This window comes from Mesocricetus auratus, unplaced genomic scaffold (assembly GCF_017639785.1).
Source record: "Mesocricetus auratus isolate SY011 unplaced genomic scaffold, BCM_Maur_2.0 Super-Scaffold_100676, whole genome shotgun sequence".
Classification (NCBI taxonomy): Eukaryota; Metazoa; Chordata; class Mammalia; order Rodentia; family Cricetidae; genus Mesocricetus; species Mesocricetus auratus.
In genome coordinates this window covers 156,393,838-156,970,553 of record NW_024429266.1, presented here as the reverse complement: position 1 = coordinate 156,970,553, position 576,716 = coordinate 156,393,838, and the positions used below count along the sequence as shown (strand labels likewise).

Here is a 576,716-nt window from a genome sequence, read left to right as displayed (position 1 = left end):
TCATTGTGGGGCGTCTTGTAAAAGTTATTCATGCTGCAGCATTGAGGGCCAGGAGGACTTGATCAAGTCGCCAGAAATGCCTAAATAATGCAAAGCAGAGAGAGGTGAAGAGTGGGAAATGTTAATTTTGTGAGCCTGTATCTCTCTCATCAGTGTGGATAATCAGCTTTTTGCAAATGTCCTTTTGTCATATTTATGATGGTGACACATCCATTAGGAATACAGTAGCTCATTTGCAACATGACCTGGCAAATATTGAATGTTCTAGGGTACATTTAATTCCAAGGTAACTGAAATCATTTGTGTTTCTTAGTAACCAAATAGAGTTTGGATCTCAGAAAGCTTAAAATAGTAGAGCCTTTCTGATTTGTATTTCACAAACTCAAATCTAGATGAAGTTTGAGGAAGAATCCCATGGTGATTTGAGTCTCTTAGGGTCAAGGTCAAGAGAAAAAGGCTGCCTGCAAGTCCAGACCATGTTGCTGAAGGAATGACTGAAGGAGCTGGTTATAAATGGCTTCCTGGCTTAAGTCACTTGACCATCTCCTCCAATTAAACAGGATGCAGAGTTGCACACCAAATTTATCAGGGCTCAGATACACATATCTGCCCAGCTGAGAGCCTTAGAGGTCTGAATCTCAATATCCAACTATTGAACACTTGCTACTCTGCTTAGGTTGAGAGTCTAAGATGAAGTAGGTTCAGTTTCAGAAGCTGTTTATGTTCCAATCAGCTTGCTGAATCCCAAATATTAGTGAAGGCCATGGCAGGCACTGCATAGAAACATGGGTATTCAGGGCAGAAGACAACTTGTAGTCAGGACAGTCCAGCCATTGAGATTCTCAATCACTGTGAGTCCTGAATGTAATTCAGTAGGTCAGTACAAATAGCTTTCCAGAATGGACTAGAATAGACAGGTCTACACTAGCTCTAAATGTTTCACTCTACTAGACAACTATTAGGATTTTGTTCTGTTTTCTAGATTTTTATTGCAGTCATGTATGATTCTATGTATGGAGAAGTGTATGCTGAATCAAGATATGAAGAGCAATGATTTGGCTAAGGCTCAAGATCCTCCCCCAAAGGAATGAAATTCAGGCTTCTGAAGACAGAGGACCTTCAGGCAGGACATACAGAGCAGTGACTCAGGGCACATACCACATACAGCCCACAAGGGCTGGGCCACCAGTGGGTTTTGTTGTTGTTTTTGTTTTATGAGTCATAAAATGACCTTGAAAAAATAAGTTGTTAACCAGCAGTTAACAATATAGTTTTTAAAATGCAGATTTTTCGCATCTCTTCAAAACAATGAGTCTAACTTTGCTATAAACTGTTATAACCTGGACAAACCTTCTTCCATTCAAGGAAACAACTTGACAGGTAGATGGGATGGACCTAAATCTATGTTGATCTCTATCTACCGATCCCTTCTGGCAGTTATTTGTTCCTACTGTTCATCCTTAAGCCAACCTACATTTTCGGCTATCTGTTCTAGTCTAACATGAGCTAAGTCAGTCAGGAATATTTCCAACAACCCCCTGTATGTAATATTCATTCCACTCCACACTCTCTGACAGCTAAAACCCGTATCAAAGATGAATTCTCACATGTAATCACTTGAAAGCTACTCTGCATCTCCATGCATCTCCTGGCCCTCCATAGCCCTGAACTTGCCTCATGTAGTTTAGTTCTCCAGCAGCCCTTGTATACTCATGGTTCCCTCAAACATGTAATCTTTATTTATCATTATCTGTCTGCTTGAGTGTTCATGAGATCCTTAAACGAACAAATCACATCCCATTTATTTCTGTTATACCATCCCATTGTCCAGACCAGTAAATTGCATAAAACAGATAATCAATAACTATTTGATGAATTAGATTACAATAGACTTCAACATAAGCTTATTCATTATAGCATTGATTAAAAAAGCAAAATACTGAAAACAAAACAATTGTCCATCAGTTGAATTCAAATAAATCATTGCAGTGCTCTGTTACGGTACCGAAATGACACAGAAACGGTTGAAAGTGTCTTAGATCTACATCTGGTGATGTACACAGATATTCAGTATATTATTCCGCAAGATAGCAATTGCCAAAATCCAAAAGGAGAACATTATTCAGGTATTTAATAGAGGTTTATAACATAAAAATCAGGAAAGATGTAAATTTGTTTACGAAAACTATTTATTGAATGCCTACTATGACCCAGGAATTATTCTCAGCTATATCTGTAAGTTTTAACTAAGCAAGGTGACTATAGACATTCAGTTAGCATTCTAGTTGAGGGATAGAGAAAATTACATATATATAAATCATGGCATGTACAACAAAGAGAAATAAGAAATTGAATCAAAAAGTGGTATGACTAGCTGGGCATGGTGGTGCACAGTTTTGATCCCAGTATTGAAGGTGCAGAGGCAGGCAGATCTCTGTGAGTTAAGGCCAGATTGGTCTACAGAGGGAATGTCAGGTCAGCCAGGGCTCAATAGTAAGACTCTGTCTCAAGAAAATAGGACAAATGTGAAGAACATTTTTATATTAAATAAGGAGATGAGTTGGTAAGGAAGCACCTTCATGTCTGATGAGAGATTGATAAAACACACACACACACACACACACACACACCTGACCCAGAATCTTAAATTAAGTGAGAAAATAAGACATAAATCTGTGGGAGCAATAAGAGTTTAATAATGGACATGGTAATTCTGAGAAGCCTATTGGGCCTCTACATTAGAGACAGGCAGCGCAATGTGTGATCTAGAGTTCAGGAGTGAAGGCCAGGCTGAAATTAGATTCGAGATCATACATAAACAGTATTTAAATCCATCTTTGGGGCTCAAGCGGTGGCTAGTGAGTGTGAGGATTTGTTGTGCAAGTATGGGGACCTGAGATCAAATCTCCAGCACTCATGTATAAAAATAAAATAAAATAAACCAGTATAGCCACATGCACTTGTAATCCCATTGCTGGAGATTTCCTTAGTTGCTTTCTATTCCTGTTTCTATGATAAACACCATGACTGGAAGCAACTTGGGGAGGGAAGGGTTTATTCCAGTTTACAGACATAGTCTATTATGAAGAGACATGAAGACAGGAACCTGGAGGCAGAAACTGAAGCAGAGGTCACGAAGGATCATTGCTTACTGGCTTGCTCCTTGTGGTTTGCTCAGCCTGCTTTCATGTACAGCCCTGGACCACTTGACCAAGGGAGACACCATCTGCAGTAAACTGGATCCTCCCACATTAATCATTAACCAAGAATTTGCAATGTGCTCCACAGACTTGCCTATTGGCCAGCCCAGTAAAGGCAATTCCTCAGTTGAGATTCCCTTATCCCAGATGATCTAATCTTGTGTCAAATTGAGAAAAACCCAGAAGCATGGTGATGGGAAGCCCTGGATCCTGCTGGCTACCAGCCCAGCTCTAGGTTCAGTAAGATCCTGTTTTAAAGAAATAAAGTAGATAACAGCAGAACAGGACACAGGACATCTTCCTCTATATCCCTTAGGTACACATAGGTGCAATTACCCATAAACAAACATGTGAATCTGCCACACACACACACACACACACACACACACACACACGTGTATATACAACACCCATGTGCATATACCACAGACACACACCCTCACACCACATCCACACATACAAATAAGTAACTAGATAAGTAAGTAAACAAATCTTTTTTCTAGTTTAGCAGACTACATATAAACAAATGTGGGAAACCAGGCGTTCTCAGAATTAAGTTTGGTCTCATTGCACTGTGTAGAGCTAGAAGAAGAGAAGAAGTAAACAAAGGCTACTCATGACCCTGAGGTAGGAGGACAAGGAATAGGCCACAAAAAAGTCTAGTAAGAATGTGGGCCACTCTCCAAGAGGTGGGAGATAAACTCCATGAAAGAGTGTTAAGAGGTTGAATAAAGGGATGGCTGGAAACTAGCCATTGAATTTTATGACATGAAGGTCACTAGTGACCTGAATAAAAGCAATCTTGGAAGAATGATAGGGACAAAAGTCAGAGTAAATGAGGATCTCCAAAAAAAGAAAAGACAGGACTGACACGAGTTCATATGACCCCTTCAAAGCTTTTTCAAAATTAAGAAATATCCGACAAATTGAGAGGCATTCTAGAAATCATCGAGCCTGTTGTCCACAAAAATGTCAATGTCAGGAAAGTTGAAGAAAAGCTGAGGGAATGCTCTAGGTTAAAAGAGGCCAGGGAGATGTGACAACTGAATTTCATGTAGGATTGGAGATGGACTTGGGATTTTGAAAAAGCATTTATAAAGAAAATTATTGAAACAGTTGACAAAAATTTCACTACAGTCCACATTCTTAAACAAAAGGATTGAGTCGATGATAAATTTCTCCAGTGCAGTCACTGAACAGTGATTAGGTAAAAAAAATGCTTTTTTTTCTTTAAACATGAAAGTATTTCATAGTAAGGAACAATGGTAGCAAATGACTCAGAAAATGGATAGACTTATGTTCAGATGCACAGAAATTAAAACAGACAAATATATGGAAATTACAAAATGTAAGCACATGGGATACAGGTGAGAGATATATAGAAGTTTTATGTATTCTTATGACATTAACTATATTTGAAATTATTTTACAGTAAAACAGTTTTTGAAAATATGAATAGTGTTTATTCTTGAGGAGAGGTCATGGTTTTTCCCTATATCCCAATGTCTAACTTCAAAATAAACAGAGTAGAGACATGGATCATTTGGTAAAGCCCTTCTGCGCAAGCATGAGGACCTGAGTTCAAACACATGTTTTAAATAAAAGTCAGGTATGGCAGCATATACCTACCTTCCCAGTGCTGGAGCAGAGAGATAATAGGATGCCTGGGTCTTTTTTGACATCTGGTCTTCCCAAATCAGTGAGTTTCAGGATTGACAAAAGAGCATGATTCAGAAAATAAGATGAATAGTTATTGAGTAAGACACCCAACACAGACCTATGACCACCACATGCATGCACACACAGACACACACACACACACACACGCACATGAATGTGCATCCCCTCATGCACTCACATATGAATATGTAAACATGCATAAACAAGCAAGCAAACATGGATCAATTGAGTGAAAGATGAATTTTAACAATAAGAAAATTTATCCATTAACTATATGAAGTTCCCAAAAGAGAAAGTTTCAATAATTCTGGTAAATACTAAATTATAATAAAGCAATTACTAACTAATAGGTTAGAATGTAGCTTTAAGAATTTTTTAATTATCATTCTAAGTCATCAAATAAATGTTTAATGCCCAGATTGTCTCAATTCTTTTGCCATAACTTCTTAGAGACATATTATTATCTTTGACTTCTGACCTTCTCTATGGGGAACTAGTGAACAGTGTCTCAGAGAGACCACAGAAGGCAGGTGAGACAGCTCCTCTCTAGTAGAACAAGTCCATCATTATCCCAATAATGGAATTTTTGGTTGTCTCAATAGTCATTTGCTGGATACTTGGTGAGCATGAAAGGAGAAGCAATTTGACCTCACAAGATGTAGCAGGAATGGAATTAGCTCTTCTAAGACCCAGAAGATAGAATATAAAAACCACAGGGTTAGACAGATAACTGAAACTTTTTGAGATGTGACTCTGCCTAGCAAGAAGGATCAGCTTGACAGTCAAATAAGGAAAATGAGTAGTGAGGTTGTCCTAGAAAGTAAAAAATTGATAGTTCCACTATGGAAACTTGTAATTAATTTGAAACCATTTAAGTTCAGCCTTTGAAGGCAAGTATACAGATATTATTCCTAGAATGATTTTAAACATTTATTTTAAAGAAATAAGAACGTATTATTAACATGTGTGTCAGCTTTTTCAATTTCTAGAAACACAGCAGACTGACCAGTCTAGCTGACGCTCTTGACAAAACCGAGTAATTATAAATATCTGTTCGTATAAGTTTACAGGAGGACCCGATGGTGCCTACCATCATCCCAAACACTCTGGAGGCTGAGGAAGGAAAATCAAAGTTCAAGTCAGCCTGGCTTCGGCTTAAAATCCAGACAGGCTGGATGACTTAGTAAGATACTAACTCAAAATAATATTAAGATAAAAATTTCAAAAGCTTGTGGGTATAGCTCAGTGGTAGAATGCTTGCTAACCTTGTGCAAAGCCTTAATGCCAATTCCCAGTAACAGAGGGAGAGAGAGAGAGACAGAGACAGAGACAGAGACAGAGAGATTGAGAGAGATTCTCTGAGTCTTGAAGTTCAGGGGAAATAGACACCCAGAGAGTCATGCATGCGTCAAGCATATTTTGACTTGAAGGGCATCTTTTGAGGCCAGACAATACTAGCTGTCACTTTTCACGCCTCATCAGGAATGAAGACAGGAGAAAATTGTTTCAAAGTGACAAGTTTAATAAGAGATTCTACTCATATACCCAGGAATAGAAAATAAACCAATTACATATCCAGCACGCAAACTAGGAGTAAAACTGCAGTTCTTCAGAGTCATTCACTAAATTACATGTCTATATTTATTGTTGTGAGAGAAAAAGGAGGAGTACCTATAAATTAGAAGATTACTAAAATTTCAAAGTAAATAGCTATCTGGTAAATAAATGAAATGTAAAATTGATTTAATCAAAACACATTCTATGTATGTATGAAATTCTCAAGTAATTAGAATTTTAAAAAACATATTTGTGATAGCCTATGAAACATAATTAAATGATAAAATTAGAGCCAAATAAATGTGCCTATTGTTCATAAAAAAGAAGATCCAATATTGTCAGGATATCACCTCCCTAGACCTGTAGAGTATATACTTCTAATTTAGTTATTGGAGAGAAATACTCAGGTGGACCAATGAGATGGGTAAAGATGCTTCCAGCCTGATGGTACAAGCAGATGAACTAACTTTGACCCCTGGCACCCATATAAAGGGGGAAGGAAAGCACATACTCCATGAAATTATTCTCTGACTTCCATTTCATGCATGTGAACCCACACATAGATACCATACATGCATGTGAACCACACACATAAACACCAAACAGGCAACCAATAGTGATAATAACAAATAAATTTTTAAAAAAGAAATTTTGAGGTGAAAAGTAAAAAGACACCATTTTCTTCCCCACTGTACCTAAACATTCATTCTTCTTAGGTTCTTCTTTGAAATTTGGCAAGAAGATCATGAGATACAGATTTCAAGACAAAGATGAGATAACCCAAACAGCCTAAGACAGGAACAAACACTTGCCTTCCAAGAAGTATTGGCCCAGTTACCTTTCTCATCTCTGTGACCAAAAATTGACAAAAAGCAAAGTGAAGGAGGAAGGGTTTCCTGTGGTCATTGCCTCAAAAGATAAAGCCCATTCTGATGAGTAAAGCATGGTGATGGCAATGGCTCCTGGTGGTGGCAGCTGGAGCTTGAGTGGCTAGTTACAACACAGGGACTCTCAGAAAACAGAGAAACTGAATAGAAAGCAACTGAGCTATAATTTTCAAAGCTCCTTTTCCAGAACCCTACTTCTTCCAGCTAGGCCCTGCCTCCTAATGTTTCTACAACCTCCCAAAACAGTGCCACCATCTGGGGAACACATGTACAAGTACATAAGTCTGTGGGTGGGATTTCACATCCCAATCATGAAACCTAGAATCAAGAGTTGACTCTGAACAGTATAGAGGAGAAAACAAGCTGAATGGCAACCCCAAAGTGCCAATGAAATACCGCTCTCAAAAGCTGGACACTCCAGTCAAAGAAGCAGAAGAGAGGTGACCCAAAGAGCCAGAAATCTTCCAGACAACATCCTTAATTACCCCCTATGAGTAAAACCAGTAATGTGTAATGTCAAAAGTCTAAAGGAGAGTCCAGACAATCACACCTAAAAGGGAGTCCATATATGGCATATTCATATCCATAGATACCATAAAAGGAGTCTACATGCTGCCAAGAGAGAATTCACAACATGACATCTATGGAGTCTGGTTTCACCCTGTACTCATCAGTAATGAGGCACCTTCCCTCCTTCCAGCTGAAGGACGCCAGAGGAGGCCTAACAAAGACTTGGGATGTTCATTGCCACCCAGCATCAAATGAAGTCACAGTGTCTCTGAACATCACTCAGGACTTTGGGTCTCCATTGTCTTCATATACAGGAAGAGGACAAATCTCGACTCTGAAGGCTAGAGACATACCTTAAGTAGTAGAGTGTATGTTAGCATGTATAATGGCTTAGCATGTCCTGGTCTTAGTAACTAGCACTAAGAGAAGAAAAATATGATTTTTACTTGGTGAAATGAATGCCGTTTGTCCAAGTATCACTGAAAACAGTTCTGCTCCAGGAAGGCAAGGCTCTGACTACTCATGGGATGCGCTGGCTGGTACTGGGTGTAGTTCAGCCATGCTTCTACCCATCCGCAGAAATAGCAGCACATTTCCTGCAGATTCGTTTGCACTTTCTCCGGGGAAAATATCTTAGGCTTTTGTATATGCATATTCATAAAATTAAAATAACTTAATCTGCTGGTACTCTGGGTTTGGAATAGGGAGAGTGGGGGAAGGGAGAACTCCCTCTGGAGTCCAAGAAGAAAAATAGGATTCTCCAGGAAGTCCAGAAGTAAGGGTGCTGCAGAATCCAGGTCCTTGGGAAAAGCCAGGCTAGACAGATTTTCACTGTGCAGATGTGCTCAGCAAAGAAAACAGCCTTTCTCCTCGGGATCCTGAACTTGAAAATGCCAGTTGTCTGACCCAGATGATAGTGAAGTTTGTGTCTACTGCTGCCAAGCGGAAGGTGTGTTTAGATGCAAGCTGGCTGGGACTCCAGCCAAGGAAGCAGCAGTCACACAGGGATGGGCAGGACCACCTGATCTTTGCTAACAGAGGGTCCCCTTCAGAATGGTCACACCTGGTAGAGTGGCAATAGCATAAAAAAACAAACAAACAAACAAAAATGACTGGGAATCATCGGGCAGTACTTTTTCTCTACCAGCCCCGTTCGATACCCTTTTCCTGTCTCTTAGATGTGTTTGTTTTTGATTGATGAAGGGGATGTCATCACTTTATTCCCCAGCTCCTTTCCTGCCAAGCTCTGAGGCAGCAGTGACTGTATTCTTCTTCCAAGGCCACAGCTGCTCTTGGGCAGCAATGGCGGCTCCCTGCTGTAGCTAGCCACGGGGTACATTGCCATCATTTGCTGCTTTCTCTTGTCGCAGCCATGCCTATGTAATACTCCCCAAATAGAACTCGGCTCACTAATCCCATCTGAGTTTTGGTCTGCTTCCTGCCAGGCCCCTGACTGAGATGGTGCATTTGGCTTGGCTGGCAGATGAGTTTCAGGAGGAGGGGGAAGAGCAGAGCAATGGTTGGAGAGGAACCTCAAAGTCATCATGCTGTTTGCAATCCTTGGCTGTCCTCTAGGAAAGCGGCTCCAAGGCCTCAGCCATCTGGCAGAGGTTGTGGTGCTGTGGAAATGAAGACAATGACATTGGGTGTCATTGCAAGCTTGGAGAAGGGAGGTAGGAAGAAGGTGTTATAAAACAACATAGGCTTAGAAGGTCACAGAGACCAGGGCAGAACCTCCGTGGTCCAGAAAGAGTGACTCGAGTCTCTAAGCTTCTCTTTGTTTCTGTGTTTTCATCTTCTCAAAGAGGAAATAATATTCACGTGTAGGGGACTCTGTACCATGATTAAAGTAACAAACATTGCTATAGGACAGGGTCCTGAACACCACAGGGTCTAGATCAGTGTGCACTCCCTTTGTCCATCTCTGCTGTCACTCAATGGAGTACACCAAAGGCCTGGAGAAGGAGACACTTCTCGAGTGGAGAGATACTCAGTGTAACATGCTGCTTTACTAATAAGCAGGGACGGCACTCTGTGAACAGTGCTACATATGCAGACTTGACTCAAGGATTACATACTGAGAGCTAGCCAGTATTCTATGAATGAGAACCAGACTGACTCCTCCTAAGATGTCAGTCACTATCTGGAACTGAAAAGGACAGTGAAGCATAATGAGAAGACAATGAACCCATCAACTTGCAAGAAAAAGAAAGAAGGAAGGAAGGAAGAAAGAAAGAAAGGAAGGAAGGAAGGAAGGAAGGAAGGAAGGAAGGAAGGAAGGAAGGAAGGAAGGAAGGAAGAGAAAAAGCAGTCACAGAAACAATGGCACCAACTTGCCTGTTGGAGAAATAATTGATTAGCAGGACATAAAATGCATATACTTGCAGCTGAGTTCTGCTGGGTTTTAAAGTTCCATGTTATCTGACAACCTTTAAACTCAGAAAAATCATACAGAAATTAAGATAGCAGCTTCTCTTTCAGATCAGACCATAGTCATCTACTATATACCATTCCTCAGTGTAGCAGGAGCCACCTACACAGATCCCTCAAGTTTTCCATTGGCCCTATCTTCAGCTGGCCCACTTCACTCATGCACATTGTATGGCAGGTACTGAGGATACCTGAGTATTTGACAACTACTAAAAATTTAGAACTGCATAGCCACTCATTTTCAATAACATGAAAAAATATGAACCAAGAGTATGATAATATACCACGTCCGTAATTGATGCATGTGGCAGCTCATTGACACCATTTTGCCAGCATTAATTTGCTTCTGCCACCTCTGGCATTGTCAAACACTGCAGCCAGGAAAGTAGTCATATTCTTTTGAGAACTAGTACATAAGGTGGGAAAACCCAGAGCTAGTTCCTGTCTTTATTCCAGGTCTTGGTAACCTACAGATGGCAAGGAAGCGTTCGCATTGCACAGCTATTCCATTAAGCCAGGGCCAAACAATAGTAGAATTAGGATATCGTTTTAAGCACTTAATGAATTAGGGATCCTGATAAACACTGATGGTCTTTATCACAAAACCAAGAAGATGAGGAGCTCAGGATTTCTGGTCAAACACACACCTCTACAAAGAATTATTACTAAAGGCAAAGCAAACTGAGCCCAACAAAATCCATCATTCTAACAAGGTCCCAGCCCTTCAGAAGAATGACACCTGCTGTGTTGTGTGATGAGATGCATATAGCAAAGTCCAGACCTGAGAAAGGCCAGGAATAAACACCGAAGAAATGAGTTTTTCTAATATAGCTATGCAGGAAGCTAAGCTAAGGTAGGATGGCTGCAAGTTCAAAACCAGCCTGAGCAGCTTAAAAAGACTTCATCTCAAAATAAAACTGTAGATATAATATAGATCAGTGTAGAGTACTCGGCTAGTGTGAACGAGATTCAGTTCCAGTACTTCAATAATAAACCTTGCTTTTAGAGTTGCTTCAAATATCAACAAAATCAAACCAAAATTACAGAGAATTCCATCTACCAGTTGTCTCAATATGTACTCAGTATCTGGTTCTATTCACACATTCATCAGAATGGTACATTCAATACAACTAACACACCTATACTCATAGGTCATTATCACTCCAAGGTCATAGTTCATGTTAGGCACTGCTGTGGGCTACATTTCCTGTAGCTTTGGAAATGTGTATGAAAATTGGTATTCATCACCAAAGTAGCATAATTCCACTTCCTTCAAAAGCTTCATTCTTCCTTTTCACCTAACCCCTACTAACTGCTATGCTTTGAACCATCCATAGTTTAATTTTTTCCAGTAGTTGGAATCATATAGTATATAGCCTTTTTGCATTGGCTTCTTTTTACTTAGTAACATACACTCCAGCTTTCTCCATGATTTTACTTAATTTGATAGCTCATTTTTGTTTGTTTCCAATAAATCATATTTATTAATTTAAAATATGTTGTACTAGTGTATATAAGAGTTCCCTAAAAATGTCAAGTTTTTTTAAATTTATTCTTCCTTCATATCCCAACCCAGTTTCCCCTCCCTCCACTCCTCCGAGCCCATCCCTTTTCCCCAGATCCACTGATCCTCTGTTTCCCTTCAAAAAAAGAAAAAAGAAGAAGAGCAGGCCTCGCTAGCCAGTGGATGAGGTAACCAAAGGGTCTCAAGAGCAGGCAAAAGAGTCTCACTTATCCAGTAAAAGGAATATTAGTTGCTTCCCAGTTTTAAGAATGTGAATAAAGCTACTGAAAACACTTGTATGAAGTTATTATATGGACATTAGTTTTATATTCATTCGAGTAAATACCAAAGAGCTTAGTGACTAGGTTGTATGGCTTGACTTAGTTTTGTAAGACACTACCATATCATCTTCCAAAACCACCTGTTGCATCAATGTCAGGTGAAAGTTTGTGTGACTCAGACTCTACCCTAGTATTTGATGTTGTCTGTAGTTTAATTTGGAACATTCTGATAGGAATGTAACACTTGTGAGTGACTGTTTCTATCTGCAGTCCCCAAATAGCTTATGATGCTGAACAACTTTACATGTGCTTACTTCCTATCTGTCTGCCTTTGGTTAGGTGTTTGTTCATGCTTTTACCCATTTTAAATTGGATTGTCTTCATGTTGTGGAATATTAAGAACAACTGCAATTTATATAGCAGTCCTTCATCAGACTTATCTTTAAAAAGTACTTCCTGAGTCTGGAGCTTGTCTTTTCATTTTCTTGACAATGCCTTTTCATAGAAATCTCTTATTTGAGTGAGACTCTAGTTACTGCTTTCATAGTTTAGGGTCTTGCTGCATCTAATATTTCATCACCATATGCAAGGTTACCTGAATTCTCACCTGTGCTAACTTTCAGGGGTTTGGTAGTGGCTTTTAAATTATTTAGTATTTGTGTGCATCAATTGGTGTATATGTGTGTGTGTTGATATATTATTTATTATTTATTAAAGCTTGTCTGAGGATTCAGAAAGCAAAATCAGCTACAAACCAAAGAAGCCAAGCATACACCTTTAATTCTAGCAGACAGAAACCAGGAGGTGGTGGTACACATCTTTAATCCTAGGACTCAGGATTAAGAGGTAGATGGATCTCTGTGAGTCCAAGGCCACCCAGATCTATACAAGAAATATATCCAGTCCTAAAGAGAAACACCTGACACAAAGATTATCTCAACATTTAACCCCAGCATTAGGGAGGTTTATAAGACAGGAGCATTCATTCTCTATACTTCATATACATTGAGGATAAGAAGGCATTAAGTCTCAGGATTCTACAGTCACACTGAGAAGAGGCAGCAGGATCAGCCCATTCACCCTGAGATAGTGGTAAGAGCTAATAGCCCACTACTTTGCTTTTCTGTTTTAAGTTTGAAGCTTGAACCCCAATATCAATCTCCAGTTCATTTATTTATTCATTGTGTGTATGTGTGTGTGTGTGTGTGTATGTGTGTGTGTGTGTGTGTGTGTGTGTGTGTGTTGTATAGGCCACAGTGTATGTGTGGAGAATAGAGGACAATTTCCAGGAAAAGGTTCTTCCTTTTTTTTCTACCATGTGAGTCATGGGGAGCAAACTCAGGTTTTCAGGCATCTCTGCAAAACCATCTCCTAGCCCACATTTGGTAGTTTTGCATTGAGCATGTAAGTCTCCAATTCTTTGAAACTTAGTCTTGTGAAAGATGTGTGACTTACTGAGATTCATTGTTCTTTTGCCTGTGTATCAACCATGTATTATAAGCAGTTTGATCTATTCTCTTGTCTTTGGTCCTTCCAAAAGGATCAGTTGACAATATGTGAATTTACACTTAGGTTCCCTATATTCTCAATTGATTTGTATATTATTTTGATAATACCTTACTGTCTTGATTAAAGTAGTGTTATAATAAGTTTTAAAGATGAACATTTATGGTCATAGTCCATTGTAGTCATGTATGAAATTCTCAAAGAATACTTTTAATGTAGGGTCCTAGCAACGTTTTGATGTATATAAAAATGGATCCCTACAAATAAAGTCCATTACTTCATGCACATCTCTACAGCAATTGTGTCCTCATGCTTGGGGCAACACTGCCTTAACTTGAATGATCATCAGAATCATGGACAGAGGTGTCCAGAACCCAAGTCCCCTTAGACTTTGAGATCCTATTATCTGCCTTTCATATGCTAACAGCAAAAGATAGTTAAATGACAAAACTGAAATGTCTTATATCTTCAGTATAGCTATCTATACTGCATCTTTAACTCTCCCATTTAACGTTTTAAGAAAAATGGCTCCTACTTTACTGTAAAGATTTAGATATTTCGGAGGAATCTATAGCTGTTCCATCAAGGGGTGGGGGAATATGAATCCATTACATTTCTTGAGAACATTCCAGACCTGTAGCTAGAAGCAAAAGCTACTGCTATGTGGCAATGCCACATAGATTGACCTTGGAGGGTGGAACTTCTCCTCTGAATGCAGCCATGTTAATAAAATCAACATACATGTAAAGTATGACAACATACTTCAGCCATACTGTGGTCTTGGCTTTTCCTTACCTTGAAGACTGAGTTTTCTTCCAATGGATTGGTGCTTTAGACACCTGAGAGGAGGGGGAAAATAAAACAGAGAAAGATGAAAGTTAGGGCTCATTAAAATTTATAAAAGTTGAAAAATGACCATTCTATATTTCTTTGTTCACTGCAATACAACAAAACATCAGCTTATTGTAATAAGAAAATAAATAAACCAATGCATTAGTCTGTTAGTACCACAATCATTAAAATGTAAGCATTCAGTTTTGAGAACACAACCAAATACACGAAATCCATTTAAGAAAATGCTTTTGAAAATTGAATGACTATTGAACACTAGAACTTTACCAAAAAAAAAAACCAGGGAAAAATTCTAGAGATGCACCAAGCTTCTAAATTATCCCTAAAGTAAGAAATGCCAATATTCAACCATTTAAAGCTATTTTATATCCAAAAATGTAATGAATGTTACAGTATCACTTTTATTCTGGTACAAAAATATGACTCTCTAAAGACATGGCAGCATAAAACAAAAATGCTTTTATTGTGGTACAAATGATGCAGCACTTGGAAACTCCTTTGAGTTTTGGCATCGCTTCACACTTATTTTAAGTTACTAATAGAATCTGCCCATTTGACTAGTCTTCATTTGAAATTGTCATTTAGTCTGAAAAGACAAAAAAGTAGAATGTTCTTAAATATCCAATTTGTTTCCTTTTCCTGACTGATTTGCTAATGATTGAGAGTATTGTCTTTAATTTATGTTTTTGGCATGATAAGATGGTCATTGCCCAATCATGAATATTAAGCAGAAATGTTTCATTTAACAATCTTAGAAAGAAAAAGAAAAACCTATCTCAGCAACTTAGCGTGTGTGTGTGTGTGCGTGTGTGCGTGTGTGTGTGTGTGTGTGTGTGTGTGTGTAAGTCATTTGGATAGGTAAATTCTTCCAACTGAATGGACCTGACATATTCTTCCTGTGACACACTCATGTACTCGATGAAGCCTGCTGCAAATAGGATGACTTACAGGCTAATTAGTGGATGGAAGGACAAAGCAAGAATGTACTTTGGCTTTTTCAACTAGGGAGGTTTTAAAACTGGTGACAGCTGGGGACCTACCTATAAATAATTAATAACAAAACATTCTGTGGCTTTCCAGGCAACAATTTTCTTTGAAAATTTTGTGATCATCTTAGAACAGCACATAACAGTTACATTAAGGATCTCTGGGTGGCTGACCATGAATGTTGAAACATAAATAAGCAGAAAAGATCTGTCAGAGTACCTGGTAGGTTAAAACATAACTCCTTACTATGCTAGCTTTAGTAAAACATGGCAAGTTTTTTTCTCTTATTATAAATAGTCCCAAAGAAAGATTAGGCATCTCTAAGATTACTTAGCACAAAGCTTATTGCTGAATTGTTTCATCCATTAAGCCATTCATTTCTTTATTTATCAATTCATTATTTCGCCAAATTGTCTTGATTTATTTTAACTTTCTGACAAGCAGTGTGTTATACACAAGGGGGATTGGTGGCAAACAAGAAAATTACATCTCCTTTCCCATAAAATCTGAATCAATGGCGATTTAAATAATGAAATAGAAACAAGGCAATTCACAAAGAAGAGTGGAAGGAAAGGATGAGATCAGAGGAGCTTACTTGGATAGAAGAACAGGCCAAGGAATTCTTGTCAGGAGCAGTGACACTCAACAGTTTCAGCATCACCCGAGATGGCCATGAAAACATGAACTCAACCCTGAGTAACCAAGTAAGAAACTAGAGGTACGCCTGGCTGTCTGGCTTCCATAAACAATGTCATCAAAGCATGTTACTGTTGAAATCCGGACCCAGGAATGCCGTTAGAACAAGAAGGCCAAGTGGGGGCCTGATCCACCTCCATGTCTACTGGGACTCAACAGTCAGCTCTCTTTTGAACACAGATTTTCACATGCTTACCCTTAGCAGGCCATTTCTTTGCTCCTCTTTATGGCACAATTCCAAGAGAGTCAAATTCTTTTTCTGACAACCTCTCCTCATCCCACTCCAATTAAGTTTTCTTGTGTCCTGCTGTATCACAACTCTCCATACCAAAGTCACCAGTGACCTCACCTGGCCAGTCCCTGAGACTTCAAACTTCAATACAGTGCTTTGTTATAGCTCCTCTCAACCTTGGCTGTCACCATCACACAGTAGCTTCCCTTTATCTGCTTTACCTGTAAGTGTTAGCTTCTCAGGAGCTCATATCTGGGACCCCTCCCTCATCTGCTCAATGCGCAATCATATCTCATTCACTTTCATTGGGTTAAATAATATTTGGTTCCTAACTTCATCTCTGCCCCTCACTTTTCCCTAAACTGAACTACTCCCCCTTTTACAAAAACATATTTATCACATTTTCTTTAATTATCTGTTTGTGGATGAGCACCAAGGTTGACTCCATTACTTAGCTATTATGCATAGTTCTGCAATAAGCATAAGTGTGTATTTCTTTTTTCTTTTTTAGCTTTTTAGATGATGGGACAGACTTAGTAGACTTCCAAGGGATGCTTTACCCTCTCCATGGAGGGGGAATGGGAACAGGCATCTTAAGATCAGCAACATCACAATAAAACAATTGATTCTCTCTCTGCAGCCTCCTTCTCCATCTCAGCAAATGACCTCTTTGCCCTCTCCAAGATCTTGAAGTCATACATGACCCTTCCTTCTTTTGACCCCCAAACATATAATTCATCCACTGAATTTGCCTTCACATGGTAGCTACAATCCAAGCAACTATTTAGCATCACCAATACTACCCCCACTGTGGTCCAACCCCTCTCGCTTGGATGATCGCTGTAGCTTCTGCATTGTTGTTGTTATCTGAGCACTTCACACAAAGTGTTTTGATCAAGTCTCCTCCACATCTCCCCAGATATAGCACCCTTCCCTGCCCACCCATGTATGTGTCTATTTTTAATTTAAAAATCTTTTCAAGACCAAAATATGCTACCCAAATATTCATGCCTTCCATCAGCACATGGTTGACTTAACAGATACATACTTCGAGAAAATTGGTCCTTACTTTTCCGACAGCTAATAATTGCCAATAGTTCCCCTACTAGGGATGGGAGTATGTGCCTAAGTCAGAGAGTGGGCTATGAATGGAAAAGCACTATGTCATGAAAGGTATGGGACTTGATGTCCTTTCCTTTCAGAATGTCCCAGGAGAGAGGAAACAGAGTCCCTCTGATCAAGGATAGTGGTATCCCTCTATTTGAAAGAGCTTCATTGTGTCACTATTCATACATTGAGCTAAGGGTGGAGTGCAGTGACTGTCCTGCACATCCTGGGATCCTTAAAATGTCTCTGGTATCTTTACCCAGTAGAAACCAGAAGCATCCACTAGATTGAATATAATATAGAATTAATGTAATGTAGATCAAGACTACCTCCAGGTATTGATTGGCTTATGTTTCCTGGGGAACGAGACACTCCATGGCCTACCACTGCACTGGAGTCTCTCTGCCTCCAGTCTAGAAATGTGAGCATAACAGGATTAGTCATTGTGAGACACCTTAACGAGTTTCCAGACTCACATAGGCATGGAAGCTAAGTATCATGTTTTAAAACTCTAAAAAGTGTTTTGTTTAATGTGACATCATTTGGTTTCGAGAAACCACTAAAAATCTACCTATTGTAAAGATCTGAACATAATCTGTACCAACCTGTGCGCAATTATCACTCTGAAGTTACAAACTAGAGAGGCAATAGGAGAGGTGATGAGTTTATAAATAACATGGTTTCATTATTAGACAGCAAATACAGTGTTACAAATATTTTTGTTGATGACAATGAACAATGCAAAAACATATCAGGGTGTACAGTTTGGGAAGACATTAAGCTAGACATAGCAATGGAAAACAAAATGAAACATGTACTGTCCTTACAAAAAGCCACCAACCTTTTTTGCAAAGATCAAGAAGTTAGCACCACATGGGCTGAGGTTTTAGCTCAGCAGTCTAGGGCTTGTAGACCACAGACAAGACTCTGGTTCTATCCTTACAACCACAAAGAAAAAGTGTGTGGTAGATGGATGGTCTAGGAATGCACATGTAAGCTCTTGGGTATTAAAGCAAACCGTTGAAGAAGCTAATTCTGAGTGCATGTCTGTCTGCAATCACATTGTGTATGCATGTGTGCATGCTTGTATGCCTGTGTGTGTGTGTGTATGTGTGTGTGTATGTGTGTGTATGTGCTCATGTCTGTGCATGTGCATTCAGGCGTACGTTTGTGGCTTTTATATGTAGATTCTGAGGAATTTAACTCATATCCCCATGCCTGTGCACTAAGCACTTGATCAACTGACCCATCCCCACACACACACAATAGCTCCAGTCACAACAACTCTGAAAACCTATAACCCCCCAGTATTTTGTCTCTCAAACTCACTGGGAGAAAATGGTCTGGAATCTACACCACAGATACGGGATCTGAACACAGAGGTCTGGGAAAGAAATTTTATTTTTAACAAATTAATCAAGAAGATGCTTTGTTTATTAGATTTTATTTTATGTATAGTATCATCTACACAGTATGCACTCAATATTTTTAGTCATTTTGAAATGAGTCGAATGAAAAGCAAATGACTTTTCCTTGAAGCTAAAGTACATTGTGATGTAGCGAGGAAAGGAGTGAGTCCTTTATAAGCTTGTTGTGTCCCTCCATAATCCTGGATGCTTTGGGTAAAAGCAGAATTAAAAAGCAGTGTGGCAGCCTTCAGAAAAAGGTCTGTCTTTAATCATGGCAAATGCCCGCATTCCTCTGGACTTCAGAATGGAAGCCTAACATCTGGCAAATGATGAGTCAACTCTGGTCATCTGAGACATATTTGAGAGAAAAATTATCATGAAAATATCACCAGATAGGAGTTGGAGAGATGGCTCAAGAGTTAGGAGCACTGGCTGTTCTTCCAGTGGACAAGGGTTCGATTCTCAGCATCCACAGCTTGGCTTGCAGTCATCTATAGCTTCAGTGCCAGGGTATCTGATGCCATCTTCTGGACTCTAGTGCATGTACATTGTTCACAGATATACAAGAAGGCAAAATAACCCACTCACATAAACAGAAAAATATTTTTAAAGCTCATAGAGTCATTCAATCTTATTTCATCTTAGAACCTTTAGATGTCTTTCTAAGAGGATATCTGCCTACAGCAACATCTTCAATCCAGCCTAGTCAGCCTAGAGTCATCATAGTATCTTCATGTTATTCAGAGGACTCTGGGGCAGTCACAGAATAATCTCCATATATGGAGGGGGATAACATTCACAAACTTTTAAAAACATCCTGGATTTCAAATTTCCAGTCACTTGAAGGTTGGAACACATTCAAATCCAAAGGGAATATTTTATAAATGACAGTAAGTACAGGTAGATAGGGGTATCTCTCTAAACAGACTATAAAAGGAAGATGGTTAAGATAACTGAAAGATGTTGGTCCACAATACACAGGAAAAATAGGTGGTAAATAAATACTAATTGGTCTTATGAGAAGACTATTTAGTTTGTACTTAAAGGATGAAATTTTTGGAAAATGGTACACTAAAGGCTTCCTTTCGAATCATAAATTTTTATCTAAAAAGCAAATTGTCTTAAAGTCTCCATTTTATTACTCTGCACTGTTTTCACTTTACAGAATATTTTGCATTATATTTTAATTAAAGTTATAATTACAGAACTAAATATAATTAGCTTCTTTCTTCAAAAGAAATTGGAAGTGAACTTACTTTATTAAATTTTCAATTTGTTTCCTGTAGTGTTACATAGTTTATTCTAATTAATTGAAAGAGAGCTCATAAATATTTTATCAACATGGGAATGTGATTAAAAGCTCTAGAATTTCCCCCTTATTTTTACATTTTATACCCCTTAATTTGTGACCCATGTTCAGATAATGCACATGAAACTGAAAACTTTCGTTACTTGGCTCCATCTTGACCTGTGTGTAGCATGGTGGAAGCATTAATTCCTGTATTCTCTTTTCTTTAGGGTCTGCATTTTGAAGTCCTACTAAAGGAAGAGAGGGCATTGTCGTGCTTTCTTCATCTTTCCCGAGTTGATACAAAGATGGACACCACAGTATCTCTGTCCATCCCCGGGCTTGTTGTTGTTTTGTTGGCCATCCATTTATAGCCCTGCAAACACTCAGCATAAGTAGGAATCTCAGGAATATTTCTGGGGTTTATGAATGGACCCAAATTTTTCAGAACGGTTCCTGAAACAGACTAGCTCTTAATTGTGTTAAAGCAGTATAATCCTTTAAAGAATTCTGGGTCCAGTAAGAAAGCATCATCAGATGCTTGGCGGAAGGCTGTGCAGGAAACACATCAAGTTTGTAAGGCTACTCATGCTGTTTGGCTGAGAATCATTTTCCTTCTGCTGTCTCATGACACTATTCTACAGCATGCATGCAAGAAAACTCTACTGCATGTGTCTTAATGACTCCAAGGAAAAGGAACAACATTATGTTTGAGAGTGTGGTTGGTGAGACCATCATCATCAACACAGGGGCATAGGCCCTATCCTATCCCAACCAACTCACTCATAAAACACTGCTCTTCATGAGAAAGACTCAGTCTTTCTCCCTCTTCATTCAATTTGAGACTCAGAGACCTCTTCATAGGCCTACAGTAGGCAGCTATGTCACCATGTTTACTTTGCATACATGCATACATACATACATACATACATACTCTTGTGTTGGGCTACAGAAAAGGTTAGGTCAATATGGAAAAAAGTGACAATTGGCATCTCTGAGTATTCCATTCTGTGTATAGTTTTGACTTTCTGAAATCCTAATCCTCTACTTATTAAAAATAAATGTTGAAATGGAATAGACTAAAAACAGAAGTAAATGGACTGTGTAAGTTCAGTTGTATTTCAGATAAATGCCATAGTCACCTTGTGATGAACACAGAGAGGGAGAGAGGGTTAAGGAGAGACAGAAAGAAAGGAAAATGAACAAACAAACAAAAGAGATGAGGTACAGGGTAGACAGAGGATACATGTTCAATTTGGAGCAGAGAGGAAGAAGGAGGACTGTGGTGTTTTGAATGAGAATGGACCCCATTGGCTCATACATTTGAACGGTCAGTCCTTACTTGGTAGAATTTTTTTAGGAAGGATTAGGAGGTGTGATATTGTTGGATGGGGTGTCACTTGGTACGGGCTTTAAAGTTTCAAAAATACCATGCCAGACTCAGTCTTTCTCTCTCTGCCTTCAATTTGAGACTCAGATGTGAGTTCTCAACTACTACTCCAGCACCATGTCTGCCTGCATGGCTACTCTCCCCACCATAATGAGCATGGGCTAAACCTCTGAAACTGTCAGCAAGCCCACAATTAAATACTTTCTTTTATAAATTGCCTTGGTCTTGGGGTCTTCTCACAGCAACACAGCAATAACTAAGTCAAGAGTACACATATTATCAACAAATTGTCAAGTATTTCCAATAAACTTGCTTTGTTTGGAGAAAAAGAAAAATATGAAAGCATTATAGGAACAAGACTTTGAGCCAGGCATGAGAGTGAAAGCTGGATTCCCAGCATTCAAGTGGCCAAGGAAGAAAGATCATGACTCTAAAGCCATACTGTTGTGAGAAAGAGAGAAAAGAAAATGATGAAAGAAAGGAGGAAGAAAGAAAAGAGAATAAGCATGGTGTCAGGGTTCTCCACGAGGAAGGATATATACACACAAATGCGAAATGGAGAAAGACAAGAGGAAGCTATGTAGGAATAGAATGGAAATAGGGAGAATTAGTGTAATTTAATGATTTCAAATATGTGCATTTATTTGCACATATGTATACCCATACTTGATCATATATGTACATATGTGAGTATATGTGATTCTGTAAATACATATATGTCTATGAAGTCAATGAGCTAACAGGGACAGTAAAAATACTTTGTGCCTACAGCCTGCTGGGCAGTGCTATTTCCAGTAACTGCACCAGAGAACCTCAAAGAACTGGCCCCTAGAACATTTCCTTATTTTACAAAGTAAATAGTCAGAGAATTTCCAGAATATCCCCAAGGATGCAGAAGCCAGTTAAAGTATCCACCAACCAGTGGGGTGCAATCTCAGGATCAAAATGCACACCATGATATTCTAAGATGAAACATTCTGTGAATAAAAAAATGAATTTATTGTTTTATACAAAGGGCAGTTAGACAGATGGACAAGGGTCTTGCTTGTAGAAGAAAGCCATATGCTGGTAGAGTACTGTGTTAAGGAGTCAGCAGGTGGCATCCATTGTGATTTGACCCATCACTGGTTTTTACTTCAATGACGGTTTTCATGCACTCACAACGGGCTATGTGGAAGGGCCAGCACGTGAGATGCATTCAGTCCCTGAACTTAGGTAAGCGAATGCCCCTACTACGCAACGTGACTTCATAACTTCCCCTGTGCAGCCCTCAAGGTCATCTGGTCCAGTGCTGAGGCCATCATTGGACTCCTGTAGATTTCTCTTCATTCTCTCTCTCATTCCTTTTCTCTCTCTTTTCTTTCTTCACTCCCTTGCTCACTCCTCAGTGACTTTGAAGATTTGTACCTTCTTACATAAATCAAAAAATTAACTATCGCCTCCCAGACCCCCACCTTCTGGCATGCCCAGCTTCAGGTGAGTTTGAGTCCTCCAGGGACCCCTCCCCCGCCCATCACCCACTCCCTCCATCTTCCGGGGGCCCACTCCTGACATCCAGAGGACCCACCCATACTGGAAAGGCATCAGTCCTTCCAGACCCCACCCTCTGGCGTGCCCAGCTTCAGGTGAACTTGGATCCTCCTAGGGACTCCTTCCCCACCCATCACCCACTCCCAAAATCTTCTGGAACTGCTCTCTCTCTGCCTTTTGGTTAGTTTGGATAAAGGTTTGTCTATCTTGTTGATTTTCTCAAAGAACCAACTCTTTGTTTCATTGATTCTTGACAATGTTTTCCTGGTTTCTACTTGATTGATTTAAGCCCTCAATTTGATTATTTCCTGGTGTCTACTCCTCCTGGGTGAGTTTGCTTCTTTTTGTTCTAAATCATTCAGTTGTGCTATTAATTCTCTAGTGTGACTGTTCTCCAGGGGGTTATTCCAGTTTTTTTTGTATCTGTGGTGGTTTGCTAAGCTTCCTATTATGTGGTCGATTTTAGAGAAGGTTCCATGTGGCTCCGAGAAGAAGGTATATCCCTTTGTGTTTGGGTGGAATATTCTATAGATGTCTGTTAAACCCAGTTGGGTCATAACTATCACTTGAAGAGAGATGCCTTCTGGCTTCCTTTTCTCCAGGCTGCTTCCTCATATTCCTCCAGAATTTTCTACCTTTCATCCACCCTAATCTTACATGATGTTATCCCCTTTACAGCATTGCTATGCTTTCCAAAACATTTTCCCCACACAGTCTCAGACCATCTATAATCACTCTGTGAACAATATGCATACAACCACACTGTCTTCACTACCATGGAGCCTTGAGAGAGGAGACACCATGAGTCCATGGTCAGAAGGAATAGGAACTAGGACCTCAGGCACAAGCTTAGATTCTATTCCTCACTCAGCTGACAGAACACTGCATCATGAAGTCAGAGAAACATGACCCAAGCCTGTTATAAGTTGTGGTAAGCATTTAAATACCATGACAGGGCACTGGAGAGATGGCTAAAGAGATAAAGAGCATGTACTACTTTTTAGAGGGCCCAAGAGTGGTCCTCAGCACCCTCATCAGAGTTCCCAACCTCTTGTTCCCAGCTCCACGGAATCTTATGCCCTCTTGTGGACTCCATAGGCACTGCATTCCTGTGCACAAAGGCATACACAAATGTTGACATGGATACATGATTAAAATCAAAAGTAAGATATTTTGAGGGGTTGGAGTTATGGTTTAGCATTTAAGAGCACTTGTCACTGTTTCAGAGGACCCATATTTGACTCCCAGCACCCACAGGGTGCCTCACAACCATCAGTAACTTCTGTTACATGGGATCTGATAGTCTCTTGAGAACTCCATGGGCACCAGGCACACGCATACTTCATATACATACATGCCAGCAAAGCATTCATATGTATGTAAAATAAAATTTAAAAACTAAAAATATGTATTACATGTTTTATTTAATATTAATACATGCATGCAATGTGTTTAAACCCCATCCATCCCCCATTCTCTTCTTTCCAATTCCTTTCCTATCTCTGGCCCACATTATTCCCTCCCAACATCACATACTCCCCCTTTTTTTTAATTTAACGTTCATTGAGTCCCCTTTAGTGCTGCCTGTGTGTGCACAGGTCTCAGACCATCTCCTTTAATAACAACACAAGGCTTGCTTTCAGCTCCTGGTCTGCTCCAACCTCGCTTTCAGCTTTCACTATGCACAGCCTGGGAGTCTTTTGCGCTTGTCCATATTGACTTGCTTCTATATGAAATATTTACATATGTTTATCACTTCATCATCATTTAGCACAGCATCTGTTTGCCAAAAGTGAGTCAGACCCCAGCCACAGCAGCTTGTGGGATCACGTGAGATCTCAGAGGAAAGAGAAAACTGGCTTTGGGGGAGGTTCCCTTGGAAAGGAGTTGCTTTAGTCTGGGTTACCTGGCGTCTCACCCCACCCACACCCTCAGATAAACGCTATATGCCTCCTTTCACTTGGTAATTGACACCACCAGTGGGACGTGGAAAGGGCCTGGGAGTGCCAGGTGGCTGTGAATATGAAGTCTAGGGAGGTGGAGTGGTGTGCAGCTAAGACAATGAGAGGCCATGTCTCTTGATTCTCAGCCTGTGGTCTTGTCATTAACTATGCTGAGACACTTCACTGAAGTAATCCCAGAGCCTAGTTTTATCATTAAAATACAAGCTACAACTTGGTGAATCTTTGAGTTTGTTTTATTTTGTTTTGTTTGTTTATTATTTTTTTCTTCTGTTGCGACAGGGTATCACTTTGTAGACAAGGCTGGCCTCAAACTCACAGAGAGACACTTGTCTCTGTCTCCTGAGTGCTGGGAATGAAGGAGTGTGCCACCACATCCCCCTCACTGAGTGTGTCTTAAAGTATCAGCTTGTACATAAAATAGTGAGCAATTTTTTTCTGTGACTTCTAAATACTAACTAAAGTCTCAAAATCCTGAAAAGCTGTAGGTTAACCTTTACTCTCCAAAACAAGTAGCTCATCTGGTCCTGTGACTCATTGCCACATCACTCAATGCTTCCATAAGAACAGAAGACAAGAGCTGAGAGCGGCTGAGTCAGGATGATTTTTGTCCTACTGGCTATTCGACAAGACAAGACTATTTCTAAGAACACACCAGATGATGGTAATAACATGGAAGGCATGGTTTCTATGAGGTGAACCTGAATGCAGATGGATAACAAATCTGTTTTCTCTGTCCCCACCTTCTCAACCCTGGCACAGAACTCTATGACAAGATTCCTCAAAGAGCATTACATAATGTTTCTGTTTGCTTTTCAAGACAGAGGTTCCCTGTGTAAACGCTCCAGGCTGGCCTTGAACTCACAGATATCTTCCTGCCTCTGCCTCCCCAGTGCTGGAATTAAAGGCATGGGCTGCCACTGTCCAGCTACATCAATCTATTAACATGGGGATTATATGTGAGACAACAATGTGATAGTCACTTCCTCTCTGAAAGATGGGTGAGTGGCTGCAGCCAACTTCAATGACAGGGAGAGGACAGAGCCTTGGGGACAACAGCTGTCACACCCAGCTCAGCAAATTCCCCACACACCAGGGAGCTTCCTCACTCATCTCAAGCCTTTCTGCTCATTACCCATGAGCAGAGCGGCAAATGCCATGGTGTAGGCCACAGAAGCAGCAGCTGGACTGCCTCCTAGCCTTTTAGCCATGATAGAAGTACATTGTTGAATAACTACCTTATGTCAGTTCAGTCAAGTTCCCTAAAAACAGATGGGGACTAGGAGTCAGGAACACAAGCCTTAGCAGTGGTGAGTTTTTCAAAGTCTGTTGGGGCTGAAAAACAAAACGGAATAAAGACCAGGAAAGGGGAGCTAGGGAGATGACCCAAGATGAAGGACCTGAGGACACACCTCCAGAACTTATGGAAAAGCAGGAGAGTTAGCATGGGCGTGACCTCGGTGCTCCCATAGTGAGATGGGGTGCAGAAACAGACAACTCTAAAGAAGCCCACAGCCAGCCAGCCTGGTGTACAAAGCATTCAAAAACAAGAGACCCTGTCTCAAATAAGGTCAAAGGCAAGGACCAACAATGGAGGATGTTGTCCAAGCTCCACATGCCAAGCTCACCTGTGTGTAAGTGTGCACGCACACATGAAGACATACACACACATACACTTTTTAACTAAAAACTTTTAAGAAGTAAAGAACCATGCTAGGGCATTGTCACAAGTAAGTATAGCTTTGTCCTGAAACCTGGGTAGAAAATGATTTGACAGTTCTCAACCTTCCTAGTGCTGTGACCCTTTGATACTGTTCCTTATGTGGTGGTGACTCCTAACCATAAAATTATTTCATTGCTAGTCCATAACTGTAATTTTGTTACTATTGTGAATTGCAATGTAAATAGCTGTTTCCAATGATCTTACACAAGCCCTGGAAAAGAGTCATTTGATACCAAAAGGGGTCACAACTGTTCTAGAGAATAAACTGTCCAGTGAATTGCCCTCTATTGCAGGGAACTAGACATTTGAATCCTCTATCAGTCACTCACAAGTTACTGATGACTAACACAGGAAGGGAGGCTTACCCTCAGAGTCAGGAGGAAGCTGTGAGCCATGGAATGCTCTGTGTAATGTGAAACATTTTCCCAGGATTATTTAAGGGAAATATGTTTGGGAAACAAAAAGTGTACCACACCTGTCTTCTGAAGACAATCCTAAAAGGTGTATTCTCCTCAACTATGTTAATAGAAGCACTATTTGTAATAGCCAGAACTTGGAAACAACCTAGATGCCCCTCAACCAAAAAGAAAAAAAAAGTGGTACATTTACACAATGGAGTATTACTCAGCGGTAAAAAAACAATGACATCTTGAAATTTTCAGGCAAATGAATAGAGCTATAAAAAAATCCTGAATGAGGGAGCCCAGATAAACATGGCATATATTCACTCATAAGTAGATATTACATGTAAAGCAAATCATAACCAGGCTATGATCTACAATCCCAGAGAAGCTAGGTAAAGTTGGGGACCCTAAAAGGGACACACATGGAGGGCTCCAGAAAGGAAAAATAGTTATGATCTCCTGGGTAAACTGGGAGGGGGTGGAAAGGAGAGGATGGGGGATGAGAACATGAGGAATCAAGAAGAACTAGTTGGGGATAGGGACAGAGGGGGAGAGCAATGAAAGACATACTTTGATAGAGGGAGCCATTATGGGGTTAGGGAGAAACCTGGTTCTAGAGAAATCCCCAGGAATCAACAAGAATGACCCTTGTTAAGACTCCTATCGATAATGGAGAGGGTGTCTGAAGAGACCTTCTCCTCTAATAAGATTAGTGCCTACCCTAATTGTCATCATAGAACCTACATCCAATAACTGATGGAAGCAGATTGAGTGTCCTACAACCAAGAAGTGGATTGAGCTTCTGGAATTCAGTTGAAGAGAGGGAGGAGTGATAATATGAACAATGGGTGTCAAGACCATGATGGGAAAAATCACAGAAACAGCTGACCCAAGCTAGTGGGAACTCATGGATGATGAACTGAGATGATGGGGGATGTCCTTCTGTATATATGTTTCTCCTATTGGTTGGTGAATAAAACACTGCTTAGTCAATGAGGCAGGAAGATAGGTAGGACTAAGAGAAGAGGAGAATTCTGGGAAAGGTAGGCAGGGAGAGTCCGATAAAGTCAGTCACCATGTAGACCACGCAAAGGAGTCTGACCCTTCTCCAGTAAGATATGACCACATGGAAATATTTTGATTAATAGAAATGGGTTAATAATTAAGACAGAGTCAGCCAATAAGAAGCCCTAGCCATTTGGCCAACAGTTTAATAATTAATATAAGTCTTTGTGTGTTTATTTGGGGTTGGGGCAACTGCGGGGATCAGGCTGGCAGGACAAAGAAAATCTAGCAACAGACTGACAGCTGTGGAACCTACATGGGACCAATCTAGACCCTCTGAATGTGGGTGACAGTTATGTGGCTTGATCTGTTTGAGGGGGCTGTGCCTGGCAGTGGCACGAAGACCTATCCCAGGTACATAAACTTGCTTTTGGAGCCCATTTCCTATGGTGACATGCCTTGCATGATACAGGAGTGGGGGGACCTGGTCATTCCTCAACTTGGTATTTCAGACTTTGTTGACTCCCCAAGGAAGGCCTCTGAGGAGTGAATGGGGGCTTGGAAGCGAAAGAGATGGGGGTGGGAGAAGGAATGAGAGGGTTTGGCATGTAAAATGGAATTTTTTTAAAAAGCAACGAAGCACAACAAACCTAGACTATTATAATATTCTAATAAAATGCTATTTTCTGGGGAAAGAAAGGTGTGTTCTCCAGGTACACCAACAACAGCAAGCTCTATGACATGCTCATAACACTTTTTCTTTATCTCTTCTATGATGCTTAGTCTTATTGTCACATTGATTGCATCTGAAATTCACTGAGAAATATACCTTTAGGTGGATCTGTGAAGGCATATTTAGGCAGGATTAACTAAGGGAAGGAAGCCCCTCTCCCAGCCTACACTGAACTTTGAAGGTGATAGTCCAAATGTAAAGAACTCTAAGGAGAAAGGGATGTTGCCTCGGAGTGTAGACATCCTCTTACTGTAGTGGTACTGTCCACTGCTGCCACCATGCTTTGGTGATGTCAGAATCCAGATTCTTTAGATTTCCAATGTGGACTGGAGACCAGTAGCTCTCAGGAACATTCCAGATGTTCAGCACCAGGGTTATTGCTGTCAGATTTTAGCCATTCTGACAGGAGTAACATGGTATCTCAGAGTTGTTTTGAATTGCATTTCCCTGATGGCTAAGCATGGTGAGTGCTTTCTTGAGTGTCTTTTAGCCATTTTGGACTCCTCTATTGAGAATTCTCTATTTAGTTCTGCACCCCACTTTTTAATTGGATTGTTTGGTGTCTTGGAGACTAGCTTCTTGAGTTCATTGTATATTTTGGAAATCAGCCCTCTGTCAGATGTGGGGTTAGTGAATATGTTTTCCCATTCTGCGAACTGCCGTTTTGTCTTGCTGACTTTGTCCTTTGACTTACAGAAGCTTCTCAGGTTCAGGAGGTCCCATTTATTAATTGTAGATCTCAATGTCTGTGCTACTTGTGTTATGTTGAGGAAGCACTGACCTATACCAATTCATTCAAGAGTACCTTCAACTTTCTCTTCTAAGAGGGTCAGTGTGACTGGATTTATGTTGAGGTCTTTGATCCATTTGGATTTAAATTTTGTGCATGGCGATATATGTGGATCTATCTGCAATCTTCTACATGTCCAAATCCAGTTATGCCAGCATTATTTGTTGAAGATGCTTTCTTTTTTCCATTGTATAACTTTAGCTTCTTTGTCAAAAAATCAGGTGTTCATAGGTATGTGTGTTAATGTCAGTGTTTTCAATTCCATTGGTCTACCTGCCTATTTTTGCCAATACCAAGCTATTTTCATGATTATGGCTCTATAATAAAGCTTAAAATCGGGGATAGTGATGCCTTCAGAAGCTCCTTCATTGTACAGGGTATTGTTGTAGCTCTCCTGGAATTTTTGTTTTTCCATTCAAAGTTGAGTATACTTCTATCAAGATCTGTGAAGAATTGATTTGGATTTTGATGGGGATTGCATTGAATCTGTAGATTGCTTTTGGCAAGATTGACGTTTTTACTATGTTGATCCTACCAATCCAAGAGCATCTTTCCATTTTCTGGCATCTTCTTTAATTTCTTTCTTTAAGAACTCAAAGTTATTACTATACAGACCTTTCAATTTTTTGGTTAGCATTACTCCAAGATATTTTATGCTTTTTGTGGCTATTGTAAAGGGTGATGTTTCTCTGATTTCTTTCTCAGCCCATTTATCATCTGTATATAGTACGGCTACTGATTTTTTGAGTTAATTTTGTATCCTGCCACTTGGATGAAGGTATTTATCAGCTGTAGGAGTTCTCTGGTGGAGGTTTTTGGGTCACTTATGTAAACTATCATATCATCTCTGCAAATAATGAAAGTTGGACTTCCTCCTTTCCAATGTGTATCTTAGTGATTCCTTTTGTTGTCTTATTGCTCTAACTAGGACTTTAAGGACAATATTGAAGAGATATGGAGAAAATGGATAGCCTTGTCTTGTTCCAGATTGTAGAAGAATATGGTTGAGTTTTTCTCCATTTAGTTTGATGTTGGCTGTTGGTTTGCTGTATATTGTTTTTATTGTGTTTAAGTATGATTCTGTTATTCCTGATCTCTCCAAGACTTTTATCATGAAGGGGTGTTGGATTTTTTTCAAAGGTTTATTCAGCATCTAATGAGATGATCATGTGGTTTTTCTTTTTCAATTTGTTTATACTGTGGATAACACTGATTGATTATCATATGTTGAACCATCCCTGAATCCCTGGGATGAAGCCTACTTCATCATGGAAGATTATTTTCCTGATGTGTTTCTGGGTTCTATTTGCCATTACTTGTTGAGTATTTTTGTGTCAATGTTTATGAGGAACATTGGACTAAAGTTCTCTTTCTTAGTTGTGTCTTTGTGGTAATTGTAGCCTCATAAAAAGAGTTTGGCAATGCCCCTTCTGCTTCTATTGTATGGAATAGTTTGAGGAGCAATGATATTAGCTCTCCTTTGAATTTCTGGTAGAATTCTGCACTGAAACCATCTGGCCTTGGGATTTTTTGTTGGGAGATTTTGATGACTGATTCTATTTCATTAGGGGTTATAGGTCTGTTTAAATTGCTTATGTGTTCTTTATTTAATTTTGGTAAGTGATATCTGTCCATTGCCCATTTTCTTTAGATTTTCCAATTTTGTGGAGTACAGGTTTTCAAAGTATGACCTGATGATTCTCTGGATTTCCTCAGTCCGTTGTTATGTCCCCCTTTTCATTTCTGATTTTGTTAATTTGCTCTCTCGCTCTCTCTCTCTCTCTCTCTCTCTCTCTCTCTCTCTCTCTCTCTCTCTCTCTCTCTCTCTCTCTCTCTCTCTGTCTCCCTTTTGGTAAGTTTGGATAAAAGTTTGTCTATCTTGTTGATTTTTCTCAAAGAGCCAACTCTTTGTTTCACTGATTCTTTGTAATGTTTTCCTGGTTTCTACTTTGTTGATTTCAGCCCTCAATTTGGTTATTTCCTGTTGTCTACTCCTCCTGGGTAAGTTTACTTCTTTTTATTCTAGAGATTTCAGTTGTGCTGTTAATTCTCCAGTTCCTTCATGTGGGCACTTAGTGCTATGAGCTTTCCTCTTAGCACAGTTTTCAAAGTGTCCCATAAGGTATGTTGTTACTTCATTGAATTCCAGGAAGTCTTTCATTTCTTTTTTATTTCTTCCTTGACCCAGGAATGGTGTAATTGCACATTGTTCGATTTCCATGAGTTTGTAGGGTTTCTGTGAATTGTGTTGTTTGTTGAATTCTAACTTTAAAGCATGGTGGTCTGATAAGATACAGGGGGTTATTCCAATTTTTTTGTGTCTGTGGAGATTTGCTATGTTGTCGAGTATGTGGTTGATTTTAGAGAAGGTTCCATGTGGAGCTGAGAAGAAGGTATATTCTTTTGTGTTTGGATGGAATGTTCTATAGATGTCTATTAATCCCAATTGGGTCATACCTTGTGTTAGTTCTTTTGTTTCTTTGCTAAGTTTCTGTCTGGAGGTCCTGTCTAGAGGTGAAAGTGGAGTGTTGAAGTCTCCTACTACCAGTGTGTGAGGTTTTATGTATGATTTTACGAGTGTGGGTGCCTTCTCATTTGGGGCATTGATGTCCATCATAATTGAGACTTCATCTTGATGGACTTTTCCTGTAATGAATATTAAATGCCCTTCTTTATCTCTTTTGACTGATTTTAATTTGAAGACTAATTTGTTAGATATTAGGATTGTAACACCAGCTTGTTTCTTGAGTCCATTTGATTGGAAAATCTTTTCCCAAACCTTTACTCTGAGGTAATGTCTGTCTTGAAGCTGAGATATGTTTCTTGTATGCAAAAGAAGGATGTATTCTGTCTTCAAATCAATTCTGTTAGCCTGTGTCTTTTTATAGGCAAGTTGAGACCATTGATATTGAGGGATATTAATGACCACTGATTGTTGATTCTTGTTTGTTTTGGATTTATTGGTGGTGGTGTTATTGTGTGTGGATTATCCCCCCCCCTTTTTTCTCTTTTGGTGTTTGGTAAAGTGGGATTATCTATTGCCTATGTTTTTGTGAGTGTAGTTATCTTCATTGGGTTGTAGTTTTCCTTCCAGTACTTCCTGTAAGGCTGGATTTGTGGATATATATTGTTTAAATCTGGCTCTTTCATGAAATATCTTGTTTTCTCTGTCTATAGTAATTAAAAGATTTACTGGGCACAGTAGTCTGGACTGGCATCCTTATTCTCTTGGCATTTGTAAGACATCTTTCCAGGACCTTCTGGCTTTCATATTTTCCATTGAGAAGTCGGGTATAATTCTGATAGGTCTACCTTTATATATTTCTTAGCCTTTTAATTTGATGCTCTTAATGTTATCTCTTTATTCTGTAGGTTTGGTGCTTTGGTTATTATGTGGCAAGAAGACTTCTTTTTGTGGTCCAGTCTATTTGGTGTTCTGTAAGCTCCTTGTACCTTCATTGCCATGTCTTTCTTTAGGTTGGGAAAGTTTTCTTCTATGATTTTGTTGAATATGTTTTCTGTACCTTTGAGTTGTATTTCTTCACCTTTTTATATATTTATTATTCTTAGGTTTCACCTCTTGATGGTGTCCCATATTTCCTGGATATTTTGTGTTAGGGATTTGTTGGACTTGAGATTTTCTTTGGTCGATGACTGTATATACTCCAATGAGTCTTTAACACCTGAGATTCTCTCTTCCATCTCTTGTATTCTATTGGTCATACTTACATCTGTAGTTCCTGATTGTTTATCCAGTTTTTCTATTTCCAGCATTCCCTCATTCTGTGTTTCTTTATTGTTTCTATTTCAGCTTTCAAGCCTTAAACTGTTTGAGTTGTTTCCTTCACTTGGTTGTTTGGGTTATTTGGACTCTTTTTAGATTCTTTAAGAAATTTATTTCTTGAATTTTTGGTTTGTTTTTTCTTCTAATTCTTTATGGGATTTTCTTGTTTCCTCTTTGAGGGTCTCTATCATCTTCATAAAAAATTTAACGTCTGTCTCTTCTGCTTCATCTGCATTGTGCTTTTCAGGTCTTACTGGTGTAGAGTCTCTAGATTCTGGTGGAGTCCGAGTGTGTTCTTACACTGTCATCTTCCCATCCCTTCTTCAAGTGGATGCAGGTGGGGTCTCTCTATCTCCACTGGTATCCTGGTGGCATATGTGCGCCAAGGCTTCAGTGTCTGCCACTCTAGATGGTTTGGCCTCTCCTGGTATTCTCCACACTCAAGCAGAGCTCCGTGGGTGGAGGGGGAGCCAAGAGTGGGTTTGGCAGGGCTCAAGTCCTTCCTATTTGGGCAGGTCCACTGGATTCGAGGGACAGGCCCAAGAATGTCAAGAGAGGGGATTATGGGCCTTTTTTCTTTTCTTATTAATTTATTTTTTGCATTCCAAACCAGTTTCCCCTCCCTTCTCTCCTCCAGCTCTGCCCACTCTCCCTTATACCATATGATAGGAATATTCTTATCACTGAAAGTCAATTATATCTGTTACTTTTGTGTCTCTGTTACCAAAATTCCTGACCTAGCCATTCAAATGTAGGGATTATTTATTGTAGCTCATGGCTTCACAAGGCTCAATCTATCATGGATAGAAAGACATGGCCAAGGAGAGCAATTTTATCTTGTGGCAGGCCAAAAGGCAGAGCAAAGGTAACACTGTCTCAGTTTTCTCCTATTGTATTTCCCCTGGGTTCCCAGTCCTTGGATGGCACCATCCAACTGAGAGAGTCCGTCTTCCTCCTGCAGCTAGTCATCTCTAGAAACACTCACAGATACACTCCTAGGTGGTTCTCCATGCACTTGTGTTGAAATGTATGAAAACTCACCATTACTTTTATCTGTGCCCACAGGCTCCAATGAAGTAGCTCTACAGACAATGGGTGTTGGGGATTTATCTCAGTGGTAAAACACTTGCCTAGTAAGCACAAGGCCTACATTCAGTCCTCAACTCCACAGGGGAGGCAAATGAAAGGTAGTGTTTCAGAAAAAGAATGAGTGACTCCCCTTCCCACTTCCATCGATGAAACTGAGTTTATGCACTGACACCCCTTCATTGTCTAATTTCCACTGCTCTATTTTAAAAGTAGATATCATTGTCTTCATTTTGCATGAATTCCAAGAGGTTCAGAGGAGGAGCATGTGCTGTCAAAACCTCCCTGCTGAGGGTCAAGTTCACAAAGTGATTTTAAAACCAATAAATGTTCTTACCCATCAAGCCACCCAGCCTTACTTGAAATTTCAGAAGCACCCCACCAATAAACATTTGCTTGTTTCTGAACTTGAAGGTAAGATATCTGCTATAACTCAAGATAGTGTTGGTGGGTTACTTTTGTGAACATAGGTGTTCCCTCTCCTCTTTTTCTCCTATCACCAGCAAGATGAAAAGGGCACATAGCATGCTTTGTTGTTAAACTGACAAAATTATAGATATTTTCCAAATTATTACCAGAAAGACCTGGCACTCACATGTTTTATTTAAGGCAGTTTCTGCATTGTTTGGACATTAGATTATTTATGTCAAAAACGGTATATTGGGTGAACATTTATTCACCCAGTAACATTTATTAGTTACAACCCAGCAGTTTTAAGACCAGAATAAAGAATTGCTAGAGGGAGGGGGAAATGGCCAAGTATCATTTTTTCTGACATTCTCCCTGACAAGCAGAGATTTTGCTCAGGTTATAAACAAAATCCCCAATGTTTTCTTGGTAGGCTTGCTACAGCTCCCTAAGTGACCAGCTGCTAGGAATGCCTACTCCATCAGTCAGTGAACCAGGACAATGGCAAACACTGCACACGGGAGGCTAAACTGTATGGTAAGTAGTAATATAAACATGGGCACCAGGAAGTCTTTTGTGTAGCTAGTACATAACACTAATCATCTACAATCTTAGACTACTTCCCTTCCTTAATACAACAGACAGTAAGCAGAACTACTAAGCATTGAGAAAACACTGGATATGGCCATGCTACATGTATCTGGTCACAGTATATTTTGTCTGTTACAAATGTCTGTGTGACGAGAATTGAGTGAATGATATTTATATAAATATGAATGTGGTTCACTTTTCCCACCCTGGCCTATGCTAATCCACACATCAGAATAGACTGTGTTCCTGGTGGCTGACAGAAAAAAATGTCTATGAGAAGGACACCACATGCAGATTCTCAGGCCAGTGCACATCAGCCATGTCTCAACTACTGATGTTTTCTGAAATAGTCTGCTTACAGCTTTCCCCAGGTGGTTCCTGAGAAAGCAAAGGACTCCAGGGGGACAGTAGACATAGTAAAGAAAGAATGTCTCTCAAACTATGAGGCTGTAAACTTATATTTCCATGAATCCAGGGTGGCAAACCTAAGTCACAGGAAGGAAAATGCTGCTTGAATTACACACAATCCTCCCCCAAACCTGGCATAAACCAGTTAAGTAGCCTTGACCATCCCATGTTTCTTTTATGCTACATAAATTCATCTATAAGTTTTATCTTAATTCTCTCCCATTTTACTCTACCATGTGAACTGAAAATGTTTCAATTATTTAACATTTATTTGTAGAATGTTTTCTTCATTGAATGGGCATCTCCATAGAGCATTGTCCAGTGTCAGCCACAGTAGTTTTTACCATATACATCTCACCAAATCAAATCATATTTCCATCATAAAGATGGGAAATGAGAGTTAAAATATGTTTATTTACCACCATATATAATCAGTCTCTTGAAACACAACTGTTCCATGTGAATTAAAAATGAGATGCCAGGGATGGAGAGATGGCTCAGAGGTTAAGAGCATTTGCTGCTCTTACAGAACACTCTAGTTAAGTTCCCAACAATCACATTAGATAGGGCTCACAACCATTCATAACTTTGATCTCCATAGGACACAACATCCTCTTCTGGCCTCCATGGACAGTGAATCCATGTGCATGTGAGCACACACACAATGCACACACACACACACAAATAATTGAAAAATAAAAAATAAAATTCTTTAAATATAAATTTCAATTGATGTCATGGTAGCTTGTAGTAGTTTATTCTCAATTGCTATGCAAAACACCATGACCAAGACAACTTATAAAAGAAAGTGTTCATTGGGTTTGTGGTTCAGAGAAATAAAGTCTATCATGACAGGCAATGTGGCAGCAAGCAACAGGCATGTTGGCACTAAAGCAGCAGCAGAGAGGTCACATCCCAATCCACAAACAAGAAGTACTCACTGAGCACATAGGGATGGGCATGAGTCTTTTAAAATCTCATAGCCCACCTCCAGTGACACACCTCTTCCAACAAAGCAGCGCCTCTTAATCCTTCCCAAACAGTGCCACCAACTGGGGACCAAATATTTGAACATAAGAGCCTATAGGGACTGTGCTCTCTCAAGTGTAAAGCCCAATACTCATTCATACCACCATCATACCAGTGATTGTCTTGCCGGGTAAGTCATTGTGATAACTTGCAGAGTTCATAGCTGGGTAAGATTAATTACTGATCTCTTCAGGTGCATAGCAACTTCCATCACTATGAAAGCTGTCCAGTAGGAATGAAACTTCCAGACCAATACAATCTTTCTTTTGCCATTTTGTATGTATGTGATGTTTTTAGCAATTGGGCCTTATCATACAGATCCAGAGGTAAAGCAATGTTAATATCTTAAAATGTCTGGGCAGCTATGGAACTCCAATGGCCAACAACTCCAAAAGAAGTAACCCTTTCTTAATGATAGGCTTTTTATTTGCCATCCTCTAGTACCTACTTGTGTCATTGTTTCTGTTACAGGTTAACACTATTTTAAATATGTATATGTGCATATTGTACATATATGTGTATATGTCATGTATATATAATACACATATATGAAGTTCATACAATAGTATGCTTCTGTATGACTTTCTAAAAGTTCAGCTTTGTTAGTCCCTCCTCATATTCCCTCCTCTTCTCTACTCTCCCACTCCCACCACAATTTAACCCTTCCTGTCCCATTATTCCTCCTTTAACTCTTTATGCAATGGTATTCTAGTTCCCCTGCCTTGAGCCTCACCAACATCATGGCACTTTAGTAATTTACTCACATAAAAGAGTTTTCCAAAAAAGACACACATCTGAAGATTTGAAGCTAACAACCACAAATGAGAAAAATAAAGAGTATGTGAAGGTTCGAGAGGAAAATGGTGAGGGAATATAGGAAGCGTTGGAGGAAAGGGAATGGGAGGTAGATATGGCCAAAGCACAGGATATTAATGTCTACAATTCTCAATAAATTATTATAATAAACAATATAATGATTGTTGAGGGAGTCTTTTGCAAAAAGAAAAAACTCAAGGGGCTGAGAGATGGCTATGCAGTTAAGAATGCTTGCTGCTCTTGCAGAAGACCCAGGGTCAGTTCCCTGCACTTGCATGGTGGCTCACAACTGCTTGTAGCCAATTACAGGGAATATGGTGCCACTTTTGACTTCTTTTCTGAACTCTTAAGGTCCTAGACACACATGGTACATATATATACACACTGGCACAATACTCATACACATAAAATAAATATTTTTAAGAGCTGTCAAGCTATTATTCCTAGAGGATGCGATCTTTTCTTTTTCAGCTCTTTTGAAAATCTACTGGAATGGATTTTCTTATTCCTTGCACAAGTTTATCTCCCATTCCTTTTGTTTTCTACTGTGTTCTCCAATATAATACCAGATGTTATCCATCTCTTTGCCCTGGGTACCATCAGAGTCACTGGCTCAGAGACTAACAACACCACTAAGCTGAACTGAACAGGAAAGTTCATTAACAAAGTCCAAAGTCATTCTTCTAACCAGATAACAAGAACTGTTATAGGAGATAATGAAGACATTAAGAAAAAGAAATGCACAGAATGTGAATCACAAGGAAATAAAAGCTTCTTTCATTAATTCATCCATCAACCAACATGAATATTAAGGGTCTATGGTGAAAATAATGGGAGAGAGAAGGAATGGGAGGCTCCTACTTGGTATACTAGGTGTTGTAATTTTTAAAAAAGCAGTGCAAGAGAGAAATATGCCATGCAAGAGGATTCAAGCAGAGGGGTATTTTTATTAGGGAAAGGGATCATAAAAAGGGAGAAAGGGAAGGAGAGAGACCAGCCTCCAGAAGACAGGAGGAGCAGGAAACTCAGCGCGATTCTGCTAAATTTAGGAACAAGACAAGACTGTCCACTCTCTCCATACCTCTTCAGTGTTGTACTTGAAGTTCTAGCTAGAGCAATACGACAACAAAAAAACATCAAGGGGATATAAATTGGAAAGGAAGAGGTCAAAATTTCACTATTTGCAGATTATATGATAATTTACATATGTGATCCAAAAACTCTACCGGGGAACTCCCACAGCTGATAAATATTTTCAGCAAAGTGGCAGGATACAAGATCAACTCAAGAAAATCAGTAGCCCTACTATATACAGATGATAAAATGGCTGAGAAAGAAATCAGAGAAACATCATCCTTTACAATTGCCACAAACAACATAAAATACCTTGGGGTAATGATAACCAAACAAGTGAAAGAGCTGTATCCCAAGAACTTTGAGTCTTCAAAGAAAGAAATTAAAGAAGACATCAGAAAATGGAAAGATCTCCCATGCTCTTAGATAGGTAGGATCAATGTAGTAAAAATGGCAATCCTGCCAAAAACAATCTACAGATTCAATGCAATCCCCATTAAAATACCAGCACAATTCTTCATAGATCTTGAAAGAACAATAATCAACTTCGTATGGAAAAACAAAGACCCAGGATAGCCAAAACAACCTTATTCAACAAAGCAACATCTGGAGGCATCACCATCCCTGACTTCAAGCTGTATTATAGAACTATAGCCCTGAAACAACTTGGTATTGACACAAAAATAGACAGGTAGACCAACAGAATTGAATTGAAAACCCTGATATTAACTTACACATGTATCAACATCTGATCTTTGACAAAGAAGCTAAAAATATACAATGGAGAAAAGAAAGCATCTTCAACAAATGGTGTTGGCATAACTGGATGCTGGCATGTAGACGAGTGGGGATAGATCCATGTGTATTGCCATTCACAAAACTTAAGTCCAAATGGATCAAAGACCTCAACATAAATCCAGCCACACTGAACCTCTTAGAAGAGAAAGTGGGTGGTACCCTTGAACAAATTGGTACAGGAGAACACTTCGTAAACATAACACCAGTAGCACAGACACTGAGGTCAACAATTAATACATGGGACCTCCTGAAACTGAGAAGCTTCTGTAAGGCGAAAGACACAGTCAACAAGATAAAAAGGCAGCCCACAAAATGGGAAAAGATATTCACTAACCCCACATCTGATAGAGAGCTGATCTCTAAAATTTACAAAGAACTCAAGAAGCAAGTCTCCAAAACACCAAAGGATCCAATTAAAAAGTGCGATACAGAACTAAATAGAGAATTCTCAATAGAGGAGTCTAAAATGGCTGAGAGGCACTTGAGAAAGTGCTCAACATCCTTAGCCATTAGGGAAATGCAAATGAAAACAACTCTGAGATACCATCTGACTCCTGTCAGAATGGCTAAAATCAAAAACACCCATAACAGTTCATGCTGGAGAGGATGTGGAGAAAGGAACACTCCTCCACTGTTGGTGGGAGTGCCAACTCCTACAGCCTCTTTGGAAATCAGTATGGAGATTCTTCAGAAAAATGGGAATCACAAGACCTATCACAAGACCCAGCAATTCCACTCTTAGGCATATATCCAAAGATGTCCATTCATACAACAAGGACGTCTGTTCCACTATGTTCATAGCAGCAATACTTGTAATAGCCAGAACCTGGAAGCAACCTAGATGCCCCTCAACTGAAAAGTGGATAGAGAAAATGTGGTATATTTACACAATGGAGTACTATTCAGCAGAAAAAAACAATGGAATCCTGAAATTTGCAGACAAATGGATGGCACTAGAAGAAACCATCCTGAGTGAGGTAACCCAGTCACAAAAAGACAAACATGGTATGTACTCTCTCATATATGGTTTCTAAACATGGAACAGGGGAGTGCCAGCCTACATTCCCACAGCCAGAGAGTCTGGGAAACAGAACCTTCAACCAATGACTGATGGAAGCAGAGGCAGACTCCCACAGCTAAACACTGAGCTGAACTCAAGGAACCCAGTGACAGAGAGCAAAGGGGTTAAGACTTGGCTGGTTTATTCCCCAGAAACAGCTGACCTGAAGAAGGGGTAGCTCTTGAATCCCAGACTGATGCCTGAGAATCCAGCATGGTACTGATCAAGACACACTGAATGTGGGTGTCAGTGAGGAGGCCTAGGCAATCTATTGGGCCTTGGATAGTAGATCAGTATTTATATCTGACATGCAAATGGACTTTGGGTGCCCATCCTACAATGAGAGGTTCACTCTCACTCTGGACTCTTAGGGGAGGTTATAAGTCCTACCCTGGATGAAATGACAACTATGGACACCCCCATGGAGGGCCTCACCCTCCCTGGGGAAAGGAGGGGATATTGGGATGGTTGGTGGGAGGGCATGAGAGGAGGGGAGGGAAAGAAAGAGGGGCCTGATATTGACATGTGAAGCAACCTTTTTTCTAATTTAAATTTAAAAATAAAAAAAGTTAAAGTCACTTTAATACTACTGTTATTGCAAGATGATAAACTATTATGTTCATCCTATCCTCCCCAGGGAACATTTATATTTTTCAAAATGCACTTTAAATAAAAGAAAGCTTATCAATGTATGTAATATTTTAAATCATTTAATTACAGATACACTTTTGTTGAAACTGTGCTTGTAGGTTCTGGGTAACCATCTCAGTCATATTTCAAAAACCAAAATTCAAGTCTTTAATATCTCTAATATTTGAAATATTTATATGTGTTCAGACTGACACAGATGCATGAAGAGGCAAAAAGACAACTCAAGAATGTGGATCCAGAGAGATCATTGCTTGCATTCCAGGTATGCCCTTGTGGACAATCACATCAACTCATCTATCTGTATGCCTATTTTTACAGCCATAACAATTCATATTATGTTATGTTGGTGTTTGTAATCATGACATTTTATGTAAAATTCCCAGCAGAAATCATGGTACATGAAAAATAAAAAAGCCATGGTGTTACCAGTTGTTAGGGTTAAAGCTTGAGCAACAGCAGCCATTGCAAGCCAAGTTTATTCACCTGGACTCAATAGACGAGTTAGAATTAAAAGCAGAGAAAGGTTTATTCGATATGGTCTCTTTGCAAAAAAGGAACAAAGGTTCCAGAGACAGCCCCCAAGTCCATCTTCTGGGATCTTGACGTGAGGTGTATGTTTAAATAAAGGTTAAGAGGTCTGCATAATGAAACAGTCCTGGGATAATCAGTAGTCCTGTCCATCAGGGATCCAATGCCCTTGTGCAAATGGCCTGACAAACTGTCAAAAACTGGGTACAGCCTCTTCCTGGAAACAAACTCCTCCTCTTCCTGGTACCAAAATTCAGTCTTTTGTTCTTTCAACATGAAAATCCAATTCACTGGAGTCCATTGTCTCGGAAGTATATTGACCAAAGGGAAAGACATAAGTGTCTCTTTAGAATATCTTCATTCCTGCAAGGATAACAATGATGACATGATAAAAATGTGATTATGATTATTGTATTTCCATACCCTAAGTCAGCATCCTTCTGCTAACCAACTTCCTCTCCCCATCAGGCTACAATGAACTGTAATAGGTGAAAACTGAAAGATACTAATCTCAGTGGGGTTACCCAGACCCCTGAACACAAACACCTCATGTTCTCTCTTATTTGTGGAACCTATCTCTAAATCTTTAGATTTGAGCACATAACATGGGATAATCACAGAAGCTACGAACTTAAAAAGTGACCACGGAGGGAGAGAAGGGAGAAAAGTAAATTCACAGTGGTGTTCTGTGAGTCATGAAGAGGGAAATGTAAAGAATGGGGGAGGGAGAGGGGACTTTAACTTGGTGGGGGTGATACTGAGAAAGAGAGAGGAGAGCTAAGTAACACTAAGTATGTTTGAGGAAACTATAGGGAAATATACTAATATATACATATATATATATATATACATAACAGGAAGAGTCAGAAGGGGAAAGTGGGAATGGAAATAATGTAAATATAGTACTAATGAAATTATAAAAGACAACAAAATTTTAAAGAAAGAGTCACTAAGACAAGACAAATACACTGGCCCATGCTTCCAGTCCAGCACTTGGGAGTTGCAGAAGGAGAAGAAGTGCTGGACCAGTTGGGCTATATAGCAAGCTCCTGTCTTCAAAACCAGAAACCAGATCAAAACAAAAAGGAGTGGATAAAGATACAAATTAAGGGTCACTATGAGTAATGACAATATGGAAGTTGATGATGTATTTTGAGTCATTTTCACAGGCTACTCTAATAAGTGCATGCAGTTGACCTCTGGTGACCTAAGGTTCCTCATTTACAAGTTAGAAATAATTATTTTCTCTCAAATACTTCTTTTAAAAGTTATGTATATGAATTTTTTCTAACAGCTCCTAGAGCAGAGCAGACACTCGGGAGTGGCAGCCATGACTATACATGTTACGATTAGTCATATGTGCTTATTGGTTCCAGAATGACACCCAAATTAATGTTTGGTTCCAAAGTGCCCTGTGATAGAAAACAGTGAAGAAGTGGCAAATCTGCTGTCGTCAGCGTCCTCCTCAACCCTTGCACCTCACTGCCTCCCATCAACACAGGTAAGACACCAAAGCAGGTGTGGGAAAGCAGCGACCTCAAGGGGAGCTTGGCCGGCTTAGGCTGGAGCGGGCAGCAGGCTGCTGCTTAAGAACATGACAAATCAGTCATGAAGTGGGCTGCTCAGCTCATACTGCATTAGATCTTTGATTCTTTATATTTCTCCCTTAATCCCCGTAGCTTTGATTTTTAAGCAGCACTGGTTCGTGTGTAATTCTAACAAAGGCTTCTCTGAAAATCCAAAATAACTCCACTCAGTTATTATGCAGCCCTCCTTTATGACCTTATTATATAGGAAGGTTTTGTTAAACAGATTTTTCTCTCTTGCAAATTAGTACTGAACATACTTTATTTTTGTGTGTCTCAGCAAGGTTTCTAAAATCCTTCCCACATCACAGTTCATTTAGACCAATTAGAATTCCATGAACAGAAGATAAACTACGTTATTAAAAAAAAAAAGTCGCTGGGAGTATGGAATGGCACCGGTGCTCTGGGAAGAATTCTACAGTTTCTTCAGAAAACTGAACATGCAGCCCAGCAATTACACTCCTGGAGAAATCTCCCAGAGAAATGAAAATTTATGCTCCCCCAAATTCTTATGTGCAAACTTTCACAGCAACTTTATTTGCAAAAGCTGAAAACTAAAATCAGCGCAGCTGTTCTTCCACAGGGAAATGAAAAGACAAATATGGCGCATCCATGCCACAGAGTATGTGTCCCTGGGTGGGTCTTAGGAGAAAAAGAAACTATTGACACTTCCATCCGTTATACTGACCAAACCAATCCCAAGGGGGCTACATAGTGTTGAGTCCATCTCTGTAACATGTTTGAAATGACAAAAATGGAGTGCACATTAGGAGATGTCAGGGAATGAAGACTAGGTAGATTAATGAAATGATCATTTATTTTTAATGCACAGAGGCCCCACAGACAAGTATAAACAAAAATCTGATTATGTTTCCTGAGTTATATGACAGTCAATATAGAAGTTATGTTAATTGTTTTGCACATGGGATTTTTTCTGTATCATTCCTCATAGCCTCATCTTGATCTATAATATCACATGAAAAATAGTGTTCAGCTTAAAAACAAGCTAAATAAAGTCAATAAGAAAGGAAGTGAATACTGAGTTTTAAAAGATAACAGGGAAGCTGAAGTGCTTTATGTCAAAGAAACCTCAGAGTAAGAATTACAGCAACTGAAAGTATGGAAAGGTGCATGTATTTATTGTGCTGTCCTTATAGTTGCCTAAATTATATTCTGGAGTGCTAAACCCCTCAGGATCTTCATCTTCCCTGTCCTACACATCTGTGCTCATCCATCAATAGATTACAGAGTCCAGAAATTTTTCATCCTATCCACTACCACCACAGGCTCTCTCAACTGGACAGTCTGGCAGCCTTGAAATGGTTTCCAAGTCTTTCTGCTTCTCTGCAGACCATTTCAGCACAGGAGCTAGGCAATCCTTGAAAATCTATCAGGACTTGGAACTGGCATTATGCCTCAGTGGGGAAAAGTGCTTGCTACACAAACCTAGAACCCAGGGTAGAAGGAGAGAAACAACTCTGGAAAGTTGTCCTCTGACTGCCACCATGCATGTCCTTCCTGCAAGCACACATTCACACATGCATGCACACACCATAATAAATAAAATTTAAAAATAAATTACCAAAACTATTACTACTTAGATTGGAGCTAGTTCAAACCATGCCACATGAGACTCCTCCAGAACCCTCATACACTAATGAACACCATCCTATTAGGAAAATTCTCCCTAGCACTTTCGGGGTTCCACGCATCTAATTCCCATTTTACCCCTCTATCCTCCTCCCTTCCTTCCCTGCAGCTCGAACATCATTGGTCTGTTTAGTTTTGCTTGAATACCTGCCTCAGGGCCTTTGCACTCTGTTGTTGGAGTTTTTCTTTCTGCCAGGTCATGCTGCCTCTTCAGCCCCAAATGAGCATGCAGAGATGCTGTATAACTATAGAACTGCTGGCCAATGGCTAGGGCTTCTTACAGGCTAGCTCTCTCTTCATTTCTATTACTTTATGCATTTCCATATGGTCTTGGCCTCCTGGAGAATGCCCGGACCCTTTACTCCTTCCTCGACTACATGGCGTCTCCTCGTGGTGCCTCTCTGCCTCTCTCCCCAGTATCCCCCTCATCTCCTAGCCCTGCCTATCTTCCTGCCTCTACTGGCTATTGGCCAAACAGTGTTTTATTCATCAAACAATAAAAGAAAGATATATACAGAAGGACATCCCCCATCAGCACTTTGTTTTTCCATAGGATACCACACTCTACTCCTGCACATCTCTAGGTTTGCAGCTGAAGGCTATCTTTCCACGGGTTCCTGTTTCCCTACGCCTGTTTCCCTCCTGAGGAATTCAACATCACACACATGCTTCTTGTTCATCTTATATTTTAGCCTTACCAATAAAGATTTTGCTTACAAGCACTCTGTAGATGAGAAACACCAAGGATACTGGAAATGGTGGGTCATACTATCTTTATTTGAGAGGGAGAAGCCCTTACATGAGAAGCTGAAAACGGGATCAGCACACTCTGATCTCCCACCACAATGCTGCCCCAAGAGAGCTGGCACCTCCTTTCCCCCAAGCCCTTATCTCCTGACCCTACTATATACGGGTCAGGTGCGGTGCCTAAGATCTCTCCCTACAGCACCCAAACCATTGCCTAGCACACAGAACACACTCTATTTGTTGAAAACAAACCTGCATGAATAGAAAACGGAAGAGAGACAATGCAGTGTCACACCACGGGAAACGCTGGTTAGAGCTTTGATGCAGATTTTCATCCTTCAAGTCTAAGCCACAGACTTCTGTGTTCTGCCTGTTTTAACAATTCATAACTCCTTCACCAGATTATAAACGCCCACACATCTCCCACTGCTACACTGGTTTGTTCGAATGGTTCCTCAGATGACTTCCCCGTGAGATTGGGAGCTCAAAAGCTCAAGTCAGAAGCCAGGTCTTCACAGTTCTCTAGCATGGCCCAAAAATAACTCTATGGATCTAAGCACGGCCATCCTCGGCTACCACGGACTCTTCCGTTATTCTCCCTTTGACATTTTGAGAATACATTCTCATCTTATGGTAACTATATCTTCTCTTTCAGATAGAATTAGAACAGCATTCTGCTGCCCACAGTTTTCCACTGAAGTAATAGACATAACCTTTCACCTTTACCCCACTAGCATCCTCCGAGGTCAAATCTTATCACCAAAAGGATGCAAGTCCTAAACAAAAGTGACTTCCTGGGAAAGTACATCATGAGGAAGAGGCAATACTCTGAAGCCCATGGGAACAAGGGTAAGCTTGTAATAAATCTTGCCAGTTGTCTTGCCTTGCATAACGACTGGAGCAGCCATTTTTTTCTGCTAGGTTTTAGAACTGCAGATTCAAATAACTCATTTTAAAGCAAACCATAAGGTTGTCTCTTTCTCTGACTGCTTCAACCCTGAAATGTAACTCTGAATTTAAAGCTCCTGAATGTTGTTTTATGTTAAGTCCTTGGAGAAAATTTTGTATATTGGAGATTGTATAGCACTGAGTTGGAAGAAAATGGTGAGGGCAGTGAGAAAAATGAGGGGTATGGTTTGAATTCACAAAGAAAACTCCACTCTTAGAAAAGGGGTGCAGAAAGGAAGAGGCAAGCCACATTCTGAGCAAGATGATAAAATAGACTTGGTGCTGGAAGAAAGAAACCTGAAAACCGTGGATTTTATCTTCTCCTGTAGCATGAGAAAGCTTCTTCCTCAAATGATAGGATACTTTGCCCAAGGCCAGGACCACTCTGCAGCAGCAGTGTACCAATGATGATTCTAATGTCCATGGTAGTGCTCAAAGGTCATTAGAAATCACCATTCCAGGGCACATCTCCATCACGTCCAAAACACTGCTTATCTACCTAGATGGAGGCTCATTTCTACCCTCTGGGAAGCCATGAGCTTACTCCCCAGTTTCTTTCTTACCTTGCTGTCTCCTTGTTGGCTTTAATCATGGGAGGGAGGCTTATGATTTACGTTTCTGAAAAAGTGTTGAGGGTACAAAACAGGATTGTTACGTGTAAGTACATTGTGACAACAGTTCTGCCTAACTTCACACCTCCTTCCTCTACTTCCTCTTCCAGGCAGCTGCCATCCTGCTCCCTGCTTCTATGAGTCTAACTATTGTATGTGCTTCACACTATTTGACTCATGTAGCATGGTTCCTTCTGATATTGGTTTATGTCACTTGGGATTGTGCCCTTAGGGTTCATGCATGGTGTCACATAGGCACATGATGGGATTTCCCTCCCTTTCTTTGACCTTAGGTAGCCAGGCCTTTCCATATTGTAAAAGAATTTCTAAGCTGTGGAAGCTGTTAAGACCAGACAGTACACTTAGTCTCCTCCAAAGATCAAGAAGCAATATACTTTTTAATGAGTATTTCTTTCCAGATTTCATTTCTAAGTTAGCATATTCCATAGTGACATTCATTAAGCCATTTCCATATGTGGGGGTTATACTTTGTCCTTATCCACTCCTCCTCCCCACCTCTTGCTGGTCTTTTTCCTGCCTTGAAGAATCCCACTTCTAAGTCTGTGGCACATGGTTTCATTACTCTTTTTTCTCTCTATCTCCCTTAGGATTCTTTTCTCCCCTTTTATTACCCCTTACTACTTTCAAAAGATTTCATTTTTAGGTTGAATGGTATCCCATCCTATGTATTCTCAACATTTTAGTCCTTCCTCTATCAACGGGCAATCAGGTTGCTTCTGAGCTGACTGTTGTCAATACTACTGCAAGGAATATGAAAGTGCCAGTGTTTTCCCTGCTTTTCCATTTGTTTTACAAACCTGTGCAGAAGTGGGATTTCTGGGTCATACATCAATTCTGCTTTTAATATTTTAGGAGTGTCTATACTGCTTTCCATCATTTCATGTTCCCACCAAGAGATATCCAAACCAAGAGGTGTACAAGTTACAACAGAATAATGCAAGAGCCATGAAAAAGGCAAAGCAATATGACTCCTACAAAAAAAAAATCAAGACTCATCAACTCCTGTGCTCATCAAAACTGAAACAGGCCAAATTCCAGGTGAACATTCTAAACATTTTCTGGTAAAAATGACCAGTGACCTGAAAAGGGATATAAGCAAAACATAAATTCAATCCAGAGTCTGGAGAAGAAAGCTCTCAGCACAGAGGACAAAGCACAATGAATGAGAAAATCATCAGTGAGTATAGAAAGCAATCAGCAACACTGAAGAAAAATCAGCATGATAACGGAGATTCTGAAAAAATGTTAAAATATTAGAGATAAGAAACTTAATGAGCCAAATAAAAACAGTGCAAAGCATAATCGATATACTCAATGAAGCAGAAAAGATAACAGGGATGATGGATAAAGCGGATGAAATACAGCATCCAAATACCAATAAAAAAAAAAAGAATGAGCGTAACAACAATGCCCAAGAACTGTGGGGTATGATCAAGAGACTAACCCTAAGAATCTAAAAGACAGGAGAAATTCAGATGAGCAGTAAAGACATAGAAAGTCTGTTCACTGGGATTATAGCAGAAAATCCCCCCAAAACCAGAGAAACAATAGACATTTCAAACATTTAGAAGCCCAAGCAGGCATGACTAAATAAGAACCTCTCTCTGATACACTATAATCAGGATGTGGTGAATACAAAACAATGTTTAAAAGCTGTAACGGAAAAAGTACTAATTGACTTGCAAAGGCAGAAACATCAGAATGACATCACATTTCTCATCAGCAACCCTTAAACTATGGATTCCCAAAAGTAAATACCTGCCGACCAAGAGTACTATACCCAGCAAAACTGGCTTTTACAATTGATAAATAAGAACATTTCAAAACAAGCACAAACTGAGATAGTTCATGACTACCAAACCAGTAATACAAAAAAAAATCTAAAGGAATATATATACAAAGAAGGAATAATATCTCAAACAGTGAACCCAGGAATGATGGCAGGAGAGCTAGGAAGGCATCTACCAGAAACAACATTGCAAACCAGCAAACCCCTGAAATTAATGGAAGAGAAAGTAAAGAACAATAATGCAAACAAACTAGAAAACAACCAACCAATGAATTAGTAAATAACCTTCCACAATTAATGCATCTGTAAATAAACTCAGCTAACCAATAAATAACATAGACTGTTGAATGGATTAAAGAGCAGCTTTCTGTTACCTCTAAGAAATATATCCCACTGTCAAACATCTATAGACTAGGATTCAAAGAATGGAAAACAATATGCCAAAAGTGAGCAAAAACCAAAGCCAAACAGGCATAGCTTTTAATATCTGATACAGTAGACTACAGACCAATATTAGTCAGAAGAGATACATATTAATAACTGAAATAATTTACAAATAAGATATAACAATTTTGTGATGCATGAGCCAAACATTAGGACTTCTAATTAAAAAAAACTAAATATTAAATAGGCATGAGCAAATGGGTCTTAATACAATGTAGATTCAATATTCCATTCTTATCTCTAGTATATTAAGCTAAAAAGTCAACAATAATACAAACCTCAGAGTTACACTATATAATGAGTCAAACAGACTTATCAGTTATCTGTAGAACATCTCATTTAACAGAAATGGAACATGCATTTTTCTCAAAAGCCCAAGGAACCATGTCTAAAGTAAATCATATTCAAATCAAGTCATCCTAAATACAAAAGAATCAAGATAATCTCTTATATGGTAGGATATAGAACTATAGCAAACAATGACATTGAGGTCATAATTTAAAAGGCTCCCAATGAGGAAAAATGCAGGACCAGATTTATTCACTGCAGTTTTAACAAATCTTTAAAGAAGAGCTGACTGCAATGATCCTCAAACTGTCCCATACAATAGAAAGGAAGGAACACTATCAAACATTCTACAAAACCAACATTACCCTAATAAAGTGGATAAGGACACAACAAAGAATACTATAGATTAGTTTCCCTGGTGAACATAGATGCAAAAATTATCAAATAAAACTCAAGAACACATTAATTTAAATACATCATGGTCAAGTTGTTTTCATTTAAACAATGGCAGTTTGGTTACATTACATATAACTCAGCATGCAAATAGACTTAAGGGCAGAATCACATAATAAACTCAGTCCATGCAGGAAATGCCTTTGACAAAATTCAACATCCTAAAAGAACATCAGCATTCTGAGGAAACTCATAATAAAAAAAGATATTACAACATAATGAAAGCTATATCTGACAAAGCCACGGCCAACATCATACTAAACAATAAAAATCTCATGATTTTCACTAAAATATGCAATGAGGCAAGAGTGCTTACTTTCTCTACTCTCATTCAACACATCAATTGAAATCTTAGCTAATGTCGTAGGAAAGATTATAAAAGGAATGCAAGCAGGAAAGGAAGAAATGACGATATCCCTGAGTGCAGATGGCATGACCTGTAAAACTTAAAAACTCTACCAGCAAACTCTTAGACCTGGCAAATACTTTCATCATACAAATCCAGAGCTTTTCTATACATAAATAATTAATTCCCCTAGAAAGAAGTTAGAGGGTGGTATTCCATTCACAATAGCTTCAACACACACACACACACACACACACACACACACACACACACACACACACACACGCACGCACGCACGCACGCAAACTAACCAAGAAGGTAGAAGACCTGTACAGTGAAGATAGAGTTTCTTTTCATCCTAGTCCCACAACCATTTGACCCTAATAAGCACACAGAGGCTTATATTAATTATAAGTTATTTGGCCTATGGCTTGGGCTTCCTACTGGCTAGCTGTCTCTTAATTATTAACCCATAACTATTAATCTCTGTATTGCCACGAGGCTGTGACTTACCCGTAACGCTCTGGCATGTTACTGCTTTGGTTGTTACATGGCATATTCCTGACAACTCCTCTCCACATTTCTCCTCCAGGATTCTCCTAATGTGGCAGTGCCACCTATACTTCCTGCCTGGCTACATCCTGCGTGTCCACTGGCCAAACAGTTTTATCCACAAACCAATAAGAGAAACATATTTTCACAGCAAACAGAAGGACATCCTCCATCAACAGGAAAAACTTTACAACAATGAAGAACTAAATTGAAGAGGACACTAGAAAATGAAAATGTCGGCAGCCATGAGTATGCTCAGGCTACAGAAGAGGCTTGTCTCTAGCGTCCTCCGCTGTGGTAAAAAGAAGGTCTGGCTGGACCCCAATGAGACCAATGAAATAGCCAATGTCAGCAGATACGGAAGCTGATCAAAGATGGGGTGATCATTCGGAAGCCCGTGACTGTCCATTCCCGGGCCCAGTGCCAGAAAACCACTTTGGCTCGCAGGAAGGGCAGGCATATGGGCATAGGCAAGCGGAAGGGTACTGCCAATGCCAGAATGCCCAAGAAGGTGACCTGGATGCGAAGGATATGGATCCTGCGTCGACTTCTCAGGAGATACCGTGAATCCAAGAAGATTGGCCGCCATATGTACCACAGCCTATACCTGAAGGTCAAAGGGAATGTCTTCAAAAACAAGCAGATTCTCATGGAGCATATCCACAAGCTGAAGGCAGACAAGGCTCCTGGCTGACCAGGCTGAGACTTGCAGGTCTAAGACCAAGGAAGCAGGCTAAGAAGGAGGAGATCATCAAGACTCTGTCCAAGGAGGAAGAGACCAAGAAATAAAGCTTCCCTCATGTCTGTACATAGTGGGCTGCCAGTGGCCTCAGGTGGATCAGTCATTAAAATAATGAACAAAAAAAAGAAAATGAAAATGTCTCCATGTTCATGGATAGGCAGAATTAAGATTGAGGAAACATTTTTTTTCAAAAGCAATCGACATATTCAGTTTAATCCCTACATAAATTCCAATGGTATTCTTCACATAACTAGAAAAACTCATTCCTAAAGTTTATATGGAAGCATAAAATACCATCAGCAGAAATAGCAATACTAGTGACACGAGAGTATTCAATTTCAAAATACATTATAGAGCCATGGTGACAAAAAAAGCATAGTACTCTCAAAAATATGTGTAGAGCAATAGAAGAAAATAGAGGACCCAGAAATAAATTCACACAGTGATAGCTAGCAAATTTTTTAAAGCGTTGGCAAAATATATTGGAAAAATACTTCTTTTTAATTAATGGTGCTGAGAAAATTGGATTTCCATGTATAAGAATGAGATTAGACCCTTTCATTCTGCAAAAAATGAATTTAAAATGCATAAAAGATTGATTCTTGGACATATTTGCTAAGATAAAGTAAAAAATGGATCAAAACCCCTAATGTAAGATGTGGAACATGAAACTGCTATTAGAAAACATAGATAAAATACTCTAAGACATAGCTATAGACAAGAATTTTTGAACAGGATTCCTACAGCATAGGAAATAATCTCAACAGTTAACAGATGATATGATACACATGAAATTATACATGTGATAGGATAGACATGAAATAAGAAAGCTTTGGGTATTTTGATATTACCAGCATGAAAAAGGGCTACTTAATGTATAAAAAAAATTGCCTTGCCAACTTCACAACAGACAGTGTATATCAAGTATATTAAAAAACTGTAAAAATGAAATATCAAATATGTCACTCAATCAGTAAGTAAGCTAATAAGCTAAATAAAGCCATCAAAATAAATACAAGTAAGGAAATGACAGACTATGGACACCCCCATGGAGGGCCTCACCCTCCCTGGAGAAATGAGGGGATAATGGGGGGGGTTAGGGGAAGGACACGGGAGGAGGGGAGGGAAATGGAGAGGGACTTGGAACTGACTTGTGAAGCAACCTTGTTTCTAACCTAAATTTAAACCTAAAAAGAAAAAGAGAGAAATACAAGTAGCTAATAAATGCATGAAAAGACATCCAACATCCTCAGCCACCAGAGAAACCCAAATTAAGACTACTTTTAGTATCCATCTCACTCACTCAGAAATTAGCTTCATCAAGAAAACAAATGACAATATCTTGGCCTACACCTCTAGCAGAAGGATCCTATTCTATCAGAGGCCAGACCAGCTCACTGAAAACCAGGTCAGACCAGAGGGGAAACAGAAATCATGGGGGAAACCATTCATCCAACAAAGACAAACCCAGAAATCATCACATAGACCTATAATCACTGCAAATCCACATGCCTAAATGTCTGCATAAGAACATAGCAACAGACGGAGTGGTATAAGCAAGCAGAACTCAGCCACCCCACTACAGCAAGTGCTGGGTATTCCAGCACAGCTGAAGCAAAAGAAAGCAACCTTAAAACCAACATTGTGAATATGATAGAGGTCCTTAAAGAGAAGGTGAATAAATTGCTTAAAGAAATCGAAGAAAAAGGAATCCAAAACTGGAGGAAATCAATAAATCCCTCAAAGAATGTCAAGAAAACCAAGAAAAAAACACACAGCTAAAAGAAACAAAACTGACCTGAAAATGGAAGTAGAAGCAATAAAGAAGACACAAACTGAGAAAACACTGGGAATGGAAACTCTTGGTAAGTAAACAGGAACTGTAGATGCAAGCATCACCAACAGGATACAAGACATGGAAAAGAGAATCTCAGGAATTGAAACCATGATGAAAAATAGAAAACTGAAAAATTTACAAAACACCAAATAGACTGGACCAAACAAAAGGGATCTCTTGCCACATAATAAAATACTAAATATATAGAACAAAGAAAAATATTAAAAGCTACAAGAGAAAGGCTAAATAGCATATAAAGGCAGACCCATCAGAATTACACCCAACTTCTCAATGGAGACCCTAAAGGCCAGAAGGGCCTGGAAAGATGTGCTACAGACACTAAGAGACCACAGAGTCCAACCCAGACTAGTACTCCACAAAGATTTCAGTCACTATAGTTGGAGAAATGAGATATTCAGTGATAAAGTCAAATTTAAAAATATCTTTCCACACCAGGCAGTGGTGGCGCACACCTTTAATCCCAGCACTCGGGAGGCAGAGGCAGGCAGATCTCTGTGAATTCGAGGCCAGGCTGGACCGACAACCTCCAAAACAATACAGAGAAACCCTGTCTCGTAAAAACGTATACATATATATATATATATGTACATATATATATATATATATATCCACAAATCCAGTCCTACAGATGGTACTAGAAGAGAAACTCAAACCTATGGAGGTTAGCTACCCCCACGAAAACACAGGGAATAAGTATCCACACAGAAGCAAAACTCCAAGAAGGAAAGCACACCCAGCAGCAATACCTACAACAAAGTAACAGGAATTGACAATCATTGGTAATTGATATCTCTCAATATCAATGGATTCCATTCCCCCGATAAAAAGACACAGACTAACAGAATGGGTGTGAAAACAAGATCCATTCTTCTGCTGCATACAAGAAACACACCTCAACATCAAAAACAGGCATTACCTCAGAGTAAAAGGTAGGAAAAAATATTTTCCAAGCAAATGACCCTGCAAGCAAACTGGTATTGATATACTAATATCTTTAAAAAATAGACTTCAAACCAAAGTAAATCAAAAGAGATGGGAAAGGACACTTCATACTCGTGAAATGAAAAATCCACATTTCAATTCTTAACATCTATGCTCCAAATACAAGGGCACTCACATTTGTAAAGAAACATTATGAAAGCTTAAGTCACATATTGACCCTTACACATTGATAGTGAACCAGATAATTTTAACACAGAATTCTACCTGATTTTCAAAAAGAGCCAATACCAATACTCCTCAAATTGTTCCACAAAATAGACAAAGAAGGAAGACTGCCAAATTCATTTCATGAGGCTACAGTCCCTCTGATCTCCAAACACACAAAAATTCAACAAAAAAAGTTACAGACCAATATCCCTCATGAATATTGATGCAAAATTCAATAAAATACAAACAAAATTCAAGAACACATCAAAAGAAATCATCCGGTACAACTAGCCAAGGCCAGGGTACTGTGCACTGCAGCTCTCATCCCGGCAGGAGCCAGCCCACCCACAGACTGCCAACATCCAAGTCCCATTCTCATCCCAAAGGGCAGGCAAGCCTAACTTCCGGTGCCCTGAGCAGAACCATGGAAGACCTGGGGACTATGCATGGCAGATCCCAACATGACGAGATTCAGCCCACCCAGAGACTGCCAGCAGCATAGTCCCTTTCTCCACTCATGGGGCTAGTTAGGCCTGGGCCTGTTTACAGCCCGCCTTCTGGTGATCTGTGTACAACTAGCCAAGGCCACGGTACTGTGGACTACAGCTCCCATCCTGGCAGGAAGCAGCCCACCCAGAGACTACCAGCATCCAAGTCCCATTCTCCACACACAGGACTGGCAAGCCTAATTTCTGGTGCCCTAGACCTGGGGACTGCACATAGTGGATCCCATGCAGACAGGGTCCAGCCTACCAAAAGATTGCCAAGGTCCTGGTACTAGTATCGCCTCCATCCACTCAAGAGGAAAGCCACCAGAGTATTGGACCATATTACACCCACCAGAAATGAACTGTGGTCACATACCCACCAGGAGAGGAAAAGACTCCATCTGCATGCACTGAAAGAAATGATGGGAAGGAGACAATATAAAAATACACCCAGCAACAGAAAAACCAATATGACAACGCCAGAGTATAGAGACTACACATGCAAGACCTGAACAGCCCAATGAAGATGAAGCAGATGAGAAAGACCTTAAAAACAACTTCATGAAAATGATAGAGGTCCTCAAAGAGGATATAAGAAAAGCTCTTAAAGATATGGAAGAAAAAAACAAACCAAAAAACTCAAGAAATGGAAGAAAAAACACAACAAAAATGCAACAACTGCAAGAAAGAGAGGAAAAAAACCAAAGCAAAAATTGCAAGAAACAATTCAAACAGTGCAAGGGTTGAAAGCTGACATGGAGACAATAAAAAACACAGTCTGAAGGAATGCTGGAAACAGAAAAGCTGGGAAAACAGTCAGGTACTACAGATGCAAGCATAGCCAACAAAATACCAGAGATGGAAGAGAGAATCTCAGGTGTTGAAGGTACACTAGGGGAAATAATGTATTTCGACCAAAGAAAATTTTAAGTCCAATAAATCCCTAACACAAAATATTCAGGAAATCTGGGACACTGTGAAAAGACCAAACCTAAGAATAAAAGGTATAGAAGAAGGTAAAGAAAACCACCTCAAAGGGGCAGAAAACATATTCAACAAAATCATAGAAGAAAACATTCCCAATCTAAAGAAAGACATGCCAATGAAGGTACAAGAAGCTTACAGAACACCAAATAGAGTGGACCACAAAATGATCAAGACCCCAAACATACAGAATAAAGAAAGAATATTGAGAGCAGCTAAAAAAAAGGGTCAAATAACATATGAAGGCAAACCTATCAGAATTACACCAGACTTCTCCATGGAAACTCTGAAAGTCAGAAGGTCCTGGATAGATATTCTACCAACACTAAGAGACCACGGATGCCAGCCCAGAATGCTTTACTCAGCAAAACTTTCAATCACTATAGATGGAGAAAAAAAAGATATTCTATAAAAAAAAACAGATTCAAACAATACATATTCACTAACCCAGCCCTACAGAAAGTTCTGGAAGGAAAACTCCAACCCAAGGAAGTTAACTACACCAAAAAAACATAGGCAATACATAATCCCACCTTACCAACAGAAAAGAAAAAAGGGGTGGAAATCCACATATAATTCCACCACAAAAAACCATTCCAAAACAAACAAAAATGAGCAATCAATGGTCATTAATGGTCTTAACTCCCCCATAAAAAGACACAGGCTAACAGAATGAATTCGAAGATAGAACCCATCCGTCTGCTGCATACAAGAAACACACCTCACCCTCAAAGACAGACATTACCTCAGAATTAAGGGTTGGGAAAAGATTTTCCAATCAAATGAACCCAAGAAAGAAGCAGGGGCAGCAATCCTACTATCTAACAAATTAGACTTTAAAATAAAATCAATCAAAAGAGATGAAGGAGGTCATTTCGTACTCATGTCAGGAGAAATCCAACAAGATGAAGTTTCAATTCTAAACATCTATGGCCCAAATACATAGGCATCCATGATAGTAAAAGAAACATTACTAAAACTCAAATCACATATAAAGCCACACACATTTACAGTAGGAGACTTCAACACCCCACTCTCTCCACTTAACAGGACTACCAGACAGAAACTTAACAAAGAAACAAAGGAACTAATAGAAGTTATGACCCAATTGGTATCAACAGACATCTATAGAACAGTCCATCCAAATATAAAAGAATATACCTTCTTCTCAGCTCCATATGGAACCTTCTCAAAAATCAACATACTTGGCAACATATCAAACCTCAACCAGTACAAAAACATTGGAATAACTCCAAGCACCTTATCAGACCACCATGCGTTAAAATTAGAATTCAACAACAATACAAATTGTAGAAACCCTGCAAACTCATAGAACTTGAATAATTCACATTTGCACCATTCCTGGGTCAAAGAAGAAATAAAAAAAGAAATTAAAGACTTCCTAGAATTCAATGAGAATGAAGACAAACTTATGGGACACTTTGAAAGCAGTGCTAAGAGGGAAGTTCATAGCACTAAGTACCCACATGAAGAAACTAGAGAATAGTTACACTAGAGAACTAACAGCACAACTGAAAGCTCTATAACACAAAGAAGCAAACTCGCCCAGGAGGAGTAGATGCCAGGAAATAATAAAACTGAGGGCTGAAATCAATAAAGTAGAAACTAGGAAAACAATTCAAAGAATCAATGAAACAAAGAGTTGGTTCTTTGAGAAAATCAACAAGATAGACAAACCTTTATCCAAACTTACCTAAAGGCAGAGTGTGAACATGCAAATTAATAAAATCAGAAATGAAAAGGGGGACAGAACAACAGATGCTGAGGGAATCCAGAGAATCATCAAGTCATACTTTGAAAACCTGTACTCTACAAAATTTGAAAATTTAAAGTAAATTGACAATTTTCTGGATCGCTATCAATGCCAAAATTAAATCAAGAACAGATGAGCAATTTAAATAGACCTATAGCCCCTAAGTAAATAGAAGCAGTCATGCTAAGTCTACCAACCAAAAAAGGCCCAGGTCCAGAAGGCCTCAGTGCAGAATTCTACCAGAAATTCAAAGTAGAGCTTATACCAACTCTTCTCAAAGTATTCCATGCAATAGAAGCAGAAGAGTCTTTGCCAAACTCTTTCTACAAGGTTTCAATAACCTTGATACCCAAGGCACAAAAAAACACAACTAAGAAAGAGAACTTTAGACCAATATCCCTCATGAACATTGATGCAGAAATACTCAATAAAATATTGGCAAATGGAATCCAAGGACACATCAGAAAACTCATTCCAGGGATGCAGTAGGCTTCATTCCAGGGATGCAGGGATAGTTCAACATACAAAAATCCATTAGTGTAATCCACCTTATTATAAACAAGTTGAGAAACTAAAATGACATGATGATCTCACTAGAAGCTGAAAAAGTCTTTGAAAAAATCCAACACCCCTTCACGATAAAGGTCTTGGAGAGATCTGGGATAGCAGGAATTTACTTTAACATAATAAAAGTTATATACAGCAAACCAACAGACAACATCAAACTAAATAGACAGAAACTCAATGTGATCCCTCCAAAATCAAGAACAAGAAAAGGCTGTCCACTAGCTGCATACTTTTTAAATCCTGTCCTTGAAGCTCTAGCTAGAGCAATACAACAACAAAAGGAGATTAAGGGGACACAAATTGGAAAGGAAGAGATCAAACTTTCACTATTTGCAGATGATATGACAATTTATATGTTACCCAAAAAATTCTACCAGAGGACTCCTACAGCTGATAAATACTTTCATCCAAGTGGCAGGATACAAAATCAACTCAAGAAAATCAGTAGCCCTACTATATAAAGATGGTAAATGGCCTGAGAAAGAAATTAGAGGAACATCACAATTTACAATAGACATTAACAACATAAAATACCTGGGGGGTAACGCTAACCAAACAAGTGAAAGACCTGTATCGCAAGAACTTTGTATCTTTAAAGAAAGAAATTAAAGAAGACACCAGAAGATGGAAAGATCTCCCATGCTCTTGGATAAGTAGGATCAACATAGTAAAAATTGCAATCTTACTGAAAGCAATATACAGATATAATGCAATCCCCATTGAAATACCAACACAATTCTTCACAGACCTTGAAAGAACAATTTTCAACTTTGTAAGGAACAACAACAGACCCAGGATAGTGAAAACAACCCTGTTCAACAAGGCAACATCTGGAAGTATCACCATTCCTGACTTCAAACTGTATTACAGAGCTATAGTCCTGAAAACAGCTTTTTATTGGCACAAAAAATAGACAGATAGACCAGTGGAATCAAATTGAACAGCCCAACATTAACACATACACATATGAACACCTGATCTTTGACAAAGAAGCTAAAATTATACAATGGAAAAAAGAAAGCCTCTTCAACAACTGGTGCTGGCATAACTGGATGCTGGCATGTAGAAGACTGCAGATAGATCCATGTCTATAGCCATATACAAAACTTAATTCAAAATGGATCAAAGACCTCAACATAAATCCAATCACACTGAACCTTGAACCTGTTAGAAGAGAAAGTGGGAGGTACCCTTGAATGAATTGGTACAAGAAACTACTTCCTGAACATAACTACAGTAGTACAGACACTAAGATCGACAATTAATAAATGGGACCTCCTGAAACTGAGACACTTCCGTAAGGCAAAGGACACAGTCAGAAATGATGGGGGAAGTCCTGTGTATTGTGCTTATCTTATTGGTTTTTTAATAAAGCACTGCTGGCCAATAGGGAAGCAGTATAGGTGGGACTTGGAGTCAAGAAGCAGTGTGGGAAAGAGAGGCACAGGCAAAACAATGTAGGACACGGGAGAAACATGTGGACCCTTCCTCCAGTAAGCGAAGACCACATGAAAATACTCAGATTAGCAATTATGGGGTAAATATTTAAGTCAGAGCTAGCCAGTAAGAAAAAAAGCAACTGGCCAACAGCGTATAATTGACATAGCATCCTGTGTGTTATTTGGGGGCTCAGAGAGCAGTGGGACCCAAGCTGCTAACTGCGGCAGCGCCCAAGTGACTGTCAGAAAGACTACACGTTACACAGGAAGACAAAAAGGCAACCCACAGATTGGGAAAAGATATTCACTAACCCCACATCTGATAGAGGGTTGGTCTCTAAAATTTACAAAGAACTCAAGAAGCAAGTCTCCAAAACACCAAAGGATTCAATCAAAAAGTGGGGTACAGTACTAAATAGATAATTCTAAAGTAGAGGAGTCTAAAATAGCTGAGAGACACTTAGGAAAGTTTTCAACATCCTTAGCCATTAGGGAAATGCAAATCAAAACAACTCTGAGATACCATCTTACTCCTGTCAGAATGCTTAAAATCAAAAACCCCAATGATAATTTATGCTGGAGAGGATGTGGAGAAAGGGGAACACTCCTCCACTGCTGGTGGAAGTGCCAACTCGTGGAAATCAGTATGGAGATTCCTCAGGAAAATGGGAATCAGTCTACCACAAGACCCAGCAATTCCACTCTTAGGCATATACCCAAAAGATGCCCATTCATACAACAAGGACATCTGTTCCACTATGTTCATAGCAGCATTATTTGTAATAGCCAGAAGCTAGAAGCAGCCTAGATGCCCCTAAACTGAAGAGTGGATACAGAACATGTGGTACATTTACACAATGGAGTACTATTCAGCGGAAAAAAAACACAATGGAATCTTGAAATTTGTAGGCAAATGGATGGCACTAGTAAGTGAAGTAACCCAGTCACAAAAAGATAAACATGGTATGCACTCACTCATATATGGATTTTAGACATGAATCAGGGGATTGCCAGCATACAATCGCACTGCCAGTGAGTCTGGGAAATAGAACCTTCATCCAGTGACTTTTGGAAGCATAGGCAGACACCCACAGATAAACACTGAACTGAACTCCTGGAATCCAGTGACTGAAAGGGAAAACTGATGAGCAAAGGGGTTAAAACTAGGCTGGTTTAACCCACAGAAACAGTTGACCTGAACAAAGGGGGAGCTCTTGGACCCAGATTGATGGCTGTGTGGACAGCTTGGAACTAATCCAGACCCCCTGAATGTAGGTGTCAGTGAGGAGGCCTATGTAATCTATAGGGCCTTGGGTAGTGTTTATCCCTTGCATACATATGGACTTTGGTTGCCCATCCCTCAATGAGGGATGCTCTATCAGCATGGACTCTTGGGGGAGGGCCTAGGCCCTGCCCTAGATGAAATGACAGACTCTGGAGATCCTCCATGGAGGGCCTCACCCTACCCAGGGATCAGAGTGGAGATTGGGTGGGGGACTGGAAGATCTGGTAGGGAGGTGAGGGAGGAGGGAAGGGAGAGGGAGCTGGGATTGACATGTGAGGCAAGCTTGTTTTAACTTAAATTTAAAAAAGGAAGGAAAAAAAAGAAATCATCCACCATGATCAAGTAGACTTCATCCCATAGATGAACTGATTGTTTAAAATATGAAAATCTGCCACTGTAATCCACCATATAAACAAGCTGAAAGAGGGAACAAACAATCATCTCACTAGATGCTAAAAAGGCTTCAACAAAATCCAACACACCTTCATGATAAAAGTCTTGGAGACATCAGAGATACAAGGGACATACCTTAACATAATAAATACAATATACAGCAGCCAATAACCAACATCAAGCTCAGTGGAAAGAAACACCAAATGATTCCACTAAAATCAGAAACAAGGCTCACCCTTCTCTCTATATCTATTCAAAATATTAGTTAAAGTTCTAGCTAGAGCAATAAGACAACTAAAGAAAATCAAGAGGATATAAATTGGAAAGGAAGAAATTAAAGTATTTCTATTTGCAGATGATATGATAGTATACATAGGCAACCCAAAAAAAATTCTACCAGGGAACCCCTACAGCTGATAAGCACGTTCAGTAATGTAGAAGGATGCAAAATTAACTCAAAAAAATCAGTGGCCTGCCTATATACAAATGATGAAGTGGCTGAGAAAGAAATCAGAGAACAAACACCCTTTAAAACAGTCACAAATAATATAAAATAGTTTTGTGTAACTTTAACCAAGAATGTGAACAACCTATATGACAAGAACTCCAAGTCTTTGAAGGATATAATTGGAAATGTTATTGAAGATGGAAAAATCCTCCATGCTCATTCATCCATAGGACCAAAATAGTTAAAAATGACCAACTTGCCAAAAGCAATCTACACATTCATCAAAATTCCCATAAAAATCCCAACAGAATTCATTATAGACCTTGAAAGAATAGTACTCAACTTCATATGAAAAACACCCAGGATAGCTAAAACAATCCTGTACAATGAAAGAACTTCCAAAGGTATCACCATTCCTAATTTCAAGCTCTACTACAAAGTAGTAATAAAAACTATAAGGTATTAGCATCAAAACAGAGAGGTGGATCAATGGGATTGAATCAAAGACTGAGAAGTAAATCCACATACCTATGGGCACCTGATTTTTTGACAAAGAAACAAAAAGTATCTGATGGAAAAACAAAATATCGTCAACAAATGGTGCTGATCTGACTGGATGTCGGCATGTGGGAGAATACAAACAGATCCATATCTATCTCTCTGCATAAAATTCAAGTCCAAGTAGATCAAAGACCTCAGCTTAAATCCTAATACACTGAACCTGACAGAAGAGAAAAGTGGGGAATAGCCTTGAATGCACTGGCACAGGAGAGACAACTTCGTGAACAGATCATCAATAGCACAGGTATTAAGATTGACAATAAATAGGACCTCATGGAACTGAAAAACTTCTGTAAGGCAAAAGACATTGTCAATAGGACAAAACAGCAGCCTACAGAATGGGAAAAGATCTTTACCAACTTCATGTCTGATAGAGGGCTAATTTCCAAAATATAAAAAGAACTCAAGAAACTAGACATCAAAAAACCAAATAATCCAATTTAAAAGTAGAATACAGATCTAAACAGAATTCTCAACAGAGGAATCTTAGATGACTGAGAAACAAAGAAATGTTCAACATCCTTAGCCATCAGAGAAATGCAAATCAAAACAACTCTGAGATTTCATCTTATCCCTGTCAGAATGACTAAGATAAAAACACATCGTAGAGAGGATGTGGAGCAAGGAGAATACTCCTGTGTTTCTGGTAAGAGTGCAAACTTGTACAACCACTTTGGAAATCAATATGGTAGTTTCTCAGAAAACTGGGAATTCATCTACCTCAAAACCCAGGTATACCGCTTTTGGACATATACCCAAAGGATGCTCCATCATACCACAAGGACACTTACTTGCTCAACTATGTTCATAACATCTTTAGCCATAATAGCCAGAAACTGAAACAACCTAGATGTTATTCAACCAAGGAATGGATAAAGAAAATGTGGCATGGCCGGGCAGTGGTGGCGCATGCCTTTAATCCCAGCACTAGGGAGGCAGAGGCAGGCGGATCTCTGTGAGTTCGAGGCCAGGCTGGACCGACAGCCTTCAAAACAATAGAGAAACCCTGTCTCGTAAAACCAAAAAAAGAAAATGTGGCATATTTACTCAGCTGCTAAAACAATGGCATTGTGAAATTTGTAGACAAATGGATGGAACTAGGAAAAATCATCCTGAGTAAGGTAACCCAGACCGAGAAAGACAAACATTGCCGTATGTACTTACTCATAAGTGGCTACTAGCTGTAAAGTAATGGATAACCATATTATCATCCACAGATCCAGAGAAGCTATATAACAAGGAGGGCTCAAGTGGGGCACACTTGGATTTCTCTAGGTAAGGAAAATAGATTTCTTGGGTGGACTGGGGACAGGTGAGGATGGTAACAGCAGGGAACAGGTTGGGGGGATGGAAGGGGAAAATACTGGAAGAGACAATTGTAAAGGGGGAGCATTTCATGGTGTGAGGTAGAAACCTAGTGCAATAGAAACTCCCAGGAATCTACAGAAAACTAGTGCAATAGAAACTCCCAGGAACCTACAGAAACCTAGTGCAATAGAAACTCCCAGGAACCTACAGAAACCTAGTACAATAGGAACTCCCAGGAATCTACAAGGATGACTATAACTAAGACTCCTAGCAATAGGAATATGTAGTCTGAACTGTCCATCTCCTGTAACTAGGCATGACTTCCAGTAGAGGGATTTGGACACCACCCAGCCACATAACATCTGACCTACAGTTTGCCCTGAATGAAAGACTGCTGGGGTTAATGTGGCTCAGAAATTGTGGGAGTGTCCAATCAATGACTGGCCCAGCCTAAGACCCATGCCACAAGAGGGAGCCTATCTCTGATGCTGCATGGAGCTCCAAGATGGCCCAGAGACCTAGCATAGAACCACACAGGTCTGGCAGCAAAAAAAAAAAAAAAGTTAATGCAATGATGCCCAATGATATTCTGCTACATTCATAGATGGGTGACTAGTCCAATTGTTATCAGAAAGGCTTAATCCAGCAACTGATGGAAACAGATGCAGGAACCCACAGCCAAACATTAGGTGTAACTCAATTTATAGTATCTTTGGATTTTATTGTGTTAGAATGCTTGATTTTTTTGTACATAATTTTTTTATTGGTTCTTTGGGAATTTTACATCATATATCCCAATCCCACTCATCTCTCAATACCCTCATATCTGCCCCTCATCCTTGCAGTGTTCTTCCCAAAATAAAATGAAAACAAAAACTCTTCATTCCTGTCTTTCTGCCTTTCTAACGCCTCTTTATTGATCTTAATGGCATTGGGACTTGCGGTGTATCACACAATATACCCTCTTGGACAATCAACATTACTTGCAAAAGTTTATGGCAAGAAGTCATTGGTCTGGTTCAAGGATCCTGGTTTCTGGTACACCATCATCACCGGACCTTCATAAAAACTCCTTTCTAATATCTCACAGCCACCCTGACATAGTGAGCAGATATCGATCCCCAGAACCAATCCCTTCAGGACATACGTGGACTAAATCTAACAGGACACAGATCTGACAGATATTAGGGTGGGCCAACCCAAGGCCCTGAATATGGGCTTGGGTGGCAGCTGAGCTGGTCATTCTGGGCCACTGGGGCAGCCAGCCTCAGGTAAGGGAAAGAACCAGCTCTTCTATGCCCATGCCATCAGGGTTAGTTCTCCCCCAACTGTGGTGAGGGATGGGTCCATCTCTCCAGAGTACAAGAGGGTGGCAGTTCTCCCATGAGGGTCAGGGCAAGTTCTCTTGCTGCAGTATCAAGAAAGGGGCATGTCCAGCTTTCCCAGGGCCAGAAAAGGGCAGGGGCAGCTCAGCATGGCCCTCTGATTTCATCATGCATGGTTCCTATGGCCCCCTCTGATAACATAGGCCACAGACACCAACACAGATACCAGCTACAGCATGACATGGCCCTAGGTAGCAGCTAGGGCCTTAATGTCATTCTTACCCCAGGTGGCAGCACAGGCCACTCAGATCAGTATGGCTCTGGTGGTAACACGGCCCTCAGATACCAACAAGGCCACAGGTTTTGGCCCAAACCCCGAATTTACATGTGGCCTTTAGTGGCAACACAGGCCTCAGACTTCAGTATACCCTGGCTGCAGTAGCACCATGAACCCAGACATGGTCCTCAATAGCTTCTGGGCCTGGATGCCACCATTGCCCCAGGTATAAGTGCAGTCCTCTCAGATTGACACAGCCCCAGTGGCAGCAAGGCCCTTGGACACCAACATGACTCTAGGTGGTGTCCCAGACCTCAGACATCTGCATGGCCTTCAATGGTTACCAGGAGCTATGGACATCAACACAGACCTTGGCTGTGGTAGGGCCAAAGATCCAGACATGGCCCTCAGCTGTAGTTCTGGCCCAGATGTCATCATGGCACTGGGTAGCAATGCAGGCCACTCAGATCTGTATGGCCCTGGGTTGCAGCATGGCCTTCAGGCACCAACATGGGTCTCAGACATCCACATGACCCTTGGTGGCAACAGGAGCCCCAGACATCAACTGAGACCCTGGTTGCTGTAGAGCACAGACCCAGACATGGCCTTCAGCAGCAGCTCAGGCAAGGATGACATCATAACCAGGATGGCAGAACAAGCCACTCAGATCTGTATGGCCTCGGCTATAGCATGGCCCTCAGACTCCAACAAGGCCACTAGTTGTGTCCCAGACCATGTGCTTCCATGTGGCCTTTGGTGGCAACATGGGTCATGGGCATTAACACAGACCTTGGCTGCAATAGGACCATGGACCCAGACATGGCCCTTGGCAGCAGCCCTGGCCAGGAATCATCCTTGCTCCAGGCAGCAGAGCAGGCCACTCAGATCAGTATGACACAGCTGCAACATTGTTCTTGAACACCAACATGGCCTCCTGTGGTAGGCCAGACCTCAGACATCCCTTTGGTGATAACAGGAGCCAAGGACATCACCTCAGACCCTGGCTGTAGTAGGGACATGGAACTAGATGTGGCTTAGCTACAGCTCGTCCCAGATGTCACCATGGCACAGGGTAGCAACATAGACCTCTAAGATCACTATCATCCCTGCAGCAACATGGCCCTCAGACACCTATGTGGCCAAGGGAGCAACCCAAACATTGGGCATCCTTGTGATCTTTGATGGCAACGTGGCCATAGATGTCAACACAGACCCTGGCTGCATTAGGACCACACACCCAGACATGGGCCTTGGAAGCAGACCAGTCCGAATGTCACCATGGCCCCAGGTGGCAAGCAGGTCACCCATATCAGCCTGCTCCTCGCTGCCTTCCACCTGTTCCCACAGCACATGAACCATTCTGCTTCTCTTTCTCTCCCATTTCTCCCACACACATATGTTCACCATAACGGAACCCACGAGCCTGGAGCCACAAGGTGCCCGGCAGGAGTACGAAGGCCTTCAGCCAGCCTTAAGAACCTAGGCTGGCCTGTGGGTGGCTAGCACCCACCTGAGCCAATCAAGCAAGCCCATGGTGTCAAATGCTTGATTTTAAAACTTGCTTCTGAGATGTGTGTGAGACACAAAATGGTGATCAGAATATATTGTAAAATTTTTCAATTAAAAATTAAATTACATTAAAATTCCTTTTTGAGTTGCTGACTTGATTTCCATCAAATATTGTTAAATGAATTCTGACTTGGAATTAGGACAATTTTTCCAACTAAGCATGTGTTTGCCATCTTGTACTACGCACTTACAAAACAGTCCCATTCTCAGAACGGATGCATCTAAAACTATAATTCTGACCAACTCTGGAAAGTCTGGGGGACAACTGATGTCCTCCAACATCTAATATTATGGCAAGGCTCAAATCTTTACATAAAACAAATATATCCCACTCATTAGCATTCAAATTTTCTTCCATATTTAATAGATGGTAAAATTACATATATATGAAAGTTATATTAAAATAAATTCCTTTGATCTATGGCCAGTAAAAGAAAAACTGTCACAATGAAACCCATTATTTTATGTAATTAGTATATAATAACCATTGTTCTCTCCTGAAAAAGATAAAACCCCAAGGAATAAAATTTATTAAAGAACTGAAAGACTCCCACATTGTCTCAAAATCACAAAACAGTGATAAAGGAAATCAAGGAAGACATAAATAACTAGAAAGAGCTAAGTGTGCATCAAAAGACATTATTAAGATATCCACACTGGCAAAACCTATCCACATAATTCCTATGAAAATTCCAATGACACTTTTTAATAAAAATAGTAAAAATAAGACTGACCTTTGGATTGATTTTTGTGGTTTACAAGGCCTAGACTCTGGCTTTAGCAGGTTTCAGGGTAAGAACATAAACAGAATGCCACTGATCATATCTATATATTTAAATCCCACATAGCCACATAGCACACCATTGTTAAATAATGTTCTCTTTTCCACATTGACAAAAATGAGAATATCATTGAAATTTTTCACAGTGCTCAGGTCTGAAGCAGAAAACGGTAAGCACAGAGTGCTTAGTTGCCAGCCATGGTTGGCAGAGGTTCTCTCTCCCACACAGCTCTGGCTCGCACTGTAAAGGCATGGGGCGTCTGAGTCCCAGAAGCACTGCCTACAAGCAGCTTCTTCTTTGATGCCCTCCATGTCTCAGGCTTTCCCAACCATCAACGTGGTCTGTCTTTGGAAGGAGACACTCAGAAGGGAACTCAGACAGACTCTGTGACTGGGACCAACTCCTACAAGGCAAGAAATTCTAGTTCTGTGCAATGAGAATGTGTTTGAGAAAAAGGTGTGTCTGAAGAGATGGCTAGTGGTTAAAGGATAGACTCACAACCAAAAATATAAGAGAAAAAGTTCACAAGTCACAGGGAGGGTTGTAGCATCCCGATGGGTGTCCTTTGTGGGTGGGGAAAAGCAGACATGACACCAATGATACAGGTACTGGAAACAAGTCAAAACAACAAGCTCTGTTTGTTCCAGGAAGGGGCTAGCCTTATATACCCCAACCCTACTCGAGAGGAGGAAATCCACTGAGCTGGCATCTGCTGAGGAGACGTGGTCGCTGTCCATAGGTCCACATCATCTCTCGTCTGCTGTTGTCAAGGCCCTCTGGCAGACCCAGGCTGACTGTCATGAAATAGCTACTGCACATGCTCTTACTATCAGTCTAGGCCAGCTATCAGGCCCATTGAAGCTTAGTTATCCCACCAGGGAGATCCAGACCTCTGGTTGCATGAGATCTTTACTCTCAGAAGGACCAGAAGCAGCCCAACTATAGTACTGGGCCCAATGCCCCTCTGGCCACAGTCTGGGTATGACATTATATAAATATATGTATATTTATATGAACATATGTATGTACATTTATATTTATGTGTATGTACATGTGTGTGATCCAAAAAAATAACTTGTCTCTTCTACAAAGCAGTATACTGAAAAGAGCATGCTTAGAAAAGCATGTGAAAAAGATATCCCAAATCCATTCAGCTTTATAGCCAATCCAATTTTTGGTTGTTAAGACAGAATCTTTAGATCAGGCTAGGCAGAATTATTTATGGCATTTAGGGTTATCTAGAACTTCTGATCTCCCTGTCCTTACTTTCCAAATACTGGGATTACAAGTGTGCACCATTGCCAGTACTGGGGACTGAACCCAGAACCCATGCATGCTATCAGGCATTCGGCCAGCTGAGCTGCCACCACTAGCTTTTCAGATTCAATTTTCCTAGATGGATGGATGGATGGATGGATGGATGGATGGATGGATGGATGGACAGATAGACAGACAGATAAAACCAGCAACTGGTAACTTGGAGGGCACCTTGAGGAAGAGCTCGAGGTGACTGCCTTAGAGAAATTAGAACTATGCAAAAATAAACACGTCTTCCTTAGTGCACTAAACCAATGGAAATGGAGAGATGTGCTAAACCAGCAGGGCTATTGCCTATATAGACATGAAAGGAAATACAACCTTATACAAGACAGGAGTTCTGCAAGGTGGAGGTCTCCAAAGGTCAAACTGGATGCTAATAGCCTTCATTTCTTAAAAATGGAACTGAAACTCTCCTACATGCAAAGCAGATGAAATGAAGCTTTCTTCCTCCTTGATAAAGATGATAACTTTACTCCCATTACTCTACCTCAGCTAAGATAACCTTCAAAAGACCCACAACTACCATTTCATTTTCAGATGACATCATTTCCTGTTTGCTACCACACAGGAGACCAGGAGTATTATAGAAACACATGTACTGGTTAATGGGAGGTACTCTATAGCTCCTTTGCTGTTGTAATTACAAATGGCTGCTAGCTGAACATTTGTTCAAAAGTCAACTGCTCTTGCAAAATTTCACCAATGTGACAAATGGAAAGTGATCTGAGAGTGTTGCACGTGTATACTCTCACATGTTTCTAGCATCATCTCTGCATGATTGTCTGGTCAGTTGTGTATTATAGAATCTTCTTGAGTGAAACATTTTTGTTGAATTCATCTTTGTCCATATTAACATGATAGATGTTTAATAAACACTTCTGCAAACAAACTCTAGGATCTGGGAGCCATGATTCTCTGTTCAAACTTAGTATTAAATGATGAAAATTAAATGGCAATCTTTGCTTTTTTGTCTGTAGCTGCCCCCAGGAGGCTAAGTGGGATAACAGAAAAACAGACAATAATAAAATAGTCAAAATTATTGGAGCCCTTTTAGATAATCATGCATGAAACTAAATGCATAAAGTACATTAGCTCACTCAGAGGCTATCCCAGGGGCAAACGACTGTCACCCTATTCTACAAGATGCAGATGATCAGAGGGGTTAAATTGTCCCTGAGCAGCACATGGAGTGTAAGCCACAATGCTCACCGGCTCATCCTCAGAATATCAGACCCCTCATCCAGAAAATCATGTCAAATATTTTCCCCAAAGCCCTCAGAGAACCATTATGAGGGTGGACTGAGTTATAGAAAAGCCTAAGAAAATATTACTGTCTGACATTTGCAAAGAGCATTAGAGGTCTTTAAAATGCTTCCATGTGCACCAAGTATTTCACAAGCTCTAAGGGCTCCATGTAAATGGAAAGTGTCATTAATCTCTCCCCATGTAACTAATCCCTCACATGTCTTCCGTAGTACAAGGTAATAACCACATCAACAGCTAATGAGCAATATGCTGATTGTCCTAGTATATACTAAGAAAAAGTTACCCTTCCTAATAATACCCTTTAAAGGTAAGAAATTTCAGGGAAATTAAATAATTTGCATAATTCGCTTTTAATAAATTAGCAAGTCATAATTTAAATGTTACCATCTTACCAAATAGCAAAGCCTATCATAACAGAATTAATACAAGATACCTTATGATTACAACATTGTATAGAATTCAATATATTTGTAATTGTCACTGATTTTGATAACCTGCAGGTATGGAAGGTCAGGAGATGTACTCACACTTTGACTAAGTTATATCTCTAAAACATCACAAACATGCATTCACACACACTCACACAGAAAGATCCCACAGAAATTCTGAACATGTCTATCATTTACATTCAGGAAATGCTTAATTGCCTCAACTCTGATAACTGTAAATCTTCACATAAAATATTTATAAATAAAATCACACTATGAGGTGTACTGAGTAGGGCAGCTTTTCTTTGAAGGAGCCCTAAAATAATTTTATTGAACAACAAAATATAAAGTAGCCCTCACAGCAGTACCAATCCTAAATTCACATTAGTACATTTCTACTGATGGGTTTTTATTTTTAGAGATTTTTTATTTTCAGGGCTATTTTTCACTTCCCTTTAAAAGTTATTTTATGATCATTAACATATTAAACTGTTAGTTTTGAGTAAATTCTCTTGTTCCTCCTAAATCATGTATGTGATCTAGATTAGCTTTGATGAAGCAAATTTAGTTTTTCCTCTCTTATAATAAAAATATTTGTCTAAAAATAAGTTTTACAGAATAGTGAGCAGATGGGGAGTTTGGAGGAAACCACTATTTAGTCTCTGTAACCGTGATGACTCCTATTATTCAAAAGGCTATATTAGAATTATGAATCATGGAGGGTAGAAGAAGGCATGGGGGAGCAGGAAGGTTGTGTCAAGGTAAGAATAGAGGAGAACAAAATGAGAGATACCATAATAGATCGAGTCATTATAGGCTTAAGGAGAGAGCTGACACTAGTGAGACCTCCAGAGATCTACAAGGATAACACCAACTGGCAATAGTGGAGAAACTACATTAATAGCCCCTCCTTGATGGTAAGGTTGATGACTACCTTATATGCCATCCTAGAACCTTCATCCAGTGACTGATGGAAGCAGAGACAGATACCCACAGCTAAACACTGAACTGAACTCCTGGAACCCAGTGACAGAGATGGAAGAATGATGAGCAAAGGGGTCAAGACCATGATGGTGAAACCCACAAAGACAGCTGACCGGATAAGGGGGAGATCTTGAATCCCAGACTGATGGCTGAGAAGCCAACAGGGGACTGATCCAGACTCCATGAATGTAGTGCCAGGGAGGAGGCCACAGAAATCACTGGGGCCTTGGGTAGTAGATAACTTTTTACCATGGTTTATGAATAATCTTTAGGAGCCCATTCCAAATAGAGGGATGCTCTCTCAGCCTGGACACATGGGGAAGGGCCTACGTTCTGGCCTGAATGAAATGACAGATGTTGGAGATCCCTCCAAGGAGGGCCTCACCCTCCCTGGGGAATGATGTGGGGATTGGGCTGGGGGCTGAGGGGACTGGTAGGGGGACAGGAGGAGGGATGGGAGAGGAAGCTGGGATTGACATGTGAAGCATTCATGCTTCTGATTTAAATAAAAACATATATTGAGGGAAAAAGAATTATGAATCGTAATTAATAAAACAAAGTTGACATCTCATTCCCAACTAAATCCTATCCTTCCTGCAGACATCCTTAGCTGATGCCTAATGTCTTTTGTCTGCTCTAGGTACTGTAGCATGATAAATAAAAGACCCAGAGACAGATATTGTAGTTCAGGCTTCAAGCAGAAGATCAGAAAAGTAAAGCAGCTGGCCACTAGCTCTTACTCTAGCTCAGGCTGAAAGGTCTGATCCTGTATCCAGGAGCTCTCACCCAGCCTCGGGCTGCTGCCTCTCCTCAGTATGGCTGAAGAATCAACCCTTTCTATCCTTAATGTGGCTGGAGAATGAATGCCAACTCTGAGACCCTGTTCCTGTCTTAAATACCTCTCATGAGTCCTGGGATTAAAGGCATGTGATCCAAAGTGCTGATATCATCTATGTATGGGCTGTTTTTCTTTATTACTGAATATATTTTGTGTTGCTTAGTGTGGCTTTGAAATAACAGAAGTCTGTCCACCTCTGCCTCCCAAGTCATGGGATTAAAGGTGTGTACCACCACTGCCTGCTCTCTATAGCTTGAGGCTGGCTTTGCTTTCTGACACTTCAGGCAAGCTTTAATAAATCATAAATAATATGTCAGCACAAGGTACCATGTCACATTTACTTGCCCTGTGTCCCTAAACTCCTCAGACCCTAGGAGAGTTTCTCTGATGGCTTGAATGGCATTGCCAGTTCAGAGAAAATCATAATACTGTCATTGTCTCCATTTGTCTAATGCACTTATGAATGCACTTGAGCCTGTGACCCTAGAGAGGAGGGGACCAAACAGAGATTTCTAGCTGTTCATTTTGGCCTTGATAGCCTGGCTGAAGAAGGGTTTATCAGGTTTCATCACTATTCAGCGATTCCCCTTTTTACCAGCTTTTGAGGTTCTTTATGGAAGGAAGTCACTGCCTAGAGATGGAAAGCTGAGGTCCTCACCCTCTAGGATGTGAGAGCTGAATCATTTATTTGAAATTATTCTGTGTGTAGGATTTATTCTTTTTCCTCCACTGTTTAATCTATCCAACCAGTCTTTAAATCAATAGCAACTTGTGAATATTTATTTTCACTTTAGTTTATTATAACCCGGTGCTACAAAAAGACAAACATGGTATGTACTCACTCATATATGGATTTTAGACCTGGATCAGGAGAGTGCCAGTCTGCACTTCCAATGACAGAGAGTCTGGGAAACAGGAAAGAACATAAAAGATATGCATGATACCCAAGAGAAGAGAAATGAGGCAAGATCCTCTGAACAGATGGGGAACATGGCAAGGGATGGGGGGAGGGGGACCTGGGAAATAGAGAGGGGGAGAAGTGGAAGAGAGAGTAGGACATGGAGGAACAGGAAGGTTGACTGGGGAAGTAGGATAGGGGGAAGAGGGAATCATAGGTTAGAAGACAGATCAGGCACCATTGTGACCTCTAGCGATCTAAACGGATGACACCAATTGGCAAGCTAAGCAATAGTGTAAAGACCACCTCGAATGCCCATTCCTGATAGTGAACTTGATGTCTATAACCATCCTGGAGCCTTCATCCAGTGACTGATGGAAGCAGAGGCAAACACCCACAGTTAAATACTGAGCAGAACCCAAGGAACCCAGCGACAGAGAGAGAGGAGTGAAGAGCAAATTGGCAAAGAATGGGCTGGCAAAACCAGCAGAGACAGCTGATCCGAACAGGGGAGAGCTCTTGGACCCCAGACCGACAGCTGGGAGGCCAGCATGGGACTGATCCAGACCCCCTGAATGTGAGAGTCAGTGAGGAGGCCTGGGCAACCTATGGGGTCCTGAGCAGTGGATCAGTATTTATCCCTGGAATACAAACAGACATCGTGTTTCCATAACATGAAGGGGGATGCTCTCTCAGCCTGGACTCTTAGGGGAGTGCCTGGCCCCTGCACTGAGTGAAAGGATAGACTCTAGATATCCCCTATGTGGAAGGAATTGGCAATAGGGTGGGAGGATGGGGGGATGGAAGGGGGTGCGGGAGGAGGGGAGGGAGAGGGAACTGGGATTGACATGTAAAACAAGCTATTTAAAATTTAAAAAAAAATAACCCGGTGCTACTTGACTTATTTTCTTTCTCAGGGTTTCCAGCTTTGCCCATTGGAAGCCCTTTGAGAAGGTTTCTGTGTTTCTTTGACACATTATTGTTAGTGTGCGGTTTTTTTGTTGTTGTTGTGCACTTATGTCTTTTCTGACTCTTAGCAATCTTCACTGAGATCTACTATCATGTTTTCTACCTCTTGTTTGGCATCAGCTGTTTCTCCAAAGAGCGCTTGTTGCTTTGTTAAACAGTACTAGAAACCAACATCTGCAAGCTGAGCTTGCTTACTGTTACTGGAGTATTTCTGCTGTTAGGCCCGAGAAACTGCCAAAGCAATGTATTTCAATAGGCAATGTATTAAATAAACAATATATACAATATAGAAATGTATTTAAGTATATACCAACATTAGATAGGTATGAAAATTATGAATAAATAGATGATAAATATGAAGATAGAGATTTTAGATAGATAGATACACAGATAGATACACAGGAAGATAAGCAGACAGACAGTCACACACATCATTCAGGATTGTATAACCACCTACATATACAGCAAAATAAATGAGTTCTCATTGACATCATCAACTTTAACGCATTACCATATGGACTATACCAGCCATTTCCTTTAGTTTATAAATTCCTGTCTAACTATAAGAAATAAAATACTGTCATTCACCATCAATGGGCTTAGTTGCAGCACTTTTGTGTCCCTTTTTGCCTTTAATTTTGTAGTCACTGTGCATTCCTGAAGTTACTTAGATGAACACCTTTTACTGTCTCTCCATTACTGGGGTTATTTCACACATTAACCCACATTCCTCTTGCAACTCCAGGCCTCCTAAATTATTTTAATTTCCATACATTATGCTACTTCTTGTAATGTGAATTGTGTATGTGCACATGCACATGCTTGGGTGTGTGGGTATACCTGTGTGCACAGTTCTGGGGGTTATTCCAGAGGTGCCCTGGGACTCAAGTAGATTAGGTTGACAAGCCAATGAGGGCCATAAAGGTCTCACCCAGGATCTGTTTTGAGGTTTGGTGCTTCAAATCTCTGATAAGTCTAAGAAAAGATATTGAGTAACAGTTGCTTGGCCTGCTGTAAGCACAAAGGTAATTGCAAAGTGATTACCACATGCTCTGTATGTCAAAGCTCAAGTTGCATATCCATACACTGACTCTTTAGAGAATTCACTCTTCTGTTTTTCATCCCCTGTAGAATCTCATGTCACCATTCAGGCTTCAGACTCACAAAGGATAAACTTGGACTTCTAACTCTCTAACCACCATTTCCTGCATGCTAGATGGCAAACATGTACCACTAACACCAAGTTCTATGGAGTTCTGGGACTTGAACCCAGAGCTCAGTGCACGAGTATTTGTTTTTGTTTTTCTGAGGCAGGGTTTCTCTGTGTATCCTAGTTGTCCTGGAACTCACTCTGTAGACCAGGCTGGCCTTGAACTAAGAGCTCAAGCCCTCTTTTATCTTCTTAAAATTACTTTAATGCATTTCTTATATGATTCACAAAGTTCTTAATTTTAAGGATGGCTCAGTGAGCCCGGAATGATAGGTCCCTTTAACTTTGTTATTCTAAAGTTTAGTAATTCACAGCATGTCTATAAAAAATTTTCACAAGTGAGGATTCTGAAGTTCAAGCAGCTGACTCCCCTCAGTCACACAAACAGCTAACCCCAGAGAACAGACTCTGTTCTTCCCTCTTACTGACATGTGTGTTAGCCTATATGTGCTTTCCAAGGTCCCTAACTCTCCAGAATATTCACTATCACATAATAAGGTGGCATGATGTCACACAATACAATGTTTTTCAAGTCTTGTTCTGGGAAAAATATAAATGCACATCTATTACCATGCATATTTATTTGGTCCCTTCCTTATAGATCCTAGGCTCTACCTACTTATAATTCACATACAAGGAATATTTTAAGGAAATGAAACATGCTTTTTCTGCATCAAAAATAGTTTGAATTAACAATATAAAAATCACATTATTAGGTCATCCATGGTGGTGCACCTAATATTCAATGCTCAATAGGCAGAGACAGGCAGATCTCTGCTGTGGCATAATCTTTTTTGTACACTGTGAAGATAGTCTTTGCAAGGAGAAATCTGGTTGGTTTAATAAAGATCTAAATGGCCAATAGCTAGACAGGGGAGGTTAGTGATGCCTTCTGGACAGAGAGAGGAACTTGGGCTGAATCTAGGCAAGTGAAAGAGATGCCAGAAGACATGGAGGGAGTTGGATGTATAGAATGAAGGAAAGCTAAAAAGCCATGTGGCAGAATGATGAGTTATAGAAACACGTTAATTTGAGTTAAAGGAGCTAGTTGGAAGCAAGCCTAAGCTTGTCATTATTTGGGGCTGGTGGCTGACAAGAAAGTTTGACTACAGATCTCTGTGAATGTGAGATCCAGACCAGCAGGAATTACACATTGAAACACTGTCTCAAAAACAAAAACATGTCAGGCAATGGTAGTGCATTCCTTTAAACCCAGCACTTGGGAGGCAGAAGCAGGTGGAAGTCAATGAGTTAGAGGCCAGCATGGTCTACAAAGCCAGTTCCACGGCAGTTGGACTGTTACACAGAGAAACCCTGTCTTGAAAAAAAATCACACAAATAAACAGAATTTTAAGTAGCCCGAAGTGGCTCACACCTTTAATCTCAACACTCAAAAGGCATAGGCAGGCAGATCTCTGTAAGTGAGAGGACAGCCTGATCTACATGACTAGCTCCAGGCCAGCCAGGGATACAGAGAGAGCCTGTCTCACAAAAAACATGTTTCTTTTCTGTTGAATATTCTTTACTTCCTTGAGTCCTCAAGGATTTTGGTTTCATTTCATGGGCTCTGAAATGACAAGTTCCTAAAAATATAACATATACGTTTAATTATTATTTTACTCATTTGCCAAAGAAAAACTGTTGAAATGGCAAGAGCCTGGGAATGTCTGCGGTATGTAAAAGATTTCAAAGGTACATTAAAGAATGAAAACTAAGCTAACAGTGTGTCTTTGAAAACCAGAGTATGTGTTTGGGGCCTCTGATTTGTATTTTACTCCATTTTTCTACGGACAATAAAAACATTCATGTTAAGGCACTCAGAGTCTGATTGCTCAGGGACTGTATTCTAGCATCAATGTTGTTTTCTACTCCCATCCCATCACAGGAAGTCTTCCTGTGTAATCAGTTCTTCTTTGGGGATAACTGTTTAAAAATCATGACTTCATTTTTCAGGTTAAATCCATGTCAGTATCATTCTGAGAATTAAAATAAAAAAATTTAAAAGAAGAAAGGAAAAACTAGTCTTTGAGTTCTATGTTCAATTTACTAAAAACTGTCTAGAATACTGAAGTATTTCTAAAGGCAAATCTTCGGTGTGACAGATGCATAATAATGCACACAGGCTGAAGGGCTTTCTTAGAAAAGCATCCTGTAGCTACTTTAACAAGAGGACTGGGTGTCATTTATAATTCATGCAAGTAGATTGAAGCTTTCTGCTGCCATCCAAGAAAGATGGTTTGCAAAGCTACAGAGCACAATAATCCAATATTCCTTCTGGAGAGTTCCATATATCTCAGACAGATTTTACACTAGAGATCATTTCCATGCCAATGTCCCTAAGAACATAATGTGGTATTTTCAGAAAACACAGATTTATGCTGTGGGTTATTTCTGCAGGCATGGAGGATGCCACTAGATCATCAAGTTGAAGGTGGATTTCTGGGCCAACAGTGTAGCTGCTGTTTCAAAGGAATGGATATCTTCATGCTTCAGGAACCGCTCTTATGCAGTGCTGAATATATCTCACAGTTAGCACATCTTACAGTTGACTGATTAGAGTGTAATCTTGGTAGAAGTCAACATGACCTTGAGAATAATTAAATGATTTGTTCTGCAGCATAGGACTTATAAATAATATCAACTTCTGTCCAAGTATGTGTTGTGGGTCAAAAGAAGCAGGCTTCTGAAATGATCTAATAGCTTTACAAAGTAAGGACATGGGAAGGCATGGCCCACTAATAAAAAGTCATCTACCTGTTGTGGTACCACAGTACCCTGGAAGACCATGTAGTGAAAAAGATATGAAGCAGGGCCAGCAATATGGTTGGCAGCCAGTTACTTCCACTGCTGTCTTATTAGTGTTTCTATTTTGTGTTAAAACATCATGACAGCTTGGAGAGGAAAGAGTTTATTTTGCTTATGCATCTACATCTTAGTCTGTCACTGAGGGAAATCAGGGCAGGAGCTCAAGACAGGAACCTTGAGGCAGGAACTGTCATAGAGGAATATTGCTTAATGACTTGCTCCCATGACTGATTCAGTCTGTTGTTTATATACTTTGTGACTATCTGCCCAGGTGTGGCATTGACCACTATGGCTGGGCCCTCCCACATCAATCATCCATCAAGAAGATGCACTATAGGCTTGTCCACAGGTCAGTCTTATGGCTGCATTTTCTCAATTGAGGTTCCCTCTTTCCAAATTACTCTATCTTGTGTCAAGTTGGCATAAAATTAGTCAATATACTAATGAGAATTGCTCTTTATGTCTGATTTTTCTTTAAAAAACTCAGAATTTAAACTGGTCAGTCCTGAAACCATAAATACACACTAAAAATAGACTTAACAGGTTGTATTTATCCTCCCCTTCTTTGTGTGTCTGGGATCCAGACAGCAGAAGGAGAGAATTTATTCTTGGAGGTTGTCCACTGACATACATAGACATTTCATGCCACACACATTATGTTCATGCACACACACAAATAAATGAATGAATAAATGAATGAGTATATTTTTAAAAACAATACAGAGCAATTCTCATCGTATCTTAACAGGAATCCGAGTCTGATTTTTCATGACAACTTTCATCATTGACTAAATTAATCTCTGTCAGGTTTCTCTACAGTGAAATTACTTTCCCCCTCTTCCTGTAACTTTGAAAAGAAGTCTTATACCCATCTCACGCCTAAGAAGCAGACAATATAGTCATCTCAGAGCTTATAAAATGCCTCAGGAGTTAAGAGCACTGAGGATTGGAATTCAGATTCTAGCTTGCACACAACAAGCATCCTAGAGCTCTGTAACCCCAGCTACAAGGGAGAGGAGGAAGACGGGATTACTAACTTCCAGCTATCAAAGAAGCCCAGACCCAAAGAGCTACAGCCTCAAAGGATGGATGAGGGATGATAGAGTAGGAGTCTTGGAACCCTCTTCTGTTCCACATGTATGGAAAGAAACAAAGACACGCGTGTGCTCACAAGCACACACACAGAGAGAGAGAGAGAGAGACAGACAGACAGACAGAGAGAGAGAGAGACAGACAGACAGAGAGAGAGAGAGAGAGAGAGAGAGAGAGAGAGAGAGAGAGAGAGAGAGAGAGAGAGAGAAATTATGCTCATCACCTTGAGGGAAAAGTAGCAATATAAAATACTTGAAATTTTTCTACCTACAATATTTGTCTGTTTTCACCAATTTATTCATGTAATAACATATTTGTCAGTTTTGTTATATGAACATTTATTTTTGACTTTGGATCAAATCCACTGTCACATTTTGGGGGAGAGGTTGTTAAATATTGACAGCCTCTTTAACTTAATACCCATGTTCTTTTGATACAGCCTTATCATTGTGGGAGTATTTTTCATTTTTTCCATGGTGGGAGTAGTAAGCACTTCTGTATTTTTTGCAATGTAATGTGCTTTGAGTTCACCTAACCTCCCAGAATCCCTATTTCTTCTACAAGTCTTGTGCCTTGCTCCAGTAAATTGGAGAGTACTATTAGAAACAAAGTTCATGGCAGTGGGTTCTTTATGGATATTTCTGTTGATATGTTTGTTCATAGGATATTGATGTTTTCTCTCACAGTCGCCAGATGTAAATTTTTGACAAATTCATTGAGAAATGAGAATAGTATGTCTATCTCATTTCTGTGTGTTTTGGAGGAAGTCCTGGCACAGCATAGAGACTAAATGCAAGGCAAACACTACCTTTAAAGAGACTGTTACAAGCATACTGAAAATACAGCAAATAATATCTTTGTTTTCTGAAGTCTATCATAATTTTCTGATGGTTTTGTTTCTGTTTTGACATGTTTTCATTGCTATAATAGTAAACAAAGAAGTGAGACACTGATTCTAAAACTTACTCTCATTATTAAAAATAATTTAGTCAAATCACATAAGGCTGCTTAATTACATAATACAATTTGCTTCATATAACCCCCCAGGCATAGTCTGTATGCTTAACTGACATATACTGAAGTTTATACAAATGTATAAATGTTAGGGGCTGACCAGATGACTCAGAGAATAAATCACTTGCCACCAAGCCTGATGTTATTAATTCAATCTTCAGGACCCTCATGGTGTATGAAGAATTGAGTCTATAAAGTGGTCCTCTGATTTCCATAAATATTCTGTGGCACCTATGTGCGCCCCCACACACACACATACAAACACACACACAAATAATAAATAATAAATAAATATTGATCAAAGCAGCTATCATTCACTGATATTTTGTTACTCTTTTCAGCTTCACTTTTTTCTAATTTTCCACAAGAAACATAATGACCCCATTATCCTGAATCTATTCCTTAACCAAAACTTTGAATAATGCAAAGGTTTTAAAAACTAATATCCAGGTTTAAACAGGACAATTGCTTCAGAACTCTATTACAATGAACCCACTTGACCAACTCTTCTCAGATGTTTGAATTTCAGTCAACTTTCTAATTTGCCTGCAGGCAGCACTTGAAGTGGGTGATCCTTTCTGATCCATGCTCTTAAGAAACGTCAGGGGCTACAGAAATGGCTGTTTGTAAAAATGCTTGCCTTGCAAACATTGACTTGAGTGCTATTTCCAGAACCCACACTAAAAGGCTGGAAGACATAGCACATACTTAGATCTCAGTACTGGAGAGGCAAAGACAGGGAGTTCTGGTGCTCATTTGCCAGGCAGTCTAACTAACCTACTTGGTGAGCTGCAACTCAGTGAGAAACTGTTTAAAAAACAAATTAGGGAGACAGGGGGAGAGGGAGGGAAGGAGGGAGCAAGGCAGAGAGGGAGGGAGAGAGAGATTAGAGGGGGGGAGAATTGGCAGTTCCTAAGGAACAACACCCAATGTTTTCCTAAGTTTTCCATACATACACAAACACAAATGCACAGAGACCCACATATACACATGTATCTGCTTGTGTGGAAACACACCTAACAAGAAATTCCAACTAGCTCAACATAATGAAGCCTACTAAGTTGCTTTTTTATTGCAAAGGTAGACACTTGGGTGTCTGGGATGGTAAAGACAACACACAAGTGTTGCGCATCTTGAAAACCCTCTTATCAAAGTATTGATGCAAGAGCTGTCAGCTACAGTGCTTAAGAGGAAGAGTCAACAGCTCTCAAGACACCATCAGATGTCAATGTTGACAAGTTTGCCATCTGATCATCTGGTGTCCTTTCTATCAAGGCAGAGAGAGGTAAGGCGTGTTATGCCCGAAATAACACAGGCAGCATAGAAATAGCCCTTTGAGAGCATCGCTTTCCACAGCATGTGTCAGGCTTCCAAAACACTTAAAGCGACAGATGAGATTATTTCCTGGCCTGTTTGGAGTATGGATAAAGAGCAGTGAGTAGCTGCCTCTAGGTTCTCACTTCCTCCAGATATGAGTTATCAACTTTGTGAAAACTTATGCATCCCACCTCCTTTTGTCACAATACTACAGATTGAACCCAGGCCTATACTTTCCAGTTAGCAGTAAGACTTAATGAAAATAAATGGAGCAGAATTAAACTAGGGTCCCATTTCTGAAGTGTTTAGTAACCATTTTCTAGAAATACCTGCATGAACGTGTTTACTTAACATGGTGCCATTCATATCGGGCAACTTATATGATCAGCCTTGCCTACGTGTTGATTAATGGGTTGATGAATAAAGGAAATGTGGTGTATACAAACAATGAAATTTTATTCAGTAATAAAAAAAGAATAAAAATTATGTCATTGTCAGGAAAATTAATGGAACTGAAGATCATTATATTAAGTGAAATAATACAGGCTCAGAAAGACAAATATGTTTTCTGTCATACATTGGATACAGATTGTTTTAAGAGATAAAAGAGAAAGTAGAAATAGAACTATTTTAGAAGAGGAAGGGCACAAATCTGAGAGAAGAAAGAGGCATGAATATGGGGGTAGTGTTCAAAGTACATTATATATGTGCACAAAAGTCATATGCCCACATTTGTATAATTAATATATGCTAGCAAAAGAAAAAGTAGTCCCTTTTCTCTTATTGATTCACTTTTATGAAAGCAAATTCAAACTATTTATATTCACCAGTTGATGCTTTAATTATTGGCACAAAATTTATTTCAATTCAGAAAAGTTCACAGTAAAATGTTCTCTTGGGAGAACCCAGACACTTCCTTCCACCTCTGGTTTCATGCTTTCTTCTTTTGTCCCCAATGAGTCACTTCTATCATAGTTAGGGTTTCTACTGCTGAAAAGAGACATCATGATTACAGCAACTCTTTCAAAAAAACATTTAATTGTAGTGGCTCAGTTATAGTTCAGAGGTTCAATCCATTGTCATCATGGAGGGACAGCAGTGTGCAGGCAGACATGCCACTGGAGAGGTAGCTGCTGTATGTCAATGTATAAGCAACAGGAAGTAGACTGAAACTCACACTGATCAAAGCTTGAACAAGAGGCCTCAAAGCCTGCTCCCACAGTGACACATTTCCTCTAACAAGACCACACCTTCTTCAAAAATACTCCTAATAGTGCCTTTGGGGGCCATTTTCTTTCAAGCCATCACATTCCACTCCCTGGTCCCAAAGACTTTTAGCAATATCATAATGCAAAGATGTGTTTAGTCCAACTTCAAAAGTCACCATTGTCTATCACAGTCTCAACAATGTTTAAAAGTCCAAAGTTCAAAGTCTCTAACATCTTGGGGTCTCCAAGGCAATTCAGGCTTCAACTTCACAGCTTCACAAAATAACTTCTCTAAGCCTCCATTCAGGGACACCCATGACACAAGTGTGGCCTCAGAGGATTTCCTTAGCCATGGGGACAAATTCCATAACCTCTTTCTTCTATCCTTAACCCCAGAACTACGTGGCCACAGCTGCCAAGTTCTGCTGCTTGCTGTGACAGGAACATGGCCTCCTTGTTCAGTCACATCTTCACTAACTTTCTGTTTTCAATGGTTAGACCAGACAGGTCTCAAACTCAGAGATTTGGTAGCCTCTGTCTCTGGAGTGCTGGGATTAAAGACATGTATCACTATACCTGGCTCTAAACTGGTACCAACTTCTAACTTATTAGTGTTTCTGTTGCCGTAAAGAGACAACACCACCACAGCAACTCTTATAAAAGAAAGGATTTAATGGGGTGAAGGCTTACAGTTCAGAGATTCAATTCATTAACATCATGGCAGGGAGCAGGGAGGCTGCAGGTAGACATGATGCTGACAACACGGTTATCAGAAGGCAACAGGGAGTGAACTGTGACACTGCAAGTAACTTGAACATAGGGAAATGCAAAGCCTACCCTCAAAATGGCACACTTCCTCCAACAAGACCACATCTACTCCAGTAAGGCCATAATGCCCAATAGTGCCACTCCCTTTGGGGGCCATTTTCTTTCAAACCAGCACATCCCACTCCCTGGCCCACAAAGGCTAACCTCCTTCAAGACCCCAAGTGACTCTGCCTCTGTATGAGCATATTATATTGTTGCTCTAACCCTAAGGACTTTCCCTGCCCTATAGAGATCCTTCTAGCACCATTCTACCTCAGATTTCATGGCAGTACCCCTCCATTTTGTCCCATGGCTCAGAAAGTTACCTGGCCCTTGGTAAGTTCTCTGCCTAACTTGCCTCCCATTCCAAGATACATTATTCCTTACTGTCCTTTTGTCATTGGGTCCAACATGACTACCATGGGCTTAGACCAGCCCTGGAGATAGTAACAGATCCTACCCTGTGACCAGACAATAGCCATAACTCTGCCACCTCAAGATAATCCTAAAATACCCAGTCTAAAACCTCATTTTGAGTCCAAACTTGTGGGTTAAAAACTTGCCAAAAGACAATCAGCATCCTAAACTCACCTGCCCAGTTTATATTCCATAAAACATAAATAATATGATAAATCAAGACATCTCTGTCATCAATTCCATAACAACATCCCCTAAGGAAAGAAATTTAAACAAAAGTCAAGATATAGAACTCATCAGATGGTGGTGGCACATGCTTTTAATCCCAGCACTCGCACTCAGGAGGCAGAGACATGCAGTTTGAGGTCAACCTAGTCTACAGAGGGAGTTCTAGGACAGCTGGAGCTACACTGAGAAACCATGTATCAAAAAACAAACAAAAACCAAAAAAGTAGAGATTTAGAACTCAAAGGAAAAACTGTAGATGTGTTGAGTGAGTTCCACGTGTTTAAAGAGGGAAGCAATGAACTCCTGAGTGAACAGGCAGGACAGGAATAAAACACTATACACAGAATAAAGGTTAATGAAAGCTGTCATAGAGAAGGACCAAGTAACATACAAAGAAGCTCATCAGAATGGCTGATTACTATCCAGCCACACTGAACCTCTTAGAAGAGAAAGTGGGTAGTACCCTTGAACGAATTGGTACAGGAGACAGCTTCCTGAACATAACACCAGTAGCACAGATAGTGAGATCAACAATTAATACATGGGACCTCCTGAAATTGAGAAGCTTCTGTAAGGCAAAGGACACAGTCAACAAGACAAAAAGGCAGCCCACAAAATGGAAAAAGATATTCACTAACCCCACATCTGACAGAGGGTTGATCTCCAAAATTTACAAAGAACTCAAGAAGCAAGTCTCCAAAACACCAAAGGATCACATTAAAAAGTGGGATACAGGGGGCTGGAGAGATGGCTCAGAGGTTAACAGCACTGGCTGCTCTTCCAGAGGTCTTGAGTTTGAATCCCAGCAACCACATGGTGGCTCACAACCATCTGTAATGAGATCTAGCGCCCTCTTATGGCCTGCAGGCATACATGTAGGCATAACACTGTATACATAAAAAATAAATATTTTTAAAAAACCCAGAGAATATATTTTTTTTAAAAAGTGGGATACAGAACTAAATAGAGAATTCTCAATAGAGGAGTCTAAAATGGCTGAGAAACACTTAAGAAAGTGCTCAACATCCTTAGCCATCTGGGAAATGCAAATCAAAACAACTCTGAGATACAAACTTACTCCTGTCAGAATGACTAATATCAAAAACACGGAAGACAATTTATGCTGGAGAGGATGTGGTGAAAGGGGGACACTCCTCCACTGCTGGTGGAAGTACCAACTTGTACAGCCACTTTGGAAATCATTATGGAGATTCCTCAGAAAAATGGGAATAAACCTACCACAAGACCCAGCAACTCCACTCTTAGGTGTATTCCAAAAGATGCATATTCATACAACAAAGATGTCTGTTCCACTATGTTCATAGCAACATTATTTGTAATAGCCAGAACTTGGAAGCAACCTAGATGCCCCTCAACCAAAGAGTGGATAGAGAAAATGTGGTACATTTACACAATGGAGTACTATTCAGCAGAAAAAAACAATGGAATCATGAGATTCGCAGGCAAATGGATGACACTAGAAGAAACCATCCTGAGTGAGGTAACCCAGTCACAAAAAGAGAAACATGGCATGTACTCTCTCATATATGGATTTTAGACATAGATCTGGGGAGTGCCAGCCTACAATCCCATGGCCAGAGAGTCTGGGAAACAGAAACTTCATTCAGTGGCTGATGGAAGAAGAGGCAGACTCCCACGGCTAAGCACTGAGCTGAACTCAAGAACGCCAGTAACAGAGAGGGAGGACTGATGACCAAAGGAGTTAAGACTGGGCTGGTTTAACCCCCAGAAACAGCTGACCTGACAAGGGTTAGCTCGTGAATCCCAGACTGATGCCTGGGAATCCAGCATGGGACTGATCAAGACCCCCTGACTGTGGGTGTCAGTGAGGAGGCCTAGGTAATCTATTGAGCCTTGGGTAGTAGATCAGTATTTATCCCGGGTATACAAATGGACTTTGGGCTCCCATCCAACAATAGTAAAGCACTCTCGGCCTGTACTCTTGGGGGAGGGTATAGGCACTGCCCTGGATGAAATGACAGACTATGGACTCCCCCATGGAGGGCCTCACCCTCCCTGGGGAAAAGAGGGGATATTGGGGGCTTGGCAGGAGGGCATGGGAGGAGGGGAGGGAAAGGGAGAGGGACCTGGAATTGACATGTGAAGCAACCTCGTTTCTAATTTAAATTTAAATTTAAAAATAAAATATAAAAATATTTTTTAAAAAAGAGTGGCTGATTACTAACTTTTAAAGCCAGAAGGTCCTAGAATATATATATTCCAAGTTCTAACAGTAACGACTGCCAATTCAGACTGGTACACTTTGAAAAACTATTAAAATTGAAGAAGTAAAAAAACTTCATGATAAAAAGATATTAAAGTAATATGTGACCACTAAGCCAACTCTACAAAAGAGTATAGAAGAAGCATTTCAAATTGAAGAAAGGGATAAGATACACCCAATATGGTACATAGGAAAATAATAATAATAATAATAATAACTACCAGGACTGACAATCAAAAAAAGATCCATGGGATAAGAGCTGGAGAGATGGCTCAACGGTTAAGGTCACTTGTTGTTATGGCCGAGGACCCAGGTTCAATTCCAAGCATCCACATTGTAACTCACAACCATCCATACTTCCGGTTCCTAGTGATTCAACACTATCTTCTAGCCTCTGTGGAGGTAAGACATACACATGGTGCACTTGCATACAAGCAGGCAAAATATTTATGTACATAAAATAGAAATAAACTCTAAAAGTCATTTTAAGAGAAAGATCCACAGAAACACTATAAAACAACAAAATGTCAGGAATTATTACACATTTCAACAATAACCCTGAATATCATGGTCTTAAGTCCCCTCATAAGCAAAGACAGATTAGCAGATTCGATTAGAAAACAGACACATCTGACCAACAATGATAGACATCATTTTGTGATAAAGGGGTAAAAAAGGTATCCCAAGCAATCAGAACTAGGAAAATAGTATAGGAAACTAATTTCTACGAGAAAAAAATACACTGCAAAATAAATCTACTCAAGAGATAAAGAGGGTCACTTCACACTCTTTAAGGGAACAACAAATCAAGAAGACATTACAATTCTAAAAATATGCACACCAAAAACAGAGACACTCAATTCCATAAAATAAATACTACTATATGTAAAACCACAGTCATCTGGATGAAAAATTAATAGAAACATAGGAGTTAAGTGACACTATAAACCAACTGTACCTAACATATCTACAGAATACTAAAGAACACCCTTCTCAGAAGCTCATGTAACTATCTCCAAATTGAGTACATATTAAGACACATAGAAAATCTCACAAATATAGGGATGTTGAGATAACATCCTATATTCTATGTGACTAGAATGGAATAAAGCAGGATATCAAAAACAAGAGTTACTACAGGCAGCACACAAACCCATGGAGTTTAAACAACACAATACTGAAGGACAAACTGGCATTGGCAAAATTAAGAAAAAATTTTAAAACTTTCTAAAATTGAATAAAAATGAATACACAACTTACCAAAATCTATGACATGCAATGAAGGCAGTCTTAAATGCATATGTCAAAAACATGAGACACAAATAACTTAATGATGTACCTTAATGACTGCATAAAAAAAGAATAAATGAAACTCCAAATCAGCAAATGGGTGAAATTGTTTAAGATTAAAGGAGAAATTAATGAACTAGAAAAAATGTAAAGAATCATTGAAACAAAGAGATGTTTTTAAACTTGAATAAAACTGACATATACCTAGACAAATTAACCTAAACAAAGTAGAAAGACCAAATTAATAAAATTCAGATGAAAGAGAGACATTACAACCAACAGATACTAACATAATTCAGAAAATTCAAAGACACACTTTGAAAAACTATATTCCACTAAACTGGAAAATATAAAGGAAACTCATTAATTTCAAATTCACATGACATTCCCAAATTAAAACAAGATGAAATAAATAACATAAATAAAGGTAGCTAGTAATGAAAGTGAGTCGTAATAAAATGTCTCCAAACTCAAAGAAGCCCAGGTCCAGATGAAATCACTGCAAAATTCTATCAGATGTCAGAAGAACTAACACAAATACTCAAATTATTCCAGATAAATAGAAAAGGAAGGAATGCTTCCACACTTGTTTGTGTGACCAATATTATAAGTCATAGTGAAAGAGAGAGACTGATAATCTCCCTGATAATATCGATCTAAAAATTCACAATAAAGTACGTCAAATCAAAGACTACATCAAAAACTGGTCCGTTGTTCAGTCTTTTATACCTTCCCCTGTAACGCCCCTAGCCATGCCCAAAAGTGGGCCTGGCTACTGATATAATTCACCATCTACGTCCGTACATGTCTTTACGTCCATCCGTATAGGTCTTTAGTCATGCCTAAAGTGGGTGTGGTTAGCGGTGTGGTAAACTGCTCTTTTATTACCTCATCTGTGTGCGCCTCTAGTAAGTCACATGGTTAATGGCGGCATTGTTTTCCTCCTACAAAAAACATCATTAATTCTTATCAAGTTGGCTTCATTCCAGAGATGTAAGGATGGTTTGACATACGTAAATCAATAAACACAATATAGAATATAAATGAGCTCAGACAGAAATCATGTGGTTATCTCGATATTTGACACAGAAATGGCCTTCAACTGAATCCAACATCCCTTCATGATCAGTGTGAAGCTAGGGTGGATGGTCTATATCTCAGCATATTAAAGGTTGTATGTGACAAGGTGTTGGTGTCTGCCATGGAAGGTGGCTGAGTCCAAGTCAGTTAAAAGCTGCAAAGTTACAATGGAGCTTCTTGGGAGCTATGACCCACAGAAACAATGTGCTATTGAAGATCCCCATTAAAGCAACGGCTGAGTTAGAGTTGGTGAACTATCAGTACTTCAAATGTTCTAGGGCCTTCCTGGAAAAGTCTACTAGCCAGTGCTGCCCACCACCATCCAGCAGCTTGCTCACCAGTCCTGTGTCCAAGGAATGTGATGATCATTAACCACACTAGTTTACATTAAAGATAACTGTAGATGGAAATTGTGTTTTTAGCAGAGGTAGGAGGAGTATCTTGTGAGAGGAGGTATAGTATATCATAGATAAAAAAAGTAAAGAGGGGAATATTTTAAGTGAAAAGGGTTTAAATAGAGATAGGGGTGAGGTTATCCGAGAGATGAGTATATAGGATTGCTGGATTACTTAACCAAGATAAAGGAAATACAAAGAAATCACATGGATATTGACATATATCCACTTGTGCAATAATGACTTGATTCTTCTGGGGCTCCATCTGCTCTCATATTGATTTGAGGCCCACTCCATAAATGTGTGGAACTTATTATGTATGGCAATGAGCCTAGCTAACAACTGATGTCTAGGTAGGTAAGAGGCCTCAACAGAGAACTTATTACTAATGGATAACATAGCAGCCAACTGCCTTTCAAATTCCTATGCTTATCCCCATAGACCAACTTAGCAGCTTCCAATCAGCTTTTCCTTACAATAAATGGTGGTGAATGCAGACTAATGCATGGCCTCCCAAGATGCAGATGATTAGCAATGGCTATGACCCCAACCCTAAACAAGATGTTTATACCCTCTCTAAGGTTCAGGAAGACTTCACAGAAGAGGGGTAGGAAGATTGAGCAAGAGGCTTCAAAATGCTGTTCTATGGACTCAATGCAACTATTGCTAAAATTAGCCCACAAAAACTGTAGTTTCCTGCACTGGGATCACACAAGACCAGCTCTTAGCACCAATCAGTCAAGGAATGGGGAGGTGCTCATGGAACTTTAGCCTTGACCTATGAACTATTTACTGGGATAGATTCTGGGAGAGGAAAAATTGATTTTAGTTGTATACACACTGATGTGCTCATCAGGCTTCAATAGATAGCTTCAAACCCATCATCACATAGAGAACCCTTATTCATCTCACTGGGTTACAAAATAAAAAGAATAGACATAACTGTGAGAAAGGAGTTGTGGAGAGGTAGGTGTATGGGATGGACAGAGGTGACAGGGAGAAGGGAGTTGGGAGTGATTGGTGTGCACTGTAAAATTGTCTAAAAAGAAATTTAATTTTTAACTCCTTGTGGTTATCTGATTTTGTAACCATTGAGTGTGCATGATATCAATAAGGTCAAATGCATTAATAATCCTTAGATGGGTGCAGTCTTACCTACTGATAAATGTTTATTTTAGAAATGTTATTTTCACTGATTTACCAATCATTATTCCCTCCCAGTATAGTAGATACCTTTTGGAAAAATTGATAATGAAATCTTCTACCAGTGTAGACTTCAAGGATGAAAAATGTCAAGGCTAAGTGGAGAAAGAGGGGTTCAAGTTCATATTGACATCTCCCCCCCCAAAGATTTAAAGAATTGTGCTTTACAACTTGCTGATAATAGAATAAAATGGGGATAGATTTTAAGTTTTAGAAGAGATTAAGCAATGCCCTGGAGAGTCTGAGAGTATGTTTTTCTATAGCTATGACCAATGACACATGAGTTCCTCTGCACGGGCTTTTATAAGACTGTTAAGAACCAATCTAGGAGTGATCAGAGAACCTGGTGGACACAGGAGTATGAATGGCAAAGCATTGAGTCTAGTCTGCTTTAAAAGACAAATGAATAAAAAAAAGTACAGGAAACAAAACATGAAAAGAATCTGGCCTTGTAGCCCTTTGAAAATTACATATTCCTCTTCTCTAAATCCCCTAGTGATCAGAGAAGAGGACGTGAGCCAGGCGAATCCTTGGCTGACAACCTTGTACTGAACAACAATGGCTGCTTTGGATAATTAGACAAACTCTTATCCATTATTCTTTCAAGATACTGTCTAGGAATTCCTCAGGGTGGAACAGCAAGTAGGCAATGACCTTGGTGTCCAAATGGAGTATTTTAGCCAAACAACATTCTTTAAAAGCTACAGATGTTAAGTTTTTGTCCTTAAGCTCAAGTTCATGTTAAAAAATGTACTGGCAAGCCTGTATTTCACCCTCAAATTGATATGCATCTAAAATGTATAAGAAGTCTTTAAAATAAATGAGAAAAAAAGAGCTGGCCCAGTAGGAAAATAAACAACAGACTTGGAGGCTTCACAAAACAGAATATTGAAATGGTCAATCAAAATGATTAAAAGTTCAGCCATATGAGTCAGTAGGGAGATGTAAATTAAAACCACAATACAATGTTGCACCACTTCTATCTAAATAATTAAGATGAAGAAAATGGGAAATATCTAGTGCTGATGAGAAAGTAAAATAGATTTTTTTACTAAAGGACCTTAAACATAGTAAGCAGTAATCTACCACTGAGCTACTTACATTACCCCTGAAATTGTCATACAGTGTCAAAGGAGTATCCTGTCACAACAACTCTTTGGGAATATCTAATCCAACACAACATAAATGTTCCTTGTGATCTGGGGATGTCATTCTCAAGCATACCAAACAGAACTATGTACACTAAGCTCATCAAAGGCATACTCAGAAATACCTATAGCATCTCTAATCTTGACAGACAAAAATAAATGGAAATGGAATGAATTATGTTAATAGTCATTCAACTGAAAATGATATAATAACAACAATAAAGAACCTAACTCCATGTGACAATAAGGTAAAATAATGGCAGCAGGATGAAATATGAAAGAATCAAATACCAAAAACTACATATAGTAAGGGTTTTGGCAATGCACACAAGGATAAAATTCAATATATGATCATGCTAGTCATCTTTGCATTTCTATGACAAAATTTCTGGCATAATCAAGTAATAGACACTGAAAGCTATTTTGGTCCACAGTTCCAGAAACTTCAAGCCCATGGTGGGTTAGCTCTGACCTTTGGGCCTGTGGCAGCACAGTACATTATAGTGGGAGCAGCTGATAGAACGGGGCAATTCACTCATGGTAGCCAGGAAGCAAAGAGACAAAGTATCCAGTGTCTCAATATCCCCTTCATGCACAAGCCACCTATGATTTAACTTCATTCCAAAACATTTACATCCTAAAAGAGCCACTGTTTTCTAGATACAAAGTCTTCAAAATGTGAATATTTTAGAAACAGTTAAGATATTGAATGCTGTCAAAAATCTAAGGTATTATATAACTCCAGGGAACAGTGAAGCAGAAATGAGAAAAGGGGTACTGAGAGAACCGTAAATGTTAGCTTCTTGATCTGATTACTGGCTATGCAGTTGTGTTTAGTTTGTTAGAATCTGTAAAGTTAAACGCTTCCAATCTCTCAATATATAAAAGGCTACACAAGAGGTTCTTATAATTGCAGTGTACTCAATTCAACCTTAGGAGGAGGTCTACAGTGGTAATCAAGCGATGCGACCAGTGCTCATGCACTCCTTCCTGCTCTTCTAATCTGCCCTTTCTTCTTTGTTACTTATTTTCTTGGACAAGCCTTAGTCATTTGGTGTCAGAATGTCTGGTAGTCCGAGGTTTACATACTGTTCATTTGGAGACTAAACAACAGAAAGAGTTCCTCCAGTCTTTCTTCTTATAAAGACCAAGGAATCGAATCCCATTGAACTAACCTGGTCCACATACCTGCTCATGGGAGAAACAGTACTTGCAAGAGATTATAGACATAGTGATGGCTGTTGCACTAATAAACAGACTGCAGTTGTGGCTGCCTGTACAAAACCCTCACAAGATCAAGCCAGTCAGAATTCCAGAACAAATAGATGAGGCACTATTGGCAACTACTAGCTAGGGATGGGAAAGTCAATATTCTTCAGGGTTGTGGACCCAAGTAGGTTAACCATACTCCAGTGGATGGCTTCATACCCACGCCCATTTGGATTGCACTAATGCTGAACTCAGTGGACTACAAAACAAAAGAAGACAAGATGGTTGTCCAAGAGACTCCCCAAGACATTACAAGCTATTACTATTACCCTTGGTTGCTCCCCAATGGTGGAAGATAAGTCCCTATTGCTGAAGACATCATGCAGTTCATTCATGGGACGCAGAGTTCCCTGATCTGGAACTGACCTGAAAGCTTCCTCCCTAAGGGATGGCTTTCATGGTACCAGAAGATGCCATGCAAGTCTCCAAAGAAACGAGCAACCTGCAGTATTAACTAACTGTAATGCCTATGAAGCACAACAATGACCAGCATGACATGATAACCCTAAGGGTGCAGTAGTGGCACTCATATCTTTGTGGCAACCAATAGCCAAATTTGGATTTAATAGCCATTCAACAAGAGGGAATTTTACTATTTTTGTAGCCCTGACTGGCCTGGATACGTAAACCAGGCTGGCCTCAAACTCACAAAGACCCATCTGCCTCTGCTTTCCCAGTGCTAACATTAAATGTGTGCATGGCCAGGCTCTTTTCCATAAAATCTGTATTGACCTATGATCTAGTCAGAAATATCATTCAATATCATTTCTGGCATAATCTATTCATTAGAAATACTGAGCTGAACTCAAGAAAGCCAGTATCAGAGAGGGAGGACTGATGATCAAAGGGATTAAGACTGGGCTGGTTGAACCCCCAGAAACAGCTGACCAGACAAAGGTTAACTCTTGAATCCCAGGCATCAGCCTGGGAATCCAGCATGGGACTGATCAAGACCCCCTGAATCTGGGTGTCAGTGAGGAGGCCTAGGTAATCTATTGAGCCTTGGACAGCAGATCAGTACCCATCAAGTATACACACGGTCTCTGGACTCCCATAGAACAATGTGAGGTGCACTCTCACCCTGAACTCTTGGGGAAGGGTCTAGGCCCTGCCCTATATGAAATGACAGACTATGGACACCCCCATGGAGGGCCTCACCCTCCCTGGGGGAATGAGGGGATAACGGGGGGGATGGGGGGAGGGCACGGGAGGAGGGGAGGGAAAGGGAGAGGGACCTCGTACTGACTTGTGAAGCAACCTTGTTTCTTATCTAAATTTAAAATGGAAAATAAAAAAAAAGAAAGAAAAAATAAAAAATAAAAATAAATAAAAAAATAAAAAATAAATAAAAAAAAAAAGAAATAAGAGGTAGCCTATGTCTACATGGCAGCAAATTTGAGATCAGCCTGGTCTACATGGCCAGACTGAAGAAGGAAAATGGGAAGGAGTAAGAAGAGTAGGTCACTGAGACCAACTTATACTCAAAAACTTATACTCAAAGGTTTTGTGTTGTTCCCTAAACCAGTACAGAGACAACATAACCAAATATATATGCCCAGAAGAAAGGGACAAGGGCGCAGGGGTACTGAGCTGCCGACTAAATGAGAGGAACTTCTGGAAGGTGAAAAAGCATGCTGTTAATCCTCTTGCCTGGGTGACTAAGCTGAAAATGGTACAGATGGTACAATACTTTTCCAAATAAATTAGCACAAGGTCCACACCAGGGTGGTAAAGGCAAGATGTGTTCCCCTTCCAATAGAATACCAGTTGCTCCTGGGCACCTATACCAAAGCCATTCTGACAACACTTACAATGTCTAATTGAACTGCCTCAGCACAGAAGAATTGCTCTTTTCGAAAGGAAAATAGAGGGGGAATTACAAAAATAGCATAGCAGGAAAAAATGCAACATGTTCTCTGGCTTTTGAAATGTAAAACTTCTGGGCACCAATTTATCTGTCTTACATTATAGGACCACAAACACTCAGAAACTCTTACTTGGTCATTTTTCACAATACATTCCTAAGTGCTATTTTCATCACATAATAATTGCACAAGACCTCTATTTTTCATTTGTGAGTGTGTGTGGCTGGAGGAAGGGGAGGTTCCCTGAGTGATACCTTTGCCTCTGCAGAGCTTGGCAACAAAAGAAAATGCATTGTGTTAATCAGATTGGACCACTTGCTTAGTGAGAAGAATGCAATGTGGGTTTTAACAAAATACAAAGCGTTCCACATCCACACAGAAAAGTAAGCAGTCGCTGGATCCTTTCCCGCAGGACTACGTAACTGGCATCACTCCTCAGCTTCGGGGCAGAAGAGAAGGCTGAAGGCCATTGCTGAAGTCATGCAGGGATTTCTTTTGATCATAAGATGCCCAGGGAGGCAGCATGAAAGGAGAACTGGGGAAGGAAGCAGGTGGCTCTAATGCAGAACAGCATCCTTTTGACTGGCCATACTTCTCACACCAGCAGGTGTGTACCCTCTTAGGCTAGAAGTGTTTCTCAGCAGAGACTGTGTGACATGCATGCCAGATGTTGACAGAAATGGTATTTTAGCCAGCCCCTGTTTCATCTGCATTTCAAGCATGGTATGGAGAGATTCTTTTAAGTCTCTTTCCTCAACAGCTCTGATCTCTGAGAAGAGCATCAGGCCATGCACAAATCATTATAATACAGGGTACCACCCAAAGAGGCCAGCCACAAAGTAAGTGCTGAGCAAATATGGATTGGGAGGTAACATTTATTTAGGGCTTTGTACAGAGCAGGCAGCTGGCAAGTGCTTTATGCATTCGCCCTTCAGTCACTGTGTCTCTAGTGAGAAGTATTCTTCTTAGTTCAGAGGCAAAGAAATTAGGATGGCACCATGAAAAACATTTTGGTGCTTTGATCTGAAAACCTTATTGTGAATTAAGAAAATCTGATTCCACAGTCTTTGTTCTTAATTACTATCTATTATAGTTGATGAAAGGAGGGTTAGGGAAGGAGGGAGGGATGGAAGAGAGAGAGACAGATAAATGAATGTACAGAACAAAGATAGTATGACAGAATCTGTGATAACATAGGGGGAGGGGTAAGTAAATTTAACTAGCTATCAGACAAGGCCAAATAGAAAATGTGATATCTGGATTAAGTTCTGGAAAATTGTGTATATTTCTAGATAGAGAAATTAGAGATGAACTCTCAGGGCTGGCAGAGAAGCATAATCGAAGACGCAGCACACACATGAATCTGAAGATGGCCAGTAGTCATAAAGGACCAGGCACAGGACCCACAGGGCAGCAACTGCGGAGAATGCTGGGCTGGACTACATGAGGAGAGGTTGGAACTTCATGTGAGTAAGTATGGTGGTGTTCCTTCCACAGACCGTACAATATTGCAAACACTTTTTTTTCAAATGATCAATAGCATTTATTGAGAACTTACCTTGTACAGGCCATGAAACCTTCTCAGGCAGATGCTGTGATGATCCCCCTTGTTTCATAGAAGATAGTTATGAGGTCTAAAGGTGTAAATTACTTGAGCCAAGTCACCTAGAATGGTTTCCATGAGAATTCAGGCCAGGCAGTCCTCAATAACTAGGTTTTTTTAAAGTAAATGACGATTGTGTGCTCTACAAACAACTGATCAATTGATAGTATATTCCCTGTCATTAAAGTTAAAATGAGGAAAGGGCATACAAATTAATATTTAATTTGATACCCATACACATGTGGATATCTATATTAGACAAAAGTGAATGCTACCAAATAGCTTCCTTTAATATTCACTGACTGAGACCCCATAATAAACTAGATCATGTAACTATAAACTCCAAATACAAGGAGACCGCCTCCTTACACACACACAGACACACACACACACACACTACTCATGAATATACATACACACAACTAAAGCTACAAAAAAACACACTAAGCCAAGCATACATGCAAAACTAACAATTATACCCAAAAGCACCTGATCTGATTTTCTTTTTTATATACTAATCACACATTTAAGTGTGGCAACATTTCCCAAGAATTTTCTAATTCTTCTTTGTAGGTGGCTCAGTGAACAGCACCACTCTAAGCCATATGTGGTGATGCATACCTGTAGTTCCAACATTCAGGAGGATCACAAGTTCAAAGCCAGCCTGAGTGTCATACGCAGTGAAACACTTTTGCACAAAGTATAAAAAGTCTTATATTTATATATAAAAAATGCCCCCGCATACATGTTCACATAACAATCCTAACCAAACCCAGTCAGTCATTATAGAAAAGACAAGCAATTAGGAAGGGAAATTGTCGGGAAATAGCCAGGCTCCAGAGGGAAGGGAGAAGGACAAGCAAAGTAATGGGGCAAATATGATCAAATGCATTGCGTACATGTAAGAAGTTGTCACTAACTAAAATATATATATTTTAAAAATACAAAAGATCCATGTCTTCCCATTTTAGGGTTATGCTTTCCTTCCTGTAGTAACTTCCAGAACACGAGTTGTCGATGTCCAAGCCTGAGTATGACAATAAGGAATGGTTCCCCCAGAACTGTAGCTTCCCATGGGGAGACTTATTTCAGTAACACAGGCTTTACTTAGACAATGTATAAGAGGTTTCCTACTTCAGGATAAAGGTACTTGCCTTCCCTGCACACGTGGGGATATTTTAATCCATGGCTCTTATTTTATTTTTCTGAGCTACCACAGATTAATAAAAAAAAACAATTATTTGGAACACAGGAAAATTTACCATCTGAAGGGGACTCACCATATAACAAGGAGACTATAGCACGGAGCTGTCACTCAGTTTTCACTGGTAACTATGTATGGGGAGAAGTGGAATGGGCCATTAAGGTTGTTTTCTGCCCTCAGTGTCCCTTTTAATTAAGTGTCTCTAGAGACGTGATGAACCTTGTCCAGGTAACAATGAAGCCTCTCTGTGTCTGCCCCCTGTCACTCATTCTCCCTGCTATATTTCTGGGATTGAGCTTCATGTTCTGTCATCTTGAATATTTTAATACTTTACTGATCTTGAATGTGTTCAGACATAGAAGGCTCACAGTAAAATAAAATTTTATAGTCTACAAACTCTTTATAACTAAAGTTTATTGCACATTTTCTGTTTTGTTTAACAACACATGGGTCTCTGAAATACAGCTTTTTCAACTTGCACTTGGCTCATCTTCCATTTTTTGTGCTGACTGCTTTATTACACTAGAAAAGATACTCTATGAAGACAGTATTTTACAACAGGGTTTTGTTTAAAAAACAATTAGCATCACTTCCCATTAATCCCTGTTTTATAGAGATGGCATGGAGGTACCAGAATTTTTAATTTGAGGCAATTTTGTAATATTGTACAAGACATGAAATACATAGAGTAAGTGGACAACCACCTTTTTACATAATGATTGAAGTCAAGCAAGCAGAACAATTCCAGGTTTTTCCATAAGATGAACAGCAGAAGGGACTGACATCTGGGGATGGTGGGGAATCAGGAGACACAGGCAAGCTGAGATCAGCTCTATACTGCCATCCAGATGACATGGGACAGGCAAGATCAAATGAGTAGAAATGACTTCAATTGGATGTGTGAAGCATTTCCCAGTTCATATTTTGACACAGGTAGTTGTCAATAAAAGGCAAAGTTGCTCTGATGTCAGCTCCACCACTTTCAAAGAAATTTTTGGAAGATTCTATTATTCACTTTTCTTTCAAGATCTATTAAACTGCCAATATTCATTAAGACCCTAGAAGCTTGAACTGTTTTCACTGCTGACAGAGCCTCACAGAATAGATGTTAGGGGATTCTTAAGAGAATGGGTTAACCAACTGCCCTACGAAAATAAACCACTCATCTCCTTGGTCTTATGAAGCTCTTGACCTATTTTCTTGCCTGAATGACCAGGAAAGAAATTCAAAAGCCTTTAACCCTCTTCATGCTCAGAGAATCTAAAAATATACAGGTTGGAAGGAACTTTCTCTACACTTTTATTATCTCCAAGGATGAGATCACTGAGTCTTAGCATGGGAGCAGTGTTTGAAGGGCCACCATATCTGGATGCCAACCTTGGAACTACAGGACTCTCAGGCTATCGATGTCATGTGCAGAATCAATTCTAAGGCCCTGTTCAAATTGGGGATGTACCAGAAATAGAAGAGTTACTTCTTAGATTTTTAAATAACTCTTTTCCCAATACCCTGGTAGTCAGGAAGTCCACTTCATTGTCTACTGTTTTCAACCTCGATTTTATGTAGTCTGCCTTCAACTGAGATGAGAATAATGCCTTGTAAGCCCTTTTAGCAGCCCTATTTACCCTTGGTCTGATTGTTAAGGTATCCTTCAACTACCTTTACTGGAAGCCTTTTTTACATTGTGATGAACATAATTAAAAACTACTCCAGGATCTTCTTAAAGTAATGTGAGATTTTTCCATGTTTATGCCTGGCTTGGGTGATATTAACATCCAAGGGGCACCGAGATGTGAATACTGGGGAGATGGCAAGAAAACAACCTCCATCCTTAACTCTCCCTTGATGGAAGTGACAGTCTTATTTGTTTGGTCTACCAGTGAAAGATTAAAAATCAGTGTTCTAGACCATCATAAAAATATCTATAACTATGTATGTTGACGTTGGAAAGGAATATCCATTAAAATATAACCATGTGTAATTTACAAGAAATCAGTAATAAAATGTTTGCTCTCGACATTATCTGCAAATGGTCTGTATATTACCAGAATAAATCTGTATTACTTGGAGGCTGTAGATAAACATCCATAGGCAAAGTTCACTTGGAGGTTATCTGCTGCCTGCTCTGAAGCAAGAAGTGCGATTTAGAAGAGATAGATGGTAGCTTGCCTATCCGAGTCTCGAGTACACAGCACAGAAATGAGTTTAATTCCTGAGAGGGTATCTGTCAAATCCGAATGGGAATGAATACCATTATAGGTTTGTGCCCAGTGAAGAACACAGCTTGTATCCATGGTGAGAAACAAAAACAGCCTGAATGATCCAAAGTCCTGGATTCACCTTCCATTCACAAACAGAGATGTTTCTGTTTCTATGAAAGGCAAAGAGGCCACCAGTGATGTCACAGTTCCAGGATCTAAAATTCCATGTGTTGTGTTTCTTTACCTTGAGTGGTGAAGTAGGATTGATATTTTGTAGATAAGAAGACATATGTAACTAAAAGGGGGAAGCAATGAAGTAACAAGTGATGGATGCTCAAGAGGATCATGGACTCTTCCTTAGTAGAATGGCCATCAGTAAGTTGTCCGTGCTCTTACAATCACCCTTCATACATTCCTATTAATTTAACTCATTGGTTCACAAAAGGGAGAGGAGGAAGAGGAGGGGGTACAGGAAATAAAACAAAACAGGATTGGTTCATTTTAAACTTTGTTAGAAAAATATAGGGATCAAAAAATTTTTGAAATTTTGAGGGTAACTCCTGGGTTTACTTCATTTGCAAGCCCTTTTCTAATTTCTAGATGTCATTATTGCTGCACTTCAAATTCAGTATATCCGATAATGAATTTGTCTTTTCTCTGCTCACACTTCATTCCTATCTCCAGGAGGTACTCAAATTTCCAGCTATTTTTTATTCCTTCACCCCTTTCTACTCACACCTATCCCCAGACCTCCACATAAGAGCATCCCACTAGGGAATGGCCCCTCCCCTACGTTTGTGTATTCAGACTGATCTCCTCTTCAGGCGACTCCTCCAGTTCCTGTTTGTCCTTACAGGAACCAGCTAACCAACAGTGTGAAACAGAGGACAGGTCTCTAGGAATGTTGGTGAGGGCCTGAGACATAACCCCACCTTAGCAACAAAGTCTTCGAAACAAAACCTGGCCCTAATTTGGGGACTGCTAATCTGACACCAGGAAGGCAGGAAACTGGGGGAGAGTCCCTGTCCCCAATTATGATTCAGAGAAGACAACCCATTATGATATCATTGTAAATTCTTTAATCTGTCACACATTAGCTCTTCAATAAACATTTATTGAGGGACTTTTTGAACTGACAACTCACGTTATTTTAGAAGAGAATGAAACGTCACTGGCCCATAAGCAAGCTTTCAGTAATGGGTTTACATGCCTTCACCTGTTCATCCATTCAATAAATGTTCAGTAGGTGCCTCCTAGGTTTTAAAAACAAGATAGTGACAAGAGACATTTTCTCCTAGTTCTCAGGATTTAGAATTATCAGGACACCAGAGAAGAAAGACTTCTTAAATATGCAATGGCTAAGGGGTGACTTGGAGTAAAAATGGAAGTCACCTCTCCCTGCCATTTAATGTATAGCAGGTAGCTCTGGGCTTTGGAAATTGCCCCAGGGTCACAGAGCAGCTCTACCTGATGATTGGGCAGCTATTAGGTCCAATAACCTAGCATCTTAACTGTAGTTGGGAACATCTCTGAAGTAGAGTTTACACTTCTGATTCCCCGTAGGGACTCTGGTTGAAGCCTTAACCTAGAACAGAGGTGCTCCCTTAACACAACTCTGACGAGCAAATACACTCTGCTGAGCACTACACAAGATGACTTCAAAGAGTTCAATCACATGACTGGAACATAGGCTGCTGGGTGGAGGGATGGTGAGACAAACCCTTTCCTGTCTCTCTGCCTCCTGCTTACCCAGAGGTGAGTCACTGTTCTCTATCTACCTCATGTTCTATATCAACATAGTCTGCCTCACCATAGGCCCAGAAACAAAGTCAAGTGAAACCATGTGTCAAAATCAACACTCCAGTGACTGTGGAGTAAAGTGCTTTCTGCAGAAGCATACAGATTTCAGTTCAGACACCCAGTACCCACATTAAAAAGCCAGATGGGGTTCCTTACATATGCAACCCTGGCTAGTGTTAGTAGGAGGGGAGAAAGGCAAATCCTGGGCCAGTCACCTTAACCAATCAATAAGCACCAGGTTCAGGGAGCGAAGCCTGTCTCAAAAGATAGGGTGAAGAATGACTGGAAAAGACATCTAACGTCAACCCCTGGCCCTCAGACACATGTGGACACACATCCACATACACACAGAGAGATATACTATATGCATGCACACAAAAATATACAAAAATGGAATAAATGGGTGTTTTATCTTTTAAGTTGCTTATCTCACATATTTTGTCCCAACAAGATACTAACTAACTCAGTATCCTTTCAGCCTCTGACTTGACTCTCCTTGGTACAGGGTATGGTAGTTCATGCCCATAGTTGCAGCACTCCAGCTATGGAGACAGGAGGACCAGTTTCAACCACAGAGGTAGCTCATGGTTAGACCAGGCTAAGTGAAACCTGCCCTACCCACAAAAAATAAAATAAATGAAGGACTTGTCCAAACCCAATGTGTGAAAGCTTTTACCTTTCCAAATCATCTGGGATTTTTGGTTGGTTGGTTGGTTGGTTGGCATGTTTTGGTTTTTCAAGACAGGGTTTCTGTGTATATCCCTAGCTGTTCTGGAACTCTCTCTGTGGTCTTGGCTGGCCTCAAACGCAGAGATCCACCTGCCTCTGCCTCCCGAGTACTGAAATTAAAGATGTGCATCACCACTCCCTGACTCAAACCTTCCATTTTTTATCACAGCACTTCATCATCAAGCTACTCTCTGTGAGGGCATGTTTCTGGATGCACCCTCCCCCCCCACACACTGAACAGAAGAGGTTTGAATGAGGCCTGGTCATCTGCAGATCATCAGCATTCAGCATGGTTGACTCAACAGCTGATCACCTGCTGTGACTTTGCTTTAAGAAGACACCTGATTACTTGACCAAAGGAGGTGACTAAGTTCATCAAGATGATCCCAGGTGATTACAATCCAACAATGTGTCTGCTAAATGTATTAGTAGTAAATATGTGCTGATGCAAGGATTGCATGCCAACAGTTCATTTGTAAGTCGGTTGAAAGGAACTTGAAATCCATTTTCCCATAGTTATAAAAAGTGGTTGTAGGACCACTGGCTACAGAAGCCTGATGACTTGAGTTTGATTTTCCCAGAACCTATTTCAACGTTGGATACAGTGGATGCATTCAATTCAATTCCATGACAAGAAGGGAAGATCACATGCTAGTTAGCAATGGAAACAAGCTAGATCTTGCCTTAACAATGTGAAGGGATAGAACCAGCTCTCCAAAAATCATCTTCATACATGTGTGTGTGTGTGTGTGTGTGTGTGTGTGTATGTATGAGAGACAGACAGACAGACAGACAGACAGACATGCACACACACGCAGGCTCTTTCTAAGCAGGACTCCCAAATATATTCAGCCCATAGCTCTGCTACAATACCATATATTCACAAAGGGGTTCATGTTACTTTACTGATTATGACTAAGCAAAGTAGCAGAAATAATAATAAATATGCTTATTTTGTAGATGTGTCTTGAAGACTCATACTCTGAAGAGGCAATTGTAAATAAAGCCCAATAAAATGAAGTCTTTGGGAAACATTGTAAGACAGACATTAGGGAGGATTCTGAACCTTGTAACAAAAGCTCCCCAAGAAGAAACAACTGAAGCTGCAGTAAGCAAGGGCAGCACCAGTGTCCACAGGACTAACTCTCTTCATTCCACACTAGTGTTAGTAATGATGTTGACATGTCTTTCTGAATGCCTTAGCCTTTCTTCTGAGATATCTCCTCAATTTTTCTTTGAGGTAAAAGACTAACAGTGGTCTCAATTTCAATGAAACTAAACTGAAATCAGAAGTCAGACTTGAAGTGGGAAACTTAGTCCTGACCTGACTAGTCAGTGTTGCGGTGGCCCTTCTCATTGAGTGGCCAGAGCTGAGCACTCTGCTCTAACAGTTCTGGGCAGGAGCAACACACAGAGCTAGGATTACTAGGAAAGGCTGTTTATCGCCAAGAGTTTCTATTCTTGTGAGATACAAGTGCTTCTTACAAAAGGCCAAGAAATAGAGAGAAAAACTCCTGATTTCAACCACGAACTACCCAGCTTCTCTTGTGCTGTAGCCATTCTCTTAAATGAGAAGAAAGCATGTTTCCCTTTGTTTAGGGGTGCTTTTGTAATTAGCTTTCTGTCACCAAACAGATTATCAGTTAATAGCATATGGCTTTTGTTAATTCCATTAGAATACCAACAATTCACCCAACTGCTCCTTTGATTCTATCCCAGGTGGGCTAGATTCCAGAATTTTCAGAGGGCTTGGATTTGAGCACACTACTTTGTGTTCATCTGTTTGTTTGGGTTCTCGTTGTAATTTGTTTGTTTCACTCTTAATTTGGGCCCATCTATTCCTACCACTGTTAGAGATAGTTTTCTTCCCACCGCTGCCCTCAAAGAGTCTGTAACAATATAAAAAGAAATAAAGGAAAATTATTAAAGAAGAAAGAAAGAAGGAAATTATTGATGCATTAAAAATGTCTTAAAGGTAACTGATGTATATTAGTATGCCTACATATTAACATAGCCCTCTTTTTTCTGAGACAAGGTTTCTCTGTGTAGCTTTGTAGACCGGCTGGCCTCCAATCACAGAGATATGCCTGCCTCTGCCTCCCAAGTGCTGGAATTAAAGGTGTGCACCAGCACCTCCTGGCTGATCTATCAGAACTACATTGGGGTTCAGTGGTAAAGAGCACTGACTACTTTCCCAAAGGACCCAGGTCCAATTCCTAACAACCATACAGCAACTCACAAACATCTGTAACTCCAATTTCAAGGATTTTGACACTGTCTTCTGGTCTTCACAGGCACAAGTCATACATTCAGGCATACCACTCATACATCCAAAATTTTAAATAGAGAAATAAATAGCAATGCTATAGTATCGGAAAAAAGGAAATTCTCTGCTGGAGGACCAGGGATCCTGTCTGTATTTCCATTGTTAATAGCCCCAAGTCTTTGCTCTCATATTTGTGTAAGAAGTGATCATGACTCTCATATCTCTCAAACAACAAACTGGAAAGGGAAAGAAGTGGGAAATCAGAATTAAAACAGGATACCAAAATAGGATTTCCTGGGATGAAGAACTGTGACTGACAAGAAAACTGTGTAGTACGGATCCTCCCATACTGAAAAAAAATCAGGCCTATAGAGTGACATTGGGCTGGATGTGGTGACATGCTCCCATGACCTCCGTCAAGAGAGGTGGACACAGGAGTTCAGCCTGAGCTACATGAGACCCTGTCTGGAAAGGGGGAGGGGATAGAAGGGAAAGGAGCTATTGAGTCAAATGATTCCCTGGTAGTACTACCAGCCCAGACAGGTACTGATGCAACAGACATTCACAAAGTCAGGAATTGTTCATCGGCTGAGTCTATGATATTCAATTCCATGAGTAAATTCTTTGCTTAATAATTGGTCTGATTCCTATAGAAAAACTCAGATAAGGAAACATTTAATTTTCTCTAATGAGGCAAAAAGAGGAACATTTCACAGCAGAAGGTTTTGTTCCTTCAGAAGATAACATAACACTGGTTAGGATGAACAAGCATCTCCAGGCTGCTGGAGTAATTAGCTGGCACTTGGTAATAAAGTGCACAGATTTTATAGTGCTGGTTTCTGCTTTTTCTCCAGTTAATGTCCACAGAAAGATTTTAATTCCCAAAGAAATGAGTTTCTAGCAGTATGTTAACACGGTGCTTAACATATAAAACGATGCAAAAGGCAAAGATTTAACTGCAGCAGTATAAGGCAGCCCAGCTTGCGTGCAGCACGTTTGTCAACGTGTCCCTTGGGGAGGCTAAGAATGCCAATCTGCTGCTACAGGCTTCTTGCCCCCAGACCTGTGGATCCATTTCTCTTATTTTTTATTTACAATACTGGGGATCAAACCCAGGACTTTGCTCATGCTAGGCAAACACTCCACACCACCTTAGAGCCACACCCACCCCAGGTTTTTTTTTTTTCCGCCACACAAGATTACCAGATGACTTCACCTTCCAAACCATTGAGAGATTTTGCATTATTATCTGACTCCTAATTAAAACTCTGGCTACCCAGACGCCTTTCGTTAGCAACTTTCATCCACAAAGATCCACCCTCTTCTCACCCATGGCTCTGAGTAGACTCTCATCTCTTGAGTTTCCTCATTCGCTTTAGCACTCTGCACATTGGTTAGAATCTCTGCACTGACTGAGCGACTGCAGTTAGGCTTGGCAACTTTCCCTTGAGTGTCTCAATCAAAATGAGCCCTTGATGTGAAAGACCTCAGCATCAAAGCGCCGGCCACTGAACCGAATCCTCTGCCCAAGAACTGGGGCTAGACCACTGGCTGCAAATGCAAGAGGTGATTTATTGAGTACACAGGAGCCTGCGGATGCTACTGCAACTCAGGTGCAGAGCATACCGGGCTTGCAGGGAGCACAATATTTGTAGAGTTTTAATGGTTACATAAGTATCAGCATAGCAACATGCATTTCATTGGCTCATCTTGGGGGCAGGGGTAGTTCCCACGGACTAAGTTTCCTGGTATTACCTCATGAAAGACCCCGGCACGCTTCAGCAATTATTATCCGGGTCCCATGACTACTATGGTGATCATAGACACAACTGGGGGCAGGGGTAGTTGCCAAGGACTAGGTGTCCTGGTATTGCCACATAAAAGACCCTGACATGCTTCAGCAATCATTATCCTGGTCCCATGACTGCTCTGGTGACCACATATCCTGTTTGACATCCTGCCAGCTGGGCGAGGCACCTGGTCTGGGTTTTTTTCATTAGGCAACGGCCTGGCCTTGCTTTTCTTTTCCTAGGGGGTCCTGGGTAGGGGTCTTTCAGATGCTACATGTATTAGGTATGGATTGTTGCAAACACAAAACTACCTGAAATTAACTATTGAGGATTATTTGGGTTGTAATCTTGTTGTTGGGAAATTCAAGAACTCAACAAGAGCAATATTTTGCTCATCAAAAGATGCTTTGTGAACTGAATGGCACTTGACAGTGCCTACCGGTAGGTAGTCTCAGGTCATAGATTCCAACTGGATACTACCAGTGCCCTGCCTGATAGGACTTACCTTCAAATCACCCCACCCACACTCTTAAAAACTGGAAATAGTCTCACCAAACCCTACCTTCTCTCTAGGACTCACACTTGGCCAAGGTGTGTTCTCTTCTGTAGGCGTAGATGTAACTAATGAACTTAGCTATTCATATTTGGCCAAGTTGTGTTCTCCTCTGTTGCAGTAGATGGAACTAATGATGTTAGCTGTCACAACGTAGAGACTACTCTGGGGATCTTCCAAGAAGTCAGTAGTTGACAATATTAATGTCAACACAGTTATTCAGTTTCCATTGCCAATCAGATCTTGACCCACTGTCAATACAGAATAGGAAGTTATCTTACTCAAACTAACCTAGAAATAAAAATAAAATAGCATAAAATTAAAAGCAACCTACTTAAGAAATTGTTACATTAAAGCACCTCACTTTAAAATATACACTTTCTTAAAAAGTACATGTTTAACTTGATTCAAATGTAGTGAGATGTCTAAATTAGTCTCTGGTTTTCTGTTTGATTTTGGGTTGGGGTTTTTGTTTCTTGTTTGTTGTTTTTTTTTTTCAGACTGAATGAGAACTCCTGTCTGCTTATTGATTATTTTGGTTACAGGCAACACTACCACATCAATCAATATTTTGCTGCGTCTTCTCTTTGATTATGAGACCCTCACTGTTCTTCCTTACCAATCCATGGGCAGGAAGGTTATCCAATTGATAAATCCTCTTCTTCCTATACTGGCAAAAGTATCTCTGGATCCATCACTGTGAAGACAAAATCCATTCTTATTTCAAAGTGCTTACACTGGCATGTCTAAGTTTAGAAGCTGTTGCTGGTGTGCCTAGAATCATTTTATGGGAAAGAAAACACCAAACCTTGCATCTCTGCAAAGTGCCAAAACCAAATGCCACAGTGATCCCAGTTACTTACTCTATGTTGCTTAATTATAATAAAAGGTCTGTGGGTGGGCTTCCCTGTTGTCATTGTGTTGCAAGTCATGATGGTACTCAGGTACAGTTCCAGTTTTTGGTAATCTGAGGCAGGGAGACTGTGTTCTGGGTCAGCATGGGCTACATATTATATTCTGTAAGAAATAAGGGAAAGGAAGGAGGGAGGGAAGAGGAAGGTATGAAAGTAGGGAGGAGGGATGGAGTAAAGGAAGATGATGAAACTGTTGGTGCTTGTGTTACTTATGTCAAATTTTAATGGATGCTGTGGCCCAGATAAAAGACAGCCATGCTTATTTCAGATGAATGCCGATTTATTTCTTAACTCTGCCCTGGCACCCCCCCCATATTTTCTCCTAACCTTATCTCTATCCTCAAGTCAAGTTTCAGTGTTCAGTGGTAATGATGGAGAAAATATCTCTAATATGTAAGAAAACTATCCTTACATGCACTGTTTGTCTTCTAATGATGATTAATACCACTAGTCTGAGGTTCAATTGGGTATATGCATTCTAAACTTTGGTTTTTACTTAAACAGCTGCTACATGGCCCACTCCTATGGAACTGTTCCCATACAGTTATCATGGTGGGTCATGGCAGGAAGGGGAGGGGGGAAGTATTTACTTGTAGATGACTGAACATCACTTAATAAATAAACAAATAATTTTAAATCCTAAAATATATATAGGAAAATGGGAGCACAACTATTTATCTCAAAGTGACAACTCTTGATTAAACAATGATCTTGTTGTTAGTGCTTTGACATTCCTAACAAAATTTGCTTGTCTTTTTAGTTAAAAATCATATCCTATGGCTCTGAATATAAACCCATTCAAGCCCTTGAGACCCAGCCAAACCCGTTTAATAAAAAGTCACTCTATTCTATTTTCACATCTTAGAGCATTTTAGACCTTGCATTCTGATGAGTAATTAGTATTACTGCCAACCCATTAATCACACATATGGCTGCCTTAATAAGTCACTTTTCTGTGGATATAGCTTAAAGATTATAATTGAATTGAAATCGCCCCTGCTTTATCAGCTTACTGGTATTCTTGATGAATTAATTCTGTACCATATTTTCACATATTTGGGACTGGTTTCACAAAATAAATCATCCCATTTTTTTCCTAAGTGTTCATACTCTGTGTAATGTCAAATCAGTGTGGTCAAGCATGGCTGTGTAAGGTCCAATGAAAATCTGATGTTGGCATATAACAAAGTGAAGTATTTTAAACACATTAATCTCGATTCTCACACAAAAAAAGTAACTACTTGTTAATCTGCAAATATGCCACTAGATAGTGTGTGACATAGACATTAACTGTCTGGTGGAGTATAACTCCTTCCTCTATAGTAATTCCTACCTGTCAACCTTTAGATGAATAAATAAATGTAATTAAAGATTTTAAATATAATAAAATAAATCAAATATCAGAAAATCTATTTTAATTTTTTAAACACCAAGGCATGCTGTACCTCTTTTCTTTCAGTGAGTTCTTACTGAGTGGATCGTTCTGCTTGTTACTTCTTAATCACATAACAGTTTGCCTTATAACTTTTTCCTTTCTGTAAATAGGAGGGCCAGTGGGTTCTTTTCCAAGACTGAAGAGTACCCCAATACATATAAACTAAATTTTAAACTAAAAATCATCCGTTAATATATCCGTTAATATGCTGTATACTGTCATTGTAGTTACAGGCACTGAAGTAATAGTTCATGGCCTAATTTTATTAAGAGCTCTCTATTAACTATTAATTTCTCATATGATAAGCTAGGAGGCAACAAATACAAAATAATTTAAAAGTTCAACCATAGTACTCATCAAACAAATGACAGATAGAACAGTGAGAAAAAAATGCATTATTGTAAGCGTGAGAGTGATGACCTCGGTGCTGAACACTAATGATGCATAAGCAGGCACAGAGTAGTTTGGCAATCTGGTTGAAAACATGAACTGGTACACACTTTTCTTCCATGAACGTTGTGCCTCTGAATTACGCTTTATTAAGCAACTGAGCAAATTTTCTGACATGAAGGTACAGTTTTCACCATAGCATTTTATGAAAGCAAAATGTGGGAGACAATTGACATATCTAGCAACATCCACTAGAGAAAGGTGATTGGTTGATTAAGGTACATGTGTGTAATAAAGCACTGGGAACCATTTGAAACAAGGCATTGCTAATTGGAATTATTTACAGAAGAGGCAGGGGACATGGCTAAGAGGTTAAGAGGGTCTACTGCTATTGCAAAGAACTAGAATTATATTCCCAGCACCCACATTGGGCAATTCATAGCCACTGGTATTGCCAGATCTAGGCATCTAGCGCCCACTCCTGGCCGGTGAATGACCCTGTATCTATATGCACATACCTCCCCACAGGCACACACATATACACACATGTCAAATAAAATAAAAACGTTAAAAAGAATTGCTAAAAGAAAGGACCAGGTGATGAAGAAACTCTGTTATTCATGCTCTCACTTGGGGACAGTCCCCTTGCTATACAATCTGTCACTGGGATTTCAAACGACAAGAAGCATTATGCTATCCAGACTCTACCTGTATTTGATTTCAGATCAAATAGTAGACGTTTGGAGAGTGAAAGGGATTGCCAGAAAATAGATACAACTCCATTCATCTCCTGACTTCAAACAGAAAAATTCAAAATCTAATTAAACAGTGGATGTTACATCTTAACATTTCAGATGCAAGTTTAGAAGATTAAGTAATTTTTCTTCTTTATTCCCTCTGTGTTGCAGAAAATTTTCTAAATCAAATTTTTGTGTTTTGTTTCACTTTAACAAAAGAACTGATTTGAGTTGTGGCTCTCACTTTGACATTTTTTCAGAAAATAAAAATCTAAATCAAGATCGGCATGAATAATCTGGCCATCCTTAGATCCTTGCTAATTCAACAGAAAAATGTCAGAGGAAGAGAGGCACCCTCTTGCCCAGAATAAGCTTTGCAGGAACGGGGGCGATGACTTAGCCAGCAAAGTGATCGCCACCCAACCAGGGGGACCTGAATTCAAATCCCCAGCATCCATGTAAAAACCAGGCAGAGCAGTGCATGTCTGTAAGCCTAGTACTCTGAGAAGATGGAGCTAATAGAATCCTGAGAACTCACTTCCACCAAGTCTGACCAAAATCTAGTGAGTTCCACACTCAGAGAAAGAACCTGTCTCAAAAACTAAGGGGGAAAGTGACTAAGGAAGATACCAGAACATGGACTATGTCCTACACACACACACACATACACACACGCACAGGCTTTACAATCATTTGAATAAAAAGGAAGTATTCTAACAAAGTGTTTTCTAACTGCCCTCAAACTATCTCACGCAGCAATAAAGAAAATTCATTGTATTCTTTATTTACTATATTAAAACAATAAATTCACATGGGGAGAAATCTGTAATAAAATAGGAAGTAAGATTATTTTTCTCATAACAACTATGTTTTTTAATCAGGTCACTGTGAATTCGATAAAAGCAATCTATTCTTGCTATGTCTGCCTTGTTCAGATCAATTCTTCAATTGCAAAGGCAATAAACAAAGCAGATTTAAATGTCTGAATTAAAATCAATATAATTTATTCCGGAATCTTCTTCCATTTCCTTGAAATGGTGTGCCTAACGTCCTTAGAGAATCCCTGCATGCCCAGTGATGTGTCTGAAAACAGTTTCCCCTAAATGCAGCACAGAAAGTACCTAGGCGGGGAAGGGGCATAAACCATGCAGTGTTTACTGAGTGTCTGCAATATGCAGAGCATGTTAAGAGGCAGCAGAAATGCAAATAACTAATGTGACTGTGTAAGATATGACATCTGTATCCCTAAAATCTGACACACCTAGAGGTCTGTTGGGTTGTTGGAAGAGAAAAATAAAACTGTCATCTGGGGTCCTGGAGCAGATCAGTGTAATAATGGTACACAGCGTCAGGTGTCATTCCTTCAGTGTCTGTCAGCTTGCTCTTTTGAGAACCAGTCTCTTCCTGTCCTGGAACTCGGCAACTCCTAGTTCCCAGGAGCTATCCAGTTTAAAAGGGAATTTAGAAAAAGCTTTAAAATCAGGGGTATCTAAGCCAGAGCTCAGTGGTTGTCTAACATGCATGAAGACCTATGTTTGCTCCCCAGTACTCGATTAACCAGGTGTGATAGTGCCCTCTTATCATCCATCACCTGAGTTGTGATGGCAGGAGATTCTCAAATCCAGGGCCAGCCTGGGCTAAGTGAGACCTCATCTCAAAAAAGGGAAAAGAAATCAGAGTCAGAGAGGAAACCGTTTGGAAAGAAAGGGACCATCAAGAGTGGGGATGAGCAATGCTGATGAGGAAGGAGGGAAACAGGAAACAGGAACCAAGCAATGATGCACATGCCTGATTGTAACAGAGAAATTCCTCATTCCACCGCGGTGTTGCACATGCCTCGTTCCACCAATAAACAACAAGGAAGTCAAACTTTAAATATAAAAATAAGTAAAAGTGAAGCCTGGATCAGAGCGAGCTGTGGAAGGAATCGGCAACCTGGGTCCACATGTGATGAGTAGGTTCACTACTGAGAGTTAACTGCCTTCAAAGCTGCTCATATTTGCCTCGGGAATCCCCGATAATACAGGACTTGAACTTGAACTTGGGTTCTCAGTTTGAGAAATTATAAAGCAGAGACTGTAGGACAGCTGGTCCATTGAAGAAGTTGTCCCTGATCAGAAGAAACAAAGCTTAGACTCATAGAAGCCTTTGCATAATGGTTTCCTCAGGCTGCCCAGCTGAACCCTGGTTGATTTTACAGCTCCTGGGGCGTTAAAACTAAACCCTCAAACTTCTCACATTGAAAGTAATTGTAAATTGAATTTACTAAAACAGTGCCTTAAAGAGACGCGGCTTGAGTGTTGTTGGCACTAATCAAATGATGAAGCAGCATCCTCAGAGCCACAGGGACAAGTGTCTTCCAGCACTTGTATCGATTGGCTGGAAGCAGCTACTGTGGCCCCCCCTTGGCCGGGTGAGGGGAATTACAGGCTTACAGCTCATTGATCATTCTCAGGGAGCCAGACTGTAAGGCCTGACTTCAGGTGGGTTGGTCATTCCTAAGTCAATGCTTGGACTCTTACTAAAGATAAGTGACCCTGTGGGAGGGGCCGAAAGAATCCGTCCACCCGGGTTCCCAGCTGGGGCTGGTCCATCTTCGGGAGGGAAAGGGAAAGGAAGCAATCAAATAGTAATAATAATAATAACAATACTACTAATAATAATGAATGAGCTCTCAAAGATGCTGATGGCATTTGCGTACTAGCGCAATGACTACAAAGGCGTGCTGCCTACCGGGCATAGTAAGTGATTTGTGTTTCTGTTCCGGAGACTGCAATCCCAAGGAGAAAGTACAGACAGAGTGGATATCCACTGAGGTACCCAAGGAAGAATTCCACCCTACCTGACACACACACACACACACACACACACCCCAGTGGTTCATTTACTTCTTTGCTGCCCCTGGCCTAGGGAAACATCACCCTGGTGTCTTCCATCATATCCACATTTATGTCTTCCTATGTGTAGGTTTCCTTTTGATAAATCATGTAAGATTGCACAGCTCTCAGGCAGGATGATTGACGTAAGTTGAAGGCCAGCTGACGATACTAGGAAAATCAGGGTCCTCTCCTGAGGTTCTCAGTACCAACAATAGAAAAACATTTAAATGGACTCAAAATGAAATCTCAAGGGCAATTTTAATAATGTTTAAAGAGAAAACCCCAGAACAGGCCATCTGCATTACTGAGAGCTGCCCGGAGGAGGGCAGAAGAGAAGGGAGGGGAAAGCCATCCACTTTAGCTGGCACGGAGGTCAGACGCATGGCAGTCAAGCCGCCACATGACAGGGAGGAGAACTTTAGGGAAAAGGAAACCCAAAGTGGTGGGAACGCCCCAAGTGTTAGGGAAAACATGCATAGAGCAGAAGCAGAAAGAAGGAAAGGGGAAGGTGTGCTTTCTGAACCATTTAGACTCACAAAGCTGCATGTCCGTGAGCTACTGTTCTGGCATGGGAATTCAGAGAAGCACGGTACCTCACTAAGGGAAGGCCATCTGCCTCTCCTTAGCGTGGTGGCTTAAGGTCAGTCTGCCTCCTAGAGGTGGCCTCTGGGCCAGGTTATTGACTCTGCCAGAATGGAATGTTAGGTCTCCAGCCAGGGCAGAGTCTTGTCTCTAGATAGGAGATTTTTTTCATAGTACTTTATTGATACCTGCTCTACATAGGAAGAACCCCAGAGAACCTGGTGGGGTGCATTGTAATGTTCTAATTTGTGTGGAGAGGGAAACGGAGAGGCAAAAGAACAGCTTCACCTGTCATTCCTCAAGTGTCAGCCTCTTTTTTGGTTTTGTTTTTTTAAGAAGTTGCTCATTGGCCTGGAACTTACCAACTAAGCTAGATTGGCTGGTTAGTGAGCCCCAAAAGTCTCTCTGTCTCTGCTGCCCCAAAACTGAGATTACAAGCACAGGTCACCACACCTGTTTTGTTGTTGCTGTTGTTTGTTTGTTTGTTTGTTTTTGTTTGTTTGTTTGTTTACTTAAACATGGACTCTTGAAGAATAACAAGGCAGGCATTTGAGTAACGGAACTATTACCTCAGGCCTAGAATGACCTAATTCTTAATTGTGTCAGCAAGGGCTCCATTCTGACCCAATTAACATTCTGAGACACTGTGGAATAAGACTTCAAGGTATGAGTGTACGTGGAAAACAGTTCAACCCAGACAGTGGCCTACTTGGAGTGTGGGGAGTTCTTAAGTCAACTCTCAGTCTAGGGCTTTGTATCACATATCGTGAAGGGACTTTAAAGGTATCTTAACCTGTGTTTCGCCTCTGCAGGTTTTAATTTAATTGGCCTGGAATTTGGGCCCAGAGTGGGTGTTTGTAAGTAGTAGCTGAGGTAATTCTAAAGTCAAGCCAGGAATGAGACTCATTAAACAGTCCATTCCCTAGAAAGTTTAACAATGGGCCTCTACCATTCAGAGGCAAAACTCTTAAAATGTATCAGCTATTTTAAGGACCAGGCAGCATAGGCTGGATTCGCATTGATCACCATTGCCAGGAGGACTAAATACAGGGTCTGGCCTGAACAGGTTGCCCCATAAATATTGATGAATCAATGAAAGAATGAACACATGAATAATTCAAGCCAACATGTATTCTTTGAATGCATTCTGTGCTTAGCATTACATTGGGCACTAGAGAAGTGATTTTAGTAAATAAGCGAGAGGATGTATGAATGAATTTGTACCCAGAATTCCCTTCCTCTCTGCTAATACTAACTAGTAAATGTTACACACTCAGATGTAACATTTTTGTCCCATGGCTTTTTGTTTGTTTTTTTATCTTTGTTTTTGATTTTTGAGACATAGTCTTACCTTCTAGACTTAGTTGACCCAGAACACTCTTTTAAAAAATACTTTACTATTTGTGTGTGTGTGTGTGTGTGTGTGTGTGTGTGTGTGTGTGTGTGTAGGGGAGGGGCTTGCATGTATGCCACCATGTTTGTGTGAAGGCCAGAGAGCAACTTTTTTTGTTTTCTAAGACTATTTAGCTTTATTAAAATGGAGCAGCATGCTGGGTGAGGAGGAAGGAGCTACCTTGAAGGCATTTTCTTTGCTGCTCTTCATGAACCCCAGATCTTTAAGCTTCTGTCCCATCAGGGTCATCGTCATGCTGTAGATGTTCTCCAAACTTGTCCCAGGGGAGCACAGTGTCAAACATGCTCTCTGGATCTCTAGAACAGCTTCATAGAGCTCTGCTTGAGGTGCGGTGAATCTGCCATTGACAGGCCATGTCCGGGTGATGTCACTCACATAGCAGGAAGATTCACAACCTCCATCAAGAAGCACCATTTCACCATCCTTGATGAGCTGATTATTCTTCACATAGTGCAAAGTGTTGGAGCGGTTACTGCCTACAACCACAGGCGGGTAGGCTAAGATGTTTGCACCTCGGGCCCGGCATTCAAATTCAAACTTTGCATAAAGAAAGGCTTCATCTATTGGCGCTTTACTGGCAAACATGGTCTCTACAAAAGCCTCTGACGTCAGTTTCCCAGCAATCTGCATTCTCTTAATCTCTGCAGGAGATTTAACTAGCCGGAGGCGCTGTATCAGCTGCTGGACACTCCGAACCTTGTTCTTGCTCCTGGCTTTGGCTTCAGTCAGATGGTGCCTGTAGTCAGAGTGAAGCTGTGCATGAGAAGGCTTCATCCAGTCATACCAAACCATGCTCGTCTCAGCTTTCAGTTTAGGTAGTAGGTGCTGAAATTCTTCCAGAGTGTAGGCTTCATCCACCCCAGTTAGGGCTATTGCTCCATCCGTGCCAGACCGAGGACCATCCCACAGTTCTCGGCCAGGGTCTCTTCGAGGCACAAAAAGCATGGCCTTATGGGATGGTAACTGCTTCCCAGAGCAGCTCTGAAGGACCAGAATGCTATCAGGCTCTTGGAATCCACAGAGATACAGGAAATTGTTGCCTTGGTGGAACGTGTAGGGGATGTCATTGCTCATGTAGTATGTAGGGTTAGAGAGTACCACCACTGTGTGGTCTGCTCCACTGTGCCCCTGTGCTTCCTTGTGGATCAGATCCATCAATTTGTGTCTTCGAAGTGCATATTCCACTTGAGATAGTCCTGGTGTCACCTCCCCTGGTCTGAGGAGGTGTGGATGTGTAACTGGGCTGGGCTGGCCTAAGTACCGATTTGGAATCTTTTTCTTCGGCACAGACTGGAGGGAGTACCTTCGATGTAAACATGGCATGCATCCTGAGAGGCAGCGGAGTCTTGCTATAACGGGAACCAGCTTGGGGGTTGAGAGCAGGGAAGGCATGGCCAACACACTTGGCATCAGGAAGAGAAAGCACAAATTGCGGGCCAGAGAGCAACTTTTGTGGAGTCAGTTCTCTCTCTCTGTCTCTGTCTCTCTCTCTGTCTGTCTCTGTCTCTGTCTCTCTCTCTCTCTGTCTGTCTGTCTGTCTCTGTCTCTCTCTTTCTCTCTCCTCTCTCCCTCTCCTCCTCCTCTTCTTCCTTCTCCTCTCTCTCTCTCTCTCTCTCTCTCTCTCTGTCTCTCTGTCTCTCTCTTTCTCTCTGCCTTCACATTGGTTCTGCATGGAGCTCAGGTCATCATCCTCCCACTTGTCTAGCCACCCCTAAGCCCAGCTGAGTCATCCTGTCTCAGCTGCTAATTGATGCTCTGCCTCTTTGTCAGCTCTGAAGCTCTGCATATTTGAACTCCTCAGACTCTGCTGCAGCCTCTTTTACCCTTCTATAGCCATTCTGTAACCCACATATACACAAACGCACATACATAATTACTGTGCAATGTGCCATGTGTGATTTGAGAGTAAAGTAATTAAAATATCAGAATAAAAGAACTTGTGTTGAGCAATGGCCACCTGTCAAGGGCAGTTGGGAAACTTGGCAAATTGCAACCAACGAAACCAACATAGCTTTAAGTTTAATTATTATGTAATGTAAATTGCTTACCTTGTGGGGATACAATGTCTGTGTTTCTGGCATAGCATGTTCATGACTTATAGAAAACTAACCACCTGAAGTGTAATTCTTTTCTCCAGGCTGCAGAGACCTACAGAAAGGCTGTGGCAGGTATGCTCAACTTCAAATGAACAATCATCTGGTAGCTAGGGTTAAAGTGATGGGGATGGATGTTAACCACTCTCTCTTACAAGTATGTGGGATGCCACCACACTGTCACATGCTCCCCATGTGACCTTCTGGGTATGAGTTAATCTGGGGTTAGGAATTTCCCATGGTGCATCTGCTCTTGAATCCACCGTGTCAGGAATGGTATAACTTTCTACCAATTAGGAATGAAGACTTTAAAAAGACACTTGTGTCCCTCCTTTTGGCTATCGGACTACTGAGACATTATACCCCCTAAAACTGGAATTTCTCTAAAATCTCTCTGGGAAAAAGCCTGAAGCCTGAGGGCATCCAGAAGAGGGAGTACACGTCTCCCAAAAAGGCCACTTTGTTGGAAAGTCTGGAGCTCAGAAAATGGTGGGTTGGTGATGGCCTGGACCACACCTTTACCAAGACTGTTTAGCTACTCATAACTCTGGTACTCTGCTTACACTTGAACTTCGTGTAGGATCCCAAAGCTGGACTTGGATCTTCCTATCCTTCTCACCAATGTAACCCCATTAAATAAATCTCCTTTTCTACTTTTCACTGCTAATCCATTTCTTGGCTTGTTGGTAACTGTGCCTACTAGGACCGTCAGAAGAATCTCAGACGCTAATAACCCAGGTAGCAACAGGACTTCCCAGTGGTACAGCCACCCCAGAGCCACCCACACCCTGTAAGTAAACCTATTAAACTCATTGATTCATCAGGCTGCAATTGGACAGAGCTTTTCCTTAGTCTGTTGGTGCCTCTCCCCTACCTCCCATATAGAGATTTTGTCTCATGACAGAGGACACATGTGTCTCTCTGTGGAAGGCATCACCTCCTGCCTGGGCTTCAGTGCAGTTAACAGGAGTGTGAGAGTCAGGTCCCAGAGGAGAAGCACAGCCAAGGAGAGAGAGTGAATGTAAAAGAATCATCATAGCAATGTGATCAAGTCCTAGGCAGCCAGAAGCAAGAGAGAGTGGAAAGGGGCAGCCTGTCTGAAAGGCACAGTAGCCCTGGACAGTTTTGACTGTGAGTCACAGCCATGCTACTTTGTAAAGCTCACCATTTTGGTTAAGCTCACATGACAACTTTTAAAACTATTTTATTCTCTAATCTAAAGGAACCTGTTTGTCTAGACTCTTGCTCTCCCTACCTTATTAATTCCTAAGAGCACAAGCAAGGGAAGGTAGGAGATGTTTGCCCACCACCTAATGGTCTTTCACCCACCAGAATACACTAGCAACAGCAAACTACTTCCCAAACAGGATGCTTGTCAGTTTCCATCAGCCTTCCCCCTTCCCTGTTCAGTAAGAATGCCCACCTGCAAGAGGACCACAGGCTTTTGGATCTTGGACTAGAGATGCCTCCTCTTCAGGTCTCTTCTTGGATAAAGCCTATACCACCATTGAATAGCTTGTCCCTTTGTCTGTCTTTCTGTCCCACTGACCTTAGCGAGATATGGATTTTTTAAAAATATATTGATTCATTCAAGGTAAGGAAAAGAGGTGGTCAACCAAAGTAATGTTATGCAAACCAGCCCTGGGGAAAGAGCCACTGTCTCTCTACTATGGAGAATATGACACTTCCAGGATCATGGGCTGCTGTCTCTACCACATTAATTTCATGGATCTTTGTATAAAAATTGTATGAAAATGCCTTTCAAGGTTCTCTTGTGCAGTCTTACAATGACATTTTGGGTAACAATTGACCAGGTACACAATGGTAGTCTCATATGACAACAATGGAACCAGAACTTCCTATTGCCGATGTCTCTGTAGCCTTGAAACATTATGGCAGGACGCATTATTCTTGTATTTGGGGTGATGCTGGTGTAAACAACTGGACTGTGCCAGGGGCCTTTGCCATAATTCAGCCATAGCACCATCATGTCCTCATAGAGAAAGACATGACTCCAGGTCACATAGCTGAAATACCACCTCTTAAGATAGGACACAAGTTCTGAGAACACAGACTTGCGGCTTATCTGCCTAGTCAGTAGGGTGTAAGCCTGTATGATAGAAGGTAGAATGTGAAAGATAAAGTTAGAATCTGCAGTTAGATTACCAGAGGACACAGGATGACTTACCCATCCCAGTGACCTTTGCAGCTGCAGCACACCCCCATTCTTTCCCCTCCTCCCTTCCCATTTATAAATCCCTGTGGGATGAAATAAAGTGGTCGACTTGATCAGAATCCTGTCTTGTCGTCCTTTCTTGAATGTTCCATCTCCCATCTTTCTCCTAGGTGTCCACCAGTCCCCACGTTGAATGTCCCGCGGGTCGGGGCAGGACCGCATTGACAGTCTTATGAAGTACAGCAATGTAATTATGCACACTGCATAATGCTGGGTAATGGTGATAAATGACTGTGGTTTATGAGTTTCCCATACTATTCATTTTATAATTGTTCTCTACTTATAAGAAGAACCTTATTGTATAATAGCCTTTTTTGCTACATGAGCAATGCCTCACACTCATTGTGTATACTGCTTTTTTGATTATGTAGCAAAGCAGTGGAGTTGGGACAAAGGACATTAAGATTAACATGAGATGGGCATGCCTTTAATCCCAGCACTCAGGAAACAGAGACATGCAAATCTATGTGAGTTCAAGGCTAGCCTGATCTACAGAGATAGTTCCAGGACAGCTAAGGCTACACACAAAAAAAAACTCTGTTTCCCTGGGGAGGGGAGAGGAGGGTAAATATATGAAAGAAACCAGTGATTGGGGAAAAGAACTGGACACTTCCCACCACCCAGGGCTACCTGGAAGAGAATGAGTGTGCCCCATAAAAAGCCCTTCATCTACAAATGCAGAAGGAAGTGGGACAGAGTTATGAAAATGGCACATAAAGGATCTTAACTGCTGTGACCTATAGTTATGCTCTCTAGCCCACTTTCACCCCTCAGAAGAACTTTCTTTATATAGTGTCTCTGTTTCAATAGCTACCCATGTGTCTTTGGGATAATTCTATGTTCTAGGGCACAAAAACTTGGGAATCCCAACAGGTACCTTGGGGACTCGAGTCTATGGTTATAACAACAGTACCATTTTCTCTTGAGTTTGATCCTACCTCATGTTACTTTGTTCATGGTAACAATGGGCCAGTGTGTGTGTGTGTGTGTGTGTGTGTGTGTGTGTGTGTGTGTCTGTCTGTCTGTCTGTCTGTCTGTCTATCTGTCTGTCGTCTGTCTGTCTGTGTCAGTGTCTGTGTGTCTTTCTGTGTCTGTGTGTGTTGTAGCCGCCTGAATGTGTATTATGATACACCATTTTGGTTTTCACTTCATGATAGTCTAATGATGAAACTGTCACCTGGTGCTAAGTGGAATGATTGTGTTTCATTTAAAATGTGTTCATTGAAAAAAGAAAAACTGAGGCATCAACCAAGATTGGTATAGCCATTTTAGGTTCAATTTTTTTTACTTCTTTTATTTTTGACGTTATAATACAATTATAAAATTTCTTTTTCCTTTCCTCCCTCCAAATCTCTTTTTTCATTCATTGTTATCTGATGTATATATGTATATATAAATATGTATTCCTAAATATATGATTATATTTATATATAACCATATATATGTCTATACATATATGAAATGTGACTTGTTACAGTTTATAAAATGTTACTTGTATATATGTTTCCAGGGCTGACCATTTTGTATTAGATCACTGTCTGGTATGATTTTTAAATCCAAAGTATAATTTTCCAGCAAGATATTTTTATAAATAAAGAAGAAGATTATGCAGCTTCACCAACTGGCATTGATATTAATTAACATGAAGTCACTCCCAGGACTTGTGCACAACTTTGCCCTAAAAGCAGGAAATGCTTTCCAATAAAGCTAACATGTAACCTTGAATCTTAGTTTATGGCCATTTTCTTTTTTGAGTGCCTTGAGGCTCTGAAGTTCTGACTCAGCTGAAATAACATTGAATCTAATTTGGAGAATCCAGTGGAGTTTAACCATAAATTATTCTGTTACATTCATAGGCCAGGGGTCTTTAAATTATCACATCAGCAGCATTTGCCTCTAATGGCATTAGGTTTCTTGATAGGTTGCTCTAACATCTAATTTGTCAGGCTATTGTTTCAAAGATAATTCCTTGGAATGAATGAAGCATCTGACATGGGACGTAGAAGGAACTGTCATACTTGAAATCAGCTACTAATAAATGTGTGACCAAATGAAATGCCTCCTCAGACTGCATGATTGACAAATGTGTGACTGAAAATCCTGAACACTTAGGTTTGGTTTTGTTTCATAGAACTGATGGCATGTCTGAAAATATTTTTATGATATTTTGTAAACTCCTTGAAGGTAAATTGAATAGAATCTAACACATGTTCACATCTCCAGTACTTGGCCTCTGTCCTGCATTACCAGTACATAGCAAGCATTCAAAAACTATTGACTAAAAATACAAATGTCACTAATGGCTTTTTCCTAGATTTAAAAACCTATGCAAAATGATTTGTGTGCTCCATGTGTGGTTATAGTCACCTATGATCCCAGCATTTGGGAGATGGAGGCAGGAGAATTGGGAGTTCCGAGTCATCCTCAGCTATAGAGCATACATACTCCAAATCAGCCTAAATAAATCCCACTTATTGCTCATGATAATGCTGTATGACATTGTAGTTGCTATTTTTGCAGATCAGACGTGGAATCTAAGAAAATTAACCCAGTTGATAAAACCCTACATGATGCACATGGACAATTAAGTAAATATTGAGTATGCAGTTTGTACAGGGCACCTATGGTGTCAACACAACAGTGGGACATACACAGTTCTAAGCCCCCAGGGCTAGTATGAGATGCTCTTGGCAGATGAAGCGTTAAGCTTAACAGGAAGTTTGGGGAATGGCAAGACATGTCTGAGGGTCTCAATGCCTGCTGCTATCCCTGATCACCTGAGTTTGATCCCAGAACCCATGTAGTTACAGGGATCAACAGTTTTTGGAGGCCATTGAGGAATCTACTCTGTTATGGTCACTTTGGACCCCATCTCCCTTTTGTGTAGGACAGAAAGGTAAATATTAGCTTTGTCATATGCAAAATAAATTTAAAAAATTTTAAAGAACACATTTTTAACTTTGGGCTGGAATCATGGCTAGCTGGTTACCATGGCTATGGAGATCTGAGGAAATCTTAACTATGACAAACCCACGAGATATTCATCCACCACTCAGACAGGTAACAATCAGGCAAAACTATTTTTTCCATTAACCTTCATATACAATAAGCAAGAATTTGGTAAAAAAACCTTGAGTTATATTTTCCTAGACAGTGGGCATGGAACTAAAAAAAGTATAGGATTATCAGCATATAACTGACTCAATTATCTTTTTCTAAGGACTCAAAACCCTAAAGGGCAAGAATTTTATCTCTGTAAAAACAACTTTCACAAATCACACACACACACACACACCACACAGACATGCAACAGAAAGAGATGATATACAAACAGACAGATAGATGATAGAGAGAGAGATGATAGAGATATATGTGTATGTATGTGTATATATTTATATGAAAGTGTATGTATATACGCATATACACATAAATACACCCAATAATATACAATTGTCAGGAATTCACACTCCTTCCTATAAAGTGAGAAGAATAGTGTTGGAAGCCAAAACTGATTAAACCTTGCACATGCTAGGTGAAGGCTCACGCATTATGCTATAACCCCAGTGAAGAATTTTAACTTCATAATAGTTCTGTCTTTAACATTGAACAGAATAGTAAAGATGGCTCTTACCTGAAAACAATCATTTCTGAACTGAAACCCTGCCCCAACCACTCCATGTCTCAGTCCCCCAAAAGTCCTATTATAAACTTCAAAAACACACTAATGATATTATTCAAAATCACAGTTGTAACAAAAGAGTATAAAATATAATAATAACGAAAATTATATAAAAATGGTTTGATTGCTTACTCTCAGTCAGAGGCAGAGACTGGTGTATCTCTGAGTTTGAGGCTAGCCTCATCTACAGATCCAGTTTCAGGACAGCCAACCTTAGGCAGTGAAGGAAACCATCAAAAACAGAAAGTTGGTAAAAATGGGACTGAACAAGAGAGTTAAGTTCCAGCTCCAGCAAGCAGCAGAACTTGGCAGCATCGGCCACATGGTTCTGGAGTTAAGGATAGAAGGGGGCTATGGAATTTGCCTGTGACTAAGGAAAGCAGCTAACATCAGGCTTGTGTTAGGAGTGTCCCTGAATGGCGGCCTAGAAAGGCCATTTCATGAAGCTGCGAAGTTAAATCCTGAATTGCCTTGGATACTCCAAGGTTTTGGAGATAGCAGAGCTGTGGGATACCTGCCAAGGGAAGCTGCTAACAGGGGGTGGAAACAGCCAAAGAGAAAGAAGTGTGTGTGCTCAGTACTTAACCGAGGGAGTGTGCCTCTTCTTCCATCAGCCACTGAATGAAGTTTCTGTTTCCCAGACTCTCTGGCCATGGGATTGTAGGCTGGCACTCCCCAGATCTATGTCTAAAATCCATGTATGGAGAGTACATGCCATGTTTCTCTTTTTGTGACTGGGTTACCTCACTCAGGATGGTGAGGCTCTCCATGGGGGTGACCATAGTCTGTCATTTCATACAGGGCAGGGCCTAGACCCTCCCCCAAGAGTTCAGGGTGAGAGTGCACCTCACATTGTTGGATGGGAGTCCAAAGTCCGTGTATATACTCAGGATGAGTACTGATCTGCTGCCCAAGGCTCAATAGATTACCTAGGCCTCCTCACTGACACCCACATTCAGGGGGTTTTGATCACTCCCATGCTGGATTCCCAGGCTGATGCCTGGGATTCAAGAGCTAACCTTTGTCAGGTCAGCTGTTTCTGGGGGTTAAACCAGCCCAGTCTTAATCCCTTTGGTCAACAGTCCTCCCTCTCTGTTACTGGCTTTCTTGAGGGGATAATGGGGGGATTGGGGGGAGGGCAAGGGAAGAGGGGAGGGAAAGGGAGAGGGAACTGGACCTGACTTGTGAAGCAACCTTGTTTCTTATCTGAATTTAAACTGAAAAATAAAAAAAAAGAAATGTGTGTGCTGTGGTCTCCTTTGGAGATCCCCCATGGAGGGCCTTACCCTCCCTAAGGAGGGGAGGGGGCATGAGGTGGAAAGGTTAGGGGTGCTGGTGAGGGCCAGGGGAGGAAGAGAGGGAGAGGGAGCTGGGTTGACATGTGAAGCCAGCTTGTCCCTAATTTAAATTTAAAAAAAAATTAGTGTGCTGCAGTCAACAAAGCTGAATGGAGTTGGAGTTCTGAAGATCGTTTTGACATCAGACATGGAGATCAGGGTTTGGAGTTTGCCCAGCTGGTTTTGGTCTTGCTTTGGTCCAGTATTTCCTCAATATGCTCCTTTCCCTATGTTTTGGAACGGTAATGTATATCCTGTGCCATTGTATTTGGGAGCATGTGATTTGTTCTGATTTTGATTTTATAGGGATTGAAAGATTGCACGAGTCTCAAAAGAGACTTTGAATTTTGAATTTTTAAACATTGTTGAGACTGTGATAGACAAATGGAGCTTTTGAAGCTATACTAAATTCATTTTGCATTATTTTATTGTTACAAGCTTTTGGGGGCCAGCGAGTAGAATGTAGTAGTTTGAATGTAATTGGCCGCCATAAGCTCTAGGGAGTGTCACTATTGGGGGTGTGGCTTTGTTGATATATGTGTGGCCATGTTGGAGAAAGTGTGTCACTGTGGGGGTGGGCTTTGAGGTATGCTCAAGCCATGACCAGTGTCTCAGAACACTTCCTGTTACCTGTGAATCAAATGTAAGACCTCCGGGCTCCTTCTCTAGTACCATGTCTGCCTGCATGCTGCCTTTTAGCACCATGATGATAATAGATTAAACCTTTGAAACTTTAAGCCACCCCGTTAAATGTTTTCCCTTCATAGCAATAGAAACCTTAACTTGACTTAAGACAGTCCTCATGAACCATTTTTGCTTTGCGACAATTAATAGCTCCTTTCTGTAACTAAGCCCTCGCACAAGTAACCGTAATTAAACTTCTTCATTTACCAAAATAAAAATACATTTTTGTAATTAAGAATAGTAGGGGAGGGTAGACAGAAGAAGAGAGGGAAAGAAAAGATAAGGAATGGTGGAGAAGGGACTGGAAAGAGAATGGAAAGAAGAAAAGACAAAGCTGTGAAGGAAGGGTAGGAAAAAGGAAGAATGATGGAAAGACTTTCAAAAATAAACCAAAGGGGAAAAGCAAAGCAAGAGTGGGAACATTACAAGTATTAACAATGAGGACTGCATGAGATGCTGTCATGAAATCACTGCGTGATACATAAAGCAATGTGAGGTGACGCCGTGAAATGGTAATATATATCAGGAGGCCTTGGGGTTCAGATCGCAATGCCAATGGGCAAAATACCCATATATAAGGCATTGCAAAGCAAAGATTTCACTGGCTACTTGATGAAATTATAAGTGAATTGCACTCTGCTTAGCCCATCAGCCACCCGGCTATGAAACGATCCCTTCTACTAAGGACAGAAGACTGCTACCCTCTAATGGGAAGGTGCCTCAGCAGCCTGCATGGGACAGAATGACACATGGAGGACCTGGCAAGAGTCTTCTGGTATCAACAGATCTACGTGATCTGATATCACAAATAACCAAGGTAAGTAGTTACTGAGCCAACTTTACCAGACATCCTTTACCTTTGGGCTGCTTTACAAGAGCCCCTGTATTTGCTGTCTACGATTCATAACCAAGGAAGCAGTCAATTTCAAAGAGTCACTTAGAGAGAAGATGCATATCCATAAGTAAAGAAACACAGTTCACACAAAATCATTAGCCAATCACAGCCCAGCTACTTACAGGGAAGAAACAAGCCCTGGGAAAGCCAGCGTGCTATAAAGAGGCAGCCCTAGGACACAGACTGAATACCCAGGAATCTAAGAAAAGTCCCAACAAGATCCTGTAATTGTAGCCAGACTTGCCAAGGTACCTCAAGTGTCTTGAAAGAAGGGGTCTGAGAAATCCATTTCATCCTTCAAATCATGGATCAACTGCCATTATGTCAGAGAAGTCTCTCCTGATAGCCTGTCAGGGCCTGGTCCCCCACAGACATTCTCAGTACACTGTGTTCCTCTGCTTCCTGGGCTTTTAAATGATTTCCATCTTTCAAACTGTTTATTATATTAACTTAAAAATATCACCTATGTTCTCCCACATAATCCACAGTGAGGTTGGCCTTTTGTCCCATTTGTCCCTTCTTTGTTTTTCTCTATCCCTTTTAATGTTAGTTAAATGCGTGAAGTATAGTTCTGGCATCGTGACATCTCATGCCTAATGATTTCAATGTGTTCATCTTTAAAATAATCAACTTGTTTTCTAGTCACTGTCTCTGTTAGACTTCCCCACCAAAATAAAGCCTGTAACAAAGATTGACATAAAAGAGTTATTTGGGGGAAAGTGATCCCAAAGAATGTAGTATTGGGATGAGACAAAAAAACAGTGAAGGGCTAGGGACATAGCTCAGTGGTGACGTGCTTACTGTACAAGGATGAGGACCTGAGTTTGTTATTCAGCACCCATGTTTTATAAAAGCCTGGGAAAAGTGGCTTGCTATGTAACTGGGGGGGAGGGGGAGGGGAAACAGGAGGATTGCAGGGGCCTGCTGTCCAACTGGTGAACTTCAAGTTCAAGTTCAGTGACAGATCCTATCTCAAAAGGTAAGATAGAGGGGGTGGGAAGATGGGTCAGTGGTTACCTACATGCAGCTCACAGGCATCTGTTTCTCCAGTACTATGGGAGTTGACGTCCTCTTCTGGATTCTGTGGACACCGTGTGCATGTGGAGAACAGATGTATGCTCAAGGTGCATAGACATACACATAACCCCCAACAGTAGAGGGAGACATCCAGTATAAACTGGCCTCCACGGGCACACATATTCATACAACACACACGCACGCGCGCGCGCGCGCGCACACACACGCGCGCACACACACACACACACACACACACACCAAACAATGAAAATAAGTAAAATACAGAGAAGATGGCAAAGAATGTCAACCCCATGAACACATGGGAGTACATTCTGGAGAGGACCTGCCAAAGACCCAGAATGCAATTTCAATTCTTTATTAAGTGACCACAATGGGAAGAGTTTGCCCACTATTTTCCATAGTCCATAATGAGGATTGGTCCCACGAGATGTTTACTTTTTTTTTTAAAGATTTATTTATTGTGTATACAGTATCTGTCTGCACCTATGCTTGCATGCCAGAAGAGGGCACCAGATCTCATTACAGATGGCTGTAAATCACCATGTGGGTACTGGGAATTGAACTGAGTACCTCTGGAAGGCAGCCAGTGCTCTTAACCTCTGAGCTATCTCTCCAGCCAAGATGTTTACTCTTTTACACAAAGAATAATGACTATTTCCCTCAGAATGACCAAAAAAATTCCCACAGGAGACAGGATAGACCTGGAGCAGAAACAGAGAAGTGTGTAGTGCCGTTGGCACCACACACCTCTCTGTTTCTTTTGTAAGTTCCTTTTACAGACGATGTTCAATAAACATCTGATTAAGCTGAGCGCGACAGCCAGGCAGTGGTGACGCACACCTTTAATCCCAGTGCTTGGGAGGCAGAGGCAGGCGGATCTCTGTGAGTTTGAAGTCAGCTGGTGTACAAAGCAATTTCCAAGACAGCCATGGCTACACAGAGAAACCCTGTCTCAGGGAGGGAGGGAGGCAGGGAGGGAGGGAGGGAGGGAGGGAGGGACAGAGACAGAGAGACAGAGACAGACAGACAGACAGAGAGACAGAGACAGAGAGATAGAGACAGACAGAGACAGACAGACAGACAGACAGAGAGACAGAGAGACAGAGAGAGAGAGAGAGAAAGAGAGAGAGAGAAGCATGGTTAGTACATGACCTAATTCTAGCAGTCAAGCTTCAGAGGCTGGAGGATCATGAATCTGAGGCCTGGGCTGCATAACGAGACTGGATCACAATGCAAAGAGCTAAGGACATAGCTCAACAGTAGAGCTTAACATGCACAAAGCCCTTCACAGCAAGAATAAAAATTAAGGAATAAAATTCTGATGAATAAAAGAATAAATATCTATGTGAAAAAAAGTTTATGGAATACCTGCCTTGGGATCAACTCACCACTCACCCTAGCAGGCAGGAACATGGAGTGGAGGAGCCGGGGGATCTATATTCACAACTCTCTTAAGTTCACTAATGGGCTGTAAACTGAAAATCACTACTTCAATATCCCCCAAAGCCAGTGCACTCCATTTCTCTCCACACTACACTCCATTGCATGCTTCCTTTTTACACACACACACACACACACACACACACACACACACGCACACATTATCCACGCAAGCTCAGTGTTCAGCTACTGAGCTGTGTCCAACCCTTTGCTGGATGTGAAATGATGGCTCTATTCTCCAGTTCCTCTAACCCATCCCTAGGACTCTGCTGTCTGCAGCTTCAACACTTGACCCTACAAGAATTTCTGCTACCCTATCAGGTTGTCTGAATGCACTTCTGCTCACTCTCTTTCCTGTTAGAGTGATCTGTGCTCTGACCAATAGCTCTCTGAAGGCCATGCCTAGCTTTTTGAAAGTCTCTTCTTACATATATTAAATTCTGCTGAGTTCCCCTTGGGCCTATCCCCTGGGAAGAAGTTCAAAAAGATTGTGTAATGTTGCCAGGCTCTTTCAGGGTAGAAAATGCTTCCAGCAGTGTGTCTCTGTCCTGTATATAGTTTCTCTCTGTTATTGACCCTTTAGAACATCTATTATGAACTGTCAACAAACAATTGTGTAAAGACTGATGTGTGATAAAAGAAAAAACAGAATAAGGCCACAAAAGAGCTTGTCGAGTAAAGGGCAGGGTGGATGGAGCCATAGTCAGAAGGTGTGCTTGGCAAGAGATAAATAAAAACATAAAGAATGTCTTTTATATTACTTTTTAATTTATTTGGCTTTTGAAGCATGATCTCACTGTGTAGCCCTGGCAGGACTGAAACCTACTATGTAAGTCAAGTTGATCATCCTCCTGTGGCTGCCTCCTAAGCATTGTGATAACATGCAGGCACCACAGGCATGACCACTATGCCATCAAGTAATGGTTTTACTGAAATTCTACATAACATATATTGTATGCCAGAAAGACTGAGGTTTCATTCCTAACACTCTGGAAGGATGCTTTTGTTTACATAATCATTACAGGACTGTTTATCCGAGGTGTTCAACCTTCTGACATTGTGACATGATACTACCATCCACAAATGTGTTGGGCTACATTCACAGCTTTTCTGAGATGCATGCCACATGTCAGGCAAGCGTGAACTTTGGCTAAGTGTTAATACTGCTGTATTTTATTCTATCACTTCCAAAATTCAACAAACGTCAGGTTTCCTACCAATGAGTAGCGTACTTGTTGAATACTACTAAACGCCATAAAATGTTTATACCTTCATCCTCAAAACCTGTGAAGAAGATATACCACAAAGCTCAAGAGTGACTGAAGTAGAAAATTTAAGGAAAGTAGAAGATTTTACTGTGGGAAAATGTATAGATCAGAACTCAACCATACTTACTTAACAAATAAATCAGGAGAGGGGAAAACAGAAGGAAACAAAAACCTATAGTTTCAAAGAGAACTGAAAGATGCTAATTGTCTATAATTTATGGACTTTACTTGAGCCCTGAAGCAAGCAAACTGTAAATCAATCAATTAATTAACTAATTAATTAATGATAGCTATACAGAGATATACTCACTGGGAAATTGGAAACTTGACTGCTGAACAAATTGGATACTAATGAATTGTTGGAGATTTAGTTTTGGTGTGATAATGAAAGCAGGTTTAAAAAAAAGTCTTTTGTCTCTCAGACAAACATGAGGAAATACTCTTGGGGAAAAAAAACAGTGTATGGATCTGTACCAATGCTCCAGCCTCCAAGAGCCCTGGCTACTGACAGGTCACAGCTCAGGATCACTCTAGAAACTGTCCTCTAACCAATTCTATTTCTTTCCCTTCCTTACAGACATTAAACTCAAAAGCAGTTGTCATTAAACTCCTTGCCTGCAAATTTCTGCCAGTGAGTCTGGGAACCACTCAGTCACAATTCAGTAATGACAAGAGTAATGATACCATGGGATCTCCTGGGCTGGGGACTACAGCATGCACAACTCTCCCCTGGACGACTGAGTGACCAGGAATGTGCTGAGAGAGCCTGTCTACTCAAACTTTGAAAATTTAAAGGAAATGGACAACTTTCTGGATAGAAATCACTTACCAAAAGTAAATCAAGAGCAGATAAGCAATCTAAGAAGACCTATAATCACTAATGAAATAGAAGCAGTCATCAAAAGTCTCCCAACCAAAAAAAGTCCAGTCCCAGATGGCCTCAGTGCAGAATTCTACCAGCAATTTAAAGAAGAGCTAATTCCAATATTCCTCCAAGTGGTCCACACAACAGAAGCAGGAGGTTCATTGCCAAACTCTTTTCACGAGGCTACAATTACCGCCCCAACCAGCAGGACATTCAGTGTGGAGACTGGGGACACCTAGGAGAAAGATGGGGGACAGGAGATACAAAGAAGGATGACAAGACAAGATTCTGATCAAATCGACAACTTTATTTCATCCCAAAAGGATTTATATAGGGGAAGGGAGGAAGGGAAGGAATGGGAGGTATACTGCAGCTGCAAAGAGCCTGGCAGAGAAGGTCAGTGGGATGGGTAGGTCATCCTGTGTCCTCTGGTAATCTAACTGCAGATTCTAACTTTATCTTTCACATTCTACCTTCTGTCGTACAAGCCTATGCTCTAGTGACTAGGCAGATAAGCCGCAAGTCTGTGTTCTCAGAACTTGCTTCCTATCTTAACAGGTGGTATTTCAGACATGTGACCTGGAGTCACGTCTTCTCTATGAGGACATAATGGTGCTATGGGTTAATTACATCAAAGGCCCTGACAAATTACCTTGGTACCCAAGCCACACAAAGACACAACTAAGAAAGAGAATTACAGACCAATATCCCTCAAGAACATTGAAGCAACAATACTCAATAAAATATTAGCAAATTGAATCCAAGTACATATCAGAAAAATCATCCACCATGATCAAGTAGGCTTCATCCCAGGGATGCAGGGATATCTATCAATGTAATTCACCAGAAAAACAAACTGCAAAAGAAAAATCACATGATCGTCTCACTTGATGGGGAAAAAGCCTTTGACAAAATCCAACACCCCTTCATGATGAAGGTCCTGGAGAGATCAGGGATAACAGGAACATACCTGAGTATAATAAAAAGCAATATCCAGTAAACCGACAGCTAACATCAAACTAAATGGAGAGATGCTCAACACCATTCCTCTAAAATCAGGTACAAGACAAGACAATATTTTACTTGGAGTTCTAGCTATAGCAATAAGACAAGAAAAGGAGATCAAAGGGATACAAATTGGAAAGGAAGAAGTCAAACTGTCACTACATGCAGATGATATGATAGTTTACGTAAGTGACCCAAAAAACTCCGCAAGGGAAGTCCTACAGCTGATAAAGACCTTCAGCAAAGTGTCAGGATACAAGAATAACTCAAAAACATCAGTAGCTCTATTATATACAGGCAATAAATGGCCTGAGAAAGACATCAGAGAAACAACACCCTTTACAATAGCCCCAAACAACATTAAATATCTGGGTATAATGCTAGCCCAACAAGTGAAAGACCTGTATACCAAGAACATTGAGTCTTTAAAGAAAGAAATTAAAGAAGATACCAGAAAATGGAAAAATCTCCCATGCTCTTGGATTGCTAGGATCAACATAGTAAAAATGACAATCTTGCCAAAAGCAATCTATAGATTCAATGCAATCCCCATCAAAATACTGGCACAATTCTTCACAGACCTTGAAAGAACAATATTCAACTCTATGTGGAAAAACAAAAGACCCAGGATAGCCAAAACAACACTGTACAATAAAGGAACTTCCAGAGGCATCACCATCCCTGACTGCAATCTCTATTATAGAGCTATAGTCCTGAAAATAGCTTGGTATTGGCACAAAAGTAGACAGGTAGATCAATGGAATCAAACTGAAAACCCTGATATTAACCCACATACCTATGAACACTTGATTTTTGACAAAGGAGCTAAAATTATACATTGGAAAAAAAGAAAGCATCTTCAACAAATGGTGCTGGCATAACTGGATATTGGCAGGTAAAAGGCAACAGATAGATCCATGTCTATTGCCATGCACAAAACTTAAGTCCAAATGGATCAAAGACCTCAACATAAATCCAACCACACTGAACCTCTTATAAGAGAAAGTAGGTGGTACCCTTGAACGAATTGGTACAGGAGACTGCTTCCTGAACATAACACCACTAGCACAGATAGTGAGATCAACAATTAATAAATGGGACCTCCTGAAACTGAGAAGCTTCTGTAAGGCAAAGGACACAGTCAGGAAGACAAAAAGGCAGCCCACAGAATGGGAAAAAATATTCACTAATCCCACATCTGACAGAGGGTTGATCTCCAAAATTTACAAAGAACTCAAGAAGCAAGTCTCCAAAACACCAAAGGACCCAATTAAAAAGTGGGCTGCAGAACTAAATAGAGAATTTTCAATAGAGGAATCTAAAGTGGCTGAGAGGCACTTGAGAAAGTGCTCAACATCCTTAGCCATCCGGGAAATGCAAATCAAAACAACTCTGAGATACCATCTCATTCCTGTCAGAATGGCTAAAATCAAAAACACCAATGACAATTTATGCTGGAGAGGATGTGGTGAAAGGGGGACACTCCTCCATTGCTGGTGGGAGTGCCAACTGGTTCAGCCACTTTGGAAATCATTATGGAGATTCCTCAGAAAAATGGGAATAAACCTACCACAAGGCCCAGCAACTCCACTCTTAGGCATATATCCAAAAGATGCCCATTCATACAACAAAGATGTCTGTTCCACTATGTTCACAGCAACATTATTTGTAATAGCCAGAACTTGGAAGCAACCTAGATGTCCCTCAACCAAAGAGTGGATAGAGAAAATGTGGTACATTTACACAATGGAGTACTATTCAGCAGAAAAAAACAATGGAATCATGAGATTCACAGGCAAATGGATGACACTAGAAGAAACCATCCTGAGTGAGGTAACCCAGTCACAAAAAGAGAAACATGGCATGTACTCTCTCATATATGGATTTTAGACATAGATCTGGGGAGTGCCAGCCTACAATCCCATGGCCAGAGAGTCTGGGAAACAGAAACTTCCTTCAGTGGCTGATCGAAGAAGAGGCAGACTCCCTCGTTTAAGTACTGAGCTGAACTCAAGAAAGCCAGTAACAGAGAGGGAGGACTGATGACCAAAGGGATTAAGACTGGGCTGGTTTAACCCCCAGAAACAGCTGACCTGACAAAGGTTAACTCTTGAATCCCAGGCATCAGCCTGGGAATCCAGCATAGGAGTGATCAAAACCCCCTGAATGTGAGTGTCAGTGAGGAGGCCTAGGTAATCTATTGAGCCTTGGGCAGCAGATCAGTACCCATCCCGAGTATACACACGGGCTTTGGACTCAAATCCAACAATGTGAGGTGCACTCTCACCCAGAACTCTTGGGGTAGGGTCTAGGCCCTACCCTATATGAAATGACAGACTATGGACACCCCCCATGGAGGGCCTCACCCTCCCTGGGGAAATGAGGGGATAATGGGGGGGCGGTTGGGGGAGGGCACAGGAGGAGGGGAGGGAAAGTGAGAGGGACCTGGAACTGACTTGTGAAGCAACGTTGTTTCTTATCTAAATTTAAACTGAAAAATAAAAAAAAAAGAAAAAAGAAAAAAAAAAGGAACAGACACCCACAGCTAAACACTGAAATGAACTCCTGGAACCCAGTTGCAGAGAGGGAGGAGTGATGAGCAAAGTGTTTATGACTTGGTGGGTGAAACCCACAGAAACAGCTGAGCTGAACAAGGGGGAGCTCATGGACCCCAGACTGAAAGTTGAGAGGCCAGAATGATCCAGCCCCCCTGAATGTGGGTGTCAGTGAGGAGGCATTGGCATTCTTTGGGGCCTTGGGCAATAGATCAGCATTTATCCCTGGCATCCAGATGGACTTTGGGAGCCCATTCCACATGCAGGGATGCTGTTTCATCCTGAACAGATGAAGGAGGGCCTGGGCCCTGCTCAGATGATATGACAGACTTTGGAGATAACCCATGAATAGCTTCATCCTCCTCAGATAGTGGAGTGAGGATTGGGTGGGGGGTTGGGAAAGGGTTGAAAGGGATGGGGGAGGAGGGGAGTGAGAAGGAGCTGGGATTGACATGTGAAGCAAACTTGTTTCTAATTTAAATTAAAAATATAAAAAAAGAATAATGATGCCAAATTCATTGTGTGTGTTTGGGGGCATCCTACAAGGATACCCATGGGTGTTTTCTTTTTCTGCTTTTTGTTGTTGTTGTTGTGTTGGGTATCAAACTCAGATCCTCCCATATGCTAGCTCAGCACTTTATCCCTGAGCTGCATACTCAGCACCAAGATAGATTTTCTTGAGTTTCATGATATTTTTTTTACAGCAACAGATACATATAAAGACAGCCTTCAAGTGAATCTTCTCACCCACCAGATTGGCAGAGAAACTGATGAATGAAGGCAGTATGTTGAGTGTAGAATAAAAGCTGGGTGTGCTTAAATAAAGTCTTAATATGCCTTTGTAGAGGTTCAATGTGTTCAGATGAACCTAGTCCTCAAAGGTGTTCCATAAAACAGCAGCAATGATGTCACCAAGAACTAGTAAGATACAAATTCTCAAACCCAGAGATATCTCTACTGAGACCATTGTCTGAGCCAAACCATTGATGTTTTCATCAAACCCCCAGGTAGTTTTGATGCATGTTCAATTTTGAAACCTTTGTGCTTAGTCAAAATGGTCTGTACAGGTTAGAAATTTTAGAACCACATTTTATAAATGTAATTTGCTTTACAATACTCATGTTTACAGACATTTAGGCAACATTTTTTCCCATGTAATCATTTGTTTTTATTAAAGTTACAGGAAATCAATAGTAAAGGCATAGGATGCTTATGTTGTTTCTATGTGCATAACATGGAGTCAGGCTCTAAGGAAATGCTTCATGCCTCACCACTTTCCCATGACAATGAGCATGAGCCTGGAGCATCACCATCTTCTAGACACTGGCAAAGGACCAGAATGTAAATACTCTAGACTTTGTGGGCTACCCTTGATCTGTCACAAGTGTTTGGCTCTAGCCTTGTGGCACATGTGTAGATAACATGTAAATGGGTATTACTATGCTCCCCATAAACTGTCACTCATGAAAACAGACAGGGAACTCATGAGCTATAATTTTTTTTGGTTTTTCGAGACAGGGTTTCTCTGTATTATTTTGGAGGCTGTCCTGGAGCTCGCTCTGTAGACCAGGCTGGCCTCGAACTCACAGAGATCCACCTGCCTCTGCCTCCCGAGTGCTGGGATTAAAGGCGTGCGCCACCACCGCCTGGCTCACGAGCTATAATTTTCTCACCCCATCATATACCATTTACCATTCCAGGTGATAGCATGTGCCCCTGGATGATTTGTTAATATATTTCATCTTATTTGAGTTTTTAGTACTTCTTTATGCAGAAAATATTCTGAGCCATGAGCTTCAATGTCTGATCTCATCCCAATGAGTAAATATATCCTACTTATTATTGCAATAATAGCTACTGTACCAATACAACAGCAAGAAAACCCATAATACTGAAGCTGATACTACTGCTTTAGAAATTGGAAACTAATGCTTAGGTTGAGAAATTACTAAAGTTCATATAAAAGTTCTAATTTTTTGATCCATGACTCAAAATTCTAGCTTATTTGGCACAGATTTTTAGCTGTTTTCAGGTATGGAATAATCACTCTGTGCTTACTCTCTAACTAGAAATTGAGCATAACATGCAATGCAACATTCATAATTAATTGGCTATTTCTCTTCTGGACTCTGTTCTGTTACTAATCTCAGTTTCAAAGCAATTAATTTTCTTAAGTGCCACAGCAATCACACTTATGTTACAGATGAGCTACAATGCAAAACTTGCTAACTAACTGTAGACTGGGAAACATTTATTAACAACTCATTTGCCAATATTATCTTTCACAACATAGTTTTACAGTCATCTCTCCAGAGTATAGTTTTCAAGGTAACTATTAGCTGGTTATCCCCTATGGATATTAGTTTTTCCAGACAAAATCTAGGATTTGGGTCTATATATTACTGAACATGATTATCTTTGAATTCAGAATTCTAATTCTATAGCAGAACAATACATGTTTCCAACACATTTTTGACACAGGGTCTCATTCTATTGCCCATATGCCAGTCTTTAACTTGTTATATAGTCCAGGTCAGCTTCAAATTTGCTGGGATAATGGGAGATGTCATTCAGTAAATATGTTTTTCTTATTGGTTGATAAATAAAACACTGTTGTCTAATAGGGAAGCAAGATAGGTGGGTCTAGGAGACGAGGAGGCTTCTGGGAAGTGTAGACAGAGAGATGTGATAGAGACCAAAATGGGAATAAGAGGGCCAGATATTTTCTCCGATAAGATAAAACCATGTGGAAATAATTAGATTTATAGAAATGGGTTAGTAATCAAGGCAGAGCTAGCAATTAAGAACCCCTAGTCAACAGCCAACAGATTTATTCATCAACCAATAAGACAAACATATTTACAGAATGACATCTCCCATCACTGGGATCCTCCTGCCTCAGTATCCCACATTGTGCATCATCACACTCAGGTCTCTCATTCTTGCACAGACAATCCTTTGTATTTCCCACGGTTACAAAATGCACGTGTCTGCTGTTGATACATATGTTGAGCCAAATGTGAAACTCTGTAGAATTAATAATTATCTTAAAAGCAAGTGAAAGATCCATGGTAAATGATAAAGAAGTGAATTCCTGTGGCCATGCAATCCTAAATAAAATCAAAGATGATAAACATTTCCAGGGAGTTCATCTGTCATATTCAGGAGATGGGAAGGGGAGAATGAAAGTTGATACAGTGAGACTTGTTAAATCTGATACAGCAAATCTGCACAGACAGGAACACCAGTGAACCAGCACACGTGTGAGTTCTAGAGTCAGAAGAAGAGTCACTGAAAATAGACCATAGAACAACAGAGCCTGGCACAGTGTGTTTGAAAAGCAAAGTTTAACTCAGCCTCAATGAGAGAAAGGGGCTCATCATCATCCCATTAACTAATAATATGTGGTTTTACTATCACAATCATTCAAAACACAAGAGGCGTCCAGTCATCAGAAGGCAACATGGCTTTGGATGAGCACATTTTTATCAGTTCAGCCAATGCCTACTTTGAAGGAATCCTTTACCATTCATTGAGGAAAAAAAAAAAAAAACAGGGGACATTATTCATGGAGACACATCTGCTCGATTTAACAAAGCATAGCCTTTTCTTTTTCTTTCTTCCTTTCTGACCCCTTTCCTTTTGTGGTATTGGTGTTAATGAAAATAATTCATTTTTTTAAGAATGTGGAGAGTAATAGGTATTTTGATTTCTTCGTTTTCTTCAGGCAACAAAATAAAGGTAAATAGTGCGAGACATGGATTGCCATTCAGAGTTTACAAAGGTGGATGTTGAATTTCACAGAAATTAAGGACTAAGCTCCAGGTCAATGTCTGTTTAAATGGGCATTCCCAAAGATTGTCCTTCCTTATAGATAATGCTAACCCTGATGCCTGACCACACATCAAGAGGAAGCTCAGGAGCTGACTGCCGAAGACGTAACACTGCGGAGTGTGGAGATGGATTGTTCAGTCGGTAAAGAGCTTGCTGCAAAAGCTTGAGGACCTGAGTTCAGAACCCACCACTCATGTAAACATTAGGCATGATTGTACAGGTCTGAAACCCCAATGGTGGGGAGCCAGAGACAGGCAGACCCTGGGTGACTTTCCAGTAATCCAAGACAGATGAACTCAGGGAAAGACTCTATCTCCAAAAACAAGATGAAAAGAGATAGAGGAAGACATCCAGAATCAACCTCTGACCTCTAACATATGCACATACGGGCCTATGCACTCACATGCACATATGCGTACATGCACAGGCCACACACACACACACACACACACACACACACACACGTACCCTACAAAAAGTGGAATTTAAGAAAATAATAATAAAACAACTTAAAAATAAAATAAAAAAGAAAAGCCATCTTAACTTCAAAGGGACATAATTGGCAGTCAACAGCCATATGCTCATCCTGACTGACAACCCCTATGACTCAAGTGTCAACATTTCCCCAAAACAGCAAGAAAAAAAAGTTGCAAGTGATTTTAAATGTTTATGTGTCTTAATGCGATGCGATCCATCTGAAAGCTCCCGTCAGTTTGGACTGTCTCCATTTTGGAAGAGTTAGAAAAACAGTTGGCAGCACTTTGTGCATTTTATTTTAATTAAGGGGAGGGCATTTGAGATCTGCAATTAAAAAAAAGGTTCGGTTTGGCTGTGATGAACTAATGTCATTCACAATTTGAACTCATCTTGAAGAAAACAACAACAGTCACACTAGTCACACTTGCAAGAGATGGGGGTGAGTAGGATAATATGCAGGGTGGGCACAGGAAAGGGCTTGTTGATAGTGCTACAAAACCACATATCAGTCATCAAAAGAGCAGATGAAAGCTCCATGAGCCACCAATTGACATTTTTTTTTAGAAAAGAGAATAGTACTTTTGAAAGGATTTATAATAATAAGCTGTATACCCTTGTACCTGTGGATGAGTTAAGTATTCAAATTTTGCACATTGAAGAATGTCATTAGGCACGTAATCTGGGGCCTTCAGTAGCATGAGATAAATGGAACAATTAATCTCTGAGGGAATCCTCTCTTTTTCTTTTTTTCTTCTTGTTGTAAAACAAAAATCACAGAAACCTCACAGCTTAGCTCTAAGATCCTGAGAAAATTATAAATGGCTGTGTTTACCTGAGGACTCATTCTGTATCTGGAAACCTAATATTTACCCTTCGAATGTTGTTCAGAAAAGCTGATGCCCTTGTGAGACTTACTGCATCATACTCTCTCTAAAATATCCACTACTATGGAAGTGGAGAAGTTGATAAAACATGATATTCGTCCATGATGCAGGACCACAAAAAGTGGAATATAGTTGAGTGTTATTTCCCATGAGATAAACTCCAGTTATAGCTCGCTGTTTTGGATTTCTCACTCAATCAATAAACAAATCTGGAGGGAATGACAGCATAAACTGCATTTTACTTCTTGGGAGGAAGTAGCTTTTCTCCATTTGCAGCCCTTCTGCCACGAAGAGTAGGCCAAGAAGCTGAAGCCAACTGCTCCAGAGGAGAGAGAAATGATGCAAAACCAGATCTTCTTGAAAAAGAAACTGGAAGCTCTGCTGCCAAAGGAGACTTTGGGGAACAGAAGAAGAAGAGAGCCAGGAGATGTCCTCCCAGCCATGTTGGCCCTGCTGTCCCCAGTTCACACCATCTTCAGATGGGAAAATACAAGGCAAATGACAACCACAGCATAGTCAGTCAGTGGTCAGGACTTTCACTGCAAATATCAGAATAACCTAAGAATCCCTCCAAAGGATTATCCTGAGATGCGGGGCCAAAGGAAAGGAAGGACAAAACTCAAGAATAGCAGAGCCCAGCAGGAATACAAGGTAAGATGTTTCTGCAACTGAAAACATGTGAGTTAGAGCTGGGAGGAGGCTCAGTCATAAAGTGCTTGCCATGCAAGCCTAAGGACCTGAGTTTGATCCACAGTACCCACATTTTTAAAAAGCCAGTATGGCAGCGCACATCTGTGATCCCAGCACATGGGAGACAGAGATAGGCAGGTCACCTGGGGCTTACAGACCAGGTCGTCCAGCTAAATCAGTGAGCTGCAGGTTCAGTGAGAGACTCTGCCTCAAGATATAAGCTGGAAAGCTTTCAGGAAAATGCTGAGCATCCATCTCTGCATACACACACACACACACACACACACACACACACACACACACACACAATGTTTGAGTAGCCTCATTTTGCAAAATTTAAAGAAGCTGGCTGCAGTGGTTATTTCCTGTAATTCAGGAATTTGGGAGGCAGAGGCAAGCCGATTTCCAAGTTAAAGCTAGCCTGGGCTCCTTTTTTTTTTTTTTTTTTTTTTTTGGTTTTTCGAGACAGGGTTTCTCTGTATTGTTTATTGTTTTGGAGGCTATCGGTCCAGCCCAGCCTCGAACTCACAGAGATCCGCCTGCCTCTGCCTCCCGAGTGCTGGGATTAAAGGCGTGCGCCACCACCGCCCGGCTAGCCTGGGCTCCTTAATAAGACTCCAATTTACAACCCTTCCTCAAAGTAAAAATAAGCAGGTAAGGTTACTTTTATAAATAGTGTATTGAACCAAATACAATGCAAACATAAGCAATGTGAAATGTTAACCAGATAACTTAACTTTTAAATTCATATTTATTTCATCTCCTTAACTTATTTTTATATTTATGTTTACTGCGTCTCCTTTACCATATCTCAGTTAAGTGACTAGATCTAGTGACTTTTTCTTTCTCTTTTTTGGGGGTGGGGTGGGGTAGAGGGCCTTATGTAGCCCAGGCTGGTCTTGAACTCACTATACAACCAAGGATGACCTTGAATTTTTGATACTCGTGCCTTCTCCTGAGTGCTAGGATTGCAGTTGTTTCTGTCCCATTCCAAATGCTCAATAGCCATATGTATTCAATACCACACATCTAGAAAATACGGGAAAGTTTTAACTGGAGAAACCAAATGAGCTTGATTAGTCATTCCTTCATGCTCTCCTCTACCTCCCCTTCTCCCCTTCACCCTCCTCCTCCACTCCTCACCCCAAGCTCCAGATTTACTCAGGAGAGCTGAGTATGCCTCTCTTAGGGTCCTCCTTGTTAACTACCTTCCCTGGAGTTGTGGACTGTAGGCTGGTTATCCTTTGCCTTATGTCTAATATCTTCTTAGGAGAGAGTACATGCTGTATTTGTCCTTCAGGTTCTTGAAAGGTGTCTTGATAGAGAGGGCCATTATGGGATTAGTAAGAAACCTAGCACTAGGGAATTTCCCAGGAATCCACAAGAATGACCCCAGATAAGACTCTAAGCAATAGTGGAGAGGGTGCCTGAACTGGCCTCCCCTGTAATCAGATTGATGACTACCTTAATTGCCATCCTAGAAACCTTCATTTAGTCACTGATGGAAGCAGATGCAGAGATCCGCAGCTAAGCACTGGGCAGAGCTCCCAGAGTCCAGTTGAAGAAAAGGAGAAAAGATAATATGAGCAAAGGGGTCAAGACCATGATGGGGAAACCCACAAAAGCAGGAGAGGGGGACTTGGAGGAGGGGAAGGAGTGGAAACTGGGATTGGTATATAAAATTAAAAAAACAAGAAAGATTGTTTTAAAAAAGAAAAAATAAATCTGTGCCTAGTGGCACATGCTGAGAATCCTAGCGTTCCAGAGGCTAACAGGGGATTGTGAGTTCAGTCAGCTTTCCAAATGGCAAGAATCTGCACCATTTTTAAAAACACTAAGCCAAAACTAAAATAGAGCCATGGGTTGTCATCTTATTTAGTGGACTCTCCTAAGTTGTCACAGAAAATCTCACCTAGACATATACACTTGTACCAAGGGTCTTCCCTGTCATAGGCTTTGGAATGGAGCCTTCAAATTCAAAGACGAGGAAGATAATGGGCTGCTCATGATGCTGAGGAGGCTAAATAAAAAATAGAAGCAGTGTGAGGAGATACAAAGCTCTACACTGTGGGAGTTCCTGTAAGGCATATGGGACATTGTAGCAAAATGGGCTGCCTTTTCTATGAGAGAAGGGTTGATTTAAGCCGGGCGGTGGTGGCCCACACCTTTAATCCCAGCAGTCGGGAGGCAGAGGCAGGCAGATCTCTGTGAGTTCGAGGCTGGGCTGGACCGACAGCCTCCAAAACAATACAGAGAAACCCTGTCTCGTAAAAACCAAAACAAAAAACAAAAACCCATGTTTAAAAATTGTAAAGAAGCTACTTGAAAGAAATTCCACTTCTTCCCGGGTCAGCACGTCTTGAAATTAAAATGTGTGCTTAAGGTTGCAGCTTTTCAAACCTTGCATGTTGCTTATTTGGTGCCTCTCCAAGCAGGACTCGGGGGCCCTTCATAAGAGACCAGTGGGCTTGCCTGCTGGATTTCACGTGGCTGTTCATCCTCCCGCAGAAGGAAAACTTCCAGCCTTGGCAAATACTTTGAATTATGTGATGATTACCTTGTGAGCCTCCACACCCATTTCTAACAGGCACTAATCTCTGTAGATCCCCCTCCTCCATCCTTGACTGCAGTCTCCATGAAAACTGGAACTATGCTTGTCAGCACCTAATACAGGGCTCAGTGTAAGTCGGCTCAGTGTGGGGGTGAGCCACTGAGAAAATGCAAGTAAGTGGATGCCCACCAATTGGAGAGGGCCACCTGGGAGAGCCCTAGGAACTCAGTGCTTATAGTACTGACTGGTTTTCATCTGCGAGAGTGGAGCAGTTCTGCTGAGATGTGAACATAAGAAAAGTTGCCCTTCTGGAACACTCAGCCAATGATTAGGACTGTAGCTGGGGACAAGAGATGCAGGAATTGTAGGTTAGGGCCAGATGGCAGATAGTGCAACAAGGGTTTTATGAATGTTTTGCAAGATCTGACCATCGCATACATCCTATATACATGCTGGTAGTAATACTACAGGGTGACAAACGTCCACACAATGCTAATGTAGACTCTTTCATCATTTTGGCTTGGATTTTTAGAGCTCTCAGAAAGCAATCAACTATCAGTCACACAAATGAAGGTGAATGACTGCATACACTCTTTTAGAGTCTCCTGTACATTGCTATTGAGTTTCCTCCATCTCACTCGACATTTTTTTCCCTCCCATCTAAAGTTACTGAGCCAGCAATATAATCAGTGAGAGTACACTGGCTTACATTTCCCCCCAAAAAATAATAGAGTGTGATTTCTTTTTAATGAGGAGTGGCAATGTTTTGTTCACTGTTCTCAGCAAGCATCCTTCAAGGGTTCCCTGTCTGCTGAAATAGCGTCAAGCTCACGTTCTGACTGGTGATATCAATGTATGAAACTTAGGAATACATTGCTGAATGTCTCGCTATTAAGAAGTGGAATGCTACTGCCTAATGTGGTACTTTATAAATTCTATGTTCGTATAGCAATAGCAAGCCTGGAGAGTGGCCATAAACAAAATATAAATTAATTAATAAGGAGAGGGAGGATAGTTTATGAAGCTTATAAAAGCTTATTCCAGCATTTGAGTAATTGGAAATTTGATTATGGCCAACACAATTTAAGTTCATTCGAAAACAGAGGAGGCAATAAAACCAATGTTAGTGTCAGATAAGCAAGGGTTTTCACACCAGATGCTTTTCTTCCCAGAGAGTGACTTACCTCCCCAATTCTCCTAGATCTCCTCTGGAAAACAAGATGCAGATAGCAGCCCTAACTCTGAGAGTCATGTGATCATTAATAGACATATGAGAAAAGGTCTCACACATGGGAAGAGCTCTGAAAATGATAGCCATTGTTTTATCATTTGTTCCTAAAATAGTTGTCAACTATCTGTTACATGATTTATTCCAGAAACTGTGTAATTTAACAAATATTTCCCATCACAGCTTCTATACTAGCACAGTCTTTAGAAAGAACTCTTTGTTGTTGGGGGCTGTGATAGCTAATCTTGGTTGTCAACTTGACACACTCTGGAAGAGAGAACATGCTTTGATGAATTGTCTGAATCAGATTACACAATGGGCTTGTCTATGAAGTAATGTCTTGATCACTGATTGATGGTGGCCCAGTCCACTGTGGACAATACCATCCCTAGGCAGATAGGCCTAGGCTGCATAAGAAAGGCAACTGAATGTGAGCCAGGAGAAAGCCAGGAGTACGCAGAATTTTTCCATGGTCTCTGCTTCAGTCCCTGCCCCCTAGTTCCTGCCTTTAGATCCTGTCTGGCTTCTCTGATGACGAATTGTAATCTGAAATACACCCTTCCCTCCCAAGCTGTTTTTAGCCATGCTGTTTATCATAGCAACAGAAAAGCAAGCTAGAACAGGGGCTGTCTTTTGAGTTGTGTGGTATTTAACCACATGCCTGGCCTCTGCCCACAAGATGTCAACAGCACACCCCAGTGGCAACCAGTGTCTCCAGACATCCCTTAAATGTTTCTAACAGGCTGTCTTTGGTTGAGAACCTCTGGCAGAGCCTGATGGCAGAGGTACACAGTCTTTAATAAGGTGTAAGCAGATACCTCTAATTCACATCCCCTGGTCTGGTTATACAACCTGGAGTTGCTGACGTCATCTGTATTTTACCTCCTCTGTATTCCGCCACTTTTATTCTTTTCTTTAAAAATTATTACAATTTATTCTCTCTCCCTCCCCCTCTTCTTCCCTCCCTCCCTCCTTTTCTCCCTCTTGTCAGAGATCAACCATATGGATCCCAGAAATCAAGATCAAGCTGAGGCTATCGTGCTTGGTGGCAGGTACCTTTACCCATTGAACATCTTGCTGGCCCCAATAGCTCCTAGATAATTCAGATGTGTCCTCTATCTCTGGCCAGAACCATAGTACAACTTGGACTTCCTCAAAATTTCTACTCTCCATCTCTCTCCCCATCTACTAATCCCACATCTGGGAAAGGAGGTTAATCTGCCCAAGTCAACTCTGGGCAGTAAATTGTATTTTTCTGTTACTGCTGTTTTGATGTAAAGGGGTTTGTCTTTTTCTTTCTTTCTCTCTTTCTTTTAAGGCAGTGTCTTGCTACATAGCTCAGGCTAACCTAGATCTCAACATCCTCCTAAGTAGCATCCATGAACCACCATGTCTGGCTAACATGTTAGTCAGACTTTTCTATGACAAAATCCCCGATGTAAGCAAGTTTGAAGGATAAACATTTATTTTTGTCTCATGGCCTCTGTTCTTTGGTCCATTGCTTCTGGGCCCATGGTAAGGCAGAACAACATGGTAGTGGGAGTATGGGGCAGAGGCTACTCATAGGAGACAGGAATCAGAGAGAGAGAATAGGACTGGAGCCAAGCAGAACTTCAGAATGTGTGACCCTAGTGACCCTTATCCTCCAGTCAGGGTCACCTCCTTAACGTTTCCTCCACTTTCTAAAATAATACCAACATCTGAGCTCTGGGAGGTATTTCACACTCCAACTGTATCTACAATATTCTTGAGAACCATTGGCATAGCATGATGATGGGGGCACTTCCGTCCTCATAAACAGATTGGTGTGAACTGCCCCTCTGACTCCTCTTCCTCTGGTTTGGTGGCTACAGTGCCTGGCTGCTGTGATGTCATCCAAATCTCACTACGTCCTATCCTAGCAGTTTCTGGTCTAACTCAGGCACCCGTTGCCTCTTACTAGAGTGTGATACAACTTGCGTTTTAACATGATAGGGGAGCCCAGGTGAGCCAGGGGGGTGGTCACCCTTAGAAAGTAGTCCCAGTTGATTGCTCTTGGGAAGGGAGTTTCAAGACAGGGTTTCCCTGTGTGGCTTTGGAGCCTGTCCTGGAACTAACTCTTATAGACCGGGCTGGCCTTGAACTCACAGAGATCCACATGCCTCTGCCTTTCAAGTGCTGGTATTAAAGGCATGAGCCACTACCATCTGGCTGGCCCAGTTAATTTTTAAATATCTCTTCTGTGGAACTACAGTGTGGGAACTCACAGAATTGACTCCATTATGCTTTGACTTAAGGTAAGGGAGTTTTGCCTGCCCTTGTTCTTCCAAAGTGAAACAACAGGATGTCTGGCCTAAGACGTATATGCAACAGGATTCTTGGCCTAAGGTGAGGTCACTGCATGTCCTACCTAAATAGCAGAATACTTAACTCAGGGTATAGTTATTTGATGTTTTGGCTATTGAGAAGGTTTTATGCTTGCTTCTTCTTTGTGCCACTATCTAGGGCTTCTTATTGGCTAGCCCTGACTTAATTATTAACCTATTTCTATAAATCTATGTATTTCCTCGTGGTCTTGGCTTACTGGAGAATGCCTGACCTGTTACTCCTTTAGGAGCCTATGTGTCATCTCTTCGAAGTCTCTCTCTCTGCCTACCTTTCCCAGAATTCTCCTTGTCTCCTAGTCCCATCTATCTTCCTGCCTCTTTTGGCAAGTGATTTATTCATCAACTAATAAGAGAAACATATATACAGAAGGACATCGCCCATCAGTCTTCCTGAGGCTATGTTGAACATGTTGCTTTTCATGGTCCATGATGCCATATGTGGGTCAGTGGTCCTGCTGCAGCCTGAGACAAAGTTTGATATACATGACCCTTGTTATTACTGCAAGCTGCATGGATATCCGTTGTGTGTGCTGCCACCTGAAGCCCGTGTTGATGTGCATGGCTACACTACCTCCAGGGGACCATGCTGAGGTCTGTGGCATATGCCAACACTGGAGGTGGATATCTGGGGTCTGTGCTGTTGCCAGATACCATGTGGAAGGCCATTCACAGTGTTCCCTGCTGACTGGAAAGGACAAGGGAACTTCTTCTGCAGTGGTAAGGATGAGTTCAGACTCACAGTTAAGAAAGAGAGACATAGAAGGCTTCTGTGACAACCCCTGCCTCCATCCACACCCTGCAAAAAAGTAACAACCTAGACGGGAAGCCATTGAAGAGAACTCTTCAAAATTGTGACAAGGATGCTGATGTGTAACTCTCTACAATAGATGGCTGCTGGCAGGGGAGGGATGGGGAAGGACTCACTTTTCTTTAAGGAACTGGCCACTGGGAGTTTGGCAATGCTCCAGTGACTATATGGACAGCACAAACTGGACTTTTTTTTTTAACATTTATGGGGGGCAGGCTGAAGAGGGGTGCATGGACAAGAGAGGAGTGGGAAGTAAGTGATTTGGGTGCATTCTGTGAAATTCCCAAATAATCAAAAAGAAAAAGAGGAAGAAAGGAGACAGAGAGAGACAGAGAGACAGAGACAGACAGACAGACAGACAGAGAGAGAGAGAGAGAGAGAGAGAGAGAGAGAGAGAGAGAGAGAGAGAGAGAGAGAGAGAATTCTGGCAAGATTGGAGGAAAAGGGAGCCCCAGTACCTGCTACAGGCAGAAGTGTAATTTAGTGCAGCTTCTGCTTAAATCAGTATCAATTTTTCCCAAAAGTTAAAACTGCCACGTGAGCCAGCTAAGCACCCTGGTCATATACTCGAAAGAAGCATATCCCACTATAGAGACATAGTCACCCATGTTCATCACTGCTCTGTTTACCATAGCTAAGACATGGAATCAGCCTAGATGTCTGTCAGCTGATGCATGGATAATAAAATTATGGTATGTATCAGTTGGATTTTATTCAGCAGCAAAGAAAAAATGAAATTTGCAAGAATGATGGAATTGGAAAATATACTGCTATAACCTAGGCCCATAAAGACACAAATGCCACATGTCTTTTTTCCCTTGTGAATCATCCTACGTTTGAACTTTTAGATTCATGTTTAAATTGGTGTATCTGTGGAAACTGATAAGTATTTTGAATCCCTGGTAGCGGGGTTCTTGGCTGACACAGTAAGCCAAATGGAGCCAAATTAATAAGACCAGGTTTAATCTGAGCAAAGCACTCCTGGGTGACCTTCTGGGGAGCAGGAGAGAAATCACACAGAAGTCTACGGACCAGATCTTAAATACCCTGTAGGTGTGGTTTTGAGCAGATCCAGGGAAGGAAGCAGACTTTCTGAGTGGCAGGGTTTGAAGGGAGGCTGCTGAGGCAGAGTTTCCAATGAAACAGAGATCAAGAAATTAGAGTTCATGAGATAAGAAAGAGAAAAAGGCCTTAATGGGGGTAAAGTATAGCAGAACACATATGATGTGAAAGAGGGTGGGGTCAATACTCAGAATTAAAGGTTTAAGTAGGGATAGGAGATAAGACAGGGTAGGGGTAGATTAGTTAAAACTAAGTATACATGGCAAATCCTTGTGGAAACCCACTACTTTGTAAGCTAAGCAAAAATATATCCTGTTAAGAGAAGCTTTTTCTTTTGAGGACAGCCTTCCCGCCAGCCTGGTTCTAGAGCTGCATCAGTCCCAAATAAACACACAGGAGGCTATATTCATTATGAAGCTGTTGGCCTTGCTTGTTTCTTACTGTCTAGCTCTGACTTAAGTAATTACCCCATAATTGTTAATCTAAGTATGTCTCTTACTGGAGAATAGTTCCGGGCTTCCTACCCCATGGCGTCACATGTCGACTCTCTTGTGTTTCTCCTTCCCAGAATCCTCCTGGACTCCTAGTCCCACCTATCTAGATTCCTATTGGCTCAACAGTGCTTTATTAACAAATGTACAGGACTTCCCCCATCAATATCCTTTTTCTAAAATGAATTTTTATTAGAGTAGATTTCTCTAGAACCGGAACCCAGGATAATATGGCCAAGTTCCCAATGAGTGTGGGATCCTGGGAATAATGGGTGAGTACTCACACAGTTTTTCATGTGGTGACATTTACCCTGGGAAATCATTAAACTATCATTACAGTATTGTTACAGTCCAAGTAAGTCCTCTCTCAGACAGATTAATTCTGTTCACACTGTCAATACCTCATAGTCAATGAATGCCACTTTACAGAATCTGTAAAGAGGGCTAGGGATGTAGCGCACACAGTTGGTACAGTGTCTGTCTACCAGGCACGAAGCCCTGGATTTGGTCAGCAGCTCTGCACAAACCAGATGTGATATCATACCCATGTAATCTCAGCACTTAGGAGGTGGAGGCTAAAGAGTCAGAAGTTCAAGGTTACCTTCAACTACCGAGTTGAGGCCAGCTCAGGCTACCCGAGTCTCTGCCTCAGAGAACAAAACACAAAACAAACAAAAAAAAAACTATTAGGGAAACCAAAATGCCAACAAATTACAGAAGCTAAAAAGTCAAATGAGCAGCATTCTTGAGAAGACTTGCTTGGGACACTCCTTTTATTAAAAGCCCCATGTATGATGCTCTGTATGAAAAATAAAAGAAGGCAGAACATCCATATAGCCGCTGCATGTCTGACTTGCTATCAGTGCCATCCTGAGAAAAAGGCCCCAGTTTAGCCAAGAAAGATCATTAGTTAAGTCATGTTCAACTTGGCATATTTATGAGATACCTGGAAAGATGATGTCAAAAAAAAAACTGTTAAATATGTGGTTCTTACATAGCTAGACATGGACAGCTGTGATCTGTCTGCATCAAAATCACGATCGAACCTCTGATCATCAATGAGATTATCCAGAAGGAGAGAGGGCCTGGGATTCTCGAGGGAGGCCTTTTGTTAATGGCTGCTTGAGAAGGAGATGCCTGAAGTGACAAGAACCTTTTGTAAATGCATACGAAGATAAAGTTTGAGGTGCTACTTGAAGGATAATTAGGCTCCTGACTGCAGAAATCAGTAGGAAGGACATCGAGAGGAGGGAAGATAATGAGGTGAATCATTCCAGACAAAGTGAGCAAGGCAGATGGAGACAAAGCAAGATGCCAGAGGCTGAGAGGGAGACAAAGCTAAGAGGCCTGTCTCACGATGAAATCTAGAATGTCACTGTGAAGATCTGCTGTTTTCAAAGACAAGTCTAGGTGACAGGGCTCTGGGCCACGCGTCTAGTTATCACCTAGAAGAGCTTTACTTTCTTATCTTTTCTTGTATGACTAAGAAAATATTTTGAAATATAATGTATGCTGCCTTTAGCTATAGAGGTGAAATTATGCTATCTTTTCTGTTTTCCCTAAATATTAATATGTGTTTCCTCAGAACCCGCCTTGTTTTTCCATGAGGGACAGTGGTCAGAAACTCAAGTTACCTTGAAAGTCACTCAGGGAATGTGAATAGACCAGATGGATGGGGTACAAGAGAAGCAGGTAGTGTCAGTATGTGTGACATGCTTCTCTTTTCAATAATTCAAATTTAACGTAAAAGCTAAAAATGCAGGCCCGTGGGAACTTCACAAAACTGATCTGTATAGTAGTCAACCTAAGGACCCCTGATTATGATCTCTGGACTAGACGTAGAGGGATTGGTTGCAGAAGGTTATTGAAAATTGAAAAGTATGTTATTTACAGGTATGCCAAATGTGCTCAGAGAGGAGGAGTACAGTTTCTCCTCCCCACCTTACTTCACTGCAGAGGAGAGGTTAACAGTGGCTAGGATCTCCCATTTTGACTGCCCACTTGGTAACAAGACCTCAGCACATTGGCTCTTCAGGAGGGAACGGAAGCACCAGAGATGAGCAACAACTCTTGATTTAGACCAGCAATGTGGATGGAATCCGGAAACATGAGAGAGCGGTTCTTTGAGAGCAGCAGTTTCCCTCCTTCCCCTGAAAAAGAGAGTCAGTCAGGAATTAGAATGTTCTTATTTTTTCTTATTTTTGATGAACACGTTGATAAAGCTGTATTTTTAAGAAGACAAGGAATGGATCCTTTATTAGGAAAAAGATCAGCAGTGCCTGCCACGGGAGGAGAGTTTGGTCTGAACACCTCTCCTAAATGCACGTCAATAGGCAAGAAACAGACAACTGGACAATCTATTTTTTGTGTGTGTGAAGTGAATAAGGGACAGGGATTGCTACTGGACCATGACCAAGTTCTTTGGGCTGGCAGCACCTCACAGTATTGAGCACAATCTTAAGCACAAGTTAAATAATCAACGTGTAGAATCAAATGATCATATTTGACTTTTAGAATGTTCCCTCAGAAAATTTAGAAAATGGTCATATTAGAAATGTACTTTTCCAAAAAGAGAGGTTAGTCCTACCTCAACTTGATGTGCCATGAACAGAAACAGAGGAGGAGTAGATGGGGGGCAGGGAGGGAAGGTGGGACAGGCGACAGGAGGAGAGGAGGGATGGGAAACATTAGAAATGAAAAGTACATGGAAAGGTTTCATTAACTAAAAAAGAAAAGAAATGTACTTTTCACTGCTGACCCATACTGGAGACCCTCTCCACCTTTTTTTATTAATTACTTATTTATTTATTTAATATTCCATTGAGTATGATTAATATTGCCTGTGTGTGCAGGAGTGTGGAATTATCCACTGGAGCATAGGCAACCCATTAGTGGCCACACCCACCTCGAAAATGACTGCCTGTCCTCAAGTAGCCTTCAACTTCCCATAATTCTTTAGCTATATGTGGTACATTGTGACGCTTCCCCATCCATTCTGCAGGGGAAGTAACCAGAGCTGTTGTGCATTCGTGTGGGCAAAGCCCATGTCATGTGTAGAAGACAGATTTGTACAGTGCTCTTCTCCACCTGCCACTCTTACAGACACCTCCCCTCCATTCACAATGTCCCCTGCCTTGAGGGGATGGAGGGGAACGTATTAATAAAGATGTCCACTGAGCACACACAATCACTCTCAGTACTTCGGCCAGTTGTAAGTGTCTGCACTAACTAACCACTGCCCACTGCAGGAAGAAGCGTTTCTGATCAAGGTTGAGGACAACACAAATGCATGGGTGCAAATATAAGCATTTAGAAGGCATTTATACATATTCACATGTATGCATGCAGAGACATATGTACACACAGATTTACTATAAGAAATTGCCTCAATACCCACCCCACACACACACAAAAGAAAAAGAAATTGTCTGGGCTGAGGACATTCTGTTGGTAGAGTGTTTGCCTTGCTTGCATACGCTTACTGCCTCCCTATCTCATGTTTAATAAACTTCCTTACCAGGCCCAGAACTACCTGCCTAAAGACCAGAAAATCCACAGTGGTCTGGGTCCTCCTATATTAATTAGCTACTAAAACAATCTGTCACAGGCATGTCCACAGACCAACATGATACAGTTACTCAGTTGAAACTGGTTTCCAGATGGTTCTATGCTGTGTCAAATTGACAATTAATGTTAACTAGATCAGACAGGGTATCACCGTGCAGCTCAGGCTAGCTTCAAACTTGCAACAATCTTGCTGCTTGTCTTTTCTGCCTCTCAAGTCCTGAGACTAACCAGCGTGTATCATCTTGGCTAGTGATCTTTGTCTGAACTGTGTGTTTCCAGGTTCTTGGGCACCTGGTCCAAAGAAATGAAGAAGCACCCACAAAAATCAGCATGACAAAAGATTTTACCCAGAATCAAAAGGAAAATAACAAGTGAATACGCAATGAGTCAACTGTAGACTCTGAGCCTCTCATTACTGTTTAGGACATCCTTGAATGGGTCCAAGAGGAGAGACAGTTGGTGGTTTCCTGTTTGACTGACAAGCATGGGTTTGTAAGCATTTTTTCACTGCATGTGCTCTTCCCCCAGTGCATCTGAATGTTTATTCAATCATGCATAGGTATCAGATGCCAAACAGGGATTCACTCAGAGAACATAGATTACCTTTTTGTATATATACCCAAACCAGTTCAAATTGGATCAGCCCATTGCCCCCCCCCAACACTCTGATATGTTTTAGGGTGTGTTGGGTCACAAAAGGGGAGTTACTAAGGGTTGCTAGGGAGCTCTAGGTCAGAATGATCAACTGCGTGGAGAGGGGTGTGGGTGGGCTTGGAGCTTGATGCAGGTGCCAGGTTACTAAGTGTTTTGATGGAAAAGGGCTGTATATATAGTTCAAGGCACATGCAGTCCCAGGATACTAAATCTCCCCTGTGCTTACATGCCTTACCAACATACAAGCTAAGGGGTGGGGGACATCTTATAGGAAGAATGCATTAGGGTTTGTATCTTGCAGTTTGTGAGTTAACATGTACCAGCAGCATCAGGAAATCCTATAATAAAGAAACTACATTGGCTTTGCTCTACTTAATGTTAGCTAAATTAGTTTGATATCCCTGAAATGCCTTGTCTTCACACAGCATCTATCTTTACGTTACTGTTTTGTACCACTGTGTTTTCGGATATCTGGAAGTGAAAATGCTTGTAAAGTTAGACAATCCAGAATTTTAATCTGCACCTTCCTCCATCCTGGTGGCCTCAGCTTCTGTAGGGCATTGGTTTTTAAAAATGTATAGAATAGACTTACTTACTGTTCAATGATGTATCAAACTGCAGCCAAAACCACACTTTATAATATGACTGTTAGTGGTTAAACATCCAACAAGAGATCTAAAAACACATATACACACATTGGCTCTTTTCTGTCCCTTTTTCATGAGAAATTTTACAAATAATTACAAAAATGGTACATTAATTATCATAGTGCATAGACATCACATGACTTTTCCTAGCAGATGTGAACAAATGTCTGCTCACCCCAGATGGGGCACTTATAACAGACCAAATGAATGTTTTCACCAAGTCTAATGGAGTGTTCCAGTGAGATTTTAGGGGTGCTTACAGGAGTATGGATGATTCAGAGACAGCTTCATCATTGAAAAGTCAACTTCTCAAAAAGCTGCATCCCTGGACATCCATGCCCAACCTGTAAGAGGCACCACCAATATCTCCCATTCCCTTGGTAAAGATCCCTGTGGCTCTTGTTTTCTTCTGAACTCCCTGAGTCCTATGAGCAACTCTCTTCCCTACACCAGAAAGGTCTCTATTTGAGGAACAAGACATACTTCCTAAATGTCATCCTTTCACTATTATAACGTCTTAAACTGAAAAAAATTCAATTATAATTTAAGGGAAAGAATGTTTATTTTGCTCCCTGCAATAATTAGTTCATGCTTCCTGCATCTTTCATCCATGATGTCAGAGCACAATAAATGCAGAAGTGAGCATCAGCAAACACATACTAAGCTTACCCAGGCCCTTCTAAACCACAGAGATAAAAGCCTGGACAATTGGAAGTCACTGAGCCCATTTACTGCTGGTTGAGATGTCATCACTAACTGGCTATCCTGTTACTTCAAGGGAAGTACAATGAACAATCTTCAGACACACAGTGCAAAGTACAAAGTGCTTGCCACCTTTGGATCAAGTGCAAGGCTTTAGAGATAAGCCTGCAGGGAAAATCAAAATAGAAATGACTGAAAAGGCATATAAAGTCAAATCTTGTGGATACCATTTAAACACAGCAATGATTTTTTGACCCTTGGGGAAGCCCTGAGGCTTTGAAAGTTATTGGCATTGCACCCATTGTGCTGATAAGTAAACTGAGGCTTTGAAAGGGTCAGTGCTTCCCCAAGGGTCAAAAAACCATTGCTGTGCATGACCTCACATTTGCTGTGCTTCTAAATCCTCACCTAACAAGCTGATGCTGAATTTTGTAAAGCTCTGAAAACTTTAGACTGAGATTCACACTGGGCATCATTTTTTTAAAGGGAGAAGAGAAGCAGCGTGATTGTATTATTTAATGTCATCAAGTATTAACAGAGAGGAGAAAAGTGCAGAGAATACATTACTCATAAACAGAATTCTCTCTAAACGGATGCATTGCGCCGTATCCCACGAGGCATCTGCAGGTCTTCAGGGACACAAAACAATTTATTGAAACTTCTGTGCAAATTGAAACTCGTTTCTGGAGCAATGCGTTAAGAGGGTTCAGATCGTTTATTCATGCTGCACGCTGATGGAGTCCCACAGATCACTTTTATTATACAAATGGTCCTTCAATGATTAAGACTCTTCTCTGGCATATGGATGAGAAAAGAATAAAAGCGAGAAACAAGAAATGTAACCTACTCTGCTAGACAGATTGCATATATTCAATAATAAGGAAAATAGTGTGTGTGTTATCATATTAAAAATAAAATATATTGGGAACTGCTTGAATTTCCTTCCTCAATAATGAGAGGTACGGATGATAATGTTTGCTTCTAGTGATTTCATCAGCATACCATCAGTGAGGCTCCAGTAAATGGTAGATATTACTCTTGCTCATGCACGAATAGGACATTATTTCGCTATTATTTCCACAAACACAGCTAGGACAACTAATGCCAATTCTAAACTGTGTGTCAGAGCTTCATAAGGGTAACAGCCAATAAAGAAAAAGCCCTGGAAGTCTTGCTAGTTTCGGATGGCAGTAATAATATACCCATCTCTCTCCCACCACCTCATGAACTGAGTGTAATAGTTCAGGTCAATAATTTCAGCATTCCACCAGGAAGGTGGAAGCAAGAGGATCAGAAACTTAAAGTCATCTTTGGCTACATAGTGAGTTCAAGTTCCATCTGGGCTATAAGAAAACACCTTAAAGTAGGCAGTAGTCTAGTGAACTTATGCTACTAAGGGGGTTCGTGTAAGAACTTTGAGGACATATTAAACATAATTTCGATACTCATTCAGATTCACTGCCAACCTGAACTTGGATAAGAGTGTTGCCTTTTCAAAGACTACAATTTCTTCTTGAATCAAATGGGAACACGCATACCTACTCCTACATGTGTTATGAGATGAGTAAGTTAATGTATATGGATTATTAAATCAATATGCTATACACAAACAACAATGATTGCTGGTTACTATTTGGCAAATTAGTATCTTCATTAGGATCTCAGGATAAGCAGCCTACGAGACAAGGCTTTTGATGCAATGTGGTCATTGGCAAAGGATTCCAGGAAACACTCCAGATGGAGAAGTGAGACAGTAAAAGGAGGATGGCCATGAAGAGTCAATTACCAATCTCTCTACTTGTAACATCACTAGGGTTCAGTCCCACTGGGGGACACAGAGACACTACACAGAACAGCTTCAGAATTAATCCTCCCAGGGCCTGGGGATGGAGCACCAGGCTGGAGCCCCAGCATCACCTAACTGGATGTGGTGGTGCACACTATAATCCCAGCACTCAAAAAGTGAATTTGGGAGAATTAGCAATTCAAAGTCATCCTCAGCTGCATAGTGAATTTGAAGGCAGCCTGGGATGAGACAGTGTATTGGGGTGGGAGCTAGTCCATCCCAGGACCAAATGAGCTGGAGTATAATCCACCCACCACTGCTGCTGCATCTGAGAGCACAGACTTCCCAACAGTTTCATCCTGTCCTGTATGCTGACCAAGCCTGCTGCCACAGGTAGAGACAGTCTTAGGCACACAGGATCCAGGAGACTCCAGAAAGGTGACCGACAGGATTGCAGGAGAAATAGGCAGAGTCCAACAGTACCACACAAGCAAGGTGAGATAAGCTGGCCCCTGGATCCTGGCTCCTCAGGCCTCAATACTCCAGGATGCTTTTGTACTGTGGATAAAACCTTTCAGAGCATTTTCTTAGGATCTTTCCGTGTGACTTCATGCAACAAGATTAGGATAAACACCATTCTGCTTGAGTGGCTTTAGATGTTGGGGTTTGGAATTCAGATTTGATAAAAGATTGGCTTATGTAGGTGGGAAAATCTTTTAAATTATAAGCTTAAGTCAGTTTAGAAACTTAAGGGTACAAAGTGTGTGCCATGGAGCTTCCTAAGAAGTCAGATAGAAGGTTATGCATCTTAAAAGCTCCTGGAATTCCTGATGTTGTGGATCCAACATTAATTCTGATTTTGTTCTGATGTAAATGAACATGGTGTGCATCTGAGTTAATGTCTTAAGCTGTTGGTTATTGGGCTCAATAATGAAAGGCACAAGTGATTTACTACAGAGGGATAAAAATGGCTGAAAGCCGGAAACTTACTAGGAAACATCTATTGAATTGTTTTGTCTCAATTATTCTAAAGAGGAAAGGGAGAAGTCAGTAGACAATTGCCAAGTTGTGGTATGAAGAAGATACCAAATATGAAAAAAAGACTTTTAACTATAAAAGGGGGTGATTATTTAGTATGTAAACTGTACTCATTAGAGTAGACATCACTCAATTATTAAGGGCCCACTTCATGCTAAGGAAGATCGTGAGATTAGAAAACAGTGCAGGCTGTGTTAAAGAGAAAACCGAAGTCCCACCTTAGCTAAGAGTTATCCAACTTAATTCATCTCTTTGTACCTATATGCCTCAGTTTTGTTGTTGTTGTTGTTGTTTTTTTTTACAATAGACATAGTAAGACCTACTTAATGGCATTGTGGAAAGAATTCAGCTTATTTGTGTAAAATGACATAAACTTGCTGGAGATCAACACAACAGAGGGACAAATTGTGCCATGTTTCCCAATGGTATGCTACTACTGTATTAGTTGAAAAGTTTCTACACCCCAGTAAGCTTCTCTGCCAATGCAGCAATCCAAATCAGACAAAATCAAACTGAACTAGAAAAAGCCCATGTTTAATGGATACAATGCTCCCAGATGGTCTTCAATCTCCCAGAGAGGAGATGAGAAAGGGAGACTGGAAAAGCCAGGAGTCTGTTTCCTGGGGGGCAGTTTAAATACCCTGTGGGAGTGGTCTTAAGCATCTCTGGGGAAGGGGTCCTCATTTGGCCAGATTTCTGAGATGCAGCAGGGTTTGGAGGGAGATGGGGGAGGGGCTTGGGTGGAACCTCCACCATAACATTATTTACTCGTCGAGTACTGAATTAGTTACTCTTTAGTTTCATTGCTCTGATAAACTTCCTGAAATATTTTACATAAGGAAGGAAGGAAGGACTTACTTTGGCTCATGGTTTAAGAGGATACAGACCATCACAAAGGCACCATGCTGTGTGGCAAACATCTCCATGACAACAAAAACATGTGACTGGAACTCCTCACATAGTGTTGGAACAGGATGCAGAAACTGGACAAGAAGTTGGATGAGGCTATGGACCTCAAGGATCGCCTGAAGCATCCACTTTCTCCTTAAGCTTTCACCTCCAACAGGTTGAACAGCCTCCAAAATCAGCTGCCAGCTGGGAAGCAAGGGCTCAGACATGACCTTTTTTTTTATAGTACTTATCATTGCACACTATTTAATAAATGCTTAAATGCTTATAGGTCTATATGAACTTACATGGAACATATTTAGCATATACTTTAGTATTTACCACAGACATGACCTTTTAAGGTGCCTTCTACTTTTTTTTTTTTTTTTTCGAGACAGGGTTTCTCTATTGTTTTGGAGCCTGTCCTGGAACTTGCTCCATAGACCAGGCTGTTCTCGAACTCACAGAGATCTGCCTGCCTCTGCCTCCCAAGTGCTGGGATTAAAGGTGTGCACCACCAACGCCCCGGCAAGATGCCTTCTACATTTAAATGATGCTATTCCACCTCCCATCCCACAAGCTCAAGGCCATCTCATTAGGCAAAATACATTTAGTTCAATTGCAAAATTCCCTATAGTCTTAACAGTTTCAACACTGTTTGAAACAAGCAAACAAGTCAAGACTTGAGGCAATTTCTCAACTGTGACCTCTGCATTTTACCTTTCCATTCCCAATGAACATAGTAAGTCAAGGTGGAACCAAAGCCAGACACCGAGGCATATGGAGATAAAATAGAGAGAATGCTTCGCCTCAGCTTAAACATTTACCCTGAAGCACAGGTAGAAGAACCAAAAGAAGAGCCTGAAGAACTGAACTAGATGAGGAGGGAGAGGTGGATGCAGGCATGGGAGAAGAAGAAGGAGGAGGAGGAGGGGGAGGGGGAAGAGGTGGAAGAGGAGGACGAGGAGGACAAGGAGGACGAGGAACAGAAAACAGCAGCAAAGGAATCTACAGCAGCAAAAGATGAGTTATAAATCATTCTCTCACCACGGATCCTGGATGAAGAGGGAATGTGAAACTTTAAAGTCGTTTCTTTTCAGAGAGACTTGTTTGGATGCTCCCCCAGCCTCCTTCTCCCCTGCACTGTAAAATGTTGGGATTGTGGGTCACAGGAAGAAGTGGTATTTTTTTAGTTGAGTTTTTGCTTTGTTTTGTTTTGTTTTTTTTTAACATTCCTCATGAATGTGAATTTGTACTATTTAACTATTGGTGTAAAATCTTGTCATGTGTATAAAATACAAAGATCCCAAATTAAAAAAAAAAAAGATGGAACCAAAGCAAGATTGAAACCCAGCAGGGCAAACACACCCCCTGAGCTTGGTGTCTGCCATCTGTGACATCATCACAATGGGCTTCGTAACCCCACCCTCCTTCCTTTGTAATCTGCAGCCCACATGGTTTGGCTCCACTTCATGGCCTCCAACTTTCCTCGGGAAAAAGTCTATGTATCTGGCATCTCAGATACCCTGAAGTCTCCACAGAGACTTGGGGCTCACCTTCACACCTTCATGCACAGCCCACTCAGGAGCTCCGTAAGAGTAATCCAACTACTCTTGTATCCTGCATGCCTGCAAACCTGTGCACCCTGTAGACAACAGCAAGTCTTACTGTCAGCCAGAGAGGAAGTTTGAGTCTCCTGAATCACACCTCTGTGTGCTCACCCCTGGCTTCCTTAGGAATCAGTTTCTAGCTGGGTTCCCTGAAGGTGATATCTTTTTTTCCCTTTTTTAAAAGTTTAAATTAGAAAAAAGCTTGTTTTACATGTCAGTTCCAGTTCCCTCTCCCTCCCCTCCTCCCCTGCCCCCCACTGACCCCCTATCGGAGGGTGAGGTCTTCCATGGGGGATCTTCAAAGTCTGTCATATCATTTGGAGCAGGGCCTAGACCCACCCCCGGGAAGCTCCCCCACCCCCTACCCCCGTGTGTCTGGGCTGAAAGAGTATCCCTCTGTGTACTAGGGATAAATACTGACCCACTACCAGAGGCTCCATAGATTAACTAGACCTCCAAACTAACATCCTCATTCAGGGGTCTGCAACAGTCCTATGCTGGTTTCCCAGCTATCAGTCTGTGGTTCATATGCAGCCCCTTGTTCAGGTCAGCTGTTTCTGTGGGTTTCTCCAGCCTGGTCTTGACCCCTTTGCTCATCATTCCTCCCTCTCTACAACTGGATTCCAGAGTTCAGCTCAGTGTTCAGCTGTGGGTGTTTGATTCTGTTTCCATCAGCTACTGGATGAAAGCTAAGACATTCTCTCTCTCTCTCTCTCTCTCTCTCTCTCTCTCTCTCTCTCTCTCTCTCTCTCTCTCTCTCTCTCTCTCTCTGTGTTTTTGGTTTTTTTCAAGACAGGGTTTCTCTGTATTGTTTTGGAGGCTGTCCTGGAACTTGCTCTGTAGACCAGGCTGGTCTCAAACTCACAGAGATCTGCCTGCCTCTGCCCCCGAGTGCTGGGATTAAAGGCGTGTGCCACCAATGCCTGGCTGACTTTCTGTTTTCAAATGAATTTGTATTGTTATATGTGGAAGCATTCAGTGGCTGAGCTCTTACTTTCATAACACCTTTCTTATTATTTTATGAGTCTGTGAGAACATCTGACATTAAAAAAAAAAAGAAGCAAACAAAAAACCAGATGCTGAGTAATAGAAAGGAATGGACTGTTAGTTTACAAACCAGCATAGATTAATGATGTGGGATTTCCTTCTCTATGCCGCTAATATTCGTTGCTTTTATTGGTTGATGAATAAACTGTTTCTGCCAATGGCCAGGAAAAAAATACAGCAAGTTGGGAATTTCAAACAAAGATGCAGAGAGAAGCAAGATGGAGCTAGAGAATCACCTTATAGCCCCTGAAGGGATAAGATGCCAGGGTATACATATAAATGGGTTCATTTAATTGTGAGTACTAGCCACTAAGAAACCTGAGCCATTGGGAAAACAATTGTAACTGATAATATGTCTCTGAGTGGTTATCTTATAAGCAGCTTCAGGTGGAGAGAAACCAGTCCAGTGAGACTGGGTGAGACTGAGAAGTCTCTATCTACAGATTAACCTCAGAGTAATTACTCCAGGCAGAAAAAGAATACACATATTTACATAAAATTCTAGAAAATGAACAGTATCCTACAGGAACTGAAATGTAGAGTTTACTTGAGACCAGATTGCAAAGAGACATGGGAAATCTTGGAGTGGTGGATATGTACATTACCTTGAGGTGTGGGTGGGCTTCATGAATGTATATGTGTATGTGAACATGACAAATTGTATGTAGCTGTGTGTCATTAGTAGTTTGGTAATCATATCTCAGTAAAGCCTTTAGCAAAAATAGTGCCCATAGCAAATTCTCAGGAAACACAAGCTTCCATCTTTAAGTGTATGTTTTTGTGCTTTTGACTTAATGTGCTTAAGACCAAATATGACAAGGCCAAGTTAGTTGAAGCCACATAGAATTGGCATCATTTTGTCTGTTCATTAACTTTCTTCTGCACATAATAGGATCTTCCCTCTGTAAGAAAACCCTTTCTCTCTGGATAGAAAACATATAGATCCAGCACCTAGCCCGCTCAGGGATGAGCATTGCAGTGTTCTCCCTCTACCAGTGCTGTGTACTTGGCTCCCAACTTCTTTTTGCTGCAAACAGGTGGATTTGCAACCCTCTCCAGAGAATTGCCCTTGCTAGGGTTACTAGAGCTGCCTGGCCTATGGAAAGTCAGCTCAAATGTGCCTAAGAGATTATGTCCACTCAAGGAAAGTCATAGCCAAAGACTATGCTAATGTGCAAAGCCCAGTTCCCTGACTGAGTGACAGGAGTAACCACTGGTCATGCTCCTAGCTCCCCAGGTGACATACAAAAGCTCACACTTAATCTGTGCCTGCCTCTTGGATCTCATTAGGTATTGTTTAGAAGTTGTTCTGCAGGAGTTTACAGATTACAGGGTTAGACTCCAGCCTGTGGTGTGATAAGAAAGGGATGAAACCTTAAAATACCCATCTAGTGAAGAAGGTTTAAGGCGTGTCCTTGTAGGAGATCATCCTGCTTTCTCTTTCACTTCCCAGTCCTGAGGTGAACAGGCACCCTCTGCCACACACTCCTATCATAATATCCTGGTCTTCTCACAGGTCCTAACACAACCATGCCAATCAGCCATAGACTATAAAACCTTTGGTGCTGTGATCTAAAGCAAGACTTTCTTCTTAAATTGGTTTACTCAAGAATTTGTAATAGTGACAGAAAGCTGACTAATACATTTTACCAGTTTCCTCAGAATAATGTCCTTAGTGAAACTGCATGTACCTCACCTACAACAGCTCAGATCAATGGTGATTATATAAAAATGACTAAAATGAAACATGTAAGGCTGCGAGCTGTACACACATGGCAGCCACCATTTGGGTGGTGGAGATTTTGCTCAGGAGTTGAGACACTGGTTGGCCTCATGAGAGTATCAGATATTTTTTGAACTTGAGTTAGGACTGTCTTTCTTCTGTGACCAAGAGGGGGTGAAGATGCGGCAAGAAAACTCCATATTCCCAAAGTAGAAGACGACTTTGAGAGAATACTAAATGGGAAGCCTCAGAGAGGAGCCCACACGATTCACAAGTTGTGAATCTTTGATGTTAGGGCTCTCCCTTTTGAGGCTACATTAGCCAACAAATGCCCCATTACTCCTCTGGTGATTCGACTTCAGTTTCTGTCACTTAAAATACAATGAATACTGAATAACCATGTATCCAGAAGGACTAAGACTTTCTGTCTTTGCCTGGTGATCTGGCCATGTAGGCAGTTTAGACTGGATCAAATTGCTCTTATCATGGAGACTACAAGAAAGACCCAACATCCAATTTCCAATTTTTTCCCCTCAGATTCAGTGACCAGCTTTCATGTTAGCTCTTTTTATTTTGGATTGGAAATAAAACTTGTATGTCGAGTTATAATCAAATATATAAAAGATAAATTCCCACATACCTGTGTTACTTGGTGTTGGGAGTGCCTCAAGTACCTTGATCTTTTGAAGCCAAACCTGTACTTTCTAAAATCTAAAGATTTACATAATTGGCCTATAGCCCTAACAAAGGAGCCTTCTGGGGGGCACTCAGAAGAGGAACCACAAAGTTAGAACATAGAAACACAATGACCCAGAAAGCTTGTCCAAACTCAGCCAACCCTAACCATCACCTAGGCAATGGCCGTTAGCCCACCCATTGCTCTCCTGAACTGAACTTTTTACCCTGACAATATCCTGCTCTATGTGCTTAAACAATACCCTGCTACGTGCATACCTGATGCACAAAGCAACCCTCTAACTCCCTCACCCGCTTCCATTTTCCTGCTCTACCAAGTATATTAACTGCCCTAAGAAAAATAAAAATTGCCACTTGATCAGATACTTGGTCCTTCTTTCGTGTCTCTTGTCCCCATCCCTGGTCCTTAGGTCTCTTGCTCCAGGTTGATGTCCTGTGGGTCGGGACAACTTGGTAGTCACTTAAATTGGTTTTCCTCTGATTAGCAAATAATACCCTCGAACAGACTGCTTGTACATAATCGCACAGGGGGGAATGGTGAGCTAATCTTAGCTTGCTTCCCTTAAAAGCTATGCTTTTCCCTCAGACAAGGCACAATCACATAAAAACTCATTTTATCAAGGAAAAAGGTGATCTTAATGGCAGATAGTATAAAAATGACTTCCTGCAGAAGTTGAGCTTACAAGTGTCCTAAATCAAATGGATAGCAGGACCATTAACTGCTTGGAAATATTTCAAATTGATATTTGCCGTTTTATGTGGAATGCTGGGATAGTACTTCCTTGGCTTGGTTAAAGTCAAACTAATGACATGAAAATTACTATTTTAATTCATTTAATGATTGCTTGGTAATTTAAAGCTCTTTGCTTCCCTTTGGTCTAATTTTTTATTAGCCTACAAAACGATGAGATAGATAAAACACAACATGTAAAAATAGGCTATATGCAATAATATCTACTGTTTTAAGATGGAATTTTGGCAGAAAGAATAGATATGTCCAGTAATATCAAACTTCAAAAAAATAGGAATTGGTACCGCAAGATGGCTTAGTTGGCAAAGACACTTGCCACTAACCCCTATGTCCTGTTGAGTTTGACCCTGGGCCCCAAGAGGTAGAAGGAGAAAACTAATTCCCAAGCATTGTCGTCTGACCTCCACAAGCACCATGGCACATTTGTGCCCATATGCATGCACTAATATGTGCACATGTACATGAAATAAATAGGTAAGTGTAAAAAATTAAAGTGATGATGAGCATGTTAAGTGTTAAAGGACTTCTACTCTAATAACAAATATTTATCAGATCCTCAATCAAAGGGTGTTTTTCTCTTCTTTCCTGCCACCACACACATAAAACAGTGGACAACGTCTGGAAACAGATAATGGTCTGCAAAGGAAGGGGCATTTGCTGGGACATATAGGTAGGCAGAGGCCAGCCATACTGGTAAACATACAGGAACAAATATGGTGACAAATAATTACCCTGACACAAATGACAACAATGTTAAGGCAAAAAAAAAAAAATGGTGATGTACAATGCTGCTATCAAATGTCCCCTTTCCACCACTTGGTGGCTGTACCATGCAGGAGATAAGAGGACCAGCTCTGGACTCTGCTTCAGTCCTCACATGTAGCTATAAGGTATCGTGAGTCTGTTACCGAGAGATTTGAAGGAGCATGGGAATGGCTTGGATCAGAGACTGGAGTCTGTGACGTCACTTGTTTGTATCCCAAGGCATTGTTGATGAGTTGCTTCTTCCCTGCCCACCACAGGTTTGGAGTCTTTATAAAAATTGAATGTCTGCTGCCCCCAGTTTTCTTCTAGTAACAGGACAATAGCACTCATCTTGGGGTTTCTTTTGAGAAACGAAGAAGCTATATTCACTTCTAGGGAAAGTGCTTCAAAACACCTACACACAATATGGACCTAACCAAACCAATGCAGTGATGGTCACGCTTATTGCTACATGCAGAATCTTTGATATGGGCATAAAAATTATGCAACATACTTTGGGGGACTATTTTTAATCCTTTTGTACTGTTTGGATTGAGCCATTTTGACAATAGGCTTATTTTGATATAGGTTTAAGGATATTAGACTTCCCTGAGCTGTGTTTGTAGCTCAGTTTAGAGAATTCACCTGCCATAAACTATAAGGCTTTGATCCTGCATAAACGATAGGTTTGATCCTGCATAAACTTTGTATGGTGTATAGTGGCACCTGCTTGTATTCCCAGCACTTGAGAACTGGAGGATCAGAAGTTCAAGGCCATCGTTTCTTATATTGTGAGTTCAAGGCCAGCCTGAACTAAGAAGAAATAGAATATGCTGAAAATTACTGTACAACAGTCACCACAGACTTTCTTTCTTCATGCTTAAGCTCTAACTTATTTCTGCCTTCTCAAATTCCTGTTTATCCCTCATTCCTAATTTACCTCCATCCTAGTCTAATGTGGGTGGTGGTGTGTGTGTGTGTGTGTGTGTGTGTGTGTGTGTGTATGTGTACTAGAATGTACAAGCACATGTGTGGGGATGAGAACACAATCTCTTCCAGCACCTTCTACATTTTGTCTGAAACTGTCTCTTCTTGGACTGAAATTTCACCAAGTAGGATAGGCTAACTGGCCAGTGATCTTCCAAAGGTCTGTGTGTCCCTGCTTCCCATTTCCCTGTCACTGGAATTGTAAGTGCATGCCACCATGCTCAGCATTTTACTTGGGATTTGGGCATCAAACTTGGGTCCTCCCCAAGGGTGTCAAGCAAGTAGTGTGCCAGCTGAGCTGTTGCTAAGATCCTCCGTCCTCCTTCGGAACTTCAGCTAGCCCGTACCTTCTCCCCTTCCCCTCTGCATCTTTGAATCCCACGAGCTACACGAAAGTTGTCAGTGGCTGACGTGACCAGACAGAATGAACAGGAAGGGCTGGAGGGCAGATTTTGTTAGTGGTCTTGCCTTCGTCTTGTTTGCCTTTAATGCATTTTTTGACATGCTTTTCTTTCCTCTCTTTCTTTCATGTATGTTTTCTTTCCCATTTCCTTTAGACGGAACATGACTTATTGCCACAGTACCAGGACTCCTTATTAGGCTGTGTTTTAATTTCATTTCTGTTGCTATGACAAATCCTAAAATCAACTTAGGGGAGGACAGGAGTTTATTTGGTCTACACTTCCAGGTTACAATCCATCCTTGCAAGGAAATCACAGAGGATCAAGTTTCAAACAACTGATCTCACCACATCCATAATCAAGGATAGAAACGAATGTGCCTATGCTGCCTGCTTACTCCCTTAGCACTCAGCTATGTTTCTCTACCCTTATATAGTCCAGAGACCCCTGCCCAGGGAATGGTGTCACTCACAGTGAGTTGGGTCAGTCAACAACCGAGACAACCCTCCACCACATACCCCTAACCCAATTTGGGCTAGGAAGTTCCTCAGTTGAGACTCAAGTGATTCCAGGCTTCATCAGGTTGAGAGCTGAAGCTAAGCAGTCCTGCCAGCTTATTTGCTCACATCACTTTTCTTGCTTTTGTGTTGGAGAGGTGGACTGTGTAGATCTGAGTGAGTGCCGAAGCAGGTGATGCAGCCATGGGGGGACTTAGTAAGGCACTTCCAAAGGTGTGCAGAAGCTTGCAGAGGGGGGTTTACACAGTCTGTCCTGAGAACAAGGGAGTTCCACAGTCCAGGGATTCCACATCACCCCATTAGACAAAACTGGGCTGAGAGGACTGTGAAGGTACACTTAAGCAGCAGGGTCAAGAGACAGAAGCCAAGGAGAAAGAACTCACTCTAACTTACACTAACAGGACGTATGGAGCTGTTTAAAGTAGGACTTGGAGGTGACAAGACAAAAAGTGTGTTGTGAGTTCTTAAAAATCGTTTGTAGTTGACATTTGGACTTTTTTTGTGCATGAAGAATCCATCCTGAGTGAGGTAACCCAGTCACAAAAAGACAAAAATGGTATATACTCACTCATATACAGATTTTAGACATGGATCAGGGGAATGCCAACCTACAATTCCATTGCCAGAGAGTCTGGGAAACAGGTAGGACCCTAAGAGAGATATGCATGGTCTCCCAGAGAAGGAGAATGAGACAAGATCTCCTGAGCAGATTGGGAGCATGGGGGGAGGGGAGAGGGAGCTGGGAAAAAGAGAGGGGGAGAGGAGGAGGGGAGGGGAGGACATGAGGGACCAGGAAGGTTGAGTTGGGGAAGAATAAAGGAGTGTAGGATGAGAGATACCATAATAGAGGGAGTCATTACAGGTTTGAGGAGAGATCTGACACTAGTGAGATTTCCAGGGATCTACAAGGATGACACCAACTGGCAATCTAATCAATAGTGGAGAGACTAACTTAAATGCCCCTCCCTGATAATGAGTTCCACTACTTCCTTATATGCCATCCTAGAACCTTCAACCAATGACTGATGGAAGCAGAGGCAGACACCCACAGCTAAACACTGAACTCAATTCCTGGAACCCTGTGACAGAGAGGGAGGAATGATGAGCAAAGTGGTCAAGACTGCGCTTGTTTAACCCACAGAAACAGCTGACCTGAACAAGGGGGAGCTCTTGGACCCCAGAGTGATGGCTGGGAGGACACCAGATCCCCTAAATGTGGGTATCAGTGAGGAAGCCTAGGCAATCTATGGGGCCTTGGGTAATAGATCAGTTTTTATCCCTGGCATACAAATGGACTTTGGGTGCCCATCCCACAATGATGGATGATTTCTCAGCCTGGACTCTTGGGGGAGGGCCTAGGCCCTGCCCTGAATGAAATGACAGACTCTGGAGATGCCCCATGGATGGCCTCATCCTCCCTGGGGAACAGAGTGGGAATGGGGGGGTTGTTGGGAGGGCTTGGGAGGAGTGGAGTGAGAGGGAGCTGGGATTGACATTTGAAGCAACCATGTTTCTAATTTAAATTAAAAAAAATAAAGAAAAAAATCATTTGTAGTGAATGAAGAGATGGCTTAGCAGTTAAGAGTGCTTGCTGTTCTTGCAAAGGACCAGAATCCAGTTCTTTGAATCCATGTAGGTGCCTTCTTAGCACCTGTAACTCCAGTTCCAGGTTTAGCACCCTCCTCTGGCTTACACACATACACACACACACACACACACACACACACACACACACACACATACACACAGAGAGAGAGAGAGAGAAACAGAGAGACAGAGAGACAGAGAGAGAGAGAGAATCTTTTTTTAAAAAAACTTATTTTTCTATTTTTGAAATGGAATCTCATGTAGGCCAGATTGTGCTAAAACTCACTATTTAGCTAGGGGTGATGTTAAATTTCTGGTACTCTTTTCTCTAGTTCCTGAGAGCCGGTGTTACAGGTATCTACTGCTATGTTTGGTTTATGTAGTTGTTGTTAAGATGTTTAGGTTTATCTAGTAAGGAGACACAGACCGTGACTCAACGATCCCGTGTAGAGTTTATTGGTGGACAGGGAGGGAAAAGGGGTTGAGAGGTAACCGACCCGTGCAGAGCAGAGAGAGAGAGAGAGATAAGATATGAGAGAGACAGAGAGAGAGACAGAGTAAGATGAGAGTAAGAGTGAAAGAGAGCATAAGCAGGCAGGGGTCAGTCCTTTAAAGGGGTCCTTTGCACCTGCGTGGTTCTCATAGAACTCTGGGCTGGCCAGAGTGTTGCCTGAGTGCATCCTGCCAGGTAACAGGGCAGGCCAGCGTAATGCCTGAACCTTTCAGTAGTAATGGATCAAACCTAGACTACATGCATGCTAGGCATGCTCTCTACCAACTAAGCCACCCCAGCAGCCCCTGAATTGGATGTTTTTCATATCAATGTGTGCTTATTGTAGAATTTTTAAAGAGAAATTCAAAAGCCTTTACCTTATAGTTATTAATACACATGGGGCTGGAGAGATGGCTCAGTGGTTAAGAACACTGGCCACTTGTCTAGAAGACCAAGATCCAGTTCCCAACACCCACACAGCAACTAACAACTTTCTGTAACTCCAGTTCCAGAAAATCCGACACCCTCACAAACATACATGCAGGGAAAATGCCAATGAACATAATATAAATATAAGTTATTAAAATATTACACACACTTTTATTTCGTTTTGCTTTAGCTTGTTTGTTTTTGAGGCAAGGTCTCTTGTAGCCCAGGCTGATTTCAAATTTACGTGTAGCTGAAATAGCCTGGAACTCCTGAATCTCCTGCTTCTGTACTCCAAGAGCTGGGATTACCCATATGTCTCATCACACCTGGTGTCACAGTCAAATTCAGTTGTCAACTTGACAAAACCGAGAGTCACCTGGGAAGAGAAAACAACAACTGAAGAATTGTCCAGATCTAACTGGCCTGTGGCCATGTCTGTGAGTCATTTTCTCAACTGGCAATTGATGTGTGACGGCCCAGCCCATTGTGAGTGGTACCATCCCTAGGCAATAGCTCCTGGGCTGTAAAAGAAAGATAACCGAGCATCCGAGTGAGTGAGCCAGTAAACAGTGTCTTCCATGTTTTCTGCTGTGGTTTGTGTTTGAGTCCCTGCCCTGGCTTCACTAAATAACCAACAATGACCTGAAAATGTAAGGTAAATAAACCCCTTTCTCCAGGAAGTGGCTCTTGGTCACTGTGTTTATCACAGTAACAGAAAGCAAACCGGAACACTTGGCTTCACACATACTTTTAAAAAACCAGTTAGAAGTCATCTGTGAAATCTTCAGCTTGTCTTTAAAGTTTGATAAGTTGTCTGTATTTCCCTACATTGTCAGGTTTTTAAGTCATCCTATTTGAACAAAGTGGCGACAGAAAACAATATCTATTTTCATTGGAGCATTATTTTTTACATTTGAAAGGAACAACTAAAACACAAGCTAAATGCAATTGTGCGTGGCTAAAGCCCTGCGCTTGGGAATAGAAAGCAAGAGAATTGCAGATTTGAGGCCAGTTTGGTCTACATACAGAAACCCTGTTTCAAGCAAGCAAACAAACACATTTCAAACTAAACAAAATCTCACTAAACATGAAAAAATATTCTTGACTTCATAAATATCCATTGAGCTTGTAGTGCATGCCAAACACTGCTCTCTATGCAGTGAGAATCTAGTAACAGACAAAGCAGACAACAATATTTATGCTCACTGAGTGTACTCTAGTGAATTTATATTCTGGTGCAGATGTTACACATTTTTCATTGTATGGTCCTTGTCACAGTGACTCATTCCTACCTGGTAAACAGCCATAGACAAAACAGGAACAGAGTCATGACTGAGTCCCAATAAAACTTTATTTACAAAGACTACAGTGATACGGATTACACACACACACACACACACACACACACACACACACTCTAAATGACTTATGTAAGCACATAACAATTTTTTGCTTCCACCAAAAAAGTAGAGTACATTCTAACACCCTTCCAATTGTATCCACATTTAATTTTTTATTTTATTAGTTTGTTTTTTGCTTACTTATTAATTGGAGATCATGGCTTAACAGGACACTCTTGTAAAGATAAGAGGAAAGCGTGTGTGGGAGTCTGTTCTCTCCTTCTACCATGTAGATTTTGGGATCAAACTGAGGTTGTCTGGCTTAGCAGCAAGTGCCCTTACCCACTGAGCCATCTTGCCAGCGCTAAAATTTTATTTTAAAATGTCAAATTTTATTTTTTATTAATTATATTTTTTGAATTAGTGTTTTTCTATGTAATGTAGGCTGGCTTGGGACTTACTCTGTAGACTAGGCTGAACTCTAACTTACCTTAGCCTCTAGTGCTGGGATTACAGGCACATGCCACCTGGCAGGTCTATACTCTTGTTTTCCAGGAAATATTTTTGTTTAATTTTTCATTTCACCAAGTTATTCTGTGGAGATAACCATTCTTTTTCTTCTTTTATGACTATTTCCACCCCTTTTCCTTGAATTATTTATTCATGCTCTTTATTTATATTGTGGGCATTAATACTTATTGTAGTAACCCACTGAACTATAGCTATGCCATCTCATGAAAATATTCCTAAGAATACTTTAGGTGTTAAATCTACCTTGGGTAAAACTGGCCCTACACCAGCCCTAAATTCCTATGCATGTGACCATGAGCTAAAGGTTAACTGCCTGACCATTTAACTGTTATATCTCCACTTCTGTAAATAACCCTTGCTTTCTGTGTATGTCAAAATTTTGTATTTTTGCCATCAAAAACTCAAACCAACTGGAGGTCATGGCTGCTTCCTGATAACCTGTTAGGGATAGTCCTGCCCACAGTTAACAAAGACTCCATTCAAACTATCTAGATATCTCTCGATCAAAGAGCGGATAAAGAAAATGTGGTACATTTATACAATGAAGTATTACTCGGCTATTAAAATTAACTTCAGGAAACTTAAAGGCAAATGGATGGAACTAGAAAAAAATCATTCTGAGTGAGGGAATTTAAACATGGAAAGACAAACATGGTATGTATTCACTCATAAGTAGATATTAACTGCTAAGTAAAGAATACTGTATTACAAACCACAGACCCAGAGAGTCTAGGTAACAATGAAGGGAAGTAGAAGAGACCTCCTGGGTGGGCTGGGGTGGGTAAGAATGGGAACTTGCGAGATCCGGTTGGGGGTGGGTGAGCCAGGAGAGTACTGAAAGAGATGACTGAAAGATGCTTGGCTTTTCAGGGTCAGGTAGAAACCTGATGCAAGGGAAACTCCCACTAATCTACAAGGATGACCCCAGCTAAGACTCCTACCAACAGTGGATATGTAGTCTGAATTGGTCATCCCCTGTGATCATATTAGTGACTACCCCAATTGTCATCAGAGAACCTCATCCAGTAACTGAGGGAAACAGATGCAGAGAACCCACAGCTAAACACTAGGCTTAGTTTGGGAATCTTGCTGAAGAAAGGGAGGAAGGAGTGTAGGAGCCAGATGGGTCAAGAGCATAGCACACACACACACACACACACACACACACACACACACACACACACTCACACATGCGACAGAAACAGCTAATCTGGGCTCATAGCAACTCACAGAGTCTGAACCAATAACCAGCGAGCCTGAATGGGAATGACCTAAGCCCTCTACATATGTGTGACAGTTGTGTAGCTTAGTCTATTTGTGGAACTCCCAACAGTGGCTCCTGTGAACCTATTCCTCATAGGTTTGCCTCACCAACCTAAAAACAAGAAAAGGTGCTTAGTCTTATGGCAACTTGATATGCCATGCTTTGCTGATACCCATGGGAGGCCTGCCCCTTTCTGAACACAAACAAAGGAATGAATGGGGAGGGGTGGTGATGGGGGAGGGAAGGAGAGGAGAAGGGGGAAACTGCATTTTGGCTGTAAAATAAGTAAATAAATAAATATTAAAGATAATTTTTAAAAATAAGTAAAACTAAGACTTCATTAGACTTAGTTAAGCCTCTCGGGAATTTTCTCTTCAGGTACTCTATAACATTATAAGATATCTAGGTACTTAAGATTTCCCCAAGCAAGCCTGGTGGTGGTGGTGGTACACACCTTTGATCCCAGCACTTGGGAGGCAGAGGCAGGCAGATCTCTGTGAGTTCGAGGCTAGCCTAGTCTACAGAGTGAGTGTCAGGACAGGCTCCAAAGCTACACAGAGAAACCTTGTCTCAAAATTTTTTTTCCGTGTAAAATTCCATCTCCATGCATTCTTCTTCTCTCTTCCCTTCCTTCTGTGTTGGGAATGGAACCCTCAGTAGGGGGTGGGGGTGTGCTGAGTATACAGTATGGAGGAGAGGTAATGAGCTACATGGCAGTATGTACATTAATATAAATGGGTTAATTTAAGTTTTATGAGCTTGTTGGAAACAAACCTAAGCTAAAGTCAAGCATTCATATTTAATAAGAAGTCTCCATGTCATTATTTGGGAGATAGTAGTCTGTTGGGTCTCAGCCCCCACAGAGTCTCTGTGAGTCGTTGGTCAGTCTCCTAGGGCGATCTCTCAGGTTCCTCTTTTCTTTTCTGATCTCGGTGGATCTGGCGAAAGTCTGGAGATTTAAATGAACCTGTTTTCAATTCACCTTCATAAATCCTTTGAAGGCAATCTTTCAGGTCTCAGGGTCTTCTTTCTTTCCCTATCTCGGTGGAACCTCCAATTGTGGCATGTCCGGCCGTTTGTGCTAGGAGAATGCATGTGCGTGTCTTTATTGCAAGTGCTACAGAGAGATCACCCTCAAAGGCTGACCAGCAAGTAAGGTTATGAGGGTATATTGGAAAGGGGGTACCAAGTTAGGTGTACCAAGGTCAGGAAACAAAAAGGGAACCTGAGAGATAATCCCTCGGCTGAAGGGTGGGTTGGATTAAATCTCCATGCCTTCATCCAACACCAAGGTCGAGAAAGAAAGGGGAACCTGAGAGATTGTCCTCAGAGGCTGACCAGTGACCCACAGAGACCCCGTGGGGGCTGGGACCCAATAGTACTCCAAAGAAAAATGGACTATACAGAGGCAGGTAGATCCCTGTGAGTTCATGGCCAGCCTGGTCTACAGAGTCAGTTCCAGGACAGCCAAGGCTACACAGGGAAACCCTGTCACAAGAAAAGAAAGAAGGAAGGAAGGGAAAGAGGGAGGGAAGGAAGGGAGGAAGGAAGAAAGGGAAGAAGGGAGGGAGGGAAGAAAGGAAGGAAGGAAGAAAGAAAGGAAGGAGAGAAAGAAAGAAAGAGAAAGAGGAGGAGCCTTTCAATGGGCCATTGAAAACTTTTGACCCATCAGGATCTGGATGCAACTTTCTTTCATTGCCTGGTCTGTATCTGACATAACATTTATATGTGGCATAGAATAAGATCATTATACCTAATATTAAGTAATCAAGAATAGAGTTTGGCCTAATGAAGTAAAGGTACTAGATAAAAGAAATATGTATTTAAAATAATCAAAATTTACATGTTTAACTAGATTTACTATGTGTTTACCCTGTTCTTATAGTTATTCATATTCTATGAATTACCTTACTTATATTTAAATGGTTAGAAATGGGACTTTGGGCTCTCTGTTCCTCTCTGTTCTAGGACAGCCGGATCTCTTCCTGCAGTGCCAGCCTCGTTCCTGAGACACAATGTGAAGGTCTGAATGAACGGATTTGGCCATATTGGACTCCAGGGCTACCTTTAGTTCTGGCAAAATGGACATTGTTGCCATCAATGACCCCTTCATTGACCTCAACTACATGGTCTGCATGTTCCAGTAAAACTCTGTCCATGGCAAGTTCAAAGGCACAGTCAAGGCTGAGAATGGGAAGCTTGTCGTCAATAGGAAGTCTGTCACCATCTTCCAGGAGCAAGATCCGGCCAACATCAAATGGGGTGATGCTGGCACGGAGTATGTTGTGGAGTCTACTGGTGTCTTCACCACCATGGAGAAGGCTGGGACCCACTTGAAGTGTGGGATCAAGAGGGTCATCATCTCTGCGCCTTCTGCTAATGCCTTCCATGTTTATGATGGGTGTGAACCATGACAAGTATGACAACTCCCTCAAGATTGTCAGCAATGCTTCCTGCACCACTAACTGCTTAGCCCCCCTGGCCAAGGTCATCCATGACAACTTTGGAATTGTGGAAGGACTCATGACCACAGTTCATGCCATCACTGCCACCCAGAAGACTATGGATGGCCCCTCCGGGTAGCTGTGGCATGATGGCCGTAGGGCTTCCCAGAGCATCATCCCTGTATCCACTGGTGCTGCCAAGGTTGTGGGAAAGGCAATCCCAGAGCTGAACGGAAAGTTCACTGACATGGTCTTCCATGTTCTTACCCCCAATGTGTCTGTCATGGATCTGACATGTCACCTGGAGAAAGTTGCCAAGTATGAAGACATAAAGAAGGTGGTGAAGCTGGCATCCAAGCGCCCACTGAAGGGCATCCTGGGCTACACCAAGGACCAGGTTTTTCTCCTGCAACTTCAACAGTGACTTCCACTTTTCCACCTTTGATGCTGGGACTGGCATTGCTCTCAATGACAATTTTGTAAAGCTCATTTCCTGGTATGACAATGAATTTGGCTACAGCAACAGGGTGGTGGATTTCATGGCCTATATGGCCTCCAAGGAGTAAGAAGCTCACCCTGGGCCATCCTCCCCAAGCAAGGACTCGAGCAAGAGAGGGGCCATGGCTGCTGAACAGTCCTTGTCTGACAACTGGACACTGGTCCTCTCCCTTACAATTTCCATTCCAGACCCCAGAATAAAAAAAGGAGGGGCTTAGGGAGCCCTGCTCTCTTGAATACCATCAATAAAGTTCACTGTACCCCTCATAAAAAAGGAATGGGACTTTGGAAGGAGTCACCATGGAGTATTATCCCCCCTTTTTTGTTAGTGAAATGAAAACATTGTTCAATTAATGTTTTAATATCAGCTAATTATAATATAGGCTATTTTAGGTACTAACTAAAACAAGAAACATTTAAGGTATTGTCTTAGTTAGACTATCTATTGCTGTGAAGAGACATCATGACCATGGCAACTCTTATAAAGGAAAACATTTAATTGGAACTGGCTTATAGTTTCAGAGGTTTAGTCCATTACCATCATGGACAAGGTGGTGTGTAGGCAGACATGGAGCTGGAGTAGGAGCTGAGAGCTCTACATCTTGATCCACAGACAATAGGAAGTGAACTGTCCCACATTGGGCATAGCTTGAGCATATATGAGAACGCAAAGGCAGCCCCCACAGTAACACACTTCCTTCAGCACAGCCATACCTCCTAATAGTGCCACACCCCCTATCGACCAAGTATTCAAGCACATGAGTCTATGGGAGGGGCATGCCTATTCAAACCACCACAGGTGTAAGGCATCATGAATGTTGTTCTTATTAGAGATTGATGCCTTTTGATAAGAGTTAATTAAAATCTTTGGGTGTCTCTGGTTAAAATAAATGGAGTTAAAGTTTAATTGTAAAACTAAATATTTTTATTTAAATTATTCTGATTGACTCATAACTTTGTAGACACTCTCCTTAATCTCCAGCCACCCATTCCGGTCTGCGATGAGTTCTGATCTCACTGTTCTGCTTACAATAGCACCCAATGTTTCCCCACTGTTTCAGCCCACTGTTGCAGAGATCGGCTGAAGAAGCCAGGATGCTGTCTTGCTTTCTCTGGGGGAGCAAGTACATCTTCAGAAGCTGGTCCACTTCTTGGATTTGACTGTTAGTGGACTTCTGTTACAAACACATTTGCTTTGCTGGTAGCTCAACAAAGCTCAGTGTTGGAGGAGGAATCTTCTACATGTCTATACACTTTTGCTGTAATTCTAGTCTTTAAAAAAAACATATATAGCTTCTCCTAGATTCCCTTGTGTTGCTGCTTCCAATCTTTTTATATCTATTAAATAAAAAGTCACCAAATAAGCACTTTCTGCAATATCTGAGTCTCATTATGGCTCTATTGAGAATGTCCTAGGTCAGCTATTTTATGGCTTCATGGTGGGCCCTGGACTGCAGGGATTTCAGAACATCCATGCTGTGCTAGAAATGACACAGAAAGCATCCAATCCCGTAATTAAGGAAAACAGGCAGAAACAGTTTGGGACTACAATTCTGAAAACTTTTCTTGTTTTGTTTTGGCGTTTTTGCTTGTTTGCTTGTTTAAGCAGCATGTAACAATCTTGAGCAACTCTCCTCCACCCCCAGGAAAAAAAAACACTATTGTGAGCAGACTTGATTGACTTAGATGAGAGGCAATATAGTTCACCCAGAGCCCATACCCCCTCTGTCCACTCTGTTATTTGTTTGGGATGACAATTCCAGCTCCAGGTATCTGCAGTACTCTTCCCCTTGTCTTTATCTAGGCACAAGGGTATAACTGCCCCACCAAGAGGCAGTCTTCCAGTACATGCGACAACTCTTCCACCACTGAGCCCTTCAATGGAGCAATTGTGGAGTGTATTCTGGTACTGAACACAATAAATCCTACTAATTTACAATGGCTTACCAATGCCACCTTCACGAGTTTTCCACCTTTCTTAAGTGGATTTCCATTCCCTTACCAGCTACTGGGGAATGGCTTCCTGGGTTCTTGAGCTCTTAGTATTCCAAGCTGTGTCTTATACACCACAGAAACCTGACTAAGAAAATGGTATAATAGTGTTGAATTCTATGTCCAAGTTAGATAGCCCCAGACTTCCACTGGCTGACAAAGTAGTCACTAATTATGAGTGTCTGCTCAAAGTTTGGTGCAAGCCAGGTCTAATGGGGTAGGTCTACAGCATTAGAGATGTCCCTGCTAACAGCCAGCCCTCAAAGGCTTGGCCTCTCTTTTAGGCACCAGCTAAACACACACACCTGAATGAGTCCATCTGAGCCCATTTTATTTTGCTGACCATCTAAATTATAAGCTAAAATGTCCAGGGGTGGCTGATGATTCCGAGATATATAGCTAATGCATCCATTATTGGTGGGATGCCCAGATTTAATGACCTGTTGATTACAAATTGACTGGTAACAGTGGCTGTCCTATAAACTCTGATTTCATTTTCCTCTAATGTTGCGTTCTCTGTTACATGCTGAGTAGAAATTTATGTCAATCACTGCTGTTTAAACTCACATGGTATCTGTGGTACTCCACACTACAGGAGAAAAGGGTTTCTACTGCCTGACCATTAGGTTCAAGACCAAATCGAAAGCCTTTAATCTGAAAGCCAAAGACTTCAGTCAAACCTGAAGAGATGGGCTCCTACCACCAAGGTTTCATCTTTCTTCTACGGAAGGGAGATTGACCTCTGCCAGCAGCAGGTGGGACACAGTGGTCTGCCTTAGGAAAGTCCTACATGTAGCTCACCAGTGTCTCTCAGCGTACTCTTTTTCCATCTCCATATGTCTGAGAATTATAGGTTACAATGGTTTCCCCCTATAACTAGAATAAAAAGAGGTGTCTGGTTTTATCTGCCTGAGTTCAGGGGGAGGCATAACACCTGAGTTCAGGGCAGTCATAGCTCTTAAATATGGAATGACTGTGCTCCAAACTGGGTTACGTAGGAAGATTAAAATAGAGAGTGGGTTTGGAAGACAAGGCCTATAAATACATATACATTATTAATTTTATATTGTCTTATATATAATATGATCATCTTGAGTTATAGTCACTTATTGCAATAACCAATTTCCCCATTTCCTTTAGCTAAAAAGCTAAAGTATGTCACAACTGACTAATTTGTTAAAAACCATGCCTAATTCCCAACCCTCTGGATTTAACCCCAGCACCCACACCTTCCAGCTCTGTGGTGTAAAGAAAGGCCGCCTCGGTGGTGTGGTCCATTCGTTGTATCAGCTCTCAGAACAGAATCAAGTGAAGCCACCACTGCATATACTCGCTGACGTGTAGCATCTGAAGTGGGATGTTTGTCTAATTCTTATTCTAGCAAATTAAAAAGTCAGCTTTAATCAGCATGGCAGTGCTGAGTTCAGAGGGTTCCAACTACAGTGGGCTTGAGTGTGAGTCTTGTTTCTGAAGGGAGCTCATTCCCACGTCCCATCAGGTGCCTCCACTTTACTCTTTCTGTCCCTGTCCCCACACAGCCCTTAGTGGAAACACTCAGCACCAAATTCCATCATCGTCATTAGTCTCCATGCTCCCTGACAGGACACCACACACCATTCTACCCCATCCCCCACGTCTAGATCTTTGTTGTCCTTTTTCTCAACTGTGCCTCCTGTAAGTAAAAGATTCTTGTTGCTTTTTTCCTTACTTTGCAACATGTGTCCCTTGACTTCTCTTCAGGGCATAATAAAAACTTCTCTTGAGCTCATGGCAGTTTTGAAAGAAGGCACACTGTCAGTTTTAGATCCCTTCTATGCACTTTCTCACCTAAAGAAACTGCTGGGTGAAGCCGTCAGCATTGATTTCTTTTTTATCTCCCTCTTCCAATGCCAGGGGTCAAGTCTAGAGTCTCATTCATTCTAAGTGAATGATCTACCACTGAGCAATGCCCTCTACCACCCCCAAATTAATCATTGTAATACCCCGTTTAAGAGGCAAAAACATCTTTACCACAAAGGAAGCTTTTCTGTGTGTCATTGGCAAATGACACAAGTGAAGCCTTGGTTAAAGTGGATGTCACAAACCGCAACAGTGGCTTTGCCTGTCTGTGAATGCAAGAAACCTGTTATCCACTAAAAAAGAAATAACCAAATGAGACTCTCGAATGCCCTTCATCATCACAACATTAATCTTCATGCTTCACATGCAGCAGCAAGGACTCAAATATGTAATTCATGAAAATTAGGGCTGTTTCTTTAAAAACTGTATTCGGCTCTGCTGGTTATAATGAGTTTGTATTTGTCAAATGGCTTTTATGCTTAAATAAAAAGGTAATAATAAACAAGCACTCCAACTGCTGGGTGCAGTGGCCCTTTGGAAGGCTTCATGACATGTGTCTTTAACAAAGCGGGGCCCCTGGAGTAATCAGTGTGAATATGAAAATGAGCACATTATTTCACTGTTAGCATAGGCGGCTGAGATGAAAGGGAAGGCTGTGGTCCTACTGTTGTTTTTATTTTCCTTTCTGGAATGGTTAAATGAATAAGAAAGTGTAGGCAGGCTGTTCTAACTGCAAAATTGATGGTGGTGTTTTGGAATTTCATCCTTCGGATGTATGCAAAGTTTATGAGAAGAGCTGCAGTGTGAACTCCCAGCTCTGGGAAGCTGTCTCCACAACACTAATGGGGAAGCTAAGGCTTGTGGATGTTAAAAACTAAAGAATCAGACACACAAAGAAGACTTCTTACTTGAGTAATGAAGCCTGACAAACATCATCCTATGGGGTCTCAAGTGCATGATAGAGCTTCATCAGCAGTACAGTCCCTACTCCCCTCCACAAAGAAAGGACTCACAGTTATGTAGGTTTTGAGTCACAGTGAAGACGCTAATGGCTTGCCTGATGTCCCCCTTTTCTCCTTTATATAGCTCTTACCCTGGTAGAGAACCATGAAAGCTCATACATAGCACACTGCAGACCAGCTGTAGAATGGTATTGTAGTTCAAGCTTCCATTCTTTGGTCAAACTCTTCCATCATGATGTTACCCACTTCATTTTGAGATGTGAGAAAGGTCAGAGCTACTGGGATGCAAGGTTCTGAGAAGAGGCTTGCCAGCTTTCTTTCTTTCTCTCTTGCTCTTCCTCTTTCTTTCTTTTTTCTTCGTTCTTTCTTCCTTCCTTTCTTTTTTTCTTCTTTCCTTCCCTCCTTTTCCTTTCTTTCTCTATTCTATCTCTTCCTTCCTTTCTTTTTTTCTTTCTTTAAGATTGCTATTAAAGTTAAAAGAGTAAATGGACATCACCCCCTTTGGATTTTGTGCTCAAGAAAATGCCATACCATCTGGGAGACCAAACCTACACTCTCAAGGATAAGCCTGAATCTGTTAAATGAACAGGGTAGATGTTGAGAGCAGTTTGGATACTACAAAATAGAAGCAAAGGATATTGTTGTCATGAGACAGTGGGAGAGAAGTTCAGAATGTAGTTAACCAGGAGTGTTGAAGAGGACGAAACCTCATTACCTCAGGACTAACCTACAGTTCGTAACACCAGGCTCAGTGGTTGAGCCCCAGAACACAGCGGCTGTGCTGTCACTCACAACTTCATCTTTGGGCTTTGAGACCATTGCAACAGGCCCCAAACTCCAAACCCTGCTCTCTTGTCCTAAGGGACTGACAGGAGCCCCAGGGCCCATGGAAGGATTGATAGTGAAATCATGGTTGCCTTGGGACTTCCTCTAGAGTCACAGACTGAGCCTGAGGTGAGGATTGATCTCTAAGGAATCATCCAGGATGTGGGACAGCCATTCTGACAGGCCTAGGAGGAGGCAAAGGGGGAGATGAAGGGAGAAATGAATGAACTTGAACTTCAGATTCTTCTGCCTTCAGCTCCCAGGCTCTGAGATTACAGGTGTGTGCCACTATGGTTGTTTTTAATGTAGTACTGAGATCAAGCCCTGAGTTTCCATGCATGCTAGACAAGCACTCTACCCATCGAGACACATCCCGATACCCCATTAAAAAGCATCTCTTTTTTAAAAAAGATTTAATATGTACACAGTGTTCTGCATGTATGACAGCACTCCAGAAAAGGGCACCAGTTCTCATTATAGATGGTTGTGAGCTATAATATGGTTACTGGGAATTGAACTCAGGACTGTTGGACGAGCAAGCAGTGCTCTTAACCTCTAAGCTATCTCTCCAGCCCCCTAAAAAGTATCTTTGATTCATCCTCACTGAGATAATGGACCAGGAAGGGTAATGATAGCAATGAGAAGCAAGGGGACCCCTAGTCTTTAGGGTTACATGCCCAAGAAAAACAACAATGTTGTAAGTTCTGGTGGGACTGGTAGTCACCTCTGAAAATATTGAGGTTTCACAGTGAACTTTACATAATTAGTGCATGAAACATCGAAAATTCAGAAAGTCCTGACCTACTGGATTTCAATTACCCATCAGCCCTTGCTCTCTTTACATCCTGGTTTTTTCTTCAGCTGGGGGCTTTGACTTTCTCCAACCTATTGCTTTCAGGATTTTTCTCAGAGTTTGTGCCCGTATCTAATCCCTTGACAAAGCAGAATTCCCCTATGTATGGCCAAATTAGTCAATTAGGTTCATTTGGATTGGATGCCTACTTTATGTACCAGTGTCACCAAATTGGTCTGTTCCCAGAACATTAAAGAACCTCTGGCCAAAATCCATTGGGCTTTTTGAGTTCTCTCCCAGCCCCAGGTACTTGATTCTTTACTTTGCCCTTTTCTATGGTCTTTGCGCATGACTGTGATCACGTGATCATGAAGTCTGCTTTGACTCAGCACCTGTTAATAGTTAATCCACTCAAGTCAAGAGGATGGTGTGAAGGAGAGTGGTGATACTTCAGCTTTGGGGAGTCTGTTCCCAGTTGTGTGACCCGGGGAGAATTGTGTAATTGCCACGAGGTGAGGAACCCTAAGTTGCCCAGCACAGTCAGACTATAGTTGGACCTCCTTATCAGCGTTCCCATGAGAACTAACTGACATCCAGAAGCAGCTGTGTATATGATTGAATGGTAAGGCTGGCCTCTGGTTAGGTAGTGTAGTTGGTTGTTTCTATTTTGTGCTTTATGCTTTTGCTCTTTTGGGGGAGCCCTCCACCCAACTGCCAAATAAATCACACATGGAAGCTTATTTAGCTTGACTTATTCCTAGTCTGCTTTTCTTTTTCCTTAAATTAGAAACAATCTTATTTTACATATAAATCCCAGGTCCCTCTCTCTCCCATTCTCCCATGCCTCCCACTGACCCCAATCCCACTCCCGTCTACTACCCAGGAAAAGTGAGGCTTTCTATGGGGAATCACCAAAGTCTGTCACATGATTTTGGGGAGGACCTAGGCCCTCTCCCATGTATTTAGGCTGAGAGAGTATCCCTCCATGGGTGAATGGGATCCCAAAGTCCATTAATGCACTAGGGATAAATACTGGTTCCAGTGCCAGAGGCTCCATAGACTGCCCAGGCTTCCTAACTGACACTCACCTTCAGAGGGCATGGTTTGGTCCTATGCTGGTTCCCCAGCTGTCTGACTGGGGTCCATGGGCTCCCATTTGCTCAGGTCAGCTGTTTCTCTGGGTTTCCCCAGCATGGTCTTGACCCTTGTGCTCATCCCTCCTCCCTCTCCACAACTGGATTCCAGGAGTTCAGCTTAGTGCTTAATTGTGGATCTCTGCTTCTGCTTCCATCAGCTATGGGCGAAGGTTTTAGGATGGCATTTAAAATAGTCATCAGTCTCATAATAGGGGAAGGGCATTTAAGGTAGTTTCTCCACTATTGCTGAGATTCTTAGTTAGGGTCATCCTTGTGGATCCCTGAACATTTCCCTAGTGCCAGATTTCTCTTTAAGCCCATAATGGCTCCCTCTATTAAGGTTATCTTTTTCCTTGCTCTCCTCTATTCTTCGACTGACTCAATCTTCTTGATCCTTCATGTTCTCCTCCCCCCTCTTCTTTTTCCTACCTCCCTCCTCCCAACCCCCATGTTCATGCTCCTAGTTTGCTCAGAAGATCTTGTCCCTTTCCCCTTCTCTGAGGGACGATGTATGTCTCTCTTAGCGTCTTCCTTGTTTCCTAACTTCTCTGGAGGTGTGACTTGTAGACTAATAATCCTTTGCCCTATGTCTAATATCCATATAGGAGTGAGCACATACCATGTTTGTCTTTCTGTGACTGGGTTACCTCACTTGGGGTGGTTTCTTCTAGTGCCATCCATTTGCCTGCAAATTTCAAGATTCCATTGTTTTTTTCCCTGAGTAGTACTCCATTGTGTAAACGTACCTCATTTTCTCCCTCCACTCTTCAGTTGAGGAGCATCTAGGCTGCTTCCAGGTTCTGGCTATTATAAATAATGCTGTTATGAACATGTTTGTACATATGTCCTTGCTGTATGAATGTGCATCTTTTGGGTATATGACTAAGGGTGGAATTGCTGGATCTTGTGGTAGACTGATTCCCATTTTCCTGAGGAATCTCCATACCGATTTCCAAAGTGGCTGCACAAGTTTGCACTCCCATCAGCAATGGAGGAGTGTTCCCCTTTCTCTACATCCTCTCCAGCATAAACTGTCATTTATGTTTTTGAATTTAGCCATTCTGACAGGTGTAAGATGGTATCTTAGAGTTGTTTTGATTTACATTTCCCTAATGGATAAGGATGTTTACCAATTTCTTAAGTGTCTTTCAGTTATTTTAGCTTCCTGTATTGAGAATTCTGTTTAATTCTGTACCCCACTTTTTAACTCATTTATTTGGTGTTTTGGTGACTAGCTTCTTGAGTTCTTTGTAAAATTTGGAGATCAGCCCTTTGTCAGATGTGGGGTTGGTGAAGATCTCTTCCCATTCTGTGGGCCGTTGTTTTGTTTTATTGACTGTGTCCTTCGCCTTGCAGAAGCTTCTCAGTTTCAGGAGGACCCATTTATTAATTGTTGATCTCAATATCTGTGCTACTGGCATTGTGCTCAGGAAGTGATCTCCTGTACCAATTTGTTCAAGGGTACCTCCCACTTTCTCTTCTTAGAGGTTCATTGTGGCTGGATTTATGTTAAGGTCTTTGATCCATTTACACTTAAGCTTTGTGTATGGCAATAGATATGGATCTATCTGCAGTCTTCTATATGTCTGCTCCAATTATGTCAGCACCATTTGTTGAAGATGCTGTCTTTTTTCCATTGCATAATTTTAGCTTCTTTGTTAAAAACCAGTTGTTCATAGGTGTGTGGGTTAATATCAGGTTTTCAATTTAATTCCATTGATCTACCTGTCTATTTTTGTGCTAATACCAAGCTGTTTTCAGGACTATAGCTCTATAATAGAGTTTGAAATCAGGGATGGTGATGCTTCTAGAAGTTCCTTCATTGTACAGGGTTGTTTTGGCTATCCTGTGTTGTTTGTCCATTTAAAGTTGAGTATTCTCCTTTCAATGTCTTCAAAGAATTGTGATGGGATTTTGATGGGGATTGCATTGAATCTGTAGATTGCTTTTGGCAAGATTGCCATTTTTACTATGTTGATCCTACCTATCCAAGAGCATGGGAGATCCTTCCATTTTCTGGTATCTTCTTTAGTTTCTTTCTTTAAAGTCTCAAAGTTGTTGTCATACAGGTCTTTCACTTGCTTTTAGCCAGTTTTTCTTAAATTATCCTGTCTGCCTTTTTCTTCTGGGCTTTTTCTTTTTCTCCTGTAATCTTATTTTCACTCTTATTCTGTGGCTGTCTGTGTAGCTTGGTGGCTAGTCCCTAGCATCCTCCTCTCCTTGTTCTCTTGCTCCTCGATCTCTCTTGCTTCCCAATCTCCCTTTTGCTCCTTTTATTTATATTCTCTGCCTGCTAACCCTGCCTATCCTCTCTTGTGCCCTGCTATTGGCCTTTCAGCTCTTTATTAGACCAATTAGGTGTTTTAGACAAGCAAAGTAACACAGCTTCACAGCATTATACAAATGCATCATAAAAGAATGCAACACATATTTGCATCATTAACACAAGTGTTCCACAGCATAAACAAATGTAACACATCTTAAAATAATATTTTACAACAAGGAAGCTCAGTTTGAAGAACATAGAGGATGGAATCTTCCCTTCATGGTCAGTTTTGGACCCTTTCCTTTAACACACCAATTCTGAAAAAAGATAACATCACAATTGCTGTTCCTTAATATTTCAAATACCACCGGGATAGGGAGAAGATGATGGCAGTAAATGGTTTGATGCAGTCCTTTAAGGGAAGGCTACTTCTTCCTGTGCAAAACAATAGAGTCTGAGTTGTACTTCTGTCCAATGGTAGAGAAATGACTACCTAAACTGTCAATCACAGGGGCAGAAGACCAACCCCCCAGCTGATACATGCTGAAGAAATGATAAAGAGACGGGAAGAATAATTGTCCTTTAGTGAAATAAGGTAGATCCCAGAAGCTTCTCCCCTCAGGCAGCTGTGTCTCCTTGCTTTCTTTGGAACACTGAACCAAATCCTTATCCTGCTTGACCTGACATTCCTGGCTCCTTCCCCAGTTAAACAAACTCATTTTTCTCTTAAGTTTTTTACTCAAAAAATTAATTTAGGCAGAGAAGTGATGGCAAATGCCTTTAATTCTGGCACTTGAGAGGCAGAGGCAGGTGGATGTCTGTGAGTTTAAGGCTGGCCTTTTCTACATTTCGAGTTTCAGAACAGGCTCCAAAGCTACAAAGAGAAACCTATTTCCGGAAAACCAACCAACCAACCAACCAACCAACCAACCAACCAACCAAACAAACAAACAAACAAAAAAACAAAAGCAAAACCCCCAAAACCAAATGTAACCTACTCCATTTTTGTTTGTTTTGCAAAGAATCGTCCAAATCCATTAATTATATTGATCCAAGTGAATAAAAAGTCGTGGGGAGAGTGGAGTTATAAAATTCTACAGATTTGGACAAGATCCAATGCATTCATGATGGTATGGTCATCATAGATTCAGACTGTGATAATCCACAGATGGCTCAGTGGCTAAGAGAGCTTGCTGTGCAAGAGTGAGGAGTGACGTTCAGATTCCCAGGACCCACATAAACAGCCAGCTGTATCCATTCCACTGTAACTCTAGTGCTGTTTCCTGCCGAGACAAGATCACTGGGGCTTGCTGGCTGTTATACCAGTTCCAAGTTCAGAAATATATTTTTGTCTCTAGAGAATAAGGGGGCAAATGGAGCAAGACACAGATGGCTTCCTGGCCTCTGTACACACATGAGGTATACACAACACACACACACACACACACACAGACGTACATACTGACACAGACACATAATAAATGAATGAAGACAGAGAAAATATGTGTAAGCATCTCAATGGTTATCAAGGACAGATATGGGTGAAGCTGCCTAAAGACATCTGGGTTCTTTTGGAGTAATGTTCTGCAGTTTCTCTGTCAATGTGACATTACATCAAATGAAAGTTTAAAGAAAGGTGACCCAAGACACAATTGTGAGTGTACTATTGCTGTAGTGTCCCCTGTCTGTCTCATGATCATATATTCAAAGTGAGTAAGGTTGGAAAAACTCAACTAAAAAGTAGTGTTGGGGGTTGGACACAAGACACAATTGTGAGTGTACTATTGCTCTAGTGTCCCCTGTCTGTCTCATGATCATATATTCAAAGTGAGTAAGGTTGGAAAAACTCAATTAAAAAATATCCCCAAGTAGTGTTGGGGGTTGGAACATGAATTTGAATCTCATGTGTTCTTTTCATTGCCTGGCTTCTGCCAAGGTTCTTATTCATTGTGTGCCTCAGTTTCCTTTTCTGCAAAATGAGTATGGGAACTTCACCTACTTAAAAGATTGCCACAAAACTTAAATGGATTCATATTTGTTCAATGCTTGGCATATAGGGGTTGTTATTGTGATTTTTATTTTATGTAAGCGCATAGCAAAAGCGGCCTATACATTCTTTTGTTTTGTTTTGTTTTTTGTTTTCCTTCGAGACAGGGTTTCTCTGTATTGTTTTGGAGGCTGTCCTGGAACTCTCTCTGTAGACCAGGCTGGCCTTGAACTCACAGAGATCCGCCTGTCTCTGCCTCCCGAGTGCCGGGATTAAAGGCATGATGGGCCACAAATGCCTGGCTGCGGCCTAAACATTCTAAACAAATACTTTTCTCAATGCTGAGTAGAAAATTCGGCAATAGCTTTTTATTAACTTAAAGTTAAGGAGCAAGAATACACATGTCTCTAAGACATGCCTAAAAACCTCCTTCACTTTCACAAGAGAGGCAGGGTGGTGCCTCTCTATTGTCACCGTGTTTGAGACTTAGAGGAAGGGTCAAGAGTTTTCCATGACTTTCTGGCCTATGGAAGGTATTTGAACCCGATCTCAGAAACCAAAAACGAGAACAACAAACCACTACCACTTAAAACAAATCCCCCACCTTCCCCAAACTTCACCTGCCCCACAAGGCCTGTGGGCAGCACTGGTTCTAATTCCTTCCCTTGGAACAATCCTTTTTCCAAGAGGTGTCCTGTGTTAATGGTATCAGTTGCTAGGGCTGGACCTAGCAGCCCTCACTGCAGTCAAACAACCCCTTCATCTGTGGCTCCCAGGGCCAGTTTAAACCATTGTTCCTGGGCTGAGATCCTTGTTTGCTTGGAAGCCAAGCAAGATGTTGCAAGCTCTGGGAAGCCACAAGGCGTCGAGTGGGGTGGTGATGGTGGTGGGCTTAGCAGAGGTGGTGGGAGTGAGTGGGTGAGTTCCCTACCCTCCTGCCACTCCCATTCCTTCCCTTTCCCAATTCACCCCGTTCCCTTCGGCCTCCCCCTGCTCCTCCCCTCCCCGCCTCCTCTTCCGCCCCGCCCTGCCCCGTCTCTCCCCTCCCCTCCCTTCCCCGCCCCTCCCGTGGCCTGGGTCAGGGCCGGCTCCCTCCCCCGCCCCGCCCGCTCCCTCCCCCTGGCGGCCTTTCCTCAGGTTCCTGGTTAAGATGGCGTCCCCGGTGGCCATCGTGGCACAGGCCGGAAGGCTTCTGCGAGAGCAAGCGCTGCGACCGCGGCTCCTGGCGGTCAGGTCCCAGGTGAGCGCGGCTGGGACGACGCAAGCCACCCGCTGTGGCGCCCCTGCTCGGCGGTGGCTTCTTCGCCCCCGAGACCCACTCGCGACCCCGTGCTCCCCGGCGGCGCGGCTGGCTGAGCGGCGTCCCTGGTGCAGCAGGACCCGGGCCACCTCCCACGGGAGGTCGCGGGGGTCGCGGGGGCCAGAGTGCACACCCCACGGTCCGGGTCGTTCTAACGCCCCCCTCGGCGGCCCCCGGGCGGGCACTGGAGCCCGGCGCTCGCACCGGGGGAGGCTACGAAAGTTGCTCGCACTGTTGGAATCCAGAGCTTTCCCGGTCTTTCCTGGCGCTGCTTTGGGGGCGTCTGTCTGCCTGAGCTCTCCTGGCCGGCCACGTGCTCCACATGCAGAAAAGTGGCGGCTGCCAAGGTTGCTCACCTGCCGGGGTGAACGCTGCAGGTTGTTGCTTGGGCAGCCTCTGTGCGCTTCGCTCCGGGCGTGGGGGCGGGGATGCAGGGGTCCAGGAGGAAAGTGGGAGCCAGTTCCTCTTCTTTCTATGAATGGCCCGTGTCAAAATTCCTCAGACCCTGCCAACTTTGTCCATGCCTCCTGGAGACCGAGTTGCTAGTGTTGGGCTCACAACAGCGCCACGTTGCTCCCATGTTTAGTTTACCTGCTTCTGATGGCGACCTTCTCAGTAGCCAGAGGCCTCTGCGGGGAAACCCTGTTGGCTTTGACACTTGGAGAAGTCATGATCTACTTCTGTAGATTACTACCTCCTCCGGAAAGGAAAACTTCCCAGCTCATTGAGAGGCAAATGATCACATTTTAACCAAGGCAGGCACAGGGCACTGGGAAAACTGAAAGAAAAAGTTACTAATGATTCTTTTGAGTTACTCTAAGTAGTTATCACACCCGTGAATGTTTTTTTTCCTTTCTTTTCATTACCATTTCTTGTTATTGTTAATGGGAATTTAAGAGGTGCTAATACTCATAATTGTAATATCCTTAATAGGCACTTGACAGTATGGTGGGTAAAGGACAGCGATGGCGGTTTGTCTAATTAAAATCACTGATACCTGCTCTAATAGAGTAAGGAGGTATCTCCAGGTGATCTAAGGCCTATTCATTATTTAAGTGTTATAAAAAAAAAAACAAGGACTGTGGTGCTGATGCAGTAGATTTGAATTTATGAGAAACATGGAGCCCAGGGCAGTGAAAAATCAAGACTAGGAGGGACATGCTTGTTCAGAGAAGCCTAAAACAGAACATTTAGGTGAAGTATGTTGTCATCTTCCCTATCCAAGTAATGAAACCCTTGGAATACTTAGGAGAGACTGGCTGGCAGGCAGACAGGGATGAGAAGACCTGTCACCTACATTGGATAATGCCCTTTGGTTTATGTACTTATTTTTCTGGGAACACCAGGCTTAGAAGATGGCAGTAGGGCTTCCTTGAGTGCCTGGAATCCCCGGTGCCATGTACAAAGCCAGGTATGGCAGCGTGAACTTGTGAACCCAGCACTGGGTCCCAAGAGCTTGTTGGCTAGCTCGCCTAGCTGAAATGGTGAGGTTCCACCAGAGTGCTGGAGGAAGGCAGGCGATTTTCAGGACAGCCTGAAGAGTGGCCCGGTGTAGAAAAGTCCAGTGCCCCAGAGAAGTTCAGTGACCTGTTCAAGGTTACAGAGAGTTTGAGGCAGAGCTGAAGGCTGAGTAAAGGTTTACTTCATGTTCCTGGTCTGGAAGTGGGGGTGTGGGGTGTGCCCATTTCCCATGTAAATTAAACTGCATACCAGTAGAAGCTGCAAGTCACTAGTGCTAGGGACACATTTCTTAAAGAAACATTTTGGAGTTTGTAATTGAAGTAGGTGCACACAGCCCGTGACTTTTAAGGATCTATTTTCTTAGTACCTGCTCCATGCCATTCTGATTCAATGCAAACTATCCATTTTCTGGATCATAGTTAAGGATGGTTCATTCACCTGGCCTCCCCCCAACCCCCAACCTTAGGAATCTTTTGGTATCTCAGAAATATGTTGGCACCCTCAGCCCAGGCTTTGTGAAGAAACAAAACAAAACAAAAAAATGGGTGGATGGGCTAAGATAAAAGACTTTCTGCTTTTAGAAGCAACTCTAAGGAGTTTCATAAAAATACCCATAGGATAACACCCCTCGTTGGGGTTAACTTTAGACACATTTTTGATGCTTAATATCATTGAACTTTCTCCCTCTGTCTTTGTCTGTCTGTCTGTCTTTTAAACTTCTGCCTTCTACTTCATTGTTTTGATTTTAGGTTGATAACTATATCCTTTATAGGTCTGTATTTAGCCATCTCTACACTATCAGGGAGGACAGCTTCAGGCCCTGGGACTTGGGGCTATAAGGAATGCAGGCAGAGCCCTTGACCACATGGTAATTTATTGGTGGCAAGATGGGCAAAGTAAGAAAGATGGTTTCCAGGACTGATGAAACCATAATGAAACCAAACAGGGCCACATGATGGGGAATAAATAGCTTCACAGGCAGGCACACCAAAGCCCAGAAAATCTGTTTCATAACATGTTTATTTAGGTTTTATTGTTTTCTTTTTTGAGACTGGGTCTCGTGTGTAGTTGTGGCTGGCCTATCTTGACTAGGCTGTCCTAGAATTCAACAGTATCTGCTTCCATCTCACTTCCAAGGATTGGGAGTAAAGATGTGTGCTGTCATTCTGGTCTATGTTAAAAGTCTTATGGGAAGTGTTTTTTTGGTGATGCTGAACTCTTCCTTCCTTCCTTCCTTCCTTCCTTCCTTCCTTCCTTCCTTCCTTCCTTCCTTCCTTCCTTCCTTCCGGTTTCATGTAGCTCAGGCTGGCCTTGAACTCTTGTAAGCATTTTGATGGCTCAGATGGGATGGACAGGGATGGATTCTGGTACTTGGGGGCCAAAGAATACTGAGTGTTACAGCTCAGATGGAAAGGTATTCTGGCACTGGGGAGCCAAGGAATACCACAGGTCACAGTAAGCAGAGCAGCTTACAGCCCTGCTTTAGGGAAAAGTTTCCTTAGTGTATCAGTTCTGCTCTAGCAGGAGAGGGTTTACCTGGGGAATTTGTTACAGTTTAGCTCCAGTTCACCCCCCACCACCCAAGGTTTCCCTAGCAAAAAGTACAGGACTGCTCTGCCTAGGATTGTATCTGCTCTCCGGAAAGAAGGTCTCACTCAAGCCTCATTCAAGAGATTTATTGGGAGGGAAAAATCCAGGAGAGAGGCTGTTCTCTGCCAGGGTGGACAGCCAGGCAGCCTGAACAGCCAGAAGCTGAACAGGCACAGGTTTATATAGGGCTTCTTAGGGGCAGAGTTTTTCCAGGGAGATTTCCAGGATGGGGATTGGTCAGATTTCAATCCCTGAGATCAAACTGGGTAGATCTCCTGCTCAAAGATTGTTTTTTTTTTCTGCATAGGTTTAGGGTCAGTTTTGGCTTTGGTTTCAGGGCCAAAGTGTTTCTTTCACTGGTTCTTTTTAGCCTTTTGGCTCTAATTTTAGGGCCAGGGTGTATATCTTTCACCGGTTCTGATTCCAGGGCAAAGTGTGTTTCTTTGACACTGGTTTCAGGGTCAGGGGGCATTTCTTTGGTTCTTGTTGCAGGGCCAAAGTGTGTTTCTTTGGCTCTGCTCAGGGTGTGTTTCTTTAGCTGGCCTTTTCCCCTTACAACTCTCTCTTGCTCATCCTCTTTCTACCTCCTGAGATTACAGTCATGATCCACCACTTCTTGTTTTATGTGATGCGGAGGGTAATACCTGGCCCATTGTGCATGCTAAGACAAGCACTGTGCCAAGAGCTGTAACCTCAGTCCAGGTAGTAATGATACTTAGTAGAGTATAGCTGCCTTTTGGGCCTTTTCTGTCTCTTGATGCCTGCATAATGTTCAGGGAAGCTTGTGTATTAAGGGATGCCTAGACGTAAGAGACATGGCCTTTTGGGTCCTAACTTCGGGATTGCTGCTGTGTAGTTGACTGTATACTTACTGTCAAAGGAAACTGCTCACACCCCTGTCTCTGTTGTCATTTGCTTCAGGAAAAAGGGCAATGGAGACAGATGGATGCATGCTTTTTTGTCTGTTTGTTTGTTTGAATCAGGGTCTCACCATGTAACCCTGGCTGCCCTGGACCTTACTATGTAGACCAGGCTGGCCTTGAATTCACAGATATCCACCTGTCTCTGCCTACCGAGTGCTGGGATTACAGGTGTGTGCCACCATGCCCAGCATACATGGGCTTTAGAAGTGAAGGGCTAAAGGGTCTGTACAAGCTTATGCCAGCTAACGAAGTCAGGAGACAGCTGCAAGCTGTAGTTTACCTGTGTTTGCCTGATGCCCTGGGGAATACATATCTTGACTTTTTTCTTTTCCTAGTTGTTAAAACAACAAACAACGAACAAGATAAAAAAAACAAACAAACAAACCCAGACCAAACCCAAACAATAAAAACCCAAACCCCCAAAGGTTAGCCACAGTGCTTGCTGCCAAAGATTTCATGAACTCAGACTCTAAACGTTTGACCTTCTGCATGTGGAAGGCCTGTGAGTGACAGCTCCTGTCCCAGATTGCCTTGTGTACTCTGAAGGAAGCACAGCTTTCCTGGGAACAGGATTAAGTGCACAGGCCCATGGTAGCCAGAGCTGGGTCACCCTGGTTTCCTGGCTAGGTTCTGCAGGCACCAAGCCTAGAAAGTTATGGGAATGTGTCCGCTGGGAGGAAGAAAAGAAAGGGCATGGGTAACTGGAGTTAGCCCTTCACCCCTCCTTACCACTCAGTAGGAATCCTCCCTCGTGTGACACTTTCTTTCACTTGTTGGAAAAGTTTTCCCCGATTTATGTACATTTACATAAATAAGAGCATTATGTTGGTTTGGAAATTAATACAAGGAGCTCATTCACTGAAGGTGGGGTGATGGGGCTGACATTCCCGGGGTGGGGCGGGGGGAATGGATTGCATGCCTGTCATTACAAATGTTCTGTGCAGAAGGGAGAGGCAGTCCGGAGTGAGGAGTAATGTTGAGCTTTTAGTAAATGAAGAAGGATGAATGAATGAGGCTGTAGGAAGCCCAAGACCTGGCAGATCACATGACTTCATAACAGAAAGTCAAGCAAAACGTAGTCATTTACCAAAATATTTTCTGAAAGCTCAGTGCTAAGTTCTGCAAAGGCAAAAAATCCCAGTGTTTTATCAAAACCCAGTGCATAGGAGACTTGAGTAGGTTAGTATACATAATAGATAGCAAGGAGTTTCCTTGATCATTTGACTGGGCTCTCTGTCCAGTGATTGCTATCTGTATCTTTTCTACAGTATATAACACATGTCTCCACTTCATCCCATTTGTTGATTGCCTGTCTTCCCTGTCCTCTCACAAATATAAGAATGTGAGCTTCATGAGTAGACTTTCTTATACATTGCTGTTTCCCCAGCTGGCCTAGCTAGGGGCTGTCAGCATTTGTGGTCTGATGAATTATTGGAGTACACAGACAAGGGAAAGGCAGGTAACAGTCAAAGAGCAGATACAGATTAGAGAGGAAGGGTTGAGCTGCAACCGGCAAAGGAACTAATTGTTGAACACTTTGTATGTGGCAGGCTGTGCAAAGAGTTTATTGCTGGTTATTACTTTAACCCTTACAATGTCATGGCAGGAGGTGGTGGTGTCACCTCCATGCTGCATGTAAAGGAACCTGGACACAGAGAGGTCACATAATAACTGGCTGTAAATCATTAAACCGTATCACCAGTTTGGGCTGAACCATCCAGTTGAGTGCAGTGCTTACCTGCCCTGCACCTCCTCCTTTGGTTGTTTAGATTTGGGTTGGCTCAGCCTGTTGGAACTTCTCACCTTCCTGGACTCTGATCCCCCGCCCCCCTTCTCTCGATCTGGGATCTAGGGAACAGTGGCAGAAGGCAAGAGTTCTGCTTCTCATTCAGCTGAATTCACATACTAGATCCCCAAGGCTCCTGCTGTGCAACCTGGAGCAAATGATTATTTTTAAAGATTAATTTTATTAGTGCATATTAATTACACAGAAAATAGGCTTCGTTGCACCTTTTCACATTATGTATATACTCAGAGTTGCTACGAGGCTATGGCATACATTCTGTGGTCGTATCTGAACAGATGGTTGAACTTGACTCTTCTGTGAAAAGGAGTTAGTTCTCACAGGTGGCAGCTATAATGATTCAGTATGATTTATTACACATTTGGCATTATGATTAGATCACAGGCCTACAATGATTATTTCTGTTGCCATGAATTTGAAGCTAAAGTGGCTTGCCTTTTTCAAAAGAATTTATTAATCTGTATTAACGATTCTTTCCTAGGTTTCCTAACATTTATCATGTATGTCGCCTCAGAATCAGGCACTGATTTCATGCTTCCTTAGCCTTGATTTCACCAAATAGCCGTGTGAGACAGGAATGATTATGTCAAGTTCATACGTGGAGAACTTGAGGCCGAGGAGTGGATGGAGGCTTGCCTCCAAGCCCTTAGGAATCATCAGTATCCCAGAGCTGGGATGTGGGAGCTCAGCCACACCATCCTAGCTGTTATTCTCTAAAATGTTTGCATAACTTGGCTAGGGTTAGTAGCAAAGGCATCTGGACTTGGGTGAGTTGAATGTTAGAGGTTGGGGAACACCTAAGAAGAGACCAGAGACCCAGTGGATACCACTGACTAACTCAAAATGCTGGCTTAGGAGTTTAAGAAAAATGAGTTGAATTTTCGGGGGCATTTCCTGAGTTGAGGATTTGGTCCGTGTCCTTAGTTTATGGCAAGCTTACTTACAGAAATGATTGCGAATGAATAACACTTAAGCACAAGCTGTGGAGGTACACGTAGGTGTCTGTGGTCTGCTTCTAGGACTTGTTTTTACTGTAAAATGAAGAGACTTGATGTAGTATATGAACTGGTATTAGAACTACTGCAGAGCACAAGGAATAGACTTGTGCAGGTGGGAATTCATGAGTGGATAGAGGGCCAGGTGTCTGCCCCACCCATTGCCAGTTTTTGTGCTGTGGATGCCCCCTGTGTGCAGCTCAAGGCACCAGGGACATTCAGCAGGCTGCCCTGTAGAGTTTGGGGTGGTGGGGCAGTGAGAAAAAGACAGAGAAATGGGAAAAAATCAGTGCATTGTTATGAGTGGGAGGGAGGGCGATGGGGAGCCACTGAAGGTTTGTAGACAGAAAAGGGCACACCACATTTTTCTGCTTTAGGCAGTGTGAAGAGGGCTGAAGGCCTGCAGGAGAGCAGACCATCTGAGAGACTTTTGTACCAGCGAGTCTGTATACCAGGATCATAGGCATAATCCAGGCCGGGAACCAGATCGCTAGGGTTAAAACCTTGTCCCCAGAGCACCACCTTGTGATCTTTTATTTCTTATTTATTTATTTTTAGCATCTATCTTTCTTTTTCATGCTGCGATGTCTCTGAAAGCTGAATGTTTTGTTATTTGTGTGTCATAAACTGATTGACTGTCTCTTCTATCTACAAAATAGATAAAGTGGGAGATAAAGGGGTAGGCCAGCAGTTACTATTCAGCTTGGGACACTGGAGAGCCCTGTGAGTAATTACTGTGTGACAGTAGGTAGAAGCTAGGATGTCACTGGAAAACTGAATCGGCAGATGCTGTTAATTAGCGTGGACTAGCTGGGGCCATGGGAACCGGAAAGACAGACTGAGGTTATTAAAGAAAGAGAGCTAGGAGGTGGCGGTGAGATGGCCCAGTGGGTAAAGGTGCTTGGTGCCAAGCCTGATGACCTGAGTTTCATCTCCAGGACCCACATGGTGGAAGGAATGAGAGAACCAACTTTGCCTGGCAAGTTGTGTTCTGCACCCCACAAACAAAAAGTATCAGAAACAGGAAAGTAAGTCCTGGGATAGCACACTCCTGCAATCCCAGCAGTTGAGAGGTGGAGACAGGAGATCAAAAGTTCAAGGTCATTCTTGCCTACAAAGTGAGTTCAAAGCAAGTCTGGCATGTGTGAGATTCTTCTCAGAGGGGAGGGAGGGAAGGGGGATGGAGGGAGGGAAGGAAGAAGGGAGAAGAAGAGCTAGAGGCAGGATGGGATCCGTAATTTTCCTGACAGGTTTCTATTGCTAGCCTCTCTTCTGCCCTGAGTCAGATGATAAAAGTGTGACAGGGCTGCTGCTGTTCCCGGGCAGAGGAGGTATACATTTTATTTTATTTATTTATTTTGGTTTTTTGAGACAGGGTTTCTCTGAGGCTTTGGAGGCTGTTCTGGAACTCGCTTGGTAGTCCAGGCTGGTCTCGAACTCACAGAGATCCGCCTGCCTCTTCTCGAGAGTACTGGGATTAAAGGCGTGAGCCACCAACGCCCGGCCTAGGTATACATTTTATACTCTGTGTATAAAATATCCCTGACACCACCTGCCCAGGGAACTGTGTACTCTGTCCCTGTGTCTGGGTGTTTGCTGGGCATGTTAGGACCTCAGTCAAGACACAGGCACAAAAGAAGAGAAACAGCAAAAAGGAGAAATGTGCTAGCTTACAAAGCACATTCCAGGACACATATAGCCCTGCCAAACCTTCTCGGACCCACTTGGTGAAGGGAGAACCAGCCGGCACTGACAAGTTGTCCACTTACAGGATGGCTACATGCCTTGGCCCACACACATGCATGCGGCCAAAATACATTTTAAAAATGTGAAAAGCGAAACACCCTCCCCACCCAATGAAGCACAGTGCAGCCCTCCCCAGGGGTATGCCTGTCCTATCTAATTCCAGTAGCAGCCCAGGCCTTTGGAATGGGGCAGCCTGGTGTAGCTCTTCCTTTCTCTGCTCTCATTCTTGGGTGTAGGTAGGTTGGTCCTCCTAAGGTTTCTTTGGAGTATATAAAAAAGGAGAGACTTTCTTGGGCTTGCCTCAGGAAAAATAAATGACTTACGGTATTGAAGGGGAGTGCCCGACCTCTGAGCCTTACTGTCACTTGCAGAGCATTTCTTTGTAAGGTCATCCATCCACATGGTCAGATGAGCTTTCACACTGGGCACCCCTGCTTTCCCTGAGCTCTGTGTCCCGAGACACCCGGGTCTCTTGGTTCTCTACTTCCTGCTCTCAGGGAGGAGGATTCATGTGAGGTCTGATGGTCAGTAAGGGATTCCCCTTTGGGCTGAGCTTCCTTTGGTCATCACCGCTGCAGTTACATCAGCCGTGTATTAGCTCCAGGATAAGGTGTAGGGTTCAGTCCACTCAGACCACCAGTAAGAAGCTCATACATTTTATTGCTAAAACTGGGGTATGTTTGAGAGCACATGGCAACCCTGTTTATAAGGTAATCATGCCAGGATTTTAGGATAGCCCAGAACTGGAGAGCATCCTGCCTAGGCTCAAATATCGCTTTCAAGGCTTAATATATTTATGATTTTGGAGATTTATATGTTTTATTGTAAGACTGACTTTTTGCATTAAAATGTCTCTAAAATGCAGATGTCTTTTGCACTTTGTGTCCTGGTGATTTCCACCCCCTCTACATTAAAAGATACATAACTTTTATGTAACTGGTGGCTTATTAATATAATTGTTGTTATAGGGCAAGCATTGTATCATCCAGCTACATCCCAGTCTTGATTTGTTTTTGCTTTGTTTTGTCTTTTTGTTCATCTTGGTTTTAGACAGGATCTCACTGTGTAGCTCAGACTGGCTCACAGTGATCCTGCTGCCATTTTGCCAGTGATGGCTTGCAGGCATGTGCCCTGAACCTGACCTTCGTGCCTTAGATCTGGTGGAGTTATTTAATTCTTAGGGCCTCAGCTTCCTTCTCTTTAAACTGGGCAAAGTTACTATTGTAGTTTCCTGGAGTTGAATTGAACTGATGCACATGAGTTCTAGTCCCAGACCCTAAATGATCACTAAATGTTGGCATAATCAGCCAACAGGATATCTATCCATTGGACTTTATGTCCATGGAAGAGTTGCTTCTTATGCGATCCCGGCTTTCCTCCCTAGTCCTTCAGACTCCATGACTTGGATGGAACATTAACAGGAAGTAGGGGGCTGGAAGAATCAGGTGGGAAAGTGGGGTCTTGCCCTGTGATCTGTGACAGAATCTTGGATGCTCACCATTGCTTGGATCTGGAGATAGCATTCAACTGCTATCTCAAGTACATGCCAATAGTTTCTCCTCAGGGATGGATCTCTCTCCATGTTTGCCTAAGAAACCCATCCTGCCCTCTATCGGCATCATCTGCTGCATTTGCTTGGCTACAGAAGGACTTATTTGGGTTAACTTCCTTTGCAAGGAAGCAGATAAACCACATTTAATATACACTCTCACTCCAGCCTGAGGGTATATGCAAGCCTTTAATAAGTAATACAAAGAAAGTTGGGACTTATTATTTTTGATTAAGGGAATAAACTATTAATGATGGATGCTTCTTTGTTGAGATTTAGAGTACTTTTAAAGTGAAGTATCATTAAAATTGAAAACCAGCAACACAAGGACAACAAAATGAATTTTTTACCGACTTTTTAAAATAACGAACTGGGGGAAAAAAGGTTCTCGTTGGTTAATTAGATAAGCCAAGGGTATAGAGATGGTGGAGTTGAAGACAGCTGGTCTCCATGATGCAAAGCTGGTGTTGAAGGATGAGCATCAGGCCTCAGGCTTCAGGGAGTGTATGGAACTGAGGCAGGAGGCTTATGCCTGCTCCCTGGGGGTCTGGACTTAAGAGCTGCAGGATCAGTGTTGGAACCCAGCCCAACTAAAGCAGGGCCTGGGTGTCCTCAGTCGGATCCTTTCCTTTTTGTTTGACGCTGGTTTATGTGGAGGCGTTTGAGTGTTATAAAATAGATTTTATGACTTATTTTATATAAAATGTAATTTGATATGGAGGAAAATTTACTGAGTTAAACTTTATGTAAAGATGAGAAAAGTGCTAAATCTCCATGTGTATTAAGGGTCCCCAGGTAGGAATATTCAGTAATGTCCCTTACCTTCATGTGATTGTATTTATTTGCTCACAGTGACCATGAGTATAGTGCCTCGTTCTTGTTTAGATAGGATCTTATGTGGTCCAGGCTGGCCTCAAACTCAGTATGAACCAATGGTGACTTTGAAATTTTAATCCTCCTGCAGCCACCTCTTCAGTGCTGGGATTATAGTGGAGTGTCGTTGATATGTATGTGGTCCTGGGGATGCAACCCAGGACCTTGGCATGCTAGGCAAGCACTGACCCACTGAGCAAATCCGCAGCCCCACAGTGTTCCTTTCTTGAGGTGTTTCGTTCATGAGGAATCCATGTCTGACTCCGAGAACCTTGCCTAGAACTCTGACGTTTAAATAAGCATCAGGGTTATTGTTTAAATAGGATTAATTATTAACACAAAACAGCACTTGGGTATTCAGATTTTGATGCATTTGTGGTGGGACTGGAACCCAGGGCCATGCGCATGCTAGGCAAGTGCTGTCCACTGAGTCTTACCTGAAACTCTGGAGCTGCTCTTTCGATTCAAAGCTTGGACTAGCAAATTTTTTAATGGCTCTAAAATCTTGTTTATGTTCCTCAAAGATTTTTAAGATTTAAAATATGAATTCTTATTGTTTTACTTTGCTTCTTTTAGTGTGGTAAATTTTATGTAACAAAAGTTGACCATCTTAAGCTTTGAACTGTTGTGTGGCTTTACACACACCCATTCACTCGTTTTCTTACACACCCACTGCCAGCGTTTACTGAACTTACTCATCTTCCCAACCAACCTCTATTCCCATTAAGCACACTTCACCCTCAGCTAGGCAGCATAATTAGCTTCCATGATGTAGCATGCTGATTGGAATCATATAGTATCTATTCTTTCTTAGCTGGATTATTTCATTTAGCATGTCTTCAGAATCAATGTTGTAGTATGTGTCACAATAGCAGCATAATACTTTATGGAGGATATTTGTATGTATAAATATTCATTTTATATACATATATATATTTTCTTCATCCTCCATCTTTCAGGGAATGCTTGGCTGTTGTGAACATTCATATACATACATGAAAGTCTATGTTAATATTCACCTTTCTAGGAATGTTCAATGTGTAGTTTGAGCTGTATTTTTGACTCCCCATGTGTAATTAAAATGTATACTAGAAATATTGTTCTTTATGATAGTCTATAAAATATTTATATTTATATTTACTTCTAGCATGTTGGCTCAGTGTGACAAAGGTGTACTCTTAGGCTCAGGAGGTGGTGTCCTGGAAGGAAGCGTGGAGACAGAGACAATTGTTGCCCCTAAAGAACATTAAGTCTAGTTTGTTGTAGACTCACACATAGTGAATGTGTTTGTTGCCGAAACAACTTCCTGTCCCTGGGCATCAAGCTGTACTGTATCTCTTGGACTCACCGACACAGTGGCTATTAATAATGCTTGGAGAGCTGAAGCCAAGCTTATGTGGAAAGAGACTCCTGACATTTGTCAAGGTCATCCCAGAGTGTGCCTTTGGAGGAAAGGATCTGAGTCCTCATAGAGATCCTGTGTGGTGGGCATTTTTATTGTCATTGTCTAAGCCTATTCTGAAAGGGAATACACTGTGGCTCAGAGACATTAAACAACTTCCTTGTTGCCATTGCTGTTGTCCCTCAGGCTGTAACTCACAATGGCGTATTGAATTGTGCCCTTTATGGATTGAGTTATTCCCTGAAGTCCTTACCTCCTTACCTTTGTGAAGATAGGAACTCTAGTTAAAACGAGGTTGTAGAGCCAAGTTTGGTGGTGCACACCTTATTCCCAGCACTTCAGAGGCAGATGCCAGAAGGCAGAGGGCAGAGGCAGAGGCAGAGGCAGAGGCAGAGGCAGATCTCTGAGTTTGAGGCCAGCCTGGTCTACGAAGCTAGTTTCTGGATAGCCTGGGCTACACAGAGAAACCCTGTTCTTAAGAAGACAAACAAACCAAAAGAAGTTGTTAGCATGGACCCTAATCCAGTGTGTCCATGTCCTTATAAAACGGGACTGTAGACTCAGATGCACATAGTGAGGAGTGTGAAGGCAGTGGTCAGGAAAACAGAATGGTCTGCAGTGACCAGAACTGGGAGTGAGGTGTGTGATAGAGTCCGAGGACCTAGCCCTTTGATTTTGTACTTTTAGCCCTCAGAACTGTGACTGAATGTGTCTCCCTCCCTCTCCCTTCCTCCCTTCCTCCCTTCCTCCCTTCCTCCCTTCCTCCCTCCCTCCCTTCCTCCCTCCCACTGCCCTTGAGCCCTAAATATACACACAGATGCTATATTGTAAAACAGTTGACCAATGGCTAGGGCTTCTTATTGGCTAGCTCTGTCTTAATTATTAACCCATTACTATTCATCTATGCATTTCTACATGGCCTTATCTTATTGGAGAAGGGTCTTAACATGTTACTCCTTCCTCTGCTACATGGTGTCTCTTTGTGGCCTCTCTCTGCCTTCCTTTCCCGGAATTCTCCTTGTCTCCTAGTCCCGCCTATCTTCCTGTGTCTATTGGCCAAACAGTGTTTTATTCACAAAACAATAAGACAAACATATATACAGAATGACATCCCCTATCATCTCTCCCTCCCTCCCTCCCTCCCTCCCTCCCTCCCTCCCTCCCTCCCTCCCTCCCTCCCTCCCTCCCTCCCTCCCTCCCTCCCTCCCTCCCTCCCTCCTTCTCAGAAAGAGTCTGGCTGTGTAGTCCAGGCTGGCCTGGAACATGAGAGAGTCCTCTTCCTCTTGCCTTAGCCACATAAGTGATGGGACTATAGACAAGACCATCACATGCACATTTCTTCCTCCTCTTTTTTCTCCTCTACTTCACCCTCCCTTCTCTATAAGCCACATGATATGTGGTACATTGATATCATTACTAATATCAATGAACAGTGTATCCTCTGGGCTTTCTGAAGAAGGAGGATTTTGGCTGCCACCCTGGCATTATTGTGAAGCTGGTCTTGATCACTGGGACCTGGCAAAGAAGCAGGTGTGGATGGTGTTCTAGTCACATGTTCCTGCGATGAGGTGACAAGATGACCCTTCTCTTGACACATTGCTTTAGTCTCTGTGTTTGTCTTGAGGTGGCATCCCTAGTGCCTGAGAGAGGAACCAAGACCAACATTTGACATGCTTTAAACTTTCTTTGTTGTTTTTGAATCAAAATAGTTCCCTGTCACTTACTCCCTTGATTGAGGAGATACTGCTAAGAAAGGAGAGTTGTAATGGAGGAGAATATTGGCAGGCACAGGGACAAGGCTTGGTGCTGCATTCAAAAGAGAGGCCCAGAAACGTTTTAAATAGCAGTGAGCCTGGGAGACACGCGGGCCGTTATTCCGGTGTCTCAGTTCTGAGTTTTCACTTTGCCCTGAGATAAGAAAGCAGCAAACCTCATAGTTTTTTTATTTTTATTTTATTTTTTTGCAAATCTCATTATTATTATACTCACATGGCATCCGGAAAACCATTCTCTTTGCTCAGGCATCTCTCACCCAAGGTTAAACAAAACCCTAGTGTTTTAATGCCCTATGACAGGCCTTTTCAGAGATACTTGCATTACTTAATCCAACTGATTTTTTTATTTTGTAATCAGAGGCATTACTCCAGGCACTGGGTTCTTCAGTCCTATAAAGTTGAAATTTAAGAGTAATCAACTCGCAATCAAAAGCTGATTATGCCTGAACAGTAATGAACATAAGAGTGAAGCCTCTATAGTGAAAGAAAGAAAAGGCACAGTGGTATTCCTTGAAGATAAAGTGCGGAGAAGATGGCATGGTGTCCTGGTAAGTAGATAGTGGGTAAAGATCAGTGTGGAGAAGATGGCATGGTGTCCTGATAGGTAGATAGTGGGTAAAGATCAGTGTTGAGAAGATGGCATGGTGTCCTGATAGGTAGATAGTGGGTAAAGATCAGTGTTGAGAAGATGGCATGGTGTCCTGATAGGTAGATAGTGGGTAAAGATCAGTGTTGAGAAGATGGCATGGTGTCCTGATAGGTAGATAGTGGGTAAAGATCAGTGTTGAGAAGATGGCATGGTGTCCTGGTAGGTAAATAGTGGGTAAAGATCAGCGAGCAGCAGTGCTCACAGAGCGATGCAGTCTGGGGGGCAGCAGGGCTACAGGACATGGATGAGACTTAAAGCTCTAACCGTGACAATCGGCACTGCAGATGAAGGAATGTAGAGAAAGCCATTGAGTTTTAGCACTGAGTTAGGTCTGTGTTCTGGCGTTGATGGAAGGTATGGAGAACAGGTTTGTGTCTTTCTACCCTGTCGAGGTTGTGTGGCTTTTAACCTCTCTTAGCCCCCACCCCCTACTATACTGTTTAATATTTACTGTCCCTGTTGTTTGTCCAGACTCTTTCTCATTGCTGGGTCCACGTGTAACTTTGCCCAGTGGCTGCTGAAGCAGCTGGTACACAAGATGAGTTGAGGATATTCAGAAAGTAGCATCAAATCCCAGCCACTCATGTAGTCACATGATGCACACTGTTCACTGCTCTAGAGGTGGAAGGACCTGGGAGAATGATGCCGACTGAAGTCTCATAGAGTGGGCAACTTTATTCAGAGAATCTGACAATTTATATTCTGATGGTTGAGAAACTGAGGTCACAACACTCTTGTTTACTCACAAGCACTCAGCTTCCTTCCTTCCTTCCTTTTTTTTTTTTTTTTTTTGGAGATAAGGAAGGCCTCACACCTATTACATAGGCTAGTGTTCAGTATTTGGTTCCCTCAAATGCTCTTCCTGCCTCCTCATAGCTAGGACTGCAGATGCATACCACCATTATCTCCCTGGCTCCATGTATGCTATTCTGAAAACTAGGTTAGGAAGGGTGGTGCCCACAGTTAGGGTTGCTGAGGAAGTAGCCATCAGGAGGCTTAAGCTGAGCAAATCCCTGAAGGAGTTGAGGACAGCGAAACGCGGAGTAGTCTGGAAATGCGGAGTAGTCTGGGCAAAGAGTATTGCAGACAAAGGATGACAAGTGCAGAGGCCTTAATGTGGGGTCATGTGCTCACCGTGTTGGTCTGAGGTTTCCAGTTCAACTTTCATTCTCGGGAGCATAGTGTAAGGCTACTGGTTTCTGCATCTTTGTCAACCTTTAGAAATCTTAGCTGTCCTAGTGGGTAGATAGTTTTATTCTATTCTGTACTTTGTGTTTTACTAAGACTGGTCATATTGAATATCTTTTTATTTGCTGCTGCTACCTGTGTATCTTCATTGAGATGTTTCTCAGTGTCGTCTGTCCATTTTCTGTTTTGATCCCCCCCACAGGCTATCCTGGAACTGGCCTTGATTTAGAGATTCCCCTGCCTCTGCCTCCTGAATGCTGGGAATAAAGGTATGAGTCATCACTGCCTGTCTGCTTTGATTTTTAAAATGTTGAAATGTGAAAGTTCTTTATTCTGCATAGTGGCCATTTGCCAAATACGCGGTGTGCAGATATTCGGCCAGTCTGTGGCTCCTCCGTTTTAGTGCAGTCTGCCAGAGAGAAAACACATTGAACCTTAGTCAGCTCCAGCTTGCCTGCTTTTTTTCTGATGGATCATGATTTTAAAGTTATGTCCAAGAACTATCATCAAGCCCTAGAGCTGAAAGACACCTGCCATTTTTATTGATTGATTTATAGACAAAGCCTATATAACCCAGGTTGGCCTTGAACTCACCTTGTATCTTAAGGGCCTGACCTCAAACTCTCAGTAATCCTCAGCCTTCAGCCTCCAGAGTCCTGTGGTTTTTCTCTATTTTAACCAAGCTTGATAGCTAGCTAGCTCCCCCCCATATCTTCCTCCCTCCCTCCCCTTCTTCCCTCCCCTCCTTTCCTCCCCTCCTTCCCTCCCTCCCTCCCTCCCTCCCTCCTTCTCTCCCTCCACTTCCCTTCTCCTTCCTCCTTTAAAAAGTAGTTTCAAAGATGGGTGTTGGTGGCATACACCTTTAATCCCAGCACTCGGGAGGCAGAGGCAGGTGAATCTCTGTGAGTTTGAGGTCAGCCTGGTCTACAGAGCGAGTTCCAGGACAGCCTCCAAAACAATACAGAGAAACCCTGTCTCGAAAAACAAACAAACAAAAAAGTAGTTTCAAATATACATCTCAGATCCACTCTGAGTGAATATTTTTTACACACTGTAGGATCAAGGTGTCGTTTGTTTGTTTGTTTATTTATTTTAGCCTCACATCCTGTTGTTTCAGCACTGTTCCTTTGAAAGATTGAAACCTCTATGAATGGATGTTCCCACAAGGGCTATTATTCTTCTGGTGGAATTCTAGTATTTTAAGTCATTAGGCAATCCTGACATCATCTTTCATGATGAAATGTCTAAATTTTTGAGACACTAAGCTTGGGTTGGATTCTGTTTTGGATATGAACTCTTTCTTTGTGTGGCACTGCCTGTTTTCTCAGATTCATTTATTACATGTTTTGAGTCAAGGACCATTTAAGATCTGGAAGGGCATTTTTATTTCCCCCCTTCAAGACAGGGTTTCTCTGTGTAACAGTTCTAGCTGTCCTGGAACTCACTTTATAGAACAGGCTGGCCTCTAACTCACAGAGATCACCGGCCTCTGTCTCCCAAGTGCTGAGATGAAAGGTGTGCGCCACCACCACCTGGCTGGAAAGGCATCTTTGGTGTTTGGTTTAGTGTCCTGTGGACTTGGGCTGCTAAAGTCAGATGAAGCTCTTGTATCAGTCTATAGTCCAACAGATGCTGCTCTTGAAACTGGAGGTGTGGTGAAATTAATTTTCATTGTCTCTGCATAGTAGCTTTCTTTGTTCTGTTTTAATGTGTAATGGGCCACAGGAATACAGACAGCGAAATCATCAGTGATAGCTCAGTTACATAATGTTGATCAAATACAAATGTGCTGAAATGGATTCCAATGGTTGACAGGGGCCTTGTGTTTCCCAGCTTCTTTTCATTCGGTCTCCTAGGAAAGAAACTGACAGACACTCAAATGTGCTTTAAGAATCACACACGTGAGTTGAAATTATACTTCTGTGGGATGGTTTATAGTATTTTAGGACTGTAAGTAACTTTGGAAACGATTCAGTCCCAACACAGAAGCCAACACTGTTTTATATGGGCAGTGAAGACGTTGTGCTTACAGGGAATAGAAACCTGCTTCATGTTTCATGAAAGTCTGGCTGTTACACAGACTCACACTGCTGTGCCAGAGACCCCATTCTCATTCTGTTTTACAAACAGTTACTGTAATCGCAGGCTGTCAAGGCAGACTCCTGGCCCTAGTCCCTGTCTTGACCCTGCTGGGTCTGTGTTCTTATCACTACTCCCTTAGAGAATCCAAGGAAACAAGATACCAGGACGGCTTGCTGAAATCATGTGGGCGGGCAGGAAGGCTCAGCCAGTGATAAGTGATAGTGAGGGCACTATTTATAGCACATGCTCTTGTTAGTGATGATAAATTTTGTTTTTCTGTGTAGTAAGTTAAATCTGAATATTTTTCTTTCATTTTTCCCTCTGATTTTTAATAAAATTCTTTCCTCTTGCTTGTTTACCTGTTCGCTTACATCAAAAAATTAATTAGATAAGTAAATACTGTTTTTTCTTCCCGGGCAGTCAAGACGGGGTCTCACTTTATCCTGGAATTCATAATGCAGTCTACACAGGCCTGGCACTCCTGGTGGTTCTTCCTCAGCCTTCTAAGTACTTAAATTACAGGCATGACCTACCACACTCAGCTTAATATATTTGTCTTAATATATTGTTTAATCCATGGGTGTTCTATAAAGTAGTAGTATATGATATGCTTTCTTTTTTATTTTAAAAAGATTTATTTTTAATTATGCATGTATGTGTGTTAGGGGAGGGTTTGGGGTATGTGTGTATGGGTGCTGGAAGAGGGTGTCAGATCCCTTGGAGCTTGTGGTGCTGGGAGCTGAACTCTGCCCCCTGGGAAGAGCTGCAAGTACTCTTAGTCCCTGAACATCTCTAGCTTCTATGGTATGCTTTCTTAAAGGAACCTGAGTGGCTTTGGTTAAGTACTACACAGAATGCACACTATTTCTCTTTTCGTAGTATTCTTTGATGACAGTTCCCTCTGGGGGAGCAGGAGGGGTTGCTTGTTTACTTATTGTAGTGCTGTTCATCAAATCCGGGTCCTTGAGTCCTTTTCCCAGTCCTGTCCCCAGCAAAAGGGTGCTTAGAGAGCTCTTGGTACCACAGTGGGCGTGTAGACCTTTTCCAGTCTTCCTCCAACCTGTTGGCCTTCTTTTCTTCTTTCCTGCTGCCTGTAGACATACATGCAGAGCCCACCCACACACTGCTGTCACACTGAGCTGTGAAGTTCCCTCTGTCTTGGTTTAGATGTCCTCATGTGCTTCCACATTGTTTGCCACACTGGAAATCCTCTTCTTGACATCTCTTTGTTCATCTCTAGGGTTTATCCCAAATGGTACTCTGTGAAATGTTTTCTGTTTCTCACTGTCTTCTGGCTCCGTCCGTTGTGGACACTTGCTGAATCCCCTTCATCTTTGTGTCTTTAATTTCTCAAAAAATGACAATTACATAGAATTAAGATGTCTACATGCTGGTTAACAGACATACAGCCAACTCTGCTGTTGATGGAAAAAGTAGCTTTCAGTTATCCAGAAGAAAGTGTGGGCGTCTGGATGACATCACCACAATTTGCAAAGTAGAGAGAATAACTTTCTCATTTAATGAAAAACTGTCCGTGAATAAGTGATAAAAAATTAATTGAGAAGATAATCGGATATTGCTTCTAGCCTTACACCCCCTCCCCCATGAAAAAGCCAATTACTTACCCTTTTTTCTGAGAAGCTCTTTAATCAGTGAGTTTGGAATAGATTGTGGAGGGGTAAGTGGAAAAGCTTGTGCTGTAACTCTCAGCACTGTTGGGGATTGTTTACACATGTGTTGTTGGCATAGTTTTCAGTGCAGGAAGAGTTATTAACCAAATGGCAATGTTGAAGATAAACACTGGCATAGTTGGAAGCTTTTGGTTCTAAGGTATGATGCAAGGTCAGCTACAGAGTACTTGGGCCTCCCCCCCACCGCCCTTCTTGAGTGCTGGTGTTGAGCATAGGGCTTCATGTGCGCCACCAAGGAGCAATCCAGGTCCTTAGCCCCCCCTGCCCCTTGTACATCCTGTTCCCATCTTGGTGGCCTCTGAGCTTTTAACTTATGGTATGAAATGAAGGAATGAGTGAGTCAATAATATGAGAAACGAGATAGTCTGGTTTATAATATTTCATTTGTGTATGAATTAGAATTATTTAAAGTTAACCTATGGTTTAAAAAAAACAACCTTATTTTGTGATTAGCTGGGTATTTTATGCCCCTTTGGCTTCCCTTCCCCTTCTTACTAGTCTCGGTTTTTAGAAATCATCTGAGAACAGGATATGTCTTCTAGTTTGACAGGTAGCAATTGACTTGACTGTACTCCTGGGAGCCCGAGAAGAGCTAAAACAGTGCCTTTGTGTAGATGGGCCCTTGAGAGAACAGGCTGCTGCCTTGGGGAAGTCTGGGTCTTACTGCTAGTCGTAGCTGATCTAAGAAAGGTGATATCACTTTTCTGATTTTCATTTGATTTGAAAACCTTAGTTGATCATCATTAGAAAAACACTCAGAAAATACAGAAAACCATTAAAAGACTGTGATGGTACTTTCCTCACCTGTGCCCTAGAGAATGCTGTAGTGAGGACAGCATGGACCTGTTATGCTGTGCACAAACACACTATGTAAGTCTTGTAACCAGACTTACAACCATACTAGTCAGATAACTCTTTTCTCACAATATTCAGGAGTATTGCACACTCAGTAAGAATTTATGAAAATATTAATTTTGATGCCAAAGAATTCAGAGAAAGTGAAGACTGTGCCCGTGTAGCTGCAACCATTCATTTTTATATTTGTTTTATTATTTATATATTTTAATTTTATTTGCATATGTTAATTATACATGATAATGGGTTTCATTATGACATTTTTATGCAGTATAGGATTATCATCTTCACTCTATTGCCCTCTGGTTCTCTCCCCACTCCTGCAAATCTCCTTCTTGTTCCCAACTAAGTTCTTTTCAATTTTGTGTGTGTGTGTGTGTGTGTGTGTGTGTGTGTGTGTGTGTGTGTGTGTGGTCTGTGTGTGTATTCCTAAACATGTAAGTACAACCTGCCCTCTTTACACTGTTGTTTGTATGTATGTTTTCAAGGCCGACCATTGGTATTGGATAATCAGTTGTGTGCTCTTCTCTGGAGAACACTTCTCCCACTCTCAGCATCCTTTAGTTGCCTTTAGTTCTTTGTGTAGAGCTGAGGCCTCATGAGCTCCTTCCCCAATCCATGATGTCATGTTTACTGTTGTTGTCCTTGTTCATCTCATATTTAGGAAGTCATGTTTGTGATCCTTTATGGGCATAGATAGCTTCTGACATTCCTAGGAGCAACAGTTTTACTGCAATCTCCTTGTTCCTTGGCTCTTAACAGCCTTTCTGACCCCCTGTTCTGCAGTGATTCCTGTGCCTTAGTTGCCAGAGTTGTGTTGTAGATGTATCTGATGAATCTGGGCTCCACAGCGCTGTATTTTGAGTGGTTGTGGCTTTGTGTAATGGTCTCCTATTACAAAGAGAACTTCCTTGATGAGTGAGGCCTGTCCTTACTTGTGGCTGTAAGGGCAAATATGGGGAATGTCGTTAGGGCTTATGATTGTTCAGTAAAATAGGGATTATAGGTTCTCCTTTAAGATCTGTGACTTCACTAGCCCTGGATAGTTGGCTAGGTTTTCGGTACCAGACATGATTTCCCTTTTGTTGAGTGTTTTACATCTAATTAGAGGACTGTTTATTACCACCAAGTTTTGTGTGCTGCTACTGCACCATACCCTTAACTCTGTGTGTATGTGTGTGTGTGTGTGAGAGAGAGGGGGGGGAGGGAGGGAGGGAGGGAGGAGAAGGTATCTCTTTCTCCCTAGGGACCATTAACTATAGATCTTGTTAGGGGGTGGGGCCTCATGAGTTACCTTTGTTGGTCTGTTAAATCCTTGGAGAGACAGGACTTGATGGATCCTTCCCCTCCACTCATGTTTGTACGTTGACAGACTCAGTCTTGTGTAAGTCTTGAGCTGGTAGCCTAGTAAATACAGCAGCTGTAGTGCCAAGAGGGCAGTATTGTCCTTCTCTAAAGGCAGAAGACGGTGCACCTCCTCCCTCCATTCTGTCCTCACATTCTTTCCGCCTCTTCTTCAGATATGTCCTTGAGTCTTTGAGGGTGAGATATACATGTTCCATTCACATCATGGCCGAGTGCTCTCATCACTTTGATCAGTTATGTGTTTCTGGTGAGATTTTCTGGAGTTATTTATTTTGTCATTAACTTCTTAGTGGGCATTAATGCTGTCTTTAAATGTCCTACTGTTTAATGCTTGCTCATCAAATGAATTCTGTCAAATTTCTCTCTGGAAAATCTGTACAATAATCACTATAATGGCTACTACTTATTAACAACGTTGATGCTAAGCATTTGTGTGGATTAACTCATTTATTTCTAACAAAACATTAGCTTTTTCTTTTAGAGATTAGGAAATTGATGTACTGTCGATGTGACTGTTTTCTCGGTCCCTGACCAGCATCAAATGTAGTAATTAAAAGTGTTTCCAGTTCATTTTCTGTGAAATAGCCTCCCATTATTTCAAGTTGTATCGCTCTGGTACTGCAGAGATTGTACTTTCTTCATCTGCCAGATAGCAGACATTACCCTTTTCTACTTTAGACAGAAATATTCTGGAACATTCACTGGGACAAATTCTGAAATCTTGTAAGTAAAAAAATAATAGTTTTTAATTTCAGTAGGATGTCTTTGAATGCCTGACTGAACTCTAGTACTGATACCAGCTATTGTAGATGCCGTGAAGTGCTGATAAAATGACAGCATTCTCATGAGGTGATGTGACCAGATGGTGTCCTTCCACCATTGACTCCATGGCTTGCTTGCCATTCCCTTCCTTCTCTTTTTTTCTTCTGGTTTTGTACATTCTGCACTTAATGTTCTACCTAGAAATAATTTGTTTGGTGTTCAGAGTTGGTTGATTGAAGTATAAGCCTCACTTAAGAAGGCACAGTGTAGGGGAGAATCAGTGAAGACAATGTAAATGATATGTGGACTAATCTGTCACCAGTGGCAGACCACGAGCATGCTTACATTGTATACACACGTGCCAAGTCAGTGCAGGGTGCTTCATTCCCCAGCTTTCGGCTGCTCACAAGGCATGAGGTACCCAAGGCATTTGTCCTTGTAAATGCAAATAAGTGCCATGTAAGGGCAGCACGGTTTGTTAAATGAAATTCCTCATTAACTTGCATTCTTATAACCTGATGGGTGTATCTCAGGGCATTACTCTATTATAAATAATTGGAATTGTGGAGAGGTGTTGAAGTTTATTTCACATGATGTTGCTCAGTTAAGTATTTTAATTGAATGTCGCCAGCAGAAGGATTGAAGCAGAGATGGCGCTCATAGACTTCAGATTCAGGAGATTTGTGGACTACTGTATGAGGAGACACAGACAGGCAGAGGTAGAGGAGGGGAGAGCATGGTTAGGGGCTGTTAGGAGTTCCTGTGGAAAGTCCTCAGTGTGATTCTGGACCACTGATACCAAGATATCCTGGGAACCTGCAAAATGCAGACACAGCAGGGTACCTTAGGTGTGAGCTGTGGTTGGAGCCCAGGGCTCTGAATTTTTGTGACAATCCCCCAGAGAAGTGTTCACTGTGGGCTTTCCATAACCACCCAAGTGGTGATCACGGTGGCCCTTTTCCACTTAGTTTATTTGGGTGGAGGGGTGGGGCACACTCAAACATTTGGGCCTGTTTGATTTTTTTTTTTTCCTAAGACAGGGTTTCTCCGTGTAGCCCTGGCTGTCCTGGAACTTGTTTGAATTTTTCAATAAGAGAATTATTATATTTTAGACAATGCATTTGGAGAGTATGTTTTGAAAAAAAAAAGCATAGACTTCTGTAGATGGGGTTTCTGCACCGTCTGGTCCCATAGCCATTTAGCCCCAAATAGACACACAAAGACTTATGTTAATTACAAACTGTTTGACCTATGGCTCAAGCTTCTTATTGGTTAGCTCTCTCTTAATTATTAACCCTTTTCTATTAATCTAAGTATTTCCACATGGTTTTATCATACCAAAGAATGCACCAGCATGTTACTCTTTCATTGGCTACATGGCGTCTCTTGGGGACTTCTCTCTTCCTTCCTCTCTCCAGAATTCTCCTCATCTTGTAGCCCCGCTTGCATTCCCTGCTTGACCAGTGTTTTATTCATCAACCAATAAGAGAAACATATATACAGAAGGACATCCCCCATTAGACTTTTATTTCTTAGAAACAGAATAGATACAAAAAAACTTACTATTTTTTTAAAATTTTCTCCTAGAGAAGTTCTTTATGACCCTTCCATCAGGCTTTGTCTCCAGGTCACAGTGAAGATTAGGTCACATGCTCTTTGCTGAGCCAGTCACTGGCAAAGAGGTGGAAACGTCTACCATTGCTTGAGCTGAGTTACTAGGGAGGATAATGGCTTCCACTCACCGTGTCCCATACAAGTTCATTGCTAGTGAGTGGCAGAGCTAGGCTTGTGCTCTCCACCTACATGTCAGATGGCATCACCTATGTGGTTTCTGTAAACACCCGTGCCACAAATACTTTGGAGTGTGTGTGTGTGTGTGTGTGTGTGTGTGTGTGCATATAAAGACAGAGAGAGAGAGACAGGCAGACAGACAGACAGACAGGCAGACAGACAGACACTCACTAATTGACTCTCTGAATCTCCTGTCTTACCCTCTCAAGTACTGGTGCTTCAGGCATGAGCCTCCATTTTGCTTTCTTAATGGATTTAGACTTTCATGTCCAGTTACTCTGGATTATGTTCAGTTGCTGTTTGCTAGCTGCCTTGATGAACCATGCCCACCTGGCTTTCTGATTTGGAGGCATCATCTGGTCCATGGAGACCCCATTGGAAGCAGCAGGACTGGCTTTGTATGCCGCTGAATGCTGCCCTTCAGCATACTCTCAGCAAAGGTGAAACTGCAAATCGTGATGTCTGGTGAGTGCTGTGTGCGTGTGCCTCTGTTTGGCTGGGTGCTGTACTCTGTGTCTTGTTCTCCATCTGCTTCCTTCCCTTTGCAAAATGGTAAAGCGGAGCCTGGAGAAGTTAAGCAGTTTGCTTAGACTTCCCTGATTGTGGATGACAGAGCTTAGATCCGAATTCAAGGTCATGGGAACTGAAGCTTACAATTTTATTGAAAGCCCTAAAGTTGTATGATACACCATAAAATCCCACATCCCAGCAGAACAGAAACATGTAGTTTAACTTGTAATGTGAACTGACAATCCTGCCTCAGCCTCCCAAATGCTGAGATTCCGACCAGGCTTGAACCAGAACACCAGCTCAAGTTGTATAATTAACTTACCATGTTTAATTTTCTAGCAAGTGGTAGGTTGGTGGTGTGGTTTGAATGAGAAAAATCTCCCCCATAGGCTCCTGTGTTTGAAAACCTGGTTCCCAGCTAGGGTGTTATTTGGGAAAGTAATAGAGCTTTTATGAGGTGGAGTCTGCTGGAAAACTTCTTTCTGGGAACTGGCTTTGAGAATTTACAGGCAGACCCCAGTTTCTGTTCACTCCCTGCTTCCCGAATATAGATGTAACATGATCACCTAACCCTGTCTTTTCCAGCTTTCCGAGTATACTTTCCCAACTACATGGCTCCTCACAATGGTAGAAAATCCTTCAGACTGTAAGACAGGATAAACCTTTCCCACTTTGCCTTTGTCAGAGTTTTATCCCAGCAACAGGAAAATGAATATAATTGGTACAGGTGAAAACTGAGGGACAGAAACCAGAAGTGAGGATGTGCTCCCACTAAACTGAATTTATGTGGGCAGATGAGCTTTCTTTCAAAAAGAAAAGAATTAGGCAAAATCACTTGTGAAAATGGTGCCCACATCATGTAGAGTGTCAGTTACTGGAGTGTGAGGAGCAGGGGGAAGGCTGCCTTGCTTGATTTCTGCTGCTGATGTAGTGCTGGTGTTAAATAAACCTTTACTGATATTTCAGTGCAGACTTCACTCATTTCTAGTAGCAAGTGTTTTGTTCATCTATGTAAGTCAGTAAGTTGCCCTTACACCTTAATTGATTAAAATGTCTTAGCTTTTGAAGGACTCACAGGTATAATTTCTCCAAAATAGATTGTACTCTCATTTTTTAAAATCCATGGTTGAGTTCTGTGCATGATAAAGTGGAAGCAAGTGCTTATCAATTTTTTCGTTGAAATCTTCTGAATAAGTGTTTTCTCTTGGTTGGTTTCAAACGGAGTCATATTCCTGAATATAATTAGAGGCAGTTCATGTACTGTGGGCTTATTAAGATTCAAGACACTTTTTTATTTTAGCTTGTCTGATATCCCTTTTTAATTTCACTTAAATTTGAATTACTCTAAACATCTCTGGGCATACTGAAGATACTTAGTAATATTAATAATGATGATGTTGACGAGTCTGTCTCGTCTCATTTTCCCAAGTCACATAACTTTATTTTGATTCGGGCAAGTGAATATTTGTGACTCTATGTCTTCCTGTGGCAAACATCAATAATCATAATTTTATTCTGGTGAGTCTAGACAAAGTCTTCTGCCATTCCCACTTGGTTGGAGTTAGCATACATTTGCTATCTTTGTTTCCTTCTTTCTTTCCTTCTTCCTTCCTTTCTTTCTTTCTTTCTTTCTTTCTTTCTTTCTTTCTTTCTTTCTTTCTTTCTCTTTCTTTCTTTCTTTCTTTCTTTCCTTTCTCTCTCTCTCTCTCTCTCTCTCTCTCTCTCTCTCTCTCTCTCTCCCTCCCTCCCTCCCTCCCTCCCTCCCTCCCTCCCTCCCTCCCTCCCTCTCTCTCTTTCGGTTTTTTGAGTCAGGGTCTCTCTGTCTCTGTCTCTCTGTGTCTGTGTGTGTGTGTGTGTGTGTGCGCGCGCGTGTGCGCGCAGCGCTGTCTAGCTATCCTAGAACCCTCTCTGTAGATCAAGCTGGCCTCTAACTCACAGCCTTTTGACTCCTGAGTGCTGGGACTAAAAGTGTGTGCCACTTTGTCCTCCTGTGTTTTTATATTTTATTTGGACTCTTTTTCTGTTTTTGTATAAAGAGCTTCTACCTGTATAGGCAGACCATGTATCATTCTAACAGACGTTTCTTGAAGTCAGGCTGCAGTATATGACCACCTCAGAGCAAACTCCAGGTTTACCTGTTGGCCAGTCTTTCCTGTCTGTATAAAATTTCTGTTTAAAAATGACTCCTCTTAAATTGAAGACTTTGCTTATTTAACTTGATAACTCTTAAAACACTCCTTTTGTTGTTCTCTGGGTGTCTCGATAGAACAGAACATTTCTGAATTCCTCTGGGTCATATATCCCAGGCTGACTGGGCTTTCAATAAGCCCTGTTCTAGAAAAAAAAAAAACACACACATAAAACATGACTTGCTGTTCCTAGAAAATGAACGAAAACAAGAGGTAAGGGAAGGGAGTAGAATTAGAAGACACAGGTATGTTTGACCTTAGTGATGAGCTCCTTTACAGAGGAACTAATGAAAAACCAAACTGGTTGGGTATGGTGCTGCAGGCTGCGGCATCTGAGTTCAAAACTAGACAGGGCTACACAGTGAGGGCCTGCCTCCCAAACAAAATAAGAAACAACAAACAAACAAAAATGACCAAAAGAAAAAGCAAGCAGTGATCATAGCCTAATGAACTCAAGGACAGAGTGGGAGGTGCTTAGGAAGAAGGAGGTTGGTAGGGCGGGGTCTTCCAGATGGGAAGGTGTGCCCTGAAATCATTGCTTGCATGAAGCTGACTGCAAGTGGCCTAGCTAAAGTAAAGATCTAGATTTGAGCTGCTGCCTAAAAGACAGAGTTTGCAGTTGGAGTCTGTCTGTGTCACTTGTGAATCACTCTTCCTTGAGATGTCAGCTATTTTCACTTGTGTCTGATAGCACAACGTAAATACATTCTTTCCCACTGTTCAGTTGCCTGTCTCCGTTTTCTGTGTTCAGTTCACAGTGGCAGGCTTAGAAAGGTAGGCAGGAGGTCTGGAAGGTAGTGCAATGCCTCAGTCTGGACAGGGTCTGAAAGTGGAGCCTGCTGGTTCTTCTCCAGTTCTCCTTTGCAGCCACGAGTGTGCTGTGAAGATGGGCCTCATGTGTTTGAATACCACAGGCTGTATACTGTGGGCTATCACATGTTGACTTTGAAAGCCTTGTTTAGTGTTGCAAGAATCATACTAAAAATCGATAACATATTCAATGCTGCATGTAAATACTATTCTAAGCACTTTATGCATAGTATTATTCTTATAATAATCCTACTTTTCATCTCTTTTACAGTTGAGGAGATAGAGGTTGCTGTATACCTGCTTAGTGATGGAGCCAGGAACCAATAGTGTAAGGGAGGTGGTTAGTATGACAAATACCCAAGGAAATGTCTTTTTTTTTTTTTTTTTTTGGTTTTTATGAGACATGGTTTCTCTGTATTGTTTTGGAGGTTGTCGGTCCAGCCTGGCCTCAAATTCACAGAGATCCGCCTGCCTCTGCCTCCCGAGTGCTGGGATTAAAGACGTGCACCACCACCGCCCGGTCCCCAAGGAAATGTCTTAAACACAGCATTCAACTCAGATTATTATTTGGGCTTAGTTCTGTCAGATTCCTGAGCAAAGAACATTTGGAAAATACTATTATTCTGGTATTCTGTCTTATCACATCTGCTAGCAGGGATTTGGCAAGAGGGAAGCTAAGAAATATTGGTTAAGGCTGTCAAGATGGCCCAGTGGGTAAAGGCACTTGCTACCAACTCTGAGAACCTGCATTTGATGCCCAGAACCTAATGGTGGAGAGAGAAGTGGCTCCCACAAGCTGTCCGCTGGCTTTCTCGTGAATAGCTGTGCTCCCGTCCCCACAAGCAGGCGTCCACACACAAACAGATACTAGACCAAGATAAACACCAGTGTGAGGCTGGAGGCCTAAATGAACCCTTTGTTGAAGGGATAAGTAAGGGGTGATTGATTGTTTTATCGTATAAGAGCTAGATGATACGCAGTCAGTTGTTGGCTCTTCTGGTTAAAATGCTCCTAAAAGTATTCATGTTAAGAGCAAATCATTGGGTATAGTTAGGGCGAAAAGGTGAAAATGACACATGGTCTTTTATTTGTTTTGTGTTTTCAAGACAGGGTTTCTCTGGAACTCTCTCTGGAGACCAGATCCTCCTGCTTCTGCAAGTGCTAGATTAAAGGCATGTGCCACCACTGTCAGGCTTTTTCTTTTTTTACTTTGTGCTGGGAATCTTGAAGTCTGCCCAAAGATGTTCTTGGGCTTGCATGGTGTATGATGATGGTAGTAGTCCTAAGCAGGACTTGGTGAGGAGGAGAAAGCTGTGCCCATAATGGCACCAAGGAATTTCAGTGGTACCATGAGCCCTGCAAGGTGCTGTTTGTGCAGAAGTTAGACGGCAGGATCTGTGTGGGTGCAGAGGGAGGCTTAGCTGATAGAAAGAGGGTGTCTAGGAAGGAGACAGACCTACAGACTGCATCTGCAAATATGCCTCTTCTGAACACCAGATACTGTGGCCATCTGTGGAGTAGCTTGTAGGGCACTACCAAATAACATAGTAACACAATGGTAGCTTCTCGATAAAATATAAAATGCAGGGAATAACCTTTATTTATGAGGTACAAAGTATGTTGAATGGAGCTGAAGGGAAGCAGGCTGTGTTTTCAGTTCTCTTCCTCCAGTGCATCAAGCGGCTTCCCATTACAATGGTGTCTCCCTGTTATTTGTTTTTCTTCTTGTATGAGACAATTTTTCATGTAATCCAGACTGGCCCTTAACTCCTGATCCTCCTGATCCTACCTCTTCAGTGCTAGGATTACAGGTGTGTAGTACCAGCTAGTGTTTCTTTGTTTTGTTACTTAATAAAAATGTGGTTCATTACCACTGGGCAAACTCACTGGGCATAGACAGTAATAGGAAGTGCTGCTCTGTAACTGGTATTTGCTATAACCAGGCATTTCCCTGAACTTCCATTATGGGATAGTGATTTAATTTCATGCCATCTTGGGAAACAGATACTGGGCTTCTACATATTTCCTTATTTTATGGGTTCTAGAACACATGGAAATCAAGTGTAGAATGCAGGAGTCAGCTATGGAGTGTGTATGTGCCTGTATGTCTTTCTCTGTATGTATGTGTGCTGAGAATTTCAGCGTTTAAATAAAGACAATTTGATTTGCTTTCTCTGCTTTTGAAAGCTTGACCTCTGTAAATGGCTTTGGTACAGAAACCAACTGTAGTACTACATTGTTTATGAATATTGATAAGATAAATATTTAACATTTTCTGGTAAATACCTCATCTGACATGAATTTAGAGGAATTTTACTTGAAACCATTGATGAAACAGCCAGAAAATATAACCATGTCCTTTTGATAACCCTAAAAACGCTTTTGCTTTCATTATTTATTTACTTTGCTTTGGGTTTCTGGTTAAAGCACATTTATTTAAAACATGCAGTTGCCATACATTCACCCTCCTACATTTGTGTATCTAGCCTTGAGTGGGGTGAAAAGAAAGACAGGAAAAGCTTAAGTTTCTATTTCAATATGAAGGATTATGGAATTTTTTCTTTGCACACCTTAGTGGAATCTGTGAGATAGTTGAGTTCCCTCCTTGACAGCCTTGACAATTATGGCTCAGTAATAGTTATGGAAATGGAAGCATTGTTGAGTGTTTGCTTTGTGTTAGGCGCTGCATTGATTTCAAATGGTAACAGACAGTGGTCTGATCAAGGTAATGGGCCTCAGAAAATCAGTTTGAATCCTTGTGATGTAGGCCAAATGTCATAACTGCTGTTTCTTCTCTGCATCTGGAGATCATCCTGTACCTATCCCACTTCATTCAAAGTTAGGCACTAGTGGGGCTGGAGAGATGGCTGAGCAGTTAAGAGCACTGGTTGCTCCTCCAGAGGACCCAAGTTCAATTTCCAGCACTTGATCGTTATCTGACAGCTCTCTGTAACTCTTTTTGGGCATCTGATGCCCTCTTCTGGCCTCCACGGTTACTGTACTTCATAAATGTGGTGCATGCAGACAAGCCACCCACACACATAAAATTAAAAAACAAAATGCACCATCACAGTGCCACTGTCCCATGTCACGTGATGTTACAGGGTTGTGGCCATTGTCTTTGTGGGGCCATGACTAAAAGGCAGGTTTCTATCGCCACTGTTCATGATGGTAACCATTTTATCCCATGTTCTAGACTCTGCCTGACCTACATATATAGTGAGGTACTTAGCCAGAGTTCTTAGTGTGTCTTCTCCGGATTTATATTTTAACGTGCTTGTTTGGCTATTGGTATGTAGTGCATAGTTGAATGCAGAGAGGGAACACCTCAGCTTTGAAATCCTTGAGATATGAAATGGTCATATCAACTGAAAACTGTGTTCTTGAAATGGGATGATTGAACTGTTAGTTGGGAACCACTTAGCCTTGTAATTTAGATTAGTTATTTGCCCTCTGTGAAGACAGGCTAGTGTCTCTAGTTTTTAGATTGAGGATCCTTTTATTAGTAATCTGTGTGTTTAATTACCTTTTACTGTCTACTTAATGACAATCCTAGGCATAGGGAATACATTTGGGAATGAATTAGTTATGGCTAGTGCCTTTGAAACTATTCATAGACTCATGCAACACACCACAGATGTTGACAGATCACACACACACACACGATGGCACAGTGAGAACTATTTAAAGGAAAATGATGGTTTATCCTACCTCCTCTGAAAGTACCATATAGCAAATATCTTACACTTATGCACCTTACGTTTACTGCTGCAACTCCCTTATTCAGTCATTGCAGCATGAAAGCAGCCCTTGATGGGGTAGAAATGAATGGGTACAGCTATATTCCAATAAAACTTTATGTGTAAAAATAGACAAATTATTGAATGCAGGATGCAGGTTGCAGTTTGCAGACTGTGATTTAGAAAGCTGGGAAGGCTTTTCTAGTGAAAATTACTTGAAAAGATGATTTATATTCTTGAATTCAAGTGATCATGCAGGATTTTAGGTAAAAGTGGTTGTCTTCACACCCACATGCTCTTCCTTAGAGTGGAACATCCTGCGTGAAGAGGTGAAGAGGTTTTTTTTTTTTGCAAGTAGGACCTAGAAGTTTCAATAAACATTGTCTCAGCCTCCCAGTGCTGAGATTAAAGATGTATACTACAGTGCTTAGCCTTTGAACAGCTCCTTAAAAGGGCCATTTTATTCAGTACACTGAGCTTGCTCAGTTTTATGTGGGGAGAAAAGCTGCGGCTTTGTTTCTGTCCAGTGACATGACGAGGCTGGGAAAGCCACATGTGTTTATTGTTTGTTTTCCATGAACACATGATAAAAACTTGTCCTTGTCACACATAGGGTTTGCGACAGTTAGTGTGTGCGCCAGAAACATTCTGATGATAAAAATAGCACAGCAAGAAGAGAACTCCTCTGGAGCTACCATGAAGTGGCTCAGAAAAGTGTAACGTATATTTGGACCCTTTGTTGCTGATGTCCCTTTTGTAATTTAGGGAAGGGCTGTAGTAAAGCTTTTGACTCCCTAGTCCACTGTGTTTTGCACAAAGCTGGGACTTACCCAGGTGGGCTACTCAGTCTGTCTCTCCTGTCAAAGTCTCATGATAATTTAGTCTATGGGTGCTGTGCATTTGATGAGTTGGGAAATAATACAGCATAAACAGAATCTTCTGACCTGCCAACCTTTGTGTCTGTGCCCCTGGAAGTAATCCATTCTTTCTTCACCTGGGTCAGAGAGGAAGGGTATTGACTTATGGTATGTTCTATATTTCTTTTTGTTGTGTAATAAAATACTAAGCAAAAGCAGCTTAGAGGAAGAAAGGGTTTATTTGGCTTACATTTTCAGGTTATGGTCTACCATTGAGGGGATCAGGGGAGGAGTTTAAGCAGGAACTTGAAGGAATTCTGCCTGTTGCCTGGCTCTCTGGCTCATGCTTAGTTAGCTGTCTCATATAGCCCAGGATCACACATGCCTAGGAATGATGATACTGAAGGCGGATTTTTCTGTCCTGCCAGCCAACCCCCAAACAACCACAAGAATACTTATTATTTATGGAAGCTCGGTCAGTAGCTTAGGCTTGCTCCTAACTAGCTTTTATACCTTAAATTAACCCTTAGTTTTATAAATCTGCATACTACTACTTAGCTTTTACCTTTATCCCAATTTGTTTGTTCAACTTCTTCTATGTCTGTCTTCTCTTCCCTTCTTCCCAGCATTCTCTCTGCCTTGAAAATCCTGCCTATCTATTAACTGTCTAGCTTTTTATCAAACCATTCATAGTGACATATCATCACGCAGTGTAAAGGAATATTCCACAGAATTTCTCCAGTTTTGTCTAAATAAAAAGGAAAGGTTTTAACTATACATATTAAAACTATAAACAATATGAATAATTATCTGCTTACTCAGATAATATTACATCCTCTTGGGGTCTTTGATACAGTCAAAGACTAAATATTTACAGTTATAGCTTTCCTTAGTTATGATAGAACTATTTATTATTCTAAATAGTTTTTAATAATAACTTTTAAGGACTAGACATTGTTAAATGAGCTACATAGGCACAGTACCATAAACAAGAATAGAAATGTATATATAGTGTGTTCTAAAAAAATCTGAAATTCGTATTAATGTACAAAAATACCTTAGACAAGAGTAGAAAACATATATAGTATAACAAAAAGAATCTTAAATTTGTATCAATATACAAAAATCCATATGATTGTAAATATATGAGGCAAGTGGTTGTTCAAAAGTAGATTGCACAATTTACCCTTTTATCCCCCTTTTTCCTTTTAGAAAGAGATTCTAGAATCTAATCTCTTTGTTCATTTTTTAACCATGACCAATAACAACTTGTAACCAGCCCCCCTAAATGATGGCAAATATATATAACCCACCAAACTATCATAAACCATCCACCCCATCTCTTGGGAATGTGGGCATTGTGTTCTCTAGACTGCCTCTTGTTGTCTGGTGGTGCTGGCAATTTTGGGGGACCATGAGAAAATTAGGATAATGATCAAGTCCTGGGAGAACAAGTGTTGTCTAGGTGTGATGGGATAATGTAGGGCTTATCTGAAGTCTGACTGGAGTAGTCCGTGAGACTGGACCACCATGGCCACCTGTTTTCATTGGTATGTGGTCTTCTTGCTCTGAAAACACACAAACTTTCAAAGGTAACATACGTATCTACATTAACACAAGTATGGACTGTGTATCGTGTACAAGTCAACCAAAGATATTTTGTTTTATGTTTGACCAAGTATAATATATGTCACCTTTATTGTATTATTTTAAGTTTATTCTTTATGTCTATAACCAGAATTTTTGGGAGTCATCTCTGATGAAATTGGATCTCTAACAACCTTGAAAGAATCCAGACCCTTTTGTTTCCTGCAGAATCAAAAACATTGCCTCCTCCCCAAAATAACATTTTTTGACTTACTGTGAGGTAGAGTGCTTGTACTGTGAGGTAGAGAGTGCTAGTACTGTGAGGCAGACAGTGCTAGTACTGTGAGGTAGAGAGAGAGTGCTAGTTCTGTGAGGTACAGAGTACTTGTTCTGTGAGGTAGAGAGTGTTCGTACTGTGAGGTAGACAGTGCTTGTTCTGTGAGGTAGAGAGTGATAGTACTGTTTGGAAGAGAGTGCTTGTACTGTGCAGTACAGAGTGCTTGTTCTGTGAGGTAGAGAGTGTTTGTACTGTGAGGTAGACAGTGCTTGTACTGTGAGGTAGAGAGTGATAGTACTGTTTGGAAGAGAGTACTTGTACTGTGCGGTACAGAGTGCTTGTTCTTTGAGGTAGAGAGTGTTTGTACTGTGAGGTAGACAGTGCTTGTACTGTGAGGTAGACAGTGCTTGCTATGTGAGGTAGAGAGTGCTTGTACTGTGAGGTAGAGATTGCTTGTACTGTGAGATAGAGAGTGCTTATACTGTGAGGTAGACAGTGCTAGTACTGTGAGATAAATGCTTGCACTGTGAGGTAGAAGGTGCCCCATGGGACTTTGCTGTCATATGCTCCTGAGAATTAGCAGCGTTTTGCTCCCCTGGACTCTCAAGGGTTTCCATTTATGACTTCATGTCGTCTGTCCCGTAGAGGTCTGCAAGCTTACAGGACCTGTCCTTGGACACGTTATCCTTGTGACACACACCTCTGCTGTAGTAATGAGAGAACAGTCACACAAAGTGTGGGAACAGGCAGGTCTGGTTGCTGTAACAAACTCTCAATGACACAAGGCTCAGAAGAATTGAGTAAGAGTTACTATGTTAGGCAGGTAGGTTTGCCTTGGATCCCAACTCTTGTTGATAGAGCACTGTGGAATGAAGATGCTGATGCTGACACCGTTCTGGGGAGGAGGAAGAGGCAATTGATGAGTGATGTCAGTCAGGATCAGCTTTTGGGAGTACCAGCATATATGCTGTTTTTTGTTGTTTTGTTTTAAATCTCTTTAGGGTTAGGAGTACCCTATGAGCAGTGATTGAGTCTTTTATTTATCAGCTACTTAAAAAACATATTTAATTCAAGCAGGGTTTATCAGGAGCTAGAGCCTCAGCAGTAGATCAAATGTTGCTCTTGAACAGGACCCAAGTTCAGTTCTTAGCATTACCCCCACATATAAATTAAAAATCAGGAAGGTTTACAAATGAATAAGCAAGCCGGGCATTGGTGGCACACGCCTTTAATCCCAGCACTCGGGAGGCAGAGGCAGGCGGATCTCTGTGAGTTCGAGGCTGGCCTGGACCGACAGCCTCCAAAACAATACAGAGAAACCCTGTCTCGTAAAACCAAAAAAAAAAAAAAAAAAACCCACAAATGAATAAGCATTTAGCTTGATGTTGCTCTCCAAAACCACCTTTAATCTATTTATACTACACTATGAGTGCTTGCTAAATGCTTGTATCCTTAATGTAAATATTCGTTTATTTCAATGTTTTTCAAAGGAAAAGAAATTTGTTGCTTTCTATGTTTAATATTTTGCCATCAATATTTTACCTTTCTGAGCAATAGAACCACCAAAGAAAAGGTTTAAATTATTTTCTTCCATTCTCCCCTTAAGGTATTTGTGATTAAGAAATTCACATGGCTTACAAATAATATAAGCAATATGATGCAAGTAGAATTTTATGAAATATATAAAATGCTTAATCTAGGAGTTGGTTTTTTCATTTTGCTTATAAAATTAGTTTCATGCCTTCACAGTAAAAAGAATATAGTACTTATATACTTAGAATGAATGCCCTTGAATTCTTTTATTATAAACACAGTATATATATATATATACATTTGATGACTTACCATCTCTCTACCTATATTGCGTGTGTGTGTATTTTCCAGGTTCTTAGCCAGACCTTTCAGAGCCCTGAGAATTTCCTGTGTAGGATCACCTTTATTGTTTGTAATTCCCCTTTTGTGACTAACTTGCATATGTATTGATGAGGAAACCATTGGAAGATCTTGAGTTGGTTTTAGGGAGGTGGGCATCTGCCATGCCTACAGGATTGGTTGGTTTGCTCAATGTCTTCCAGCTCCCTGTTACCAGGGGAGAAAGTTTGGAGATTGAGTTCACTAACAGTTGAAAAATCAGAATTGTGAGACAAGTGGTTGGGATAAGACAGTTTAAAAATTGTGGGGAAACAACATGGATTTAGTGTCAGAGAATACTGCACTGCTCTGTTCTTGCCGATGTTTAACAAGTGGATCTTGACACTTATTATCACATTCCTCTACAGCAGTGGTCCTCAACAGTCGTGACCCCTTTGAGGGAGGTCCCAGATCAGATATCCTGTACACCAGATGTCTGCATTACCATTCATAACATTAGTAAAATTACAGTTATGAGGTAGTTGTTTACAAATAAAAGTATTTTTGGGGGGTCACCACAACATGAGGAAATGTATTAAAGGGTACAGTATTAGCAAGTTTGAGAACCACTAAGCAGGCCACGCAGAAGGTTTTCAGGGAAATGTGAAGGTGTACCAGATCCTCAACAAATCTTAGGGGTGCCTATTGATTGTGGCTCCCCACCCAGCACCCCTGAGAAGGTTCTTATATGGCAAGATACCCTTCCTCCATTTTTACATAGCTACATACCAAAAGAGCCTATCAACTAGACTCCTTTCTCTCTGGTGGGAGTTTGGTGACCTTCTGTTTCACATGCCAAGCCCTTCTGGTCCGTCATCTAATTACCCGGCATAACTTATTGGTATATACTATAAGGGTTAATCTTGATCATCATTTTGATTGGATTAAGAGATTAGGAGATTGTGGAGCACCCCTGTGCATGTCTCTCTGAGCACCTTCCCTGAGAGTATTAGCTAAAGGGAGAAGACTCTGTGAATGTGGGACACCCTATCCCATGGGTACAGTATGATATGATGGGATGTGGGGAGAGCCAGGCAGCATTAAGTGAATTCTTCCCCTCTCACCCCATGTCTTCATGATCTCTCTGCTTCCTGAGTGACTATGTATGCTGCCTTTCAGGCTAGACTAAAGCCTCAGAAACAGAACAGAGTGGATCCTTCCTCCTTTTGTTTTGTTACAGCAGTGAGCAGATTTGGGTTCTATTCTACTTGTATGTATTTGTTCCTGCACACATGCCTGTATTGAGTGGAGCTAAGTATTGCTGTGTATGTGGTCAGCGCTGCAGCTGCTGAGTCCTGGGTCACAAACAAAGCAAGTGTATCTGCTGAAAAAAGCTGGTGTTCTGAGCTATAAACATTAAAGTGTAGTTACAAGAGAAAATTCATGAAATGGAAAGAACCTATAGATTTAACTATAACCATGCTTTCCTATCAATTCCTACTTTTGTCATTTGAGCCCAGTTAGAAATATAGAAGCCACATGAGGTATTGCCCTGTAGAAAATTTAACAAGGAGACTAGATCAAAGAAGTTCGTAGGTTAAGAAAAACCAAGGTGATAAACTCACTTCAGAAAGTAGCCGCTGCGTCTGGAATGAGGGAAGCAGTCAAACTTTTTCAAGAACACGGGGACTTGCAGTGGGGCCCTTAAGAGCTGGCACTCCACAGATGCCATCTCTGTCACCAGCTTCTTAGCCTCTGTGTGGTGCCTCATGTTGGCAGACAGTAATGGGAGGTCAGGTGACAGAGGAGAAAGTATTTCCCCCTGGAGAGTGAGCACCTAGAACTGAGACACTGTTTCCTTGGCATCTCTGGCAAAGCCTGGTCATCTTCTCCTTGCCTGCCTTCTAGTGAGCTGCATCCCAGGAAGCATGATTGGATGAAAAGAAAAGCCTGAAACAGATAAATAAAGACACAAAAGCTATTTTTCAACTGGTGCAGCACCAGTTTCCTATGTGTGTATACTTGCATTTTTGCAGAATATGTCATTTCCCAGAGGAGAGTCTAGTTCCATAGGATTCAAAGTAGATGCCAAATAGGCATTACTTTGGAGATAACTGAATGTCATTAGATAGATAGAGTTTCTCTGTGTCCCAGCAGCCACTCCCAAATAACCACTCAGAGACTTATTATTAGTTATAAATACTTGGCTTATTCCCAGGCTTATTACCAACTAGCTCTTACAACTTAAATTAACCAATTTCTGTTAATCTATGTGCTGCCTTGAAGCTCATGGCTTTTACCTCTCTTGCATGTCTTGATTCCTTCTGTGTGGTGACTCCACTGACTTTACCCTTCTTCCCAGCATTCTTTCTTCCCCCAATAGCCTGCCTAGCCAATTTCTTAACAATGAGAGCAAAACATATTTACAGTGTACAATGATTGTTCCACAGCAGATTGACACCTCTCTCTCTCTCTCTCTCTCTCTCTCTCTCTCTCTCTCTCTCTCTCTCTCTCTCTCTCTCTCTCTCTCTCTCTCTCTCACTCAGTGTGTGTTGGGTACATGTGGGTGCATATGTCTGTGAGTGCACAGGTGGAGACTGGAACAGCATGTATGGTGTCTCCTCTGTCATGTGCCTTACTGCCACAAGTCAGGGTTTCTCACTTAACCTGAAACTTAACAGTTTCTGGTAGGCTGGTTGGTCGTGGGGCTCTAGGGATCCACTGGTCTGCCTCCTCAGTACTGGGGTTATAGGTACACGTAACGATGCCTGGATTTATGTGTGGGTGCTGAGGACTTAAACTCAGGTTCTCATACATGCGGAGCAAGCACATATACCTACAGAGTTATCTTTTCAGCCACCACATTTTATTTTTATTGATTGGACCCCTCAAAACCTTCAATAAGACAATATATTGAGAATCTCTGAATGAAGAGAGTAAAACTGTGCTTTCCAAAATGATACTGTTTTCCAAGTATTTGGCCACAAATCTTACTTTGCCATTTTAACTCACTAATTTTTGTTTCTTTTTTTCTTTCTTTTTCTTTTTTTGGCAAACCCATGTCTCCGTGATCTTTTTCCAACAGTCAATTAAATAATTCAGACTTCCTGTTAATTTTTTTGGGTGGGTTTGCAAGTCTTTCACATCTCTGCCATGTTATGCTTTCAGAGACGAGATGGATGCTTTCTCTGTTTGGGAGGTTAGTTCTGTTTTCTTTTATGATAGTGCTGGGTGCATTCATCTTCAGACTACAGGCTTAGAATATCCAACAGACTTTTCTGTGAAGCAGGAATTTTGAAGGATTGTCCTACCTTATCTTGGCAACGTCCAGGAGTTGTTTTCCTTTGTGTCCTGCTTGACCAGATTGAACAACATATTGTTGGCAGTCAAGGCAAGGACAGTTTTGTGCCAGTAGCTAACTTTGCTACAAATAAAAGCAAACTCCATATAGAGGTTCTTTGATGTCCATCATCCTTTTTGAAATAAATTGGTGCTGCCCGGAGCAGATGTGTTTCATCATTAAAACATCTTAAATACCATATTCTGTAGGTCTTTGAAGTGTTTCAAGACCATCTGTATATCTAAAATATATCTCTTTGACTTTGGAAACACACCTAGTATGACTACAAATTTGATTGTTAGATAGCTACTAACCTGTATTTCTTAATTATCCTAAATAGTTTGTAATAATAACTTTCAAGGACTCAGAATTTATATTACATTGTTAAATGAGTTGCATAGGTATAATCCCTTAAACATGAGTTGAAACATAAGCAGTATAACAAAAATAACCTTAAAATTGTATCAATATACAAAATTCATAACAATGTAAATTATTTAATACTAGTAGTTGCCTTTTAGTTTAAAAGTACATTCAATAATCTACAACTTTTACTATAATTTCTACATTATACCTCCCCCTTTTCTCTTCAGAAAAAGATCCCTGAATCCAATCTCTGTTGCTCAGCTTTTTCCATGACCGTGACCAATAACAACTTTCAGTCAATCCCATAAATAATGATAAATATCCATAATCTATCGAATGACCAAATACCATCCACTTGGGAATATGGATGTTGTATTCTCTAGACCGCTTCCTGTTGTCTGGGGTGATGGCATCTCTAGGGGACCTTGATAAAATTGGGACAATGGTCTTGTCCTGGGAGAGCTAGCTGTATTATCTTTTTGTTTAGTTTCTGTGTGATGGGAAAATATAGAGCTTATCTGAAGTCTTAGCTAGAAGTAGTCTGTGATGATGGACCATCTCAGCTGGCAGCTTTGAAGTTGTTCTAGATGAAATTTTGAGGAAGCTGCAGTAGAGGCATTCTGAGAGACTGGATCACCTGGGCTACTTGTCTTCATCGGCATTTGGTCCTTTTTTCATTCTAAAAACACACAAAGTTTTAAAGGTAACGTATATTTCTGCATTAACACAATTATGGAATATGCGATGTGTTCAAGTCAGCTAAAGATGATTTTCCGTTCTATGTTTGAGCATGTTCAAGGCAGCTTTCAATTTTATAAATCGGTTTTGACTCTGTAACCTGTTTTTAATTTATTAGCATTTAAAAAAAATCAAAGTCAACAAAGCACCATACAGGATCCAGACACCTTGTGTTTTCCCATCTTTATGTGGCTTTTCTCTTTTTTACACTTTACTCTCTCTCTTTAAAAAACTTCACTTTATTATTTTTACACGTTTTTCTCTGTGACTGTCTGTACCCGTTTGCTTTTATTTCTTTAGCATTATAAAGTTTTATAAGTACATTATAAAACATACTGCATCAGTTCAAAGGTTTCCTCAGACCATGTTAGACTCCCCACTGTGTGGCTCTATGTAGCACATGACTTTGCATTTAGCTCTGCCCCCTTCAGGTCTGTGAGAGTGTAACCTCATGCCTGAGGGCCCTAGCCTGGAGTTGGGCTATCTGTCCCAGCTCTGAAGGTCTCTTGCCACTGAGCACCACCCAGCATTTGTAAACCCCATTCAAGTTCTCAGTAACAGGGCCTCTTAAAAGAACTGCACCTCTATATGTCACTAGCTCAGAGCCTACCCAAGAGACCATGGTTGCCAGGAAGTTTTCTCAGGCCTTATATGGATATATGTGGCTGGATGCTGAGTGTCAAATGTGGCAAGCTTACTTGTCGGACTATCTGTCTTTGGACCACCAACCTGGAGACTTATTATTGACTATGAAAGTTTGGCCGTAGCTTAGCTTTATTCCTCCATCTCTGATAACTTAATTAGCCCATATTTTTTAATCTAAGTTTTGCCACATGGCTTGGTTACATCTTTTTAGTATGGCACATCTGACTTGCTCCAAGTCTGTTGGTAAAATCCTGCACCTAGATTCCTACTTCCAGGTTCTCTCTCTCTGCCCAGAAGTCCTGTCTATTCTTCCTGCTTAGCTAGCCATTGGCCATTTAGCTCTTTATTAAACCAATCAGAAGGTACCTTAGACATGTCTCTGTGTTTCTGTCTAAGTGCAAACAAATACTCTGCAACAGTTGATACTCTTAGTTCACACTAGAAAGGAAAAGGTTACTTGCTTACTTGTGGCTGGGTGAAGGTAGTTTATCAGGTCTTCAGCTTTATCCCTTAAGTCATTTTTGGTTGCCACAAGGAAGTACTTGATACTTAGTAATTTATAAAGGAAAAATCCTCCTTATTTCTCATAGTTCTGGAGGCTGAGAGGTCTGAGAGCATAGTTCCAGCATCTGATGAGGGCTCCCTTGCAGCATCAAGCCATGGAGAAGCAGAAGGACCAGTGGGCACATGGGAAGAGAACATAAAAAGCAGACCCTCTTGACCATAAACTATTGTGGGGAGAATGAACCACTGTCATGGGGAAAGCCCTCTTAATGACACAGCTACCTACCAACATGACCATAGTGCTAGTTTTATTTCAAAGTAAGTTTCAAGGTAGCAAACTGTACCCAGACTATGAAGCCTGCTTATGTTTTCATTCTCTCTGTCACCATGACATCCAAGCAGACACAGTATTGCTGGTCTGTAGCTCTATCTTTTTTACTTTGGATCAGTTGTTAAACTGTAATAATGTTACACAGTATCACCATAGCTCCTGAAATAAGTGTCACCTGGATTGGATACTCTTGGGATTTCTGAGGTTCTTTAACTCTCCTAACATTACAAGGGTATAGTTTTATTAAAGCTGAATTTCCTCGCTGCATACTATGTATGAAGTGTCAGATTGTTGACTTTGCCAGTGTGGCCGAGTCTGCAGATGCTTTTCTGAGTCCCTGATCCTCACACTGTCCTTTCAGATGAAAAGCAGCAACCGCCCCCCCAGTTCCCCTGATGATAGTGCATGGACTGCATTCAGCACTGCAGAATACATTTTTCAGTTTTTCGAAAGCTTGCTTTGAATATACTTTCTGTGGTGACACATTCAGATAAAGGCAAGGCAGTTCCATTTCAGGGAGATGGCTCAGTGAGGAAGAGTGCTTCCAGCGTGGACTTGAGTTTGAGTCCCTGCACCCATGTAAGAAGTCACAGCCAAAATGCCTGTGTTGTGTTTGTGGAGGGTTGTTGGATTTTCCTGGCCTCTGGCCTGGCTGAAACAGCAAGCCCAGGTTCAGTGAGAGAACACAGCTGTAAGGGAATAAGATGGCATTTAACTTATAATAGAGAAAGAAAGATGCCAGAAATTCTTCTCTGGCTCTTGCATGTGCACTTAGCATGTACACTTCCTCACACATGTGTAACACACACACACACACACACACACTCACTCACTCACTCACACACATACGATTGAGTCATTCTCTCCCCCTCTTCATCTAAGGAAACTCAAATCATTCCACCAGAAGAGATGGTTTATGGGGATTGAAAGTGTTAGCATATGGTTTTCTTGTGTGACTAAGACTTTTGGAGGAATATATTGGGGGAATGAATGCAGTGGACTCTAATCCTACAGATTATAATTTTTTCTAAAGGAAAAACTCTCAAACTAAAAAGCTAGTTTTCTATTGCAATAATGTTGTATTCATCAACAACAGCAAAGTGTCTTTCTAAACACACAAAAATATCTTTCTCAACCCAAATAGTGGACTGCAGACCTCCCTAACACCAATTAATATTCTGAAGAGAGAATGTTCAAAATGTCAGAAAGATGATCTCAGGAATTTCTCCAGCAAAGGTCACCCATTTACTCCTCTCCAAGTCATTCCTTCAGCTTCTAGTATGACAGGTGAGTTTTTGAGATTGAGTTAGCCAGCTTGCTCAAAACTGTGGCTGTAAAGAAGCCATGAGAAGTCTATTGCTGTCTGGTAAATCCCATTAAACTCAAATGTTCCTTAAACTGTTAAGCACTATTAGATTATTGGAAGGAGCAGGAGTGAGTTGATTGAAATAAAGTCTGCGCCTTGCAAGTTTCTAACAGAATTTATTGGAACGGATGATGGGGTGTGGGTGTCACTTAGGGTAGATTAAAACTGGTTATTGAGGGTGATGGAGGAAGGGAGCTGGGCTCTGAAGGATATGTCTGATCTCTGGATCACAGTCTCAACCAGGAGTGTATCAGGTTCTGTGGTGCTCCAGCTGTGGGGTTTCCTCTCTGCTGCCTCGGAAGCTTGACAGTTGTTTTGAACTAGCATGTTTGCTTTACTCAGTGTCTGAGTGTGTGTGTTTGGGCAGGGCGATTGGAATAAAATATTACAATGTTTTTTCCTTCATGAATACTAGCTATGATCTACTCTGATGTCATATAAAAGTATTAAACTGGTGTGGTTAGCTGAGAAACCAATGGACTAAGAATAAAAACATCCTCCTTCTCTTGAAACTTTGAAGGAATCTGCCCAGGGCTATTGTGTTACTAAAGTATACTGACTTTGTTTTCAGTTACCACTTCACATGGTTATGACTTTAGAAAGCCAAACCTGCTTTTGCCACCAGAGACTGACTTCAGTGAGTGCCAGAAGTAATATGAATGGCCACACAGACACTCACCACACCCCCTTATATATACACACTTATAAAAACTTTATAATGAAGTACTATTCTAATTTTCAGGAAGTGATTTCTAGAGTTATTCATTCATACCCCAGGTAAGCAGAAACTCAGATTTTAAGCAACATGTCACGACGTGTCTCATTGTGACAAAATACCTGGAGCCTTGAGAGAGAAGAGGTCTTTTTTTGCTGACAGTTTGAGGGGTACAGTCCATCATGTGAGGAAGGCATGGTGGGAGACATGGGAAATGCCTGGTTACCCTACAAACTCAGTTATGAGGCAGCTGTGAAGCTTGCTTTCTTATTGTAATCCAGTCTGGACTCTAGGTCATAGAATGGTGTGGCCCACAGGTAGGATGTGTCTTCCAACTGTAGTTGCCTCGAGTTAGGAATCCCCTCCCAGAAACAAACCACTTTGTTTCCCCAATGATTCTAAGTTCTATCACGTTAATAGTCAAGATGACTTAGCTGTCAAGATCCTTCCCTCTGTGGAGATTCACCTGTCCCATACAAATGTAGCATCAGCCTGGCGTTGGTGGCGCACGCCTTTAATCCTAGCACTCTGGAGGCAGAGGCAGGTGGATCTCTGTGAGTTCTAGACCAAGCCTGGTCTACCAGGTGAGTTCCAAGACAGGCTCCAAAACAAAGAGAAACGCTGTCTTGAAAAACCAAAAAATGAAAATAAAAAATAAAAAATATGTAGCATCAATGCGAGGCTAGTGTGCCCAGGGCTGGATGCTTACACTGGTTTGCTCAGGAAGCATCAGCTTGAAGGAGGTATGTGCCACCTTTACGCCTCGGTTCCTCATGAACTCTCAGTACGCTGTCACATGAGATTTCTTCCCGATATTGTTAGTCTTTTAAAAGTAATTAAAAACCAAAAAAGGAAAAAAATCAATGGGAAATGTAATTGGAAAAATTATTAGTCTTATTAGAGATAATTAGAAAAATTACCTTTTCTAGCTTTCTTTTTGATTTATGAATCAAGTCTTCATGGAATCAAATGTGGTTACTACATTAAGTCTGTAAATATTTTTATTTAGAAAGATGGAGAAAATAGAGATTAATACCATGGTCACCTATGTGTGCAGTAGTTCAGGTTTGGATCACTGTACAATTAAAAACATAAAGCATAACATAATGGTGACGTGTCTGGGTGACTTGTCTCAGAACCCATGCAGCTTCTCCTGGTAAGCCACCACTGTCCTAAACCTTCCCCTTCCAGATTCCTTCATTCATCAACATAGATGTTTCCATAGAAGCTTTTCTATACCTTTCATGTTCAAGTGTGTAAGTGTTGGATATGGCTCTCCTTCTCCTGGCTGCTTGTTTTTCTCTTTTGTTTTGGAAAAATAGCTGCCTGCTGCCTACATCAATGCATTTCAAGAACTGTTTAATTGACTTGAAACATTTTTAGTATTCCTTTGAATATGCTAGCTAGTATTTTCCTTCCTTTCTTCCTTTCTTCCTTCCTTCCTTCCTTCCTTCCTTCCTTCCTTCCTTCCTTCCTTCCTCCCTCTTTCATTTAGATAAGGCCTCTTGTAGCATCAGATATTCTCTTCCCTGCTATACAGTTGAAGGTAGCCTTGAACTCTGGTCTCTTTCCACACTGCCCAAGTGTTGGATTATAAGCTTGTGTCACCAACTGGCATTGATCCTTGTGGTTATTTTTACAAATTGTCACCAGAGTCGTGCTTTCTCCTTTGGGAGAAGCTCAGGCCATCTATTATAGCAGTCTGGGGCCACAGCAGGTAGTTTACCATCACCCACACGGATTAATATTAAATAATGAAGAAAGTTGAAGGATCAAAGACCAGGCAGCTCTGATGTGGTGGAATGGTGAACAGGGATGTCAATAATTAAGTGGATTACAAAAGCCAGTTTGAGCAAAACTCCAGGTTTTGTTTCCAAAGAAATCTTTTAAAAAAATGCCTGGAAAAATTCCTAAATTCACCACATTCATTTGCAGTAACATTACTGGGTGTCTCATTCTTGTTTCCTTCCTCTGCAGCATCTGTCCGTCTGTCCTTCTGTCCATCTGTCTGTCTGTCCCATCATTTTGCAAGCATTCGCTTCTCCAGCACACTCCATCCAGAGTCCTTTTATCTCAGTCTCTGTGTCTTCACCTTCCTCTACAGTGTGTACAGCTGAGGGGGCAGCAAACCCTGCTATTTGTAAATGAAGCTTTATCAGAACATGTCCATTTGTTTGTCTTATCACCCTGTGGCTGCTTTGGGCCTCAGAGGCAGTATTGGATAGTTACTGCCAAGATCAGTTACTGTTTTTATATGTGGCTCATGGTTGTAAATTTGCTGACTCTGGTTTTCTTTTCTTTTCTTTTTTTTTTTAAAGATTTATTTATTTAGAATACAACATCTTGCCTCATGTATGTCTGCACACCAGAAGAGGGCACCAGATCTCATTATAGATGGTTGTGAGCCACCATGTGGTTGCTGGGAATTGAACTCAGGACCTCTGGAGGAGCAGTCAGTGCTCTTAACCTCTGAGCCGTCTCTCCAGCCCCCACTGGTTTTATTTTCTATGAAGAAGACAGTGACTTTTCCAAACTCTGGTTTTGATAGGTTATTATATATATGTATATTCATTATTATTATATGTTATTTTTTGAGACATGGTCTCATTGTGTAGCTCTGGCTGACCTGGAGCTCTGTATATATATATAGGCAGTGCTGACTTATGACTTAGCCATCTCCATGCCTCTTCCTCTGCTTCCCAAGTGCTGCTGTGCTGAGTTAAAGGTGTGGGCTGCCATGCCCAGCCTATGGTGTTGATCTTATTATACCCTGCTTCAAACTTGCTTTAACTTAAGTGTAAGCTACAGCAGGAGCAGCCTAGATCCACCTGCATGATCTGGCCCTTTCTCACCTTTCTTGTTTCTCAGAATCCTTAGCTAATTTCCCTGTATCCTAGCCTTTTCTCCCCTCAGAGCCTTGGAACACTGAGGCCTGCCATCCTCCCATGCTTCTTGCAATTTCTTCACATATCTACCCCTTCTCTACACTCTAGTCTCTACGTAGAGGTTATTTTCCTGGAGGAAGTGACACTCAGTTTGTAATTTACTTCCCCCATAGTACTTCCTACTCTAATTACAGTCACCATTTGTGTGTGTCCCCTTCCTTCTGCCCTGTCCTCCACTTATGGACAGTGACTTTGTGATAGCAGAGAACTTTTCTGTTTACTAACACATCGGAGTGTCAGGCACAGCAGCCACCACATTCTAAGTGCTCAGTGGGAACTTATGTACAGGAACACATGTAGCTCCTGCAGGTTTCCTTGGGAGGGCTTCCTCTTCATGTTCTGTTACTATAATGGGATATCATACCATAGGTAATTTATGAAGGAAACACATGTATTTCCTGCTGTTTGAGAGGCTGGAAAGTTCAAGGCCAGGGCCTGCATCTTCTTGTCAAGAGCCTTTTTACTGGGTTCCATGTGGTGAGAGGAGTACATCCAAGAGATGGCCAAACTGGCTTTCTAGCAGACCTACTTGAGATAAGCCTTTAATCTGCTAATCCACAAACAGATTAATCCATTTAGGAATTAATCACTTCTTAAAGGCCCCGCCTCTTAATACTTAACAATAAGGATTAAGCTTCAACATGGGTCTTGCTGTGGACATGGAAAGCACAGCAGAGTTCAGTGCCAGGATATGTTTCAGCTGCTTTGTTTGTCAACAAATCAGCCTTGCCTACTTCTGCTCACAATGCAGCATGAAGGTACTTTCCTTCTGCAGCAGCGTCAGCTGGCACACTCTCTGGTCCGGGGGCAGGGAGGCATTTGGAAAGGATGCTGCTCAGGACTTTTAGAGCCTTTTACACATTCGTTTCTGCTCTTGTGCTGTTATGCATATGCTTATCAAGGTTGCCTGTGTCCCTCTTCTCTTTACTGCTGGCAGAGGACTTGTGTGGAATTAGGAAGGGAACTCTCCTTGGGGCATTTGCCCTTACTGCAAAGAGTTTCACAATTCTCTGCTGCTTTCTGCTGCACCCAGGCAATCTCTGAGAACCTTAGTTCTTTTGACTTACTGAAACCCATCCAGAGCTCTTTTCACCCGGGCCTCCAGGCTTCCCACTGCACTATGTGTATATCACAGACCATGCCGCCCCGAAGTCAAAGCTTTCCACCTCACCGCAGCCTGTCCTCCCCTTGCCCCGGTTGGCTTCATGGCTCAGCAGCTACTCATGTTGTCACGAGTTTCCTCTCAGGTGACAGTCAAAGGTTCTACAGCCAGACATTTGCATTTGAAGTAGGTTCTTCCTCTAAGCAGTATCCTCACCCTGCTCAAGCTTTTCGCCCTTTCGAGCTTTCGTTTGTTCTCCATGGAATGGATTTCTGGTAGTTCTGGCTAGGTTAATTAAATGAAGTAATGTTGAAGTGAATATAGAAGCATTTGGAACTTCATGGCAATCAGATGTTCACAAGTATTCGATTTGGTTTAAAGATATAACACCGTCCAGGGATGTGGTTCCATTAGTGGAGCGCTATAGGTAGAAGTTATTTATAGGCAGGAAGGAGGCCAGCATCAAATTAACCAGATGTGTGGTTGTGCAGGTCTCTAATCTAGGGACTTCTTTGGAAGCTAGAGGTCAGCCTGGGCTACATAGGGATTCCAGAAATGCATTTGACCCTGTCTCAAAAACAAAAAGAACACCAAAGCAAACAAACACAGGAAACAAAAAAGTAAGACTTTGTTAAGGAACTCTAAGACAAATGAATTAGAAATAGGAATCTGCCATAACCAAGCTTCTGAGTGGCCTAAGAGTTCAACTCTTAGTCCTTTTCTAGTAGGACAGATTATAGATGCTGTCCCTTACTGCTGGATCTTGGGTCTACAGACTTGCTGTGTCAGAGATGCATATGCATTGTAAGTGGAGCAAGGCTGGCCTGGGGCTCTGAGTCTGATTTATAGGTTGTTGTGAGCCCCGATGCAGGTGCTGGGAACTAAACCTAGGTCCTCTGCAAGAGCAGTAAGCAGTCTTCAACTGGTGAGCCATCTCACCAAACCTAATGCTGTTCCTTTTTTATTTCCATGGAATTCATAGACACTTCCTCAGTATTATTGGTATTGACTAGTCTATATAAAGTATGTGCTCACGCGTGCATGTGCGTGTGCACACACACACACATACACTCTAGTATGCACAGTTTTGTTTTTTTTCTGTATGCTTACCCACCCTTATAATAGGAAGGCCAAAGGATTTTTAGACAGGGGCTTGGGTTGAAATCTTGACTATTGTTAATCATTAGAGTGACCCTAGATGGGTTACATTAGTCCCTGACTTTCAGTATTCTTTTCTGTGAGATGGGAAAGTCCTAGCTTAAGTGAGTTTACTCGGTGCAGTCTCATATGCTTACCAAAAGAGAATTTTGATTCTTCCCATTGTAAATTACTGGTCTGTCTTCCTGTGGCTGTTGAGTGAGCCAAGCACAAGGATTCCATGATTAGAGTTTAAAAATCCCTCCTCAATTGCTTTAAAAGCAAGTAGCAGGGCGCCGTGGGCACTTCCCAGCCCTTTAGGTGATCACCTGACATTTTAATTCAGTGACTGCCTGGGTGTCTCCGTGTTGCACTTCTTCTCCATTATGTTTTGCATTAATAACAGCAAATTAATAACAGTAATAACAGCTAGGATTTCTGAGCACTTATCTGAGCGTCGTTCTGATTGACTTGCATATATTAACCCATCTAATCAACAATGAACCATGAGCTTGGTCTTCATCTTATAAATGAGGAACGATGGCTCAACTGCCATCTTCTCATTTGATAAGGTCCAGGAAGATCCTTCAACTCTTGTTTAGAGTTTAAGAACTTAGCCACAGGGGGCTAATTAACTGGCTAATTAATTTCCTTGCAGCATGCAAAGCAGGGACAGCCTAAATGGAGACTGGCCAGAAACTGACTTGTTTTCAAAGGTAACTCCAAACGAAGAACCCAAGCTTCCCACTGTTGTCTCCTTCCCACTCTGGTCCTTTCCACACACCTGGACTGCTCACTGTCACACCTGCTTTTCTACTGATGACATGTTCTCAGGCTGCAGGTGGTGGCATTGTCTCATCAAGCCTACAATGGATAAGTCTTCTTACTCCTCTTACTCCTCTTAGAATTGGTCTTTTTATGAGGTGGTACAGTTAAAGAGGCTGCTTCATCAGAGCCTGTATTGAGCAAGCCAGCCTTTTATTTTACAACACTCATATTGAGACACATTGCATTATATCTGTCTTTTCATTGACACCACCACATTTATTTGAGCTCAGTATGTCCAAGGTAATGTGACCAAGGTAGATTTATGAAGACTCATTTGCATCCAGAACAACATTGGCAAAACTAAAATATCACAGACACTAACTTTGGCCTGCCACAGCCCACTGAGCATCTGCCTTCATCACTGGGTCTGTAACGAGAGGGAAATATATTTTCCTGGAGTTTACAGCTAATTCCTTGTTGCCATTCCACTGCTGTCGTTGCTGTTGAGAGCTGGAAATGAGGTTTAAGAGCCTCTTCATATCCAACAGCAGGAGCTATGTGCGAGGAACAGAAAATCGCAGCTTCCCACCTCCATTTCATCCCTAGTGTAAAGAATTCTGTTACAGTTAAAGGACTCCAGCTCTTTATTTTCCCAGCAAGTTAGACTGAACTTAGTTGAGTCAATGCCTGGATTTGATTACTCCCTCCCATGCTCCTTGTTAAAGTAGATTGATTTTCATTGCACAGAAAGTAAATGAATGCTTTCCTTAAAACACTTACAGTATAGATTATCTTAAAACTTTTGTGGCCACCAGATTCCTGGTTTTCCCTCTCTGAGTTTACTGGCATTATTATCTTGGATCCAACCATTCCTAGGGTACTGGGGCAAGCATTAAACACTGTTGAACCCTTTTCTGCTAGTTCCCTTTGATGTTTTTCTGTGAATGAATGAAGCTGTTCGGAGGAGGCTGTTTGACAGACTATTCCCTTATGCCTGGCAACCTGGAGCAGAAACTGCCCAGAGATAGCTGCACTCCAGCTACAAGGGACACTGTAACCATGGCTACTAAAGTCATGAACAAGAGGCCATGGTTTAGTCACAGCCTGCTACAGTTGAGGAAATCCCCATTCCAGGCCCAAATAAGCCTTGATGAATTTGAGGTGGCCCCCATAGGTAGTTACTGTGGAGAGCCATAGCTCTGGTTGCACCAGACCTTGCAGACACTGTCTCAGTTAGGTCCGAAAGAGAATAGACATCCTCTCTAGAGCAGTGGTTCTCAACCTTCCTAACAACTAGAGACCCTTTAATGCAGTTCTTCATGTTGTGGTAACCATAAAATTATTTTCATTGCTACTTCATATCTGTAATTTTGCTACTGTTATGAACCACAATGTAAATATATGATATGCAGGATATCTGATACGTAACCCCTGTGAAAGGGTCATGGACTCGCAAAGGGGTCATAACCCTCAGGTTGAGAACTATTGCTCTAGAGACTTAGTGGAAAGCTTGTGATTGAGAGATGGAAGAGTTGTACCTGTCCTTGGCTCTGATTGGTCTTGATAAATTAGAATTGTGCTGGGATTGGTTTGCTATAGTTAATATATTTGCATGTCCTATGCAGGTGGTTTGAATGGGAATGACCCCCATAGACTCATATATTGAATACTTGGTCCCCAGTTGGTGGAACTATTTGTGAAGGATTAGCAGGTGCGGCCTTGTTAAAAGAAGTGTCACTGGGGGTGGACGTTGAGGTTTCAAGAGACTACTGCCATTCTCAGTGTGCTGTCTCTGCCTCTGGTTTGTGGATTGAGATTTGAGCCCACAGTTGTTCCTGCTGCCATGCCTTTGCTCTGCTATGCCAGGATGGACTCTAACCCTCTGAAACTGTAAGTCCAAATACTTTCTTTTCCAGATTGCCTCGATCATGGTCTCTTGTTACAGCAAACCCACCTCTGCCATCTCCTAGTTCACTAAACCAGGCTGCTCCTCATGCTTTTTGATTTAGCTCAACACTGCTTCCAGATGCTACAGCTTTAGGGCTAATAAACGGCTTCACTTTTCTCGCATACTTGTGAACCTTTTATGGGTAGAGTCGGCCAAGCTGGTGATAGAGAAGCCATGGTATGCATAGTAGACAACTGAGTCACAGTAAGTAACTGGGAGCAGAAACTGTGAGAACCAGAGGAAGTTGACAGCTGGAGAAGATGCAAGGCACTGGCCCCAAGACTGTAGAAGAGAGAGAGGGTGTCGTACTCACGGGAAGAGTTCCAGGGACCTGCCAAGCCCTCAGCACTACCCTGATACTCAAGATTGGAGATTTTGATACAAGCTGGTGTTGGGTGCTGAGGGTCTTAGCATCGGGCCTTGAGATCTGTAATGCTGGTTGTCACCTGCAGCTGGTGATGCTGTGCTCTCTGCCTTTCTGGTAGCTGGATAAGGGGTCACTGAGAGTCAAGACTCAGAGCAATAAGCCTTGGACCCAAGTACCTGGAGCTGTTAGGTGCTCTGGAATCTAGAGCTTGGAGGCCTATACTCCTAGTTCTCAGGACCCAGAGCCAGAAGCACCTGAGTTTGTCCCAGCTCATGAATGGGCATGGCCTTTAACAACCCTTACCAACACTGAGGAAACCTATTTGTGAATTCCTGTTTATTTCCTCTGGATAGGAAAAAGAACCCCAGGCCTTGTATATTTTTTGTAGGTGTGTACATGTCTGAAATTAAAATGATATCCTAGTGAGTATGTTGTTCTAATCTATGGTCATAACACCTTGAGTGTGCCTGGCTATCCATTATCTATTTTTCTGTATTGCTGGTTTTCTTTAGTTATGGTGGTTTCTCTTTGCAATGTGCCATGGAGAATAATCTGTGTTAGTATGTTCAGATATAATAGGCTAGGAGTAACTATGATGATTATTCCCAAATGCTCAGTGGCTAATATATCAAAGATTTATTTCTCATTTGTGTGGTTTTTAGGCATGGTAACCCAAGGACAGGCCCTTCCATGGAGTAACTCAGTCCATGTTGCTTTTACTCTTTCATCGTATCATCTCCATTTGTGGCTTCCAGGTCACTGTAACTAACAAAAAGAGTTCTGGAGTGTCACGCATATTCTTTAAAAGTGTCGGCACACTTGTTATCAGCTGGGGAACATACAGATACTGGGAGTTCTATGTGGTCACAGATGATTTGCATTCTTGTGGAACAGGTGTTTCTTCTCTTGTATGACATTTCATACCAGTAAACCTATGACAAATTGAAAATCAGGGCTGGGAAGATAGCTCTGCTGGTAAGGTTCTTACCACACAAGCCTGAGGACCTGAGTCTGATCTTTCGAACTCATGTAAAAAACATGGATGTGGCAATGTACACTTGTAAGCCTTGTGCTAGGGAGGTGGGCAGCTGACTCCCTGCCAGCTAATTCCTTGGTATGGGTGAGCTTTAGGCCAGTGGAGCCCCCAAACGAGGTAAACTGCTCTGAACAGTGTCCTTCAGATCTCCGAATGCACATATATGTGTACCCATATGAACACATGTAAGCCAAGATCCCTAGCCTAGGGAAGGTCACCCTGAGCACTCTCAGAATGCTTATCATTTTACAGTTGGGCAGATCTGCCTATAGCAAATGTATTAATGATGTACTGAGTTTAGTTTGTTGAATACTATACAGAAAGGGGAAACAAGAATGGTTTTGGGGGAGCATACTATCATCATTATACTTCTGATGGAGTGTTAGGGGAAGCTATTGAGAGTTGATATCAGCTGCCTTTTGACCATATTAGCCACTTCTATAGCCACTCTATTTGGTGGTCATTTGAATTATTTCAGCCCCCCTTTTAGTATGAAGATCAATATACAGAAGTATCTTGTGTATCTCAGGTACATGTCACATTCATATAGACATAAAAAATAGACTTACCAGGGAGAGAATATAGGTGTTTTAGTATTCACAAGTGTAATTAAATGATTCCGAAATGTAATTAAATGTGTTTTTGAGATGCACCTCATGATGTAGCCAAAGTTGGCTTGAGACCTGAGGCCTTCTTGCCTTAGCCTTTTAGGTGCTGGGTTTCCAGACATGTACCACTAGGGATGGCTGTTAAGCTGTCCTTGAAGGTTTTTGTTCCATGTTTTGTGTGGATGGTCAGAGTACAAAAAAGCCTATCTCCCTGTGACTTAAGCAGTGACAAATCAGCCTGTCCCCTCTAGTAACATCTATGTTCCTATATGCTGAGTGTCTAATTGCCTAGCTTTATAGTATGGTGTAGGCTCTTTTAATCTTCTCTTATGCTGTATTCCAGAGTGGGGCAGACTTCTGGGCAAAGCCAAGCTAACGATCTCACATTCAGTGAGGGATTGGAGTTCACAGATTCTGCCTCTGGGGGGCGCCTGGCTCAGTGACATGCTTTTTTGTTCTCACTTATTGACCCCCCCCCCCCCAGTGCTATTTCAGTAGTCTCTGCACCTCTAATTTAGAAACCACAGGGCGAAGACGATTTCTCGGTCCTGACATTTTTTTCTGTGTAGCTGTCTAATTTTGTGCTTTGAATTTTCCTGTGAATTTTTGCCTGCTTAGTCATTGTCTTTTTATCTCTTGGTTCTCTTTGTCCTTTCTCTCATTTTCATTCTTCCTTCACCTCTGCTCCCATGTTCCCACAGGCCCTGAAATCTTTATGTGTTACTTTTCTTTTAAGTTGTATTTCCTCTTTCCCTCTGTCATGTTTGTTCTGTCAGAGGAAGGCAGAAGGTGATGGAGAAATAGGAAGGCCATTGTAAAAGACCCATGGGAGCTCTACTGTGGTGCTCGCACACCCCAATTGGTTGGAGAATGGGGCAGAAAAATAGGAATTAGCCCAGATTTTAGCCTCCCCTTGTTCTATATATGATCCTGGGCAAGTCACTCCCCCTCCTTCTCAAGGTTTCTGATTATGGAGGAGGAAGATGGATGCCAGAGGATCCTTTGTACCTTGGAATCTCAAAGCCTGAGCCGTAACACTGGGCCGTTCCTCAGCATAGGGTCAGATGCTCCTGCGTAATGAGTGCCACAGCTTTCTCCTTTACTCTGGAAGCTCCATGTCAGTCCACAAGACAGTGCACAGCCCATTAGATCATTTACTGGTTGGCTGTTTACAAGGGCAAAACTCAGCTTTGAAGGTTAGGGAGGCTGAGCTGACTGAGTTCTTAGGAGAGAGTCCATATCAGCATGAGTCATGGCAGGGGGCGATGGGGAGGGTGTAGAAGGGAAGGGTAGGCAGAGGATCCTAGAGCTTCGAGGAGAGCCAGTTCTGCCCTCCTGCCCCCAACCCAAAAGCAGAGTCTCAAAGGTGTGCAGAAACCATTTAGCAAAGAAGCATGAAGAACAGATCTGAGGGCAATCGGAAAAGCGGGAAGAGTCCTTTCTTACTCATTTTACTTTTTTCCTCTTTTTTTTTTTTTGAGACAGGGTTTCTCTGTGTAGTTCTGGCTGTCCTGAAACTTATTCTGTAGACCAGGCAGGCCTCGAACTCACAGAGATCCAACTGGCTCTGCCTCCCAAGTGCTGAGATTAAAGGCATGTGACACTACTGCCTGGCATCCATTTTATTTTAAATTAATTTTTGTAGTTAATGGTTCAAAAATACTAAATAGGAAACTAGAAATAATTCACAAGGTTTAAATAACTGATTTTAGCATGTTGTTATAATTCTATTTTATTGTTTATTTTCATCCCTGTAAATTAAATTTTACCATAGGTAAGTTTAGATAGGTCAGCAAAGTATTCAGGAGGTCTCTAAAATCTCAAACTACATCCTCTAGATAGCATCCCCTGTGGATAAGGGGAGGCTCCATGGTAACTGGTGTAAACAAGAGAAGGCCCTGGATTTGAAGATCTGTGAAATTCCTTTGTCATTTGCATTTCAGAGTTGGTAGATACTTTGGAATCTTTCTAGCTTCTGCACTGAAGACACTGTTCTAGGCCATAGTTAACAGGTAGCTCTTTTATTAGCATTCTTGTATTCCTCAGGATAATGCTTGATTCTCCACCTCCCTCCTTACAGCCTGCAGCAGTTGCATTTTTCCAGTCATGTGCTGTCCTAATATTTCATACAGGTACTATTCGCAATAGACTTTTGGTTTTTTGAAGAGTACAATATCTTGCTTATCTCTACCCCAGTCTGTGTTGCCAAGGAACCCCTGAAAACATGGGGCCAGAATACGAACATGGAGCCAACTGTGTTAGTTGTGGTTACAAAGGCTTTCTGTTTACTCTTGCCTGTGATCTTAGCCTAGTGACTTACTGTTGGGTTTTCGTATCTTCAAGATGGTTATATAAAAGACAACTTTCACAGTTTGTGTTCTAGGTAAGTAAGGTCTTCTGTAGCAGGCTTTCTTTTGGGCCACCAACCAGCTCCCAAGTCATGACATCAAGACTTATTAGTTATAAATACTCAGCCTTATCTTATGCTTGTTCTATTAGCTCTTAAACTTAGTTTACCCCGTTTCAATTAATCTACATTTGCCACAGAGCTCATTTATCTTTCTTTCCTTCTGTATGTCCTACTTTTCTGCTTCCTGCTTGTCTGTCTGGGGGCTAGCAGCTCCCTGGCTGGCTGCTTTCTTCTGGCTGGCCCCAGACTGGCTGGCCTGGTGTCTCCCTCTTTTTCTCCCTCATTCTATTCCAGCCTAGATTCTGCCTCCTACTTATTCCCCCTGCCGACCAGCTCTGCCTATCTCTCTGTGGCCTAGCTATTGACCATTCAGCTTTTTATTAGACCAATCAGGTACCTTAGGCAGGCAAGGTGAAACAAATGTAACACTTCTTTACATAGTTAAACAAATGCAGCATAAATAAATGTAACACATCTTTACATAATTGAAGTGATATTCTATGGCAGTCTATAATAGTAATAACCCCAGAATCACAGTGGTTAAAGTCCACAGAGGTTTACTTTTCATTATGTGTTTGCTGTGAGCCGCCTCTGGGATGTATTTCTTTCAAACTCCTAGCTGATAGATTGTCTCCTATTGTTGTTCCTCTCGAGGAGGTGGGGGAGAATTAAAATGAGGTGGGGGTGTATTCTAATGTTTCTTGGCTCTCTCACATGTAATATGTACTCATGGACTTACTGGCTTTAGTTAGTGACATGACCTCACTTAATTTCAACCAAAGAAAGAGTTTTGAGATATTTGTGGGTTTGCACTAATGATAGCTACACACAGAGAGAATAATACTTGACTTCATGACTGCTTTGGCCATTAGATTGCATCAGCACATAGTGAAATGTCTAGTACAGCATCAGTGTTCAATGATAGAAAAGTTATAAGTAACCAGTAGTTTCTATTGTGTCTATACCATCCACTTGTTTAGCAAATTTCTTCTTAGTCCCCTTAAAAATACAGAAGTAGACTAAGTGGTTATTGAATGGACTTAGCAGAAATTTGTATGCTCACAATGACAACTACCTATCTACTTACATGCACACACATACGTATGTAACTTGTGTGTGCTGGTGAATGTGTGGATGTGTGTGTGTGTGCGTGTGCACAGGCTACAACCTCAGATGTTCTTTAGGTGCCACACACCTTATTTATTTATTTATTTATTTATTTATTTATTTATTTATTTATTTTAGAAGTAGGCTCTGTTATTGGTCTGGAACTTGCCAGGTAGGCTAGACTAGATGACTAGCAGCCCTGGGTTTCTACCTGTCTTCACGTCCATAGCTCTAGAATTATAAACACGTTACTGTTCCTAGCTTTATATGAGCTCTGGGGTTGAACTCCAGTCCTCATTTTTGTACAGTAAGCATTTTGTCACCTGAACTATCTCCTTAACTGAGCACAAATTCTTAAGTAGTGGAGGTGACTTAATGATGTTTAGACCTAGTCAGTGACCCTGCTCTTCCAAGGTCTTGGTTGAGCACAGTCAGCTGGCACTTCTCTAAGAGGATTATTATGTGAAGTGATAAGACTGGGCATTAGCACAGGCCTTGCAAGTCTGCTCAGTGTCTTGGTTTTCAATTTAAGAGCAAGTGACTTTAAGCTGGCATTCATTTGGGTCAATGTAGAAGCAGTCAATATGTATTATATGTCTTTGATGCTGGTGTCTGGATCAATTGCAATTAGTTTGCGGCAGATTGCATTAACATATCTGAAATTAATACAGCCAGTGGTCTAATGAAAAGGAATTGACCGTGTCCACATGGTGGCTGTTTTTAGTTTCTCTCAAATGTGCTTTTCAGACTCTACTTTTTTCTTCTTTGGTTAATGGCTTTAAATTGGTATGTCAACATAGCCCTAATCTATTGATTCTTCCCATTTGCCTTTTAAAAGCAATTCCAGATAATGACATGCATGTAACATTTAATGCTTTCTTTCATTAGGTGACTTTTACTAAATACCTTAAACTTGTGTTTTTCTTAGAATGTGGAATGTAGCAGACTATTAAGCCTTTGAGTGTGTTTGCTTATCAAATTTGTGTTTTTCAAGTTACTAATGTTTCATTAAGACTTAGAAAGTCAGAAGTAAGATTAAGAAGTACTAAAAAATTAGATGGTGTGAGCATTGTTTGTCCTTCTGTTGATTTCTATTCTGGTATTATTAATTTTTAAAGAGAGGTTATAGTCAATTTCGGTGTTAACATTGTAAACAATATATATGTACATTAATACATATGGATAGGTAGAAGGACTGATCTTTAGGCTTGATCATATCAAAACTTCAGTACTTTACAAGTATACATGAATTATGTTTATTTCAAGTCCTAAGGGATGATTTTTATTTTTCTAGTTTAGAGATAGTTTCTGGAGTGGAACAAACTTTCTATTGGGGACAAAAGTCATGGTTTATTCCTTCGATCATCTCACTGACTTATTTTTGTATTTTCTATTTGCCAATTAAGATATTTTCCTAACAGTGTCAGAAAGTTTAGAACACACTTCCTTAGAGTAGAAGCTCTTTTGTCTGTAAGGGTATACCAGGGGTGTCTAACGTTTTGACATTGTGGTTTAACACTGGTTCACAAATCTATTGTGCCATATTCATAATTATGCTGGGCTACATGTGGTCAGCAGATCTCAAGGTTGGACATATCTGTGAACCATGTTGGATTACCTGCTTGAAAGAGCTCATAAGTACATCCTAGTTTGGAGGTTACAGGAGATGACATTTAAAGGACACTTCAGAGCTTCTGAAAGTGAACTTTAGCTTCTGTGCACAGCCCTTAGTGTTGTAATTTAAAAAACACTGCAAAGAGTAGTCATGCCATACAACAGGACTCATCGGAGGTTTAGTGAAAGAGGAGAGAGAAGGAGCAGAAAAGGGGGCAGAGACGAGGCAGAGACGGGTCCCTGGAGACAAGAGTGGTGGAAGAGAAAGGGGGAGGATGGAGTGAGAGAAAGAGAGAAAGATAGGAGGTGGGCAGGACCCTTTTGAAAGGAAATGCAGTGAATATGCACAGGTGGTGCTCTTAGTGGCTATAGCTGAGGGCGTATCCTGTCAGAACCCCCAGGGCAGGCCAAAAGGGATTCCTGAATACTGATACTCAATCCCCTAGCAATGTGATCGATCTGATATTACCTTGGACATTCATGGAGGTAGGAGCTGGTAGGGGGCCAGATATCAGGTTATTTTTCACTCTGCAACTTTGAAATCCAGCTATGATTAAAATTTTAATTTGCATTAATGGATAGTCACTCTTGTAAGTTCCTCAACATTATGACTCATGGGTGTAAACATAACTATATATATTCCCTTTTTCATTGCAAATGAGATTATTAGCTTTGGTAGGATATACTGTTAATGTTATTGGATGTCATACAAAAGTAATTTACGTGCGTGTCATCTTGTTCTTTATATTCTGTTGACATAAATTAAAAAAGTAATTGATAGTGTACTTTGAAATAAAAACCTCACTTCTACTGAATCTTAAAGCAAGGTTACATAATATCCAATTACAGCTGAGCAGTAGTCTAATAATGAAGACTCTTTTAGGTAACTGTACTCAGTGTTTATACATAAACGAGAAAATGAGATCTTACCATTCAAAATATCTATCTAAAGTTCATTAAACTAAAATAAAGTGATTTTATTTGGCAATCTGGGAAGATTGCTCAGCCATTAAGAGTATGCACTACTCTAAATGACCTGAGTTCAGTTCCCAGCATCCACATCAGGTGACTCACAGAGTCCTTTAACTTCAGTGTTCTTTGGCACCATTAGGCTACCACAAATACCCGCATGCATGTGGTGCACAGAAACTCACTCATACAGACACACATATACACACACATTTAGAAAAACCTCTAAAAAGAAAAGCACAGAAGTGAATTAGTGTGTGGTTCCATGACTTTATGGAGTTTTAACTATTTCCCCAAGATTTTTCTGTGCGTGATTAATGGCGTATATTGACTATTAAGATAATGCTATGTTTGGGCCAGGTGAATGAGGGGAGGCATAGCTGTATGGGTGGACCTTTAATGTTTTTCCAAAATAACTTCTGATCTGAAAATAATTACTATCTCACAGAATACTACAGTAAAACAAAATAAAATACCCAGTGACAGTCTCATGCATCCTCTGTCTGCCTACTTCCACTAATGTTGACATCTGACAGAACAACACTAAAACCAGAAATTTGAACGGCTGTCTTTCTATACCTAGACTATTGAACTTCTTTATTTTAAAAACTATTTTGAGGTTTTTTTTAATAGCATCTGTTAAGAGGTTCACTATGATAGTCAAATTTTATTTTTTGAGATTATAGTATAATTATGTCATTTTCCCCTTCCCTTTCCTCCCTCTCAAACTCTCCCATAAACCCTCCTTTCTCATTTTTAAACTCTCAGCTTCCTTTTCTATTAATTGTTGATGTATACATGCATGCATATACAGTCCTAAACACAACCTGCTTAGTCAGTATATTGTTACTTTTATATACGTCTGTGGGGCTGACCATTGGGAAAGGCTATTTCTCCAGTGTTCGTCATTCCTTAATTGCCAGTAGTTCTTTGGGAAGCGCTGAGGCCTCTTGGGCTTTCTCCTCTTCACATTAGCATGTCTATTGTTCTTATCCTTGTTCACGTCCTCGTTATGCAGTCATGTCATGTTAGTGAGCTTTATGGGTGCGGGTTCTGATATTGCTAGGAGACACAGTTATAGGAGACACAATATCAGAGCAAACTCCTTCATCATCTGGCTCTTACTGTCTTCTGCCCTGATCCCTAAGGGTTAGGTGAGGAAGTTGTTTTGGAAATGTGTACATTGGGACTGGCATCTACAACTCATTTTGGTTGTTTGTGGTTTTCTGAACAGGTCCCCTTGTAAGAAGAAGTTTCCTTGATGAAGGATGAGGATTATACTTCTTTGGGTATAAGAATAAATATTTAGAATGCAGTTAGGGGATGTGAGACTGTGACCCAATGAGTTTAATAAGGATTGCTTAGAGGTAGGTCCACTTACCCAGTGACTATCACCTACAAAAATGTCGCTCTGTCCCCAAACAACTATTAATGGCTAGTACTCAGGTCTGGACAAGGCCTGATGAGTCCCTCCATCACATGACAGAAAGGAGATTACCAGTCTTGTGCAGGTAATCATGGCTGTACCGTTACCACTTTTTTTTTATACATCTGCATTTATTTTTGTGTGTATAACTGTTTCTTGACATTTTCTATTAAAAAAGCATTGTGGAGGATTTACTTAGATTTGTGTCTTTAAGTTGAATGTTGCTCATTGCTGGTTAATAGTACCTGTTAAGACTGGTCGCCTAGACCAAGTGTTCTTTTTCCTGTTCTTATTAAGTGTCCTCCCTTCTCTCCATAGGTAGGTCACTTAACCTCCAGAAGATGGCTGAACCTGCAGGAATACCAGAGCAAGAAGCTCATGTCAGAGCATGGAGTGCGAGTTCAGAGGTTCTTTGTTGCCAACACTGCTACGGAGGCCCTGGAGGCAGCGAAGAGACTGAGTAAGTTGGCCTAGCTGGTGAGCTCTGAGCATCCGTGAAAGCACAGCACATGGCTTCCTACTTCCTGCCTTTGCTCTGGGTTACACTGCCTGGGTAGAAACTTTGAATTGCAAAAGCCAAAGAGCACCTGAATCAGGAAATCTTGATTCTTTCTCTTGAGATAACAGGACATGGGGGTCACATTGTGGGAATTTCTCTTAAGTTTTTCTTTGCACCCTCTTCTATCAACTGTGGCTTAGTGGTGGGAAGAAATAGGACTCTAGATGAGGCATGAGAGTGACATCCTTCTAGAAGCCTCTTAAAAGCTGAGATGAGTGATTGGAGAAGAACAAGGGGAAGGCAGGCAGCAATTTCAATTTTGTTATGCCATTCACATTGGCCTTGAACTTGTGATCCTCCTCCTGAGAGCCAAGTGCTGACATCACAGATGTGTGCTGGCAGAGCCTGCCCGAGGGCATAGTTGAAGTCCCAATGTTTGGCCCTCCCGTTACCGGTCTGACTGCTTCTCAGGTCCTTCTCCTTTCTGTGCCTCTGGTTTTCCTTAGCTCTAGAACAAAGTTGTGCTTCCTTGGCATCACTGTTGTCTTCAGGGCCTCGTTCATTGTAGTGATGGAAAATTCTCATCCATTTCTCTCACTGTGGATGGAGAAGAATCACGCCCTGCTATCTTCTTTCCAATGATGATTCTGTTTAAAAGAAAATAAAAATTATATAATGGAAATAAACTTTTTGAAAATTGAAATTTTGTTTTTTGAGGGTTTTAAGAAATTCTTAGTAGATGAAGGAATTGAGAATGGAAAAGGGGTAAGAAAAGCAGATCCGATGAAGGAAGTGAGCACAGTACTACCGTGAGTGTGTGCATTATTTCCTGTGAGCTTCCGTGATGTTCTTCAGTGATCAGGCCAGTGTAAGTTCTCCTTGTGGACACGCTTATGGCTAAATGAGAATTCAGAGAGCTAAGCAAGAAGCTCATTTCGGGCTGGGGAGACAGCTCAGTCAGTAAAGTATTTACCCTGAAAGCAAGAGGACCCAAGTTCGAGTCCCTAGGACCCACATAAAAGAAAGAGAGGAGGATGGCTGCAACAATAGCTCATGCTGTGAGTGAGTGAATAGATTCACACTCAGTGAGTAGGTGTCTGAGAAGTGAGGTCTTGTCTAGTTTCTGATGTTGAATTCTGTTGATCTGGGAGGAAATTGGTGACTTTGTAAAAGGAGATGCTCCTAATTCTAGAAGGTTTAAAGTAGAAGAAGTTGATAGTAAAAAAGAAAGGAAGTGTGTGTCACTGTTACTGTGACTGCCTGTGGAGAGCCAATCAGAAGAGTCTGGTGGAACTCCAGAGTGTTAAGGTTTCTGCCACTACAAGATTGACAAGGAACCCCAGGCACACTTTTCCAAATATATTTCAGGTTAAGATTAAAGCTGGATTACACACATGTCTTTCTGGTTGTTCTGGGATCAGTCATATATAGAGAGACATATATACATATATGCCTATATATTTGAGAAATTTTATGAATATTAATATGCTTACATGCAGAAAGTATTATATAAACTTGTATTTTGTCATTATCATCAAGGACATCTAATTTCAGAAAGTTTATTGTATCTAACTCTACTCATAATTCAAGTTTGTGGGCAAAGTAGTGTCCTGTCAGTTTTGTGTTAGGAGATTTTAATGTATAATGTTTGTAAATGATTGAAAGGTCTTTTTACTTTTCTTATATTCAGATATTGTGTTACTTATCTTTCTTAGTTCTGTGACTAACTACCTGATCAGGAGCAACTTAAGGGAACAGGTATTTATTTTGGCTCAAAGTTTGAGAGAACACAGTCTGTTGTGGTGGGGAGGCATGGCAGCAGGTAGGTAATTTATGGGGGAGAAGTTTAATTTTCACAGAGTAGGATGCAGAGAGCAGATGGAAAGTGAGGCCAGGCTGTAAAACCTCAAGAGGTCTACTTCATCTTCCCAGCCTCTGCCTCCTTAAGGGTCACAGCTTTGCAAACTAGCCCCACCGCTTGGGGGCTTAGGATGTGAGCCTATGGGTGATAGTGTACATTTTAGCTACAGTGGATATTTTTAAATAAAATGATGTATTATGAAAAGTTTCGAAAATGTTCCTCGATATTAGGTGTACCTGTGTTCAAATGTAACCCACCTCCCTGCCAATCTGTTTCTTCCTCAACAGATTGGGTATCTGAACCCTTCCTTCATCCTGTCATCTGGGGATCAGATCAGCTGTGTTTATAACTCTCCTGGACTAAACAGAATATGTTAACCTCTCAGCTGCCCCCAAACTTTCTCATTGTTTGTGTCCTCTGTCATGCCTCCATCTTTTGTATGTGTCAGCATTTAGTGTAGCACTTTTACTTTATTGACAAGGAAACAGGCAAGATAAGATTTAAAAAGTGGCCAATGTTGTCTAGCTAATAATCAGCAGAGATGTGATTTGCACCCAGCTCTAATAGATTTAATAGTGCCTCCATGCAGTTCTCTTTCTCTGCTGGATTGATGATAAGTCTAGGGAGATGTTTGTGTGGGTCAGCATGTTTAAAATTGAAAGTGAATATTAATAAAATTAGAATGTTGTATTAACTTGATATGGCAGGTTCTTAGGTGCATGCAGTTTATAAAACCTGTAATTTGCTGATATTTTCTTAATGACACATTTTGTTGTGTCCCTGGGCAACAGAACATTTTGCTGTCTAGTTGTGGAAAGCTTGTTAACTTGAACATTTGTTAAAATGGGCAATGCAAAGCTGTTGTTTCTGAAATACAATTTAACAATAAGATATTGATTGAATGAGATCCTCATTTTCTTGCACTGAAAACGGGTTTATATCTGATTGGGAGAATAAATTTGGTCTGGTAAATGAAGATTTTAATATGTGGATGGTTCTCACACAGCAGTGTCTAAGCATGCTTTAAGAAGGAAGACTGAGAGATGGCTCAGAGGCTGCAGGTACACCCCAGGCTGATGAGCTGTGTTTGTTCCCTAGGACCTACATGCTACAAGTAGAGAACAGACTCCCTCACGTTGTCTTCTGGCCTCTGCACATATACCCTCCCCACCACAAGTGCACACACACATACACAATAAACATCGTTAGGTGCCTTGATAAGGCATGTTACTGCGTGCTTCCTTTTCCTATGAACTAAACTTCATGAATGCAACCCACAGATTGGGAGAACAACTACTGTGTATAGACCTGATCTGGACATCACCTTTCAGTTCCCTTTAAGGTACACCCAGAGCTGTCAGTGTAACTTAGAAGTACTTGGATATAAATGCAGATGAAACATCTTGGACTATTACCTTTCAGTTTTGGGATTCTCTACAATGTGATAATTACTCCCATCACATGCACAGGAACTCTCAACATTTCACTAAGCAGGAAAAAAGTATATTAAAAAAAACTACAGTTTTTTTTTTAATCAGGAAAGAGAATTGAAATATAAATGGAGAGATGGATCTTCTGTGAGGTAATGACATCCATCCATCCTAAGATTCAGATGGAGCTCTCACTGGAATTGGCTAGCTTGGGTTGCTTTTAGCTATCACATGTTTCCATTCATCAATATAAGGACTTAACTCTTTGTTTTATATAATTACATCCTGAACCCTGGCAAATTACTTATTGCCATTAAGGAATTCTACTTCTTGTCCAAAGGGAGCTGACAGCCATTGACACTGATTGACAGCTACTGTTAATCCTGTAGACAGTTAAGTAGCAGCCTCCTGGACTGTTGAGGCTTTGCCATGTGATGGTAGGTGGTTAAGGTCCCCCTTTATATTGAGATGATCTTTTTTTCTTACACTGGCAGTCAAGGATAACTTTGATTTCTGTGAAGTAAATATTCATTTTAGCAGCCGATCACCCTGCATTGCTTTCACTCTGGAATCAGCAATGCAAAGATGCTCTTTCAGTTCCATGTCCAGTGTGCTACACTGAGGCTCAGGAGGTCTGCTCTCTGGAAGTATGAGTGCAAGCAACAGAGCGAAGGTTTCTGTGCTATGATTCAATTGCCTTTCTGGCTGCTAGTGACCCCTTTGATGTTTTCACAGTTTCTGATCTGGCCTTGGTGATTATGTGAGATTCCTAATACCATGTTTTTCCTTTGTGATTTTTTTATCCCATGTGGAACACCTCTCCTTTTGTCCCCCTTCCTTCTACTTCTTTCTCCCCTCTGCCCTTCTTTGTGTAGTCCTTAGGCTTGAACTTGGGGTCTCATGAATGTTAGTCCAGATTTGCAATTATTGGCCTATATCCCGGGTTCATAGAGTCAACTTCTCTTGCTTGCTGCTAGTAACCCTGACTCATCCAGATATAAGTGCTAATCATAGGTCCTAAACATGGAAATGCACCACAGACATTGTTGGGGTGCAGGAAATTCTCACTTGCTAGAGGTTAATTGTGTATGTATCCGAGTTGAGATTAAGTGGTTAGCCCTAATGGTATCAGTGAAACTAATTCTCTTCATTACAACTTTAATACCATTTCCTATTATATATATATACACACACATATATATATATTTTGTGTGTGTGTGTGTGTGTGTGTGTGTGTGTGTGAGTGAAGAAATCTCTTTTCTAAAATGTTCTTTCTTTCCTGATGCCTCAACTATACATGGGATTTTCCTCGGAATACCTCAGGGCAGGAATATCTTTTCAGTACTGTACTGTCTTGTGTCTCTGAATAGAACCAGCAGGAGAACTGTAGAATCAGGGCCAGATCTGGCAAGCTCTGGGGAGGCGTGCTTAGGGGACTGAACATGGAACTCCCTCTCAGGCTCTTTAGAAAGCAGTGGGAACATTGCTTTGAAAGGCAGAACTTCAGCTTCAGTTTGGCAGTGAAAGAGAGCAATGCATTTGAAACAACAAAGATGGGGGGTGTGGGGGAACGGGACACGACATTCAACCTCCAGGCCTTTACCATGTGCCCATCAGCCTGCCAATTATTTGAATCCATTGTTTCTTGTATTCTTCATTTACACCAAAGGAAAAGTATCAGGAGGTTTCTGTTTACCCTTCAATGTGTCTCTACCACTAGTATGCCTTTAATGGGTTAGGTATTAACTTCTTTTTAAAATTTCCTCACTGACAATTAGCAGGAGAACTATGTTCCACGTGGCTTCCTCTTTCTGAACTTCAGCATGCATTATTTACTCGGGTCTAATTTGCTTCATTTGTGAACTGTAGTTTTGAGTGTTCATAGAATGTTTTATAGAGTTGGAAATGCAGAAAACTTTGGCTTGGAGTAAATGGCACAGGGGCTAGTGCTGTAGGAGTCTTCTGAATGTTTTGAATTTTTAAAAGAAATCTCTAATAATGTTTAAAGGGCTATGTTCATTGTTTTAATCTTGGAAAATACAGAAAAGTAAAAAACTAAAATTCTTTTTATTCCCATCATCCAAAGGGAACTTGTATTAATATTAACATTTCCTTTCACTTTTCTATTCATTTAATCCTTCAGTATTTCCCTCTATCTATGTACTTAAATAGTGTAATTGCAATATCAGTTTGCTTATAATGTTAGAAAGCAGCAGTTTTAAAAATCTGTATTATAATATGATTATCACCCAGCTAATATTTTTCTTAAAAATAAATATTATTTTGATCATTACATAATAATCTCTAGATTGAACATGCTATTTCCCACTGCGATTTGTTTTTCAGTGTTGGCATGTCAAGGCAAGCTCGTTTCTTTAGTGCATATGCTGCCATCTTAGTAGCTCAGGATAGTAGAATGATTCCTTGCAGATTCTACATGTGGCTTTCTTATACTACCCCAGCAATGTATACTCCCTTCATCTTTTCCTCTACCATCTTCAACAAGTGGTTTCTGGAGATGTCCTGGGAAAGTTGCCATGGTAGCAACTCAGAGGGAAGAAGACATGTAGGACTGCAAGTATAGATTTGCTTGAACTGTATACCTCACTTTCACCTAATTCCATTGTCTGAGACTAGTCATATGGTCCCAACAGAGAGCTCCATGTAGACGAGGTTGGCCTTGAACACAAAAATATCTTCCTTCCTCTGCCTCCCAAATGCTGGGATTAAAGGTATGCACTACCACAGCTGGCCTAGACTTAAATGCTTTCTCTTTTTCTTCTCTCCTTCCTTCTTTCACATTTGTTTATTTATTTGTGTTTGTGTATGCCTTGGCACTTAAATGGTGATTGGTGGACAACTTGCAGGAAATGGTTCTCCTTTGATCAGTGGGCTCTGGGGGTTAAACTTAGATCATCAGGTTTATAGGTTAGCACCGTCACCTCACCGGCCCAGTTTTTAGACTTGTGAGAGAGTATTTGGCTCTTTGAATTGAGGCTGAACATAATAATGGGCTACATAGCCAGGGTGCTCATCTCCCTTTTCTTTGCTGGTTATTTCAACAAACAGTATACTTGACTATAAAGTTGAGAATGGCAATATGTACTTAAATGATGATTCAGGTTAACGAATAAAGATAGCAAATTGCATGCCTCATATTGATAAGAGAGGGACTCACCAAGTTCTCTGTCTGTCTGTCTGTCTCTTTTTGTTTTTGTGTAACAGCTCTGGCTGTCCTGGAACTCACTCTGTAGACCAGGCTGGCCTCAAACTCATAGAGGTCTGCCTGGCTCTATCCTGAGTGCTGGGATTAAAGGCATGCACCACTACCATTTGGCCTTTTTCTTCTCTTTTTGACTGAACAAAACCAATATTTTAAGCTTTCATCAGAAGAATATAATAGCTATTAACAATACCAATACAGTATAAGAAATCAAATTTCTCAGTGCTTTTGTGATAACAGCTAAGTGTTAAATTCTGTTTATTTACATTCTCAGATGACTTGATATTGACTTTATTATTACTCATCTATATTGCTGGTTGGTATTTTCTAGGAGGATGGTGGTATATAAAGTCCAAAGCTGCATAATTCTGAAAGAAAATGAGAATCATCCTTGCCTTTCCATTGCAACAGAATAAATATTACCTGAAAAATTACGCTTTTAAGATGTTCTGCTATTCTCCAAGGTGGTTATTATAGACACTGACAGTGCTTAACATGCTCATAAATAGCACTAAGTCTCCACCTGAGTTTTCTAGGTTATCTGCAAAAAATAAAAACTCGGGAGATAAATTAGAGGCTATAAAGGAATGATACCATTTTATCTACCTTAGAATGAAAATTGATGTGTAAACAACCTGCCTCAATTATCTATTTTTTTCCCTTCAGTGTGGAACAAACTAAGACATTTGGGAGTCTTATTTCTCTCAAATTAAATGTGAACTCAGTATTGGAACTTTTCTTTTGTCTTTAGCCTTTTATTTGAGTGAATGCAATAGTCACATCTGTGTGAGGAAAAGGAAACAGATGGGGCATAGCTAACAGGGGAAAATAATACTAGAAGTATTTGATATGCAAAGTGGAATGTCTTGGTGTCTTCGCTTGCTGTGCATGGTAGGAAAAGAAGCAGCTGCAAATAAATACACCTTTTCTTTATAAATGACTTGTGGATTAGCATCATAAGCCGGTAAAGGAAGTCCGGATCCCATCAGGACTCTGTTGCCCAGTCTTCCCCTTGCCCTCTTCTGTAAACCCAGTTTATACCCACTGTGGTATACTGGTCATGTGTATAGCATGGCAGGGGTTGCCTTTCCCAACACATCCATGCTTTGTACTCCTTATGATGTTCCCTGTGTGTCCACAGCTGTGTTCTTGTCATCTTTGTTAATGGTTTTTCCTCTACAGTGTGACTCCCCTCCCATTGAAAAGAGATTGTTTTCCTCACATAATATATTCTGATTATAGTTCCTCCTCCTTTTCTCCTTCCAGTTCCTGTCCCCTTCCATTCCCTTGTCTCCCCTCCTTCCTCCCCTGCCCTCCCCTCCCATCCAGATCCACCACCTTTCTGTCTCTCATTAGAAAAGAAACAGGCTTCTAAGGATGAATAATAGAATAAAACATAATATAATAAGGCAAAAGAAACACAAACACATCAGAATGGGACAAAACAAGTAGAAGGAAAAGAACCCAAGGAAGGGAAGGCATAAGAAACAGATATAGACTCAGACCCACTCAGGAATCTCATAGAAAACAAAGCAGGAAGGGCTTCTGTTGTCAAAAGAGAGCAAAAATCCCAATATACTAATAAAATTAAATTAAAGTTAAAGTAAAGATAGAGTTTAAAAAAAAAAAGGAAAAACCCTGACACAACCTGCAAAGATGCCATAGATTCACAGATTTGAATGTTTGGTCACCAGGATGGGACACTTTTAGGAGGTGGTACCTTTTTGGAGTAGTTTTGGCCTTGTTGGAGGAAGTGTGTACTGGGAGTAGGATTTGAAGTTTCAGAAGCTCAGGTCAGGTCCAGTGTCTCTTTGTTTTCCCGATGTAGAACCCTCAGTTACCTCTCCAACATCATGCCTGCCTGCATGCCACCATAGTGGACTAAACCTCCAAACTTAAGCCAGCCTTAAATAAATGTGTTCCTTTATAAGAGTTACTGTGGTCATGGTGTCTCTTCACAGCAATAGATCATTGACTAAGAGACCTAGTGAAACTCCTTGGAGAAAACTAAATTTTCATTTGCAAGTGGTTATCAATTGGAGATAGCTTCTGGGTTATGGATGAGGGCATCTGTCCATGTCTCCTTTCACTTCTAGAACTCCATCTGGTGCAGACCTGCACAGGTCCAGTGTATGCTGCCTTAGAGTCTGGGAATTTGTATATGCATTCATCCTGTTGGTTTAGAGGGCCTTGTTTTCTTGATGTCTTCCATGCCCTCTGGCTCTTACATTCTTCCTGCCTACTCTTCTGCAGGGTTCCTTGAGCCCCGTGGGGAGTGATTTGATGAGGACATCTGGTTTGGGACTGAGTAATCGGCATGAAGTCTTTCATTCTGCATATTGTCTGACTCTGAGTCTATATTTTCCCAAATGTTGCAGACGGAAGCTTCTCAGATAATGGCAGAGCAAGACACTGATCTATAATAGAATGTCATTGGGAGTCGGCTTATTTTTCATATTTATTTATTTATTTACAGTAATAGTATTGTTTTCCACTAGGTCCCTGGGTTATTTAGTCTCATATTCTTGATCACTCACAGAGACATTTGCTCAACCATGTTCTTTGCTGCTATATTCATAGTAGCTAGAAATTGCAAAAAACCTAGATGTCCTTTAGCAGATGAATGGATAAAGAAAATGTGGCACATTACACAATGGTGTACTACTCAGCCATTAAAAAAATGAAATCCTAACTAAGATTCTAAGCTGTAATGTGTATTCTTCCCACCAGCTGCCTGGGTCCCACTGCCACTTTAGCCCCCAAATAACACATGAGACATATATTAATTATGAAGCTGTTGGCTGTTGGCTATAGTTTCTAATCGGCTAGCTCAGACTTAATTATTAACTCATAATCAACTATATATATGTGTGTATTTTTTTTAATAAGGACTTATGTTTCTGATAATGCCAGACTTTTAGTCTCTCCTCCAGGGATCACATGGTAATGACTCTCTTCAGTACATTTCCCAGAATCCTCCTAGATTCCTAGTCCCACCTATCTTGCTTCCCTATTGGCCAGCAGTGCTTTCTTTACATATACACAGAAGGACTTCCCCCATCACTAAGCCATAGTGAAGGGGCTATCCTAAATGCCCTTCCCCTCTAATGAGATTGATGATCACCTTATATTCCATCCTAGGGCCTTCATCCAGTAGCTGATGGAAGCAGAAGCAGAGACCCACAGCTGAACACTGAGCTGAATTCCTAGAATCCAGTTGTAGAGAGGGAGTAGTGATGAGCAAAGGGGTCAAGACCAGACTGGGGAAAGCCACAGAAACAGCTGACCTTAACAAGTGGGAGTTTATAGACTCCAGACTGACAGCTCAGAAAACAGGATAAGACAGAACTAGGCCCCCTGAACAGGGGTATCAGTGAGGAGACTTGGGCAGTCTATGGGGCCTCTGGTAGTGGATCAGTATTTATCCCTAGTGTATGAATGGACATTGGGAGCCCATTCCCTGTAGAGGATACTTTCTCAGCCTAGACACACAGGGAGGGCCTAGGCCCTGCCCCAAATGATGTGAAGATCCCCCATAGAAGGCCTCACCCTTTCTATGGAGCAGAAAAGGGATGGGATTGGGGTTGGTGGGGGTCATGGGAGGATAGGAGGGAGAAGGAACTAGTATTGATATATAAAATAAGATTGTTTCTAATTTAAATAAAAAAAGGAAATCATGTACTTAACGGGTAAATAGACGGAACTAGAAAAAAAATTCTAAGTAAGATAACCCAGACCCAGAAAGACAAATATTGTATATATTTGTTTACATGTGGCTATTAGCTGTTAAGCCAGTGATACCCAAGATATAATCAATAATGGACTTTGGTTAGTGTGTGTGACACACAGGTAGATCTCCCTATAAAGCAAACAGAATAGGTAGTTATGGAAGGACGAGGAGGGACTGGAAAGGGAAAATCAAGTGGTGAGGGTGGGAGGGGGAGAGAGAATGAGGTAGGAATACTCGTAGAAGCAGCCAAAATTAAGGACTGTTGAGGGGTAGTATGGAAACCCAATACTATAGAAACTTCCTAAAATATATACATATATGCAGATTATCTCAATGAAATCACCCAATAATGGGGGAGATGGAACCCTTAATGGACATCGCTCATCCCCAAATGAAGCTTCCAGTACTAGAATTGGGTTACATCTAATTGAATGGTTGTTGAAAGGGGTCCCATGGGAATCATAACTTAGGCTGTTGCCTAGACTATAAGTTGCTCTCCACAAACTGAGAGCAAGGTTCCCCCATTGCTGAAGTCAACACCTACCACAGCTCATTGAACACTGAGTAGTTGAGCTGGTACCTACATAGAGCCTTCAGTCCTATATTCTAGTGTCTGTGGTACAGGAAAGTATTCTGCATGCTACCAAAAGAGAAATGAAAACATCAACCCAGGCACAAACTCTGATCTGTAGTGGGATCCGGCCTGCGAGATATGCTAGTGCAATGGTGACGCAAAGCTTACTGGAGGGGAGTACTCTACCGATACCTGATTTGACGTAAGGCCTGCCCATTCCATGACATAGACCCCATAACTGACACTACGTGTATGATTACACATTTAGGATGACCCTGGCATTGGTCCTGATGTCTGTTTTGAGACAGTTTCTCCATCCTTCTTAAGTTAGCCTCCACTATTATCCTTCTGCATCTACCTCTTGATTACAGAGTACAGGTATGTACCTCCATACTCAGTTATGAAGTCTCAGCTAGTTCTCCTTAGGAAGGAACATGATAGGTTTAAGCACTAACCCATTGGTTTGTAAAGAATTTAAATGAAAGACAAAGAAGAGAAAAATAGTAGGAACAAGTACTGGGCCTGGGGTATGCAAACAGATGCATAGCTCAAGGCTTGCTTTGTTTCAGCATACCTACCTTCTGTTTTCTTTGAGACAGGATCTTACCATGTAGTCTTGGCTGACCTTGAACTTGTAGTGATCCTCTTCTGTCTCCTGAGTGCTGGAATGGCCCGCCTTGGATTCCAGGTACCATGACTGTCATGCAAGGTTTAAAAGTAATTGTAATAAAAGAGCAAACCATGGTGCTTTTCATCTGCAGTGAAACTTGTGGTGTATGACTTCTTTGATGTATACACAGTGGTGTTTCTCTTATGCACTTGGATGTGTCTTTAACCTTTGTTTAACAGGGAAGGCAAAACTCAGGGAACAGCATCTCTAGAGCAGTTGTGGGAGCGGACATGCAATGTTAGTGCTGTGACCCACCGCTTGGTGGGCTGTGCTCCAGAGGGTCTCCTCAGCCTGCTCCTCACATCACATGGCACTAAACAGTCTTTGTCAAAATGGAGCAGTTGTTACATCAATTGAATCTGCTTAGACAAAAACAGCTTATTAGATGAAAACAGCTCATCGCCCATCAGTCTGTCTGAGCTCCATCGGGTCACATGAACACAAGTTCTAGTCTACAGTGGCTTTTGTTCTGCTCGAATTTACAAGCTGTACTTTCAGCTAGGGGATCTTTGGATGTGTGCATGTGTCAGTTGAAATGTGTTCCAAATATAGTCATTGTGAATCATTTAAAAAATTACCAATTCCCCTATTCTTGGGGGGGTAATTCTGATATTAGCTATTAGTTCTCCATCTCTTTCATGTTTTTGTTTGTTATAAGATGGGATAATAAGGAAAACATGGAGACTCACACTTTTCAGGGCCATTAATTCATTTAACAGTCACAGTGGTCCTGCAGTGAGTTGGATGCTGAGGTTGCAAGGATGGTTATGCTTCTGAGATAGTTATTGCCTGGCAAAGGCATTGTTGCATAGCCCACATGAATACTAGGAGAGCAAAAGCATGCGAGGAAAAGGGTCCACAGTGACTCCAGTGGTCAGGGACGCCTCCCAAAAGAGATGAAAATGGTATCTCCTTCCCAACTTGTCACTGGATTGAATTTGTCTAATGAGCAGATTTTGTTCTGACCCTAAAATAGAGACATCAGTGTTTCTCCTCTTCCCTTTGTGTCGAAGGAAAATGAAATCTCAAAATAATTGGCACAAAATTAATACTTGCTGTAAGCAGACGTCTTATAACTGTTGGACTTGCTGTTGTGTGTAAAACTTGTTTCTTATTAAAGAACAACTGCACAGTGACAACAAGAAATGCCTTTCTCAAGACTGGGATGCCTGCATCTTCACTCCCAAATGTCTTAGACATCATGTCTTGTTTTATTCTCATGTAGTTTTCACCTCTTTAAGCAGAATTAAATTTCATAAAGTGAAGGATTTCATTAACTCACACAAATGGTGAAAATATAGTGGTGTCATGGTTAGAGAACTCTCAAGTACTTTGCATGCCTTATCTCATTGAAGATTGAATTTTCTTTTTAATATTAGGGCTTGAACCTAGAGCCTAATGCATGCTAAGCAAGTGTTCTTCCACTAGTCTATGTCCCTAGTCTTCTGATATTAAAAAAAATTTTTTTTAAACACGTTCTCACTGTGTTACCCAGCGTGGCCGGTAGCTTGTGATCTTCCTGCTTCAGCCTCTTCCTGAGTAACTGGAATTTCCCAAGTGCCCCCAGGCCTGGCCTTATTGAATCTTCAGGATACCTCTCTCTGTTGTGTCAGCATCCTTATCTATAGTTCATAAAAGAATTATGTAATAAGGAAAGCCAGATATCTTTGCCTAAGAACTCCACAGTAACAGGAAGTAAAGCAAAACATGGCTTCTAGGAGACAGAGCATTAGGTGGCTCATTTTCACTCATGCTTTCTTCCTCCCGCAAGAACATCACAGACTTGTGGGATTACCACTAAGGCTCTTATTTTTAGAGGTCCAGCTGACACCCCACCCCGTGCCTCCCTTTTTGGGTTGATTTTTTTCAGTCAGCATTTTCAGGAGTCCTGGTTCCTTTCCACTTCCTGCCATGGGTGTTGTATGTAGCACCCATTAGCTGAACAAGGAACTGGGTCTTTGTATGTCATGTCTCAGAGGTATTCTCAGTATAGAAACATATCTTTCATAGAGCAGGGCCTTTTCACTTCATGGTGGTTGGGACACAAATGGTTCTATTTTAAACATTGAAGTATCCCAAAAAGGTAGAGAACTAAAATTTTCCACTTAGCTAATTCCTAGAGGCAGAGAGCAGGTCTTTCATAGCTTTTATTTGGACCCCATAGCTAAAAAGGCTTTAAGCCCTGTACCACGACAAACAACTTCCATGTGTTTAGTTTCTTTGACATCGCAAAGTAGTTTTTCCTGGTGTGGGATTGGTGGTGGAGCAGACTGATGTAGAGGTACTATTTTATTCTGGAGGAGGAATTCAACTACAAATGTGGTCTACTTGTTTGTGGTTGTTATAACATTATATCCAGCTAACATTTTCTGATCAAACTCATATAGAACTTTTTAAAAGCAATGATTAATGAAAGTTATCCCATCAGTATCTTTTTGACTTTCACTTCTATTTTTCGTGATGAAAGTCTTTAGAATTCAGATTAGAAGGATACCAGGTTAAGAGATTTTCTAACTCATTAGGTTTGAATTCCATAGCTTACTTCAGAAGGATTGTCATTGTTTTATGACTGAATCTTCCCGAATAGCCTATGCCTCAAATTTGTAACCACTCTGCTTTAGCCTCCTGACCACTGGGGTTGCAGATCTGTGCCACCACACCTTGCTTAGAAAGTATTTTTGAGTGCATGAGCTTAGTATACAGAATACAAATCAACAAATGCTTGTAGCTTTTAGGAAAGGCTGAGATGATAATACATTTCAGGGAAAACCAGTGGAACCAAGGCGAGTTGAAGGTGGTTTCCCTGGGGGTCATTTTTAAGTTGAAGTTGAAGATGACATATATGAAAGAAGTTGGTGAAATTTGAAGATGAAATCTATGAAAGAAGTTGGTGAAATTTGACTCAAGTAGTGGTGGCAGGAGCGGGTTGCCATCCCGAATCAGGAAAAACAACTTTTCCAGATTGAGAAAGAAGAGCAGTGAGACAAAAGATTTGAGAACATTGTGGAAAGGTCTGAGAGTGAGGAGCATAGATTCTATAAGGATTTATAAAATAGTTAAATTCTTTGGGCTTTATTATAAGAGAGTTGGAGAGCTGCCTGAAATGTTTTGATTAAGACCCTTCTCAGTTAGATTTTGTGTCAGCAGTGTTAGATAACTGACCATTTCAAAGTTCAGGGAGTCCATTTGTTCTTGCACGACTGCCCACTCATTGACAGAGCTAGGCAGCTTCTGTTGACCTTACAGGCTACAGATTAGGACCAATGCTGCTTTGTGTGTCATTCATTCTTGGTGCTGCAGGCTTGCTAGGGAGTGCCCTTTGCAGAGACATGGTCACAGTGTGAGAGAGTGAGCCCATTTGAGAGCATCTCCCAAATGTCTTCCTGTATCTCTTTGGTGAAACTCAGAGTGAAAAAAAAACAGGCATTCCAGTAAGAGAAATTATAGGGTCACAGGGCAGACTATGGACCTAGGAAGGTCAAATGACTTGGGATGGAGGCTCATACAATTCCAAGAACTAGCACTAGAAAAATTCTACCACAGACCATGCTTAATTAGGTTCCTCTACAATAAGGATTTCCTGGGATGTGCGATTTGGAGTGACCAAACTTGAAAATTCCCAGGTAACCAATGTGAATTGGCCACCCTGCTGTGTACTATTCACTGGGAAACAAGGTGTAGGACCGCTGGGCTGGACTATTATGTCATCCAAGTGCGAGAAGCTGTCTTGGATGGTTGAGTCATGCAGAAGAGGACTGCTTGGGGATGTGTTTGGGGAGCAGAGCTCATGGGACTTGATGGTATCTGAGATGTGGGTACATGAGGAAAACATTAAGGGTCTGTTCAGCCATGTGAATGTGCTGTGAACTTGAGCAGTGTGATAGGAAGAAGCTCTAAAGTAGAACTGCAAGTTGTAACTGTTAGTGTGAAAACGTGGTAGCAAAACCACGCTGGCTAGTTCATTCTGCGTTATGGATTTATCAGTGCGGTATTGGAAGTATTCCAGAAAAATTGGTTGAGTAAATGGAGTTGTTGTGTAGGGACTCAGAACAAAAGAGATGCAAACAATTTGTTTCAGAAAAGTTATTGTCATGAGTGGAGTAAATTTTCCTAATAACCTAGATTGATTCTTACAGATCCCCCATCCTGCTCAGCATAGCAGTTTGCCTGGTTTACTTAATGATTTTGTTGTTTTCAAAGACAGTCTTCTATAGCCCTGTATGGCCTTGAACTCACCATATAAACTAGGGTGGCCTTATACTCTCAGAGGTGTTTGCCTCCCCTCCCAAGTGCTGGGATTAAAGGTACGGACAACCATGCCTGGTCTCCTAATTTTCTTCTATAGTGACCAATAAAGCCTTAGATATTTGAAAATGAACATATTATTCATTTCAGTTATGGTAAGAGCTGAACGTTACATATCATATCACCAAGTTTGTATACAGTATCTGATTCCATAGTATGATGGAAAGAAATTTAAATAGGATTGAGGCCTGTATTTGAATTGCTATGTTGATCTTGAATGCTTTCGTGTTCTTTTGGGGGAGGAATGGCTACTTTAGACTCTGTACATATTGTCCTTTGCATTTCTCGTTTACTAACACAGAGGATGTATTCACCAAGGTCCCACTACCCAGAACATTTGGGATTGTTGGGTGAATAACATGGAGGTCCTGTTCACTGAGGTCCCATTAGTATCCAAGTATCCATCTCTTTTTTTAGGCAATGCTACATAACACTCTTGGTACCTTGAGTAATGTACTTGGTATATGTGCTGACTAGTCTTATGTCAACTTCACACAAGCTAAAGTTACCTGAAAGGAAGGAACCTTGACTGAGAAAATGCCTCCATAAGGTACAGCTATCAGACATTTTCTCAATTAGTGATTGATTGGGGAGAGCCCAGCCCACTGTGTGGTGTGTCATCCCTGGGCTGGTGGTCCTGGAATCTATAAGAAAGCAGGCTAAGCAAGCCATGGGTAGCAGCCTGTAAGCAGTGTCCTTCCATGGCTTCTGCTTCAGCTCCTGCTTCCAGTTTCCTGCCCTGCTTGAGTTCCTGTCCTGATTTCCTGGAGTAATGAGCGGCGATATGGTCTTAGTATTTCATCTCAGCAATAGAAACTCTTCAGACAGCATATTTGGCTAAGATTATTTTTTTCTTTCTGAGCTGTGTATAACAGTTTGGGTGTATTATAAGGAAGTATAGGAAAAATTGAAATGAAGCTGTTCTGTGAGATCCAGTCAGTAAGTTCCTTTCCCTTCTGTACTAGGAAAATTCAGTTTCTAGGCCTGGATTCGTACTGGCTTCATTTCTGTCATGTACTATGCCTCGCAGCCCATGGCACTTACTGTGGAAGGTATACCTGATAAACTGGTTGGTTTCTGCCAGACATTCACCCTGCTAATTGCCTCCCACTGGTCACTAGCCTCTTGAAAGTTTGACTTCCAACTACATACTTTCCATTTCCCGGCTGAGGTCTCAGGCAAGTTCCTTAACCTTGGACTGATGTTTGCACTGCAGACTTTCTGTCTGAGTCCTCTTTATATTAATCCACATCTCATTCTGTTAGCACAATGAGACCAGTGAGTGTGAGGATCGGAGAGTCCATCTGTGTTAAAGGCTCACAGGGTGTCAGGTACTCCACCTTTATTTTTGTTGTTATTCAGATGTCGATTTCCTGCTGCACATCCTTGATTTGTAGGCCTGAACATTTAGTATGTCGTTATGTAGAGAGCTAGAAAGTCACTGTCTGGTGAACTAATTCTACAGGTGATCTGCCATTCAGTTCCATTTCTTAGTTTTGGATGGTTTGATGATTTTCTACATGGATTACTGCCCTCTGCTTGATAATTACATGAAAAGGGCTTTTGATAATCTGAAATGCAGTTGCTTTTCAAGTCTAAGTCCATTAAAATGTAAGTTTCCACCTGTTCTACACTGCTAGAGTCTGTTTTCTCTGTGATGGTCTTCTGTTTGTTGGCCCCTCCACCATCCCCCTACCCACACACATTCTCAAAGCCTTGACATCATTCTGTGTGCCGTAGATTCCTGTATACTCTTCCTGCTCTTGATTTATTCAAACTCTGAGATCATCCTTTCTCTGGGATGGGAAGAAAGGCTGTGGACAGACAGACTGGGAGATCTAAACAGCCCCATGGGTGTTCTTATTGTTCTCTTCACTACTGCACCTGATTAAAGATCAATGAATGTGCAGCACTAAGTATATTCTGCATGTCTCCTCGAAAACAGGTCTGTATTCAGTGGCTGAAGAGAAGAGAAGGCTGTCTTCAGTAGGTGGGTTAGGTGGGTCTCTGTAGCTGCTAATACTTTCTGGAAGTTCTTTCTTTATAATTATTATAAAGTATATTCATGATTGGATGTATCACGTAGTAGGTCCTGGATTCAATTCATGTACTGTACACAACAAAATACACAAACCCTACAATAAAAAACAAAATCCAGAACTTTCTCTTCTTTTAGTATCTGAAGTCATGGGCAATGGAGTAATTTTTGATGTGAAACTTTGAACCCGGAGAAAAAGTTTCAAAAGTATTTGAGCACTGTGAAGACAGTACAATGAAAGCCTTTCCTGTGTGGCTCAGAAGCCTTGAGATGGGCCATGGACACTGTTCAGGCCTCATTTAATGGTAACGTTTAGGAGGTATGTGAGACAGAATGTAATGGACATCTTTTCAAATTATGCTTTTCTATCGTCTCATTATTGTTCACATAACTGCTGTCTACAGGAAAGGAATCATTTTTGTTTTTCAAATGAGGAAATAGATATAATGAGCTTAAAGTAATTGGTTAAAGTATCGCAGTAGCAGACTGCGTTTGTCTCTAACACGGTAGGACCTGAGACAGAAGACTTCATTGAGAGGAGTTAGAAGGGGGAGGGATTTGCTTTAGCTCATGGTTTTAGAACTTTTAGCCCATGGCTAGCTGGTTCTGTCTTTTCTGGGCCATGGGGTTGCAGAGTATCATGGCAAAAGGTTGTAAGAGCAGTTACTTATTTCATAGTAGCCAGGAAGTAGAGGGAAAGTCAGGAAAGGGACCAGGGGCCAAAGTATCACTTCCAAAGACACATGTTTAGTTACCTACTTTTCTCCAAGTTATTGTACCTCTAAAAGTTCCCACCATCTACTAATAACACCACTATATAATGATATTGGTGGATAATTCAGTTGATAAGGCCAGACCCTTCATGACCCAGTTACACCTCTTAGTGGCTGAATTCATTAACTGGGCAACAAGCCTTCAGGGCATGGGTCTTTTGGGGAAGAATTTTATATTCCTAAGTATTTCCAGCCAAATGATTGTGTGTGGTAGGGCATATGCAATCCTCTCAGCCTTTCGACTTCCTCACTTCATCTTGCACTTGAGTCTGATTGTGAGGCCAGTAGTGAGGTATCGAAGATACAAGTTGAATGTTGTTCCAATTAGCTTTAATTGTCAACTTGATACAGCCTAGAATCTTCTGAGAAGGGAGTTTGTTTGTTTATTTATTTATTTATTTATTTATTTATATGTATGGGTGTTTTGCCTGCTTGTATATGTGCACACCACTTGAGTGCTTATGCCCAAAAGAGGACAGAAGAGGGTACTGGATCCCTTGGAACTGGAGTTAAAGCTGATTATGGGCTTCCATGTGTGTGTTAGGAATCAAGCTTGGGTCCTTTATAACATAGTGCTCTTAATTACTCAGCTGGCTCTCCAGTCCCAATCCTTGGCTTTATAATGAAGTAGCATGGATGAGTGAGTGAGCCAGCAAGCAGCCTCCCCCTGGTTCTGCTTCAGGGTCCTGCTTAAGGTCCTGCTTGATTTGCTACCTGACTTCCCTCAGGGAGAGGCTATAAAGTGTAGCCATGTAAAACCCAGTTGCTTTTGTCATGGTATCTGTCATAGCAACAGAATGAAACTAGAACAAATATACATAGATTTATTTATTTTTGTCTGCTGTAATTACAGTATTCAAGTTAGTGTAAACAGATTATTACTTCAGTGAGTGTGTACTTACTATATGTAGGCATTTGGTGCTGGATAATGTAACTAGAGTATATCCTGGGAGGGGCTATGAATTATCATGAGAGAAGATAGAAAATGAACATGTAAGCAGTTATAAAATATCCAAGTTATGAGGAAATGAAAAGGGTGGTGAGATAGGGAGGGGGGGCTAATGCTGAGGGATCCTGTGGTGTGACCTGTGACTCTGGGACACTTGCAAGAAGATAGAATGCTTGGGTGATACTTGGTGACTTCAAGAGACAGGATGGTGGTTATGAAAGCTAGGATTGTGGTTGGTCAGGTAGTAGCAGGAGTTCAGGTTGCAGAAACAGATGCTCTAGTTCACTAGGCCCTGCAAAGGGGTGTGGGTTTTGTTCTGTGAGACTTACTACTTCTAATGGAAGAGTACATTCCTGCTAGAGTCACGTCTTAACAGTAGCCTATTTGAGCCTAAATCACTTCACCAGTGTTAAGTCCATCCCCCTGAGCTTTACATCCATCCTCTCTTACAGTCCTTTGTGGTCATTTTAAAGGTTTCTAAACAGAGGTGCTCCTCAGAAGTACTGTGAAAGACTTGGCCATATATTTAACTATCAGGCACCATGTCTTCTGTTGAAAATATAGGACCACGAGAACTCTGAGCATAAATACGGGTCTGTTCTTGCTGTTGGTTATTTCAGAACTGTTCTTAGGTGCCAAACGTCTTCATCTTCACAGGATTTATAGTAATGTAAGTAATGTGTTGGAGACTAACAAATCAAAATCTCATTTCAGATGTGTGACACTAATGTTGTGTTGACTTATTGTTTCATGTGTTAGATTTCTGATAAAATTACGGGAACACTTTCTTGAAGGGAGGGACAGGAAGGAACAATGCGGCATCGGATACCAGCCTTCTGTTCTTTCCCACTAGCAGGAATCCACCAGGAAGTTGTTAATCGCGTTAGATAGTATAACAGACTGCCTCAGTAGAGAATGCTCAGCGGTTTACATTTTCTGGGTAGCAGAGAACTTAAAGTGCTGCGATGCTTAAAAGAAAACACAGAGGCCAATTTTAGTTTATATTTATTGTTACACTTTTTTCTTTTTACTATTAAAGACATTTACTCAATAATAACCAGATGTGTAACAGAAGTGGCTGCATGAAATTTTCATTTTTATGTGCTATATTGGAAGTCTTAGACAAAGCTTATTGCATGTTATGGAAAGTGAAATGGCCTTTCCATGGTCTGAACAGCTGTGTGGAACAGAATGATAACATCATTTCCTGTCTCCCAGTGACCATCTGTTTTTAAGGGATTTGACAGGTAACTTATTAAGAGGCTTGTTTTAGTGAAATCTTGGTAACTGCAAGAAGCATCCATTTTTGGAAAATGCTGCAAAGCTCTTGTGTTTTCCTGGCCATCTAAGGGCAGATAACATCTTTGAGAGTTTCATGTTTCAAGCTGAGAGTACTGGTGCTTTGCTGTGATCCCTGTCTTTGGGAGGTGGAGGCAGCGGGATTCAAGGCCATGATTTCTTACACAGTAGCTTTGACTTTAGACCCTGTCTCAAAATGTAGGAGTGTTGGTAGAGTGTTTGCCTAGCCTGCACAGGCCTGAATTTGATTCCTAGCATCACCTATAATCCCAGTACTTGGGAGGTAGAGGTCAGGAGAGCAGGGGTTTATGGCCAGCACTGGCTACATGTCAAGTGAGTTGATACCATCCTTGTGTATATGAGACAATGTCTATTTTTTTTTAACTTTTTTTTTTCTGGTTTTTCAAGACAGCGTTTCTCTGTGTAGCTTTGGAACCTGTCTTGGAACTCACTGTATATGTAGCCCAGGATGGCCTTGAACTGACAATAGATCCGCCTGCCTCTGCTCCTGAGTGATGGGGTTAAATCGGGAGCACCACTAACCCCCTGCTGAGAGAATGTCTTTAACAAAATAAACAAGCAAACATACTCCTCCCATATTTTCTTTCATATTTTCAAATGGACAAAGGTGCTTCCAATGCAAGATAACTAAGTGTGCACATTAGTGATACTTTTGAAAGCCATTTCTTTTGTTTTGGGCCAGATTTAGTAATATAAATTAAATAAGTAACTTACTTAATTTTATCTTTTGATTTTTTTTTAATCACCTCAAGTTGTTTCTTTTGTCTTTCTCTCCTTGGTTCTTTCTACATATCTGTCTGTCTATCGTCTATCAATCTGTCATCTGTGTGTCATCTATCTGTCTCTATCTATCATCTACCAGTCTGTCATCTATCTGCCATCCATCCATCCATCCATCCATCCATCCATCCATCCATCCATCCATCCAGGAACTTGTGATGTTCCTACTTCAACCTCCCTAGTAGCTAAGTCTGCAGGCTGTGCCACTATGCTAGTTTTTGGTTGCCTTTTTAATATAAAAGTTAAGCATACCAAATAAGCATGGAACTCCTTTCAAACTCTCTCCTCCTCCAGTCCAGCTGTCACTGCACTTTCCAAGGGTCCTTTTGGCATCTTCTCACACTTGGAAGAGATGTCAGCTCTTTTTCACATTCATTTGTCACTTTTAAGGCTCCACTGAATTACACAGACAGAATGCAGAATGGAAAGAAATGCCATGTTATTATGCTGACTGCAGACACAGTGTGGGAATTCTTTATGATAGGCTCTTACTCATGTCTTAAGACTTTATTTATTCCAGTGTACTTAGCAAGGCGGGTTGGCCTTGTTTCTCTCCAGGTAGATCAGATGGCTGCGAATAGTGCTACCTGTTTTCATTTGGGGAGCTTAAATGTTTTTAAGATGAGTGATCATGCTGAGTCAATAGAGTAGAGCTTTATCACTTCTTTCTCTGCCTCTCAGTCACCAGGTGGTACTAGGAGACTTCATCATTTTTAGCTGAGTTCTCCAGTATGTAAAATAAGGTTTATAACATTTTCTTCTTTTGTTCAGTGGAGTAGCAGTAGAATGAATGAATGTGTGGTTTAGTGGATGGTTTTTGCTGAATGCGGCTTTTCAAGGTCAAGACTTAATAAATTACAAACATGTTTAATTATTATCTCTGGTGTGCTGAGACTACTTGTATTGGGAGGGTGCCAGTGATGGGATGGTTAAAATCAGTGGCACAGGAAGTAGGAAGCTCCTCCCACAGGGAATGCCAGTTCCTGGGTCTGGGAGTCAGGCTGTCTTAGATCAAATGCTATTCCTACCACCTTGTCAAGTTACTTATGTCTCTGAAACTAGTTAATGTCAGATTTAGCATTTGAACCTAAACCAATCTGAGCTTCTGTCCCTATCTACCAGACAAGGTGACACCTTCAAAACTAAAATAGCCAGAGTATGTTATAGAATGTTGACCATTTGAGAAGCTCAACTGACGGAGCATATAAAAGCAGGAGGAGCCATAGACACCCTTATATTTTTAAGGTATTCCTTAAGGAAAGAGGCTCCCACAGGGTCAGGAGTACCACACACATTGGAAACAGCACATTAATGGGCTGCCTGAGGACTGAATTGGTGTTATTGACTTTTACTACAAAACTTGCTTATTTCTGATTGCTCAAAAATCAATAAATCTCATTATTTCTGTCTCCTTCCTATTCTTTCCTTCTCCCCCTCCCTCCCTCTCTTCCTCCCTGCCTCCCCCCTCCCTCCTTTCCTTTTCTCACTCCTTTTGATTTTTTTCTTGTGTATGTGTTCTTGTGTATGAATATGAGCATGAGCACATGTGTGCCTATGTGTATGAGGTCCGAGGACAATCTTGGATGTCAGTTTTTTGCCTTTCACCTTGTTTGAGACAGGATCTCTTGTTTGCAGGTTCCTGGACCAGGTGGACCAGGCTAGCCCCTCTTCATACCCCCCCCCTCCTCTTCCCTATAGGCATTTCATTTGCAGAAAGAGACTTCTGTTGCATGCAGAGTCTAGGTTGTTTTAGGGCTTATTGAGTTCTTAGTGCTGTTCTTTGATTTGTGGGTGTTGGTCAGTGGTGTTCTAGCTTCTGCCTTGTGGATGTGGGCTGGGAGGTTTGGCTCAGTAACTTAAGCCTCTGTGGAAGTTATTGAGAGTCCTGCCCAAGTAGAATGCTTTATTATCTTTACAGAAAACCACAAACAAACAAACAAACAAAAAACTGGCTTAAACAATAGAAACTCTGAGTTTCTTTTGGTAACCCACTGCAATTTATTTAGCTGTTTGCGTCATTATGGTAATATAGGGTGGTTTTTTTTCTTTTTTTTTTTTTCTTTTGCTAATTTAGGTAGGAATTGGTTGAAATTGGCATTATTTTGCAAATATTGAGGGAAATCTAGCATGGAAATAATAGGATAGGGCAGTGCTGTTAGTGGTAGGAGTGACCCCAGGGAGAAGGCATTTCATCATGGTGGATGTCTGTGTCTTTAACTCGTTGATTTCCATAGCTTACTGTCACCAGCTGGCAACTGGAGACAGATGATGAAGTGGATTATTCTTGTTCTGAAAAATGCCCCTTGCCTGATCTCTATGTATTGTAGTCTTCAGCTTGTATCATTTTGCCATGTGGTCGTTTTTCATCAATCATTGTTTTTCTCCATAGCAGAGAAAATGGAACTGAGAGGAGTGTTGGCTTTCTGATCATACTCCTGTGGGCAAGAACAGGTTAGATTAGAACTAGATCAGGTTAGATTAAGAGAGAGCCAGCCCCAAAGCAGTGCTGACCTGCTCCTAAGGGATCTATTGGAGGTTCCAGGCAGGCATGTGCCTTGTCAGGCGAGGATTAGATCCGTAGAGCAGGTACAGGCTGCAGGGCAGGATGGCTGAGGGCAGGATGGTGGAATGAGTTCAGGTTGGAGCCTGGAGAATAGAATTTGGGTAGGCTTCTGTGGGCAATAAATGCAAATATGTAGGCCACATGCTACCATACAAGGCAAGAGCACTGTGCAGACATATTTTTAAAAAAATATTTATGAAGCTGTTATATTGTTATGTCACAAGCTTACCCACATCAGATGTACATTTCTGTGACCTGTAATATATGTCAAGTCACGCCATCCTCACCAACATCCACTTTTAGAACCGTTTCATTCCCAGGGAAATTCCTTATGACCACTTACTGCTAATCTTGCTATAACCCTGTCCCAGATTGCTATGATGAACTTTTTGTCCTCATCGATTTGTCATTTCCTTTTCCCTTCCCCCGTTCCTCCTTTCCTTCCCTCTTGTCTACTGCCTTTTGAGACAGGGTCTGGAAACTGACCTCAAATCTGTCTTCATGCTTCTACCATCCAAATGGGGCAATGTAGTTCTGTGTTGCTTATTACTTGTGTCAAACTTTTGAACAGTGTCATATATCCTTTGGCCCTGTGGCTGACTTGTGTCCTTTAATATAATGTTGTTGAGGTTTGTGTTGTTAAATGCATTGGTCTGTTGTTTTTTATGTTGTTGAATTGCTTGTGATTGTATGGCCAGAACACATTATAACCATCCTCTACTTGGTGGACATTTATGTTTTTTTTAAATTTCCAGTGCTTATTATTAATGCTGCTGTGAAGACATATGTATGAGATTTGTAAAAAAAAAAAAAAAAGAATTGTAACATTATTTTTTAAAGTGTGTGTTTCTGTGTTTCAGTTTGTGTATGTGTGTGCAGTTGCCCACATAGACCAGAAGAGGGTGTGTCAGATCCCATTGTCCTGGAGTTACAGGCGCTGCCCTATGTGGGTGCTGGGAATTGAACTCCTGTCTGGAAGAGTAGTACGTGTTCTTAACTGCCAAACTAGCTTTGTAGTCCTGAGTTGTTATGCAAGATACACTTTTATTTCTTTTGGGTATTATGGTAGGCAGAATTATGCTCTCAACACTTTTGTTGCTGGTGTTATACCTGTGACTGTGCAACACTGTGTATTGAAAAAAGACTTTGCAGATGTAATTTTCGAATAGATGTAAATTTGCAGTGGCTCCTAACATGTGGACCCTGAGATTGGAAGATTACCCCACACTAAGGGGAGCCAGTGCGATTACAGGAGCAGACGAGGAATTCAAAGACGTGTAAACATTTGAAACAAGTAGAGGAAGAGAAGAATTGAGTGTACTGTACTGACTCCAGGAGGTGGAGACCTCAGTCCCACAGCTGTGAGGAATGAAATGCTTCCAGTAACTAGTGAGCTAAGCAAGAAGACTGCCAATCCCAGATGAGAATTAAAGTCCTAGCCGATAGGTTAATTTAGCCTGTACAGGTGATCAAGCGAAATATCCGATCATTTTGTGACAAACTTCTGACCTACAAACATTATCACCTAATAAATGAGTTTGAGTGTAGTGTTAAGCCATCAAGCTTCAGGCAATTTGTTATAACAGCAAACGTAAGAAACACAGACAGACCCTAGGAGTGTAGTGATAAATCTCCACTTTGAGGAGCTTTGCACTAATTTGAGCAGAGAACAAACGTTGTCAAAGGACCCATGCGGGCATGTTGATACTAGCCTGTGAGGAGCCAGAGTAGGGACAGGGAGAGCAGTGGGCAAGACATGGCAGGTAACAATTCTCTGACCAGGGTATAGTCAGAACAGGGCGTGGATGGTTCAGGAGACAGAAGTGCATGGTGGGCAGTGGCTTGGCAGGAGGTGTGTGGTGGGAGGTGATGGTCATGCATAAGAGCCCTTGGTAAATGCACAACCCAAACTGGTGGGTTTCAGGTGGAAGCTGAGGAAGAGGTTTATATTTGACATCAGGGATAAAAGATAGTTACTATATGGTATTTTCTGCTTTATTGGTACATATAATTAACCTGCAGAGAAATTCTTACTACCAATGGGAGTTATGGGAATTTGACAGGCGGAACCAATCATAAATGAATAAACTCAGAGTGGCTTTGTGGGAAAACAGTTGTATATAATATAATAGAAGGCGGGGTTTAGGGGCAGGGAATGCCACTGTATGTAAATATATTAAAAATGAAGTACATATATATGTCATGTTTTCTGCAAACTTCCTTTAGTACTTTCTAAACATAAAGCCCCTCTGTCCTGTGTTTGAGTTGGGCATCTTTTTGGGATGTTGCTGTGTGGTCAGTTCACATTCATGGTTTTTCTTTCTGTGTGATTTTCTTCTTTCCTGGCTACTGTTTGAACCTCAGTAGTTTGAGGCTCATCATTGCTTCTCTGGTATAAACAACTTGTCACAGCGAAATGCCTAGTAAATATTGATCGGATTAAATCAAAGAGGCACCCCTGTCACTTGAGTGTACACCCTCCTCTATTAGAAAATGTTAAATTTTTACTCCCTTGAGAAAGAGTGATGTGTCCAGAGAAAGTCACTTGCTGTTGTAAGGTATTCTCACCCTTTTTACAAAGAGCTTGCTGAAGGGAGCTCATGCTGTACACAGCTGTGTGGCCACTCTGATCACCACTGTTTGGGGGTAAAGGATGTAGCTATGTGTAAGTGTTTGGTCTTGTGCCATTTTAATTTGGCTACATTCCTGAAGTTTGCTCTTGAGAAATGACTGCCATGGGAACATCTGAAGAAAGTGTTATCCAGCATCTTTATATGCCTTAGTAACAGCACCACTCCCTCCTCCACCTGCCAGCAGCCCCTGCTGCACTTACGTGCAGAGATGCATACTGAGACAAGCGTTCGCTGCATATCCAAGGAGGTAGAGGATAAAATTCTCCTCCCAAGTTACCAGGCTTTGCTGTGCAAGGAACCATGAAGGTGAGGAGAACCTTGGTTTCAGCTCCTCAAACTCAACCAAATATACAGGTCATAGTTACAGTGGCTCTTGCTTAGGTTTCCCAGAAGTTCTTACAAACAGTTCAATTTTATTTGACATTTATTGGGTCATACTTGGCATTTCTGAGTACAGTAGGCAGTTTTTCTTCCTGACAACTCAGTTGTGAAGCTATGATTGACCTATAATGTTAAGTCCAGCTTGCTTCAAAATCAGGCAGAGGTGTTGTAGGAAGAGCCAGCTCCCAAGTCCGTGATCCACAGATACCATTCTTACCCAGGGAGGAGAGAGGTTAAACAAAAGATGGTCTCTGGTCACCTGGGGTCTCAGACTCTGTGTCTGAGCATAGCTTTGGCATGCCTGTGTACCTGAGGAGGTCCTCAGCATGGGAAACCAAATGCAGCCACTTTAAACTTGTGCTTGCTTTGTCTTGTTAGCACCCATTTCTCATTTAAAACACACACACACACACACACACACACACACACACACACACACACACACACACACACATGCACTCACACGCACGCGCGCACACACATACACACACTCAAACAGTCAAGTTTGTTGGAGATTTTTCTCAAGAATATGTATAGTAAAGATCAGCTGGAGTCTCTCTCAGAACACAGTCAATCATCTCAGTTTCCCTTGTAGCCTTCAGACTTTGAATGTAAAAATGCTTATGGAGAGCTATATAATGTACCCATAATATACCTGTTGTGGATTTCAGTAAGATTTTAACTTAGTACAAAGACCGTCTTCCAAGTGCAGTCACATACACAAGCTCTGAGTAAACATGTTCTGGAGAGCCACTGTTGAACCCAGTCTACATAGTGACTTCAAGTTATTACAAGTCTGATAATAAACAGACTTGGTAGGTAAGCCTCTTTTAGATTATAAAATACAGCTATGTATTCCTTGTCCTACTTAGGTTTTAGTTAATTTTACATCTCATCATCTGAGGGGAAACCTGGATTTAGAGATTAACCTCCCTCTGATTGGCCCATGGACATGTCTGTGGAGAATTATCCTGATTGTCTTCATTGATGTAGGAAGGCCCAGTCCATTGTGGGCGGCCCCATTTCCTGGGCAGCTGGTCCTGGGATGTATGAGAAAGCTGGCCGAGCATGAGCCAGTGAGCCTGCCAGAAACCTAGCAGCAGTCCTTCATAGTTTCTGCTTCAGGTTCCTGCCTGGAGCTCCTGCCCTGACCTCCCCCAGTGATGGATTTTTACTTACAAGTATAAACCAAATAAATCCGTCCTGCCCTGGGTTACTTTTCGTCATGGCATTTGTTATAGCAACAGAGGTGTAACTAGAACATTCCTGAAAGGAGACCATACTTGTCATTTGAACAGGCTTAGTACTGTGTTATGATGGTTGTTTTAGGATTTTTTTTTTTTGAGGCAGTTTTGGAGGTGCAGTCCAGGCTGGCCTGAAACTTACCTTGTAGTTGAGGGTGGCAACTTATGAACTGTTCACCCTCCCTAGCATCCCAAGTGCTAGGAGTACATGTGGGCACCACCATGCATGGTTAGTGGGGTTTGTATATAGAGTCTTCAGCATCTGTGTTACAATTGGGGAAACAGAGAGATTGTCTTAGACTACACGTCTGGTGATTGGAATAGAATACAACACTGTTCTGCTTGATGGCAAAGCCCTTGGACTTAAGTAGTGCACTTGGCAGAGTAAGACCATACTCTTCTGGGAAAGGCTTGGCATACAGTCCAGGCTCAGCTTTTCTTCCTTTATCTACTGATACATATCAAGGCAAATGGTGGGGGAGTCTGCTTTCATGTGCTGTTCATTCTAGATGTCGAGAAAGAAAAAAAATAGTGGACATATGAACTATCAATATGGTCAGACTTTAAACTATAGTACATCCTAAGCGGGTGTTCCCCCCCCCCCTTGTTCCCTTTGTGCTTTCTCCTTCCCATCCCTGCTTTTTAAACCTGGTGGTTGTACTGGCTGATACCTGTGACCTAAGCCCTCTGTGATGTGTCTATATGTGTCTCAGAATCATAAGTGCCATTTTATTTTGAAACATAACAAATACTTGTATAAATAACTTATAATACTTAAGTGATTAAATTATTTAAAATTTTGCAATGATGAAGATCAAATTCATGACTTTTTTGCATGCTCGGCAAATGCTGTCCTGTTCACTGAACCTATGTCCCCTGGAAAAGCAGCCAGTGCTCTTAAACTGTGGCTGGAGTGTAGCTCAGATGTATCAAATGCTCGTGTATAATCATGAAGATCCAAGCTAGGATTCCCAGCCCTGTTTTAACTCTAATTCTTACTTTCTTTGAGACAAGCTCTTGGTACGTAGGCCAGGCTGACTTCAAACTTGAGCTCTTCTTTCCACCGTCTCTCAAAAGCTAGGGTTACAGGCATGTACCACTATGCCTACCTTAGGTTTTAGAGGGCTATTTTCATACTTATTTATTTATTTATTCATTTATAGTAAATGTGTGTGTATGTATGCATCTGTGTGAGTGTACGTTCAGAAGTGTTTGCTGGTGTGTGTGCCTGAGTGACATGTATATAGGATAGAAGGGGACATCGCTTTCTCTCCTTTATTACTCTTACTCTGTTTCTTTGACAATGGATCTTTTACTGAGCCAGGGCATCCTGTGTGCTTGACGAGGTGGAAGCCAGTGAGCTCCATCTGTCTTCCCATCTCCATCTCCTGCAGACCTGGGACTCTAGGCATGTGTAAGATGCTTGGTTTGTTAGTACTGGCTGAGGTCCTAACTTGGCTCTTCATGATTGTACACTATCAATTATATAAACCTCTGAGCCACCCATCCAGCCTCCGTGTAAGAGTACTGGCTGCTCTCCCTGAGGACCCAGGTTCAGATCCCAGCACCTACATGGCACCTAAAACCAGCTGCAGTTCCTATTCCCAGTGATCCAACACCCTCTTCTGGCCTCTACAGGCACTAGGCACACACCTGATGCATGGACATACATTCAGGAAAAATGTCCATACATATAAATTAAAGAAAAATGAAAATATAGACACATCATCAAGCAGATATTGTCTATATGTGTATTTATGTATGTATGTATGAACGTGTGTGTGTGTGTGTGTGTGTGTGTGTGTGTGTGTGTGTGTGTGTATTGCTAACACCACCTTAAGTGGTTGGAAATTCTTGAGGTATGGTACTGAAAGTAGTTAGGGTTCAGCTTGGATTATTGCCAGACAACTAGAACAGCCTTTCCTACCAGGTAGAAAGTGAAGCCAGGTTAGAGAGTGCCCCTTTTGAGAATCTTTTGGTTTGTGATTTAATGGCAGTGAGTTTAGTAAATATATTCCCATTTTCCTCCCAATTTTATGGTGTGTAACATGTAAGTGATACATTTTAAAACTGGTGAGAGACAGAGGTTGTTGTTCTGAAGGGCAACACACCAGACTGATTATTGTTAGTCACATTCAGTTTCAGGTTTTGTCTCTGCAAAGCATAGTTCCACCCACTCTTGATATTAATTAAATTAGATGTAAAAAAGTTATTTCTCACTTAAATTAATGCCACTTGACATTCTAAATTCTTCTGCCCTTAAACTCATAATTGCCTCATTTTGCCATGATTTGTACATTGTGAACTTAGACCTGTAGCCTACTGAAAACATAACAGTAAATGGATCTATTAATGAGGAAGGAAAGCATTTTCATTTAAGGATGAGTTTTTTTCCCATCTGTATTTTAATGATAAATTTGGCTACTCACCTATCTTCCCTATAACATCCTCGAACTTCTAATTCTTGATTTTTTTAAAGCAAATTTTAGAATTTACTGACATAAACTTTACCCTTTAGAAATATGGTATCTTAAAAACTCAATGTGAAACTCATTTGTGTCATGCTAGCTGCTCCTGGATGCTGTCTCAGAATTCTAGCATGCTGTGCCAAGTCTGCCTTAGCCTTCTTGGACTTATTCCACTTTGGTGGCTTGTCTCTGCTGAGGGCCAAGCCAAGCTTTATAAACTGAATTTCAGGCCATTCCCACTCATTTTTGGCAGACACAGACCAGAGACAGAGAGCAGGAAAAGGCTGTTGATAAGTCCCTGTGTTGCTTGGTCACTTCCTCCTGTGTGGACTGCCCCAGAATTTATAACTGGAGAGCTCCATCTTTCATAATCAAGCAACCAGTTCTGCTGGCTGGTGCTTCCTGGTCACCATGGCAACTAACAGGTTGCATCTCATTCCTTCCTCTGAGGCCTCATGTCCTTACTCTTCACTTGGCTTCCTTGGAATTCCCCTTTGCCATGCACATTTGTCCTATGCTTTAGGTTTTCAGCTAAGACACATTCCCAGGATTATTTTGTTTAAATTCTTATTTTGGGTAACTAGATTTTTTCTTTATCAACTTATTCTTGATTAGATGCCTACATCTCTTTACTGCCTAATGTACACAAATATCCTTTTATGTTACATATGATACACAGATTACCATGTAGTATGTAATGAATTTATGTTCTTTATCCACTACATGACTTATAATCAATCATATTGGCCAAACAAACAAACAAAAAAACAAATCATGAAAACAGACCTGTGAATTTGACATGGCAGGAATTTAAAATGTTACTTGACCAAGACAGAGCTAAAAGCTAAGGAGACCCAGGAAAGCTGAAAGGTCAGTACTGTTGTGGCTTTCATTCCTGGAAACTCCAGCTGCTCTCACCGGTTCCCATTAGTAGCTCTAAGGTAGCTTTTGAATTGCAAATTTGACAGTTTTCTTTCTTCTGTGGTTCTCAAGGAAAAGATACAAGGAGGATATCTTTCAGGGCCTTGACCCTTAGTTCTTGGGGTGAAGAGAGAACTGACTTCACTGTTAAATTAGAATGAGTAAACAGTGTATTTTAAATGTCTAGCACTAACACATGTGTGGCTGCAGTGTAGTGTGGATGCTCCTTTGTAGTTGTGCCAAGAGATGAGTAAAGTCTTATTCTGTTCTGATTGACAGGGACCGAGATCCTAATGCAATGCTTCCACCACTACGTTAATAAAATTACATATAAATATATGCATGTGTACACATGTGTACATATAGATCTGTGTTTTGAAATTGCAAAGGAAAATTTATCCCACTTCTTTATTTTTAAAATTATTTGGTATTTCTTGGTATTTTGCTTTTCCATTTACATTTTGAGATCTGCTTTTCCATTTCTGAAAATATACTGGCTGGAATTTGGGAGAGAGTTTGTGCTGATCCTGTGGGTCATATTGCCAACTTACTAGTATTTCATCTACAGTCCATGAACATGGGATGTCTTTCCACTGTTTTCTTCTTTAATTTTGTTCTGCTGTATTTTTCAGTTTTGAGGTATTTAGGGTTTATTTCTTTGGTTAAATTTATTTCTAAGTATTTTATTCTCTGTTAGTATTACAAATGGAATAACATTCATAATTTTATTTATTTTATTATTTTATTTTATTATTTTGAAACAGGTTTCTCTGTGTAGTCCTAGCTGTCCTGGAAATAGCTCTTGTAGACCAGGCTGGCCTCGAACTCACAGAGATCCGCCTGCCTCTGCCTCCTGAGTGCTGGAATTAAAGGAGTGCGCCACCAGCGCCTAGTTCATAATTATTTTCTAACAATTTGTTACTTTAGAGAAACAATCGATTTGTTTTGTATTCTTGATATTTTAATCTGTGACATTGCTATATTTGTTCTAATAATTTTAAGCATTGAAGCCCCCTTCTCAATATGGAGAAGCTCAGAGTCTGCTAATAGATCATATTACTTCTTAACATCCCATCCCAATTTGCAAGGCTCCTGAAGGAGCTCCTAAAGGACCCTTTGGTCCGCTTTCCTGGGTATGGGTTTGGAGTTCTCTGTTGAGTGAAAGTTAGGAATATATTTCTTTGCTTTGTCTTTGTAGGGGGAGAATGTTAATTCCTTCCCTATTCAGTGTCATGTGCACTATATTCCTGACTGTTGAATTGCAACTCCTCAGAGAAGGGTCCCTGAGAACCTGACCTGTTCTTGCTTCTATGGGGAGCAGGATTCATTAATATTGGGAAAGTATTGTATGACTGCTATTTGCTTTCTTCTGCTGAACAGTTATGTTTTCATGTATTATTGTGGGAATACCAATGCTGTATTTTTATTTACTTTCAAACAAAACTTGGTAACAGTCCTGCTTAGTGAAAGAACTGACTTCATAGTACTTTCTTTTGTAGCAAGGATCTAGCCAGGGCCTCGGGCACATAGGAAATTATTTGTTCTTTTTTGTGTCTTCACTCTTATGTTTTATGTTCATTTAGACATCTGTTCATCTGTTCTCCCTTCCATCCAGAAAGTTGAAATAACATGTATTTTACTGGATGTTATAATAGGTTTTGGGCCTGAGAGGGAAAAGTTGTTCCGGTTGCTTAATTGATGGAAACCAGATGTAGAGATACAAAGCAAGCCTTGTTGGTGTCCTTGATCCTGATGGTCTCTGATGTGGGGCAATGGGTAGTTTTCTAGAAGAAGGTCCTGTGGGAAGGAGTTGCTTATACTTACCAAGTAGTTACCTTGTACTGATGTATGGCAATGCCTCTTGAGTGTTCTACACCAGGGAAGGCTGGTCTGAGTCCTGGTGTTCACGGTTTTTGTTGGAGTTCTATGTATGCTTGCTGGGTGTTTGATTGCCTACACAGCTAATTTCAGCCTGTGTTCCCTGAAGCCCCTACCCAAAAATTTGGTCTGTTCTATGTGACCATCCTTAACATAAGATTCTTGGATATGACTGGCCTCATTGTAACAGTTTTAGCCTTAAACGAGGATATTCCTATTATGTATGACATCATCCCAGTAGATAAGGACTAGGAAAGACCAAACTAGTCTTTGCTTCACAATCCCCAAGAAAAGGAGTAGAATTGCATTTTTTTGTGAAAGTAGTTACAGCATTGCAGTTCAAGGGCAGTGTAAATTGCAGGTATATTACTTATTTAGGGCTGTCATAACTAAATGCTATAGCTTGAGTTTTGAAATAATAGAAATTTATTTCTTACTGTTGTAAAAGTGGAAGCTTCTCCTTGAATTGTTTTGGCCTTCTCTCCTGATGTGGCCTCATGTGGTCTTTCTTTTGCGTACAACTATAACTGTCTTCCTACAAGGATATCATTTGTGTTGGGTTGCCTTTCTACTCTTCCGACCTCATCTTAATGTATTCACCTCTTTTTGAAGACTTTATCCCTCCCCCTTTTTTTCTTAAAGGCAATTGTTATGTTTTCCAGTATGGCATTGAATTGCTGGTCTTAAGCAATCTTCCTGCCTCAGCCTCCCCAGTGGGTGGGGTTGCAGCCTAATGCCACCAGGCCCAGTATATGGACTTTAGTTCTAAATATAGATTTATTCTGGGGTAGTTGGCATTGCTAATTGAATATATTACTCAATATTTAGATATTGAATATATGACTATAGAGATGGATATACAATTTAGTTCATAGCATTCTTTCCTATGTGCTGCCTCACATTTTGTCTTCTTCTAGCATATAACAGAAGTGTGTTCATTTACCCCATCCCAACTGCTTTTAAAACCCAAGCCCAAAATTTCATCTTGGCAAAGCATGAGAAGATGTTAGAGGTCCTCTTCAACTCCAAACCTAGGAAACTAGAGAAGGCATAGAGTAACATTACCATTCCTAAGGGGAGAAGCCAGGAGGAGAAAGGAGTGTGTGGGTGCGAGGGAGTTGTAAACCTAGCAGAGGGCACATTCCAAGATTTTTCAGTTTAGGAAAAATCCTTTGTTTCCTTGATGTTCTCTAGATCTGGGAAACCCTTAGTCCAGACTCCCAGGCCTCTGGGAAGCACGTGTATACTTGATGACCTGGGTAGCAGCCTGCCCCAGGAAAGCTTAGTGGGAGGAAATAGGATTATGTCTGTTTGTGAGAACAAGAAATAGGAGTCCTGCTTGATGAATTCTTGTGTTTTTAGACTTGGGATCTACATATGGAGAATCACCTACAGAAATTATTGTAACGAGCTAATGGTTTTGTTAATATTAGAAGTATTGAATTCTGAGAGTATAGCGATCTTGATCTGGAATATCCTCAGGGATATTTTGAGATTTTTGTTGGTTTCATATCTTATAAGAAATGATTAGATTAATGAATCAAGAAATGAGAGTGGTAATGCATTTGCTTGAGATTCAGGAATCCAAAGGAGAAGGCTTTTGGGGGGGGTCATGGTGGGTATAATTGCACAGTTCAACAGTCTGATATCTTTCTTAAATAGGCTCCTAATATAGTTTAATTATGATGCTCTTAGGTCTCATTTACGAATTATTTCCTAGATAGTACTAAATTTGTTGCTAATGCTTTCAGTATTCCCTTTTTAAAAGCTCGATATTTGAGGAAGAATGAGGAAAGGTAAATCTAATGATTCAGCATTTATGTTCAAAAACTAGTTGTAGCTTTTCTTTGAAAGCTCAGCTGAAGTTTTAAGACTGAGATGGTGAACGTTCTGTACTTGTGTCTTTCTCTCCTGATCTCACACAGATTTACGTGAGATCTGGAACTGTACCACTTCTTAGCATCTTATGTTTCACCTTTCTTTCACCTTGCCGCTGAAAGTCTCTAGACCTTTCTCTTCCTACTAGCTAGCAGATCTCACTATCTGGTCCTAACCCTATCTCCTTAATGCTTCCTTTGGGACTCATTTTCCATCTCCTGGTTCCATGAGTTTTTGTGTCGTATGAATATTCTCGTCTTCAGTTCATTTAAGCTCACTGGTGATTTTTTTTTTTTAATTTTAACAGTGTCTTTGACTTAATGCTACAGACCTTTTGTTGCTTTAGTCCCTTCCTGGCACACAGCAAAAGTCAGAAAAGATGGGTCTCCACTATGCCTTTGTTTTATATTTTTTGCAATTTCGTCTGTATAACTATTCCTGAGAGAGTTGATTATCACAATTAACACAAGTCTTTATCCTTTGTCCAGGCTCCTAATAATGTTGTCATTAGCATCTTTATTTTACTTTTTTAATTTTTGTAGTTTCAAGTTTAGTACCGTTGAATTAACTTTCCAGAATGACAGTTTTGAAAACATTTTCACAGGAACAAAAAGACAGCTTTTCTTTGTATATAAATAAAGAAGACAGTTTATGCTGGAGATGGAAGGCTCTTTAAATAAAACATTGTCTCTCTTCTCCTTGGACTCAACTGGGAAAAATCAATATTACATTCTTCAAATGCAAAAAAGATCAAAGGGAAAGGCTCACAGGGCAAGGTATGGCCTTTGACTGGGGCTCTATTACTCCTGTGGGTTTTAAGTAGTGGCTTTCCAAATTGAGTGAATTAAAAGGACATAGACGTTTACTTCTCTGAAATTGGAAACAGAGTGACTCACATATACAGGTTGTCAAGTGTTTTTCTAGGTTTGTTTGTAAACTCCTGAAAGAGTTCTCCCTTATTTATTTATTTGCTTATTTTGATACATTTCAATTAAAACATAATTATACCGTTTACTCCTTTCTCTCTCCTTCCTCTAGAGCCTCTCGTGTGCCTTACCTCTAACCCTGCGCATGTTCTCTGACTCTCAGATAGATAGCCTCTTTTTCTTTAACTGTCATTGTTACACAGGCAAAACATGTAAGAGCAAATATATAAGTAAACCATTCTGAGTCCTTTTTGTCTGCACGTATATGATTTCAGGAATGACCAGTTAGGGGCTCCTTCCTGGAGAGGCTTAGTCTCCCTTCCCTATCTGTCATTAGTTGTATATAGTTCATTTTCTGGTGGTAGGGTCCATGGGGCATTCCCCTTCTTTGTGAGTATGTCTGTTGATACTATTATTGTTTAGGTCTTGTTTTTGCAGCTATTTCTAAGAGATACAATCTCATAGCAGATTTTCTGGTATTCTGGCTCTATGATCGTTAATTCTTTTCTTCTGTAATGTTCCCGTAGATGCAGGAGCTGTGCTACAGATGTCTTGGTTGAGGCTGGGCTTCTACATGATTCACTGATCTCTGCATTATGTCCAATTGCAGTTTTCTATAATGGTCTCCATTTGCTGTAAAGAGAAACTTCTTTTATGAGGGACAGTAGCTACACTTTTCTGTGGTTGTTAGGATAAGATTTGGAGTGTGTTTAGAAATTATAGTGGTCTAGAAAAGCGTTAGTAGTAGATTCTAAGATCCACGACCTCATTAACTCTGACCTCACTAGCCTCTGGTAGTTCGCTAGGTTTCTAGTACCAGGCATGGTTTCCTTCCTGTTGAGTGTAGGCCATAAGTTCAGTTAGCATTTGGTTATTACTAACATGTAAGTGCCACTATTGAACCTTTATGGATATCTTGCCAAAGTGGTTGTTGCTGTTGTTCAAAGGTGTCACAGCTGGGTAGAACTATCAATCACTTCCCTCCCTTGGCAGTTTATAGAGGTTTTTTTTGTTTTTTGTTTTTTTTTTTTTTCTTTCCAGACAGGTTTCTCTGTGGCTTATAGACCAGGCTGGTCTCGAACTCACAGAGATCCGCCTGTCTCTGCCTCCCATGTGCTGGAATTCAAGGCACGTGCCACCACCACCTGGCAGTTTATAGAGTTTTGAAATAATTAAATGCAATATTTACTTTGTGCCTTACATTGGAAAGTATTTTGTTACATTCCATTGATACATTCCTTCTTTTCCAAAGGTTAATTAAACAAACTGCACTCAGGAGTTATAGAAACCCACAATCGAAAAAAAAAATCTTAATTACAACAGTAATTTAAATTTGTTAAAAGTTCATTTTGTTTACTGTAGAAAGAGTTACAGTGGCTTATTTTAATTCTTGTATTGTTAATAAATAAGATGTAAGAAAGGCCTATTAGTGGCCAAAACTATAGGAATTGGAAGAAATAGTTATTTTCTGAATCTACCATGGGGTCTGTTGGTAAAATGTTTTTTTCTTACAAAAAGCATACATTTTTTTGATCAGGATTTCTATATATAATACATAATCATAATAGAAAATATTAAATCAGAGGAATTTATAAAGATAAATAAAATTCAGTTACATTGTCTGTTTATAAATATGTATGTACTGTTTTCATATACATTCTTACCCCAAATTAAGATTTTTGTGTAAAGTTGTGGTCTCAGTTTTTATACTAACAGGCTATATTAACTGTTTTCCATGGAGTTGGATATTTTGTCAAATATTGTCTTGAGAATTATACTACATTCTGTCATTTGGTGAATTCACACTTACTTACTCTTTTTCCTATATAAGAGTTTTGGATGATTTCCTTGCATACGAAGTAAAGACTCAACTTCACAAGGTGAGAAACTCAACAGCGTATTCACTGTGTTCAGAGAACCAAGAGTTTATGATAAGGGCTCATCATCGGCCTTGTGCTTGAGCGTCTTGTAGCAGGCACTTCTCCTTAAATATAAAATTCTATCTTGTGTAGACAGGAGTGTGATTCGCTGCACTGTTCTTTCTCCTCTCTGTCTGGGTGACCCCACAAGCCTGAATACACTATAGTAAATCGAAGTGGGAAACAGAAGGAATGATTTGCACATATGTAGGATATTTCTAGTTGAGTGGAGGTGTGCCATGTGGAACCTGGGTGCTTGGGATGACACTTTGTTGCAGTAGTGTCAAGTAGGTGCAGTGTGCCAGGCACTATGGATCACATGTGGCAGGTTCCTATGTACATGGACTCACAGGTTACCAAGTGGGGCTATTCGGTGTGATGCTGTAACACAGGAGTAGGCATTTTGATGAGTTATTTAGCAATGAGGGACCAAAGACTTGAGCTAGAGAGTCAGGAAGGTTTCTTGGGCAGTGGCATTTCTCATGCTATACAATTTATTTTATGATAGTTTGGACTTTAGTCAGTGATCGTGGAGAGATTTTTTTTTCTTTTTTAAGCATGGCATATTTGTATTTTAGCAGTTAATACTAGGTTGAAGTAAGATTCAAATGATAAGATAGCTTGTTTTTTCTGGACATGTATAAGGCATCCTGAGCATGTACTAAGAAAACTACTGTGTTTCATAGTGCCTTACTACGGCTACCTTTGTAATTCAGGAGCTATAGAGTATAGACCATTGCAGCTAGCAGGTTATGGCATTATCTGTGGGTGACATTTCCTCTTTGCACATAAGACCAGTGAGAACATGGATTGTTTTATTGCATTTGCTTCCGTATCCGCAGCACCTGACGTGTGACTGGCATATGGTGTTGTGTTTGATAAGTGTAACCACACAGCATTCAGTTCAGGCTTTGACTGATTTCTCTAGGCCCAAGGACTTACTTACTCATTACTTCTCTTCTCAAATGCCACAGTTGGACAGCCTGATACATATTGTTAACAACAGTAAAGCGTCAAGAAGAACAGAGGCATGAGACTACCAGTTAGATTTTGTCTTTTCCTGAAATGGAAAGGTGTTCTAAGACTGCAGATATCAGGGTATGATTCATATTGATTATTAATAACCTGTCTGCCTGTCTGTCTGTCTGTCGTCTACCTTACCATATTATCCTTACCTTTCTGTTGAAATACTGGGAGTCTAAGCTCTAGCTTGTAAGATGCAGCTTCCACATTCCCTCAGGGAAGGATTTCATTCAGCAAGTTTGTCTAGTCTGGTGGTTGAAGAGTTCATCATTATGCCATTCATGGCAATGTATTTCCTTTCTTCCTTGGGTCATAGGTTTCCAAAAAATAGAAATTAAGATAAAATGTAAACCAGTCTTTATTGGGCCCCAGAAAGAGAAGAAATCATAAATCATTCCAACAATGTGGATCTATTGAGGAACACTGTATGAATATGGAGAGCCACCTGCTTTGTTTATAAAAACAAGAATGCATTTGATTGGGTCAGATTGTAATTTCTCTTTTAGATACATTTGCTTTTTGTTGAATGAAAGAGTCTACTGCTCTTGAGGATTTTTTCCTTTTATTCATCTGCTCTGTTCTTTTATGGACATTAAGTTGGCGAGGGGGACTTCGAACAGCCAGACTGTTCCTAGGTTCGTTCCACTGAGAGTTCCGCTGATTCAGGGAGACCTGTTCGGCTTGGCTGTCCCTCTGCCTGTACTGTGCCTTTCACTTGGACCGTCTCCTAGAGATCAGGACACAGCTTACTCTTCTTGTCTGTGTCTTATTATGTAAAAAGCCTGGCGGGTCACATTCACCTCAGTTCTTGTTAAAAGCCCAAAGACTTGTCCTCTCCTGCCTGAAGATCGGGACCGCAGTGAAGAGGTGCAGGCAGGCAGCTTTTCACAGGTCAGGCCCAGCTCACCTGGGACAGACAGTTGGCCTGGTTCTGTGCATAGCACAGCCATTGGTCCCTCACACTTGCAGTTCCAGACACTTCTCTAAAGCAGTGACTGCTCACCCTGGACAGGACAGCACAAACATTTCTAGTAATTCTTTATAACTGAATAAACTAATTTTAAATGCTAGAACACAATAAACTAATTGAAGGCAGTATGAATTATGTGCATTATCACTTAAGTTACAATAAACAGCTATTTTATTAACTTTATAACTAAAGTATGTTATATAATTATGTTTTAGAAATTACAGTATTAGGATAAATAAAAATTTCAATAAGTGTTTACCTACATATAACCAACTCACTCATCTTTTGTGAATCTTTATCCTTAATAGTAAGAACCACTTCAATTGATAGTCAGGAATTGTATAAAAAAATCAAGTTATTATAATTCTTCTGCAGTCTTATGAGGTAACAGATGTTGTCCCCTCCTTGCAGATGGAGAGGTTGATATTGAGAGATGTATGAAGCCTGCCATGCTCTGGACCATTTACTATGTTGCTGGCTTCTTTGTTACAGAAAATTGGGGTGGTGTTTTTCCAAATAGTATCTAAATTGAGGAACCTGGGTTCCGGGGGTGCATTTACACAGTAAGCTTGGAGCAGCCGTGCAGTGACTGAAGACTGTGCTCATGTAGAGGGTTTACAGTCAGATTTTACCAGGGCCCAGGTCTCAGTGAGTGACTTCAAACACCTGCTTAGCTGCTCCTGGCTCTCACTGACCTGTACCCATTCACCCAGTGCAGATGCTAAGGGAGGTCCTGTGAGATGGCCCAGTGGGTAAAGGAGCTTGCTGCCAAACGTGGTGGAAGATCGGAACTGATTGCCACAAATTATTTTCTGACCATCTCACACATACTATTGCATGTATATGCACATACAAAATGCACAAATAAGTAAATGTAATTAGTATTGTTATTGTTATTATCATTTGAGTGATGAAGGTAAGGAGATAGGAATGTAAGAAGAGGGCTTTCCTGGATGGAATTCAAATGTTGATGTGGATAAGTCTTAAACAGAAGAAACTGGGAAAGTGCTCTGCACAATAATATCTAAATTCAAGATCTTGAACTCTTAAAAGTGCATCTAAACACTGAGCATGAAGGAATAGTCCAACAAGTAAAGATATTGAAGCAGAAACCATGCGCTGCATGTGTTCTAGTCCTTCCTGCTAATTTGTATCATGAGTCTGTCTACATTAAACAAAAAAAATTTATTTCTCCCTCTCTGTCTCTGTTCGTGCCTCTGCCCCCCCCCCCCGGGTGTGTGTGTGTGTGTGTGTGTGTGTGTGTGTGTGTGTGTGTGAGACAAATGAGGGCAGTTGTGAGATGCCCAACATGGGTACTGAGCACAGGTCTTCTGGAAAAAGCCACTGTACTCTCTTAATTACAGAGCCATCTCTCTAGCCCCCATTTTATGCAGAAATCTAGGATAAATGCGATAATTAGATCTATATAATTTTAATATAATTTATTTAATTTTTAATTTTCTATTTAATTTTCCTTGAAGTTTGAGTATGCCCCACTGAAAAGTTAAACGTTCAAATGCTTTCTTTAGTGGTTTTCATTAAAGATGAATATAGAGAGATGGGAGAAGGAGGAATTGGGAGAATGACTAATTGAAACAGTGGCCTCATGTTGGGGGGGGAGTGTTGAAGCAGGTATTTGGTTTCACTGGAGGATGAAAATGTACTCCATCTCCCAGTCCATTATTGTTTACATGGCTGTGTAGCAAAATAGGTAGGATGCTGTAGCTGCTAAGGTTTTTGTTCTTTACCAGACAAAAGTATGTTTTCTTTTATATTTGTTGAAGATTTGAATATTTGCATTCTGTAGAATGGCACATAGAGTGTTTTCTGAATGTTGGCAGCATTCATTTAATTGAAAAATCAATGCAAAAAAGCAAAACAACAAAGAAATTCCTCTTTTCGTTCTGTTTTTCTTATTCAGAGAGTTCACCTGCATGGAAGTAATTGTATTTAGGGGCTCAGTTAGCAAAGTGCTTGTGTTACAAGAAGAAAAACCTGGGTTTGATCTCTAAGATCCAGTACAAATAAACCCCTGTGGTGACCCTGCAATTGTAATTCCAGCAGTGGGGGATGGGGGGTGGGATGGGGGCAAGGCAGAGCCTTGGGACTCCTTGATGAGTTCCAGGTTAGCAAGAGACCTTGTCTGAATAAACTAGATAGATAGTGTCTGAGAAGGTTGTCCTCTGGCCTTCATATGCACTACACACACATTCATGAGCACAGAAAAGGAAGTTGTGTTTAGGACAAGGGGGGTTGTGTTTAGGACAAGGGGAGGGCTCAGTGGGGAAGCTGCTTGTTGTGCCTGCTGGAAACCTCAGTTCTATCCCCAGAACCCACGCAAAGGTGGAAAGAAAGAATCAGCTTCATAGAGCTGTTCTGTGACCTTCTCTGTCACACTGGTGTGGATCCCCCACTCCTGCAAACATGCCATGCATGTACATATTCAAGATTAATTCATTGAAAAAATATGGTGCTTAGCATTTATTAGGTCTTCTTTATAGTGACGGAATTCCTGAGAAGATAACTCAAGGGAGAAGGATTATTTTTGACTTGTGTTTTGGCTATTTCTGTTAATGGCCACATGACTACTTTGTTTCTGGTGTGTGTGTGTGTGTGTGTGTGTGTGTGTGTGTGTGTGTGTGTGTGTGTGTGTGTGTGTGTGTGTGTTTGGGGGGGTGGTGGCAGAAGATGATAGGAAACACAGGGAGAAACAGAGATAGGGACCAGAGGCAAGTTATCTCCTACAGGCACCCCTACCCCTGCCTTGTGATCCCCTTACTGTAAGCGGCCCCATAGTCTGGTCAACAATGAATTCGTCAGTGACTTTTTCTGCTATTGCAGTTAGTACCCTCATATCCATTCACCTAGTAGTACTATCAGCTGAGGACCAAGCTTTTAACACATGAGCCTTGGGGGATATTTCCTAGCCAAGCCATGACATCTTACATTACCATATAGGTACAGAGCTCAGTACAGTTGTGCTTATTTAAGTCTGTAGGGTTCACTAAAATCAGAGAAACATTGCTGGGCATGGTGACAATGATTTTAATCCCAGTACTCGGGAGGCAGAGGCTTTTGGATCTCTGTGAGTTCCAGGGCAGCCTGGTCTACAGTATAAATTCCAGGACAGCCAGGCATATATAGAGGAAACCGTGTCTCATAAAAACCAAAGCAAGCAAACACAGAACAACAATAAAAACCAGAGGGAAGTGCTCTGGACTGAAGAAAACAACTGTTGAAGGGATTGCCTTTATGATCTCAGCATCCAGCAGGGTCATAGGTCTCACCTTTCAGAGGAGCAAAGTGCTCCCTATGTTAACATTAACTCACGGAATTGTGCTTACTGTGCTGTTTTTATATTCACTTTGTGAGCATGGGTGAGGGAGGAAAGAAGAAACAGTACTGAGGGGACTTGTCTGTCTTTCAGGTACTTGCTGCCCAGAAAGGCTCAAGGTGGGGCAGAAGCTACCATGTATTGTAACTTGAGGGAGAGCAGGAGTTCACCATTCTTGAGATGTGGCTGAGTTGCCCTGTGTGAGGTTCATGATTGTGAGAGTTACTCTGAAGAGGTAGTAGGAACCAGCAGACATGGCGGTTCACCTCTAGAATGGTGGTTCTCAACCTGTGGGTGACAATCTCTTTGGGGGTCTCATATCAGATATTTATATTACGATTCATAACAGTAGCAAAATTAGTTAACTAACAATGAAATAATTTTATAGTTGGGATCACCACAGCACGAGGACCTGTGTTAAAGGGTCCCGGAAATAGGAAGGCAGAGAACCACTGCTGTAGAGGCTGAGTTAACACTCAGGGCTGAAGCTGTGGTGAGGAGTCCTTCAAGCATCACAGGTCTCCTGCAGACTGCACCCTGAGCATGCAGCTCTATGGACTTGTCTTGCTTAACCCTCACCACATGTGGAGGATGCCCTGTCATTGGCATCCATGTTTGGGAATGACTCAATATACAGAGAGCTGAGTTGGGATCTCTTAGCTGATAGTTGATGGACTCAGACCTCACCTTCTCTGCTTCATTAAGGAAATGCACTTGTTTCCTAGGGGTCTCATAGCAGAGCACTGCCATCTTGGTGAAAGGGTTTGTGACAAAAGAGTATCTTGGTAGTTGGGAGTCATGATGGGGGGTTTTATTGTGAGGGGAAGGGTTGTGAAGTATGTGTATTGGGAAAATACAGCCACAGTGGCCATTAGTGATGACAAGGCTATCAGCATTGACTCATTGATGGCTGTGTTGGGAATGGGGGAAGCGCCTGATTCTGGAATGTGGGTAATACTTAGTTGATTAATACTAGGTGCTTCAACAACATAGATATTGACTATGTCATGGTTCTGGATGTCTAGGATCAATGTATCAAGAGCACTGGTCCTTCTGTGGTCTGTGAGATGCAAATCAGTTTGGTATCCTCTGCTGACGTTAACCTTCTTTGTAGATACCTCACCTTGATTCCTGCCTTTGCACTGCCTATATTCTCCCTGAATTGAATGTGTGTCTTTCCCCCAGTTTCCCCTCCTAAAAATCCCATCATGTTGGATTAGGCCTACACTAATGATCCCATTTTTAACTAATTTTCCTTCAATGACCCAATTTAATAATAAGGTCACATTCTGAATTATGGGGATTTAGGATTTTAATTTAGGAATTTGGGGATAGGGATGCAATTCAGTATATCACAGTGACTCAGCATTTCTTTTTGTTTTGTTGTATTTTAGCTCTGGCTGGCCTGGGACATTGTATAGCTCAGGCTGGCCTCGAATTTATAATCTACCACTTTAGTATTAGTATTACAGGTGTGAACTGTAGTCAGATGTTTCTTTCTCTCCTATCTGTTTTCAAATACCTGGTAGCAACTCCAAAATAGTTGACTCAAAGGCTTAATATTAATTATAGATGCTTGGCCAATAACTCAGACTTATTAGTAGCTATCTCTTACACATAAATTAACCCATATTTCTTATTTATGTTCTGCCATGTGGTGGTGCCTTTATTAGCATGGCATGGTCATCTCCTGCTCCTTCAGTGTTTGGCTGGTGACTCCTCTGACTCTACCATTCTTCCTCGCAGAATTCTCTCTGTCAGGCTGTCTGGTCCAGTCTTTTCGTGGCCACCTATCAGACAATCAGCAATCAGGTTTTTATTAACAATGAGAATAATACACTTTTACAGTGTACAAAGATTGTTCCACAGCAGTGAACAATCTATGTTTTTGGATGATATTCTGCTTTCTTGAGGCTATTTGTGTGTGTGTGTGTGTGTGTGTGAGAGAGAGAGAGAGAGAGAGAGAGAGAGAGAGAGAGAGAGAGAGAGAGAGAGAGAGAGAGAGAGAGAGAGCCAGACTTAAATATTTATTTATGTATTCATTTATTTATTTTTGGTTTTTCGAGACAGGTTTTCTCTGTATTGTTTTGGAGACTGTCCTGGAACTTCCTCTGTAGACCAGGCCAGCCTCGAACTCACATCGATCTGCCTGCCTCTGCCTCCTGAGTGCTGAGAATAAAGGCGTGCGCCACCAACGCCCGACTCTGATCCTTGCTGTTACAGGATAACGTTGATGGCCAGTGTTCCCACAAGAAGGTACATTTGTCATATCTGATGTCCTCACATTGGCACAGCAGTATCACCTGTGCCTGAAGTTTGCATTGAGGTTAGTCTTGCTATGTATACTCTCAAGGTTTAGACAAAGGCACACTCTTATTTATCCAAAATCATAATGTTTATAGTAGTTTTTTTGGTTTTTCGAGACAGGGTTTCTCTGTGGCTTTGGAGGCTGTCCTGGAACTAACTCGCTTGGTAGTCCAGGCTGGTCTCGAACTCACAGAGATCCGCCTGCCTCTGCCTCCCGAGTGCTGGGATTAAAGGCGTGCGCCACCAATGCCTGGCTTAGAGTAGTTTCACTATGTTTTAAAAAATCAAATCATCTGTAGGCCTACAGGATGCCTCAGTGGGTAAATGTGGTTGTCTCAAAGTTTAATGGCACCACTTTGATTCTGGAGAGCCACATGGTAGAAGGAAAACCAGTTCTCAGAAGTTGTCCTCTGACTTCAACACAAATGCCATTGTATCAATCACCCCCCCACTACAAAAAAGTAAGAAAAAATTCTTTTCTACCATTCCATTATTTATTATTTATTTTGTGTGTGTGCTTTTTTTTTTTTAACCCCCTTCTAAGTTGTGATGCTATGTTTGTTCTTTGACCCATACTGACTTGAGCTCAGGGTCCAGCTCGCTCTGATTGTCTGCATGAAGTATCTGCTGTTTTACATCTGGTGATTCTTCTCTGTGGGAAAACAAGAAGGTGGTTTCTCTTCCATTCACACCAGAGTCTGGAGGGACCTTTGTCCTCTTGTTCTGCCTCCTTAGTTTCTTTGGCAACTGCAGTTCACATATGTTACCTGGGGAGGAGAGTTCTCATTAGTCACATCTCAGCAGAGTAGTTAGGATGTTCCTTAGAACAAATTCACAATGTGATATAATTTGCTCCCACATAAAAACAAGCTTAGAGTTAGTGACTATGAGACACTAATACAACCAACGCTTTTTTGTTATTGCTGCTATGGTCATTGTTACAGTGCTCATCTTGGATGGGGTCCTAAGTTGTTCTGTTTACAACCGCTTTGATAGATTTGCCAGACTTGGACCTAGAGGACTGTCAGAACAATACCCTCTATTCTGCAAGGCTGTTTCCAGAGGGAACAGCTCTTCCTCAACCCTGAGCAATTGCCTGTTCTGGGCAAGCTCTTGTTCTAGAGCCTGCCACAGAAGTGGGCTAAAAGAAACTACCTGTTTTCCAAGGAAACAATACTTTTCAACTCAAATCACTGATACCAAGGTGCAAGACACAAGTTGTTAAAACTGCTGTTAAGACACTCCCCGGAGTGACAGCAGTGGAGAGCCAATGTGCTAAAAGCTTGCTGGGACAGTAGACTCTACCCTGCCAAGCCAGGAGTCCCAGTATCCATGCCACAGACGTGGAAATTGGGACATCCTCTTTCTAGAGAGCTGCAGATGCTGTTGAAGTTTCAATTTTCTCCCTGGCATTTAAACCATATGTGTGTGTGTGTTTTTGTGTGTGTGTGAAAGAATAGAAAATTAGTTTTAATTGTTACTTATGAGGCACCATATGGCTACACTATAATTTTGGCATCCCGTGGAGCTGCATGTGCATATGGAAAATGAAATTAATTGGAAATCACACCCTGAAATCTATTATTAAGTTAATATAGCTAACAGCTTGTGGGGTGTCCTCTCACTCAGCATGATGTAATTGCACATAATAACAAGTAGTTATAAGCTCACATAGGAATAGGGCTGGATAAACAGAGGTCAAAAGGACATTCTTGAAACAGAAGAATATCAATAATGGATGCCACCGCAAACATTGCAATTCCTCACTGTGCACAAACCCAAGAAACAGGGAGAGTTTACTCATACTCAAATGAATTGATCAGCACTCTTTTGAATTGCATAACAAAGGGACTGATTTTATTTTTCAAACTGGTGTGGTAAGCTAAGGTCACTAACAGTTATTAGTGTCAGAGACACAGAAACTTACGTGTGCATTGAAAACCACAATGTGACTCTTTTTTAAAGTCATGGAACTCCCATTCTTAACTCTTGATTTTGATTATTCCTTCTGTAGTACTCAACAATTACAACTGTAGAGACATTGGGGCTGTGGGATTGTTCAAGCATGAACCATGGAAACCACTGACTTAAGTTCTGTCTCTCAGCCAGCTCAATTGTTCAGGAAACCTACAGCTTTTCTAACTTGGTTTTGAGATTCAAAATACAATTAAGATAAGGTACGTGTGTAAGTCTAGAGGTTGATTTGGTAAAATGACCAACAGTTTATATATTGTATTCATTTTAAGAAGTGTGTCAAGTTTTAGTTCTCCCCCCACTTGTGAGGCACCAGAGTCCAGCATGTGGCAGGAACTAAAACCATTGTGTGATATAAATTTAAATGTGAAAGGGGTAAAAGGTATTAATGCGAGCGCGCGCGCACGCGCGCGCGTGTGTGTGTGTGTGTGTGTGTGTACATGTGTACGTGTGTGTACATGTGTGTACCAGTGCATGTGCAAGTCAAAGGACAACTTTTGGGAGTTAGTTCCTTCCTTTCACAATGTGGGTCTTGAGACTGAACTCAGGTAATCAGACTTTATTCAGTGAACCATTTCTCTGGCCTTAGTCATATTAATAATTCTAAAATTGTCAATATTAGTTACTTTCCTTGCAACTTATTGGAGGAAGGGTTTATTTGGATTGCAGTTCAAGGATAGTTAGTAGGGTGGTGAATTCATGGTGGCCTGAGTGTAAACAGGAAGAGCCTCCAAACTCTAAAGCCTCGAGCCCCATCACCAAGCTCCTCCAGGGAGACTCCACCTCCTAAGGGTTTCACAGCCTGCCACTGTAGCGCCACCCAGTGGGGACTAAGTGCTCAAACACATGCTCCTGTGGGGAACATTTCACTTTGTAGTCACAGCAACACCACCAGCCTACCTGATTGTGTGGACTAAACTGTATAGAATAGATGTGACACAAGGAAGGAACTTTATTCCGCAGCTTTATTCTTCTGGTGAAAGAGTGGCCAGCAGTTGAATTTCTGCCTGAGATAGATTTAGAATTATAGTTGGGAGACTCATTGATCCAACTTCTAGAGTAAATACAGTCAGTTCAATTATGTCAAAGTATTTCTTAGATGGCAAGAAACCCGCCTCCATGCTCTCTGACCATGCGTTCCCTGACACCGTTGTAACCATGAAGTGTGGTCAATTTCCCAGGCATCCCATCTCATTTGGCTTCAGCCCCCACATTCTCCATCATCTACAGTTTTTGGGTACTGTCAGATGAATCGCTCACTAGGTCCCTTCTCCTAAGGGGATCATGTGATGATACCCCAACAGGCCTGTTTCCCCTTTCTCTGTGATACTCCTGTGTTCCTCAGCACCACCTCAATTGCCTCTCAATTCTTTGATGACAGTCTTCCAACCTCCACCTTCTATGGAGTTGATTGTAGACTTGTGACATATTCATGGCCGGTGTCAGTAGGTGTCACTGTAAATCAGGAGCCATGTGTGGAAGGGTTATGATGGCTGTGGGATTATGATACCTACCTAGCACTCTTTCATGAAACCTCTTATTTTAAAATTTCAAATTATCATATGCAATCATGATCTTATATTTGCTAAATTTAATTTAACTAATACTACTATACTTTTGGGACAATAAGAAAATGAAAATAACTCCGAATTCAGTAAGGAAATAAAATTTTAAAAGAGACTAGCACCAGATTTGTTAAGGTACCCTAAGGGTGTTGAATTTCATTTTCTTAAATCAAATAGCAAAACAATAGAAGTAGCAAATATTGTTTTTAAATATAAAGGAGTTTATGGAATGGCATTAAGATTCTTAGGAAAGTAAAAAGTAAGTTCTAAAAGTCTACAGAATAAACCAAACAACATACATACAATGTGTAGACAGTTATGGCTTTTAAAATCAATTGAAATTCAGGAGCCATGGGTAAAGGTATATAACCCAAATAACCTCCATGGTGTTTCAGATCCTTCTCTAAGGGGGCCTCTGTTTATCTTGGCAACTGGTAAAAATAATAATTTTGGGCACAAGAATGGTGACTTAGTTGGTAAAGTGCTTACCACACAGTGTGAGGACCTGAGCTCAATTCTTAGAACACATAAAAAGCTGGTAGAGGACAGCTACACACTTGTAATCCCAGGGCTGAGGAGGTGGATCCTTGGTCTCAATGGCCAGCCATCCTAATAGAATCTACTCATTCCAGAACAGAGAGACCATTTTTCAAAAGATAAGGTGATGAACACCCAAGATATCTGCCTCCTCCTCCCTCTCCTTTTCCCTCTCTCCCTTCTCCCTTCCTTTTCTAAGGATTCTGCAAAAACTCAAAATTCTTCCCCTGGCTGAGTGGATGATGTCTGGGGTTGTGACCTTGGCTGGAACATGGGATTTGAAAATGTTTCCTTATACCCTTTAGCCACAGGAAAATCTAGAATTTGGTAGCAGATCAATACCTATAAGTGATTAGTTATGTGCTACATTGGTTTCCTTATGTGTTTGCATTAAGAGAATCTGGTACTTAAACTAGTAATTGGGTAGACATCAGTTCTGCTTTATGTGTTTTGTTGAGTAATTGACATTACTTTGTAATTTTTATGTCAAAGGATGAAGTTTTCGACAGTGATTGTAAATAATATTACAGTGTTTAAAAAGTTCATAGAACCCTTTCAGTTTACTAGGGAATTGCCTGTATATTTTAGTGCTTGAGATGGTTTTCCTTCTGGGGTCAGACATTTGAAGCACTTAAAAGAAAATGGACAGTAGATTTATAAATGCCATTTCAGATGTTTAAGGGAAATTAAATCCGTAAGTGGAACTGATCACCGAACGGAGTTTAGTGTCCAACTTAGGTTGATTGAACTTTAATCAAAGGCCCCCTTGAAAGTGAATTAAAAGTTTAAACGTAGAAGTAGGATACCAAGATTTGCACTTTTATGGGAGAAATGGATTTGTATGTGTTTCTTATTTCTCTAAAGGAAGGTGGATGAAAACCATGAGTCAGCTCTGCTTTAAAGCAGAGCGACCCCAGGACCTCCAAACACAGGCACAGGACCTGTCCCTGGCTGCCGTGGCTATGAAGGTGGATCTGGGGTGGGGGAGGTTGCAGTCCTGGCAGGCTGCATGGCCAAAGTAGATTTCTAGTAACAGCACATGGTCTCCCAGTCTTCATTCATGAGGTGCTGTCCTGGGAAGCCAGGTAGATTCACTTCAGACTTTTGTTGTGTGGAAGTGTATAGGAAAGATTGGGACCTCCAACTCAGTAAGATCTTTTGTGTCTTTCTAACTCCAATGTCAGCTATGAACTGGGGATAGCTATTTCTGAGGTATGTGGTCATTGGGAGGTTTAGAAATAACATTAGGTACCCACTGTCTTGTTTGTTACCCAGTGCAGGCTCAGGTGACAAACGTGGCATTTTGTTGAGAAGGGAGAAGCTGAGGGGGCATAGGAAATGTCTGGGCCAGATCAGTAGTTGATCTTCATTCATTTGCTTTGCAGAACATTTCCAAGAGCCGGAGAGACTTATTATTTTCTCCCCTTTAAAGAGAAAGAACTGAGGCTTAGGGGGCTTTGATAGCTTTTCCAGCTTTAACTGGAATGTATATATGCCGAGTGTAATGCAAGAATTGTGGACACAAGCCCATGCTCTCACCCACCCGCACTGGTCCCTGTCGGCAGCAGTTGCTGAAGAGAAGGCAGCACCTTTGACTCTAGGATTCTTGTCTGACTCCTATAACCCATCAGTTGACTGCTGACTTTTTTACATTGTGTACATAGTAAAAGTATTGGGTAAAACGAGCCGGGCGTTGGTGGCGCACGCCTTTAATCCCAGCACTCAGGAGGCAGAGGCAGGAGGATCTCTGTGAGTTCGAGGCCAGGCTGGTCTACAGAGTGAGTTCCAGGACAGCCTCCAAAACAATACAGAGAAACCCTGTCTCGAAAAACCAAACACACACACACACACACACACACACACACACACACACACACACACACACACACACACACACACACTTTCTCTTAAAACAAAATGTGTATGTCTGTGTGTACCTGAGAAAATATATCACATGCATTCAGGTGCCCAAGGAGACCAGAAGAAAGTGTCAGTTCCCCTGGAACTGGAGTTACAGTCAATGTGAATATTAGAACCAAGCTGGGGCACTTCAAGAGTATGAGTTCTTCCCTGCTGAATCTATCTCCAGGCCCTGTGCTTTCTTTTGTTGCAGTGTGATTGAGTACATTAACTCACAAAACATTTGGCCATTGTCTAGTTTCTTTATCCGCTGCTTAGATAAGGTACCCTGACGTAAGCACCTTAGGAGATAAAGAATTTATTTTGCTCTCAGTTCCTTGTTGCAGTCCTTCATAGTAGGGAGTAGGAAGCACCACGGTTTCTCTGCTTACACAGTCAGTAGCTCAGTCCGTGGGAATGGTGCCAGTGGACACATTTTCTTATCTGAATGGAACAAGGATAATCAGCCATAGATATGCCCATAGGCAAACCCTATCTGAACAAACCCTCATTGCCATTTTGTCTGAGGTCATTCTAGGTGTCTCTAATTGACAATTAACGCTACCTGGTATGGCCATGTAGATAGTAAAGGGAATAATTTGCCCCTGAACTGTTACTATTTGAGGGTTCTATGCTGGAGGGATGGGTGCAGCCTTGTGCATGATTTAGAATAAGAGATTTTGTTGTGGATACTATTGATCCTTGTGTTGCCTTCTTTTTTCCCCCCCTTTAGTTTGCTTACACAGTAATAGTTTTCATCTTGACATCTTCATAACTGCATATTATTCTAGTTTTTAATTGCCCCCACCCTCAAACGGTCCCCTTTGCACATATATCCCAGTACTGGCTTGTTTCCCGTTGAAGTCCCTCTAAGCCTTCTCCTTTCCTCTCTTGTTGTTAATCCCTCTCTGCTTTTGTGTTCTGTCTATCTTTATCTGTCACTATATTTTCCATCCATCAATCTATACATCTGTGCATATCTACATTGATATGAAACATACAATATTTGCCTTTCTGAGTCTGACTTACTTTGCTTAAAGTGACCTTTTTTCATTCATTTTTCTTTTCTTTATAACTAGCTGAATAAAATTCTATTGTGTGTATTACCACATTTTCCTTATCCATTTAAGCAAATTAGTCAATAAATGGGCTAAAGAACCAAATAACTGTTCTCAAAGGAAGGAATATAAATGGCCAGCAAGGATATGAAAGAATATTCAGCATTCTTAGCAATGGAGGAAATGTGCATTAAAACTGCCATGAGATTCTGTGACATGAAAAATAAAAGACCCAGAGACTGATATTGGGGTCCAAGGAACCAGCCATTAGCTCTCACCTCCAGCACAGGCTGAAAGAGCTGATTCACACATGAACTCTTCACCAAGTCTCAAACTGCTGCCTCTTCTCAGTGTGGCTGGAGAAGGAAAAACCTCTTCGAGACCTCGTTTCTGTCTTATATACTTCCCTAATGTTGGGATTAAAGGTGTGGCTATAATTCTCTTTTAGACTGATTCATTCTTGTGTACATCTGGGTAGCCTTGAACTCACAGAGATCATTCTCTCTCTTAATCCTGAGTCCTAGGATTAAAGGTGTGGTACCACCACATCCTAGCTTCTGGAAGCTGGGATTAAAGGTGTGTGCCTGGTTTGAATGGCCTGTGGCTGACTTTGCTTTCTGAATCCTCAGGCAAACTTTAATAAATCATCTCACCACAAGATTTCTTTTCAGTTCAGGCAGGATGGCTATTGCCAAGAAAAGGAACAAATACAGGTGTAGATGTGAGAAAAGAGGATCCATTAGAGAAATCAGAATGGAAGTTCTTCAAGATCTATAAATTGACCTACCATATGACCCAGCTATACTGCTGAAGGACTCTAAGTCAGGACACCACAGAGATACATGCACATGCATGCTGTTTTTGTGGCAGTATTCACAATGGCATATCTTTTCTCCATTGTTCCTCGCAGTCACTTTTGAAGACATATCTTTTATTCAGGAATTTACAGTTCCCTACTCTTCTATACCTTACAGTATTTCTTTGGTTTTTGATGGCCTGGTCTCAAAGATCAGTATCTGCTGCAGAAGATTGGTGTACAGTCCCTAGAACAGCTCTTGATATGTATATGTGTTCATCGTTGACTATGTGTTGTGGTATATGGCAAGCCAGCAGTGCTGACACAAAAGCTCAGCTAGCCAGACACACTAATTTGACTGTCCTAAGTGCCAGCAAGTGTCAACATCTAGTTTGCTGCCCTGCCCATGTTCCCTTCCCTGCCGGCCATTACAGGGCTGGAGACTTCCCAGTACCAGTGATGGGAGAAAAAATGCTGTGCTGAGGCAAGCTTCAACCTGCTCATGAGAACCATAGTGGAAAAGCTCTAGATATAGTAGAGGGTTGTGTTCTCTGCTAGAACACATGGTACATGGGACAAGGTCACTGGTGCTAGATGCTGATCGTAGGCATCAGAATAGAGATTGACAAGCAGAGTACCTAGCATAAATGGAAATGTACTGTATGTTAGTGGCAGGGAAATACTGTCTCTGTTCACAGGTAGTCAGTCAAGCGGCAGTCCACTGGGGAGCTAGTGTTAGATAGTGCAGAGTGTCTGACATTCAGGCCGCTCTTGAAGGCAGCTCTGTTCCCAACTTTATGAGAATGCATGTATACTTATCAGCCCTGATTTTCTGTCATTTTGAACCACAGCAGTACGTATCCTGCATATTTTTAACACTTGCAAAAAATCAGCTTATTGTTATAATCTAATTATAGATTGATTTATTTTAAAAATTGTCCAGTGGATGGTATGTTCATCATCATTACAATCATTTGCCACTCATATGATGTAAAAGCCAGACTCAGTATAAGCATTGTGGGAAATACTGTTTATGCATTCCCCCACATATAGTAACTGGTAGCAACTCTGGTGTGCAAATACCATATGGATCAACTTCATTTTGTAGTTCTAAAGTCTAGGCTCTGATTCCTGGCAGAGTGACCCACCCAGCTCCTTACTAAGATAAAAAATAAGTTCTGATCCAAAGCTGTGGGTCCTGTGGCCAAAAACATTTGCATTGCATTTTGTCCTTACCAGGCTGTTTTCTACCTAGAAGAGCCCTAAGAGGGATGGAAATTTGTGGAAACAGGAAAGTTAAGTAATTCTGCTTGGTACTTAGACTGTTGATGTTACACACCATCTCATGAGGGCATGTCATTTCTTTTTGTCACACATAAGGAGTTAGATGACTTCAGGTAAGGTGCTCACAAGGGCACAGCCTCACTTACCTGTGTGGGAAGGATCAGCTGATTTTTACCCATGTACATAAGTATTACCTGGACCCAGGATTTTTCCTTTTCCTTGAACCAGGAGACTAGCTGTTGAGTTGTGAAGTGGTGACATTTTATTCTTGTTCTTCTGTTTTCCTCCACACCTCTTGTGACATGAAGAGGTGATACTAGGCCCAGGATGACTGGATGGTGTCTCTCTACTTCTCAGGTACCTGATTTTATCTAGAGGATCATTTAAAAAATACTATTTCTCCTTTATTTATGGATCTGCAGCAAGTTCACTGTGTGGTGGTGGTGTGGGGGTAGGGTGGGGTGTGCGTGCATGTGTGCGTGTGTGTGTGTGTGTGTGTGTGTGTGAACAGCTACTTTCTGCCACTAACTAGAGTTAATACTTATCTTCAGTATACATATGTACACATATGTATCTGCTTTTAATGGTTTGTGTCGAAGACCGTAACACGCCTTTTCCTCTTTCCAGCTTTCATTTAAATCTGGAGATTTTTTCCTCTGATTTTAAATAGTCATTAGAATGCAGGTCATATCAAAACTGTGTAGATGAAGTAAAAATGACTTGATTACCAGGTAGCCTTGATGCTGTGTGCTTTCTGTCACTGGAGCCTTTTGCTATATTTACAACAGTTTTTTCTAAAGTTTGTGAGACAGTAATGCAGTCTAGTTTCTAATGCAAATATTCTTTTACTTTTCTGAATACTGCCTGGCAGTTTTCTTACAAAAACCCTGTAGGGTTATAGACAGTCTGGAGTCCTGTGTTAGCTTAGGTTTCAGGCAGGTGACAGTGACATTGATGGCACAGAACAACTTTTGCATACATCATTTTCCATACTCCATCACATAAGCATCAGGCCATAGCTGTAGGTGTTGTTCCAACTTTTCTGAACAAGTATCCTAGAAGGATTCATTCCTTATTCAAAGTGGAATAGCATGTGAGAATACCTGGATAGAAAAGACTCAAGGAAACACTTTGGGCCTGCTGTCAGTGACAGATTACAGGGAATTTGCAAAACACCACTGCCAGAAAAAGGTCTTGTTTAAAGTGGTTGATTCCCTTTACATTCTAAAAGAATTTTGTCTTCCTTTCTTCCTCCCTCTTTCTTTCTGTTTTTTGAAGCTATATTTTGTCTGTCGTCAACTGTTACTGACTTAAGTTTCCAGCCAGATTCTGTTTAGAAGTCATGTCAAGGAGGCACCCCTGTGTTCATGAATTCCTATTAGTTCAGTCATTAGACTGAGTTTTGTACTAAGGTGAGGATTTTTATGTTTTCATGACAGCACAGACTTAGGAAGAGGGTTAAAATCCTTGGCAACCTCAATGTTGTTCATACCATCCCTCCCTCCTTGCCCACATATCTCCCTCCCTTTTTTCCTCCTTCTTTCCAGTCCTTCTCTCTTTCAAGACAAAAATCTCATGTAGTCCACACTGATTTACTCTAAGGTCAAAGATGACATTGAACTCCTGATCATCTTGCCTCCAACTCCCAAGTGCTTAGATTACATGAATTATAATGTAAGACTGCCACTACTATTCTTTTTACATATTTAAAAATTTTAATTTAAGTTTATTATGATTGTGTTAGGAAGCACTTGTGAATGTCAGAGGGCATCATTGTGGAGTTCTCTCCTTCCTTCTTTTCATGGATTCCCAGGACCAAATTCAATTATGCAGGCTTTTGTGGAAAGTGCCTCTACATGTTGAGTCATCTCAATGTCCCCTTTTATATACTTTATCCTAAGGCTACCTTTCTGATGAGTTCTCAGGAATAGTAATACCCTTCTTGGTATTGACATTGAATGGTTAACACTTCAGGACTGGGCATTGCACTGTATTTAAATATCTCCTCTCTTTTAAAAAGAAACTACAAGATATTGAACTTTGATAACTGAAGTCTTATTGAGGAGTTTAAGGGCAGCTGTCTTAATTTTTGAGTTTACTTAAAAATGTGTGAGAAAAAATAATGCTACAATAGATGGTCAAATGTGTTGTAAAGCAAATACAGCAGAAATGGACCAATGTAGACCCTAGGTGGTGAGGTTATAGCTAATTCTCACAGTAGCAGTTCTGCTTTCTATGTGATTAGAAATTTGAAATAAAATGTTGGTGGAGTTCCAATCATGAGATTCTGTGGGAGTGGGTTCAGGCATAGTCTGAGTGGTCTTTGTTATGTAGAAAGTATCTACTGCTGGTTAGCTGTGTGATTCTGGAAAACTCAATTTCCGTTGGACTGTTTCTTCAAGTTAAATGGAGACAGTGAATGTATTTAATGCAAATCTTATTCCTGGTGTCCCCACTAATAATGCTATTGGTGTTATGTTGAGAAGGGATGGAGCCGTGTTGTTTAATACTGTCAACTTGACAGTTTCTAGAATCTCCTAGGAGACAAACTTCTGGGTTATCTGTGAGGGGTCTAGATTGCGTTAATTAAGCTTGGAAAACAACTTAATATAAGTGGTACAATGACATGAACTAAGTAAAAAGGAGGGAACTTGCTGAGTCCCAGCAAGCATCTCTGCTTATTGACTGGATACAGTGTAAGTATCTATCTGCCTCACACTTCTGCCCCTGTGCTTCCCTCACTGTGATGGACTGTACCCTCAAATTGTCAATTGTTCTTGTGGGAGGGCAGCTTAGGGTAGGGGCCATTTTAGTTTTACTTTGCTTTGTTTAAATGTACCATAAAATATGGTGGAAATCCTTTGGGTGTTATGTCTTTATATCTTCCATGAGTGTTTCTGGTCCCACTCAAAGTCTTAAATGCTACACAGTCATATATTCTGCTAATGTAAGTTATGAGACACTTGATCTGTCCTTTAATTTGCATAAGATACAGTAGAAGTTTCCTCTGAAGAGCTGATGCTCTCTCTTTAAGCACCTTCATGCTTCCTGTGGGGAAGTTTGGTGACCAGGTCTGCAGCCTGGCATGATCTGGGGCCTCAGTGTTAGAAGGGTGTATTCTTAAACTTTCCTCTGGAAATAATGTTGTTTGGTTTATTTTTAATAAATCTGAGGTTACTAGTAATAATCTATATAAAGGAGCAAGACTTTATCTATTTCTAGGGTTATAAGATACTACACTGAGCCCGGTGGTAGTAGTGCATACCTTTAATCCCAGCACTTGGAAGGCAAAGGCAGGTGGATCTTTGTGAGTTTGAGGCCAGTCTGGTCTACAAAGTGAGTTTCAGGATGGCCAGGGCTTTTACACACAGAACCCTGTCTCGAAAAACAAAAACAACAACAAAAATATTACACTGAATGGAGTCTTTCTAGAGGTGGTTTTTTATTTAGTGTTAATGTTTTATCATAAGAGGAGTATGAATGGTTATACTAGTAATAAATAACATCAGAGCTAAGTACGGGAGAATAGATGAGCTTACCATGATAATTTGGGTGGGGCCTACAGCACAGAAATATATATATATATGTATATATATATATAGATGTATATATGTGTTAAACTATTTCAGCATGAGAAAACAGTGATTTAAGTAACCAATTCCTGGAGTTTTATGGGGGCCTAAATGAAAATTATTCCCTTGAAAACATAAGCATCTTTTGTTTTAGCATATTATGACCTTCTTTATGATCAATAAATTGCTCAAACTAGTTTTATCTTGCTCCCCCCATAGCATCTGAATGAAGGGATTGTTTTTCATAATGTCTAATAAATTGGTTATCACACCAGTATGAAACTTTAGATTTAAAAATTACATAAAAGTCTTAATATTAATAAAAAGTATTTCGAAAAGTTCACCCTGGAGAGCTTGCTATTTGAATCTCACACTCCCTAGAAATGAAGTCAGTGAACCATAGAGATAGCTGCTGCATGCCCATATTTGTCCTGATACCAACATAGAAGCCAAGCCATAGGGCAGGCCAGGTGCTGTCTGTTGAATTGATAAAGAAGATATATTGCACATGTGGAGTATTATTTAGCCATAAAGAACAAAATCATTTAATTTCTGGGAAGATGGCGAGAGATGGCAGTGATTGTGTTAGGCCAGATGAGGCAGACAGAGAACAACAGCCGTGTGTTTTCTCTCATAAGTGGAATCTGTGGGGAGGAAGATAATGTGGAAGTAGAAGTGGAAGCAGAAGGGGAGAGGAAGTGGATGGAGGAATAGGAATCAAAGAAGGGAATAGAGGATGTGAACATAATTAGAATACATCACACATCTGTATGGATGATCACAAAACCCATTGCTTTGTGTTAATACTCACTAACAACAGTGTACAATTAGATCTGTAACAAAACCGTCGTATAGACCATCCTACTTCTATCTTTTACTTATGTTTAAACTTTCCATTTCAGGAATGCAGCCTCACTCAGTCAAGTGTGTGGACAGCATTGAGGTGGTTGATTCTAGAATCTGTTGGCTCACTGCTGATGGCCTGTGTCAGGCATGATTAAAGTTAGAATAAGGATGCCATTGAGCATACAGAAAGAGTCATCACAGTGTCTTGTTCTTCACATGACCTACTTACAACCTGTACATAGTCAAGTACAGAAAACATTACAGTAATGACTGCAGATTGATGGCTCTCAGTTTTAAAATTTGGAATCCTCAGACCTAATGAAAGCAGCTCAACTATTTTGGCACTTGATACTTTGGAAACTTGCTAAAACTCAAAGTTAACTCCCTCTCATTTTAGGTTCTTAATAAAAAATTCATCTTCCTCTAATTCTTTTCTACTCTTCTTGCTTTCTGCTGGCCCTTCTCCTTGCCTTCTGGTAAGGAAGATCTTTAGTGCTGGGATAGATCTCAAGAGCATTGGTTGGATTCTGTCAAGCCTACTGATCACCACCCAAAACCTAAATAGCACTCTTGTGCTAAAAGCTGGGCGTTCCCATTTTGCTCTAGTTGGTAAGCCATGGAAATTACTGTTCCCCCAACAAATCTAGTGCCACGGACTGATTTAGAGGGTTGTTGGAGTCGCTCTGTGTGTTCTACATTTGGGGCAGGGTTGTTTTTGGGAGGGAGGCAACCTGGAGAAAACCCAGCTTGCTAGTGCAAGTTCCCAATGTTTGCAAACTGTGTTAAAAGATGGTCGAAAATAACCTATTCTCAGACATTTTTTTTTGTTGGTTTGTGTTTTGTTTTTTCTAGACAGAGTCTTACTATGTAGCTCTGTCTCTCCTGGAACTCACTATGTATTCCCTGCTGGCCTCGAACTCACAGAGATCTGCCTTCCTCTGGCTCCTGAGCACTGGGATTAAAGGTATGCCCAGCCCTCAGACATTCTTGACAAATATTTTTATTATAGTTGTGAGCTATGTCTCATGAACATTATTTTCAATAATTTTTTTCAGAATGCCACCTCTGAAGACCAAAGTGAGCCACTTTTATAAAACTTGCCTAATAAAACATGTCTTATTTATTTTGACTCTTTTCATTTAACTCTTCATTTATACTTAACAGTGCTTCCAAGAGCATTTATTGTCCAGAATGAAACTTGGGAAACCATAAACTTGGTATAAAACTGTATTATAATTAGAATAACATTTGTAGTCAAGAAGTAGATAGCATTTGCAGCTAGCAGAGTAAAGCACAACCATAGAATGGGGCTTCCTAGGCAACTCTACATAATGTTCCCTAAGGTTATAGGGTATCTGAGAAATATATATATATATTTAAGAACTATATCTGATGTGGCTTTTTTTCCCTTTAAATATAAAAATTACAACAAAGTGATTTGTATCAAACTGCTTTTCATGATCAGAAAATCACCAGTAAAGGAATAAAATACAGGGAACACATTGCTTGTTAAGATCACTACATATAAAATTTAGGAGCAAGAAATGGCATAGTTAGGCTGACTGGTCTAATTATATGGCTATTCATATATATGCAATCTATTTCTGAAGACAATCCAATGTACTTCCCCACTTCTAGCTAGTTATGCTATGGTTAAATAAAATTATTTAGATAACTTGAACTGTATATATGGCTGTTCTCTAATTCTGATAGGAGGTGGTATTCAGGGCAGAAGGTAGTATTCAGAAAACCAGATTTGTTTGAGTTTTTACTTTTGGGAAATCAGATCTTTAAATGAAATGAAAACTGAAATGAACTTTCTGAAGGAAGAAGCTGGTAACCATTGAGTAGAATTTGCCTCCATTTCATACATAAAGTACTAGTTGAATTAAATCGCTTTTTGAGTCTCCATCAAGAAAGGATACTTTTGTACTGGAGGCTTCTCACTATACTTAGTACTGGTTTTTTTTTAGTGACTGGAGTACAAGTTGTGGGAGATAACAGCTTGAATAACTTCCCTTACTTATGTTTGCACTGTCTTGGGGGCTGTATGACTCAGTGGCAGCACTCATCCTTAGTATGGGCAAAGTTAAATCCCTGGGTTCAACCCCCAGCACTACAAAGGAAAACCAACATGGCTTCAGCCACCGAAATGGTTGCTTGGCTTACCACCAGGGTGACCCAGAATCCATTGACACGAGGACAAATAGTGACAGGCTAATTGACAAATTGCATCAAGACTACAGCCTTTTCTAGATGTTGGCAATTGATGACTAGATTTGGTCTAATCAGCCTGTGGGATTGTCACTTCCCAGTGACTGGCTGGGAGTGCTGCCTGGTGTTCCAGTGGTGCTGCTGAAAAAACTGACAATGACAGTGGAATGCCCTGAGTCTCTCAAAGAATCTGAAGTGACTGTAATTAAATCTTGAGCCAAGAGCAAACAGTCCTTCTTCCACTTGATGTCTTTGCAAGGCAAGTAGGGAATGTTTTTGTCTGTACTATTTTGGGGGCAGTCATGGAGAATAATCGTAATGGTGATAGCCATCACACTTTGTTTATGAATGCAGCCATTCAGATCAGCATTGTAGCTACCATAGTGTGTTTCTTTGTGCCCCTTTAAAATGACCTCTTTTCAGACAGGCATCTCCTTTCACCCTTTTGTGCCATTTCTTCAAGAGTTTTGTTTGCCAGTTGTCTTACAGCATTGAGGGATGAACCTGGGCTGCTCTCCTACTGAGCCACATCCACCCCTAAGTTGGGCCCTTTAGTTCAGGTCTCTTTCATTCCAGTGTCATTGCACATACTGTGATGGTTCATGTCAAGGGCAGAAGCAACAGTCAAAGGTGGGGAAGGGCTGTATTCTCAGGAGGGGCTGTGCTTGCTTCTGAACATGTGCTGAGCCTTGGCCGTGGGAGAGCACGCTCACGTGAGAGATGGCAAATCCAACAGTGGAGGCAACAGATACACTTTCCCGCTGCAGCCTCAGCATGGGCTGGCTGATCCCTGACTGGCCCTGTGCCCTCTGACTGTGCAGGGTTTCTACAGTTCCCCATGTGGATCTTTCACCTTCAACCTTTGCCTGATTGACTGAACAGCAATGGCAAGGACAATGATTCTCCTAGCTGAAGTAGCCAACGACTTTAAGAACTCAACATGAATCGTGGCAGTTATTTTTAAAATTTTGTCCATTTGATTTTTGAATATCTAGCGTGCGGGTGCATGTGCGTAGAGCAGAGGTTGATGTTCGCTGTGTTCCTCCCTCTTGATTTTTGAGACAGGTCCCTCAGTGTCCCTGGGGCTTACCGATGCAGCAAGGCTGTCCAGTCACTGCATCCCTGGGACTTTCCTGTCTTTCCTTCTCCCTGGGGTTACATACAGGTGTGTGCTGTTGCACCTGGCTTATGTGGGTGCTGGGGATCAGAGCTCCGGTCCTCATGCTTACAGAGTAAAGGCTTTACCTACTGTCTCAACTCTGTCTCTCCTAATCCTTGAGACAATCCTCATGATTGTTTTGCATAGTAAACTGAGTCCCAGAGGCCTGTGGTTAACACTGCCTAGCTTAGTGAAGAACAGTGGCAGGCCTAGAATCAAGACACAGAACCTCAGGTGCTGAAGCAGAACACAGCCTAATGGAAATGACTTAGTTCTCCAACTTAAATAAAGACAGCGCACAGACACAATGCAGCTATGGCCTGAGAATGTGTGCTGGGCGGATTTTAAACTCATTTGATTTGGAGAGTGTGCCGCCCCCAGTAGGGAATGCGAACTCGTGCTTGCTAAAGGTCCCATTTACCACTCCATGACCTCTGACCCCACTTCCCAGACAGGTCTATAGACATGTTTGAGTTTATCACTCTGGTCTAAAAGGCCAGGAACAGAGAGTTTACTCTTTCTTTGCGTGAGCTGAGAAATAAATACTCCCAACCCCCTTTCCCCCCAGGAGGTTTTTTTTTCATTTCGCCAATATTTTTTTCACAAAAAATATTGCTTGCTTTTAGTTTTAATTCATTTCTTTCTTCCTTGGCTATCCCTGTCAATATATAGAACAACTTCTCAGAGAACTATTGGTTTCCAAGAATGCAGTTATTAAAGGTAGTCTTGTGTCTTGTCTGAAAGCCCTTTCTGTACCCAGTCCAGTCTTCCTCTGACATTTCCACAGATGCTCTGCCACATGGGAGTGTCATTACACAGTAAAATTCATACTGCCTCGTTGGCTTTATTTAGTGTCTTATAGCACACTCAGAAGAACCAGGGAACACGAACCTGGCTCTCCCCGCATGTGTGAGTATCGGATACTCATACTGCTGGGGTGTATTTCACTGTCTTCGATAAGTAAGCTGCTGCTTCTCTGTTTTTAATTTGTTGTTTTTGAAGTTCCTTATTATCTTTATTTTCCAAGTTGATTTAGCAGTGCTTTTACTAGCTCCATGTGGAAGTCCTATAACATTATTGTTTTGTTTTTGTTTGTTTTTTTTCTTTCCCCTTTAAAGAAGAGATGAGGAAAGGAAGAATTTATAAAACAGCTAATATTGGGATTTTTCTTTTTCAGATGCAAAAGAAATTGTTTTAAAAGCCCAGATCTTAGCTGGAGGAAGAGGAAAAGGTGTCTTCAATAGTGGCTTGAAAGGAGGTGTTCATTTAACAAAAGAGTAAGTCTGTGGGGGTTAGGTCCCCATCCTGTTTATAACTGAAAGTGGTCTTGAGCAGGAGGGCTGGGACTGGGCTCGGGTACAGTACAAGGAGGGGTAAATGAAGGCATTGGCAGGGCTCTGGCAGTGGCTCAAGGCTTCCTTCTCCCATTAGAGGGTTTTTTCAAATCACTCACTGAGGAAGATTGTACATGTTCTCTCAATCTGAGATACATTCTAAGAGTTTAAAATAAAATCATTTGCAACTGAGATACTATTTTCATCATGTCATTCCCATGGAAAATGATCAGTTGTTGCCTATGACCAGTGGCGTCTTTGTGGCCTCTGGTAGTCCCTGCCTGCCTTTATCTGAGCATCTTTGTAGCATCCTGCCCCAGCACCAAACTGTGACTCTTCCCATCACAGTCTTTTCATTGATTGTGGTCCTTCTTTTTCCCTCTCATTCTTTCCAGGATCATCCACTATCAGTGCTCCATTTACCTTCTATCTAAACCTGTTGTGCATCTAGTCTTGTTTCTTTACTAAATTGTTCAGGGGAGAAGGTAGCAGAGTTGAGCATCCCTTCACTCATTCACTCATTTCTTCATTTATATTTGGCTGTCAGTGTACCCTTGTGACAGTACTAGACACACAAATGTAAATGTAAAGACATGTATTCTGTGAGTAATGTAGATGTGAAGATGATGACTAGAAGTAGACCCTGGGCAGTGTGGCTGTGGAAAGTTTGGGTGATGGAGGTAGACCATGGGCAATGTGGCTGTGAGGAATTTGGGTGGTGGAGGTAGACTCTGGACAGTGTGGCTGTGAGGAGGTTAGGTGGTGGAGGTAGTCCATGGGCAATGTGGCTGTGAGGGGGTTGGGTGGTGGAGATAGTCCTGGGCAATAAGGATGTATGTGGTGGGAGTAGCCCTGGGTTTTGTCGATGTGAGGAGGTGGAGTGGTGGCGGTCACCCTGGATACTATGAACCCTGCTGTATATATACTGATTTGTCTTTTCTTTGTCATTCTCTCTTTTATTGTCTTTCTTAGTCCTAAAGTGGTGGGACAGCTGGCTCAACAGATGATTGGCTATAATCTAGCAACGAAGCAAACTCCAAAAGAAGGTGTGAAAGTTAACAAGGTAATAAGAATGCTCTTGGTCATTTTGTATGTACTTAAAACAGAGAGCTTGACTTAGCTCTGACAGATCTATTGAAGCACAGTGCTTTGGCAGTGGCTCTTTCAGTGTAGGGAGTGCTGTGTCTTTGAAGAAAGACCCAAAGGGTTGTGGACATTGGCATTCACCAAAAGATACTGAGGTGAATGGCCAAAGCATCGGTTTTCCATTCAAAGCACAGATACATTCTGCTTGAAGCTGACAAGGCTTGGCAGGCAGCCTTGTCCTCAGTGAGCCCTTCCTGTTCCCGTGCAGCCCACCCTTAGTCTTTCCTGTTAGAATTGCCTGTTGCGGTGGTGGTTCTTCAAAATACCTCATGCTATACTTTGATGTTACTACCATGTTAAGTCACTTGCTGCCAGGAGTATATTATTAGTGAAGACTACTAGCAGTAAGTGTGGATAGCATGCATACACATGACATATAGACATACACACAGAGAAAAATGGCCTGCCTCTGCTGTGCAGTTATGAATGTAGGAGCCAAGTCTACAACTTGCCTCTTGCTACTTCCCTGTGCTCAGCCGTTTTTTCCCTCTCTTTATATGTAAACCTGTCTGCTGTGCATACCCCAGTACAAAATGATGACCATGCAGAGACCTATGTTCACAATGGAAGATCTGTGTTACAGAATGTGAATTCATGAGCAGAACCCCTCAGGTGTCACACGTGGCCACCCTGAAGACAGTTATGATTGGCAACATCCATCTATCCTTATAGTAAATTGGTCCCACTTTTTGGTCCTGCTCGGTTGCTTTAGAGACTTGTAGTTGTACTTGGTGGAGGGGCACTGAGTGGTACATTCTATTTTTAGTTTTCACACAACTGTAGAAAAATTCTTGATACAGCTTTAAGAAAGATGTCACTGTCTTGTCCTTATTAAATCATGGTAGGGTCAATCCTGGCCATAATAGGGACGCTGGAAAGCAGATGAACACCCATGGAGACATTTATGCTCTTCCCTATGCCTCTCAGACTATTGGGACAGTGTACCCCAAGAATTTGGGATACCCTTGAGGATGATGTTGGGAGAAGGGAAAGGCTGAAGCCTGGTGCTGGCCTGTCAAGGAGCTGGTCTCCCAGGAAGATTGCACACATCCCGCCGGCAACCTGCTGGAACACCTGCAGAAAAGACTGGAAGCAGTGTCTGGACTTGTTCTTAAACTCATGTCATCACTCAAAAGATGGCCTTGGGGTCAGGGATCACTGGATCTCTATGTTCCTCTTCCCAGTGTGACACATTGAATAAATGTCCTTCTCTGCTTTTCGCTATTGTTTAAGTGGCCCATTGAGGCTTAGTGCTGGTCCAAGCTTCTTAGGAAGGCCAGCACCCAGGTGCTCACATAGGACAGTTCCAGTAACAGCAGGGTGTTGGGATACTGATAGGTCGTTAGCTTCTTCTTCTAAAACAACCAATCATCTCATGGGGCTTTCCCCTTGCAGCTGCCTCTCAAGTGGTGCAGGGGCTGTCGGAACTCAAGTTGACTTGTTCTTGGTCAGACTGCAATTCAGATTTTGATTATGAGACTTTACCTGCATAACTTACTCAAAGTTTGTCCACAGAGAGCATAATTATTACTTTTATTTTTAGGGAATTATTGTTTTATATGGGCACATGGGATTTAAATTAGAATTTGTGAAACTTTTAAAAAGCATATAAAAATTTCACCTCAAAGCAGTATTGCACTATCTAGTAATAGAATTCTCCAGGAAAGTGGCTTGTAGCTATGTCCCTGACATGCTGGAGATAAGCATGTTCTTGAGAATTAAGGCATCTCCAGAAAACCATCAGAGGCATTTATTTTTAAGTATTTTTATTCCATAGTTTGGTAATTTATAAAAATTCCAACAGAATAAAAGTCAGAAAGTAATAATTTTTCACTCATCACCTGGGAAGAATTGTTGTGTGTTGTTTGTCCTTTTCTGATGTTCCTGGCATGTTGTCACATGTCTGTGATGGCATACAAGTGTCTGTGATATTGTTCTGCTTCCTTTGTTTGGGGAACATGTTTTGAGATGAGGTCTTTTGTAGCTCAGGCTAGCCTCAAACCTGCTGTGCAGCAGAAAATGACCTGTACCTGTGATTCTCCAAAGCATGCTGGGCAAGTGATGGTGGATTGCTGACTTTTTTCCAAGTCAAGACACGGGATCCTGTCTCTTCTTTTTTGGTGACAGCATGGACTTCAGTCAGCAAGGGTAATTAGTATTAAACAGCACCCTCCTGACAGGCATTTGTTTTGCGTGTCTTACAGATGGTGTGGCAGGGAGATGCAAGGGAAGGCTGTGTGCTTCACAGCTGACTGTGCCTTTCATTTTCAAGACAGGTGTCTGGAGAAATCCATAGATGGCCCCAGAGAAAGTGACAGCAGGATCCCAGTTTCTTCCTTTCCAGGATATTTGGTGTCTGACATCTCCTCCTTGAGCAGAGTTGAGTTCAAGAATTAAAGCCATTATGCAGTGTCTTTTGGGCCTTGGGAAGAGCCAGGGCAAACCTGAGTCATGATCATCCCATTTTTGAGATTTGATTTTGGTACTGAGTTCCAGGATATCTGCCATGAAGTTTCTTGCACATTTTCTCTGTTGTGTTCAGCATTTCCTAGCCCCTGACTTACTTCTTTTCTTTTTTGGTTTCTTCGTGTAACTTTGGCTGTCCTGGAACTTTATAGACCAGGCTGACCTCAAACTCAGAGATCCGCCTGACTCTGCCTCCCAAGTGCTGGGATTAAAGGCGTGTCTCACCACTGTCCAGCTGTCTCATGCTGTTAATAGCATGCTATGTGGGAGTGTCTTGATTTAAATAAGAAACATTTCATTCTTGTATCTCTGTCCACAAAGGCTGATGTGAAAGACTACCACAGCCTGGGTATGCTGTACATAAGTGAAATTCAATTCTCCCCATCTGGAGAATGGAAAGTCTATAGTCTCATTAGCCTTGGTGCCTGGTGAGAAGAGGGCCAAATTTCTGTTGTGCCTACAATGATGGAAGGGTGAGGGAGCTCTGAGTTCCCATTTAAATGGGCACAAACCCCATCCCTGGGGGCTTCTCCCTCATGATCTGTTCACCTCTCAAAGACTTGTCTCTAAATAGCCTCTCAGTGGAGATGAGGTTGTAGCAGGAATGTGGAGGGGACATATACTGTTCTAGAATGTTGTAGAAATGAAACATTTGAAATGAGCTTTTATCCCACATATGTCATAATTTTCTGGAGATTCATGGAGACTTCATTGTGTAATGTGCATATTCCACAATTTTTCAAGTCATCATCTATTGACAGGTACCTTGATGGTTTCAGGTTGGGCTGTTACAAATAGAGGTGTTCTGTATATCTAAGATGAATAGGTTTGGTATAGAAAGAATCTTTATTGGGGGATAGATTTTTGTATGATTAGTGGGTTTTGTCTTCTTTTATTTAGAAACTGCCAAATATTTGGCAAATTGATGGCACCACATTGCCATCTGCAGCATACAGATGACCGGGCTCTTCACATTTTGGCCAGCATTGGTGGCCATTTTTGTTAGCCATTTTTGTAAATGTGTAGTGCTATCTCATCTTGATTTAATTGTATATGCCTTGTTCCTGCAGATGTTAGACACCTTCTCTTTTGTTCATTTGTTCTTTGTAGGCTCTTCTTGTCATAGCATTCTGTCATAGCATTCAGAGGAGGAATGAGTCAGTGCAGGCTCCAGCAGACTCCTATGTGCCTTCCACAGCAAGGCTGGAGGGTTCAGTTTAGGCATATGTAGTCTGTTGACAGGCTCAGCTGCCATGCTTGGCATACTCATCTTAGCAGAGCCTTTTGTGGAACAAAAATATTTAGTTTTGATGAATTCCAAACTCTCCCCGCTCTTTTGTGGACTGGACTCTTGGTATACAATCTATGGACAAGGTTCTATGGTAACTTGATAATGGCATTTATTTTTATGTTTTGTGTGTTGGTTTTATGGTCAGTTTCTTTTGATTAAGTGATAGACTTAGGCCGGTGTGTTGATTTGCTTTTGTTTTTGCCTGTGGATATTCACTTGTACCTGTACCCCTTTACTGTATTGCTTTTGTGCCTTCATCAAAAACTAGCTGCCTGTGTTCCTGTAGGCCTCCTGCTTCTACTGTTGAACTACTATAGCAAGGTAGTTAAGTTTTTACGCTATGGATACTGGATCTCCTCACTTTTTCAGTGCAGTTCATCCTATTCTTGTTCCTTAACTTACTCTTTTTAGAATAATCTTGTCTTAGTTGATAGAGAAAAAAAATTCCTGCTGAAATTTCAATAGAAATTGTGTTAACTCACTCTATTAGTATGGGGAGAATGGATGTTTGCTTTGTTAAACCTCAGTGTCCATACGACAACTCTCTTCTGAGCTCTGCCTGATTCTGCTCTCACAGTTACATAGAGCTTAGAATATAGGTTGGTATGTGAATGTTTTCCCCTTCCTTCCTTCCTTCCTTCCTTCCTTCCTTCCTTCCTTCCTTCCTTCCTTCCTTCCTTCCCTCCCTCCCTCCCTCCCTCCCTCCCTCCCTCCCTCCCTCCCTCCCTCCCTCCCTCCCTCCCTCCTTCCTTCCTTCCTTCCTTCCTTCTATTTGCACCTAATGTCTCCTCCTTTTTTCAGTGGCAGTATTACTGGAATTGAACTTTTCATTTCACGTGTTCATTTAAGTTCGCATGTCCAACAAGTTAGTTGCTGGTGATATTACTTCCTGCTGATGTTTGGCAGATGTCTGCAGAGAAACCCTATGGTCCAGAGCCTCCTGTGCCTGAGCTTGTGGGCCTTCCTGGTTACCAGTCCTCCAGCATCTGCCTTACTTGGTGGAACTGAGCCCCTTGTGCTTCCTAGCCGTGCTGCTTTCTTCTTTATAATCTTCTGTTTCTCCCTGTTTTCTCAAATGTAAAGTTTTATCTGAATGCAATGGAAGAGTAAGTAACAAGGGTCAACTCCACATCCTCAAGCTGAAGCTACAGATTTATAGAAACTTTCAATTTAACACACACACACACACACACACACACACACACACACACACACACACACACACACACATATCTGGTATATACCAGGCATTTTTGTTTGACTCTGTGCCATTGTGTTACATGTTGCTTGGGACAGGAATGGAGTGTGAGGCACTGCTTCTCATGGGATCCGTGATCACTGTCATCAGTAACAGTTACTGTAGGAAAGAGAGAATTAGATAATTTCCTAGTAATCTTTCTTCATTATTTAAATTAGAAACAAGCTTGCTTCACATGTCAATCCCAGCTCCCTCTCTCTCCTTTCCTTCCCCAATCCCCCTAACCTCCCTTCCAGTTCCCACTCGAATCACCCAGGAGGGCGAGGCCCTTCGTGGGGGAATCTCCAAAGTCTGTCATATCATCCGGGGCAGGGCCTGGGCCCTCCCCCTTGTGTCCAGGCTGAGAGAGCATCCCTCCATGTGGAATGGGCTCCCAAAGTTAGGGATGAATACTGATCTAAAGATTTATTTATTTTATGTTCATTGGTGTTTTGCCTGCATGTATGTCTGTGTGAGGGTGTCAGATCCCCTTGGAACTGAAGTTATAGACAGTGGTGAGCTGCCATATGGGTGCTGGGAATTGAACCCAGATTCTCTGAAAGAACAGCTAGTGCTCTTACCCATTGAGCCATCTCTGCAGTCCCTATTTCCTAGTAATCTTAACTCTGCAGTTATGTTATGAATAGTTGACCCATTGCTATTCATCTCAGACTTAAAGTTTGAGTATCAGGATGTGAGGGTGGAGAGGAGGATATATGCTGGCCAACTAGGATAAAGAGATTTTGAAATCCATGGGATCCCACAAGATAATCTTATAGAACTCAAATGAAGCTCTTGAAATTTATCTCCCCGAGTGTTACAGAGTTCGTCAAATTTCTCTGCAACAATTCCTAAATACTTGAGCATCTGGGGTCGTTCAATCATTTTATAACACAAGAAAACACTTAGTCTTTGTGTGGACTTTCTTGAATTAATCTATTACTAAGCATCGTTTTCCACTTTTCCAGGTTTATTTGTTTTGTTTTCCTCTTAAGAAGTGAGACATTATTTCTCCCAAGCGGGAACTGCTGGAGAAAGCAGCTGGTCTTCACAAACTGAAGTGTGATGGAATACAGAGCACATCAGCTAGTGTTCCAAAAGATGAAGAACGAGGCTCTTGAATGACACTTATCCTGAGGATTAGAATGCTATATTGCTCTTAAGAATACAGATGATCATTGACTGTCTCACTAGACTAACTGCATTAGACTGTGTGTAGATAGCGAGGGATGGTGAGATCACTTGCTCTGCAACCATGAGGACCTAAGTTCAAATCTCTATACCCATGGAGAAAAGCCATGCTTGCTTGTCATCTCACATTATAGGTGTTGAGGACAGAGGATTGCTAGAGCTTACTGGCTCTCAGCCTAGTTCCACACCCAGCTAAACACCCTGTCTTCAGGAAGTAAGTCCCAGAGTGGTAGAACAGAGCACATAACGCCTCTTTGACCTCTGCAACCATTGCATGTTTGCACATGCGCACATGCATGCATGCATGTGCGCACACACACACACACACACACACACACACACACACACACACACACACACACACACACAGTTATATTATTGCACCTAAAATTTCAAAAATACTACCTTCATCAGAATATTGTCCCTACCAAATTTCTTAAAATATCTCTCTCCTTCTATTACAACTTTTCAAAGACATTGTTTGATTTCCTAAAGTGTGTTGATGCTTATAAAGGTGAATTTCATACTATTTTAAAAGCTGTACAATGTCATCGTACTGAGAAGGAAGGATTGGAATTCATTGCTTCAGTTTGCCGTGCTCAGCCACTTCTCACAAAATGAGTTGGGGAGTTGATGGCCAGGAGGAGAGCTGTTGATAGGTGGTTGGACTTTTGTCATTTAAAGAAACAGCCTGGGTTTGTGATAGTCCTGACACTAGCAGAAAACAAGAGATGGTTCTTTTGTGGGAATTAGGAAAAGCTGCAGGATCTTGGGGGTTGTATGAAGAGCCTCATTGTTAAGCCTGTGCTATACCACTGAGCCACATTTCTTGCCCTAATATTTTGTGTTTAATTCATGGTAAATTCAATAAAAGCTTGAAAAGGAGTTTCATATCTTTCCATTAGAGCTTTTAAAAGTTTTATTATATTAATAAAACTGTTTTAGGGGCTTCTGGATAGCTAAACTAAAATGCCTTTTAGTATATAACTTTGAAAATGAAGCCTAATCCTAAACTACCTTTAGGAGAGATGATGTTATTTTTTTTAATTACTTTCAAGTCTGTTATTGGTTATTTATGTGCATATTTGTGTTCTTTAAAACTTAAGCCAAGACATTTCCACCATTCCTGTTGAGATTATGTAAGTTGAGATAACTTCTCTCTGAAGTGAAATTTGACAGTACTTAAATATTCCATTCAATACTTTACAAGGAATAAAACAAATGAACAGAGATACATACACAAAAGTAATGGCTAGAGCAGCATTTTAGCTATGAAAATCAGTGTCAATATAAATAGCCACATGCATATTGTTAAATAAACATTAACATGTTATGTGTTGTATGGTTAATGTTGGAAAGAGAAAACTCTTAGAAAGGCATCCAAGTTATAGGGTTAAAAGTTTTAAAACAGAGCCAGATCTGTAGCTTAGTGGGTAGAGTGCTTGAATCCCTGGCTTTGGTCCCCAGCACTGATTAAGCTGGGCATGGTGTCATATGCCCATAGTTCAGTACTTGGGACGGAGAGGCAGGAGGATCACAATTTCCAGGTCATCCTTGCTTATGTAATGAGTTCTAAGTCAGGTCTCAAAACTAAAAATAATTTAAAAAACAAAAGCAAGGCGTCCTAATATGTGTGATGTGATTCAATGTGATAAATGATCCCATTACTGCAGCAGTTGCAGATAAAAAGGAGAGGTTTTCTCACATTTGCTGAAACTGGTTAGAACAAAAAGATGCTTGGTGAAGATGTGACCAGGGAATGAACTTTCTCCACCCCACTTGCCCCTGATTGTTCCTGACAAGTGATGCCGTATCCTCCCAGGAGAAGGGGCACCTCGTCCTAAGTACTACAGAGGTTCAAGGGGTGGCCACAGTTCCATTTTCATAGTCGGGGCCAAGGCATCTGGATATGAGGAGGTTGTACTGCAGGAGGCTGCAGTCAGTTTCGATTTTAGATACTTTGTGTTGTTTTTTAATCATCATCATCATCATTGCTGAAGTTTGTGCCTAGGGCCTTATACCTGCTAAGCATGTAGCAGGTCCTGTATACTGACTGGTACCTCAGTTCATGCTTTTTCTTTCCCTCTTTTGGCACTGGAGACTGAATTCTTCATGCTAGGCAAGGATTCTACCATTGGGCACTAAGCCCCCGGCCCCCCCCCCCACTATTGTTTTTTTAAGTCATGATCACAGTTAGGGTTCTAGACTAGCCTCAAATTCACTAGTAGTTCAACCAGACCATATCTTCATATCTTCCTGCTATGGCCTCCCCAGAGTTCAGATTACAGGCCTGTACCATCAGACCCAGTGACTGCATTATTTTAAATGAGTAAATATTATGTTTATAAGATAGTACAAAATGAATAAAATACAGCTAAGACTCAGAAATTTACAAATATGTACAACATCTGTGTACTGTAAAAATGATCTTTGGTAGTCAGTACTGGCTTTCTACTGTTGACATCCGAGAAGAGCCAATGTAGTAATATATATGTACAGATAGTGTGTCAGATTAGAACAGCTGTGTCCCTGGGAGTTTTCCTCAAATGACAACGGTTCAGCAGAAGGAAAAGCTAAGATGAGAGTGGGAAGGCTTCCTGAGGCAAAGCAGATACCTGTCACTTGAGCACTTTGACAAGATCAATTAAGGAGGTGGCAGGAGGCCTTGTGTACCCACAAAGAAGCCTCAGACCCCTGAACACGGACACTAAATATCAGGAGCTTGGAAACGATGCTGTGTGTTTTTTGTGTCTGTAGGCATGGATTTCCAAGCTCAAATGTGTCTGAATCCAAGTTAACTGAACTTTTCATTCATGCGCTAGGTGATGGTTGCTGAAGCCCTGAACATTTCTAGAGAAACCTACTTGGCCATTCTGATGGACCGGTCCCACAATGGTCCTGTGATAGTGGGCAGCCCCCAGGGCGGCGTTGATATTGAAGAAGTGGCAGCTTCCAATCCAGAACTCATCTTTAAGGTATGTTTGATTAGCTAGCCATGCTAACTGATTGTTAGGGTAACTGCTTGGCATCTAATGCGGAGTCTGCAGTAGGGAACAATGGGTCTGTGACTGAGATATGAAAATGATAATCTAACGACACTGTTTGCAAGTCCAGTATTCAAAAGCCTTTTCTTCTTTTCTTTCCCCTCTCTTCCTTCTCTTCCCTCCCTGCTTTTTCTTTACGCATCATTTCTTTCTGTCCAGCCTGACCCAAGAATTACCAAGAAGAGAACACTGCCGTGTCCCCATTTCTGCTAGGTCGGCTTCCTGCTTTTAACCATGGGTGTGGTCCAGACACTGCCTCTTACATAACTGAATGTGGGTGAGGCTCTGTATTAGTTACTTCTCTTGCTGTGACAAAAATCTTGAAAAAGTAATGTAAGGGATGGTTTATTGTGGCCTGTAGTTTGAGGACATAGTCTACCATGGTGGGGAAGGCACAGCAACAGGAGTGTGGGGCCGTGCTCACACTGCACCCACATTCAGGAAGCAGAGGGAGATGAACACTGGTGTGCATCTCGCTGTCTCCTTTCCTTTACCTCTCCAAGACCCTGACCTAGGAAATGGTGATACCTCCCACATTCCAGGTTAGTCTCTCCAAGACCCTGACCTAGGAAATGGTGATACCTCCCACATTCCAGGTTAGTCTCTCTAAGACCCTGACCTAGGAAATGGTGACACCTCCCACATTCCAGGTTAGCCTCTCCAAGACCCTGACCTAGGAAATGGTGACACCTCCCACATTCCAGGTTAGTCTTTGCTCCCCAACTTCCTCAGCCTATGCATGACCTCACAAGCATGTGGGGAGATTTATCTCCTCTGTAATCTAGACCCCATCAAGTAGACAGACATGTTAAACTTTACAGAATGTCCAGGGATAAACAGGCATTCAGAGATCTCTATCCTGCCCCATTGTTCCAGTCCTGGAAATCTTCACACTACAATGAGTTTCAGAGAGATCTGTTGTCAGATCTGAGTAGGTAGTAAGTTTTGAAAGGAAGTAATGAAAATGTAGTGGTTCCTACTCTAGCATCATGGGGATTGATGGATTGGTATGAAGAACTGCTCAGGTGCCATTCTCATCTACTGAGGTTTTGGAACTGTGAACCCAGTTTTTAATTTGGTTTCTTAATGTCAAATTCCATTAAAATGTCCTACAAGAAATATTATTTCCTTTAGAAATTATTTTGTTTCCCCTTAAGTAGGGGAAGAGTCCTATTTTCTGAACCTGCTTGTCTATATACCGTACCCATACTTCAGTGATTGCTTTAACAATATTCTTGTCAGTATTACCTAGAGAGATTAACTACTTGGGAAGTTTAATTGAAGCTTTATACACAGGCTTACTCATAATGCCTAACCATTTTCAAAATTAGCATTATCTATAACAATTTCATTTGCTAAAATAATGCATGAACTAATGCACATGAATGGCATTCATTGTTTTTGACAGAACAGCTCTTTGTAGAGTGAAGGTATTATTAATAATTTTCATATGAATAAAGTGCTCAAGTCATAAGATAATACTTAACCTGTGTTTGACAACTCCAAACTTAACAGTAATATTAGGCAGCAAAGTCTTTCTTTGGATGCCTTCCAAAAGATGTCACAAAAATTAACTGACTAAATATTCATCAATGCCATCTGTGTAGTAATTAAAAGTGAAAACTGGCATCAGATCATCTTGTCAGCATGCCACCTTGAAGAATTGTATAGTTTTTGGAAGGGCTGTTTCATAGATGGCCTGCTAATTAAAACATAGCCTATAGGCAGCCGCAGTAGCCCCGCTCAGAGCTTTATGGAAGGGTGCCACACTTCAATTACTCATTTGCCAGTAAATACTAAACGTTTGCTTTGAGGTTTAAATTTTCATACTTGACTTCTGAATTTTGTTCATTTGATGCATTTTTACTAGGAGCAGATTGACATTTTTGAAGGGATAAAGGATAGCCAGGCCCAGCGGATGGCAGAAAATCTGGGCTTCCTCGGGCCTTTGAAAAATCAGGTACATAGCCATTGAACGCCAGCATGTTTGCCTCGTTTTAGAAAATATTGCTGTTGATTATGCCTGACAGAAAACATGATGATTGTGTCTAAACCTTTCCCCAAATTGTTTATGATCAAGAAAATATTTCCTGTTGTTCTAAGAGATGATGTTTATGATGTATGTGTATATATCTGTGTATGTATCTGATAAAGATGGGTGTGTATGCATATATATGATAGAAATGTGTACATATGTATGTATGTGGTAGAAGTGTATATATGTGCATATATATGATAGAGATGTGTGTATCTATATATGATAGAGTTGTATGTCTGTGAATGAGTGTGTGTGTGAATGATAGTCTGTGCCTGTAATTTTATGATGTGTATATGTGTGGATAATGTCTTTAATGTGTATTGCATGCATATGTATGTATGTATGTATGTATGTATGTATGTATGTATGAGATGTGTGTGACTACATATATATGTATATGTAGATTATCATATATTTGTATACAAATTTATGATGCAGATGTGTTGTACAGATTTATGATATTTATATAAACATATATGTATGTAACAGAGGTTTGTATGTTTGCTGCAAATAGGTACATAAACGTCATGCTATTTGGTGATATCTTGTTACTGTGATTTTTAGACAGAGTCTCATATATCTCAGGTTGGTCTTGAACTTACGAGCCTTTTGGCCCTACCTCCTGAGCCCTAGGATTACAGGCATGCACCCTGCGATTACAGGCATGCACCACCACACCTGGTAGACATGAGGCTGGGAATCCTAACTTGGGGCTTAGTGCATGATAGGCAAACATTCTGCTCACTACGGCTTCAGACCTTTAATTTTTACATTTTAAAAATTTCTGAAGCATTGCCTGTGCTGCTTGGCATATAAATGTTCATTCTGTTAGGAATTTATTTCCAGCATCTATAGAATGGGGATAGTGACTACTGGCTGAGAAGTATATAACAGGGATCAAGTTCAGTCTTATGTTAGAGTGGTTGACAGTACTCCATTAAAGATGAGTTCCTCTGCTAGGCTTGTAGCTCCGTGGTTGAATTCTTGCCTTGCACGTGTGAGACTCGAAGTCCCACAACCAAGCAAGTTTGTCATTGTATTTATTAACAATGCACATTACTTGACTAATTGCTATTCTTTTATAGCCAGTGGGCATTTGAAGCGAATATTCATGGCATACATGAAGGCAGTATTTCTCACTCAGAACAATAAAAATGTAACCAAGGTAGTAGTCTTATCTTTTGAGTTTGAGGACAAAAAGTGGCACCCCACGCCTTTGGTGGACAGAATCCTTCATGAACTTTTAGTTCTGCATTTGGTCTGACCCATAGCACAAACATGCTTCATCACACAGCTAAGTCAGAACAACTTTTTGCCTGCTTTCCTGTCCTTTTCCTCTTTAATCCTAAGAAGCTTCCTTAGTAATTCTGTGTCCTCATTGGCCTGGGTCTGTCCAGTGGTCATACAGTAAGTTCTCCCACAGTAACATGGAGGAGTGCTATCAGTATCCCCAAGAATACAGAAATGTACTTCATCTTGAAGTTCCTTTTAGAAAATGGCATAGTGTTTGCTTATAACTGATACACATTTTCACCCAGGCATCTTACACCCCCTACAAATATCAGTGCTCTGTAAATAGTTATAATTTATTGCTTGGGGAATAATAACAAAAAAAAAGACCTTGGTGTTCAGGGAAGATTCAATATTCATTTAGATTATTTTCTTTCTTGTTTTATCCGTTTGTTTATTTGTATGATATATGTATATGTGTGTGAGAATGCATGTCCACGGTGTGCATGATCAGAGGACAACTTGCTGGAGTCATTTCTCTTTTTCCATCATGATCTCAAGTCATCAGGTTTGACAGCCCTATAATATTAGTTCTACCTGTGGGTAGTTAAATGTTTGGACACGAGACCTACAGCTCCTGTTCAGCTTGGGGACTTTGATTTTTTTCCCCCAGTGGTTTCTTCCTGCCTTTAACTTTTAGATTTTAATTCTGTCTCTGCAAGTGTGATATTGACAATAGGCAAGTTAAAGAAGGGTAAAGTTGAACAAGACTTCAGAAGTGTTTAAGAGAGGGCAGAGTGCACTCATTGGAAAATGGAAGTGTAAACTATTGAAAAGTAAAGGATTCATGATGATAGAAGATAGCTTCTCCTGGACTAGCCCCAGAAGGAACCAAATGGCCAGCCTTCAACAGACAACTAGAGAAAAGAATTGTCCTTTCCAAGACTGGCACAGAGGTGCTATGGAGACAGTTTTTCAAAGTAAGATGCTGAACAAATTTTGGGCTCTGTGCTGTGGTGATTGGTTTTATGTTATTAGAGTGGGGCTGCTAACTACATTTGCCATTTTAGAAGATATATTTCAAGGCTACTCAGGTAGAGATGTTGGTCCCTGAAAGCCAGTTGCTTATCAAGTCATGGTGTTTCTGTTATTTGGTCCCACATTTGATTCCAAGTATTTTCAGTCTCCTATGCACATCTTTTGTGCGTTTCTTCCATTTTTCCATAGTCTCATTTGCTAGATCCTGATCTCGATCACAGCAGGTACTGCTGTGCTGTCACAGCTCATGGAATGCATATATATCATACATGTGCTTCTGAAGCATTTGACATGTACAAGATGAAGTGAAATCAGATGTCTAGGCTGTCTGCATTGAATGATTCTAGGGTGTCAGAATATGGGAGTGGAATAAACTTAGAATGGGTAAAAGCTGCCCACCCATTTGTTGGAATGCTCAGCTTATGAACACAGTAGCGAGTTCTACAGATGATAATAATATTAGATATATCCTAAGACATCCTTGCTATCCCCACATGTAAAGAGAAAATTAAGGGTTATATATAGTTCTTAAATAGCATAATTATGTTTTCCCAGTGCCCCAAACAGTTTCTCAAAGTGTTATGTAGAGAAGCAAAAGTGAGTATGCAGTTTCTTGGGGTTGCCAAGGAGCCAAGTTATTTTTAAGTTAATTTATCAAAGAAAGGAAAGAATCAAAACTTTAAGACAGGGTCTTACGTGTCACTGACTGGCAGTCATCTTCATAGGTTTGACTCTTTATTTGCTCACTGAGCAAGCACTGATTGCATGTTACTTACTTTTCTAGGCTGTATCCAAAGTACCGAAAGGTAGCCATTGTTCTCCAGGGACTCGTGGACTAGTGAGGTCATTCTGCAAGCCACGAATACATGAAGTAGGGAGGGAGGGAGAGGGAAAGAGAGAATGAGAATGAGTGAGGTGTGGATGACTTAGAATTTACTGAGGGGTACCCGGTTTGTTTGCACAGTAGGAAGGATAGATGGCTCATGAGGTCAGCAAAGCTGTTTGTAATGTGTAAAAACAGGAATCTTTGATTGAGGATGCTGCCTTCCTTAAGGCATGAGCAGAGAAAGCATGTGAGAAAAGTAAACGTTTGCAACAGTTTTAGGTCATTGGTCTTGCCCCGAGATGCTCCAAAGCCGAGGAACTGCATGTTCATCTGCCAATGGCTGCCTTGGTAAAATCCGTGTTCTGTATCTTTACCCACAGCTTTTGGAATGCTTGCAATAGGTCTTATTTATGTACCTAAAATTATTACTATTATGTACTTTGACCTTATTGATGAATTACTCATTAAATAATTTATTAAGTGTTAACAAGGCAGTGGCTATGGCACAGGGACTGGGTAAGTAGGGCCCTCCTACATGCATACATGCAGATGTACTGCCATTGTCTGAGTGACAAATCAAAAATCAGACATAGAGTCACATATATATATATATTCCCAGCTACCTGAGAGACTTGAGTCACAATCCCCTGAGATTATGGATACCAACTCCAGCAACATAACAGGATCCAAGTCAAAAACAAAACCCAAACCCCAAAAAGATACTCAATTACCATATCTTGTACAGCTTGGTCCTAGATACTTAGACACACATGGAAAAACAGGGTTGGATGGGCTGCTCTGATAGATTGATACTAACTAAGCAAAAAAAAAAAAAAAAACCAGCAACAAGGCAGAAACTCAGCAGTTGATTTTATGTCTAGCCTGTTGTAAGAGGCCACAATAGGAGATACTCTCTGGCTGTAAACTTCCCTGAGGACATTGTCATGCGGGAGGAAGGTATGCTGATGCTATGTGTACCCTCTGTAAATATTAGCACATGGACCAAAGGAAAGTTTTGCCAACTCCCATGGGTCTGAGGCACTGCAGTCCTTGACATGACTCTGCCATGTACTTGGGGCTTCCTCAGATTCCCACATTCCATAATCTGTGGTTGAGTGTCTTTATAATTTAATATAAAGTAATTAACAAATTTATATAGATTAGTGGGTTTTAAGAAGTATCAGCATTAAAACTAGGGAACAATAAAACAAACTAGAAAAAAAATCATGAGAGATCTTTTAAACTACCACCAAAATGAGATTGGCCTATTGAAAGTCTGGCAAAAAGCCAGAAGCCATGAGACATGGGTAATGTGATTGTCCTTAGATTCCCACGTGGTGGGAGTAACACAAACATGGTTGATAGATGAATGTTATAGGAGAAACACATTTGCAACTTACATGGGATAAAGAGCAAATTTTATTTATGTAAAAACACTTCCTTTAAGTTAATGATTAAAAAATCTAAATCTCAACAGGAAAATACACAAAATCCATAGAAAAGGAAATACAAGAGTGTCTTAGGAGCTAGAATGATGCTCAGACTCATTCACAGCACGAGGTTTCCATCAGAACTGCATACACAATACCTGCTCTCGCATGCCGTGACCAGCCCGATACTGGCATGGTGGACATCCAGTGGCAATGGGAAGTAAAACAGAGCCAAGGATGAGTGCCACCCTGTATGTATGCAACCACCATTGCACCGGCTTCCTCTGTTTGCTCTAAGTGTGGAGGGTTTGATGACTCCCGCATGTGCTGTCCAAAGCTCCACCACATGGTACAAACCAGCCTACCCTGATGTGAGCAGGGAGCACATTAGCTGAGGAACTTTCATCCTTCTGCTCACAGTCTCCACCAGACACGCGGGAATTGCTTTGCAGATTATGGGCTTGGATTGATGAATATAATAACCATCTTATTCCAGCCTAATAAGGAAAGCCTTGTCATTATAAAGTCTCAGAAGCCTGTTTACCTTTTACTTAAATGGAGCCTGTTTGTGTTAGTGATTGTAGCTTATACTGCAGTCTAACATGACTAACAGGGACATGATAATTCACAAAAGGATTAATGGCGCTTTTAGCCTGAGCAGAAAATATTTTGTTTTCTTAATAATGATCTCTCTTAGTGTCTGGAGGAAAGTTGAGCTATCTCTTCTAATGAATAGCAGTCAAAATTAAAATCATCATGTTTTTCAATTTTTCCCTTCAGAAACCTAACTGAAAATAAAGACATAATTTTCTAATTTTAAGATTCTGTTAATGGAGCAAAATAAACTTTCTTGTATTTCTTGGGTGTAATTCCATCTCACTTGATCACTTAGGCAGCCGACCAGATTAAAAAGCTGTATCATCTCTTCCTGAAGATTGACGCGACTCAGGTGGAAGTGAACCCCTTTGGTGAGACTCCAGAAGGACAAGGTAACAAGCAACAGAAGGGAAGAAATACAAATGGACTTTTATAGTTATGTATATAAACTGTAAATTAACTTGCAAAAAAAAATCTGCAATAGCAGCAGCAGCAGTGTTGAGTTCATTTCTTTCGGTAATTTAATTTGAACTCGTTTCAAATGCTCCCATGACGGTGCTCAGCGTTTTAGCATTTGGGTTTGCCGTAGGCAGATGCCAAGTCTTCCTGGGAGCTACTTCCTGCCTGACTTTCTTGCATGCAGACAAGCACAGAGCCCTCGTTTTTCAGCAGTTGGCTGCTGATAGGATTTGGGTGTGGGTGTGTATCACTCTACTTGGGTTTAATAACTGTACCTGATTCATTCTGAACTGTTTGGTGCTCTTGAATTTGCAAACTCTATGCACAGTTTCACCTCCTGTCCTGAATGGGACTTCAACCATCTTGAAGAAGCCCCTATTCTGCAGTTAAATACACTTGCCTTATTTGCTTTAGGTAAAGGCATTATTGGGGGGATAGTTTCTCTTTTAGCAATGGCTTGTACCACTGTTCACTATTTTGTGCCTCAGCACATACCACCATTGCAGGATGTCTTAACTAGAGATGCATAGCAAAGGCTTTGGATTTCACGGAGGAGTTTTGAGGAGCAGGGTGGCAGATAGAATAGCTCAAGCCAGGATGTGAGCTCACAAACTTTGCCTTTTCCATGCACTTTATCATTGAGTAGGTGGAAGGAGCTGAATATGTATGTACAGACACTACTGTTGGGACCTAGGTGTTTTTCCTAAATAGAGGGTTTGTAGTCAAATTCAGAAAACTTGAAAGAGTCTCTTCAGAACCCAGAGAGACCTCAGAACAAATTCAGATTCTACATTCATCATATTCTGGCTACAGATCTGCACACTTTGCTGGCTAAGATTCAGATGTATGAAAGAAAAACTTATTAATCAAAGTGGTAAAAATGATACCTATATTATAGACTGGTGATCTGGGTTATGCATCTGGAGTGAGATGCAGAATAGGCCTATCCCCACATTCATGAAAGAACATTCGTCTGCTTAGCCAGTACAAGAATTTTTCAGGAAAACCAGTATCCAACTGATGGCAAGTTTTTGATAACCACAAGATTAAAACTGTACTAAGTTGTATATGTGTAAATTGTGTTTTTAAAAACTTGTTTTATAAGATTTATTTTGTATGTATGTGTGCCTGAGTGAACTATGTACACTGTATGCCTGCAAATGCCTGTTGAGGCTAGAAGTGCATGCCCATTGGCTCCCCTGTAATTGCAGTTACAGGCATGTGTGAGCCATCTCAGGTGGGCACTAGGTCCCAGGTTCCTAGCTGCAAAGGCAGCAAGTGTTCTTAACTACTAAGCCATCTCTCCAGCTCCTCAAAATCAATTTTTACTTTCTGTGGCTATAAAACTATCAATATTTTATATAAAGAGGAGGAAGAGTTGCAACTGTTTTGAACCTATATGCCAGGCACTGTGATAGTCTTTCACAAGTAGTCCTTCAAAAGTAAGATTCATCGTTGCCGTCTTTATGAGGCTCATTAGTTTAGCATGACTCTTTGTGGACAGCTAGGTTTTGCAGAATGGGATGGGCACCCTTGCCTCTCAGTTCATTGTGCATGGTTTTCCTGCCATGCCAGATTATAGTCCCACGTTTTGAGAACACAAGTCACATGCATGGTGCATTCTCAGAACTGAAGGTTGATACTCAAGAAATGAAGATATTTACTGTAAAGGCTCTTGAATATAATATATGGAGCCAAGCCTGGCTGTGCAGGTCAGTAATCCCAGCTGCAGGAGAGTCTTGAGCTTCAGAGCATCATGGGCTATAAAGCAAAACCTTGTTTTAATCAAGAAAAGATTGAAGGAAGGGACCTGTGAGATGAATCCATCAGGAAAGTACTTTCTTTGCAAGTAGGAAGATCTAAATTGTTTTCCTAGAACTCACGGTAAAGAAAAAGTTGAATATGGTGATATTCTTGTGATCCAGCACTGGGGAGGCAGGAACTGGGCATCCCTGAGGCTCATTGACCTGGCCTACTTGGTGAGTTCTATGGTAGTGAGAGGCTCTGGCTCAGAAAGTAAATGGATCACACCTACGGAATGAAGCTTGAGGTTTTCTTGAACTCTACATGCCTGTGTGAGTGAGCATGAGCATTCAGATAAACAATCTTAAAAAAGAAAATGAAGAGTAGGAGGAAGGAACATGTCCTACAGGGTGGGGTGACAATTATGCTGTAATATTTTATTCACCATTGTGATCTGACTGTAGGGGAAGGGGATTACATGAGGAACTTTCCTTGGAAGATGTTCACAAACTTTATGAAGGTTAAAGTTTGCTTTTTAATTAATAAGAACAGGAAAATTTGTATTTTTAGAGGAATCATCACAAAACACATTCATTAAAGCAGAAGCCTTACATGACATTTTTAAGACCAAAATTATCTTTAGCTATTAATTTGTTCATTGTACCATAAAAGTTTGGCTATTGAATTATAATCACAATTAAATGAGAGTGTTGGTTTATAAATCTAATGAGCAGTAGTCAAATTAAACCCAATTAGGAAATTGTGATTAATGGCCGAATGTACAAGTTCGGTCTTCATCGTGTCACAGTCTCTCACAGCGTTCCTCTATGTAGGAAGTATAAATGCAATCATTTAGATCTTAGCAATGTTGATAGAATTTGTAACCTAACTGCCTTACATCATTTCCATTTAGGTCACTAACAGACCATTTCACATGAAAACTTAATTATTGTTCTTATAATTTGGACACTTAAGAGCTATGTATCACTAAACATTTTGACATTGTGCCATTTCTTTATAGGAGACTTTCTTCCTTGTTCTATTGCTTATTTTTTTTTAATTTACTTTATTGTTCATGTACTTCCACAACATCCTGTTAAGTGAAAAGCAGTGATGTCATTAACATCAAAGCTGCTGATTCGCCCTTGGGAGACGTTTGAATTGAAAGAATTACAGTCTAAGACTAACTCCTTCCAATATGCTTAGCAATCTCGTTCAAAGAGTAATTTGACATTGGGTTTTATTGTGCTTTGATGACTTTGCTAGGATTATAATGGTTGCTAGTGACCTATAAAAACCTATTAACCTTGCTTAGTTCTTGTTTACTAGCTCCTACCTGGGTCACTTTTGCTCACTTAACAGGGGGATTCACGATGTGGACTGCGTATGCTCTGTAAAGAATAAGGCTTCTCTCATTTTGGAGCCCAAATCCATTCACCCAGCTGAAGGAATCAAATGGCCCTGCCCTCTCTGAATGGTTCTAACTCAGTTGGGCTCTGTGCTGGCAGCAAAGATGGTGTCTAGTGTTTACCATTCCAGCAGCCATAGAAAACCCTTCACCCGATTCTCATGAGCCTTGTTTAGTCACCTGGCCAGCCTAGGCTAGGCATTGTGTCAGTATTCACATGGTTTAAGAGAAAGGCCATTCATTTCCCATTGAAAAATAGAACAATAAAGTGAAAACATGTCTATAGGAATGACTCAGCCTTTATTGAAATAAAAGTAAATTGTTGCTTGAATAGTTAAAGAGAAATTAACTACTTTCTTCCCTGATTTAATTGTAGTACCAAATCAATTCAGTAAATCTGTAGCTACTAGAGAACAAATTTTTCTTACAGATTTATGTAACTCTCTGTTGTCCATTATTCTTTCATTTTGCAAAGCCACTCTGGGATTCTGCATCATGTTTTATTTCCCCCTCCACCATCTGTGATCACAAAAAGATTACTTTTGGGGGGTCTTTAAACAAGTCATGAATACCTTATCTATGCCCCAGGAGATATTTGTCAGAAAGTTGTCACAACTTGGCAGTGGTGCTTTTTACACCTGCTTAGTAAATGTACGGAGGTTGCTAGGCATCCTACAGTGCTTAGAGTGGTCTCCCCCAGTGTGGCCAGAGATTGAGTCTACAAGTTAGCTCCATCTGAAGATGCCTCCATTCACTGAATTAACCAAGTAAGAACAACTTAGAACACTGAGTGTGTGGCCCAGATTCCTTGAGAATTAAAGCTGGGTGATCCAAAGTTAACTGGCACATCAAATTCCTTTCTTTCTTCAGATTTCCCTAAATAACCACCCTGTTGCTTCATGCTAACAAGTGCCCATGCTGTTAGTGGGTGTCCTCTGTTTCTCTCATTATCCAAAAGGTCTATTTTCACAGTCCTTTCTTGTTCTATATTCCCCCAACCCCCTCTCACCTCATATCTATTTTGTCTTCATAGCAACTGGAGGAAAGTTCTAAGAAGTATACAACTCTTGGAACATCAATATTTAATGGAAAGTGGAACTCCTTTTAAAGATCAGCATTTTAAAACCGGCTTGGCAAGGCACATTTGAATAGCACATTATGGTTATTTATCACAAATCAAACACAGCACATTGCTTCAAGACAGATTATTTTCCAAACTAATTATGACAGTCGTACTTCCTGCTGTTTTTCTGTTCCTTTTATGTGTATGTCTCCTTCTGAAATGCACTTTTTTCTTTTGTTTAACTCAGTGGCTCATTCTTCTGTTGAAACTCAGGGGTCAGAGGTCTCTCACTGCCAGTCATGTTCTCCATCAAGGTGGATGAATTAGCAGCTTGCAGATTCTCAAACCACTAAACAAAACATCACAAACACCCTATGAATATAACTACCTTGGCTTTCTTTGATATTTGTTCAGAAGGAAAATTCATTTGTATAATCTATCAACCATGTAACAATATGTTTTTGATGGTAGAAATTGTTTTATAAATATTAATAGGTATGTTTTTTCTTCTACTTTGTACACAGATTGGTTTTTGTTCAAGATGAATTTTCTATAGAACTGAGGTTTCAGTTATGTGACACTGAGATTCTTAATGTCTGAGCTAAGCTGCCCATTTCTGAAGATACATTTTATCGTGGTTTGTTGTTGAATTAAGTGAGAAAGCTAAGGTTTGATCAAGATGGCACATTGATTTCATTGGCCTGTTGTTGTCACAGACATGAGTCCTCCTATATCAGGACAGTTCTGCAAGTACATTTGGAAGCGTGTCAACAGAGAAATGATCATCTCAGAGTCCTTCGGTATACATGGGTTAATCTCTTCTTTATGCAGGGGTTTATTGCTCCTTTTGTATAGCTTTTTTTGTTCTCTTTTTCATTCTTCCTGATAGTTGAACATTCTTAAGCTAAGTACCTTTTTGACTACATAAGAATATTATGGATGTGGGTTGTTAATCGTCTGTTGAAGCAAGATATAGATATGCTGAGAGGTGTATCTAAGTAGGGGTTGTTAGAAAGTGTGAGTAAACATATTGAGGTTTGTGGACCTTGTGGTCTGTATTGCAGTTATTATTTCTGCTGTTTTCCTGTGAAGAAGCTCTGGACAATATGTAAATGTACACATAAATGTACATGAAATTTACATGCAAAACAAACAGGTGATGAGCTGACCTGAGAGACGTATTTGCCACCCCTGATGCAGATTCTCCATGTGAAACTTTTCACATCTTTAGCCATCATATGCAACAGTATTTAACTTGAGGGTCATCAAAAGTCTCACACCCTTCAGCTAAAACTTACTTGCCATGACAGTTATGCTGTTAAAAATGCTAGTCATTGAAATTCTTGCTTTTAACAGTTCTGTATTCAGATGATTGCTGATCAAGTACAGCAGGGAGCCCAGAGCCATGTCTACTCTAAAGAGAAATGTAGGGTTAGTAAAGGAATAATATGGACTATAGTATTTTTTACAGATCAGAAGAGTTCCATAAACTGAGCTACAATAATGGGAAGCTCTAAGCATGTAGAATGCCATGCTGGTAATCATATTCCTTTGGGAGACTTAGTGTCATGCATAGCTTCTCCTACTGCCAATACTACGTAGTACAACAACTCTGATCCTGTTTATAGACAAGGGCTAGGAGCTTAAGAGAAGTCATGTAACCAGAACTAACTGCTTGAGCAATGCAGCACAATATCTGTGACCTTGAAATATATGTCTCAGTCTTTCTCTTGTTAGGTTCTCAGCACTGACCACTTCTCTGGCTGTTTTTCACCAGCGAGGTGTCCCATTACTCAGTCAGGTTCTGATACTGTATGCAGATTGTGGGAGTCAGAGTCACATATTAAGGGTTCTGTCTCACAAGACCGATGCCCGCCGTTGATGTCAGGCAGAAGTCTATTTTGGGTACTTTTGGCCAGCCAGCTTACATCAGTGTCCTCACAACCTGCTCCTCAGCTCTGGTCATTTGTTACAGTGTATCATTGCATTCTGGGAAACACTTTCTATCGATGTCAGATACAAAGGAAATTTCAACTTATTTCCAGGAAATCCCTAGGGGGTCTTAAGCTCTGTATCAGAAAACAGAGCCAAAGGCCAAGTATTGGAATAAAACATCCACCGAATAGCTCCATTGCTTAGAAAGTTTCCAGGGTTTTAGGATTTCTGTGCCAAGAATTAGATTTGAAAACTGCTACCTTTTCAATTTGACCTGCTCCCCCACACTCATTTTTTAACACTGGGTTACCCCCTATATTGTAAAGCTGTTTTAAAGTTTCGCGCTCAGGGGACTTTGGGGACATGGGACATAGCTGACAGAACAGTTCGCTGGGACTTTGAAGGTTACATCCACACCAGTCTTCTTGCCTGTTTTCTCTGCTTCCTGCTCTACTTTGGTGTGAGCAGGCACTGCCAACATGCTCTCACAGCACAACCAGCTGGTCAGCCACACCTTACTGCTAGGATGGACTGAACTCACCAGACAGAATATACGCTTCTTTCCTCAAGTTACCTGTGTCAGATATGTTGCCATCGTCATGTAGAAGTCACTAAACAGACCAAAGTATATCAGACCGACAGACAGCATGACCTTAACTTGAAATCCTCCTAACTCAGCCTCCTAAGTGCTGAGTTTACAGTGTATACCACCAATCCAAGCTTTGGATATGCCTTCTTAACTAACTATTCTTACTTAACTTCACAGTTATGGAGTTTTTTAGTTTCCCAGAGCTCTTAATCTGTACACATTGATGTATTACCAGACAGAGAGTAGCTGGCCATTGGCCACTGTAGGTGCTCTGGTGTAGTTCCCACAGCCCTCCTTTTCAAGCACTGGGTTACCTGTCGAGTTCTCAAGCTGGTCATCAAACAAGTTCCTTTCTGCACTTGGTGTGGGCATCATAACACAAAATTTTTCGAAAATTTCGCTTTGCACGCATTTGGTTGTGACTACCTTCTGAACTTTGCATACATCTCCATTAATTATGGTTTCTCTGGAGCAGCTTGCAACTGTATTCTTTGTATTAAGGGGCAAAGTTTAACTTGGAACTCTTTTGATTTACTGGTTTATTGATCTTGACCAAGAATTCTTTTATTTGCAAGTCTTCACTTAGAAAGTCAATTTGATAGCCTTTGCCCATTCATTTTGAAGGTGTCACTTACAAGTAATCTTGCCAGTGAGTAATGGTGGAGGTAAAATTACTAATAAATTAATTAGAATGTATTTATAAACCCAGTGGAAAGCCAAGAATGAAGTTGCTTTTCTATTGATTATTATACTGATCATTAACTGCTAAGAAAGTGCCTTTGCAGGGAGCACAGAGCACCGGCCAATTCCGTTGGTAATTGCAGAATTCCTTCATTACAGCTACACTATTGTAGAAAGTAATTACTCATTCACTCCATGTATGCGAAGTGTGGGCAGTCGCTGGAAGTTTGTGGCAAGACCTGGGACCTAAACAGGTGTCAGCTTCTATGTAAGAGTTTCTCTTGTCAGTCAGTACTCGTTTATGTAATTTTTGACCTGTTTCATTTTCTACCAAGTCTTCTTGATGTAAATCTACAAGTTCTGCACAGACCTACTCCAAACACTTGAGTCATGTGCAAGAGAACCTGGAAAAAAATCTCCCTGGTGCCTGTGAGTTCAAGGTACCATAAAGCAGCAGTTTTCTTTTGGTTGGAAGCAAGTGGAGTTAGCTGGCCATGGCCATTGCTTTCCTGTGAAGTCCTGGGAAATGATGGCTCCCATTTTAAAAGTGAAGTGCTTCTCAGTAATGTTCAAACAAACAGTACAACATCTGTAAATGTTTGATCAAAGATACCTGCTTGTTAATATCTCAGATACAATCAGAGAATACTGTGATGGCATAGTGGAACAGAAAACAAGTTTCTGCTGCAAGGGAAATAATAAGCATGCTGGAGTTCAGATACTGCAGATGCTGTCCTCTTTCCCAAAGCCATCCCCTAAATGTCCTGTTTGCAGTTCTTGTAATCAAAGGTGTTCATAGAGTGAGTTTTGCTGTGCACAAGCTTTTTGTGTACAATATGGAAGTCCATGTCTCGCAGGGGATATAGACTGTAATGCCAGAGATGCCTAGCCTCTTGTCGTTGACAAACCTGACAAATCACAAGATGGTTCTGCCCAAAGCAGAGATAGACTCCCAGGTCAAGGAAGTGTGTACACTTGGGTTTGTTTTCCCGCTTCTTTACAAGTGAGGAAACCAAGCCCTACTATCAATCAAGGCCATCTTACTAAGGTTATAGAGTTAGTAATGCATGCTAGAAATGGTTCAAAGAACAGATTTCAGATTTCTCACTCCAAAAAGTTAGAAGGAAAAGAAAAAAAAATCTGTGAAGGACATATGTGTAAGTTTGTCTCCTGCAGTTGTCATTTCAAAATACATGTGCATATCAAACACATGCTATATACCTTAAATATATTCAATTTTAATTAATATTGAGAGGAAAAAGAATTTGGAATCAAATTATAAAGTATGCATTCCGACTCAGCATTCTCTTTCGTTAAGGCCACAAATATTAAAAGAATACTAAGAGGGTACTAATAAAATGTAAGGCTTACATGGTGTCATTACCGTGGTTTGTTTGTTTTGTTTTGGCACCAAAGGGAGAGGCCATGCTTACCTGTACCATATTAACTATATGTGATACAGTTATAACCATGACTTCAGGATGCAGTGTGCTAGCTTGTAGCTTTAAGTGAATGTTGGCAGCCTTTGTTGTTGTATTATTGAGCAAAAACTGACATGTATGAATTACTGTCCTCATTGCTAGAGTGCAAATTTTCTCAGAACAGAGGGCTCTGTCCTATTTGTCTCTGTAGCCTAAAAGTTCAAAGGTCAAGAAAACCATGGTGTCTTTCCTGCCTACATTGTGAGAGAACTGGAGTGCCTGCCTTCTTTTCTTCTGTGTCTGCTGACCTGAAGAACTCAGGTTATAGACTCCTAAGACTCTCAGGTTTGGCCTTCTTTTCTCTTTATTTAGTTGTCTGTTTTGATGCCAAGATAAATTTTGATGACAATGCTGAATTCCGACAAAAGGACATATTTGCTATGGACGACAAATCAGAGAATGAGCCCATTGAAAATGAAGCTGCCAGATATGATCTCAAGTACATCGGACTTGATGGGAACATTGCCTGCTTTGGTAAGTACCGGACCCAAGTATGGAGTTTTATAGGATTTCTGAAATACTATTTACTAATTGCTGTTAAAATAAGTGTTTCTTATATTGCTACATGGAAGCAGCATGTCCTCTCAAAGATCCACTTTGATTGATGGTCGCTGATTTAAAGCAGTTTCTCAGCTCTGGCTCTACTGAGATTTTGGATTGGATAATCTTTTGTTCTTGTAGGTTATTCAGGATATAAAGTTCGGTAGTGTTTCCCTCCTCTAGAGACAGCTAAAGTTGTAGAAATGGAACAAAGAAGGTAAGTGTCCAGATGTTTTCAGGTGTCTATGGTGAATAGCAGCAATCCAAAAAAGAATACTGAGAGGCTGGAGAGATGGTCACTGGTATGTGACTGCTGTGCAAACATGAAGATCTCACTACCCACATAAAAGCTGGGCATGATGGTATATGGTGATATTCACAATTATATGGAGGTGGGAGACAGTTGGATTGGGAGGGCTGACTGTCCTGCCAGTCTAACCAAAGGGTGATCTCTAGATTTAGTGAGAGACCTATCTTAAAAAATGAAGTGCAGAAGCAGTAGAGAATCATACCCAACACCAACCTCTGGCCTACAAACACATCTGCATGTGTGTGCACACACACATACACACATGCCCATGTAAAACAACCATTGATTTAAAGCATCTCAACTTCATTTAATAAAACTTACAACTTCCCCTTTCTATCGAGCATCATATGCTAGGAACCATGTGAGGCAAAATTACTTTTTCAGAGTATTCTCATTTGTTTTCTGTATCTGTGATAAGACATTCTGACTAAAAGAAACTTAGGGGAGGATGGAGTTTATCTAGCATACAGGCCACAGTCCATCACTGAGGGAAAACAGGGCAGGAACTCAAGTAGGAACTTGAAGCAGAAACCAGGCTTGCAGACTCAGTTGCTCTTTTGTTACTATTTATACAGCCCAGGTCCACCTCCCCAGGGAATGGTGCCACCCATAGTGGACCTTCCTAACTCATTAATCAAGATAATCACTCACACACTTGCCCACCAGCCAGTCTGATCTGGACAGTCTCTTGGTTTAGACTCTCTTCTCAGGTGACTGCAGGCTATGTCAAGTTGACAGTTAAATAGGGTGTCGAGGAAAGAGTGGAGGGCATGCATTCTAACCATTTCACTAACGTTTCAGATTGAATGGTAACCAGTTGCCAAAATCCTTCATTCATTATGCCAATTTATTAGTCAAACAACGGGCTCCATCATACATAGTCCTCTAATTTAGTGAAAATGGCTTGCTCAGCTGAGATAAGAATGGGTCTGTAGAGGCAATACAATTTCAGTTATTGTCCACGGCTTCTAGTGCTGTGATTTATTTGCTTCCAGCTTAATTGCACACGATTGTGTTTCTGCTAGAAACAATTCGTTGCACTGGAAACTGAGGTTTTCTTAATGGAATTAAAATAAAAAAGATTTGTTGCTCATTAAAACAACAGCATCATTATATTAAGAAGTGAAGAAACTTCAACAGCTCACTGTTCAATACAATGGAAAATGGCATCCAATTACAATTGATACCTAAAGCTCCTGCTGTGGGTGGGAGTGCTGTCTGAATGGTTCTGATCAGTCACACCCTCCTGGCCACAATAAGCAAACATGCTCACAACATTTGTAGCCATTTGGAAAGGGGACAGTATGAGGTATGTTTAAAGATAGCTATTTCTGTATGAATGTGTCTCACAAACTCTAATTTCACTGCACACTTCTTGAAGATCTTTTATTACACACATGCTCTTTTTATGATGGCCAAGACATACTTTGTATGCTGAGCTTCTTGATACACATTAACCCAACCTAGGATACAGGTCCCCACACTCCTGATTTTTATTGTAGTGTCCCCCGCCTTAATTAAAATAATCATGTTTCACGGGCTTTTCTGGGACCATTCAAGGGTCAGAGAAAGGTGTTTTACCTTGAATGGTTGGCTGAGTTGCAACACCCCCAGTCCTTGTTACCTGAGGACAGTAATTCTCTATAATTAAACATAAGCAAAGGAAGTGTGATTGATCGATAAGAGTTAGCACTGGGAAGCAGGAATTCAGTGCTAAAATCCTACTTCACTTCTTAAGAAAGATCTGTAAATTGTCTTATTTTAATTTTAATTTTAATACTGGGTTAGTAATTAACATCTTCTGTTAAGTTTTTGATTTTTAACATGATTTCTTTGTGTGTGTGTGTGTGTGTGTGTGTGTGTGTGTGTTTCAAATGTGCCCTAGAGTTCAGAAGAGGGTGTTAGGTCCCTTAGAGCTTCAGTTACAGGTAGGTAGTTGTGAGCCTAGGTGCTAGGAACCAAATTCAGGTCCTCTGGATGAGCAGTGCATGCTCTTACCTTAACCACTGAGCCACCTCTCCAGCCCGTTGCTTTGCTTCTTGAGATAGGGTTATACATGTGCCCAGACTGTCCTGGTACTTACTTACTGCATAGCTTGGGCTGACTAGAGTTAAGGCTCAGCCTGCTTTAGGTCTGAGAGCCAGTATTCTAAGGGTTGTACCACCATGCTTCTGCTTCTTACACTGATTTACAGAAGAAGCATCAAGGGATTGCTAGTATGGGCTTAGTTATTTCTCCTTTGAGTTGCTGTCAATGAGATCATATGAAGATGCATGCCTGCAGTAGGCGAAGAAAGAGCAGAACCCTGAGAAGTTGCACTAGTCACAAAAGGGTACACATTCAGAGAGCATCTTCATAGGGACAAGCTAAGTGTCACTCTTGGCTTAATCCATTTGAACAGCTAGACACTCCTCACAGTTTTTATTCTTTCTTTTTTATTATTTTAATTTTAAATAGCTTGTTTTACATGTCAATCCCAGTTCCTTCTCCCTCCCCTCCTCCCGCACCCCCCATGCCCCCCTCCCCCGTCCTCCCACCCTATTGCCAATTCCTTCCACATAGGGGATATCTAGAGTCTGTCATTTCACTCAGGGTAGTATCCAGGCACTCCCCTAAGAGTCCAGGCTGGGAGAGCATCCCTCTTTGTGTTATAGACACACGATGTCTGTTTGTATTCCAGGGATGAGCACTGATCTACTGCTCAGTTTTTATTCTTTCTACCCATTCTCCTACACGGAGCCTTTCCAGAATCTGCAGCCAAATTGGTGCATCCCTTTAATTGTTTCTTTTGATTTGAATTACTGATGAATCCTCATCATTCCTATTTTCTTACTTATTCTTTAGATACACTTACTTTGATTGTTCACCAAAAATGGGGTATGAGTTTATGAGCTGAATGGAATTCCAACCAGGGCACAGATTGGCTTGGAAATGATAGGGCTTTCATTTGGCTCTGGGTGTTCATATACCTTTTTCCGTGCTGATTGGTCTGTCCTATGTCATGTGCTATTTGCATTTCAGTGAATGGTGCTGGATTAGCCATGGCTACTTGTGACATTATTTTCCTGAATGGAGGGAAGCCAGCTAACTTTTTGGACCTTGGAGGTGGTGTAAAGGAAGCCCAAGTCTATCAAGCATTCAAACTGCTCACATCTGATCCCAAGGTAACTCTTCTTTAACAGAAATATGGCATAGTGCTTGACTTCTTGCCTCCAGATGATGCAGCTTGGCCCTTGCTGCTAAGAGTGAAGAAGACAACATGTATTTTGCAGCCTCAGGTACAAATTGTGGTACTTACTCATTGCAGTATATGATAATTTGACTTTTGCTTGGCTGAAGGCTTATAAGTAGCTCCTGGGTCTCATTTCATAAACTGTGTACAAAGTCATGGGCCCTGGAACACAACATAAAAAACAGTGTGTCAAGCAGTGATGTGATGCTGATTGGCATGTATTTGGGAAATTGAAACCAAACCATTAGTGCTATGTTTACTTGACTTAGGACTCAGCCTCACATTCCTTTTGTAAGAATCCTGAAGATATTATCAGAATATTTGGAATTTATAGAATGATAGCATAACACATCACAGTGTATAATATATGGAAGAAACAATAGCCTTGCTGTTTCTACATGTGGTTTAATCTCCATCCTTTATAGACAGTTGGTAACACACAGATTAAGTAGTAAATTACTGAGTGTAGTTTTCTAAATTCTGTTGTTGATTTGTATAAATCTTTTCTTTGTAACTTCAGTTTAGTGGACTGGAATATAGTCACTGCCCAGCTAGGGGTATTGCAGGCATTTAATGAGTTCTTGGTCAGTTCCTTGCTTTGCTGTAATTGTCCTTTTGTCATCAAGGGTAACAGACATAGGCTCACTTATATAGAATGTCTCTGTTTTTTAAAATGTGTACTTTTCATTTAGTTCTTTTAACTGGACTTGGGCTAACTGTATATCATAATCATTTGCATTAAACTTCATCCAAGTATTGTTATCTCAATATTGCTAGCGTATTTAATAAATTTTGTTAGTTACTAAGTTACTTGAAAACATTAGAAATTTAGAAAAAAAATCATGAATGAAACCAAAACCGGAGTTGACGCTCTCTCCTAAGACCTGCACCACAGCTTGCTTCATGTGGGTGCCTCTCAATAAGAAGTGAACCGGCGGTAGCCTTTTGTGTTCACACAGTGTGGTTCCATGTGTGCAGTCTTGTCAGTGTTTCTTGTGTCTTGTTGTTTGCTAACTATGAATTACCTTACAATTTGCTAACTCTTCTAATTCTAAAACAAGTGTTAAGATAGCAGTAGCTGTACGATATAGTCAGTTCTCCAGTGCTGTCCAAGAATACCAAACACTGCAGTCTAAGCCATTCCCCCATCAGAGGTATTGAGGGAAAGATGTTTTGTGCAGCCTGTGTTGTTTGGGTCTCTTCAGTCGCCGGCTGCTCTTGCTCTTGCATCCTGTGTTGTTTTGCACAGGCCTTCACACTGCTTTCTAAGGGAAGAATCTATTTTCCTCCTGGAGATCCCCAGATGAAGTGCACGCTATAGGTGCCACTAACATGTGACACATGGTACCTGACTATCTGAACCACAAGGTATCAGAGGGCAATGGTTGTAATAAAACACTGATTATTAGCATCTGTTAGATTTACTTATGTTACTGATAGAGAGCCACTGAGGGTTACATTTAGTATACAAGTATTAGGATTTTTCTTTGAAACTTTTTTTTTCTGGACAGCTTTCTCTGTGTAACAGTTCTAGCTGTCCTGGAACTCACTCTGTAGACCAAGATGGCCTTGAACTCACAGAGATCCACCTGTCTCTGCTTTGAGTGCTGGGATTAAAGGCATGTACCACTACTGCCTGGCTGAAACATCTTTTCTTAGTAGCTGCTTTTGAATTTTAACTTCATGAAAGTACAGGGTGTAAGGGATTTAAAAAGTGAGTTGCAGAGCCATTTTTGTTGTTTTTGTTTAAATAGTCTCTTCCAAAAATTTGACTTCACCTTATGGAATATTTTTAAATGCTTGGAGTGTTTCAACTCTTTTGAGATTGGCTGTCATCCTGGGATGGATAAAGGGATGTGGGAGTCATTTTACTTCCCTCACACTATATCAGGAAAATGAATGCATAGCTCATCTCCTAGAACATTTTCCAAACCTTGAAATTCCTAAGCGGGTTAAAAAGCATGAAAAATGTAATCTGTGATTTCAGTCCTGGCGTTGGTTCATGCAAGTCAGAGAACAGTGAAACAAACAAAACACAACAAAACACAGTACAGCAAAAAAGGTACAGAGGAGTTGATTTGATTTTTGCAAAGAAACAGCTTGTAGTTCTGGCAGTAATTATTTCTAATAGAGCCCTGTCCACCTGCCTGCAAGTAGCGCTTCCAAGAACTCAAAGCTAATTATTTCGAAGTATTGTCTTGTTAGATATAAGAATTAATCAGTTACATTCACAGAAACTCAGAACTACAAATGGCTTATTAGTGCTAAACCAAACCTACAGTTTTAACACCTGTTTTCATTGTAACAACCTAATTTTATTGGTAAAGTAAGAAACACAGCATCATTCAAGAAAAGTATGCCAGATTCCCATGTTTCTATCCACAGTGTTAGCTATAGCTCTGAACTTTTACATTTCTTTTGTTTGTCAAAGAAGCCCAAATACTTGTTTTCATGTTTCAACATAAACATCTGCATAACATATTTGTGTATTTGTTTATAACATATGACCCAGAATTCCTCTATTACGCTGTCTAAACCAAGGAGTCTTCAAGATGGCTGAGTTGTTCAAGTGACTTCCCATGAGATTTATCATTCAGTATTTTTTTATTCGTGTATTTTCCATCAGGGCCTAAGTGGAGACAAAAGCTGGGAGCACAGGCCTCATCGGATCTTTATTTTGTCTTGCAGAACTCTGAGCAGAACTCTTAAACACAGGAGTAGATATGAAAGAAAGTGAAGTTTTTAAGAATATGGGCACATTTCAAAGAAGAGTGCTATGCAGAGTGCTGTCCTTGGGTTTTTGGTTTTTTTTGTAAATTATTGTAAATATAAGCTTTGGCTTGTATTTCTAACTCTTGAGTTTAGAATTCCAGATACAACATCTGGCCTATGTGAAGTATCTTGTGTTAATGAATAAAGCAAAGACCAGTTGGCACAGTTTCATCAATAACCCCTCTGCTGGCCTGCATTAACCGAGTCTGTTAGCCTCTGGGGGCCTTCTTCTGAGAAACCAGAGTAGGTGAGTGGCATTGGTGAAGCATCTGGCTTGTCTGGACTGTGCTTCCTGGTTTGTGGCCAGCTTGAGAGTGCCTCTTCCAAGCCCTCCAGCTGCCAGAAGGAAATGTGCTGCCAGAAGGCAGAGCCTCCTGTGAGGAGAGAGCATTCCTTATGGGGCTCAGCCGCCAGGCTGCCTGAGGTTAACCCTGTCTTTACTACTTAGTGCTGTGGAAACTTGGACATTTGACTCAACTTTGGTGTGCCTTAGTTTCGTTTCTTTTATAAAGTGCCTAATAAAAAAGATTGCTTAGTTTATAAGAATTGAAATCTGCATATCTTTTTTTGAGGGGACTTTTTATTGGATGGTATCATTTAAAGTATCTAAGGAATGATAATTATAAACTGCCCACTAGTAAAAGGGTAATTATGCCTTGCACATTCTCCTGGTTTGGAGCATGGGGTACTTTCTGTGGGGCCTTCTTATTTATCTATACCACGTTTCTAAATTCACCATTTTAACCTCAACATTTGTTTTTACTGTTAACAACACAATTATAAATTTACAGTTAGAAGAGTTATCATTAGCTGAGTGTATACGTATGAAATGGCCAGCCAGGTCAGGAAATATCTCTTTTTCCCCATGTGCACTACCCCCAAATCCTTCTCCTAACCTTACCTTTTTCCAAAAGGTTATCCCTGCCTTCCTGTGTGCTAAGACAGGTTTGTTTTACCTGGTTTCGAATGTAATGTGTCAAGTGCTGTGTACTCTTGTTCTCTTGCCATCTTCCGTGGTAGTACTGGCCCGTTTTTTCAGTTTCAAACATCCTAGCAGGTACGTGGCAACACTGTGGTTGGTTAATAAGACTTTGTTCTGTGACCTATGAATTTGAACACAGTTCATGTATTTGTTGGTCATTTGGGTATCTTCTAAATGTTTACATCACCGTTTCTAGAAAGAAGATGTGAAAACAGCACATTATTTTAGGGTCATCTCTAAAGCACAGCAGAAATTCGTGTCTTCATTTTTAATGGTCAGTTATTTGTCATTTTTTAACCTTTGATTTAGACTGAATGTATATATGTAGACATGAGAGCCATCAGAACAGGTCCATTTGTGCCCAAACCTGCCGTATGTGCGCCTTTGAAACTGATGGAGTGTTTATCACTCTAGATGGCAGCATGAACCTAGGAGTGGGGACTAAAAATGAAGCTGACCGAAGTCTCATGCAATAGCCATAGCTATTCTCTGAAGAGTCACCGAGTAAAGTGCAGTCATAAGGACAAACCACACATGGCAAACACATGTTTTTTCATAGGAGCATATAAAGGATCATTTAATCATTTATAAAATCAGCAAGCAATAGCAAGTAATCTGAAGTAAACTCACTCCTATCCACCATACCTGAAAGGAGCATGGAAACACATTCCAAGAACAGTTCTGTGTTTTGAAGAAACTGAGGTCACTAGACTTTTTTTGTTTCTTAGTGTTTTCTCGTAAGGACTCAGTGTTCTCACATGAATCCTTGACTGTGTTCAGACATTGGATGGTTGAAATGATTCATTCCCTTGTAATGATTCTCTAATTGAATAGTCAAGGATACAGTTTAATGATAAGATTAAATTCATGTTTGAAAGAATTGTTTGATATAAAATTGAGAATGGATTATCTCCACAAGTCCTGTAGTATGTGCTTCAATTTCTTTAGAATTGGAGGCAAGAGAAGTAAAACCACCTGGTCTTTTTTCCATGGCTAGGTATCCCCAAATGACTTTTAGTCTAATGTTATGGATTGCTATCTGTTAAATAAAACATTTTATATCTGTCTATCTATCTATCTATCTATCTATCTCTATCTATCTATTTGTTTATTATTTTTTTATTTTTTGTTTCTTGGTTTTTCAAGACAGGGTTTCTCTGAGGCTTTGGAGGCTGTCCTGGAACTAGCTCTTGTAGACCTGGCTGGTTTAAATAAAATATTTTAAAGTGCTATACTTTTATATATATAAAGACAAAGCAATATTACAATTTTCCATAATTCTTGTTTATAGCAGAGGCAGGAAGTTTGTTAAAAGGTAAACTGAAGCAGATAAAATTTTAAAGACTTTCCTAGAACAAATAACAACCCCATTCTGGCAGCTCCAAGGTGGCTTGGTCCTGGAACTCCCCTGAGTCTGCTGATGGAGAGACTTTCTGAGGTCAAACTCAGAAATAGAGCAAAGAGATGTGACTACCTGTCTACAAGTAAACATTTACTTCTTGGGTCTCTGTAGACTGAATACCTGTCTGCAAGTGAACAATTACTTCCTAGGTCACTGAAACTTGCAGGAGTTTGTTTTCTTTGGTTATACCCAGAGCAGCTGCCCTGTATGCTTTTCCTTACAAGTTGTTTGAAAATAGATTGTACTTTGACGTGGACTGAGCAGATTAGAGTCTAGGTCTAAGTCTCTTTCTTTGTTGTTTTTGTTTTCTTTGTTTGGATTTTTAACTTTTACACAAACTTTTTATTTTTGTGTATTCCCTATATAAGTGATGGTTTTGTGGGTGACATTCTTATGCATGCATATTCTGTACTTTGATTTACGCACCCTGATTTATCAGCTGCCATCCTTCTTCTGCTTCTCTCGTCTTCTCATCTTCCCAAATAGTCCTCTGTTTTCAAGTCGTTGTCTTCTTCCTCTTCCTCTTCTTTTTTTGTTTTTTCGAGACAGGGTTTCTCTGTGGCTTTGGAGGCTGTCCTAGAACTAGCTCTTGTAGACCAGGCTGATCTTGAACTCACAGAGATCTGCCTGCCTCTGCCTTCCGAGTGCGGTGATTAAAGGCATGTACCACCAATGCCTGGCCTGTTTTCAAGTCTTTTTTTTTTTTTTAATTAGGTCTGGATTCCACATATGAGAGAAAAAATTATCTTTCTTTCAGGGTGTGATTTATTATGCATGATAAGACAATCTCTATCCATTTCATTTTTATTGCAAATTAACCTAAACTTTTGGTCTTTTAGGTGACAGAGTAAAGTTCTGTTGTTTACACTGTATCTTCATATAGCCATCTTTCAGGGAACAGCTCTCCTGATTCATGTCTTGGCTATTTCGAATAATATTGTAGGAAACATGGGTGTGCAAACATCTCTGTGATATACTGAACTAGAGTCCTTCTGGTATATAGACAGGTGTGTACTGGAAGGATCATAAGTGACTTTGTTTATGGTTCTCTGAGTAACCTTACAGATTCCTAGGGAGACATTCTATATATCATAGTCTTCCTGAGCATTTAGTCTAAAGAACATGGTCTTGTGTTTTTCAATCTAAAGACAATTATCTAGTCTCCTCCCTATTGTACGTAGATGATCCACTTACTAAAGTATATTTTAAGGACTGGAAATATGGTTCAGTGGCTAAAAGCACTAGCTGCTATCCCAGATGACGTAGATTGGATTCCAAGCATTAATGTAGTACCTCACAACCCTCTGTAAACCTATTCCAGGGCATTTGATGCCCTTTTCTAGTCTCTGTAGGCACCAGACAAGCACATGGTACATAGACATACACAGAGACTAAATATCCATACACATGAAAATAAAAGAAATTTAAAAAATAGGTGCAAGTCAATTTTCATTTTTAATTGAAGCATAGAAATTACATCTATTTATAGGTAACTGACTATTAGTATGTAATGATTAGGTCAGCACAGAATAGCTTCTTATTATTGAATCATTCTGAATACGCTGAAAATGGAAAACTTTCTGTCCTGGATTCCTCTTCTCTGTCCTTTGCTGACACGGATTTTTCTGCTGTCTTGAATGCTTTTATGTTTATTTTACATTTCTTTTCCTGACTGAATCAAGTTTCTGAGCAGGCCCCCTCTCCACGACACCTCAGACTTATTCTAGTTTACCTGATATGCTTTTCAGGTATGTGACAGCACTGCCATGTCAGACCTTGCTGACGTACTTAGAAACCAGAGAAAAGGTTGTGCTGTCCGCTTTGCTTCTCGTAATTCACATTCTAAGGTACCTCCTTTTGTTTCATGTTAAGTGCTTGAAGAACCTCAGTGACTTAGGTATGCCTTCTCAAATCTTGTCATTATCCCCAGCATGCTCAGTAATTAATTATTCATCTTGTATGTAGAAGCCTTTAGACTGTTACAGAGAAAATAGGCTTCTAATCAAATTATGATGTCAAATAGGTTGGGAATGTATAATTATTAGAAGTTAAGTTGTTTTTTTTTAATCATTTCATATCACTCTCCCCCTTGTACCCAGAGAATTGCTCAATGCAACAGCTATAAAATAATGACCAGAGTGGTGTCAAGACCGCCTGACTCTTCAGAATAATAACAGTAATAATAATCTCATGAGGGCCAGGTATCTAGAAGAGTCACTGTTATCTTAAAGTCTTAGTCTAGAGTCCAAAGAAGCTTGATAGATGAATCAGTAAATGTGAAAAGCTGACTTATGGACATAATTTCTGAAAAACAGGGCTAGACACCTTTCGACCGAGATCTCTGGTTTTTTTAGCTGCAGTAAGATGGTAAAATGAGCCCTACTCAGCCATAGTGGATGATGTTATAATCTGGTGAGATAAGCTTCAGAATGTGGGAGGCTGAGAATACTCCACAGTTCCTTCCTTGCTTCCTCAACACTTCCCCTGCCAAGGGGTTTGGAATTAGGGAAGATCACCTTGTGATTGAGCTGCATATCTGTGTGGTCTTTCCTAAGCCATGTCCCTGCTTATCCGTCTCTGTTTTAGAAAGTCTTATACATAGCATCCCCTCTTCTATAATTAGTAACTTGGAAGAACACAGAAAAGTGTAAAAATGATATCTGGGCGTGGTGGCACCAACCTCTAATCCAAGCACTTCAGAAGGGGAGACAAGAGTATCAAAAGCTCAAGGCCAGCCTCACAAAAACAGCAAGTTAACAAACTTGCAATACAGGAGTCACTGCCTATCTTAAACAAGCCATCAAATGCATATTTACATGTATATAGGCTTTTAAAAAGTACATAATAGTTTTGATATACATATAGTACCACAATCAACACTATAATGCAGTCTACTGCTTTTCACATTTTTTTTATGTTTTTATTTGTCCTATAATTGTCAATTACTTTTAGTAGCTAAGTGGTATCTTTGTAAATATAAAAGTTTAGTTTGATCTGTTAGATGGCGTTTTGGGTGCTTTGACCCTCTTTACACGCATAACTTTACATACAGCTCTGATTACTGATGAGTTCTTGTTATGTTAAAGGTCAAAATATATATAGATTCAAGGATTATACACTTATAATTGAATTATGTTCATCTTAGTCGATAGTATCTGGGTACCTACTTCCAACACAGGGTCCATTTCTCCTCATTTGACCATTTAACCAAAACTACTATTCTTCTTTTGTTTAGCATTTTTGTTTTCTTCTTTGGGACCAGCCTGTTTGTGGGTTTTGCTGTTTATGTGTAAAAGATCTCATTGTTAAGTCACAGTTATACACAGTGATTTTTTTTTAATACAAGGCTATGTATACTGAGATTAATACAATGGCTCTAGCATATACATTGAGACTTTTTCCTCATCCTGTCTCTTGTCTTTGGACGCAAAGCTTTTATTAAGAATTTAAAGTAGTGGTTTCCTGACTCAGCATGAAACATTGTATGCAATGTGAAGTTGAAACATGGCACTCTCCCATCCTATTTTTCTCAATGAGGTGACAAGTCTCTGAATCTGACTTGAAACCCATATGGGCATTGTGAATTAAAATGACTTGGCCCTCTATCTTTAATAATGTTGTCATTATTTCGAAGGAGCATCTTATAACCATGAAAGGGGTTCCTGTGTAGAGCAATGAGGAACCCTGTTCCCTGTATGACACTGGTGTAGTCATCTTCAGTGCATGTGATTCCACATTTGGAAAGTGGTCTGCATGCTAAAATGTATAAGGCCGGTAGTTATTTATAATTCCATAACAACTTCAAAATTATTACAGAAATATATAGAGGAGGAGAAAATGCTTCTCACCTGATGCTCACTTTCCAACAAAGGTCAAAGTAGACATGACTCTGCCTTCTTGTCTTTTTTTTAAATGTTATACACAGTGTCCTTCTCATAGTTGGTTTAGTGCTATGTTCATGTTTTGTCCTCCCTTCCTTCCTCCCTCCTCCTCCTCCTCTCTATTCTTTTCTTTTCTTCCCTTTGTACTAGAGATTGAACCCAGGGTCTGGCCCTAGCTTTTTAGATGTTTTTATCGTCATATGTGTCTGTGCTGTAAAGTCTTTCCTGAGTTTCTCTCGCTTCTCTTTTGCTTTGTTCAATCATTTTTATGTATCTTAGTATCTCTTGTTCCTGTATGCATATATGGAGCATGGCCAGTTCCCCAGAAGGTCTTTTCAGAACAATTTGTATTGTCAGATCACATTTCCTTATTGCCAAATTAGTTATCTAGCTAAGTGCTACAGCAGGAGGAAAAGCTTCAGAAGTTACTAAACTGTCTCCTTCTGAAACAGTTCCATTCGCAGAAGACAGGGCCATGTTTCTGTAAAGACTGCAGGACAATGGGACAGACTGGTGGAGACCAACAGGTCTAGAACTAGACTCATCCCAGCAGAGTTAAGGATGACAAGATGTCTTTATAGAGGATGTGATGACCTCCTGTCTAGTAGCCATTTTTCAGGAGAGATGTGAATCTGCTTCCTGGAAGAATAACAGGGGTAGACGACAGAGAATAAGCATCCAGGCATTGGGAGCAATTCCTGACATGATTTAGGGGTGATCTGAACAGGCAGCCAGTGTCACCACCTTCAGTCTGTACTACTGTAGGCACCAAACTTCAGGCAAATAGATACTTTGGTTCTAGGGAAACAGGCTCCAAAAATATACCAAGTATTAAAGAAGGAACTCAGCCATGGGTACAAGCTAGAGACTTGTACCCGTACTTTGAAGAAATTATCTGGGTGGGGAGTGTATTCCAGGCATGTCGGGGGCAGGTCTCCTCATGTTACCAGAGTTGTTTGGGCCAGAGCCTGGGCCATGGCAGCCATTATGGCCTAGGTTCTGCCACCTCTCTTAAGTAGATAGTTCCAGAGACAAAGTAATGATAAAAAAACAGAAATGGCAGATGTATACTATGATGCCACATTGGGGAAAGAACAAAGAAATCCAATGCTCCCAGCTCCTGAAGTATCTTAGGGGTAGTGACACGAGGTTTGTGTTTAAACAGGGAGCCAGCGGTATGTATAACACAGCAGTCCTGGTCAATATGTAGTCCTTTCTATCACTGAGCCATCATTGTCTCTACTCCAGTCTCTACTGCATGGTGATCTGTCAGGTTGTGAGAAATGGGCGAAATCTCTTTCTCTGAGATAAGCTGACCTCCTACTAATATCAGGCTCTCAGCCTTTCCCTTTGCTGAAAATGGTGGGATCCATTGTCTCAGTAGTCGGATATCCAAAGGGAGGGGTGCAGATTTTTCTTTAAAATATTTTCACTCCTGTCAGGATAGTTATACTCAAGGGCCCCAATATCATTCAGAAATAGTCCTCCAAACCACAGAAATGACCAAAGGGACAAGAAGTCACTCCAAGACATAAGCTCATGGCATCTATGAACTATGTAAGTATGTCAGTCTCTCTGCTGGCCACTGCGGGTGAGGGCGTGAATGAATAGAAGTCTGTTTCCTGGAGCTACCACTGTAGAAAGGGAAGAAGGACAAGAGAGCTAATGAGCAAACAAATACCTAATGGGAAACAGATACCAAAAGAGTGGCCAAAACCATCGACTGTAACAGTAATGATAGTTCCACAGAAAGCCTCTCTGATAGGTACCTTAGTAGGATTGGAGTTTGAGGTTTGTGGTCCTCAGCATGAATGCCAACAGTAAGTCTTCCCACCATGTCCTTCTACCGGGAGCTATCCCTCCTTTCTTGCTTGTCCTGAACAACAGGGCTTGCTGTATTGCAGACCTGTGGAAATAACACAGCAGGGCTGGGTGAATCGTTGATACTGCAGTTTTTATTCTAATTTGGGTGGTTCCTGCTTTGCAATTAGAGAACATTTTTCAGTATGCCTGGTTATTTTATCTGCTTTTTGGGGACCATCTCCTGAGGATGCTTTTAGGTCTTACGAATTGGAACCCATTGAGTGCACATATTAGCATTCCCAAGGGCCAACTGGCATAAATCCTAGTTAATTATTTTTCTTCTTGCTTATCTGGGGGTTCTTTCATTAATCGTTATATGTAAGCATTCTCAACACATCCCTTTTTTGCAATTAGAACTCAGTAGAATCTTCTTGAGCAAACACTTAGGTAGCTATTGAAATACTCAGGGGCCTTAGGATCAGAGACAATAAACCCATAGTCCTGGAGTTTTAACCCTTGGTCCTCTGGATTTGACTTGCTTGAGACCAAAACAAAAGTGATTCAGGAACTTCAGTGCATCCTTGTGACCCAGGGCTGTTGGATTTGGGTAGCAGGTAAGAAGAAATGCCACTCCATCTTGTGTTTAGGGCACTATCTGTTTTTTGTTGTTGTTGTTGTGTTTTTGTTTTTTTTTTTTCTGCATAGGGTAACCTATCTTAAGTGGTTGAATCGTAGAAATGGAGCTAATTCTCTATTAAAAGCCAAACCAAGCAATTAACCCAAATGCTGATGATGCCAATTAGATTCTTTCAAAAGAGTTGTTTTACTTTCACCTGAAAAAGGTAAAAGAAGGAAATGAAAAAAAATTGAAGCAAAGAGATGTGCCAAGAACTTAGACCTTAGGATCAGAATCTGTGATTCTGGTTTTCTGTTCAGCACTGTGTTTTCGGAGCTGCAAGGCTTGAGAAGTGATGCTGATGTTGGGCAATGGCTGAGCAAGCATGAGGGCCTGCATTGGAGTTCCAGCCCCATGTAAAAGACGGAAAAGCAAGCCAGATGCATCAGCATTTATGTGGCCTTCCAGCTCTGGGAAGGACAGAGGAGTATCATCCCCTCTGCTTATAGGCCAGCCAGCCATCTAGCTGAACCATGAGCTGTAGATATCGATAAACCCGGTCTCCAAAAATAGAACCCAGAGCAATTGTGGAAGACTCCTGACATGAAACTGCCCTCCACCTGCATGCATGTATATACATACCCCCCAACACACACAGATAGTTGTGACAGTTTACCAAACAATGCCAAATGCCTTAGCTGGGCAAGGTGCCAGGAAAGAAAGTGATGGCCACCTAGATGTTTTCATGGGCACTTTCCCACACTGCTTGGAGCTCCTGTGAACAACTAACAATGAAAAGAAATAGTTATGAATCACCTGTGATATGCTGAGCTCTAGGCTCACTGAGAAGATTACCCATAATCTGATGCTCTGGTTCCCTTGGAGCCCTGCTCATTGGTTCTCCTGCAACTTCCCTCATCCCTTTAAAGCAGTGGGACGAGTAGCAGGAGATTTTCTTGTATTCCTTTGAAGACTCACAAAAAAACCTAGCCCAAAGCATATATTACTCTTGACATCACATCTTGTTGTCTAAGTTCAGGAGTAGCAAGGAAGTGTCTGGAGCCTTTTAAACCAGTATGTGCTAAGTACTACCAGAGTGGACCCTTTACTTGAAAGTTATTGAAAAGCAGACTGTTTTCTAAGGGGCCCTCAGGCCATTTCTGCACACATCAGCTTGCAAAGTGCTGTCCAGAGCTCCAGTTCATCCCCAATTTGTGTAGCTCCTTGATTGTGATATAGCATTTTGTTGGGATGCAGATTTGTTCATCATTTTCTTCCTGTATTGATTGATGTTAATGATTTCCCAGCCCATGAGATCTAAAACAGACCCTTCAAATGTGGTGGCGACTGGCATTCACTTGTAAACCAGTGGCATTCTTTGAATTTTTTGGGTGTGTGATAAGCACAGAAACTGGCAATAAGCAGTTGGAGACTTTTACTGTAGAGTACCATTATCATGTGTTTCAAAATGGAAGATGAATTTCCTTGTAATTTATATGTTGCCTCTTATAAGAATATTAGCCTTCACTGTTAGTGAATTTGTTATAAAAATGATCTTTCATCATAGATAGTAGCACTGCACTATGAGTATATATGAATGATGGACATTTGAAAGGCAACCTAGCAAGCACATTTAATGGATGATCTTGTAACACAGTGATTTGATTAAAGGCTATGATAATCATGTTTCCAATTTGTTCTTTGCCCTTGTGCTTTCTCCGGACTCTTTTTTTCTTTCATTCCCTGTCATTTTGGTGATATATTCTCTCCATTTGGACATTACCCCACTTTGTAAATGTTGTGATGTTTCCCTTGCATAGTAGGTTGTTTTTAAGGTTTCAGCTGTAAGCCCTTCAGACTAAACACACAGGTCCCTTTAAGAATTTCCTCTTTAATCTCAGGAATCATGGGATCATGAGCTTGAATAATGGGGCCCAAGAAACTGTACATCTTGATACCTGGTAAAAACTGTGTAAGATCCAGAACTGAAGTTTTCTGATGGAGCCTCATGTCCACTCATCATGTGGCTACATGTTATTAAGTGTGTGGCTTTCCCAGCCATGTCTGCATTAGCTGGACTCTTCTTTAAATGTTTGTGTGGTCTAATTCAGATCCAGTGAGCCCCTGATCTTGAAGCAGGGCCCAGTAATTCTACCAATCCCTTCAGAGGATGCTTGTGTTAGCTTCAATTTGAGTGGCAGTCACTGATGTCGTAAGTTTTAGTAAAAGCCCCTTTCTATCACTGATGTCACAGCAAGTCCTACCCAAGAGAGATAGCTGTGAGTACCAGCTTCACCAAGCATAATTCACCCCAGCATCCTCTTCTACACAGCTCCAGGCTCAACTCCATTAATAATTAGTTATTCCCTGCCCTATATGCTGGGACATCCCCTTCTGTTTTTATTCTTTTCTATTTCCGTAGCATATCTATCTTTGAAATTCAAAGGTAACTGCCCTTGTAAAGTTCCTTTTCTATCTAAATGAGAACCGAGGGTAATCTTACTGTTAATACAGTTCATCAGGTGGTTTGTAGATGTCCTTCCCCCATCAGTTCCCTCATAGAGAAGTTGTATTTTTCCTGTTTGTAAAGCTAGACCACAATAACGGGTTGTGTCATTCTCAAGTGACTTTCTATAAACTATGAAATTACCACGTCTTGAGTGCAGTCACTGAAGTGGATCTTATTCCCTTTTGTCTCTGTTTAAGTCACCATGAGGTGCCGCTTTTCTCCAGAGATGTTTTTGCTATTATGTTCTGCAAGCATTTCATCTCTCAGCACTTTTCTTGTTCCCTCTTGATTTGTGAGTGTTTTGCTATGATTCTGTCTATCACCTTTTCCTGTTGCAGAGTACAGACTTCATTTGCTGTCTGGTCCTTTTCCTCTTTGGGGAAAAGGAAGTGGTCAGATGTTTCTGTATTTGACAAATGTCATGATAATAGGCAGTTTTAAGATGAGATATTGAATCCTCTTTTATGTTTGGTCAAGAAATTTAGTTTCTGAAACTATTTGGCAGAGGTATTCACTGAGTTTTCCTTAGGTATGTGAAGAATAAAAAGTAACCATTTAAAAAATATCCAATATAATGTTTACCCCAATAGACATGCTTCTTTTTTGTTTGTTTGTTTTTGTTTTTTTGTTTTTTACGAGACAGGGTTTCTCTGTATTGTTTTGGAGGCTGTCCGTCCAGCCCGGCCTCGAACTCACAGAGATCCGCCTGCCTCTGCCTCCCGAGTGCTGGGATTAAAGGCGTGCGCCACCACCGCCAGGCGGCATGCTTCTTTTACAGATTATAATTAGCCAGTCAGCACAGGACTTTGTGTATCTTTGGCAATCCCTACAGGTATACTTCAGTATGTAAGGTCCTGACCCTGTGAGTGATAGACCTTCACCTGTCCTTCAGGAAGTCTTGTCCCTGAAGGGAATCACAGTAGGGTTCCTACTCAGTTTTACCCATTCACTTGGACTCGTATTCTCTTACTTGCATACTTGCTGTGTCCGTGTAGTATGCTTCCCACGTGTCTGAGTCAAGCATATGGAGCACATTCCACTGTGGAACACACACAAGCCCTTGAACTCGGCTGCTGTGGCCTGATATTACCAGGCATGGTGAGGGCCCTGGCTAGAGAGTGGCTCAGTGACTGGAATGCTTTGAGGCACAATGGTACCTCATTTGTCTTACTCTTGACTTTACAGATCAATAGATAAACTCATTAAAATTGGATACCTGTGAATGAGATTGAATGTTGCTGAAGTTTTATTAATTAGATACAGATTTTTAGGAAAGACAAAAGAAAAAGATGGGGTATTCGAATGCTGTGGTTTAAAGGGACCCTTTCTGTGTCATACACTGATGGTGTCCCTCCAGGGTGTGTTCCAGTTTTCTTTTCTTTTCTCTTCTCTTCTTTTCTTTCTTTCTTTCCTTCTTTCTTTCTTTCTTTCTTTCTTTTTTTGAGACATCAGAATCACTTTGATTGGCTTTTCCTTTCTAAGGCATGATATTGAAAAGCTGTATAACACTCATCAAGCACACACACACACACACACACACACACACACACACACACACATTTTAGTTTGACGTATTGAACCCAGGGCCTGTACATTCTAGTTAAGCACTCTGCCACTTAGTAATGGATCCAGTCCTGTACACGTCTTTCAATGAAGAAAAAGTTCAGGAAGTTATTATCTTTTGATATCATGTTTATCATGTTGCATTCAAAGGAAAGGACTATCATGATGGTTGAGCTTGGTAACCGGTTTTCTTTCTTCTCCAATCAAAGAGTTAGAGAATTTGTTGAATTCTGTGTGTGTGTGTGTGTGTGTGTGTGTGTGTGTGTGTGTGTGTGTGTGTACCTTAAACAACCTGTGGATTTTAAGGAAAATAAGGAGAATATATAACAGTATGTCCTTTCATAAATGAAAAAACTAGAGGGAACAATGTTTTTAAGTTTATAATTTCTCCAAAGTCACATGTCTGTCAGATTTTAGAGGCTGACTTTAAGGTCAAGCATCATATGATTATAGCAGTATTTTTGAAATATGTACTTTGTTATCCTCACCTTTACAAGAGATGGTGAAATTTAGTATTACAAAATGTAACTTGTCTGTTTGCTTCATACCTTATTTCAAGATTCTCATTGTTTACTTATATTTGATGTTTCCCATGTTTCCCTATTTAAACACATACTGTTCAGTATAATTGTTTTCCTCAAGATATGTTTGTATTTAAATTAGAAACATGAATGCTTCACATGTCAATCCCACTTCCCTCTCCCACCCCTCCTCCCTTGTCCCTTCACCAGCCCCCCCCCCAGTCCCCACATCATTTCCCAGAGAGGGTGAGGCTCTCCTTGGGGGGATCTCCAGAGTCTGTCATTTCTTCCAGGGCAGGAACTAGGCTCTTCCCCATGTGTTCAGGCTGAGAGAGCATCCTTCTATTTGGATTGGCTTCCAAAAATTCATTCATATGCTTTTGTAAATACTGATCTGCTACCCAAGGCCCCACTGATTTCTGAGTCTTTCTCACTGACACTACATTCTTGGAATCTGGATCAGTCCCCTGTTGGACTCTCAGCCATCAGTTTGGGTTCAAGAGCTTCCCCCTTGTTTGGTCAGCTGTCTTTGTGGGTTTCACCAGCATGGTCTTGACCCCTTTGCTCATCACTTCTCCATCTCTGTCACTGGATTCCAGGAGTTCAGTTCAGTGTTTAGCTGTGGGTACCTGTCTCTGCTTCCATCAGTCACTGGCTAAAGGTTCTAGCATGGCATATAAGGTAGTCATCAACCTTTATCATCAAGGAGGGGCTAACAATGAAGTCTCTCCACTATTGCTTAGTTTGCTAGTTGGTATTATCCTTGGAGATCTCTGGAGATCTCACTAGTGTCAGCTCTCTCCTCAAGCCTATAATGACTTGATCTATTATGATATCTCTCATTCTGCTCTCCTCTATTCTTACCTTGACACAACCTTCCTGCTCCCCCATGCCTTCTCCCCTCCTCTTACCCCCCTCTCTTTTTCCTGGTTCCCTCTCCCCTCCCCTGATGTTCCCAATCTTCTCAGGATATCTTGGCTCATTCCACTTCTCTGGGGTATCATACATCTCTCTTGGGATCCTCTCTGTTTCCCATATTCACTGGTACTGGGATTGTAGGCTGACACTCCCCTGATCCACATCTAAAATCCATATATGAGTGATTACATACCATGTTTGTCTTTTTGTGACTGGGTTGCCTCACTCAGGATGGTTTCTTCTAGTGCTATCAGATTACCTGCAAATTTCAAGATTCCATTGTTTGTTTATTCCGCTGAGTAATACTCCACTTTGTAAATGTACCACACTTTCTCTATCCACTCTTTAGTTGTGGGGCATCTTAGTTGCTTCTAGGATCTAGCTATTACATATAATGCTGCTATGAACATAGTTGAACAGACATCCTTGTTGTGTGAATGCCTAAGAGTGGAATTGCTGGGTCCTGTGTAGACTGAGCCACATTTTCCTGAGGAATCTCCATACTGATATCCTGTTTCCTCCATCTATATTGATAGAAAGCTTTGCTGGGTATAGCAATCTTGGCTGGCATCCGTGGTCTCTTAATGTTGGTAGAATATCTGTCTAGGACCTTCTGGCTTTCATAGTTTCCATGGAGAAGTCAGGTGTAATTCTGATAGTTTTGCCTTTATATGTAACTTGGCCCTTTTCCCTAGCTGCTCTTAATATTCTTTCTTTCTTCTGTATGTTTGGGGTCTTGATTATTATGTGTGGAGGGGATTTTTTGGGGGGAGGGTCCACTCTATTTGATGTTCTGTAAGCCTCTTGCAACTTCATTGGCATGTCTTTCTTTAGGTTGGGAAAGTTTTCTTCTATTATTTTGTTAAATATGTTTTCTGGCTCTTTGATGTGAGTTTTTTCACCTTCTTCTATACCTATTATTCTTATATTTTGTCTTTTCACAGTGCCCCATATTTCCTCGATATTTTGTGTTAGGGATTTGTTGGACTTAAAAGTTTTCTTTGGTTGATGAATCTAATTTTCCTAGTGTATCTTCAACACCTGAGATTCTCTCTTCCATCTCTTGTATTCTGTTGGTTATGCTTGCATCTGTAGTACCTGACCATTTTCCCAGCTTTTGTATTTCCAGCATTCCTTCAGACTGTGGTTTTTTTTTTGTTATTTCTATTTCAGATTTTAAGGCTTGCACTTTTTGAATTGTTTCTTGCAATTTTTGCTTTGTCTTTTGCTCCATTTCTTGCATTTTTTGGATTGTTTTTTCTTCCATCTCTTTAAGGGATTTTCTCATATCCTGTTTTAGGGCCTCTATCATTTTCATAAAGTTGCTTTTAATGTCATTCTCTTGTGGTTCATTTGTGTTGTGGTGTTCCAGTCTTGTGTAGGTCTCCTGACTCTGGTGGTGTCATATTGGTTTTTCTGTTGCTCCTTGTGTTTTTATATTGTCTCCTTCCCATCTGTTCTTGCAGTGGGTTCCAGAAGGTGCCTCTTCCTCTCCTGGTGGGTGTGGGACTAGGGTTCCTTTATGGTGGGTGTAAGCAAGTCCAGTGTTCTGGTAGCTGTCCACTTCCTGGTCTTGTGAGTGGAGAAATGGACTAGGATGCTGGGGTGCTTTGGAATCCACTGGAATGGATGGAAGCCCCAGTGGTAGACTCCACGCACAGGAGTGTGGCCTGGAGGCAGACCCTGATAGTCTTAGTCATGTGGGTGGAGCAGGAGCCTAGGATGGTGGGGTGTGTTGGCTGCTGCTTCTGGGATGGAAGCTGCAGTGGCAGCCCCCAAACACTGGTAAGAGGCCCGGAAATGGGCCCTGGTTTACCTGGGTGGAGCAGGAGACTAGGGTATCTTGGCTCCTGTGGCAGCCAGGATGTGTTCCAGTTTTCTGACCACATAGATTTTCAAATTGAAAACAAAGAAAAGAATACTCACTAGACTGTAGGAAGAGACAAGAAACACATATAGCAAGTCAGTACATTATGGTGGGTGCTGAAGTAGATTTCCTCCTGCTTAGTGGATCACATGACTTAAAGGCTCAGAACTGAAGCCCCTCTCTTCATTGTACACTTAGAACAGGACAGCTTCAAGCAGGCAAGTTCCAGGACTTTGGAGATCTCTGGCTCCCACCTGTCCCTGAAGGCCACCCCTAGAGACTGCTTTAAGAGTACATTCCCTGGGTTGAGGCAGATTCATCTTTAATCTGATTTAGAGGAAGCCTCAGGACATTTTTCTACCATTGTTGCTACCAGGAGGAGATATAATTCCATTTTCTTGCAAATTTTAAGAATGAACTTTTTGTTGGTGATCCCTTGATACCTGTTCCTGTTAGCTAGGGTTTATGTACTTTTTCTTTCTCTGTTTTGTTAAAACATAGCAGAATTAGTTGTACTCTTTTTGCACATCAGGTGTAGTAGGTGACTTGGATCCTGTGTGACATTTTGTGACAGTTGTTGGCCATTCCTGTCATTACCTTATGAGACATCAATGAACAGTTGAGGCTCTGTAGCTGGTTTTTATTCACTGCTGGGTAGTGTAGCTTTAACTTCTATTTTCACCTTTTCAGACCAGGTCAGGACATGGGGCTTGGATAGTTGAGACAGCAAAGATGGACGCTGCTTCTATCTGGTTTGTGTGGACCATTCAGTCCACAGAAGGGATAGAGACACCATAGCTGGTGTCTTCCCCCGCCTCTTAACTTAGTCCCAGAAGGAAACTTTGTGGAGTACGGAAGCTCAGGAGCTCAGAAGACCTACAGGTTATGAATGGCCTGAATACATCCACGGACCTTGCAAACCAAGTAAAGCTCAAATATCACAAACTTCAGTAAAAACCCCGAAGATGGTCTATGTTCAGCCATCAAGTGTATTTTTAAAGCTAATTTTACGTGACGCTCCTTTAAAAACTGTTTTACAATTTTCTGTGCTATAGAATTTTGGAATTGAGCAAAACTTTCAAAGTCAGAAAGAAAGCAGCATCATAAGGCAAGTTAAATTTGAGCAAATACAGGGAGACTTGGCATGTTCTTCTGAAACGGGGCCAAGTCCATTATAGCCTCAGTTAAACCAAGCTCATCCCTGCAGACGGGTTGGTATTCATTTAGCATGGTAGCATTGCTGAGGACTTTAGAAGCAATTAGTTATACTTCAGCATATAGATACATAAGGTCTGGAAGACTTTACTCTATTACAGTGTGCCCATTTTCCATCTCTAAGGACTCCAGCCTCCAGGGAAAAGCAGTCACTTGAAGGGGTAACTGTCATTTAAAGTGATCGGTTTTATTACATGCAGTGCTTATCTTAATCTTTGCATTGGCAAGCCTTTAGGAATTCATGACTGAGGCTGCATCTTTCTCACACACAATTTAATGTTAAAATTAGCTGGGTCAACACTGACATGGAACTCACACTGAAACAGAGTGCAGTGTTTACTCCTAAAGACTTTGTAACTTGTATTCAGGAGCTTCTGCACGACCCCAGGATGTTTTGTCGAGAAGCATAGTGTGTGTTTGATTTGGTTTGGCTTTTGTTTTTATCATTCTCTAAAAAATTTTTTTTAATACTCACACATATATTCTTTAGTAATATATATTTTCATATATATTCTTCATTAATTTTAAAAAATGTTTCCATTTATTTACTTACTTTAGTGGTGGGTATGTGGTAACTAGGGTTCATGCATGTCACAGAATACAGCTGATAGAAGTAAGTCAGTTTTCTCCTTCCCCTGGGTGGTCCCCAGTGATCAAACTCAGGTCATCAGGTTTGATAGTGAACACTTTTGCCTGTTCAGCCATCTCACCCAACTGCCAGTTATTCTTTTGAAAGGTAATAAATTTCATAATTCCTTATCCATGACATTTGCTTTATCTACTAAATAATTCAGATCTGTTGTTTGATAAACTGTCACTATAGAGGTTCAGGTATACAAAAGGACATACAATACAGTAGCATCACTAATTGTTCATTCATCCTTCTACAAGAGTTATTAAAATTGGCTATCTCTGCCATCAGTTCTTTTTTGTTTGTTTTGTTTTTTCTTGGGTCTTGTTTTTGTTTCTGTATCAAGGTATTTATAATTGATATTTGGTTCACTTGATGTTTTCCCACTGAACAGTGATCTGAATTTTTATATTACTTTATTAGGTATTTCTCTATACCAAGATTCTTATTACCTGTTTCAAATTCCATTATGTGGATCCTTGTATTTTTAGTCATTTCTCTGTAATGAAGATGTATAGATAGTTTACTGTCACTATAATATGATTGCCTATGATTCTTTTTATGGTGTAAGTTTATACATAAGCTTGGTAGTATACACTTATTTGCATCCTCTTAGAGACAGCTGTGTTGTGGCTTCTCTTTTTAACCTAACACCTACCTATGGGAGGAATTTTATTTCTCTCCCTAAATGTCCTCTGGAGACCACTTACCTAATTGAGGTGATTGGATTGTTACTGTTATTGATGTGACAAAGTTACTGGCAAAGCATTTAAGGAACGAAGGCTGTGTTTTACAGGATGGGGGTACAGTCCATCATGATAGGAGAAATGGGGCAGCTGGCCATGTTGTATTCACAGTTAATGAGCAGAGACATAAATGCTGTGCTCAGGTAGATTTCCTATTCAGGAAGTCTGAGACCCCACCCCTAATAGACTTGCTCCACCCACATCAGTGTGGCTCTTTCCTTCTTAGTTAAACTAGTAGGCAGTCCCTCACTGACAGGTCTAGAGTCTTTTTTCCTTGATTTTAAACCCCATCAAGTTGACTATGGGTTTCACTATCACAATTGGCTTCAGTCATCCCTGAAGAATTTAGTAAATGGTCTTGAGAGCTAAATAGGGACCTATTTAAGATATGGATATTGGGAAATTAGTAGGTGTCTTCAGAGGGTCTATGCACAACTATATCTAAGTATCATCTTAACAGTTAGGTAAGAACAAATTATGGGCATCAAGAATTTTTCATTATAAGATAACCTAGTAAGTATAATTTTAATGAAATCTGTAGATGACATAATTATAGCCCTGTATTTTATTAAAAATCTGTGGCTTTCAGGTTTGGAGATTATGACTAAGCCATAACACTCTGGTCTTGACTCTTTTCAGAAGTTCCTTTTAAATGTATGTGAGAATAGTAAAATATGTGTCTATATTATCTTGTAGGCATTTGGTGAGTCAAAAAAAAAAAAAAGAGGTTGTTCGTCCTGTCCAGAAAGTTCATTTCTTTAACTTTCAGGAATGGACAAAGTCAGGAATAGAGATAAAACTAGATTGATTTTTTTAATCTATTTATAATATAACATGTTCTATTGCTCGCTCTATGTATTAAACACATCCTGCCCAACACTGTGAACATATCATGAAAAACTTGTGAGGATTTTTGTCTGTTTGCTTGTTTTGAAGTACTATTTTTGGCTATGGAAATGGCTCACATTTAGAATGCTTGCTATGTAAGAAAGGGGACCCAAGCTTGGATGCCCAGAACCCATATAAATACTAGGCAGGTAAGGTGGCTTTCCGCTAATTCTAGCTTCAGAAAGCAGGGACCAGACTGGGAAACCTGCAGAGCAAGCTAACTACCTAGCCTAGCCATATTGGCAACTTCTAGCTTTGGATGAGAGACTCTGGAGGGAGATCCCTGACGTCAGCCTCCAGATGCTCATGCACACACTCACAACATACACATGAAAAGATGATGGTTTCTTTTTATCTGTATGTATATCTGTGTGCATCTCCTTCTCCACATGTGACCTCTGCAGAACCAAGTTCTGTGTATTTCTTTTTTTTTTTTCCTTATCTTCAGCAGCTACAAGGTAGGTGCATATCATGGATGTGTTTAGTTCATGAAAACATTTAGTTGGCATTGATAAGTCAAGTCAAAAACTGTAGAATTTCTCCCTTGAGAGTGCATCTTCTAAAAAGAAAAGAAAGTTTACCAGGGCCCAGGTTTTGCCACATTGTAATCAGTAGCAACAAGGTCAGTGTCACTTCATCCTGTCAGATGCCATCTTGATAGTGTGGCTGCTTTCTGAGTTAGTAATGGCAGGACATCAGCTTTTGCTTCCCTCAGAAGAGAGAGCTATAAATTGAGAAGTTTATTTTTCCTTCCTTAAAAGCTGCAAAGCCAGTTAGATACATGAAGGCTGTCAGCCACAATCAAGTTAACTTCAGAAAGTCTTTTCTGTTTGCCTAGTGTCTTAATGCCCATTTTATGCCATCTGTTTTTTTTTTAATTGTTTTTAAGTGCATGTAAAAAACTAACAGGAGTAAGTTTGGTTTTTAGAGCCAAGTATTTCAACCAAATTACAACCTAAAGACAGGGCTTGAGATTCAGTGTGCAGGAGGTTCAACCTCCATTCTTTCTCTGACTGTAATTAGAAAGATACCCTTAGACCTTGTTTCTTAAAGTCCAGCATGCCTGAGAACCCACCCAAAGAGCTGGGCGTAGCACACATTTCTGAGTGCCACTCTGGGTAATTTTCTTCATGTCAAGAAGCCCAATTTGGATAAGAATGTATTTGTCTCAGTCTTAGACTCAACCAAGACAGGATTAAGTGAGCAAATATTAGAGGAAAATTGGAAGGGGTTGGGAGAGAGTGACTCAGTTCTCAAATGGTTATACAGATCTGATCTGGAAGGAAGGATGGGAAGAAGGCATGGAGGTGAAGCATTCTGATCCAACAGGAAGAGGAAGGTGTTGGCAGACTGCTAGTAGTCTTTGAGCCAGAAGCAACCAGAAGAGACACCGAGTCTCCTAGGATTGCACTTGTTCAGTATTCTGTTAAGCATGGAAATCACTGTTTAATCTTGGCTACAGCTGGCAAGCTATCTATGGATTGTTTGGTGTCTTAGTTAGGATTTCTGTTGCTGTGAAGAGACACCATGACCACAGAACTCATACAGAAGAAAACATTTAATTAGGTGGCTTACAGTTTCAGAGTATTAGTCCAGTATCATCATGATGAAACATGGCACCATTCAGGCAGACATGGTGCTGGAGAAAGAGCTGAGAGTTCTTACATCTTGATTAGCAAGCTACAGGAACTAAACCATATCACTGTGTGTAGCTTGAGCATAGGAGACCTCAAAGCCCACCTCCTCAGTGACATACTTCCTCTAACGTGACCATACATACCCCAACAAAACCCCACCTCCTAGTAGTGCTACTCCCTATGGTGTCTATTTTCTTTCAAACCACCACCCTTGGGGTATTGCAGAGGCACTAGCCTGGAAATAAGATGTAGTGTTGGAGAGAAAAAAATACACAGAATTCTTTTCTAGGGATAAGGTCTTCTCTTCTTCTTATTATTCTTTCTGTTGCTTATTCTAATTTGTTCCTTTTGTGTGTGTGTGTTCTTTTACCCTAAATTCTTCCTCTTTCTCTTTCCTGATGACTTCCTTCTATATTACTTGCTGATGGCTTCCTTCTATATTACTTCCTGTGATTTCTTCCTGTGACTTCCTTCTATATTACTTCCTGTGACTTCCTTCTATATTACTTCCCGTGACTTCCTTCATATTACTTCCCATGACTTTTCTTCTATATTACTTCCCGTGACTTCCTTCTGTATTACTTCCGATGACCTCCTTCTACACTACTTCCTGTGACTTCTTTCTCTTTTTTTAATTCTTCTCTTATAGCGTATATGCCTCAGCAGAATCTTTCAAGCAATGTAAAAATTACAGTGTGGTTACATTGTATTTTTAATGAATGAATACAAGTAAAAACAACATGTTTTCCATATTACTTATGAGATTAAACATTTTATGTATTGCAGGTGAAAAACAAATTATCCCCATGAACCCACAAACAAGCATTTATCTTTCAGATGACTTCTCATACATCAGGAGCTTTTCAGCTATAACTATTTACATTGGCAGTAGTTTTATAACTGCCAGAAAAACAGGTTACTTGTTTCTCTTTTTGCATTTTAGAATCCTGTCCATTTATCTCAACTAATCCAGTTCTTTATTCTTTAGTTACATGAGGTCAATTGTTTAAATCTTTGTTTTAGCTATGATGCAAATCAAAACCTGTGAACACATTTCTCAATGCTAAAAGAAACTTAAACTAACTCCCGGGACTCAGTTGTTTTCCTTAACCATTAACCTATGCCACAGTCTATATAACTTTTCAAGTGAAACTCAAAGTTCTGGCTGTGGTACACTTCCTTGATTCTATTTTCTTTTTCTCTTTTTTTTTGTTTTTGTTTTTGGAGACAGGGTTTCTCTGTGGCTTTGGAGGCTGTCCTAGAACTAGCTATTGTAGACCAGGCTGGTCTCGAACTCACAGAGATCCTCCTGCCTCTGCCTCCCGAGTGCTGGGATTAAAGGTGTGCGCCACTGACGCCCAGCCTTGATTCTATTTTCTATCCTATGTAGCTCCTGCTTTATCAGGGCCAGGGAGACAGCTTAAGAGGAAATCATCTTCATAATAGTCCACAGGTAAAATTCCAATAGTTCCATAAGATAATCACACTACCCATTTCATACCATGCCAGATACCAGAGAAAAATGGCAGCAGTAAACATGTAAAGGCACAGCAGGAACAGGAGACATTCCGCAGCCAAAGCTCCTAGGGCCTTGCCTGTCTGAGATTCACCCATCAATGCCTTGCATTTCTGGTGGCTGATCTCCTGAAGTCAAGTGTCTCTTGCCGTTCCTTGACATGGCCCCTGGAAGGGTATCATTGGTAAGTCTTGAATTACTGCAAATGGTGTGACCAGGGAGAGCTTCTCCGAGGTAAATGACACATGAGCTGAGATCTGAGTAAAGAAAGGTACCCAATGAAAAGAGCAGAGAGAAATGAAGTGCAGATGCCGAAGGTAAAGGAGAGAGCTGAGGAGGCCCAAGCTTAAGCTGGTCCCAGCTCAGGATGGACACGTCTAAATTAGGAATTTGGAGTAGAGAGTCAGGGAGAGGAGAAAGAGGAGGAGGGAGGGAGGAGAAGGGAGAGAGAGATACAGAGAAAGAAATCTCACAAAGACTTTCTATATTACAATGACAAGATCTTAGGTGAGGGTAGGAATCTGCATTGTGGGAAGGGAACACAGAAAACAGAGCTAAGTGAAGAAACTAGTTGTCACTAGTCTGGCTATCCCTGGTCACAGGTTTTTGAGAGCCCTCTGTTCCTCAACACCATGCTGTATGTAAGCACATAGCTGCAGATAGCTTTCTAGAGCAGTACCACTACATCTAAACCAGTTAAAAGACTGGCCTATCAGTCACATCTCCGTTCCTATATATTATCACAGAAACTGTATGCATCCTGACTTCTAAATGAGAGTACTGTTAACTCATAGAGTCAGCAAAGGCAAATACATAAGTGGAATATTCCTAAACATAATTATCAAAAACTTCTTTCCCACCAGTCCCCGTTTCCCTCAAGCTCTTGCTGTTTTGTTTCTTGGGTACCCAGTAAACAGAACTGGGGTGATGACTCAGCTGGTAAAGTGCTGGCCATGTACACACGAGGACCTGAGGACGGACCCCGTACATCCATGTAGAAAGCCAGTTATGTCAGTACAAGTCTTTAACCCCAGCTCTGAGGGGCTGGAGTTAGAAGGATCATAGGGGTCGCCAGCCAACCAGTTGAGCCAGTTGGTGAACTCCAGGTTCAGTGAGTATCACTGTCCCAAAAAACAAGTTGGAGAGTAACCGGGGAAGACACTTCATGTCAGCCTTTGGTATCTGGGCATGAACACAAGTGCACATGTACCAGCACACACATACACACACATACCTTTATGAAGATACACGTGCACACATGCATGTACAACCCAGCATTAAAATGGGAACACAAGTTTCAGCTTAGATATTGGGGTAGTTTTCCAGATTTCTTTCTCACTCCCCACCATTCCTACTTTGAGCTAGAGAGGGCTTTGAGAGAGTTCTTGTGCTGTGCTGTTTGGATGAGGTTTTAGCAGCATAGTGAATAAAATTCTAGACTCAAGGGTTAAAATTTAGAATGGTGCCCCTTGGCATCGAGCTTGTTGCCATTTCAAAGGGCTGCTATGTGCAGAAGTGCTTGTCGTAGAAGAGAGTGTGTACAACCATTTTTGGTGCCCCCCTTTCCTCCCCCACTCAGAAGGACTTCTGTCCTTTTAGCCCTGTATGCCGTGTCCTTGGGAAGGAGCAAGTCCTGACTGTCTAGGTGGGGCTAGTGTGCCTGCTGTAAGTAACACACTGATTGCCTGTCACTCAGAGCATGCAGAAACCAGGAACTTCTGCGATTGATGCTTGACAGAATAATTAGAAAAGTGCCAGTTTGCAGTAACCGTTCAAGCACTCCTAAAGTGATAGGCCAGGGCAAGGTCTCTACTTTCTACGTCCCGAGGTTAAATGTTCAAGTACAAAACATAGTGTGTCATGGGAGAAAATTACCTGGGACGTACAGGAAGAGATGGCCCTCCAGTTCCTAATCAATGGCCTGGATGTCTGAGGCTCCAAGGTATTTCTCTTGCTCCCATGCTGTGTTAATTCCTCTCTGAGGCTAGTTTTCTCTCTGTCACTGCAGTGGAAACAGCAGTGTTTGCAGGCATCGGTGCGGGTAGCTTTGCCCTTGACCTTTTAAGGGTGAGGCTTGTTCTTTTCATCATGGCCCTGGTCTTGGCATCACTGATACTGTTTCAAGTAAGTATGACTGGGGCCCAGCCTGACCTCAAGAGGCAAGGCAGGAAGAAAGTTAACAGATCTTTAGCAACTGAATTGCTATGAGAGAAGGCTAATTTATGCCTGCTTCTCCTTATTATATAGGAAAGTAAGTTAGAGCGTATGTTGAGAAGAAAAATCTGTCCCATCTACATCTTTTGTCACCACTGCTTCCATTTTTTACATGTATTTTATACAGGGGTGGATGTGTGAGATCAGAGAAGGACTTGTAGGGAGTTGGTTCTCCTTCCACCATGCAAGTCCCAGGGATTGAACTTAGGTCTTCAGGTTTGGTAGTTAGTACCTTTACTCACCTCACTTTTTGTTTCCTTTTTAGTTTTTTGAGACTGTTTCTCTGTGTATCCCTGGCTGTCCTGACATTTACTCTGTAGACCAGGCTGGCATCGAACTCATAGAGATCCACCTGCCTCTGCATTCCAAGTGCTGGGATTAAAGCTGTGTGCCACCACCACCTGGCTCACTGCTTCCTTTTTAAAAGGTAAATTTTAAGGGCCACCAATGTGGCTCTAGTTAAAGGCACCTGCCACCAAGCCTGATGTCCTGTTTATTCCCAAACCTCACATGGTAGAAGGAGAGAACCAACCTCCAAAAGTTGTCCTCTGATTGTCACACATGTTCTGTGACTTGTGTACCAATGCATGCATACAAAATAAGTAAATAGTGATCCTTTCTCTGTGTGTGTTCAGATATTAATACTTCTTTGACATCAGGCTATCTTTGGGGAGGATCTGAGTAATGTGGCTCTGGTTAGCAGTGTTCTTCCCTCTTTGGATGAGCTTACAGGAATAGTGATAGCAGGACCCACTCTAGCATTAACTAGTGTGTAGAATAGCTCCTGAAACTTAAGACATTTGTCTTCTAAAACTCAGAAATGCTCAGTGCTCTTTACCTCGTTTGCTAAGTAGCTGTGTCCAAAGAAGTGTTAAAATGCCTTTACCCTCTTTGTCTTAATTAAAGCAATCAGAATCTTGGCACCCCCAGCTGTGGCCCACAAGCTTTCCTCTTAGAATTGCCTCTATGAATTTAGTTTGTTTTTACGTAAGCCAGATGAGCCTCCATTTTTTGCAGATTTTATCCTTATTTTACCCCTTTGGGGTTGGCTGTTTGTTGTTATATTGCAGAGGCTGGCTTCCAATTCTTCATCATCCTGCCTCAACCTCCTGAGTGTTTAGAATTTAGGTGTGCCACACTATGAGAGGCTTCTGATGAGTCTAAACCACTTACATTTAGAGACTGAGAAGAACCGACTGTCTGGCACATACCACCTTACTTTTCATTACAGGCATGGACTCCACTGTTTGGCTCAAACCCCTTCTCTCTGTGCTTAGCTTGCCTTCATCCTCACTGTTTACCTGGAAGTCTCCCTGGGTTCTGTGTACCGGAGAGGGTATATCCGGTCTATGCTTCTCATATGGGGCCTTGTTGATGTCTAAAGATCTATTGGCTGTCAGTTGGGGGTGAGTTGCTGATATCTAGTGAGAAGAGGGCAGGGATGCACCTGAACATCCCACAGAGCATAGCTCTATGTACAGAGGGATTCTCAGTCCAGAGTGGCAGAGCCGCTGAGGGCTCTGAGCCCTCGGCCAAAAGGGCCTTCTGCTGATTGATATATGCGTTCCAGTGATGCATACTGTCTGATGTTCAAAAATAGAGCATGCCAGTTCCTTCTTCCTCATAATGGCGTCTTCCTTTGTGCTGCTTCTGTTATAGCTATATGGAACCTAATTATATTTTATGTTTTATCCTTGCCAGAATTCCAGAGTTACTTAAATATATAATCTCCACTTAAGATTCAAACAGATTTATAGAGCTGGCAGAAGAAAATGAACTGAGATCGCTTCCATGATCAAAGTCTTAAATCTTGTTTGGGGTGCTAAACTTATGTGCCATGTTGGTAATTTGTTAATGGTCATATTTTAGTTTGCTTCATGAATCTTAGTGCTTGGGAGAGAAACGTAAAAAGACATTCTGTTAAAAACCCTGCTAAAACAAAGGGCAGTGTTTTTTTAGTTTTCCGTTGTGTTGTGTCAATGGGACATCTTTCAGCAGGAAAGAACCCAAATCAGAGGATAGCTGGGGACATCAGGAAAGCAAGCCAGACCCCGGTGTCATGCTCAGAAGTATCAAACAAGTTGCCCAGTCCCTCTCTTGATTCCTCTTGCTTCTCAGACATATGTATGTCAATATGCACATGTATGCACACACATGTAGAGGCTAGAGGACAACCTCAGCTTTTGTTCCTTAGGAGGGACCCAGTCATTTCATCTTCCTTATTTTGTGAGAGATGGTGTCTCACTGGCCTGGAATTTGCTGAATGGCAGGGCTGGTTGACCAACCGACCCAGGGATCTGCCTGTCTCCACTTCTCCAGCACTTGGTTTGCAAACTCATGCCGTCTTGCCCGGGTTTTGTTTTGTTTTGGTTGGTTGTTTGTTTGTTTGGCCTTTGGGTTTTGCTGTGTGGTTGGTTTTGTTTTTGTCTCATCAGTTCTAGAGCTCAGAGTCTGGTCCTCATGCTTGGGCAGCAAGCTCTTTACCACTACGCGTCTCCCCCATGCCCAGCCATTAGTCTTGAAGGAAAACCCACGGACAAGATGCTCACTGCTACATTCCCATTCACCGAGTCACCTCTAGCTGGGGCTGCTTGGACTGTTTCTGCACTTCTTCCTATATTGTTTGACTGCTTCTTCCCAAGTGGCTGTGGACTGGGTGGGACATAAACTTCCATCAACAGAGAGTTGATAACCCCCACAGTGACAGGGTAACAGGGGTTTTGCCAGGATTGCAATAAGCAGCCTTAGGAAATTCTTCCCATCTCTAAAACTAATACCATCTTCATGGCCTGGACTGAAAAGCCTGGCAAAATTTTTCTGTAGATTGCTTATCTACGATACTAAAGCATATAGTCTGGTATTTAGTAAACAATAGGCAGCCTTACCAACATCTGCTGTCGTATTTATCATCACCACTCTTCTGTGTGTTAAACCAAATTGTAATTTGCACTTCAAATTCCTTCAAGGTTAACAAGTTATCACCACTGTTATTTGTAATTATTCTACCAGTGAATAGAATGTCTTGATTGGGTAGTTTACTATTGGAGACATTAATCTGGGAGTGAGAAAGGGCTATTGGGACACCTACTGTCAATTCTTTATTTCTTCCTTTCTGGCTGACTGTCAGTAGAGTGTCAATTCTGTGATACTTCAATACCCTTTTAGCTGGGTGGACTCCTGTGACTTCCTTCTGACCAACGAGAGATGAACAAAAGCCTCATGTGCTAAGACTATTTTTAAGAAGTTGAAGCAACTAAGATGAAGCCCTTTCTGTCTTTTCTGTGCTCTTCCCGGTGGCCTGCAATGCTTGTGTTAAGCAAGAGCTCCAGCAGCCTTTCTAGCCTAGAGCCTACATTGCAGTGGTAGCTTTCATCGTAGGAGATGTTGTCCTGATGTCTTGAGTGACTTCAGAATGTTATTCCAGCCCTGGGAGGTACCACCAGTCTTGATTTACTTCTCTGTGGTAAACATCAGGATGCAATCCTTCACTGACACCCCTTGTTACTAAGATGTAACAACTTTCTTTCATTTATATTGAAGTTCTTGCAGTGTTTTATTTTCCCATAGTCAAATTCTTCTCCATTGTGGCATAGGTATAGACAGACAGAAGTTTAACCCTGACTTGAGCAACAGGCAGAAGCTTTCCTAGTGAGGACTGGCGTAAGGTGTTCCTATGTGAGGTGAGTTTTAGAGAGGAGTCATTCTGACAAAGGGCAGTTGGCCTTTGCACTGGCTTTCCTGCCTGTACCAGCCTGTGAAGGCCCAGTCCTGTCACTCTGCCCTTAGCTGGTGCTATTGTGGTGACAATACACAGGCTGTAAATTTACTATTCAGTGTGGGGTTTTCCTGAGGGTGGTACCAATATTTTTCTTAGAGTTTTTGTCCTATTTTCCTTCAAACAGATGGTGGTAGCTTAGATGTGGTGAGTTTTTCATACCCATTGACGAGAGAAATACTGCAAAGCATATGTCTATATCCCAGAACACAGAGAATGCTGAATGGTTTCCTTTCTGTTCACATGTCCTTTCTTCAAACAGTCCACAATAGCTTCACTAACAGAGAAAGAGGAAACTGTAAAAATGTGACAACTAATTCATGCTAAAACATGCATACTCCTAACAGCCGCCCTCTGAATGGTTCACTGGCCACCAAGATTGTGTGGAGGCTGAATTAAGAGCATTTGAATAATTGACCTTCTATGTGAATAAATTAGAATAGATTAGATTTGATTGACCGTATAACAATTTAAATCATAAAAAAACTACACACACTAGACTACTTTGTAACATTGAGTCTCCAAGGTGATTAATGGTGTTTTTCTTCTTGGAGGAGTATCCTAAACACAAACCAACTGATGACAAAAAGGATGGAAACAGTTACATGTGCTGTTGCTTTTTTAATTTAAGGTTTCAGAGGACTGTGAGACATACCAAGCTGTTGGGAGCCATTCCAGAAGAGCAGCGGCCCAGAGCATGTCGGTGTGCATTGTGTGCTCTCTGATCTGTGAGGTGGATTTGGATTGAGATAATCTGGGCTGTTGAGAAGGCTTTGCCTTTCTGATCTCAGATAGAAGCATGTGTGAAATTGTTCTGTCCTGAAGACCATTCTCTAGTGTTATGGAAAGAGGAGACACCGATGAGTCAGACACAAAGATGAGGAAACACAGTGGTGAGTTAGACATAATGGTAAGGAGATTGTAGTGCGTTAGGTATTGGTGAGTTAGACACAGTGAGTTAGATACAATGTGAGAAGACATAATGGTGAGTGAATCTCAATGATGAGTTAGACACTGTCATGAGTTAGACACAGTAGTGAGTCACAAGACCAGTAGTAAGAACTGCCCTGCCCTCATCTTAAACCTAAGCAGAAATGTGTTGACTTATGTATAAAGCTATCCATATATGCTCAAGCTGCGGCCACTGTACTTGTGGCCTGTGGCTGTATGAATGCCCCATGCCCCTATGTAGAAAGAGGAGGCTAATAGTGTCTATTTCTTGGGGTTGTTATGAAAATGAAATGAGATGTGTCTGTAAAGCAACATTTAATATTCTTTCTGCCTTGCACACTGCCCCAGAACATTGTGGCGCTAAAACAGTAACTGCTGTTTTCTTACGGTTCAGCACTCTGTGCTGTTTTCCTGTGTATTCTTCTGCTGTCTCTGTCCCAGGTGTCTTACTCTGCTCAGTGCATCAACTGGCAGGCTGACTAGAGGGGCTTCCTCTCCCCCCTGCTCTCAACAGGGTCCCTGTCTATAGCCTTTCCAGTAGAGTAAGACTTCTCACCCAACACCTAAGGCTTTCAAGAGGATAAAAACTGACAACCAGGCTTTCTTGAAGCATTGGCATGGAGCAAGTAAAACATATCTTCTAGGGACTAAAGCAGTTGAAGTAGAAAGGGCTAAAGGACATATGCAAGGTAGATAGGGTTCAAATGTTGACATCAACGTAACAGATTACTCCAGGGAAATGCCACTATGTCTGATGCCCATTGCAGGCCCAGTGAATGTCAGCTGCTCTTTTTTGATAATAGGGTGATCACTGGTTTTTTTTGTCTTTCTATAGCAAAGAAGACATGGATAGAAAACTCTTGACAGAAACTTTGAAAATTTAAATAATTTTTTTTTTGCTGTATCCTACTTTAAATCACACTACTATCCACATTCATGGGACATCTGCTATAAATAGAGTGTTAAATACAATCTCTAATTTAGCAATTCCCCAATTATCCAATCCAAGCAATTTTGTGTCTCAAAAAAAGTATAAGCTTGAGAATCATGTAATGAGAATTGTTTAAGTTGGACTGGATTCCAGCATTTCTTCCCCCACTGAAAAGCGCTTACACTTCCAGTGCCTAACACTGTAGAACAGGCTATTTTGGGAGAAGGTACTTTACGGGTCTCTTGACCTCCAGTCTGAGTTCTGACTAGTGCCAGGTGAATTAGTGCTGTTTCTGTGTCGAGCAATACTTAAGTAAGCTTCCAGCCTGTACTTCCAAATCCGCAATCATGGATGACCCTTCTTAGTAGCATTCCCAAGATGGAGCTCTTGAGGCAGCTAGCACCGCTGCTGGCTGGTCAGCCTTTCATGCCCGATTTTCATCTGGGATATTATATGGGGATGTTGTGTGGCTACTTGAGCATTTTCGTCCTGTTAAAGCTCTTGTTTTCTTTGTTACGTAAATCCGCATTTACAGTTTTCCACTCTTTACTTCAGGAAAGCATAAAGAAAGGGGAAATTACCCAGATCATCCTTGTGCACATTAATATCATGGCGCCCATCAGCCAGGACAGTTCATTTGAACTGTTTTTCCCCAGAAGCCTTTTCCTCCCTGGCATATATGTACTTTTGCTTTTGAATATTCAGAACTGACTGTCTTCATGAATCTTGAATCTTTCAAGTTTAGCTGTTTCGCTTGAAAGAGACACCATGATGTATTCTTGCTAATGTTTTCTACTTAGCATTATTTATACTTTCTCTTGAGGAGTCTGAAATTTAAAGATTATTTCTTTACTCACTTTGAGTCTTCCCTGTCTAACTTACAACTGAATTCACCTCTTTGTATATCTAGTGTAGCCTGAAATTGCCATGCCCCCGTGTGAGTTGAGTTTGTTTCGTGTCCCTGAAGACCGTGAACAGCGCGGTAACTCTGCTTCCTTCCCTTATCTGCTCCGTCTTCAGCACTAGATCCCACTTATATTCCAGTAAGCCTCTGGGTGATGCTGGATGTGGTAGATAGACCTGCTCTATCACATGTAAGGAACATTAATTTTCTCTGTGGAGGAACCTATTTTCCCTTGGGCTTGTCTAAACTCCTGAAGGCTTACCTGTGTTACTGCCCTTGCAAGTAACAGACTATAATGTCATCACTCTAACCAGTGGCTGATTGGGTTGATAATAAAGGAAGGGCCTTGTGCTGTCAAATTTGTGATATTACATCTCACTAACGAGACAACAATTACATCATTCCTCAGTGAAAAGGTGCTAAAATACCTCAGAACAGATGGGCTGCTGAGATGTTGTCTCTGAGGGAATGAGGTCTGAGTATTGGCCAGCATGGTTGCTTTGGCATAGATACCAAGTAGTATCCTTTGAAGGATTCACTTCAGATCACAGTCTTATTTCCTTCAATAGGAGAGCAGTATCATTGCAATACCAAGAAAACTGTGTTGAATAATCCCAAGGATTATTAACTCATTTATTTAATTCTCATTTAGTGAAATATTTGAGCACATGTTGGAAGATACAATATTTGAATTAAATTTAAATAAGTATACTTTGGATAAGAGAAATATTTAAAATGTATTTAAGCACGCAAGTTGAAATATTTTAGAATAAAAATTATGATTAATTCAATAAACAGCCCTGAAAGAATTGAGAACATGTATTATTGTGCAGGTCAGTTAAAAACTCTTATACCAAATAGCTAATGACCAGTGTAGAAATCTTCTCTGCCTGCTTTATTTTCATTTGTAAATTGGGGCCAGTAGGAAGCCAGTCCTTGTAGCGCTGTTTGGAGAGTTGAGAGAAGCAGACAACATTCTCAACATGGGATTTAAGAGTGACTTTTGCTCTCAAAGCTAGCTCAGAAGGAAGATGGAGGGTTAAATAACAGTAAGAATGTCTGCAAAAGTATAAGAAATCATACTATTAACTATTTGCCTTTCAAATCAAAACAAAAAACCCTATAATATAAGTAAATATATATAATGGACTGTTCTCATTTGAGCTGACAGTGTAGTACTCTCCAAGAGCCAAAGACCATTTAACAAAAACCCAGGCATGGGAAGCCCTCTTTTGAGTTGTTGCTCAGGGTTGTCCAAGATCGTCCCAAAGCACATTGCTATTGCTATTGCTCTTGGTCTGTCCACCCCACTGCAGGAAAGGATGGGAGTTAAATTACTATTGCTGAAAACACCATTGAACTTTAGACACAGATCCCAGCAGCTCCTGAACTAGAACTGACCAAAGGCCTCCTCTCTGAGAACTAGCTTTCATGGTGCATGAAGGTGTCATGCAGTTTCAGAAGAAGGAAGCAACCAGCAGCTCCACCCAGCTGTGATGCATATGAAAGACAAAAGAACCAACCAGGCAAAATAGCCTCAAGGATGCAGTAGTGGCACACAGACCTTGGCCTTAGTCAGCAGCCTTCTAGTTGGACTTAAGACCAGCTCGACAAGAGGGAAACCATGCCCTCTACTGGAAACTTAGGCAGAGCTCTTCAGTGCTAGTGGAGTCATGGGTCTTACAAGAGAACCTACAGCCACTACTTCACTAAACCAGCATTATTCCTCATCATACTCTAAGTATGTGTCCTTATACCTACAGATAAGTATAGTTTCACCCCTCATCAAGAGAACTTCTCTTTGCAATAGATGGAGAGCACTAAAGAAAACCACAACCAATCAAAATACAGAGTTGTGAAGCCCTAACATCCCACCAACATTACTGCCTAATTAACATGAGCTGAACCAAGACAAGAACAATGGACATGCCCAAGTGCATGGGGGAAATCCCCTGATCCTCACCCCTACACACAATCTATAGGTATCGAAGGAATGCTGAGTGGGGGAAAACAATCTTTCCCAGGGAAGAATATACCTCCGTTATCCAATACCTGAAAACACGCCTGCAAGTAACATTAAACGGGATTGGGCAGGTTGTGTTTAGGGATATACAAGCATACACATATACACATATGACAGTAATTTATGAAAAAGGGACTGTAAATTTGAAAGAGATCGAGGAGGGGTAAATGGGAGGTTTTAGAGGAAAAACAAGGGAAGAGATGATATAATTATAAGGAGTAAGGAAAGCAGTGAACCCAGGCCAGGCTAAGCATATTGTGCATGCTGAGCAAAAGGTGTGGAACCATGAACAGTGAGGTTGTAAGTGTTAGGTTTGGAAATGTCCACTTATGTTCCAAGGACTTCTTAGAGACAAGGGGGAAGGCCAGCCACACACCTTCCTAGGTAGGTCAGGGAGTTAGAACGCAACCCTGAGTTTTTTCTTTAGAATAGCACTTCCAGAGTGCTGCGGGGGAGATACAGTGCAACTGTGGTACCCAGGTACAGGGTGCCTGATGTGCCACAGAACGAATGTGCAGATTCCATGAGCTGGAATCTCTGTCCTGGCCGGTTGAGTGCTCACTGCCTAGTGTAGTAAACTTCCCTTTATGTTTAAGAATAGTTACAGCATGAAATGTTTGAGAAAGTTCATGCTCTCTTTAATTTTTTTCAGTTCTTAAAAACCTCAACAAAATTTCCTGTTGGTGATAAGGGATTCCCCAATCATTTTGGCTCATCCCCAGTGACAAAATCTGTCTAGATAGGATTTAATAATACTCCTGCACTTTTTCTAGTTATTCTACTGTTATCTTCAATTAATGGGAATTAATACATTTTCTTGTTGATAGTGATAACTGTCCTCTTTTCAAATAATGTATTTAAGGTTTAAAGAGTGCAGATAAAAAGCAAGATATAGTAGTGTAGGAGGGTTGTTCAGGTGCTATGTGAAAATGGAGGTTATTTTATTTGGAATCTTCAGAATGAATATCAGGTTGGGCCTTTGGTCGGTGTCCGTCCCCTACCCCCCCTCCTGCCGCTGCTGTACTTAATCTCCACATGTGGTAAGTACTCTCTCTTTTCCAGATCTTCTTCCAGCGCCCAGGAAAGTGAAAGATGCAGCATGCTAGTCTTGCAGTGTGTGATGTGTAGCCTTGTTTACTTGGCTTTGCAGAATGTATTGGGAGAAGTAGATGCGCATTCCGTAGATAAAATGAATAAAGAAATGTAATTAGAGTGGGCTGCCCAAACAAGCCTTGGTATACACTGGATTTTGATGTGTCACATCTACTTTTTCTTTGTAGAGTTTTCTTAATAGAATTTAGAGAGCACCACAATCTACTATCACTTCCATAAAACAAATGTACAATACATTTCTGTAAATACAAAAAAGCAAAATATCAATGTTAGTTTTTCTGTGTGTGGCAGAATCACTATATGCCCAATAGAATTTTACATGTTTTTTTGCTCAGACTTTTTTCTTTTTAAATTTTTTTCTCCACTGCTAGACTTGGTAACAAAAACAGGGAATAACTAGAGTATACTGGACTACATTGTATAAGAATGCTGTATTCCCATACTAGTTTAAACAATTTATGAGTTATTCCTCCTATCAGTGATTGCATTTCTGGATTCACTCAGCTTATGGTAAAAGTTGCTTCTGCACTAAACATGTACAGACATTGTTGATGTCATAATTTTCTGAATTACAGAGCAAGCATTTGCATAGAATTTGTGTTAGGTGTAAGTAATTTAGAGATGATTGGAAACTTGAGAGGATGTGCTTGGCCGTATTTCTCATCATGGTCTTGATTCCCCATGTCCTGTGGAGTCTGGAACTGATCTGCCTCTGATGCAAAGGAATAGCTGCTTATTGTTTCTCAGTATCATCTAGAATTAATACTAAGCATCCATCTTACCACCTTTTTATTTTTATTTATTTTCTGACAAGCTCTTGCTTGCTGTGTAATCCACACTGGGTTAGGACTCATGGCAGTTCTGCCATAGCATCCTTGGTGATGGGATACAGAGATATGCCACCAGGCTTGGCATGGTGCCACATTTTGATGTGTTTGTACACACCCATGTGTGATGCACACATCTTTTAATCTTTGCTCTAAGTCAGTAGTCTCATCTTATCTAGTTGCTGCAGTGACTCCCCTTTTACTTAGTTATAGCTATAAAAAGTGTTTTCATGTTAATATATCTGAACCCATGTCATTCTATCTTTAGTAGCAGGCATAGGGGACCACAAAATGAATACTGTCTTACCAAATCCCATCTAGTTAGGTGTCAGGTTCTTCAACGTTTTGTGGGTTATTTTTCAGTGAACTTCATTAATGGCATGTCTTTCTAATAAACTAATAGAAAAAAATTAAACAAATTATGTCAGGTTTGATGAGCTTTGCTTTCCATTCACAAAGGTATTGGTTTGGAATATAGTTCATTAATGAATTCATATTCCTTGATGGGTCAGTTTCTTCAGACATTACCTTGGTTCATTTGTTCTCTGTATGTTGTTTTCCAGTATGTTTTTTTTTCCACCACGTACAGTTCTTCTCACTCTCTCATCTCCAGACTGTAAGCATATAATCAAGCCAGAGCTATAAGATTGTTATAGCAAACTGCATCTCCAGTGATTGCTCAATGAATATTGAAAATGGTAGAGGAAAACAAACCTCTACTCCTATGCACTTATAAAATTATAGTTTTTACATTCATTCAACCAGTTGCTTTTTTGTAATGACTTGATAACGTTTACTCTCATTGTTGGGAGTAAACTCTTTGAAGTGAATTTTGCATTCAATTTTATGACACTTGTAGTACTATTACATTTGGGAAATGAGGTAGAAATCCTACAGGCAAGTAAGTAAAATTATTTTTTTTAAAAATTAATTCAGTTTTATTGACCCTGAGCTTTAGCCCACAGTTGAGAGTACTTCAGTTAGCATCCACACCTGGAGAATCCACATTAAATAAAGCTAGCCAACCAGAGAACAGTGCATTTTCAGGAGTAATTGCCAGTGATGATTTTTTTAACCTGTTTCTAAAAAATTAATATTTAGCGTGTTAATAGAAGTTTTGAGGATAAAGGCCCTACTTCTCGTAGCTCAGCAGTCTGGGTTTAGTTACCCATCCCAGTACACCAATTAAGGCAACTAGTGGGTAAAGTGTTTGCTGTGCAAGAATGAGGACCTGAGGAGTTTGAATTCCCAGCTGTGTAAAAAGCTGGTCTTGGTGATGGTGGGTTGTAACATCTGTGCTAGCCGGCAGAGAGAGGAGGATCTCAGAGGCTCCTTAGCAAGCCAGTTGGCCACAGCATGAGCTCTGGGTTCAATGACTGTCTCAAGAACTAACGTGGAAAGCACTAAGGAAAGATAACCAAAGGCAACCTCTGGCACACTCAGGCGCAAGTTCCTACATGCACAAGTGCTCACACATGTATACACTTTCACACACACAGAGAGAGAGAGAGAGAGAGAGAGAGAGAGAGAGAGAGAGAGAGAGAGAGAGAGAGAGAGAGAGAGAGAGAGCGCTCATAATGGTGTAAAGAGGACAAAGGACACTGAGATTTGGAGCAAAGACAGGGCTCTAGTGACCCCGAATCCATCTTCCTGGTACTAACACGAGATTTGGGTTTAAAAAGCGGGCAAGAGGTACAATTAGGAGATTATAGTCCTACCCCATCATTGCCTCAGCTCACTGCTAATCCATGGATCACTAGGGTCAGCCTCACCCATCTGTGTCATTGTGTTCATGGCCAGGTGGTAGGTGGGGTGCAGTGTCTATCCAGCCGAGCTGTGCTACTCCTGAAGACAAAGAAGGTGGTGGCTCAAGAAGAATGGGGAAGGACATTGGCTTGTCTCCTGTATTTAGCCAAAGCGCAGGTGCAGGTTGCAGGGAGACTGCAGGCTCTGGTCATCCTCTGTCAGGGACTATGTGGACTCAAGTGAGTTGAAGCTTTGTAGCCAAAGCAGATTCTAAAACTCTGTGTGAAGCCTTGATTTTTACATTTAGTCAAATATAAATAATTGTGTATACTTTTCCATCTTAAAAATTACATCAATGAAAGTATATTATTAATAATCTGGGATTAAAAATTTATAATTGAACATACTGCAAATGAATTTTGCTTAAAATAGCTTCCTTGACTATACTCCAGTGACAAAACATGCTTTACATATGTAACATTGTGCTGTCTAGCAGACCCGCACATACATGTCACCAGGTTATTTTTTAATTATATAAGTGACAATTGTAATGAGAAGGAAGTCTACAATCTGGGTTTGTTTTTTATTTTGTCTGGATTAGGACTGAGGAATGATTAATTACAAGACATTATTTATTGTCAAGTGGTGAATAAGTATGTTTAACTTTGGTATAGATGTTTACAAACGGGAAAACCCATACTGCTTGCCAAGCAGTTGATTAAAAAATGCATTCAATCCATCTCCGAGTCTCTGTGGGAGAGATCTTTACATTTGTATGGGTTGGCATTTAGTAATTAAATCTCTTTAAACATTTTAATTAGGTCAGGCCACCCAAAGCCTTTCTCACATCCTTTCATCTGAGCCTGAAGTCTAGAGCAGTGTGCTTAGCCATTTTTCTTTACCTGGAAAGTGTCAGAGCCTGGGTTTTGAGTCTTCCTTTCAGAGACTCTGTTTGATGTAGGAGTTTACGAAGTGGTCCTAAAGTGTACATCGCTCACCAGGTCCAGGCTAATGGAAGTAGATGCTGCGGTCTGGGTACAAAACTTGGGAAGCATAGTGCTGTGGGATTCAGTTGTGAAAGGAGACTAAATAACTTGGTTGGTCTTTACTTCATGGTTTTTATGTTCAGATCAGTTTTCTTATAGTTAAGCCTAGCCTTTTTAAGGGACTCTTCATGTTAAGCATTTTTGACACTGTTCTGTTATGAGGAAATGTCAAAAGTAGGGGAAAGATATGGGTTTCTCCTGTTCTGTCTTTCTTCATGGAGAGCAGGGAAGCCATTCTTATAGTTGTTTTTCTTGGTGTTTTTCATATCCACCCTGTCTTTCCTATAAGTGGTTAAGATCTTACATTCTCCTGCATCTAGTTGTGTCAATATTATATATTAGGTATCCCTTACTTTGAAACAGTACCTCAACATTTAGCAGCCTAGCACATTATTTGCAGGAGCACAGTTAGCTGGATTCCTCTGGTGAAAATTCCTCCTCCCTGTGTCCCCACATTGGGCACCAAATGTCAACATAAAGCACAGCTCTCACCTCAAGTAGGAATAGGAAGTTTATTCTGAGCCAAATATAAATGGCTATAGCCCAAGACCATGAATTCATTCTGCCCTGAATGATGTCTTCAATCATGAAAGTAATTGCTCAAACTTTTATAGTCAGAGACCAAAATTCACAAATCCTGACATTGCCAAGAGATAGGCAAATCACAGCAAAGCAGTAAAATAATTTTAGGTTACATGCTACTTGTTGGCATTCTTAGCTTTGGGACTGGTGATAAGCATCAGTCTGGTAAGTTAATATATCCCAAATGATTTATTTACCTGATCTTTGAAAGGAAGTTAGATCAGACACTTAGGTGGACAGTGAATATCTGTCAAGGGGACTGAAAGTAGCCCAAGATGATTTTAGCTCTGGATGGTAGCTCTCCACATTCAGGAGGTTTTTTGTTTTGTTGTTGTTGTTTTTTTTTTTTTTTTTTTATGAGACAGGGTTTCTCTGTATTGTTTTGGAGACTATCGGTCCAGCCCAGCCTCGAACTCACAGAGATCCGCCTGCCTCTGCTTCCCGAGTGCTGGGATTAAAGGCGTGCACCACCACCGCCCGGCCATATTCAGGAGGTTTTAAGTATTAGTTATTCCACCTTGTAGAGACTTTTAAAAAGTATTGTTTTTTTCCTGGAAACTTTCACTTACAAATTCCTGTATTTCTGTAACCCAGTATCAGAAGGAATTGTGCATTATTTATACACATTCTCTTTATTAGAATTGAGCTAAGACACTGGAGGAGGGTTTTTGTTTGTTTGTTTGTTTGTTTTTTGACATATAGTCTCTTCTACCCCAGGAAAGCCTCAAACTGACTACTTAGGCAATGCTGGCTTTTAACTCCTGATCCTCCTGCCTCTGCCTCCTGAGTGCTAGGATTATAGGTCAGTGTAGACCACTATGCTTGGCCCTATGCCTGCTTTGTAAGATACAGAAAAAAAATTGTATATCTTAAAGACAGTATCAAAGGATCTATGAACAAATCCTCATTGCCTTACCTATATGAACGTCAGTTTCTTCTGAAAAAATGGTTAATTGAGATTTGAGAGGGCTCAATAATAGTGACTAAGTTTTGATGACTATTATGATCTTTCATCATGAAGGTCACATTCTTCTTTTTTTTTTTTTTTTTTTTACGAGACAGGGTTTCTCTGTTTTGGAGGCTGTCAGTCCAGCCTGGGCTCGAACTCACAGAGATCCGCCTGCCTCTGCCTCCCTTCTTAAGATCTACACACTCAACCAGATTTCCTGCTGCATGACCCTTCTCACCTAGTTTGTATTTTATAAAATATTCATATCATAAGAACATCTTTCGGGCCTAGAGAGATGGTTAAGAGCACTGGCTGCTCTTCCAAAGGTCCTGAATTCAATTCCCAGTAACCACATGGTGGCGGCTCACAACCATCTGTAATGAGATCTGGTGCCCTCTTCAGACCTGCAGGCACACATGCAGGCAGGACACTATACATAATATATAAATAAATCTTTTTAAAAAAAGAATATATTTCATTTTTAGTTGTGAAAACATAATGTGATCATGAGAATTGATTCTGTAGGAGTAAAACAATTAACTCTGATATTACTATGACATGTTCCGTAGTATTCAGCAATTGTATCACCAAGTACAATTTATTTAAGGATGGCTATTCTGTCGTGTCTTTAGAAATTACCATTCAGGGGCTGGAGAGCTGTCTCAACAGTTAAGAGCACTGGCTGATCTTACAAGGACCCCGGTTTGATCCCCAGCACCTATAGGGTGCTCACAACCATCTTTAACCTGTTCCAGGGCATCTCATGCCTTCTCTTGGCTCCTCATGTATTAGCTACACGTCTATACAATACATGCATTCAAGCAAAACACAAACACGAAATAAAACTAAGTTTTTAAATTATTAATTTCTTATAAGAAACAATACCAACATACCTGAATTACAAAATACTTAGATCTGGATAGTATTTACAGCCAGTTGTTTCTCAGATGCCCTTTATGACTGACACCCCCTCGCCCCATCTTATATTTTGGCTGTGCCTGATGACTCACTTGTAATATGCAGAGAGGAAATATTTTTTCATAAAAACAGTGAAGCTTCTGTCATATGGGCTATTATCTGCTCTCCTGTAACATGTCAAGTTTTGTTGTTGTTTGTTTGTTTACTTATTTTATGCACTTGGCAAACACCTCTCTGTCTCCAGAAGCATACTAGGAGGAACTACACAAAGTAATGGCAACCATGCCTTTGCACATAGGTATTACACTAAATGCAGTGTGTTCTAGTTCTGTCTGTCACTTCTCAGGTGGGATGGCATCTTATATTCCAATGGAGAAATGCTTAGCAGGAAACAGAACAGGTAAAATATTCATGCTCATGAATCTCAGCTCACATACCATTGAGAAACTATCCAGAAGAGGATCATACATTTATAATTAAGGACAAGAGAAATGCAAGATTTTGATTCTGGCTTTTGCAGTATTTAAAATGTATATCGTGGTCGTACCTCACTTAAAATGAAGAAAACTGACATGCTTAATCAGAACCAGTGGTCAGTTTTCATGTAGCTCTTGTAGGTGAAAAGCATCCTGTGAATCCACACTAACACTACTGATGACGATTTAGTGACAAGCTGGTCAGTCTTCTGGCAGGGTAGTCCACAGCTTTACCAGCCCTCACAGAGGCTTGTTTGTCGGGATGAATGCTCCAGCCAATGAAGATCATGCATTGTGGGCTTGTCTTCAGCCCATTCATGTTCCAGTGCTCTACATGACTGCTGACCCTTGTCCCCGAGTGTCCCACTTGGAGTCTGCTCTGGGACACTGTTCCCTGGTTGTCTGCTAAATGCTGGAGAGCAGGAGCACCCACATCGCTTTCAGTTCTTTGAGATCACATGTTTTTCCCCTGCAGGGATAGAAGGAAAGCAAGGTTTCCGTTTGTGTGCCCGTTCCTTTGTCATTAGCACAATGGTTGCAGTTAGAAAATGGATCAATCTTTGGAGCCCTTCATTTATAAAATCACAGAATGCACTTTGCTGAGACTTGAGCCCATTGCATCTTTTTATAGTGCTAACAACCATGCGTCTTTCTTTATATCCTATTTATTTACTTATTTTAGAATTGATCAAACCAGGGGAGGTATTTTCCTAAGTGCCAAATTTGTGATTGTGATTACAGCATATACATCTTTCTGCTCTCTTTGCATCAAATACAGCTTCAAGGAGCGCTTTTGGTAAAAGGCAAAAGATGCATGCAATATGAAAACAGAGCACAGGGGACCACACTGAGGAAACACTGTTTTTCATAAATATGTTACAGAAGCAATGACAGCCCAACCTGGTAGTCTAAACCTCAAGAGGAAGGACAGTGTCATGCAAATTCCTCTTGATGTTGTGTCCCTCTGTCCCTGAATGAGGTTATTATAAGTCAAAAAGTTGGGGCTGGAGAAACAGCTCAATGGTTAAGAGCACTTGCTGGTCTTGCAGAGCACCCAAGTTCAGTTCCCAGCAGGCACTTGGCTTGTAACTCAAGTTCCAGTGACTCACTGCCCTCTGCTGGCCTCTGCAGGCACTGCACACATGTGGTTTTTACATACCCCTCAGGAAATACACTCATACAAATGCAGTAGTTGTAATTGAGAAGAGCTTTTAGTACTTCTGTCAGTACTTCTTATCTCAAAAATATTTTCATAATCCATTTTCTCCTTTTATTAAAAAAATCAAGTCACATCATGAAAAAGTGTTTACCAGCTTCCACATCCCTGCAGCCCTAGAGCCGCGTGTGTGGATGTGAGACGGGGCTGAAATATCGTCTGTTCTTTTAATCTGTAAGATAATGGATACACATTCTCCCCGCTGGGTCCTAAGAGCTGCTGCAGCTTAAGTGTACAATCATTGTGTGCCTCGCTTTCTCTGACCTGACCGATATATAGAAATAAAGGTTACAAGTTGCTTTGGAAAAAAATATTATTGCTGTGTGGCAGATAGAATCATTACCACCATTTGCAACCATTCATGCTACTAATGCATATTTTTCTGCATCATGCTAAAACAGACTGTGTGTGGCTTTTAAGTGTATTCTCAGTTTTGCTCAAAATGAAATGATTAAAAGATCTTGGAATCACTCTATCAGCATCTCTATGAGCATTAAAAGACAGCGCACAGCATCCCTAAGTGTATGGGGTTTTCTCCATGTCAGCACAATGGGCCAGGATTGTCTGTCCGCCGCAGCTTCTCCATCCAGTGGTAAGAAGTGGTGCTCAGTGGTCCACCCCGGCAAGTGAGGAAAGCTGTTGTAGTATTGAAGCCAGGCCTTTTCTACTTCAGTGAGAAACACAGGATATTATTTACAGGTTTTTGCTTGTGTTTCTTTTGAGAGAGTTTCTCTATGTGACCCAACCTGGCCTTGACCTTGGGATCCTCTTAGCCTAGCCTGGGACCATAAGTGGCTCCACTGTACCTGGCTGGTACTTGTTACTGAACTCTTGTCCACTGTTCGTGAAGGACTCACCCAGCAGCTGACAGCAAGTGTGTGCAATCCACAACTAATGTGTCATGAGTTTGGATTTCACCCAGCTCCTGGATGCAGAAATGATTTTTTTTCTCTCATCCTGCATTTGGCATGCACACCCACATATATAAAAAAATTAATAGATTTAAGAGGAGCCAGTTCTGTTAAGCCTTTCCTTTATGTTTAGATTTGATTACCATTTATCCCACTCCCTCAGCCAATGTAAAATGCCTCCTCCCTCTCCTATCCCAGGTGTTGAAGGACAATTTTAACTCCTCATTTTATTGGCGCGTGCATGCGTGCGTGCGTGCGTGCATGCGTGCGTGCATGCGTGCGTGTGTGTTGCAAACTACAGTCTAGCTGTCTACCCTAGGCTAGTCTAGAACTGTCTTTGTTCTCCTGCCTCCAGCTCCTGGGAGCTCAAGTTAAATCTGTAACATCACAGTCAGATGCTTCTTTCAGTTGGATCTTCTTTCTTGGTTTTGTAACGCAGTGGTTATCATTCTCTTTTGTGGATTCCTATGTAGATGCATGCTCATGGGTTTTTCAAAGACATTTTTACTGATTATTTCCTTTGCCAGTTTACTTATATGGCAGTTATTCATGCTTGCATGGCATGGGATTGCAGGATCTTTTCTTCCCAAGGACTTTGTCAACATCCAGTCTGTGTAGTGACATCTTGGATTTGCCCTTGTGGGTTTTTTTTTCCCTCAATGCCCCAAGATACAAGAAGCCTTTTTATTTAGTTAAGCGGGTTCCTAAGCCACCATGTAGACAAAGGCAATGTGATATTTTATAGCTATCCTCACAAGGGCTGAACTAGCTAGTTTCTACATGCAAAGTAAGTTCCCTGGGGTTATCGCCACTCCCTTAGGATCTGCAGGCCCACCCACCTTCAATTTCACTGTAGTTCTTTGTTCTCTTTAGAGAGAAGTAGCCTTCCTTTCTGACACAGCAGTTTTTAAGAAGAGGTCAGTCAGTCACTTGATCCTGGACCCCTACCCCTTTCACCTAACCTTAGGTTCACTCCCTTGGGGTTCCTTCCTCCTGTCTGGATTCTCACCAGAATATCTTCCTTTGCAACCACTGTCAGCACGGGTAGTGGAATGAGAACAGAAACTCTAAGGAACAGCCAAATATTTCCACTGAGCGGTTTTAGGGTAGTTTCTCTGGAGGTTACCTTGAGAGGTTTTAATATGGTGAAGAGTGATGTTTAATGTGTACTTTTATAGCAAGACTATTTTGGTCCTTCACTAAGGAAATAGCCAGACATATACCTGACCTCAAAGTATAGTAAAGAGGACAGCTGGATGGACATACCTAGAGGGGGATGGGTTAGTATAGCAAGTTGCTGTCTCCGTTGTATTTCTTGCTTATTCGGGTCATCTTAAGAATACGAGGAACTTCAGGAGACTTTCCTCATCTCTCGATGTCATTCAAGTCAGTAAGTGTTTACACAGCCATGATATAATATATTGCATTACATAGATCTTTTGTGCTGGAAACTCCAGACCCTGAGTATTCTGCTGTCCTGGGCTTTACAACCAGTCTCTACTGTCACTTTTTAAACTATAGTTTTGGTATATGGTCTTCATGGAAAGCTGCTCTCTCTGCTCTCATGAATTCAGAGGCTGAGAGGTGGGTATATACTCTTTGTGTATGTGTTCTTACCATGTCCAGCATGGTACTGGGGATGAACCCATCTGGGGTGACAGTGGAATGAAGAAATGACAGACCGTCAAGACACATGGACACAAAAATGTTGGGATCAGGTGGACTAGGCTCTCTCGAGAAACCCTGGAAGTTCAGAGTGTTTATTATATAGAATCCAACTGGGTCACATACAGCCGAACAAGGAGATGGAGTTATTATACAGAGATAAACAAGGAAGCAGGGTTTGTGGTGCACAGCTGGATCAAGGGAACAACTTTAGCTTATCTCAACAGGGGAGCCATCTTCTTGCCCTCAATATCTGGTGGGAATTTTCTGCACATACTATCAAAACTAGCACTTGGCCGTCTGAGGAAGACTACACTATCCCCCTGAGCTTGAGGTTATGGGGGCTTCCTTGATCCCCATATCCTTCTGCAGCCAAGAGTCTATGAATAAGATGTCTGGGTCTTTTGCTGGTGACCTGGTTTCTTTTGCTAGCTCTTTTGGGAAGGGTCTATTCATGAAGTTATTTTAAAACCTGGTTTTACAACAATACACTCAGCGTCACTTGAGAATTGGTGGTCCACTTTTAAGGGAAGTTAGTTTTGCTAAAATGAAAAGTACAATAATAGCACAGAGCATGCATCCATGATTGCTATAGGTGACGGGAACCATTGCTAGCTATCAGAATATGATTAGAGAAAAGCTATCCTGTCTAACTGGGAATACATACAACCTTTTGTTCGGTCCTGTAATAAGGCCAGTGAGTGGAACAAGCTGCATTCATGAGTTGTTCAGAATGTCATTTTATTATTTTTTGTGCATCTGAAGTTAGCAGAGGACACATGGTCAAGATGTCTTTTGCCACCTACTCTAATTAACAGAGAGAACTGTCCTGTGGTTAAGGAGTCAGGTTTTCATAATGGAAATACTTCTTAAGTGTGTTCTTCACAGTCTTGTTCTTCTTTTCCTCGGCAAATCCGTTTTCTTCTTAGATACATCAGACATGAGTTTCAGATAGTTTCTTATGCACATTCTGAACAAAAGGTTGTGAAATGAGGAGTGTCAGTTCTTTGGGTAGACATTAGTAGTGTCTTAAGAACTAATCAGGGCAGTTTTCAGCCAGCATGCCCTTCCTTGTATATGTATTTGCTGTTAGATTTGCTTTGGAAATCTTGAGGCTGAAGCTTAATGACCCTGGGTGCTGTTGCAGCACAGGTTTCCTAAGTAGTAAAACAGTGGGAACTGTGGGGTCTTGTATTGTTTATTGTTTACCTCAAGAAAAAAACAGTGCCTTTATTTTCATTGTTTTGTGTATCTGTACATGTGTGATATGTGTGTGTTAGTTTGGCTGAATACACATGTATGTACAATGTGTGTGTGAAGGTCCAGTATCCATACCTGGCCTTACCTTCTACCGCTTTCTACTTTTCTCCTAAAGAGCAAACTTGGGGCCAGCTAGATTGAATGGTGAGTAAAGTGCTCTCTGCCAAGTGTAATGATGTGCGTTCAGTCTCAGAAATACCTGAAAAGGTGCAAAGACAGAATTTACTCTCACGGCCAATGTGTGAGTGGACATGTGCCCCCAGCCATAATACATTTAAAGTTTCAAACTTAAAAAGAGATCTTGACAATCCTTTATTTGTATGTTCTTGTACATGCCTACTGATGTTGGAGTTCAGATGGCACCACCATAGGATTCCAGGTCTTTGTATTTATTTCAGAGCAAAGAATTAGAAAGGTAAATAGTAGCAAACAAAGGAAGAGAATTTATTAAGAAAGATTAGATTACCGAGAGAGAGAGAGTGGGCAAGTGGAAGAAAGGTTAGCAGCTCATGGCCCTGCTATACAAAGGATAGGGCTTTGATGCCATTTATAACTGGGCTTTATGGCTCTTTTGGTCAGTGTGGGTTTTTCTGTGCATGGCCATCTGTTATGTGTAGTACTACATACAACTTCATGCACTGTATTTCTCAGCATTATAAGTATCCATGTAAGGGTTTGTGTTTTAGTATCACAGTGAACTGAAGGTTCCTCTCCAGTGATCTGGAGTTCAGTGCTACCAGCTGGTTTTCATCAGCCCAAAGGGGGTTGTTTCTAGCTGGGTCTTCAGAACGTGTTTTCTTGGTGTGCTGATGTATACAGATTTACATAGGCACTGCTCTCAGTCCCGTTCTCCCTCAGTCACTGCCCTACTAATAGAACTCCTGACATCTGGGCTACTCAGAAATGGAATCCTTCTCAGAAGATGCACCATGCATATGTTAAGGGAGACAGCTGGTAAGTGTGTTATGTTGTGTATTATATCAAGGTGGGTCAGAATCCCTCTCTCCTAGACAATTAAACCTCCCTCTGGCTTACAGTGGTTATGATGGTTAATCTCACTTGTCACCGCATGAGATCTGGAATCACCTGAGAACATGACTCCAGGTTAACTGACGTTGCTGAGCTGGGATCCTGCACTGTGAAAAAAAGAGAGAGTAAGCTGAGCACAAGAGTTCATTGTCCCCTGCTTCCTGATTGTATATGTTATGTGACCAGCTCCCTTTAGTTCCTGCTGCCATGATGGACTCTATCCTGTATGCCAAAATAAGCCCTTTCTTCCTTAATTTGCTTCATCCCCCTTTCTGGTGTGTGTGGGGGGGTGTCAGGGTATTCAAAGAATTAACTAAGATTATTAATTTTGACAGGTCTTAGGTGACTACTGCTTTTCTTTGAGGTTGGTAAAGAGGTACCATGATACCCAGTAAAGATTTATTATACTTTTCATATTAATTGTTATTCTCTGGAGAAACAGAATCAGTGAATGGTCAATAAAAAAGATGGTTTATAAGGTATTGGCTCACGTGATTAGAAAGGCTGAGAAGCCCCACTGTCTGTAGGCTGGGACTTAGAATTCTGTTGGTGCAGTGTGAGGGTCTGCCCTCAGAGCCTTGGCAGAGTTTGCATATGAGGTGACAGGGACATAAGATGCAGATCCTGGGTGAGCAGTCAGACAGAGAACAGTCTTCATACCTCTCCCTTTTGGTTCTTTTCTTGTCCTCTCAGGGTTCGCTGATCCCCATGAAAATTGGTTTGGGTAAAAATTTACATTGGCTAGTGCAGATGCCAGTCTCCTGCAAAAGACCCTCACACACACCCTGAAAATGTACCAGATATCTGAGCATCCTGCTCTCAGTCAAGTTAACACATGCAATTAACTATCACATTTAACAAAGGTCATTAATTCTTGGGGTAATTAACAAGATTAAATGGGTCCACTGCTATGAACTAGATCTTGTTTTATGTTCTCAGAATGGTGCTCAATACAAGATGACAGTATCACATAGCAATAGTAAACTCTATAATTAGAAAGATAAAATAAATTCATGAGCTAGTTAGAAAGCCATGCATCATAGTAATCTTATAACATGGAGTTTGAAAGCAGAAGATCCTTTAATGAATTGATGATTCTCTAGCTAAAGTGAAGAAGGATAATTGTGGGTCAAGACCTTGCTTTAGGGTTACATTGAGCAGAGACCTGAAGGCAAGAGATGTATTGAGTAGAAGGAAGGAATAAAGCCTTTGGCTGGTAGTCTAGTGGGAAATAACACTGAAAAGATTGTTTAGACTGAAGAAAAATGACATGAGAACTGAGATACCACACTGCGTGTGAAGTAGCTAAATCATGGAGGTCCAGAAAGCTGTTTCCCTTCTGTATCCATTCTTTCTTGAAGCCGTTCATCTGGAGTCTTCCATTAGACTCAGTAGTAGTGGTGGTGTTGACAAAGACACATAATGGTCAGCAGTTGCTGAACTTTGATTGTATACCAGCTCTTACAAGTGTATGGATGAATGCACATTATGGTGGCGCTATTATTTATTTCACAGCCAAGAAAAGGGGGCAGAGAAGACACTCAATACTTGTCCACAGGCATACAGCAAGTGTGTGGTAAAGCCAGTATGTCAAACCCAGGTCATTTAAAACCTCATTTTACATCCCAGAACATTTGTATTGGCTGAACACAGGGAGTGACTGCAGAGAGCAGCAGTTTCAGACATCATCCTGCATTTAAGGGGGACAGTGATAACTGGAGCCCATCCCCAGGGGGATGATGGGAATGACATGGAATCCTTGAGGCCATGTGAACAGAAATAGAGGCATCAAGATGATAACCAGGCTTGTGAGACAAAGAGAAGTTGGGCTTTATCTCTCCTCCAACCCTGCTCTTTTTCTCCACCCTCAGTGGGCTACATAGTATAGAAATGCAGGATTATGTAGAAATGTTTCCATAAAGTAAAAAATTTGTAGTTCACTTTCTACCAGTGATGGGGAGTCTACCAGTGATGATGAGAGGATGGGCCTTCATTGGTTGGTTGGTTTTATAAATGAAACATCATTTGCTCTTATTACCAAACCAATTCTTAAAGGTCAGAAACAAACCATGGAATTGTGTGTACCTGCACTTTTACTGTGTACTGTGCTTTGGAACTTTTTGTATTATTCATTAAATTGATTTCCTAACTGGGCTATAAGTTTATAAAGTCATTGACTGTGGCTTTCAGGTCCTCAACTGTCCTGTCCCCACATAGCAGCAGAGTGACTGGTACGTTTAGCCAAGTTGTGTTGAGCACTTCTTCCTTTGATACCTCTGGCCCATGTAGTTGTCCCCAAAGCTGTTTATGATTGATGGGATTTTGAAAACTTAGCCTCTCTCTCTGAGAGTCAGTTGGAGCTGACAGTCACTCACTCCTGGTTAGCATTTACTTGCTGAATATGTGGAAACTTCTTCCTGACTTTTGAAGTCCACCTAGACTGGTTAATGTACAGATCTTTATTGTTTTTATCCCAAGACTAGGGATTGTGTCTTCTATAGAATTATCAGGCTCCTCAGTATAATCAAAATTACCTTTTAAATAGATTATTTTAATTATTTCTCTAGTCTAGGTATATTTAAAAAAACAGCAATTCACTTCTTCTGACATCACCCTGAAATTCTAATTAGAGCAGTGGTTCTCAGCCCTCCTAATGCTGGACCCTTTACTACAGTTCCTCATGTTGTGGTGACCCCCAACCATACAATTATTTTCATTGCTATTTCATAACTGTAATTTTGCTATGAATCATAATGTAAGTATAGGTGTTTTCTGATGGTCTGAGGGGAGTCCTTTGAAAGGGTCATTCCACCTTCAGGTTGAGAACCACTGAATTAAGCCATTCTTGTGGTATTTCTTATTCTCTGTCTTCATTTATCTTAAACGCTAAACTTGATCTAGATATGTAGGGATAGATGGCAAAACTGAGTTTCTAAAGCTTGTTTCCCTAGTAAATACTACTTCATCGTCTTCCCTTTTCATGGTAACAAAAAGTTGCCAAAGCAGAATAAAGGCATCAGCCAGTGCTTGACACACATTCTACAATTGTACATTTAGTGTGTTTACAAGACCCATTTCCCAGGGCATCATGGATGAGGGGATATGTCCAATGTCTGTGCCTAATTCAGGACAACTGAAAGACTGCTGCTCAGGACTGAGAGTTTAGCTCGGTGGTAGAGTACATACATGGCTGATATATGTGAAACCTCAAAGCACAGGGTGAGGGGTAGGGAGATGAAAACCTAAGTCCCTACTTGACTATTGGTAAAGTGTTTGACGTATGCATGCACATGAGTGTGTGTGTGTGTGTGTATTTGACAAATAAAAGTGTTTGGAATCATATCCTTGTTCTGCAGTTTATCTGAGGTTTCATTAATATACCAAATTGAAGGTGTGGATGGAGATTTCTGTCCCACCTGGTCCCACAGTCATTTAGCCCCAAAATAGCACACAAAGGCTTATATTAATTATAAACTGTTTGACTGATGGCTTAGGCTTCTTACTGGCTAGTTTTCTCATTTATTAACCTATAACTATTAATCTATGTATTTCTACATGGCCTTATGTTATAGAAGAATGTCCATCATCCTATCCTTCCAGTAGCTGTATGGCGTCTCTCTGGTGACTCCTCTTAGCCTTCCTCTTTCCAGAATTCTCCTAGTCTGCTAGCCCTGCCTATACTTCCTGCTTGACTACTTGCCAATCAGCATTGATTCATCAACCAATATGAGAAACATATATTCACCGCATACAGGGCATCTCCCATCATCTCCTCTTTTCTGTCTAAATAAAAAGGAAGGTTTTAACTTAACATAGTAAAATTATATGTAACAAAACAGTTATCAAGTAAGAACTATAGTTAACAATATTTAGTCCAGTAACATTTGGCAAAATTTAAAGAAAATATTCTATCAACTATCCCTGTGAGTCTAAAGTTTTATATGTAACTTATCATTTATCATAACTGTGGAAAACCATAACTATCTGTCTCCAACTCCATCAGAGACCTCAGGAGGATAATATGAAGGGTCTCTAAGTGTGATGAGTTGTCCTTAGGAGTTTGGGCCAAGTGGTCCCATAGTCATAGATGGACAGTCCTAATTGAACACCACACAGCTGTAGGACAGTGAACAACTTTCTTACCTCAGTGCCCTCTGGTATTGACACTGAACTTCTCGTAAGAGTAGAATACCAATAACATGTTCAGCATTAATAGCAGACATAGAGGAATGCCCTTAGTAAAAAGCCAGTGTTTCATAGAAGCTACCTGAGCCACAGTTGATGTACGTGCCTGCAGTAAAGCCAGGATTAGAGCAGTGGGGAAGGAGAAGTAATCCTTGTAGTGCCTGTCAGCTCTGTTTGGTCCTCTAAGAGAAGCACTGTTTTTAAAATTGGGACTACATGTGTGAGTGTCACTGCATATACATGTAAGGTATGTGTGTATGCTTCGTTGCTTTTTAACAATCTTGTTCCCAGGCAAGGTTGCTGATTGAAATAGGAGTAGGACCCTGTAGACGGGAGTTTCTGTCCTGCCCAGTCCTGCAGCTGTTCCATCCCAAATAAACACACAGAAGCTTATATTAATTATAAACAGTTTGACCAATGGCTCAGGCTTCTTATTGGCTACCTCTCTCTTCATTATTAACCCATTTCTATTAATCTATTTATCTCCATCTGGTCTTGGCTTGCCAGAGAGTACCCAGGCATCCCTTTCTCAGCAGCTATATGGTGTCTCTCCAATGACTTACTCTCTTCACACCTCTTCCCAAAACTCTCATAGTCTGATAGCCCCACCTATACTTCTTGCCTGGCTACATTCTGCCTGTTCATTGGTCAAAACAGCGTAATCCATTAATCAATAAGAAAATTATAAATTCACAGCATACAGAAAGACATCCCCCATCAGGATCCTAACTTGTATCTATCTTTTAGGTCAGTAGTAGTCAGGGTGGAACCCTTGTGATTCCTCTTCTCATCCTTCAGTAGGAATTTACATGGCAATGCTGGCAGTGTTACTTCATAGTACAGGGGCCTCTCTGAATGAGTAAGAGAAAAATCTCTTGTTCTCCACACTCATCTATCTGTACTGTGCTAGTGACATTTCTCTCACTTCCCTTTTCACTCGCCCTTTCATGTTCCCTGAAGTTGGAGATAAAAATTATATAAGGATTATACTTTGCTAATAGCAAGTCAAATTGGTTTTTGGAAAGCATTGCTCTAGGTCTCACCTTCTCACTTAAAACCATCACAGGACATCAAACTATTAAGGAAAATCACAAACACATAGGTCAGGTTCAATCTGTTATCTCTCTGTTTTTTATGTGTGAACCCTAGTTGTGAGAAACACCTGGCCTGGATGACTGCAATCATAGCTCCAGATGTCTAGGGTAGCCTTGCTATCTGTGCCTGTAGTTCCCACTGTGATGGTTAATTAGGTCTATTTTCTTTTCCTATCCACTCAGTAACCATTTCTAAGTCGTCACAAACTAGTTTACTTGTTTTGAGACACTTTACTTGTGAAAAGGACCACATTCCAGACTACATTGTCACAAACTGTGTGTCTCATTAACATTACACAGAAATGTGCAACATGAAGTAAATGAGCACTAAGATTTGAGTTGAAATTATTTGTTTCTGAGGACCACATTAACTATGTTAAAGCATATCTACAGATAGACTTTCCCAGATCGAGGAACCTAGGCCCATGGTCTAGGTTTGGTGTCTAAGAATCAAAGGCAGAGGCAGGAGTCTGCTTGCCTTGTCCACTGGACACCAAGTTCTTCTGTTACTCCCTAATGAGCAAGCAGAAATGATCCTCTCAAAAGGGAATTCTCAATAAAAATCTTTGCCATGCATCAGGAGAGCATGCTGGCCTGGTCTTCCAGGCTCCTCTGCTGTGGCTAACTCGGGGAAATTGAGGATAAGAGCTCTAGAGTTGTTCTTATGTATTCTCCTAAACAATTAGTAGAATGTTAGATCCCTAGGAGACTTGCATAACATAAAAAGGCCACCCTGTTCCTTGCATGACATTTTCAGTGCCGGCACAATGTTAGTTGCTTGACATACAGATTGTCCTTGGAGCTGGGGGACAGTTATGACTCACACATACTTTTACAGAGTAGGACAGCAGCCAGCCAAGAGGCACCCTCAAGTGGCATGTGGAGTATTCTATCCCTGATGTTGGTATGGTGCTTTAATCCATGACTTCTTTGACAGTTCACAGCTGTTTCCGGTGTTACAGTGGATGTGTTTGTCCTAACAATCTTCCCAGCTCGATTGTTTTTTCTCACTGTCTTTAGAAGCATGAATTCTGTGCTGAGTTCAGGTTTGTGTCCCTGTCCTGTGAGGAGCAATTAGTAAATGACTGTCCCACCTCTTTAGAGGCAGCAGTTTATCAAATGTGGCCTCAACTTAACAGAGGCCACCACACCAGGAAGGATGGCTTCTAGGGCAGAGAGATGGGCTTCTAATTCTAGGAGTCTACTCCAACTCCAGGACCCATGTTTGTTTGTTTGTTTGTTTGTTTGGGACAGGGTCTCATTAGACCAGGCTAGACATCCTTCTAGCCAAGGGTTGCCTTGAACTTCTGATTCTCCTGCTTCTGCCTCCTAAGTAGAGCTATATCCCCAGCCTCTTTCCCATGGCTGCAAAGGAAAGAATCTTGCAGTTAGCTTTGGCACTAACTACATTCATGTCAGAGAAAGAAAAAGTTAAGGATGCACTGTAGCGCTCACTGAATGCCATCACTGTCATGTGCAGGAGGATGTCATCAGTCTAGCTTGATGCGGCAATGGATAGACTGCTGTGTGCCCCTTTGACCATCAGTGAGTTGGGCCTTGTGGTCTGTTTCACCTTTGTGCCTGTCTTACTTGTAAAAAGTAATAGTCGTCAGAGTTCAGAGGAGTTTGACAAGGAGCAAGTAACTTCTCAAGGCAAACACTGTAGCAGTAATGGCTGCTTCGTTTCACCATACTGAATTCTAGAACCAACCTTGCAAAGTGCATACTGCCCTTCTCCCTATTTACAAGTGCAGGAATTGAGGACCAAAGAAATTCATTCATTCACACTTCTAGCGAGTAACACAGTCAGCACTTACAGATCAAAGGTTAAAATCAGCCTACTGCATTTTCCTGTTCCCCCAGGCAGGATCCTGGCATGTGGATCTCTGTAGCCTGCCTCTTCTTTCTGACCAGGTATTTTGTTGTGTATTACAAGTGGGTTCTTTGCATGAGGATAAAAGTCAAATGTCTGAGTGGCCATAGTCTCAACAGTTGAATGTGCCCTTTGCAAAAGAGGCAAGTTTCAAACTTTCACTGTCCGACCTCCCAGGTCCTGTTCAGTGCTAAGATTACCTGGTTCATCAGTCTCCTTGACGTTCCCACACTGCGTACACTGCCTTTCTCTGCAGAGGAGTCAGGAAGCTTACACATCTGTGAGTTTAATGTTAAATTTGCCCAGCCTTTTGCTCTTAAACAGTAAGATCTATTCAGAATCCTACCAACTATTACAGGGGAGGAATTAGATTTTCATCTCTTTTCCTATTTTTAGTGTTGAGAGAGTTGTTCAGTTCCTTGTTCTAAAAAATTGTGGGCACCATGCCCCGCCATTATTAGGAATGTGTTTTACAATGCATGTGCTGCTGGGTGAACTTACAAGCATTATTCTGTGTTCAAGGCAAACATTGGTACTTGTTAGGAATAAATTGTTTAAGGAGAAAAAATTGAAAATGTACAGTTTTCCTCTCCCTTCTCAAAACCCTTGTCCTTGTCAGACAGGGAGCAGCTGCATCTGTCCTGAAATGAGATCATTATGGTTCCTTCCAGCATTTTGCTTCTGTGATTGTTTTAGAGTATTGTCAATCAGAACATTTTGAAAAAGTTGACAAATGCACTAGGTATCCTGGAAATCTATGCATTCATTGGTACAGCATCAAACAGTTAAATTCTTTTAAGACAAGAATTTTCTTCATTCCTGTGTTTCATGACTCATCCTTTCTTAGCTCATCTTTCTTATTCTTTGAAACCTTCTCTTCAAAAGAATAAAAAAAAGCTTTCTTCATTATTTTTCCCTTTCCTATTCATACCAGCTCCACTTTTATATAGAAGAAATGATGTTGGTCCTCCCACAGGAACTGGTAGTGAGTTTCTCTTCTGCACTGATTTACACTGGCCTCTAGTGGATGCCTGCCACACTTAGATTCTGTGTTGATTGGGTTTCACTGTACCATGTTTTAATAATTTGGGGGAATTTATATAGAACAATATCAAGAATTCCTGGGGGTTTAAATTGATATCATTGTGAAAGTGATTAAACTTAGTGTGAGTAGTTCCAGACTTATCAACACGCTTAACAAACTTAGATTATCTTTTACAGTCTTTAAAAATGGAGGCAGGAGCGATGGCTCTGCAGTGCGCACCAACATTTTTACAGCTGTCTGTAGCCCCAATTCCAGGGGGCCCATTCAGTTCCCTCTTCTGGCCGCCACAGACTCCTTCAGTCATGTGCTGCACATGACTTCATGCAAGCTCATACACATAGAAGTAAACAAACAAATAAATAAACAAGTTCTGTTTTTAAGGAATCAAAATAGATAGGATTCTGCAGTATACACCTAATATGTATTTTACCTAAAAAAGGCAAGGCATGTTTAACCAATCCTTTTAGAAAATATCCTAGTTACTCTTTTCAGAGAAATAAGACACTAATACCAAATTCTCTTACATTTCTTGTTCATGATTCAGTTTAAGCAGAAAAGCAGATGACATGAAGTAACTAACATGAACCAAAGCAGCATCACAGCGGAGTTTTCCCACATAAATCTAAGAAATCCATCCTGCAACAAAATGGTACATTCCACCATCCTTAGCCTGTATGGTTTAGATATGTCAACACAACACGGGATCAGTTTCAACTCAGATGCATCCATAAGTGATAACCAGCTTATATTTGACCATAAACTGAATCCTGTCTGTGTTGTTCAAAGAACTATTTAGACTCTCATTTAAGAGATGGTTCTGCCCACCCAAATCATCAGCTTAACCTTGAATTGTTTCCTGTTTCTGCTTCCAGGTCCCTTAGGAGGTCATGTAAGAGGCGAGCCAGGTTTCCTCATCAAAATACTTGTCCATTTGGAGCTGAAGAGTCTCTGTCCAAGATGACACACTTGGCATTTGACCAAAGGACTCAGTCCTTTGCTAAGTAGAGCTCTGTCAAGCACCCTAAAGGCAGGAGAGTTGCTTTCCTTAGTGTGAGTGGTTTCTACTCAGGATCTTTAACAACCTGATGGAAAGGTGGCAGCGTGGTGCCGCCTGCACCCATGCTACTCATGACAAGCACGTCATACGTGTTGACTGTTCCCACCAGAGAAGAAATTTAAATGCCACACCTCTAAGGGAGGACCACTGAGAATTTGTCAGCCTCTTTGAAACTGTCACAGCTGACTCGTTTAACCACTGTATTGAATACATGCAAAGCACCATTTAGGCCATGCCGAGGACTTGAGCCAATCAGACAGTGGGGTAACTGAAGTATTATGGAAAAAGAGTATGGGACAAAATAACCTGATGTCATAGCCTTGCAAAGGCATGACCTTGGGTCACCTGATACTTCTGTCTGTGTGCTCCCTGTAAAAAATATAAAGTGATTGTTTTTCTTATAGGGTTGGGGTAAGATTGAAGTTAATATGTTAAAAACAATACCAAAAGGCACTCTAAATGTGGCTGGTATCTATTGAGTGTTAGCTACTTCCTTTGACATTAGAATTACTCTGTCACATGTGCATTCCTGCTATGTAACTCTTTAGCCTAACCTAAGCAAACCCTTCATCTGTGGTCTCCATGTTACCCATGGTCTTCCTGCAGGCTGACTGGGGAGCCGCACAGGGTTTGGCTTTATTGTACCTATCTTTCATTATGCTGAAATGAGGATATGAGCCACCTTGTGCTTGGCCTTCCTTAGGTGTTGTTTCCTACTAATAAACCAATGAAGCCTTTGGTACTGGGAAGCCTGACTCACAAGGCAGATGTCACCTGTCATTTACAATGGACAAGACCCAAGATAATAAAGCATTTGGCTTGTTTGCCTTTTTCTGCCTTAAACTTGGTTAGATTCAGATAGTTAATGAGCAGTAATTTGAGATTCTTAGGTATTAGCTTTCTCCCAAAAAGAACTAGAGAAAACAAATGCTTATGGCATCAATTTCGTTGCCAATGCTGTTAATTTTACGGCTTGTTTTGCTTTTTGCCATGAAACTCATACCTTGACTGTATTATAGGAAGGATTAAGCTGAACCAAAACATTGCTTTAGGTCTTACATTCCTAAAGGGTTTATTTTTAAGGACTAGTGAAATAATGGTTCACTTAGCTCGTGGTGTATAGAAGAGACTTTACTTAAGAATAATGATGGTGTTGTTGGGGTTCAAGAGTCTGGGACTAACATCTTGGGTTTTCTCTCATCCTGAAATCTGAAATGAAATGGAGAGAAAAACTGGCTATCTGACTGGGGTGGTGAGGGAATGAAGAAAGGACAGACATTAAAGAAACAACAGTTACATGAAACAGAAACCCCTAGGTCAGGTGGCTTACGTTCACTGATGGAGCCACATCAACTGCACCGCAAGCCCAGCCTCAGCATGTTTACTGTGTACTGCACAGGGGAGGGGTCAGCTAGCCTCCTGGAGAGTCTCCATAGGCCAGCATTCCTGTCTGTAAGCATCCAGAAGGAAGCTATGGTTGCTAGTTTTTGTTCACACTTATCAATCATCAGTAAATGCTCTGAGAAAAAGGCTTTGCCAGTTTCGAACCTGACCCATATAGAAAAGGCTTTGCCAATTTCCTGTGGGTTCAAGGTCTTAGTCCTTGTCATGGTTGTACCCATGTCCACAATACACATTCACTCAGGACTTCACTTACTCAGCACTTTGTCTGTTCCCTACACTGTTGTAAAAAGCAGTCTAACAGCTGGAGAACTTTACCAAAGGCCACGGAAGTTAACCATTGGTAGAAGATGTGACCGTTTGCTTAACCATTGGTAGAAGATGTGACCGTTTGCTTAACCATTGGTAGAAGATGTGACCATTTGCTTAACCATTGGTAGAAGATGTGACCGTTTGCTTTTGACCCTGAGATGTAAAGAGTATTTCGGTGCCGAGGAGACCATGGGGAATACTTTGCCAACATATTTTGCTTCAGATACGCTATGCTGACATTTTTTGAACAGCTAAGGAAATAGGTCCGGCTTCTACATCACAGGTTACAGCGAAGTCGACAGTGATAGCAGTAATTTCGGACTATTGTCTTTAACAGAAGATGCCTGTTGATGACAGTGACATTTGATGCTAAAAGAGTGGCAGGAGTTCTATGGTTTCCTTTCCTCCTGATGTTACTAGCAGGTGTGATCCCTGCCTGAGCATTTCAAGGGACACCCAATTCAAATGGAATATTGACCTCTGTAACTACTGTTGTTTGTTTCATTTTCTGTTAATTGGCTTAAATTTATGATCCTAAAGAATATTAACATCAGTGGCAATTTCTCAGTTTAAGACTGGCCTTGGGTGTGGTATAAGAGATCATTTCATTTTCATGAGCAGTGATGCTTTTTAGGGATTGCACAGGAGACTGGTTGTTGCTAAGAGATTGACCATCAAACCAAATTTCACAAAAGTACCTGTGAGATGTATTATAAATACAATAATATGGGCTAGAGATGGTTCTGTGGGAAAAGGCACTTGCTGTCAAGCCTAAGAACCTGAGTTCAATCCCCAGGATCCATATGGTGAAAGGAAAGAATCAACTCCCTAAAGTTGTCTCTTGACTTGCCTATACATGTGTAAACACGCATGCGCGCGCGCCCATACACACACACACACACACACACACACACACACACACACACACACACACACACACGTAGTTTTAATAGAAACTCTAATCTAGAAGTAGTCTGTAAGCTGTTGAGGCTTTAAATAGATGTTATTTTTGCTCCTCCCTGCCAGGTATTCATCTACTTGGGTTTTGATGTGAGTTTCTATTAAGCTATTGTTTTTCCAGAGATTAAGTGATCAAATTAGTTTATCTGAGCAGATGTATGAATAGTCACAGTCATCATATTCCACCTTCATCTTGCATTAGACTTGTTATTTACAGAAACAGTGGGTTTTGCTATTAACTAAATTTATCTTCATTTCTCTGTGGTGTGAAGTGCAGGCCTAAGTTTTGGCTCTGTCTGCTTAGCTAGGTTTTTTTTTTTTAATTGAAGTCAGTCATGAATAAAGAAGAAATTACCCATAGAAGTAATTGTTTTTCTTTTCTTAGGAACACTTAGCCTGTGGAGGCCATTATGTTGCAAGGGATAGACAGATAGACTGCCTGTTTATAGATTAATAAATGGGTCCTTCACCAAGTTTCTAGTTCTGTGGGTGTTCTTTATATCAGTTCCCCAGCTAATGGTGAAGGAGGGTACATGCTCATATTCATCAAGATATCATAAGTTTGAGATGATTGGACAATAATGCTCACAAAGAATGAGCCAATAAATATTCTTAATATATACTGGTGTAGCTCAGCTCTCATACAAATAAAATACAGTGTTCTAGTTTAATTTCTGTTGCTGTGACAAAATACCCTGACAAAAAGGAACTTAGAGGAAAGATTTTTTTTTCAGCTACAATTTTAGGTTATCACCTATCATTATGGGGAAGTCAAGGCAGGAACTACAAACAGCTAATCACATCTACAGAGACAAGTGAATGTAAATGTACTGCTTGCTTACTTAGCTCTATTTCTCCACTTATAAAGTTCAGGACCCACTGCCTAGGGAATATTGCTGCCCAGAGTGATCTGGGTCTTCCCACATCAATTAAGTAAGATAGTCCCTCACAGACATGCCAGTAGATTAACCCAATGTAGACAATCCTTCATTGGGACTTTTCTTCAAAGGTTTTGTTAAATTGACAATTAAAACTGACCATCATATACAAATGCTGCTTGGTGAGTTATGTGTGTTCTTTCTTGAAAGCAAGTATCTTTTGAGTTTGGAAGCCATTTTTGTTACTAAAATATTTCTTTATGTTTTGGTGAGAGAGACATGTATAAGCCACATTATACATGTTAAGGTTAAAGGACAATTTCCAGAAATCATTTTTCCCCTTCTACCTTGTTGTAAGGCACGTTATCTCTTGTTGTGTGTTGATCTCCAGGCAAGCTGACCCCCAAGATGCCAGTTAATTCTCTTGTCTCTTCCTCTTATCTCACCATAGAAATGTAGGAATTACAGATACGCCATCATATCTAGGTTTTCATATGAGTTCTGGGGATTGAACTCAAGTTCTTGGTTTTTTTAATACCTACTGAGCCACCATTTCAAGAAAAGGTCCATTTGTGCTGGTTGGGTTTTGTCAGTTTGACAGAAACCTAGACATATCTGGGAAGCAGAAATCTTAAATTAATAAAATACCTCTAAAAGATTGGCCTGTAGACAAGTCTATTGGGTTGTTTTTGATGTGTTGCCATCCCAGGGTTGTGTGAGGATAGCAGGCCATATAGGCCATTAGGAACAAACCAGGGTGCAGCTGTCCTACATGCCCTTTGCTTCAGTTCTTGCTTCAAGTTCCTGTCCTGACTTCCTTCTGTGATGGACTGTGATGTAGAATTATGAGCTGAAATAAACCCTTTCCTTCCCAAGTTGTTTTTAGCCTTTGTGTTTTATCACAGCAATAGAAAGTTAACTAAAATACCACTTTATGCTCATTTCTTAAGTGAGGCGTATATGTCTGCTGTTAAAAAAAAGTGTTTGACCTGTTGATAAAAGTTGTGTATGTCTCTTTATCCATCTTTTTAGGCTTAGATGACTCTGTGGCGGATTTATACATGGTGGTAACCCTTCCAGGAGCTATTGCAGACACTATGAAAAGGAATCCAAGCATATGTTATTCTGGATGTCCAAGTGGTTCTTACTATCTCAGCAATAGCTCTGATTCTAGTTTCAAAGAATATAGGAAATGTCTCTGGAAAAGATACACAGCATACCTGGGTTGTTCTTCTGAGTCTCTGTGTTCCTCAGTCCTTTTCACCCAAGCCCAACCAATGTATCTGTCTTTGGGGAGTTTGCCTGCCCTTGAAAGTCTTATAAATAGTTGACTTAACCCCTGCTTCTGTGTTTGCTGGCAACTCGGGAGTCAGCTGTATTCTATACTGACCTGGTCAGAAGTGTGTGACTGCTGTTCCTGGGCTATACCATAAATTTAACACCAATAGAGAAAGGATAGGCATCTCTGTGGGGGAGGTGACATCTTTGTACCACATAACTACAAATATCCCAGGTCTTGGACACTTTTCTTGAGGACTTTCTGGTGATCATATTTCCATCCCATTAACTCTTCAGAAAGTGATTAAATTGGGGTTTGCTGAAGCTTTCAGATTGAGTGTTCAAGTTATTTGACCAGAAGCTGTTTTTGTTCAGGGAATATAACTTATATCTAGTGTGTTACAGAATGTACTTTGGAAAACTTAAGGGAAGAATGTGTACTTTTGGGGAGGGGCATTGTGTGTTTAGAATTTATATGGTGCAATATTCACATTGTTTTCTACCTGTTAAACTAGCATCCATGCTGGAAGTTTGCCTGGGCCTGTGTAGTGATAAGAGTCCATATTTATTTTGTTTATATGCACTAAAACATAAATAATTAATGAGATTGCTGATGTTTATTGGGGGTGTGAATTGGATCTTATTGCTTGATATTTCTTGGTATAGACCACTGGGGGCTGGCACTGATGGACTAAATCTTAGTTTCTAGTTATTCAGATATGTATTATATAACTTCAGAGCTAGGGGAACAGCTATATAATACACTTGTTTTAACTCTGTTACTCCCAAAGCAGCTGCCCCATGGAGCTAGGATACAGCCCTCCTCATCTTATCAATTCAGCCTTCCAAACAGCCAATTAGAAGCAGATTATTACCATGGCCTCAGTGTCCCTTCTGCTACCGTGTCCTGAAAATGGATTTTTGTCAATATAGTTTTCTTGGTCATAATTTCAAGTTAAGCAGTGTGAAAGAATGACTGGGTGAGAGAAGGGGTCACCATTCTCCACAGAAGTCTCTTGTCAGGGTTCTGCTTTTGCTCAGGCCATGACCTACTTTTCTACTGTGATTACAATTTTTACCTTTTTTAAACAGGCATTGCACACCAAAAACTGCAAAATTCTTTTACAAATAAAACATTTTAGGTTGTGGAGAACCAAAGCTTATTTGGTCTTTCCCCCAGAGAAGAGCACCCCAGGTCGTTGTCTAGTGCCAAATGGCCATCCCTGAAAGCATGTGTTTAGGTAACGATATATGGACTGGAACAGCTTGTGTTTAGGAATATACATGTATGTACATATGCATGTTTGAATGCAACAACAGTTAGTGATAAAGAGACCATGGATTTGAAGGGGAGTAAGTAGGGGCTTGTGGGAGAACTTGAAGAAATGGAGGGGAAGGGACAAATGTAGTTGCTTTATTTTTGAATATTATTAAAGATATCTCACTTCTTAGTTTTAAAAGTAATTTAGACACCAGGAAATAGGACTTGAGAATACATCCTTGAAACTTGGTAGTGGTTCATAGTAGAGTAGGGGCCTCTGCCTAGTCACAGGGGTCACCAGTGACAGACAGCTGGAGAGAGTGGGACAAGCCCAGTGTTACAGGAAGACCGGCTTGGATTAAAACTGATTCCATCACCTGCAGCTTTGGGAACTGAAACATGGTTTTTTAAGCTTAGTTTCCATGTGTGTGGTTTCTCCTGGCACCAAGGAGCATTGGCACTTTATTATACTAAGCCTCCATGGAATGTTACTTGTTCATTTGAGGCAGTGTCAACCAGGAAAAAAGAATTCCCAAAGAGAAGACACAGGTGAAGGACTAGTGAGTCCTGTCTGCTAGTTCCCTCCAGCTGTTCTTGGAAGTCAGACTGAATGGGACTTGACTCCTTATCAAAACTTCGGATGGTGTCCCCATCAGACACCCAGCTGTGTTCATGCTGACAAAGTTTGGAGGAAATGGTTGTGGTCACTCTGGTGAATTTAAGATGCCAAATGTTGCTTGTCATTGAGGAGGATGTAGAGGGCATTTTCTTTCAGGCTGAGATATTTACGATGAATACACTAAACATTTCTTTTTTCTTTAAAAGAGCAGAGGGAGATGGTGGTGGTGTTTCCCAGGAAATACTGAGATTTTTTTGTAGCTTTGAGTGAATGCTTTGGCACAGAAAGTGCGGTCAGCCCATGATGAGAGCCACTTCTCAGTGTTAAACCAACCTCAGAATGGAAACCTTTGGGGGAAGAAACATGCCCAGTAAATATTTACATGCTTTTTCTTCCTGTTACACTTAAGTAGTAAAGTATAATGCATATTTGCCTGGCATTTGCCTTGGATCAGGTTTTATAAATGACCTAGGGATGGTTTAAGGAACTCCTGAGGACATAGGGAGATGATATGCAAATATGTCATTTCAAACAAAGAGCTCCAACACCTGCAGCTTTCCTCCCATGCAGGGCTGGGGAGGGGGAGTCCTGGAAGCCATCCCTGTGGTATCAAGAGCTGAATGCACAGGCCAACCTGGAGAAGAAACCACAGTCTGAGAGCACACCTGACTTGCCCACCCAGATCTCAGCAAAAGCAAATCCGTCCCATCCCAGTTGAACTCATTGTTGGTTTATTTGTAAGATTACAACAAAGCCTGAGATTGGATTCCTCACCTGAATACTTCCTTATTGACTGAATCCATTTAGACTCCTCTCTAATTTAGCAGGGTGTTTTTATTAAAACCAAGCGTACAAACATCAATTATCTAAGCTGCATCTAATTTCCTTCACCATTTATGCTCCTTCATTGGTTGCCAGTGGATTAGAAGACATGATTAGAATTCAGCAGGAAAATATCAACAAAAATGAGAAACCAGCTCTAGAAAAAACAGATGCTTAGACAAGAGCAACAGTGTTCAGAATTAAATAAGTGTGTTTAAGAAAAGGGTCCTTATTCTCACCTAATATAAACATGCTTGCTTGAGTTTTATCAGCCTGATGCCCACCGCAGAGCACTAAATTAGCATGCCAAAATGGAATGGATAGAAATAAGGCACTAGAGGATTTACCATGCTTCATGTATATGCTACATTATTATGTGTGTTGATGTATCCATGTATCTACATGTGCAGGTGTTCTCACCGATGCATATACTTGTGGAGTGTCTTCTCTTACCCTCCACCTCATTTGTCTATCTGTCTGTCTGTCTGTCTGCATATATAGATATATGGTGGTCTCTCGCTGAACTAGCTTACTATTTGAGCTAGGCTGGCTGACATTGAACCCTAGGATCCTCCTGACTGCCCTTCCAGCATCAGATTTACGTGTACATGCTGCCATGCCAAACTCACGTCTCCATGCTTGCACAGCAGGCACTTTGCCCACTGACCCCACCTCCTACCACCAGCCTGCTGTAGCATATTTTAAACAAACTGTAGTAACAGAACCATCCCCCAGCATATGTAGCATATTTTAGATGCAGCGTAGTAACAGAGTCTGCTCTATCATCTTTTACATACAGCATAGCACTTAATCATTTGTAGCAGCCATAGCAAAGTGGCCGAGACTCACAGAACCTTCCTTTCTTCCCTGCTAGCAGTGATCAGAATGGAAAGAGAATAAAGAAAGCAAAGGTTCTGTTTATGGACTTGTGAATGGTATAGTTTTTGTTACGTTTCATTCTAAGGAATAGTAGTAGAGTTGGAATGGACAGACCTGTATTGTGGTCATCTTAGATAGCCTGGGTATCTGTGGTTGCCGGTGATGGTCAGTAAAATAATGAAACACAAACACCTTAAAATCTGAAGAGTGCTGTCAGAAATCTCAAGAGGAGTCAAGGAAGGGGTGATGGCCCTTGCAGTGGCTTTGAGGTGAGCGAGATGAAGCAAACCATGTCTACATCAGGAGTTAGTCAACTTACAGGCCAGACCAGCCCCTGCTAGTCTGTGTAGTTGTTAAAAAAAAAAAAAAACAAAAAACCTGGCTCCCTGAGCCCAGAAGGTTTACTGACTCATCCTTAATAGAAAGTGACTAACTCCTGATGCACATTGCTAGCTGCCCCAAGATTGCCAGCTCTTACAGACGTCCCAGCATGTGGCATGTGTGTAAACAGACACACTGGCATGAGCTGTGACAACTGTGAACAGAACCTTATTTCTCCCTGAGCCTCTGTTTGACCATTTATGGAAGTTATACAGCTTGTCTTGTGAGTTTAATATAAATGTATTGTGGATGCTGGTTACGCGTGTGTTCCCTACCCAGTCTCACGGAGGTCTTTGTAGGTACTTGAAATACACAGGTTTCTCAATGCTCACCTCACAGTGAACCCCAAGAGCCTTCATGGTTTGATGCTGGGGGACAGCCTCTCATTTCTCACACCTTAGCTCCTGGCTCAGGTTCTCTTCACTTCCTGAGAGGCACAGTTCTTCCAGTCCCCCAGCCTTTCCTCCGTGTGCCCTCTCCTGGTCCTCTTCTCCTAGTCTTGATCACCTGCCTCTTCTCTCTGAGGCCCTTGCTTATACGTCTGAGAGCCCTGTCCACTTGAATGTCTTACGCTCTGGTTCTCTTGGTGTCTGTGCTTTGCTCCATAACCTAGCAGAGATTGCAATTTCTGATGCACATAGAGACCACTTTTGTCTGATTTGAATAATTGTCCTGCCAATCTAGATGGTTATGGGAGTACCTACCTCAGAGCAGACCCTCAAAATGTCTGTTTAAATAAATAACCTGTTTTCTGTTGACCAGTGGCAACATTGGCATTTAGTAAAAGTGACTCCTGGTACTACTAAAGAAAAATAAATGTGGATTTTAGCTCAACATACTATTCACATAATCTTTCACCTGGTGTTTACCTCTTTGAGTCTCAGCTTTTTTCATTTGTAAAATGATATGAATATTTTGTACCTCCCATATTGATAGTTGAATTGGTGTAACAATAAAAAAAGGAGATTAAACCTTGCATTTCTCAGGGCCTCATAATTTTGCTAGCACTAACGAATGCTTACTAGTCATGGTGCTATAGCCCTAATGGTTTTCACTACTCTCAGTTTCCTTATCTATTGGAGATAAAAATTATACCTGTTTTGTGTGATACTCATATGTCAGTCATGTAACATAATGAGTCTGTCATCTCATTTTAAGTTCATTCTTTTAATTACGGACTATAATCTGTGGCCAGCATGTGTTTTGCAAGTCTAAACACACAGAATTTTGAGAGCTTATGTTTGGATGACCCAGCCACCTGCACAGCTGGCAGGAGTTGTCTGGAACTCTGCTGTGGGGGCAGCTGTCTGGGACCTGGGGACCTGGGTTCGATCTGGCACCTTCACTGCCATCTTAGATGATCTTTACTTTGTGCAACAGTAAATAGCAACTCTGAGGATTCTCACCCAAAACTTGGAAATGCCTCTGAGACTCTAAGCACTTGAGAATCTGCTGGGAGCACTATGCATATTTATAGAGATCTACAGCATAGGAGGGGCAAGTTTGTTCTTATTGTCGTCATCATCATCATTGCTGTTGTTGGTTTAATTCTTTGTGCAAAAAAACAAACAGTAAAAAGTTAAAAGCTGCTTTTGCTATTATCGTGGAACAGCAGCTTGTGGTTGTAAAATGAATGAATATGTAAAGCACCATTGAAAATGTGACATGCTTTTATAAATGCTAAATAATAATAATAATGATGTCACAAGGCTTTCATTTTTAAACTGTCTTAATTTCATTCTCAGTTTGAGCTAGCAGATTACAGTAGTTAATTATAGAAATTGGCCCAGAGTGAAACCTTAAATCAGATTTCCATTAAAGTGCATGACTGCAGCAAATTACTCTGTGGTGGGAAAGAAGCTGAGAGTTGCAAAGTTTGCTAGAAGCAGCTCTTTTGACCCAGGAGGCACCTTTCTGCCAGGGTTCCATGGGACACTGTGTGCCCTGAACAGAACAGACACATGTCCTAAGCCAAGCAGCCCGTGTATGTTCCTATAGAAAAGCTTCCCATGGAAACTGCTGTCAAATCTTGCTGTCATTCCACTCTGAAAATGAAAGGAATGAGCCAGGGTAGCCAGGCTCCTGGCCCTGGCCCTGATTCCAGCCAAATTCTGCCATGCCTCCAGTTACCTCCCAGGTCAAGCTGTTGCTCCATGAGTTGGGTTGGGTGCTATCTCTGCCTCTGTCCTGATTACAACTTCCTACTTAAGATCCCGGGGCTGAACACTGGCTAAAGTGTTGCTTTCCTTTCAGATAAAGTCTATGAGAAGAACCTGTGTTTAATGCTGAACTCCTGCTGAGCACAGTGAGACACTATTACAAGAGGCGCATGGGACTTGACACCCACTGAGACATTCACAGCTTGTGTCTGACACTCACTCCAGGGCATTCACCCACTAAGTAGAATTGTCACAGGGTCACAGACATCATTTCTTTCTCACCCTCTCCACTGCTGCCTGTTTAGATAAATTCACCTAAGTTCATGTGAACTGTATAGAACAATCACATAGTTTCAGATAGATTAAGCAAGTACACTGACTTCCCTTGAGATACTTACACATGAACTTGTCCTTACATTGTAGAGGTCACAGGTACCAGTCTGTGCTTTACTGGAATGCCCTATTCTACCTCATAAATGCTAGTGAGTGCCTCTGCAGTTCTGTCTTAGACCCCATAGAGGCGCTATTTCTCGTGAATGTTTTTTCTTCTATTGTTCTGCCAAGTTCTCCTCCATCCCACAGTTATTTGGAAATTACTGCTCTACAAAGCAACAGTGCTAACAGCATTTAATAGTTGTCATTAGACAGCAGGCTTCTGCTTACCAGTTAGCCTGCTGTGAATGGAAATGGGAGGTTTCTTTCTTGGGAGTAGCCCCAGTCCCTAATTGGCTTGAAAATATTGCTTATTCATTTTATTACTAAGTTGTCGCCTTTTTATTAAGGTTTAGTCACTGTGCTCCTATTACATACGCTGGGTAGTCTTTCCAATAGTGTCATTGCTGGAAAAATCATGTGTAATTATTCATTAAGCATATACACTAAGAGCAACTTGCTCAGTAGTGCACAGATATCATCTCATTGACATCCTTCAGCAGTCTTATGGAACAGGGACTATTACTCAACATCCTACAGATGAGGAAACCATATTTAAAAAAAGTTAGGTAGCTTCAAGTTGTAGCCTCAGCAGCCAACATGGATGAGCAATACAGGGTTTCTCTGTATTGTTTGGGAGGCTGTCCTGTAACTCTCTCTGTAGACCAGACTGGCCTCGAACTCACAGAGATTTGCCTGCCTCTGCCTCCCGAGTGCTGGGACTAAAGGCGTGCGCCACCAGTGCCCGGCTGCAAAGAGTAGATTTGAGCTGTGCCATTGCAGTGTGCTGGCTTTGTGATCATCAAGCCCCATAGCTTTTTCCACTACAGATGGCCAACGTCAGGGTTCTGGGATTATCACAATAGAAAAATGGAGGGTTCTGGGATTATCACAATAGAAAAATAAGAATTCATGTAATGACAAATTCTAGAGTTAAGTGCTATAGAAAGGTATTCTTTTCTCCTTTGTTGTCTGTAGCTAATGTATCATGTGGAGCCCATAAGATCTAAAATGGCATAGAGCATATAGATACATGCTTTGCAATTAGTGTAGCATAGTTTAATTGCCACTGCATTGTTGGAATTCTGATGCCTCACGCTTGATGAATAACTATTTTCTGTGGGTGTTATCAATTAATCTTGGTAATGAATTATCTTAATTATCTCATTCTTTGTGTTAATTATACAGGATTTTTCTTATACCTATTTATCAAGTTAAGACAAGTACAATATTCTTTTTACCCCATATGCCTCTGAATGTGGAGTCTGTACAAACAAGTGAACATGATGGGTTTAAATTTATATTTCTGAAAAATTCCTGTTAGCAACTTGACTCTTTTTATAATAGTGATCTCTCCCTCCCTCTCTCTCTGTCTCTCCCTCCCTCCCTCTCTCTCTCTCTTAATCAAAAAGATTGTTACCTAAGATAGTGAAACTCTGTCTGGATTTTGATACTGTGCCGCCAGCATATTAAAAGGGTACTAAGAAGTATGGCCAGGTGCAGACAGCATGTACTAAGTTCCAAGCTTTAAACTGTTGGGTTGTGCACAAGAACAAATTTAAGTACACATCATATTAATACACAAATTATTAAATGATACTTTTCATTTGAAAAAATAATAAACCAGTTCGAAATAACACTATTTAAGAAATGTAGAGGGCAGCATATAATAGAGAAACAAACAGAAATTAGATTCATTGTGGGATCTGTCTCAGCTCATGAGACTGGGTGATAATGTGGGTTAATAATATTACACATTGTTAATTATTCTTTACTGAAGTTTAATTCCTGTGGCATTTTTGCCTATTTTCAGTGTGTCTTGCTCTGTGTAAAAAATAACAAATTAAGAAGTCTTCCTTAACTATCTCAACTGTTATTTAACCAGTTGGTTTAAGGTTGTGTGCTCAAATTCTGATGACACCTTCCTGTTTGGGCTTTCAGGTGGAAGCCATCCTTGTCAATATCTTTGGTGGGATCGTGAACTGTGCCATCATTGCCAATGGGATCACCAAAGCCTGCCAGGAGTTAGAACTCAAGGTGCCACTGGTAGTCCGGCTTGAAGGTGAGTCACAAGAGTTTCTAGCACTAATATCCCCTCTACAGGCATGTGCCCAGCGTACTCTAGATCCAAGAACTTCCTAATGTGACAGGAAACTGGGTTTAACGAGGGTGACAGACACAGTCTTTCAGGACCAGCAGGGGAGTGTAGCTGCGGCTCCTCAGACTCTCACTGCGGGCTTAGGTCAGTCCGGATTTGCTGATTCCACAGCTAAAGCCCGTTTTTACAGACACCACTGTATACATACCCAGCATATGTGTTCTCTTTTCTCATACATATAGGCACAGTAAGAAATTAGCAGTAGCTAGAAGTAAAATAGCAAATTGCAACATTATAGTGAAATTAAAATCAAATAAATTTGGCTGGAGGTGGTCCATACCTTAAATCCCAGCACTCAGAAGGCAGAGGCAGGTGGATCTCTGTGATTTCGAGGCCAGTCTAGTCTACAGAGTGAGTTCCAGGACAGTCAGGACTACACATAGAAACCCTGTCTCAAAAAACCAAAAACAAAAAACAAAAAAAAGAAAATTAAGTGACTTCTTTCTCTCAGAAGAGTCAAGACAAATAATATTTTCATGATTGAATGACTACAAAAGACATACTGTGGAAACCAGAAACCAAGGGAGAGGGGTGTGTGTGTGTGTGTGTGTGTGTGTCTATATACAGAATATCTTTGTAACCATAGCTTTTGAACCTATACCTATAATAAGACCTCTGATGGTGTTTTCCAGCTTTCTTACCTGTCTGTCTTAACATGTGCTTCTGTATTGATTCCTGTATGACTTTGTCTTAAGAAAGTCTAGCCTCAGAGACATAGGAGAGAACGCCTTGGTTTGGAGGGGTTAGTGGTTTTTGTTGTTGTTTGGTTTTGGTTTTGGTTTTTTGTTTGTTTGTTTTGGTTTTTTGAGACAGGGTTTCTCTGTATTGTTTTGGAGGCTGTCCTTGAACTCGCTCTGTAGACCAGGCTGGCCTCAAACTCACAGAGATCCGCCTGCCTCTGCCTCCCAAGTGCTGGGATTAAAGGCGTGTGCCAACAACACCCGGCGGGGTTAGTGTTTTGTTGTTTGGGTTTTCTTTTCCTTTTGTTTTGTTTGAAATGGGGTCCAGGCTGCCCTTGAACTTGCTATGTGACCCAATCTAATCTAGAATTCAAAATACCCCAGCTTCAGCCTTCCTAGGACTAGGAACCAGGTGCACACCCAGCTGAGGTGTTTTGGTCATCTATTTGTGTAGCTGTGGTTTCTTCCTTGGTACTGCAGTAAAAGTCTCAGGCAGTTTCCTTTGGGAAGGTGCTCTGGTGTGAGACAGGAAGGGGCCTCATGAAAGTTCCCTTACCTGCTATTTCCAGTCGCTCGGTGTGTCTCACTCTAAGTTGATTTTACCCATGCCTGTGGTATAACTGCATGCTCTGATAATTTTTATTTCAAGTATGCATATATTCCAGAGGCTGACACGTTTCAAAACACAGTGCCTCTAAACCGCTTTTGTTACTGTCAACACCACACCTATCAGAGCAGCCTTTGAAGTATTGGAAAGCTGTCAAGTTCACAGTGGCAGATGCAAGTTTTCAAGAGTTTGAATTTTCAGTTTAAAATACAAATTTTATCTTCAGCTCCAAAATAGTTGTTGTCCCTCAAGTGACAATCTCATGTCACTCATATCTGAGAAAATGCCTCCAAATAACCAAATCAGAATAGCAGGGTATGTCGATTGGTCTTTGAAGTCATTATGGTGTTCCACGGGAGTATGAATCACTCAGGCCCATGCTTGTGTGAGGAAGTGCATCTCCATATTAATCGAGTAGCTTAGCCCAATGCTCAGGTACAGAAGTGCTTTCTGTAAATGTCCTGTTTGACTGAGTAGGACATCAAAAAGTGCTCAAGAGCCAACACTTAATAAAACTAATATTCTTTTTACTATCCATCACTTGAAACATGGTTTGTATGGTCAGTGAGCACTAGTTCAATGTGGCATTTGTCTTCCTTCCATGTTGATGTATCTGCAGCTTCACCCACAGTCACATGACTATCCTGGTAACCTCATCAGCACCAAAGTCTACCGGGTCTTACTGTCATTCATTACCACCACAGTGTGACAGTCAGTTTAGTAGAGAGAGCCTGCACATATTTGAGGGGCATTTTAATATAAAAACTCCAGAAAGCCATCCACATTGCCATTGCATTCTGGTTGTAAAATTCAGCAGCCCCAATGAGTCAGTTTCTTCAGTATCGCCTTAGGGAAAGCCCAGTTTCCCAGGCTCTGTTTGTGGGTAGTTTAACACTACTGTGCACCCCATCCCCTGATGGAGAGTTCCGGGAGCTGCAGCTAACTTGTCTGTCTTCTTTATCTCTCTTTTCTCTCTTTCTGCAACATAGCTTTTTTTCTCACCTGAAACTGCCTGCCTTGCTACCCAAGACCAGGACAGCATGGGCTTGATAGAAACAGTGATCACAGGGAGAAAATAGGGTGGCAGAAACTCCAGGCAGCGAAGCTCAGTGTGGACACTAGACTATTCCACGGAATTAACTCACTGTAGAAGAACAGAGACAGCATAATTGATTTCTGTAAAACTAATAAAAGCCAATGATTGGTGACACTACAATGCAGAAAACTGGCCAAGGAGTTAATGAGGTCATCAGCATTGGTTATAATTCTGATTGAAATGTTGATGTCAAACTGTTCTTAGATTCAAAGTGGCCTTTGCCCTCATGTTGTAAAAACCAATTCATGAGCTTGTATTCATGGTGGGGTGGGGAGGAGATCTCTGTAAGCAAATCATATTATCTGACACTTGGAAATAATTAGAAGTATTCCTGCAGTGGATTTGCTTTCCCCCAGCTGTCCTTGCTAGGTCAATAAGTATCATTATGTACATAATTATTATTTGTATATTTCCAGAAAAGAAATTACTCCCATTTAATTTTTCTTTAAAAATTGAAAATGGTGGAAGCAGCGGTTCTTCCAGCAGCATCAGGTAAACAGGCCGGCTTCCCGGCCTGTGCTCCAGTGCCTGCAGATTGCCTGGGACCTGCACAGAGCTCCCAATCCCGGCGGGAGCCAAGCACCCCAGACTCCGGATCTTCGCTCCCACCAACGAGACCAGGAAAGGAGATGAGGCTGGGAGTCCAGGGAAGCAGCTGTTCTTCCAGCAGCATCAGGTAAACAGGCCGGCTTCCCAGCCTGTGCTCCAGTGCCTGCAGACCGCCTGGGACCTGCACAGAGCTCCCAATCCCGGAGGGAGCCAAGCACCCAGACCCCAGGTCTTCTCTCCCACCAACGAGACCAGGAAACCAGAGGACCCAGGGAGATCAGGGGAGTAGCTGTTCTGGATCAAGTACAACAGGACCCAGCATAGGGTCCAGGGGACCAGGTAAGAGGATAAGCGCCCCAGATTCCTGTTCTTCTTCTCCACCCACGGGACCAGCATTCGGACAAGGAATAGAAGAACCACCAGATTATTGGACTTGCTAGCACCCACCAAAAGGGAACTCTGGTCCCCAGACCAGGTAGGAGCTCTTTCTGCACCCACTAGAAGAAGAGATGGGAAAGAGACAATACAAAAACACAGTCAGCAACAGAAAAACAAATATGACACCGCCAGATTCTAGAGACTCCACACCAGCAAGACCCCAACATTCCAATGCGGACGAAGCAGAAGAGAACGACCTTAAAAGCACTTTCATGAAAATGATAGAGGCCCTAAAAGAGGATATTGGAAAATCCCTCAAAGAAATGGAAGAAAAAACAAACCAAAAAATGCAAGAATTGGAAGAAGAATCATACCAAAAAAGGCAGGAAATGGAAGAAGAAACAAAGCAAAAAATGCAAGAAATGGTAGAAAAAACAAAGCAAAAAATGAAAAAAATGGAAGAAGAAACAAACCAAAAGAGGCAGGAAATGGAAGAAGAAACAAAGCAAAAAATGCGAGAAATGGAACAAGGGGATACAAATTGGGAAGGAAGAGGTCAAACTTTCACTGTTTGCAGACGATATGATAGTTTACATCAATGACCCAAAGAACTCTACCAGGGAACTCTTACAGCTGATTAACACCTTCAGCAAAGTGGCAGGCTACAAGATCAACTCAAGAAAATCAGTAGCCCTACTATATACAGATGATAAAAGGGCTGAAAGAGAAATCAGAGAAACATCACCCTTTACAATTGCCACAAACAACATAAAATACCTTGGGGTAACGCTAACCAAACAAGTGAAAGACCTGTATTGTAAGAACTTTGAATCTTTAAAGAAAGAAATTAAAGAAGCCCTCAGAAAATGGAAAGACCTCCCATGCTCTTGGATAGGTAGGATCAATGTAGTAAAAATGGCAATCCTGCCAAAAGCAATCTACAGATTCAATGCAATCCCCATTAAAATCCCAACACAGTTCTTCACAGACCTTGAAAGAACAATAATCAATTTTGTATGGAAAAACAAAAGACCCAGGATAGCCAAAACAACCCTGTTCAACAAGGCAACGTCCGGAGGCATCACCATCCCTGACCTCAAGCTCTATTATAGAGCTATAGTCCTGAAAACAGCTTGGTATTGGCACAAAAATAGACAGGTAGACCAATGGAATCGAATTGAAAACCCGGGTATTAACCCACACACGTACGAACATCTGATCTTTGACAAAGAAGCTAAAAATATACAATGGAATAAAGAAAGCATCTTCAACAAATGGTGCTGGCATAATTGGAGACTGGCATGTAGAAGAATGCAGATCGACCCATGTCTATCGCCATGCACAAAACTTAAGTCCAAATGGATCAAAGACCTCAACATAAATCCAGCCACACTGAACCTCTTAGAAGAGAAAGTGGGTGGTACCCTTGAACGAATTGGTACAGGAGACAGCTTCCTGAACATAACACCAGTAGCACAGGCAGTAAGATCAACAATTAATAAATGGGACCTACTGAAACTGAGAAGCTTCTGTAAGGCAAAGGACACAGTCAGCAAGACAAAAAGGCAGCCCACAGAATGGGAAAAAATATTCACTAATTCCACATCTGACAGAGGGCTGATCTCCAAAATTTACAAAGAACTCAAGAAGCAAGTCTCCAAAACACCAAAGGACCCTATTAAAAAGTGGGCTGCAGAACTAAATAGAGAGTTTTCAATAGAGGAGTCTAAAATGGCTGAGAGGCACTTGAGAAAGTGCTCAACATCCTTAGCCATCCGGGAAATGCAAATCAAAACAACTCTCAGATACCATCTCACCCCTGTCAGAATGGCTAAAATCAAAAACACCAATGACAATTTATGCTGGAGAGGATGTGGTGAAAGGGGGACACTCCTCCATTGCTGGTGGGAGTGCCAACTGGTTCAGCCACTTTGGAAATCAGTGTGGAGATTCCTCAGAAAAATGGGAATAAACCTACCACAAGACCCAGCAACTCCACTCTTAGGCATATATCCAAAAGATGCCCATTCATACAACAAAGAGGTCTGTTCCACTATGTTCATAGCAGCTTTATTTGTAATTGCCAGAACGTGGAAGCAACCTAGATGTCCCTCACCTGAAGAGTGGATAGAGAAAATGTGGTACATCTACACAATGGAGTACTATTCAGCAGAAAAAAATAATGGAATCATGAGATTCGCAGGCAAATGGATGACACTAGAAGAAACCATCCTGAGTGAGGTAACCCAGTCACAAAAAGAGAAACATGGCATGTACTCTCTCATATATGGATTTTAGACATAGATCTGGGGAGTGCCAGCCTACAATCCTATGGCCAGAGAGTCTGGGAAACAGAAACTTTATTTAGTGGCTGATCGAAGAAGAGGCAGACTCCCTTGGTTAAGTACTGAGCTGAACTCAAGAAAGCCAGTAACAGAGAGGGAGGACTGATGATCAAAGGGATTAAGACTGGGCTGGTTTAACCCCCAGAAACAGCTGACCAGACAAAGGTTAACTCTTGAATCCCAGGCATTAGCCTGGGAAGCCAGCATGGGACTGATCAAGACCCCCTGAATCTGGGTGTCAGTGAGGAGGCCTAGGTAATCTATTGAGCCTTGGGCAGCAGATCAGTACCCATCCCAAGTATACACACGGACTTTGGACTCCCATAGAACAATGTGAGGTGCACTCTCACCCTGAACTCTTGGGGAAGGGTCTAGGCCCTGCCCTATATGAAATGACACACTATGCACACCCCCATGGAGGCCTCACCCTCCCTGGAGAAATGAGGGGATAACGGGGGGGGGGGGCACGGGAGGAAGGGAGGGAATGGGAGAGGGACCTGGAACTGACTTGTGAAGCAACCTTGTTTCTTATCTAAATTTAAACTGGAAAATAAAATTAAAAAAAAAATTGAAAATGGTTTGGGCAATAGCTCAGTAGGTATGCACCAAAACCTGAGTTTGATCCTCTAGACCCATATTAAAAAAAAAAAGCCAAGTAATGTAGTGCAGACTCACAATCCCAGCACTGAGGAGGTGAAAACAGGAGAACACCTGAGCAGCCAACCCAAGCCGACCCAGCCCATTTCGTGAGTTCCAGACAATGAATCTCTGTCTCAAATGATAATGCCAGTAGGACCTGTGGAAGAACAGCCAATGTTTTCAGGCCTCAACCTGCACACCACACACACACACACACATGTGCCCCCACACACCTGCATCTGCACATACGTAAGCATACATGTGCATATGCACACAAATTGAAAATAGTCGTCTTATTTTCACACTATGCTTTGTATTCCAGAAGTATACAGTGATCCATGGTACCTGGGAGGTACATACTTAGAAATATGCACAGCAACACACCCAAGATTATCTCCCTCAACAGTGTTTAATGTTTGTGTTAGAAGTCTGTTTGAGATAAGAGAGAATAGCTTTGAAATTTCTAAGCTTGTTAGATGATCAGATTTGCATCTTTTAAGTAAGAATTCTTCTAAAGTCTGTGCCTACGTTTTTTTAAATTAGTTAATTAGTTACTAAAAAATGCCATCACAGGTCGTGGAGCTTCAAACATCAAAGAGGATAGGTAGAAATGTAAAAGGTCAGTATGAGAAATGAAACAGAAAAATGATAGACAATACACTAAACATTAATAAGGGTTTGCCCTCATAGAACCTGTTCCTGTCTTTTTAGCCATTTCTTGGGGGCCCCAGACAGCCCTGGCCTGAGCCACTGAAAATTCAAACACCAATTGTATCCTAATATCTGTGTAAAGCAAGCACTGTCTCCCCAAACAGACGGAGGCTGAGAGTGTTCCTGGTGACTGTTGGTACTATCCTCACTGTACTCTGGCTTCTCTTCTGTAGCACCGTTTACCAAGAGGGAAGAAGCAGGTGAATTTGGTATTTCTGGAGTCCTAGCAGGTTCACTCTCTTCCACTATACAGATTAACATCTCATGTGATTGGTTTTCTTAGAGAAATGTAGGCTTTCACACCAACACAGAAGAACCTAGAGTATATGCAGTATCTCAGAGGCGGAACAGCCCAACACCAAGACAAGACAACCCGCCACACACACCCAAAACTGAGTGGTTACCACACAGTAAACACAGGGACATAAGGAGTTCTGCTCTGGCTGTGATCTGAGCTCTGACCATTGATAAGGAAATGCAGAATTTGAAGAAGATACAAGCCAGAAAGGCCCCTATACTGGCTGGTTTTGTGTGTCAACTTGACACAAGCTAGAGTCGTCAGGGAGGAAGGAGCCTCAGTTGAGGAAATGCCTCCATGCGATCCAGGTGTAAAACTTTTTCTCAATTAGTGATTGATGGGGGAGGGTCCAGCCCCTTGTTGGTGGCTCCATCTCTGGGCTGGTAGTTCTGGATTCTATAAGAAATCAGGCTGAGCAAGCCAGTGAGCAGCACCCTTCATGCCCTCGGCATCAGCTCCTGCCTCCAGGATCCTGCTCTGTTTGAGTTTCTGTCCTGACTTCCTTCAGTAGTGAACAGCAATGTGGAAATGTAGGCTGAATAAACCCTTTCCCCCCCAACTTGCGCTATGGTCATGTTATTTCATCTCAGCAATAGAAACCCTGACTAAGACAGCCCCATAATAAAATTAACGCAAGCCAGGCCAGTGCTGTCAGCTAAGGAAACGGATTCCTGAAAAGCGTGTGTCTCTTCAGCTGGGTGCTTGTGACTCAGCCACTGTGTTCCTTGTTTAATTTTAATTTTACTTTCAGTCTAATACATAAGAGCACAATAGCTATACATAACTATGGGGCTCAATAGGATCCTTAAAACATGTATGCATTTTATAATGTTATATCAAATAAAGATATGTTCACCTCAGATATATTATTCTTTATGGTGAAAACAGATTTCATTCTGGCATTATGAAAAGTGTAACATTGCTATCCCTGGTTACTTTATGCAACTAGTACCCAGTGATTAGCTTGTTCCTGTCCCTATGTACTCTCCCAGCTTCTGGTACCTACCATTCTACTCTGGAATGTGTCTTTCATATCTGTCTGTCTATTCTTCTATTTATCATATATACACATGTATGTGTGTATATCTATCTAATCCCCTTTTTGCTCATTATTGACTACTGTAATTAGGAAGTTTGGCTTTCAGAAGTAATTTTTAATTTAGCTTTTAATATAATGCAAACAATGATGTTTTGGTTTTTTGCTGTTTTGGTTCTTGAGACTTGTTTTTTGAGACTAGCTATGCAGCCAGTGACCTTTAACACATAATCTTCCTACCTATACCTCCTAAGTGTTAGGATTGTAGGCATACATGCCATGTCTAGCCCCAAATAAATATTATAAAATGAGTACCACAAATGGGGAATTTCCAAGTTGAATCTGGTTAGATAAGATCTGAATGATTGACAAGGCGGAAGAGGGAGTTACTGGATGAAAGTCAGAATCCATACCTGGGGGTTGGAACATGTTCATGACTCTGAGGACTGAAGCCCAGGCCCTGGATAGGAGAGAAAGCCACCATGGAGAGGATGTGGGCTTTACAGCAATCTCTGAAGGAACAAAGTGAAGAATGAGGCTGTTGTGCAGAGTCTGCAGCACTGCCTAAAGTCTCAGACAGAGCTGTCATGTGAAGAACAAAGTGGAGGACGGAGGGACAGGGAGAAAAAACCACAAGAAACCAGAGGGAGCCTGAAAGCTTTAAGTCTAAGGACCAGGATTCCAGTGGCATGGCTGTGACCTGGAGAGCAGGGAGAGTGTAGGGAAGAATGACGTGAGGGGGTCGCCTCACCAGGACATAGTGGAATGATACAGGGTAGAGCAATCCTCCAGAATTGGAATAAACGTAATGAGTCCCTGCTGGCACTAGCCCTAACCTAGTGCTCTCGAAGCCTCAGACACTCCAGCTTCTTTCTGTCTGACCCACACAGCTGAGAATTCTAATAATCAAAATAGCAAGTGTTTCCCAAGCCAGATGGCCTGTTAGGTTAATAGTGTCTATTTCCTGTAAACAAAGGAACAGCCTGCTTGTTTGCTTTTTGTCTCTGGGGAGACCCAGCATCCTTGTCTAAGTTTCTCAAATTCGCCATCCATATCATGGCAACTGTGGCCCACACACAATATACTAGAAACATCCTCAAAACAGAAGTTTTTGCTCATCGAGCCAGGCTAGCTTTGTCCGAATTTTGTGTACCAAGTCCTTGTTCTCTGCTATGCCCTGATTGCAAACTGTCATTACCTATAGTTAGAAAGGGTTTTCTCTCATTTGAAACTGATAGCATCATAATCCCATGCATTCAGTGGCCTTATTAAGCAAACGAATGTATACAGTATCTCAACCGGCCGAGATCCAGGATCATTTTATTTAAAAGACTTCTAGGTAACAACCACATTCCAGGGAGAGGTTGAGCTTTTGTAAACAGTTGTTTCTAGCTAGATAAAGAGCATGGTTTCTGAATGAGCCCTTCCCTCCCTGGAATGTACAGGGAACCCTGTAAAATTCACCTATTCAGCATGGTCTGTGGTACTGCTGAGAAATATATAGATAATGATGGACAGTTGTAACTGGTGCTACAGGTGTGTTCTTCCAAAGCTGTAGGTAGGTTCTGTGTGCATTTTTATGGTTCTGTAGCATCCAGATTTGCTAACATCTCCAGTGTCTTTTTAAAAATGAAGTCTTGCATTTAAATCTGCAGCTCACTCCTGCATCTCTTCGATGCCTGAGGAAGAATTTGCTCTTTTCTCAGGTGCACATTATGATTCTGAGTTGATCTCACTAATGACAACAACTAATAATAATGATTATAAGCCGGGAAAGTTTGTGAATCAGATCCCATTCCCCTTAACCAGCTCTTTAAATTTCACTTTTCCACCCAGCACCAAATGCTTTGTCTCAGCACTGCAAACATTCTGTATTTCTTCAGCAAAGCTCCTCAGAATCCTGTACCCTTTGTCATCACCCTTACTGCCACACCCTCCAACGTGTGGTCCTAGAACCTGCCTGGAGCAGCATGGGGATGAAGAAACAGCAGACACACATTCGGAAGAGCTGGGGTGGGGTGGGCACTCCGAGGGAAGGCACCTCGGTGGGCATGATCATTATGTACACTAGCTCAGGGAAGAGGAGTTAGCAGGTCTCCATGGGGAGTCTGTAGGAGAGTAGACACAGTAGGAGGAAGCTTTGGATGATAGTGGGCACATACTGGTCGATCTTTCTAAACACTCATACTTGGATGAGGGGAAGACTGCCATTCCTCTGTGCCTCACCCTGGGAAGGCTTTGCCATTTTCATGGCTTTGAGACATTGGGATCCTTGACATGGCAGCAGTACACAGTCACTCCAGACTTCACCCCCAACACAAACACCTTACTTTCTCAGCAGTGTTCCCTAAGTCTCTGAAGGGGGAGAGTGTAAGGTATCCTGCTCAGCTGGAAGGCATCTGCTTTCCCTCATCCACTGCAGGAATGTGATCAAGCATGCTTATCAGTGTGGGCACAAAGCAAGCTTCCGTCTGCTGGCAAGGATGAGAGGTCTGTAAGTTTTAAAGCATCAGCAAGAAGGAGCCTCCAAGCTTTCGCTTGTGTCTGCTTGACGGCCATTCCTTCTGCAAGTCTGCTGCCATCCGTAGCATATGCACAGGATAAACGAGGGAAGAAAGTTTGCCTTTGTCTCCCACCAAGACAACTGGACTCGGCGGACTGTGACTAAGAGTCTCCTACAGAATGCATTTTCTGTCCATGTCTGGGATGAACAGGGCAGAGCCCTGGGTGGCTGGCACTGGCTGAGCAGGGTGAAAGTGACGCACAGCAGAGGCAGGGGCATGGCTGATCACGGTCCTGGCTTCTGCCCTTTTCATTCTCTCTTCCTTGATCACTGGCCTCTTGTGCTGTGCCTAGCAAGGGCCAGCCCCAGGCTGCCTGAGTGTATCTCCCATGTCTCCTGATGCCTCCTTTGGTTCCTAAAGGAATCCCCTGTTCGCATCAGCAGCGCCTCTTCCTCCCAAAGTTTGTTTCTCATTGCTGTCTAGCCATTCCCCAGGTTCCCATTTTCTGTGCACTATACCCTGCATTCCTCTCCATCTCACCGGAGTCCTCATCCCTCCTTCAGCTCTCCCCTCCTTCGCATTCTTTGTGGACATGTCCTGCCTGGGACTGGCCTCATTGAAGTGATGCATGTTCCTCTCCTCCCTTTAATCACTAGCACCCTGCCTTTTCCCCCAGTGACCCTCCTTCTTCTTAGTGTTCACTTCATCTTCACCAGCTGAAACCACACATGGCACTGGAGGGAATCAAGCCTGCAGCTGCTTCTCAGTGATGCGTGGATAAGCATATAGTAATGTTTACACTGTGCTGCTCCCGATCAGGAGACCAGCTTTGCAGTGCTAGCCTGAAGCCTTCCTCAGAACAGGGAGAGCTTCTATGGATTGAAACTTTTAATCTGCATTAATCTGCCCTCTTAGGCAGATTCACTCATTTCACCTCTAGATAGATAATGTGCATAACAAGCATCTCTGCCAGTTGGATATCTGCAGCCTTGTCGTAACTGTAAGCTGTCTTCTCTAAAGAAGATAACCCTGCCTTATGCAGTGTCCCCATCATACAAAGGTGGTTTATGGTAAGGTCTAATGACACTGAGGCCAGAAGCCTTCTGAGCAGGGCATCTGTGCTCTCTATCTTATGTTATTTCCTGGTACCTCTGTCCCAGTGGCCGCTTGCCAAGGCCAGCCTGGTCTCTCTGCCTTCCAAAGAAGTCTAGATCCCACAGGTGCCAGTCTAGTCTGCTTGGCTTACCTGAGAACCACTGTTTTGTTATTTTGCACCCATCTGACCAGGCCCAGATGCTGGGGCCTTTGAGATAACCCAACAGGTTGCTCCCCTTCAGAGTTCTCATCCTGGTGAGGAATTGAGAACTGAGCAGATCCAGATATCACTGACTTTGCTGATGACAAAGATACTTATGTATGCACCATGCACCTCATTGTGGATCTTCTTTACTGTGAACGCTAGGTTTAGTCAGGTTTTTCAGACCTAGACTCAGGTACTGCTTGACCTCAACAGGCCTACCTCCTCTAGAGCAGAAGCCTGTGGAGCAGTCGGTGACCTGGGCTTGCCCTGGGGGACAGACTTGTCTCTCCATGCCAGCATTCTCTAGTCCTGTGCTCCCGTCAAATGCCCTCTACCATCACTTTCTCAAGGCAGAGACTGATGGGTGTGGAAGAAATGGGTGATATGCTAATCAATACTGTTCCTCAGTGCACACCTCACATTCTGCCCCCAGGGGTGATATGCCAATCAATATTGTTCCTCAGTGCACACCTCATATTCTGCCCTTAGAGTGGCTAACTCTGGTCAGAGCTTGTCAGTTTAGGCAGTGGGCAGTTTTTCAAGAAAAGCACGTGACACCATTTGTCTGAACTGTAGCTCCAGGTGGAGTATTGTATGCACCAGGTCCTGTATCTAACACAGACTCATTGTTTGCCTCCTGCATGTTATCTGTGTGATCGGTCAATTCATGTCTTCATGCCTCAGTTTCTTGGTGTAACACTGTAAGTTAGACTGATCAGCAGCTCACCATTAGGGAGGAGACCTGCAGGTAGATCCTGTTCCTTGTTTTACAGATGACAGGTTTACCTGCAATAAGACTGCTCTGGAGAACACCACCTGGAAACTATTCCTAGGCTATCCAGATAGACTTCATGACCGTTTAGAGCAGGGAAGACAGATAGCTTCCATCCCATGCCACCTGGTTATTGGCCATGGCTGCTGGGAGTGTTTTGTCAGTAGCATTGTAGCTCAGAAGAGAAAGTTTCCATAATCGTATTTGTACACTACACGTATTAAAAGGAATGGTGAGGCCTTTGAGCCAAGCATTTGCCATTGGCAAGTCAAATCACACAGGGGATTTCCTCCACTAGAAATACAGCATGTTCTATCAGGAACAGGAAGTAAAGTGGAGCTGCAAACTGGGAAAGAACCAAATGAGGCCACTTCTTACCTGACCCAGTCCCTCAGACATGAGCATAGGCATTCTGAGTGTGAACTTCCCTGTAAAGAGCCAGCCCTCAGCCTCTGTGGTCATAAATCCCTGCTGTAGTTACTCAGGTCTCAGTGAGTATTGAAGCAGCTCTGGACAGTGCAGGGAGAGATGGCCACACCTCAGTCCTAATAAGTCTTTAGGTACAAAAACAGACATCAGAACAGGTCTGGCTTGTGAGCCATACTTTGCAAACCCCTGAAGTGGAAAAGAGCCCGGCAGCAAGGCCTAGACTTCTGGAAACTTCTCGAAGTATCCATTTCTAATTCAAGCTCCCGGCTCAGCATGTAAATTTCTCATGAGAATCGAGTTAGAATTTGGCAAGCAGTATCAAGCTCTTCAAATAGTTCCCCCCCCCCAAGGAAAATATTAGCAATAGAGTCCACACTTAGTCATTTCCCTCTTTTAATTACAGAGTTGCCTACCATATTGCCATATACATTCTGTTAGTGTGTTTTGTGCTGCTATAACAAAATACCTAGGTCTGGGTAGTTTATCAAGAAAAGAGGTTTATTTATCTCTTCTTCTGAAGAGCTGGCATCTGCTCATCTATGAGAGCCTGGATGATAACCCTTGGCCAAGTTGTATGTGGAAAAGATATCTGGGAAACCAAGGGGCAAGAGAGCAGGCACAGCTGTGCACATCTGTGACCGCAACACTTGGGAGCTGGAGGCATGATTAGGAATTCAGAATCAACCTTGACTACATAGAGTTTGAGGCCAGCCTGGACAGCATGAGAAAAAAAAAGACAAGAGGCTGAAGCAAGGGCTGCCTCACTCTTTTTGTGGCAATACATTTCAGGATAAACTAATCCAGTTACTTGAGACCTCAGTCTATTAAGGGTAAGTCCTCATGACATAATTACCTTCCATTAGAACCCACTTAAAGTTTCCACCAACTCAATGCCACAATGCTGAAGAGCAAGCATACAACACATGAATCTTTGAGGGGGACATGCTTGCTGTAGCCAAACCATAGCAAGGAGCCATGGAGTTCAAGGTCAGCATTTTAGACTGACACCTGGCATGGTCAACGCTACCTTACATTATCCATAAGTTAGAGGATTGAAAACTAGAGGAAGACATAGGGAAGGTGTAAAAGAAAAGGCCTTGAAGATTTTAAGATCTCCTTAAAAGATCTGTCCTACAGCATTTGTAAGACCTAAACAATCTCATTACCAAATTCCAGCATGGGGAGAATAGAGCAGCACGAAGCCCACCCTGGCTAAGGAGCTATTGGCAACTGATAACTGCTCAGAGGAGAGGATAGCCCCTGGAAATCAATGCGTTCTAACGAAGTCCACACATCCAAATTGTACTTGGATGAAAAAAGAAGAAAAAGTTGGGTGGATGGGAAGGGGGTGGATATGAGAGGAGTAGGGAGGATGCGGTTGAGTGTGATGAAAACACATTGTATGAATTCTCAAAGAGCGAATAAAACTTTTAAAAATCATGAAAGGTCTGGCCTATTACAGCTGATGGGAGTGAGTATAGTACTACCGCCTGTTTTTGCTTGCCATAGGGTCCTTGCATTCCAATTTTATATTGCAGTTGAATATGGCTTGCATTAATATTCATGCTACTTTTTTTGAAGGGAAACATAATTGAAAGCAAAAGCATATGCATTTGGATTAGATCTTGGTGAATACACATTATACTTGATCCTGAACCTTGCTTTTTGATCAGAAGACACCTCGGTTGGTCAGAGACTTCCTGCTACCAAAGCTGCCCTGAAAGCCAATGTCCTGTCCACACACTGAAAGTGTTCTTACCATGACTATGATAAAAACTCCACAGGCTGTCTTGAATTAGCCTTGGTTTTCCTAAAATGTAGGCTTTGAGAAATTCTTCACCCAAGAGTGAAGAATCTCAAGCCTCAAATGGACAGTGACTTTCTCAAGTCATTCAGCTACTTAGGGACAAAACCAAGTGTGAAATCTCAACGTTCTCATCTATAATATGGGTTTAAAAATTTGTCACTGTTGATTGACCTGGTGAGTTGGCTCAGTGAGTAAATTGTTTGCAACCCAAGCATGAGGATCTAAGTCTGGACTCTGAGTATCCAATCAAAAGCCTAGTATGATAGTCTGTGCCTGTCATCCAACACTGGGAGGGAGGCAGTATCTTGCTGACCAGCCAGTCAAAGTAATTGAGTTGCAGGTTCTGTGGGAGAGCCTGTCTCAGAAAAGTATATGGAGGTACACCACAGGCACATTCATCGGCAAATACACACAAATTGACATACATATACACCTTAAGTATAAACGCATAAACAGGTAACAGCATCATTGTAAGGCACAGATGTGTTTTCCAATAGTCTAAATGGTCCTGAACTTAGTAAATGTTACCATCTGAACCCTTACTACTAACACTATTAAGACCCTCTGTAGGACCTCCATTGGCTGCCAGGCAGAGTGTTCAACTTTAGATGTGGGTCATCTCAAAGAGGTATTCTGGATATTAGTATTCTGTCAGATGGCTGGCAAAGATTCTCTCCCACTCTGAGGGCTTCCTCTTCACTGGGTTAATTGTTCTCTTAGCTCTGCAGTTTTTAGTTTTATGAAATTCCACTTGTCTTGTCTTATTGGCATTCCTAGTCAAGTGAAGTCGTATTCAGAAATTTTTTTCCTACATCTTTATCTTGTTATGTACTGCCTATGTTTTCTTCTACAAGTTTTACTTTTTCCATGATCACTTGGACTTAACTTTTGTGTAAGGTAATAGGTGTGTGGACCTAATTTCATTCTTTTGCATGTGGACATCTAGTTTTCCCAGCACTATTTGTTGATGTTGTCTTTTCTGCAATGTGGTTTTGGCATCTGTGTCAAATAACAAATGATTTTAGTTTTGTGTCATATTTGGGTCTCCTGTTTTGTTTCAGTAGTCTACACATCTGTTTTTGTGTCAGTACCATATAGCTGTTTTTATTACTATAACTTCATAATACACCTTGAAATTGGTAATGGCAACCCCCCCCAGCCTCATTCCATCTGTTAAAGATAGTGTTGGCTATCTGTGGTTCCATGTAAATTTTAAGATTTTTTTATGGTGATTGATTGATTGATTGTAAATGGCCCCCATAGGCTCTGTCTATGAGTGTTTGGGCCCCAGTTGATGGAACTGTTTGGTAAGGATTAGGAGGTGGGGACCTTGTTGGAGGTAGTTTGTCACTGGGGGTTGGCTTTGAGGCTTCAAGCACCCATGTCATTCCAGTTAGTTCTCTCTCTCTCTCTGCCTTGGATCAGGATGTAAGCTCTTAGCTACTGCCCCAGCACCATAACTGCCTTCCTGCTGCCGTGCTGCCTGCCATGATGGTCATGGAATCATCCTCTGAACTGTAAGCAGGTTTCCTTGGTCAGAGGGACTCTTCCCAGTAAAAATAAAGTTATCTAAGATTGTTTGCTTCTATCTCTGTGAAGAATGTTGTGGGGATTTTAATTAGAATTGCATTGAATCTGTAAATTGCTTTTGGTAGAATGACCATTTTCCCAATATTAATTCTGTTGATCCTTGAGCATAGTATGTCATTCTATTTTCTAGTCCTCTTCCTCAATGTCCTTCTTTAGAGATTTGAAGTTCATTGTAAAGCCTTTGCCTCTTTGGTGAGATTTATACTTAGATGTTTATGTTCTTTGGGAGTATTATGAATGGGACTGTGTACATAATCTCTTTCAGCATGTTTGTTGGATTATCTCATTTCTAAAAGAATGACAGAGAAAAGAGATGTGATATATTATCTAAATTAACAAACCTCCAGAAGCCATGAAAGAGATATCTCGATAGAGAGAGCCATTCATTATGAGGTTAGAGAGATACCTGGTGCTAGAGAAAATTCCCAAGAATCCACAAGGATGACCCCAGCTAAGATTCCTAGCAATAGTGGAGAAGGTGCCTGAGCTCACCTTCCCCTTTCATCAGATTAGGGACTACCCTAATTGTCATCATAGAACCTACATCCAGTATCTGCTGGAAGCAGATGCAGTGACCCACAGCCAAGCACTGGGCCGAGCTCCTGGAGTTCAGTTGAAGAGATGGGGGAGGAATCATATGAACAAGTGGGGGGGGGTCAAGATCATGATGGGGAAAACTATAGAGAAAGCTGACATGAGCTAGTGGGAGCTCACAGACTATGGACTGACAGCTGAAAAACCTGCATGGGACCAAACTAAACCTGAATATGGGTGACAGTTTTGTGGCTTGATCTGTTGGCAGGGGACGGGGGGGGGGGAGCTCAAAGTGGGACCAGGACTTATCCCAAGTGTATGAACTGGCTTTTTGGAGCCTTTGATGGGATACCTTACTCAGCCTTGATACAGGGGGAGGGCTTTGGTCCTGCCTCAACTTGATATGCCAGACTTTGACTTCTTAAGGGAGGCCTTACCCCCTCTGAGGAGTGGATGGGGGGTGGTATGGTGTCCCGGCCCGCAGGGTCAGTCAATGGGGACCCTTGGGGAGGGAGGGACAATTGGGGGGGACAAGAGACGCGATAGACGGAGACAAGACAGTATTCTGATCAAGTCTCGTTTATTCAAAGTATCAACAGGGCTTAAGTAAGGCAGGTAGCAGAAGGGGGGGGGAGCAGAAGTTCTCCTTGGCAGGATGTGTTCCAAGGACACAAGTCTGCAGCTGGGGGAGTCTGGACTGCAGGCCAGCTGACAGAAGGGTGGGAGAGCCTGGACTGCAGGCCTTGAAAGTATGCTGTACAGGAAGATAAGCAGGCACAGAGACATGGAAGCTTAACTGTTAGTCTCTAAGAATAACAGTAGGAATATTAAGATGGCTTCTATTATGTTATCCTTATTTAGGGCCCACCACAGTATGGTAGGAAAGTGAGGGGGAGAGGAAGGGGAACTGGGGTTGGTATGTAAAATGAAAGAAAAAAAATTTAATAAAAAAAATACCAGTCCTCCTGAAAACAGCTTTTCTCTCTCGGATAATGGCTTGAAAGGAGAAGCAGGGCACGCGACACTGAACTCTTGAGAGTCTGCTGCTGTGGGCACAGGAGCACTGGACTCTCAGGAGTCTGCTGCTGTGGGCACGCGACACTGAACTCTTGAGAGTCTGCTGCTGTGGGCACAGGGGCACTGGACTCTCAGGAGTCTGCTGCTGTGGGCACAGGGGCACTGGACTCTCAGGAGTCTGCTGCTGTGGGCACAGGGGCACTGGACTCTCAGGAGTCTGCCGCTGTGTAGAATGTTCCCAGGCCTCACTTAGACCGTTTCAGATGCTGTAAGCCATACTGTCTGTGTCCCCACCCTAGCTCTGCCACTGTTGAGCACAGCAATCAGCAGTCTGCAAGTGCATCAGCTTGGCCGTGCTCCATCACAATTCTTTTTATGAGCATTGAAATTTGAATTTCATGTAATTTTCATGTACCACAAAATATTACTCTGATTTTTCACCCAGCTATTTAAAAATATGAAAACTATTCTTAGCTTACAAGTAGCATACAAAGAGGTTGTGGGCTGCACTGGGCTCTAAAGCCATAGTGTACCAGCACTGCTTTAGAACAGGGGGCTGAATCAGGCCTGGGATAGCTCACTGACTGAGTGGCCAAATAAACTCCCTAGCCTCAGTTTCCTCTAGTGAGATCAAGTGAAGGTTTAGCTTAAAGAATGCTAGGGTTCTGTTTCACATGTGCTCCACAGTGCATGGCTAAGATGTGGCTTTGATAGCAGACAAATCTGAACTCTAGTCTTGTCCCATCTTCCAACTTGCTGGAGTCATTGTGTCAGTTGCTAAGTGTCCTGATGCCTTGGTTACATCATCTGTAAAATGGGGCTAATATGTTATTGATTTTAGGCTTGCTTTGAAACTCAAGTTTTATGATACTTAGGAACCCTTAATCACATATAGGCAGCAAGCATGTGCTGTTTGCAGTATTATCACCTTATTATTCTCTTTAAAATCTGGTAACGTGTAGTCAATGTATATATCTAACAATGTCATCATATTCATATGAAAACTGAATTATTATGCTGGGGAGGTTGGCTCAGTTAGTAAGATGCCTGCTGTACAAACCTGAGGGCCTGAGTTCAGCTCCCTGGAGCCCATGCAGAAAGGTGGGTGCAGCAGCTCATGCCTGTAACTCGTATGCTGCGGTGGTGGTAAAGGGGTGGTGAGGAGACTTCTGGTCAGCCAGTCTGGCTAAATTGGTGAAGTATAGGTTCAGTGAGAAACCCTGTCTGAAAACATAAGATAGAGAGTGACTGGGGAAGACACCCAGTATTGACCTCTGACCTCCACAGGCACACACATGTACACACACATGTACACACACACGTACACCTGTGAGTTCTTATTAAAATAGTGACTCGGGTTTCTGTACACTTCTGTACTGGAGTGTGGTTTCTTTGTGCTTCTGGGGTGAAAGGCTGGCCTGAGCTGGGGGAGAGGGGTGCTATGCCTTTTTCATCCAAACCCTGTCAACTCTGTCTGGTGCTCTCTTCGCTGCTGTGTGGTTAAAACGGAGGATGCTTTGATAAATTACCCCTGCATCTCTGTTTACGGCTCTCTTCCTCCACCCAGTGGCAGGAAGCCTCTGTAAAAGTGGTGGAGACATTTTTACATGTTTAATGTGATTGTTTTTCCTATGTCCTCTAGTAGCAGAACAAGATTCTGTTTTGTGCTAGCGCCCCCTTGGTTCCCTCTATGTTGTCATTTTCAAGGCCTGTAGGTGGGTAGATAGCCACATGGCCGAGCGGCTGTCAAAGCAGAATTAAGAAGTGCCAGCCACCTGTGCCGTGCAGGTTGGTCAGCCATGTGTCCGGGTGGTTATTAAGCGTGTTGTCCTGCAGTCTCATTGAAGAGCACAGCAGCATTTAATAAATATTAGAGCATGTCCACAGCACCATTTCAGTGTGGGAAAGCGGTCAATTTCCATTGCAATTGTGTGCACAGGCATAAAGCTCTCTTTGGAACACTTAATTCCATGTCAGAGTTTAAAGTAGCTGTGATGGTTTCTGTTTAGAAATAAAGTCAGAAAAGGGGCTGGGGAATAGATGTCGGCCATGGGGGTCAGAAAACAGAAGAAGCCTCAAGTGCTCCCATAATACCATTCGCCAAAGGATCTAGAAGCTCACAGGCATTTGCCCAGAGCATCCCCACTTCCCATGACCTGGTTTTTGCTGGCTACTTTTTTCTTTGCAACCTCTCTTGTCTTTCCCCTCCAGCTGCTTCCTCAACCAGAACGAGGAAGCAAGTGGTAGTAATTGCTGGCCAGGCCCGGCTGTGGGCAAAGCCCAGCTGTCTGGGGGAAAGCCAGGAGAATGCTCAAAGAGATGGAGAAAAGCAAGGGCAGGGCAGGCGCAGAGGCCACGCGGGGGGCTCCCTGCTTCTTCACCGTCTGGATGCCTTTTCCACCGTGCCGCTCTCTCTTCGTGTACATTGTTCTCTGGCTGTTCCTCAGGACTCTCTCTTCTCTTGTCTGGCTGGTCTCCCCATTCGCCCCTCATGATTTCTGTCTGGACATGGCACATCTCCTTTGACCCATTTCTCATCACAGTCCGACTTATTTCTGGCTGTTTGAATGTTACAATCCCTTCTCACCCTGCTTCTTCCAAGCATGCTGGGTATGCTTAATAATTAAGACTGTAATTAAAGTGTAACAGTGAGTATAATTAAAATTCAATTTAGTAGGTCCTGGAATTAGGAAGCAATTGGGTCTTTGGGGGTGGCCCTGAAGGAGCAGCCAGGAGGAAAGAGTGGGGAGCTGCTTCCTTCACCCCTTCCCCTAAGCATGTCCACCTGGGTACCAGAGCTGCATGGCGAGAGAATTGGCAGCAGCTCGGAGCCTGCCCTGGAGAGTAGCCAGGGCAGACAGAGTACCCCAGGACACAAAGCCCAGCCAAGGCCCCTAGAGAACCCTCTTAGTGGTAAGACGATCAGAGAAAGGTGTGCCCACACCTCTCTGCTCAGGCATCGCCATGTGTGACTTTGTCTGTCCTTAGTCTGTCGCCTCAGACTGTCGCATGTGACTGATACTACAAGATATGCTGAGAAGCAAACTGGCCCTGAAGTGGATGTGTCCTGCACTGGCTGTGGGAAATGTCACTAAGTGTCCCCTCAGGGCTTGTCCCTGTTGCCATGCAGAGATCATGGAGGACTCTAGCAGCCTGCTTGACAAGGCTGCTATAGTTGTTACGTTGAAGCTGGTGGCAAGGAAGGCAGCCCAGGGACTGAGAGAGACAGCTTCTAGTGGGTGCATAGGTATCCAGGGCAGAGTACAGTGGGACTCTGACTGTCTGCCTGGGCTCTTACGAATTTTAACACCAGTTCTTTTTATTCCCCCCTGAGAATATTGCTGCTAAGCCAGATGCTGCAGATGATATTAATTAAGGACCTGAATTATTTATGTTATTGGTCACAAGGAAAAGCAGCTTCATATGTGAGTTTTTTTTTTTTTAAGACTTAGCGTTTATGCCATCCTTACGCATGGAGGAGAACTCAGGTAATAGTGAATAGAGAGTTCTGAGTGAGTAGTTCTCAGAATGGATGAAACCACGAGAAAAGCAAGTTGCCCCAACAATCACAGGATGGGGTGCAGGAGAAGCCCGGAACAGTATGTTCCACAGCTGTGTGGAGGTCTGGGGAGCTGGGTGCTGAGACCGGAGAATGCTAGAAAGGAAAAGCTGCTGTACTTTTTCTTAGGTTTTGACTCTGGCAGACTGGGGGCAGGGACAGTTAGGGAGGATATCGCAGTCCATTTCAATTTGGAAGGAGACAGAAATTTATGTATCAAACTTCTGGTCCAAATATATAATTTTCTGTCAGGCCAGGGTTTTGCTTCACTGTATCATTGCTCCATGAGACCTACAGATTGCTGTCTGAATTCCTTAGTCTCTTACCTAACACATGCTGTGTTCTAAACCCTGTCTTGCTCCTCCGCCTCTAGAACCGGGACTCAGACCTTACTAATCGGAAATGCACATTGGGGTTGTGTTAATGAACTAAGAAAGCTTTGCATCTGTGTGTAGTAGATGATCCCAAAACTTGAAAATGTAGCAAAGTAGCTGCGAATATCCTATATATCCCAGGGCTGGAATCTTGGTGTGACTGAGGTAGGTCCTCACACTCAGTCTTCCCAAGAGAACGGTGTGCTGGGCAGAACTGCAGACACCTCACAGCTTGCTAAAGGGTGGTTCACTCTCAAGCTGGCTTCTATGGTTGGTAATAATAGGATGCTGTCCTTGGCTGCCTCATTCCTCCACAGCTGTTGGCTAGAGTAGGCCTTGGGCACTTGGGAGATGGGCTTTGTCCATAGGGTGGCTTGAAACGTGACAGCTTGCTGGAGTGAAGAGAGAAGTGTTAAAGCAGGCAAGACAGAAGGCACAGGCTTTCATGTCTCATCTAAGAAGTGACATCCCATCGCTGTTAGGGTCTCACACAAAGAGGGAAGGTTACACAAGCATCAGTCGCCAGGGGGCAGAGTCAATCACTTCATCTTTCCATGCTGTTTTAGAAGCTACCTGTTACAACATTTTAAAAAACAGTATGTAGGATATAGAAATAGCTCAGTTAGAAAAGCCTAAGTACCCCATGTAAAATAGCCAGGTATTAGTGATGCACATTTGTGATTCCAGCACTGGGGAGTGGAGACAAATGGTTCCCTGGGGCTTCTGGGTTGGCCTGCTTGGTGACACCAGGCCAACAAGAGGCCTTGTCTCAGAAAGATTAGGGAAACAGCCCCGGAGGATCTACACCTGAGTTGATCATTTGGCATCGATATGTCAGGGACTTAGCATTATTGAAATTTCTTTCTCATTCACATAAAGTCTGAGAGGATGAGTCAGGTGCTAGGCTCCAGGTCATAGTCAAGTATCTAAACTGAAGAAGTCATTGCCATCCTTAAAAAGGTGCCTCCCAGGGTTACCCTTACTGGTAAAATAGCTGGAAGGAAAACAGAGAAAGTGTGGAAGTAACTTGGAGATAGTGATGAGCATGTGTTCTGGGTTCACTCACATTCTGTTGAGTAGACCTGTCATGCAATCCTACGTAGCTGGTGGAGTACGTGCGAAACACAGTCTCCCTCTGCCCAGGCAGCTCCTTCTTCCCAGCCCTGCACTGGAGAAGCAAAGCCGGGATCTTTGGGAAGCTCACCGTGTATGCCACAGAGACATCGTCATTGACAGAATGTTTCCCCTTGTAGTATGTTGCATTGCTTCTCATTGCCATGTATTCTGTCAGCTGTACCATCTTCATAGTATAAAGAAATGTGTGGAACATGAGTAATTATTTATTACATAGCACAGGTAAGTCTATTCTCTGCCACCCATCACCTCCATAAATTCGCTTACTTTATCTATAAAAACAGAACCGTAGGTCCTATTCTTAGCTCTTGTTGAAAGTCATATGCTGCATCTTAGTTGCTTGTCATTATACCTGGCATGCATATAAATACGTGGCAAATATTAGCTCCAAAGAAGATAATGCTGCGTGGAGATGCAGAAGCTGATGCTCCGCCCCTCCCAGGGGAACTGCGGACAATGATGGTGGCTGTGAGAACAGGCGGCACTGTTTTCAGTGCCTGTGCTCCAGTAATGACATCTCACCCACACTCGTGCCGGCAGCCTTATTTAAACCCAGTAGGTCACACACAAGCCTAGAAAGTCGGAAGGGAGTTGTTGAGAAGAAGGGTTTCACTGGGAGAAGGAGGGGTATGAGAGAGGGTAGTGGGGTCAAGATAACTGAAGTTCATTATACAGTGTATGACACTGCCAATGAATAAAGATAAAGAAGTTACAGGGCTGGAGAGATGTCTCAGTGGTGAGAGCACTTGCTGCTGTTCTGGAGGGTTTGGGTTTGATTCCCAACATTCATAAAGGGACTCAAAACCATCTGTAATTCTAGTTCCAGGGGATCTGGTTGGTCCCTTCTTCTGGCCTCTGCAGGCATCAGGCATGCACAAGGGGAACAGACATACATGCAGACAAAGTACTCATAAAATAAATGTTTTAAGTAGTTGAAACACTTGGCAGAAGATAGGATGCCCAGTGTTTACTTTCCACTGCTCTATGGACCCAGTGTTCCAGAAGAGCTAGTGCTACTGTATCAGCACAGTCCTCCCACCCAGCCGTTGCCTCTGTGGGAGACTTGCTGACCTGACGGAATGCCTGCTCGTGTCTGTGCCCACACAGAAAGGCGTGTTCTCCATGGCCTCTGTTTCAGAGCCTTTGTTATAGAGGAGTCCACCTGGCAGCTGGGTAAGAATGCAGAAGCAGTTTCCTGAGATGCTGAAGTCACTTTCAAGTCCCTCTCCTGACTCAGGGAAGAGACAGATCCAGTTCAGGTGGCTTCTTTCACACTTACTGGGCAAGTGGCTGAGAAAATTTTGGGTGTTCATGGTCCTAAATACAGGCAGTGTCCTCTAACACGGGTTGGTTACAGTGGAAAGAAGAGGAGGGCAAGTGTCATCTGGGTATACCTGAAAAGCCAGAGCCACGTGTGTTGTGATTGCATTGTTGGCCTCAAGGGACACCAGGCACCCTGGGATTTCAGTTCTCCAGTGACTGGGTATGCCACTTGCAGTTGAATTTAGCAGTTGTCATTGTTTCCCCTTCTAGGAACTAATGTCCAGGAGGCTCAGAAAATCCTCAGAAACAGTGGCCTCCCCATCACGTCAGCTGTGGACCTGGAGGATGCAGCCCAGAAAGCTGTTGCCAGTGTGGCAAAGAAGTGATGGCCCCCCCTGGCTCGGGTGAAGAAGGACACTTCCCACATCACTGTGAAAGCAATTGTTATCTCACTGGGAAGGGGTCACACACAAGGATCATTATCTGAAAAATCTTAAGTCTGGACTTTCTCAAATGCGCTATCCAGAGTGCCTGAAGCTGATTTTACACTGTAGTCATTGTTTAAAAAAAAATCACATTACAGTTTCACACTTTCTCTTGTCCAGTCACTAACAGGGTCTGCCAGCTCTGAGCCACAGTCAGTGTGGCCAAATAGCGTGCGTATGTACAGTATTTGAAGCCTTCTGTAATAGAAAAAGTGCAGGACTTACAAGTTCAGACAGGATTCTGTTTAACATAGTGACTGCCAGAAGGATACAGGTAAGACATCTGAGCGTCTAGGAACAGAAGTTTCCAGAAAGCCCCAAGAACGTAAAGTGCGGTTTACATTGGGAGTCTCACATTAATACGTGTACATTACACACATTTTACCCTGTGCCTTAATGTTGACTATACTGCCTGCTTGACACCAAACTACAGCCAGAAGCCTTAGATGCAAGTTTAATGAAAGGTTCTGTTTCGTGTCAGGGCTGGTGAATGCTGACTTTTATGAGACTGTAGTTAAGCCGTCTCATTAAGAGACAGTAATGAAGATCAAGCTGTGTTGGTGGTGAGTCTTTTCCCCTCATGGCCTCCACGTCACATCTACCGGCTTGTCATAGATGAGAAAATGTCATTGGAGAGAATGTGGCCTTCCTAATAATGTCCTTTTTTTGTGCTGAGAATTTTCTTAATTTGATTTTTTGCTTAATTTTGATAAATTTGTACTGCTAATACATTTTAAATAAAATTGTTTTCAGTGCTATGTCGGCTGCGCATTTCTTGTTTCTGCCAGTTTGTCATTGCTCTGCCATTCTTGCATTGTGAAGGCACTAGCCTTTGTTCTGAGTCCCAACTCCAGTTAGGAAACTGTGGTTGACCTGGATTGTGCCAGCACCACTCTGCCTTGTCATGTGACCATTTCTGTGGCAGGTGACTCAGTGAAGGACTAAATTTATACATTAGACACAAGCCTAGAAATACATCTGTGATGTTGGACAAGGTGATGTGGTCCAGTCAAACACTGGTATATAGCCGGGGCTGGCCTTAACAGCTTTTCCATCCCTTACCAGTGCATAGCCAACCACACATATTTTGTGTGTTCATTTCACATTTTTCTCTCACATTTCACAACTGGATGAAGTAAAAAATGTTTATACATCTGTATGTGCCATGGAGAAATAAACCATCGACTAGATCAGGTTTTCTTATCTTTTCTCAAACACTGCACTGAGTGAAGACTATTAATACATCTTTCTAAGTCTCTTGTTTTCTGATAGCTTAATAACTGGTTTACACAGTAAGAAGAAGGAAATGTAAATTTTGTCAGTTAGCTAACAATCAGCAGTATAAGTTTTCTTCTTTGAAAAAGGCCTGTGACGGTCTTGTGTGTTGATATTTCTAATCAAGCAGTTTGAAGATGGGAAGGAATGAAACTTTACATGTCGTTATTTTATGGAAAGGTTAATAATAGGCAAATAGCTTTTCTCTTCAAATGAGCAGTCGAGCTCATTGTGTATATTTGGATTGCTTAGATCCCTTATGCTGTACCAGTATCCATAATGCTGTGCATCTGTGGTTGATGCTGTACATTCCTGTGTCCTGTAAGTATGTGTGGAACAGACTCTGTAGGACTCATGGAGAATCTGCTACAGCTGTGCTGTTGGCTCCTAAGTGCTCCTGTGTGCCCTACCCAGTGTGTCCTATGTTTTCAATCTCCTAGCAGTCTGTACTGTACAAAAATAGCAGAATGTTTACCTCTCAGACTTACCAGGTGTGTCTTCGTTGGTGTGTGTGTGTGTTTGTTGGTGTGTGTGCACGCTCGTGCATGTGAACAGTGTATGAACATGTGTGCACAGGCCAGATGAGAATGTTGTGTGTCCTGTTCTGTCACTGTCTGCCTTAATTATCTTAAAGCAGAGTCCCCCACTAAGCCTGGGTCTAGACTGACAGCTAGCACAATTAACCCTGTGGTCTCTCTCTCACTTACAGAGCTGAGGCTATCGGCATATGTGCCATGCCCTGCTTTTTATGTTGATGCAGGGAATTGTAACTCGGACCCTCATGTTTGCACAAGAACTCTTACCCATTGAGCTGTCTTCCCAGCTTCCCTTATCAGTACTCTTTAAGCACAAAATGTCCATGAAAGGAAGTGACAGTCTAAATATGATACCTGAACTGCTTTCTATGCAGGGTTTTAACCATTGGCTGTCACAGTCTCCTAGAACAAGTGTCATGTTTAGAGATTCATCTCTGACCCTCCCACTTACTAACATCCATGTCTTTGATTTGATTAGTCTATTATACTTGTAAGAGTTGGAGCTTTTCCATTGAAGTTGTGTCTCCATTCATAAATTAGTAAAATAGCAGGGAAATTTTCAAATGACCTAGCTAGACCTGTGGATTGCTTTTAATGAATCATTGCGTGATGTGTGCCTGTGTTCTCGCTGTACTTGCTCCCCAAGGAAAAGAAAATCACTGTGAAGAATTATGTTTATTTTTAAATTGGAAACTTTAATAAAGAATGAGAATAAAAATTATTTTTGACATTTCTAAGTTAAACATTTAAGAATCTAATGGGATCCTTAGCAGGATCCAATATATATTCAAAAATACAATAGGGTCGTAAGAAGTATTATGAGTAGCAAAAAATAAATATTGGAGGAGTAGGGTAGGGTGTGGTTTATTACATAGAATTTGGGACTTGAGGGTTGCAAACTAAGGCCACAGAGCCTGTTAGAGTTAATTAAGTTTCTGTGTTGCATGGCAATGTTTGTGCTCAGCAGCACACATAGTTGTCATAGAAACTTAATAACCCTAAAATGTTAATCTCTGACCTATTGCAGAAAAGGCATGTCAATCTCTGCTCTAGATTTTTTTAAAGTGGTATATTACTGTTCTCAAAATGGAAAAGGCAGATATAGGCATCAGAAGTGAAATAGAAAGGAAAAAATAGGGAATAAGCTTTTCCTGTTTCCAACCCTATGAGAACTAACTAGTCTACAAAAGGCTACACTTGCCAATGGAAACCTATCTAGTTGTGTTAATTTGTCTTTCCATCACAATAGATCTGCCTGCACATTGTTGGTCGTGAGTTTATCCTTAGATGTATGTTGGAACAGCATCAAATTGTAGGTACCTGTACTAAACTCCCCAGGAAGTGTGTGGTGGTTTCCATAGGTAAGTCCTCCCCTTCCCCCCATAGACTCATGTGTTTGAATGCTTGACCTGTGGGAAATGGCACCAATAGGAGGTATGATTTTGTTGGAGTAGGCATGACCTTGTTGGAGGAACCTTGTTACTGTGGGGGTGGACTTTGAGGTCTCATATGCTCAAGCTATGCCCAGTGTGAGGGACAGTTCACTTCCTGTTGTCTGTGGATCAAGATGTAGAGCTCTCACTCAGCTTCCTCTCCAGCACCATGTCTGCCTGCATGCTGCCTTGCTCCCCACCATGACAGTAATGGACTAAACCTCTGAATTGTAAGCCAGCCCCAATGAAATGTTTTCTTTATAAGAGTTGCCCTTTGTCATGGTGTCTTTTCACAACAACAGAAACCCTAACTAAGACAGGTTTCATCCATGAAATCATCCTTGAAAACTGTTTGCAGGACTGAGTCATGGGGCTTATAGAACAATAAAGCAAGGAGCAAATGACTTGGTGTTTGTACCACACCCAACATTGCTGCAAAGGTTCTCTTAGAAATTGTGACAAAATGCAGTTAGACTGCACTGTTAGCATTTGACTTGCACAGTACTGGGCCGATAGAATTTGGGATCGTATGTGTCTCTGTTGAGCACTTCTGTTGTCTAACAAAATGTTCTGTGATGTTGACAGTGGCAAATCCTGGTACTATCCATTAGCCATGTGACTAATGACAATGAACTGAATTGTTAGGGCCAGAAGATATCTCAGTGCCTAAAGCACTTGCCACACAGGCCTGATGACTGAGTTTGGTTCCCAAGGACCCACGAAAGAACAGTAGTCTACATATCTGAAATCCCAATGTGTCTATAGGAAATGTGAGAGACAGGAAGAACTCGGCAGGCTTTCGGGCCACCGTGCCTATCTTACAAAGTGGAAAAGAGACCCTGTCTCAAATAAGGTAGAGAGAGGACTAACACCCACATATGTCTTCTGACCTCCATAAGTGTGCCATGGCATGTGTGTCCACACCCTCATGCAAGAATACTCAGGCTACATTCACATTTCAAGGGGACTAAATCATTAAATATGGTAATTAATCGCCACATGTGGCTGATGGCTGTATATTGTAGGTCACAGCTCATTTAAATCTCATGGTTATTAGATGCATTATATTTATTTCAGAGGAGCCACATTGATCAAGTGCTACTTCGTGTCAGGCCCCTTACTGTGTTACCTTAATTAATCCTCTTAAGTGCTTTTGAATACATCATTCTTACAGGTTAGAAAGTTGCATATTTTTTATTTATTTTATTTGAACTCATGTTTTACCTACATGTATATCTATGCATGCATGCATGACTGTTGCCTGCAAAAACCAAATGAGGGCATCAAATCCCTTGTAGCTGGAGCTACAGGTGATTGTGAGCTACCATTGGAGTGCTGGAAATCAAACCTATTTCCTCTGAAAGAACTGACAGCACTCTTAACCACTGAACCATTTCTCCAGTACTAAGACAAGTGTATTTTAGGGATGTTAGTAACATGGGCAGGAACATGTGAGAACGTGGGTGCTCAGGACTGGAACTTCTGCAGAGTACAAAGCCACTGCTCTGCTTCATACCTATAAGGACCCTATGCCTGTGACATCTGTGGTCATGAAGATTGAAGAGGAATGTGCCATCTTTCGTGTATTGCACACTTAGGGAAACAAAATTTGAAGGCTGAAAAATCAGCAAATACAACTGGGCAGGTTGTATAAATCACAGTATGGATGACACCTCCCAGGCCTGCAAAATGCAGAAATCTAAGGAAGTGACTTCAAGTGCCTTTCTCAAACACTAAAAATACCATGGCCACCTAAGACAGAAAGCATAGAGAGTGATGAGAAGAATAAAATTCCCATTCACAGCACATAGCCCAAGAAGGGAGGTGGAGTGCATAGGTTCTCACTCTCAGAGAAGTGGACAGCTAATCTCAGCTACAGGGTCAAAATGTTTTGCACATGTGTCAGAACAAAGAGAAGGTAAAACAGTGCTCATCATGCATGAGAATAAAGAAACAGCATGGTGTGTATGCTTAATGGAAAGTGAAGCACCCACATAGCAGACAAGTCCTTACCAATACACATGCAATTCAGTATTTATAAGAAAACTTTTAAAATATAATTACATAATTATTCCCTTCCCTTTCCTCCCTCCAATCCCTCCTTTGCCCCTCCTAAACCCCTCTGGAAATCAAAAACTTTATTGATATATATTGATATACATATATATATATGTAGGTAGATTTATGTGCATATATGTATGTCTTAGTTATGGTTCCTATTGCTGTGAAGAGACACCATAACCATGGCACTCTTTTTTAATGATTTATTCTTATTTTATGTGCATTTGTGTTTTGCTTGTATGTATTTGTATGAAGGTGTCAGATGCCCTGGAACTGGAGTTATAGACAATTTGGAACTGAGTGCAGAGAATTGAACCTGGATCCTCTGGAAGAGCAGCCAGTGCTCTTTTTTTTTTTTTTTTTTTTTTTTTTTTGGTTTTACGAGACAGGGTTTCTCTATTGTTTTGGAGGCTGTCAGCCCAGCCCAGCCTGGCCTCGAACTCCCAGAGATCCGCCTGCCTCTGCTGGGATTAAAGGCGTGCGCCACCACCGCCCGGCTGAGCAGCCAGTGCTCTTAACCACTGAGCCATCTCCCCAGCCCCAACCACAGCACTCTTATAAAGGAAAATATTTAATCAGTCTGTTAGCTTATAGTTTCCAGGTGTAGTCTATTATCATGGCAGGGAGCATAGTGGCTGGGCGCATGGTGGCATGCACACAGACATGGTACTGGAGAATTCCACATCTTGATCCAAAGGCAACAGGAAGTGAACTGAGGCACTATGTGGCTTGAGCATATATGAGACCTCAAAGCCAGTTGTTACAGTGACAGACTTCCTCCAACAAGGCCACACCTCCTAATAGTGCCTCTCCCTTTGAGAGCCATTTTCTTTCAAATCACCACAGTGTGCTTACCTAAATATATAAATACAATCTGCTTGTGTTGGTTTAATGTTACTTATATGTACATGATTTCAAGACTAACCCCACATTATTGGATAACCAATTAAGAGACTCACCTCTGGGGAGGACTATTTTATTTCTCCCAGTTTAAGGATCCTTTAGTTGCCTGTAGTTCTTTGTCTAGGGGTGTGGCCCCATGAGATCTTCCCCTTCCATATTAGTGTGTCTGTTAGTGTTACACTTCCTCAGGTCTTGTTTAGGCAGTCATATTGTTGAAATATCATGGGTGAAGATTCCCTCTCATTTCTGGAAGATTCAATCTCACAGCACATTTCCTGGTCCTCTGGCTCTTGTCATTTCTCCTCCCTCTTCTGTGATATTCCTCAAGTCTTGGATGCAGGAGTTGTGTTGTAGATGTCAGCTGGCATGGTGCTTCCCACGATTGGCTTCCAAGATAGGCCGTTCTCTGCATTTTGACCAGTTGATGCTTTCTGTGCTGGTCTCCATCTGTTGCAAAGAGAAGTTTCTTTGATGAAGGGTGAGAGCTACACGTATCTGTGGGTATAAGGGTAAGTACTTAGGAATTATACTGGTTTGGCAGAATGACAATAGCAGAGTCTACTCTAAAATCTATGACCTCTCTAGTCCAAGCTGTTGGGAAGTTTCCAGTACCAGGCATGATTTCCCTCCTGTTGAGCAGGCCTATATCTAATTAGACAGCATACAGCTCTAGTTCTAAAGGAGCTTTTGAAGAGTTTTATGCTCTAGCACTTGACAAAAATGTTAATCTTAGCTAAGAAGAAGGTGACCAAAGACTAACATACAAAGAGAAGAAAGGAGGAGGAGGAGGAGGAGGAGGAGGAGGAGGAGGAGGAGGAGGAGGCGGCAGCTAAGCAAAGTAACTGACACCCAGGGAAAGCATTAGCAGGGAACAACTAATCAGTGAATCACAAAAGGGCAAAGGTCCGAATTACACAACATACAGGAAGGCTCCCAGCACCAGCAAAGCTTTCCACCTTCAAATGTCAGTCAAGTCAAGGTTAAGGAATATGGGCTATGGCTTCTTTTGAAACCCAACTCCAAAAGAAAAAGCTGGATTGTGACATAAAACAAAGCACACAACAGAAAGAAATTAAAGGGATTAGGAGCGAAGCTCACAGAGCATGGAGATGATGGGACAGGACTGTGAGCATCCAGGAGTAGAAAAAAACAGAAACTGGAAAGTTATTTTAAAGGCATGATCAAACGTGTCCTTTGACATGGAAGTGGAGGTTGCCTAGGGGAAAGAATGGAGGATTTCAGGAGGTGTCATTAAGTTGATACTTTATGGAGAAAGGTTCTCAGTTTTAAAACAACCTCCCTCTGGCAGGTCCTGGCTGAACATGCAAATGAGAAAAATATAAAGACACCATCACAATGGACTCTTTCTCCCCTTACAAAATTCTTAAGGAAGTAAAATGGTCACCAAAAAATTTCTTGCCAAATGAAATCCTTTTATCACAATATTGTCTCTAAGATATAAAAATTGGAAACTATCAATATAGTACTATGGTAAATTGAATAATCAATATTTTATGTAAAGAGTAACTTAAAAATGATAAAGTAAACATATACTGGAAAGCAAAAAGTGCTATCTTGTGTGAAGTTTTGTCCATGTGGATATATTGGGGGGGATTAATAAGAGTATAAACTAAAATCAAGAGCGTTAGAAACAGGTGGATTTTTTTCTTCATGTTTAGATTACTGGTTCTCAACTGAGACCAGTTTTATTCTCTCTGGGATATTAAACTATGGGGGGCTCTTTGCTTCTGGTGGGTACAGCCCTACCGCAAAGATGAGCACAGCCCAGACATTCATTCTGAAGGTGAGAAGCTCTGCCCTGATGGTATTTACTAATTCGCTGTGTTAATTGGGGATTACTGTGTAATAAACTGATGTCACCAAAATGAAGAGTGCTAGGAAAGAGTGTATTAGATGACTGCACTAAACTTTAAAAGACATGTATTCATTTGTACATTGCCCTCTTTAAGGTCTTGGATTAATTTGCAAGCATTTTGTTATAATAGAAACAAATGCTAGTTTTCCATTTTAGGATAAACATTAAATTCTAGAAAATAAAAACAGGCAAATACGAACCATTTCACTTTGTTTTTAAGCTGGACTACACAAGTGATGACTAAAAAGCCCACTCACTTTCCATTTTGCTGTCTCAAAATGCACATCCATGTCAGTCTTTAAATGGAACAATTAATTACTGGCCTTGAGTTTGTTTATTTTATAAATATGCATTTAAATCTCTTCATTATCTGAAACTTTTTCCTATGCTGTTGCACAGTTGCTGGTAATAATTTTGAGGCTGTTTTATTTCTGCAGTCTTCTATGTGATTCTGAAATTCTCTAGCTTGTAGAAGTTTCCCATTTTGTCTTTCACTGGATGTCGTTAACCATGGATGTTGGCTGGGGTGTCTAGTGAGGGTAAAACCTGCTGTTGGAGATGAGGCAGGATATAAGGCCAATCCAGCCCCTCTGGAACTTACTGGCTGGAGGCAACAGAGCAGAACTTTGCCCAGAGAATACAAAATGATGTGTTTGGAGCCATTGCCTTTTCTTCCGGAACTGCCACCCAGAGCTGGAGGGGCTCAGATCCTGTTCAGTGTGCCGTCATCTCAGGTTGCAAATAGGACTGGTAAATTCTAGCTTTTCCTGAGCTTTTTCATCCTCTGAAGCCAAACCACTTTAGGATCACTTCCCAGAATATGCCATTTAAAAATAAGGGTGGAAAACATAGCTAATTAAGTTTAATTCAAACAAATGTTTGCCTAACATCTGCTCTCCCCTGACAATATGGCAGCTGCAGGACAAAACATATTCAATAAAGACAAACCTTCTACTCATGGCAGGGAAGATCCAGACATGCTCAGAGCTACCCAGTGGCACTTGACAGAACTTGGAGAAATGACAGAAATGGAATTCGAGAAACCCTGCAACAATTTCCCATCAGAAATGGGCATAGCATGTGTTTGTGTGCTCTGTGTCAATGTTAGCAATTTTACATCTGTGTGTGTGTGTGTGTGTGTGTGTGTGTGTGTGTGTGTGTGTGTGTGTGTGTGTGTGTTGGCTATACTGGAGCCCACTCTGTAGACCAGGCTGGCCTCAAACTCAGAGATCTTCCTGCCTCTGCTCCTGAGTGTTAGGATTAAAGGCGTGTGCCATCACTGCCTGGCAACAATTTTACATTTTTGGGGTCTGAATTTTAGAAACTAAGTATATCTTTCAGACACTTTGTTTAAAAGTTAGATTGATTAAATTACAAGTCTTAAATCCTCTTTCCTCAACTTATGGATCTTCTAGTTCCATCCAGCCTTTGATTCATGATTTTGACCACACTCAAACTGTCCATACAGCACATTACATTTGCCTTCTGAGGACTTCAGGGTGTATGATCAGACCTCCCAGGTGATCCACTGATTCTCAGAAACCCAATAAATGTAAAATTAAAAAAAAAAGGCTACATGATCTTTATTGCCTTGCTATTGTTTGTACACTTCTCAAGATTTCTGCTTTAAAATCCCAAGTTTTGGTCAGTTTACTCATATGTTAGTTTTGAAATACAAGAAGAGCTTGCCAATCTAAACATTTTTTACACAATCAAAACTGCACAAAACTAGTGGGCACTGGGTGTCTTCCACATGCCTGGGGTTTATTCTGACTTGTCCTGGCCTAGCTGAAGTCATAATAGCATGCTATTATGGCTCCCAGCACTATATCCAATCATTCCTTTCATTGCTATTACAGTCACTTGACTCCTACAATGCCTGGTGGGCTGGTGACTCTGTGGCCCAGAGTCCACGAAGCTCTGTTCTGAACAGCTTGGGTTTGATCTAGCTTCTTCACTCTTGAGGAATATATGACACTTGGAAAACTTGTTAAGTTTTCAACTGTTCTACCTTCCCATTGTTTTTCCATCTCTACATTTTCTCTCCCCTCATTTCTGTTAATCCACACATGAGACCATTTGCTATGATCCCAGGGTTCATTTGAGGATCTGTGGATGGTTTTCTTTAGGTTGTTGCTGCTGTTTTCTCTGTGTTGCTCAGAATGTGAGATTACTTTTGTTCTGCCTACCAGTCTGTAAGGAATTTTCTGCACACCATCAAATTTGTTGTTCATCTGTGTTTACTTTTTATTTTAATTTCTGTGCCTTTTCACGTCTCAGATTTCCATTTGGGAGACTGGAGAGATAGAGAGATAATACATGAAGAGTCTGTATCATTCTGGTGGAGGAAACCAGGTCTTGATCCCCAGCGCCCACATCTGGCAGCTCATATCCACCTGTAATTCCAGCTCCAGAGGATTTGATCACTGGGCTTTCCTATATAAGTGAGTTTTGCAGCTGCAAACTCGGTGACAGTTTCTTTATAATAGTGCTTTAGACATCTGAGAAGATGCTGGGGGTGTGGCTCCACCAGATGCTTATCTAGCCATGGGTGCCAGGCCCAGCCCTATACAAAACCCAGCATGGTGGTGCTCACCACTAATCCCAGCGCTTGTGAGGCAGAGGAAGGAGGCCAGAAGCTCAGGGTTGTTTTTACTATACAATGAGTTTGAGGCCAGCCTAGGATACATGAGACCCTATCTCTAAATAAATGAAACATCTGCCAGATAATTCTAATACTGCTGTCATCTTGACCTTGGTCTGTTTACTACCCTTTCATTCACTCTGAGAGCTTCTCTTCATGAAAAGTATTTTTTTCTTCACTGAAGTACAGACATTGAATTTTGAGACCCTGGTTCTTAGTTAAGGCTCTGATCTCTGGTTCTGTTCCAGAAGGAGAATAGGGGGCAGGTGCTATTCTTGACCCTACTGCCTCTGCCTCCTTCAGCAAATCCTACCGGCGTGCGCCACCACAACCGGCGCATGTGCTATTCTTAACCACCAGGAGAGGTAGATGACCAGGTTCCACCACTGACCTCCTTCACATCTGAGCACAGGCCAGGGGAAGGATGGACATTTGATTTCCCGTTGTGTCTCTGCTCCCTGGCTTGAAGGCAAGAAACTGCCAGGTCATTCAGGAGTCCCACTGCCACCTTGAACCTGAAGCAGGTTATGGCCTCCTTACCACATGGTAGTTGTAGAAGTCTCAGTTCTGCTTGGGCTCCCACTGCTTCCGTTTCCCCTCCCTTCCCCCTCTCCTCCCCCAACAATCACTAATTAAGAAAATGCCCCACAACAGGATCTTAGGAAGGCAATTTCTCAACTGAGGTTCCCTCATCTCTGATGACGCTAACATGTCGAGTTGACATAAAACTAGCCAGCACAGCATCTTTGCTTGATTTCCTGCACTTTTCTGTGCTGGCTGTGTGGGTGGGTAGGGTTATTTTGCTCCTTAGGATTGCATTGTATGCCACACTGTGTTGATTCTCTCTCTCTCTCTCTCTCTCTCTCTCTCTCTCTCTCTCTCTCTCTCTCTCTCTCTCTCTCTCTCTCTCTCTCTCTCTGTTAGTGTGGGGGGTGGGTGGGGGTGGGTAGATATAGGAATCCAAAACTAACCCCTAGTGCCGCGTCATCTGCCTTGTTTGCTGACTTGGATAGGTTAGCTGGCCAGGGATCCCCGGTGATTGAGTCCAGGTCACCACACCAAGCTTTTTAAAATGTGGGTTCTGAGGATGGACTTGAGTCCTCATGTTTGAGAGGAAAGTACTTTGCTGACCCCCAGGCCTCAATGTTCTTTTACCCTCACATTGTGGCATTTTCCAGGGTCCTGTCATCTCTTCCTTAATTATCTTCTGTATACAGCAGCTTACAGGGGGACCATAGGAAAATCTGTATAGTCACACAGAAACTGCTCTCCACCTGGCAGGTTCTGCTGAGAAATATCTGGTTGTACAGTGGTACAATTATGTGAACAAATATTTCCTGTGAAGAAATGAAACACTGACATATGCTTGTACATTTTATTTACTCACTAAAAATTCTATATTTGAAAGACTTAGTATTAATAACCAGTGAGATTCTAACAACCCCCAAATTATTAGGTACCTGTGAATGTATGGGCCCTTTGAGAAACCTGAGTTCTTATTTGCCTCTATCCAAAGATTTATCACAGCGGATATTATTTCAGGTTCTAAATTAGTTGTTTTCTTTCTCGGCCGAACAAGAAATGTTCAAATTGAATTCCTGTTCATGGCTGGGGTGGGCTAGGAGCAGAATCTGAATGGGGAAATCTTATGAAAGTGATTTACTGAGGTCAAGATCTCAGTAGAATCATAAAGAAGGTGAGGGAATGGGTTAGTGCTGGGGAAGGAGAGAAGCACAGAAGTAGCTGGTCATAGAGTCTAGTTCAGGACCCACCCCAGGGAGCACTCCAGACAGAAACGGTACCATGGAAATCCTGTGCTCCAGAGCCCCAGTGGCTGCATGGTCCATCATGGATATCGGTAACCTCTGCAAGAGAGAACTCCTTTGATCCTGTAGGTGTTTATAAAGGAAGCAGTTCCTGGCACTTGAAGGCTTGCCCCAGCAGTGCAACAGAGTGCTGCTGTCACCACTCACAGAAGAGTGCACCTGATACACATTATCTTTATTCAGTAAACATCAGTGCCACAGTCTTTAGCATCGTGTATCTAGCACCCTGTAATCATCCACCTTAGGGTACAGAACACATCTTCTAAACTCGTGAACTTAGAAGTCTGATGGTTGAGACAGTCTTCACATCAAAAACCACAAAAATGCCAGCTATAACTTTTAAAAATGTGTGTGTGTGTGTGTGTGTGTGTGTGTGTGTGTAAATGTGCACATGCCACATCACATATTTGGAGGTCAGAAGCAGATATTTCAGGAGTCTGGTCTCTTCTGCCCACCCTTGTTTTGAGGCAAAGCCTCTTGATGGGGAAGTCCTGTGTATATGTCAATAAAGCACTGTTGGCCAATAGGAAGCAAGATAGGTGGGACTAGGAGTCCAGGAGGACTCTGGGTAGGAGAAACACAGGGAGTCATCATGTAGCCCACTAGAGAAGTAAGATGTCCCTCCGGTAAGAGAAATACTTAAATGGGATAAATACTTAAGTCAGAGCTAGCCAGTAAGAAACAAGCAAGGCCAACAGCTTCATAATTAATACAGCGTCTTGTGTGTTATTTGGGGACTACAACACAGCAGAGCCCAGGCGGCTGGTGGGGAAAAACCAAAGCGGCTGGCAAGGAAAAGGCTTCTCTCTACAGACTCTCTTTTGTTTCTGCCATTGAATTGCATATTTACTTTTCCACAATTCTCCTGTCTCTCAACTTCCTCTCTACTTCTAGCATCTGTACTGCTAATGCAAATGCACACAACTGCATCACTGCATTGAGCTTCGTGTGTGAGTTTCAGGGAGGTGCTGGGAAGCATATTGAGTTGGTTGCCCACAACAATAACAAAAAAACTCTATGGCATTCTCTGTGAAGCTCAGGAGATTTGCTTATTGCATTCAGCATTTGTTAGGCATTTGGGTACTAGTGAGTGGTTTCAGGGTGGGCATTCTTGCTGGTCCAGCTTAGCATTGGCTGGTGGCTGATCTAGGCTGTCTTTGGCTGACACTCTGGAATACTTGTCTCTGCTCTACGCTCCTCAGAGCAGCCCAGTCAGGGCATATCGTCACAACCAGAGGAAAGAATGCAAGCATTTTTAGCCAAACATAAACATCCTATTGGCCAAATTCAATCACATGACCACATGAAAAATCAAGTTGGTAGGAACTGCTTCAAATCCCATGGCAAAAGGCATGAGGCCAAGTATGTGGAGTTGAGGGAGCCATTAATGTCATCATGAAAAAGGGGTGAACAGAGGCTAGATAATTCTGGATCATTCTGGAGCAACTAGGAAGTTCCATCACGGGCAGGTCCAGCGTCCCAGCTTGAACTCCAGGTAGCAGTTTGCTTCATTGCATCCTCTGAGGCCACCACAGAACATGGCACAGCCCCTCAGCAGCATGGTTTTCCTTCTTCAGCTCTGGCTGTGGCTTCTGTGCCCAGAACCTGCCTCATAAGACATCTAAGTGCTGTGTGTATGATTCGGTTCCTATTTCCTTCCCTTACCACTAGACTTGGTATTTAATGTACATTTTAGCTTCCTGTGAGAAATTCAAAGTGATTTACACTGCACACATTAACCAGGCTGTCTCCAGCTCCACCGAGATCCCTTTCTCAGTTGATGGCAGAATTTCATAGTAAAAACCTCTAATTGCCACATGTAGGAGCCACCCAGAAAGGCACTGAAAGGCCCTTCAGTGATTTCTTTCTCTTCAGAACAAGTCTAAGACTGAACAATCAAACCTCAGAGTTCTGACTGTGGCTCAATTGCAGTTTTGTTCTGTTCTAAAAGAACATCTGTGTGTGATTCCTGTTCTGTCTGGGGACAGGGATGTTTGCCTGCTTCCTCCTGCCTGATCCAAAGGTCAGAGACCTGAGGGAGCCATGGAGTTGTGTTCCCAGAGGGTAAGAGAGATGGAGTGGGGAGAAAGGGTACAGGGAGAGAGACAGGAGGCCCAACAAGCAGGAGGTATCACCTTGAGAGGACTGTCATAACCCCGGGAGCTCTGAAGTCTTGTCTTAATGTATGGCAAAAAAATATCATTATATGACTCTGACTCCGATCCCAGGCTCCCTGATGACAAACAAGGAAGTTAATCTAGCAAGAAATAGGAAACTGCAGAAAGTTGTTTCTACTGTTAGGAACATTTACTGCTCCTGCAGAGGACCTGGTTCAGTTCCCAGCATCCATGTGACAGTTCACAAGCGCCTATAGCCCCAGTTCTGGGAGATCTGGTGCTCCTTCTGACCTTCATGGGAACCAGACATGTACATGGTGCACATGGATAACATGATGGCAAAACACTCACGTGCATAAAATAAAAATAGATACATTTTAGCAAACAAAAGAATGTAACTACTACCCAAGACTATGCAGCCCATCAAAGTGGGTCACTGACATAGTTTCATGTTAAAGGAAATTTCTGTAGGGTACTGATTTTGCTGAAATTGTTCCTGAAAATTAATGAGTATTATCATAAACTTATTTTTTATACTTAGACTGCCTAGTAACATAATTGGAAAATGGAAGACATGATGGTTATGTTAGCCTCCAATGACACTGTGATGAAATTTAGGTCCACTAGGCAATCAAATTAAAAAGTAAAGCATGAAGAATAAGTAAATAAAGCATTAAAAATCAAAAAAGAAAAGATAAGGAAGAAGTGAGCTGAGCACCAGCATCGTCTCAGCTGTGGATGAACTGTGCCCACGGCCTCACACTCCTGCCACCATGCCTTCTCTTAAAGGCAGGTTGAATGGAAACCGGATGAATACACAGGAGGACCACAGGTTAAGTACATGGTCTTAAATCACTTCAAACAGTATTATTTGCTTTGCTGTGAGGTCTGACAAAACTTCAGTCTTTTGGGAGTCAACAGATATTTTCACAAAATCTTACCAGGCCCAGAAAGTACGACCGCTCTCCTACAGTTTATTTCTCAGGTGCTCAGCAATGTCATTGTTGGTGTCTCTGGCTCATTATGATCCACCTTGGCTGACACAGTGCTAAGCATCACATCTTTGGTCAACACCCAGATAGAAAAGCACGGGGTCCTGTGCTGTGACCCTTCCTGAAAGCAAAGGAAACTTCCCTGGGAGACTCCCTCGTGGTGACGTTTCCCTTTGTCTCCTTGCTCTGTTCATTATTCTATCAGATTAACGCATTCCGACAACTACATTGCATATCTATTGCTAATATTGTCTTCAAGCTTCACCTGTCTGGGTTTCGGTTTTGATTTTTTTAAATCTGTTTTTCAGAGAACCAGTTCCCAGATGTACTCACCCTCCTCGGTGTAGACTTGCTTTTTTATTTTACTTCTTTCTCGGTGGTATTTCTTTTACTATTTTGCATCCATTTTCTCTAAAATCTTTGTCGAAGTCTTAATTTAAAATATTAACACATTTTAGTTTACTTCTTGCTATTGGGAATTCGCATTCAAACATGTTTTGGCTACATTCCACTTGTTTTGTGATGCCACTTTTCATGTAAATATGTTATAATTCTGATAGGTAGCTTCCTCCTTGACTTGTGCCATGTTTATATCTACATAGTCCAAAGTTCTAAAAAATATTGAGTTTTGAAGCTGCCTTTGAATTCTTGGTTCCTAGTTTGGTCAGACAGTGTGGTACTGAAGCTCTGAAAGTTGTTGGTAGTTTGTTGGATATGATTAATTCTGGTAGTGGCATCCCTTGTGCTTAAAAATAAAAAGAATGTCTAGGTAGGTATATGTTTCAGTATATTAATATCAAATCAGAATGATTAATTAGGCTTTGCAAAGAGTCTGTTGACTTAAAAGATTGATCTTTAAACTGGATTTATGTGTATGTGTGTGTGTGTTTGTGTCTCTGTGTTGTGTTCACATGTGGTTACATGTGGAGGTCAGAAGAGGGCATTGGATCCCCTCAAGCTGCCTGATGACATGGGTACTGGGAATGGAACTCCAGTCCCGTGCAAGAGCAGTGATCACCCTAACAGCCAAACCCTCTCTCCAATCTCTCATTTAAAGTTTTTGCTATCTTTTTCTATCCATTTTAAAAGAGTTGTATTAAGTTTCTAGTCTCAGGCTGTCTTCATGCATAAGTGTACATATATGAATGTCTGTGGTGGCATGTATGACTTGATGACTGTAGCATCTTTTGGAATGAATCCTTGAATACTGTCCTGTAAACCAGTAAAGTTTTGTACTAAAGATATGGTTTTATATGTCATTAGATAAAACCTGAGTGTTTGGAAGTTACCATTTAATGGTACACTTTTTTCCATTTCCTTATTTTATTGTTGTGCATTTGGTTTTAATTTGTTCTTTTAGAGAAAGGGTGGCTGATTTTTATGTTTACCCATTTAGAAATCAAGATCTTTTGAAAAACTAAGTTAATTTCCTTATATTTGCGATAACTATGTTTACTATTTCTGAAATCTTATCTTTTGTTGTTTTTTATTTATTTCATCTTTTCAGCATGTATGTATATACACACATCCAGATATGCATGTATGCATACATATGTTCTATTGTTGGCCTATAAGCTGACTTTATTATGGGAAGAGTTGTGGGAAGGGTGAATGAATACTGTGTTTGGGAGGGGTATGAACCACTATGAGTCAGAGGGCATACTGTGGCAGATGTGATGGCCCCTAAGACCCCAGGATACTGAGCAGGACATGGCTGCATCATCCAGGAATTCAATGACATTGTATGGGAGAGGTGAAGACATTTCACAGATGTCTCTCACAATCTCTAAACAGTTGACTTTAAGCTAAATCAAAAGGGAAATCATCCTGATTGGGTATCATGTAATCTCAGGAGCGCCTCAAATGAAGATTGAGTATAGGAGCTTCTTCTCACCTGGAGTGGTCATTCATGTAGTAAAGTACCCATGGAGGAACCTGTGGGAGCTTTGAGCCATGTGACTGAGAACTAGCACGAATTCTGGGGGTTTGGTTCACACAATTACAAGACCATGAATTCTGCAAGTGTCTGAGAGGGTTGTAATGGATCTCTCCCAGGCCATTACCTCCCCAAGTGGGGGCACAGGTGGTATCATTTGATATATAACAATAGAAAACAAATATATATGGCATATTGATACCCTTTACTTAGTGACAACATTAAATTTTCTCCATATGTACTTTTAATTCTTTCATCATGTCCAATATTTTTAATCATTTCTATGGTCTCATTTGGCTTTTTGAGATAGGGTCCTCATGTAGCCCAAATTGGCCTTGAACTCACTCTATTGTCAAGAGTGACCTTGAATGCAGGGCTCCTTCCTCTACCTCCCAAGTGTTGTGGGATAATATTTTTGTACACTGTGAATATGCGCCACTCAGATTGTTTTAATAAAAACCTGTACAACCAATAGGTAGGCAGAATTTTCAGGGCAGAGAAAATTCTGGAAAGAAGAAGGGTGGAGTTGCTAAGAGACACCAGGGACACAGAGCAAACAGCATGGGCTTTGCAAAGTAAAGATAACTTAGCTGCATAAAAGAAGGTTAATTAATAGAAATGGGTTGATTTAAGTTATAAAAGCCAGGTAGACACAAGCCTAAGCTATCGGCTGAGCTTTAATAAGTCTCTGTGTTGTTATTGGGGAGCTGGCTAGCAGGACAGAAAAATTCACCTACACTCAAGCGCAGGGATTGCCTGTTTTATGTGGTACTAGGGAGCAAACACGAGGTCTCCTTCACACTCGGTGAGCACTCAACCAACTGAACTGCATCCCAAACCATCTGATTGTTAGGATCCAAGCTTCCCTCTTCCCTTCTTGTTTTTATATAAACACAATATTAACAGATACCTCCAAATAGTTAATTAAATCTGCTGCCATAGTTAATCACTTTCTTTGTCATCATTATTTCTTCTCTCCTGAGTCTGTGAGCCTCAATCTTTCATGTTAATAGGTTTCATTCACTTTTGTCTTTAAATATCAAAACATTTATTTGAAAGTCATTGTCATTCTCTTGTAAAAACTAAATTCCTTCAGGAATAAGTTTGATGTAAAAATTAAGTCACTATCTTAATTGTTGTGTTGGTTTTTGTTGTTTCTCTCCCTTCTTTCCCCTTTTTCCTGTCACTCAGCTCCATCTCCTATTTGCCTACATTCAGCAGCTGGGCCCCAAACGCTCATAATGTCATATTGAGGCTCTTGCTCCACAGGGATATGATACTATAAATCGTTGAGGTTCTCCTCCCTTCCTCAGGGAATGCAAAGTGTACATTCAGCACAAAGTACTGAAAAGAGGAAATAAAACTAATTCATGAGCACAACTGTGATGTAATTATAGGTGTTTTTATAATTTTCTGCTCTTGTTTGTCTGTGTATTTCAGTCTCTGGCCTGCAAGGCTGACCTATCTTTGTTGGCTAGTAGGCCATTCCAGATTTCAGATGGATCCTGCCCCATGCCCCGTTGAGAAGAAAGTTGCACAGAGAAACCAAGAAAATTTTGAACACGCATGTTTGAATAGGCTTCCTCACCTAGTTTGCAATGGAGTCACCATAAAAATAAAAACAGGGTTCAAAAAACTTTCAGGGAGATAGACGTAATGAGATGGTGGGGTATGAGGTTCCCAGACAGAGCATAGATGCCTCTCATCCCTACCCACATCCCTCTCCTGGTTATATCTTTGTCTCTCCCCTTTATAAGAAACTGGTAGGCATGTTTCCTTACATTCAGTTAATCACTTAAGGATATGGAAAACTCAAGGAAGGAGTGGGAATGCCAACTAAGAATGCTTGGTTAAAAGCACAGGTGAAATGACCTCAGGGCATTTCCTGGCTTCTCAATGGGACCCAAATCTGTGTATCTGACACCATGTCCCCATTTCCACATATATAGTGTCAGGACTAACTCATCTTAGAGGACAGCCAGCAAATGTTCAATGCAAAACTACTTGATTGATGGTCGGGAAAAGTCCTTGTATCTTTGGCAGTCACAAAACTGGTGATTTTGGCACACAGTGGGGAAGTGGGTTTGAGGTTTCTTCTCTATCCTTGGAACAACACTGGAGATGCAAGATGGAGCCATGTGGGATAAGTCTGTAGCTTGTAGTTGAAAAGGAGAGTGGTGGATGGATGTGCTTCCCCAGCCACACTGTCCCTTCCTTGAAGAAGTGAGCAGCCTCCAGCTACCTCTCTCCTAGGCATCTCATGTGGCCTTTATTAATGACAGAAGCTCGCTTGTTCTTGGGGCCCACTGTTTATTTCAGATGCAGAGCCAGCAGGCCCAGAGTTGACGCTGCTTTTATTACTTTCTATTTCTGGTTATTTTGGGTTCAAACTACATTTACCTTATTTATGAGCGTCGCTGTGTCTCACTCTTTTTCTCCTTACATCTCCTGTCTGTTCTTTGTGTAAAGGAGAAACTGCTAATGCTTAATTCCAAATGGCTGACAATTTCCCAGATCTCCTAGACAGTGTGCATGCATTGTCTCACTTAATCCTCCCTGTGACTCCTTGAGTGGGTATCACTAATACCATTTTAATCAGCTGGGAGTCAGTGGTGGAGTATGGTAGACTTTTTGAGACCCTGGTTGAATCCCCAGCACTGAAAAACAATTAGCCATAGAGAAACTGGTGCTCAGTGACATCCAGTGGCTTTGCCAAGGTCATAAAAGGCAGAGCTAGCTCTTAATATTTTGTGATTTCACAATGTACCATTCAAATCCTGATAGGAGATCTTGAAAATCTTGAAAAGTGTAAAGAGTAAATGGTTGACACAAGAACACCCAAGAGGCCCCACGACAGAGCACCCATTCCAGTCAAAGGCACCGGAGGGCTTTCTACAGTGTATTTGTCAACACTGCTTTATTTCTCCCCCTAAAAACAGTACATTTGCTTTTCTTCAGCACAGGGCATGCAATGTTCATCCGTTATGACTCTTTCCTTTTACAGAATTGCCTCTGTACAGGTGATAGCATGTAGTGCATCTATTAAACACTCAAAGCCATTGATTAGGAGACCCTGTCTCAAAATAATAGTAATGATTACAACAATATCAGTGTGGAGCTGTATAACTGTTCCCTGGATATCTTTCTAAAGGATATCTGAGTTAGGAAAATGAAAATGTAAATGAGAATACTAAACAATGACTCCACTTTATAGATAAAGCCATGGTTTTACCCTATTTAATAGCTTCATTGAGGCAGGCTTTCCCAAATAGATATCTGCCTGTAGTTAATCTCAGCTAAAGTAATTTGATAACATTTGTTTATGTTTATTGAATTCACGTCATTGAGGTTACTCTGCTGTAGTAGACTACCAGTTTGGTAAAATGAACAAATAGCTGGGAATTGTTCAAGTTTAGTTTGGTGGTGGAAAAATTACTTGTTTTTCACTAGTTACTACACGAAAAGTAAACACAGAATCTGAATCTGCTTATGAAAGGACAACATGTAAGGAAACTACTCCAGTTTCTTCAGCAGCACACACATCTAAGCAGTGCAATGGTGAACATGTACAAGCTACATTTCCAATGCCCAGTGGTTTCATGATGTCTCAATATAATAACATAATAATGTACTTTTTTATTTTTCAAATTATAACTGGGACTATTGCCAATGTTCATGGCTGCCAATCAGAACGAGAATATTATACCCTATTACTGTACACAGTAAACATTTAAGTTGCAAGCATTGAGAATCTAGATGGCTCTGAGCTAGAAGTTTCTTCCTGATGGAAAGTTTTCATAGTGTTTGAAGGTGTTGGCCACACTTGTGGAGGAGAAAAATCTTGCCCTGCTGTACAACCCAGGAGTCTGACAAAATATGCCTACCAGTGTAGTACTGGCACGACTGTTATGGATGGTAACCAAATCCCTTTTCTGAATGAACTTGAGACCCACTTCTCAGAAGGAAACTCATGCTTGGTACTATAAGCCTGGTTAAAAAACTGTGGCAGGGGAGGTCATAGGCCCTAAAGGAGAACCTACTACTACTGTTTTGCCAAACTGACATATTGTCAAACTGCCTTCTAAATGCTTTATACCCATGAAGCATTAGTATGGCACCCAGCCTCTATCAAAAGAAACTTCTTTTTGCAGTGGGCAGTGGTTAACACTGGTCAACGTGTAGAGAGTAAGTGTCTCAGGAGCACACAGGTCTAAATAGAGCATCTACACCACACCTCTCTAATCCTCCAAATCTCAGCAAACATTAAAGAGGAAATGGAAAGAATGTAAGTTCCAGAAGTTGGGAGAAATGCTGAGAAAGCGTCTTCTAGAGATGGCATAGCTTTACAGTTATGAACTCACTGCACCTGTGGTTGCCTGCACAACATTTGCACAAGACTGACCTCATCACCATTTTATCATACATAGGGGAGGGACTCTTGAGACTCCAACCCTCATGGGTATCTATTAGTTAAAAAATGAGGCAGATCAAGATAAGAGAGATTTATGAGAAGAGTGGTAGAGGAAGACAAGGGAGATGAGAGAGGGTGTGTGTGAAAATGCCCCAACTCAGTACGTACATGTATGAAACTGTCAAAGAATAAAACAAAATTTTCAGAAACTTGTGACGGTGAGCCTGATCATATTTTCTCGGGTTGAGAAATCCAAAATAGTTCCCTACAGAACTGATGGCTGCTGTAGACGATGGCAGAAAACCCCCAGAAGCCCACTGAGTTGCATTCTCATAGCAAAGCAAGCGGAGGTGGTGGCACACTCAGAGAAGAAGCCGAGCAACTTCTCATTACGGTGACACTGGCAGCCATTTCTCTTGCAGGAGGCATCCACTGGGGAGTAGAAAGCAGCATGTACGTGAATCTGCAGGTGCTCTGCTTCACAATCGGGTAGCACAATACAGTTTCTCAGTACATGATCCAAAGGGACAGAAGAGCTAATGACCTGTTTTATCATTGAGCACCTCAAAACAGCTTATGTGTTGAGCTCTGAAAACCCATGAAGTAGGATGGAAAATATATTTTATAAGGGATAGTGGAGGAGCACTTATCAGTACTGGAAATGATGAGGACATTTTAAAGGCACCATGGTGATCTACCAGTCCACTATTTACAAAGTATAAAGTAGCTACATGTCTCTGGTTCTTGATGTAGTTTTAAAGAAGCAGTAAGACACACAAGTGTTATTAAATCATAGCAATTGATTTTAATTCCTTACAGACAGCTGTTCAAAGGAATGTGGAGTGGTTTTGAATTTGTGCTTTTCCACAGTGCTGTTAAGGAAAAGGATGCCTAAATGAACTTTAAAGATGAGCGATGGGATTTAACGATCACATTTCTTCATTACCCCAATGACTCCACTTGTTTTCCACAGTTTTCTCAAGCCAAAGATTCTAGTGATTTGTTCAGAGCCTTGAACGCTGCACTCATCACTTCAGGGAAATATTGCCGTTCCACTTTTATTGTTGGTGAAAGACATCAGAATCTCTTTAGAACGAATAGTGGAGCCTCTGTCATTGTGAGTTGAATTCATTCCAAATGCCTGCTGCCTGCCCTGAATTCAGGAAGAAATCACTGGGATGTGACTGAGCATGATTGAACATCCATCCCAAAACTGAAACCCTAAAAGCAGAAGTATTTTCTAGAGCAAAAGTACTAACCATTCAAATTCCAACTTTTGGGTGTGAAATGTGGTATAGTTATTATCTTTCATGTCAGATAACAAGCCAGCAGGGTTTTCAATGAATTCCCCATATTTCTAGTCTACACTTGAACCTGATATTTGTTTACATAAATAAAACAGAAAGAATAAACCATGTGGAAGGGACATATGCCCAACTGTTAATGTTTCTTCTGCAAGTAGTCATGATACCTTGTCTTACGATGTTGTCTATGGCCATTACACTATTACAGAATCTCCATATACCATCATTCAGAAAGCACTTGTCTAAGCCTCAAGGAATAGGAGGACTCTGAACCTGTTCAACAAAACTCATAAAAATTAAAGCTGAAGTATTTCAAGCTAGCATAGATCATTGGGGAATCCAAAGAACCATCTAATGTTCGTCATGCAGGCTAAACTAATACTTTAAAGAACCAAGTTCCTGAATGCTCATTGCTAAGGACTACATGGATGTATTTCTCAAGTCCATATTTTGAAGCCCAATCCCTAGGATGATAGTATCATGGGGTCAGTAGGCCACTGAGGACTTAATGAGAACTGATGATGGAGCCCACATGAATAGGATTAATGCCCTTATAGAAGGGTGTACAGACTACAGCCCCCTTCCTCTCTACCCTGAGGCTATAACAAGAAGTTGACCATTTACTACCCAGAAGAGACTCCCACCAGTCATGTGCTACCATCATGGTCTTAGACTTTCAGCCTCCAGAGCTATAAGACATGGATGTCACTCAATCTTTAACATTCTCTTATAACAACCCAATGTGACTGTGACAACCATTAAAAGTGATTTTCAGTTTTCTTTTCAGCAGGGTCTCATGTAGCCCAGACTTATCTCAAACTTGCTTTGTAGACAAAGATCAACTTGAACTCCTGATCCTCCTACCTCCACATCTGCCACACTCATCTTAAAGGCATGTACCATTTTATACAGTTCTAGAGATAAAACTCAGGGCTTTGTCCATGGTAAGCAATCAATCTACCAGCTAAGTTACATCCCTAGCTCAGTCCTCAAGCTTTTTGATCACCAGCTTCAAGAAAAGTACACCTTGTTTCAACCCAATACACACACATACACATATCGATCATCCTTGACCAGGTTTTAGATGGGTATAAAGCAAACTGTCAGAGACTTCCACAAAGATCTTCTCTTTAGATGTTACAAGGAGGCTGTGATTCAGGAGGGGTTCTGTAATGGGCTATCACCCTTCCTGTCTGGAGGGTGGCTATAACTCTACTCCTCTTGCTGTCATTCCAGATTTGAACTAAAGCAGTAGTTCTTTCTAAGGAGTATCCATGGCAGAGTGGACTGTCAAAACACTGAGCCAGCCCATGCACATTTGCTCTGAAAATGACTGCTTGCTTTGTGCAAATCACATGCTTACATTCTAGTGGCTCCCACTGCCAAACCTCAGTACAATGGAGAAATACATACAAGTCACAATATAAGCCAATACTGACTGTGTGGCAACTGTATGGTTGGAGCTCTGAGTTGAATATATGGCCTGCTGTAGGAGATCGCCAGCATCTGGAAAAGCACCACTCTAATGGTCCAGGTGAGCTCTTGCAGTTCCTACAGCTCATGGTGAGAATCTGACTTTTTTTTGACAATTTTCTTATTGTAGACTGACACAAGTCCATCCTTCTTGACTTTAAAGAAATATGAACTGCTGTGGCACTCACTCACTCGTAAGACTCCTTTTCCCCAGCTATATGATGGGGTTAGGGCAGCTACCTAGCTGGTGTCAGGTGGTAAATGACTCTTGCATGTTGATGCTTAGACTGTTCTCAGGACTTCTCACCTGACAGCTCATCTCATCTGCACACTGGGGCCTCTTGAGGTACTCCCATACTCTAATTTGGCAGGAGAAGCAACTGAGGCTGACATGAAAATCCAAGATGACATACTTTGCAGTCTGCCCTCATGGTTTTTTTTTTTTTTTTTGGTTTTTTGAGACAGGGTTTCTCTATGGCTTTGGAGGCTGTCCTGGAACTCGCTCTGTAGACCAGGCTGGCCTCGAACTCACAGAGATCCACCTGCCTCTGCCTCCCGAGTGCTGGGATTAAAGGCGTGCACCACCAATGCCCAGCTTGCCCTCATGGTTTATATGCTCAAACATGCCTCTCTGGGGCAATGTGGTCCTCAGGGCAAAACAGTCAGTGCTCAAAATCAGGTGTGGCCATTTGTTTTCAATAGGCCAATAAAAGGAGCACAGAGGCTTGTCATGCCCTGAGTGAATGAGTGAATGTTTTAGCACTGAAGCAATCTGTGACTGGAGAATGGCCCCCTGAAGCAGAAGTCTTGTCTCTGACAATCCTGGTTGTAGTGTCTTTTGCAGCTGCAGGGAAATTGTCCCTGAACAGTCCCCCAGCCAAGGTTGAGAATGTAAGTAGGGGAGGGGTCTGTTGAGTGGACTGATCATATCTTCACAGCAAAACATCACACATGCTTACAGAAAGACTTAAGAAGAGCCTGACACAGATCAGCATCTGCAGCAGCATCTAAGTGTTTAACTGTGCTAGGTTCCTGCCCAGGGCCCGGGAACAGCAGGGTCCCTCTATAGGACTTAGTTTTGGTATCAAGAGAACTATCCTGTAAAATGCCTTCAAACATGACTCCTTCTCTCCCTCTGTCCAGCAGAGTTTTTGTGAAAGACACTTTCTTTCAATGATAAAACATTCTACAAATTAAATCCAAGTTTTCAATGTGGGGAGTTTTATTTTTTTTTAAGTTTTGGCATTGAAATTCCAGTTGTTTCTTTTAAAATACTACAGAAAAAAACAACTGCAGAAAGTGTTTTTAAAAGTATCACCTTCTATCTCCTTAAATTCCATCTTCTAGTGTTTTATGCAGTTTTATCTTCAGTCTCTTAAATTTTTCATTTCTTGGACTCCCTCCCTCACCCCCACCCCCACCCCCAATGGATGACCAAGTGACCAGGAGCATGCAGAGAGAGCTGGTACACTTCTGCCCATACTCGGGGCAGAGGACAGAGGTGAGCACCGGATCCCCATCTTAGACCTGATTTCTTCCCGCTCACCCTCTCTAAGATCCCCTGGCTTGGGGACAGCAGCCAGGTCGACTACCCCACCCCAAGGATGACCAAGCGACCAGGAGCCTGCAGAGAGCTGCTCCACTTCTGCCCAAACCCAGGGCAGAGGGCAGAGGTGAGCATGCCTGCCCTCTCTTGGATCCCCGGGCTTGGCCCACTTCTGCCCACACTCAGGGCAGAGGACAGAGAGTATGGGATTTGCTTGCACCCACCGAAAGGGAACCCTGGTTGCCTACCCACCAGGAGAGGAAGAGACTCTTTCTACACCCACTTGAAGAAGTAATGGGGAAAAGGCAATATAAGGACACACTCAGCAACTGAAAAACAAATGTGACACCACCAGAGTCTAGAGATTCTACACCCCTAAGACCTGAACATCCCAATGCAGATGAAGCAGAAGGGAATGACCTTAAAAACACCTTCATGAAAAAGATAGAGGCCCTCAAAGAGGACGTGAGAAAATCCCTTAAAGAAATGGAAGAAAAAAACAAACCAAAAAATGCAAGAAATAGAAGAAAAAACAAACCAAAAATTCCAACAAATGGAAGAAAGGGAGGAAAACACGAAGCAAAAACTACAAGAAACAATTCAAACAATGCAAGGATTGAAAGCTGACATGGAGACAATAAAAAACACAATCTGAAGGAATGCTAGAAATCAAAAAACTGGGGAAATGGTCAGGTACTAAAGATGAAAGCATAACCAACAGAATACAAGAGATGGAAGAGAGAATCTCAGGTGTTAAAGACACACTAGGAGAAATAGATTCATCAATCAAAGAAAATCTGAAGTCCAACAAATCCCTAACACAAAATATCCAGGAAATATGGGACACCTTGAAAAGAACAAACCTAAGAATAATAGGTATAGAAGAAGGTAAAGAAAAGGGATTAAGACTGGGCTGGTTTAACCCCCAGAAACAGCTGACCTTACAAAGGTTAACTCTTGAATCCCAGGCATCAGCCTGGGAATCTAGCATGGGACTGATCAAGACCCCCTGAATGTGGGTGCCAATGAGGAGGCCTAGGTAATCTATTGAGTCTTGGACAGTAGATCAGTACTCATCCCGAGTATACACATGGACTTTGGACTCCCATCCAACAATGTGAGATACACTCTCACCCTGAACTCTTGGGGGAGGGTCTAGGCCCTTCCCTGGATGAAATGACAGACTATGGACACCCCCATGGAGGGCCTCACCCTCCCTGGGGAAATGAAGGGATAATGGGGGGTTGGGGGGGAGGGCACGGGAGGAGGGGAGGGAAAGGGAGAGGGACCTGGAACTGACTTGTGAAGCAACCTTGTTTCTAATCTAAATTTAAACTGAAAAATAAATAAATAAAAAAGAATAAAAAAAAAAGAAACAAAAGAAGGTAAAGAAATCCAACTCAAAGGGACAGAAAACATATTCAACAAAATCATAGAAGAAAACTTTCCCAACTTAAAGACATGCTGAAAGCTCTAGATCACAAAGAAGCAAACTCACCCAGGAGGAGTAGACGCCAGGAAATAATGAAATTGAGGGCTGAAATCAATAAACCAGAAACTAGGAAAACAATACAAATAATCAATGTAACAAAGAGTTGGTTCTTTGGGAAAATCAACAAGATAGACAAGCCTTTATCCAAACTCACTAAACAGCCGAATGTGAACATGCAAATTAACAAAATCAGAAATGAAAAGTGGGACATAACAACAGATTCTGAGAAAATTCAGAGAATCATCAGGTCATACTTTGAAAACCTGTACTCCACAAAATTTGAAAATTTAAAGGAAATGGATGACTTCCTGGATAGATATCACCTGCCAAAATTAAATCAAGAACAGATAAGCAATTTAAATAGATCTATAACACCTAAGGAAATAGAGTCAGTCATCAAAAGTCTCCCAACCAGATGGCTTCAGTGCAGAATTTTACCAGAAATTTGAAGAACAGCTTATACCAATTCTCCTCAAAGTATTCCATGCAACAGAAGCAGAAGGGTCTTTGCCAAACTCTTTTTACGAGGCTTCAATAACATTGGGACCCAAACCACACAAAGACACAACTAAGAAAGAGAACTATAGACCCATTTCCCTCATGAACATTGATGCAAGAATACTTAATAAAATACTGGAAAATCGGATCCAAGAACACATCAGAAAACATCATAATCAAGTAAGCTTCATTCCAGGGATGCAGGGATGGTTCAACATACGAAAATCTATCAATGTAATCCACCATATAAACAAGCTGACGAACAAAAATCACATGATCATCTCACTAGATGCTGAAAAATCCTTTGACAAAATACAACATTCCTTCATGGTAAAGGTCTTGGAGAGATATGGGATAACAGGAACATACCTAAACATGATAAAGGCTATATACAGCAAACCAACAGCCAACATCAAACTAAATGAACAGAAACTCAAAGCGATTCCACTAAAATCAGGAACAAGACAAGGCTGTCCCCTCTCCCCATACCTCTTCAATATTGTACTCGAAGTTCTAGCTAGAGCAATAACACAACAAAAGGAGATCAAGGGGATACAAATTGGAAAGGAAGAGGTAAAACTTTCACTATTTGCAGATGATATGATAGTTTACACAAGTGACTCAATGAACTCTAACAGGGAACTCTTACAATAGATTAACACTTTCAGCAAAGTGGCAGGCTACAAGATCAACTCAAGAAAATCAGTAGCCATACAATATACAGAAGATAAGAAGGCTGAGAAAGAAATCAGAGAAAAATCACTCTTTACAATTGCCACACACAAAATAAAATACCTTGGGGTAATGCTAACCAAACAAGTGAAAGACCTGTATTGCAAGAACTTTGAGTCTTTAAAAAAAGAAATTCAAGAAGACACCAGAAAATGGAAAGATCTCCCATGCTCTTGGATAGGTAGGATCAATGCAGTAAAAATGGCAATCCTGCCAAAAGCAATCTACAGATTCAATGCAATCCCCACTAAAATCCCAGCACAATTCTTCACAGACCTTGAAAGAACAATTCTCAACTTTATATGGCAAAACAAAAGACCCAGGATAGGCAACACAATCCTGCTCAACAAAGCAACATCTGGAGGCATCACCATTCCTGACTTCAAGCTCTATTATAGAGCTGTAGTCCTGAAAACAGCTTGGTATTGGCACAAAAATAGACAGGTAGACCAATGGAATCCAATTAAACACTCTGAGATTAATCCACAAACCTATGAACAGCTGATTTTCCACAAAAAAGCTAAAATTATACAATGGAAAAAAGATAGCATCTTCAACAAATGGTGCTGGCATAACTGGATATTGGCATATAGAAGACTTCAGATAGATCCATGTCTCTCGACATACACAAAACTTAAGTCCAAATGGATCAAAGACCTGAACATAAATCCAGCCACACTGAACCTGTTAGAAGAGAAAGTGGAAGGTACCCTTGAACAAATTGGTACAGGAGACAACTTCCTGAACATAACACCAGTAGCACAAACACTAAGATCCACAATTAATAAATGGGACCTCCTGAAACTGAGTACTTCTGTAAGGCAAAGGCCACAGTCAGCAAGACAAAAAGGCAACCCACAGATTGGGAAAAGGAATTCACTAACCCCACATCTGACTAAGGGCTGATCTCCAAAATTTACAAAGAACTCAAGAAGATATTCTCCAAAACACCAAAGGACCCAATTAAAAAGTGGGGGAATGAACTAAATAGAGATTTCTCAATAGAGGAGACTAAAATGGCTGAGAGACACTTGAGAAAGTGCTCAACATCCTTAGCCATTAGGGAAATGCAAATCGAAACAACCCTGAGATATAATCTTACTCCTGTCATAATGTCTAAAATCATAAACACCAATGACATTTTATACTGGAGAGGATGTGGAGAAAGGGGAACACTCCTCCACTGCTGGTGGGAGTGCAAACTTGTACAGCCACTTTGGAAATCAGTATGAAGATTCCTCAGGAAAATGGGAATCAGTCTACCATATGACCCAGCAATTCCACTCTTAGGCATATACCCAAAAGATGCACATTCATACAACAAGGATGTCTGTTCCACTATGTTCATAGCAACATTATTTGTAATAGCCAGATCCTGGAAGCAACCTAGATGCCCCACAACTGAAGAGTAGATAGAGAAAATGTGGTACATTTACACAATGGAGTACTACACAGCGGGGGGGGAACAACAGAATCTTGAAATTTGCAGGCAAGTGGATGGCACTAGAAGAAACCATCCTGAGTGAGGTAACCCAGTCACTAAAAGACAAACATGGTATGTACTTACTCATATATGGATTTTAGACATGGATCAGGGGAGTGCCAGCTTACAATCCCAGGGCCAGTGCATCTTGGAAACAGGGAGTTTCCCAAGAGATATGCATTATACCCCAGAGAAGTGGAAATAGGCAAGATCTCCTAGGCAGATTGGGAACATGGGGGGAGAAGAGAGGGAACCAGGAAAAAGAGAGGGGGATAAGAGGCGGGTAGAAGAAGACATGGGGCAGTAGGAAGATTGATTCGGGGTAAGAAAAGAGGAGATCAGGATGAGAGATACCATAATAGTTGGAGTCATTATAGCTTTGAGGAGAGAGCTGACACTAGAGAGATTCCCAGAGATGTACAAGGATAACACCAACTGGGAACTAAGTAATAGCAGAGAGACAACATTAATAGCCCCTACCTGATGATAAGGTTAATGACTACCTTATGTGACATCCTAGAACCTTCATCCTGTGACTGATGGAAGCAGAGACAGATACCCACAGCTAAACACTGAACTGAACTCCTGTGACAGAGATGGAGGAGTGATGAGCAAGGTGGTCAAGACCATGCAGGTGAAACCCACAAAGACAGCTGACTGGACAAGGGGGAGCTCTTGAATCCCAGACTGATGACTAAGAGGCCAACAGGGGACTGATCCAGTCTCCATGAATGTAGTGTCAGTGAGGAGGCCTCAGAAATCTCTGGGGCCTTGGGTAGTGGACTAGTGTTCACCATGGCATACAAATGAACTTTGGGAGCCCATTCCACATGGAGGGATGCTCTCTCAGCCTGGACACATGGGGAAGGGCCTAGGTCCTGCCCTGGATGAAATGACAGACTCTGGGGATCCCCCCTAGGAGGGCCTCACACTCCCTGGGGAATGTTGGGATTGGGCTGAGGGTGGGGGTGGGGGTATGGTGGAGGGAGAAGGGGGAGCTGGGATTGACATTTGAAGCATGCATGTTTCTAATTTAAATAAAAAACATACTTAATAATTTTTTTCATTTCTTTCATATCTTTAGCTAGACTTGTTCCTATGTGTTTTAATTGAAACTATTATTAATGAAACATTGTCTTGATTTACCAGTAAGTTATTGATATGTTACATATAATCTTCATTATGTTGAGGTATGTTCTTTCTAGTTCTGGTTTCTTCATAGCTTCTATTGCTAAGGGATGCTTTTCTGCATCTATTGGAATGATCTTCCCTTAAGGCAGATGTGTTTTGTTGACTTATTTGATGTGTTAAGTTGACTGATTTGCTTATAGTGAATCATACTAGTTTGGTCATGGAATATAATCTTAACATTTTTCTTGAATTTGGTTTGCAATTATTTTTGAGAATATTTACATCTATATTCATCAGGGAAATTGGTTTATAGTTTTTTTGTGTGTGTTTTTACTCAGTTTTCGTAAAGCTGGCTTCATAGGATGAGCCATGGTCCTTCAATTGCATTTTATGGACTATTTTAGAAATATTGGTGGTATAGCTTTCGTAAATGTGTGGTAGAAGGTAGTAGTGAGTCTGTACAGCCCAGGGCTTTTGTTTGTCAAGAGACATTTTGTTAGTTTCATTTCTTGCTAGGGGTATGTTTCTGCTTCTATTCTCTTGATTTAGTGTTAGTAGGTCATATTTGTCTAGAAATGTATCCATATCATCTACATTTTCCAAACTTTTGTATATAAACACTCAAAGTATTCTCCAGTAACCTTCTGTATTTCACTGGAATTTATTGTGACATTCTCACCATATCTAATTTCGCACATTTGTTTCTTTATATTAGTCTGACTAGAAGTTTGTTAGTCACATTTATATTTTCAAAGAACCAAATCTTTGTTTGATTAATTTTATGTACTTGTCTTTTAGTCTACACTTTAATATTTTAAGCCTTGTTATTTATGATTTCTTTTCAACTAAGGTTCTGCTGATTTAGATTGTTCTTGTTTTATATTATTGATTTATATTAGGTCATTTTTTGAGATTTCTCTTGTTCTTTAATGGGCACACATCTGGTAGTTTTTTTTCTTTTTTGTCCTTTTCCTGGTAGAAATGATTTAATGTTTTTTATCGGAAGTATTGCTGTATTTATGGATCATAGATTTTACCTCATTTTTTGCTTATTTATTTTTTACTATTACATCCCAACCAAAGTTTTCCTTCCTCCCCTCTTCCCAGTTCCTCCCTTAGCTCCCCCACTCCCTGCCTCATCCACTCCTCCTCCATTGTTTCTCTTCAGATACAGGCAGGCATCCTATGGATATCAGCCAGCCATGCGTATCAAGTTGTGTGAGACCAGACTCCTCCTCTTCTGTTAAGGCTGCATGAGGCAATCCAGTAGGAGGAATGGGTCCTGTCAGGAGACTTACAGGAAGACCAAGTTGTACAACTGTAACATATATGCAGAGGGCCTAGGTCAGTTCCATGCAGGCTCCCTGGTTGTTGGTTCAGTCTCTGTGAGCCCCTATGAGCCCAGATTAATGGATTCTGTGGCATTTGTTGTGGTGCCCTTGACACTGGGTCCTAAAGTCCTTCCTCCCCCTCTCCCACAGAATTCTCCAAGCTCTGCCTAAGGTTCCACTGTGGGTCTCTGTATCTGTTTATATCAACCGCTGGGTAAAGCCTCTCTGATAAGGTGGGCCAGGCACCTACACTTTTGTTTATCTTTAAGAAGTTTTCAGTTTCTTACTTAATTTCCTTGGTGACCAGAGTGTACTGTTCAGTGTGCATGGGTTTACAGTTTCTATATTTCCTCTTACTGTTGATTTCCAGTTTATTCCACTGTGACCTGACTGCATGTAAGAAATTATTTTGATTGTTTTATTTTTTTAAGACTTGTTTTGTAGCCTAGAATATAGTATATTTTTAAGGAAAGACCCATGGGTTACTGAGAGTAACCTGGATTGTGTATCTATTGGATGTAATATTCTATAGATAGCTGCTATGGTTTATGGTTACCTTAGCTCTGCAGTTTTGTTGCTTTAAGTTTGAATACCCTATCTAAAGCAGAGAGTGACATATTGAAATCACCCGCTGTTACTGTATCAGGGCCTATCTGATCTTTTCTGGCCATTGGTGAGTGTTTATTTAATAAGATTGGAAGCTCCAACACTTGCTGCTTACATGATTACACTTATTGTGTATTCTTGATAGATTGACACCTTTCTTAGTATGCAGTAGCCTTCTGCATCTCGTTTGGCTAATTTTGACTAGATGTCTACTTTACCAGACATCAGAAAAGCTATGCAAGCTCTGTTTTGATTCCCACTCACTTCATAGATTGACTTCTATCATTGTTGTTGTTTTGTTTTTTCTTTCTCTCTGTATGTGTGGAATGTGAAAGTATGTGCATAAATGTACTCATGTGTGGAGGAAGTACATGCGTACATATTAGAGACCACAGGTTGACATATGTTTTCATTTTATTTCCTGGGACAGGATCTCTTGATGAACCCTTTGTCTCACTTCTCAAATGCTAGACTTACAGGCAGGTTGCCACACTTGCCCAACTTAACTTCCATTCTTCGAGTGTCAGTCTGTGGATGTCTTTACCAGTAAGGTTTGTTTCTTGGAGACAAGAGATTGTTGGATTTAGTTTTAAACTCTAGACAGCCAATCTACATCTCATTATTGGTTAGTTGAGGCCACTGGCATGAGTGTCTACTATTGAGGGGCATTTGCTGATTCTTATAAATCTGTGGGTTGCTTTTCTAGTTTTCTGGATTGCTATTTTTTTCTATAGAAGTATCAGGGGTTTGTTGATTTTCTGTGGTGGACATGATGGTCTCATTCCTAGTTCTCCTTCATTTAGCCAGGTTTGGTCATATTCATCCCTCACATTTATGTTAATTTCTTTCTTTTTAAAGTGAGCCCAAAAGCTGAATTTAATTAAATTGCTATAGTATCAAACTGCCCTCTAAACAGGTATGCTTGCACTCAGAGAAATGCTTCTCTGAGTCTTAACCAGAAAAGCCTCTGTTTGCAGTAGGCGGTGGTGAATTCAGTGACTCTAAACTTCACAAGGTGCTCAGAATAAGTTACAGGTGAGCTCTCAGCTCTGGACAAGACAGTTCTTCCACCCACCAAGGCTCAGAGAACACTGACGAAGAGGATGAAGAAAGAATGTAGGAGCCAGGAAACAGTGAGAAGAACAATGAAATGCCATCTTCTAGGCAAGACACAGTTATCTGCCCTGGGCTTCCATGCAACTGGACCCCAACAATTAGTCATACAAGAGTGGCTCATGGGGCCCTACCATTCCTACTGAACTATTGGTTACAGATAAGATTCTGGGAAAGGGGAGTCATTATCTTTAGTCCTGAACCCACTGATGAGCACACTAAGCTCATGGGTAGTCTCAAACACACAGTCACACAGACAGCTCTTGTTAAACTCAGTGGGCCATAAAACAAACAAACGAAGTTGGAAAGGGACTTGTAGGGAAAGGGGTGGCTAATAGGAGTGAAAGGAAGACAAGAGAGTAGAGAAGGAACATAATTAGAATGCATGGTGCACGTGTATAAGTTTGTCAAAGAACTAATTTAATTTTCTTAAACTGCTAATGTTTAAAGCTAAATTTAAGGGCTCAAAAGATAGCCCAGTCAGTAAGAGGACCCGTGTTCAGTCCTAGAACCCAAGCACAAAGATGGGCATGCAGGCACACTTGTAATCCCAACAGTGGGGAGGTGGAGGCAGGGAGATCCCTGGCAAGCCCGCATTGCCTAACATTCAAACCCTAGAGACACTGTTTCAAAACCAAGGTGAGTGACTTCTGAGGAAAGAGAACTGAAGATGACCTCTGAACTCCACACTCACACACACACACACACACACACACACACACACACACACACACATTCAAACACATATGATTGCACACACAGATTCTTCCCATACAATAATTAGGTTGGTGAAATAAATAAAAGCTGCATCAGTAGATTAGAGAATATTGCTTCATACTTCATGCTTTTCATTCTCTACAAAGATAAAGAATCATTTCCCTGTAGGAATGCTATTTAAATCACTCTGCAAATGTGATCCATCACTTATATGACTATATAGATTGCTTATTACTAAAATGTGAACTCTAGTTTATATTTATTTGTAATATGCCTCATCCTTTTTATTTAGATAATTTAGTGAATTTGTTAATTTTCTTTGGAATACAGTGTGGCTATGTGGTTGAATACTTCATTTATCTAGTAATTCCTTCTAAGTGCTTCTATGTGTTATACTGAAGATTTTCCATCCATCACACCCACTTTGCTCTCTCTGGAGGAAGTTTTGGGATCTTTACCTTCCATTACATATAAGGAGAAGGTTCTAGCAGTGATATTTAAAAAAACAACAAGCTGACTCTTCATAATAACATTTTTATTTTTTCCAATTAATTCTGTTCCTTCTTTCTTTAAAAAAGAAATGTGGTGTGTGTATGTGTGTGTGTGTGTGCACTTGTGCCTGCATATATGTACGTAAATGTGTCACATGTGTACAGGTTTCTGCATAGGCCAGAAGAGGGTCCCCTGAAGGGGAGTTAAAATGTTCATACTGGGAACCCAATTCCGGTGATACAGAAGAGCAGTAAGCTGTCTTAAGTACTGAGCCATCTTTACAGCTCCCTGTTGTTTCTTCATTTCTTGGTCAGTTGTTGTAAATGTTTTTCCACATTTTATCTTACCCTCTTTTATGATGGTTTATCTTCAAGAAGAAATGGGGATATCTGGCATAATTTTCAAGTTGGTGCCTTTATAGGATTTCCCAGTATAGATAGTTCCTTTTCTTTTTCCATGCAGCAAAAATGGTACTTATATTTCTCTGCTGGTTTGTTTTATGCTGCGATTAATAGTGAACATGACTAGCAACTCTAGAACAATCAATTGCTATAGCATATTTGTCTAAAAGATCAATTCTGTAAGAAACAATAATTATATGTGGTAATGCATGCTAATTATCTACTTGACATTATTGGCATACCTCAAAATACCATGCATGTGCAAACATAGTTTTCATTTGCAAATTTAAAGCTAAAATCTAAAAAACATAACTATGCATATTTTGAGTTCAGATAAAAGGAAAAGCAGGTAAAGCTTTCAAATTCATATTACTTATTACTAAATTTACTAATTGAGAATTTTATACATACATATAATGTATTTTAGTCAAGCTATCCCCACCCATTTCCCCCAGTTTCTCCAGTGCCCCCATAACCACTTTTCCTCCCAACTTCATGTTAAAGCTACTGAGTCCAGGTATATGCATGAGTACAGAATCATCTACTGAAACATGGACACCCAATCAGGGGGCTGCATTCAAAGGAAGGGGACTCAGCCCCATCAGGATACCAGTAACCAGCAGCCTGTGGGGTAAATAAGCCTCTCTTTCATCCATGCTGGCATTTTACCCGGCTTGTTCTTGTGCTGGTCTTGGGCATGCACAGATGAGTACTAACTAATCTTGTTTTTTTGTTTTTAATTTTAACCTGGCTTATATTAAGTGGAACTCACCTAGAACAGAACTAAATCTTTGACGTACATTTCACTGAGTTCTTGCATAAATATAATTCTGTAACAACCATTATAACAAACTGACAGAACAATTATATCCTTCAAAATGTTCTTTCTTATCCTTTTGCATTTAGCCAGCCTTTCTTCCCATAAGCTTCTGACATGTTTTCTGTGGTAGTACTTTGCCTTTTTAAAAATCATAACATCAAATTCAATAGCAGCCTTATGTCTCTCATTCTCAGTGACCCTTACACCATTTCAGCTGAGGGAGCTGATGACCAGGTATGTTCAGTGCCTGCTCCTGGTTCCATGCCTTTTCATTAATCTTGTAGGGCTAACAAAAAAACCCACTGTGTGCAAGCACATGAGCTGTTATGCACAGAGCACTGGCCACATTGTAAATAGTAGCTAAATTTATGAGTGGTGTGCGTGTGGGTTTTCATTCCTGACCCTCAGTCTGACTCATTTCCACAGCCTATTGTATAGATATATCCCAGTGGATACATTTCCCAAAAGGGGACTTGCCCTTAAAATGTCAATATCTTCCCATGCACCTAGTGCACCTTTAACTAGGGATTAGACCAATTAATTGAGCATCACTTATATAAATAGACAAGCAAGCTATGCCCATTTCTTTATGTGAATACCCATATTAAGAGAATTGACACTGCATGGGACTTTATAAAATTCAGTTTTTTATTATCACGTCTCGCCTTGAGATTCTGATACATAAAAGCTTTTACATTTTTTGTAAGAAATTGAACCTGTGTTAAGTCAAGTTCCTTAGGCAGTAGGTTCTCAAACAGAGCCTAACTGTCTAAGAAGTTTATTGGGGAGCATCCTCAGGATCAACACCTGTGAAGGTCAAGGGAGGGGAGACTGGGGGAGAAAGACTTTTGCCATAGACCCTCAGCCCAGACGTATGCTCACAGTCGGGCCTGAGCTGTAGGCTTTCTGCAGTTGACCACAGTGCCGCGCCTTTCTGACTAAAGCCTGCCTGAGAGAGCCCCACAGCTGCACTCAGGCCACCCAAACTCCTAGCCTGAAGGGGATGAAGGAGGCCTTGGTCCTGACAGGTGTTCGCTGCCAAACTGGACCCAATGCAGTAGTCTTCCAGAACCTTCGCAGACATGTTTACTCTCTGCGCTCTAAGTGAGACAGAGGATAGAGTGACGCTTCAATGCTTTGCTCTGGATGGGAAATTGTGAGCTTCATTATCATTTCCGTTGTCTCCTCACCTTGAGCATCCTGAGTGTTGGAGTGTTCGGAGTTTTTAAAGCGCCAAACCGGACTAGTTTGTCCTAATTTGGGCTAGAGCCAGGGATCGTGCGGGAAAACAAATAGCACACTCAAAAGGGGACAACCAGGGAGTAGTTAATGAAGGAGCTATTCAGAAATTTTGTGGGCAAGGCTGAGGGAAACTGCCCATGAGTGATGAAACCTCATGTGGACAGAACCGGGAAACCATCGGGCCTCCAAGCTTGAAGGGTAAGAAGGTTACAGAAACTGGAGCAAGCAACAGATAAGCAGTTGCTAACGGTCCAGAGGGGATGAATCTGCTTTAGTAAATGCCTTGTGTTCTTCTGTCTGTACCTCTCATCAGCTGAGCACACCAGAAGGCAGCCACAGTAAAAGGGGACCTTGGAGGCAGTCCATGGGATGTGGCTCTGACAGGTCATTATGGGATACATATGGAACAGCAGAAAGGTCTCCCCATATGGCTCTGTGCATTTTCAGTATCATTAAATTATTAACATTTTACTTCTGGTTTTATTTTATTAAAGGTTTTAGACTTATTTATTTTATTGTTTTTGTATGCATGTTTTGACTGTATGTATGTCTGTATATCACTTGCATATGCATATCTGGTGTCCTTGGAGGTCAGAAGAAGACATAGATGCCGTGGAATTGGAATTCCAGATGTTTGTAAGCAACCATGTAGGTTTTGAGACCTGAACCTAGTTCTTCTGAGAAAACAGTCAGTGCTCTTAGCCACTGAACCATCTCTCCAGCTCCCATTTATCAGAATGATATTATTATTATCATCATTATTTTTAATTTTTGGTGACAGGGTCTTACTATGGTGCTTAGGCTGGCCTCAAGCTCATGATCAGCTTGCTTTAGCCTCCTCTGTGCTGGCATATCATATGTACCACCATGTTAAGCCCAGAATGACATTTTTAAAGCAGAATTTGTCTGATATTTACTTGCTAAAAATTCCTCAGAGTGTTAGTTACTTTTCTGTTGCTGAGATGAAACACCATGATTAAGGTGACTTACAGAATAAAGGGTTTATTTGGGCTTAAGATTTCAGAGAGATTGTAATTCATGATGATAGAATGAAGTCAACAGTCTGGAGGCTCACATCTTGAACTGCAGATACAAAACACAGAGAATGCACTGGGAATGCCACACGTCTAAACTCTCCAAGCCCACCTCCAGTAACATAGAGAGCAAACGTTCAGACATCTGAGCCCATGGGGGACATTCTCTTTCTAACCACCACATACCATGTTTAACTCACGCTCTTAAATGAAGACTAGTAATTGAAGCATGGCCCACAGGCCTTCTGATCTGATCCAGCCCACACCATACAGCTTCATTCATGTTAAGGAGCTCTCTGTTCTGCTTTTGTTTGCTTTGACACAGCATATACATGTGTACTTCAAGCAACATACATCAACCTTCAGCCCCATCCTACTGTGACCTCTCCTTGAGACAACACTGTACACAGTTACTCTTTCTATGTCCTTTATATATAAGCCAAGGTCTGTTTCTTCAGAAACCCTCTGATTTCTTCCCCCACCATCCCAGAGCTGTTCAGAAAACCCTGTCAAATGCTCTTACCACATTCCCTACTCTAAAGAGCACTCTTTACAGCAATGGTTTGTGAAATAGTTGAGTGTCCATTTGCCTTCTTTGGTAAGTTTGAGTTGGACAGACAGACTCTGCTGCAGTGTCTTCTGTCCCATGGCAGGCGTTCCTGAAAAGTCCATCCAATGTGTGTGAAGAGATGGGGTGATGAGTGCTTTGCAAACAGCGGGGGCAATGAGAGAGCTGGGTACTTATGAACTCAGTATCTGCTGGGAAAGCAGAGAAAGGACGATTCCCTGGAGCTCCCTGAACCACCAGTCTCTCCTATTGTGTGAGTTTCAGGCCATTGAAATGTTGCAATTCCAAAAAAGGTAGCTAACTTAAAAAATTACATGGCACCTGAGGAATGACCACGGAGATTTCCCTCTGTCCTCCACGTGCATGTGAAACCACACACACAAGAGCACACATGCACATGCACACTTCTACAAAAGGCGTGTCAGAATGAATGAGTAAACAAGGTTAGGTGAGAAAATGGGCAAACTAGATTGTTCACACCCGTTCAAAGGAAGAGGCATAAAGAATACCTTAACTGTGTGGGTTTAATGTTGCCAAGATGTGACATTTAAAACTGAAATCAAAGGCATCTTTGACCATGAGTGAAAATAGTCTTACTTTCAAATGTTGATCACTAGTTCCAGTCTGTTTTAAAATACTATGTGGTCCAAGGAAACACTGTGGTCTAAGCCCAGGGTTGCCCATTTTAACTCCCACTGTCCATTTCAAAGAATGTCAAATTTCCAATAGCAGTTCTGCTCTCAGTTTGCCATGTAGACCCAAGGCATTTTTCCTAATATTGTTATTAATATCTGGAATTAACTTAGACTTATTTGTAATCAATTAATGGCCCACCCTGACTTACTCTTAATTATAATAAATCAAAATATTTAGAGGAACATTCAGGCAGCGAACAAGATCTATGGAGTAGTCAAATGCCCTTAGCATAAGTACAAAAATTGTAAACACTGGCACATTTGGCCCTCTTAATGATTACTTTTAGAAAATGGATTAATTAAAATGAATAGTATTGTTTTTTAATGGTAAATTATTTTTCATGAAGACACACTCTTTCTAGAAGACAAGTTGCATTTGGAGAAAGTATGTTTGTGTTTCTGAGGGGCTCATTGGCCATGGCAGGCCCTGTTCCCTGAGGGCTACTCCAGGTACATTCTGGAAGCTAAGCAGAACATGAGGTGAAGACCTCCCAGGGCAAGGAAAGCAGCCACCCCCCTGTGGAGCAAGCAAGGCCACCATGCACACTCGCTGAATACACATAGCTTTTTTTTCTTGTGGAAGTGTTTACGTACCCTCCTGAGAAGGGGCTGAGTTTGATCTCCATACTATATTCTGTAAGTACTCTGTTAGGAATTGGAATACCCTCAACATTCCAGTTTGTTTGTTTGTTTGTTTGTTTTTAAGAGGACTTTGGATCGAAGACCTCTTCTGTCTTCCTGGTCTTCCTTTTGCCATTGCTTGGAATGAGAAAATCCCCCAAAGCCAGTGCTGCCATGCTGTCCACAATGGTATGTCTTTCACTCAGGGCTGGGTCACTGCTGTCACATGTGGAAGGCAGCTTGTCATATGTGATAGTTCCCAAATGATGAAGTATGGGGGGAGCTAAAACTAGAGCACTTTCCTCTAGCCAGCCCCTAGTGTTCAAGTTGTTACAAACTGAAGGCATTTTGACTATGCCATCTTATTAAAGAACCATTTATAAATGCTTGTTCCACTCTCCCAATAGGAATTTATAACCTGACTGTAGATTCCTTTTCTGGACTTGGAAGCAATTTTTAATAAAAAGACATCTTTCTTTATGACAGAAGAGCCACTAAGAAGAGGAATACTTCTGCCCTCAGTTTCATACTAGTCCTTTGAGAATTTGGTACAATGTGTTTTAGTCATATCTACCCCCTTCTACCCCTTCCCCCCGCCCTTGGCTAACCACCCAATTTTGTATCCTCTTCTTTTTTTAAAAAAAAAAACGATTGAGTCCAATTTTGTTCTTCATAGATTCTTGGGTTAGTGGCCTTCCGCTGAATCCAGGGGCTACAAAAAAAAAACCTAGAAAACTAAAACCAAAAACATACAAACAAACAAACAAACAAAAAACAGATTCTCCTTCTACCAATAACTACAATTGCAAAAATCTTCTCAGCAAGGGTTAGACTTTATGCTACCTTCTATCTCCATGCAGGGAATTTGTCTGGCTTGAGTGTATACTGGTGTTGAGTGTGCTATCGCTACTGTTGTGAGATATGAGCAAATGTCCTCCATATTTGAAGAGCATAATTTCACTGTAGGCATCCTCCACCTTGATCCCTTACAATGATTTCGCCTCCTCTTCCACAGTGATCTCTGAGTTTGGGCAGAAGCAAGTATGATGTAGATGTTCCCTTTAGGGCTGAGCATTCCGCTGTCTTTTGTTTTCTATGTGTTGGCCAGTTGTGAGTCCCATGTGAATTATCACCATCTACTGCAAATAGCAACTGATGCTCACAATGCTTTAATCTATGGGCACAGCAAGTGTGTGTGTGTGTGTGTGTGTGTGTGTGTGTGTGTGTGTGTGTGTGTGTGCTACCGTGATACACCATCATGGCCAGTCAAAGCAACTTATAAATGAAAGGGTTTATTTTGGACTTAAGGTGGCATAGGGATAAGAATCCATAGCCATCATGGCTCAGAAGTATGGCAGCAGGCAAAAATGATTACAGGAATAGCTGAGAGCACACATCTGAAACTGAATGAATGCTACAAGAAGAGAGAACACAATGGGGAGGGTGGGAAGCTGTAAACCTCCAAGCCTGCCTCCTGGGATACACTCCATCAAGAAGGCCATACCTGCTAATCCTGCACAAACAGCATTGCTATTTGCAGACCAAGTATTCAAATGCCCAAGACTATGAGGAACATCTCATTCAAACCACCATCGTGTATGTGTGTGTGTGTGTTATGCATGTATATGGGAACTTATACAATAATAAACTTCCAAATGAATTAAAAAATCTTTGGTATTAGTCATCTCTCCCTGTGTAACCTCCTCTACTCTGAACATAGTGACATACAGGGATAAAGGGGAATAAGAGTTAAATTGGTAGAGGGGTGGGGGGCATGGATGAAAAGAACTATTATAAACAAATATTATTTTGCCCTTGTCATATTTCCTATAAGTAAAATTTCATGGATATTCTGATATAATAATCTGTAACCTAGAACAGTGTTGCAAACGTATTTGAATATCAAAACTTACATAAAATACCCAAAGGTACCAAAGGCATCTCTGAAGAGTCTGTAACATCATTCTTGAGTACAGATGGATTAATATTCTGCACACTTCAGTCCATTCAGGGCATACTAAGAAGTTTTGACCTGAGTCTCCTTCTTGTATTGACATTGTGATTGTAGATCAATTTCAAATTGAAATGTTGATAATTGCTACAATAGTATCTTTTTATTAGCTTGTCAAGCAATACCTTTATATACAAAGTTAATTTTTATTATGTCCTGAGACTGATACTTTCTCTGTTGTTGAAAATATTTAGTAAATATTTACTTTCAATTTTTAAGTTACAGCAATCTCTGGGACCCATTTAGGAATTTAGACTGAGTCCCAAATCATTTGGTGTCACTTCCCTGGGCATTTCTATTTGGTAAGTGACTAGATTTTCTTCTACTCATTTTTATTTTTATTAAGTGTATAGGGAGTTGGTATTTTCTAAGTTAATAATACATGAAATATTCATTGAAGATGAGAGAGGAATGAGAAAAGAAGTAAGTGCTAACATTAGAATTCACTCAATAACCCTGTCATTTGTGATTCAATATTTTGGAAAACTCTATAGATTGTTTTTTTTTTGTTTTTCCTCCCCTCCAAATGTGCCATAGAAAACCATAAAAGTTTCAACTAGAATGTGTTGTTAAAACTGCATACGTTAGCCGGGCGTTGGTGGCGCACGCCTTTAATCCCAGCACTTGGGAGGCAGAGGCAGGCGGATCTCTGTGAGTTCGAGGCCAGCCTGGTCTACAGAGAGAGTTCCAGGACAGCCTCCAAAGCCACAGAGAAACCCTGTCTCGAAAAACCAAAAAAAAAAAAACTGCATACGTTTTTCTAATAGGAAGCACATGGTTGCATACATTATCCACCAATAATAAGGGAAAATAAGCAACATGTAAGACTAGAATAAAAGTGGAAATGAGAGTGAACTAACACCTGTCTTACTAAAAACAGTTACAATGATGACAAAACCCAGCACTGGAAATGAAATAATTTAACTAGAGTTAATTATTGGTGAAACGGATTTGATATACCATCATACGGTCACTGGTCTACCAAAAGATGTTAGTTGTTTCTTCCAGTAGACAGCAAGAAATAATAAAAACTAGGGAGGAAATGAAAAAAACGGGGTCTAAAAGAACAATACATAAAATCAACCAAACAAAGATTTGGTTCTTTGACAAAACTCACTTAAGATTGGCAAACCCTTAGCCAGCCTGATGAGAGAGAGAGAGATGAAAATTAATAAAATTAAATATCAAAAGGGTATCTTTACAATTGACTCCAAGGAAATACAAAACATCCTTAGAAATTGCTATGAAAATGTATCCTTTGCTCCGAACAGGGGAGAGCTCTTGGACCCCAGACCGACAGCTGGGAGGCCAGCATGGGACCGATCCAGACCCCCTGAATGTGAGAGTCAATGAGGAGGCCTGGGCTACCTATGGGGTCTTGAGCAGTTGATCAGTGTTTATCCCTCTAATACTAGCAGACATCGTGTGCCCATAACATAAAGAGGGTTGCTCTCTCTGCCTGGACTCTTAGGGAAGTGCCTGGACCCTACCCTGAATGAAATGATAGACTCTAGATATCCCCTATGCAGAAGGAATTGGCAATAGGGTGGGAGGATGGGGGGGGATGGGGGAGTGCGGGAGGAGGGGAAGGAGAAGGAACTGGGATTGACATGTAAAACAAGCTAATTAAAATAAAAAATGTTTAAAAAAAGAAAAAAGAAAGATAAACTTCAAAATTATTGATCTTAAAAAAAAAAAAAGAAAATGTATCCTTTGCACAGCTGGATAACCCGAAAAACACAAAAGATACAAATAACATAAACCAACCTATTCCAAACAAGATTGAAGCTGTTAGCTTCTCTTAAAGAAAAAGTTCAGGACCAGATGGATTCATGCTGAATCCCACCAAACTTCCAAGGAAGGTCTCACACCATTCTTTTTAACTTGTTCTTTAAAATAGAACATGAAGGAATACTGCCAAATTCATTCTATGAAGCCAGGTAAAGAAAACTACAAAAAAAGAAAACTATAACCCAGTTTCTTTGATGAACATCAACATTGTCTATAGACTTTATTAGATAGTCTCTATAAAATAAACATGTCTTAATTATTCTAATTTGACCATAGTTTTCTTCTTCCTGCTTGGACTTACTGTACAGCATCTCATCAATCAAAGGTTCATGGTTCTTTCTTATTAGACATTGTGTATTCCTTACATGTGATAGCATTGGATATGTTTATATGAGAAAAGCATTTTGTGAGAATTAGTGTAGTTTAGCCACTGTGAGACTTGATTAATAATAAAGTAAAGTGAGAAATGAAACAAAAGCTTGAAGGGATTAAAAGTGGGCAATTGCCTGCTACTCTTGGCAGAAATCACCAAGTAAAGGTTGGCTTGGAATTCCCTAAAAGGAATGTTCATCGTTTTGTAAGATATCACATTATTGGAATGACAAAGAGATCAGGACAAGGAAAGCAGATACTCAGCAAGGTCAATGAAGCATCACCAAGTCTCATCTAAATTAGCCAAGGTGGATTTGAATGGCAGGATGTTTTAAAGTTGATGGACAAGAACTTGTGATTCCAAGAAGATAAAATAAATGTACTTTTCTCCATTCGTCTCTAAAACACAGATAAAAGCTGTGGCCGTTGCACAAGAAAAATGTAATAGGAAGAATCAAAGGGAAGGAAATCCAGATGGGGCCTTGAGCCAAGAGTGATACAGTTATGAGTTCTCAGTTTTCTTTTTTGCCTCAATTTTGTCCATTTTGGAGATGAAGAAGCCAGTAGCCTTGAAGGGGCACTGGGTAAAACATAGCAGTTCTCCTCTCCCCATCCAAATGAGCAGGAACAGAACTGTGCAAGGAAAACAAAATTTAAACAATATTTAGACAGTAAATATACTGGTTAATACACAAGAAATAATGTCACTGAAGCAGGATGTGGTAGCACACAACTTTAATCCCAGCACTGGGGAGGCAGAGGCAAAGGCAGGCCTGGTGTCTGAGTTCAAGGTCAGTCTGGTCTTCAGAGTGAGTTCCAGGACAGTCAGGGCTACACAGAAAAACACCATGTTGAAAAACGAAAATAAAATAAAATAATGTCACTTCCTACCTCTGCTTGGTGATAAAGAGATATTGCTTGTCTCCCCCACTGATTGGTAAGCAGCCCTCACCAGCAGGATCTAGCAGAAGGGTAGACATGAACTTGAGTTTCTCTTAACCTTACAGTAATTGGCTGTCACCCCCTTCCAACACCGAGCAGTGTTTTGTTTATTTTGTTTTCTTTTGCCAGCAAGCAGCTTTATTTATGTTGGCCGCAGCTCAGAGGACTCACATCCAAAGACTGAGCCCTGAGCACATGGGGCTTGGCTTACATACAACTTTAGCTTTTTCTGTCATCCTAATATAGTATCATACATTTTCACTGAGAATTTTATGGCTGTGGGTATATGACATTGGCTACTGAACTCAGATTAGGTTGCTATGACACCAAAGACGCAAGAATGCAATACGGCTGCCCATGCCTGCATTGGTACTGACTGAGCCATGTTGGTGTTTTCTTGTACTGGGGGCAGGGGTGAGGTGCTACATTATCAAAGGTTTAGGCACAGTATTCTGTAATAACGGTTGTATTGATGTGGACTCTATCCCGAAAAAAATCAAGAAAAATATCAGTATTTTCAGACTGTGGTTGATCATATGGATGGAAACTATAGAAACTACAGCTGTGGATAAGATGATAACTGCATCATCAGAGTGTTCAGACTGCCTTGGACTTATTCCTTTTCTCCCCATTTCCTTTTTTCCTTAAAAAATATATTTTAAGTAGAATATACTTCCAATCTTTCCCACTCTAATCCATGGCCTCTTTTTCTTTAATTATTTTTATTTTACACACACACACACACACACACACACATGCAAATAAATATATGAAAACAATCCCCTGAGTTCATTTAGTATTACTTGAATAGATATGATTTTAGGGCTTACCATTTAGTATTGAATAAGCAAGCAAGGTCTCCCTGCTAGGGAAAACTAATTCTCCTCTCAGCAGTCATGAACTGCTCATAGTTCTTCATCTGGGAATGGGACACCATGAGATTTTCCTATCCACTTTAAGTCTCATTGTTGTGCAGGTCTTTTTGTAGGCAGCCATATTGCTGAGATCTCACTGGTGTAGCTTCCCTATTATGTATAAAAGATACATTGTTGAAGCAAACTTTCTGGTTGATCCTCTGGCTCTCACAATCTTTCTGCCCCCTCTTCTACAAAGTTTCCTGAGCCTTCGGTGTAAAAGTTGTGATGTAGGCCGGGCGTTGGTGACTTAGGAGGCAGAGTCACGGGGATCTCTGTGGGTTTGAAGTCAGCCTGGTCTACAGAGTAAGCTTCAGGACCAGCTCCAAAGCTACAGAGAAACCCTGTCTCAGAAAAAAAGAAAAAAGAAAATGGAAGAAGAATCATATACTCTGCTTCTTATGTTATTCTCACATGGATAATCCATCAATTCTTTTCTGACTACTTTCAGGATTTATTTTGTCTTTTCTTACTGCTGTTCTAGATTTGCTATGATGTGCTTTGACAAGAATTTCTTTGGGTTTATGTATAGCTTTGTTAGATTTGGGGAAGTTTCAGTTATATTTCTTGGTACAGCTTATTCTCATTATCTTTCCCTTTTCATGCTTACTTCTAAGGCCAAATAGGTTAGGTATCTTCATTAAATATAAATCACATTAAATATATATGCATATATGATATATATAAGTTCTATCCTATATATATGATATATGATGTATATGCGTGCTGCATCCATATATGTTTTTATTGATGTGGTATTTTACAAATGTGCTTGTGGCATTTATGATTATATAATGCACATTAATTTAGTAATATATAATAAAATGTGAAAAATTGACATATAATCATTTGACACTATTTTATGTTTGTAGTCTATTTTTTCTGTTCTTCAAGTCAATTCTCTTGCTCTGTTTTTAAATTCATTGACCATCCTACCTGCCTTCCCTATTCTATTGCTGACTCATTCATTTAAGTGTTGTTCCTCTTCTAACATTTCCATTTGGTTCTTTTATTTCTATGTTGAGACTTTCTATTTCTCACATGTCTAAAGTTAGCTTCTAAGTGCTCAATGAAGCATTTTGTGATAGGTGCTTCAAAAATTCTTGTCAAATAATGATTACATGTTTGTCAACTCCATATTGATCAATGTCTCTTCTCATTGAAACTGGGATCTGGAATAAAGGGTAATAGTTTTTCTTGAGACCTTAGAATTTGGGGTTTTATTTTGTGAGCTCTGATTGTTAGTTACCTAAAACCCTGCTCCCACAGAAGGAGAGGGAAAGAGGAAAGAGGTGCCACCAATGCCCATCTTCTTCTTGCATTTTCTAAGCTCTTTGACAATTGAAACAAACTTAGGATAATGTTTGATGTGTACCTGAACATATGGATAAGGGAGTCACCTATAAGACAATTACATTCTAAGTGAGAAAGGGCAGTAGCTCTGCACAGTTAAAAAGATCCTTATATAGGGAATCATATTACTTTATATTTATGTAAAATTATAATACCTGTAAGTGTGCATATGCATGCATATTTATATTTCTTTATTTAAATGTAAGTATGACACCTGGGGTCATAATGCTCCCACCAAGACCCATAGACAACCTAACAAAAACTCGGTTTCAGGGATAAGCAACCTCCTTTGAAGCTGTATGCCAAGGGATTCCTCAAACAATATTGGCCATTGCCCTTGGTTGTTAGCTTCTGCTGCCAGGAAGTTACGGATAATCCTCTATTTCTGAAGACAATGCACTTCAAACATAGGGCTTGAAGGATTTGCGCTCAATATGACCTGAAAGCCTCCTTCCTGAGAACAGGCTTTCATAGTTCCAAAAGATGATATGCAAGATGCCAAGGAAGGAAAGCAATCACTATTCTTACCCAGCTGTGATGCCTCTGAACCAGAGCAATGACCCCTACGGAAAGAGACCCCTAAAGGTACAAACAATAGGAGCACTTGTATATTGGGCATAACCAACAGCTATCTAACTCAAGGCTTTCTTAGCAGGAGGGAAATCATGCCTGGTACTGAAAAGCTAGCCAACTACCCAGGGCTAGTGAGGTCATGGACCTCAGAAAGAGCCTACTATAGCTACTTTCCTAAACAAGTTCAATTCTTAACTGCATTCTAAGTATTTGTTTCTATGCCTACAAATAAGTGCAGCTCTAACCCCTCCTCAGAGAAGCATCCTTTTCAGCAGGTGGAGATAATTATAGACAGTCACAACTGATCAAAATTCAGAGAACAACTGATGGGCGGAGAGGAAGGAAGGGAATTTTTTTTGAGACAGGGTTTCTCTGTATTGTTTTGGAGGCTGTCCTAGAACTCGCTCTGTAGACCAGGCTGGCCTCGAACTCACAGAGATCTGCCTGCCTCTGCCTCCCAAGTGCTGGGATTAAAGGCGTGTGCCACTAACATCTGTCTTCTTGCATTTTCTAAACTCTGTTTGACAGTTGAAGCAATCTTAAGATAATGTCTGATGTGTACCTGAACATATGGATAAGGGAGTCACCTATAAGACTATTACATTCTAACTGAGGAAGGGCAGTGAGGTGTTAGGTGAAATTCCTTTGCTTCATTAAACAAGCAAGATACAATGGTAGAATTTAGCAGACATTCTAGAAGACATGCTAAAAGATTTATGCTGGTAAGCCTGCCAGAAAATGAGGAAGCCTGCCTGCAGACCTTTTGTCTCTGTTCTCCTAGATCTAGTCTTAGAACAATATGGCAATTGAGGGAGATCAAGGGGATACAAACTGGAAAGGAAGAAATTAACGTATCTTTCTTTGCAGATGATATTATAGGACACATAAATGTCCTGCCTTCAAGTTATGCTAGGGCACTGGTGGCACAGAACTTGTTGGACCAGTCAGGCATTGTCTAATTTGACTTAAGTACCACTCCATGAGATGGAACCCATACTGATACTAGTTGGGTGACCAAGAACCAGAAACTAGATAGCCCAGAAACCGAGGGTAAAACCAAACACTACAAGTCTAACAAGAAAATTCTCAATAAAATGTCTCTTGGTGATATTTTGCATAGATCAGTGCCTTTTTTAGTTATCATCAGAGAAGTTTCCTCTGGCAGGAGATGGGTGTTGTTAAAATGTCTATCTAGGTTTACCCAGTAACGAGACGCAAACCATGACTCAACAATCCCACATGGAGTTTTATTGGTGGACAAGGAAGGAAAGGGGGGTGAGAGGTAACCAACCTGTGCAGAGCTGAGAGAGAGAGACAAAACTTTATTTTGTAAAGTTTTCTTGTTACTTCCTAGAAGCCTGTTCTTTGCTAATGAGAGACAGAAAGGGAGTAGATCTCAATGGGAGGAACTGAAAGGAAACTATAATCAAGATATAGTGAATGAGAAAAGAAGGAAGAAAGACAAGGAGGGAGGAAGGAAGGGAGGTAGGGAGGAGAGAAGGGAAGGGAGGAAGGAAGGAGGAAAGGAGGAAATGAAGACCACAAAAATATATAGGTAAATCATAATAGAGTTCTAAAATATGTTCAAGTAACCAATATAAATACAGAAAAACTAAAGCAGAAACATCAAAAAGAGAATTAAGCATTGATGTATCAATATTTACATTAAATACAAATTGTCCAAACTTGTCTATTGAAGGATAGGTACTTGAAGAGTGAACAAAAAATATGACCCAAATATATTCAATCTATAAGAAACTCCTCCAAATTATGATATAGGGATGCTTAATGTAAAAACATAGAGTTCTTTACAAATATCATTCACACTATGTTATAAATCAACTCAGTATTGAATATAGACCTAAATGCAAAGGCTGAAATTGAAGCTAGCTATGGTGGCACACACTTGTCATCACAGTGCTTGGGAAGCTTAAGAAGGAGAGTCAGGAGTTCAAGGTCATCCTTAGCTACACAAAAATTTCAAGGCCTGCCTGGGCAATGTGAGATCCTGCCTCAAAACCAATCAATCGATAAATAAATAAATGAACAAATCAATCAATCAATCAATCAATCTTTGTGACCTGGACTTAGGCAGTGGTTTCTAAGTATGACATCAAAAGCAAATACTAAAGCATTAAAACAAAAGTAGATAAATTAGATATCACTAAGACTCTCATGCTTCATTGGGCACATGCAGGAATGTGATAACGCAACTTACAAACCATGGGGAAATGTTTATAGACCCTAAGTTTGGTAAGGGATGGTCATCTGGAACATATAAAAGACCCTTATATCTCAATGAGTAAACTAATTTAAAAATGAGCAAAAGATTTGAATAGATGTTGCAAACAATTTTAAAACAAGCAAAAAATATTGGAATAGACATTTTTCCAAACAGCAAATACTACTGGTTAGTAAACACATGGAAAATGTTCAACATTGTTAGCAGCTCAAAAGAATTCATATGAAACCCAAATAAGCAACTGTTCAAAAATGTTATTAGTTCTTTGAGAATTTCATACAATGTGACTTTTCCTAGATCCACACCCCTTTCCCAGCTACCTGACTTTATGTCCTTTCTTATCCCCATCAAGACAAATTTGTGCTGCCCAAACATTCTTGAACATGTAGTCTTCCATTGGAGCACGGTCAACTTACCAGTGGCTTTACTCACAGAGAAAATTGACTCTCCATCTTTCAGAAGCTGACAGTTGCCAATATCTCCTCCACTAGGAATAGAATTTCATGCCCAACTCCCCTCACCATGCTGGGATTTGGTCTGTCTTGGGCTTGCACAGCTCTTGTCCATGCTGCCCCAACCATGCTGTGGGTGCATCTGTGCATCTACCTTATTATGTACAGAAGACATTGTTGCCGTGCAGTTGTACACTGATTTTGGCTCTCATACTCTTTCTGTGTCCACTTCCATAATGTGCTTCAACTTTGGGAGAAGTACATGTGGTGTACATATCCCATCCAGGGATCAACACCGTGTAATCCCATACTTCTGTGCCTTGTCCAGCTGTGGTCTCTGTTAATCACTAGATACTGCAAATAGAAGCTTCTCTGATGAGAGTTGAAAGATGCATTAATCTATGGGTATAACAATAAATCATTAGCAGTTGGTTTAATTTGATGTCAATTTAGTAATAAGTACCTTTGATATCTATAAGACAGATAAATCAAAAACAAAATGACAAGCATGGATAGAAGGGACAGAAAGTGAGAACGCTTATACATTTTTGGAGAGGGTGTGAAGTTCTGAAACCACCTTGAATTGTATGATACAGAAGTTCCAATCCTAGATATAGAAGTAGAAATGGAAAAACTGGTGCATTGCTGTTCATGCTATTATTATTTATAACAGTTCAAAGAGACCATTTAATATACAACAACTGAAGCATGGATAAATAAAACTGAATGATGCAATACAAACTAATGCATTTGGTCAGGGAGAATAAGCACTGATGCTTGATACAACATGAGTTCTCAACACACCATGACTCTGGAAAAGAGGCCAGTCACAAATGGTCATGTACTGCATGGTTCCAGTTTCCTTGGAAAAACCAACAGCAGAGTTGGCATATTCACAGAGACAGAAAGTAGGGGAGTAACCTTCAAGTACCAGTGTAGTGGAATATAGTTTAAAATGTGTTATATTCGTTTATGCTGTGGATTATTTGTTTAATGATGCAAAGATGTGTTGTATTCTTTTATATTGCATTTGTTTAACTCTGTGAAGCTATGTTACTTTGCCTGCCTAAAATACCTGATTGATCTAATAAAGAGCTGAATGACTAATAGCTAGGCAGGAGAGGGATAGGTGGGGCTAGCAGCATAGATAATAAATAGAAGGAAAAAAGAGAAAGAAGAGGAGGAATGAGAAAAGGAGGAGAGGAGGACTTCAGGGGCCAGCCACACAGTCACATAAACAGGCAGAGTAGGAAGGGAAGAAATACATACAGAATAGAAATGTAGACAGGATTAGTTAAGAAAGGCTGGCTATAAACAAGCCAAGCAAAGACCAGGCATTCATAAGTAAGGATAAATCTCTGTCTATTTATTTGGGAGATGTGGGTAGCAGACCCCCAAAGAAAAAAGAAAAAAAAAAGAAAAACAAAACAAAAAACAACAAACTACAGGCCAGACTGAAGGAAAACTGTGAGTAAACAAATGATTGTGATGTTTTAAAATTAAATAAAGGTGGTGGGTGTGATTCTATGACTATACTAAAAATGACTTAATTTGTACACTTTGAAAGGGTGAAGGTTATGTTATGTTATTTAATTACTAATAATGCTGCTATAAAATAAAGAAAAAGAAACCAGAAATTTCTGTAGTAATATCAGATAAAATGGAGTTTAACCAAGAAAAATTGCCAGGCATAGAAGAGGGTGTTACTTATACTAAGTCTCAGTTCATGAGGAGGACAGAAGTATCCTAAACATGAAGGCACCAAGCATCATAAGCACAGAATATGTGATGCACAATCTAGTAGACCTGGGGAAACAGATAGACAGTCACCCAATTCCAGGTGAGGACTCCATCCTTCTTTCTGCCATTGGTAGAAATTCCTCACTTGGCACATTTATTATCTGTGAGCTCTACAATAAAAAACAAGCATATATAACCATACCATCAACTGAAAGGAATTAACATATATAGAACATGCCACACAATTACCCCAGAATGCAAGTACTCACAGGACATATTTTGTTCGCCCAATTATAGAACATACACAATCCTGGACTATTATCTGTGCCCAAAATACAAATCTCAAAAAAAATTAAAACGATTGAAGTCTCAGAGTTGTGTTTTTCAGTTAGAAAGAAATAAGTAATAGAAGATCATGATATCTTTCCCCAATCTCTTAGTCAAACCGACATTCCTCTAATTAATTTTGGATTAGAACAGATTAAATGCCTCAAATCTGTAATCTTCTATTATAGGAAGTTGGAAAAAATGAGGAAGAATTAAACTCAAAGTGGGGTGGGGGAGAATGAATATAAGCCAGAAATCAATAAAATTGAAAATAACAAATGAAAAGTCAGTGAACCAAACAAGTATCTCTCGGTCACCATTAACTACTCCACATCACAGAGCAGGGAAGAGCAGCAAAGGGGTCACTTCGTGTCTATAACAGTGGGTCATCCACAGCCCTATGCACACACAGTCTCTTCTAATGGTAGGTCATTCATGCTTCCATTCATCTAAGGTCTGGGAGATGACAGGATTACAAAATGGAGAGGATATTCATGCTTTCTAGGTATTAAGGTTGATGAGAGTTGAAAGTAAGTAGAGGTGTCATGGGGGAGGGGAATCTTTGAGCCCTTGCAACTTTATGGTGATAGCGAGCATATAACTCCACACATGTGACAAATAGTGTGGAACTATACTCACACATCTCTCCAATCTCTCTTCTGTCACTCAAAAAATTATGTAAAATGTCACTGAGGGAAGAGACCTCTCTATAGTATTCTTGAAACCTCTTGAGAATATAATTATTTTAAAATAAGAAGTTTCAAAAAACTTGCTAGATAAATTTGTTTTTAAAAATCTTCCCTTACTTGGCATTGTATACTTATTGGGAATGAGAGAAGGCACCAGGAGCCATGTTGCTAAGTTCTGGTATCATCCGCATTTCACTTGGTGACTGAGGAAATATGCTAACCTCCACATGGCTCTGCAGACTATTTACAGGATTGCCACTTAGTGCTTTTGCTGTGTGGGAAGGGAAGAGGAGGGTGTCTCCCCAGCTCAGACCCTCAGAGCGCTTGAGAAGATCAAGCAATCCATTATGATGTGTTATCATGACTCGCACATAGTAAATGCTTGCTCGATTTAATTGGATTGACTCGCAGACAAAGGTTGTGTGTAAATTATTAAGAAATGTACAACAGAGGGTAGTGTTGGGCTGTGTTTGTGGTGCATAATTAATCCAGACTGCAGGAGCCTCTGCTGGACTGAGTTTAAGGAATTGCCTTTGTGAGCTGTTCAAACCACATGCAGCATTGGTGAGGATGGTCTGAGAACTTTCTGCACTGTCTGCCTGGCTCCCTCTTACCAGGGTTAAGATACCCTCTCTTAGAGCAAGTCGTTCACTTCCTGTTTGCTATGGGTAGTGGGGTTGGTAGACTTAACTTCTTCAGGGAATTCTCACTAAAGAAAGTGAACCTTGCCTGGAAGGTCACTTCTAGCAGTGGGAGCTACCCACAACAAATGTCTGATACGGGTAGCAAAAATTCTATCCCTTTGCTGCGACATGAGTGCAAAGCTGTTTTGTCATTTATACTTCAAAGTGCCTCTCGGGGCCAGGATACAGCTAGGGGTCAGTTGGCACCATCCTCTGCTGAGGTCCTTGCCACCCATCTTTCCTCTTGTCCTGGCTCTTCTCCCTTCATCGAAAGCTCAGTCATTTGCATACTCCTGCATCCCTGCTCCAGGGTCTGCTGAGTTCAGATTTCAAGAGGTGTCACTCAAGTGAACTGCATTTTGAGTACAGGACTGATGGATAAATAGGATTGCAGCTAAAACACATGTGGTGACTTGAATGAAAATGACCCCTCCCTCATAGGCTCATAGAGAGTGGCACAGTTAGGAGGTGTAGCATTGTTGGCACTGTTGGAGCGAGTGTGTCACTCGCTTTGATGTCTGTCTCACATGCTCTAAGCAGGCCCAGTGTCTCACTTCTTCCTGATGCCTGCTGATCTGGATGCAGAACTCTCAGCTACCTCTCCAGCACCATGTCTGCCCATGTGCTACCATGCTTCCCACCATGACCATAATTGACTAAATCTCTGAACCCCAATTAAATGTTTCCCTATAAGAGTTGTTATTGGCAGGCAGACTCCCATAGCTAAACACTGAGCTGAACTCAAGGAATCCAGTGACAGAGAGCAAGGACTGATGAGCAAAGGGGTTAAGACTGGGCTGGTTTAACCCCCAGACACAGCTGACCTGACATGGGTTAGCTCTTGAATCCCAGAATGATGCCTGTGGATCCAGCATGGGACTGATCAAGACCCCCTGAACATGGGTGTCAGTGAGGAAGCCTAGGTAATCTATTGAGCCTTGGGCAGTAGATCAGTATTTATCCTGGGTATACAAATGGACTTTGGGCTCCCATTCAACAGTGAGAGATGCACTCTCAACCTGGACTCCCAGAGGAGGGTCTAGGCCCTGCCCTGGATGAAATGACAGACTATGGACACCCCCATGAAGGGCCTCACCCTCCCTGGGGAAATGAGGGGATATTGGAGGGGTTGATGGCAAGGTGTGGGAGGAGAGGAGGGAAAGGGAGAAGGACCTGGAATTGATATGTGAAGAAACCTAGTTTCTAATTTAAATTTAAAAATTAAAATTAAAAAAGAGTTGTTATTGTCATGGTATCTCTTCACAGAAGTAGAAACCCTACCTAAGACCCTGACCTTGACCCTGACCCTAACCCCAACCCTAACCCTAACCCTAACCCTACCTAAGACATCACATGATGGCCACACATCTCAATATCAGACCAACAAAAAATTCTGGTATTAAATGTATCCCAAACACTGCAATTCTTCCCATGTGAAATGCACGTGCAACTGGGCATCTGGTGTTTTTCTTGACTAGATCAGGAACTTCTCTATGGGTAGGGTAGTGGCTGATAGCTACTCAAAAGCTGTTCTTCATAGAAGCAAAAACTGGGAATTTCTTAGAAAAGCCAACTCCCAGGCCCCCTCTTGCTTCTGTTATGTTAACTCTGCATTTAGACAAAACTCCAGACAGCCCCCATGCACACGTACACTGAAGAGGCAACTAACTGATGGAGTGGGTACTAAAGGGATCTTCACAGCCCATATTCTCATCTCCAGCAGCGGTTACCTTTTAAGACTCTGTGTGCAGGACTGCCACAAGTCTTACATTTTCAGAAGAAGGCTGAGGTTGTGTTTTTACAGAGAACCCCTTCATCGACCTCAGGTGTATAGCTCACACTCATTCCTGCATGGCCAAGTTCAGTCTCTCAGAGACTCACATCATTGATGAAGCAGAGAGGCCCCGTCCTGGCTGCTCAGGACACTCTGTGTGTCTACTGTGGGAAACACTTCAGTGTGGAACTGGCAGGAATGGGGAATGACAGTCCCTTTGCCTGATAAGGTTGGAACCTCAGTACTTAGCCCAATTGGACAGACTGGTTTACTTGGCTGGGTGAATTATACTCAGCAATGCTTGGCCCTGGCTCATAGGGAAAGAAAGGCCTTCCCTTCTGTTTTAACCATGCTTACAAGCACTATTAAATCATTTATAATCCAGCAAGACTGTGCTTGTAGCCTTTGGAGTTCAACAGATTTCTTCTAACTTGGCTATTTTGGAATTTAAATGAATTCTGCCCATCCATGTGCTCATGTTTACTAAATTTTTAAGTTTTCAACTACATGGAATGTAATGTACATGTTAGGCAACTATGTCAGTTTGATAGGGACAATGGAAGGTTGGTCATTGACAATTTTTTCTTCTTCTTGAATTTTCTCTAGGCAATCACTAGCAGAAAGAAAATAGTATTTAAAGTTATAATAGCAGGACATGGTAAATTGTTTTTGTCCATTTACATTTAAAATGCATGACCATGAGAAATCTTGTTTTCTTGTGTACTGATATGAAATAATTGTTCTAGCTATCATGGTTTTATAAAAGACTTTAATGACATCAACCTGCAATGCTTTTACCTTTCATGAGCTTGCTATGACTTGTTTTGTGAAGTAGCTACAGTGGATTGGATCAGCCCGCATGCTCTTCTGCAACGAATGTAACACTTAGTGATGAACTGACAGCTATCACTATTACTTAAGAGGTGCCAAAGAGGTAACACTGCTTTCAGAAAGTTTAACCCACCCTAGAAGAAAAAATAATCTGCCTCACCCAATCATAAATTAAAAATATGTATATCTAGACAGTTGGAGCAAGCTTTATTACTGCAGTATGAGAGAACTCTTTTCTTCACTTTCCCCTTATGAATATTTAATATAAGTACATGTTTATCTGTAGGTGAAGGAAAAGAAAACCAATGTTTCTGGAAAACAAACAAACAAACAAACACAGTTTTCCCTTGAAGCTGATCTTTGTCTCTGTACTCCTGCAGCCTTTGTCTATAAAGGCGATGTTGTAATGTGTTCATGTATTGATTTAAGAAATATTCATGGAGGACTCGTAGAAGTTAGATATGACAGCAATCAAGGCAGATATCATCTCTACCTTGGGGATGCTAGCATTTTTATAAAGGGATGGACAAAGATTAAGGAAGTGACACAAAGAAAATACAGCCACTCACAAAATTGAGGTTCTAGATCTACAGAGTCAATACACTGGATGAAAAATATGACAATAGGAAGGTGCTGTCAGAACTCAGCATATATAGAGGCCTTTTATTGTTCTCTAGACGATTCACATATAATTTATATTATGTTACTATATATAAGTTATCTAGAAATGATCAGAACATATGGGAAGATATGTAGAGAGTATATAGAAATACAGCAGTTTATAGAAGGAACTTGAAATCTGGGTTTCAGTATCCAGTAGGTCCTGTGAGCAATTCCTTGTGGATGCTGAAAAATGCCTCTGAGTGTAGATTTTGGTAGATATGGCAAAGCATATGAATGACTAAGCAATGGGAGGAATAGCCTAGATACTGCAATCAATAATAGAGTATGGTATTTTAACCTATACAGAGAAAACCAGCAGGGCGAAGAGTAGAACAACAGGCTTTGGAATAGGAGAGAAACTGGTGGTTGCTGTGAAATATATCTGTGCTACTGCTGGCTGCTCTCATGAGAAACAAAACAGGACAGAAAGAGGAGTCAGGTCAGAGATGGGTGGCTCTGGCTTTCAGTGCCTGCATTTATTCTAAATGCAATGGTAAACCATAGGAGGTTTTTAAAAGTTAGATCAATGTAATCTGATTGTTCTTGTACTTCATGGAAGACAGCTTAAAAGATGCTGAGCACGGAAAACTTTAAAATTTTTACTTTGTAAAACTAGGAATTCTACGCAGAGCCTTAATCCCTATATTATAGTATCCTTAGTACAGGGAGGTACTCTGTACACCATCAAAAGAGAAACATAAACACCAAGACAGCCATAAACCTTTATCTACAATGGTGTACTGCCTGCAAGATATGCCATTGCAATAGTGGCAAAGCTTATGGGAGTAACCGACCAATAACTGGTTTAATGTAAGGCCCACTTACACGAGATAGAACCCATTCCCAATGCTGCCTGAGTGACAAAGAACCTGAGACTAGATAGCCTAGAAACCCAATAATGCTGGTCTAAAAAACAGAAAACAATAGAGTAATAAAATGACTCCTAATGATATTGTTATATGCATAGACTAGATTCTTGTTCAGACATTGTGAGAGAAGCATCCTCCTGTAGCAAATGGGGAAAAATGTAAAGACCCCAGCCAAGTGTTACACAAAAAGTGAGAGACCTTGGAATTCTCAGCCCTACATGGAATATCTTCATCGAGTCCCTTCCCTTAGAGCTCACAGAACCCCCTAGAAGAGGCATAAAGAGTTTAAGAGCCACCAAGAAAACAAAGGCCTTCTAAATTAACATGGGCAAAGCTCATATGAACTCATAGAGACTGAAACAGCATGTACATGGGTCCTCTGCATTTCTATCATGGCTTCTGGTTTAGTATTTTTGTAGAATTCCTGAGTGTGCAAACCCATGGGTCTCTGGGTATGTCTTGTATTGGGCTCTTTTCATTCTTTTAGTTTGTCCTCTTCAACAATCAATGTGATAGTTTTTATTTTATCATACTTTATTTTTTTAAAAAAAGACTAAAAGATGTGGGTAACAAAAAAGAGAAGGAAAGAATGAAAGATGGAAGGAAGAAAAGAAAGAAGGAAAGAAGGAAGGAAGGAAAGAAAGAAGGAAGGAAGGCATTCATAGGTGATGACCTGAGCTAGGGTGGCACTGGAAAGAAGTGACAATTCCATGTTATTTGTTGGAAGAGAAGATTGGCAATTGGTGGTTTGAACGGATGAGAGCTGACAAAGAGGAGCAAAGATGACTCCAGTTCCTGGCTTAAGCATCCATGTGGCTTAAGCATAACCTGTACATACTGTGTCTATGCATCTTATCACATCAAGTGATGCTGAAACACAAGCTGCCTATCATTCTCCTTTTATCTTGTGCCTCCCCAGTTCTTACTGCATCATGATTATGGATTACTATGTTAGTGACTCTGCTTTGTAGATAATGTTAATATCAGCAATTGCTTTTTTTTAAAAGAAGGGGGAGATAACCTTTTCAAAACAGTTTATTGCATACATTCAGTTGATGTGACAAAGAACCTCTGTTGTGGGGAAATGAACAGGAGATGTGTTATAAAGGTTTCTTTCAAGTCTTCTTTGTGTGGTTCACCTTTCACTCTGAACGGCTGGCAGCAGATGACATGAGGGCTCTCACGTTTCTTCACAATATACAACTGTGAACTTACGTTTTAGATAAGTCAGTAGAGAACCATCCCTGTTGAATCAATATCTCTAACTTCTTGACAATCTAAATTTAAAAAGAATGCCTTCTACCCAAAATTCCTCTCAGTCCCTGCTAATCATGTTTTATAAAACCAAATTCTCACAAGGGGGATTTTTAAAGGACCAATTTTCTGTGACAATGTGAGACATTCAGGAATTAATGTAAAAAAATAAAGCAATGCCTGTGTGGTTTATATACATCATGGTCTTATTTCTACATGAATTCTCACAGGTCAACTAAATAACAAAACAGTTCAGGGTCAAAATCTCATCTAGTCACTTAGATTAAAAACTAATTTCTTTAAAGTATATCCTAGATGAAGCTTTTTCATGCAAATAAATAGCCAGGGCTTTATCCTCTCTTCCTTTATTACTCAGGCATGTCATGAATTTGAAGAGAACGTTTCTGTTCTGTATTCTCATTACATGCGTTATCGGGAAAAATCTATTCCTTGCATACATATCATTAGAAGCTGCTCTGAGAGTGAGGTTCCATCACTGCGCTCGTCACGGCTGCTCATCGTAATATTGACAGTTTAATCTTTTTGTTTCATACAAGATTAAAAATCACATGATATCCATTTCTTCAGAGCTCAAATGGTGAATCCAATTGCCCTCAATCCGTAGCTAAGTACCGTCTCCATCGTAAGATGAGCTCCATTTGCCCAAATATACTAGATAATTATCTACCGTTGGGGAGAAATACTTGGCTGATGAGAAGACTCAAGAAAAGAGATTTTTCTAAAAGATGTTTACACACAGCTAAGAGGCTAAGCAAGAGTAATGTGTGATACCATTTCTCTCAGCTGAACAGACAGACCAGAACTACCTCTCACTCTCCTGCTTAGGTGTTTGGAATGCATCATTCCATTTGGTCATTTGGTTTATTGGCTGTTGAAACATGTCAGCTACCTTTGAAATAGAATGCATTTTCAAAGCCCTTTATTGGATCTCAGGATGTGTCCATAAAGAGAGAGAATAAATAAATAAACAGATGGCGTTTGGACACAAAGAAAAATGGCCTTCACTCAAAAACTATTTATTAAAATGATAGTACAATGCACTTGGCCTGTGAGGCAGCAAGTCACAAATAAGAAATATGGGGACCAGAGGAGCTTTTGGAATTTAAATTATGTGGCAGCTTTCCATCAGAAATGCAACAGTAATTTAGAGTTGTGCTCTTCTGGCAGATTTATTTGTCAGTAAACAAACAAAAGGACTTTTCTTGACAGCAGTGGCAGCTTCAAAAACAGAATCACACAGATTGGAGGGGATGCTGAGAAATTTATGTTGCTTATTCCTTGCTCAGGATATGTGCATATTTCACCCCTGCCTCTATTCATATCAAGGACCAACTTCCTATGAATGAGCATTCAGTCATCCCATCCCATTGGCATCCCAGAATGCCACAGGTTGGAAGAGCTGCATAGTGGGCACTGGAAAAAGGAATCTGCTCTCCGTCTCTGCAATCCCTTGAAATTTCCAGTTTAGTGCTAATTTCACAACTGAGATGACGGGCCTGGAAATATCTGGAGTTGTGCTAAGTCAAAAGCATTTCTGTACAAATGATTGGCTCAGGTTTTGAAACGAGAGTTTTGCAGAGTTGTTCTAAGCACTGGGGAAATGTCTTTTGCGTTTTCCAAGGGGTGTTGAAAAGCTTCCCTGTTGCTCCATTAACTTTTCTTCAACTGTATTTCCTGGTCTGGGAGCAAGCAGTATGGCCCACTTCCCCAGTTTTATCAGCATTGTGCTGTGGGAAGCATGAGATTCTAGGAAGTTTTGTTTATTTTATTTTTAGTCTCTCTCTGTCTCTGTCTCTATCTCTATCTGTCCACCTGTCTTTCTCTCTTCTCTCTCTCTCTCTCTCTCTCTCTCTCTCTCTCTCTCTCTCTCTCTCTCTGTGTGTGTGTGTGTGTATGTGTGTGTGTGCATATACATATACCAGGCAAGCAGATCCATGAGCTTCCAGGGATATTGCTGTTTCCTTCCTCTCACTGTAGGAGCCCTGGGGTATAGACAGGAGCTATGGGCATCCAGCTTTTCATGGGTTCTGGAGACCTAAATCCAATTCCTTACACTTACGTGGCCAGTGTTTTACCCACTAAGTCATCTCCCTAGACAGAAGTCTCAGACTTTTCACCAAGATAGCTTAGGGGCAGACCACCAGGTATGATTTAGGCTGTGGCAAGCAGACTACCCAGTTATCTTTGCACAAAGGTAGTTAACAGCTCAAGAGTAACTGCTAAGTGGTACCCAAGTAACTGATTGGTCTTTGTGTGCAGTGCCAGTGAAAATGGATGGTGGTACCCATTAAATTCACCTGCTAGCAGTGACCAGTGATGATCAGTGATAACTAAACTGGGGATGATTTGAAGCCCCTTGGCTTCCCGTTTTCAAATGGATGACAGAGCAGGGAAACCAAGAGGTTCCTCTCTGCTTATTCAAGGTGCTGTGGTTTGTCAGCTCATTCTTCCTCTACTCCAACACAAGTGAGGACACATACACAGTCCATTGTCAAAGACGCTCTTTGATCATTGTTGTCAGTGACCTCAAAGTCCAGTCCATCAGATTTTCAAAGACTTGTTTTAGGAAGAAAGGTGATAGTGAATATATATATACATATATATATGTATGTGTGTGTATGTATATATATATATATCTTTCCATAATTACTTGATGTACAGTTCCAACATCTGAATTAAAGATCAGCTCCAGCTGATGAAGTTTAGTTACACAAAATTGAGAAGCAATGCAGCTTTTACGTCCCATTGAGAACAAAAGCAAGCAATCCAAACTATTTGGAAAATGAAAAAAGTCTTGGTAAACTCCAACTCAAACATGGAGATCGATTCTTTCCAGAATGTTTTATTCTCTGTTGGGATTTCTTCATATTAGGGGTGATTTTTGACATGAATTCCAACCAGAAAAAAAAAGATTAATCAGGTTTTCATAGTGCCCCAGACTTTGGGCACAGTTGGATGTTAGTTTTTTGGATGATAATCAACCCAGAGTACTGGTAGGTTACCCATGGGTTTGGGAGAAGTTGGAAGAGGGTTGTTTGCTTGAATTGAAATTCACTTTGTTGATATGGTAATAGAGTTTCTGATAATGAATTCTTGTAGGCAGGCAGAAGTACTGACTTTGACAACAGGAGAGGATATTGTGATAGCTTGTCACTTGACACAATCTCGGGTCACCTGGGAAGAGAGTAAATAGAAACTGTGGAAATAAGCAATTCATCAGATTTTAACTGTGTGCCATTCTCACGATGAACTTCCATGCCATCCCATTGCATCTGCTGCATCTCATCCAGTCTAGGAGTATTTCTTTGTCCAGTGTGTCCATACTGTAAATGCTGCACTTTCTATCAGTCACTCCACGGCCCTCTGGCTTATCAGATTAACTGCCATGAAAGTACAAGAGCATGAATCTATGCAAGGTTTGCTGTTCTTACCTTAAACTGCAAAGGTTATAACCCCAGTGATGAATGCTTAATTAAAAGGGAAGATCATTGAGCTCTTACAGAGGGAAAACTGCATTATTTGACACTACCCATGGTTCCAAGTAGGTTCTGGGTTTGGAGGATACTAATCCTGAATACAAGGTGGAGACTACTGTACCTAATTCTGCACTCAAGATTGGGTGTTTTCTGCCTTCAAGACTTTCTCCTCATAACCAGCTCCTAAACAACTAAAGCTTTGAATAGCATAAAATCTTGATGTTTAGGGCACAGAAAATATGCACAGATGATAATGAGAGAACCAGAGTGTGGTTCCATTAACAAGTTACAAGCCTACAGAGAAGTGTACTTCTTGAGTCTTGTCTATTTTTATTTGTTTTTAAATTAAAGCCTTCACTGCTTATGTTCTCCTTGTGGCCTCTCTCCTGGCCGCCTGGGGCTTCTGGGAGGTATTTCACCCATCACTCAGGATCAATAGCATACCTTTTTAAATACCCTCTTTGAAACTTCGGCTTTACTGCAGTGTCAAGAACAATGGAAATAAAGGATATGCAGTTACCTAGTATTTATTAAACAGAGTTCTGAATTAGCTGCAACAGCAAAGTCTTGTTTCTATGGGGATGTCCTGGGTCTTGGGGCTTTTAGCAGAGGCTCCAGGTTATTGTGGTATTTGCTATATAGCTATATGATTTATATGGAGCTCCTCTTTACATAAATTCAGACTCCACCGGCCATGTTTCCAGGAATAACTGTGTACATGTATACGTCTATTATTGGCTTCCAATGTCCCAACCTTTCAGTGTTAAGGCTGACATGACAGGAAGGAGAGAACTGGACAGGTCAATAAGGAAAAAGCCAAGCATGGTGGGGTAATGCTGATGTTCAAGTTGGCACTGAAAATTACATGAGATATTGGAATTCTGACCACAGCAAAGTCCAGTGACAGGCACCTAATGAAAATGGAATGATAATAATAGAAAAGGGATTGCAAGAAAATTAAACTATGGGGCTGGGAAGACTCAAATACAGAGTAACTATTATAATATAAACACCAGCCTCTGACTGTTCAGTAGGCAGCTTGTAGCTTTCCTTCCCATCAGTTTGGTCTCAGTACTGATTGCTTCCACCTTCCAGTCTCCACTGATACTCTACAGGCAAACTCTCTACCACCACCTCCATCAAACCAGAGCTAGCTCTGATTAGAATGGAGGCTGAACAGGGAAGAGCCACAAACAGTTTTTGAGTTAAGATAAAATCGTGGAAAGAGTAAAATAAAAATTAATGTCTCATCATGGAGGAGCACCTGAAGCCCAGTTGCATCTTCCCATGACAGGAGATGGAAATATTTGCCTGTGGGAATCCCCTGCTGCAGGGTATGGATGAGGCCAGCTGGGAGAGACCTGCATGCGGAACCTTCTTTCAAAGACTCCTCCAGACCCATTTCCTTTCTCCTTAGCACACGAAGTGTTAGGTTTCCTGATGGTATTTTCAGGCATATTTTACTGTTGTTTTTCTTCATTTCCCCTCTCCTTGTAGTCCTACCCTGGCTGCCTTCTTCCCATTTTCCTGCCACATGTATCCTGCTTCCCTCCCAGCTCTCTTTCTCAACACCTCTTACTCTGTGCTCTGCTATCTGATTTCACAGCCTACACCCACCCACTCTCACGCCACTTATTCACACGCATACAAACATTAAATAGTAGGGTCCACATATGAGAGAAAGCATGCGATTTTGTCATTCTGAGACTGGCTCACTTACTTAATACAATACTTTCCAAATCAACTCCTTTTATTACAGATCTTATAATTTTAGTTTTTTGCAGCCATGTCCATTGTAATGTTTGTGTGTACACACACACACACACACACACACACACACACACACACACATGCATATATGAGCATTGTTATCATCCATTCATTTGATGGTGGACTCTAGGCTGGTTATAATCTCTTGATAATTATGAGTAAATGCAGCAATAAACATGGATATGCGAGTGTCTCTGTGGTTGGATGGAGAATCTTTTGAGTATGTACTTAGGAGTCACAAGTGACATTGAAAAGCTGCTAGACAGAAAAAGAACAGATAGCCTATGATATGGGAGAAAATCTTTGCCAGGTGTACCTTGAACACATAAAGAGCAGCAAAAGATTAATGTCAAAGAAACAAAATTGCCGATAAGTAACTGGTCTGAAAAATGTAGAGGCAATTCTCAAACGAAGAATTACAAATGACCAGTAAGTATTTCTTTTTAATGACCAATAACTGTACCTATTGAGTAAATGCAAATGAAAGTTACTCTGAGATTCTATGTCACTCCAATCAGAATAGCTACGATGGAGAAAACAAGAACTACGAAATTCTGGTGAGAGGATGGGGAAAGAGGACACCTCACCCACCAACCGCAAACATGTGAGCTGTACAGCCATGATGGAAACCATTGTGGAGGTTCCCCAAAAGATTGTTTTCACTGGTGGTACAAATGCACCCATGTCTCCTGAACTATTATCTGCAGCATAGACGCTGTACTAGATTCCTAACCCCCTACTCTCAGAACATCTCCATTCGGCTTCTTCAAAGTGTTCAAATGCACTAACTCATCAGCCTTCATCCCTCACCTGATTTGGGGTATTTGGTTGTATTGTTGTTGTTGTTTGTAGAATTTCTCAGTCACTTACTATGGAATTACAAACACTCTGAATTTAGCCCAGATTGTCGTTATGTCTCTGAAGAAGGAAGCATACATTAAAAGTGGAGTTCTCTTTATGGATTTCATGTTCTTCCACAAAGAACCTTCTGTCTGAATCAGTTTGGTACCTGGAGGCAACAAATAAGTGGTCTTCCCTGAACTGTTGTCCTACATAGAAGGACTTGGAACCATGCCAGGTCCAAAAGAAACCTGGGACAAATGGCTAACTGCCTATTAGCATACCAGAGTGCACTGTGGTCTCTAGGCTCCTTCAGCAAGGACCTGTTACAGAGTCCTGGTGCTGGCATGCTGGCTCCACTCAGCTCTTTTCTCCCCACCCCTTACCCTGAACTTCTCCAGCTCATGGGTTTTCTTTCCCCCAGCTTTTAATTCCTGCATAACCCTGCCATTTCAACCATGCACTCTCTTGGTTCTCTTTGCTCTTGACCCCTCTCTTCTCTCTCTCTCTCCCTCTCTCTTTCTGTTCTCTACACCTGTATCTTCTCATGGCCTGGTACATTCTACTTACTGATCATTTTTAGTCTGCTACTTTCCTCCTTTCTTTGGACTCTTAGAGGCGCCTCTGGCTGTATGTACTCTCCCTCCTATCTACAATATAACCTCATCAAGCCAAGGGGATTGCCATATGAGAATTAGACACCATTTTTGTTTGTAGTATCTTCCCTAAAAGGCAAAGGAAACTTTAGAATAAGGAAAAAAATAAAATAAAGTTGGAATGCTACTGTCTTGTCTCCAAACACACTTTACATTTATCAACAAAAAGGAACACGACTCTTAGAGAGGTTTGTTACTGCCTTTTCATTTTCATCCAGTCACATATCTTACCCAGTGGACTGCTAGAGAATATGCATCTTGCTTGAGAGAATGTTCAAGGATGCTTCTATTTTTATTTTATCTGTCATGTGAAGGAAATTCAATATGCAATCGACACTAATCTCTGATTTAGGATTTCTGTTAGAACTCCCGCACATTAACATATATACACATATATAAAACATGTTTTATATATATGTTAGGCTCACACTATTTCAGCTCTAGGAGATGTCCGAGAGATTATTGGGTTTATCATTTCCATGTGCAGTAGAAAGTAGAATAGAATTCTTCAAAGTTCTCTGGATGGAGCCAACCAGAATCCAGAAGCAGATTTGAGAACTTCTAGTTCACCCCTTTCCTTGGTTACTGATATTCTCTTCCTTATCTGCTTTCCTTTAAACATTTTAAACCAAGAAAAGATTCTCTCTCTAAATTTCTCTTGCTTAGTCAAATCCTTCTTGCCTTCTTTATAACACCTAATCATCACAAAATTGAAAAGAGCTTTTACAAAGAATCCAGGAAGATAATTATGGTATCTTGAACATCTTTTTTTGCTCCCATTTCTTTTTTCTAATTTTCCCTAATTGCTATCTACATCTTCCATTTGAATCTTCTCTTTACCTTGCCTTTTTTAAACCAATTGCTGCATATTTGTCATTAACAGTTTCTTGAATTTGTTATCTGAATAATTAAACATGTTTTCAAAAACTTAACCATACCTTGTTTATATCTAAACAGTAAGCTTTCATTTGAGGATGAATCCAATAAAATAACTATTTCATAAAACTCTTGATAACTGGCTTCTAGCCTTCTCATTTTAGGGAAGGGGAATTGAATTAATTATGAAAATAATGTATTATTTGCCTGAATATTAACTGCTTGATTTTTAGAGCTAATTTGCCTGGTAGATGGCCTGCTGCAGCATGGGTATTGAAATTCAGAGTGCACACAGTCTATTTCAGCTTTGTTTGGCTCTTTCATGGATACACAGCACACATTACAGTAGCTTAGGTGGAGTGTGCTCACATAAAGACGCCATAACAAATGCCTATGAGTTAATGTTCTCTGCATATGTCACAAAGAAGTACAAGATCTCATAAATTATAGAGCTAAAGTCTGCATCAGGAAGCATAATTTATCAGAAACTGATACATATAATAAAAAATGTAAATGCTTTCAGGTCAAGGAACATTTTTCAGTCTCTACCTTCCACATCTCAGCAAAGGTCAGAGACTTAGAGCAGCACAAGGGTGGGTGTTAGTACAGAGTAACCTTTCCAACCAGAGAGGAGTTCTTCCAAGGCAGTCTGTAGGCTCAGGCCCTCACCACTCTCATTGGTTCTAAGGTATTTGGCCCATGTAGTCAGTTATAGCATTGTCATTGAGAGCCTCTGAGCATCAGTCATTTTCTCAGAAGTGGTAGAAAATGAAGACAATAAAAGGATTTTCCTTTACTGTGCAAGAAGATTATCATTCTAAAACATTTAAGATGCAGATTTGAACTTTGTGTTCACATTTATTTGTTTGTTCATACTTATTTGTTTGTTTACTGTTTTCATGTTTGAGACAAAGTTTCATTGCATAGCCCAGGAGACACTTGAACTCTGTAGAGCAAGCTAGTCTCACATGCACAATACCCTTGCTTTGGCCTCCCAAATGCTATGATTACATGCATGTACTATCATTCCTAGACTATAACTTTATATGAAATAAAGCAACCAGTTGTGGGATTGGTCAGACATCAGATGGTACAGGAACATTGGCTTAGATGTCTCCTGTGCTGTCTGCTGTTGGTTCTTGGTCTCCTTATTTCTGTTCCCCCAGAGCAATGTGGTTTCTAATTGCTGTGACATTTCTACTGCATAATAGAGTTAATCTTGTATACATACCACCCTAATCTCCCCATTGACTAATTCAATTATTTTCTCCAGCACAACACAACCTTTCATGGTATGAAAGAAACCCAGCTTGATGCTTATCTTCATGGTTTATCTCTTGGCACCTACCTGACTTCCTTGTCTCTGAGATCTTCAACCACTGCTACAAAAAGGAGGTTGTGTCAGGTAAAGGGTTAAATCATATTCTCCAGCACAACACAACCTTTCATGGTATGAAAGAAACCCAGCTTGATGCTTATCTTCATGGTTTATCTCTTGGCACCTACCTGACTTCCTTGTCTCTGAGATCTTCAACCACTGCTACAAAAAGGAGGTTGTGTCAGGTAAAGGGTTAAATCATATTATGCTCCAGCACTGATATTGTATGGGACAGGGGCAGTCCTGTGCTCAAGGGACCTTAGCCTTGTAGGACCTCAGCTGTTTGGCACCAGTGAGTTCCACTTTCCTTGGCTCATTCTCTGTCACACACTCGCTCTTCTCTGCTCCTGAGTCCCTCAGAGGAACCACAGTTCTCTGTTTTACTTATTTCTTCATGTGCTCTGATTGTGCCATGTGACCCAGACATTCATGTGAATGTTATTAGTAGATTTGAGTAGAGGCTCCTAAAGCAGACACTGATGACAATGGCGATGCATCCTACTAGCATGGGAATGGTGTGTACATCCAAGAGCAGACACTGATGTTGACAATGGCGATGCAAAGCCTGTCTGCACTCACCATTCCCATGCTAGTTGACTAACAGGCTTTCAACTGCAAGCGACCATGTTCTCTCTACCTCAGAGATTTCTCTCGCCTACATACCCCCACTTAACAGGCACCTTCAAGGGCTACAAGTACAGAAAACTGAGAACCTTCCTACAAAAACTCACCTGAGTTTCTGGATAAAAACCATAGATTTCATTCCTCATAGTTGACAGTTTGCTGGAGTATAGCCTTGCATTGGCCATAACAAACCACTAATTTGTTATTAACTTCTGTATGGATGTATATATCTATCTGTCTGTCTGTCTATACATCTTGAAGCATATGTAGTTTTCACTCCAAAATATGTTTCATATAATTTTACATATTTAACTATGTATAATATATAAATATTTATGTATTTTAGTATCTATGACTTTAGGGAGGTTTTTTAACAATAGATTTTATAATGATATTTTTATATGTTTTATTTTTGTTTTGGCAACCCATTGCATTTTATTAGGGTTTCTTATAAGACCCCAAGTAAGGGATTAATGATAGGAGCATGGAGTTCCTACCAGCTGTTATAATATTGAAGAAAATATCTCTCCCTCTGACAATGACCATTAACTTGCCTTACAAATCTTCAGGGTGGGGTATGGTCTTGCACTTCTCCTCTGGGAGGAATTTTGTACTATCATTTCTGGCTCAATAATTATTCCAATTAGTTTAATAAAATCATCCAACATTTATACAATTCAAGAGATAATACTCTGCTAGCATTTGCCAATAGAGCAATATCATATCTAACCAAACTCATTTTAAGAATATTTATCTGATTGGTCACTTTCCATGCCATCAATCCTTCAGGCTGGGGTTGGCATTATAGCTTCCTAATTTTAACTACAACCAGCACCATATCCCCAGTTCCTGATGAGTCTCAATCTTGTCTCATGTGCTGAGAGAACAGACCTGCCTGTTCAGCTAAGACCCAAGATCATCAAAATTAACAGAAATTGGTGCCAGGATTATAGTTCAATGGTAGAGTGTGCTTAGAGTGCTCAAGGTTAGCACCAGACAGGAAACACAATACAAGGATGACATTCACTTTCCAGGTAGTAAAGGGAACATGGAGAATGGATCTCCCTGCAGCAGTCTGGAGGCAGGATCAGTCTCAGGGATATTACCATGCTTAGGTCATCTCGTCCTCTCCTCAATCTCATAGAGACAGATCATTTGTGTCTTGTTGCCTTAGGATTTTCACAGGACTAAAGATAAAACTCCTTTTGAAATCCTCTTATCTGTGTAAACACCTTGATTACTGAATTTATTTATGCACTGGCAAAATATGGAACAGGAAGGTGGTGACACTGAAATCTTTCTTGACCAGAAGTAGAAGGATGCTCAATTTCAAGGGTCCTCAGTGGAACAGAATAGGTCAATGTGAGCCGAGCAGATCCTGAAGCATCCATCTATCTGATCTTTAACCCAGAGTCCAGGCCACACTCCAAAGTCATTCCCAAGAATAAAGGATTGACACATTCACCTGGTTTAAGGAAATAAATATTTTCATTTAAAATACATGTTTTCCAATGAAAAGTGTGTTTTGTTTTGAAAAAATTAGTAAAACATGGAAACGTGTATAATTTTCTGTGTATGAGTATTTTCTTATACATGTGTCTGTGCATCATATTAATGTCTGGGGCAAAAGGAAGCTAGAAGAGGGCATTGGATCCCTGTAACTGGAACTACAGATTGTTGTGCTATTTAGGTTCTGGAAACTGAACCTAGATCTTTTGGAAGGGCAACCAGAGCTCTTAACTACTGAGTTCTGTCTCTAGCCCTGAATATTTCTCTTTAGTAAGATTTGTGTGTGTGTGTGTGTGTGTGTGTGTGTGTTTATGTGTGTGTTGGGGAGGAGTGCCCCCAGAGATCAGAAGGCAGTATAGACTCCCTGGAGCTGAAGTTACAGGTGGTTGTGAGCTGCCCAGTGTGGATGATAGGAACTGAACTCTAAACTCTGTCCTCTACAAACACAGCAGCTGCCCTTACTTGCCGAGCCATCTCTCCAATCCCTAGCAATAGATATTTCTTAATCACGTTACTTTTGAAGTCAGAACATTACACGCCAAATAGTTACATGCACCAAGTTCCCTTAAAAATTACTGTTCCCTTATAATGAGCACAGCACCCTGCACCATGAAGCTGGCATCCTAAAAAGATACTAATATTGATTGTCCCCTTGTATTCCCTATGAGGGATTTATGTCTTTGTGTTCAATGAGATGCTAAGATCAAGATCTGCAGGGTAAAAATTGATATAACGCCTTGTGGAGAAAAACAAGTCTAGCTTTCAATGTCCCGATACTGAGAGTTATTCTGTTACATTTGCAGATGCTTCAACCAGGGTTGGAACCTACTTGAGAATGTTTGCACCATATGAAAAATGTCCCCAAAGAATTTAAAAGAAAAAATATGCGCAATCTGACATAAAGATTTATGAGATTTTAGTGCAAAACAATCCAGTGGGGAGATTTTAAAAATTAATTTGTATTCTAGGCAACACAACATGGAGGACTTGAGGTATTAAATATGAGGGAGAGTGCTGGATGGGGAAGTTGTCCATATGAAATATATATCAGAGTGTAGAGTAGGTGGGTTCTCCTCCTCCTCCTCCTCCTCCTCCTCCTCCTCTCTCTCTCTCTCTCTCTCTCTCTCTCTCTCTCTCTCTCTCTCTCTGTCTATCTCTCCCTCTGCCCCCCTGTGTATGTGTGTGCTTAAACTGAAGAATATATATTGCAAAATTGAGTTTCACTTTGCCCCCAAGAGAGTAATAAGAAACCAAAGGGCCAGCCTTCATCTGGGCTAACGAGCTTTGAATATGTAATGTCACAGCCACTTTCACAAGTTGAATACAAGCCACAGCTACTGTGTGTGTTTGTAAACATCTAAAAGACCCAGCTAATCTTGTACAATACACAAATGAGCCATCTTGGAGAATGCCAGTTGCCTGCTAATAGCTTTGGAAAATTGCTCTCCGGCACTAATTGAAACCATAAATCCTCATCATATTCAAAGCCTAACCACCATAAGCCATTAACTCTCATCCGTTCTTAATCTTCTTTTGGGTCACTTTCTTTCTGGATTCTTCTCCCTACACAGAACAGTCACATTCATTACTGCAGTTTGAAGACTCTGAGAGAGAGACGTGCTATATAACATTTCCAAGGATGTCAGCAGGACTGTATGAGCCCTATATCTACCCATTCCCCTTGGACCAAGGTCAACAACATCAATGGATTGTATTTCCACTTATTTCATTTCAGATTCCTGTAGATAACATGGATGAAAGGAATATTTAAATTTTGTTTTGTTAAGACGGGCTCCCTCTGTTATACAGTGGAGCAGGTAGGCGGTTGTGGCTGCCTCTCGACAATTTGCCAGACAAGAAAAATGGCTTTGCAGACCATCTGACAGCTTTATTCTTGTGACTCTGGCAGAAAAATAGGCAAAAAAGATTGCAGAGGCGGCTGAGTGGAATACAACACAAAAGTTCAGAAAAATATTAACTGGTTGTAAAATGAGTGGGAGGATATAGTAAAGGATCTGGCATTTCAGTTATATAACATCACTTATTACAACATTTTTATAGCCAAATTATGTTCCCTTTTTGGACTGTATCTTTGGGTATGTTGCCCAGAATAGATGGGAAGGAATCCATCCACACAGCACAGCGTGCTTGTATGCAAGAACAGCTAGGATTCATCCCATGGCTGAATCATCCTCCTGGTCCCACTGAAGAGCCAGTGGCAGTGTTGGTCTGATTTATATTAGGCCTTGTACTTTTACAGATCTGTTCTGGTCCCACTCATTCACCTGCAAAGTCACTGTAGGCTGTCAAATGGAACTTGCAATTAGTGTGGAACCACACTGATGCTTGTATTGACAAGGCTACCAGGACCTGCAAGTAGGCAAAACAACCGTGAAAACTGACAGTTTCTGTTCTTCAGAGCAGAAAAGACACACGCAATAGAGCATTTCTTTAGCTGATGATCCGCTTGGTAGAGTTATTTTCATTTCACAGGAGAAACAACAGCAAAGCCAGCTCTCTATCCCTATGTAAGGGTAAGTAAGAACTCGGGAAACCTCTTTAAAAAGGTCTTCATTACCATAAAATTGGAGAGTGCTATTTGTCCCCTGTGATAATGTGGCCTATAGTTTGGAGACACATTAATGTGCATTTGTTTGTTGAGAAAAATTCAAAACAAAATCCACAGGAAACATCAGATGCAGTAGAGTAAGGTAGGGCTTTCTCCTGCAGGACTTCTCATTCTTCTCGTGTCCTGGTGGGCCCCTATGTTGTATCCTGGCTTTGTGGGACTTCAGTCAGATCCAGCAGGCTTGCCTAGTTGGTACCTGAGATGGGGAGTGTGGATTGAGAAATGGCAGGTAAAGATGCTAAGAAAAAGACAGAGACACAGAATAGAGTCAGGAGGGCAATCCAGTGAATCTGAATGCCCCAAGTTTATTCTTCAACATTCTTAAGTACCCCAACCAAAAAAGGAGAATATGGCAAAAGACTTTTTTACCAAAATACAAGGAAGAAACAGACCTTTTTCCTTAATTCTCCAAACATTTAGTAACCACACCTTAGACTAAATCTCTCATTATCTGGCCTTAAGGGTTAAGAGTAACCACACCTTCGAGCAAATACCTTGTTATTTAGATAAGACATCCATGACCAAGATCAAACATCCTATAGTAGCCTTTATATCTTATGATTTTAACCTTGGAAGTGTAAGGATAATTTTGAACTCTCTGACCTTACGCCAAGATGAAGTGAAGCCATTTTTATGAGCCCTGAAGTGCAGAATCCATCTAGAAGTGCAGAAACCATGCATGCTTGGTCTCTTATGTGAAAAGAGAATACTCTTTTAGGTTAGGTTTAATGGCCTACTCAGTGCAAATGCCGTGTGAACAGCCACTATGTTGTATTGTTTAGGAAATAACCACAAGGGGGAAAAATCTGTGCATGTTCGGTACAAATGCAGTTACCTCCAAATGCTTTCAGTCTGAGGTTGGTTCAATTCCTCGATATGAAATCCTGGGTATATAGAGCTGACCATGTACATTTCTGGCATTTATTTTAACTCAACTTGCATATGGCCTGTGTTCCTTATATACACTGCTGTGTATCATCCTTCTTTTCCTAGTGTCTTATGAGAAAAGGGAGACTTACCCTTTTCCTTTTCGCCAGTATCACTGTTGAAGCTCCCTCTCCTATTCCATTCCGTGTGGGCTCACTGTAGCTTACATTAGCCTACAGTTTTCTGCTTGCCGGTCTTCCAAGTACTCTCTGAATTTAGCTTTTCTTTCTTTTTTGTTTTTGGTCTTTTTTTTGTGGAGGGTGGGAGGTGTCATCTTTGGGAATAGAGTCTATTACATTGTTGAGATACCTGAAATTAGAGTCAAACCAAAGAGGGATGTGGCCATTCCCAAGAGGCTGTTTCCACCTAGTCACCTCCTCCTTTATATTTAACATAATCTCTTTATTGAATCTTTGGGAGTTTCACATCATGCACCCAAATTGTGCTCACACCTCAGTCCCTCCATATCATCTCCCCTCTGCAGTGCCCCCCATGAACTTAAAAAAACAAACAAAACAAGCAGACACACAAAAAGAAAAACAAAAGAACAAAAACAAAAACCCTCCTCATTCCTCTATTTTTTTCCCACCTCTCCAACACCTCTTCATTCATCCTGGTGGCATTGGGAGCCAAGACATGTCACACAGTGTACCCTTTTGTCCAATCAGCTTTACTTGAAAATGCTTATTGCAACGAGTCTCTGTTCTGGTCCAAACCCTCTGGTTTCTGATACACCATCATCACTGGATCCTCAAAGAAATACCTCTCTGATATCCTGTAACTACCCAGAGTCATGGGGATTCTGAGGGTATCCTTATACAGGACCAGTCCCTTCACAAGCTCCAGCAGGTCCTAGATGGTGTAGATGTTAGGGTAGGCCAACCACAGACCCCAGACCTGGGTGGTAATTGAGCTGGGGTCACACACACACACACACACACACACACCATAGATGAAGCACGTGGTACAACACCTATAACATCATCAGTGCTAAAAATACATCACCTTTGATTACAAGAGAGGGACCGATTTCAATGCCAGGAATGCCTTGAGCAATATGCTCACCATCCCCTTGTGTCTTTCATTATAAAACAAAGTAAGTTGACTGATGCTGCTTGACAGAACACCATGATCTTTAGTGGCTAGAGGATACTGCTTTCATAAAGTCACTGTTTCTGTGGGTCAGCAATCCAGATGCAGTATAGGGAGGCCCTCTGTTAAACTATAGCTAAGGTGGGCAAAAGCCCACTTCTAAACTCCCCCGGCTTGTTGGCAAGAGTTGGGTTGCAGAATCTTTAGAGATGGAAACAGAGGGAGACTTTAGCAGTGTGAGCACTGTGCTAGGATTACCTACATCAACATGTTCACCATAGGGTATTGCCTGGGGTGACTAGAAATCTCTGCACATACCGGAATGGAGGCAATCACATAAAGGCACGGATACCAGAAAATGAACACCACAAGCCCATTGTCATGTCTGTTCAGTGTGCAGGGAATGATAATGGCAGAAAAGGGATATGGGCATTCAACAAAATAACACACATAGAGCATCAAGAATAGCACCTGGTAAATGGCAGGTGCTAAACATTGTTTTCTATTTACTGCCCAGCCTGTGAGCAGACAGATCTAGACTAGAATGAATGAATGAATGAGGCTTCATTTCATGTTTATAGCTCATAGATTCTTCCTAAGCAAGCTTTCTCCTCCATGGTTCCATATCATGGCTGTGAGCTCTGCCGTGGGTGGGGTGTTCAATGTCGGCTGTGGGTGGGTATCACTTGTCTTAGTCATACATAACCAATTTAAAGCACAGTGTGTTTTCAGGCAAGTGTCTGTAATTGCCACAGTTTCTAATTGAGAGGGTGACTTGTTTGCTGTCTTCTTGTACAACTGTAAGAAACTGAGTTGGAAAGCTAGGAGTAGGATTGAATAAATTGCAGATGAGTTTGTTGTAAGAGATTGGTTGGAGACAGCATTTAGAAAGTCATGGAGTTGGAGTCAGTGCAGAAGCACAGTCTCCTGCCTGACAGAGAAAGCCACACGAGCAGTTGCCTACTGTAGCTTATTTTTCTTCTATTCAGACTCTGTGCTAGATTCTTAGGTAGTAAGGAAAAAGGGCTAGAGACCAGAAAATGTGCCTGTGGGATTTTAAAACTATACTCCTCCCATTGAAGAGAAGGGGACTCTGTTCCTTCTCCTCGAGTCTGGTTTCTGGGCTTGGATGACCAATAGAATCTTACAGAAATGATGGAAAGTTGTCAGTTTCTAGTATTGTGCTCAAGGCACTCAATATTCACTTCAGTATTCTGGGAAACTTGCTCATGAAAGCCAGTATAGCCGTCACCATATATAAATAAAATGTTAGCCAAGCCACCTACCAGTTACTGAGTAGGCCATCTGACCATGAATGCCACTCCAGCTCCATGGGGACAGATGCCACATGGAAAAGAGATAAGCTGTCACCACCATTTCCACTTAAACTTCAAGTTTCATGAGCCAAGGGATGGTGGTTGTAATTCTAAGACATTAGATGTGGGCCCATTTGTTATGCATCAATAAATAACTAGAATGATGCCTTTGCAGTCGGAAAGAAGACAGACAGAACCAGACAAAAACTGGCAGCTGCCTATGTGCTAATATAAATGTTGGCAGGATTGGGACACATTGCTAGATCTAGAAGGACATGTGACAAAAAGCCTGACTTAGGCAATGTTGCTGGGGAGGGACTTTCTGAAAAAGTGATATTTAGGCCAAAATTGTAGGGTTGGAAGGTCAGCATGGGTGGATTAGAGCTGAAAGGTATGACACAAGACTCTGCTCCCATTGCATGCATTCAGGAGACCCTTCCAGACCTCGGCAGCACTCTGTATTCTCGTGGGAACATAGATTCAGAGTGTGGGGCTCACAGCCATTCTGTGGATGAGGCTAGGTGGGGGATTTGGTGTGACGGGCCTATCTTATAAACGCCTCTAGTGAGCGACTCTTCTAGTGGGAACTCCTGATTGCTTCCTGGCTGAGAAACACTCTCTCGAAAGTCCTAACTCCTTTTCCAAACTGCACTTCACAGCTGACCTAATTCAGCAGCAGTGTCTGCGGATTATTAATGGAGTCACACAGGCTTGTGTTTCTCAGACTGCTCTCTATTTTTACATCTTCATGGGAATGGAGCTTTTCCTTGCAGAAAAGTGTGCCTGCTGCAGTGCCTGCTGTCTCGTCTCTTCTACATCAGGGTGGCAGAATAACCTGAACAGAAGTCTTTCCATGCCCTCCATCCATGTGCATCCCACCAGTGGCTTCAACCTCCTCTTTTCACCAGGTTCTTCCATTTCTCTTACTCTCCTCTCCCAGCATTTTCTGGTTCCACTATCTGCTTCACCCTTCTCCTTCCTCTCTAAGCTCCCAGCACTTCAGTATCACTTCAAACGGACTCATTTTGAACACTTCAGGGGAAGAGGCACCAGGAGTTCGGAACAAGGGATGATGTAATTTGACCAGAATTGTGGTCCACCCTGGCAATATATTTAAATTACCAGGACTTCTAAAAATAAGCTAATGCTTTTGTCCAGTTCTCAAAGATTCTAATTTTGTTGGCATCTCACAGTTTGAAAGCAAGATGTGGTAACTTATTAGATCCAGAGAATTCACTATTACATCAGTACAGATAGATAGTTGTATATGGAGAAAGTAAAAGTATCAATTCATAACTCCCAAGACCAAGCTCTTAGCACAAAGGAGATTCATTTACCTGAGAGGGACAGAGGGCAGGGATAAGGGACAAAAGCAAGAGATAGAAGAAGAATGGGAAGAGGAAGAGAGCAAGGGAAAGGGGATGGGGCATTTTTCCAGGAGGGTTGGGGGGGGGACAAAGGATGACCTCTGGATATATGGGAGACAGATGTGACACATAGGAAAACAGCAGTTCATAAAGGTACAAGGGAAATCCCTGTATAAGGATGAGGTGCCTAATTTTAATTGGACATGTTAATTAGGCAAGCCAGAGGCGGGTTTGGTTGCTGGACTTCAGTACTTTGATAGCTGGATCTTGGTAGTCAGCCTCAGGAGGAAGAAGTGACCTGTGGGGACACCAGACCTTGAGCAGAGACCCACTTCCCCTTCAGCCTGGGAGTAGGCAGCTGTAAGACAATGTTTACTGAAAACATGTTTACTGAAAACAATTCAGTGCCATAAAGCTCTTGATAGGGCTCCAATAAGGGCTCCCTCACTGAAACACCATGACTTTGATCCCCCCTATGACTAGATGCTTCTTCCTGCTCCCTGCTGTTTCTCCCGGATTCTGGTGCCGGAGGTTTAACCACCAGCCAGGAGGGTGAGAAGTCTGTAAGAGCTGTGAGAGGTGTATGAGAGCTCGGTTGGAGAATTGTGTGTGTATGGATGGCAGAAGTCTTTAAAAAGGGAAGCGTTTTTTCTTGGGGAGTTCTCCTAAGCCGACTTGGGGAGCATAAAGTTTTCTTAACGCAACCGACCGGTCTCTGTGTCATCTATCCCGACCACCTCGCTACATTCTCGGATGCAGGCTGCTCAGCAGGTGCGACAGTGACCAAATAAGGGAACAGACCTTGGTGGCTAGCTTTAGGAATGTAATCCAACTGTTTTAAGAAAGGCAGAGGAAGTGGGAAGGGTAAGGCCTGCCACATGCTTGAGTGGGCTAGTGTCCCTTCTTATGGAAATATTTATAGAGAGAACGATGGAGATATTCGGTCATAAAGGGCTTGTGCAAGCATAAGAAACACACACTTTGCAATCCCAATTCTGAGGAAGGAGAGACTGGCATATCCTGGGGCACACTAGCCAGGCAGACTAGGTAAATAAGTGGACCTCAGGTCGCGTCTCAGAAAGATATGTGGATGGTGCCTGAGGAGGAACAGCACCCACAATAATCCTCTGACCTACACACACACACATGCACACACATGTATGTGTACATGTACATACACATGAGCCTGCATTTACATGGATGGGTCAGAAACACCCGTACATATCACACACACACACACACACACACACACACACACACACACACACACACACAGAGAGAGAGACAGAGAGAGAGAGAGAGAGAGACAGAGAGAGAGAGAAAGAACAGTATTTATAAATGAATGTATATGTTATATATTAAAATACTCAGATACATCTCTTTGGTTTGGCAGCTGAAGTAAAGACCCCCTTCCCCTAGTCACAGTGAATGCACCTGGAGCCAGATCTTGAGTTCTAAAACTATTCTCCAATAAAAGGGACCAGGATTTTTGCAGAAATAACTAATTTTAGGATGAGGGAAGGAGGTACAGAAACTGAACCTGGAGCATCATGTACTGTCACAAAGTAAAGAATTTTTAAAAAAATAATACCATACAAAACCCCAGGACAATGGAATTATGTCAAAGGAGACCGAAGAGAGTTTTCCATAGTTAGAGCCCAGAAAATGTGAGCAAGAGAAGAAAATAGCACTAGGTTATGATGCAAAGTATGGAATAAATATGCCCGAGTCCATATGATGTACTAGTGACTGATGAGACAAATGGGGTTGGGTAGGCATCTCCCATGCAGAATTCCAAATGATTTACTTTTGAGGAGGTGCACACAACCCCCTAATCCTTAAGTTCAGACTGTGCTTGGTGACTTCTTCCAAAGAGTAGGACAGGACACAGCAAAAATAGTAACCTTGCATTGTGAACACCTGCTAAGTAATAACTCAGCCAGCCAGGTGTTGGGGTTAGCAGCCACATGATAAATCAGGCTGATAGCATATAGCCTCAATGTGATGTGAAGAAAAGAAAATGGCACTTTTTCTCTGTGATCCTTCTCTCAACTGTGACTCAATAATCATCATGAAACCTCAGACAAATCCCAGTTTAAGGACATCTGCAAATTCCTTCCCTAGTAGCTCTATCAAGGTTACCAAACATGAGGAAAGTCAGAAAAACTGTCACATCCTGGAGGAGCATCGAAAGACAAGATGACTAAATGTGATACAGAGTCCTGGATGGGATCCTGGAGTAGGAAAAGACACCAAACTACAGCAAGGTAAACCAAGGTATGGCATTTAATTAATAGTAATCTATCAATACTAGCATGGTATCTGTTACAAACAGTCCTGATCATATAAATTCAAGGTTAGTAGGGGAAGCTGAGTGTTGTTTAGTCTGGGGGAACCTCCACACTCCCACTTCAACTTCTCAGTATCATTTTATTTATGTATTTGTTTATTTGTTTTTCAAGATATGTTTTTCCTGTATAGCCTTGACTGCCCTGGAACTCTCTCTGTAGATCAGATTGGCCTCAAACCCAGAGATCTGCCTTCACCTGCCTCTGCCTCCTTGAGTGCTGGGATTAAAGGTGTCCACCACCACCACCTGGATCAACCTCTCAGTATCTAAAAGCATACTAAGATTTAAACATTTTATCTAAAAAACTAAAAATGTTTTATAACATTTTCTTCATCTCCATATTATTTTTCTTCTGGTTACTAGAGACTATATGTTCTTTGAAATCAGGGAAGTTGTGTTTGTGCATGCATACATGTGTGTGCCTATGTGTGTGTGTGGTGTTTCAGCATGTCCTGTGAGGCCCCATATCTAGTAGCTAGGCAACCAGTGTTTGTTAAATCTGGTGTAACAGCCTAATAATATGGACTTTTAAGTAACATATATTTCTTTTATAAAATGGAAATGGATGTAGCTAAGCAAAAAAGAAGCATATTAAAATCACTCATGTCTTCATGAGGTCTAAAAAGACCACTGGTAATGTTTTGATGTGTCTTACATATTCTTCCCTGGCCACTGTAAAATTGGAATTACATATCACTTAGTGTCTTAAATCACATTTTTACAAATAGTATGTTATGAATTTTTCCCATCCCATTAATAATTGCTTTGAAGCATAAAATGGGAGTTTTAACGGCTGGATAATGTTTAACTGTTAAGTCTGCACAAAAGCCAGGAAAGGAGAGAAGAGAGGCAGGACAAAGAATCGGGGGATGTGAGGCTCTGGTAATGCTGGATGCAAGCACAGAGGAGAAAGTAGGCATACTTTATGTTTAGGTATTATCCTATACACCAGAGCTTCTAGAAAGGTTGTTTCAATGCCTTACTTCTCTAGTGCAAGTGATCAGTGTGTGTCCCCCCCCCCCAATCCAGCAGCATCCTAAGGCCAAGCCATTTCTTTGTCTCATTAGATGAGTGACAGCAAGGGTCAGGGGTTAGTTGGCAGACACTGAATAGCTCTGTTGTGTCTTTGTAGGGCTTCGACATTATCAGCTCCAAGATACTTTCTGATCCATGTGTAGAGCACAAGGTTTCCAGGGAAGAACTAACTGGGGGTGCTGCTTGTCCCACCTGTCCTCAGCATATTTATAAAGCACAGGGTGACCCGCAGGGTATGAGGACTGTCCACAAACTACAAATCCTTCATCAATTTCCATCCCCCACAAATCAACTTCTTTAGAGCTTACCCACAGAACAAACCCAGCTTGGAATATCCTAAGTAATCATGCCCTGGTCATTAGTTAGAGTAATGGCTATATCAGGAAGCAGAAAAACAAACAAAAACCAATTGCTTGGTCCCAAACCCTTAAATACCTATCTATATGGAAGTGAAGTTGAAAGGAAACTTTTATGCGAGTGGGATGCTGTGAGTGGTTGCCTATTTTTGGCTGGTGTAACAAGGACATTTAGAAAACAATGAACGCTGACTTGGGAGGGAGGCAGTCACTCAAGTGTGGGATTAGTGCAGACTGGGGATTTGGATAGCATGTAGGCAACTGCGGGCATCTGAGACCTTTCATCAGGGCTGAATTGTAGATGTAGGAATAAAACACACAGGACAAACCAATAACTGATTCGTTTTGGTGGGGACAAGGGTGTGAAATGCTGTCCCCCGGACATGACATGATTACTGCACAGATGCGCTCACAACAGCAGTGAGTACCTGTACAAGATCAGACAGTAGATGGGGGGAAGAAATGCAACTCTGCTGAAACAAAACAAACAAGCAAAGAAAAAACCCTAAAAGCTGATAAGCTATTTTAACAAATTAATAGGATATAAAATTAACACACAAAAATCAAGTAGCCTTACTATATACTGCCACAAATACACTGAAGAGGAAATCAAGGAAACAATCCCGCTACAATAAGAAACACACAAAATAAGATTTCTAGGCATAAACCTAAGCAAGAAAATGAAAGAGCACCACAATGAGGGCGTTAGGAGACTGGAGAAAGGCACTAGAAGAGACACAAGAAGGAAGAGGAACACTTGGTGAATGGCATCGCATGAAACTGAAAAGCAAAAGACACTCAAAGAAATCAGCCCAGTGCCGGGCGGTGGTGGCGCAGGCCTTTAATCCCAGCACTCGGGAGGCAGAGGCAGAGGCAGAGGCAGGTGGATCTCTGTGAGTTAGAGGCCAGGCTGGACCGACAGCCTCCAAAAACAATACAGAGAAACCCTGTCTCATAAAACCAAAAAAAAGAAAAAAGAAAAAAGAAAGACAGAAACCAGCCCAGTAAATGGGGGAATGGTCTGGAGGTTTTTGTGTTTTTAAACTAGAGCTAGAACTGCTATGTGACACATGCGTGACCCTGGGTGTCTACCCAAAGGACTTCATATCCTACCCCACTGATACTTTCCACCCATGGTCACTGCTGCTCTTTTCGTAAGAACCAGGAAATGGAAACAACCTAGATGCCCACCAACAGATGAATGGGTATGGAACATGTGACACATATACACAATGGAATATTACTCAGCTACAAACAAAAATGAAATAATGAAAGTGGTAGGTAAATGTGTGAACCTGGAAAGGGTTATACCTAATGAAGTGACACAGGCTGGGAAACAGGAACGTCACATACTCTCGCTCACGTTGGTCATAGCTTCAAAATCATTTGTTACGTTGGAGGAGAAAAGCTTTTATTAAAGATGTCTTCATCCTGAGTGAGTTTCCGTCCCTGAACCACATACTGGCACAGTAGAATCAGAAGTTGGTTTAGTATGTTGCTAACTGAAAGCCATTTCACGTAACTGCAGTACTTGATGGTCTGTGAGATCTGGAAGTCTGGGTCCAGACTCTGGCACCATGATTTCCCAGCTGTGGGCCAATGATGAATCTCAGGATATTTCTGAATTACAGTTTTTTCTTCTATGAGATGGAAGAGACTAATAATAAATTCCTATCCTATGACCCCACCACCACCACTCCAACTGGCAGTGGTATGTGATTTCACTATGTTGAGAGATGCCTTAGGAACTGAGAAATGGGTCATTTAATCATGGATTGTGTTAATAGTGTCAACTTGACAAGATCTGGATTCAACTAGGAGACAAACTTCTGGGTGTGTCTGAGGCAGTTTCTAGGCTGATTAACTGAGGTGAGAAGAAGCCACATTAAGTTTGGGTGGTGCCATTCCTTGGGCTGCAGAACCAGACTGAAGAAAAAGGAGAAAGTGGTGTGCATCTTGGTCAGTTCCTGACTGTAAACATTGGCGTGCATCATCTCTGGTCACTTCCTGACTGTGAACATTGGCGTGCATCATCTCTGGTCACTTCCTGACTGTGAACACAGTGGTGTCCAGCTACCTCACACGCCTGCCATCATGCTGGACTATATCTCCTTGCTCTGAGGATAAAACCGAAACAACAACAACAACAAAACACTTTCTTCCCTAGTTGATTTTGTGGGCTATTGAGCACAACAATGAATTAAAGTAACTAATACAAGTTGCTTTAATCAACTTTACTCACCTTAAGTCAGAATAATGCTGTTCCTAGAAGAAAGGGAAAAGTTTTCCTCTGTACTCTTTTCCATACTAGGTTCCCAAGGAATTCTCTGCTCACAAAGAGAAGGATTTTCAACTTGCCCGAAGCAGGTGTTGGTTAAGTAGCTGTTGTTTGTGGGTCCACATGTCAAATTCCAGGCCAGCACAGCGAGCCGTGCCTGAGTCAGTGCTCAGGTGCCTAGGCACTGGGGAGGGAAATCTCTGCATAAATAACCATGAGCTCCACACCAAGAAAGTAGCATTGCCTGAACCCCAGCCCACAGCCCTATCATGAAGCAGGGACCACAGGTTCCTACAGCCAGGACTGGCAGCACACTGTGCCTACAAGTCCCCCATTACGGAGTCCTATTTAAATCTTAGGATTTGTAAGTTCCTGCCCTTTCTCTCCCACTGTGAAGTAAGGTCCTTGAACAGAGGCATGTGACCTGATCATTAGCAATGAGGCATGTAGCAGATACACGTAGAAACCTGGGCATGGAGTTAGAAAGCCGGTTCTGATTTCATCTGCAAAACTCACCAGCTTTGCAACAGGCAACAGGCTCCTAAGGTTGAGAATTCCTTTTTTACCATGGGTTAATGAGAATTACCACGGCCTTTAGGTGGACAGTTTGCACTACCTTAAACTTACCTAGTGTTTACACTAAATGCTGGGCTGTGTGAGCTTAGTGCTTTGCCTGTATTCCCTACCAAAAGTGTTATAGCCTGGCAAGGTACGTATCATCACACCTGCATTGCAGAGGGCATCTTTTGATGTTCTACACAAGTGTGTATTGAAATGTTGCAGGTGTCATGATACCCATGGGAACCCTTGCTTGTTTTCTCTTCTTGTCTATCTAAACTCACTCCCTGCTAAGGTCATCTGACTTCATGACCTTAAATACCAACAAGATGCCAATGATGTTTAATGCAACCGTTTCTTTTTTTAAAGATAAGGTCTCATGTGGCCTAGGCTGGCTACATGAAAGTGAAGATGACCTCAACTTTTTCATCTTCCTACTTCCTCTATAAACGCAGCGCTGGCATTACAGGCATGTATCACTCTTGCCTGGTTTATGTGGTGCTGAGGGTCACACCCAGGGCTTCATAAATGATGGGCAAGTACTCTACCAATGGAGCTATGTCCCCAACAACTTTACTCTCTGGAGCCCAGGCTCTCCTCTGTTTCAGACAGTCATGTTTAACTGCCCCCTCCTTTAACACCTATATCTGGTCAGCCATCTGAGCACGCCCTAAGCCAAACCTCTGGAATTTCTCCCCAGTGTACCCTGTCCTAGTTTTCTATGCGGTGTGTGTGAACTCTGATCTTTGAATTGCTCAGGTCAGAAGTCTTGGAGTTCTCCCTGCATCTGCTTGGTGTGATCCATAACCATGGAAAAGTCCTCTTAGCCACACCCTGGAGGTGCTTCCGTGTGGCTATCTGCAGCTATCTCCACTGTATACCAATACATCTCCCAGGACTTCTACAGGAGCCTCCTAACCGGGCTCCCTGCTTCTGGCTTTTGTTGTCTGTTCTCACAACAGACAGCCAGAGCATTGGGAAGACTGTTGGATGATGCCCCCAGACACTCCTGGATGTCCCTCTCATCATAGTGAAGTCTGTGATCTACTGGATCACGCGGTCCTTCTGGGCTCCTCTCCTATCAAATCTCACCCTCCTCGACTCTTCTCCAGACATCCATCTTTCATCCTGGCTCTTTGCTCCACCTCACCAGATGTGGAACTTCTTTCTGCTTTGAAGTTTCAGCTCCTGGGTACCCTCAGGGTTCATGTCTCACTTCCTGCTGTCTGAGTTTAAATATCTTCAGTGAGCTCGTATGAGGTTCATGCTCCAGTGCCAGGAAAAGAGGAGAGTCACAGGATTCTGGGAGGTTGGAGAGATTGAGAGGAGCAGAGGGCAGATAAACTTGCTTTATTTGTCAGCACATAGGTGTTGTGGAATATTCCTTTAACTAGGCAAAGATGTGTTTCACTTGTTTATGCTACATTTATTTAACGATGTAAAGATGTGTTGCCTTGCCTACCTAAGGCACCTGATTGGTCTAATAAAAAGCAGAATGGCCAATAGCTAGGCAGTAAAGGGATAGGCAGGGCTGGTGGGCAGAGGAAATAAGTAGAAGGATAGAGAAAGAGAGAATTGGGGAGAAAGAGACGGAGAAACCCAGGGCCAGTGAGCTACCAGCCAACCAGACATGGAGTACAAAATACAGAATGAAAGAAAGGTAAGAAGCCCCAAGGCAAAACATAAATGAAAAGGGTTAATATAAGTTAAAGGGAAAAAAGCACCAGAAATGGGCATAAGCTAAGGCTAAGCGTTCAAAGCTAATAAGTCTCCATGTATTGATCTGGAAGCTGGTTGGTGGCCCAAACGAAAGCCTGTTACACACAGGCCACTAGGCAGGCAGCTACTACTTTGGCATATACTTGGGTACATGCCAGCACATATGGGCTGCACACGCAAGATGAACACACAGATGAGCACACAGGCTGTACAGTGTATGTGCACAGGCCTATAGACATGCATGTGCGCGCACACACCCCTACACGTACACCTACACCTGTGTGGGCACACAGGTATACACTATGCACATATAAAATAAATATAAGATAAAATGCAACACACAACACCTCTGTTCCTCTCATCCCCCTGACTTTTCTCTCCTCAGTATGTATCACTGCCTAAACCATTACAGGTGTGACTTACCTAATATCCCGTGCAGGTGACCTTCAAGAGGCTTCGAGTCTGTTGTATTCACAGCTCCAATGTCATGAGGTCCAGTACAGTGCCTGACAGACAGTAGGTGCTCTACGAAAGATTTGGGAATTAATGAATAAGGACCCGTAGCCTCAAAGAGATAGAGAAATTGCCCTGGCTTCAAGAGGTCAAGTTATGCAGGCTTACTGACAGTCTGAGGTTAATATCTGTGAGATGGAGAAAGAGGGGCTCGGACACTGCTCTGAGCCACTTATTTCTGAAAGGGCCTGAAGTGCTGTTCTTGCCAGAAACAAAAACAAAACAAAGCAAAGAAACCTAGTTTCTCAGAACTCTCCGGGAGATGCCCCAGCACATGAAGCCAGAGCAGAAGGAGCTGACGCGGCTGCCTCCTGGAGTTCTGAGGATAACCCAAATTCATAGCCCTTGACACTGCCTGTCAGATTCCACTGCCTTCGTAGCTAAATTTGTATTATCTTAGCATAATTAGCCCACATTTTGTCATTCCACAGCTGCTAAGTATGCAGTGGCCATGTCGTGTTATGGCTCCTCTCGGAAGCAGATGACATATCATAAAATATTTATTATTAAAAAAACCAACAAGTGCAGGCTTTCTTAATTATTACCCCTGGCTGCTTCCCCCTGGAAGTCCCAGAGAGCAGGCTGCTTGAATGTGCCCGCCCATTTCCTTTGGGTCTTTGTCTTCTCATGCATTTGGGTGCCTTTTGTGACTTCCTTCAAAATCTCCACCCTGCTGGGCTGGCTGCTTACCTGTTTGTTTTGCCCACTCTGTAGTGCCTTTTGTTCAAGCGTTTACATTTTTTCATAGGCTGCTCCGGATGAGTAATACTGCCCCAAAAGCTGTAGCTTTACAAACTATTATTGCTCATTAGCTCTCCTGGCTAGAATTAGTAGGAAACTATACACTGGGGTTTTTGCTGGTTTGTGTGTTAATATGAAAACATAATTTCTTTCCCTGAGACTCCCAGAGTGTATCCTTGGGAGTGGGGCAAGTGGTCTTGGGGCACAAGTTAATAACTTCGTGTCATTGCTAAAGACGACCTGCTTGTTGCTTAAGAAAATTGCTGCTTAGTTCTTGGGTGAGTAAGTCAGTTGGAAAGTGAACCACCCTGTGGCTCTTATGGCCTTGGAAGCTCTCGGAAGGAAATAAACCTAGCAGGTGGCACTCCTCTGACTCCAGCTGTCTTTTTCTGTTTCCTCTTTCTTTGTTTGCTTGTTCCTCCCAATTCCTCATAGATGAATATGAGGAACACCCTTAATGAATTGGCAATAACAATGTCCAGGTGTCACGGTTCCAACAATGGTTCCAGGGGGAGGATAGAAAGTCTAAACCATGGGAAGTCCATCAGAGAGTTAACTAGATAGCCATGATGCAACAGAAACGCAATAATCGTGGGCTCTCTCTACACTCCTGGGTCTACGTGTTCAGAGAAACCGGGGAAGTTAGAAGCTTTTTCTTCCTCTTCCACTTCATTTCTCTCTGACAGACTCTTGCTACATAGCCTGGGCTGGCCTCAGACTCATGATCCTCCAGACCACATGCGTGTGTCACCATGCCTGTGCAGCAGCTGAGGACTCCATCTTAAGTCTCAACCTAGTCCTGTGAGCCACATGAGGCTGTTAAAACAATACCAGGAATTCAGGAGTAACCAGGATGTTCTCACACATCTGCAAAAGCGCATGTCGGCAAGAATAAATTGTAGCCTTTGCTCTTAAAAGCTCTCCCCCCCCTTTAAGTTGAGCCTCTCTTTCAAGGGAATTGAGGACAGCTGCAGCTTAATTAAAAAATTTGGCTAATGACAACCCAATAGAGTTCAGGATGTCTCTCGGTATTTTCTAACTCCATAACACCAGAGGTTTGAAAATATTCGTTTGTTCTTTGTAACTTTTTAATTATTTCTTTTATTTGGGGGATTGTAATAAAGTCACATCATTTCCCCCTTCCCTTTCTTTCTTTGCTTATTTGACCTAGGTCCTCTACTTTATCCCCAAGCCCTGCTCTTCTGTCTTCTGCTTGATTCATGTTATTTTCTAGTTGAGCTATTGATTTTTTAAGGTCTATCTTAATTTCAACTTGCAGTCTCTTCAGTGTTTCTACCTCTTTATTAAATTCCATTATCAAGTCCTAGATTGTCTTGGTCATTTCCACTAGTCTCCTGTTTGTGTTTTGTTGGGCCTCATTCAGGTGTTAATTTTCCTTGGTTCCATTGAGATGTTTCTTTGTGCCTTCTTTAAATTCCTTTGATTCTTTGATGTTTATGATTGTTCTTTTAAATTCTCTGGTTCCTTTGGGTAATTCTCATTGGTAAACATTTCTAAGGACTGGTAGGTTCTGGAGAGAAGATGTTGGCTTGATCTTTCATTCTGTTGTTACATTTGTAATGAGATCTGGGCATGTGAACCTCTCTTAGTTCTAAGTCTGATAGGGACAGCAGGTTGGGCAGAAGAAAGGATGATCGAGCAGGTGGGACCTAGGGTTTGGAAATGGCTTTGGTGGAATGAAGTCAGGTAGACGAAGACTACGCCAGTATCCAGGATGTTCCTTCAGATTCAAGCCTGGAATATGCTGGTAGAGCTAGCTGGGTAAGAAGGCTGGATGTGTTGTGGGAGGGCCCTGTGGGTTAGGGGTAGATAGGGCAGGTCCTGGCAAAGGCTTAGAGGTTGTTTGCAGATGAGGCAGGGGCGGCTAGACCAGGCTGGGGCACTGGATGTGAGACCCAAGCTAGATCTGGTGTGTTGGGAATGGTGCATGGACAGGGAGGGCCAGGGAGACTTACCAGGTTAGACCCTGGACAAGGATGTGGGAGATCTAGATGCATGGGGAGGTTTGGTGCAACACAGAAGAGACCTATAGGGGGTGACTGTTATCATCCAGGCAAACTCAAACCTGGCCCTGCACCCTTGGGGACCTGGCAGAGTGGTCACCTCTGCATGCATGGCAGGCAGTTCCCTGACTCTGTATGCAGGTGCTAAGTCCTTTAAGAGACAAGTTCCACCCACACCTGCTGTCTTTCTGCTGTCTCTCTGAGGAGACACCTCTCTCTCTCTCTCTCTCTCTCTCTCTCTCTCTCTCTCTCTCTCTCTCTCCCTCTCTCCCTCTCCCTCTCTCTCTCTCTCTCTCTCTCTCTCTCTCTCTCTCTCTGTCTCTGTCTCTCTCTGTCTCTCCTCTCTTCTCTTTCCCTTCACTCCCCTCCCTTCACCCAATAAACTTCCATGTAAGTTCTGCCTGATGGCACATTTGTCCTCCACTATGGGATCCACCAAGGTTCCCCCCATGCTGCATATCGTAGCATTGGTGCTGCAACTGCTCAGCTGGACAGCTGTTGTTATAGGGACCACCATTAGCCACAGAGCCAGGGGCACAAAGACTGTCAGACATGCCCAGGTGGTAAGGAACAACAACTCCCCAGAGATATTCACACCCCCTCAGACTCATAAGGGAGACTCACAAAACAGATTTTAATATAGCAAGTTTATTATTGATTGTCTCTTAAATGTTAAGGTGATACCATGATGATGGAAAGGAAACAGGTGCCTTAAGGTTTGTTTCAGGGAGGAATTAGAAAGTTTAATTGGTAATCCCCCCCTCTCTGTAACTTGAACATTAACTAATAAAATTCTGATAAGCTATTAACCCACATTCTAGCATAGTGCTAAACACTCCACTCCACCACTCTATTAGCATAACCACAAGTTCAGGATTTCAAATTCCCCTTGGTTGCTTCTTAATGTGTCTAAAACTTATCTCTTTTATAAACTTAAGAGTTCTTGTGAGTGACAGGGAGTCAAACTGGAGTCCGCTGTGAATGCACCTTCAGCATTCTGGTAAAATGCCTAGTCATCCCAGGGCCTTATGTAATCTATGTGCAGGTGTGGCGTGACTGCATAAGCCCACACACACAGGAGCTGAGAGATCTTTAAAAGCAGACGCTCCTACCCCACTCCCTCTCTTGAAGCATTTCTTCCAGACAGGCCTGCTCGCACACCCTCTTCCTTCCCCACTCTTTACTAATAAAACTCTTTTTTCTTTCTTTCTTTCTGTTTTTTGTTTTGTTTTGTTTTTTTTTTAAGAGAGGATTTCTCTGTGTAGCTTTGTAGACCAGGCTGGCCTCAAACTCACAGAGATCCACCTGTCTCTTCCTCCCCAGTGCTGGGATTAAAGTTATGAACCACCACCACCCAGGTAATAAAACTCTTAGAGTAGCTTTTGTTGTATATCTTGTGGTTCACTCTTACACACAGTAAATAACAGTGGCAGAAAAGGAGGGTCTTGGAAGAATCCTAGAGGTAGGTTTCAGTTAATACTGGGGAGAAAGTTTAGATGCTAACCTTCAGAGGGGTTCACAGTAGAAGGAGGTGGGAGATCTGCCTGGGTGCATAAGGGACCTTTGGGTAGTGGCAGGTAGGGCTGCTTTTCTAATTTCCTTTGTACTCTCCTAATGAGGAAGGGGAAGTTATGTTTTAATCCCCACTTCACAGATGCCAAGTATAAGAGATTGGACACAGCTTTATCTTCTGCTCTCTCTCTAGCTTAGACACCCAAATGCACTCAGGCACTAAGTGACAGGTAGTAACTCACTGTAAAGACTTCTGCATGCCAATGTAATGGCCAAAACCAGTGTGACTTGTTATATGCTTGGGTTTGTGTCCTGTGCCATGTAAACAAATAAACCTGAGGCAGGAAAACAATAACAGAACCCAAGAGGATACAAAGTCCCTTGAACTCACCTCCATATGGCCTTAGAGCTAACTACTCTGAAATTTTTTTAATTTATCATTCCTCTGCATTTCACAAAACATTATTCTCTTGTGTAAATGTAAACAGTGTATCCATTTTTATTGCCTTTAATCTATATAATAGTATGCTGTAAATACTTCTGTGAATTATATTTTTCATTACTGCAACACATCCCCATTACAACCAGTGCAGGTGACCCAAAAACATTGCAACTCATAAAAGGCAAGGCCATGACTGCTTTTTCCTAGGTAAATGAAATGATGATCACCAGTCTATAAGTGAGTTGGCTAAAAGCCTGAGGTGGGAATACATGGTTCCAAGCCACCCTGGCCATTAGCACTGCTGATGGCTGCTGTCTGCACATGTTGACTATCAGAGGGACAGTTCTAAAACCTATGCCAGCTGGACTGGATTGTCACAAGCATTTTCTGAGGCCACTGTGAGTTAGGCTGCTTTGAGCATCTAGTTTGTGTTAGACTTATGAGCACAGGCCTTTTCTATTCCAAATGCATTTCTTTCCTTCCATATCTGTACATTCCCTGTTTTTCTCTGGACTTGCATAGCTAGAGATAGATTGATATTGGAGTGTGTGTGTGTGTGTGTGTGTGTGTGTGTGTGTGTGTGCGCGCGCGCGCGCGTGCGCACACATGCATGAGTATTTGGTTGTGTATACATGTGAGTGCATGGGTGTGGAGGCCGGAGGTTAATGTCAGGTGTTTTCTTCAGTTGTGTCTCACCTTAATTTTTGAAGCATAGTGTCTGTCTCACTGAACCTAGAGTTGACCATTTCAGCTAGACTGTGGGTCAGTAGGCCCAGAGAGCTGCCTTTTTCTTCCTTCTCAGCACTAGGGGTACACATGAAAGTGTACCATGGCCTTTTCCCCCATGGATTCTGAGGGATCAAACTCTGATCTTTGCTTTTGCACAGCAAGCATTTTACCCACTGAGCCATCTTCCCTGCCCAACAATAATCTTTTTAAAGGCCTGACTTTCAGCCTCATAGATCATTTCTAGTTTTTTGCTATAGTTGTTTTTGTTTTGTTTTTATTTCACTTAAAATGTCCTTTTTGTCTGTGATGTTCTGTTTTGCTTGTATGTTTGCTATTCCTTCCATTATTTGCTTGGTTCCTAGATCTCCAAGAATCTCTCCTTTGGTTCCATGGACCCAAACGTCATGAACTTCCTGCAAGCACTAGTTTTGATCTCATCTTGACTCCTTAAACCTGTCAGTGTAGCTTGGGAATGCTGCTGTAATGACAGCTCCAATTTCTCCTTTGATTAAAACAGCAAAGGTTTCTGTGCACAAGTTCCCAGTTGATGCCACCGATAGTGAGTGGGTCATGGACCACACTTCCTGAAACACCCCTTTAGTTCATATTATCCTCTTTGCTAACTGGTACTTTAATGTAGGCAACCTTGATCTGTGAAATAACTATCCTTCAACACCAAAGTCACTAGTCCTTTTGTCATCTTTCTGGGCACCTCTGAAGGCTTGTTTTTATTCAGCTTCCTTTCTAGGCGGGGAGTTTTCTTACCAAGGCACCATTGGGAATCTGGCTCTGGATAGTGACCTTGCATGGTCTTATTTAACTGCCAGAACCACATAGAAAGGCCTTTCAGGGAGCCCATCTACTATGCCATTCCAGCAGGCCTCACACTCTTCCTTAAGTTCCCCTCCTTAAAAGTGCCCAACAGATTGAAATTCTATCATATAGGCTAACCACAGATGCTACACCAACCTCCTACTTCAGAGAACTTCTTTCCATAGGAGTTACTAGCAGGGCATGTCAGAGTGAGACCTGCCCTACCACTTTGCAGGCAAGAACTGGACAGCCTACTGGTAAAGCTTCATGCAATAAGGACAGTGATGATTACAAGCAGACTCTCATCCCACCAAGTCAGACTGCTACAGTTCCCATGATCCCAGGTTATAAGGCTCTTCGTGAACAAAAGGCTGAAACTCTTATGCGGCAGCAGAGAGTTAAGTGAATATGCCTTCTAAAACTAGTCTCAAAAGATGATGTACACCAGATAGGGAAGTGAGAGCAATTCACCCCTGGGCAGGGTGATCACAAGAAGTAGGCTTGGGAGTTCAATTATTATTTTCATGTTTTCTGTAGCCAACTCAACCTCTAAGCACCTGTATCTGGGACAGATTGAATACTCTCACCAGGCAGGCTCCTAAAAGCTAGAGTCTTATGAACTAGTTCTGGGCTGTTCGTCACCAGGATTAGAGGACAGGGACTAAATGCCTCCACCCAGCACCATGGCAGCAAGTGTGTGGGTAGCAAGTGAGAATGGTGTGTTAACCACTGGAAGCCAGATCCTAGAGGAAGCACATGACATTAGCATCTTGGGATGGATGTTAAATATTTACTCAATGGATACCAAGGCATATGCTGGCTCTTGTATCTTTGAGTCTAGAACCCAAACTATACCTATTAAACCACCATATTAATTTTCATATTGATTTTTGTAACAACCACCAATTACCTAAGGAATTTTGAGTGGGCCTTCATTGATTGCAGAAACAAAAGGATGAAATTGGCTCAGAAACATATTTCAAAATGAGTCTTTTCTCAAACAGCTGTTTTCTGCTTTCAAATAAAGGAGATGTTGTGGAATATTTAACTATGCAAAGATGTGTTGCATTTGTTTAACTATGTAAAGATGTGTTGCACTTAATTATATAAGGCATTTGATTGGTCAAATAAAAAGCTGAACAACCAATAGAGAGAGGGAGGAGGTATAGGCAGAACTTCTGGGCAGGGAGAGTAAGTAAGAGAAGGAATTTAGGCTGGGAGTGGGCTGGAGGGAAGAAGAAAGAGAAAGAGATACCAGGAAGACATCAGGGGCCACACAGCCAGACATTGAAGAAGCCGGAAAGTCGGGCATACAGAATGAAAGAAAGATAAAGTGCCCCGAGGTAAAATGCAGAAGAATAGAAATAGGTTAAAAGTTAAAAGAGCTAGTGGAACAAGCCTAAGCTAAGGCCGAGCAATCACAACTAATTATAAGTCTCTGTGTCTTTATTTCGGAGCTGGTTGGTGGCCCAAGGAAAATCCCAACTACAAAGGTGCCTGGGGATTCCTCTTCAACACAGAAGGGAAATCATAGAGTGTGGGTTGGCATGATTCCTGAATGATGCTATAACCATTCATGCTTCTAATGAAAAAAAATCTCAATGCTTACCCTCTTTGGCACTGTTTTTGATTCACAGGATGGAGATTTTACAATAGCTTGGAACACTCAGACAATCCCTTAGACAGGACTGAGGAGTATTTTTTTTTTGTTTCTTTGATGCAAATGCTGTATGTTTCCAATGGGATAGTCCACTCCCCATTCTGACCTTAACTTTTCAGAAATGCTTTTTTTTTTCCCCCAAAGACACATTAACAGTATTGTGGTGACCCCCTCATAATGCTGGGATGGATTTAAGAGTAGATTTTTATAGATGATTTCCATCCATGCAAACTGTACTGACTCAAAATAGCAATAGTAATACATTATTCCTCTCTGTTAAAAGGGATTAAGAGGGGACCACGTGTGCAGTTCTCATTTGCATTCTTGTGCAGTTGCAGTGTGGTGGGAAAGAACACTGCTATCTGAAGGCTGGACTGCCATGGAAAGATCTGTTTACAAAATCACACATTTACTCACCTAGCAACATGGAGCCAGTTCTCAGCTGGGGGCTCCACATCTTTTCACAGAACTGCTTGGATGTCACATCTTCTCATGTGGAAGGAAGGTAGATCCTCTAGAACCTACCTGGATCTACCAGAAAGGTAAATGTTTGCAGGGATTTTTATGGTCTAGTTTCAAGGTCACTTCTTTTTTTAAACTTTTATTTATTTTATGTGCATTTGCGTTTTGCCTAGGTGTGTGTATTTGTGTGAGAGTGTGATATCCCCTAGAACTGGAATTACAGACAGTTGTGAGCTACCATCTGGGTGCTGGGAACTGAACCCAGGTCCTCTGGAAGAGCAGCCAGTGCTCTTAACCTCAAAGCCATCTCTCCAGACCCTCAAGGTCACTCCTGCTTTCATCATATTCTATTGGCTGAGGCAATTAAAGTTCAGTCAGGAGAGAGACTATCTCTCTTTCTGATGAAGTAACAGTGCTCTATGTGGAGTCCATGGGATGGGATGTATTTCAGCATAGCCAGTTGTGGGAAGCAGAGTCTGATATAGAGGCTGGTGGAAATTCAGAGGTCATTGTTAGGAGCTAGGTTTCCTAGACTTCTGAGGGTCTGAATATATAAAGGCATACAGTTGTCCCTTGAAGAAGGATCCAGGGCAGCAGATGTCAGTTGTAAATGAAATATTCAAAAGTGAGCAACATGGAGAACCTGACTTTGGAGCTGTCTCCTGTGTGAAACAGGCAAAGTACTGATATTTGTGATTGGATAGTGCTTAATGCTTCTCTGCATGAGAAACTTCTAACTTCAAGAAACTGATTCTTTGAGCCTCCACAGATAGTTTAGTGATTTATTAGGCTTGGAGGGGAAGGTGAGTGGAAATATAGAGCCAAACGGGAAAAGGGAAGATTTAAAACAACAGATGTGAGCCTGTGCAGCTGAGCCAAGTGGGGGAACACATGTCCTTCATGCTGGGAAGAAGGGGTACTGGAAATGCAGTTTCACAGTTGTCACCAGGCAGTTGTGGAAGGTAGATGGGCATAGAAATTTCAGTTTCACGAACCGGGATTCTTTGGTGCTCTAGATGGTTTTGAACAAATAAGGGGTTCCCTATAAGCCAATTCTTTCCATTAAACTCACATTCATCTCTGTAATAGGACTACTAGGGTACTGGGATTCAGGAACCCAAAAATGATGTAGCTGAAAGTGAAGTCACTAGAAGAGTATAGTGGTTTATGCCTGGAATCCCAGTATTTGGGAGGTGGAGTCAGGAGGATCAGAAGTTCAAGGTCATCCATGTTGCAGAATATTCTTCTACACCGTATGAATATATTTCACTGTGATTAGTTTAATAAAAAGCTAAATGGCCAATAGTTGGGCAGGACTTTTGGAGCAGAGAGAATTCTGGGAAGAAGAAGGGCAGAGTCTCAAGGAGACATCAGGACTCACAGGAAGCAACATGGGCAGTACACAGTAAAGGTAATAAAGCCATGAGGCGGAAAGAAAATTAAGGAATGGGTTAATTTAAGTTATAAGAGCTAGTTAAAAACAAACCTAATCTATCAACTGAACTTTTGTAATCAATAATAAATGTCTGTGTCATTGTTGGGAAGCCTGTGGTCACGACAAAAAGCTCTGGCAATACATCCTTAACTGCATACAAGTTTGATGCATGAGGCGCTCTCTCTCTAAAAAAATAAAATAGAGCTGCAATGTCTGAAGTCACCTGGGTCAGTGTTCAAACCCTCCCCTAAGACATCGTCACAAGGGGATCAGAACAAATCACTCCCAGCTCTGTCCCCAGTCAAATGAGGTAATGCACTTCCAAGCTTCCTCTACTAAGACGCCAAGTCCTCAGCAGCATTTTAAATACAAAACCTGATGCTGTAGATTCAATTCCCAGTCATATGGCTTCCTATAGTTTGGCATCCGGGCAAAATCAGAGCTTTGCAAAAGTTTCTGAAACAGAATAATAAGGGGAGCTGCTTAAAATAGAGGGCCGCCAGTGGATCCGGAGCACAAGACTCTGTTTAAGACAATTAAAGTGCCTTTGCCTTTGTCGAGGAAACTGGGGCATCTACCTGGCTGCTCCACTACTGTTTGACACAGCTGAACATCAGGGAAGAAGATAAGTGGTGAAGGAATCAAGTAAAACTCTGCTGACATAGTAATCCTTTCTAAAGCACCCGGTTTGGGTTGGGCTTTAGCTCCTCTTTGCAGCTGTTTAAGGTGAAGTTGGAAACTGAGGCACTCATCCACATCCCCCTTATTTCATTTTCCTTTTTGTGGAGGCTTTGATTCTCCCCGTCTTTGTTATGAAAAGGGAAAAATTTCAGCAGGGTTCACCTGCCACTGGAGGTTAATTTACTGTCACTTTTCTCAACCTGTAGGGTCGTACTTGACTCTAGAGTATGAGGTGGAGGTTCTAATGACAGTAACTGGATACTGAAAGTCTGCAGTAACCCTCATATGCCCCCACTTCTGAGTTTGTCCCTGCCCCCACTCCTTAGACATGTCCTGTATACTCATCTGTCAGGCTGTGTGGTTGGTTGGGGTTTTCTTTTCTTTTTTTCATGCATTCTCTCATTTAATTGGCATAACAACCCTTGAAGTTTTGCTATTTCTAGCTCTGAGAAAATATAAACCCAGATTTTAATCTATGTAAGATTCTGGGCCCATTCTGATGGCTGAATAGAATTCCCAGTTGCAAGTTCTTTTCTTTTAATATGAAGCAGGCTTCACCATGTTCTCACCTCACTAGCCCTTTAGTTAACTTTTGCTCCCATAACTCAAGAAGTACCACTTTTCAAGAGGCAGTATATAAAAAGGACCAAAGTAAGTAATGACTGTTCTATAATTTTCTCTTTCGTTTTTGAAAAAAATTCAGGAAATTTTAGTTGAGCAGAAAACTGAGCAGAAATGCCCTGTCCACCTCTTCCCACTTGTTCCTCCTCTTAGTAATGGATGTGCCCATGTGCTTGTGGCTGGTGAGCCGGTACTGATGCATGACTATCAACTTGTGTCCTTATTTTACATAGAGGTTCGGTGCTGTGTTCTTCCTTGGATTCATGAATCCACAATTAAAGCATAATATAGACTATTTCCATCACCCTAAAAATACCCTGTCCTCATCTCAGCATTCCTGGCCCCACTCCAGAAAGAACTAGCAACTTCTGATATCTCTACTACTTCTGATACCTCTGCTGCCTGCAGCCTTGCCTGGCCTGGAACCTCTTGTCATTCACAGTAAGCTGACAGGCTGGAGGCGTGTTGGAGGGTGGATGGGGACAGACGCGCAGATCAAGCACAAAGGCAGTCTGCTGGCAACCTCCTCTTCTTCAGAGGAGGCCACTCTTTGTCTTTTCTGCCTTCCCACTGCTTAGATGGGCACCACTCCCCCTATGGAGGGTAATCTGCTCCAGCCAAAATCTACTGACCTCAATGCTAATTTCATTTAAGTAGTGCCTGACTAAACAGAATAATGATTAAGTATCTGGGCTTCATGCCTATTCAGGCTAACCCGTAGAGTTAACCATTGCTCTTAATAACATGAACTTAAACACGTCCCATTTTTTTGGGGTGGGCCTTGATAGCTCACTTATTTTCTATTTTGTCCAAGAACATGTTGCATTGTGTGAACCTACCATAGTTTCTGTATGCATTCATTTATTGAAGGACATCCCTGTTCCCTTCAGTTTTTGACAGTTGAATACTGGACATGGAAGTACTTTATAAATGTTCATGTCTAGGTTTTGTTCTGCAATGAGTTTTGAAGTCATGTGAGTAGAAACTTAGGGTTGTGAGTACTGGAATGTTTGCTAAGACCATGTAAAGTTTTTAAAAAATGGCAGAATGTCATCTCATGTGCTGGTGACCTCCAGCATTCCTATCCCTATGGCAATGACAGGGTCCCCTAATGTGCCCATCAGCTATGGTGACTGATGTCAGTGCTTTCTGTCACTCTTTTCATACTGTGGTTGCATCTCATGGCTGCTTTAAATTACAAATCCTTAATCATGTCTGGTGTTGACTTTCTAATTTGTTTATTCACTATTTGTGTATACTATTTAGTGAGAGGATCTTGTTAACTGTTTCACCCATTTTTAAACTGGGTTGTTTATTTTCTTAATGAGCTTGTGAGTTATTTGCATAATACAAATACAAGACATATATCAGGTATATATTATGCTAGTGTTGTCTCCCAAATACTTGCCTAGCATGTGAGTCCCAAGCTTCAGTCTTCAGTACTGAAAAAACTTTATTTTACCAAATGTTTACATAGTAAACTAGTAATAAAAACATTTGCCAAATTCTTTTCTTTATTAATTTATTTTTTTAATTCCAATCCCAGTTCCCTCTCCCTCCTTTCCTCCTGCTTCCCCACTTCCCTCCTCCTCCCATCTGCTCCACAGAGAGGGTAAGGCCCCGCCTACTAAGTCTGTCCCCCCATCTCATTGAAGCAGGACCAAAACGCCTCTCTACTCCCCACACCCCTGTGTTTGGCTGGGCAAGGTATCTCTCCATATAGAGTGGGCTCTACTAAGTTAGTTTGTGCATTAGTGTTTGATCTTGACCCCACTGCTAGTGGACTCATATATTGTTCCAATCACACCATTGTCACCTATATTAAGGGAATCTTGTTTGGTCTTAGGCAGGTTCCCCTTGTCAGACCCGAGTCAGCTATCTCTCACGAACTCTGGTCAGCTGATTCTATGGGTTTCCCCATCATGGTCTTGACCATTTGTTCATATTATCACTCCAGAAGCTTGGCCCATTGGTGAGTTTTGAATTTCTGCATCTACTTCCATCTGTTTCTGGAAGAGGGTTCAAGCTTCTCTGGGATTATGGATTGTAGGCTAGGTATCTTTTTTTTTTGCTTTATGTCTGGTATTCACATATGAGTGAGTATATACTATATTTGTCTTTCTGGTTTTGGTTTACCTCACTTAGGATTTTTTTCTAGTTCTGTTCATTTGCCTGTGAATTTTAGAATGTCATTGTTTCTTACTGCTGAGTAGTACTCCATTGTGTAAATATATACCACATTTTCTTTATCCATTCTTCAGTTGAGGGGCATCTAGACTGTTTCCAGGATCTGGCTATACAATTGAGCAAATGTCCTTGTGAATGTGCCTCCTTTGGGTATATGCCCAACAGTAGAATTACAGGATCTTGAGGTAGGTTGATCCCTAATTTTCTGAGAAATTGCCATACTAATTCCTACAGTGACATGCCAGATTCTTAAATCCTGCATTCAAACCCATTGCTTCATCCATATAAACTGATATTGGTCTTCCAAGAATATGTCTACCTACAACCTACCCTCACTCCACAATTACCAAAGAATTCACAATATGGAACCTAGGCTACAAACTACTGAATAAATTGACCTTTGACCATGGTTCATGCAGGTAGACATCAAACTTGCTTCCGGCTCTCTCTAAACAAATGTAAGAGACTCCCAGTTCTCAGTTACTGTCACTCCTTTTTCAATGATGTGGGTCCTTCTAGTTCACGATGTGGACTAGAACCTCTATGGAAGAGGTTATCTTAGGAATGCTTAGATGTTCTGACATTCCCCTATGCCTTTGTATTGTTCCATCTAGGTTAGATGAGAGTGCAGTGACAGTACTAAAAAAGTTCTAAAGTTATTTGTCACGCTCTATATGTTCCATGCCTACCAATAGTATCTCCAATAGTGAAAGCTGGTGTGCTTTGGGCCATCTGAAACATTGCTGCTTTCTATGTCAGGAGAAATAGAAATGTGGCAATGGGCCACACTTTCTAAAGTGTTCAATCCTCTCACCTCCAACTCTCATGACAAAGGAAATGAAAATGGCAACTTAATTCATGCCATAGTTCAGAGTGGCCCTTTCTACCCACAACAAGGATAGCCCAGGTGTCACAGCACTGTGATATTTAAGAACCACCAAGACAGTGGTTCTCACTCAACCTATAGGTCATGACCCCCAAGGAGGGGTCACCTCAGACCATCAGAAAACACAGACAACTATATTATGATTCATAACAGTAGCAAAATTATAGTTATGAAGTAGCAATGAAACTAATTTTATGGTTGGGGTCAGCACAGCCTAAAGAAATGTATTGTAGGGTTGCAGCATTAGGAAGGTTGAGAACAACTGTACTAAGACAATTTCAATAACCCCAGCTGAGTGCCACTTCATAAGAGTGGAGATGGGAAGCCCTGGAGGAACTTGCTTCTCAGACAGACACCACCAAGCAAAGAAAATGTGAAGGTTTTTTTGTTTTTTGTTTTTTTTTCTTGAGACAAAGTTTCTCTGTGTAGCCTTGGCTGTCCTGAAACTCACTCTGCAGATCACGCTGGCCTCAAACTCAGAGATCCACCTACCTCTGCCTCCCTAGTGCTGAGATTAAAGGCATGTGCCTGGCATGAAGTCTGTTTTGTTTTGCTTAAACCTCAGTGAAGTGAGTCCGTGAAATCAGATCTGTTCCCTTTAATAAAGACAGCCCACAATGTTAGAGATTTCTCATAAAAATGCTTTTATAGCCCTTCCCCCCTCTCTACTGGTCATGTTACCAGCCTGAGAGGTGTATAAGGGCAAATACTGCTTTTTCATTTCTTACATGAAGAAACCAAGGTTTCCTTCCAGTGTCTAGGAGACTTATACCGAGCTACGTGGTCAGTGAGTGGCTCTAACAACTCCTGATGCTCAGATTGTCTATGTTGCTAAATGTGCCTTTGATTGACAGGATGCATTAAGACTACAGCTTGAGAATTCAAATACTTTGCTGACAGGCCAAGACCATGGATTCTAAGGAACTTTGACAACAAGGTAAAGAATAAGGTGGAAATGAAAGTGTTGCCCACAGTGGGATCTTTGATCTAAATGCATGCAAATCTCCCGGGTGTTACTCTTTTAAAATCCAGACCTTTTGGCTCAGAATTTCAAGGCTCAGCATCCTGCAGTTTAACAAAGTCCTTCATTTGAATGGATGATGTCAAGGACAGCAAGCCTTCACAATTCTGCAGCAACCTTTTATCTGCTTAGGACTTGCTGGGAATGCCATAGTTTTCTAACATGGCTTTGAAAATATTACTATAGAATCCTACAACTATGCAGGAAGTCACGTTGGATTCCTGAGACAGTAAGGTCAAACTTTCAGACAGCTGCTTCTGCTCTTGTCTTGTCTTCCCACTGGCTGGCTGTACTGAGACCTCTGAATTTAGCAAAGGTGTTACAAGCTCCTATCTGGGAAAAATAAAAGATTAAAACCAAACAGATGCCAGAGCCAGGCAACTTAACCCAGGTTAGGTAATGCCTATTTACAGTCCTACAAAGGGCACCAACAGATTGCTTTGGTAGGATGCTGTTGACTTCCTGGCTTAGATCTCAATAATGTATCACCTACAACTGTCTCTCTTTTCTCGCTTTGGTGTCAGAAGAAGCATCCAAGTTCTCTCCTATCATAAACTCAGTGTGAGGACATGAAGAATAAGGGATGTGATGTATTGGCTGTTTTTGTTCGAGATTATGCAGTGTCAAAAGTTGGGAGTCGGCTTGGTCAGGGAGAGGCTGAACAGCCTGCCCAGACCCTCCCTTTGCCTTTCTTCTGAGATAACATTGGGATTCACATTTTGCCCCTACTCTAGCCAGACTTCGAGCTCTTGTCCCTTCCTACCTTAGCCTCAACGTTTTGCAGGCTATGGATAATCTTTCTGTGATTTGATAGATGTGGGTTAGCGGGGGATAATAACTGCAGGGATGCTAGACGAGCCGAGCAGAGGCAGTGGAAGGGGGAGACAACTGGAGACTTTAAAGGGTATGAGATGCTATGATGACTGGCGGGTCTGGAGAGGCAAGAGAGGAGGAAGTGTCACACCTAGAAAGAGCTTGACACCTAGACGCAGATCTAACCCAGGAGCGAGCCTGATGCTGTGACAGACAAGAGTCCTGGGACTAGCTGCTCAGAAACAGTAGGAGCTAAAGGAGCCATTGTCCAGAGGGAGCCAGGAAAGCAGGGGAAGTCGGAGTCCAGCAGGGGCAGAGAGCATACAGGAGACAAAGCCACAGCTGCTTGAATAGGAGAGAGAGAGGAGCAAACGCCATCCCCAGGTTCTTTCCTCCCTGTGCCTCTTTTCACCATCACCTCCCATTGACTGAACTTAGCTAGAACCAGTTCATGAAGGAGCTGGGAATTGTAGCATTCAGTGATAGAGAGCAGAATGGGAAGAAATTATTTATGGATCTGAGAGCAGTCAGCAGTCAAATCGCAAATGGAAATGACTTCTAAGTGACATCATAATACTTACAGAGGAGCCAGAAATCTGGAAATATGATATACATAAGCATGGTTTGCCGATATAACATAATACTGCATATATGTCTGGTGCCATTAAATATGTTCAGTACCTTACCCCTGTGTAGTAGTTCAGTGCCCTGTGGGGATGCTGTGATAATTGTACATGAGTGGATTCCATCAGTCCTTGCACAGGCACCTGAATACTGTTGCTTTTACTATGATTTGAGACTCTGCTTTAACATTACATACTGATGGGAATATCCTTCTGTATGCTGTTAACATGTGTGTCTCTTATTGGTTGATTAAAAAAACACTGTCCAGTAGCCAGGCAGGAAGTATAGGCAGGACTACCAGTCAAGGAGAATTCTGGGGAGAGGATGCAGAGAGAAGCCGCCAGAGAGATGCCATGTAGCTACCAGGAAGATAGGATGCTGGGCATTATCTGGTGAGCCAAAACCACATGGCAATATTCAGATTAATAGAAATAGGTTAATAATTAAGGGAGAGCTATCCATAAGAAGCCTGAGCCATAGGTCAAACAGTTTACAATTAATATAAGCCGCTGTGTATTTATTTGGGATTAAAGAACTGCAGGACCATGTGGGACAGAAACTCTGTCTACAGCATACTGTGTGTGTGTGTGTGTGTGTGTGTGTCTGTGTATGTATGTCTGTGTGTATATGTCTATATGTGTGTCTCTCTGTGCACGTGCTTGTTTGTGTGTCTATGTGTGTATTTGTGTGTCTATGTATATATGTCTGTGTGTATGTCTCTGTGTCTCTGTATGTATTTCTGTCTGTGTGTTTCTGTGTGTCTGTGCCTGGTGTATATGTTTGTATGTGTGTCTCTGTGTATGTGTGCGCTGGGCTAAAGAGATAGCTCAGTGGTTAAGAGACTGATTATTCTTCCAGAAGACCCAAGTTCAATTTGCACCACCCACACTCTGCCTTACAGCCATCTGTAGCTGTAGTTCCTGGGAATCTGGCACCTTCTTCTGGATTTTGCAGGCCCCAGTCATGCATAATAGTGCACAAACATACAGACAGGCAAAACACCCATATATAAAATAAAAATAAATAGGTATTTCAAATGTATATTTTTGAACGTGTTAAGTCTATAAAGAACTATAAGGAACATTTTTTTCTGTTAACTTATTTAATTTTGTACTCTTGGAAATCAAATTTAGTGCAGAGAGAAAGTCAAGGAGAAATTATGGCAGAGTAAACTTCCATTTTCACATGTTTAAATTCATGGTAAGCTATTGAGGGCCCTAGTCTTCAGCCTGAGTGAAAGAAATAAACCAGACAGGAATTTTGCTATGTGCCATTTCAAAAGGGCAGCCTGGCATAATCACAAGCTGACCTAGGAGTTGTCCTAGACCACATGCTTTCTCTTCTACCTTCTAAGTCACAAGTCTTGGCAATCACTTGGCTGCCATGCTGTCAATCGCAGGCTTTCCTCGACTCCTTTGCCTCATACTTCCTCCCACACTAAGTCCTGTAAATTCTCTTTAGGTCTTTTCCTTCCACCTAACTTGGCTTGCTGATTCCAAAGAACATCACTTCATTTTAAGGGCACATTTTACACCCTGTCCTCTGCTGTAGCTTTCTTATTGGTCTCCCGACTTTGATACATTCTTGATTCAACAAGTCTCCCTTCCACATGTCCATGTGGTAGCTAGAATGACAGCTCTGAAATGCTGGGCTAACTGTGTGATGCTGGTAAAATCTATAGAAATCAGTTTTCCTGTTAGGTAGTCTGTTAAGAGTTCTAAGGGAAGCTCTATAGCAGGAAATTTTAGTAAAGCTAAGTTGAGTCTACTTTTCCAGCTCTCTCTGATAGACTTCCTTCATTCAAAGGTCTATAATTCTGTGAGAACCTTGTAGTGGCATCTTGCCTTGCTAGCAAAATTGTAGTAGCGGCCATACCCTTTTTGCAAGATGCCACTAACACCCCTTTGTGCTGGTGGCAGCCTGTGTGATGAGTTCTGGTGATGAACTTTCTAGACTGCTGCATCTCATTGCTGCTGCAGGGCCTTCTGGAGATCTTTGCTTGTGGCAAGGGTTGACAGTGTTCAGCATGGTGGCTGGTCTTAGTCTCCTCAGTGAGGAGGCAGGCAAAGCCTGAAGATGAGAGGTGTGAATGACACAGGAGCCTTTCCCCCCATGAGCTGTAAGCTGCTAAGATTCAGTCACAGTTGCTTTTTCCTTGGGGATTTATTGACATATGATTGCTGAACAAATTTTTTATATTAAGGGTACACAACATGGTATTCTTATATATGCCTATATTCTATAAAGTTGTACTCAATCAAATTAAAGTATATATCCCTACTCTAGTTAACTGTGTTTATTTATATGCATGTATATATGCATATACATATATTTATGTGTGTGTACATATGAAGGTGTGTGATGTATATTTGTGTGCATGTGGTATATGCATACATATGTATGTATATGTGTACTGTATGTGTATGTGGGGTATATGTGTGATGTGTGTATACGTGTGTGGTACATGTATGTGTATGTGTGTATATGTTGCATGCACAATTTCAGGCATGGAGGACAACATATTACCCAGCACCACTATTCTCTTAATTGGGTTTCCATGACTTATTCCTGTTATAACTAAATACTTATACCTTTGGCTAACATCTGCACTTCAAACCTATGCCCGGGTAACCACCATTCTCCTGTGACTGAGTTCCACCTTGCATTAGGTTTCCCATGTAAGCCTTCTTGTTAAAAGCCAAGCACTGTTCCTCTGCCTCCCATCTGTGTGTGTGTCTGCTTCTCCATCTACATCATACTCTCTGTACTGATCCATCTGCCAGCAGACACTCGGGTCTCTTCAGAACTTGGTTCTTTTGAATAGTACTACTAAGAACTTGGGTCGATAGATTTCTCTTCAAAACAGTGATTTTATTCCCTTTAGATTTATACTGAGAAGTGAGATTGCTGGATTGTGTGATGGTTCTACTTTTAGCTTTTTGAAAACCATCCATATAGTTTTTCCATAATGGCAGTACCCGTTTACATTTCTGCCAACAGAGTACCAGGGTTCCCTTTCCTCCATGCTTTCAGTAAAGTTTGTTTCCTCTTGACAGTATGACAATGGTTGCCCACCAAGGGTGAGGTGACCCCTCCTAGTGGTTTTGACTTTCATACTACACATTTTTTCATTTACTTCTGGTCATTGTGTGGTTTCCTAGGAAAAATGATTATGCAAGTGCTTTGCCCATTGTGGGCACTTGGTTGTCCCATGACATGAGTTCCTCAGATTTTCTGAACATTACTCCTTACCAGGTAGATGACTCACAACTACTTTTCACCATTTCATTGGTTGCCTTTTCATTGTGCTGACTGCTTCCTCAGCTGCACAAGACCTTTAATTCAATATGGTCTAAATTGTTTAGTTTTTGTTTTAGTACCTATAATTTACATATTAATTTGCAGAGCTGTATGTTCTCCACAGATATAGAAAAAAATTGAAAATTCATATGGAACTTTAAAATGTCCCTAATAATTAAAGCCATCTTGGGTAGGAAAAACAAAGCTGGAAAACTTCATATTGCAAACCTACAGGAGTGCAGACAGTCTGCTCCTGGCCTGAGGACACATACAAACCACCATGACAAATGGAGAGTCCAGAAATAAACACTCATACATGACTCACTGTGCAGTTGAGGTGCAGTGGTGTTTAACCTCCATGACTATCACCTAGGAGACACACCCTGAGTGTCTGAGGGAGTTTCCAAAGGCATTTGACTGAGGAGGGAAGACCCACCCTGATGGCAAGAGGCACCACGTTGTGGACTATGGTCCCAGACTGAACCAAGAGAGGAAAGATAAAGCCAGCTGTACACCAGCATCATGGATGGAATGTGACCACCTCCACCTCCCTGCACCCCACTCCTCACCCCCACCCCCAACTCCACCTCTCCACCCCTATTATCACACCTTCTCAGACCATGAGCTAACATGCATCTTTGCCTCCCTGTAATGCTTTTGTCGGGTATTTTGCAACAGCAACAAGAGTAACACAAGAGTCAAGAACACATAATTGGAAAGGAAAGGCAATTTACTGAAGCACTTGAGGAACATGGGCATCTCTATGCACAGTGGGGGTGGGATAGGATTGAACCCTAATTTTATATAATACACCAAGTCAACTCAAAGTGAACTAAAGACTTGAACCTGTGATCTAAGGCCATAATGGAGAAACAGGGGAAAGGAAAGGTCAGACACTAGTGATCGTTGTTAGTACAGCACAGCCATTGGCACCCTCTTTCTATTATAGCTTTGAAAGCCATGTGGGTCTCTGGCCTTCCTCCTTACCTTTGACTCTTAAGATTCTGTGAACAATTCTTCACTGAGGATAAGCACAACCCAGCCCTAGGCTGGATCCTACCGAGGACCGCAGTTTGCCATCCCACATACAGTGTAACTTGATAGACAGTGATTAATTCAACAACCTCCCAGGCAACAGAATGCGAGTGGTCTCTTTCTTTATGATCCTTTCAGTGACTCTGCTAAGGTCCTGTTTATACCTGCTCAGCTTCCCGTCTTTACCACACCACATTTTAGGACATCAGTTATCAAAATGAATGTGCATTTGATGAATTTACACTTTTCTCTAGTAAAAACACAATATTGGTCTTTTTGGGAGTTCATTTTCAGAAGCATAGAAATTGCAAAATCTATGGACAACCATGAATAAAACTTAGATCCCAGATGAAGTTCTAGCCTGAAGCGTAACAAGAGTTAAATAACCATGGCTCACAGCGGGATTCACAGGATGGCTCTTTAGCCTCTAGTGCTAGAGAGCTGTGTGCAGACTTTGTAGTGAGTTGAGGTATAGCTTCAGTTACCAAGTCCCCACCAGCTTTAATAAAACATTAAACTATTAAATATGCCAGGCCTGTTTGGTCCCAGCCTTGAATGTGTGGACTGACTGCCTACCTTCTCTGGACTATAAAACAATGTAAATAAAGCAGTTTGTCAAAAACACTTATTTTGAATTACCACCTGGCTACATTCGGATCTCATAATGATCTTTTACATCTTTAAGAACTCTTTCATCAATATATAGTGGTATATTAAAAGTAGAGTTTGCACTCTTAAAGATCATGGAAAATTTAAAAATGCTAAAGTTCATAACATCAGGATCCCTTTCAGTTTGTCAGAGAATGGTGAAGTTTGGATCAATGATAAAGCCATTTTGAATGTGGATTATAGAATATCTGTCTGGTGGGCAGGAAGACATTCTAGTAGAACAAGCTCATGCTGCTGCTCAGGAGGAGGAAGACAGGTTAGTTGGCAGTGAAAGAGCCTAGAACTTGGGGAACCCACCCATGAGGGCCCTGCAGAGTCTACTGAATGGGTAAGTGGGAAAGAGGGGAACAACATCATCTAGAGGCAAAGGTTGTAAGGAAGAGATTCCTGAGAAACACTGGAAATTAAGAGAGAAACAGGTTATGGATCAATAGAAATTGACAGTCCATGAATATGCTGGGCACTCATCCAGTGTGAATTGGACCTGAGATAGCGTGAGTTGGTCCCATGGGGCAAAAATCATACTAATTCTGCCTTGGGACAGTCACCCATCTTCTCATGAGTCATCACAAGAGCTAGATTCCTGAGGACAGTAATCAATTCTGGGTGATTAGGGATTTCTGTGGTTGTTCTTGATACTGAGGAAGAGTTTTTGTAGGATAGATTGCCCCAGCTGATGTTTGCTCTATTGAAAGCTAGTTAAGATAAAACAACCTAGATGCAGCACGTTGTGGATGTGATGCAGCTCCAGAGGTGCTTGAGGTAAGACTACATCAATGAAATAAGGGATGCCCCATGTCTCCCAGCAAAGGGCAAAGAAGCTAACCTTAGCTGGTCTGGATCTCTTATACGAAAGAAAGAACATTTAAAAGGACACAGGGATTCCAGACCACTCTGGAATAGTACTAGCCTCTTACTATCTTTCCATGAAACAATGAAAGAGGGGAGAAGCCGTGCCTACATAGGCATGACCTTTCTCCCTCTGAAAGTTCTACCCTCCAACATCCATGCATGCTAGTCACCAATGCTAGGAACTCTGAAGTTAGGTGAAGAAGGAGGAGAGTAATCTTGATTTGCTCCAGAGAGCAACAGTGCCTCATCTCATTTCCACATTTTCTGAACACACTGCATAGAATAGAATCTTCTACCAAATACAATGTTCAAGTCAACCCAGACTTTGGGAGTTGCCATTGAACAAAACTAGATAGTTTTGTGTATCAATCTGTAGTCTTTGGATCCTAAATATTAATAATATATTTTTACAGAATTCCTGGTCCTGATACCATCATGCTTATATCCAGACTTTGTTCCTTAATAAAGATATCTTCTTTTAGAATACTGCCATTCTTTTTGACCATGTGAAGATGGGAACATTTAGCTCAAAATTCTGACTCTTAACTTTTAAGAGCATAAGCATTAGAATAGCTCACATTTTCATATTGGAAAGCTGCTTTCTTTCTTCCTTCCTTTCTTTCTTTCTTTCTCTCTTTCTCCTTCATTCATTTCCTTTCCTTTTTAAACAACAAAAGAGCTGTTTACAAGGGACCAACTTAGCAATATTCATCTCTGAAGCAATTTTTTATATGCTGTAAATAAATTTGCAAAATCATGTAATTTCATAGCAATAACATGACCTGGAACTTACAAGGTAATTAAACTCAAAGCATCTAAGTATAGTGCTCTAAGAATAATTTACTTCTTGATGCCAAGAGTCAAGATTTTCCACTGCTAAGCACAAATGCAAAATGAATTAGTACTGAATGTTTCTAGCTGCTGTGCACAAGGAATGATGGGAGACTGTTTCTGGAGTTGCAAAGGGTAAGTGATGATTGGGTGAAATGGAAACAATCGTGTTATATGAATGCCAGAAAGTAACAATGGAAAAGTTGATTATGGGTTTTTAGTTGTTTGTGGTGCGCACGCGTGTGTATGTGTGTGTGTGTGTGTGTGTGTGTGTAAATGTACATGAATATATCTGTGTGAGCCAGAGGTTGATGTCCTGTGTCTTTCTCAAACACTCCCACCTTAGTGTTTGACAGTCTTTCACTGGAGCCAGAACTCACCAAATGGCAAGGCCGGCTGGCAGCAAGCCAGGTGGAGTTTCCTGTCTCTACCTCCTCAGTGCTGGGATTACAGGCTGAGCTGCCATGATCATTCTTTATGTGGGACCTGTGGATCCAGACCAATGCTTACATGGGAGCACTTTACTGCCATCTCCCCTACAACTTCTCTGCTCCTCGTAGAAGGTGAATATAGGTCTCTGTGGCTTCCCCAAGTGGTTGTCGCCCTAAGAGTCAGTTTAGCTGAATCTGGATGCATGGAAGGTTTGAAAATAAAGGTAAGAGCATACAACAGTATAACTTGACTATTAATGGTGTTGCAGGAAGGGCGTGGAAGAGAATTTTTTCCCAAGTTAAAAATGGAAAATATTCAGATCATAGCTTAGACCATCATCTTATCCTGGAGGGGAAAATCCAAGTATTTACCCAAAACCCAGATACCAGCATGCATCTGCTCTAGATGCAGTTGACCAAGAGAACTGTAACAGCTCTGTTATAATTCCTCATGTTGTGGTCACCCCAATAGTCAATTGTTTTTGTTGAAGTCATAACTAAGTTTGCTATTGTTGTGAATTGTACTATAAATATCTGATATGCAACCCTGATGGGTCACGACCCACAGGTTGAGAACCACTGTTTCAGATTATCCTTATCAAAATCAGGTGTCAGAAAAGTCCTCTCTATTTGCTAGAAAGAGGGGGAGGGAGGGAGAAGAAGAGGAGGAGGAAATGAGAAAGAGAGAGAGAGAGAGAGAGAGCAGAGAGAGAGAGAGAGAGAGAGAGAGAGAGAGAGAGAGAGAGAGAGAGAGAGAGAGAGAAGACACACGTTTACCTCCACACTGTCTGCCATAACCCGCTGAGAAGGGAATGTGGAGATCGCCTTCCCATAGCCTTCCAAAGAGCCATGGTTTTCCATTGCATGTTTGTGACTTAGTTGCTGAAGTGGCTGCAAATGAGTCAGAAATACTCAATGTGGCTGATTCTTTGAGGCTTAAGGTCTGTGCCCTTAGCCTGGTCCTTTCTCTTCTAATGACCGCCCCACAAGACTCCTTTCTACTACACCCATACTTGGAGGATCTAAACTACCTTTGAGGTCTCTCTATGTCTCCCACAATTTATAAAGAGCCCCGCCCTTGAAGTGATCTGAATTGAAAATTGTAAGTCAATCCCCTCACACCAGCCCTGGTCCTCAAAGACAGAGATGAGAAGCCATGGTGAAGAGAGAATGGGACTGGTGGACAGTTGGATGCTGGAGTTGGTGAAGTTCAAAGGTTGATGTGCCTGGGTTAGGACTTGATAAAAGGCACACAGAGAAGTGTCACAGAACCTTCCAGAATTCACACAACTTCATGCATAGAAGTGTCAGACTTGGAAAACTAAGTGACCTGTGTTCTTTGTCATAGCTATGACTTGGGCATGGTCACTGCTACCCAACCACAGACAGTGCTGCTGTGACACACCTGTGTGTGACATGCACATGGGAGGAACTGGTCTGTAGGCTGCAAGATCTGATTGTGACACATTTGATTGCGACACACAGCCTGCAGGGACAGGACACCTATGCACATGTAAACCACAGAGGGGCAGAAGGTGAGGGTTTTACAGATTTCCATATTTATAGTTTTCTATGGCTAGTGTCTAAAGAAACAAGAAAGGTTAAACTTTTTATTTATGTTTGGATCTTTTACACATTTTAGTCATCTGTCAGGTTGATTTACTAGTTTCCAGAGGAAAGGTGATAAAAAGGTCTACCTATGATGCTGTTCTCCAAATTCTACCTTGGGACTTTCTTCATCGATCTAACCTACCTGTCTTGTATCTTATTTCCTGATCGTGGTTTTCCAAGGTGACAGTTATTGTTTCAGTTAATTTACCCTAAAACATTATTGATTTAGAGTGAATTAATATTTTTCAGAGACCATAGGCTATATCTAGAAAGCTCTGCTACTTGCAAGTAGCTCCAGTTGTGTTTTAAATTCTATTTGTAATTCTAAGACACCACTAATGCCTTTGCGGCCATCTTTAATGTGCTGTTGGTATGACGTGTGTGTCTGTTTATATTTATGGCAGTTAGCATGAGTGAGGGTTCTACTGCTGAAAGCCTGTCATTAGGGGTTCTTTGGGATTAACTCAAGCTCATATCTGCTTCACCAGGAGGGAGGAACCGAAGGCACAATATGGTCAAGGCATCCGGGTGAGGTTCAGATCTCTATTGAAGAAAGCTGCAAGATGTGATACACAGTTAGGTGATAGCCTCCAACTATTGCCTCCTTCTGTCAACCCTAGCTTTTAGTCAAGGTCACCCTCTTTCTGAGGTAGCACTACTCAGTAACTGAGCAACACAGTGGCTGTGAGTTAACCTTGCTGCCCAATGCAGGACTCTTCCGAAGGGCAGCCAACATCTGTAGACTTTCCCTCTGCCTTGTTTCTCTCTCAAAACTTACTTGCTGGTCAACCTCTGTACCTCTAACCAGACTAACCATGTGCTTCCCAGAGGAGCAAACAGACACCAGAGTTAACAGAAAATGTCAATCCTGATCTCAATCCACACTTCCTCTCCAGGCTGCTTCTGTCACCCTTCCATAAAGATAAATGATTTGGGATGGTGAGAAGGCTCCTCCAGCAAAGTGTTTGTTGTGCAAGCCTGGGCATGTGTGTTTGATAACCAGATCAAATAAGGGTTGAAGGAGAGAATGACTCCATTAAATTGCTCTCTGACATCCATGCCCATTCCATGGTACACAAGTATCTATCCACCTCTCTCTCTCTCTCTCTGTCTCTGTCTCTCTCTCTCTCTCTTCTTTCTCTCTCTCCTCTTTTTCTCTCTCTCTCCGCCCTCTCTCTCACACACACATAAATACACATTTTAAAGATGAAGATTTTGTTTCAACATAGGAATTAGACTTTATTTGAACTTATGAATTAATGAATCTAATGGATTCATCACTGGTGTCAAGATGCCATCAAGGCCTAGTACTCTTCAGCTTTCACAGAGCCCCATTTGGTTGAACCCAACATCACTGAGCACAGAGTTCTACCACAGGTGCCACTACTCTTTCCCAAACCACTGCAAGGAAACAATGCTCCAGTTCCACAGGGTGTCCATCTCTCTCTGTTTGAGGAGAGACCATGCAAGGAGAAGCAGTATTTTCATCAGGCTGATTGCATTTGAGAGTTTGAAGTCTGTCTGTGACTTTGTCACTTGTGACTATGAGTGAAAGTTCCATAAATGCTGAGGCAGAGAATGAGTAACAAGATGGAATAAGTTACATCCAAGTCAATAAACATCTCAATTGCTATGATTAGACAAAATAATAAAGATCACACTAGCTGAATCTGTCCTTAAATCACTTACATTGTTCAGAGGAGTACCTAATGTGCCTAAAATGTCACCATCCATTTCATGAAAGCCTCCAGACTTAGAATTTGAGTCTTAGTCTGGTAGCCATATCTTAACATCACTGCGGCTAGACTGTGCATACACCAGCAGGCACGTGTCTTACAAGAGGGTGTTAGTAATGGTTCCAAGGAAGATTGACTTCCTAGTACACCCCAGCCAATGTTTCAAGGCCTGGAACTTCTAAGAAGTGGGTTAATTTGTTTGTGATGACCAGCAAAGTCAATTAGACCCATCTTCTTTAAGCCTTCACAGTGCTTATGTTAAAGTAGCAATGGCCTGGCAGTGACTCCTGCCCATATGCACAGGGGGTAGGGTGGGTACTGTTTGGAGAGCTGCTACATTAGTGCTCCTAACAAAAAGCAGGGAATTCAACAAGCCGGGATTCATTGACTTTGGGGTCTCTGTTAAGGTATTCACTGGCCCTTTGTTATTTGAAGCCTGTCTCTTTCTCTCTCCATATGTCTTGCAGATAATTCCAGATGCCCAGGTGGAGAAGTGCCTGAGAGAGGTGAGCAGGTCATTGTGCTATCATTAATCACTTGCAGACAGCAGGCCCTATAGTTCTTCCAACCCTGCCCTGTGTTGCCCTGCCATGATCTACAGCATCTCACTGAAACAAGGTGAGAGAAGGCTCAGATCTTCTTGGACATCTTTCTTCTCCAGATGCCAACATTGGACTGCTTTCCTGGGGGGGTGGAAAACACATCTCTTGCTGTTCCTTTAAAACAAAAGACCCTTTCCACACATGTCTTTTGGAAAAATAAAGGACTATGGGCTTACCATCTTTTTACTTAGGGATGGCCACTTGATGTGGTAGGGAGAACACAAAAGCGAGATCATGCGTGAATAGAGTTAGTGTATGTTTTTACATTTATCTCACTTACCTCCAAGGGTATATTGCTGTTATAAGTCAAGCATTCCACATTAGCATTTGCCCAAATGAGTTCGGTAGAATACTACTTTCCTTTAAGATTCATATAAAAGTGCCGGGGTCCAGCCTGTATCAGTTCTAAGCTACAGAGGACATCTATTCTGGATTGATGTCTTTGGGGCTGTATTTGGGCCCAACTTGGAGTGGGGGAGTGTGGATTAGGGAAGTCCTAGCTACCCAGTAGCTTTAAGGATGAGACAGACATCATGTCATCTCAGGAGGGCTCTCAGCCAATACTGGAGACCACAGTTTATTCAAGCATCCTCTTAAACAGCTTTCCAAAAGCGGGGTACTGGCAGAAGACATCTATTATCATGTATATAGGGCTTACTAGGAAACACTTCCTTTAACCCTATAATGCACTCATGTACACAAGCCCTCAGACATTCCATAATGGTACCAGTCTTCAGACACATCCTACTAGTCCCCAGGCACATCCCACTAGCCCTCATGATGCATGTGGGGCCTACAAACTACAAGCCATTCTCTACTGTGGCCAGGCCATCCAGAGGTAACCAGCCAACATCTAAAAGACAATAGGAGATTTGAGCTCCTGGAGTTGAGCTGAGGCTTATGTTCAAGATATCATATTCGGGCCCAACATAAAACAAGTTTGCATCAATTGTGTCCTGGAGGTGCCATTTACCAAACCTCATGGGAGACTCACAGTGCTAGTCATAGCATGTGAGGAATCTGGCTACCAAACAGTCTACTTAACTTAGTTGAATTGGGTATCACTTGGTGATGGACTCCTTCATTGATACCCCCAGTACAGAGTGTGCTCTTAGGACTTGAATCATTGTGGTAGAGCCTTCCCTGAGGACTTGGGTTTGAATGCATTTGCTGGTCAAGTACATTTTCCTTTCTGTGCCTCAGATTCCTCATCTGAATAAGGTAATGATACATCAGAGTTGCTGGGTGATTCAAATGTGTCACTATACTTAATGAGCTCAGTACAATACCTGCTGTGTCATGAACACACTTAAGTTTCCTAATATCATTATGGTTTTCTGACTGCAAACAACAGCTTGGAGCCTAATACTAACAATAAATGAGAATTAAACATTGATAATAAAGATATAGTGAATATATTATAGTCTGATAGAAGTTTTCATGAATCCATGCTTAGTTTTCCCAAGTCTTATGTGGTCGGTATTACAGGTATTATTAGTGTTTACCCAACTATAGACTAGAAGAGAAGACTAAGAAATTTAAGTATGCTTCATGAGTAAACAATAAGGGAAAGAGCTATGAAACAAACAGGAACCTTCCACATCAGATTTGGAGCCTTTGCCACAAATTATATTTGATTTTTCTTGGATTCCAAATTAAAATGTGAAAAAATATCCATTTGTAATAGCTGTGATCTGCCTTTCCCAAGAGTGAAAGCACAATGCAAGGGATTAAATGCCAGTGTTAACAATCAAACTCAGTAAGGAGAATGACGCACAAGACAAGGGAGACAGCGACCTTCAAGGTTTCAAAGGTGCTGGCAAAGCCTCATGGAGGATTGAAAAGCATGAAGCCAGGACCATGCCACCTGATGGATGACCTCACTGCTGCTGCTTCTACATCCACAATAAGTCTGAGTTTCCTTGACAGCTGAGTAGTAATGAGGACTACACAAGTGAAGCTTTGAGATCTGTGCTTGGTGGGTTACTGTTTCCGCATCATATGTGAACTCCACATATTGTTTTCAACTCAGGAAAACCCAACTTCCAGGACTTAAAGTTACCTAGGAAAACAGAACAGTCTGTGTGTTAACCCCAGACTCCCTGGACTCACCTCCTGGTCCTTCTTAGGACCTGTCTGTGGCCAGCACTGGAATGACAGGGAATCCTGGAGCATATTTTGGAGATGACTTTACAGATGTGGTGTCAGGTTTACCTAATGCTTTTATAAAAGGTGACTCAACATTTGCCTTATGACCAAAATAAAGTAATCATGACTTGTATTCTAAGCTGAAAGATTAACAAAAACAACAACAAAAACAAGATGAGAAGAGAGGAAAATATTTCCTCTCTCACATCACAGTCATCAAGTATTGTCACAAGCTTAGTCCAAGATGACAAAGGAAGAGTCATGGACCTCTTTTGTGTTACCATCACAGTTTACTGTCCCACCACACTCCGAAAACAAAGTTTGCCTTTCTCTTCAGACCATTTTTATATGGGGAAAGGCACTTGTCTTTCAGATTGCTTTGCCAGCCAGGGAGAGTCAAATCAGTCTTGACTGCATTTATCTAAATCTAAATTCAGCCATGGGTGCCAACAGTAAATTCTCTCCTTTACCTTTGCATACCCGAGTTCTAATACATATGTGGTCCCCCCCTCTCCCCCTCTCTCTAACTTCTTTCTCTATAGAAAACTTAAGAGATGTGAGGAGGCAAAGTGCTTGCTGTATAAACATGGGACTTCAGGTCAGCCCCCAGAACCTATTAGAACAAACAAATAAAAAACAAAACAAAAACCTGAGGATGGTACTGTATCTGTTATGCCAGTATTGGGAAGGTGGAGACAGAAGGGCCCCTGGAGGCTCACTGACCAGTCAGCCTAGCTTATCCAATCTCCAAAAACAAGGTGTATGGTTCTTGAGGAACAGCACCTAAGACTGACCCATGGCATGCACACAAATGCAAAGCCACATGCATTCATACATGCACATACACTACAAAAGGAAATTTAAAAAGAGGCGAGAGTGGAGTGGAGGGGAGGAGATGAGAACTCAGTGTGCTTCTTCCCTGAACACTTTACTCACACGGCTCTGGCTACAATAATTGTTCTTGAAGTCCCACACCAGGAGAGAGCTAAGCATTGATGTTCATGGGAGACTAGGAACAACAGGAAGGATAGGCCTCATCAACTCTTCTCACTTAGTAAAGCTCCAAGTGCAACAGAGACCAAGCTTAAGCTTTCATCAGAGTCCAAACAACCCTTTCCTTCCATCTAGCTGAGCCAAATCAGAAAGGCAGAAGGCTGAAGAGTGAGCTTGTGGCTAAAGGCACCTACATTATACATGTGTCCACGGATGTCGCTCTCCTGGTCACAACTTTCTGAGACATGTTTCCTGGTTCTCAGAACACTGCACATATGCAGTTGCATTTCAGCATGAAAAGTCCGGGGAGACATTTCCAGTGAGAATGAGTATTCTAAGAAATTAGCATCAGAAGTCAAATCTGTGTTCGCTTTTTTTTCAAACTGGGGCCCTTACCTTAAATAGCCCCATACCATAATATTAGCATTTGATGGTAGACAGCAATAAAAGGGGGAGACAAGCAATGTGACCAGGTTTCCATTTTCCCTAGTGTGGGGATGCTGAGCTACCCCTTCCCATTCCATCTTTCCTAACGCTGATGGTGTTTGGGTATTGTATTTTGTCATTTTTTTAAAACTCAGATTGGTTTGCAAGCTTGCATCTTTCTGAAGACCAGTAACTAACTATCCACAAGCCTCAAGTAGGTATCAAGTGTGTACATGTAGGCAAGTAGAATTGCTGGGGAATGCATGAGGTGGATTGATTCGCACCTACAATTTACATTTGTTCCCAGGTATGTTTGGCAGTAATGTCATATCTGAAGGACTCTGATGAAGATCAATCGCATAAACAGTTTTTGCTGATTTTTTAAGCGGCATGTTGGTTGTCTTATTTGATTTTTCAAGTTTGATGCCTAATAGTATGATGGGGAGCCTTAACTCTTTTTTCCCCCAGCTATTTCGTAGATGGAGTATCCTAAAACAATCTAACTTAATACACTTTTGGAGCAAGGTGTCTGCTAACCTTAGCATTCTAGCTAGATAGACTGACTGTACAAACGCCACTCTCAACTCAATTTCAGGAATTTCAGACACATCTGGATTTGGGCAGAACTCCCCCGAATAAAATAAAAATTGAGCACATCCAAGACTGGATAATTTTTCTAGATTTTCCTGTTCAACTAATGTTGGCTTTGAATTTGGAGTTTAGATTGTCAAAGGTTCTCCTCTCTCCTTTGTAAGTGAGACTTGGTTTTGGTCTCTGCTTCCTGTGCACTAGGGGCTACTCACCAGCATGTCAGTGGAACACAGTAAAAATACATATTAGGTGCTCCCAGGAGACTACACAAAATCTGTCACTGGGATGGATCTTGGGAAAGGGGGTTATGGCATATGGGAGTCTCACTGTCATTGGGGTTCAAGGAAATCCTGGGGAATGGTTGCATGGTCATGGTTCTGAAAAATGCCATGGATTTACTGTCTGTGCCCAGAAACAGGGTATCCGTACCCACGCACTGCTGCCCCTGCTGTACCTCATCCTGGCTGCTAATCACCATACACCATATTTTGCTTTCAGCCCTTGTTGAGACTCAGCAGTTCTATTTTATTCTAAGTTTAGACTTGCTAATGACACAGTGGCTAATCGGGGGTAACAAGCTATGTGGGGACAGGGGTGTCCAATTCTCAACCTCAAGAGGAATGTTGTCATCTACAAAGCTCACGGTGGAGAACCAAGCAATCCAATTATAACATTTGCAAAAATATATCATAATATTTTAATTACATCTGTGATTCTGTTGGATGGCATTCATAGTTACTTAGGGGCATGCAGACACCAGCCAGCACTAGGCCAGACCCAAACTATTATTTTCTAAATAAAGTTTTATTGGCTCACAGCTGAGCTCATTTGTTTACATTTTTCAGTCTTTGCTCTTCCATTGCAACAGCAGGGTCAAGAAGTTTTGTGGCCAACAGAGCCAAATGTATTTATTATTTGGCCCTCCTAGAAAAGTTTACAGTATTCTGAGCTGAAACACAGGGATGGTATGGAGGCCAGAAGATCAGTCTGTGTCTACTCAAGGTACATATGGTTGGGTCATGGAGACTGATTGGCCGGTACCTGAGAGCTCTCCCCAAGAAATGCCAGTGTGTCACGTGGGAAAACCAAGGCACCGTTTTTGTCTTCACATCTTTCAAAAGGGCATTTGCTTCAGCATAATTCAGGGTTTGTTTTACGTGGAAGGAGTAGTATGGAGCTTGGGGTATAAGGGAATGAATGGGAAGCAGGGAAAGAATAATTTACTAGCACACAGCCTCCAGGATGCGTGGATTCGGAACTGGCACCCAAGCCCTCATAGGCTCTGCATAGGTCCCCGCAGCTCTTTCAACAGCATGTCATCTTGCCTGCCTACCTGTAAGCTCTAGGCTAGAACAGGCTTCCTCTCTGCCAACATGAAGGGTTTGCCTCTATCACAGCTGCCTGCTGTGAATTTTGCTTCCCCATGGGCTGCCACACATGATTCCAATGGAGAATGCCCCAGCCTGGAGCTGCACGTGGGGGCTTCCATTTAACATTGCTGGGAAAGGTTTGAGTTCACATTAGCTCCTGAGCAATTTGCAGAGGGTGAACATTTGAGCTCATCTATGAAGGAGAAAACATGCAGTGCCTTTCCACCCTGTCAGGCCTGGACTTGTGAATGGACCGAAGACTTCTGGGGTGGGGAGAGCCAGGAAGAGCTGGGGTAGGAGGTAGATGACACTGGTAGAAAGAATTCCAGCCTTGGGACTTACCTGAGGCAATCTCCAGGGCTTAGGTGCTTTCCTTGAAATTCAGGTGTCTTGCTTTGAGCTGTTTTATCATTTCAATACTTCCCGTCCTGTTGAGCGGCATCTGCAGTTCTCCGACGGTCATCTCTACAGCTGGCTGTTGGGACAATGCTCTCAAACCTCTCTAGATCAAAAGCCTTTGAGCTTTGGGATTCCGCTGGTGCCTCCAACAGTAGAGCGTGACTTTGCTTTTCTGAGCTGTTTGCTAAAAGGAACAGTTTGGGACACAGTGGTTTTATTTTACCCAGAACAACAAATCTTAAAAGGATTAAAATACTCACAAGTACATATTCTATATATTTCCAGAAATAAGGACATATTCTGCATAATTTCCAGAAATAAGGGCATCTTCCAAGCAGCATAGGCCAAACCTCCAGACACAGTGGACATAACTCAAGCTTGCACAGATATCAATAACCAGTCACCATGTTCTTCTCTGCCAAGCCTACACAAGCCTCAGGATCATTCGAAATGCTGTCTTTCTGGGCACACTATCAGCAAGTAAAACAAAGACTTAAGTGGATTTATGACTTCCAACACAAGTAGTCATGTTTGAGGAGAAAACAGATTATGAATAATAGTAGCTGTCATGTATTCAGTTTTATTATGTGTCAGACATTGTTCTGTTTGACGAGGCATCGCTTTGTATAAGCCACATTAAGTACGGGCTTTGTTTGGATTATTGTTCTATCACCAGTGTTCACAAGCACCTTTGGCTCGTGGTGGTGGTTGAAAAATGCTGGCTTAAATATGTCCTACCACCAGCCATTAAACATACGTTATGAATGAAGAAATGGCAAGTTCAAAATCACCTAGGTGAGTAAAGCCTGGAGCCGTGACTACCTACGGCATCATGTTTCTCTTATGTTTTTAACCATCTTGCCCCACTACTGGTAAGGGTTCTTATTTCCAAACGTCCAGCCTGTAGGCTGCTCAGTCTCCTGGGCCTCTCCAGTGTTCTTGGCATCCAGTCTGTCTCAAAGTTCAGAGTGCTTTCTTTATATAAAAAAATTGAAATCCAAATGCCTGTGGGTTGCATCAGAAACTGAGAGAGAGTAGGCCAGGTTGACACAGGGGAGGTAGGGGGTGGAAAGAGCGTGTGCTTCTGGCAGCTGCTTCGCTACTCCAGCAATCGCAGCTGTGGTTGATCCAAGCCAATCCTACCAGTTCCTCTCATTTTTCAAGGGAATCTAGATTTGGTGTGGAAGTATTTCCATGAAGCAGCTCATGTTTAAAATATTGACAAGCAGGGGAAGTTAAAAACAAAAAACCAAAACCAAAACATTGCCTGCCAAGTAAAACAGCTGCGCAGGGTCATCTGCCCCATTGATCCATCTGTACTGAGCCACCTGTAGAAGATAGCGAAGAAATGGGAACAAGTCAAAGTGGCTTTGGGTAATTGGTCCTGTAGTTCCAGGCAGAGGAGAACATGGGAGACAGGCTGTAAGTGTTTATGGACTTAGATTAAAGGCTTCTGGGAATTAGAACTACAGCGATGACTCTCGACATTTGGCTCAGTGCTTCGTATTTTTCACCTCACTTGTATGTATGTACTTGCATTTTCCTGCAGATCATACTGATTGATGGGTCGATTACTTGAGCAATACTGAGCAAGGCTGTCCCAGAGCAGATCCCAATTTTCCACTCCTCTACTTGCTTTTCTTTAGCTACACAGACTGTCAACAGTATTGAGTAGCCAGCACTATTTGTTGTTCTCATAAGCCTGCATGGTTTCATCTCTTATAAACGAGAAGTACAGCAGACAGAGCTCGTGCCCAATTATGGATGACTATTCAGAAAGGGAAAAAAACAGGGCTGTCGCTGGAGGACTCAGCATAATGGCTCAGGCTTATTAGTCTTGGCAGATGACTGTTGATTCTTGGTTGTTGATTTTTTGCTTGGTCCCTAATTACAAAAAATCTACACCTATTAAAGGCCAAATAAATAATATAATTGTGTCCTAATCAGTAGGCATATTCCTAAACTCTCACCTAATGACTACTAGTTCTGGGGTGTGGCTACTCCATGCACAGCTGTGGCCTGTCCTAGCTGAAAGCTACCTGCTTTGTATGCTCTGGAGAAACCAGTTAACATTGAGCAGACTTGAAAAATCATTAGGCAGAGGGAGATTTTTCTGATCACTGATTTTGTGAAAGCCCCTCAAATATCAGTTCTGGGTGGGAAGGACTGTTGGCATTTGACACCATCCTGCCAGGTTGTGCATTTGACAGCTGGGGTGTCTTTTTCTCAGCCATTGGCCTGACTACTGTCAGAAAGCCAATTAGACTCTCAGGCAATTAAGGTTATTTTCCTCAAGGGCTGCTGGCAAGACTTCTATCACGTAGCCTTTCGCATGAAATCTGTGACCTTTGGAAATGCATGCTCAGGGGCCGCAAAGAAGCTTGGCTGTGCAGCTACTGTACTTCATTAAATGACAAAGAATATGAAAATAAATTGTGCTTGCTCTGTGCAGAGATTTCTGCGAAGCTCTTTACATCCCAGGATCCTAAGCAATGAAGATGTATATCTACACCAAAACCCAGATAAACCATAAAAGGCAGTAGATGTACTGAACAGTGGTACGTTTACATATGTTCAGCAAGTTATTTGACAAAATTTATGAATTGGAACATGTTCAGAATTGGGCTTCATAACTTACAGTTTACACTTGTCTTACCACATTTTAAAGGGGGACATTAACAAACTGAAAACAAAAAGGAAGGCCCTGATATTTTTGGAGGAGTAGGAGAAAATGGCTGTTTAACTCACACATAGAAGACTCTGGGGATACATACGGGGGACTTGTCTTGCAATGGATAAGATGAACGGTCTGCAAGGAAGGTTGTCTCTGGGTCCTCCCAAGGGATTCCTCATACCCCTTGCTTGAGAAGGGCCTTGCTCCGGCATCATCAGAGAAGCTTCCACTAGAAGCAAGGGTAAATAAGGGGCTCACAGCCAGGCATTATACAGAGGGAACACTCAGCCCTAAATAGGACCTCTCCATCAAACCCTTCCCTTTGGATTTCAGAAAACCCTGTGGAAGAGGAGGCAAAAAGAGTGTAAGAGCCGGATGAGTTGGAGGATACCAAGGAACCAGGCTGTCTACATCAAGGGGATCAAAGCTCATATGAACTCACAGAGCCTTCATACACACAGGGCCTGCACAGGTCTGCACCAGATAGGGTCTTAGAGCTGAAAGAAGTAGACACACACCTTCTTCCCTAACCCAGAGACTACCTTTAATAGATAAACTCTTGCAAATGAAAACTTAGTTTTCTTCAAGGGAGTCTCACTGGGCAAACAAACTACTCTTAAGTTTAGACTCCATGTTCAGCAGTAGATGGTCAACAGAAAATGAACTTGGTGGCATCTTTGGGGTTTCTTTGGGGTTTAATAATGTCATGTTATGGATTCAAGATCATGAAGGGGAAATCTACAAAGGCAGCTGAGCCAAGCTTGTGGGAACTCATGAACTATAGACCAACAGCTGTGGAGCCTCCATGGGACCGAATTAGGCCCTCTGCATGTGGGAAACAGCTGTGAATCTTGGGTACCTGAGGGGCTCCTGACAGTAGGACCAGTAATGATCCCTGGTGTATGAGGTAGCTTGTTGGAGCCCATTCCCTATGAGGGGATGTCCTGCTCAGCCTTACAGCAGTGGGAGGGTCTTGGTCCTGCCCCAACTTAATGTGCCAGATTTTGTTGACTCCTCATGGGAGCTCTTACCTGTAGGAAGAATGGATGAAGGGTGGGCTGTCGGGGTGTGGGACAGGAGGAGGGGAGAGAGGAAAAACTGTGGATGGAATGTAAAATGAAATTAAAATAAATTTATAAAAACCTCATTATACACACATATATACATATGTATGCAACACACACACACACACACACACACACACAGTTTCTCCTTTTACCTTACAGATCTTTGCATATACATTATGGTTTCCAGTTTAGTGTTTTTATGAGATTCCTCAGTGTGCAAACAAGTATGTATCTGAGTCTACATTTCTTGTGCCTTTTCTTTGGCTCTTTCCCTTTCATTGGTTTGTTTGTCCTATTCCACTGCGTTAGTTTTTGTTTTATCTATTTTATTATCCCTTAGTAGCCTATTTGGTTTCTAATGAAAGACAGAAGGAGGTGGATCCAGCTGGGAGGGGATGTGGGGAGAAACTTGGAGGAACAGAGGGAGAGGAAACTGTAACCAAAATATACTGTGTGAGAAAAAGAAATCTATTTTCAATAAAAGGGGAAAAAGAAAAATAAATGCATAGATAATTCCAGAAATGAAGGGAACCAATAGTGCAGGGTGGCTTGAAAAGAGATGACTACAGTGAGGAAGACGGTGACTCACATCAGGTGGCGTTGTAAGGGGCTTCTACCATCGCATGAACCAGGACTGCAAACTGGTAGCTCTAGGAGCTTTCACAGAGATGGGGATTGTTTATCCGTTCAGTTCTCTCTCTCTCTCTGGAGCTGCAAAGCTGGACACTTACTCCTTGGTTTTCGCTAGCCCCAGCTGTCTGCTGTTTCAGACATAGCTCTGCTGACTCCCGACCCCCTGTAGTGACTGAACAGAACACCTTTGCTTAAAGGAAAAGCAGCCAACTTCCTGTCCTGAGAGGGAGGGGTAGCCATAGGCTGAAAGGAGAAGTGTACCAGGTCAGCTCTCCAGCCCTTCAGTTCTAGAATGGTGTGAGTCACTCTGGTCTTTCACCAAAGTGAGAATCGCACTGATGGCCAGTTCCTGCCAATCCCAAATACTTCCTTTCAACGTGGTTAATCCCCATTCCTGGGCCTGTGCAGGTTCCAATGACTGACTCTCAGTAAGCTAGGGGCCCATCTTGGATCTCCCATGGTGATTAACTGAGTTATATCTTCATCTCCCCTCCCCTTTTCTCTCTCCTTTCTCCACTGCACACCCAGATCTACTCTCCAGGAGCCAATCGAGGGACTGCAGGAGTAGGGTGCAGCATCTGATGGAGATGAATTGTGTCACCAATTAGTGACATGAGTGTTGAGAGAGGCTGGAACTGAGCGAGTTCACAGGGAGCTGGGATCAGGGGCTTGCTAGAATGTGAAGGTCACCAAGGTTTTGCTGAGTGCTAATCACTTTCCATCACCCTGGCTAATGGGTGCAGAATATTTGGCTCAATTACTTTTCAGCTATTCCAGGCTAGCTCCTAAGAGAGCTGCAAAATGCTGGCTCCAGCTGTGTCCCTTCCTTGTTGCACCTTTTAAAGAACATGAATTATTCTTAAATTTGGCTCCCTAAAATTTAGGTAATGATTCACAAGAGAGCGAGGGAGGCAGCTAGAGCAGAAAACAAACCACCTGCTTAGGATTCAAGGCCCAATCACTGACAGCACACCTAATCAGATTGAATTGGTACTAAAACGCTGCATGTAAGTGCCTTCAGCCTCTTACAGATGCTGCAGAACCAGACTGGAAAAGGCCAGATTGTCTTATTACTCATCGGAGAATGGAAGATGTGGAATTTCTCAGGTGAATGTCATTTGCATTCACTTGGAAAATGCTGAAGAAACACCAGCAGTTCTGGAAAGGTCGTTCTCATGGATCCCGGTGGGGGGGGGGCAGTGTTCTCTGGGTTGAGACTTCTGTGTTTTCACTATCCCTCAGGTGTCATAAGCCCGTGGCCGGATGGTATCCTTGGGCCACATATGTGTTGGTTCTCAAGTAAGTGCCCAATATGTCAGGCCATCAAGGCAGATGGTGAGTCAGACAATGATACTGAACTTTGGAAAATAAACCACTTGAGAGCCCAGCTGGGGAGATGCCTGAAATTGGAAAATACTGTAATAGAATATTTGATTTGCCACTAAAGACCTTAACTGGGAAGATTGCCACCTTGAAATGATAGGACAGCTCGGCTGATTTCGATCTGGGTAGTAACTGTCCATCAGCAGACTGGGTCCTGGGCTCCCATTGTATTCTCAAAGTGTATTGCTTCACTTCTCCACCCCACATGCTACATGTCCACGAGCATGCGCCTGGAAAAAGGCTTCCGGCTGCATCTGATAAATTGCAACATTATTTATTAGCTAAGGTATGAGTCTGTTTCACTAGCTATTATTTTTTTTAGAATGCTAGTAGGTGACCATCAGGGTAGATGACATGATAAATGAAATGTCATTTCCACTTAATTCAATTTTCTGTTTCTCCAGTCCTTCAGCTGCTGACCTGGCCTCTTGGAAACAAACTTGTTTTTCTGTGATTCACCAGAAACTGTCCGGATAAGGATACTCCAGTCTTCCAAGGGTTAGCTTCATTGACCCACTAAGAAGGATGGCCCCATGTCCAGGTAAGCCAGGGGCCCATTTTCCCACCTTTCTATGGAAAATTGCTCAGCTTGACACACCAGCAAATCTCTTCCCTGCTCCTTCCCAGCTGAAGAACTTTACTTGACAAATCCAAGCCTTGTGGGTTAATGACTCCAAAAGCAGCCTGCAGTCAGAGAAAGGTGGGAGGCCAGTAGAAATTACTAGTTTTTCTGACCCCCATTGGGACAGTTCTCTGAATCTTGTTCTGAACATAGTGTTCATAAATGCGCATAAACTCGTAGTAGAGTAAGCTCCAGTTGTCCACAGTGATATGTGACCTGAGAGCATTTCAATGGGCAAAAGATATGAACCATTTGCAGTAGACAAATGCTCTCTGTATCTGCTTGAGTGTAACCCAAATGAAATCAGACCCCATGCAGCAGGAAGGGTATGCAAGTTAGACTGCGAGATGGCAATTCAGGGGACCTGCATTTGGCCCTAGGTCTGGCATTATCAGGAAGCCTTGGCTTCCCCACTCCTCCAGTCACAATCAGAAATGTAATGGTAAGTGAACATAGGGAAGAAGGAAGGTGGTACATGTTGACATGCAAGGCCAGTCAACCTCTCTGTGGTTGGTTATTGGCTGTTCCCAACAGCAAAGTGTAAGTCCTGAGAGTATGCTTTTGTTTAGCTCTGTTCTTCCGTAAAATAGACAATGACATTAAACAGTTCTCTTGCAGTTGTAATGCCACTAGTTGAGTTGTTTCTATGTCTTAGAAAGTTCATTCATGCATCAAAGCTCCAGCCCTTTGGGTACCAGAGCTCTATCAGTGAACAGTATCCTTTTAATGGGAGGAAAGTGTTTGGGATTTGTTTCTCATTGGTCCAATCCTTGTTTTGGTTTTGGTTTTGAATTTTTTTTTGAGACAGGGTTTCTCTGTGTAACCCTGACTGTCCTGGAACTTACTTTGTAGACCAGGCAGGCCTTGAATTCACAGAGATGTACCTGCCTCTGCTTATCCCCTCCAAGTGATGGCAATCCCATCCATTTTGTTGCATACTTCATGTAAACAATTAAATGATTTTATTGTATCCTTTTCTTATCTTGGCCCTCTTGGTTGTAAGAGTTCTTTATATATTCTGGCTATATCTTTTGTCAGATATGTACATTTGAGGTGTTTTCTGTTTTCTGTGCGTTTCCCCCAATGATATTCTCTGAAGCACAAAAGGTTTGGGTTTTGACAAAGTCCTATTTATACTGATTTTCTTTTAAAGTTTGTGCTTTTGATACTGAATTTAACATCTCTTTGCCTAACATAAAGATACAGTGATTTTCCTGTCTTCTCAGATATGTTCTCTAGTTTCAGCTCTAATACTGAGAAACATAATGAGTTGAGCTTGTGTTTGTATATTTTTTTTCCTTTTGGCTAACCCTTCCATCTTTGCCCAAAATCATTTGATTACTTACACGCTAGTTCTGGCTTCTGAGTTCTAGTCTTTGTACCTATCCACATTGCCTCATGGTAGTGTTACACTGCTTAATAGAATTTTTCAAGAGGAGATCATGAAGAATGATCTGGAGACTAGAGTGGTGAGAGCATCTTAGATATGGCAATTAATCACAGTTTGGGGAGAGTCATGTTCCAGTGTAGGCCAAGCAGAGAGGAGTGTAGTACCCGTATAGTCTCATCTCCAGAAAGTGACAAATCATGGGCTTTCAACCCATGATGCATCGAGTTTCCCACTTCATACAACCAATCAATGGTTTTCAAAGTAGTAGGGTAGCTTCTGGAGTCATTTACTAGCATAGCACAGGGTATCCCATAGCATAGCCAAGCAGGATTCATTGGCTCTTTTTTTCACTCACCGACTGAATATTTGAGTGTCTTCTGTGTATATAGCGTTAGACTGGTAGAACATATACTGAATGAAACTCTTGGTTTCATGGAATTTATAGGGCTCTTTGCTCGAATATCATTTGTATACATCATCTCTCATACACTTGTAAGATTTAAGTGCAATGTTGCAGGGGAAGGAATGAACACACAATCCAAAGAACTACCAGGGATCTTGATTGCTCATTAAAAAAGCAGAGTAAACAGAGGTATTCTCGAAAGAGGTGTCACAGAATGCTAATTTAACATTTATTTATCGTGTGTATGTGTATGGGGGTATATACATGCCATACAATGTATAAATAGAGGTCAGTAGAAAATTTCCTTAAGTGAGGACCTGGAGATCAAACTTTGATTATCAGACTTATAGCAGCAAGTGTTTTTATCATCTGAGCAGTCTTACTGGATCATAGTGCTAGATATTATACATGGTCCAGCAGCTTCAGATATATGCAGGTACTTGTTAACACTTTTTCTCTCAGTTCCAACATGTTATACATGTTGCTTCTTGTCATATGCTTGCTGAGCCCTTGTAAACATTTCTCTCAGCTAGCTGGCAGAATGTGAGAAGTTACCAAAGCAAGAGACTGGAGTGATTCTGAAAACATAGAGAAGAGGTAAGAAGATATTTCCTTCTAGGTTTCAGTCTTCCATGACTACTGAACAATCTGAACTGCCCAACTCCCAGGCATTCTTGGGTCATACATGACTGTAGCTGATTCTGAGCAATGCCCATCCTCTTGAACCTGTCAGTGGTATACCAGGCCTAGAGACCACTACATTCTATGCCTTGGAACAAGCCTCTGGGAGACCCATTGTATTTGCTGCTTTTCTTGTTGCTGTGACAAAATGCCTGACAAACATGACTTGGAGAAGGGAAGGTTTTCTTGACTACACAGTCCATCATGGTAGCCAACTGTAGGCTCTGCCACCATTCTTTACTTTCTACTTTTTATTCTATCTGAAGTCTACAGTTAGGATTGGTCTACCCCCTTCTCCAGTTAAACCTTCCTGAAAACACCTTTATAGACAAGGCTAGTGGTGTATCCCCATGATATTAGGAAATCCCACCAAGTAGACAATCAAGATCCATCTTACACCTCCCAGGAGTCTGTCCATGGCCCCCCGGATCAGGGTTTTTTATAACCTCCAGAATCCCTGCTCCAGGAACCCAATTCCCACGGCCTCCTACAGCAAGTACAAGATCCCAGATGCCTTTGCTTAGACCTTTCTAGATGCTTCACTCCAGAACTTTCTTCACCAATCTTTCTGAAGAAAATGGCATCTCAACCCTGCTATAACTTAGTCCTCTCCTGAACATAAACACTTCCACTAAAGAAGAAAGGCAACTTGGAAAAAAATACTCAAGCAGCATCAAATTTCTCTAGATGTTCAAGTCCCAGCAAGGAAACAAAAGAGCCAAGACAATATGTCTCCTACACATATGACTAATCCTATAATAATGGCACCTAATAGAAAATACCGAGAAGAGGTACAAGACAAAGAATTCAAAAGAATGATTACAGCTATGATCAAAAAATTCTGAACAATAAAAGAACTGCTAGAGGTATTATCATATCTGATTTCAGCTTACTCTACAGAGCTATATCAACATAAATAGCATGGTCCTGGCATAAAAACAAATGCAATGATCAATGGAATCAAACTGAGGACCCGGGTATAAGTCCACTTACCCATACTTTCCTAATTTTTGATCAAAAAAGGATCAAAAATGCATACTGGAGAAAAGGCAGCGTGTAGTGATATTTTGTTTGTAATCTAACAAATAAAGTTTGCCTGAAGATGGGAGTGCAGAGCTAAGCCACTAGTTAGACACACACGTAGCAAAGCAGCCAAGCCACTAGAGAGTTCTGACCTCTACCAAGGCTAAGGCCAAAGAGGAACAATCCTGTCCTGAGCATGACTTCAGACTGCAATGCTCTCCACCAACCCACAGACTGCACTACACTGAGCTTCTGCCTTATTGTCTTCTCTAGTGCTGGGATTAAAGGTGTGTTATTCCAAGTGCTGGGATCAAAGGTGTGAGCTCCATTTCTCTTTTAGACCCATTCATTCTCATGTAGCCCAGGGTGAACTTGAACTCACAGAGTTCCATCTGCCTCTGTCTCCTGAGTCCTGGGATTAAATGTGTGGCCACCACTGCCTATCCTCTATGGCTAAATAGTGGCTTAGCTCTTAACTATGTGTATGGCTAACTAGTGGCTTAACTCTACCCTCTGATCTTCAGGCAAGCTTTAATTATTAGATTACAAACAAAAAATCACTATAGTAGTATCTTTAATAAATGGTGCTGGTCAAACTGGAGAGCCACATGTAGAAAAATGAAACTCAATCCTTA

General features: G+C 41.3%; 2 protein-coding genes, 2 long non-coding RNA genes and 2 pseudogenes across 5 annotated transcripts; 4 read left to right on the top strand and 2 right to left on the bottom strand.

The window, feature by feature from the left end:
• The first annotated feature begins 51,570 nt into the window (after positions 1-51,570).
• On the top strand, positions 51,571-52,164 carry LOC101843756 (annotated as a pseudogene).
• A 64,013-nt stretch (positions 52,165-116,177) lies between these two features.
• On the bottom strand, positions 116,178-117,464 carry LOC121136553 (xaa-Pro aminopeptidase 3-like). Its single transcript, XM_040737093.1, has one exon. It carries the CDS (start codon positions 117,462-117,464, stop codon positions 116,178-116,180), a length of 1,287 nt encoding a protein of 428 aa, XP_040593027.1.
• Positions 117,465-175,006: 57,542 nt separating this feature from the next.
• Positions 175,007-175,971, top strand: LOC101830203 (annotated as a pseudogene).
• A 12,822-nt stretch (positions 175,972-188,793) lies between these two features.
• On the top strand, positions 188,794-445,239 carry Suclg2 (succinate-CoA ligase GDP-forming subunit beta). The gene is made up of 11 exons (XM_040739204.1): positions 188,794-188,943; positions 251,086-251,227; positions 315,446-315,545; positions 316,575-316,665; positions 325,756-325,908; positions 327,848-327,937; positions 333,432-333,528; positions 342,808-342,969; positions 346,367-346,509; positions 419,158-419,278; positions 444,267-445,239. Exons 1-11 carry the CDS (start codon positions 188,854-188,856, stop codon positions 444,380-444,382), a joined length of 1,305 nt encoding a protein of 434 aa, XP_040595138.1. The 5' UTR covers positions 188,794-188,853; the 3' UTR covers positions 444,383-445,239.
• Positions 445,240-531,902: 86,663 nt separating this feature from the next.
• LOC121136924 lies at positions 531,903-562,565 on the top strand. 2 transcript variants are annotated; one of them, XR_005874109.1, is made up of 3 exons: positions 531,903-531,988; positions 560,144-560,294; positions 561,966-562,565. It is a non-coding gene; the product is annotated as an uncharacterized LOC121136924 (long non-coding RNA). The 2 variants fall into 2 exon arrangements; XR_005874108.1 differs by lacking the exon at positions 531,903-531,988 and adding an exon at positions 547,603-547,690.
• Positions 562,239-569,187, bottom strand: LOC121136925. The gene is made up of 3 exons (XR_005874110.1): positions 568,980-569,187; positions 566,149-566,389; positions 562,239-562,340 (listed from the first exon to the last, which is right to left on the bottom strand). It is a non-coding gene; the product is annotated as an uncharacterized LOC121136925 (long non-coding RNA).
• Positions 569,188-576,716: the final 7,529 nt, after the last annotated feature.

What these genes read in the sequence shown, in the direction of transcription:
- Suclg2 (XM_040739204.1), top strand. Translation starts at nt 188,854, where the DNA reads ATGGCGTCCCCGGTGGCCATCGTGGCACAGGCCGGAAGGCTTCTGCGA. An exon ending in GGTGTTCATTTAACAAAAGA is followed by an intron (nt 315,546 to 316,574) that starts GTAAGTCTGTGG and finishes TGTCTTTCTTAG; the next exon opens with TCCTAAAGTGGTGGGACAGC. An exon ending in AAGGTGTGAAAGTTAACAAG is followed by an intron (nt 316,666 to 325,755) that starts GTAATAAGAATG and finishes TTCATGCGCTAG; the next exon opens with GTGATGGTTGCTGAAGCCCT.
- LOC121136553 (XM_040737093.1), bottom strand. Translation starts at nt 117,464, where the DNA reads ATGCCTTCCCTGCTCTCAACCCCCAAGCTGGTTCCCGTTATAGCAAGA.